The sequence below is a fragment of the Rhinoraja longicauda genome, chromosome 18 (assembly GCF_053455715.1).
Source record: "Rhinoraja longicauda isolate Sanriku21f chromosome 18, sRhiLon1.1, whole genome shotgun sequence".
NCBI lineage: Eukaryota > Metazoa > Chordata > Chondrichthyes > Rajiformes > Arhynchobatidae > Rhinoraja > Rhinoraja longicauda.
The window spans coordinates 31,872,648-32,449,363 of record NC_135970.1 but is presented as its reverse complement, the minus strand read 5'-3'; the positions used below and the strand labels follow the sequence as shown (position 1 = coordinate 32,449,363).

Here is a 576,716-nt window from a genome sequence, read left to right as displayed (position 1 = left end):
ACAGTCCCCGTTAGAGTAGAGTTTACGGTGCCTTTTACAGTACACCACACTCCGGGCTTCTGGATGTTATTGTGAATAAAGGGTAAGGGCGCATTGTTGTGACATATTCCACACTACAATACCACACAGGTCTAACTTCCCGGTCATCCATGATACCAACTCCGTTAACAAGGTTGGGTTCCCATAGTTTTGTTTTGTGAAGTAACTTTACCATCAGACAAATATGTTTAGGAAGGAACTACAGATGCTGGTTTACACCGAATATAGACACGAAATGCAGGAGAAACTCAGCGGGACAGGCAGCATCTCTGGAGAGAAGGAATGGGTGGCTCACATATGTTGGTCTATTGGATGCAATGGAAATCAAATTCAGGGAGCAATGGAAATCAAATTCATGGTCTGTAAGCAAACATCAAAATACGTGTTTTGGGGAGATTAAAATCTGTGCTAAATCTGGAAAATGTGGAGAATATTATGAGGTTAGAATGAAAAAAAAAAAAAAACTACAATGGCGAATATCGATTAGTTTGGTTTAGTTTAGTTTATTGTGGCGTTCACCGAGGTACAGTGAAAAGCTTTTTTGTTGCGTGCGGAAAAACTATGCATAATTACAAAGAGCCGTCCACAGTGTACAGATACAGGATAAAGGGAATACCCCGTCACTTCTGATGTACAACATACATAACGCGTTAAGAACACAAAGTGCCGGAGTCACTCAGCAGGTCAGGCGGCATCTCTGGAGAACATGGACCCAGAGATGTGTAGGAAGGAACTGCAGATGCTGGTTTACACCGAAGATAGACAACATACTGGAGTAACTCAGCCGGCCAGGCAGCATCCCTGGAGGAAAGACGCAGGTGACGTTTCGGGTGGCTCCAACATTTTGTGGCTATCTATGGATCCAGAGATGCTCCCTGACTTGCTGAGTTACTCCAGCACTTTGTGTCCTATTGTGTAAACTGACACCTGCAGTATTTTGTTTATACACTGATTGTGTGTTATTGTTCCTCGGCTCACCAGAGTCGCTGTTAGTCGCGGATGATGCACTACCTGTAGTGGCCAGTGTTGTATGAACTGTACATATTAACTTTAGCCCCGTTATCAGATCCCACCTAACCACGTATCTCTCATTTCTTCTCAGGCAGCGAGTTGCGCTCGGATCTGCCTTGGCCCATTCCGGGTCAATGGATTCCAGAGTGACCCTGGATACCAAGTTGGGCCAAGAGGGCGGGCAGACGGGTGGTTCAGGAGTTGGTTCCGCCTTCTGCCCCATCTCCTCTCTGCAGGTCCCAGGCACCCACCACCCTCTGTGTTAACACAAGTTGCCCGGCACATCTCCTTTAAACGTCGTCCCTCTCACCTTAGCGCGTTGCCCTCTGGTATTTGGTGTTTCCATCCTGGGCAATAGAAAACAAGAATGACTTGTGCGTTTCAGAAAGTGTTCGGAGCTCACACAAAATGCAATATTACCATTGGGCTGGGTGTGAGGCAAAGATAATCAGAGCCGGGTGCTCACACATTAGATGGGACTGAGTGGGGTCGATGTGGATGGGTTCTCTCACCTACTCGCTCTTATACGTACATCCCAGATTTATCGCTATTGTCTATTCCCATTCAGACAAGATCTGGTGCAATACGGGGATGATTTATTGTTGTGGCTGTTTTCTCTTTAGATAAGGAGAGAGGTTCAAAATCGTGGTCATGTGTCAGAGGAAGTGAGTTGTGCCATTAATCCATCCGCACACGGCAGCTTCGACTTAACGCTACACTTTAGCAATGAACTTGAAACACCTTTTGGCTCGAACGCATAGTCGCTGTTTTTGTTCTTGTTTTAGCTGATGATTAAAAGTGCAGAAAAGAAGCTGGAAATTACTCATGGTTCAAACGAGAGGAAAGTTCGCCAAAATAAACATCAAATCCAAAACGCGATTTAACGGGCGGCTCCAGTAACTCCATGGTAGTTGTTTGTTGTGTTGTGGTTTTAAAGAGAGAGTTAGGTTTAGCTCTTAGGGCTAAAGGAATCAAGGTATATGGGGAAAAAGCAGGAACGGGGTACTGATTTTAGATGATCATATTGAATGGCGGAGCTTGCACGAAGGGCCGAATGGCCTACTCCTGCACCTATTTTTCTATGTTTCTATGTTTCTATGAAATGTCGGATGACATGTTCTTTAGGGTGTCTATGGGTTATGGGGAGAAGGCAGGAGAATGGAGATAGGAGGGAGAGATTGATCAGCCACGATTGAATGGCGGAGTAGACTTGATGGGCTGAATGGCCTAATTCTACTCAGATCACTTATGATCTTCTCCGGAGATGTTGCCTGACACGCTGAATTACTCTAGCACTCTGTGTCTTTTTCGTGGGTAAACCAGCAGTTGCTGTTCCTTGTGTCTCCAGAACAGAATTCGTGTTACAGGTCGTGTAAGAAGGAACTGCCGATGTAGATGTTGATTTAAAACCGAAGATAGACACAAAAAGCTGGAGTAACTCAGCGGGACAGGCAGCATCACATGAGAAAAGGAATGGGTGACGTTTCGGGTCGAGACCCTTCTTCAGAATTTCTCCACATTCAGAAGAAGAGACTCGACCCGAAACGTCACCCATCCCTTCTCGCCTGAGATGCGACCTGTCCCGCTGAGTTACTCCAGCTTTTTGAGTCTACCTTCGTGTCACAGATTGTTCCGTTGCATCTTCGTCTGTGGCAGTCAACAGCGAAGGCACAGCTGCTGTAAACAACACGACATTTGACAGGAAAAAAAAAATGTTTTTCCCGAACATTTATCATGTGATAATATGCCTCCTCGTTACTTTGGTTATTTGCTTATAAAATCCGCGTGCGATCTGTCCATGAGATGAAAAGTCTGGAATTTTATGTTCGCAATTTGGCACGGAATTGGCACCTTCAGAAAGGAGATGTGTCCAGGAATGTATTTAGTCAGAGGGTGGTGAATCTGTGGAATTCATTGCCACAGACAGCTGTGGAGGCCAAGTCAATGTGTATATTTAGAGCAAAGATTGACAGCGTCTTGATTAGTAAGGAAAATGATGAAAGGCTTAGATGGAGTGGACAGCCAGTGCCAATTGCCCATTGTCAAATACCAGGGGGCATAGCTTTAAGGGAAGAGGGGAATGTTTAGAGGAAATGTGTGGTGCAGATATTTTCTACAGGGGATTTTGGGGGCCAGGAATGTGCTGCCGGGGGTGGAGGCAGATATGATAGTGGCATATACGGTGCTTTTAGATAGACACGTGGAAGTGCAGGGAATGGAGGGGTATGGATGATGTGCAGGCAGAGGAGATTTGTTTAACCTGGCCTCCTATTTAGGGATGAGTTAACCATGGAGTTGCAAAGGGAACGGTCTCTGCAGAAAGGGGTGGAGATGGGGAGATGTGGGATGTGATGGGATCCAGTTGGAGGTGGCGAAAATGTCGGAGGATTATGTATTGAATGCGACAGCTAATGGGCTGAAAGGTAAGGACCAGGGCAAAACAAATATCTGCTTTAGATAGACACAAAAAGTTGTAGTAACTCAGTGGGTCTGACAGCATCTCTGGAGAAAAGGAGTAGGTGATGTTTCGTGTCGAGACCCTTCTTCAGGCTGAGAGACGTGGAGGAAATATTTGTTTTGCTTGACTTCCCTAATAGTATTAGCTCCCACCTCCTGGATTGGATCCTATTTGCTGCTCCAGTGCCCACCCAACAAGTCTGTAGATATCCTGCTGCAATTTACAATATGCTTCTTCACTAAAAACCGCAAAGTTAAAATTGTTATCATCTGCAGATTTCTTAACTGTAGCCTTTTTCATTTAAATTCATCCCATTGTTTTACCACAAACAGCATGAGACTCATCACAACCAGCTCTCTAGTCACTGAAATTCCCAGCCAACATCATTTCTCTTTGTATTTTTCTTACAGAGAGAATTTTTCAATCTGCCACATCTAATCTATGGGTCTATGGTCATCATTCTCATGTTCAAAGCTTCGTCAAAGAACCCAATCATTTGGCTGGTATGTTTCCATTAAATGGATATTGACTATCTATGATTGCCTCTTCGAACGTTGACTGGTGGCATCTCATAGAACATAGAGCAGTGCAGGGCAGGAACAGGCCCTTCAGCCATAATGTCTGTTCCAAACATGATGCCACCTTATCTGCCTGCACATAATCCATATCCCTCCATTCCTGCATAACCATGTGCCTATCCATAAGTCTTTTAAATGCCACTGTCCCACCTGCCTCCACCCACACCTGGCAGCATGTTCAATGCACCCATTACCCTCTGCTTAAAAAATGTGCTCAGCATATCTCTTTTAAACCTTGCCCCATTCACCTTAAAGCTATGCCCTCAAGTATTTGACATTTTGATCATGGGGAAAAAAGGTTCTGATTGTCTACCATATTTATACCTCTCATAACTTTACATCTGTCAGATCATATTGTGATAATTCGCATATCACTTACGCTAATCTACAGTTATTGAATCTTTCCCTTTTTAAATAGTCATAGAGTCACAGAGTGATACAGTTTGGGAACAGGACCTTCGGCTCAACTTGCCCACAACGGACAACCTGCCTGCGCTTGGTCCATATCCCTCCAAACCTGTCCTATCCATATATTTGTCTAACTGTTTCTTAAATGTTGCGATAGACCCAGTCTCAACTACCTCCTCTGGCAGCTCATTCCATGCATCCACCAGCTTTTGTGTGAAAAAGTTACCCCTCATATTCCTATTAAATCTTTTCCCCTTCACCTTAAACCCATGTCCTCTGGTCCTTGATTCACCTACTCTGGGCGAGAGACTGAGTTAATCTATCCGATCTATTCCTCTCATAATTTTATACGCCTCAATAAGATCACCCCTCACCCTCCTGTGCTCCATGGAATAGAGTCCCAGCCTACTCAACCTCTCCCTACAGCTCAGACCCTTTAGTCCCGGCAACATCCTTGTAAGCCTTCTCTGTACCCTTTCCAGCTTGACGATATCTTTCCTATAACATGGTGCCCAGAACTGAACACAATATTCGAAATGCGGCCTCATCAACGTCTTATGCAATTTCAACTTGACCTCCCAACTGATGAAGGCCAATGTGCCAAACGCCTTTTTGAATACCCTATTTACCTGCGACTACATCTTCAAGTAACCATGCACCTGTAGAGCAGGTCCCTCTGCTCTGCAACACTCCTCACGGCCCATGTCAGACTTCCCAAAATGCAGCACCTCACATTTCTCTGTATTAAATTTTATCAACAATTCCACAGCCCACCTGGCCAATCGATCAAGGTCCTACTACAAATTTTTCACATCATGATACCATATTAACAGGCACAAATATTTCAAATGCCAGAAATCTGAATTAAAAAAATTGCTGAGAGGACCCATCAGTGGAGGTGAGACACTGCAACCAAATTCTGATGAAAAGCCAATGATCTGAAACAATTACTTGCTTTTTCTCTCCATGGATGCTGATGGCTTGATGATAGATGCTCCCCGACTTATGTAGGATTACGTCTCATGGACCCTTGCGTGTGTCAGATGTTCCATAAGTCAGAAGACCATGTGGGAAGACTATGTGGGGACCACGTGGGAGCATCTGCAAGAGGGTGGAAGAGGATTCTAATCCCCTCATGACCACACATACCTCTATAACGACAAAAATGGAGAGGGTACAGAGGAGATTTATGTCGACAAAATGGAGAGGGTACAGAGGAGATTTACTAGAATGTTGCCTGGGTTTCAGCACTTAAGCTACAGAGAGAGGTTGAACAGGTTGGGTCTTTATTCTTTGGAGCGTAGAAGGTTGAGGGGGGACTTGATAGAGGTTTTAAAAAATTTAAGAGGGACGGACAGAGTTGACGTGGGTAGGCTTTCCCCCTTGAGAGTGGGGAAGATTCCAACAAGGGGACATAACTTCAGAATTGAGGGACAAAAGTTTAGGGGTAACATGAGGGGTAACTTCTTTACTCAGAGGGTGCTGGCTGTATGGAATGGGCTTCCGGTGGAAGTGGTGGAAGCAGGCTCGATTTTATTATTTAAGAGTAAATTGGATAGGTATATGGATGAGAGGGGATTGGAGGGTTATGGTCTGAGAGCAGGTAGATGAGACTAGGTCAGAGAAAGTGGTCGGCGTGGACTGGTAGGGCCGAACGGGCCTGTTTCCGTGCTGTAGTTGTTATATGGTTATATGGTTATAAGATCACCCTCAGCCTCCTGCATGTCACGAAATAGAGTCGTAGCCTGCCCAATCTCTCCCAACCAGTCCTGGCAACATCCTCGTCAATCATCTCTGCACTCTTTCCAGTTTAACAACATCCTAATGTTTAAAATTATATAACACAAAGAAAAATAATTACATTTAAATGTGGTCTAGTTGATTATGCCTTCCTGTCAGATGGTTCCAGTATTCGTAACTTGCATAGTTTTTTACCATTGGTCTTGCAATGTGGATGTCAATATTTAAATGCTATTGGTTTGAACATTGATTATCATTGCTAAGACACTCTTTGAAAAGTGTAGGCAACTGCTCTATATTTAAAGGTCTGGTATTTGGAGAATTAGACAATAGACAATAGACAATAGGTGCAGGAGGAGGCCATTAAACCCTTCGAGCCAGCACCGCCATTCACTGTGGTCATGGCTGATCATCCACAATCAGTACCCCGTTCTTGCCTTCTCCCTATATCCCTTGACCTCTATCTTTAAGACCTCTATCTAACTCTCTCTTGAAAGCATCAGAGAATTGGCCTCCACTGCCTTCTGAGGCAGAGAACTCCACAGATTCACAACTCTCTGGGTGAAAAAGTTCTTCCTCATCTCCGTTTTATTGTGGAGCACTTCGTGAGAGTTATTGTTCAAAGCTGAGGAGCCATGATTTAAAGCAGATAAATATTGCAAAATTGAGCTAATGTGAGCGGGTATTGCGTAAATTCTGATGCATTTCAAAACAAGTAGGCATTTATATTTGCTGAGTTTAACGTGACAAAGAATACAGATTTCAATTTGGCTTATGACAGTGACGTATATTGTACTTTGATCCATTTGTCAAATCTGATAAAATATTTGCTATGCCGAATTTAATGCGATTTTTCCACAAAGAAACGTTAAATAGATTTCATCTTCCCTTATTGGATCACATCGTGGATTTTTGATGTTGTCCCAACTCTCGATCTATGTGACACTGGTAGAAAATGTGCTTCAGCTTGGAATAATTGGTACATACAGCAACAAATGGTCTTCATTTAATGTAAACCATAGAGTTACATTACAAAGTTTAAATAATGTAAGCTGGTGCATTGACCTAACTTGCATTCATAATTAATCTCCTTCATCTGATCTGGATATTAAAGTTAATACAATCTCAGTTCTACGTCATTCACTCATTTTATTATAATTTGGATTTTATATAAGACGTTTCAAACCCCAATCATCAAACACCAATGTTACTTTAGAAGGCACAAAGTGCTGGAGTACGTCAATGGACCAGGCAGCATCTCTGGAGAACATGGTTAGGTGACATTGTTACTTAGTTACTGAGGCATATGTACTACCATTTTTGGAACAATATTTGTATTTTATGCTTTCCACGTTATACTTCCATAAGTGATAGGAGCTGAATTAGGCCGTTCGGCCCATCAAGTCTACTCTGCCATTCAATCATGGCTGATCTATCTTTCCCTCTCAACCCCATTCTCCTGCCTTCTCCCCATAACCCCTGACACCCGTATTATTCAAGAACCCATCAATCTCCGCCTTAAAAATATCCATTGACTTGGCCTCCACAGCCGTCTGTGGCAATAAATTCAACAGATTCCTCTGACGAAATAAATTCCTACTCATCTCTTTTCTAAAGGTACGTCCTTTCATTCTGAGGCTGTGGCCTCTGGTCCTAGTCTCTCCCACTAGTGAAAACATCCTCTCCACACCCACTCTATCCGGGCCTTTGATTCTCTATAAAATCTGAAGGGGGCATAGATTTCCTTCGAATACATTCTTTGTTCCAGCAGCTTGCAAATGAGTGAACTATTCTATCTCTACTTGGAATAACAGGTGCCCCTTAAATGGCCAATTTTGTTAATGAGTCTCGTTCGAAAACCAAATTGATTTGAGCTCTCAGTGGATGTAACATCTCCAGATGGTATCCCCAAGATAGACACCAAATGATCTCTTGTTCAATGAAGGACTGTGGTGTGTTTTCCGCAAGGGTAGATAACACATTTAAAGAGAAGGAATGGGGTTTCCACCCATGAGGACAACACATTGTGTCTACCTTCGGGATAATACCTGGAGATGTTTCGTGCTGAGTTATGGGTTTATAGATGCACCGACACTCGGTGATAGGCTGGGTTATCTTTGATGAACATTTTTGATGAACATTGATTTCAATGATAAAAACAGAATATGTTGGGAATATTCCTATGAAATAAGATGTCAATATCTTGTGGCGATACCTTGAGGAATTCATGCGGTGAGTCCATGCCGAACAATGATCACCCATACTCAAGTTCTATCCTACACAATGTACAGAAGTCAATTAACCTCCAATTAACCTCCAAACCGGCGCATCTTTGGAAACCGGAGCACCCGGAGAAAACCCACGCGGTCTCAGGGAGAACGTACAAGACAGCACCTGTAGTCAGGATCGAACCCGGGTTGTGAGGCAGCATCTCCACCGCTGTGCCACCTCGAAAGTTTTAACGAGCATTTCAGCAGAATGAAAAATCCACCCGGTTTTAAATGATTCCATTAGCATGGGGTCATTTCTGGCTGTAGACGGGTTTAACTGCTGGGAGTTATGTTTGGTGCATGGTCGGTAAATCGGAAAGTGTCATTGCTCCAAACTTTCCCCTACGCGAGCAAAGTCTTCTCATCTCCAACCTCACCGAGATAGAAACCGCACTGAGACCAAACGGAGCGATTAACGCAACTCCAACAGCGAGAGTGGAGATGGAGAGGTGAGTTAAACTAGATTTAAAACAACGTGTTTAAAACGGCGTCCATGTAATAACCTCAGAAATGAAGGCATGCTAAGTTTATTGTGCGGGCAGCATTCGAAAATAATTTAAATTTGTTTTTATAGTAACAGAGGGTTTTTTTGTGTTGTTTTTATTAATCTTCACGTGTTGAAACGTTGGAGATAAAAGGAGAACGGGGCCACAGAGATAAATCGAGTCTGCTGTGCAAACACACAGGTCTTGTGGTTTTCATTTTCCTCCTTGGCCTTCCTTAACGGATAATTACAGGCATCTTCTTCCCGCTTTACAGGAGCGGCCTGTGCGAGAGTCACGTCTGACCTCGGCGGACAAAGCCGAGCCCTGATGCAGTTTGGCAGCGCGGATTAACCTCTGCAGCTCTCAGTCAGATGTGAGACTGCGGCTTGTCCACTCACTGGAGCCAAGTCAACCTCTCCTCGCCGTCTCTGACCCCGGGCAGACCGGGCCGCTGTGCAAAGCCTAGGGGGAGGGAGAGGGGAGAGGGGCAGAGAAGGGGGGAAAACATAGAAAATAGGTACAAGAATAGGCCATTCGACCCTTCGAGCCAGCACCGCCATTGAATATGATCATGGCTGATCATCCAAAATCAGTACCCCGTTCCTGCAGGGAGAGATGGTGAGGGAGATGGCGAGGGAGAGATGGTCAACCGTTAGCCCTGGGTAAAGTTCCAGTTTATTAGTTCAAGGTTCAGATCCATGTCAGTAAAAATTTGATGTTTAAAAAAATATATATAATAAAATGTTTCATCAGGGACCCACACTCTCATTTCACTCCTGCCATCGAGAAGAAGGTATAGGAGTATGAAAACTGTAACGTCCAGGTTTAGGAGCATCTTCCCTACAACCTATGTCCTCTGGTTCTTGATTCCCCTACTCTGGGTAAAAGACTGTGCATTTACCCAGTCTATTCCCCTCATGATTCTATGCACCTCGAAAACTAGAGAGTTTGGAAATCTTAATTGTGCATATTTCAATGCAAGGAATCAAGGAAATGAAGTAGGAAAGAACTGCAGATGCTGGTATAAATCAAAGATAGACACAAAATGCTGGAGTAACGCAGCGGGACAGGCAGCATCTCTGGAGAGAAGGAACGGGTGACGTTTCGGGTTGAGACCCTTCTTTAGACTTCACACATTCCTTCTCTCCAGAGATGCTGTCTGTCCCGCTGAGTTACTCCAGCATTTTGTGTCTATCTTCAAAGGAAATTAAGTGGTAGACTCATGACAGTTCGATGTAATCCATATTGTTAGAATTATCATACCAGAATGATCAGAATGGCATTTAAAATTAAAAATGAAAAGTTAGCATTGCTATTAGAGTTAGGATCAGAAGCGGGATGGGAATCTGAGATATCATGCTTGTACCGTTAACAAACTAACTGTGCATGAACCCTATTTTCTCACTTTTGTCCTCTCTGAACAGTGTTTTTGCTATGTTCCAATCCACAGGGTAGCTTCAGAATCTTGGGCACAGGGTAAGATCACTATTAATGCCTCCACAATCTTGTTTTGAACCTGGCATGAATGCCTTTAGTTACAGGCGATCTGCCCAATTTCATTACTCAAGCACTTTTGTTAGCAATCTTAATCATTTTAAATTCTCTCACTCCTCATTGACTCTCAGTTTCATAACGATTTCTTTCTTGTTTTGTCTTCCAATGTGAGAAGGATACAAAATACTATTTAAACATTCCAGCTATTTCTTAGACCATATGATAACTTCTTCAAATTCAGTCTTTGAAGATTGATTAAAGTTCTGATTCTTTTTTTTTCATTTTACATATGTAAACATTCTTGTAATCTATTTTACGGCTCTTTTTGTCTTTCTTTGTTAAGATTTTGCTTACCCTTTACTATTTTAAAAACATTATTTCTCCTTTGAGCTGATACAACCCTTAACCTCTTTAGTTGGTAGTTGGTGGAATACTTTTCCAGTGTTGATATCTCCATAACAGGTATATCCTTTGAGGCTTATGAAATATTTCTTTAAATGTTTGCTACTGTTTATTTATCATTTTAATCTGATTTCCCTGTCTTCCTTGGGCTATTCACCTCTAGACCCACTCATCTGAGTTTATTTATGTTTAAGATTCTAGATTTTGTTGCTCTTTAGCTCAATGAACAATTCTCTCCACTCTTGCATTAGGGTTAGGGTTAGGCTTACCTGATAAATAGTCCTTTGCCATTGGAAGCCTGAGCTGTAATCTGTTTGGCGTGTTCAAAATAATAAAGTTATTCAGCAAGGTAGAACAAAAAAAAATGTTTCCTTTGGAGCAAGGAAGCATGATACATACTGTTAAGCCATTTAAGAGAGAAAGAAAGGAAGTGTTTATCACACAAAAGGCAGCAAACATGTGCAACTTTCTCTGTGAAATTGCATTTTTCAAAATGGTTTTGTCAGGGTAATAATGTAAATGCCGTTAACATGGAAATGGGTTATGCGGTATTCTGATCTAATGGAACGGTGGAATCTTTTGAAAAATCTGAATGATTACTTCGGCTTCTGTGTTCTAAGCCAGATTTGACACTTAACTAACATAGAAACATAGAAAATAGGTGCAGGAGTAGGCCATTCGGCTCTTCGAGCCAGCACCGCCATTCAATATGGTTATAGCTGATCATCCAAAATCAGTACCCTGTTCCTGCCTTTTCCCCATATCCCTTGATTCCATTAGCCTTAAGAGCTATATCTAACTCTCTCTTGAAAACATCCAGTGATTTGGCCCCCACTGCCTTCTGTGGCAGAAAATTCCACAGATTCACAACTCTTTGGGTGAAAACATTTTTCCTCATCTCAGTCCTAAATGGCCTTACCTTTATTCTTAAACTGTGACCCCTGGTTCTGGACTCCTCCAACATTGGGAACATTTTTCCTGCATCTAGCCAGTCCAATCCCTTAAGAATTTTATATGTTTTTATAAGATCCCCTCTCATCTAAATTCCAGTGGATACAAGCCCAGTCGACCCATTCTTTCAACATATCTCAGTCATGCCATCCCGGTATTTAACCTGGTGAACCAACGCTTCACTCCCTCAATAGCAAGAATGTCCTTCCTCAAATTTGGTGACCAAAACTGCACACCATATACAGTATATATATATATATATATATATAATAAATGGTTGACTAAAGCTGATCACAATACTCCACCTCACCAACATCTTGTACAACTGTTAATCGAGATCCTATTGTAATCTTAGATAACCTGAGATATAAATGAAGACTAGCTTGACAAAATGTTTAGTTTAGTTTAGAGATACAGCATGGATACACACCCTTCACTTGTCCATCACTTAGTCCATCACTCGTTCACACTAGTTCTAAGTTTTCACATTTTCTCATCCACTCCCAACACATTAGGGGCAATTTACAGAGGACAATTAACCTACAAACCCACACGTCTTTGGGATGTGGAGGTAAACTGAAGCACCCGTAGAAAATCCACACGGTCACAGGGGAGAACATGCAAACTCCACACCAACAGCACCCGAGGTCAGGATTGAACCCAGGTCTCCAGCGCTGCGAGACAGCGGTTCTACCCGCTGCGACACTGTGCTGCCCACAAGTTCTAATCACATGTAATCAGAAAGACTGATCCCACTTCCAGCAGCTCCAGACTTGTTTGTTGTAACTTTGGCAGGATATATCACGATGCATCATGAATAAAGTGTATCTATGGGGCTGGGAGACAAACGCCTGCTTTACTCAGCCAATGGAAACCGGTCTCCAGGAACATCTAGCTGGTAGAACATGACACCAGATGTACTTCAAATTGGTTCACAATCTTTTCTTGCACCGCACCAAACCAATAGCACAAGGACAACATTTTCTCTTTTTTGATTTCATATATGGAAATAGTTTAATGTTAAACCATGAACCATCATGGAACATTGCTGCAAATTCCTGGAGATAACCGTGAACGTTCTGAATCTCCTCCAGCCCAGAGGCTGATTTAAATCAATTGAGAAATATTCTCTTCAGTTTCATTTCAACTGATTTTGTTTTGGAACGTCTTCTCGGTGGAGAACTCTCGTCTATTTTTGATTTAGTTTAGTTTTGAGAGACAGCATGCAAACAGGCCCTGTGGCCCACCACGTCCACGACAACCATCGGTCACCCATTCACACTCTGAAGAAGGGTCTCAACCCGAAACGTCACCCATTCCTTCTCTCCAGAGATGCTGACTGTCCCGCTGAGTTACTCCAGCTTATTGTGTCTATCTTCGGTTTAATCCAGTATCTGCAGTTCCTTCCTACACACTAATTTTACGTTATCCCACTTTCACATCCACTCCCTACGCACTAGGGTTTATTTACAGAGACCAATCCTTTTATCCTTTTCTGGCTCTTTTCATCTCTGGCCTTTGTCCAACAATCTGGCTATCAAAACCCCCCTCACCTGTGTTCACCTATTACCGGCCATGCCCTGTCCTGCCCTACCTCCTTTCCAGTTTTCTTTCCTGCCCCCCCTCCCCTCAATCAGTCTGAAGAAGGGTCCCAACATGAAATGTCACCTATCCATGTTCTCCAGAGATGCTGCCTGACCCGCTGAGTTACTCCAGCACTTTGTATCTTTCTAAGATAGATAGCATGTTTGCCTTCATTGATTGAATCATTGAGTATAAGGGTGAGGAAGTCTCGAAGAAACCGAAGATCTCGGAGAAAACCCAAGCGATCACAGGGAGAACGTACAAACTCTGTACAGACAGCACCAGTAGTGAGGATCGAACCCGGGTCTCCGGCACTGCAAGCACTATAAGGTAACAACTCTACGGCTACGCCACTGTCCTGCCCTGGAAATGGTTTCCAACATCAACAGCTTTGGTGCTTGGTCTGACCTGCAGTCACACTCTAAAACCAGCTAGATAGTGGTCCACATGTACCATCGCCTGTGTGCATTCTCTGTAACCTGGCACTGATACAGTGTTCGCAGTTAGCCAAGACTAGGGACCACATCTACATCCAACCTTTTCCAGTGCAGTTGGAATCTGGCAGAATCTGATGCGATTTACTAAGGGGTTCTCGCTGTGCTGAGCTGGCGTTGGGAAGGATGGTCTCCAGGCTCATTCTAGGCCTTGTCCAAGTTGGAGCTTGACATTCTAATTCTGGTTGCACTCAGGAGAGACCGGCCAGTGACCCAGCTGCTCATTGGAGGTTCATGTCAAACTCCTTCTGCCAATCATCTGAAGAAGGGTCTCGACCCAAAACGTCACTCCTTCCTTCCCTCCAGAGATGCCGCCTGTCCTGCTGAGTTACTCCAGCACTTTTTGTGTATCTTCCTTCTGCCAAAAGCTCAACGCAGTCCTTCCTAAACTTTCCTCAAAGTGTCCTTGTTTACTCCAAGAGCCACCAGCTAGACTGCACCTCCCTCCTGCCTCTCCTGGATCTCAGGTTAAGGTCTTGTTTCCAGTTTAATGACGTTATTAAGTCCAGAGTCTGTGTTTAAGCTGAAGGCTGGTTAGGGTTCGACTCTTCCCGCTCCCCTGGGACAGATTAGATTTCCTGACAATCTGAAAGCAGAAAACATAAGGCGGGGGGACCGTGGGGCGGGGGGACCGTGGGGCGGGGGGACCGTGGGGCGGGGGGACCGTGGGGCGGGCGGACCGTGGGGCGGGGGGACCGTGGGGCGGGGGGACCGTGGGGCGGGGGGACCGTGGGGCGGGGGGACCGTGGGGCGGGGGGACCGTGGGGCGGGGGGACCGTGGGGCGGGGGGACCGTGGGGCAGGGGGACCGTAAGATAGGGTCACTGTAAGACCCATGAATAGAGTGAGGCCATTCAGCCCATTGAGCCTGCTACACCATTCAACATGATGAATCCAACAATTGTTTGGATTCACTGGAGGTGGTCTTGGAGGGGAGGATGCTCCTCAAACTGTGGAGCATCTTGGACAATAAAGCTCACACCCTCCATGACACTGGTCAACCCGAGGAGCACCTTCAGCAACAGACTGGTTCCACCAAGATGCTGCATAGAATGCCACAGAAGATCCTTTTTCCCTGTGGCTATCAAACTGTACAACTCCTCCCCCTCCTGTCATGGGGTAGACTGATACCCCCCCCCCCCCCCCCAATCTTTGCACATCCCCAATCCTGGACTTTCCATTCGTCACTTTAATTTCATGTTTCATGTATCTTGTGTTTTGTGACTGTTGGCAGACCAATTTCCCTCTTGGGATAAATAAAGTTCTATCGGATCGGATCGTTTCGAATGATGGGCACAAAATGCTGGAGTAACTCAGCGGGTCAGGCAGCATCTCTGGAGAAAAAGATGTGGGTGATAATCTTGGATACTGTGTGTAAGAACAAGGTGTAAAGTAACATTATTATTGTTGCCGACCAGAAGGAGATTCCGTTCAAGCGAGTTTCATGAAGCAGATTATGTTGCAGACTAACTGGATTTGAATGACTGTATATCATACATTTTGTGTGTGTGACTGAGGGTAAATATCTAATCCTTTTATTTGATGATAGCAAATTTATAAAAAGGTATGATTTATATGATGTAACGGGTGATATTTGCTGAATTGCATCCTAGGTTCTAACATTTAGAATGGAATTGAAAATGCATACATAGCTGTAGAAGATTAAAAAAATATATTGAATTACTTTTTAAAAAACATGATATTGTTTTGATTTTGTACTCAGAGGTTGAGAGTGTGGGATATATTACAAAAATTACTGTACCTCAGCTACCCTTTAGATAACTATTAATATATCAGAAACTCTCAAGGGTCTTTACAGAAATATTACCAAAGGAAAAATGAGGGCAATTGGTTCATGTTGTCAACCTATTAAAGGCATTGATGATAGGGCAGCATTTATTATTTAGCTTCTGTCCTTGACTACGCTGGACTTTCATAAGTTCTTACGTTTTTGGAGCAAAATTAGACCATTCGGCCCATCAAGTTACTCTGCCATTCAATCATGGCTAATCAATCTCTCCTTCCTAACCCCATTCTCCTGCCTTCTCCCCATAACCTCTGACACCCGTACTAATCAAGAATCTATCTATCTCTACCTTAAAAATATCAATGGACTTGGCCTCCATAGCCTTCTGTGGAAAGAATTCCACAGATTCACCACCATCTGACTAAATACATTTCCTCTCATCTCCCTTCCTAAAGGAACATCCTTTAATTGTGAGGCTATGACCTCTAGACTCTCCCACTAGTGGAAACATCCTCTCCACATCCACTCTATCCAAGCCTTTCACTATCCTATATGTTTCAATGAGGCCTCCCCTCATTCTTTTAAACGCCAGCGAGTACAGGCCCAGTGCCCTCAATGTTATCATATGTTAACCCACTCATTCCTGGGATCATTCTTGTAAATCTCCTCTGGACCCTCTCCAGAGCCAGCATATCCTTCCTCAGAAATGCAGCCCACAATTGCTCACAATATCCCAAATGCAGCCTGACCAGCCTCAGCATTACATCCCTGTTTCTGTATTCTAGCATTGAAATAAATGCTAGCATTGCGTTTACCTCCTTTACTACCGATTCGGCTTTCTTGGCTGAAGTGAGATGTGTCAATGATAAAATTGAGCAGGGGAAAGGGAAACTCTGGGGTAATGCAGGTTTACAGAAGGCACCATTTACACACCATGGTTTATGACCGGCATCAACTCTTGGCTACTCTTAATAGATTATGATTCAGTAAAGGAGGTGAAACCCGATTCCAAAAATAAGGTTTACGACCAGTAATGGTCTCGCATTATTGATTCTAGAGTTAGCCATGGCAAAAACCAAAACAATCAGATGGGGATTACTTTCTCTTGACTTGTGAGCCGACCACTAACCTTCTCGCTGCCTCTTGCACTTTGTTGCTACAGAGGACTCGGACTACTAGAGATTTATTTTCCACCAGAGGTATTGAATAATTACGCAGCACTTCAATAGCTGTAGGGCTGAAGGGCATTTCTTTCCCTGTGATTTATGGTATTAGTCACACTAGCCTGGACAGCATTTTCACAACAATCTCCAGCTATGTCAAAGATCACACACTCCACATGGCCACCAGCGTCACTCTGTTTTCATACCATCGCTGCTATTATGAACTCTCAGAGTTCTATTTTTATGCCAATATTCGTTTGATCATTGCCATCTGCTGTGATTTCTTAAATGCTTACAGACTGCCCTAGTTTGATTTACAGGAGGTGGAAGAATAATTTATTTTATTGGAATTGTCTAATATTTACTGGTTGATGGGTGATCCAGCCTATTCTTTTGTGGGCAACCAATACGCTGCCATCTGTGATATACAAAGCATTCATCATTTCTGGTGTGTATTCTATTCCATTGGCTAGGTTCCATTTGGAAGAGAATGATCTAAGCCATTTAAGTATCTCCCAACTGAATCTAATTACATTTGTTTGTGAAAAACAAATCTCAGATGTTTTTATGGGAACAATTTCTGCTTGTTGCAATGATTGACTTTAAGCTGATAAAGTGAAATTGTCCCTTTTATTGGAAATAAAAACACATACTTAAACAAGGGAAAGCAAGTCTCGGGTTTTGAATATCTTGTACAATCTGGAATCTGCACCCATAGAATGTTTTCCTGTTTTGTTTCATTCCAATCTCTGCGTTCACAGGAAGAACTGATTGACAAGGGTAGAATAATGTGCCAAACAGATATTATTTTTCACCCAGAATATTAAATCTACACACACAAGCCTGGCTAATCTGACATGAAGGATCTTTTTCAGTCCTGACTCCAGTTGAAGCTTCTTGTAAATCAGTCGCACAGTGCTCCCTTGAGACAACTAATCTATTGTATCATAAACTGGAAGCTCTCGAGAAACCATTCGATTCCCACACCAGTTGTATTAAGTGACAGAATTATGTCTACGAATGACCTGAAGAACATAATTAACACAAGAATGAGGTTGATGTGCACAGAAACGTTGTTTGAAAAAGGGTCCAGACTCGAAATGTCACTCATCCCTTCTCTCCAGAGATGTTGCCTGTCCCATTGAGTTACTCCAGTATTTTGTGTCTATCTCCACTGTTGTTTTTCTAGTTGTTAAGATGAGACAGGCAGCATCTCTCGAGAGGAATGGGTGATGTTTCAGGTCGAGACCCTTCTTCAGGCTGGGAGTTTCGGTTGGAGATCATTAGCTCCATTTTCAAAACGCTTCATATGATTGACCTTTATCCTCTCCTGATGTTGTGCTTTTATTGATAAAAGAAGAAACATTTATGACTGACCAGTAAAATGTCAAATGCCCTGTTGTTTCATTCAAGGGTAAACCTCAATCATGTCCAGTGATATTATGGACAGTAAAACTATACCCCTCCGTTGGTCATTTTTAGCAAGGACGGTCCTGTACAAGAAGGTCAAGTATGACCGCTGCAAGGTGGAGGGCAGGGCCTCAATACCATCACGGACCAAAATAGGGGGCAATCACTGGCTTGGGCAACACGGTGGCACACCTGGTCGAGCCGCTGCCTCACAGCGCCAGAGACCCAGGTTTGATCCTGTCATCGGGTACAGTCTGTGCAGAGTTTGCACGTTCTCACTGTGACCACATGTTTTTCATCCAGGTGCTCTGGTTTCCTCCCACACTCTAAAGATGTGCAGGTTTGTGGGTTGATTAAGTTGTATAATTGTCCCTGGTGTGTAGGATTGTTGGCCGGCGTGGCCTCGGTGGGCCGAAGGGCCTGATGCCCTCTGTCTTTCTAAACTAAACTACATTTATGTTTGCCAGTTCTGACCATGTTATGAAATACAAACAGTAAATCACTCGCTGTTGACTGATGTGGGTAATGTTAGGGTAAGGGACGGTGCTCAGTCTTCCAAGGCAACATCTTCCAACATCTCTGCAGAAGTACACAAAAACTGTCACTAAAACAAAGCAGGAGACATTCGGAGTGATGAAAATTAACCAGAGAGTGAGCAGCTGGTAATTTCCGTCACGCATTGAGCACTGCTACTCAAAGACCAATTTCACCCTCATTATCTTGCTGTGCGAGCCTTTTTACTGGTATATTACAAGCAGGTTTATGGGCGACTTTTGACAGGCATAGGATGCAAGGCTGTTTGCAACACTCCAATGTCTTTAGTACGTACCATCCACGGGACTGGATTGATCTAATTTAAAATTGCAGAGTTTGACAAAGTGTCCACTTTTGCAGATGCATGCTGATAACAAACATGTGCAAGTTGCAAAGCCTGCAAACGGAAATTCAGCATCTAAAGGTCAATCAAGTTGAAGGCTGCACCTTAAGTGCGGGAGAGCAGTGGAAATATTTTGGAAAGGGAGCTTGGGTGAACAAGTAATCAAACACAGACTGATCACGCTTCGGGCAGTGTTTTAAAATTAGGACAGTTCATTCCTGGTTCAAAAGGACAGGGAACAATGCTGGCACTTACTACACTTGCAGCAGGAGCGAAGACACTGACCTCTCCTTTCACATCCAGCGGAGGAAGTGCTTAACACGAGCGAGCGTGACAATCAGCAGAGGCAGCTCTCAGGGGGCAGGGAGAGAGCGCACGGAAGGTTACAGCTCGGCAGCAGTGTTTAATTTCCTGAGGAGAAGGCTGTAGTAACATAGAAACATAGAAAATAGGTGCAGGAGTAGGCCATTTGGCCCTTCGAGCCAGCACCGCCATTCAATATGATCATGGCTGATTATCCAAAATCAGTACCCCGTTCCTGCTTTCTCCCCATATCCCTTGATTCCGTTAGCCCAAAGAGCTATATCTAACTCTCTCTTGAAAACATCCAGTGAATTGGCCTCCAATGCCTTCTGTGGCAGAGAATTCCACAGATTCACAACTCTCTGGGTGAAAAAGTTTTTCCTCATCTCAGTCCTAAATGGCCTACCCCTTATTCTTGAACTGTGTGGCCCCCTGGTTCTGGTCTCCCCCAACATCGGGAACATTTTTCCTGCATCTAGCCTGTCCAATCCCTTCAGAATCGTATGTGAATAAGATCGTAAGTATTCTATACGATCCCCTCTCATCCTCCTAAATTCCAGTGAATATAAGCCTGGTCGACCCAGAGGACAATCTCCTCAGTCCCCTTCCTGCGAGAGGCACTCACGAATAATACAGAAGAAAGGCACAAGAAGTTGGAGCAACTCAGCGGGTCAGGCAGAATCCCTGGAGAACATGGATAGGACGTTTCAGAGTGCCGGAGTAACTCAGTGGGTAAGGCAGCATCCCTGGAGAAAAGGAATAGGTGACGTTTCGGGTCGATACCAGGCTGGCTCCCAATAAAATGCCACAAACATACATCAAATAGTCTGGCAGATAAAAACATTGAAAAGCTAAACCCCCCACACCTGTGTTCACCTGTTACCTGTTGCAAGGAACTGCAGTTACTGGTTTACATTGAAGATAGACACAAATCTTTGTTTTCACACCTTACTCTTCCACATTATTCCTTGGAGCGCAGGAGGATGAGGGGTGTATATAATCGTGAGAGGAATAGATCGGGTAGATGCACAGAGTCTCTTGCCCAGAATGAATCGAGGACCAGAGCACATAGGTTCAAGGTGAAGGGGAAAAGATATAACAGGAATCTGAGGAGTAACTTTTTCACACAAAGGGTGGTGGGTGTATGGAACAAGCTGCCAGAGGAGGTAGTTGAGGCTGGGACTATCCCAACGTTTAAGAAACAGTTAGACAGGTACATGGATAGGACAGGTTTGTAGGGATATGGACAAAACGTGGGCAGGTGGGAGTAGTGCAGCTGGGACATTGTTGGCTGGTGTGGGCAAGTTGGGCCGAAGGGCCTGTTTCCACACTGTATCACTCTGTGACAATGGCTCAATATCTCTGGTCTCCCTCTCCCCTGACTCTCAGTCTGAAGAAGGGTCTCGACCCGAAACATCACCCATTCTTTCAATCCAGAGATGCTGCCTGACCCTGCTGAGTTACTCCAGCATTTTGTGTCTATCTTCACCTGTTACCTGTAAGGCTTTGGCCTACCCTTCCTCTCATCCAGCTTTCTTCCACCACTCCTCCCCCCCACACAACCAAACTGAAAAAGGATTCCGACCTGAAATGTCACCTATCCATGTTCTCTACAGATACTGCCTGACCCGCTGAGTTACTCCGGCACTCTGTGAAACATCACCTATCTATGTTCTCCAGAGATGATGCCTGACCCGCTGAGTTACTCCAGCACCTTGTGTCTGTCTTTTGAAAGCTAAGTTTAGCATTTCGTAAAAAGTAAATGCAAACACAACAGCCATGGATTTGATTTCACCTATTTATAGTGCAAGATAATTGGTTGGTATCTTTAAGGCGACTGTTATTTTGACGTTACTCACAAAAAGTTCTGAAGTTGGATAAGTTGATATGTAGGAAGGAATTGCAGATGCTGGTTTACGTCAAAGATAGCTACAAAATGCTGGGGTAACTCAGCGGGACAGACAGCATCTCTGGAGAGAAGGAATGGGTGACGTTTCGGGTCGGGACCCTTCTTCAGTCTCGACCTGAAACGTCACTCATTCCTTCTATCCAGAGATCCCGGTGAGTTACTCCAGCATTTTGTGTCTATCTATTGGGTAAGTTAACGTTTGAAACTTTAGGGTTAGTTCAGGGCCAGAATGGTTTGGTGAAACAGGGTCTCTGAGCTTCCAGCTGGGAGTCACCTTGGCCAATCTGGAGGTCACTCAGGGACCAGGCAGGGTTACTGTGCCAGTCTTCCTTTGGAACCAGGTCGGCATTGAAACCTGGAATGAGATAGGTGGATACAGCCGGGGGGAGGGGGACCATTAGCAGATGGGTGGAGTAAATGGCAAAGGTCCCAACTCCCATCTCTCTTCTCCGGCTTTCTCTCCACTACATTAGACCAAAGAAAGGTCCCGACCAGAAACATCGCCTGTCCAATCCAAATTGATAGATGGCAATGCAGCGTACTTGGCCACAGAGTCACGCGTGTAAAGAGAGTAGAGCAGGGGCTGAGCACGCAGCCTTCAGGTGCTCGTGTACGGATGGTCAGAGAGAAGGAGATGTTTTAGTGTGAGAGATATCACTTTCAGGGAACGGTGTACCTGTAATGGATGCCTCTGCTCTACAACACTCCCCAGGGCCCTGCCATTCACTCTGTAGGTCCTGCCAGGACTGGACTCCTTGGCCTTCTTACTCAAAAGGGATAAAGTAAGTGCGGGATAAGTGATTTCCCTCATCTTTTATATTACATCAAAGAAATCGCCTCATGTCAACTGGTTTTGATCAGAGGAAGCAGTATATTCAAAGCAACATTTGATATTTAAAATGAAGGCAAACCCAATATCTCTCTTCTTCATCTCTTCCTCTCTCTTTCTCTCTCTCTCTCTCTCTTCTCCCCCCCCCCACCCTTTCTTTCCCACTTACAAATAAATAAAATTGCCATACCATTATGTGTTAAATTGCAATCGTCCAAATTTCCTCCCCGGTTTCTAATGTGGAACGAAATATCCCAGAGAATAAAGTTCTGCATTTGATATAATCCCAGCCATTCACCACTAATTCTCTAAAGGAAACGTACGTACATAGGGCCCATTATCAGATACATGTCTGTTCAGCCTTTATTAAATCTGAAACAGTTGATCCAAATTTTTAGCGTCTATCGACGCACAAAGAGATCATTTTTTGTTTATTTCAATATATTTTGATTTATCGCAGGCCCCAGTGACATGCATGAATTTGAGCATCAAATATTAAAGTATGCATGAAAATTGACATGCCATTGGAGCCAAATAATTTTCAATGGTTTTGCACAACTGCAGCAACAGAACAAAAAGGCAGCATTGGTCGAAATTGCCAACAAGAGACAGGGTGGAATTATTACTGATACTTTCAATGCAGACAATCAAAGCGGTACAATCTTAATCCTACAGTTAAATGCTTCTTTGAAGTACTTAAGGTCGAACTGATAAAGCCTGAAAAACAAATGGAAAATAATAATTTACAGCAAAAATAAAATTGCATTTGTGAAGCTTAAGGGCAGATTGGCCTTGTATGACTTTTTAAAAGTAACTTGAAACATTTTATATGATAACATGGAAGTTCTCTATAAAATTCCATAGCCAACTTGCCAAGAATTGTTGAATTATGTTGACTGCAAGTTAAACTGAAAGAACTAAAGTGATGATCTATGCTCTTCAGTCCATTGAATCCAAGAAAAATAACTTAAAACATTCTCAAATAAGAGTTATTTTACTCCAATGGATTTGGTTTGTTAAACATGCTGTTCCTTCTAGCTGAAACCTGGCTTACTAAGTTGGACATTAGAAACTGGATCACAGTACAATATCAGAAGGATTCAAGTATTGCACTTGGAAAATAATTTATTTGCGAAGTATTGAGAAAAGTTTTGGTTCACAGGAACTTTGTACAAAGATGATAATTATGTGTAGCTTCCCCACTTAACCACAGAATTAATGATGTAAGTTCCTTGTTTAACAATTTATAGCAAACTTCCTTATCATCGTACAAAATGTTTAAAGTTGCTTTTAAAAAGACATAAAAGGCTAACATGTGTAAAGCTTTACTTTCTCATCTCCTGAAGATGATAGCAGATCATTAATAATGGCAATTTATTAACTAGTCATTAATGCATTTATGTTATCCTGCAGAATATTAGAATTCTTACTGTCAATGGGAAATTTGGGGTGGAAGAGAGAATGGAGATTTATTAATCCAGTAACTAGCACAATACCATCAATAGTTTGGGCGACACAGTGGCGCAGCGGTAGAGTTGCTGCCTCACAGCACCAGAGACCCGGGTTCGATCCTGACTACGGATGCTGTCTGTACGGAGTTTGTACGGAGTTTGTACGGAGTTTCCCTGTGACCTGCGTGGGTTTTCTCTGGGTACTCCGGTTTCCTCCCACATCCCAAAGACGTACAGGTTTGTAGGTTAATTGGCTTGGTATAAAATTTTAAATTGTCCCTAGTGTGTGTAGGATAGCGTTAATGTGTGGGGATCGCTGGTCGGTGCGGACTGTTTCTGTGCTGTATGTCTAAACTAAAAATACTAAAAAGCTAGGAATTGAATCAAAGTGCAGAATAAAGACCTAAATGTCATACCCTTTTCCCCCCTGTATCTGTACACTGTGGACGGCTTGATTGTAATCATGTATAGTCTTTTCGTTGACTGGATAGCACATAACACTGTAACTCGGTACACGTGACAATTAAACTAAACTAAAACCTGATTCCTCAGAGTGCCACCTTACAGTTTCAGCAGCAAATCACTTCTCTGTGAATTTGTCTTTGTGTTTTTGTCCATTGGGCTAAAAGGCCACACTTGGACTACAGTGTTCAGCTTTGGTCACCCTAACGCAGAAGGCTTGCCATTTACTCTGGAAAGAGTGCAGAGAAGATTTACGGGGATGTTGCCAGGACTTAAAGGCCTGAACTATAGGGAGGTGTTGGGCAGGCTCGGACTTTATTCCTTGGAGCACAGGATGCTGAAGGGTGATGTTATAGGGGTGTACAAAAACACCAGGGGAATTAATAGGGTGAATGCACAGAGTCTTTTATCCAGGGTCGAGGAATCAAGAACCTGAGGACATAAGTTTAAGGTAAGGGGGAAAGATAATATAAACCTGAGCGGCAACCTTTCCACTCAGAGGCTGGGAGCTACAGTGCATTCAGAAAGTATTCAGACCCTTCAATTTTTCCACATTTTGCTACGTTACAGCCTTACTTTAAAATTGATTACATTCTTTTTTTTATCATCAATCTACACACAATACCCCATAATTAAAAAAGTGAAAACAGGTGTTTAGAATTTTTTGCAAAGTAATTCAAAAGAAATAACTGAAATATCACATTTACATAAGTATTCAGACCCTTTGCTATGACACTCAAAATTGAGCTTATGTTCATCCTGTTTCCATTGATTGTCCTTGAGATGTTTCTACACCTTGATTGGAGTCCACCAGTGGTAAATTAAATTGATTGGACATGATTTGGCAAGGCACACACCTGTCCATATAAGTTCCCACAGTTGACAGTGCATGTCAGAGCAAAAACCAAGCCATGAAGAGGAAGGAACTGTCCGTAGACCTCCGAGACAGGATTGTGTCGAGACACAGATCTGGGGAAGGGTATAAAACAATTTCTGCAACATTGCAGGTCCTGAAGAGCAGAGTAGCCTCCGTCATTCTTAAATGGAAGAACTTTGGAACCACCAGGACTCTTCATAGAGGTGACCGCCCGGCCAAACTGACCAATCGGGGGAGAAGGGCCTTGGTCAGGGAGGTGACCAAGAACCCGATGGTCACTCTAACAGAGCTACATAGTTCCACTGTGAAGATGGGAGAACCTTCCAGAAGGTCAACTATATCTGCAGTACTCCACCAATCAGGCCTTTATGGTAGAGTGGCCAGATGGAAGCCACTCCTCAGTAAAAGGCACATGACAGCCCGCTTGGACTTTGCCAAAAGGCACCTAAAGGACTCTCAGACCATGAGAAACAAGATTCTCTGGTATGATGAAACCAAGATTGAATTCTTTGGTCTGAATGCCAAGCGGCACGTCTCATCACCTGGCCAATACCATACCTACGGTGAAGCATGGTGGTGGCAGCATCCTGCTGTGGGGATGTTTTTCAGCGGCAGGAACTGAGAGACTAGTCAGGATCGAAGGAAAGATGAATGGAGCAAAGTACAGAGAGATCCTTGATGAAAACCTGCTCCAGAGCGTTCTGGACCTCAGACTGGGGCGGAGGTTGACCTTCCAACAGGACAACGACCTTAAGCACACAGCCAAGACAACGCAGGAGTGGCTTCGTGACAAGTCTGTGAATGTCCTTGAGTGGCCCAGCCAGAGCCTGGACTTGAACCCGATCGAACATCTCTGGAGGGACCTGAAAATAGCTGTGCATCGACGCTCCCCATCCAACCTGACAGAGCTTGAGAGGATCTGCAGAAAGTAATGGGAGAAATTACCCAAATACAGGTGTGCCAAGCTTGTAGCATCATACCTAAGAAGACTTGAGGCTGTAATCGTTGCTAAAGGTGCTTCAACAAAGTACTGAGTAAAGGGTCTGAATACTTATGTAAATGTGATATTTCAGTTATTTCTTTTTAATTACTTTGCAAAAATTTCTTAACACCTGTTTTCACTTTTTTATTAAGGGATATTGTGTGTAGATTGATGATAAAAAAAATGAATTTAATCCATCTTAAAATAAGGCTGTAACGTAGGAAAATGTGGAAAACGTGAAGGGGTCTGAATACTTTCTAAATGCACTGTATATGGAACAAGCTGCCAGAGGAGGTAGTTGCGGCAGGTACAATTGCAGTATTTAAAAGACAGGTACACGCGTTTAGAGGGATATTGGACAGGTATTTTAGACAGATACATGGGTTTAGAGGGATATGGGCCAAATGCAGGCAAATGGGCTCGTTTAGATGAGCATCTTGGTCGGCATGGAAGAGTTGGGCCGAAGGGCCCGTTGCCTTACTGTATGACTCTGAGTCTATGATCTTCTGGGGCGGGGTCCACAGCCCTGCAATTTGCCTCTGACTACCACATTAATTTGGTTTTACCCTGTCTGAGTCAGGGAATTATACAGCACAGAAGCTCTGAGTCTTTTACCCAGAGAAGAGGAATCAAGATCCAGAGGACATTGGTTTAAGGCAAGAGGGGAAAGATTTAATAGGAACCTGAAGGGCAACTTTTTTCACACTAAGGGTGGTGGTTAATTCAGGTAATTACTTTAAAAGTGTTTCCAAAATAGTAATTGAGATATTAGGAAGTATTTTTCCTTGCAGAGGGTTATCACGGTTTAGTTTAGTTCAGTGATACCGCGCGGAAACATAGAAACATAGAAAATAGGTGCAGGAGTAGGCCATTCGGCCCTTCGAGCCTGCACCGCCATTCAATATGATCATGGTTGATCATCCAGCTCAGTAACCTGTACCTGCCTTCTCTCCATACCCCCTGATCCCTTTAGCGACAAGGGCCACATCTAACTCCCTCTTAAATATAGCCAATGAACTGGCCTCAACTACCTTCTGTGGCAGAGAATGCCACAGACTCACCACTCTCTGTGTGAAGAAATGTCTTCTCATCTCGGTCCTAAAAGACTTCCCCCTTATCCTTAAGCTGTGACCCCTGGTTCTGGACTTCCCCAACATCGGGAACAATCTTCCCGCATCTAGCCTCTCCAACCCCTTAAGAATTTTATATGTTTCAATAAGATCCCCCCTCAGTCTTCTAAATTCCAGCGAGTATAAGCCTAGTCTATCCAGTCTTTCTTCATATGAAAGTCCTGCCATTCCAGGGATCAATCTGGTGAACCTTCCCTGTACTCCCTCTAAGGCTAGAATGTCTTTCCTCAGATTAGGAGACCAAAACTGTACACAATACTCCAGGTGTGGTCTCACCAAGAAGATCCTTCGGCCCACCGACCAGTGATCCCTGCACATTAACACTACCCTACACACACTAGGGACAATTTACATTTATACCAAGCCAATCCACCTACAAAACCTGTATGTCTTTGGAGTGTGGGAGGAAACCAAAGATCTCTGAGAAAACACTCGCAGGTCACGGGGAGAACGTACAAACTCCGTACAGACAGCACCCATGGTCAGGATTAAACCCGGGTATGAAGGTATGAAGTGTTTTAGCTGAAATGGTATTGAAGTTAGCATCTATAAGAACATTAAATAAGAATTAATATTTTAAGAAAGATGAATTTAAATAGGACGGAATTATGGTAGTTAAATGAATTGCTCTTTCATAAAACAATTGTTCACCATGACATGACTGCAGGATAAACTGGATTTCTTCTGGTCTGGTTTCAGTTTTAAACAGGTAAAACACCTGCTGGTAGAGAGGGAGAGCCATGACGAACTATTTGATGATGTAGCAAATGGATGCTTGATTTCTTCACTGTAATGGGCATTTTATGTGCATAAAACAAGGGACACAGTGGAAACATTGCCTATTCACATTGACAGGGATGAAGAACTCAAACAATTGCACCAATACCTCTGATGGAGCTATCCATTTATGCGTTAATTTGCTTTCTCCTTTCCTCGTCCTTTATCGTTTTTCAAATTAAAAATAATCCATTTAGCTTGTTCCTCGGGTGGACCATGCACAATCTGCATTTTCATGCACTCAACCCAGATTGAATGAAGTGAATTGGCATGTCCAAGTGGATCTATGCTTTGTGAAATCTTAGCCTAAGGCTGGAATTAATTGACTAAAACTCCGGGATATAAAATCTCTACATTAAAAGCTACAGAAATCTGCCACTGGTTAGCTGCAGGGAGGCAGCAAGTCATAAGATCGTCGTATCAGTCTACACACAGTGCGAGGGGGGGAGGGGGGGGGGGGGGGGGGGGGAAGAAGAGTTTAGTGAGAAACACACCAGAGAAAGGTGAAGTTGCCAATGTGATTTAAAGCAGATATTTTGTGAATGGGGCTTTGTGAGGTGGAATTGTGAATGGGGTTTGTGAGGTGGAATTGTGAATGGGGTTTGTGAGGTGCAATTTTGTGAATGGGGTTTGTGAGGTGGAATTGTGAATGGGGTTTGTGAGATGGAATTGTGAATGGGGTTTGTGTTGTAGAACAAACACATGCCCATTCACCGTTCTGAAGACAGCATGGTAATACTCAAATTGTGGGAAAGTAGTGCAGGTGCTGGTTTAAACCGAAGATAGACATAAAATGCTGGAGTAACTCAGCGGGACAGACAGCATCTGTGGAGAAAAGGAACAGGGCGGCACGGTAGCGCAGCGGTAGAGTTGCTGCTTTACAGCGAATGCAGCGCCGGAGACGCAGGTTCGATCCTGACTACGGGTGCTGCACTGTAAGGAGTTTGTACGTTCTCCCCGTGACCTGCGTGGGTTTTCTCCGAGATCTTCGGTTTCCTCCCACACTCCAAAGACGTACAGGTATGTAGGTTAATTGGCTGGGTAAATGTAAAAATTGTCCCTAGTGGGTGTAGGATAGTGTTAATGTACGGGGATCACTGGGCGGCACGGACTTGGAGGGCCGAAAAGGCCTGTTTCCGGCTGTAGATATATGATATGATATGATATGATAGGTGACATTTTGGGTCGAGAGCCCTGAACATGTGATGGATTCAAGTTATTGTGTACAAATATAAGCTGATGCACTTTGGGATGCAGAACAATGTGAATGGCCACATTCTGTGGGGCACCAGAGACATGGGTAACACCTTCATATATCTTTACTGCTGGCTGGGTAAATTGATAATATGCATCACAGCATGGTTTGGGAACATTTCCATCCAAGTTTGCAAGAAATTGCAGCGAATTGTGGACGCAGCCCAGACCATCACTCAAACCAACCTCCTTTCCATTGACCACTTATACCTCACGCTGCCTCGGCAAGGCCAGCAGCATAATCAAGGACCAGTCTCGCCTTGATTACTCCCTCTTCTCCCCTCTCCCATCGGGCGAGAGGTACGGAAGTGTGAAAATGCACACCTCCAGATTCAGGGGAAGTTTCTTCCCAGCTGTTATCAGACAACTGAACCGTCCTCTCACCAACTAGAGAGCGGTTCTGACCACCCATCTACCTCATAGGAGACCCTCGGACTATCTGTAATATGACTTTATCGGACTTTATTTTGCACTAAACATTATTCCCTTTATCATGTATCTGTACACTGTGGATGTCTTGATTGTAATCATGTACAGTCTTTCTGCTGACTGGTTAGCACGCAACAAAAGCTTTTCATTGTACCATGACAATAAACTAAACTCAACTAAACAAAAAGCATAAAGGTAATTTTCTTTTATAAATAAAAGCACAATATACAAGAAGAAAGTTATGAACATTAAAAGTTCACAAGTTCACAAATTATAGGAGTAGAATTAGGCCATTCAGCCCATCGAGTCCACTCCACCATTCAATCATGGCTGATCTCTGCTACCTAATCCCATTTTCCTGCCTTCTCCCCATAACCCTTGACATGTGTTCTAATCACGAACTTGGAAATATCCACTGACTTGGCCTCCACAACCCTCTGTGGCAATGTTCCACAGATTAATTACCCACTGACTAAAGAAGTTCCTCCTCACCTCCTTTTAAAAAGAGCGCCTTTTAATTCTGAGGCTATGACCTCTGGTCCTAGACTCTCCCACCAGTGGAAACATCCTTTCCACATCCACTCTGTCCATGCCTTTCATTACTCTGTAAGTTTCAATGAGAAGAGTGAGAAGACGGGAAATATTTAACAGGGCAGGCAATAACTGTGCAGGAGGTCAGTGACCCTTCATCAGAACATGCACTCCCAGAGAGCTGGCAGAGTGCAATGGACCAAGTGACCTTTCTCCACGCTGTAAGATTCTGTGGTTTGCTGATCCTATAAACCAATCTTCTAATGTACGTAAAGGACACTGTGTGTCTCTCTACAGCTTGTCAGGAGAACTCATCCCTTTGTATTGCTTACAGTCGACTTTGGAAATGTGGAAAATGTCAAGTCTTCCCATGAAGAGATTTGGAATGGTGCACTGTGAAGAAATACAACGATGCCATTATACAAACAAAATTGTTTTCACATGAACAGATTAATCTGTGTCAGCTGCCTTTTAACCAAATTAACTTGATAAGAGATACAGAAGATGTATCGTAATTTTGCAGTGGAATTCATACTGAGAAAGAAAACTGCGTAGGAAGGAACTGCAGATGCTGATTTAAACTGAAGATGGACATAAACAGCTGGAGTAACTCAGTGGGTCAGACAGCTTCTCTGGAGAAAAGGAATAGGTGACGTTTTGGGTCGAGACCCTTCAGACCCTTCTTCAGAAGGGTCTTGACCCAAAAACATCACCTATTCCTTTTCTCCAAAGATACTGCCTGACCTGCTGAGTTACTCCAGCCTTTTGTGTCTATAGTCAGAAAGCTTATTGGCTCAAGTCCTGTAAGTAAATAACACATCTATTTGCATGTTTTGGGCTGGGAAAGGAATTTTAACCTAAAAAATGAATTTTGATTAGTACGGGTGTCAGGGGTTGTGGGGAGAAGGCAGGAGAATGGGGTTGAGAGGAAAGAGGCGATCAGCCATGATTGAATGGCAGAGTAGGCTTGATGGGCCGAGTGGCCTAATTCTGCTCCTATCACTTATGACCTCATGACCTTAACCCCTGTGGAAAGATGGGCAGTGTTTCAGTGGTGCTAAAAATAAGACTTGACCTGAACGGGCCAGGGAGCACCACATGTGAGCTGGGATGAACGTTTTGTTAAAAGCAACTCAGTTTGGAACTTGACTCAAGATCCACAGTTCCTCCCAGTTCTTGCCAGAGAAACCAAACTGAGTGTACACTTTAGGTAGATACAAAAAAGCTGGAGTAACTCAGCGGGTCAGGCAGCATCTCTGGTGAACATTGATGGGTGATGTTTCACAGAGTGCTGCAGTAACTCAGCGAGTCAGGCAGCATCTCTGGAGACAGGGAATAGGTGATGATTCGGGTCGAGACACTTTCTATAGGCCACGCGCAAATTGGAGGAACAGCACCTCATATTTCACTGGGGTGGTCTGGTGCTTCAGCCCAGCGCTCTGCACCTTGACTTCTCTAACTTCAAGTAACCCCTGCATTACCACTCTACCTTTCCCCACCCTTGTGCCTTTGCCTCATAACACCTGCCACACTTGCTAATCACAAATCTGTCAATCTTATCCCTTATCATGTATCTATACACTGTAAATGGTTCGATTGCAAATCATGTATAGTCTTTCTGCTGTCTTACAGCTTTTCACTGTACCTCGGTACACGCGACAATAAACTGAACTGAATTGAATCTCTACCTTAAAAATATCCATTGACTTGGCCTCCACAGCCATCTGTGGTGAAGAATTCCACAGATTCACCACCCTCTGACAAAAGAAATTCCTCCTCATCTCCTTCCTTAAGGAACGTCCTTTTATTCTGAGGCCATGACCTCTGGTCCTAGACTCTCCCATTGGTGGGAACATCATCTCCACATCCACTCTATCCAAGCCTTTTACTATTCTGTACATTTCAATGAGGTCCCCTCTCATTCTTCTAAACTCCAGCGAGTACAGGTCCAGCCAGTGCTGACAAACGCTCATCATGGGTTAACCTACTCATTCCTGGGATGGTTCTTGTAAACCTCCTCTAGACCCTCTCCAGATCCAGCACATCCTTCCTCGGATAGGGGGCCCCAGTTTCTGTGTGACGGGGAGTTCCTTTAGCCGTTCACTGTGGTCATGAGGCGTTTCAGGTATGAAAGTGCCAGCACTGACAGCAGATGTGGTCTGGGCTGGTGCTTCATTCCTTGGAGCTGGCTGCCTGACTTTATGGTGCTTGTGTCTACGTCTAATGCCGGTCGGGCTCCTCAAGCAACAGAGATTAAAGAGGTTTGTCAACAGCAAAGTGCCGGTGCCTTGCAGAGTTAATAGAGACAGCCATCACATTCTGCCCTCCCGTGGTTTAAAGAGCACCAGGGCTCCACAGGGAGCTGTCTTGGAAACTTAACACTTTCTTGATGGTTATTTTTTTTTGCCCCCAAAATAAAACTTTATTCAGAATAAATTGTGAGGCACGGTGGTGCAGCAGTAGAGTTGCTGCCTCACAGCGCCAGAGACCCAGGTTTGATCCACAAAGTGCTGGAGTAAGTTAGCGGGTCTGGCAGAATGTCAGGAGAACATGGAGAACACGCTTTGGGCCAGGACCCAGTTTCGGACCAGTCTACCTATTGCACTTGAGTTTGACTTGATTGTATTTATGTATAGTATATCTAATCTGTTTGGATAGTAATGCAGAACAAAGCTTTTCACTGTACCTCGGTACATGTGATTATAATTGAGGGCCGCACGATGGCGCAGCGGTAGAGTTGCTGCCTTACAGCGCCAGAGACCTGGGTTTGATCCTGACCTCGGGTGCTGTCTGTACGGAGTTAGTACGTTCTCCCTGTGACCACGTGGGTTTTTGCTGGGTACTCCGGTTTCCTCCCACTCACCAAAGACGATCATTTTGGCAGGTTAATTGCCTTCGTTGTTGCGAGTGTGTACGATAGTGCTAGTGTGCGAGGATCGCCGGTCAGCGCGGACACGGTGGACCGAAGGGCCTGTTTCCGCACTGTATCTCTAAACTAAACTAAACTCAAATATATATACAAAACAAAAACTGTGCAAAAGCTCTTCATACATTCATTAGTGTCATACTCAGTAGTGTCCGCACGGATCGTTAAACAAAACAAAATACCCTCGCCACTGATGTGGCCCACTGAGGTGATATCCCTCACCTTGGTTGAGGGGCGTCTCCACCGGACTCTGCTCCCCAATGTCCAGCCGCGGAAAGCCCCTCGACTGTGGTCCACCCCCACAGAGCCTTGCCGTTGGCTGCACCATTATCTTGGCGACGTGTCTTTTCAGCGACAGGCTGTGTTCTGTAGAGATTGTGCTTAGGCATTGCCTCCGATGTTCCATTTGGATTACATAAATGTATTGTTATGATGAAGTTTCCTTTGTGGTGTGGATGTGCAGTAAGTAGTTTCAGATTGCCTGCAGCCTCCGCGCATTCATTGGGATTCCCTTGGCCGCGACTGCAGATCACAAACTTGGAACACATTAAACTGCAGCCAAGAGAGGAAATCTCCCAGCTCCCGAGTTTTCTTTCAAGAGTCAAGAGTCAAGAGTGTTTTCTTGTCATATGTTCCGAAACTTCACAATGAAATTCAGGCTGGACAAATCAAAGAATGACACAGTGTGCTGGAGTAACTCAGCGGGTCAGGCAGCATCTGTGGAGAACATGGATAGATGACGTTTCACAGAGTGCTGGAGTAACTCAATAGACAATAGGTGCAGGAGTAGGTCTTTCGGCCCTTCGAGCCAGCAGCACCATTCAATGTGATCATGGCTGATCATTCTCAATCAGTACCTGCTCCTGCCTTCTCCCCATACCCCCTGACTCCGCTATCCTTAAGAGCTCTATCTAGCTGTCTCTTGAATGCATTCAGAGAATTGGCCTCCACTGCCTTCTGAGGCAGAGAATTCCACAGATTTACAACTCTCTGACTGAAAAAGTTTTTCCTCATCTCCGTTCTAAATGGCCTACCCCTTATTCTTAAACTGTAGCCCCTGGTTCTGGACTCCCCCAACATTGGGAACATGTTTCCTGCCTCTAACGTGTCCAACCCCTTAATAATCTTATATGTTCCGATAAGATCCCCTCTCATCCTTCTAAATTCCAGTGTATACAAGCCTAGTCGCTCCAATCTTTCAACATATGACAGTCCCGCCATTCCGGGAATTAACCTAGTAAACCTACGCTGCATGCCCTCAATAGCAAGAATATCCTTCCTCAAATTTGGAGACCAAAACTGCACACAGTACTCCAGGTGCAGTCTCACTAGGCCCCTGTACAACTGCAGAAGGACCTCTTTGCTCCTATACTCAACTCCTCTTGTTATGAAGGCCAACATTCCATTGGCTCTCTGCCACCCAGCTTTGTATTATCTGCAAATTTGCTAATGGTACTTTTAATCCCTTCATCCAAGTCATTAATGTATATTGTAAATAGCTGCGGTCCCAGCACCGAGCCTTGTCATTCTGAAAGGGACCCATTTATCCCCACTCTTTGCTTTCTGTCTGCCAACCAATTTTCTATCCATGTCAGTACCCTACCCCTAATACCATGTGCTCTAATTTTGCCCACAAATCTACTATGTGGGACCTTGTCGAAGGCTTTCTGAAAGTCAAGGTAGACTACATCCACTGGCTCTCCCTGTCAATTTTCCTAGTTACATCTTCAAAAAATTCCAGAAGATTAGTCAAGCATGATTTCCCCTTCGTAAATCCATGCTGACTCGGAATGATCCTGTTACTGCTATCCAAATGCTCCGCAATTTCGTCTTTTATAATTGACTCCAGCATCTTCCCCAGCACTGATGTCAGACTAACTGGTCTATAATTTCCCGTATTCTCTCTCCCTCCTTTCTTAAAAGGTGGGATAACATTAGCTACCCTCCAATCCACAGGAACTGATCCTGAATCTATAGAACATTGGAAAATGATAAGCAATGCATCCACAATTTCTAGAGCCACCTCCTTAAGTACCCTGGGATGCAGACTATCAGGCCCTGGGGATTTATCTGCCTTCAGTCCCATCCGTCTACCCAACACCATTTCCTGCCTGATGTGAATTTCCTTCAGTTCCTCCGTCACCCTAGGATCTCTGGCCACTAGAACATCTGGGAGATTGTTTGTATCTTCCTGGGTGAAGACAGATCCAAAGTACTGGTTCAACTCGTCTGCCATTTCCTTGTTCTCCATAATAAATTCCCCAGCTTCTGTCTTCAAGGGACCCACATTTGCCTTGACTATTTTTTTCCTCTTCACATACCTAAAAAAGCTTTTACTATCCTCCTTTATATTATTGGCTAGCTTACCCTCGTACCTCATCTTTTCTCCCTGTATTGCCTTTTTAGTTATCTTCTGTTGCTCTTTAAAAGAGTCCCAATCCTCTGTCTTCCCACTCTTCTTTGCTATGTTATACTTCTCTTTTATTTTTATGCTATCCTTGACTTCCCTTGCCAGCCACGGGTGCCTCTTACTCCCCTTAGAATCTTTCCTCCTCTTTGGGATAAATTGATCCTGCAACTTCTGCATTATTCCCAGGAATACCTGCCATTGCTCTTCCACCGTCTTCCCTGCTAGGGCCGCCTTCCAGTCAAATCTGGCCAGCTCCTGCCTCATGCCTCTGTAATCCCCTTTGCTATCCTGTAATGCTGACAATTCTGATTTTCCCTTCTCCCTTTCAATTTGTAGAGTAAAACTTATCATATTATGATCACTGCCTCCTAATGGCTCTTTTACCTTGAGTTCCCTTATCAGATCAGGTTCATTACACGACACTAAATCCAAAATTGCCTTCTCCCTGGTAGGCTCCAGTACAAGCTGTTCTCAGAATCCATCTCGGAGGCACTCCACAAACTCCCTTTCCTGGGGTCCAGTACCAACCTGATTTTCCCAGTCTACCTCCATGTTGAAATCTCCCATAACCACCGTAGCATTACATTTGCGACATGCCAATTTTAGCTCTTGATTCAACATGCACCCTAAGTCGAGGCTACTGCTTGGGGGCCTGTAGATAACCCATTAGGGTCAGGCAGCATCTCTGGAGAACATGGATAGGTGTCGTTTTGGGTCAGGACCCTTCTTCAGACTTCAAACTTTCTTGTTAACCATTGGCCTACTGTAATGAACTATCAAATCTGCAGCCTTCCTATGATTTGGTGGCTTAGCTATTCAGTTTTAGAGAGAGAGTTAGAGATACAGCATGGAAACATACCCCACTGTGTCCACGCCGACCATCCATCACCCGCTCACACTAGTTCGATGTTATCCCACTTTCGCATCCACTCCCTAAACATTAGGAGCAATTTATAGAAGGCAATTATCAGACAAACCTGCATGTCTTTGGGAAACCAGAGCACTCGGAGGAAACCCACGCACTCACAGGGAGAGCATACAAACTCCACAGACAGCAGCCGAGGTCAGGATTGAACCTGGGACTCAGGCGTTGAGAGGCAGTGGCTCTACCCGCTGTGCCACTCTGCCGCTCACAGCAAAAGGTACCGCACAAATATGGTGATATCAATCCCAGGCAACTCTCATACGTTCATAACTGATGGGAGTAGCATTCGGCCCATCAAGTCTACTCTGCCATTCAATCATGGCTGATCTATCTCTCCCTCCTAACCCCATTCTCCTGCCTTCTCCCCATAACCTCTGACACCCGTACTAATCAAAAATCTATCTTAAAAATATCCACCGACTTGGCCTCCAAGGCCGTGAGAATCAGATATTTCTAGTTACATGGTCAAAAATATTAATTCCAGTGAAACAATTAAAAAAAAGTTTTCCTTATTTTTCTACCCAAACATGTAAACAAAGTAAGTAATGCTTTGCTGAGTGGAACCAGATGGCACCACATATTTAACTGATGATTTATTTGCATTGGATCAGTTTTGTGATGGGCCCAACTTGACCACAACACTGTTGGGGCTGGTCTGATTTTTGCCAACGCTGTGTGTCATAGTCATAGTGATACAATGTGAAAAAACAGGCCCTTCGGCCCAACCTGTCCACACTGGCCAACAATGTCCCAACTGCACTAGTCCCACCTGCCTGCGCTTGGTCCATATCCCTCCAAACCTGTCCTATCCATGTACCTGTCTAACTGTTTCTTAAATGTTGGGATTGTCCCAGCCTCAACCACCTCCTCTGGCAGCTTGTTCCAAACACCCACCACCGTTTGTGTGAAAAAGTTACCCCTCAGATTCCAATTGAATCTTTTCCCCTTCACCTTGAACCTATGTCCCCTGGTCCTCGATTCCCCTACTCTGGACAAGAGATTGTGTGCATCTACCCGATCTATTCCTCTCAAGATTTTATTCACTGAAATCCTTCATAGTCTGGGCGGGAACAACTGAGACGCAATGTTCATCATTGTCTAGAACTGTAACATTAGTGGAAATTTATCATGCTGTGGCAACAATGCTAACTAGGATGTCATTTTATCCAGCAGTATAAAAGGGCTTGAGGTATAGGGAGAGGTTGAGAAGGCTAGGACTCTATTCCTTGGAGTGCAGGAGGCAGAGGGAGCTCTTATAGAGGTGGACAAAATCACGAGAAGATTAGTTAGGGTAAATGCACAAAGTCTTTTACCCCAGAGTAGGTGAATCAAGAACCAGAGGACATAGGTTTAAGTTGAGTGGGGGAAGATTTAATTTTAAGGGGCACCTTTTTTTTTTAACATAAAGGATGTTGGATATATAGAACGAGCTGCCAGAGGAGGTAGTTGAGGCAGGTACTATCACACCATTTAAAAGACCCTTGGACAGGTACATGGATAGAAAAGGTTTAGAGAGATATAGGCCAAATGCAGGGAGGTGGGAATAGTGTAGATGGGGCAAGTTGGTCGGCGTGGGCAAAAGCAGGCTGACGGGTCTGTTTCTACGCTTTATGGCTCTCTGATTCTATGGTTCGATGAGTCATGAACAAATGAATATCATATGCCACAAATATTGATATTCCCTTCTCCCCTCGCTCATCAGCAAGAGGTATAGAAGTGTGAAAACGCACACCTCCAGATTCAGGGACAGTTTCTTCCCAGCTGTTCTCAGGCAACTAAACCATCCTATCACAACTAGAGAGCAGTCCTGAACTAATATCTACCCCATTGGTGACCCTCAGACTGTCGTTAATTAGACTTTACTGGCTTTACCTTGCACTAAACGTTATCCCCTATCGTGTATCTATCTGTACACTGTGAATGGCTCGACAGTAATCGTGTCTTGTCATGTACTTGCCAAGTTGCAGCAACAACTTCTCACTCCATCATGTCAGATGTTTTAAAATCTATCTCTCCCAATTAGTCAGAATGCCATAGGAGATTCTTCTTCCCTGTGGCTATCAAACTGTACAACTCCTCCCCCTTCTGTCATGGGGTGGTCTGAGACTGATTCCCCCTCCCCCTCCCCGCCAATCTTTGCACATCCCCAAACCTTTCCACTCATCACTTTAATTTCACGTTTCATGTATTTTGTGTTTTGTAACTGTTGGCAGATCAATTTCCCTCCTGGCATAAATAAAGTTCTATCGTATTATCGTATCATATCGTATCATGTCGCTCCTCGCCTCGAAATGAGGCTCTCCCTCAGTTAGGGTTTAATTTAGAGATACAGCATGGAAACAGGCCCTTCAGCCCAACGACTCTACATCGACCAACGATCACCCGTTCACGCCAGTTCTATGTTATCCCACATTTGCATCCACTCCCTGTACAGTTGAAGCCAATTAACCTGCAAACCCGCACATCATTGGAGTGTGGGAGGAAACCGGAGCACCCGGAGAAAACCTATGTTGTCACCTGCAGAATGTGGAAACTCTGTGCAGACAGGATTGAATCCGGGTCTCTGGCGCTGTGAGGCAGCGGCTCTACCCGCTGCACCACCTTGTTACCTGATTGTCAATGTAATATCCCTACTTGAGGAAGGCCAATTAGAATATTATATGGGGGATTCTTGGGCGTAGTGATTTATCGCCTATTTGGGAAATGGGATTGATTTGTGCCTGATTATCAGTTCTTAAGCTCACACTGTAATAAATCTCGGTGAAAGCGGGCGGAAGCAAGTTTCACGAGCAATGTTGAAGGGAAGTCTCTAGTTAGACTCCTGCCTGATGGCCAATTTCCGGGGGGGTGATTACAGTGTTTCATCACGTTTTCTGACTCGACCACTGGAGGTCCGTCCCGATATTATCTGTAAATATCTGTGCAGTTGCAGGGGAAAATATACAATTAATGGCATTGATGTACAGAGGGATCTTGGTCATCAAGTCCATAACTACTTGAAAGTGGCAACACAAGGAGATAGAGTGGTGAAGACGGCGTACGGTAAGTTGGGGCATTCATGCTGGGGCAATGAGTACAAGAGTCAGGAAGTCATGATGCAGCTTTATAGGACTTTGATTAGGCTGCATTTGGAGTATTGCGTGCAGTTCTGGTCACCCCATTGCAGGAAGGATGTGGAGGGTTTGGGGAGGGTGCAGAGGAAGTTTATCTGAATGATGCCTAGTTTAGGGGGTATCAGCTGCAGGGAGAGGTTGGACAGACTTGGATTGTTTTCTGTGGAATGCCAGCGGTTGAGGGCAGACTTCATAGAAGTTCTTTTAAATTATGAGAGGCATAGATAGGGTAGACATTCAGAACCTTTTTCCTCTTTATATGTCAAAAATACTAGAGGGCATAGCTTTATGATCAAAAGGGCAAAGTTTAAAGAGGATGTGCAGGGCAAGTATTTTTCACAGAGGGTGGTGGGTGCCTGCAATGCACTGCTGGGGATGGTGGTGGAGGCAGATACCATAGTCGTGTTTATGGACTTTTTAGATAGGTACACGGATATGCAGGGAATGGAGGGACAGTGTGCTGGCAGATAAGAGTTGGTCTTGGCATCATGTTCGGCACAGATATTGTGGGCCGAAGGGCCTGTCCTGTGCTGTACTGTTCTATGCTCTATGATCCAGGAGGTCTGTTGAGGACGAGATCTGCAGGAATTGCAGGATAGATGAAACATTATCACCGACATGAACACCACATAGAAGAGGCATATTCTTTCTGGAAATTTATTTGACAGTGGAATTTTTAATCATTTGCGTTCTGAGGCTCCATTGAAGAGTTCCCATGCTGTCTTCAGTAGATCTGTTGGTACCATCCTGATGTCTTAGTTTAGTTTAGTTTAGAGATACAGCGCGGATAACAGGCCCTTCGACCCACCAAGTCCGTACTGACCAGCGATCCCTGCACATTAACACTACCCTACACACACTGGGGACAATTTACAGTTATGTCAACGTATATTTTTAAATACAAAAGGACATAGCTTTAAGGTGAGGGGGGCAAAATTTTAAAGGAGGTGTGTTGGGCAAGATTTTTTACACAGAGGGTGGTGGGTGTGTGGAACACGCTGCCAGGTGTAGTGGTGGAGGCAGATACGATAGTGGTGTTTAAGATGCTTTCAGATAGGGACATGGATGAGCAGGGAATGGAGGGATCTGGATCACGTGCAGGCAGATGAGAGATGGTCTTGGCATCATGTTCAGCACGGACATTGTGGGCCGAAGGGCCTGTTGCTGTGCTGTACTGTTCTACGTTCTATGAAACCACCTGATATTTTACAGTGTAAACACTCAGCGTGGTAGGTCCTCTTCCAAATAGCTTGGGAGAGAGTTCTTGCAGCATGGGGCACGAAGGATTTAAAAGTAAATCTTCCTGTAATCAGGAGACCAGAATAGCACGGTGGTGTCGGCACGGCGGCGTAGCGGTTAGAGCTGCTGCCTCACAGCACCGGGTTCCATCCTGACTACGCGTGTTGTCTGTACGTAGTTTGCACGTTCTCCTTGTGTTCTACGTGGGTTTCCTCCGGGTGTTCCGGTTTCTTCCCACACTCCGGAGACGTGTAGGTTTGTAGGTTAATTGTCCCTCTGTAAATTGTCTCCAGTGTGTCGGGTCGAACTAGTGTGAATGGGTGATCACTGGTGGGCGTGGACTGAAGGGCCTGTCTCCACGCTGTGTCTCTAAACTAAACTAAACTCAACGAAACTAAGAGCTGTCAGATACTTGTAGTATAATTGAACGGGTTGCCTAGTGAGGCTGACATCTCGATGGCAGAGATGGGTTGGGAAGCTGAGGAGAGGAAACCCATTGGCAATAACCGGAGAAAAATAGCAGGAAATGACCCACAACTGTTTTCAATAAAGTGAGAAAGAGGGAGCTTACATTTATATGCCACCTTTTGCGACCTCAAGACAAACCAAGTCCCTTCATGGAGAAAGATCAATCACGGCTTTCATATTAGACTAGGAGACGCTCTCTCAATAATCCTGTGACAGGTACTGTGCCATAAATCCCTGGTCTTTCAGAGTTAACCCATACTTTCACTTAATTGAAGTATGAGGTGTCACAGACTGCAACGTGCTAATGTACGCTCCTATTATCGAACCGACAATGTTGTAGCTAAGCTTTAGTTTAGGGCAGCACGGTGGCACAGCGGTAGAATTGCTGCCTTACTGCGCCAGAGACCCGGGTTCGATCCTGACTACAGGTGCTGTTTGTACGGAGTTTGTACGTTTTCCCCGTGACCTGCGTGGGTTTTCTCCGAGATCTTCGGTTTCCTGCCACACTCCAAAGACGTACAGGTATGTAGGTTAACTGGCTTGGTATCAATGTAAAATTGTCCCCAGTGTGCATAGTGTGCGGGGATCGCTGGTCGGCATGGACTCGGTGGGCCAAAGGGTCTATTTCCGGGCTGTATCTCAAAACTAAATAATAAGGGGCAAATCTTCTCATTTGAAGCTTTGAAACAAAGCTTTTCACTGTATCTCAGTACATGTTACAATAAACCTAAACCTAAACCTTTGTGAGAGGGGCAAAGTATAAAGGATAGACGCTAAGGATGGGTGATGTTTTGTGTTGGGACCCTTCAGACTCTGAAGAAGGGTCCCGACCTGAAACATCACCCATCCTTTTTCTCCAGAGATGCTGCCTGACCCGCTGAGTTGCTCCAGCACTTTGTGTCTATCTTTGGTATAAACCAGCACCTGCAGTTCCTTGTTTCTACAAAGTATAAAGAGGATGTGTGGGGCAGGTTTTTTTTTACATAGATGGTGGCAAATGCATGGAATGTGCTGCCAGGGGTGGTGGTTCAGGCAGATACGATGCTGGCTTTTATGAGACTTTTGGATCGGCACATGGACATGCAGGGAATGGAGGGATGTGGTTTATGTGCAGGTAGATTGGTCTTGGCATCATGTTCGACACAGACATGATGGGCTGAAGGGCCTGTTCCTGTGCTGTACTGTTCCATATTCTATGTCCATCTTTCTCGTCCTCATCAATGTCATCATCAATGGGGTTGGAGAGCTTCTGACTTTTCCATGCTGCTTAGTTTGATTGGTTACAGCTCCCTGTGCAATGTTTCATTAAAACCCCTGTTCCACTTAGGCGTTTCTTTAGGTGACTAGACTGTGGCCACACGATCGCCGGGGTGTCGCCTGTATGGTCGTGAGTCGTCTCCAAAGAGTCGTAGCGTTTTTCTGGTCGCCGCTGGATTTTGAAATGTTTAAAAAATTTTGCCGACTGTTGGTTTGACGCCAATGGTCGTAGCTTGACGTCTCCTGACGTAGGTGCTGTCGTAGGTTGTTGCCAGGTTGTCACCAGGTGACGTAGGTTGCCGCCGGTGCTGACTTCGTTGAATTCCATTGGCGACCACCTTCGTCAACCGGCGTCAAAATCGGAGGCCAAAATGACGTGAATTGTCTTCAGTTGTCGCCGAGACGGTCGTAGCTTGTCGTGGCTTGTCGCGGGCAGACGTAGGTTGAATTCGGTTGTCGTAGGTTGTCGTAGGTGCGGTCGTAGGTGGACGTCCTAAGTCGTGACGATTGGGTCGCCAGTTGTCGGTAGTTTGCCGTAGTTTGTCGTCGACTCAGTGGTGGGTTGTTGTAGCTTGTCGTAGACATTGTCGTAGGAGGGGGGGACCAGTCGCCGTTGTTTTGGCGAACTGCTACGACTATTGCAGTCACCGGCAGTCGCCTAAACAAACGCCTAAGTGGGACAGGCCCCTAAGGCTGTTTGTTGGCAGCCTTTGCTATTGCAAGAAGAATGTAAATTGAACAAGACAACTTATTGAATCAAAACCAAGCTAAGATCCTCAACTCACAGTCAGAAGCCAGTGAATTCAAATCCCGATCCGGAGACTTAAATATACAATCCAGTGTGTTTCTTAAATACATACTGCATGCAGGCAGTCTAATGTGGTATTTCGGGAATAATGCTTCGTTCAAATGCCAACTCTCACATGAATTGTTAAGCCAACAATAATAAGAATTTCTTGTACTCTATGTAAGCTATTTAAAAAGTCTTGTTGAACCATTCTCAAATATAATATGACACTGAGCCATATAAGAAAGCAAACATCTGCAGTAAGATGCTGCAGACATTCTACCAATCGGTGGTAGCCAGTGCCGTCTTCTTCACTGTTGTGTGCTGGGGCAGCAGGGCGAAGGCTGCAGACGCCAATAGGATCTACAAACTCATCAGGGAGACTGGCTCCGTCCTGGGGGCGGAGTTGGATTCATGGGAGGTGGTCTTGGAGGGGAGGATGCTCCTCAAACTGCGGAGCATCCCGGACAATATAGCTCACCCCCTCCATGACACACTGGTCAACCAGAGGAGTACCTTCTGGTTCCACCAAGATGCAACACTGGTTCCACCAAGATGCAGCACAGAACGCCACAGGAGATCCTTCTTCCCTGTGGCTATCAAACTGTACAACTCCTCCCCCTTCTGTCATGGGGTAGACTGAGACTGACTCATCATCCCCCTCTCCCCAATCTATGCATATCCCCCAATCCTTTCCACTCGTCACTTTAATTTCATGTTTCATGTATTTTGTGTTTTATGACCGTTGGCAGATCAATTTCTCTCGTGGGATAAATAAAGTTCTATCGTATCATATTGTAAAAGCTGACCTAAAATACAAGAGTCAAGGACAATCTAAATGGTAGAGGGAAAGAGAAAACAGCCAGAGCAGTCCTGATTGGAGACCTCATTGGAGACCCTCGGACTATCTTTGATCGTACTTTACTGTTTTTTAATCTTGCACTAAACGTTATTCCCTTACCATGTATCTGTACACTGCACACTGTGAATTGCTCAATTGTAATCATGTATTGTCTTTCTGCTGACTGGTTAGCATGCAACAAAAGCTGATTTAAGTTTAGGTTTATTAGACTTTAGAGCAACAGCGGAAACAGGTCCTTCGGACCACTGAGTCTGCGCCGAGCAGCGTACACTGGGGACAACTGATTGAATGAAAACCAAGCAAAGATCCTCAGCTCAGAGTCAGAAGCTAGTGAATTCAATTCCCGATCCAGAGACTTAAGTGTACAACCCAGTGTGCTTCTTAAACACATGCTGCATGTAGGCAGTCTAGCGCACACTACACTATCCTACACACGAGGGACAATTTGCAATGTTTTTAACCACTTAATTTGCACTATTATTGTTTGCTTGTTTTTTGAGTGTACCTATGTGTGTGTGCATATATGTGTATATATTATCTATATATATGTGTGTATTTGTGAGTGTGTATGTATACACACACTGAACTTTTTTTTCCTCTCCCGTTTACGATATTGTTTACAGTGTACTATGTTTACATATTCTGTTATGCTGCTGCAAGTAAGAATGTCATTGTTCTATCTGGGTCATATGACAATAAAACACTCTTGACTCTTGAAGTGAACTAACCTACAACCCTGCACGTCTTTGGAATGTGGGAGGAAACCGGAGCACCTGGAGATAAACCTACATGGTCACAGGGAGAACGTACATACTCCGTACAGACAGCACCCGTAGACAGGATCGAACCCGGGTCTCTGGCGCTGTAAGGCGGCAGCTCTACCGCTGCTCCTCTGTTATTGTCACATGTACTGAGGTAACGTGAAAAGCTTTGTCTAGCATTACCATCCAAATAGATTAGATATACTATACATAAATACAATCAAGTCCAACTCAAGTGCAATAGGTAGGCTGGTCTGGAACAGGGTCCAGACCGAAAACATCACCTCTCCATGTTCTCCCACATTCTGCCAGGCCCGCTGAGTTACTCCAGCACTTTGTGTCTCTTTTTGTAAACCTGCACCTGCAGTTGCTTGTATTTCCTAAAGTACTATAGGTAGAGCAAAGGGGAAGATACAGAGTGCAGAATATAGTTCTCACATTGTAACGCATCAGTTCCAGAGTCCAATGAACAAGACCTGGTGTGATCACAAAATGTTCTGAACATAATAGAGTTATGGAGTTTCCAACGTACTTCGTAAGTGAGGAAGATTGTGGCAGAACATAATCACCAGGTTAATTCCCGGGATGGCGGGACTGACATATGAAAGAATGGATCGACTGGGCTTACATTCACTGGGATTTAGAAGGATGAGAGGGGAATCATAGAATTATATCAAATTATTAAGGGATTGGACAGGCTAGATGCAGGAAAAATGTTCCCGATGTTGGGGGAATCCAGAACCGGGGTCACAGTCTAAGAATAAGGGGTAGGCCATGTAGGACTGAGATGAGGAAAAACTTTTTCACCCAGAGAGTTGTAAATCTGTGGAATTCTCTGCCACAGAAGGCAGCAGAGGCCAATTCACTGGATGTTTTCAAGAGAGAGTTAGATATAGCTCTTAGGGCTACAGGAATCAAGAGATATGGGGAAAAAGCAGGAACGGGGTACTGATTTCAGATGATCAGCCATGATCATATAGAATGGCGGTGCTGGCGCGAAGGGCCAAATGGCCTACTGCACCTATTTTCTATGTTTCTACGTTTCTATGTCATAATGCAATCAGGTAATATTTCCCATACAGGATCATTAAAGTAGGTATGCAATTAGTCTGAAGAAGGGTCCCGACCCAAAATGGCACCTAATCAGGTTCTCCAGGAATGCTGCCTGACCCGCTGAGTTACTGCAGCACTTTGTGTCTTAACATGGGTCTGATATCTCGGCAAAGGAGAGGTGTATGATGCAAAAATTGCTGGCTTACAGTGGTAATAGCTGGAGATTAATTGATTGAATTGATTGATTGAACAATACAGCATGGAGACAAGCCCTTCAGCCCACCGAGTCCGCACTGACCATCGGTCACCCATTCACATTAGTTCTACATTATCCCACTCTCTCATCCATTCTCTACACACTGGGGGCAATTTACAGAGGGCCAATTAACCTACAAACCTGCACGTCTTTGGGATGTGGGAGGAAATCTGAGCACCCGGAAAACGTGCAGACTCTGTGCAGACTGCATCCGAGGTCAGGGTTGAGGGCAGGTCTCTGGCGTAGTTCGGCAGTGGCTCCATCAGCTGAGAATTAAGGGAGAGATGAAATCTGAGTTAGGAGAATGGGAGCAGGAAAAAGAACGGAATGCTGCAAGTTTGAGAAGCAAGATTGGAATAGTTGGCCGTGAAATTGCTAAATGTAGTGTTGGGTCCCTAAAGCCCTCGCGTGCCAAGTTGGAAAAGATGGGGTTTTCTGGGCTTCATTGGAAGAGTGTAGGAGACCAACGATACAGAGGGCAGAGTGAGAGTGGGACGGAGTGTTGCAGCAATGGGTAGAGACTTGCAGCAATGGATGGAGTGTTGCAGTAATGGGTAGAGAGTTGCAGTAATGGATGGAGTGTTGCAGTAATGGATGGAGTGTTGCAGTAATGGATGGAGTGTTGCAGTAATGGATGGAGTGTTGCAGTAATGGATGGAGTGTTGCAGTAATGGATGGAGTGTTGCAGTAATGGATGGAATGTTGCAGCAATGGATGGAGTGTTGCAGCAATGGGTAGAGAGTTGCAGCAATGGATGGAGTGTTGCAGTACTGGGTAGAGACTTGTAGTAATGGATGGCTGTCACCTTGTCGCCAATGCAAGTCACCAAATGTGCCCGTGGTTTCACCAAGCTGGAGCTGGCCCGCTCTGCGCATTAAATGCAGTTTATACGATCCAAAGAAGTCGACGGGAAACTGTTGACATTTTCCAAAAGTTTTTTTTTTGCCTTCGTCAACCTTTTGCTTCTAATAAAAAGCATGAGTTTTTGAAATGTCAGGAGAAATCAGCCTGTGACTAAGTTTCTGTGCAAGAGTTTGCGATCTAAATCAATGGAATTTGGCAATTAAAACAAGGCTAAGTGATTGCCCTGTGAATGGTGCAATGAAAGACTCAGACACCTCCCCTCAGGGCCAAATGGACTCTATTCCCTTACAGTGAACTTTTGGTATAAATACCATCTGATCTTTGAACCCTGGAATGGGTTTCCAGTTCACGATATGATCTAACCAAGTTTGTTTTAAACTCCACCAGGCAGGTCTAAAATTACTTCTCCTAGTTTGACTTTTCTACATTAGACAGCGGTCTAAAACATGTTGTCATGACTGTGACCTGTGACCCCCCCCCCTTTACTTCCAGATCAAAGATACCCAGCTCTGCAAAAATACAAAATATAATTCTGAGAATAGCAGACAAAAGCAGGACTATGGTGACAGTGTAATCATCTGGCAATTGAACCTGAAATTTAGTATGATGTTGAAGCAGAAATTCATCTTCTAATTTGCTTTGTTTACATGGACATTTGAAGAGACATTGTAAAATCACTTACGTTTAGCATTGGGCAATGGTCGACATGCTCGGTGTTTAGATACCCTGTCTCATCTTGCGTTGGTTTTAGAGTGAGCTTGATGATCCCGCTGTTGAGAATCTGTCTCTGCTCAGTCTGTGCCGATGAATAACTACCACCAATTAAAATCTCAAGGCAGTTTTTCTTTCCTGAGATGGTATGATGTCTTTTAATAAGGCTTCCACTGTGTAATCTTTGATCTTAATAATTCGGAAAGGTGACACCATGCAGGCGCACTGTATAACTGAATCCAGATGAGTTTCCATCTCATACCTGCAGTCATCACGTTACCATTATCAGATTCAAAAATGAAATACAAGTCCTTGCGATAATCAAACTAAATTTAGTACTTAAGTTTGTTTGTTCCATATGTCTTTTGCCATGTTTTACATTTTTTATGAAGTCACCTTTTTCTTACTGAATGCTTTGAGTAGGGGCTATTGAAGGACATTACAAATGTGTTGCTAAGTTCACTTCATTTCAGAAATTCTACAAATTGACTTCCAATCAATCTCTGCTTTTTAATGGAAAATAATCTTCATCACCATCACAAACCTTGAATAATATGTTAATGCATCTCACCATATTTGACGTTCATAAGACTGTGAAATATTCTCTAAACAGCAGTGGAAACTTTGTCATAACGTTCCGATGTTAAATTTGCATTTGGAAAAGAAACTGAAAGTTACAAATGTTACCATTTGATTGAAATGATCACTTTATATCTAGAAAGTTAGGTTAAGTGCTCTGAGACATTCTCTCTGGTTTAAGACAGTTCATTTTCTTCAATGATGATGCCCTCAAAATTCAAAGGATGAAATGTGTGCTTAAGGTAGTCTAATAACCATATAACCATATAACAATTACAGCACGGAAACAGGCCTGTTCGGCCCTACCAGTCCACGCTGACCACTTTCTCTGACCTAGTCTCATCTACCTGCTCTCAGACCATAACCCTCCAATCCCCTCCCATCCATATACCTATCCAATTTACTCTTAAATAATAAAATCGAGCCTGCCTCCACCACTTCCACCGGAAGCTCATTCCACACAGCCACCACCCTCTGAGTAAAGAAGTTACCCCTCATGTTACCCCTAAACTTTTGTCCCTTAATTCTGAAGTTATGTCCCCTTGTTGGAATCTTCCCCACTCTCAAAGGGAAAAGCCTACCCACGTCAACTCTGTCCGTCCCTCTTAAAATTTTTAAAACCTCTATCAAGTCCCCCCTCAACCTTCTACGCTCCAAAGAATAAAGACCCAACCTGTTCAACCTCTCTCTGTAGCTTAAGTGCTGAAACCCAGGCAACATTCTAGTAAAAGAAAATAACTGCAGATACTGGTACAAATCGATTTATTCACAAAATGCTGGAGTAACTCAGCGGGTCAGGCAGCATCTCTGGAGAATGTGGACAGTTGACGTTTCACAGAGTGCTGGAGTAACTCAGCGGGTCAGGCAGCATCTCTGGATAACATGGATAGGTGACGTTTCACAGAGTGCTGGAGTAACTCAGTGGGTCAGGCAGCATCTCTGGAGAACATGGATAGGTGAAGTTTTACAGAGTGCTGGGGTAACTCAGCGGGTCAGGCAGCATCCCTGGAGAACATGGATAGGTGAAGTTTCACAGAGTGCTGGAGTAAGTCAGCGGGTCGGGCAGTATCTCTGGAGAACGTTTCAGGTCTGAAGAAGGGTCATAAGGTCATATACTCATGTGATAGGAGTAGAATTAGGCCATACGGCCCATCAAGTCTACTCCACGATTCAATCATGGCTGATCTATCTCTCCCTCCTAACCCCATTCTCCTGTCTTCTCCCCATAACCTCTGAAATCCGTACTAATCAAGATGGTAAAAGGGGTAAAAGAGCAGGTGGTTGAAAAGAAGATATAGAACATAGATATAGGACATAAACGATGGGACATAGACCATAAGACATAGAAGATAGGATGTAGAAGATAGGACATAGGGCAGCACAGTAACAGGCCCTTCGGCCCACAATGTCTGTGCCAAACATGTTGTCAAGACCAACTCTTATCTGCCTGCATATTATCCATATCCATCCATTCCCTGCATATCCATGTGCCTTTGCTGATTTCAGTTATCCAGCAACTGCGGATTTTTGCCTTTCAGTTTCAGTGGTGGAAATTAAAGACGGATTAAGCCGACAGATAAAAGAATCCCGGGCAGTATGAGGAGAATTTGCTCAGACTTTGCATAATTATATTCTGAACTTGCTGTTTGAAAGTGTAGGGGAAGGTGGCGCGCTATGCAAAACTAACATCGCAAATTCCAAAAAGATTTGGAGAAAGATTGCAAAAACAATTATGGCAATGAGGAAAAGAAAGAAAAGAGTGGGAATAGTTGGGGAGGTCTTTTAAAGTGAAGGCACAGTGGACCCAGTACACTCTGTCGATATCTCTCGTTTCCCTTTCCCCTGATTCTCAGTCTGAAAAAGGGTCTCGACCCATAACATCTCCTCTCAATGTTCTCCCGAGCTGCTGCCTGACCCGCTGAGTTACTCCAGCACTCTGTGAAACGTCACCTATCCATGTTCTCCAGAGATGCTGCCTGACCCTCGGAGTTACTCCAGCACTCTGTCGTATGTTGAAAGGCTGGAGCAATTAGGCTTGTATACACTGGAATTTAGAAGGATGAGGGGGGATCTTATTGAAACGTATAAGATAATTAGGGGATTGGACACATTAGAGGCAGGAAACATGTTCCCAATGTTGGGGGAGACCAGAACAAGGGGCCACAGTTTAAGAATAAGGGGTAGGCCATTTAGAACGGAGATGAGGAAGAACTTTTTCAGTCAGAGAGTGGTGAAGGTGTGGAATTCTCTGCCTCGTTGGATGCTTTCAAGAGAGAGCTGGATAGAGCTCTTAAGGATAGCGGAGTGAGGGGGTATGGGGAGAAGGCAGGAACGGGGTACTGATTGATGGTGATCAGCCATGATCGCATTGAATGGCGGTGCTGGCTCGAAGGGCTGAATGGCCTACTCCTGCACCTATTGTCTATTGTCTATTGAAACTTCACCTATCCATGTTCTCCACAGATGCTGCCTGACCCTCAGAGTCACTCCAGCTTTTTGCTGTCACATTCCTTTTAGTTGAAATCATGTTCATATTCCATAAATGCTCTCTGATTCCCCCACTGTAGAACATCGCTTGTCAAATGTAAACTATTAAGTATCTATTCCTCCAATCCAAGGCTGTTTGCACAATGCAAGAGTGATTGGCATGTGACATAATCTAGCATATTGACCATGGTTTATAATCAATGCCACCTTTTAATTTGTCTTGGCCTTTTGTGAGTAAATTTGACATCCCACCAATGTGTTCCTGAAATTAATGCATGAGGAATTGGTCTCGTGACCAAAACCTTTAAGATAAGTCTGCCGTGCATGGAATTAGCCAAAGTGCAAGCATTGTCTGGAAGTAGAATGTTTATTACAGGAAATTTGCAATTACCTACGCTGAGTACAAAATTCAAAGCATTGGTATGGTAATGTCAATCACAAATTCACAATCTCATCTCTAATTTTGGGTAAGAGGACCAAGTACCAAGGGAAAACCCTGGGGAACCATCGTCGTGACCATCTTAGTTTCATGTAGTTTAGTTTAGAGATACAGCGCGGAAACAGGCCCTTCGACCCACTGAGTCCACACCGACCAGTGATCCCTGCACATTGACACTATCCTACACACACTAGGGACAATTTACATTTATACCCAAGCCAATTAACCTACAAACCTGTACATCTTTGGAGTGTGGGATGAAACTGGAGCACCCGGAGAAAACTCACGCAGGTCACAGGGAGAACGTTCAAACATCGTACAGACAGCACCCGTAGTCAGGATCCAACCCGGGTCTCTGCCACTGTGAGGCAGTAGGTCTACCGCTGCGCCACTCTGTCACCCAAGAAAGGAGACAGATCTTGTCGCAGTGTCCACAGATAGATTGCCCCACTCTCTGCCGCAGGTTATAGCTGGCGTCCTGTTCCCTGTGGCTAATGAGCTACTCCCTGACTCGCACTTGGCATTCAGTGCCTGTAAAAGATAAATGGACATTATTATCACTGTTCATCAAATTCACGAGAAAAGCAGCAAGTTGCATCAAACGTTACAAGGAGACGTTAGACAGATCAAGATTGTTTTCTCTGGAGCGTCGAAGATTGAGGGGAGACCAGAAGGAAGTATATAAAATTATGAGAGGCGTAACTCTCATAACCCTGGCCACACTCTTATTTCACCCCTGCCATTGGGAAGTAGGTACAGGAGTCTGAAAACTGAGGTCCAGTTTCAGAAACAGCTTCTTCCCTACAGCCATCAGGCTATTAAACACTACAACCTACAAATAGGCTCCAAACTATATACTTGAAGACATTATTTTTGACTTAGAACTATTATCATATCATATATATACAGCCGGAAACAGGCCTTTTCGGCCCTCCAAGTCCGTGCCGCCCAGTGATCCCCGTACATTAACACTATCCTACACCCACTAGGGACAATTTTCACATTTACCCAGCCATTATTACCTATTTATTTGTCTGTTTTTAAAATATATATGGAACTTTTGCTGTTGTTGTTGGGGTTTTACAGAGTACTATTTTTACATATTCTGTTGTGCTGATGCAAGTGAGAATTTCGTTGTCCATTTCGGGATATCTGACAATGAAACACTTTTGACCGTTGATTGGGTCGACAGTCAGAACCTTCCTGCTACGGTGGAAATATCTAATCCTAGAGGGTACAGCTGTAAGGTGAGAGGGGCAAAGTTTAAAGGAGATGCACAGGGCAAGTGTTTTTGCACAAAGGGTGGTGGGTGCCTGGAACACGTGGTGGTGGAGGCAGATACGATAGTGGCGTTTAAGAGACTTTTGGATAGGCACATGGATATGCAGGGAATGGATTTGGCATGTGCTGGTTAGATATGAATTGGTCCTGGCATCATGTTCAGCACAGACATTGTGGGCCGAAGGGCCTGTTCCTGTGCTGTACTGTTCTGCATTGCAGGTGTTTGCACTGATGGAACAAGTGTCCACGTACATGGACCATGAACCAAGGCATCATGTTGTAAAGCTGTTTATTCACAAAATGCTGGAGTAACTCAGCAGGTCAGGCAGCATCTCAGGAGAGAAGGAATGGGTGATGTTTCGGGTCGAGGCCCTTCTTCAGACTGATGTCAGGGGGGCGGGACAAAGGAAGGATATAGGTGGAGACAGGAAGACAGTGGGAGATCTGGGAAGGGGGAGGGGAAGAGAGGGACAGAGGAACTATCTAAAGTTGGAGAAGTCAATGTTCATACCGCTGGGATGCAAGCTGCCCAGGCAAAATATGAATGCTGTTACTCCAATTTCCGGTGGGCCTCACTATGGCACTGGAGGAGTCCCATGACAGAAAGGTCAGACTGGGAGTGGGAGGGGGAGTTGAAGTGCTCAACCACCGGGAGATCAGGTTGGTTAAGGCGGACTGAGTGAAGGTGTTGAGCGAAGAGATCTGTACTGTTCTATTTGTTCTACATTCTTATAAAACATCTCTCTTCACTGAATGTTAGCTCTTGAGATATGGGAAATGGTTTTTATTTGGCTTTCTTTCTCTTCTTCTTCCTAGGCTGTTCCTTGGGATGGAGACTGCCTTGGATCCACCCCATTTGATGACTTCTGTGGTGACAGACCAGGTCGGTGTGGGCACCTCACACTGCCCCACTGATGGAGACAACGTACAGAGACAAATTAACCTACAAACCCACACGTCTTTGGGACTCCAAAGATGCCAAGTTTGTAGGTTAATTGGCCCCCTGTAAATTGTGTCTCGTGTGCAGGGAGTGGATGAGAAAGTCTGATACCATACAACTAGTGTGGATGGGTGATTGATGGTCAGCATGGACTCGGTAAATTATAACAGGTAGAGCAAAGGGGAAGATACAGAGTGCAGAATATAGTTCTCAGCATTGTAGCGCACCAGTTCCAGAGACAAAGTCCAATGTCCACAATGGGGTAGAGGTGAATCGGACAGTACCCTAGCCTATGGTAGGACCGTTCAGAAGCCTGATAACAGAGGGGAAGAAGCTGTTCCTGTGTCTGGTGGTGTGCGCTTTCAAGCTTCTGTACCTTCTGCTGGATGGGAGAAGAAGGAATGACCGGGGTGGGACGTCTTTGATTACATTGGCTGTTTTTGATTATTTTTTTTTAGAGATAGAGCGCAGAAACAGGCCCTTCGGCCCACCGGGTCCGAGCCGCCCAGCGATCCCTGCACGTTAAAACTATCCTAGACCCACTAGGGACAATTTTTACATTTGCCCAGCCAATTAACCTACAAACCTGTACATCTTTGGAGTGTGGGAGGAAACCGAAGGTCTCGGAGAAAACCCATGCAGGTCACGGGGAGAACGTACAAACTCTGTACAGTACAGCACCCGTAGTCAGGATCGAACCTGAGTCTCCGGCGCTGCATTCACTGTAAGGCAGCAACTCTACCGCAGCGCCACCGTGCCGAGGTGTAAATGGAGTCAATGGTGGGGTGTAGATGGAGTCAATTTGATACAACCCGACAGTATGCTTTCTATGGTGCATCTGTAGAAGTTCATAAGAATCATTGGAGATGTGGTGAATTTCCTCAGTCTTAAGCAATTAGAGGGGTTGTGGTGCCAACTTGGCCATTGCTTCATTGTGGTTACATGAGAATTCTTCAGGCACTGTATATTTTAATATGTAGTATTTGCTGGATCTACTGAAAAATAATGGCAGGATTATTCATTGTTCTCCTTGTAACAGTAATGATTTTGGGATACAAGGAACTGCAGAATCTGTTTTTTGCAAAAAGGGTCAAAGTGCTGGAGTAACTCAGGGGGTCAGGCAGCATCTCTAGAGAACATGGGCAGGCGGCCTTTCAGATTGAGACACCTCTTCATATTTGGGGGTTTGGTGTTTGGGGCTGTGCTCGTTCAATGGTGCAGAGCTGGGGGGTTTCAACGACCCAAACTCATCGTGCGAGGGGTCCGTGTAGAAAGGAAGATGAAATGTGACATTCCCAGTGTGGAGCAAAGAACTCCTGATGCTGGTTTACACATAAGATGGACACAAAATGCTGGGGTAACTCAGCGGGACAGTCAGCAGCTCTGGAGAGAAGGAATAGGTGACGTTTCGGGTCGAGACCCTTCTTAAGACCCTTATCAGGCCGAAACGTCACCTATTCCTTCTCTCTAGATATGCTGCCAGTCCCGCTTAGTTACTCCAGCATTTCATGTCCACGTTCAGTGTAAACCAGCATCTGGAGTTCCTTCCTGCACATTTGGTGTCTATGATATCCCCGATTGTGGCGAAAGTCCTCGAGCGTGGGACTTGTTCCTGTTAACTTTCCACATTCTTGTTCCTGGCTGTCTGCACAACTGTGCACGATTCAGCTGGATGCTGGTCTATTCAATGGAAAAGTTGAACAAAAGACATGAGACATTTTAGTACCTATTTATTTCAAATATATAATCCATTCCTTTGAGCTAAGAACCTGTTTTCTAATTGCGTTTGGTAAGGAAATCATCAGTTCTCTGCTGCTTAAGATTTGATACAAGGACTGGTCAGCATCACAGTAACATATACCAGAGCATATAATTGTCCACCAGTCATTGTGGTCCATAGTAGCTGTTGGAAATGTAAATGTAAAGGTAAATGGAAATGTCGAAGGGCCAAAAGGCCTCCTCCTGTACCTCTTTTCTATGTTTCGATGTTACCTTTACATTTCCATCAGCGACTATGGGCTACAATGGCTGGTGGACAATTGTATGCTCTGCACAATCTAGGATAATCAACATATGCATATTTTAAAAATACAGAGAGCTATCATTTAAAGCATTGAAGGACTGCAGGGCTGGTATCAGGGCAATTACATTAAGCTCCAAAGACAGAAAGTCTGATTCAGTACTTTGTGGAGAATGTAACATCGAGGATAGCATTACAGATTGGTTAAAATCAGCATTTTTCCGCCAGTCATAAAAGGTAATGGTTACATACTGCCTCTTGTTATTGAGTTTACAACTTCAGTTAGCAAAATGATTAATGGCACAAAATTCCTCTCGTCATGGATTGGTGACAGATTGAAAATACAAAGAAAGAATATAAATGTGCCTGTCTCTATGCAGATATTCATCTTCTTGCAAGCTATCCAAAGGATTAAGGAAGTGCGGCAGCTGTAAATACTTTTCAACCATAGTTCACATCGTTGGAATATGAAAAAATATTATTTCAATAATTCGGGAGCCACAACTGAGATGGATGCAGATGGTGGAATGATGCACGCTAAATGTGTTGCAAAAGTATTGTCAATGATGGAAGGGGATTGTGCGTGGTGAAGGTTGCTGATCTCAACTGTTTGAACTAACAGCAGTCAGTAAACCCATTCCTTCTCCCCAGAGATGCTGCCCGAGTTACTCCAGCTTTTTGGTGTCTATCTTCAGTTTAAAAAAGCATCTGCAGTTCCTTCCCACACAGCTGTCCGTAAATGTTGCAGATAATAATGAAAGAAATACCAAGGACATTTGATGCAGCAGGTCGAGCTGCTGCCTCACAGCGCCAGAGACCTGGGTTCGATCCCGACTACGGGTGCTGTCTGTATGGAGTTTGTACGTTCTCCCCGTGACCTGCGTGGGTTTTCTCCGAGTACTCCGATTTCCCCCCACACTCCAAAGACGTATATGTTTGAAGGTCTGAAGAAGGGTCTCGACCCGAAACGTCACCCATTCCTTCTCTCCCGAGATGCTGCCTGACCTGCTGAGTTACTCCAGCATTTTGTGAATAAATCAATATGTTTGAAGGTTAATTGGCTTCGGTAAAATTGTAAATTATTCCTAGTGTGCGTGGGATAGTGTTAATGTGCGCTGGTCAGTGCCATCTATTTCCATGCTGTATCACTAAACTAAACTAAACTAAACTAAATTGGTGGGAAAAATATTTAGCAAAGAAAGTGAAGGGGATTCATTATTACGAGGGGGAACCGTTGTTATTCAAGCAATAACAAGGCGTTGGCAGAAGGGCCTGCAGCAGACTGGGGCTCGCCTGGATTGGGCACTGCTCAAAATGACTGGAGAGCGGATGAGACTTGGGAAATGGTGACAAATCATGGTGCCTTTAGCATGTGGGCTCAGTAGACTATTTCTGCACAATTGTGAATCGGGGATGGTATGGTGATTGATAATCTACTGGACTGTTTGTAAGAAAATAATTTCACAGTGCGTTTGCACTTTGCACATGTGACAGTACAGCACCATTGAACCATTGGGAAAGTGTTTTAGGAAAAGGGCATAAAGTGCTGGAGTAACTCAATGGGTCAGACAGCATCTCTGGAGAACGTGGAATGGTGACGTTTCAGAGTGCTGGAGTGACTCAGCGGGTCAGGCAGCATCTCTGCAGAAGATGGATGCTTTATTACGTGCCTTTACACAGCATAATCTTCTTTCACCATTTCACGTACCCCATGAGTGCTCCGAGTCAGATTACCAACGTACATTAAAGGTCGCCTGCTCTTCTATTGTTCAAGCCCTCTGTTTGAGAGCAATTGATTTTTCTTTGCACTTTGTAAGTTGCTCCAATCTGGTGACATGGATTTGCCGATTTTGATGTCTAGTGGAGAGAGATAAAAGTTCTGGGTAGCCTGATTTAAAGACCTTTCAGATTTAGAAGCCAATATAGCACATGATAAGGGTTTTGACTGAACTATAGGCACAAGCAGACAATGATAATCTTGCCAGCTACAAATAGTTTGGTCTGCATTTTCCAAATTTGCTGCAAGTGCCTTAGCTGCAGATAAACAAGTTTCTTCGATCAAATCTGAACCGAGCAGAGACTGCTGCCTGCTTTCTGGACACTTGTTTAGTTTAGTTTAGAGATGCAGTGCAGAAACAGGCCCTTTGGCCCACCGAGTCCGCACCGACCAGCGATCCCCGCACATTAACATTATCCTACATACACTAGGGACAATTTACAATTATACAGAACCAATTAACCTACAAACCTGTATGCCTTTGGTGTGTGGGAGGAAACCGAAGATCTCGGAGAAAACCCAGGTGGTCACGGGGAGAACGTACAAACTCTGTACAGACAGCACCCTTAGTCGGGATCGAACCCGGGTCTCTGGCGCTGCCAGCGCTGTAAGGCAGCAACTCTACCGCTGCGCCACCGTGCTGCCACTTAATCTCTGAAATGTCTCTGAGATATTTGCAGACACGAGGGACTGCTGATGCTGGAGCCTTGAGCTGGAAGAACTCAATGGGTCAGGCAACATCTGTGGAGGGAAATTGATAGATGATAGACACTAAGCGGTTCAGGCAGCATCTTTGGAGAAAAAGGATGGGTGACCTTTCAGGTTGGAACCCTTCTTCACATGGCTTTGATGGGATCTTGATGGCTTCAGATGGAACCTTTTTCTCCAGAGATGTTGCCTGACCTGCTGAGTAACTCCACCACTTTGTGTCTATCTTTGGTATAAACCAGCATCCACAGCTCTTTCCTCCACATCAATAGATAGACGATGTTTTGTGTTGGGACCCTTCTTCAGTCTCATTATTTGCAATTGGTCTGACTCACTTGTACCCCTTATTTAACTTCCACCATTTCTACCATGAAATTAATAAGCACTCAAAAGGAAAGCCCATCTTAAGGGTTGCTACAAACATTTCCACAAAATTGATATTTTCATATAATTTCCAAAATGTGGCGTTTAAAAACTCAGCAAGAAAAAGAACACTAAAAGAACGGCAACAGCGTGAGAAATATTCCTCGAAGGATACTTGCTCAAAGAATCTTGCTCCCTACAACATCAGCTTGGGGGAGACTAGAACCAGGGGTCACAGTTTAAGAATAAGGGCTAGGCCATTTAGGACTGAGATGAGGAAAAGCCTTTTCACCCAGAAAGTTGTGACTCTGTGGAATTCCCTGCCACAGAAGACAGTGGAGGCCAATTCACTGGATGTTTTCAAGAGAAAGTTAGATTTAGCTCTTAGGGCTAATGGAATCAAGGGATATGGGGAGAAAGCAGGAATGGGGTACTGATTTCGGATGATCGTATTGAATGGCGGTGTTGGCTCAAAGGGCCGAATGCACCTATTTTTCTATGATTCTATGTTTCTAACTTTCCTAGTTAAAATTTCGAATGGACAAACTCATTTACTAATTTACCAGTTTTGCAAAAAACCATCAATCAATTTCATATCTAACAAAAAGGTACAAGCTATGGGAGTTCTTGGATTTTATCCAACAAATACACTCTAGCTCAAAGCAAAGTGTAAGGTTAAATGGGAGGCTCACTAATTCCATAATGGAGGAAATTTAATTGTGTTCACCCGGCAGAACGTGGGCAAGAGGGCAGCTCAAATCACCCTGGGATATTTAACTCAATAAGGTCACGTTCACCTCCTGCCGTCTGTGTTTCAGCAAGGGGGGTAATGTCCGTGGTAAAGGTACATAGTTCATCCATAATTATGCAGGATGGGAGAGTATCTGTTCTTAATTCCATTGATAGAATTTAACACGAGTCACCTTCAGAACATTTTAATTCCGTTACCAAATTGCAAAATCCTGCCTCCATTACATTTACCAGCGACGTGTTCTAAAATAGAACTTGAGTTTGTTCAGTTGACCGAAGGGCTTCAGCTTAATCAGTCATGCCTAATATTGGGCGTCTATTTGAGGGATTGCCTTCACGATCACATTCCTGTAAGCAAGGCTATTTTATTATCCAGAGGCCTTGGATAAATATTGAAAGGGCCTGTGTAAATATAAATCATTTTTGGATCGGCAAGACTATTTAAAAGCTATTTGATGCCGCCCTTGCGAATCTATGCTGATGCGTGGATATGGTCAAGCTTTATTGAAAGTTTACCTTGTTAGCTCATCTTTAGAATTTTCATTAACTTGTACATTATAGGAATAAAGAAACATAGAAAATAGGTGCAGGAGTAGGCCATTCGGCCCTTTGACCCAGCACCGTCATTCAATATGATCATGGCTATGATCAGTACCCCGTTCCTGCTTTCTCCCAATATCCCTTGATATCATTAGCCCTATGGCCTATATCTAACTTGGTCTTGAATACATCATAATTAGAAAATATGGCCTGCTGTGGTATTGGTGTACAAGGACAATTGGTTTAAGGTTCATCTAGATGTCCCATAAACAGTATGGTTGCACTATGGTAAACGTACTCACAAGTTCACACATTATAGTAGAATTTGGCCATTTGGCCCATCGAGTCTACTCCACCATGGCTGATCTCTGCCTTCTAATCCCATTTTCCTGCCTTCTTCTCATAACCCTTGACACCCGTTCTAATCAAGAATTTGTCTATTTCTGCCTTAAAAATATCTACTGACGGCCCCCAGAGGCAATGAGTTCCACAGATTCACTATCCTCTGACTAAAGAAGTTCCTCCTCACCTCCTTTTTAAAAGAGCGCCATTTAATTCTGAGGCTATGACATCTGGTCCTAGACTCTCCCACCAGTGCAAACGTCCTTTCCACATCCACTCTATCATATCACTCTAAACATATCCTAGCCATGCACCTGCCCAAATGTTTCTTAAACGTTGTGATAGTCCCTGCCTCAACGACATCCTCTGGCAGCTCGTTCCATATACCTACTACCCTTTGTGTAAACAAAAAGTTACCTCTCAGGTGCCTATTAAATCTTTTCCCCTCACTTAAACCTATGTCCTCCAGTTCCTGATTCCCCAACTCAGTAAAAGACTTTGAGCATCTACCCAATCTATTCCTCTCATGATCTTATACACCTCGATAAGATCACCTCTCATTCTCCTGTACTCCAAGCAATAGTCTTAGCCTGCTCAAGCTCTCCCCATAGCTCAGGCCCTTGAGTCCAGGCAATACCCTCGTAAATCTTCTCTGCACTCTTTCCAGCTCAGCAACATCTTTCCTATAACAAGGTGACCAAAACTGAACACAACACTCCAAATGTGGGCTCACCAACGCCTTGTACAACTGTGACATGACCTCCCACTGGTAAAATGGTTCATTTTTTCTAAACACCAAACCTCTTGCAAAACTTCTCGAACTTATACCATTCTTGCTCAAATTCAAAACTTAATTCCAAATTTCTAAAGAACTATTCCAATGTAAAGATTACGAACTGAAATCATCAGCGCAGATCTTTATCACCAAAGTTTGAAAAGTAGGAAAGTCAGGAAAGTGGCAGAAACGCACTCTCCCAAGACACTGGTTTCTCTCCACTGACGTTTGTTGGTGTTTTAACTGACTTTAGGTATAAAATTACAGAAATAAAATGAGTATTGGAGATCGGAGATTAAAACCAGCAAGAAACTGCCAGGTACGTGGGTTGTCAGGGTGAGATGTTAGATAGCGACTGAAATACATCGTTGATGCTTTACTTTTATGGACTCTTGAATTCCAAGACTGTAACATCGAGGTCAATGAGAGGGGATGCAATGGTCCTAAATTTGGTTTGGTCTCTAAGCCCTGAACTTTGAATGTACCTTTGCTGCAGGAAGACACATTGACCTGGGTCATCAGAGAGCCAGAGGCTCTGTGGGATCAGCTTGCAAATTCTATTGAACTCTTTAATTCTTTGCTACTGGCCTGGTCTGCTCAACCTACATACAACAATCCTCCATTAGTAAGCTCCCTTTGAAATCTCAAGCTTTGTTCAAAGGCTAAATCTGTACAGAAAATGTCAACGATATCTAACAGCCAGAGACCGCAGGCTAAATATTAATGCAAGTCATTTCTAGATAAATACTAAAGGAAGAAGGTGGAGGCATATCAGATTTGTGATTTTAATGTGGTCACAAGGAAACATTAAATTAAATAGACAATGAAAATTAAAGTTAAGTTCAAAACATATGTTCTGAGATCTTGTCACAAAATGGACTCACTAATTCCAACTTATGATAGAGCTCACCAATTTACTCAAAAATGATTTCACCTCTGAAAATCTTACCTGGAATCTGTATTAATGGTTGTTATAAAAGTGCTGCTAGAATTTCCATCGGTTGCAGTAAAAATGTGGTGGTGAATCCCACAGGGAGGCATTAAAATGCATGAATCACTTGGTTTCATTGTCATCTAGACATGCGATTATTTCAGCAGATTCTAGCTTGTTATCTCTGCCTTCCATCAGCTGTGATAAAGTTGCCAATCACGGCACCCTGAAGTGATTAACGTTCTGCATCACACGAGGGGCTGGAGTGGAGGCACATTGAGAACTCGCTCAACAAAGGATCTTTCTGATGGCACCAACCTACAAGTTAATGAAAATAAATATTGTTGTCAGTCTGCAAACTGTTTATAGCCCACACGGGTCGAATGTAAAGTGGCATTACTTAATCCCCTCCAGAACCCACAAAAGGCAGGGGTGGGAGAGAAGCAAAACTCAGGATAGTGCCTTAGATGTTTAATATAAAGCAGGAACAAAGTAACAGTGAAGAGATACACTCGTGAGTTGTGCAACTTTAATCGCGTGTGTGACTCTGTGTGTGACTGTATATGTGTCTGTATGTGTTTGTGTGTGACTGGATGCCTGCGTTTATGCGAAACATGACCATGTTTCTGTGACTGTTTGTGCGTATGTATGACTGTGTGTTACTGTGCGTGTGTGACTGAGTTTGTATGTGACTGTATGTGTGTGTGTTTTCATGTGACTGTGTGTGTGTTTGCGTGTGACACTGTGTGTCTGTGTGTGTATCACTGTGTGTGTGTGTGTGTGTGTGTGTGTGTGTATTTGTGTGTGTGTTTGCATGTGACTGTGTTTGTGTATCACTGTGACTGTGTTTGAGTCTGACTGTGTGTCTGTGACTGTGTGTGTGACTGTGCATGTGACCGTGTGCGTATGTTTGTGTGTACACACACGCATGCACGTGCACCTGTGCGTAAGGATCTGTTGGCTGTTTTCCAACAGGTGGAAGACTGTTTCATTCCTTCCGCTTTGTTTCCTCTGCAATTCAAGTTACAAAGCTTCATTTTTGACACTGTTCAGTAATGTGAATAAATAAAAAAACAAACTGCCCCAAGTGAAGTGTGCTGCTTGTTGTAGCAGCCCAGTCTATGTAACCAGGACACCAGAACTACAATATACCGCCTCACAGCCCACACCAAATATTCACACCTCATTTCAATATCTAATCTAACGAGAGCTACAAATTAAAAGAGAATACTTTTGCAGCAGTGTTTCAATATAAAAATTAATGAAATCACAATGTTTCTTACCACACATTGGTGGTACACATGTTAATGTAAATAGACACAGAAAGCTGGAGCAACTCAGTGGGTCAGGCAGCATCTCTGGAGAGAAGGAATGGGTGACGTTTCGGGTCGAGACCCTTCTTCAGACACAATGTGAATGTAAAATTGTCCCTAGTGTGTGCAGGATAGTGTTAATGTGTGGGGATCGCTGGTCGGTGTGGACTCGGTGGGCCGAAAGGCCTGTTTCCGCGCTGTATCTCTAAAACAAAACTAAAAGAACATAGTGATGTAGATGAATCTTACAATGATGTTATTTAAACTTTCATCGTTGATCAACCTGTGCTGATCCTGAACGTTCACTTTCAGAGAGGGGCAACTTTTATACTCTAAAGTCTAAACCACACCTGTTTCCATTCAGAGGGAGTCCCACAGATGTGAAGATTTATTGATTGCACCAGGACATAAAATATCTCCAATACAGATTGATTATGTCCTGAAGGCGCTCATTCTGTGTCTGTTAGTCCTCTCGCCAACATGGACCCATACACAGATTTATAGTTGCAGAGGGCAAAGATCATATTTTAAGGTTTTGTTTCCAGTCGTCACTATAAAACCATGTCATCTTTACATTTTCAACATTTTGCTTTGTAATGTAATCCATTTTACAACTTTGCAAAAAAAAAGATGATGGGTAATTGCCAGATTAACAAGATATGTCCTTTACCTCTTGGCATCCTTTTTGTATGTATCTGCCAAGTTATCTTGTGGTGATGTGGTTACAGAACAGCCCTCACTATAAGAATGCAGAACAATGTCGTTTGCTTAGTTTTAGTTTAGTTGAGAGATACAGCGTAGAAACAGGCCCTTCGGCCCACCGAGTCCATGCCAACCATTGATCACCCTTACACTAGTGCTATGTTATCCCACTTTCACTTTCAACACACAAGGGGCAAGTTGCAGAAGTCAATTAACCTTCAAACCCACAGGGTACAGGAAAAAGCTTTGCCTCGCATGTTATCCAAACAGATTAGATATACCACACATAGATGCAATCAGTTCAAACTCAAGTACAATAGGTAGAGCAAAGGGTAAGGTATAGAGTGCAGAATATAGTTCTCAGCATTGTAGCGCATCAGTTCCAGAGACAAAGTCCAAAGTCCGCAATGGGGTAGAGGTGAATGGGACAGTACCCTGGTTTATGGAAGGACCGTTCAGAAGCCTGATAACAGAGGGGAAGAGGCTGTTCCTGAGTCTGGTGGTGCGCGCTTTCAAGCTTCTCTACCCTCTGCTGGATAGGAGCCGGGAGAAGAAGGAATGACCGGGGTGGAACAAGGTTTTGATTGTGTTGTCGAGAGAGATGAACAATATCCAGTATATGAAAGTATTGGCTCAATGCACTATAAAATGTAGAAGACACCACTTTTCTGCAACATGAAGATATATCATTTCCCATGTCAGTCTGACTGCTGTAACACTGTCATAAGGTCAGAAGTGAAAGGAGCAGAATTAGGCCATTCAGCCCATCAAGTCTACTCTGTCATTCAATCATGGCTGATCTACCTCTCCCTCCTAACCCCATTCTCCTACCTTCTCCCCATAACCCCTGACACCCATACTAATCAAGAATCTATCTATCTATCTCTGCCTTAAAAACATCCATTGACTTGGCCTCCACAGCCTTCTGTGACAATGAATTCCACAGATTGACTAACTTCTGACTAAAGAAATTCCCCCTCATTTCCTTCCTGTAGGAACGTCCTTTAATTCTGAGGCTATGACGTCTGGTCCTAGACTCTCCCTCTAGTGGAAATATCCTCTTCACATCCACTCTATCCAGGCCTTTCACTATTTGGTAAGTTTCCATGCGATTCCCCCATCATCCTTCTAAACCCCAGTGCCGTCAAACACCCATCTGTGATGCCATGCTTTCAGTGTTGTGAACTGTTTGGGATCAGTCAACGGGAATGTGGACATGAGTGGGATCATGGTCTTCTGTCCACAGCCGCTGGTCTCGGTATACCCCACATGGCAGACTGACAGTGGTGACAGGAAGAAAAGCATCACCTTCACTCTTACTGCATCTCCACAGCTCAAGGCAATTTCAAACGGATTTTAGTGAAGTGCGGAATAGTTGGGATATTTCCTCAGGCAGTGGAGACGTGTGAGGCAGATGGTATCAGCAACAGAGCAGAGCTCTGGTGGAGCAGTAATTGGAGCAATTTCAATCAGTGATTCTAACCAGAATCCAACCTATCGTTCTGAAGGCTACAATAAAAGGAAGACGATATATATATATATATATATATATATATATATATATCATCAGTAAACTTCAATACATTCAAAACTCCACTGCCCGTCTACTCACCCACTCCCCGATCCGTGACCATATCACCCCCGTCCTTTACAAACTCCACTGGCTCCCCAGCCCCCAGAGAATCCAGTGCAAAATCCTCCTCATGACCTACAAAGCCCTCCATAACCTGGCCCCATCCTACCTGACTGACCTCCTCCACAGGCACACTCCCACCTGCACCCTCCGCTCTGCTGCTGCCAATCTCCTGTCCCCCCCCATCCGGACCAAACTCAGATCCTGGGGGGACAGGGCTTTCTCCATCGCTGCTCCCACCCTATGGAACTCACTATCCCAAACCGTCAGAGACTCCTCCTCACTCACCACATTCAAAACATCACTGAAGTCTCACCTCTTCAGCACTGCCTTCAACCACTGAAGGTCACCCCACCTTCTGTCTCCTTTCTCTGTTCGTTTACTTATTTATCTATTTATTCACTTCTCTATGTTCTAGAAATCCCTGTAAAGCGTCTTTGAGTGTTTGAAAAGCGCTATATAAATGTAATGCATTATTATTATTATTATATATATATATATATATATATATATATATATATATATATATATATATATTCTGATGAGCCAAAATATTATGTCATCATGGGCTCTCCGACCGGTCTGCGGTTACACAGCCCCATACGCAGTAGGGTGCGATGCACTGTGTATTGTGACATATTCCTCCCGTGACCATCATTAACAATTTCTGTGATTTGTGCCACAGTAGACCTTCTGTCGGTTCGGACCAGACGGGATGGCCTTCGTTGCCTTTGCGCATCGATGAGCCTTGGGCGCCCAACACCCTGTCTCCGGTTTGTGGTTTATCCCACCTCGAACCACTGTCGGTAGGTGCTCACCACTGCTGACCGGGAGCACCCCACAAGCCTTGCCGTTTCAGAGATGCTCTGACCCAGTCGTCTGGTCATAACAATTTGGCCCTTGTCAAAGTCGCTCAGGTCTTTACTCCTGCCCATTTCTCCTGCATCCACCACATCAACTTCAAGAACTGACTGTTCACTTGCTGCCTAATATATCCCACCCCTTGACAGGTGCCATTGTAACAAGATAATCAATGTTATTCACTTCACCTGTCAGTGGTCATAATGTTTTGGCTCATCGGTGTATACTGCATTATATATAAACACTTAAGGCAATTTGTTTAGTTTAATTGAGTTTAGAGATAAGCGCGGAAACAGGCCCTTCGGCCCACCAAGTCTGCACTGACCAGCAGTCCCCGCACATTAACACACTAGCTGCTATAGCCATAGCTGCTATGAACCGGTCCTGCTGAGCCGGATGGTCACAACGCATAGATCAACTTGCACTTTACCCTGTCTAAAACTGTTACAATTGTTTCGTTGGGTTGCTGTTGTCTAAATTACTTAAATTATTGCATCGTATGGGAGGCGCATTCCCAATCTCGTTGTACCCCTGGGTACAATGACAATAAAGATATATTGTATTGTATTGTATTGTAGGGACAATTTACATTTATACCAAGCCAGTTAATCCACAAAGCTGTACGTCTTTGGAGTGTGGGAGGAAACCGAAGATCTCGGAAAAAACCCATGCAGGTCATGGGGAGAACGTACAAACTCCATACAGACAGCACCCGTGGTCAGGGTTGAACCCGGGTCCCCGGTGCTGCAAGCGCTGTAAGGCAGCAACTCTACCGCTGCGCCACCCGTTTGGCTCCATTTTGGAAGAGTAGAAATAGTTTTCTTGGAAACAGGGTACCGTTCATTGAAAAGTCATTGTTGTATGAATATTAAATAGTTAAAACAAAAGAGGAAATGCAGAAGTAACTGATGGATCTGAAAAGAGGAAGACTGGGTTTAGGTTTAGGTTTATTATTGTCACTATCATCATTATGGTTAATGCCTCATTGGAATAATCTGCTCGGAATTGCCAGCAGGGTGCACAGTACACTTTTGTCACAGGGTAGACATAAAATGCTGGAGTAACTCAGCAGGACAGGCAGCATCCCTGGAGAAAAGGAATGGGTGATGTTTCGGGTCGAGACCCTTCTGCAGAATTTCTGCGTCACACCAGCATTTTGTGTCCATCTTCGGTTTAAACTAGCATCTGCAGCTCCTACACACTTAGTCAGAGGGTCACAGGTAATTAGTGGTAGGTCAATGAGACTGAAGGAAGTGTTAGAATGCCAGAGGTGTTCCAACACCCCTGTGTATTAGAGGTGCTAGGGACTAGTTTTGTGAATACTAGACCATGATAGATGAATGTAGGGGAACCTTGTCTTTCATTTCAGCATCAAATAATACACAATTGATGTAGAAACGAGGAACAGCAGATGCTGGTTTAACGAGGAAAGACACAAAGTACTGGAATAACTCAATGAGTCTAGCAGTTTCTGAAGAAGGGTCTCAACCTGAAACGTCACCCATTCCATCTCTCCAGAGATGCTGCCCGTCCCGCTGAGTTACTCCAGCATTTTGTGTCTGTCTCTGGAGAACACGGATAGGTGACGTTTTGGGTCGGGACCCTTCTTCAGGCTGCTGCTTGTTTAGTTTAGTATACTGAGGTACAGTGAAAAGCTTTTTTGTTGTGTGTTATCCGGTCAGCGAAAAGACTATACATGATTACAATCAAGCCGTCCACAGTGTACGGATGCAGGAATAAAGTTTACTGCAAGATATAGTCCAGTAAAGTCCGATCAAAGATAGTCCGAGGGTCTCCAGTGAGGTAGATAGAAACTCAGATAGAAGTTCTAGTTGGTGAGAAGATGCTTTAGTTGCCTGATAACAGCTGGGAAGTATCTGGAGGCGTGCGTTTTCACTTTTCTGAGTGTATGTTGGTTTTATTTTAAAACAATGTGCCCACTAGCTGGTGAGACTGCAGCAAGGCAGAAAGATGTTGTGCAGTAGAAATAAAAAACTGCGGATGCTGATTTAAGCCTGAAGAAGGGCCTCTTCCTTTTCTCCAGAGATGCTGCCTGACCCGCTGAGTTACTCCAGCACTCTGTGAAACGTCACCTTTCCATGTTCTCCAGAGATGCTGCCTGGCCCACTGAGTTACTCCAGCACTCTGTGAAACATCACCTATCCATGTTCTCCAGAGATGCTGCCTGACCCGCTGAGTTACTCCAGCACTTTGTGCCTGTCAGATGCTTTGCGATGGCCATCTCTACCTCCAGAACAGTTGCCACCTGAACCAGCGGGTGTAGTGTCACAGCGTTACTGCGGACACCGTGCACCAATGACCACGGCAGCTCCAGATGGACGCCATGGTCCCTTGGCTCCACAAAACCTCCTGATGTGTGGCACGGTGGCGCAGCGGTAGAGTTGCTGCCTCACAGCACCAGAGACCCAGGTTTAATCCTGACTATGGGTGCTGTCTGTACGGAGTTTGTACGTTCACCCCATGACCTACGTGGGTTTTCTCTGGGTGCTCCAGTATCCTCCCTCATCCCAAAGAGGTACATGTTTGTAGGTTACTTGGCTTCCGGAAATTGTAAATTGTCCCTAGTGTGCAGGACTGTGCTAGTGTGTGGAACGATCACTGGTGGGCGTGGACTCGGTGGGATGAAGAGCCCGTTACCACTCTGTATCTCTGAACTAAACTAAACTAGGAGATGGAACCTTGCAAAGCTCCTTGCTCCTACATTTGGTCAGGTCTGATAATGTGTGATCATCTTGCCCACCTATCAGCTCGTTAATGTAGTCATTCCCTTACCGAGTCAGTTATGACAGTATGGTTGTTTAACAATATTAACTATTAACATTTAACTATCTAAAGGCCTGGATAGAGTGGATGTGGCAAAGATGTTTCCACTTGTGGGAGAGTCTAGGACCACAGGGCACAGCCTCAGAATAAAAGGACGTACCTTTAGAATGGAGATGAGGAGGAATTTCTTTAGTCAGAGGGTGGTGAATCTGTGGAATTCGTTGCTGAGGAGGCCAAGTCATTGGGTATTTTTAAAGTGGTGATTGACAGGTTCTTGATTAGTAAGGGTGTCAAAGGTTATGGGGAGAAGGCAGGAGAATGAGGTTGAGAGGGAAAGATAGATCAACTATGGTCGAACAGTGGAGTGACTTGATGGGCTGAATGGCCTAATTCTGCTCCTATGTCTTATGGTCCAACACTGCCCTCCACTGAGTTCCTATGCCGAACCTCTTTGCTATTGAAATAATGTCCCATAATAAATTAGATGTTAACACTAATTGTAATCCCATTTTTTAAAGCACTGATTACAGCCCCACAATATCCAACACTTAAACTATCTGCCGCGTATAGTTGTTAATAATTACAGTGCTGTAGTTGGCGTTTAAATAGAGTCATAGAGCCATAGAATCACAGAGTGATACAGTGTGGAAACAGGCCCTTCGGCCCAACTTGCCCACACCGGCCAACATGCCCCATCTACACTAGTCCCACCTGCCTGCGCTTGGTCCATATCCCTCCAAACCTGTCCTATCCATGTAGCTGTCTAACTATTTCTTAAATGATTGGATAGTCCCAGCCTCAACTACCTCCTCTGGCAGTTTGTTCCATACATCCTTTGTGTGAAAAGGTTACCCCTCAGATTCCTATTAATTCTTAAAATGCTGAATTTAATGAAAATATTTTGTGTCTATTTCTAATGAAGCATCTAGAATATTTTTTAGGATTAATAATTTGTAGTCTTAAGAGGAGTTGACTGTCGAGTCTTCCTTTGGGGATATTAAACCAGGTAGTCTTTGTAGTGGAGGTTTATGAAGCCTAGTTTCAAATTAAAACAACATTTACCTAGGACCTGCAGTTGGAATCATTCTAATCTGATTATATGTGACACACTGACCAATTAACCGTTATATAATAGTGTTGTACTGAGAAACCTCAGTCCAAGGTAACCATTCCTATATCAGTCTGTGTTTAATTTACAACAGGGCTTTAAGATGCCTGAATACTAAAATTCAGTCAAGCATTGGACAAACATTGGTTGAATGTAGAGAAGAATCAAGGGCAACATGGTGGCGCAGCGGTAGAGTTGCTGCCTCACGGTGCCAGAGACCCAGGTTCGATCCTGACTACAGGTGTTGTCTGTACGGAGTTTGTACGTTTCCCCCATGACCTGCGTGGGTTTTCTCTGAGATCTTCGGTTTCCTCCCACTCTCCAAAGACGTGCAGGTTTGTAGGTTAATTAGCTTGGTATAAATGTAAAAATGATCCCTAGTGTGTTAATGTGCGGGGATCGCTGGTCGGTGTGGACTCAGTGGGCCGAAGGGCCTGTTTCCGCACTGTCTCTAAACTAAACTAAATTAAACTAAACTAAACTAAACTAAACTAAACTAAACTAAACTAATCATGTTAAGGAGAGAGTGACCAGAAACCAACCACCTTATCGAAGTAATTACTTAACTTGGCCTTTCACTAAAATGTAAACCAGATTCGGTGTAACCCTACTGACATAAGACACCATTTGTAATATCACTCAGACTTGACCAGTGCTCCGTAATTTAATTGCGCAGTGGGAAGTCTTCAGCAACAATAGATGTGGGAACGAGCGGAAGGTTACGTTTAAAACGTCCCTGCATTCCCACTTGATTATGATATGAAACATAGCCACAATCAAAACAGTTGTGACATCCTCATGACAGGCTCACAGTGAAATGCTAAGAATTGTATCCAGCATTATTTACTGCGGCTACAGTACATCTGTCCAGTGCTCTGTGCTGGCAGATTGCACATTTCCAGCTGGTCATGTCCCCTATGGAACTCTCCTGTGGAGTTTCCTTAATTACCACTTAATCAACTTGGGCAGCGGTAGAGTTGCTGCCTCACAGCGCCGGAGACCCGGGTTTGATCCTGACTACGGGTGCTCTCTATACAGAGTTTGTACGTTTTCCCCGTGACCTGCGTGTGTCTTCTCTGAAATCTTGCACGCTTCAAAGATGTACAGATTTGTAGGTTAATTGGCTTCAGTAAAATTGCAAATCGTTCCTAGTGTGTGTAGGATAGTGACAGTGCACAGGGTGGTCGCTGGTCGACGCAGACTTAGTGGGCTGAAAGAGCTGTTTCCAGTTATGGGGAGAAGGCAGGAGAATGGGGTTAGGAGGGAGAGATAGATCAGCCATGATTGAATGGCAGAGTAGACTTGATGGGCCGAATGGCCTAATTCTGCTACTATCATTTATGAACATGATCTTTCCAGGATGTATCTCTAAAGTCTAAAGGCTAAAGACTGGCTGGTGTTCAGATCGGGTCCACAATGCTTCAAGATGGCTAGAATCTGCACTGTACTGCATCAAACCATAGAAACATATATGCGGGAATAGGCCATTCGGCCCTTCGAGCCAGCACTGCCATTCAATATGATCATGGCTGATCATCCTAAATCAGTACCCCGTTCCTGCTTTCTCCCCACATCCCTTGATTCCATTAGCCCCAGGAGCTAAATCTAACTCTGTCTACGGGAAGCAGCCTGTTGTCCATGAGCAGGTGAGGGCTGAGAAGGGGCGTCCTTGTGAAACCGGCAGCAAGGTCTCTGTAGTTGCTACAATGAGAAGGGCACCGGGGGGGGGGGGGGGTAAATGCATCAGCCTGTGAAAGGACAGGTTAGCCGTGAGGATCTAAATCTCCTCATAACATGGGCTGGGGATTGGGAGCGTGGGCCTGTGCGTGGGCCTGTGCGTGGGCCCGTGCGTGGGCCTGTGTGTGGGCGGAGTCTGCCTCTAATCGAGATTGTTGGTTTTACACAGTAATGAGCTGACGTACTTTTAGAAAGGAGATTTGCTATGGAGGGCGTGCAGCGTAGGTTCACTAGGTTAATTCCCGGAATGGCGGGACTGTCGTATGTTGAAAGGCTGGAGCGATTGGGCTTGTATACACTGGAATTTAGAAGGATGAGGGGGGATCTTATTGAAACATATAAGATAATTAGGGGATTGGACACATTAGAGGCAGGAAACATGTTCCCAATGTTGGGGGAGTCCAGAACAAGGGGCCACAGTTTAAGAATAAGGGGTAGGCCATTTAGAACGGAGATGAGGAAGAACTTTTTCAGTCAGAGAGTGGTGAAGGTGTGGAATTCTCTGCCTCAGAAGGCAGTGGAGGCCAGTTCGTTGGATGCTTTCAAGAGAGAGCTGGATAGAGCTCTTAAGGATAGCAGAGTGAGGGGGTATGGGGAGAAGGCAGGAACGGGGTAATGATTGAGAGTGATCAGCCATGATCGCATTGAATGGCGGTGCTGGCTCGAAGGGCTGAATGGCCTACTCCTGCACCTATTGTAAAAAAAAAAATTTTTAAAAGATCATAAGGTCATAAGAGATAGGAGTAGAATTAGGCCATTCGGCCAATCGAGTCTATTCTGACATTCAATCATGGCTGATCCATCTCTCCCTCCCAACCCCATTCTCCCGCCTTCTCCCCATAACCTCTGACACCCGTACTAATCAAGAATCTGTCTATCTCTGCCTTAAATATATCCACTGACTTGGCCTCCACAGCCTTCTGTGGCAAAGAATTCCACAGATTCACCACCCTCTGAACAAAGAAATTCCTTCTAACTCCTTCCTAAAAGAACGTCCTTTAATTCTGAGGCTAAGACCTCTGGTCCTAGACTCTCCATCTTGTGGAAACATCCTCTCCACATCCACTCTGTCCAAGCCTTTCACTATTCTGTATGTTTCAATGAGGTCCCCCCTCATCCTTCTAAACTCCAGTGAGTACAGGCCCAGTGCCAACAAATGCTCATCATATGTTAATAGCTGAGGAGGGATATCTTTAGCCAGAGGGGTGGTGAATCTGTGGAATTGAGATGGATGGGTTGCTGATTAGTAAGGGCATCAAAGGTTGCGGGGAGAAGGCAGGAGAATGGGGTTGAGAGGGAGAGATGGATCAGCCATGATTGAATGACAGAGCAGACTCGATGGGCCAAATGGCTTAATTCTGCTCCAATGTCTAATGAACATATTTTCCATGACCACAATTGCAAGCTGCAGGCCAGTACAATTACATGTTTAGTATGTATTAGGAAATAATTTTAATTGGGTTGGTTATCCAAATAAATAATTAGGATTAAGAATGCATTAAAGTTGAATAATATAGGAACATTATCGAGGCTACATGGAGGAGATTAGACAGCTTTCTCGCAGATCGGCTATCTAGTTTATTTTAATAATCTACAGATGGCCACATATAAAGACGCACATAAACCAGCAGGTGTAAATTTGATAATTAGTTCCCTCGGCAAGTCTTTAGATCTCTGATGGTTGTGTTCAGCAATATCCTGCATTTTAACAATAATGTAACTTAGATGGTTGCATCCATTGAAAAGTGTTCTAGACTAGAGGCTTTAGTTTAGTTTAGTTTTGTGGTACAGTGTCAAAACAGGCCCTTCGGCCCATCGAGTCCGTGCCAATCAGCGATCCCTGCACATTACCACTATCCTATAAGCACTAGTGACAATTTACAATTATACCGAGCCAATTAACCTACAAATCTGTGCGTCTTTAGAATGTGGGAGGAAACTGGAGATCTCGCAGCAAAACCCACGTAGGTCATGGGGAGAATGTACCATCTCCATATAGATAGCACTTGTCAGGATCGAACCCGGGTCTCTGGCACTGTAAGGCAGTAACTCTACCGCTGTGCCACTGTGCCGCCCAATTTATTTATTCCAAGCTTGGTTGAGAAGTAACACAAATGTGGGGATTAGCAGTCTGTTTTTGTTCATTCATTACATAGAAATCACATTAGAAATTTAAATGCACAAGAATAATTGGGTGCACAACAAAATGCTGGAGTAACTCAGCGGGTCAGGCAGCATCTCTGGAGCACATGGAAAGGTGACGTTTCACAGAGTGCTGGAGTAACTCAGCGGGTCAGGCAGCATCTCTGGAGCACATGGAAAGGTGACGTTTCACAGAGTGCTGGAGTAACTCAGCGGGTCAGGCAGCATCTCTCGAAAACATGGAAAGGTGACGTTTCACAGAGTGCTGGAGTAACTCAGCGGGTCAGGCAGCATCTTTGGAGAACATAGAAAGGTGACGTTTCACAGAGTGCTGGAGTAACTCAGCGGGTCAGGCAGCATCTGTGGAGAACATGGATAGGTGACATTTCACAGAGTGCTGGAGTAACTCAGCAGGTCAGGCAGCATCTCTGGAGAACATGGATAGGTGACATTTCACAGAGTGCTGGAGTAACTCAGCGGGTCAGGCAGCATCTCTCCGAAAAGGAATTGGTGATGTTTTTTACATAGAGGAGAATGGGGTTAGGAGGGAGAGATAGATTAGCCATGATTGAATGGCGGAGTAGACCTGATGGGCCAAATGGCCTAATTCTATTCCTATCGCTGATGACCTTGTGAATTGAGAGAGTAGACTTAGCTTTCTAATCTTGTGCAGCCCCAGCTGTGCTCTGTATACGCTGCCACACAACAGCGCAGTTTCAATATCCACTGGACAGATGTGCTATCAAACAACACCCTGGCATTCCTGCATGTAATTTACAGGATCAAACACAAGACAAGGGTACCTTGCAGTTTCACATAATCAGTTACGTATAATTGATACTTTAATGTAACTGGGGTCTCCAGTTAGAATAATGGACACCATTATTCCAAAGAGAAGTAGGACAGAGAATTTCATTTAAGAGAAAATATAATGGGCGGTAGAGTTGCTGCTTTACAGCGAATGCAGCGCCGGAGACTCAGGTTCAATCCTGACTACGGGTGCTGCACTGTAAGGAGTTTGTACGTTCTCCCCGTGACCTGCGTGGGTTTACTCCGAGATCTTCGGTTTCCTCCCACACTCCAAAGACGTACAGGTATGTAGGTTAATTGGCTGGGTAAATGTAAAAATTGTCCCTAGTAGGTGTAGGATAGTGTTAAAGGACTTGGAGGGCTGAAAAGGCCTGTTTCCGGCTGTATGTATATGATATGATATGATATGATAATCATAAGCAGCTGTGTGCTGTAATATTAAATAATACGGAATAAATTGTTTTGTCTCCATTAATAAATGGAGAAGAATGAAGTTTCGAGTTTGATACCTTTCTATTATTTAAGGAGTCATCTTTAATTTGAAACTGATGTAGTTTTAGGATCTTGACATGAAGGTACATCAGGTCAGGCAAACATGCAGTGCCGACTATCAATCAGCTTTATGCACTGATTTGTTCCCATCATTTTTTTAAAATTAGGAGCTCATGTATGGCTGTAAAGGCTAATGGACTTCAAACCATCATTAGTTTGGAGTGCTGTTGTGTATCAAATTAAATATAAGTGCTCTCAGTAAGAAAGCCGCAGCTGTACGGTTGGGACCCGGTTACCCGACCTATACCACTAGTTACAGTGGCTCAGGAGAATGTGCTGATCAGAGGGACAATATTTGTGGCACGGTGGCGCAGCGGTAGAGTTGCTGCCTTACAGCGCTTGCAGTGCCAGAGACCTGGGTTCGATCCCGACTCCGGGTGCTGTCTGTACGGAGTTTATACGTTCTCCAGGTGACCTGCGTGGGTTTTCTCCGAGATCTTCGGTTTCCTCCCACACTCCAAAGATATGCAGGTTTGCAGGTTAATTGGCTTGTTTTTTTTTGGTGTAAACTGTTCCTCGTGTGCGTGGGATAATATTAATGTGCTAGGATCGCTGGCCGGTGCGGACCCGGTGGGCTGAAGGGCCTGTTTCCACGCTGTATCTCGAAACTAAACTAAATTAAAATTGCGTTTGAGGGGCTTATGCAAGAGCTAATTCAGCCATGAGAGATTCACAGCACGGCAGAGTAATTCAGCCTGAAAATTATGAATTATGAAAATTATGAAAATAAAGACTGAATTTTGAATCCCGTTGTGCGTAGCCTCAATTATGTTTGAAAGACACGACTGTGAGGATTTGCTGCACATCCCTGACATTATACTGTAGTTTTAATGTTATTAATTTTGTTTCCTGCCGTTTTTACTTTTATACAGATTTGTGGATATCTGTCTTATTAAATCAGTTACCATTGGCTCCACTTAATGGCCAAATGGCCATATGTTGAATCATCGATAATGGAAGCGTGAAAATCAGAAGATGGGACAAGAACGTGATGTGGCAGGGAATGCCAGGGGTAGGGTGCTGATACAAGGAACTGCAGATGCTGCTTTACCAAAAAAGACACAAAGTACTGGAGTAATTAGGCTCACTTGTCTATCGTTCCCAAGCAAATAAATAAAAATATTTGCACAAAGGGTCGTGGGTGTACGGAACGAGCTCCCAGAGGAGGTAGTTGAGGCTGGCACTAACCCAATGTTTAAGAAACAGTTAGACGGGTACATGGATAGAATAAGTTTGGAGGAATATGGACCAAGCACGGGCAGGTGGGACTAGTGTAGCTGGGACATAGAGTCATAGAGTGATACAGTGTGGAAACAGGCCCTTTGGCCCAACTCACCCACATCGGCCAACAATGTCCCAGCTACACTAGTACCACTTGCCTGCGCTTGGTCCATATCCCTCCAAATCTGTCCTATCCATGTACCTGTCTAACTGTTTCTTAAACGATGGGATAATTCCAGCCTCAACTACCTCCTCTGGCAGCTTGTTCCATATACCCACCACCCTTTGTGTGAAAAAGTTACCCCTCGGATTCCTATTGAATCTTTTCCCCTTCACCTTGAACCTATGTCCTCTGGTCCTCGATTCCCCTACTCTGGGCAAAATACTCTGTGTGTTTACCCGATCTATTCCTCTCATGATTTGGTACACCTCTGTAAGATCTCCCCTCATCCTCCTGCGCTCCATGGAATAGAAACCCAGCCTAATCAACCTCTTCCTATAGCTCACACCCTCTAGTCCTGGCAACATCCTTGTAAATCTTTTCTGAACCCTTTCAAGCTTGACAATATCTTTCCTATAACACGGTGCCCAGAACTGAACACAATATTCTAAATACGGTCTCACCAATGTCTTATACAACTGCAGCATGTCCTCCCAAATTCTGTGTAGGAAAATAACTGCAAATGCTGGTACAAATCGAAGGTATCACAAAATGCTGGAGTAACTCAGCGGGTCAGGCAGCATCTCCGGAGAGAAGGAATGGGCGACGTTTCGGGTCGAGACCCTTCTTCAGACTGATGGGAAGGGTCTCGACCCGAAACTTCACCCATTCCTTATCTCCAGAGATGCTGCCTGACCTGCTGAGTCACTCCAGCATTTTGTGATACCTCCCAACTTCTATACTCAATACTCTGACTGATGAAGGCCAAAGTGCCAAAAGCCGTTTTGACCACCTTAACCACCTGTGAGTCGACCTTCAAGGAAACATGCACCTGTACTACTAGATCCCTCTGCTCTACAACACTACCCAGAGGCCTACCATTTACTGTGTAGGTCCTGCCCTTGTTCGACGTCCCAAAATGCAACACCTCACACTTCTCTATTAAATTCCACAACCATTCCTCCGCCCACCAGGCCAATCGATCCAGATCCTACTGCAATCATTCACAACCATCTTCAATATCTCCAAAACCACTAACTTTTGTATCATCAGCAAACTTGCTAATCTTGCTCTGTAAATCATTGATGTAGATAACGGTAGATAACGGTAACGGGCCCAGCATCGAACCCTGAGGCACACCACTAGTCACAGGCCTTCAGTCTGAGAAGCAACCTTCCACCATCACAATAGACAATCTGCTTCCTTCCATGGAGCCAATTTGCTATCCATTCAGCTATCTCTCCTTGGATCCCATGCGATCTAACCTTCCAGAGAAGCCTACCATGCAGAACCTTGTCGAATGTTGGCCGGTGTGGGCAAGTTGGACCGAAGGGCCTGTTTCCAAACTGTATGACTCCATGACTATAATTCAGTGGGTTAGGCAGCATTTCTAGAGAGCATGGATCGGTGAGATTTTGGGTCGGGACCCTTCTTCAGACTGATTACCCCGGGTGGGTGATGTTTTAGGTCTGTCTCAAATCAGTCTGAAGAAGGGTCCCAACCTGAAACATCATCTACACATGTTCTCCAGAGATGATTGCTGACCCACTGAGTTACTCCAGCACTTTGTGTCTTTTTTTTGCCAGCACAAGACGTTCTTGTCTGGGCTTGGATGAGATGGAATTGGTGGAGAAAATGACCTTTGTTGTGAATTATAAGTTTCTGTACAGTTAATTTTGCACACTAGAAGCACCAATGGAACAGGGATAATGACCATTTAATTTAATTTTAATTTCAAGTTTTCGTGTACCTTGTGTGTTGTGACTGTTGGCAGACCAATTTCCCTCCGGGGATGAATAAAGTTCAGTCGTATCGTATCGTATATCGTATCGTATCGTATCGTACCGTATCGAACCAGAACACAAGTGCAGATTCTCGGACTCCAGTCCATGTCTCCTCTGCCTACTTTGAGATGCCGTGCTGTAGCCCCTTGATGGGCTGTAAGGATCCAACAGAGCTTTGAGACACTGTTGTTCCTGAGACGTGGCTACCACCTCCCGATCACTGCCGGCTCCAGGCTGCACTTTAAACGTGGCGAGCTCCTCACAAACATGGGCTTGGGGGGGGGGGGGGGCTGAATGTTTAAGAGCGGTTTTATTGCTGTGAGACTTGATCCAGCAGACGGTGCCAACGACAGATATTTTACGACCGGGGAAGAGGTTTGTTATTTTAGGAGCAAAGGAATTCCAGTGTTTGCTTTCTTCTGCTGCTTCAGCCGGCTCAGAGAATCCATTCTCCTCAATTGGTCATAAGTGATAGGAGTAGAATGAGGCCATATGGCCCATCAAGTCTAATCCACCATTCAATCATGGCGAGACACAAAATGCTGGAGTAACTCAGCGGGTCAGGCAGCATCTCTGGGGAGAAGGAATGGGTTACGTTTCAGGTCAAGGTCCTGAGGAGGGGGAGATAGATCAGCCATTCAATCATGGCTGATCGACCTCTCCCTCCTAACCCCATTCACCTGCCTTCTCCCCATAACCCCTGACACTTGTACTAATCAAGAAACTATCTGTCTCTGCCTTAAATATATCCACTGACTTGGCCTCCACCGCCTTCTGTGGCAAAGAATTCCACAGATTCACCACCCTCTGACTAAAGAAATTCCTCCTCATCTCCTTCCTAAAAGAACATCCTTTAATTCTGAGGCTGTGACCTCTAGTCCTAGACTCTACCACTAGTGGAAACATCCTCTCCACATCCACTCTATCCAAGCCTTTCACTATTCTGTACGTTTCAATGAGGTCCCCCTTTATTCTTTTAAACTCCAGCGATGGGCTATTTCCTGCCAGTAACGTAGCAAGTTGCCAACTCTCTCTGCCACTTGCAGAGCATCTAGACTGGTACATGTTCACGGTCATGTGTGACCCACATGACAGCCATGTGGTTAGCATGTTCAGCAAGAACATATTGGAACGTTGTACCCAAACACTTTAATGGTTGCAGCACCATCAGTGGAGATCTACATAATACCCAAAGATTGACACAAAAAGCTGGAGTAACTCAGTGGGTCAGGCAGCATCTCTGGAGAAAAGGAATAGGGTCGAGACCCTTCATCAGACCAACACCACATCACATGTAGACCAACAATTCTACATTACCCAGTACAATGAGATCAGCTACATTGAAATAGGTACAGCAGCGACAGTCTAATTGCAAAGGGAAGGTGACTTCTGGTCTCACATGGCCTTTCCACTCTCTCCAAAGCTCAAGTATTGAATACATAGTTGCAGCAGTGCATATTTACACAGGCCGACGTGTGTCCAGATCAATGTGTGGGTTGAGTGGGCCGCTGGAGGTCCTGCAGCAGCCTGGGACTCCATTAGACCGGACGCTGCTCCAAGAGGCCGAGCGCGCGGATCGGACATGGCCTGCAGCGGCAAGGAGCGGTGGAGCAGCGGTGGAGACACCGACAACAACGCCCACCCAAGTGCCTAAAGTAACAAAAGCGAGTCGGTCACCCATAGAAAAGTAATAGTTCCTGAGAACATTGTCTGCGTTCTTCACATCCCTTCTTTAATCTTTCATTGACTGAAAAATAATTTGGGCAAATATTGATTTAGTTTTTTTAGTTTACAGATGCAGCATGGAAACGGGCCCAATCGGTCAACCAACTCCACGCCGACCATCGCTCCTCCCTCGACTCTGTCCAGGGACCCCCACAGTCCTTTCAGGTGAGGCAGAGATTCACTTGCACCTCCTCCAACCTCATCTACCGTATCTGTTGTTCAAGATGTGGACAAGACCAAACGTAGACTGGGCGATCACTTTGGTGAACACCTTTGCTCAGTCCACCTGGACTTACCTGATCTCCCAGTTGTTAAACGCTTTAATTCTCCTTCCCATTCCCACACAGACCTTTCTGTCCTTGGCCTTCTCCATTGTCAGAGTGAGACTAAATGCAAATTGGAGGAACGGCATCTTGGACAGCTTACAGCCCAGCGGTATGAATATTGATTTCTCTAACTTCAAGTAACCCCGGCATTCCCTCTCTCTCCATCCCTCCCCCACCGGTCACACCATCTTCTCGTTCTCACCTAGCAAACAGCTACCAATGGCCTGTTTCCTTTATTATCATTACTTTTTTGCATTCATCACTTTCATTAATTTATTCGACATTTCTCTACATCACCGTCTATATGTCTCGTTTCCCTAAACCCTGACTTTCAGTCTGAAGAAGGGTCCCAACCCGAATCATCGCCCATTCTTTCTCTCCAGTGATGCTGCCGATCCCGCTGAGTTACTCCAGCATTTTGTGTCTATCTTCAATTTAGTTCGATGCTATCCCACTGTCGACACATGATGGGCAATTTTGCAGAGGGGTCATTCAACCGACAAACCTGCATGTCTTTGGGACATGGGTTGAACCTGGAGGTAGCGCACATGGTCACGGAGAACTTGCAAACGCCACACAGGTAGCAACCGAGGTCAGGATCAAATCCGGGTCTCTGGCGCTGTGAGGCAGCAGCTCCACCCGCTGCACCGCTCCGCCGCCCAAAGAGGGTTGGACAATCTCTTCCAGGCCAATTGCATTACATTTACATTTTCACTTTTAATATTTGTGCAGCGGATCAATACAATTAATAGTGTATAACCTATTCATTAATAGATTAATTAATTAGTCTATAATTAGAAAACTAATTAGGGTTAGGTAAGACTTTTAATTAATTTAGAAATAAAATCAATATTTATTTTTCTTATAAATAAAGCAGTGATGGGGGAAAAGTCAAACATCTTGGGAGGAAACTTTTAGTCAACAGTAGGAATGCCAAGAGTTAAAATCTATTAATGTTTCACTAGAATCGGTGGTCTTTTATCTGTCATAAATGACTTTGAAATTGGAGCCACAAAGTTGCAGCAATCAAAGACTTCAGGAGGGTTGTTTATGTGTTTACTCTGCTCAGCGTGGTGAACACAGTGGGGTAAGGAGTACCACAGCAATCTTGCCCACTCTGTGAGACAGGGCCGGGTGAATATACGGAGCTGGTGTGTGGAGATAAACTGGTGCCCTGTCCAAACCATCTCGCCAGACAGTGTGGCAAGGTGCGATGTCTTTGAAGAGAGGTCGATGCTCAAAAACACAGGCAGAGCCTGGGCTTGAAGTCTTGAGTCTATTACAAGCCTCAGACAAAGGCTTGTGATCCTTTCATCGGGACTGTCTACAGACCAAACCTCACTGTCCCTGGGGAAGCCTTTGATGCCTCGGCAAGCCCAATGTTATTGAACAAATTAAGTTAATGTCTTTGCTCTGTCAGTCTAACTAACGTTGTGGTTCAGCAAACAAGACGGGCTCTGCTGCAAAGTAACTTCACAATTAATGGTATCTGAAGAAATGTCCAACATCTCATGTTAACTACCAGTGTATGTGCAATTACCACACAAATGACCAGATAAGAGATATAAGCAGAAGCAAGGAATGGCAGTAGTTAGTTAGTTTATCCACTCCAATCAAAATCCCCTTCACCTGTATCCACCTGTCACTTGTGTGCAGGAAGGAACTGCAGATGTTGGTTTATACCGAAGAGAGACACAAAGTGTTGGAGTAACTCAGCGGGTCAGGCAGCATCTCTGGAGAACACGGATCGGTAATGTTTCACAGAGTGCTGGAGTAACTCAGCGGGTCAGGCAGCATCTCTGGAGAATATGGAAAGGTGATGTTTCACAGAGTGCTGGAGTAACAGTGGGTCAGGCAGCATCTCTGGTGAAAATGGATAGGTGACTTTTCACAGAGTGCTGGAGTAACTCAGCTGGTCAGGCAGCATCTGTGGAGAACATGGATAGGTGATGTTTCACAGAGTGCTGGAGTAACTCAATGGGTCAGGCAGCATCTGTGGAGATAATGGATAGATGACGTTTCACAGAGTGCTGGAGTATCTCAGCGGGTCAGGCAGCTTCTCTGGAGAACATGGATAGGTGACGTTTCACAGAGTGCAGGAGTATCTCAGCGGGTCAGGCAGCATCTCTGGAGAACATGGATAGGCGATGATTCACGTCAGGACCTTTCTTCAGACTGCCTGTTTACGTGCTGTATGACTCTGTCTCTAATTCTCCTCTACATTAGTCACCATCATACTACATATAAGAGTGTAAGATAGTAGTCCACACTCAGTCAGTATACAAGAGTCGCCACGTTTTAGGTGCCATTTGTACCCTTCAAAATTAAATGTTGAAGTCTTACCTTGGCCATAAAGGCCTGTTATCCTGGCGACGGCACTGGGTGGGAGTTGCAGGGTCGGCCTGGCCTGGCGATGTGTCGATGTCCTCCACCGCTGCTCCACTGCTCCGTGCCACCCTATGAGAAGACCAAGGGCGACCCGGTGGCGCAGCGATAGAGTTGTTTGCTGCCTCACAGCGCTAGTCACCCGGGTCCAATCCTGACTATGGGTGCTGTCTGTATGGAGTTTGTACGTTCTCACGGTGACCTGCGTGGGTTTTCTCTGAGTGCTCCGGTTTCCTCCCACACTCCAAAGGCTTGCATCGTATGGGAGGCGCATTCCCAATCTCGTTGTACCCCTGGGTACAATGACAATAAAGATATATTGTATTGTATTGTATTGTATTGTTTGTAGGTTAATTGGCTTCTGTAAATTGTCCCAGGTACGTGCACGATAGAACTAGTGTACAGGGCGATCACTGATCGGCGTGGGCTCACTGGGCTGAAGGGCCGGTTTCCACACTGTATCTCCAAACTAAACTAAATTGAAAATATTCAATCGAGTATTGTTTTACGAATACTTTGTTCATTCACATCAAATTTCCTACTTACTTTACTGGAGCATGGTTTAAATGTTGATTATGTTATTGGAAAACTATCACAATAGACAATGTGAGCTTTGGTAGGTTTTTGCCAAGAATGGCCATGGATCAAGACATTTCATTACTGCCCGTCATATATGCCTATCAGATGACCAAAACTCATCTTGAATTGCCTGGAGAAGTGTATACCATGGTTTACTGGACAGTAGTCTGGTATCCCAAATGCACTGAGCCTCAATTATAGTAATGGAAACAGTTTCAAGCCAGATGCATATTTGTGGTTACATTGTGGGTTATTTTGTACTTGAGCAAATTAATTGGCTTTTGTAGGATTTTTTTCATCAAATTACTAAAAGGAAACATCTCCGTGCTCATGGGCTTAGTTGGGTTCCCCCCCCCCCCCCTCCCCACCTCCCCACAAGGGCCCCCAACGTCAATGGATCCATTCACGGCTGGGAAATCTGCCACCTTCAGAGATCTTACACATGGAGCTGAACTTTCCCTCCTGAACTTCCTTACAAACGCTCAATTGGAGGCTGAGCAAAAAAACGTTTCCAACTTGACCTTGATAGAGTGTCTTACATCAATGGTTTCTGTTGCTTTTCCCCACCATGGAAGCTACACACTTTGCAATAACGTCCACACAAAGACAAACTGTTCACAGGGACGGTATGGAGCGAAAGCTAGACAACTTATTTAAAAGATAGGCACAATGTGTTGGGGTAACTCAGCCCATCTGGCAGCATCTCTGGTGAAAAATAATACGTGACGTTTCGGTTCGGAACCCTTCTGCAGATCTGAAATGTCACCTATTCCTTTTGTCCTGATCTGCTGAGTTAATCCAGCATTTTGTGTCTGTCTTTGGAATAAACCAGCATCAACAGTTCCTTCCAACATTTAGAACTTTGGTGCTAAATTGATAGATTTAGGGAAGGTGCAGAGTGCTGGAGTAACTCAGCGGGTCAGGTAGCATCTGTGGAGAACATGGATAGGTGACGTTTCACAGAGTGCTGGAGTAACTCAGCGGGTTAGCCAGCATCTCTGGAGAACATGGATAGGTGACGTTTCACAGAGTGCTGGAGTAACTCAGCGGGTCAGGCAGCATCTCTGGAGAACATGGATAGGTGACGTTTCACAGAGTGCTGGAGTAACTCAGCGGGTCAGGCAGCATCTCTGGACAACATGGATGGGTGACGTTTCAGGTCGGGATCCTCCTTTAGACACCTTCTCAGACACTCTTTCTGATAGCTTTAGGCATATTTTCGTCACATGCACTGAGGGCCTATTTCTGTGCCATGCAGTTAGTATCATCAGCTAGAAAATATTGGGGCATATTCCCAAACATTTTAATGGTTTCAGCATCACACATCTCCATTGGAGAACATAGACAGGTGATGTTTCGAGTCGGGACCCTTCTGTAGACTGCAGTAGGGGGAGAAACATTTAAGACATTTTTGTGTTACTAACACATTATAAAAAATAAATCACTACTTAAAAGAGCCTATATTTAATTTTTAAGGTATTCGTATGAGGTATTTGGAAGGCACAGGCACACATATGACCAAGTGTTACAGAGACATTCACCTTCAGCAGCAGACTGGTCCCACCAAGATAGACACGAAAAGCTTTCTGCCCTCAGTCTCCTCCATTGCCACAGAGTGAGGCTAAATGCAAATTGAAGGCACAGCATCTCATATTTCGCTTGGGCAGCTTACAGTCCAGTGGTATGAGTTTTGATTCCTCCAACTTCAGGTTGCCCCGGCATTCCCTCTCTCTCTATCCCTCCCCCACCCAAGTCACACTGGCTTCTCATTTTCACCCACAAACAGCCAACAATGACCTGGTTCCTTTATCATTGTTAATTCCTTTGCACATCTTTCATCCACGGTTCTTTATCTCTCTACATCATCACCTATACCTCTCGTTTACCTCATCCCTAACCAGTCTGAAGAAGGGTCTCGACCCGAAATGTCACTCATTCCTTCTCACCAGAGATGCTGCCTGTCCCGCTGAGTTACTCCAGCTTTTTGGGCCTATCTGCGGTGTAAATCACTGCAGGATGAGACGGGTTGTAAGTGATTTTTCTGCAGAGGGGTAACTCTGGCTTATTTGAAGGAGCAGGCACACACAACATCAGCAAAATGCAAAGGGAGTGATCAGAAAACCAATCAGAAAATGGAAATATTTAAAAATGTCACGCATAATCACACACCATAGTATTTGAAACACATCAAACCACATGTGACATTAATAGCTTTTGAAAACATGCTACATTCAGCTGTAACTGTTGATAATAAGTTCTGTGAAACTTTTTTATAGTTTGTCTATAAAATTTATATTATTTGATGTCAAAGAATTCAACAAATTTCCAGGTTTTATATGAGCTGGGAACGGTCACACATGAGAAGTGACGTCTCTTTTGCCACTGGTCACGGTGGCAACATGTAGAAATGATCCACGAAGGGACTCTGATTCTGTGCAATTTAACACATGTGGCATAAGAGTCAAAAGCAAAAAAAAAAATAAACGTAGAAGCATTTTCCTTTTCTTTGTTCCTTCGAGAAGGATACAGATGAGAGTTCCAGAGGCCAGCTCTGGGGCATTCCGTGTGACACCGATTCTGAAGAATGCTGGCATTTTAATTAAACTTCTGGATGAAAGCTGGGAGATTTACTACAGTGGAAAAATAGGGACATTTCAAAGGCACACTTTCAAATTCACTATTTTCACTTTTTTCCGAAAGCGCCTTGCATTCCTTGCAAAGAATGCAAATAATTTCTATCAAATATTTATCTTACAGCCCTCACTGTAAGCGATAGGGCTTTGTACGCTTAAACCAGCTACCATTCATTTATAACTGGCTTCAGTGAGTGTAGGAAGGAACCACAGATGCTGATTTAAACCGAAGATGGACACAAAAAGCTGGAGTAACAGTGGGTCAGGCAGCATCTCTGGAGAGAAGGAATGGGTGATGTTTCGGGTCGAGATCCTTCTTCAGTCTGAGAGTCAGGGGAGAGGGAAAGGAAAGATATAGCCGATGTATAGAGATATAGAACAAATGAATGAAAGATATGTAAAAAAGTAACAATGATAAAGGAAACAAGTCATTGTTAGCTGGAAAACAAGTTGCAGACAATGAGACTGAACAAGACGACTTTGATGCTGGTGTGAATTGGGTAGGGGAGAGATGGAGAGAGAGGGAATGCAAGAGTTATTTAAAGTTTAAGAAATCAATATTCATACCGCTGGGATGTAAACTACCCAAGTGAAATATGAGGTGCTGTTCTTCCAATTTGTCTTTAGCCTCACTCTGACAATGGAGGAGGCCTAGGACAGAAAGGTCGGTGTGGGAATGGGAGGGGGAGTTAAAGTGTTTGGCAACCGGGACATCAGACAGACTGAGCGAAGGTGCTCAGCGAAACCATCACCCAGTCTACGTTTGGTCTCATCAACGTACAAGAGTCCACCACAAGCTGGAAAGGGTGCAGAGAAGATTTACAAGGATGTTGCCAAGGCTAGAGGGTCTGAGCTATGGGGAGAGGTTGGGTAGGCTGGGACTTCCTTGGAACGCAGGAGGATGAGGGGTGATCTTATAGAGATGTATAAAATCATGAGAGAAATAGTTCGGGCAGACGCCCAGTCTCTTGCCCAGAATAGGTGAATCGAGGACCAGAGGACATAGGCTCAAGGGTGGTGGCTGAATGGAACAAGCTGCCAGAGGAGGACGATCACAACGTTTAAGAAACAGTTGTGACAGGTACATGGATAGAACAAGTGTGGGGGGATATGGACCAAGCGCAGGCAGGTGGGCCAAGTGTAGCTGGGACATGTTGGTCGGTGTGGGCAAGTTGGGCCTGTTTCCACACTGTATCACTCTATCACTGTGACCTTAAACAACGGATACAGGAGATGTGGTTGGAGGAGGTGCAAGTGAACTGCCTAACCTGAAAGGACTGTCGGAGTCCCCGGAACAGAGTTGAGCGAGGAGTTATAGGGACAGGTGTTGCATCTCCTGCGGTTGCAGGGGAAAGTACCTGGGGAGGGGGTGGTTTGAGTGGGAAGGGATGGGTTAACCAGGGAGTTGCGGAGGGAACGATCTCTGTGGAGAGAGGTGGAGATGGGAAGATGTGGCCCGGTAGTGGGATCCCGTTGGAGATGGCGAAAATTTCAGAGGATTAGGAACTGTGTGTAATGGCTGGTGGGGTGAAAGGGAAGGACTAGGGGGATTCTGTGCCCATTGCGATTAGGGGGAGGGGGAGCAAGAGCGGAGCTGCGGGATATCGAGGAGACATGTAGTCCGGTTTCCTCTCACATCCCAAAGACCTGCAGGTTTGTAGGTTAATTGGCCTCTGTAAATTGTCCCCAATGGGTGATTGTTGGTCAGCACGGAACTGGTGGGCCGAAGGGCCTGTTTTGCGCTGTATCACGAAATTAAATTAAACTAAACTAAACGAATCCAAACGAAATGAATCTAAACAAAACTAATGTGTGATCAATGGTCGATGTTGACTCGGTGGGCCGAAGAGCCTATTTCCACACTGCATCTTGAATCTAAACTGAATTAAAAAGGGGCCGATTTGAATCATGAGTCCCATGGTGAACCTCTGCGATGTGTCCTTCCCCACTGTGCTGTCTCTGGTCTCGGTGGTGGAGACAGCATCGCGTCTGGGAACTCACCAATGCAAAGCACAGAGCCGCTTGGTGATGTAAACTGCAGTCTCTGCCACAGTAAAGTCCTTCTGACAGCAAGTGTAGAGTTTGCCGCACCCACCCACATGTCCAGGGGCAGTATGTGAAGCAAGGAGATTATTACATCCCTGATGTGACGTTGATTCTGCCACTTTGGAGCTGAATGCCTCAGTTTATGTTCCCTCTTAACCTTGATCTGCTGAACATGACAGCTATCAGCATGAAGGAGAGCCCTCTAGCTCTATTTACACGACTCATCAATTATTGGCACATTAGTTGCTGCTTCATTTCTCTAGTCGTCAGTTTGTTAAAGTTTCAATGGTGCGCTTTAGTGTAGTGGCAGATGTGCATTAACATGAGGACATAAACGTGGCAGAGCCGGAACACATGGCCGGTGAGGCAGATTGCCATTCAATGATGCCATTGAATGATGCCATTGAATGCCATTCAATTGCCACAGATGGCGGTGGAGGCCAAGTCAATGGATATTGTTAAGGCAGAGATAGATAGATTCTTGATTAATACAGGTGTCAGGGGTTATGGGGAGAAGGCAGGAGAGTGGGGTTAGGAGGGAGAGATAGATCAGCCATGATTGAATGGCAGAGTAGACTTTGAGGCTCATTGAGGAGGCGCTGTGAACTGCTTGCGTGCTACTGTATGTTTCATTTTTTTTCCTTAGTACTTAATCAGATGTACAGCACTTTGGTCAACGTGGGTTGTTTTTAAATGTGCTATACAAATAAAATTGACTTGACTTGACTTGACTTGACTAGACTTGTTGGCAAATTTGAGAAGAGTGCTCTGAAATCTCTTTGATTTTGTGAGATCTGAAAAGCCATAGAAATATAGAATATAGGAGCAAGAGTTGGCTCTTTGGCCCTTCAAGCCTGCTCTACCGTTCAATGTAATCGTGGTTGATCTTCCAAACTCTATACCATTCTCCTTTTTGCTTCCCATATCCTATGATGTCTCTACTTTCTTTTGAACTTATTCTTAAACGCATTCTCTGACTTGGCCTCCACTGCCTTCTGTGGTAGAGGACTCCACGTGTTTATCATCTGTTGTTTGAAAAACATTCTCCTCAATTCAGTCCAAAATGTCGCCCCATGTCCAGAGGCATTACCCCCCCGCACGCCACGCCCAGCCCAGCCCCTCCTGCCCGCGAGCAGTGACATCTCCTTGCAATGGTGGCGGCCTGTGAAGCTGACAAAGATTTGTTTATCCCCAACCTCTGCTGATGATCCCATGACCAATTCTCATCCCATGTCAATATACTGCTTGTCGTCTACCCGACATATCTACACATCTTCTTGTGGTCGACCCCTTGTTGGGCACCCTGCTGTGTGGGACCCGATCAAAACCCTGCAGCAAAGCAAAATACTTAGCATTTAGTGGTTCCCCTTCATCCTCGTCAGAGCTCACAATCTCCAGTACTCCAGTACTCCAGTCCAACTTGAATTTTCTGCCATTAATCCATGCCGACAGCACAATCATATGATTCACTCCAGTATTCAGTTATTCCTCTCTCTCTCTCTCTCTCTCTCTCTCTCTCTCTCTCTCTCTCTCTCTCTCTCTCTCTCTCTCTCTCTCTCTCTCTCTCTCTCTCTCTCTCTCTCTCTCTCTCTCTCTCTCTCTCTCTCTCTCTCTCTCTCTCTCTCTCTCTCTCTCTCTCTCTCTCTCTCTCTCTCTCTCTCTCTCTCTCTCTCTCTCTCTCTCTCTCTCTCTCTCTCTCTCTCTCTCTCTTCCCTCTCTCTCTCTTTCCCTCTCTCTCTCTCTTTCCCTCTCTCTCTTTCCCTCTCTTTCCCCCTTACATTCACCGTTCGTTTCCCCTCTCATTCCCTCTCTGTCTCTGTCTCTCTATCTCTCTGTCTCTCTCGCTCTCTCTCTCTTTGTCTCTCCCTCCCTCTCCCTCTCTCTTTCCCTTGCACTCAATACCAACTGTAAAAGCAGGAAAAAACCCTGCTGCTGCATTTTTGATCCATTCTCACCTCATCGATAATGCAGGTTATTTGCTTGGGAAATGTGTTGGGAATCTGGGGCTGGGTCTGATACAGATTAGGCTGCAGCACACGCACAGTGTTTGAAACTTCACCCAGCTTGGAGCTAGCCTGGGGTCCCAGTAACATCTAACACCAGATTAAACTTTAGTACCACTGACAACTATATACACAGGCAGAAGCAACACACATGTTTGCAGTCCTGCCCACATCCCACATACCTACCCCCACCCCCATGTCCACTAGGGAAATACCTTTCGCATCATCACCTGCTGGGAAAGTGGAAGGGTACTGCGAAAGATTTAAAGTCGTTCCCTTTGGACTGTGTGAAGTTACCATGTAGAGTGAGACAGAATCTTCCGCAAACTGTCAATTATTCTCTGATGACCCTGAAGATCAAAGTTGAAGAGCCGTTGTGTTCAAGAAAGGATTCTAACTCTGGTCATGACATTACATGGATTTATCATGATCGCTTTAAGGGCATTGGAAGTGATTTACCAATTAATTGTATGGGTAGGAGGTTAAATAATTAATTCTGCAGACTCGGTAACATTTATTTTTTCTGCAACATGTCAGGCCCTTGGAACTTCAAAGAGTTGTCTTTTGTGACCTGTGGCAGACTCCAATAACCCAAAAGGAATGTGCTAAAGTAATTCATTATCGTTACCACGACTACAGGTAAAACATCCCAAAACTCTGCGGTGCTTGATAGAAATAGAACAAAATCAACACAAAATAGTAATTGTACATTTGTGAATCATGCCTGATATATTGAAAACTCTTGCTTATTGCCTTTCACAGCTGATTGTACGTGGATACTCTCAAATTATTTACAAGCGGCACGGTGGCGCAGCGGTAGATTTGTTGCCTTACAGTACTTGCAGCGCCAGAGGCCCAGGTTCGATCCCAACTACGGGTGCTGTCTGTACGGAGTTTGTACATTCCCCCCGTGACCGCGTGTGTTTTCTCCGAGATCTTTGGTTTCCTCCCACCGTGCCAAGACGTGCAGGTTTGTAGGTTAATTGGCTTGGTATAAGTGTAAATTGTCCCTGGTGTGTGTAGGATAGTGTTAATGTGCGGGGATCGCTGATTGGCACGTACTCGGTGGGCTAAAAGGCTTGTTTCCGCGCTGTATCTCTAAACTAAACTAAATCAATTTTAAATGATACCCCAGCTGTACAAAGGTTGCCTGGGCTGATGGTGCAACATGTAGCTGACTTGAAGCAATTGGAGGCAGGTAGACCAAACGTTTCCAGGAGAATGATTGCAGAGAAATCTTTGGGTATATTGAGGAGGCTGTTGAGGAAGGTACTATCACAACGTTTAAGAAACATTTGGACAGCTACCTGGACAGGATAGGTTTAGAGGGATATGGGCCAAACGCAGGCAAACGTTCAATTGCCAAATCATTTCTCATCTCTGCATGAGAGGGTCATAGAGTTTTACAGCTGGGAGCCCAGACCCTTCAGCCCAGCTTGTCCATGCCGACCAAGATGTCCCATAGTCCCACCTTCCCGTATTTGGCCCACATCCCTCCCCTATCCATGTGCCTGTGCAAGTTTTCACTGAATGAGCATCACAGTAACTCAGTGGGACAGGCATCCAGAGCTCCAGAGATGCTGCCTGTCCCACTGACTTTACTCCAGCAATTTGTGTCTGTCTTTCAGTTTAAACCGGCATCTGCAGTTCCTTCCAGCACAGGTCACGGGTCCTGCAGAAAGGCTGCAATTTCTGTCATCTATGGAGGGACAGTTTTCTGCGTAACCGGGACACCATTAGATGCTGGACAAAGCCCAGCCTTGCTGAGAGGAATCGCATGCAAAGGCAGCTGGCCAGTTTCCCAATGGGCACATACTCACCCTGAGTTGATCATTAGCACAATCCCACTTGTCCAAACCCACTCTACTGCATGATTTATCAGAAAATGGGGCCAATTGTCAGACTAATATTTCCAATGGTTGCTGGAAAAGCCATCAATGGATTGGCAAACTGTCAGATTGGAACCGTGACTGTGTTGGGCGTTTTAGTAACTCTTTGTGAGGTTTTAGTAACTTTAGTCATTAGATTTTAGAGATACAGTGCGGAAACAGGCCCTTCGGCCCACCGAGTCTGCTTGGAGCAGCGATCGCCCTGTACATTAGCACTATCCTACACACGAGGGACAATTTTTCCATTTTACAGAAGCCAATTAACCTCCGTCTTTGGAGTGTGGGACGAAACCGGAGCACCCGGAGAAAACCCACATAGATCACAGGGAGAACAGACAAACTCCGTACAAACTCCTACCGCTGCGCCACCGTTCTGTTCCCCCCCCCCCCCCCCCCCCCCCCCAAAAACTGTTTGTTTTTTGAGTGAACGATACAGTGCGGAAACAGGCCCTTCAGCCCACCGAGTCATCATCCACCCTCCATCACCTGTTCACACTAACTCTACCTTATCTCACTTTCTCATCCACTCCCTACACACCAGGGAAGGGAAAATGAAGATAAGTGCTAGCATAAAATGCAATGTATCTGGGAACATCTGCCCCAGGACAGGAGAACATCTGCCTAGTTTGTTCTGGAAGTAAATCCCAGACTCCATGCGAATTTCTCCCATTTGCAAAGGGCCTGGTGGTCCACATGTGGAGGAAGGAACTGCAGATGCTGGTTTAAATCGAAAGTAGACACAATATGCGGGAGTATTTTGTGTCTACCTTCGATACAAGGGATGCTCTCTCTCGCTCGCTCTCTCACTCTCTCTCTCTCTCTCTCTCTCTCTCTCTCTCTCTCTCTCTCTCTCTCTCTCTCTCTCTCTCTCTCTCTCTCTCTCTCTCTCCTCCCTCCCTCCCTCCCTCCCTCCCTCTCTCTCTCTCTCTCCCTCTCCCTCTCCCTCTCCCTTTCCCTCTCTCCCTCTGATATATTAAAGAAGATAAACTTTCTGAAGCTTGGCATCTGACGTTTGCGTTTCATTTCACGTTTTGTCTCTGTCTGTTGAGTGTGGAAATGTGGAACGGATCTTCCCATCAGCCTATCTATCTAAACGTTAAAGCTTTGTTCATGTCAGCAGGAACAGCCCTGCAAAATTCATTGCAGAGAGTGCAAAGTGGGAGTCATATATTTAAAAAAGGAGCTTATCTAAGTTGGTTCATGATTCAAAACACAATTTTTCCAGTGGTAGAGCTGTAGAAGCGAACAGAATCAGTTTTAGACAATAGACAATAGACAATAGGTGCAGGAGGAGGCCATTCGGCCCTTCGAGCCAGCACCGCCATTCAATGTGATCATGGCTGATCATTCTCAATCAGTACCCCGTTCCTGCCTTCTCCCCATACCCCCTGACTCCGCTATCCTTAAGAGCTCTATCCAGCTCTCTCTTGAATGCATTCAGAGAATTGGCCTCCACTGCCTTCTGAGGCAGAGAATTCCACAGATTCACAACTCTCTGACTGAAAAGGTTTTTCCTCATCTCCGTCCTAAATGGCCTACCCCTTATTCTTAAACTGTGGCCCCTTGTTCTGGACTCCCCCAACATTGGGAACATGTTTCCTGCCTCTAACGTGTCCAACCCCTTAATAATCTTATACGTTTCGGTAAGATCCCCTCTCATTCTTCTAAATTCCAGTGTATACAAGCCTAGTCGCTCCAGTCTTTCAACATATGACAGTCCCTGCCATTCCGGGAATTATCCTTTTATCATCATTCATCCGTAACATGCGTATGACCACTGTTCCCTGATGCAGGTGGTCAGGGCTTATTTTGTGGCAGTATGTTCCGATACAGTGTACCGGGACATCTTAAAAAGTTAAACGGTCAGCTCAAAAGTTTTAACTATAAGTTGAAAGGTTGCACTATTATTGTTTGTTTGTTTTTTTATGTGTACGTGTGTGTGCATGAGCGTGTGCATATGTGAGTATGCATATACACACACACACACTGAACTTTCTCATTTATCACATTGTTTACAGTGTACTATGTTTACATATTGTGTTGTGCTGCTGCAAGTTAGAATGTCATTCGTTGTTCTATCTGGGACACACGACAATAAAACACTCTTGACTCCTGAAGCTCTGGAGCGGTCCTGGGTTACCGTCGACCTCATTGGAGGCCCTCGGACTATCTTTAATCAGACTTTACTGGGCTCTACGCTGCATTAAATGCTATTCCCTTTATCCTGTATCTGTACACTGTGAATGGCTCGATTGTAACCATGCATTGTCTTTCCGCTGACCGGTTAGCATGCAATAAAAGCTTTTCACTGTACCTCGGTACACGTGACAATAAACTAAACTGAACTAAAGATCACCATCGCATTTTCTAGCACTGAGACGTGTTTATGAATTAACAGTGAGTGCATGTGGTATACTGAACACAATAGTGTATAGAAATCACACTTAATTATACCACAGCAAGAAGGCCATTCTGCCCACTATTAAGATGCTGCCTCTCAGAAAAAGGATCTAGTTCATCCCACCTCCCCCTTGCTCTTTACCACAAAGTTACAAATGTTTTGAAGATATTTATTGAACTTCTTAAATTTTTTTTGAAGGTTCATAAGGCATAGGGACAGAATTGGGCCATTCGGCCCGTCGAGGCACTCTATGACTCTGTGACTATGCCATTCGGTTATTTCCAGGCTATTCCCCCTTCTTGTCCAAGTCCCACATCTCAAAGCACTGGTGCAGATCTCCTCAAGCACATGATGGTAATTATGGAAGGATGTGTGGACAATTTTCCATCTTGCTTGGTGAACACGTATTAATACTGATAGAATTCTTCTGAGACAAGAAGGAGTCTACATCACCTTTCAGCCACTGTCAGTTTGATTCAATAGTGGGTCTTGTTGTTTGGAGGGGGCAGCTGGGCGGCTGTGCTGTGGTGTGTGAGCTGTGCTGTGGTGTGTGAGCTGGGCTGTGGTGGGTGAGCTGGGCTGTGTGGGTGAGCTGGGCTGGGCTGTGGTGTGTGAGCTGGGAGGCTGTGGTGTGTGAGCTGGGCTGTGGTGTGTGAGCTGGGCTGTGGTGTGTGATCTGGGCTGTGGTGTGAGCTGGGCTGGGCTGTGGTGTGTGAGCTGGGCTGTGGTGTGAGCTGGGCTGGGCTGTGGTGTGGTGTGTGAGCTGGGCTGTGGTGTGTGAGCTGGGCTGGGGTGTGTGAGCTGGTGGGCTGTGGTGGGTGAGCTGGGCTGTGGTGTGTGAGCTGGTGGGCTGTGGTGTGTGAGCTGGTGGGCTGTGGTGTGAGCTGGGCTGTGGTGTGTGAGCTGGGCTGTGGTGTGTGAGTTGGGCTGTGGTGTGTAAGCTGGGCTGTGGTGGGTGAGCTGGGCTGTGGTGTGTGAGCTGGGAGGCTGTGGTGGATGAGCTGGGCTGTGGTGTGTGAGCTGGGAGGCTGTGGTGTGTAAGCTGGGCTGTGGTGTGTGAGCTGGGCTGTGGTGTGTGAGCTGGGCTGTGGTGTGTGAGCTGGGCTGTGGTGTGTGAGCTGGCCTGTGGTGTGTGAGCTAGGCTGTGGTGGGTGAGCTGGGCTGTGGTGTGAGCTGGGCTGGCCTGTGGTGTGTGAGCTGGTGGGCTGTGGTGGGGGAGCTGAGCTGTGGTGTGAGCTGGGCTGGGCTGTGGTGTGTGAGCTGGGCTGTGGTGTGTGAGCTGGGCTGGGGTGTGTGAGCTGGTGGGCTGTGGTGGGTGAGCTGGGCTGTGGTAGGTGAGCTAGGCTGTGGTGTGTGAGCTGGGCTGTGGTGTGTGAGCTGGGCTGTGGTGTGAGCTGGGCTGGGCTGTGGTGTGTGAGCTGAGCTGGGGTGTGTGAGCTGGTGGGCTGTGGTGGGTGAGCTGGGCTGTGGTGTGTGAGCTGGGCTGTGGTGTGTAAGCTGGGCTGTGGTGGGTGAGCTGGGCTGTGGTGGGTGAGCTGGGAGGCTGTGGTGGGTGAGCTAGGCTGTGGTGTGAGCTGGACTGGCCTGTGGTGTGTGAGCAGGTGGGCTGTGGTGGGGGAGCTGAGCTGTGGTGTGAGCTGGGCTGGGCTGTGGTGTGTGAGCTGGGCTGTGGTGTGTGAGCTGGGCTGGGGTGTGTGAGCTGGTGGGCTGTGGTGGGTGAGCTGGGCTGTGGTAGGTGAGCTAGGCTGTGGTGTATGAGCTGGGCTGTGGTGTGTGAGCTGGGCTGTGGTGTGAGCTGGGCTGGGCTGTGGTGTGTGAGCTGAGCTGGGGGGTGTGAGCTGGTGGGCTGTGGTGGGTGAGCTGGGCTGTGGTGTGTGAGCTGGGCTGGGGTGTGTGAGCTGGTGGGCTGTGGTGGGTGAGCTGGGCTGTAGTGTGTGAGCTGGGCTGTGGTGTGTGAGCTGGGAGGCTGTGGTGTGTGAGCTGGGCTGGGCTGTGGTGTGTGAGCTGGGCTGTGGTGTGTGAGCTGGCCTGTGGTGTGTGAGCTAGGCTGTGGTGGGTGAGCTGCGCCATGGTGGGTGAGCTGGGACGTGGTGGGTGAGCTGGGCTGTGGTGGGTGAGCTGGGCTGTGGTGTGAGCTGGGCTGGCCTGTGGTGTGTGAGCTGGTGGGCTGTGGTGGGGGAGCTGAGCTGTGGTGTGAGCTGGGCTGGGCTGTGGTGTGTGAGCTGGGCTGTGGTGTGTGAGCTGGGCTGGGGTGTGTGAGCTGGTGGGCTGTGGTGGGTGAGCTGGGCTGTGGTAGGTGAGCTAGGCTGTGGTGTGTGAGCTGGGCTGTGTGTGAGCTGAGCTGTGGTGTGAGCTGGGCTGGGCTGTGGTGTGTGAGCTGAGCTGGGGTGTGTGAGCTGGTGGGCTGTGGTGGGTGAGCTGGGCTGTGGTGTGTGAGCTGGGCTGGGGTGTGTGAGCTGGTGGGCTGTGGTGGGTGAGCTGGGCTGTAGTGTGTGAGCTGGGCTGTGGTGTGTGAGCTGGGAGGCTGTGGTGTGTGAGCTGGGCTGGGCTGTGGTGTGTGAGCTGGGCTGTGGTGGGTGAGCTGGGCTGTGGTGTGTGAGCTGGGCTGTGGTGTGTGAGCTGGGCTGTGGTATGAGCTGGGCTGGCCTGTGGTGTTGAGCTGGGCTGTGGTGTGTGAGCTGGGAGGCTGTGGTGTGTGAGCTGGGCTGTGGTGTGTGAGCTGGGAGGCTGTGGTGTGTGAGCTGGGCTGTGGTGGGTGAGCTGGGCTGTGGTGTGTGAGCTGGGCTGTGGTGTGTGAACTGGGCTGTGGTGTGTGAGCTGGTGGGCTGTGGTGGGTGAGCTGGGCTGTGGTGTGTGAGCTGGGCTGTGGTGGGTGAGCTGGGCTGTGGTGGGTGAGCTGGGCTGTGGTGGGTGAGCTGGGCGGCTGTGGCTGGGCAGCTGTGGTGGGTGAACAGGTGCTGAACACTTGTGCAGCTCCCTCTGATCTCAATCACCTATCAAAACAAAAGATGTGATAGCGGTCTGGCTATTTAACTTATGAGCAATAACGTTCTCTTCACCTTCAAGATATTTGAATGTTAGCCAGGCACTTATCAAAGAGAAGTACTGCAGTGAAAGTTTGTTAAAACATCGTGAGGTTCCTAGAGGATTCAGAGATCTGGTCAAATATCTGCAGCCATTTAAAACAGCTGAACCCTCTCCTATTTTTAGCCGAACAAGGAAATTGAAACATTGCAGATGGGCCAGCAGAATATTTCGGTTTAGTCAAGTGTTTTAAAACTGCCAAATAGTTAATCAACATTAGTTCACCCTTCAGAGGGTGTACTGTGTTTATAGTTGCAAGCTCTTGTAGAAATCTTAGAAACATAGAAAATAGGTGCAGGAGGAGGCCATTTAGCCCTTTGAGCCAGCAACGCCATTCAATTCAACTTGACAAAGATTTGGAAAGAAACCAGGCCAGTTTCCAAAGGCACTTGGTTTTATGACGTTACCCTCCAACTGCATCGCGTGTCGAGGGCAGAGACTCTGCCAAAGCCTGAGCTTCCTCACCATCCACTCAACGGGCACAAAGGTGGGCACCCTGGCGCAGCGCACCTCACCATGTGACATGCGATGCCCGTATCTCCCCACCTCCACCTTTCCGTTCAGAACCACATTGACCTCCAGCCCTGCTCACCACAAGTGTGTCTTTTAAATGGGCCAACAATCCATCCGATAAAAGAGAACATCAGCTAAAACGATTCCATTCCAGAGGAATAGACTCTAAGCAAGCTGTTTGTTAGTGAAGGGGATAAATCATAATAAAAGCTAAATCGATTAAATGAAAGCGAATGTTTAGGTTAGGTACAAATCATGTGATTTTCATTATAGCAGATATTTGAAGGATAATTGGCATTACTGCCCAATAATAAATGCTGCAAAGGCATATGCTACAGAATCATTATGTCTAAGAAAATAACTGCAGAGGCTGAAACGTCACCCATTCCTTCTCTCCCGAGATGCTGCCTGACCTGCTGAGTTACTCCAGCATTTTGTGAATAAATCGAATCATTATGTCTGATCTACTAGTTATTTTTTCCCAGCATTCCTGCTTGGTGCCTCTTTATACCAGCCGTGCACACTGAAATGTTGTTATCTTTATCAAGGTGCCATTGGATGTCCCGGTGGCGCAGCGGGTAGAACCGCTGCCTCACGGCGCCAGAGAACCGAGTTCGATCCTGACCAGGTGCCGTCTATGTGGAGTTTGCGCGTTCTCCCTGTGACAGCGTGGGTTTTCTCCGGGTGCTCTGGTTTCCTCCCACATCCCAAAGACGGGCGGGTTTGCAGGTTAATCGGCCTTAGTAAATTGTCTCCGAGCGTGTAGGTAATGGGTGAGAAAGGGGGATAACATAGAACTACTGAGAATGGGTCAGTCTACACTCGGTGGGCCGAAGGGCATATTTCCATGCCGTATTCCTCAATGAATATATATTAGACACAAGGAACTGCAGATGCAGGTTGACAAAAAAGAGACAAAGTGCTGGAGTAACTCAGCGGGTCAAGCAGCATCTCTGGAGAAAAAGGATGGGTAACATTTCGTTTTGGAGTTCAAACCTGTTCTTTTTCTCCACAGATGCTGCCTGACCCGCTAAGTTACTCCAACATTTTGTGCCTACCTTCAACATAAACCAGCATCTGCAGTTCCTTCCTACACACACGTGATAGGTGGATACAGGTGAAGGGGCTTTTGTTGGGGTGGACATAGGGCAGGGATGGGAAGATGACAAATGGGTGTGACACATGGAGAGAAGAGGCACGACGTGTGAAGCTAGAGGAAAGGATAGAGGTGGAAGGGGGCTAGGGAACGCAGAGGTGACCTTTCATCCCATTGAATCCATGCTGGCTCTCAGAGAATTCTCATCAGACCTATCCCTCCACTAATTGCAATGTAACCCACCCATCAATGGTCCATCATTCTCCTGCCTCCCACCCACACAAGTTCCATCGAGAGCAGTCAATTGTCCTAACAGCGCACACTTGGGACTTACGATACAATTCGATATGGTGCAGGAGTAGGCCATTCGGCCCTTTGAGCCAGCACCGCCATTCAATACGATCATGGCTGATCATCCAAAATCAGTACCCCGTCCCTGCTTTCTCCCCACATCCCTTGATTCCGTTAGCCCTAAGAGCTAAATCTAACTCTCACTATGATCTCATGATCTTATCAAGCCGTGAGAAGTAGATAAAAGGGAGAAAAATGAGACAAAGAGAGCTTTTTTGTTTAGAGATTGGGCAGCGAAACAAAATAAAAATTAGATCCTTTTGGGAAGACCAAACAGCTGATGGCTGCAGCTGTTCCAAGTGTGAAAGTGAAGTTGTTTAGTTTATCAGTGTCACTGCATGCCTTGCAGATAAAGAAAATAGACTGATGATGAAAGATTACTAAACATATTGAAAATATATACAACTGTTCATGTGAATGTGGAACAAAATGGTTGAAGAATTTCAAGCATGTTGGGGTGAGATCAGACTGACACTCACTACCATCTATTTCATTCAGCTGGTTTGTAATCACAAAATGAATAACAGAATGGGGCAATAATCCATCCAATTTAACCCGTTTCATTGTGTAATTTTTATTTTTATTAGCTCATAAAATATAAATGCATTTTCTAAAGGACCGTAATGGGTTTTTTAATAGCCTGGAATATGTTAATAGGCATATGGTTTTGCTTTAATGGTGATGCTTCAGGAGTGGAGGGGGTTGGTGCACTAACATTGTCTGCACAAGACCGATGCCTTGCTAGTTCTCAAACTCAAAGAGGCAATGGAGAGGGAGTTTCAATTCCAACTTTGCGGAATGGCACAGGAAAATTGAAAGCCGGTCCTGAGGAATTTGCTGCGTGTGATCCGGGGTAGTCCGGAGTCCCGTGCCGTGGAGTGGAGAACTCCAAATCGAGAGGCTTAAAGGGCAGCAGGGGCCTGGAGAAGGCTTGCATTAAATGTTGGCGCAGAGAGCGCTGACATCTGGCACTTGACATGGTACTGACATGCAGGCTAAATGAAATTCCTTTGTCAAAAATTATTCCATAAGCTGTGTGAACAAATTTATCATTGAACACTGTCCCAAGTTGCTGCACAAATCTGGAATAACTCAACGTGAAGGATGCTCATTAAAACTTTAGCCACTCCTCACTTTGTTCATCTGCAATTTTCTTTGATATTAGATTAACTTTTAGTTTTGCTTTTGCAAGGATAACTCCATGACTGCAGATAAAGTTCAGCATCATCCTAAACGTCCTATGTATATGAGAAGGTGGCAATGTAGATTTATATTTATATTTAGAGATACAGCGCAGAAACAGGCCCTTCGGCCCACCTGGTCTGTGCTGCCCAGCGATCCCCGCACACTAACACTATCCTACACACACTAGGGACAATTTTTACATTTTCCCAGCCAATTAACCTACATACCTGTACGTCTTTGGAGTGTGGGAGGAAACCGAAGATCTCAGAGAAAACCCACGGGGAGAACGTACAAACTCCGTACAGACGGCGCCCGTAGTCAGGATCGAACCCGAGTCTCCGGTGCTGCATTCGCTGTAAGGCAGCAACTCTACCGCTGCGCCACCGTGCCGCCCAATGTAAATAAATCGCGTGTCATTCAATGAGTGTACTTGACTAATGTCACAATGGTCACATTGAATTTTAGGTGGACTAACTATTAATGACACAATAATCACATAGAATTTTAGGGTGACTAATTTTTCAAGTTACTTAATACCATAATATTAATCAAATATTGGTTTAGGGTTAATTAAAATTAGCTGTTAGAAATCTATGGGTAGTGACACTCCTTATAAGTACTTTAATATATCAATGGACTATAGGCATACTTCAAGTGGAGTAACTTGGAACTCCAGAGTGAAGGAGTGGGTGACCTGTCAGTTCTTCAGACTGGGAACAGTTACAGTTACAGTTTAGTTTATTTTCACGTGTACTGAGGTACAGTGAACAGCTTTTGCGTGCTGTCCAGTCAGTGGAAAGACAATGGCCTCACGCATTCTTTCTCTCCAGAGATGCTGCCTGTCCCGCTGAGTTACTCCAGCTTTTATCTTCAGTGTAAACCAGTACCTTGCTACATACAGTAGTTCCAAGTGGAACAGATTCCAAGTTTAATTCGTTTCTACATGGATTTCAAATTCAAAATGACTAAGAATGGTGATGGGAAAAGTCCATCTCCCTTCACACGCCGACAGGTGAATTCTTCTCGATGTTGGGCACGGACACTGTGGGCTGAAGGGCCTGTTCCTGTGCTGTACTGTTCCATGTTGTGGAAGGGTGTAGAGGCTGGAGGTCAGGCAGCTGTGGTGTGCTTCATAAACCAGCAATATTCACACTGTAGGCTGGCACGATGGACATCCAGCGGACACATCCAGCTCGATGTTATTGAAGGACACGGAACATCACCTACCCATGTTGGTGCTGCCTGACCAGCTGTGTCTTTGCATCTATCTTTTCTACAGTTTCAAAGCTGAGTTCAGGTTAGCTGCTTCAGATGGAAGAGAGAAATCTGAATTTCACTGTACCTTAATTGGTACATGTGACAATAAACTGACCTTGAAACCTTGAACCTTGAGAAAATCAGATTTGCCTTTCTGATAGGATGTGTAGGAAGGAACTGCAGATGCTTGTTTAAACCGAAGATAGACACAAAGTGCTGGAGTAACTTAGCGGGACAGGCAGCATCGCTGGAGGGAAGGACTGGGTGACGATTCGGGTTGAGACCCTTCTTCAAACAACAGTTCTGTGCACATCAACCTCATTCTTGTGTTAAATAAGTTTAGCAAAGTTTCAGTTTAGTTTAGTTTAGTTTAGAGATACAGCATGGAAACAGGCCCTTCGGCCCACCGGGTCTGTGCCAACCAGCGATCTCCGCACTCTAACACGATCCAACACACACTTGGGACAATTTATAGTTACACGAAGCCAGTTGGCCTTCAAACCTGTATGTCTTTGGAGTGTGAGAGGAAACCGGAGCACTCTGAGAAAACCTGGTCACAGGGAGAACGTACGTACTCCGTACAGTCAAACACCCGTAGTCAGGATCGAACCCGGGTCTCTGGCACAGTAAGTAACATTCAGCAGATTTATCGAGATATGGGCTGCTCTGAGACAGCAGTGGATGTCAAAGTTGGCTGTATGACCACAGATTTTGCTATGCAGAATGTCCTTATTCAGATGGGGCTTCATGTTATTTCTTTGAATGGAATGATTATAAAGCAAGCAAGGAACTACATTCTGCGCTGTCATGCACGTTTCAAGACCACAACTAATATGAATAAGAAATTCTGCCCAAACTGTGGTAACAAGACGCTAAAAAAGGTCGCAGTCACTGTGAACGAGGATGGCAGTCTTCTCTTCCACTTGTCAAAAAAAACCAAAGTGCTAAATCCACGAGGTCTACGGCACCCTCTGCCATTACCACACGGTGGGAAACATGCCAGTAATCCGCACTTGAGTGAGGACCAGAACTTCCCTCAGCAACGACTATCCAAGAAAGCGAGGCAGAAGACAAATGTCTTTGACCCAGATTACATAGCTGGGGTGTCCCCATTTGTGGAGAATGATATCTACAGCAGAGCTGCGAACTTAAACATTCGGGACGGCAGATTAGGAGGTGGGAGGAGGAGGTTGAACCCAAATGCTGCATCAAAAAAATTCACTAAGAAATAAATGTTTTTCTTCCCAGCTGTGCCATCCCAATTTTCAATATCTTACTAGAGTTTTGATTAAACATTTCAACTATATGAAAATATTCCAAAGACGTACAGGTATGTAGGTTAATTGACTGGGTAAATGTAAAAATTGTCCCTAGTGTGTGTAGGATAGTGTTAATGTGCGGGGATCACTGTGCGGTGCGGACTTGGTGGGCCGAAAAGGCCTGTTTCCGCGCTGTATCTGAAATATGAAAATATGAAACTCTACCACTGCGCCACCGTGCCTCCCAAAACTTCATCTGATTCTGAATCATGTAACAAACAATAGGTTGTGACGTACAGTTGACGGAATTGTCCAGATCATGACGCGTGCAAGGCCGTGAAACATCGTGAAGCAGGTAGTGGCAACATTAGCCAATGTAGAGTTACACTGAGGATGGGGAAGAGAAGGTGGACGGGCGAGGAGAAGGACGACAGTTCACAAGTTGCCCGGCCTAGGGACGGTGACGGCTGGAGGCCCTGCAGCAGCCTGGGGCTCGCCTGGATCACTCATCATGACCGGAGAGTGGACTGCACTCTGAACATGGCACCAAAACATGGCACCTCTTGCATGTGGGATCAGTAGACTATTTCAGTACAATTTGCTAAATGGGGATGTTGTAGCGACCATAGGGATTGGTCCTGAGAGTCGAATCCTCGGATTGGCCAGCAAGGTCACATGGTGGTGCGACCATAGGGATTGGTCCTGAGAGTTGAACCCGCTGATTGGCCAGCAAGGTCACATAGTGGTTTTGGGCGCCCAAAACTAGTCAGTGGGAAGAGAACTTCGATGTGAACAGTTTGAGTTAATGGTTGTCTGTAATCTCGTTTGTTATCCTTTGTAATTGAATATTGCTGCCGCAATAAACTTCTTTAACAAAGTACAAGCCTCCAGACTCGCCATAATGTGCTTATTTATTATGTATTATGTTTAATATAAAATATTATACAATTATATCATCTGGTTGAGCTGCTGTCTCACAGCGCCAGTGACCCGGGTTCGATCCTAACCATGGGTGCTGGCTGCGTGGAGTATGTACGTTCTCCCTGTGACCGCGTGGGTTTACCCCGAGTGCTCTGGTTTCCTCCCACATCCCAAAGACGTACGGGTTTGTAGGTTAATTGCCCTCTGTAAATTTCCCCCTTTTGCGTGAAAGTGGGATAACATAGAACGAGTGTGAACGAGGAACGAGGAATGGTCGGCGTGGACTCGGTGGACTGAAGGGCCAGTTTCCGTGATGTTAGACAATGGACAATAGGTGCAGGAAGAGGCCATTCGGCCCTTCGAGCCAGCACCGCCATTCAATGTGATCATGGCTGATCATTCTCAATCAGTACCCCGTTCCTGCCTTCTCCCCATACCCCCTGACTCCGCTATCCTTAAGAGCTCTATCTAGCTCTCTCTTGAATGCAGTCAGAGAATTGGCCTCCACTACCTTCTGAGGCAGAGAATTCCACAGGTTCACAACTCTCTGACCGAAAAAGTTTTTCCTCATCTCAGTTCTAAATGGTCTACCCCTTATTCTTAAACTGTGGGCCTGTAAAGTAAAAGCAAAACAAGAAAGTTAGTAATAAATCCCACAAAAGACTAACAAATGAACTGCCAGGAACATGCAATAAATCTGAGTTGTCCACCACTGTTGAAAGAAAATAATAAATAAAAAAAGATGTTGAAGGCAAATTCATTTACAAAATTCAAGCGTTGTTTGGATGTGGAGTTGGATCGGAGAGGGACAGAGGAATGTATGCCTGAGACCAGCAAATGGGATGGGCAACATGGATTATTCCCTTTCTCCTGTGTCACAGTCTGTCCTGTTCACTCACCTGCCAGCCACGCCCACCACGTTAAGCCAACTCCCCTCACCTGTTCACTCACCTGCTCCAGATCACCAATCAAGCCAGCATATAAACCCTTCCTGCACACACTCTTTGCCAGATTGTTCTTAGCCCTCATGCAAGACTCTCCACAATTCTCTCTTGGACTGATTTCCCCGTTGCCGACCCTGCCTGCTCCCGACCTTCATGCCTCGATGTAGCCCTGGTGAACCCCTCAGTCTTCTGTCCCCGACCACGAGCAGGTAGAAATAAAGCTCATTCTAAAACTACTTCCTTGGTTCCGTGTGCTGCATTTGGGTCTACCTGCGCTCCGTTACACTCCGGTATCTGCACACTTTGTCGTACATGGCTGAGATGGGCAGAAGGCTCTGTTTCTGTGCTGTAGGTCTGAGATTCTATGAGGCAGTGCAGATTTTAGTACCGAGCTAGATGTACACTGGAAGTATAGACACCTTTGTTTATCACACCTTTGTTTGGTGGAGTTCACACTTTAGTTTAGTTTACTTTAGTTTAGTATATTATCACCTGTACCGAGGTACTGTGAAAAGCATTTGTTGCGTGCTAACTAGTCGGTGGAAAGACTATGCATGATTACAATCGAGTCGTCCACAGTGTACAGATACAGGATAAAAGGAATAACTTTTAGTGTAATATAAAGTCCAGCAAAGTCCGATAAACATAGTTCAAGGTTCTCCATTGGAGTAGACGGTAGGTCAGGACCACTCTCTAGTTCACAGTTTTTATCTTAATGATATGAGTGGTGGATTGGGTGATGAGGGTGGTGAATCTGTGGAATTCTTTGCCACAGAAGGCTGTGGAGGCCAGGTCAGTGGATATTTTTAAGGCAGAGATTGACAGATACTTGATTAGTAAGGGTGTCAGGGGTCATGGGGAGAAGTCAGTGGAATGGGGTTGGGAGAGAGAGTTAGATCAGCCATGATTGAATGGCGGAGTAGACTTGATGGGCTGAATGGCCTAATTCTGCTCCTATAACATGAGCATTTTGAATAATTAAATATAATGGAGGAAAAAAAAGGATTTTGTCCTATCCATTTTATTAAGATGACAGAGTCACGTTGAGAGCATGTGTGCGAATGATTACTGTGGGTATTATAAAGAGGAAATCCTTGCCTGAGGTGAATAGTGCAAACTCTGGAAAAGATCTCAGCTTGTGCCACACTCTTGTCCTCCGCTGCAGTTTAATGGGACCCGCCATGATACGAGAAGTCAGGATATTACCACAGCTGCCGAATTTATTAGAAAATTACACAATTAAATTCTGTCGTTTGTTGACACTGCTCAAGTGGTCTAACAAGTGGTTTATTGAATCCAATTCCGTTTAGCACCAGAGTGCTTGTTATTTTTCTGCTTTGAACACTGTCGGCTGTATGGCTGACTGATGATCTACAGTCAGTCTGAAAAAGGGTCTCGACCCGAAACGTCACCCATTCCTTTTTCTCCAGAGATGCTGCCTGTCCCGCTGAATTACTCCAGCACTTTGTGTCTGTCTTCGGTATAAACCAGCCAAGCATCTGCAGTTCCTTCCGACACATGAAATAATTTGCCGGGCAGAAATCTGGTGTGGGGCAGTAACTGAGAGCCCGTTGTAAAAATGAGGCCAATGTACGAAGGTAACTCTAATACATAATGCCCCACACCAGACCTCTAGGTCAACAACTCAGATATGATGCATCGTAATGAGGTGATGACCAATAGCTCTCGTTCATACATTTGATGGAGTAGTTTGTATTTCAAGAGGGAGATCAAAATCCCTTATCACTAAGGAAGGGCTATGTGGATGGAGAGAGGTTATTGTTGGGATAGAGAGCTTTTCTTTCTTGTGTACACAGAGTGACACTACACTGACTATCTGTAGCATCCTGCGAGCCGTGAGGAAACATCCACATCTCAGTTCCAGTATAAGGCTCTGTCTTTAGTAAGACTGGTGCATCTTCATTACTGCCCCAAAATGGAAGCAAAGGCATTAAAACTATCACTTCCAGTTAAAAAAATAATGGCTAAAACAATTTTGATGCCCAGCAGAAGATTATATCTGGCTGGTGTATAATCTTATAGCAAGACAGCAAATATTCTTCAGTTCCCTTTGGCCAGGCCACATTTGGAGTATTGCGTGCAGTTCTGGTCACCCCAGTACAGGAAGGATATGGAGGCATTGGAGAGGGTGCAGAGGTTTACCAGAATGATGCCTGGTTTGGAGGGTTTCAGCTACGGGAGTTGGACAGGCTAGGATTGTTATCTCTGGAAAGCCAGGGGTTTCAGGGAGACCTGATAGAAGTATATAAAATCATGAGAGGTGTAGATCATAATCATAATTATAATCATAATCATACTTTATTAGCCAAGTATGTTTTGCAACATACGAGGAATTTGATTTGCTAAACAGTCATACCAATAAAAAGCAACAAAACACACAAAATACATTTTAACATAAACATCCACCACAGTGACTCCTCTACATTCCTCACTGTGATGGAAGGCGAAAAAAAAGCTCAATCTCTCCCCTTCTTTGTTCTCCCGCAGTCGGGGGCCTCGAGCCTTCTGTTGACGGGACGATCTTGGCTCCCGTAACCGGCGGCCGGGCCCTCCGCATCGGGGCGATCAAGCTCCCGCATCGGGGGGATCTCAGCTCCCCCGTGCCGGGCCATCTGACCCCGGGTCGGGGCTAGTCGAACCTCTTGCGACTTTGGAGCTTCCCGACATCGGTCTCTACCCGAGACTGCAAGCTCCTCGATGTTGAAATCGGCAGGTGATATGTATCCAAGCAAGGGATCGCAAGCTCTGATGGTAAGTGCACGGCCCCACGGTGGGGCTCAAAGTCAGTCTCGAGCAAGGCCGCCAGCTCCACGATGTTAGGCTGCAGAGCGAACGGAGATACGATCCAGAAAACAATCGCATCTCCATCAAAGTAAGAGATTGAAAAATAGTTTCCCCCGACGCCCCCCAACCCCCTACCCCCCACATAAAACAAACCAGAGAACATTAACACAAACTTTTAAAAACACACTAAAAATAACAAAAAAGACGAAAAGACCGACAGACCATTGGCAAGGCTGCCATCGCTGATGGCGCCACCCAATAGGGTAGACAGTCAGAACCTTTTTTCCCAGGAATGGAAAATTCAAATACCAGAGGGCATAACTTTAAGGTGAGAGTGGCAAAGTTTAAAGGAGATGTGTGGGGAAAGTTTTTACAGAGGGTGATGGGTGCCTGGAACTCACTGCCAGGGGTGGCAGTGGAGGCAGATACAATAATGGCATTTCAAAGACTTTTAGATAGGCACATGGAAATGCAGGGAATGGAAGGATTTGGGTTTTGTGAAGGCAGATAATTGGTCTTGGCATCATGTTCAGCACAGACATTGTGGGCCGAAGGGCCTGTACCGTTCTATGTTGTATGTTCTGTGTTTTTAAATTCAATGACGTTATTACTCCCAGTATTCATAACAAGTAAAAAAGTAAATTAAAGTCTTCAATCCTCCTCAACATTTGGGTCATGGTAGAAAAGACCATGGTCTAGAGATGTGGTCGATGCATATTTTAAAGTAAAATTCAGTGTCAAGGAATAACATATGCAGCTTTAAGTGCTGCTTCTGGCCAGAGGACATTTAAAACAATGTATTCCATCTCTGACCAGCTCAAGCCAGTGAGCCAACGCACACGTATATAAAATCTGAAAAAGACCTATCTGAAATATTTTTACTATCAACAGTCTTATTGTAGCATCCCTTCAGGATACAAAGTTCTACAACTTTATCCTTTGTGGGTATCAAATTTAACGTCAAGGGTCTATTCCAAGTGCTTCTCAAAGCCTGCTGGGTGCAGATGATTGCCATGCCATTATTGTACTTGCTTTGATGTCCTATCATGTTCTTTTAATATCAATGTATTCCGTTTCTCCATTCACTCTACATTTAACGAGCTCGGGTTTATTAGATTCACGATACTTGCAGGTTCTGATGCCCACTGGTCACATAGTGCTTCATAAATCTTGATTTTCCTGATTTTCCAGTAAGAATTTCATTGTGTAGGAAGGAACTGCAGATGCTGGTTCAAATCGAAGATAGACACAAAATGTTGGAGTAACTCAGCGGGTCAGGCAGCATCTCCAGAGAGAAGAAATGGGTGACGTTTCAGGTCGAGACCCTTCTTCAGACTGATGTCAGGGGAGTGGGCGGGACAGAGATAGAATGTTGTCGGAGACAGTAAGACTGGTGGGAGAACTGGGAAGGGGGAAGGGATGGGGGGAGAGGGAAAGCAAGGGCTACTTGAAGTTAGAGAAGTCAATGTTCATACCGCTGAGGTGTAAGCTGCCCAAGCGAAATATGAGGTGCTGTTTCTCCAATTTGCAATGGGCCTCACTCTGACAATGGAGGAGGCCCAGGACAGAAAGGTCTGTGTGGGAATGGGAGGAGGAGTTAAAGTGCTGAGCAAGTAGGTTTAGGCGGACTGAGCGGAGGTGTTCAGCGAAACGATCGCCGAGCCTGCGCTTGGTCTCGCCGATATACGGGAGTCCACATGTAGACCCACCTGAAGAACGTCATTGTTTTCTGTTTTCGGGACATACGAAAATTAAACACTCTTCACTCAAAGGTGAGGGTCCCATTTTGCTGATCCCATTGCCACATTAAAGCTATGACTTTTTCTTAAATTTGAGTGTAGTTTAGTTTAGCTTACAGTGGCACCAGCATCTGCTGAGAATAGGGTTAGGATGGAGAGATAGATCGGCCATGATTGAATGGCAGAGTAGACTTGATGGGCCAAATGGCCTGATTCTGCTCCGATCATTATGAACATAAAGTTATGAACTTATCCAAGTACCTGTCCAAGTATATTTAAAATGTTGTTATACTCTCTGCCTCAACTACCTCCTCTGGCAGCTCATTCCATACACCAACCGTGTGAAAAAGTTACCCCTCAGCTTCCTATTGAATCTTTTCTCCCCGCACCTTAAGCCCACGTCCTCTGGTTCTTGGTTCCCCTCCTCTGGCTCTGTGTAGTCACCCTAAGTAATCCACCCTATCTGTACGATCACCCCTCAGTCTCCTGCGTTCCAAGGAATAAATCATCCATTCCTTCCTTCAGGCAGACTGAAATAATTGAATGTGTGCGTGTCTATTGTACAATTTGTATACAACTCAAAAATCACATTTTTTATATTGATGTATTGCACTCAAAATAACAGTCGTGCAGCAGGGGGCTGCCTGGTTACTGCTTCTCCTTCAGAAATGTTTCATGTAAATGGAGCAACAGCGATCTTTGCCGCAATTACCATGGCTGTTGAGGTTGTTCCCAAAGGATTGCCGGGCATTCAACAAAGGACATTTAATGGCTGCCTACTCCGTCCAAAGATGGTGAAAGAGTTCACCTTCGGTCAGCTGGAATCTTGGTGGCAAATCCTTTCGAGATGCCTCAAGATTAAATGCACATTAGTTCCGCATGTGGCAGCCACATGTTCTTTCCTTTGCTATATTTGTAAGCAGCGATATTTTTGGCCAGGGATGGACGAGGAACATGCAGATTGCCAGAGACAACATGCTCCTTTTCTCTCAGAGATTGGGGCGGCACGGTGGCGAAGCGGTGCTGTCTGAATGGAGTTTGTACGTTCTCCCCGTGACCATGTGGGTTTTCTCTGGGAGCCCCAGTTTCCTCCCGCACTTCAAAGACGTACAGGTTTGTAGGCTAATTGGCTTGGTATAATTGCAAATTGGCCCTAGTGTGTGTAGGATAGTGTAAGTGTATGAGGGTCGCTGGTCAGCATGGACTTGGTGGCCGAATGGCCTGTTTCCGTGCTGTATCTCTAAACTAATCAGCTAATGGGTAAAGGTAGGTGATATATGTAATGACACAGGATTCATTGAATGATTCAGCCTCTTATAATTAGAAGGTTTCCACGCGTCTTATTCCAATGACTATTCCGATACAGTTGCCCAACAATTTGCAATTTTTGAATGTCGTAAAGACATTTCCCTTTCAGTCTACTTCAGTCCTTTCCAATCTACTGCACCATTTGTGTCAGCCTGAATAATGTTGCTTTTCTACTTTTATATACATGTGGCAAGACCACATACTTTCACATGGGAAAAGATGATTTTTATTTATTCCAAAAATGCATTTCTTTTGATATTTTTAAAGCTATTTTGCCGCTGATTGTTAAAAGGACATATGCTCGTGCTGTGAAGCACTATCAAGGGTGAAACTAAACTAATTGTTTTAATCAGGTTCATTATCATCAGGAGGCAGTGGAGGCCAATTCACTGGATGAATTTAAAAGAGAGTTCGATAGAGCACTCGCGGAATCAAGGGATATGGGGAGAAGGCAGGCACGGGTTACTGATAGTGGATGATCAGTCATGATCACAATGAATGGCTGTGCTGGCTCGAAGGGCCAAATGGCCTCCTCCTGCACCTATTTTCTATGTTTCTATGTTTCTAAACTGATTGAAAAAATCAGTTTTCTTTTAGTTTGTTGACACTCGTACCAAGGTAGTGAAAAGCTTTGTTGTTGCATGCTATCCAATCAGCAGAAAGACTTTCATGATTACAATCAAGCCGTCCACAGTGTACAGATACAGGATAAAGGGAATAATGTTTAGTGCAAGATAAAGTCCAGTAAAATCTGATTAAAGATAGTCCGAGGGTCTCCAATGAGGTAGATGGGAGGTCAGGACCGCTCTCTAGTTGGTGATAGGATGGTTCAGTCGCTTGATATCAGCCGGGAAGAAACTGTCCCTGAATTTGGAGGTGTACGTTTTTGCACTTCTGTACCTCTTGCCTGATGGGAGAGGGGGGAAGGAAGGAGTGAATGGGGTGAGACTTGTCCTTGATAATGCTGGTGGCCTTGCCAAGGCAGCATGAAATGTAGATGGAGTCAATGGAAGGGAGGTTGGTTTGCGTGATGGTCTGGGCTGCGTCCACAATGCTCTGCGATTTCTTGTGGTCTTGGATGGAGGTTCAATAAAGTATTAACATACCTAAGAACAATCCCAGATTAGTAAGTGTATAGAAATAGTCCATTGAAGCCAATGGTCAGTTTTATGAAGTGCCTTCACCATCATGTAGCACATCTCTGCACATTATTCTCTGCACATTATTTTCTAACCTTTAAAACCAGCAGATTATTTTAAAGATTCCGCGCTCAGTAATCTAACCTGACGGCCTCGTAACGATGGTCAAGTGGTCAAGTAAAGTGTTACATAACTATCTCTGAACAAAAAATAACGTGCAGCAATTTACTCACTTAGTCAAAGATAGACACAGAAAGCTGGAGTAACTCAACAGGACAGGCAGCATCTCTGGAGAGAAGAAATGGGTGACGTTTCGGGTCGAGACCCTTCTTCAGACTAGCTGAGCCTGAAGAAGGGTCTTGACTCGAAATGGGTCTCACCCATTTCTTCTCTCCAGAGATGCTGCCTGTCCCGTTGAGTTACTCCAGCTTTTTGTGTCTATCTTCGGTTTAAACCAGCATCTGCAGTTCCTTCCTACACACTCAGTCAAGCTGGCTATTTTAACTAAGGGACAAGAAGAGATGACTTGAATGTTCATTAGTTGTTGTTACATTCACTGCCCCACTGTTGGCAGGGCCTGGTGAGTACCTTGTGTCCCATGTGCCAGGCATTGTTCCCAAGGAGTTGTAATGTCCCAATCACATTGACATCAGACTTCCATTGCCTTGGGATACAGGAAATCAAATCCATCCTAATCCATCATGAACATAAAGGAACTTTATGTAAAAAATAAATCACCCAATGACTGTTTTACAACTAGGTTCATGTGTTCCAGGAACAGAATTAGGCCATTCGGCCCATCAAGTCTACTCCCCCATTCAATCATGTCTGATCTATCTTTCTCTCTCAACCCCATTTTCCTGCCTTCTCCCCATAACCCCTGACACCCTTACTAATCGAGGATCTATCTATCTCTGCCTTAAAAATATCCACTGACTTGGCCTCCACAGCCTTCTGTGGCAACGAATTCCACAGATTCACCACCCTACTAATTTACACCTGCACACAAGTCATTTGAAAGAAAGGCTTAAAATCAAGAAACGTCTCCGGTTATGATGTTGGGTGTCCTTGTACCTCAGTGCCATTTGAAGTGCAGTTTCAAACATATGATGCCAACACATTTCACATCACACATGACTGGTTTTTTATTTGAAGTATTTTTGTGTATTTTTTTTTGTTTCTTCAATATAAATTCCCTTTCCCTGATTCTTGTGATCTGGTTGTTTCTCTTTTGTTTCTACCCCCACTGCTCTTTTTTTATTATTCTTTCTTCAATTTATGTTTCTGGAAACAGACTCCTTTATGTTCTGAATCTTATAACTTATCCCACATCTCTTGGGAGGATTCCCCTGAAAGAGAATAAAGGGGATATATATTGCCTTGAGTCCAGAGATGTCTGTAATGTTAGCTATGGGAGAATAGACTAGTCACTGAGGTAGAGTGAGACCTGCCCATGTAATCTGAATCAGTCCTGTTTAGACTGCTGCAAACTGCAAAACTAAAGGACCTTTCTTGTTCCTGTACAACTCTCCACCAGAACAGACTCGTGTAAAATGAGACGAGGTTCAGTCGGAAGAAGGGTCTTGACCTAAAACGTCACCCATTCCTTCTCTCCGGAGGTGCTGCCTGTCCCACTGAGTTACTCCAGCTTTTTGTGTCTATCTTCGGTTTAAACCAGCATCTGCAGTTCCTTCCTACACACGTAAAATGGAAACAGAACCCTACTTGCAAATACTGGCAGGTCAGGAAGCATCTGTGGTGAGAGAAATGGAGTTAATGTTTCAGGTCATAAGTTTGTAAGTCGTAGGAGCAGAATTAAACTATTGGGCCCATCAAGTCTACTCCATCATTCAATCATGGCTGATCTATCTCTCTCTCTCTCTCCTAACCCTATTCTCCTACCTTCTTCCCATAACTCCAGACACCAATGCTAATCAAGAATCTGTCAATCAGCGGCTTATAAATACCCAATGACGGCCTCCACGGCCTTATGTGGCAATGAATTCCACAGATTCACCACCCTCTGATTAAATAAATTCCTCCCCATCTCCTGTCTAAAGTTGCCCTCTGATTCTAGACTCCCCCACTAGTGGAAGCATCCTCTCCACATCCACTCTATCCATGCCTTTCACTATTGAGTAAATTTCAATGAGGTCCCCCTCATCCTTATAAACTCCAGCGAGTACAGGCCCAGTGCTGTCAAATGCTCGTCAGAGGTCAAAGACATTTCATCAGTTACAGATTCTATTTCACTGTGGGTGTTTGGAGAAGCACCACTCCAGAATGTGGCACATTTAGCAAATGATTAGACCGTGAAGAGCACCTGTGGGGCATGTGGACATTGTTGGGCAGCTGTAACAATGACACTGAGTCATTAAACAGTTATAGAGTGATACAGCGTGGAAACATGCCCTTCAGCCCAACTTACCCACACCGGCCAACAATGTCCCAACTATTGGCCCCACTATTGGCAGCCCCACCTGCCTGCGCTTGGTCCATATCCCTCCAAACCTGTCCTATCCATGTACCTGTCTAACTGTTTCTTAAACATTGGGATAGTCCCAGCCTCAACTACCTCCTCTGGCAGGTTGTTCCATGCACCCACCACCCTCTGTGTGAAAAAGTTACCCCTCAGATTCCTATTAAATCCTTTCCCTTCACCTTGAACCTATGTCTTCTGGTCCTCGACTCACCTCCTCTGGGCAAGAAACTCTGCATCTGGCTGCAGATTACTACAGGGCAACCTCTGTAACCGGGTGTCCATCAAGCAGCTTCTTTTCCCTTGAAGAAAGGAGGTACCTCTCTACTTGAATGCCTGATCGAATCAGAGTCATACAGCACGGAAACGGGTTCTACGGCCCAACTCACTCATGCTGACCAAGATGCCCCATCTATACTAGTCCTGTTTCTTCACATTTGGCCCATATCCCTCTAAACCTTTTCTATACATGTAAGTGTCTTTTAAATGCTCTTATAGTCCTTGCCTCAACTCCTCTGGGAGCTCGTTCCATACACCCACTTCCCTCTAAGTGACAAAGTCACCCCTCAGGTTCTTATTAAATCTTTTCCCTCTTACCTTAAACCTATGTCCTCTGGTTCTTGATTCCCCTACTCTGGGTAAAAGACTGTGCATTCACCCCTCAACCCTCTGCACTCCAGGGAATAAAGTCCTAGACTGCCCAACCTCTCCCTATATACATTTTAAAAATAATGAATACTAATAATTATTGTATAAATATAATGTTATTTATCAGAAATCTGGGATTTTCCCCAAGATATTAACTTGGGATGCCAGTGTTAAATAATCCAATCAACGCATGTTTCACATTAAGATTGATATATTTACTTGCATTCCAGGGAGACAGTGTCTCTAGCTCAGAGTAGGGGAATCAAGAACCAGAGGACAGTCACAAAAAGCTGGAGTAACTCAGTGGGACAGGCAGCACCTCTGGAGAGAAGGAATGGATCGAGACCCTTCTTCCAGAGGACATAGGTTTAAGGTGAGGTGGGGGGGGGGGGGGGGGGGGGAGATTTAATAGGGACCAGAGGAATAACTCTTTCACACAAAGGGTAACAAGTGTATGGAACGATTTGTTGGAGGAGGTAGTTGAGCAAAGGTACTATCTCAACATTTAAGAAACATTTAGAGATGTACATGGATAGGACAGGTTTAGAGGGGCATGGGCCAAACGCAGACAGGTGGGACTAGTGTAGCTGGAACATGTTGGTTGATGTGGGCAAGTTGGGCCGAAGGGCCTGTTTCCACACTGTATGACTATGACTATGATTCTACTATTATTTATAAATACTATTAAAAGCATAATAATTCAGAAATCTTGGATCTTCCCAGGATACATTCCGATGTCAGTGTTAAATATTCCAGCCAACACATGTTTCACCTTAGGATTTATATATCTACTTGCACTCCAGGGGCACTATGTTTGCATTGATGTGGGATTGTGGGCAAGTGGCCTAATATATAACAATTTGCACTGCCAAGTTTGCTCCAGCATAGAGCATCTTAACTTCAGTGCATCCTAACCCAGTTGTAAGAACCAACAAAGACACAATTGTGTTTTTCTTTGCATAAATGGATCTGTCATTAAAAGAGCTACAGTTCTTCAAAGGAGGAGATAAATGCTGCAAAAGAAAGTCACAATTTTAATTTAATGACTATTTCAAGTTTTGCCTAATTGATCTGATCTTTATATAAGAGATTTGAAGAAAAACTCGAAATTTATGTATGATTCATATTATCCCTCAGGCCAATGGTATCATTATAATCCATTTATTCCAAGTACATCACATTTGGCCGCATAAATAGCCTTTGTACAAAGATCATTAAGTCCCTCTCACAGTGTATTGTGGAAACCATCAGTTGTAATTTGTCGAGCTGTGAAATGTAAAGGGCTGGTACTTGTAGCAGTTGCCACAGGCTGGGACTGGTCTACACAGTAAAACTGTAACTAATTTGTGCAGATCCACCTTTGTCGACTTGCCGCTAAGTCATGTATATACGACTAAGTCACGAAATAATCATGAGAGGAATAAATCGGGTAGATGCACAGAATGTCTTGTCCAGAGTTCGGGAATCGGGGACCAGAGGACATAGGTTCAAGGTGAAGGGGAAAAGATTTAATAGGAATTTGAGGGGTAACCTTTGTTCTGTGTGATCCAGTTAGCAGAAAGACAATGCATGATTACAATCAAGCCATTGACAGAGTAGAGATACATGATAAGGGAATAATGTTGCAAGGTAAAGCCAGCAAAGTCCGATCAAGGATAGCCTGACGGTTACCAGAGAGGTAATTAGTAGTTCAGCACTGCTCTCTGACCTGCGTGGTTTGCCCCCGTGCTCTGGTATCCTTCCATGCTCCAAAGACGTACGGGTTTGTGGGTTAATTGGCTTCTGTAAATTGCCCCTAGAGTGCAGGATAGTGTTAGTGTACGGGGTGATCGCTGTTCGGCGCAGACACGGTGGGCCAAAGGGGCCTGTTTCCACGCTGTATCTCTAAACTAAACTAGTGTACGGGGTGATCGCTGGTCGGCGCGGACACAGTAGGCCAAAGGGCTGTTTCCGCGCTGCAGCACTAAAGTATAAAGACATCAAAGGTTGCTGCAATGAGATGTCCTGTTAAGCTGGAGAGCATATGTGGAGCCAGCAACATCCACAACTAACAATGCGGAGCCTCAATGTGCAAGACACATGGATGGGGCTGGCACTGAAGAGGGGAAGTTATCTAGTCAGGAAATCTCTTCTGCTGTCTCAGGATACAATAGCCCCCGTAAAAGAGGCGAGTATGTTTCTACATTGCCTCATGGAGAAGTGAAGGCGTTGAAGTGGGGAACAGTGATTGAGGGATTGGGAATGTTGAAACCGTTCCTGTTTAGTTTACTTTAGTTTACTTTAGTTTAGTTTAGAGAAACAGTGCAAAAACAGGCCCTTCGGCCCACCGAGTCCACACTGACCATCGATCCCCGCACACTAACACAAGCCTGCACACACTAGGGACAATTTACACTTATACCGAGTATACAAACCCAAGCCAATTCACCTACAAACCTGCACGTCTTTAGAGGGTGGGAGGAAACCGAAGATCTCGGAGTCAGCACCCGTCATCGGGATTGAACCCATGCCTCTGGCGCTGCAAGCGCTGTTAGGGTGCGACTCCACCCTGGGCCTCTGGGCAGCAATGCTGTGCTCCTTATGGGACCATGGTCACTCAGCGACGCGCCACATTTCATTAGATACATGTCTGCTTCATGCATGTACACATAGTGGGGAACGATGAGCAGAAAGTAGACAAAGTGCTGGAGTAACTCAGCGGGACAGGCAGCACCTCTGGAGAGAAGGAATGGGAAACATAACCCCGCAGAGTCACTCCAGCATTTTGTGTCTATCTTCGGTGTAAACCAGCACCTGCACTTCCTTCCTACACGTTGAGCAGAAAGTATTTCATCTCAGAAGACAATATTTTCAATTAGGTAGTTAATTAATTTACGTCTCGCATATATATATATATATCAAGACTGCAGCATATTAATTAATGTTTTTTTTATTTATTCGTGTCATCGCACAAACTGTTTGCCAATAGCGGGAAAGATTTTAGTGCCACGTCGTCGGCCTCTGCAAGATCCTTTACAGTGCATGTGTCATGCAGCACGTCACAGCTCAGGAGATGTTCCACAGTCTGGAGGCCCCGTCCGCACTTGTAGTCTGCTGCATCTTCAGTACATCCCCACTTCAGCACGTTCGATTTGCTCCTCCCCATGCCTGTCCACAGTCTGTTGAGACTGTGCCGGGTTATCCACGGTTGGTCGGAGCCTGGTGGGAGTTTCTCGGAGGAATCGATTGCCCTGTGAGTGCCTTCCGTAGATTTCTCTAGTCTCTCTTCCCAGAGTTTGAGCTTTCTGGACGATGCACTGCAGTCCAGGGGATGGACAGAAGAGAGGAACCTTCTGTGTGATTTCAAACGGTGAGGTAACAAAGGGTGGTCATGTAGGGGGGGGGGGGGTACAATGGGTGTTACTCTTTGAGAAATCTAAATATGAAACTCAACATTTGAATTCAAATGTTGAATGGAATTGAATTGAACACATTATTGTCAAATGTAACAAGTCACAGTGATATTCTCTGCATGCGTACCTTGTCAAGGTATACAAATAGTTCCCCATAAAGGGCAAATAGTTCCCCATAAAGGAAACCTGCACGTCTGCAACCTGCAATCCGCTTACAGAGTTACAAAGTACCCTCCGTGCCAGGTCCCCCTTTATTCTTCCCCCCCTCACGGCGCCTCCCCGCCCCACGCAGGGTTCCCATTGTTCTTCCCCCTCCCTCACGACGGTCCTCATGTTGAGAAAACCAAGGCAAAGGTTAACACCCGGAACAATGTCATCGATAAACTGGCAAACAGCTCATTTGGAAGTAACCCAACAACAATCCGCACGGCAGCCCTGGCGCTCTGTTTCTGTGGCAGAAGATGCAAGTCCCGTCTGGAGCCGCACTAAACATGCACGCAAGGTGGACTCTGCATTGGACACTGCCTGCAGGAAAATCACAGGATGCCTGAAGCCGACAAAGGTTGAACATCCGTACGAGCTGGCTGGCATCGACGGACCATCTCGCTGACGTGATCGGGCAGCTGCAGTAGAACGCTTCAATGCGAACACAGACCCCCATCACCCCTTGCACAATCACCAACATGCCAAGAAACGCTTGAAGAGTCGGAACAGCCTCATGGAACTAGAGCCAACCGTGCCAGGAACCAAAACCAAACAACAGATGGCACCAGGACACCACCTGCCTTATACTACCTGGAAAGCCCTAAACCGCCTCCGCACTGCAGTGGGACGTTGCAGATTCAACCTGAAGAAGTGGGGCTTCTTGGATGCTGACAAATGCAACTGTGGAGAGGTAGGGACAATGGCCCACCTACTGACCTGCGGCGGAGAGGCTTGCACGGCGGACGATCTCCACAGAGGCACAGATGTGGCACTGGCTGTGGCAAAGCGATGGCAGAACATCGTCTGACCCACAAGCGAACGAACGGCGGCCCCCCCCACGCCAGGTCCTCCTTTGTTCCTTCCCCCGGCAGCGGCGTCCTCACTTCCACGTGTCCGTCCTCATCCGTCGGTCGGCCCCAACATCGACCGCCGCGCATCAAAAATGTTTTGACACTCGCGAATAATATGATAAAGGATGGAAATATCAAAGACAAGAGGACGTAGCTTTAAGTTGAGAGGAGCCAAGATTAAAGGGGATGTGCAGGGCAAGATTTTTATACAGAGGGGGGTGGGTGCCTGGAACGCGCTGCTAGGGGTGGTGGTGGAGGTAGACACGTTTTGATCGGCACATGGATATGCAGGGAATGGAGGGATATGGATCAAGTAGATCAGGTAGATAAGAGTTGGTCTTTGCATCATGTTCAGCACAAAGGACCTGTTCCTGGGCTATACTGTGCTTTGCATGTTCTCAAGCACAAACGATGGCATCTCATTAACTATAAACATAAGGATAACATAATTAAAGACACAAAGTGTGTAGGAAGGAACTGCAGATGCTGGTTTATACTGAAGATAGACACAGAGTGCTGGAGTATTTCAGCAGGTCAGGCAGCATCTCTGGAGAACATGGATAGGTGACGTTTCACAGAGTGCTGGAGTAACCAAGCGGGTCAGGCAGCATCTCTGGAGAACATGGATAGGTGACGTTTCAGGTCAGGATCCTTCTTCACACTTCTTCATCGGGTCTGAAGGGTCCTGACCCGAAATGTTGCCTGTCCGTGTTCTCCAGAGATGCTGCCTCACCTGCTCAGTTACATCAGCACTTTGTGTCTTTTTTTTGTAAAACTGCATCTGCAGTTCCTTGTTTCTACAGTCCAAAACACCTGTTGTGAAACCAAAGTTCTGAAGAAATTGACCACATCCATGAAATGTATTGGATCCCAGTTGAGCTGCCCTATATTAACCAGGCGTTCTCCCTATTAAGGATCAACAATTAACACCGGTGAATGAGCTAGCAAACTGCACCTATTTTGCTCGGCCAGTGAGCTGTGAGGTTCTCTGTACCAATACTGCCAGCTCCCATAGGCAAGGACATCATGACTTCTCTAACTTCAAGGTTTGTTTTTAACTTTCGGTTTCCAGTTCTGTCGCTGTGCACACGGCAGCCCACCAACAGTCCATCGTCTTTTCCTTTATTTTTGCTTATTTCATTCATATTTATTTTGTATTGTTTTGGTTAATCCACTTGTCACTTTAATTTCACGTTTCATGTATTTTGTGGTTTATGACTGTTGGCAAATCAATTTCCCTCCTGGGATGAATAAAGTTCCATCGTATCGTAAGTAACCCTTGATTTCCCTCTCTCTCCATCCCTCCCACTTCCTAGTTCTCCGACTAGTCTCACTGTCCTCCTTGGTAAATTTTACTGATTGTAGGCCTCGTTGCCACCTTCCCTTCAGCCAACTATGAACCATTCTACATTCCTTGAGCTTTGTGCCCTTTGATCTCTCTTTTTCACACCTCACCCTTCCATATCTCCATATCTGCCTCTCCCCTCAGTCTGAAGAAGGATCTCGACCACGAAACATCACCCATTCCTTCTCTCCAGAGATGCTGCCTGTCCCGCTGAGTTACTCCAGCGTTTTGTGTCTGTCTTCAGTGTGAACCAGCATCAGTATTTCCTTCCTAGACATCATTAATATTTAGTTTGATGTCTTGAGTCTTTCACAGCTGGCGCTGGCGTGCAGACAGTCAGTGTGGAATACACACCAACACAACATCAGTGCACATCTGTAGTGCTGGTCCATGCCCACTGTGCAGGTTGGCATGCAGCCAGTCAGTGTGGAATACACACCAACACAACATCAGTACACATCTGTAGTGCTGGTCCATGCCCACTGTGCAGGCTGGCATGCAGCCAGTCAGTGTGGAATACACACCAACACAACATCAGCGCACATCTGTAGCCCTGGTCCATGCACACTATGCAGGCTGGCATGCAGCCAGTCAGTGTGGAATACACACCAACACAACATCAGTGCACATCTGTAGCCCTGATCCATGCCCACTGTGCAGGATGGTACGGTGGCTGCCTTGGTACTTGTGCAAAAGCAGAATGTTATCAACCAATGTGTTTCGTTGTAAAAACAACCTCATTTAAAAGGTGTAGGAAGGAACTGCAGATGCTGGTTTAAACCGAAGATAGACATAAAAAACTGGAGTAACTCAGTGGGACAGGCTCTTCTTCAGACTCGACTCATCCCTTCTCTCCAGAGCTGCTGCCTGCCCCACTGAGTTACTCCAGCTTTTGTGTCTATCTCATTTAAAAGATGAAAAAATAACTTAATTGAATGCCAGTCGCAATTATTTTAAACATCCACACACTTCTTAATTTTTGAACCTGCTAAGACACACTTGTGAATTGTTCCTGGTGTGTAGCATAGTGCTACTGTATGGGGTGATTGCTGGTCAGCACGGATTCGGTGGGCCGAAGGACCTGTTTCCACGCTGTAAATCTAAACGACTAAAGACTAAACTCCACACTACGCACTGTCCTGGCATTAAAGCACTTGACAACATTTTACTAAATTATTTTAAAACATTGACGCAGGTAGTTATTACTTATTGCAGTTAAGTTCATAAGGCCATAAGTGATAGGAGCAGAATTAGGCCATTCGGCCCATCAAGTCTACTCCGCCACTCAATTGTGGCTGATCTATCTCTCCCTCCTAACCCCATTCTCCTGCGTTCTCCCCATACCCCTGACACTCATATCGATCAAGAACCTATCTATCTCTGCTTAAATATATCCACTGACTTGGCCTCCACAGCGTTCTGTGGCAAAGAATTCCACAGATTCACCACCCTCTGACTAAAGAAATTCTTCCTCATCTCCTTCCTAAAACAACGTCCTTTAATTCTGAAACTATGACCTCTGGTCTTAGACTCTCTTGAAGAAGCAGTTGTCCTTCTTCAGACCAGTGGGTTTTGAAATCTCACCAAGCATTAAACACTGTTATTGACATTATTCAAGCGAGTTTATTATGGGAAAAAAAAGCTTGCAAACATGCACAGGCAGAGAGATTGCAAAATTGTTTTTCTGTTTTAATTTGTTTTCAGCCCTACATTACTGTTCTGTACCTGTGGCATCATGTAGGAAATTCCCCGCCTTGCACCCACGGCAATGTGGAACTCCTTCTCTACGGTCCCTTTAGTTTATTTTTTCTAGTTTAGAGACACAGCGTGGAGACAGGCCCTTCGGCCCACCAAGTCCGCGATTCCCCCTTCACTTCACTATCCGACACACAAGGGCAATTTACTATTTTTTAATTACCAAAGCCAAATTCATTGGGTTTTCTCCGGTTTCCACCCGCACTCCAAAGACGTACAGGTTTATAGGCAAATTAGCTTGGTATCATTGTAAATTGTCCCTAATGTGTGTAGGATAGGTATGTGTGTGGGGATCGCTGGTCGGTGCGGACTCGGTGGGCCGAAGGGCCTGTTTCCGCGATGTATCTCTAAACTAAACTAAACTAGACTATCATTCTATATGATTTTTTAAAAAACTGGATAGCAGGGCATTTTACGTCAAAAGATATATATTTTTTAAAAGGCTGATTGTCAACAAAGTACATGTTAGCCTGCAGATGCCGATTAAAGTGAACGTTCCAACCACAGGCAACGATTTCATACAAATGTTAATTTCCCACGGTTTACTACAATCTCTGCAAAATATACAGATTCGGCCAGCCTCAGAACAAAATGGAATTTTGTGTGTTTTAAAATAACAAAACAGATGGATTTACACCTTCACATTTTATAAAATACTTTGGATTATTTTTCCAGCTGTCAAACGAAGAGCTTGTATAGCTTAAATGAAATGCATGCTGACAGTACTTGTCTGCTGCATGTTTCCAGTCCCTCGACAGCCTTGCAATACCTTTTTAAATTACTTTTGAAAGTACAGGAAGGGTGCTCTCTCAGTTTTGGCCGAGTTACCCCATTCTGTGTCTCTTTTTCTCTCTGTCTTATGAACTTATCTTGATTAGTAAGGGTGTCATGGAGAGAAGGCAGGAGAATGGGGTTGAGAGTGAAAGGTAGATAGAGTCATAGAGTGATACAGTATGGAATCACTCGGCCCAACTTGCCTACACCGGTCAACATGTCCCAGCTACACTAGTCCCACCTGCCTGCGTTTGGCCCATATCCTTCCAAATCTGTCCTATCCATGTACACGTCTAACTGTTTCTTAAACATTGGGATAGTCCCCGCCCTAACTACCTCATCTGGCAGCTTATTCCATACACCCACCACCCTTTATGGAAAAGTTACCCCTCGGATTCCTATTTAATCTTTTCCCCTTCAACTTGAACCTATGTCCTCTGGTCCTCGATTCCCCAACTCTGGGCAAGAGACTGTGCATCTACTCGATTTATTCTTCTCATGATTTTGTACACCTCTATAAGATCACCCCTCATCCTCCTGCATTCCAAGGACTGGAGACCCGGCCTACTCAACCTCTCCCTAAAGCTCAGACTCTCCAGTCCTGGCAACATCCTCGTAAATCTTCTCTGAACCCTTTCGAGCTTGACAATATGACAGATCTGCTATAATTGAATGGCGGAACAGACTTGATGGGCCAAATGGTCTAATTCAGCTCCTATCACTGATGATCATGCCTCGGATGCTCTCCCTGGGAGAACATTCTGGAACGCTGGAGTTTGCGGGTGTTCCTTATCAAAGATTATAAAATAATGAGTGGTGTAGATAGGGTAGACATTCAGAACCTTTTCCCCAGGGGGGCAGGGTGTGGAGGCTATGGAAACGGTGCAGAGGAGGTTTACCAGAACGATGACTGGATTACCAGGTATTATCTCTGATAGGGATAATCTTACAGGGAGACTTTGGACAGACTTGGATTGTTTTCTCTGGATTGTCAGAGGTTGAGGGGAGACCTGATAGAAATGTATAACATCATGAGAGGCATAGATAGGGCAGACAGTCAGAACCTTTTTCCCAAGGTGGAAAAATCAAATACGAGAGGGCAGAGTCTCAAGATGAGAGGGGCAAAGTTTAAAGGAGATGTGCGGGGCATGTTTATTTTACACAGAGGGCAGCAGGTGTCTGGAAGGTGCTGCACACACGTACAACAAGAATACAAAGCGCTGGAGTAACTCAGTGGGTCAGGCAGCATCTCTGGGGAACATGGATAGGTGACGTTTCACAGAGTGCTGGAGTAACTCAGTGGGTCAGGCAGCATCTCTGGGGAACATGGATAGGTGATGTTTCACAGAGTGCCGGAGTAACTCAGCGGGTCAGGCAGCATCTCTGGAGAACATGGATAGGTGATGTTTCACAGAGTGCTGGAGTAACTCAGCGGGTCAGGCAGCAGTTGGAAATTGATTTGCCAACAGTTTCAGCGCCCGGTGCGATTCGGCCGGGGGGACTTCTATCCCCTTGCGGGGACTGTGCGGGTCGGTCGGGGACGAGCTGTCTGTCCGTGGGCGTGGGGAAGAGAGTGGAAGTTTTGTTGCCTCCATCACAGTGAGGGGGTGTTTGGAGTCACTGTGATGGACGTTTGTGTTGGGGCTATGTGTCTTGTGTTCTTTTTTTCTATGACTGCTATGTAGTTTCGTTCGGTACTTCGGTACCGAATGACAAATAAAGCTCTGTTATACTGTTATGTTATACTGTTATCTCTGGAGAACATGGATAGGTGACGTTTCACAGAGTGCTGGAGTAACTCAGCGGGTCAGGCAGCATCTCTAGAGAACATGGATTAATGCTGGTGGGTTTGAAGAAGGAACTAGAATCAAAACCTATCCATGTTCTCCAGAGATGCTGCCTGACCCGCTGAATTACTCCACCACTCTGTTTTCTACACAGGATTCCAGTATCTGCAGTTCCTGCAAAGATGTTGCTTTGGAAGTGTCTGGTTAATTTATTTTCAGATCATATCGGTCAATGGAGATAGATGATAACAAACATTGTTTTGAAGAGATTTCACATAATAATACAGACAGAAGCTCGTATTTCACTCGGGCAGTTTACAATCCAGCGGCATGAATATTGATTTCTCCAACTTCGAAACCCTTCCATCCCCTCTCTCCATCCCTCCTCCACCCAAGTTATTGTACTAGTTTCAATGTCAACCTATTGTGTCTCATTGTCTGTATCTCGTTTTCACCTAGTCCTTAGATAAAAAAGACATATTTCCTTTATCATTATTACATTTTTGCATATATTTCATTCATTTGTTCTCTATCTCTCTTCATCACAGTCTATATCTCTCCTTTCACTCTCCCCCGACTCTCAGTCTGAAGAAGGGTCTTGACCCGAAACGTCACCTATTCCTTTTCTCCAGAGAAGCTGCCTGTCTGTCCCGTTGAGTTACTCCAGCATTTTGTGTCTATCTTCGGTTTAAACCAGCATCTGCAGTTCCTTCCTACACATTCCCAAAATAATATATTCTTTATCAACCAACATTGAGGAGAAAAGGTGTCAGGGGTTATGGGGAGAAGGCAGGAGGATTGGGTTCAGAGGGAAAGATAGATCAGCCATGATTGAATGGCGGCATAGTCTTGATGGGCTGAATAGCCTAATTCTGCTCCTAGAACTTATGAATTTATGAAGAAACCTACAATGTGCATCTTGTATTTTCACTTTTTCACCCAGAGAGTTGTGAATCTGTGGAATTCTCTGCCACAGAAGGCAGTGGAGGCCAACTCACTGGATGTTTTCAAGAGAGAGTTAGATTTAGCTCTTAGGGCTAACGGAATCAAGGGATATGGGGGAAAAAGCAGGAACGGGGTACTGAGTTTGGACGATCAGCCATGATCATATTGAATGGCGGTGCTGGCTCGAAGGGCCGAATGGCCTACTCCTGCACCTATTTCCTATGTTTCTATGTTTCAATGTTTCTATGTTTGTGCATTGGAAATCTCCAATGGTGTGGTGGAGGGCCATTGAGTGACTGCATCTGGCTGAGAGGCCATGCTCTCCAGCATCAGAAACCCAGCTGGGAATTGTGAGGTGCTTGGTGGTGCTGGATGCCATGGTCTCAGTGTTACTGAAGGACCAGCAGAGACTCGCCCCGAGGACACGTCCTGCTGTAGCAGGAGAAATGCTCTCGTTATTGCAGCTCAAGGCAAAGAACCATCAAAGAGGCAGTGTTTCAAACACAAGCTTTTTTGAAGGAAGTCCTCATACCATGGAATTGCAGCCAAGCGAGTATAAATACAAACTTAAACTCAATAAGGAAAACATGACTGTGATTAATACATTACTGTACATGAAGTACCCTCTTTGTTCCCATTTCCTATAAACTATTTCACATTCCAGCATGTGGACTGATAGCTTTTACATTCAAATCCAAGACTTGTGTTGCCCAACATACCCAGTGCACCCACATTGACAAAGCCGGTGTGAATTTGGGATTATTGCCCAATACGGTCCCACCTCATGCAGTAAATGACGGGTGTATTTCAAGGTGGCAGTGAGAGGGAGTGTGCACCCTGCATGTAAACATCACTGCAGTCACCTGCACACTATCTGAATCTATGTCCTGTTGTGGTGTACGTCAAGCAGGAGTGACGGGCCGTGAGGGAGCGGAGGGGATGGTCGGAGGTGCTGAGGTCGGTCGCTGTGAAGACAACGAGACAATCAGACTTTGCTTTTCGTCAGCCAACAAATTCCATTGCAACTTTCCCATTAATGCTGGCAGGTGCAATGACGGGAATTCAGGACATGCATGTGTTGGGCTGGTTGTGGAATTCCAAGGGCCTTTCCTGGCAAACTCCTTTCCTGAGCTGTTGGCCCAGTCCCCTCTCCGTTCAACTAAAGCCCAACACGCTGTTTGTAGCCATGGTGTCCTTTCATGGGAGGTGGTCTTGGAGGGGAGGATGTTCCTCAAACTGTGGAGCACCCTGGACAATACAGCTCACCCCCTCCATGACACACTGGTCAACCTGAGGAGCACCTTCAGCAACAGACTGGTTCCACCAAGATGCAGCACAGAATGCCACAGGAGATCCTTCTTCCCTGTGGTGATCAAACTGTATAACTCCTCCCCCTTCTGTCGTGGGATAGACTGAGACTGACTTCCCCCCCCCCCCCCCCCTCCCCAATCTTTGCACATCCCCCAATCCTTTCCACTCGTCACTTTAATTTCACGTTTCATGTATTTTGTGTTTTGTGACTGTTGGCAGATCAATTTCCCTCCTGGGATAAATAAAGTTCTATCGTATTGTATTGTATCGTGTTGTATTGCCTCACGTTAGAGGCAGGAAACATGTTCCCAATGTTGGGGGAGTCCAGAACCAGGGGCCACAGTTTAAGAATAAGGGGTAGGCCATTTAGAACGGAGATGAGGAAAAACATTTTCAGTCAGAGAGTTGTAAATCTGTGGAATTCACTGCCTCAGAAGGCAGTGGAGGCCAATTCTCTGAAGAGAGAGCTAGATAGAGCTCTTAAGGATAGTGGAGTCAGGGGGTATGGGGAGAAGGCAAGAACGGGGTACTGATTGAGAATGATCAGCCATGATCACATTGAATGGTGGTGCTGGCTCAAAGGGCTGAACGGCCTACTCCTGCACCTATTGTCTATTGTCCATTGTCTATATCGTATTGTGTTCAACCCTGAGATGAGCTATGGACCACCTACATTTTTGCCACCACTCAGACATTCTAAAATCACCGACCCTTCCTCCCTGCATCCACTTACCTGCTGATGAAACTCTTGTCCATGGTCAAGGATGCTGCCACCCTGGACATTCCCCTTCCAACTCTGGGAGAAGATCGAGGAGCTTGAAAGCCCAGACGTCCAGGCGTCCAGACATAGGATCGGCTTCTTCCCCACTGCTCTCCGACCACAGAACCAATCACTTCTCCGATACCCCAGTCCCAGATCTGCTGCCAGGTACACTTGTGCTTGGTTCAATATTATTCCCTTATTCTATTTTTGTACTTGGAAATGCTTTTGCACTACTTGGATCATTCTGCTGGTTCACTCTCACTGTGTTTATTGCTGTATTTATCATTGCTGTGTTATACACTGCTCTTTACAGGGGATTTCATTGCACTCTGGTGCAATGGGTCTGAGCTACAGGGAGAGGTTAAGCAGGCTGGGTCTCTATTCCTTGGAGCGCTGGAGGAAGAGGGGCGATCTTATAGAGGTGTATAAAATCATGAGAGGAATAGATCGGGTAGATGCACAGAGTCTCTTGTCCAGAGTAGGGAAATCGAGGACCACAGGATACAGGTTTAAGGTGAAGGGGAAATGATTTAATCGGAATTTCAGGGGTAACTTTTTTACACAAAGGGTGGTGGGTGTATGGAACAAGCTGCCAGAGGAGGTAGTTGAGGCAGTGACTATCCCATTGTTTAAGAAACAGTTGGACAGGTACATGGATAGGACAGGTTTGGAGGGATGTGGACCAAGTGCGGGCAGGTGGGACTAGTGTGGCTGGGACATGTTGGCCGGTGTGGGCAAGTTGGGTTGAAGGGCTTGTTTCCACTCTGTATCACTCTATGACTATGACCCTAGTCGAGATGAAATTAAATTGTTAGGGTTAGGGTTCTCAATCTGAAGAAGGGTCCCGACCCAAAACGTCACCCATTCCTTCTCTCCAGGGATGCTGCCTGTCCCACTGAGTTACTCCAGCATTCTGTGTTTAAATTGTTTGGTCCTTTTTCAATATTTATTATATTGTTGAATTTAAAATGCGTTAATTTAGATGATGGATAGCCTAAGAATTTATTTAAAGATTTAATTCTTGACTTAGAGAAACCCTTTGAAGGGATAAAATATTCTAAGTATGTTAATATTTTAATTTCTAATTACTAAATGTCAATGTTTTTCCAGAATGCTTTTTGAATTGAATAATTACTCTTATTCAGAGTGCTGGATGGTGATGTAATTGAAAAAAAATCTCAATTCTCTAAATAAAGATTTGAAATGCATCTGATAGAATTTGTGTGTTTAATCATGAGAGGAATAGATCGGGTAGATGCACAGAGTTTCTTGCCCAGTGTAGGGGAATTGAGGACCAGAGGACATAGGTTCAAGGTGAAGGGGAAAAGATTTAATAGGAATCTGAGGGGTAACTTTTTCATACAATGGATGGTGGGTATATGGAACAAGCTGCCAGAGGAGGTAGTTGAGGCTTGGACTATCCCATTGTTTAAGAAACAGTTGGACAGGTACATGGATAGGACAGGTTTGGAGGGATATGGACCAAGCGCAGGCAGGTGGGGCTGCCAATATTGCTATAGTGGGGCCAATAGCTGGGGCATGTTGGCCGGTGTGGGCAAGTGGGGCCGAAGGATTTGTTTCCACACTCTTTCACTTTATCACTCTATGACTCTAATTCCATGGAGCTGTGACTATTTTGGATACATTTCTCTGATAACTGCAGATTAAGTTTCTTGTTTTTGCTTATTGGAATAGTTGAAAAGTTTTTACTGACAACTGGTTACATGTCTGGATTTATGAGTGTGAGCAAATTAATATGAAGCAGACAAAAAAATTGTGTTAAAGATTAAGTGGTGAATTTATGTGCCTAATGGAATCAACGTGCCTAGAATATATTTACAACTGCAAGTAATGAAAGTACAACAAAGATGATTTATTTGATCTCAATTGATATTGCATGAGCAAGTTGGCTTATTTTTTCAAAAGTTAAAAACATGGGTTAAAGAATGAACAGATGTCTTCATTTTAAAAAAAAGGTTAATTTCAGGAAACGGCTATTTTTGTAATTATTTCCTATAACCAGTTGAAATCCAGAAAATAATATAATTCTCTTTTCACTTCGGAGACTGTTGTGATGAATTATCTGTCCTAAATCAGTAAGAGTGCTTTATATGGTTCATCGTAGCGCTGCTGAAACAAAACAGATCATTGAACGTACTACACATGAGCAAACCATTTATGTTGCTGGTCTATGCTGGTGATATCTATGACTCCCCCATCTTAGTTTGAGCCGTCAGACCCACCCTCCACACCTTTCCCTCTCATCCACACATCAGATTTCTCCTTAAAAGCAGCCATGTTTACTTTAGTTTAGTTTAGTTTCGTTTTGTTTCGTTTAGTGTAGAGACACAGCGCGGAAACAGGCCCTTCAGCCCACTGAGTCCGCGCTGTCCAGCAATCCCCTCACACTATCCTACACACACTAGAGACAATTTACATTTATACCAAGCCAATTAACCTACAAACCTGTACGTCATTGGAGTGTGGGAGGAAACCGGAGATCTCGGGGCAAACCCGCGCAGGTCACGGGGAGAACGAACATACTCCGTACAGACAGCACCCTTAGTCGGGATGGAACCAGGGTCTCTGCCGCTGTGAGGCAGCAACTCTACTGCTGCGCCACCGTGCCACCCTACAAGCACTCTACATCACCATTGACCTTTCTCAAAATACAAATTGAATTTATTAGTGACTGCTCTGCGTTCATATTTATAGTTTGAACATAGAACACTACAGCACAGGCCTAGGGCCTTCAACCCACAAATGAATAATGAAATTCTTACTTGCAGCAACATAACGGGTCTGTAAACATACACATAGATAACATATAGAACATGGAACATGTTCAGCATAAGGACAGGCCCTTCGACCCACAATGTATGTGCCAAACATGGTCAAGACCAACTCTTACCTGCCTGCTCATAATCCATATCCCTCCATTCCTGCATATCTATGTGCCTGTCCAAAAGCCTCTTAAACACCACTATCGTACCTGCCTCCACCACCACCCCCGGCAGTGCGTTTCAGGCACCCACCACCCTCTGTGTCACTGCACACCACCTTAAAACTAGGCCCTCGAGTATTTGATATTTCTAATCTGGGCAAAAGGTTTTGTCTACCCTATCGATGCCTCTCATAATGTTGATTGAATGACTGAAAGATGCACCATGGAAACAGGGCCTTCAGCCCACCAAGTCCATGCCGACCATTAAGAAGGGTCTCGAACTGATTCCTTTTCTCCAGAGGTGCTGCCTGTCCCGCTGAGTTACTCCAGCATTTTGTGTTTATCTTCGGTTTCAAGTCAAGTCTACTTTATTTGTCACATACACATACAAGATGTGCAGTGAAATGAAAGTGGCAATGCCTGCGGATTGTGCAAAAACTACAAAACAGAATAGAATTATTTTTTTTTCAGAAAAAAAAAGACACAACGCAAAAAATAAATGAATACAGTAAATTAGTCCCTGGTGATATGAGAGTTAACAGTCCTGATGGCCTGTGGGAAGAAACTCTGTCTCATCCCCTCTGGTTTCACAGCGTGACAGCGGAGGCGTTTGCCTGACCGTAGCAGCTGGAACAGTCCGTTGCTGGGGTGGTAGGGGTCCCCCATAATGTTGCTGGCTCTGGATCTGCACCTCCTGATGTAAAGGTCCTACAGGGAGGGCGAGTGTAGTTCCCATAGTGCGTTCAGCCGAACGCACTACTCTCCGCAGAGCCTTCCTGTCCTGGGCAGAGCTGTTCCCAAAACAGGTCGAGATGTTGCCGGACAAGATGCTTTCTACAGCCCCAGAGTAGAAGCACTGAAGGATCCTCAGAGGGACTCTGAATTTCCTCAGCTGACCTTATGATCATGGCAGCGTTGGTGAATGAATTCATCTCAGGCAGACCCAAGCAAAGATCACCCTTGTCCAGGAACTCAGCTTGGCTGGCAACTTTTCAAACACAACCAGGGAGTTTAGTGGGGATTTGATAACCATTGTTTATAGCAGCTGCTGTTTAAATTTTAAAAAATCTTTGTTTCACCGCAGAGTCCTCCAGACAAAGCCCAGTTGGGTGAAAAACACAACACTTGCAAATGTAAATAAAAAAGTTCAGTGGTTCAAAACTGATGGCACTTGGATGTAGCAGAGATTGCAGTGCAGCACAAAACTATGCCTTAAACACAAGCCTTTCAAGCTGTGCTGCGGTGTGAGAGTTGGGGCCTTGGCCTCACTCCTGCCTCCAGATGTAATTGCAGCTTTCTTCAGCGGCCCAGCTCCCTTCGCCTGCCTGCAGTTTAGTTTAGTATAGTTTAGTTTAGTTTAGAGATACAGCGTGGAAAAAGACCCTTCGGCCCACCGAGTCCGCGCCGACCAGCGATCCCTGCACACTAACACTATCCTACACACACTAGGGACAATTTACACTTATACCATGACAATTAACCCACAAACCTGTACATTTTTGGAGTGTGGGAGGAAAGCGGAAATCCCTGAGAAAACCCACACAGACATAGGGAGAACGTACAAACTCCTTACAGACAGCACCCGTAGTCAGGATTGAACCTGGGTCTCTGGCCCTGTGAGACGGTAGCTATACTGCTGCGCCACCGTGCCGTACAAGGAACAAGGGGGAACTGCAGATTTGAGTTGTTTGAGTTCAGTTTACTGTCATGTGTACCGAGGTACAGTGAAAAGCTTTTGTTGCATACTAACCAGTCAGCCGAAAGACAATACATGATTACAATCGAGCCATTACAATGATTACATTCTCAGCCATTTCTAAGCCTTCCTTCATAGGATGGCTAGTTAGTTTAGTTAGTTTATTATCACGTGTTCCGAGGTACAGTGAAAAGCTTTCATTGCATGCTATCCAGTCAGCGGAAAGACTATACATGATATGCTGGTTTGTACCAAAGATAGACACAAAAGTAACATGCACTAAACATTATTCACGTTATTCACCTTTATCTTGTATGTTACACTGTGGATGGCTTGATCGTAATCATGTATAGTCTTTCCGCTGACTGGATAGTACGCAATAAAAAAAGCTTTTCACTGTACCTCGTTACAAGTGACGATAAACTAAACTCAAACTCAAGTGCTGGAGTAACTCAGTGGGTCAGGCAGCATCTCTGGAGAAAGTCTGAAGAAGGGTCTCGACCCAAAACGTCGCCTATTCCTTTCCTTTCCTCCAGAGATGCTGCCCGACCCGCTGAGTTACTCCAGCATTTTGTGTCCAACTGTGGTGTGAACCAGCCTCTGAAGTTCCTTCCTACAGGTAAAGTGGAATGTCGTGATGCATATCTTGCTGCCATTGGTGGCATTGTGCTGCTGATACGTCACTCCGTGTGCAGCTGGCCACAGAGGTTGCACTTTGACAGTATTTCATTCGCTGTGGAGCTCTCTGGAGCTGTGCTGAGGGGTTGATAGACAACCTTCCACTTTCTTTCCTCGGTGGATTTGCGGAGCATTTCCAAGACCAACCCTCGCCCTGACCAGTCTGAAGAAGGGTCTCGACCCGAAACGTCACCCATTCCTTCTCTCCAGAAATGCCGCCTGTCCCGCTGAGTTACTCCAGTATTGTGTGTCTATCTTCGAGTATTTCCAAGCCGCTGTGTTTGCCTTTCATTCTGTGGCGGGGGCTGTTGCTGCAGCTTCCACAACCCCAATAATGAAGAGGAAATTCTGTCGGCTTCATCTGAGGCCGTTTATCATTTGACTTGACCTCCTGTTTATTTGGTCTCTCAACACAGCCAGCACCGTGTTCCCCAGAGCCATCTAAAGACAGTGGCGATACACAGAGCACAGAAATGCTCTGTTCATGCTTGCCTGTGTCCGCCCCACACTGCCTGCTCCACTCTAATGTTTCCAACAGCACAACAGTCCATCATAGAGAGACCACAGGGACACAGGCCCTTCAGCTCATCTAATCAGCATAGACTACCTACATTAACTACTATCTACCTCATTGGTAACCCTCGGACTATATATGATCGAACTTTGCTGGCTTTACCTTGCACTGAACGTTATTCCCTTATCATGTATCTATCCACTGTAAATGGCTCAATTGTAATCATGTATTGTCTTTCCGCTGACTGGTTAGCACGCAACAAAAGCTTTTCACTGTACCTCGGTACACGTGACAATAAACTAAACTCAACTCAACTCAACTGAACATTAACCCTACACTAATCACATTTTTAAATGATCAAGTCCTCCCCCCAACCCTAATTTTCCCACTCACCTCCACGTTCCCTGAAAGTGGCAGCACAACAAGATAGAAAGTCCCACCAGACTCAGGAACAGCTTCTTCCCCTCTGTTACCAGGTTTTTGAACAGTCCTTCCATAAGCTAGGGTACTGTCTGATTCACCTCTACCCCATTGCAGACATTGGACTTTGCCTCTGGAACTGATGCGATACGATGCTGAGAACTATATTCTGCACTCTGTATCTTCCCCTTTGCTCTATCTATTGTACTTGAGTTTGACTCGATGGTATTTATGTATAGTATTACCTGATCTGCGGATAGTTCTGCAAAACAGAATTTTTCATTGTATCTCAGTTCCTGTGACAATAAACCTAAACCCGAGATCTTGTGGGTAGATAGTGGCCAGTGAACCAAACCTGCCCGTGGTAATGTTGAACCGTACAGCTGTGGGAGGTTGATGCAACCTGCTCTCTCCAGGTAGCAATGCAAAATCAGCAGAAGGACCAATATTACACTACACATAATAACAAGGAACTGCAGACGCTGGTCTACGCAAAATTACACAAAGCGCTGGAGTAACTCAGCGGGTCAGGGAGCATCTCTGGAGAAGTGGATAGGTGACGTTTCACAGAGTGCTGGTGTAACTCAGCGGATCAGGCAGCATCTCTGGAGAACGTGGATAGGTGACGTTTCACAGAGTGCTGGTGTAACTCAGCGGGTCAGGCAGCATCTCTGAAGAACATGGATAGGTGACGTTTCAGGTACGACCCACAACATCTTTACACCTACAACAAACTGCACGACAACAAATTACACTAAATAAATTAAATTGTTTTAATTGAATTGTAAAACAAGTTATACTGCGAACTGGTATAGTCTTTGTGGACCAAATAGCCCATGTATATGTCTATGGGTGCTACAAGCAAGATGGTGCTATCATCAATCCATCCTGAGTCTTCTCCATGGGATTCCAACATGTTATTGTGACAAACATTGAATTCAAGCTATGAAACTGATTTCAAATTTAATGATCAATCATTAATTCACTTTCATTGAAGTGAAAGGAAATGAGTAGTTACAATTCAACAACTGGAGAAGTCCGTGGGTAGGATGGATTTGGATAGATATGAGCCCAAGATGGGCAGGTGGGACGTAAAGATGGGGCATCTTGGTCAGCGTGGGCAAGCTGGGCCAAATGACCTGTTTCCATGCTGTATGATTCTGTGACTCCACAATTCAATTCCCAGAGACGGAAGGATCAGCAGTTCCTTGTGTCTCTGTGACTTGAGTTATAGTGGCGTGGAAGCACACTGCATAGAAACAGGCCCTTTGGCTGGTTATCAGATAAAGATACAAAGTGCTGGAGTAACTCGGAGTCAGGCAGCATCCCTGGGGAACATGGATATGTGACGTTTCAGGTCCAGACATTTCTTCAGAAGGTGAAGAATACACCCGTAAGATAGACACAAAATGCTGGGGAACTGCAGATGCTGGTTTACACTGACGATAGACACAAAACACTGGAGTGTCTGTCTTTCGAGTAAACCAGCATCTGCAGTTCCTTCCTACACACGAATGTATTTGTGTTCTCCAGAGATGCTGCCTGACCCGCTGCGTTACTCCAGCACTTTGAGTCTTTTTGTTTGGTAAACCAGCATCTGCAGTTCGTTGTTCGTCCAATGTCAAACACGTGGGTAATGGTGTTCCAGGAGCCAAACCGCTCAGTGCAATACCTGCACGTTATATGTGTGCATGGGGAGCCACTGCCATGGTGATCGCAATGCTTCTGCGGAAGTTCGTGGAGCTAAATTCCACATCTGATTCCTAATCCCCTTCTTTGACCCGAGGTTATTCAACCAATATGTGTTGAAAGCTTGTGCTCCAGGCTACTGGAGCCCAGGACCTGATTGGTGGGGAGAAGAGACACAGATGCATTGAAGGTGGGTCAAGTTAACAAGCAAAGGGCAGTGGGCAGTGAGGGCTCACGACATCTTTTACTAAAATAGCACTTCAACTGGCTCAATCTCAATAGGAGATCTTTTTTTTATAATGACCTCTTTTTAGGGTCACCGTTTTTGTGTACTGTTTCTTTACTTTTATCAAATTTTCTTTCCTGACTCGATTATAATCACATGGCTTTTTTTTTTTTAAAGGAGAAAAAAAAAAGTCTTGTTTAATCCTGATTTTCAACTCTTGGTAGCAGGACAAATTTCAACTCTGCTGTGAAACAGGCGTCTAATTATCCCCACTGCCTTCTCTCAGTCCAGTCCCAATAAAAGGAATGACTGTGGTTATTTTTATCCCCGATAACCAATTATGGATATTAATCCATTGTCATTAAACAAAGCAGCTCAAGCAGTTACTTAATTCAAATCACCCTGTGTTTTGTTTTGTTTTCTGCAGAGAATATATTCATCTACTGGCCACATTTCTCATAGTTGAAGACTTCCTGTGATTGGTATAAGGGTGGCTTAGAAATAGACATTGACTGAAAATTACCACATGCCATTCAAAATGTGCAGTCGATAAAGACTTTCTGAAGCATTGGCTGCCACTATGCCGATCGCGTACATAATGGTCTTTCATTTTGTGTTAATTTCATTACCTGTTGAACGAAAATCAACTAATGTCTTCAATTAGAAAGGTCATGTCTAAACTCTAGATTCGCCTGAAGGCCGCATAAACAAACGCCATGCTTCCAAATGGTTCCTCAAAACTGTGTGCTATACATCTAATTTGAACACTACCTCTCTGAATTATGATTTCTTTGGCCAAATGGATCTCTTACTTGGTGGCCACACAAGTGACCACAGATGCTGGAATCTTGAGCTAAAACACAACGTACTGGAGAGACCCGGTGAGACAGGCGGCATCTGTGGAGGGAATGGACAACCGACGTTCAGGGTCGAGACCATTCGTCAGACTGAAGAAGGACCCCAACCATTCGTCCATGGTCCCCCACATGAGCTGATTTCTTCCAGCACTTGTTTTGTTCTGCATTAGTGGAGATAAATGGAGAGTCATTTTTCATCGTGGATTTTGAGGAAAAGTATTGATAATTCTCATTTTAATCTAGCTAATTTTATAATCAAAATATACAGGCACTTAGCAAATACTGTTGTAGCATTGAAAAGAAAACTCAGACTGTTTGAAAAGGAGATTATTGTCACAAACTCCACAGAAGAATGAATCGCATTCAAGTCTGAAGAAAGGTCTCAACCTGAAAGGTCACCCATTCCTTCTCTCCAGAGATGCTGCCTGACCTGCTGAGTTACTCCATTATTTTGTGTCTAACACATTAAGTGAGTTGAGTTGAGTTTAGTTTATTGTCACGTGTACCAATGTACAGTGAAAACGTTTTGTTGCGTGCTAACCAGTGTGACTCTGTCACTGGAAGACATGAAGTGCTGGAGTAACTCAGTGGGTCAGGCAACATCTCTGGAGATCATGGATAGGTGACGTTTCACATAGAGCTGGAGTAACTCAGCGGGTCATGCAGGATCTCTGGAGAGCATGGATAGGTGACGTTTCACAGAGTGAATGAATGAATGAATGAATGAATGAATGAATGAATAAGTTTATTGGCCAAGTATGTGCATACACAAGGAATGTACCTTGGTGCTCCGCTCACAAATGACAACGCAAACATACAGTTAACAATTAAGAATAAAGCATAATCACATCAAAACAATAAGGATACAACACTACAGTCTAAACATGTGGGTGAAAATAAACCAGAGCAAAAAAGAGACTACAGACTTTGGTTATTGAGTAGAACTGCTACTCAGAAAAGTGGAAAAAAGCTGTTTTTAAGTCTGGCTGTGGCTGCTTTGACAGTCCGGAGTCGACTTCCAAAGGGAAGTGCTTGAAAGATTTTGTGGCCAGGGTGAGAGAGGTCAGAGATGATCTTGCCCGCTCGCTTCCTGGCCCTTGCAGTGTACAGTTCGTCAATGGGGGGGAAGGTTGCAGCCAACAACCTTCTCAGCTGATCGAACGATCCGTTGCAGCCTCCGGATGTCGTGCTTGGTGGCTGAGCCAAACCAGACCATGATGGAGAAACTCAGCGGGTCAGGCAGCATCTCTGGAGAAAATGGATAGGTGATGGTTTGGGCAGGGGCCCTTCTTCAGACCCAACTTCAGTCTGACTCTATTTCATGGCATTTATTCACAAAATGCTGGAGTAACTCAGCAGGTCTGGCAGCATCTCAGGAGAGAAGGTCGAGACCCTTCTTCAGACTATTTCATGGCACAAACATTACAACAGTGCATAATCAGAGCGACAATCACATTTAAGGCTCCTCAACATGGCTGTGTCGTGAAATGAAATGCCTATCACTGTAGTGACCTGTCTTTTCCCATGTGTAGGAAGGAACTACAGATGCTGGTTTAAACCGAAGATAGACAAAATGCTGGAGTAACTCAGCGGGACAGGCAGCATCTCTGGAGAGAAGGAATGGGTGACGTTTCAGGTCTGAAGAAGGGCCTCGACCCAGAGGGCCTCTCCAGAGATGCTACCTGTCCCGCTGAGTTACTCCAGCATTTTGTGCCTTTCCCCATGACTGGATCAAAGGTAACTTTTGGGTTAACCCAAATTATGGTTTAATCTTGACCCGCTCACATACATCACAACCAGTAACGGTGTAACTAGCGATGAGAGTGGGGACTACTTTTATCCACCCAACATTCAATAAGATTACAAGCTCCATCCAAAGTAATGGTTGGATGAAAACCAATGGCTGGATGAAATGTACAACATTTTTCTTATAATTACACCATGACCCTGTGACTTTCTACTAATTTAGAGCAGTGCTAACAATCATCTCTGAGCAAATTTTATCCGGTTTTGATTTCAGAGGCACTAACGTCCCGGTGTTTTTAAACCTGGGACATGTTTTCAATAACTGTGCGATGGCATGGAGCCTTTACTTTGAAACCAGTGAAGGGAAGGTGCCCACTTCATAACCCCAGTAATATACTTGCATCTACAGAATTCGTTTTTATTTTGATAATACTTTGGTTTTGGGATTGTTTTTCTTAGTCGAGCACTTATCCTGGAGTTATAGCACATATTTTGTGTTTTCATTGTAATTTGTAATGTGATTTCATATTCGTCACATTATAAATTTCATTTATAAAGGAGATTTTGCATTTAATCTTTGAATATCAACTAAATTCAATTATTGAACATGAATCCAGAACGTTAATCGGCACCAAACAATCCAAGAAGACATCAGAAGCCTCATGGCCTGTGCATTGTATGGATAGATGAATGTGTGTATTCAGTAGGACAACAAATACTCTCTTGGACTTCTGCAGGGGTTTAGTAGAGAGCACATTGACTGGTTGCATCGAGCGCCAGGAACGAAGAAAACTGCAAAAAGTGGTGGACATTGCCGGGTCCATCAAGGGGACTGACCTCCCCACCATCGAAGATCCATCACGTGTACTGACCCCACCATCGAAGGTCCATCACGTTTACTGACCTCCCCACCATCGAAGATCCATCATGTGTACTGACCCCACCATCGAAGATCCATCACGTGTACTGATCTCCACACCATCGAAGATCCATCATGTGTACTGACCCCACCATCGAAGATCCATCACGTGTACTGACCCCACCATCGAAGATCCATCACGTGTACTGACCCCACCATCGAAGATCCATCACGTGTACTGACCCCACCATCGAAGATCCATCACGGTTACTGACCTCCCCACCATCGAAGGAATCTACAGGAATCGCTGCCTCAAAAAGGCAGCCGGCATCACCAGAGACCTGCACCACCCTGGCCACACACTCATTTCACCCCTGCCATTGGGAAGAAGGTACAGGAGCCTGAAAACTGTAAAGTCCAGGTTCAGGCTCATTGTTCCATATCAGGACAAATGACAATGAAACACTCTTGACTCTTGACTGGACTTCAGGAAGTAAGTCGAATTAACTTTGATACACTTGATAAATTCGCTTCGCTCTTTAAATCTAAATTAAACCTCAGTGCCGCTATTGAACACATCAAAGAAGCCAAATGGGTCATGGGATTTGTTTCCTTCCACTTCTTGTCATTGTATGAGAAACAATTTCAGACTAATGTGCCTCATTACTGACGGCCGCTGTTTAGATGAGCTAGTAGCCCTGTTAATTTTGGACTGCTAATTTTAGCTGAATACTTATATTTTTCCTCCTATTGAAAATATTTATTAATAAACTCATACAACACAATTCAAACTCCTTTCTTTCAAATTTATAGTAAAACCAAGCCAAGTGAATCTACAACAAATGGATGTACAGTGTGGCAGCTCAAACAAACCCTTTTCTGTTAGGATATTTCAATAATCCTTAACGTGTTCTAATTGCCGAGAGGAAATACCAGTTATGGATTCTTGTACGCGGGGTTTAAATCACAGAATTAAAGGAAGTTCTTATTCAATGCTATCATTGTGTTTGTCTAGACTTTGGTCAAATTGTTGATGGGGAGAACATTTTACAGTAATATACACGAGAGGTTGTAAAGGTTAGTGAAGCGTTTAACAGCCCATGTAAATGTTGCATCTATCAGTGACTTCTGGAGCATTGTTGTCAGTGGATGTTGAGAAGAATGTAGAACCAAATCATATCTTTGTGTTGGAAGAAGGGTCTCGACCTGAAAAGTCACCAATCCATGTTCTCCAGAGATGCTGCCTGACCTGCTGAGTTACTCCATCACTCTGTGAAACGTCACCTATCCATGTTCTCCAGAGATGCTGCCTGACCCGTTGAGTTACTCCAGCACTCTGTGAAATGTCACATATCCATGTTCTCCAGAATTGCTGCCTGACGCATTGAGTTACTCCAGCACTCTGTGAAACGTCACCTATCCATGTTCTCCAGAGATGCTGCCTGACCCGCTGAGTTACTCCAGCACTTTGTGTCTTTGTATGTTACCAGCATCTGCAGTTCCTTGTGTCTAAATATTATTGCATAGCTGAATGATGAAATGGTAGTGTAACAGAAAGACACAACATTGGCAATCTTATGTGGCAAAAAATAAAGTGGTGTGGTAGTATAAATAATTCAACATAGATTTAAATTACTAAATTATATTTAATATCTCAGAGGAGCCTCACTTTTGGATAAAAACTTTATTACAGCAGATATTTTTAAAACCTTTGATCAATTGAGTATTGTTCAAATACTAGAGGGCATAGCTTTAAGATGAGAGAGGCAAAATTTAAAGAAGATGTACAGGGCAAGTCTTTTACACAGAGGGTGGTGGGTGCCTGGAACGCGCTGCCAGGGGTGGTGGTGGAGGCAAATACGATAGTGGTGTTTAAGAGACTTCTGGATAGGCACATGGATATGCAGGGAATGGAGGGATATGGATTATGTGCTGGCACGTAAGAGTTGGTTTTGGCATCATGATTGGCACAGACATTGTGGGCTAAAGGGCCTGTTCCTGTGCTGTACAATGTACTATGTTCTATGAGTGGAAGACCTACACTTGTGAAATATTTTAGCGTTAACTTAAAGATGGTTAGAGCATATTTCTATATATTACCAAGAGTGGATTAATTGTGCTTTACATTGATTCTTGGACTATACTTGATCGGACTTTGCTGACTTTACTTTGCACTAAACGTTATTCCCTTGTCATGAATCTGTACACTGTAAATGGATCGATTGTAATCATGTATTGTCTTTCCACCGACTGGAGAGCTGGCAACAAAAGCTTTTCATTCACAAAATGCTGGAGTAACTCAGCAGGTCAGGCAGCAACTCGGGAGAGAAGGAATAGGTGACGTTTCGGGTCGAGACCCTTCTTCAGACCCTTTTTCAAATAAAAGCTTTTCACCGTACCTTGATACACATGATAATAAACTAAACCGACACTGAAACTGAAACTAACTCTGCGCTATTAAGTGTTAAATTATTACAATGGAGATATTTCAACTTATCATGGAGCTAATTTAAAATAGATTGTTTGCAGGTGTATGTGTGTGCGTGCGTGTGTGTTTGAGTGTATGTGTGCATGTAGGTGTGTGTGTGTGTGTGCGAGCGTGTGTGTGTGTGTGAGTATGTGTGTGCGTGCTTGTGTGTTTGAGTGTATGCGCATGTTTGTGTGTGTGTGCGTGTGTGTATGTGTGCATGCATGCGTGTGCGTGCCTGTGCGTGTGTGCGTGCCTGTGCGTGTGTGCGTGCCTGTGTGTGTGTGCGTGCCTGTGCGTGTGTGCGTGCCTGTGTGTGTGTGTGTGTCTGTGTGTTTTCTTGTTTTCTTGTTTATGATATTGTTTACTGTGTTCTATGTTTACATATTGTGTTGTGCTGCTGCAAATAAGAACGTCATTGTCCTCTCTGGGTCATCTGACAATGAAACACTCTTGCCTCTTGACGCTCCAGAGAACGTCACATCCAGATACTGCAATTTGCTGGAGGAAGTCATGCTGTTAATTAAAATCCCATGTCACCGAGAAACAGTGATGGTGCCAAGATTAAACCCATCTCCAGAAACAAGGTTCCAGACCACACGAGCTCCATTTAACCTGGTTAGTGCAGCGAATCAGAAATCAAAGATGTGGTACGTCCTATTGCCATGGGGCATGGCAACAACTTGAAGGAAAAAGACTTCAATGGTCTATTTTATTTGAAACTGACTGATTCAACAGAGGATAGACTCAAAAATCTGGAGTAGCTCAGCGGGACAGGCAGCATCTCTGGAGAGAAGGAATGGGTGACATTTTGGGTCGAGACCCTTCTTCAGACTGGTTAGGGATAAGGGAAATGAGAGATATTTCCCTTATCCCTTAAATGAGGTGATGTGGAAAGATAAAGAACAATGAATGAAAGATATGCAAAAAAGTAACGATGGTAAAGGAAACAGGCCATTGTAAGCTGTTTGTCGGGTGGAAATGAGAAGCTAGTGAGACTTGGATGGGGGAGGGATGGAGAGAGAGGGAATGCTGGGGCTACCTGGTGAGAGAAATCAATATTCATACCACTGGGCAGTAAGCTGCCCAAGCAAAATATGAGATGCTGTTTTTCCAATTTGCGTTTAGCCTCCCTCTGACAATGGAGGAGACCTAGGACAGAAAGATCTGTGTAGGAATGGGGATGCAATTTAAAGTGTCCAGCAACCAGGAGATCAGGTAGGTTCAGGCGGGCTGAGCGAAGATGTTCTGCGAAACGATCGCCCAGTCTGCGTTTGGTCTCACTGATGTATAAGAGTCCACATCTTGAACAACGGATGCAGTAGATGAGGTTGGAGGAGGTGCCAGTGAACGTCTGCCTCACCTGAAAGGGCTGTCGGGGTCCCTGGACAGAGTCGAGGGAGGAGGTATAGCGACAGGTGTTGCAACTTCTGCGGTTGCAGGGGGAGGTACCTGGGGAGGGGGTGGTTTGGGTGGGAAAGGATGAGTTAACCAGGGAGTTGCGGAGGGAACGGTCTCTGCGGAAGGCGGAAAGGGGTGGAGATGGGAAAATGTGGCTAGAGGTGGGATTCCGTTGGAGGTGGCGGAAATTTCGGAGGAATGATGTGAGGTTCAACCGAGGCATTGTTCCAGGCACTAAACGACAATGCACTATTGTGTAGGAAGGAACTGCAGATGCTAGTTTACACCAAAGATAAGACACAAAATGGGAACTTGGCACGGTGGCACGGTGGCGCAGAAATAGAGTTGCTGCCTTACAGCGCTGACAGTGCCAGAGACCTGGGTTCGATCCCGACTACGGGTGCTGTCTGTACGGAGTTTGTACGTTCTCCCCGTGACCGCGTGGGTTTTCTCCGAGATCTCTAGACTAAACTAAAAATGTTGGAGTAACTCAGCGGGACAGACAGCATCTCTGGATAGAAGGAATGGGTGACATTTCGGGTCGAGATCCTTCTTCAAACTGAAAGTCAGTAGAGAAGGAGAGGAGAAGAGCTACTTCAAAGTAGACATACCTTGAGGTGATATCGCGGTGGAGCAGACGAACAGGCAGGAAGGAACTGCAGATACTGGTTTACACCGAAGATGGACACAAAATGCTGGAGTAACTCAGCGGGACAGGCAGCATCTCTGGAGAGAAGGAATGGGCGATGGTTCGTTACTGTTTTCAGATGGCAGACTTCAGACCAACAAAATCGCTTCCAAAGGTACTTTTTCTAACGTAGTTAGAATCTATGTGGCCGTCACTGTCCCCTGCTGTTCAATTGTTGTAGCTGGAAAACCAGTGGCCTCTCCACCAGCTTCACTCTTAGGAGATGTTAGGAATACTGGGTTAGTTCATTACTTCACTCTCCAATTTGTGCAGATCCAGCTTTAGAGCAGTTCCAATCTCAGTTTAGAAATGTACATTGCACAGTTCATGGTTTGCTGCTTGCCTCCTTTGAAGATTCATGTTTGATTTGAAGACTCTACAGTTCCCACAAGTTTACATTTAGATTTAAACAAAATATAGTTCTGATTTATATGTTCTAGTCAATCAGTAAACAATATTGTCCAAGCAGTCACTTGTCATATGTTATTGCAAACCAATAACTTCATGTGATTCATAACACACACAGGTACCTTTTATCACTGTGATATAATTCATAAGGGGTGTGCTGTTTGAAGATGCACAGACTAAGCTTTAGACCCAGATCTGATAGTCAGTGCGGAAACAGGCCCTTCGGCCCAACTTGCCCACACCGGCCAACATGTCCCAGCTACACTAGTCCCACCTGCCTGCGCTTGGTCCATATTCCTCCATACTGGAGTTTAGAAGGATGAGAGGGGATCTTATAGAAACATATTAAATTATAAAAGGACTGGACAAGCTAGATGCAGGTAAAAATGTTCCCAATGTTGGGCGAGTCCAGAACCAGGGGCCACAGTCTTAGAATAAAGGGGAGGCCATTTAGACAATAGACAATATAGACAATAGACAATAGGTGCAGGAGGAGGCCATTCAGCCCTTCGAGCCAGCACCGCCATTCAATGCGATCATGGCTAATCACTCTCAATCAGTACCCCGTTCCTGCCTTCTCCCCATACCCCCTCACTCCGCTATCCTTAAGAGCTCTATCCAGCTCTCTCTTGAAAGCATCCAACGAACTGGCCTCCACTGCCTTCTGAGGCAGAGAATTCCACACCTTCACCACTTTCTGACTGAAAAAGTTCTTCCTCATCTCCGTTCTAAATGGCCTACCCCTTATTCTTAAACTGTGGCCCCTTGTTCTGGACTCCCCCAACATTGGGAACATGTTTCCTGCCTCTAATGTGTCCAATCCCCTAATTATCTTATATGTTTCAATAAGATCCCCCCTCATCCTTCTAAATTCCAGTGTGTACAAGCCTAATTGCTCCAGCCTTTCAACATACGACAGTCCCGCCATTCCGGGAATTAACCTAGTGAACCTACGCTGCATGCCCTCAATAGCAAGAATATCCTTCCTCAAATTTGGAGACCAAAACTGCACACAGTACTCCAGGTGCGGTCTCACCAGGGCCCGGTACAACTGTAGAAGGACCTCTTTGCTCCTATACTCAACTCCTCTTGTTATGAAGGCCAACATTCCATTGACTTTCTTCACTGCCTGCTGTACCTGCATGCTTCCTTTCAATGACTGATGCACTAGGACACCCAGATCTCGTTGAACATCTCCTCTTCCTAACTTGACACCATTCAGATAATAATCTGCCTTTCTATTCTTACTTCCAAAGTGAATAACCTCACACTTATCTACATTAAACTGCATCTGCCATGTATCCGCCCACTCACACAATCTGTCCAAGTCACACTGCAGCCTTATTGCATCTTCCTCACAATTCACACTACCCCCCAGCTTAGTATCATCTGCAAATTTGCTAATGGTACTTTTAATCCCTTCATCTAAGTCATTAATGTATATCGTAAATAGCTGGGGTCCCAGCACCGAACCTTACGGTACCCCACTGGTCACTGCCTGCCATTCCGAAAGGGACCCATTTATCCCCACTCTTTGCTTTCTGTCTGTCAACCAATTTTCTATCCATGTCAGTACCCTACCCCTAATACCATGTGCTCTAATTTTGCCCACTAATCTCCTATGTGGGACCTTGTCGAAGGCTTTCTGAAAGTCGAGGTACACCACATCCACCGACTCTCCCCTGTCAATTTTCCTAGTTACATCCTCAAAGAATTCCAGTAGATTTGTCAAGCATGATTTCCCCTTCGTAAATCCATGCTGACTCGGAATGATCCTGTTACTGCTATCCAAATGCTCAGCAATTTCGTCTTTTATAATTGACTCCAGCATCTTCCCCACCACTGATGTCAGACTAACTGGTCTATAATTACCCGTTTTCTCTCTCCCTCCTTTCTTAAAAAGTGGGATAACATTTGCTATCCTCCAATCCACAGGAACTGATCCTGAATCTATAGAACATTGAAAAATGATCTCCAATGCTTCCACTATTTCTAGAGCCACCTCCTTAAGTACCCTGGGATGCAGACCATCAGGCCCTGGGGATTTATCAGCCTTCAGTCCCATCAGTCTACCCAAAACCATTTCCTGCCTAATGTGGATTTCCTTCAGTTCCTCCATCACCCTAGGTTCTCCGGCCCCTAGAACATTTGGGAGATTGTGTGTATCTTCCTCAGTGAAGACAGATCCAAAGTAACAGTTTAACTCGTCTGCCATTTCTTTGTTCCCCATAATAAATTCCCCTGCTTCTGTCTTCAAGGGACCCACATTTGCCTTGACTATTTTTTTCCTCTTCACGTACCTAAAAAAACTTTTGCTATCCTCCTTTATATTATTGGCTAGTTTACCCTCGTACCTCATCTTTTCTCCCCGTATTGCCTTTTTAGTTAACTTTTGTTGCTCTTTAAAAGAGTCCCAATCCTCTGTCTTCCCACTCTTCTTTGCTATGTTATACTTCCTCTCCTTAATTTTTATGCTGTCCTTGACTTCCCTTGTCAGCCACAGGTGTCTCTTACTCCCCTTAGAGTCTTTCCGCCTCTTTGGGATAAATTGATCCTGCAACCTCTGCATTATTCCCAGGAATACCTGCCATTGCTGTTCTACCGTCTTCCCTGCTAGGGCCTCCTTCCAGTCAATTTTGGCCAGCTCCTGCCTCATGCCTCTGTAATCCCCTTTGCTATACTGTAATACCGACACTTCCGATTTTCCCTTCTGCCTTTCCATTTGCAGAGTAAAACTTATCATGTTGTGATCACTGCCTCCTAATGGCTCTTTTACCTCTAGTCCCCTTATCACATCAGGATCATTACACAACACTAAATCCAGAATTGCCTTCTCCCTGGTAGGCTCCAGTACAAGCTGTTCTAAGAATCCATCTCGAAGGCACTCTACAAACTCTCTTTCCTGGGGTCCATTTCCAACCTGATTTTCCCAGTCTACCTGCATGTTGAAATCTCCCATAACCACCGTAGCATTACATTTGTGACACGCCAATTTTATCTCCTGATTCAACTTGCACCCTATGTCGAGGCTACTGTTTGGGGGCCTATAGATAACTCCCATTAGGGTTTTTTACCCTTACAATTCCTCATTTCTATCCATACTGATTCAACATCTCCTGATTCTATGTCACCCCTTGCAAGGGAATGAATATCATTCCTTACCAGCAGAGCAACCCCACCCCCTCTGCCCACCTGTCTGTCTTTTCTATACGTTGTGTACCTCTGAATATTTAGTTCCCAGCCCTGGTCCTCTTGTAGCCATGTCTCAGTGATCCCTACAACATCATACTTGCCCATGACTAACTGAGCCTCAAGCTCATCCACTTTATTTTTTATACTACGCGCATTTAAGTACAACACTTTAACTTCTGTATTTACCTCCCCTCTCACATCGGTCACAAATGGCCCTGCCCTTAATCTCTTTTCCCCTCTAGAACTTCTGTTCCCATTCTTCCGAGAGTCTTTTGCAATATCTCCTGTATTCCCTTTAACCTCATCTTCATATTCACAATTTGTTAACCCCTCCCCCCCACTACTTAGTTTAAAGCCACAGGTGTCGCACTAGCAAACCTGCCTGCCAGAATGTTTGTCCCCCTGCTGTTAAGATGTAACCCGTCCCTTTTGTACAAGTCACCCCTAGCCCAGAAGAGATCCTAGTGGTCCAGAAATCTAAATCCCTGCCCTCTGCACCAGCCCCTCAGCCATAAATTCATACGCTCTATCTCTCTGTTCCTGGCCTCACCAGCACGAGGTACCAATAGACAATAGACAATAGACAATAGGTGCAGGAGTAGGCCATTCAGCCCTTCGAGCCAGCACCGCCATTCAATGCGATCATGGCTGATCACTCTCAATCAGTACCCCGTTCCTGCCTTCTCCCCATACCCCCTCACTCCGCTATCCTTAAGAGCTCTATCCAGCTCTCTCTTGAAAGCATCCAACGAACTGGCCTCCACTGCCTTCTGAGGCAGAGAATTCCACACCTTCACCACTCTCTGACTGAAAATGTTCTTCCTCATCTCCGTTCTAAATGGCCTACCCCTTATTCTTAAACTGTGGCCCCTTGTTCTGGACTCCCCCAACATTGGGAACTTGTTTCCTGCCTCTAATGTGTCCAATCCCCTAATTATCTTATATGTTTCAATAAGATCCCCCCTCATCCTTCTAAATTCCAGTGTACACAAGCCCAATCGCTCCAGCCTTTCAACATACGACAGTCCCGCCATTCCGGGAATTAACCGGTAGCAGTCCAGAGATAACCACCTTCGACGTCCTACTTCTCAGTCTTTTTCATAACTCTCTAAACTCCCGCTGTAGCACCTCCTTCCTCTTCCGCCCGACGTCATTCGTGCCCACGTGCACAACAACTTCAGGTTGATCGCCTTCCCTCACTAGGATTTTCTGAAGCCGGTCCATGATGTGCTGAACCCTGGCACCAGGAAGGCAACAGACCATCCTCAAGTCCCTCCTGCTGCCACAGAATCTTCTGTCCGTCCCTCGGACGATGGAGTCACCCACCACTACGGCTCTTCCTGACTTCGGTCTCCCCTGTCGAGTATCCTTGCCAACAGGTCCGCCACTCGGACTGGAAACGTCTTCTGCCCCGACAGTGCCCAAGAGGGTATACCTATTTGCAATAGGCACAGCCACTGGGGTCTCCTGTAGTCCACATCCACTCCCCCCTGAAACAGTCTCCCACCTTCGCTCGACCTGGACCCTTGGCGTGACAGCCTCACAATAGGTCCTGTCGAGGAAACTCTCGCATTCCCGGATGGCCCTGAGGTCATCCAACTTCCTCTCCAACTCCACCACACGTCCATTCAGGAGCTGCACCTGGATACAGGTGAGAAAAACTGAGGTGAAAAAAATCTTTTTCACCCAGAGAGTTGTGAATTTGTGGAATTCTCTGCCACAGAAGGCAGTGGAACCAAATCACTGGATGGATTTAAGAGAGAGTTAGATAGAGCTCTAGGGGCTACTGTAATCAAGGGATATGGGGAGAAGGCAGGCACGGGGTATTGATTGGGGACGATCAGCCATGATCACAATGAATGGAGGTGCTGGCTCGAAGGGCCGAATAGCCTCCTCCTGCACCTATTTTCTATGTTTCTATACACGACCTATCCATGTAACTGTGTAAATGATGGTACAAAACAGGCCCTTCAGCCCACAACGTGAACGGAACTCATTACTTTCTTTTCCACAAATGCTGAGTTCTTCCACCATTTCCTGTTTAATCGTGAACTTTTATCTCTTTTTGAGTAGAAAGAAGCAAATCAGCATGCAGGATATAAACTTGCAAATGGGGAGGGAGGGAGGGTGGGAGGCAGGAAGGGAGGGAGGGAGGGGGGGATGGATGGAGGGAGGGAGGGGAGGGAGGGATTGGGAGGGAGAGAGGAGGGAGGAGGGAGGGAGGGATTGGGAAGGAGAGAGGGAGGGAGGGATTGGGGAAGGAGGGAGGAAGGGGAGGGATTGGGAGGGAGGGGAGGGATGGAGGGGAGGGGATGGAATGAGGGATTGGGAGGGAGGGTTTGGGAGGGAAGGAGGGACAGAGAGGAGGGGGAGATTGGGACGGACGGAGGGAGGGAGGGAGGGAGGGATTGGGAGGGAGGGAGGGAGGGTCGGAGGGAGGGGGGGAATGGGGAGGGAGAGGAGGGAGGGAGGGAGGGAGGGAGGGAGGAGGGAGGGAGGGAGGGAGGGAGGGAGGGAGGGAGGGAGGGAGGGAGGGAGGGAGGAGGAGGGGGGAGGGGGGAGGGAGGGGGGGGGGAGGGGGGGGAGGGGGGGGAGGAAGGGAGGAAGGGAGGAAGGAGTCTTCAGAGTGAGAGAAGACTCTTCAGGATGAAAAATAACGAAATAAGTCTTGCCAACACATGAGATGTGGGGGTTGGATTGGACACACAATGAGGGGTGGGCTGGCATCAAAGCTTGCGTTAAAATGAATATTTAATACTAGCTCCACCTTGTGGTTGAGTCTTAAAAATGAACTCGAGGCTTGTCAGGGCCTTCTCAGGGGTAATGAGAGAGGGCAACATATACCGGCCCGGACAGTAATGCCCAGACATGGGAAATTAAACAATTAAATTAAAAAATTGAGAAATGCTCTTTAATGTCTTAGAATTCTAACGAACACTTTCGACTTTAGAAACACAGCACAGAGACAGGGGATCTGCTGGAATGTGGAACTTGACCTTGTGGCCATGTTTACATAGCGGGAGAGTTGCTGCCTTACAGCGCTTGCAGTGCCAGAGACCCGGGTTCAATCGTGACCGCGGGTGCTGTCTGTGTGGAGTTTGTACGTTACCCCCTTGACATGCGTGGGTTTTCTCCGAGATCTTCGGCTTCCTCCCACACTCCAAAGACGTACAGGTTTGTAGGTTAATTGGCTCGGGTTTGTATACTCGGTATAAGTGTAATTTGTCCCCAGTGTGCGTAGGATAGTGTTAATGCGCGGGGATCGCTGGTCGGCACGGGCTCTGTGGGCCGAAGGGCCTGTTTCCGCGCTGTATCTCTAAACTAAACTAAACTAAACAATGCTTCAAGTCTGGGAATGTCGGTCGGGAGAGGTGGATGAGCCCTGGCGGAGGGAAAAATCAAAGTTTATTATTAGTTCAAAGTTAAAAGCAGTAAAGTGGAATGGACATTTATTTTATGAAATCCTTATTGTGACTGCTTTGTAGTTGGCTACAGACAAAGAAACAGGTTCTGGTATAAATGATGTGTGTAACAGAACGATCTGAAAAAGATACGGAGATAAGGCATGTTTACTTTCAGGACAGGGTTTAGACAATAGACAATAGGTGCAGGAGTAGGCCATTCGGCCCTTCGAGCCAGCACCGCCATTCAATGTGATCATGTCTGATCATTCTCAATCAGTACCCCGTTCCTGCCTTCTCCCCATACCCCCTGACTCCGCTATCCTTAAGAGCTCTATCTAGCTCTCTCTTGAATGCATTCAGAGAATTGGCCTCCACTGCCTTCTGAGGCAGAGAATTCCACAGATTCACAACTCTCTGACTGAAAAGGTTTTTCCTCATCTCCGTTCTAAATGGCCTACCCCTTATTCTTAAACTGTGGCCCTTTGTTCTGGACTCCCCCAACATTGGGAACATGTTTCCTGCCTCTAATGTGTCCAACCCCTTAATAATCTTATACGTTTCGATAAGATCCCCTCTCGTCCTTCTAAATTCCAGTGTATACAAGCCTAGTCGCTCCAGTCTTTCAACATATGACAGTCCCGCCATTCCGGGAATTAACCTAGTAAACCTACGCTGCACGCCCTCAATAGCAAGAATACCCTTCCTCAAATTTGGAGACCAAAACTGCACACAGTACTCCAGGTGCGGTCTCACTAGGGCCCTGCACAACTGCAGAAGGACCTCTTTGCTCCTATACTCAACTCCTCTTGTTATGAAGGCCAACATTCCATTGGCTTTCTTCACTGCCTGCTGTACCTGCATGCTTCCTTTCAGTGACTGATGCACTAGGACACCCAGATCTCGTTGTACGTCCCCTTTTCCTAACTTGACACCATCCAGATAATACTCTGCCTTCCTATTCTTACCACCAAAGTGGATAACCTCACACTTATCCACATTAAACTGCATCTGCCATGCATCCCCCTATGGTTAGTGGGGAGAACGGTCTCGGTTATAATTTACAAGAGTGTTTTTTGGAAAAACGTGAAAGGAGAATGGAGCATACTGGTAGATCTGGCAAAACATCCTCATGATGGCATGAGGCTTTAAACTCTGCACAATACATGGATCTGAAAGTCATGGGCAACTTCATGTTCAAACTTTAAGGAGCAGAAAGTTGTGAACGTTCACCAGAAAACCTTTGGAGTCAAAGATCTTTGAAAGCATAAAGTAACGAGTCTTGTACCATTGTACCATGGATAGGACAGGTTTGGAGGGATATGGACCAAAAGCTGGCTGTTGGGACTAGTGTAGCTGGGACATGTTGGCCGGTGTGGGCAAGTTGGGCTGAAGGGCCTGTTTCCACACTGTATCACTCTTTGACTCTATGACTCCATTGATCTACAAGCTGGTAGATACTAACTATCCTTTGTATGTAATTTAGTTTGCTTTTGGAAAGTATTGTGCTAAGTTCCACATAGCATCATACAGCACAGAAACAGGCCCTTCAGCCCAACTTGCTCATGCCGACCAAGATGTCCCATCTACACTAGTCCCACTTGAGCATGTTTGGCCCAAATACCTATAAACCTTAGGTAGACACAAAATGCTGGAGTAACTCAGTGAGACAGGCAGGATCTCTGGAGAGAAAGAATGGGTGGCGTTTTGGGTTGAGACTCTTCTTCAGAAGGGTCACCTATTCACCTATTCCTTCCCTCCAAAGATGTTGCCTGTCCAGCTGAGTTACTCCAGCATTTTGTATCTATCTTCAGTGTAAATTTCTTCCTACCTATAAACCTTTTCTATCTACAGTATGTATCTGTCCAAATGTCTTTTAAACTCTGATACAGTTCCTGCCTCAACTACAATATCTCCCCTGGCAGCTTGTTCCATGCAGCCACCACCCTCTGAGTGAAAAAGTTGCCCTTCAAAGTCCTTAATAATGTTTGTTAATGAGGCTCTGAGATTTATTTTGTAGAAATACATAATGTTTATGACATTTAATAACTTCCTGTAAAAAATTATTTTCCTAAAGCATAAATGCAGGAATAAACTTTAAGGTAGACACAGAAAGCTGGAGTAACTCAATGGGTCAGGCAGCATCTCGGGAGAGAAGGAATAAATTTGAAGTTTGAAACTAATTCTCAAGGACAGAGATTCATTAATTTCTTAATATGCTTTCAGCATTTCAATCTTTAAATCAGGTATAATTCTTTTGGTCAAGGAATTCCAGAAAATCTTAAAATAAGTAATTGTAGCTAATATGCAATAAGTTCTTGAGAAAGAAAGACATCAGTTTCTTCAGCTCATTAACAGCTGCGTTCCCGACTGGACTCGATATTAACCTAGTTTTTGAAGACCAATCCAGCATATTAAGTCATGGAGTCGAACACCACGGACAAAGGCCGTTCGGCCCAACCCATCCATCCTGACCAAGATGTCCCATCTAAACTAGTCCCATTTCTTTCATTTTGCCCATTTCCCAAAATGTCTTTTAAATGTTGGTATAGTACCTGTCACAACTGCTCCATCTGGTTGCTCATTCCATATACCCACCACCCTCTGTGTGAAAGTTATTTCCCCTCGGATTCCTATTAAACCTTTCCCCTCTCACCTTAGACTGATGCCCTTCAGTTCTTCACTCCCATCTCTTGGGGGAAAAAAGACTCCATGCATTCATCTATTCCCCTCATGATCTTGTGCACATCTATAAGATCAGCCCTCAGCCTCCTGCACTCCAAGGAATAAAGTCCTCGCCTGCCCAACCTCTCCCTATTGCTCAGGCCCTCGAGTCTTGGCAACATGCTTGTAAATCTGCTCTGCACCCTTTCCAGCTAGACGGCATCTTTCCTATAGCAGGGAGACCAAAACTGAACACAATGCCCCTAGATAGACACAAAATACTGCAGTAACTTAATGCGACAGGCAGCACCTCTGGAGAGATGGAATGGGTGATGTTACAGATCGTCACCCTCTTCAGACCCTCGACCCGAGACGTCACCTATCCATGTTCTCCAGAGATGCTGCCTGACCCGCTGAGTTACTCCAGCACTCTGTGAAACGTCACTTATCCATGTTCTCCAGAGATGCTGCCTGACCCGCTCAGTTACTCCAGCATTTTGGGTAAAACCAGCATCTGCAGTTCCTTCCGATACAATACTCCATGTGCGGCCTCACCAACATCTTGCACAATGTCAATATTGGTCAATTTTGACACAATGCAAAGAGTAATAGCTTCCTGCTTCAACAATTGCGAGACCAACAGACATTTATAATTGTGAGACAAAATACTTGCTATTTTGTACAAAACAAGCGAGGATACTTATAATCTGGAGAAGTGAACTGCTCCCTACATTCACAGGCAATTATAATCAAGGAGAAAATGAGACCATTTAACCAGCGCTCTGCAGGTCTACTTAAACCATAGATATTTGTCGTACTCCTGCCCCTTTTTCATGTAAAATTGGATAATAACCTTGCAGCTAATGGCATGATCTCAAATATCCTGAACAAAGTAAATGTTCTCATCAAACTGAAATCAGACCATCACAATGAAATTGTTTTCAACATCATGTCCACCTTACGAAACTATGTTTTATCATCAATAGTAAAATACATGTTGTGGTCTTTCATTCACTGCTGCTTATGTTTACAATGTGTTATCGCACTTTGCTGAACGTTTGCCAGTTAAACTGATATCAGTAAACATGCCTACATCTCTTTAGTCAGAGGGTGATGAATCTGTGGAATTCTTTGCCACAGAGGGCCATGGAGGCCAAGTCAGTGGATATATTTAAGGCAGAGATAGATAGATTCTTGATTAGTAGAGGTTATGGGGAGAAGGCAGGAGAAGGGGGTTTGGAGAGAAAGGTAGATCAGCCATGATTGGATGGCGGAGTAGACTTAATGGGCCAAATGGCCTCATTCTACTCTGAGAACCTATGAACTGATGTTCCATTTAGTTGTATGTTAATTTAGCACCTCCACAGTTTGAGCTCCATAATATGGTTTAATGGTTCAATGGTGCTTTATTGTGTCATAAACAAAACACGGGGAAATTATTTTACAAGTCGCCAGAATTGAACCATTTCCAAAGTCCAGTCCGTGTGCTAGGTCTTATGGAGCAGTGCCATAAGATTTTCATTACAATGAAATAAAAATCTCACTGTGTTTTGCACATGTAAACTGACTTAGTTTAGTTTAGATTATTGTCACATGTACCGAGGTACAGTGAAAAGCTTTTTCATTGCGTGCTAACCAGTCAGCGGAAAGACAATACAGCCGTCCACAGAGTCCAGATACATAATAAAGGAATAACGTTTAGTGCAAGGTAAAGCCAGCAAAGTGCGATCAAGGCTAGCCCGAGGGTCATCAAAGAGGTAGATAGTAGTTCAGCACTGCTCTCTGGTTGTGGTGGGATGATTCAAGTTGCCTGATAACATCTGGGAAGAAACTGTTCCTGAATCTGGAGGTGTGCGTTTTCACACTTCTGTATCTTTTGCCTGATGGGAGAGGGGAGAAGAGGGAGTGGCCAGGGTGCGACTCATCCTTGATTATGCTGCTGGCCATGCTGAGATAGCGTGAGGTGCAGATGGAGTAGATGGAAAGGAGGTTGGTTTGTGTGATGGTTTGGGCGACATCCACGATTCGCTACAATTTCCTCGGCTTCCGCTGTCTGAACTTGCTTACATTCAAATACTCAAGAAAAAGGAAATACAAGGAACTGCAGAGATAGATAGATTCTTGATTAGTACGGGTGTCAGGGGTTGTGGGGAGAAGGCAGGAGAATGGGGTTAGGAGAGAGAGGTCAATCAGCCATGATTGGATGGCGGAGTAGACTTGATGGACCAAATGGCCTCATTCTACTCCGAGAGAATGAGTTCTCCAGAGATGCTGCCTGACCCGCTGAGTTACTCAGGCACTCTGTGAAACGTCACCTATCCATGTTCTTCAGAGATGCTGCCTGACCCGCTGAGTTACTCCGGCACTCTGTGAAACGTCACCTATCCATGTTCTCCAGAGATGCTGCTTGACCCGCTGTTTTTCTCCAGCACTCTGTGAAACGTCACCTATCCATGTTCTCCAGAGATGTTGAGGGCGTGCAGCGTAGGTTTACTAGGTTAATTCCCGGAATGGCGGGACTATCATATGTTGAAAGACTGGAGCGACTAGGCTTTTATACACTGGAATTTAGAAGGATGAGAGGAGATCTTATCGAAACGTATAAGATTATTAAGGGGTTGGACACGTTAGAGGCAGGAAACATGTTCCCAATGTTGGGGGAGTCCAGAACAAGGGGCCACATTTTAAGAATAAGGGGTAGGCCATTTAGAACTGAGATGAGGAAAAACTTTTTCAGTCAGGGAGTTGTGAATCTGTGGAATTCTCTGCCTCAGAAGGCAGTGGAGGCCAATTCTCTGAATGCATTCAAGAGAGAGCTGGATAGAGTTCTTAAGGATAGCAGAGTCAGGGGGTATGGGGAGAAGGCAGGAACGGGGTACTGATTGAGAATGATCAGCCATGATCACATTGAATGGCGGTGCTGGCTCGAAGGGCCGAATGGCCTCCTCCTGCACCTATTGTCTATTGTCTATTGACCCACTGTGTTACTCCAGCACTCTGTGAAACGTCACCTATCCATGTTCGCCAGAGATGCTGCCTAACCCGCTGAGTTACTCCAGCACTCTGTGAAACATCACCTATCCATGTTCTCCAGAGATGCTGCCTGCCCCGCTGAATTACTCCAGCACTTTGTATCCTTTTTTATCCTATACCTAACCATCACATCTTGATTGCTTTCTTCATTAGGGAAATAAGTTTGAAACAACATATGTTTCCAAAGTGATAACAAAGCAGCATCCAAAGAATCATTAAATATACTACGGAACATTCCACTTTTCCCAATACCCAACTCTCAGGGGCAAACTATTTTCTTGGTAAGAGGCAGGCACGGTGGCGCAGCGGTAGAGTTGCTGCTTTACAGAGCTTGCAGCACCAGAGACCCGGGATCGATCCCGACTACGGGCGCCGTCTGTACGAAGTTTGTACGTTCTCCCCGTGACCGCGTGGGCTTTCTCCGAGATCTTTGGTTTCCTCCCACACTCCAAAGACGTACAGGTTTGTAGGTTAATTGGCTTTGTAGAAACGTGAAATTGTCGCTAGTGTGCGTAGGATAGTGTTAATGTGCAGGGACTGCTGGTCGGCATGGACCCGGTGGGCCGAAGGGCCTGTTTCCACGCTGTATCTCTAAACTAAACTAAACTAAACTAAAAAAAGTCATGTGATGCAGTGATGTGGTCTGGGGGTTGATTATACCACCACAGCTCCAGGCAAGGGAATGCCATGCTGTCAATGGTCTGCCCCTTCCTGCCAGTGAAACGATCGACTCTGCTCTCCATGTCAGTCCGAGGCTCGGGACTTCGAAGTAGACTTCTGTTTCTCTCATTTGCGGGAGTGTGGAATTCAGATACTAGACCACCCCCGCGTTCTGGAATGCACCGCTGAATCATTGCAGTTGTTATTGTGAAGTTGGCTGCAATGTTCAGAGCTTGCCAGCAGATGTTGCCCACAATGATTCTCCAACGTGGTTTATGTTTAGTTTAGTTTAGTTTAGAGATAGAGGGCGGAAACAGGCCCTTCGGCCCACTGAGTCTGCACCGACCAGCGATCCCCACACATTAACATTACCCTGCACACACTGGGGACAGTTTTTACATTTATACTGACCCAATTAACCTATTGCAAGGTCAAGGTGCATGTGGGTCTTGTTTTGTACGGACACAGCGATTGTCCGCACCCTTAACCAAAGAAATGTACGAATTATTAAACTTTTAGAGTGGTAAATCAAGGTTTCAAGGTTTCAAGGTTTCAAGGTCAGTTTATTGTCACATGTACCAATTAAGGAACAGTGAAATTTGAATCAGACATTTGAATTACTAAATTCCGAGCAAGAAAATATGTAGGGCAAAGTTATTCTGTCAATGGATAAGGCAGCCTGCTATCTCTGTGTCATTGTGTCTCATTTCATGAATTTGAGGAATTTGAGGAATAGATCGGGAAGATGCACAGTTGACATACCTTGAGGAGATTTTGCAGTGGAGCGGCAAAATGTGTAGGAAAGAACTGCAGAGGCTGGTGCACAGAGTCTCTTGCCCAGAGTAGGGGAATCGAGGACCAGAGGACATAGGTTCAAGGTGAAGGGGAAAATATTAAGGGGTAAAATATCTGAGGGGTAACTTTTTCACACAAAGGGTGTTGAATGTATGGAACGAGCTGCCAGAGGAGGTAGTTGAGGCTGGGACTATCCCAACTTTTAAGAAATGGTTAGACAGGTACATGGATAGGACGGGTTTGGAGGGATATGGGCCAACGTGCAGGTGGGACTAGTGTAGATGGGACATGATCCAGCATTGCAAACTTGTGTGGACAAGTTGGGCCACCTCCTTTCTAAAGGTACGTCCTTTTATTTTGAGGCTGTGGCCTCTGGTCCTAGACTCTCCCACGAATGGAAACATCCTCTCCACATCCACTCTATCCAGGCCTTCAGTAGGTTTCGATGAGGTCCCCCTCGTCCTTCTAAACCCCAGCGAGCAGAGGCCCAGTGCCATCCTCTACAAACTGGCAAACATGTCACGCAGCAGTAGCAGCAGACTTCTCTTCAGGTGACAATATTTGGAAGTGAAGATAGACACAAAATGCTGGAGTAACTCGGTGGGACAGGCAGCATCTCAGGTTAGAAGGAATGGGTGACGATTTGGGTCGAGACCCTTCTTCAGTCTGAAGAAGGGTCTTGACCTGAAATGTCACCCTTCCTTCTATCCTGAGATACTCCAGTTGCTGGAGTCACTCAGGAGTACCTGAGTTACTCCAACATTTTGTGTCTATTTTCGGGTCAAACCAGCATCTGCAGTTCCTGCCTACACATATTTGGAAGTGCGTTCTGGCCAGTTCTATACACCCATAGCTTACTCTAAATGCTTTGGTACATTTTGTAAAAGTTACAGTAAACGTGATCTTGGTTCATTATGCTGCTGCAGGCTCACAATGGGAATGAAAGTCATTACATCTGATTCAGTCATTAAAATATTTGGGCAGTGGCTGCAATGTTACAGCAACCACTTAATTCCTTTCCAAAAGTACAACACAAACCCAAATTGAGAATGTAGTCCAACCATGACCAGCAGTAAAATTGGATCGTGACTAAGACCTTATGGTTTTGGTTTTAAATTTGAAAACCTAATTCTATTCACAAAAGTTAAATCTGGACCCAATTAGAGCAGTCTCGTATGTAAGCCTTCATAGACAGCAAGGAAACGGCGAAACATTCCTCACACCATGCTGGTAAGAAGCACATACAAATGGTCAGACCACCAGGGAATCAAACACTGACTCTCTCTACCTGCCCTGTAAGAACACTGCTCCTTATTCCTGCATCTTCTCACATCGCAGCAGATTCCTCCGTGAGGCCAGGCCTTCAAAGTCGTTTTCAAACGGCCTTTGTTTCCAAGGCCCTCCCCATCTTCATCTTTTACGTTGAAAGTTTTACAGACGCAGCATGGAAACAGGCCGTTCGGCCCACTGAGTCCATGCCGACCATCGATCACACTTGTTCTATGTTATCCCACTTTCTCATCCACTCCCCACACACTAAAGAAAGTTTACACAGACCAATGTCTGTTGCCCCGCCCCCCCCCCTCCTTCTCATTCCCTTCCCTCCACTTTCTCACATTATGATCAACATAGCACGGTGGCGCAGTGGTAGAGTTGCTGCCTCACAGCACCAGGGACCTGGATTCGATCTTGACTACGGGTGCTTTCTGTAGGGACTTTGTACGTTCTACCCGTGACCTGCGTGGGTTTTCTCCGGTTGCTCTGGTTTCCTCCCACATTCCAAAGACGTACATGTCTGTATGTTAATTGGCCTCTGTAAAGTGTAATTTGTCCCTAGAGTGTTAGTGGGAGGGATCGCTGGTTGGTGCAGACTTGATGGGCCGAAGGGCCTGTTTCCGCCCTGTGTCTCTAAAGTCTAAAGATCACTATTTCACTCCTGGAGTCTCACCGTGATTTCCCTGCTCTCCGTCTCCATCTCAGTTGAAACTCTTGTAAGGTCGTTAGGTCATAAATGATAGGAGCAGAATTAGGCCATTCAGCCCATCAAATCTACTCCACCATCCAATCATGGCTGATCTGTCTCTCCCTCCTAATCCCATTCTCCTGCCTTCTCCCCATAACCTCTGACACCCGTACTAATCTAGAAACGATCTATCTCTGCCTTAAAAATATCTACTGACGGCCTCCACAGCCGTCTGTGGCAAAGAATTCCACAGATTCACCACCCTCTGACTAAAGAAATTCCTCCTCATCTCCTTCCTAAAGGAACATCCTTTAATTATGAGGCTGTGACCTCTGGTCCTAGACTCTCCCACTGGTGGAAATCCTCTCCACATCTGTTTTACCCCAGCCTTCCAATGGATAATCACTTTACATTAGGAATGAAAGCCATCTCTCTCCTCCTCTCAGCTGCGCACACAGCTGTTCCCACTGCTGTTCCATATCTAGTCCACGGTGAGGTGGTGTGCCAGGACCTAGGGCATCCAGCTGCTTCCCCGTCCACCACAACAAGCTGCTCCCCTTGTTTGCAAAGGAGGGAACTGGATTGTGACCAGTAACTGGTTGACTGACGGGACCGATGTGTGCTGTACGTTATAAACAGATTCAGTGCTGGAGGGCACTGGCCAGGAGACCGAGAGAGAGAGGCAGTGAACGAGGGAACAGGTAGCTAGAGGCAGAACTCCAGAGAGAGGGAGGGAGAGAGAGAGAGAGAGAGGGGGGGGGGGGAATGAGAGAGAGGGAGTGAGAGAGAGAGATGGAGAGAGAGAGGGAAGAAAGTGAGAGAGAGTGAGAGAGAGACGGAGAGAGAGAGAGGGTGAGAGGGAGAGAGAGAGAGAGAGAGAGAGAGAGAGAGAGAGAGAGAGAGAGAGAGAGAGAGAGAGAGAGAGAGAGAGAGAGTGAGAGAAAGAGGGAGTGTGTGTGTGTGTGAGAGAGAGAGAGAGAGAGAGAGGGGGAAAGTGAGAGAGAGAGAGAGAGAGAGAGAGAGAGAGCAAGAGTAAGAGTAAGAGAGAGAGAGAGAGAGAGAGAGAGAGAGAGAGGGAATGTGTGTGAGGGAGAGTGAGAGAGAGAGAGAGAGAGAGAGCAAGAGTAAGAGAGAGAGTGAGAGGGTGAGAGAGAGAGAGAGAGAGAGAGAGAGAGAGAGAGGGAGAGAGGGAGAGAGGGAGAGTGAGAGTGTGTGAGAGAGGGTGGAGAGAGAAATCAAAGACTATTGATGGAGACAAAAATCCTGCAGATGCTGCAAATCTAAAATTAAAAAAGGCATGCTTGGTTTCATCGGTTGGGGTATTGAGTACAAGAGTCAGAAAGTCATGATGCGGCTTTATAAGACCTTGGTCAGGCTGCATTTGGAGTATTGCGTGCAGCTCTGGTCACCCCATTGCATGAAGGATGTGGAGGCTTTGGAGAGGGTGCAGAGGAGGTTTCCCAGAATGCTGCCTGGATTAGAGGGCTTCAGCTACGGGGAGAGGTTGGACAGACTTGGATTGTTTTCTCTGGAACATCGGAGGTTATGGGGAGACCTTTGAGAAGGTAGATACAAGCTATGAGAGGCACAGATAGGGTAGAACCTTTTTCCCAGGATGAAAATATCAAAGAATACTTTAAGGGGAGAGGGGCAAAGTTTAAAGGAGATGTGCGGGACAAGTTATTTTACACAGAGGGTTGTGGGTGCCTGGAACGCGCTGCCGGGGGTTGTGGTGGTGGTGGTGGCAGATACAATAGTGGTGTTTACAAGACATTATAATAGGCACATGGATGCAAGGCAGGGATTGTAGGAATATGGATCATGTGCAGGTAGATAAGTGATGGTCTTGGCATCATGTTCAGCACAGACATTGTGGGCCGAAGAGCCTGTTTCTCGCGCTGTACATGTTTTATGTTCTACATGTTATCTATCTGTTTATAGGCCTGTTACACTGCTGCACGTAAGAATTTCCTTGTTCAGTTTCGGTACTTGAGACAATGAAACACTCTTGGCTCTAGCCGAGGGAATCGAGGAGGGAAATGTGTGGTAGAAAGTGTTGTGGTGTTCTTGTTCACATCCCAGTGGCCATTTTGGGAATATTATCGACTGTGGACCGGGATAAAAGTCCATGCTCGCCGGTTGGCTGGGGTTTCAGTGCAAATAACACTTTGGAACACTCCGGAAGCACTTCCAACACTTTGGTGGCACGGTGGCGCAGCGGTAGAGTTGCAGCCTCACAGCGCCCGAGACCCGGCTTCGATCCTGACTACGGGTGCTGTCTGTACGGAGTTTGTACTTTCCTCCTCTGACTGCGTTGGTTTTCTCCGGGTGCTCCGGTTTCCTCCCACACTCCAAAGACAAGACGTGTGTGTTAGTAGGCTAATTAATTGGCTTCTGTAAATTTCTAGTGTGTCGGATAGAACCTGTGTTAACGGATGACCGCTGATTGGCGTGGACTCGGTGGGCCCAACGGCCTGTTTCTACGCTGTATCTTTAACTAAACTAGCACACGGGTGATTGCTGGTCAGAGTGGACTAGGTGGGCCGAAGGGCCTGTTTCTACGCTGCATCTCTAAAATGCAAGGAAAACTAAAAGGCAGCGAGGTCTTTTAACAGAGGACATTTAAAAAAAAAAAATGATTAGCTCCACCATTTTGCAGGATCTTTGATTTAATCAAATCTTTTCAACTTCACAGTTACTAAAGGAAGTAATTTGTTTGAATAATAATGAGCAGCTGTGTCTGATGTCTTAGACAGGTACACGAAGAAGGGGCTCGACCCGAAACGTTACCCATTCCTTCTCCCCAGAGATGCTGCCTGTCCCGCTGAGCTACTCAAGCTTTTTGTGTCTATCATGGATAGGACAGGTTTGGAGGGATGTGGACCAAGCGCGGGCGGGCAGGTGGGACTAGTGTAGCTGGGACATGTTGGTTGGTGTGGGCAAGTTGCGCCGAAGGACCTGTTTCCGCGCTGCATCACTCTATGAGTCTGTGATGCCTAGTGATGAATAACAAAGCCTTACCCAGGCGGACAGGACAGTGCAATCTGCACCTCTTCCACAGATGCTTGTGGAATCCCAGACTGGTATCAAGGACATTAGTTTTCCCCGTCCAACAAAGATGGCAAGTTTCATTAACCAGTCATTAGAGAGTTTATGTAAGGATCATAAACTAAGGTGGTTGATAATGGTGAGCTCAAAGATAAAGTAGCTTGAGCTATGTTTCAATAAATAAATGTATATTTCATCAAATATAATGGTCATTGGAATTATGAGATGTTTCTTACATTACTCACAGTCTCTTAGTTTTAGTTTAGTTTAGAGATACAGCACGGAAACAGGCCCTTCGGCCCACCGAGTCCGCACCGACCAGCGATCCCCTCACATTAACACTATCCTACACACACTAGGGACAGTTTTTACATTTATACTGACCCAGTTGACCTACAAACCTACATGTCTTTGGAGTGTGGGAAGAAACCGAAGATCTCGGGGCGAACGTACAAACTCCGTACAGACGGCACCTGTAGTCGGGATCGAACCCGGGTCTCCAGCACTGCGTATTAACCAGCATCTGCAATTCCTTGCTTAGAGTCATAGAATGATACAGTATGGAAACAGGCCCTTCAGCCCAACTTGCCCACACCGGCCAACATGTCCCAGCTACACTAGTCCCACCTGCCTGCGGTTGGTCCATATCCCTCCAAAACTGTCCTATCCATGTACCTGTCTAACTGATTCTTAAACAATGGGATCGTCCCAGCCTCAACTACCTCTTCTGGCAATTTGTTCCATACACCCACCACCCTTTGTGTGAAAAGGTTACCCCTCAGATTTCTACTAAAGCTTTTCCCTTTCACATTAAACCCATGTCCTCTGGTCCTCGATTCCCCTACTCTGGGCAAGAGACTCTGTGCATCTACCCGATCTATTCCTCTCATGATTTTATTGCTACAGTAAAAATTCTGGTTCAGGAGAAAAAGTTGTAATGGACTATTTTACTTTTGTTTGAACAAGGGTACCGACTCGAAACGTCACCTATCCATGTTCTCCAAAGATGCTGCCTGACCTGCTGAGTTACTCCAGCACTCTATGAAACGTCACCTATCCATGTTCTCCAGAAATGCTACCTGATCCGCTGAGATACTCCAGCACTCTGTGAATTGTCACCTATCCATGTTCTCCAAAGATGCTGCCTGACCCGCTCAGTTACTCCAGCACTCTATGAAACGTCACCTATCCATGTTCTCCAGAGATGCTGCCTGACCCGCTGAGATACTCCAGCACTCTGTGAAACGTCACCTATCCATGTTCTCCAGAGATGCTGCCTGACCTGCTGAGTTACTCCAGCACCTAGCATCCTTTTATTTTGCTCTCAGTCTGACTGAGAATGAAAGGCATCTACAGCTTGAATTGTTTAACAAATAAAGTCCAGTTCAGAGTGCAGGGAATCGTTCCCATTAGTCATAAAGGCATCTCCCCTCCCCCCCCCCCCCTCCTCCCCCCCCCCCCCCCTCCCCCGACACCTTTGTGCATTTCATCTCATTGTTAAATAGATAAATGGTTTCTGACTAATTTAATTAGAAAATTATGTTCCACCGTTGCCCTTCCTTTAGATCAATAATATCTGAATGATTGAGCGTTCAACAGGATGGTCAACTTTGACCTACAAAGGTCCTAGTGCTGGACGTATCCAGGATATTCCAGTTTTCCACTGAAATGAACGAAACATAAAGGAAATGTCAAAGTGTTTATGGGGTCAGTATGTTGAATTCCTCCCCGTCACAGTAAATCATAATCCACATTCGTGCCCACGTTGTAACTTCAATTGGAACTATCAAAATGGTCTGCAGCAGAAACTAAACAAAATGCACAGCATGCTGACATATTTAGACTGTAAACCGCACGCAGATTTTATTTTGGAAATATAAGTCATCTGCTGCTGGCAGTGATAAACAACCGTCTTTAGAAGTCGATTTTGTTGTTCAGCAGAGAGTTTGAGAAGTACTCAGTGAGGCAATATAAAATGTACGAGACTGCTCTCGCCAGAGGCGTTCTCAAGTGAAAAATCCCTGCCACTGCACACTTTGAGTTGTCAACCCATCCTTGCAAAGCTGCACACACCGCATGTTCTGCGGCTGTGGGTAACGTTGCAATTCAAAGCCCTTTAGGCAGGTACTCACCCACCTGGTTCTCTGTATTCATCACTGCAGTGTGGGCAGATACTCTGGGAATATAAAGATATTTTTCACTTGGGCAGCTTACAGCCCAGCGGCAGGGCCGTTTTTACAGCATTATGGGCCCCCGGGCAAAGCAGTGTACTGGGGCCCCCACCGTTACTCTCCCCCACCCCCCCTTTCCCTACCAGCCCCCCCCCCCCTGTCGAGCCGGCGAAAAGCACTTACCGAAAAGCACTTAGCGATGGACTTAGGGTGCTACATTGTTGCGAAAAGCACTTACAGATCGCTGTGAGAAGCACTTAGTGACCGAAAATGTTGCGGAAAAAAGCACTTATTGAACCTACATTTTTAAAGTAGTATTTATTTATTGCAAGTCACTTAACATACACAGATCAGCATGGGGCCCCTATGCTCGTGGGCCCCCGGGCAAGTGCCCATCAGGCCCACGCGTTAAGACGGCCCTGCCCAGCGGTATGAGTATTGATTTCTCTAACTTCAAGTAACCCCCAGCATTCCCTCTCGCTCCATCTCTCCCCCACCCAAGTCATTGTACTAGGTTCAAAGTTGTCTCATTGAGTCTCATTGTCTGCAACAATGGCCTGGTTTCTTTATCATCGTTACTTTTTAGCATTTCTTTCATTTGTTCTACATCTCTCTATTTCACCGTCTATACCTCTCGTTTCCCTTTCTGTCTGACCCTCAGTCTGAAGAAGGGTCTCGACCCAAATCGTCACCTATTCCTTTTCTCCAGAGATGCTGCCTGTCCCGTTGAGTTACTCCAGCTTTTTATGTCTATCTTGGGTTTAAACCAGCAAATGCGTTTGATTCCTACACATAAAGAAATTGGAATTAGCTTAAAGATTCACATCAATTCTGGTTAAAACTGCCAATTGACCCTTGGTTGCACCTAGGCAAATGTTGAGACAGAACTTAGTATCTATAATTTACAACTCTTGTCTAACTGTTATGAATTATGATGTTTCAAACCGAATATTGTTGGAAAACTATTTGTTTGAGAACACAATGTTCTCTAATTATCACTTTAGTTAGGATCAGTAAGAAAAAACTCCCTCGATAGAGAATTGGACACTTCCACACTGCCTGAGCCAATAACAATGACCATTGCCAGGGACTTTAAATGGACATGAAATGCAGGTTCCTGTAAAATTGCAGTAGAGTTTGAAAATGGTGTATCGGGTTTAAATGACTTTTGTGAAACTTGACTTATTCAAATTAAATGATGTAGAACTGCAATCATCTAAGAATGAGCACCAAAACATTGACCTGTCATTGTCCAGTAGATTGTGGGGTCCAATATCAAATATTCCCACAATATTTCCCCACAGTCAGTCTGAAGAAGGGTCCCGACCCGAAACGTCGCCTGCCCATGTTCTCCAGAGATACTGCCTGAACCGCTGAGTTACTCCAGCACTTTGTTTCTTTTTTTGTAAATCGGCATCTGATGCAGTTCCTTGCATCTACTATATATTAGGCTCAGGGTTTCTACTTCAGGTTTGTAGGTTAATTGGCTTGGTATGAATGTAAATTGTCCCTAGTGAGTGCAGGACAGTGTTAATGTGCGGGGATTGCTGGTCGGTGCGGACTCGGTGGGCCGAAGGGCCTGTTTCTGCGCTGAATCTCTAAACTAAACTAAACTATAATTCACCCCCTGACTCAGTTTTGGCGGACAGTCGGCAATAACCGATACCATTCCCTCCCCCCCCCCATGATGGTCTGTTATATCGAGGGTTATCTGTGCTGTGTTTACGCTGGTTTCCAGCATTTTCTCCCTTATTTGAATCTGATCTGTTGAATTTGCTGCTTGCTGAGTTACGACAGTTGAGAGAGCTGTGCGACTAAGCAGGCACAAAATGCTGGAGTAACTCAGCGGGAAGGCCGCATCTCTGGAGAGAGGGAATGGGTGACGTTTTGGGTCGAGACCCTTCTTCGATTAGCCTTTCTTCCACATTTAACACAGAGAATATTCTGTTGATTAAGGAGCGACAGGGACTGCAGTTTAGTTTAGAGATACAGCGCAGAAACCAGCGATCCCCGCACATTAACACTATCCTACGGCGTGGGGGAGGAAACCGGAGCAGCTGGAGAAGACCCACGCAGGTCACGGGGAGAACGTACAAACTCCGTACAGACGACATCCGTGGTCAGGATCGAATGCGGGTCTCTGGCGCTGTGAGGCAGCAACTACCGCTGCGCCACCGTGCCGCCTCAGGGACTCTGGAGTCTTGAGTAGCCTTGAACGAAACGGCATTGTGCAATTACAATTGAAGTCATGTCAAGGTCAGGAAGTCCAGCATTGAGATTTGAGAAAAGGCTCCAGCTATGAAGATAGTTTTATGACTTTAGTTCATGTGATAAAATAATGATGGGACTTGGATCAACATTTGGACAAGTGAGAAAGTTACAGTATGTCGTTCAACTTGAAAGACTGCAGAGAAGATGTATGAGGATGTGGCCAGGATTCGAGGCCCGAAGCCTCAGCGAGAGGTTGGGCAGGCTCGGACTTTATTCCTTGAAGTGTAAGAGGTTAAGGGGTGATCTTATAGAGGTGTTTAAAATTGTAAGAGGAATACATGGGATGAAAGCACAGAGGCTTTCCCCAGAGTAGGGGAATCAAGAACCAGCGGGCATGAGTTTAAGGTGAGAGGGGAGAGATTTAACAGGAACCTGAGAGGCAACTTTTTCACTCAGAGGGTGCCAACTATATGGAACGAGCTGCCAGAGGAGGTAGTTGAGGCAGATACAATACCAGCATTTAAAAGACACTTTGCAGGTACATGGATAGGAAAGGTTTAGAGGGATTTGGGCCAAAGGTGGGTAAATGGATCTAGCTCAGATGAGACATCTTGGTCAGCATGGACGCATTGGGCTGAAGGGCCTGTCTCCATGCTGCATGACTCTATGACTCTAAATTGCCAGGACTCCAACGTGTTCTGCTCATTTTAGAATCATCAAGCCAGTCTGAAGAAGGGCCTTGTCCCGAAACATCACCCATTCCTTCTCGCCAGAGATGCTGCCCGTCCCGCTGAGTTACTCCAGTATTTTGTGCCTATATTCAGTGTAAACCAGCATCTGCAGTTCCTTCCTACACATGCTTCAACCCATTTGGATTGGACTCAGCAATATGTTTGAGAAATGGATTTGGGCTGAGTCAGTCTTCTCCTTCAAAGGTCCCCGTCCATAATCTACATCCATCACTCAGTAACCTGGTTCTCATGAATCACCCTGAGGGGTGTGGATCTGGCATCTGACGCTCACCCAGATCAAGGTGGGGAGTGCAGGAGCTGCATGTAGATGGCACCGAGCAGCAAGCTTCTAACAACTCCATCAAGATGAAAAATTGGAAAAGATAAATGCTGTGCAGAGGGAAGTCTTTGATGTACGGGCCTGACTAATGTGGGATCTCAGTGCTGGCTCCACCTGATGCTCATATACAATCATAAATATCCCACAGAGCCACAAGGAGCGGCAGATGCTGGTTTACAACAAAAAAAGACACAAAGTGGTGGAGTAACTCAGCGGGTCAGGCAGCATCTCTGGAGAACATGGATAGGTGATGTTTCACAGAGTGCTGGGGTAACTCAGCGGGTCAGGCGGCATCTCTGGAGAACATGGATAGGTGATGTTTCACAGAGTGCTGGAGTAACTCAGCGGGTCAGGCAGCATCTCTGGAGAACATGGATAGGTGACGTTTCACAGAGTGCTGGAGTAACTCAGCGGGTCAGGCAGCATCTTAGGAGAACATGGATTGGTGATGTTACAGGTCGGGACCCTTCTTCAGACAAACGTTCTGTGTTTAGCACAAGGATCAACCTTTATGCATCAGGCAGTGTGTTACATAGAAACATAGAAAATAGGCGCAGGAGGAGGCCATTCGGCCCTTCGAGCCGGCACCGCCATTCATTGTGTTGTGTGGGAGATGATGGCAGGAAAGTAGTGGGGTACAGAGAGGGTGGTGGGTGCCTGGAACATGTTGCCAGGGGTGGTGTTGGAGGCAGATACAAGTGTGGCGATTTAGAGGATAGGCACACGGATATGCAGGGAATAGAGGGATATGGATCAAATACAGGCAGATGAGATCAGTGTGAGTTGGCATCATGTTGGGCACGGACATCGTGGGCTGAAGGGCCTGTTCCTGTACTGTACTGCTCTACCTTCTACATTCTATTGACATTGGCTTAGTGCGCAGGGAGGAGGATCCTTCTAAAGCACAGCAGTGCTGAAAGAAAGATGAGCGTTTGTGAAGGCAGTGTGCAAGTTACAGGCCGTAATAGTGAACTAACCATCGCACCATCCACTATAATAAAGAGATTGTCATAGTGCACAGTCTTCTCACAGACAGATACGACGCCCAGGAACGTTGCCGGGATTGGAGGGCTGGAGTTATCAGGAGCAACTCGACAGGCTGGGACTGTCCCGGGAGTGGAGGATGCCGAGGGTTAACTTCGTTGATTTTTAATAAAATGGGGGGCATGGATAAGGTCGATAGTCACAGTCCTTCCCCCAAAGGAAGGGAGTCTAAAACTAGAGAGCATGGCTTGAAGGCAAGAGGGGAAAGATTTAAAAGGGTTGTGAGAGGGTGGTGGGCTCCAGGAACTCGCTGCCAGGGGTGGTGGTGGAGGCAGATACGATAGTGGTGTTTAATGGGCTTTTGGATAGACACATGGATATGAAGGGAATGGAGAGATATGGACTAGGTGCAAGCAAAGATTAGTTTAACCTGGCATCACGTTGGGCACGGACATTGTGGGCTGAAGGGCCTGTTTCTGTGCTGCACTGCTCTATGTCCTAGGGAAGCAAATGGCAAGGCAAGGGTTTAGTTTGGTTTGAACCACACAGGTGACTAGATGTGGGATAATCTGTGTCCTCATGCTGCTGAGAACATGTGGAAAGCGTTTAGCTGTGTTATAACACAGCAAGCAGGAAACACTTTGATCCGCACATACTTTGAATAGTTCTTGTTATTGTGCACTGACTGTACATCATGCCTTGGCCGCTGTGAAATGATTGCCTTTGATTCCCTGCTCCCTGCTCTCCGATTCAGCAGCGATTGAAATCGATTCACACCTTGGCAAATGGACGTGGCAGCACAAGTAGACAGAACGGTAAAGGAGGTGTACGGTATGCTTACCTTCATGTGTCAGGGCACTGAGGATAAGAGTCGGGAAGTCAGTAAATGCAGCTCCATAGGGCTTGGGTCAGGCTGTATTTGGAGTATTGCGTGCACTTCTAGTCACCCCATTACAGGAAAGATGTGGAAGCTTTGGAAAGGGTGAATAGGAGATTGACCAGAATTTCTGTGTGTAAGAAGGAACTGCAGATGCTGGTTTAAACCGAAGATAGGCCCAAAAAGCTGGAGTAACTCAGCGGGACAGGCAGCATCTCTGGAGAGAAGAATTGGTGACGTTCCGGGTCGAGACCCTTCTTCGCACTGAGTTACTCCAGCTTCTTGTGTCCATCTTGACCAGGATTAGGTCAACCAGGATTGGCCTGAATTAGAGGGTATTAGATAGGAGAGATGGGACAGACCGGAACTCCAGAGGTTGTGGGGCGATCTGATAAAAGTAGATAAAATTATCACAGGCATAGATACTGTAGGCAGTCAGAATCATTTTCCCCAGGGTGGAATTATCAAAGACTAGAGGGCAAGGCTTTAAGATGAGAGGGGCAAAGTGCGGGGGCAAGTTGTTTTGCTCAGAGGGTGGTGGGTGCCTGGAACGCACTGCCAGGAGTGGAGGCAGATACGATAGTGGTGTTTAAGAAACTTTTAAACAGGCACATGAATATGCAGGGAATGGAGGGATATGTTTTACGTGCAGGCAGATAAGAGTTGGTCTTGGCATCATGTTGGGCTAAAGGCTAACATTGTGGATAGGAAGGGACTACAGATGCTGGTTTATACTGAAGATAAACAATGCTGGAGTAACTCAGCGGGTCAGGCAGCATCTCTGGAGAAAAGGGATACATGGCGTATTGGGTCATCGAAGATGGGTCCCATCTTCAGGACTTTATGAGTCATCTTTAAATGCAGGAGAGGTGCCAGAAGACTGGAGGGTGGCAATTGTCACGCCTCTATTCAAGAAGGGCTGCGGGGAAAATGCTGGGAACTATAGGCCAGTGAGCTTAACATCTGTAGTTGGTAAGTTACTGGAGAGTATTCTGAGGGATAGGATATACAGGAATTTGGACGGGCAAGGGCTGATTAAGGATTGTCAGCATGGTTTTGTACATGGGAGGTCGCGTCTCACAAATCTGATTGATTTTTTTGAAGACGAGACCACAAAGGTCGCTGAAGGCAGAGCTGCAGATGTTTTGTACATGGACTTCAATTCAGTAAGGCGTTCGACAAGGTTCCGCATGGTAGGCTGCACTGGAAGGTTAGATCGCATGGAATTCAAGGAGAGATAGCCGTATGGATAGAAAATTGGCTTTATGGAAGGAAGCAGAGGGTGATGGTGGAAGGTTGCTTCTCAGACTGGAGGCCTGTGACTAGTGGTGTGCCTCAGGGTTCGGTGCTAGTCCCGGTACTGTTTGTCATCTATATCAATGATTTGGATGAGAACATAGAGGGCACGATTAGCAAGTTTGCAGATGATACAAAAGTGAGTGGTTTTGCAGATTGTAAAATTGCAGCAGGATCTTGATCGATTGGCCAGGTGGACTGAGGAATAGTTGATGGAATTTAATACAGAGAAATGTGAGGTGCTGCAATTTGGGATGTCTAACATGGGCAGGACCTACACAGTGACTAGTAGACCTCTGGGTAGTTTTGTAGAGCAGAAGGATCACAGAGTACAGGTGCATGGTTCCTTGAAGGTGGAGACGCAGGTAGATAAGGTGGTCAAAAAGGCTTTTGGCACTTTGGCCTTCAGTAGTCAGAGTATTGAGGAGGTCATGTTGCAGTTGTATAAGACGTTGGTGAAGCCGCATTTGGAGAATTGTGTTCAGTTCTGGGCACAGTGTTATAGGAAAGATGTTGTCAAGCTGGAAAGGGTTCAGAGATGATTTACGAGGATGTTGCTAGGACTAGAGGATGTGAACTATGGGCAGAGGTTGAGTAGGCTGGGACTCTATTCCTTAGAGTGCAGAAGGATGAGGTGTGATCTTACAGTCCGAAGAAGGGTCTCGACCCGAAACGTCACCCATTCCTTCTCTCCTGAGATGCTGCCTGACCTGCTAAGTTACTCCAGCATTTTGTGAAATAAATACCTGTGATCTTACAGAGGTGTATAAGGTCATGAGAGGAATAGATCGGGGAGTCTCTTGCCCAGAGTAGGTGAATCGAGGACCAGAGGACATAGATTTAAGGTGAAAGGGAATAGATTTAATAGGAATCTGAGGAGTAACTTTTTCACATAAAGGGTGGTGGGAGTAGGGAACAAGCTGCCAGAGGAGGTAGTTGAGGCAAGAACAATCCCAACATTTAAGAAACAGTTAGACAGGTACATGGATAGGACAGGTGGGACTAGTGTAGCTGGGACATTGTTGGCCGGTGTGGGCAAGTCGGGCCGAAGGGCCTGTTTCTACACTGTATCACTCTATGAGTCTATGACTCGAAACGTCACCTATTCCTTTTCTTCAGTGTTGCTGCCTGACCCATTGAGTTACTCCAGCACTTTGTGTCTATCTTTGCTAACATTACGGAGACCAGGCCAGCCATGTGTCACGAAGGCTGGTTAAAGTCACGTGTGTCACCCGCCCCCCTGACATCAGTCTGAAGAAGGGTCTCGACCCGAAACGTCACCCATTCCTTCTCTCCCGAGATGCTGCCTGACCTGCTGAGTTACTCCAGCATTTTGTGAATAAATACCTTCGATTTGTACCAGCATCTGTAGTTATTTTCTTACACTTATAAACTTCTTTGCTCAACCTCAGGACAGATTTCCTCGTAGCAACTACTTTGGAGGCAGGCTCCTATGAAGTGCAATGTGCCAAGGTCTTTGGCAAGCATTAGAGATGGCATAATTTTATAATATCATGTAGACATAATCAGCAGAAATAATGGAGATGTGCTAGACATAACATGCTGGAGTAACTCAGCGGGTCAGGCAGCATCTTGGGAGAGAAGGAATGGGTGACGTTTCGGGACGAGACCCTGCTTCAGACTGATGTCAAGGGAGGGGGCGGGACAAAGATAGGATGTAGTCGGAGACAGGAAGACTAGTGGGAGAACTGGGAAGGGGGAGGGGATAGAGAGGGGAAGCGGGGACTCCTGAAGATAATACCTGCGGTAATACCTCACTAGAACATCAACTCCTTGACAATGCAACATCCCCTCAATGTACACCTGGATTGTCAAGCAGATCGACATAATCAAGGCTGTGCAGACCACGGCTTGAACCCAGAGTTCTGACTTGGTTGTGGTTGAATTGATATAACCTCCCTCTGGCAACTTGGAGACAAAACCATTTATCCCTCATTCCAAAAATGTAGAATGATCTAGTAGATCTAGTGGAATTCTCTGCCTCAGAGGGCAGTGGAGGCCAATTCTCTGAATACATTCAAGAGAGAGCGAGATAGAGCTCTTAAGGATAGCGGAGTCAGGGGTATGGGGAGAAAGCAGGAACAGGGTACTGATTGAGAATGATCAGCCATGATCACATTGAATGGCGGTGCTGGCTCGAAGGGCCGAATGGCCTACTCCTGCACCTATTGTCTATTGTCTATTGTCTATTGCCTATAGATGGTCGGCACGGTGGTGCAGCGGTAGAGTTGCTGCCTCACAGCGCCGGAGACCCAGGTTCGATCCTGGCCACGGGTGCTGTCTGTACGGAGTTTGCACGTTCTCCCCATGACCTGCGTGGGTTTACTCCGAGATCTTTGGTTTCTTCCCACAATCCAAGGACGTACAGGTTTGTAGGTTAATTGGCTTCAGTAAAAACTGTAAATTGTCCTTAGTGTGAAGGATAGTGATCGCGTGCGGGGATCGCTGGTCAGCACGGACTCGATGGGGTGAAGGGCCAGCGTTGTTTCTCTAAACTAAACTAAACTAAACTAAACTAAACTAAACTAAACTAAACTAAACTAAACTAAACTAAACTAAACTAAACCAAACCTCTCCCTCTAGATTAATATTACTGATGTTGCAAATGCTGGTTCTATTCAGAGCAAAATTATTTGTGCGTATTTTCTCACGATTTCAACAGTGAGGTTAATTTAATGTTTACCAGCACCAAGGGTGAGCTTACATGTTTTGTGATTGAGAAGATACTAAATATGTTTTCACAAATTTCATTCAACAGAACCAGTCAAAGTAATGCAAAGTTTTAACAAAAAAATCATATTTGGACCATCTGACAACGTCTGTAACAAAATTTCAGATGATTATCTTTAACAAGCATTCCTCTGTCAGGTTCCATATGGATCTAACTGTCTGTAATCAAAGCAGCAAGTTGAAGTTGCTTTGGAGCATTGGTTGTCACAGGCACTGATATTGTGTAACTGCAAACACTCGTGTTGTATCCATGTAATGCGCAGCTTAGAATTTGTCATCTATCGCACAAAGAACTGAAAGGATGTCAGAGCCAACAGATAAATGGAAACGGGAGATATAGACTGTGATATAGAGAGATATAGAACAAATGAATGAAAGTCACCCATTCCATTTCTCCAGAGATGCTGCCTGACCCGCTGAGTTACTCCAGGTTTTTGTGTCTATCTTTGGTTTAAACCAGCATCTGCAGATACACAGATAAATGCAAATATGGCTCGACACACACAAGTAACGTAGAGCGGCACGGTGGTGCAGCGGTAGAGTTGCTGCCTTACAGCGCCAGGGACCCGGGTTCGATCCTGACTATGGGTGCTGTCTGTACGGAGTTTGTACATTCTCCCCGAGACCTGCGTGGGTTTTCTCCAAGATCTTCTGTTTCCTCCCACACTTCAGACCCACAGGATTGTAGGCTAATTGGCTTGGTATAAGTGTAAATTGTCCCTAGTGTGTGTAGGATAGGGTTAGTGTACGGGGATCGCTGGTCAGCGCAGACTCGGTGGGTCGAAGGTGTAGCGACCATAGAGATCGGTCTTGGGAGTCGAACCCTCAGATTGGCCAGCAAGGTCACGTGTGAGGGCAACCGTAGGGATTGGTCCAGGGAGTTGAGCCCGCTGATTGGACAGCGTCGTCACGTGTGGTTTTGGCGCCCAAAACCAGTCAGTTAGGCGAGTTCTTCGAAGTGAACAGTTAGAGTCAATGGTTGTCTGTAATCTCGTTCGTTAAACTTTGTAATCGAATGTTGCTGTCGCAATAAACTTCTTCAACAAAGAACGAGCCTCCAGACTCGCCATAAAGGGCCTGTTTCCGCCTTGTATCTCTAAACTAAACTAAACTATCGCTGTTTTAGGGCCGACTTAGGACCGAAGCAATTGCCACTACAAGATGGATGCTTTTCCAGAATGCATAGGTAAATTGTTACAAAGGAAATGTTTATAAGACAAAGATGAAGCAAAAAAAAACCAGAAAACATAACAGTGACTGCACTTGTACAGAAAATAGGCAATTATATGTTTAAAAACATGTAATAACTGCAAAAATAAAAAAAGATGGCTGTTGATTAAATCTAGAGTAATGCAACTTGTTACACTTGCCATCTGGTAAGAATTGGTTCTGGCAAATTATCCGGTGCATAGCTGACAGTACAGCTCGAGTAGCTGTTTAGATCAGGAAACATGAGAGTCCACAGAAACCTGGACTCCAGGCAGTGTTTAAATACGTTGAGGGAGCTGCTACCACTTACGGTACCTTCAAATGAAGTTGTTGTGATCCAGAAGATAGACACAAAGTGCTGGAGTAACTCTGCAGGTTAGGCGGCATTTCTGGACAGAAGGAATGGGTGACGTTTCGGGTCGAGACCCTTCTTCAGACTGATTTCAGGGGAGAGGGCTTTATTCACAAAGTGCTGGAGTAACTCAGCAGGTCAGGCAGCATCTCAGGACTGAAAGGTGTGAAAACAGGGCAAAGGGGGTGGAGATCAAGGAACAATAGATCATTGCTAGATGGGAGAATGTAACAACAAGGCTAACAGAGGTAAAATGTAGTCGGAGACAGTTAGACTGGTGGGAGAACTGGGAAGGCGATGGAGAGTGTCTCTATTGGGATGACTAAGACTGATCTCCATAACATCCCTACACATACAGCTCACATACAGATAATGACTACTCCTTGTTTACTGTCAGGTAACCAATTTATCCCTGCTAACCTATTACCCTCACCAGCCCTTAACTGGCAGGGTAACCCGTTGGGTGGCACAGTGGCGCAGCAGTAGAGATGCTGCCTCACAGCACCAGAGATCTGGGTTTGATCCTGACCTCAGGTGCTGTCTGCACGGAGTTTGCACATTCTCCACGTGATCTGTGTGGGTTTTCTCTGGGTGTTCCAGTTTCCTCCCAAATCCCAAAGACGTGCAGGTTTGTAGGTTAATTGGCCCTCTGTTAATTGCCTGCAATAACGGTTCCATTTGGTTCTACTTTGATTTGTAAACATAACCTGCAACTAGGAGGATGTTGCAAAGAGGTAGACACAAAAAGATGGAATAACTCAGCGGATCAGACAGCATCTCTGGAGGTAGACACAAAAACCTGGAGTAACTCAGCAGGTCAGACAGCATCTCTGGAGGTAGACACAAAAAGAAGGAATAACTCAGTGGGTCAGACAATATCTCTGGAGGTAGACACAAAAACCCGGAGTAACTCAGCGGGTCAGACAGCATCTCTGGAGATAGTCACAGAAACCTGGAGTAACTCAGCGGATCAGACAGCATCTCTGGAGAGAAGGAATGGGTGACGTTTTGGGTAGAGACCCTTCTCAAAGAGGTATATTTGACTGCTGTTATACCCATTGAAAAACTTTGCTTTATTCCAATTTACAAAGGCCAAAATATTGTTTCTTGTTGCATTTGTTGTTCATTTTGTCGTGTCTAAGATTTCATTTCAGTTCAAATGTAGTCAATTTCTAACCCATTTCTGAAGGAACGGAGATTTGGCAAAGGGAGGTGCAATGAGACCTGGGGTGCTTGTACATCCGTCACTGAAAGTAAGCATGCAGGTACAGCAGGCAGTGAAGAAAGCTAACTGCATGTTGACCTTCATTGCGAGAGGATTTGTGTTTAGGAGTAAGGAGGTCCTCCTGCAGTTGTACAGGGCCCTGGTGAAACCGCACCTGGAGTATTGTGTGCAATTTTGGTCTCCTAATTTGAGGAAGGACATTCTTGCTATTGAGGGAGTGCAGCATAGGTTCACCAGGTTAATTCCCGGGATGGCAGGACTGACATATGATAAAAGAATGGGTCGACTGGACTTGTATTCACTGAAATTTAGACGGATGAGAGGGCATCTTATAGAAACATATAAAATTATTAAGGGATTGGACAGGCAAGGTGCAGGAAAAATGTTCCCGATGTTGGGGGAGTCCAGAACCAGGGGTCACAGTTTAAGAATAAGGGGTTAGGCCATTTAGGACTGAGATGAGGAAAAACTCTTTCACCCTGAGAGTTGTGAACCTGTGGAATTCGCTGCCACAGAAGGCGGTGGAGGCCAATTCACTGGATGTATTCAAGAGAGAGTTAGATTTAGCTCTTCGGGCTAATGGAATCAAGGGATATGGGGAGAAAGCAGGAACCGGGTACTGGTTCTGGATGATCAGCCATGACCATATTGAATGGCAGTGCTGGCTCGATGGGCCGAATGGCCTACTCCTGCACCTATTTTCTATGTTTCCATGTTTCTATGTCTCTAAGGAACGTTGCCACATTTGAAGATGATTCGGCAATTTTGCCGTCACCCCCGTGGTTGAATTCGAGTGGACCACAAAAATGATATGTTAAATATTTATGAAGAATTTTTCAACAATTTTTTTTTTATTGCAAGTTTTGAAATAAATGTAAACTATTTAATCTACGACTCAAAATTCCAAAGAGATGTGGCAACAACAAATGGTGAGAGCGCGGATGTCCCCACAGTGTGTATAAAATTCAGCTATCGGTCCTCAGAGTGAATTCAGAAAATAATTCAACTTGACCCAAATCTGCGGCCTGGGTTTCCCTTGATGGCAACTGACGTTGAGATGTAAACACTATCAGCTCGATCTGACACACAGACAGCAGAGAACATTAGCTGAGGACTCCGTTCCTCTCCAAGATCAGAAATGAAATTGCAAGTTGCATTCTGACAAAGGCCACTTTTGATTTAATTAAGTGCAGGTATGTTATTGAAGTTTCCAAGCAAGGTAATTACAACTGACGCCGGCCCCATTGGCAGTCTCACGGCCAGACTACACAAGCAGGGCTGGTGTTTAGCGTCTCTGAGGGACCTTGAATCCGTACTCGGTGCGGTCAGGAATGTGGTGTGTGAGAGGGAGCCTGCTGCCCCCGGGGGAACGCAGCGCAGCGCAGCCTCAAAGAAAGAATCAAAAGTTCATCTCTTCCACTTGGCATTGTCCCAGCAGCCTCTAAACACACTCGGCAGCATCAGAGACAGTGACAATCAACCCCCTCATCAACACTTCCCTTCCCTACACATCTGCAACGATTAGTGCAAATCACTCCCTCTACAGAGATCAGGTAAAGCATTTGGGAAGGAACTGCAGATGCTGGTTTAAATCGAAGATAGACACTGTCCACGAGACCCCACCTCTTCATCGCTACTCCATAGCGTCCGACGCCTGTCCTCAAGCGGTTGAGGGTTGTCCACTGCTTTCGGGGCAGGTTCTGGCCAGGGATGTCCATGGGTTCACCGATGTAGTGGTGTAGTCTAGATGGTTCCGCTGACTTCCACTGGTCTCTCCATCTCGTCTTAAGGTCATAAGGAATAGGAGTAGAATTAGGCCATTCGGCCCATCAAGTCTACTCTGCCATACAATCATGGCTGATCTATCTGTCCCTCCTAATCCCATTCTCCTGCCTTCTCCCTATAACCTCTCACACCTGTACTAATCAAGAATCTATCTATCTCTGCCTTAAAAATATCAACTGACTTGGCCTCCACAGCCTTCTGCGGCAAAGAAATCCACAGATTCACCAGCCCCTGACTAAAGAAATTCCTCCTCATCTCCTTCCTAAAGGAACATCCTTTAATTCTGAGGCTATGACCTCTAGTTCTAGACTCTCCCACTAATGGAAACATCCTCTCCACATCCACTCGATCCAAGCCTTTCACTATTCTACATGTTTTAATGAGGTCCCCCCTCATTCTTCTAAACTCCAGCGAGTGCAGGCCCAGTGCCGACAAACGCTCATCATAGGTTAACCTATGCAGTCCTAGGAGCATTCTTGAAAACTTTCTCTGGACCCTCTCCAGAGCCAGCACATCCTTCCTCAGATATGGTGCCCAAAATTGTTCACAATATTCCAAATGTGGCCTGACCAGTGCCTTGTAGATCCTCAGCATTACATCCCTGTTTTAGTATGCAAAAATATGTAGCCATGCACAAGGGCTTTGAAGTAGTCTACTAGCCCGAGTACGGTGCATAGAGCAAATACTTGAAGGTGGGCTTGATATTGGCTGTAGCAGTGCTTGTTCTATTCAAGCCTTTCTCACTCTCAGTCACCCTGGAGCAGTAGCGAGCCTCTCAAACCCTGGGACCACTCTGCCATTCCATCAGCCCCTCTCTGAACTACATTCTAACTCCATCCAACTGCCTCACTTTTAGTTTAGTTGAGAGATGCAGCGTGGACACAGGCCCTTCGGCCCATCAAGTCCGCACTGACCGGTGATCCCCGCACATTAACGCTATCCTACACACACGAGGGGCAATTTTACATTTACACCAAGCCAATTGACCCACGAACCTGCACGTCTTTGGAGTGTGGGAGGAAACCGAAGACCTCGGAGAAAACCCACGCAGGTCACGGGGAGAACGTACAAACTCCATTCAGACAGCACCCACAGTCGGGATCGAACCCATGCCTCTGGCGCTGCAAGGTCTGTAATGCAGCAACTCTACCGCTGCGCCACCGTGCTGCCCTAAACCCCCTCAACTATCAGTCTCATGTCCCTCAACCCCCTCAACTACGTCACCTATCCATCTCACAGTTAATGTTGTTAATGGAGTCAGCATTCATTGAGTTCTGTCGAAGTGAGTTGCACACGCCATCACCCTTTCCATGAAGAACTGTTTAAAATGTAACCTTCACCGCTGGGTGGTACAGTAAGGTTTCACCTCAAAGCCCTCTACACCCAACCAGGGCAAAGGTTCTCTTTATGACCCTCCATCACTATCGCAAAGTTTATAAAATATTTAGACAGGTACATGGACAGGACAGGTTTAGAGGGATATGGGCCAAGCCCAGGCAGGTGGGACTAGTGTAGATGGGGCATGTTGGTCGGCATTGGCAGGTTGGGCTGAAGGGCCTGTTTCCACACTGTATGACTCTATGATTCTATTTCCTTATCCAACACTAACGACCTTAATAATACTTTCAATCTCAATCAGTTGTAATCTTGCAGAGAACACCTGCCTCGTTTCTGTGATCAGGTGACCATTATTTCTACTCGGCGAATCTGTATTCTCTCCAAGATTAACACTGTAAATTATATTTTTAGGTGTAAATTGAAGGTACGTAATGAAAGCTATGAGAACATCATGGGACTAGAAAGGCTGCTTGCAATGCTAACCACAAAGGAACGTTCTTTTCAACAATAGATATTTATTATGTTTTTGTTGGCCAAAGGTTGTTTAATTTCAGAATGCCTTGAAGTGTTGGGCTTGAATATATTGACGTGATTTACTAGCTGAAGTCTGAAGAAGGGTCTCGACGTGAAACGTCACCCATTCCTTCTCTCCCGAGATGCTGCCAGTCCCGCTGAGTTACTCCAGCATTTTGTGTCTACCTTTGATTGAAACCAGCATCTGCAGTTCCTTCCTGCACAATATATTTAACAGCATGTCCAGAAAAATCCAATGATTTGTAATAGTCTTTCTCTCCAGCTTTGCTGATTTGCGTTCTGACCCAGGATTCTGGACTTCCTGGTCAACCGTTCACCTCATCAATCTCAAGCTTCTTTGTGTATCTTCTCTCTTCTTCCTTGTGGGGGAAAAAACTACAGCCGGTGCTCCAGGTGTGGTCTCGCCAAAGCCCTGTGGAGTAGCAGCAAACACACCCTCACACTGTCACCTTCTTCAATAACACCAATATACTACTTGCCTCTTGGTGGCACAGTGGTGCAGCAGGTAGAGGGGCTGCCAGAGACCCGGGTTGGGTCCTGACTACGGGTGCTGTCTGTACGGAGTTTGCACGTTCTCCCTATGACCTGCATGGGTTTGTTTGGGTGCTCCAGTTTCCTCCCACATGCCAAAGAAGTGCAGGTTTGTAGGCTAATTGGCTTCGGTAAAATTGTAAGTTGTCCCTAGTGTGTGTGGGATAGTGTTGGTGTGCGGGGATCACCAGTTGGCGTGGACTCAATGGGCCGAAGGGCCTGTTTCCGTGTTGTACCTGTAAACTAAACTAATAGCTTGGTGCAGTTGCACATTAACTTAGTGATGTGTGCAAGATGTATTCAGGAGAGAGTTAGATATAGCTCTTTGGGCTAATGGAATCAAGGGATATGGCAAGAAAGCAGGAACGGGGTACAGATTTTGGATGATCAGCCATGATCATATTGAATGGCGATGCTGTCTCGAAGGGCTGAATGGCCTACTCCTGCACCCATTTTCTGTGTTTCTATATTTCTATGCAAGAAATATATTCTCACTCTGTGTACCAACACTTACTCATCTCTGCTCTTTGAAAGTGTTTGGTAATTTTCTAAATTCTCACATTAAACTCAATAATGTTTTTTTTTACATATCCATTGACTTGAACACGTACAGGGATAGGAAAGGTTTAGAGAGATTTGGGGCCAAATGGGCAAATGGGAGTAGCTTGGATGGGGCATCTTGGTTGGCGTGGACTAGATGGGCTGAAGGGCCTGTTTCCGCGCTGTATGGCTGTGTATATCCCATGGCAACCTCTTTGCCTCTCACATTTCCACTCAGATCACTGCGATGGCTAACTTCTCCATAAACCCCAGAACAAACGTAACACTGGCCCTGATTATGAAATAAAGCGTTAAAAGAGATAAGCACACAACGAATATTGGAGCCCACTTATCCTGCTGCATCTCTTCAACTGTGCGAAACCAATTAAAGGAAAATAAATTAAACTCTGAAAGAGTGCTAAAGTTTTAACCGGGCAAGATTCATTCTCCTGGGTGAAATAATGGCGTGTATAACTCCAGAAGTATTACATTATTCACACTTTTATTAGTTCTGAACATTTTTCTGAGACGTGGTGGCTTTGAACAATCCAGCAGCTTGTCGGTGGTTGTTTATGGACCATGAAGCAGCTTTCCGGTTTTCCTCCACCAACATCACTGTACAATGTCGTTTGGTCTTTTTATTTCGCACAATGGACATCAGAGATCCTTTGTGTCAGAAGGAACTGCAGATGCTGGTTTAAACCAAAGATGGACACAAAATGCTGGAGTAACTCTGCGGGACAGACAGCATCTTTGGAGAGAAGGAATGGGTGATGTTTTGGGTCGAGACCCTTCTTCAGACAGAGATCCTTTAGTAGATTAGGACTACGCTAACTCCTGCCAAGTTCAAACACATGGTCCCACTGAGGCAGAGAGTTATCTACTGTTACTCATTTATATTAGTAAATGAGAACAATTGAAATCATTTAATTCTACAAAGTACTTTATGGATAGCATCAAATTCCCTTGGCTGTCATTCACTGATCTGGATGATAAACAGGTCAAACCACCATGAGAAATACAAACAAAAAGGACACAGAGTGCTGGAGTAACTCAGCGAGTCAGGCAGCATCTCTGGACAACATGGATTGGTGACGTTTCACAGAGTGCTGGAGTAACTCAGCGGGTCAGGCAGCATCTCTGGAGAACATGGATAGGTGACGTTTCACAGAGTGCTGGAGTAACTCAGCGGGTCAGGCAGCATCTCTGGAGAACATGGATAGGTGAAGTTTCAGGTTGGGACCTATCTAAATGGTCACCTATCCATGCTCTCCAGAGATGCTGCCTTACTCTAGCAGTTGATGTTTTTTTTGGCAAACCAGCATTTGCAGTTCCCTGTGTCTGCAAACAACCAAGAGACTTGTCCCACCCCGGTCATTCCTTCTTCTCCCTGCTCCCATCCAGCAGAAGGTGCAGAAGCTTGAACGCGCGCACCACCAGACTCAGGAACAGCTTCTTCCCCTCTGTTATCAGGCTTCTGAACGGTCCTTCCATAAGCTGGGGTACCGGCCGATTCACCTCTACCCCATTGCGGACATTGGACTTTGTTTCTGGGACTGTTTTGCTACAATGCTGAGAACTATATGCTGCACTCTCTCTTCCCCTTTGCTCTACCCATTGTACTTGAGTTTGAACTGATTATATTTATGTGTAGTATTATCTGATCTGTTTGGACAGCACGCAAAACAAAGCTTTTCACAGTACCTCTGTACACGTGACAATGATAAACCTAAACCTTTTAAACCCACATCATCTTGGTGGGATTGTATTTTTCTAAGACCAGTGCTATTGCTCAGCTCCTCCATGCTGCAGGGGACATGTCAGCCTCTGCTGTGACTGGTCTCTGCTGCGGCTCTAGGTTTTGTCAAACTGCTGCCTCCCACTCATCGCCAGGCCAACAAAACTTCTTTCATCAACGATAATCTCAGACGCCCTTCACCACAACCGCCCTGCTTCAGTCATGGCAAGCAACCAGAGTCTGCTTGGTCCAAGTAACACTTCCATATATTACGATACGTTACGATACCATAACGATAGAACTTTATTTACCCCAGGAGGGAAACTGATCTGCCAACAGTCACAAAACACAATAAGATACATGAAACATGAAATTAAAGTGATGAGTGGAAAGGATTGTGGACGTGCAAAGATTGGGGAGGGGGGGAGTCAGTCTCAGTCTCAGTCTACCCCACGACAGAAGGGGGAGGAGTTGTACAGTTTGATGGCCACAGGGAAGAAGGATCTCCTGTGGCGTTCTGTGCTGCATCTTGGTGGAACCAGTCTGTTGCTGAAGGTGCTCCTCAGGTTGACCAGTGTGTCATGGAGGGGGTGAGCTGTATTGTCCAGGATGCTCTGCAGTTTGAGGAGCATCCTCCCCTCCAAGACCCACCTCCCATGAATCCAACTCCGCCCCCAGGACTTCAGCACATCTCGAGGTGACTGCATGCACGTGTCTCTAGTAAAGGCCACCAGGCAGGTCTGTAGTGGCCTGAAGGACCAAATATTAAAATGGGTGAGACATCAACCATGTACCCCCGAGGTTAAAAGATAAATACAAAATAAGTGAAAGACTTTTCAAGCAGCAAACTTGGTAACAGACAAACCTCCCAACAGAATGTAAACATTGACCTGACATCTCTTTAAAGAAACAACATTTCAATTTATTTTGGGCAAATTATCGAGGTAGATCGAGATAGACATCATCTACTGCATCTGAAATCAAATGGAGAGGGTCACAATTAAAGCGAGCTTATAAATGGCAGGAAAACATTGAGCATCAAATCTATTATCTTACTCTCTGTATGGAATTATATTTTTGGAATCTGTTCACCCAATCCCAATCAAAACTCAACAGCAGTAGCAAGCCTTACAAGACGAGAATAGATTTTGCTGCATTAACCAGGGGCCACAGTTTAAGAATAAGGGCTCGGCCATTTAGGACTGAGATTAGGAAAAACATTTTCACCCAGAGAGTTGTGAATCTGTGGAATTCTCTGCCACAGAAGGCAGTGGAGGCCAATTCACTGGGTGTCTTCAAGACAGAGTTAGATTTAGTTCTTCGGGCTAAAGGAATTAAGGGATAATGAGAGAAAGCAGGAACGGGGTACTGATTCTGGATGATCAGCCATGATCATATTGAATGGCGGCGCTGGCTCAAAGAGCCGAATGTCCTCCTCCTGCACCTATTGTCTACGTACCTATGTGTGGTATAATAGTTTTATCACTTGGGAATCCAGTTAAAAGATGAAAGTTCACCCTCGATTGCTAGAGGATGTTAATTTGATTACTTAAATAAATGTAGGGCAAGTGGGCAGGGAATGGTTCATGGAGTTTAATGAGACAAAGTATAAGATATTGCATTTTGGGAAATCAAACCAGGGCAGGATCTTGATCAGTCCAAGAGTGAAGATACAGGAATTGTGATCTACTCTCTTCCCTTTCCAAACGTAGAATAATAATAATAATAATAATAATAATAATAATAATAATAATAATAATAATAATAATAATAATAATAATAATAATAATAATAATAATAATAATAATAATAATAATAATAATAATAATAATAATAATAATAATAATAATAATAATAATAATAATAATAATAATATTATTATTATTATTAATCTATCTATGTATCTATCTATGTATCTATCTATCTATCTATCTATCTATCTATCTATCTATCTATCTATCTATCTATCTATCTATCTATCTATCTATCTATCTATCTATCTATCTATCTACCTATCTATCCATCTATCCATCTATCCATCTATCCATCTATCCGTCTATCCGTCTGTCCGTCTGTCCGTCTGTCCGTCTGTCCGTCTGTCTTTCTGTCTTTCTGTCCGTCTGTCCGTCTGTCCGTCTGTCCGTCTGTCCGTCTGTCCGTCTGTCTGTCTGTCCGTCTGTCTGTCCGTCTATCTATCCTGCAGATGCTGGTTTAAACTGAAGATAGACACAAAAAGCTGGAGTAACTCAGCGGGACAGGCAGCATCTCTGGAGAGAAGGGATGCGTGACGTTTTGGGTCGAGACCCTTCTTCTATCTATCTATCTATCTTTCTCTTTCTTGTTACAAGATTTAAATAATTACTGAATATTGAGACAAGTGTTTAATCATTAAAACAAGATGTGTTAAATCATAATTACAGATGTAACCCCACACAGACAAATATTGGCGCCACCACAATTGATTATTTACTCATTTCAATTTCAAAGGAGGTTTGGCTAAGATCATTTTGAAGTGCCAGACTACTTCTAGGTACAAACCTTAGACCAAATAAGCTCAAAGGAAAATGTGTATAGGGCTAATGTCGTAAAGCGGACATGCTTTATCCAGTTTCAGATCTTTCCATTATAGAAACTGGATACAGTAGACAATGTCCCCACAGGGAACGACACTCACCACAATGATGTACAGATCTGAGTTTGGGTTTTGCACGTCCTGGCTCAATCTCTAGCTGGATCCCTTCAGAAGTCAGTTTAATACTGAGCAGAGTTTATCTTTCGAAAAGTCTGTTATAAATAAATGGAATAATCAGTTACTTCGCAGCTGTTATCAGGTAACTGAATCATCTGGGTGGCATGCTGGTGCAGCGGTAGAGTTGCTGCCTTACAGCGCTTGCAGCACCGGAGACCTGGGTTCGATCCCGACTACGGGTGCTGTCTGTATGGAGTTTGTACGTTCGCCCCGTGACTTGCGTGAGTTTTCTCCGAGATCTTCGGTTTCCTCCCACACTCCAAAGACGTACAGGTTTGTAGGTGAATTGGCTTGGTATAAATGTAAATTGTCCCTAGTGTGTGTAGGATAGTGTTAATGTGCGGGGATCTCCAGAGATGCTGCTTAATGCCGAAGGGCCCTTTTCTGTGCTGTGTCTAAACTAAACTAAACTAAAAATCCCACCACATCTAGAGAGCAGTGCTGAACTACCTGCCTGATTGGTGACCCTTGGACTATCCGTGATCGGACTTTACTGGCTTTACCTTGTACCAAACGTTATTCCTTTATCATGTATCTATACACTGTAACTGGCCCGATTTTCTTTCCACTGACTGGTTAGCACGCAGCAAAAGCTTTAAAGTGTACGTCGGTACACATGACAATAAACTAAACTGAACTGAATAATCATGGTTAAGTTTGGAAAAACAGCTGTGTGAAGGAAGGAGCAGCAGACGCTGGTTTACACTGAAGACAGACACAGAGTAACTCAGCGGGCCAGGCAGCATCTCTGGAGAACATGGATAGGTGATGTTTCACAGAGTGCTGGAGTAACTCAGCGGGTCAGGCAGCATCTCAGTCTGAAGAAGGGCCCTGACCCAAAACATCACCTATCCATGTTCTCCAGAGATGCTGTCTGACCCATTGAGTTACTCCAGCACTCTGTGCCTATCTTGAGTACAGGTACACTCTCTCAAGTCTGCAAGATGGAGGAGGATGTGTGGTGCTGCTGGATATGTTTCAAGACCAGGTGAATGGGTTTTGGTGGTGAATCCCATCGGATGTCCCAACTGGTAGCAATGTCTTTTGCAGTCAACTTGGTAGCAGTAGCTTCACCTCACATTATTTAAAAAAATACAATTCTATTAAAAATTCTATCCTTGCAACAAAATGAATAGTAAAATCACAAATCCTTCCATTAAATCCAATCAGTAGAGACATCGTTTCAAAAAGCAGAACTTGTAAAGTATTGTGCAGCAGTCATAGAGGCAGAGTGAAGCAGAATAAACGGATGTTCTTTTAGAAAGGAGATAAGGAGGATTTTCTTTAGCCAGAGGGTGGTGAATCTGTGGAATTCGGCTGTGGAGGCCAAATGGGTATTTTTGGGTATTGGGTATTTTTAAAGCGGAGATTGACAGATTCTTGATTAGTACGGGTGTCAGGGGTTATGGGGAAAAGGCAGGAAAATGGGGTTGAGAGAGAAAGATAGATCACCTATGATTGAATGGTGGAGTAGACCCCATGGGCTGAATGGCCTACTTCTGCTCCTATGACTTGTGAACTAATGAACTACAGCACGGAAGCAGGCCCTTCGGCCCCAACTTGTCCATGCTGACGAAGATGCCTCATTTACACTCGTCCCATTTTCATGCATTTGTCTCTTCCACCTCTGAACCTTTCCCATCCATGTACATGTCCAAATGTCAATAGACAATAGACAATAGACAATAGACAATAGACAATAGGTGCAGGAGTAGGCCATTCAGCCCTTCGAGCCAGCACCGCCATTCAATGCGATCATGGCTGATCACTCTCAATCAGTACCCCGTTCCTGCCTTCTCCCCATACCCCCTCACTCCGCTATCCTTAAGAGCTCTATCCAGCTCTCTCTTGAAAGCAGCCAACGAACTGGCCTCCACTGCCTTCTGAGGCAGAGAATTCCACACCTTCACCACTCTCTGACTGAAAAAGTTCTTCCTCATCTCCGTTCTAAATGGCCTACCCCTTATTCTTAAACTGTGGCCCCTTGTTCTGGACTCCCCCATTGTATAGAATGCTGGCTACGTTTGTGTTTATTTGGCTAGATTTCACGCAAGACATATTAGAAAGTTCCTGTTTTTTTAATTTATAATTATGTTGTCTTCATCACCTCTGGCAATTTGTTCCATATATCCACCACCCTTTGTGAGAAAAAGTTGCCGCTCGAGTATTTGTTATGACTCTGCCCTCTCACCTTAAGTTCGTAAATTATAGGAGGAGAATTAGGCCATTTGCCCCATTGAGTCTACTCCGCCATTCAATCATGGCTGAACTATCTTTCCCTCTCAACCCCATTCTCCTGCCTTCTCCCCATAACCCCTGACACCCGGACTAATCAAGTTCTGGGAAAAAGACTGTGCACCACATCCTCATCCTCCTGCGCTCCTAGGAATAAAGCCCCAGCCTGCCCAACCTCTCCCTGTGTATCAGGCCCTTGAGTCATGGCAACATCCTCGTGAATGTTCTCTGCATTCTCTCCAGGTTCATTGCGTAGGATGTGACTGGCAATGCAGGCTGCTTCACTGAGCAACGAAGAGGCGACCGCCTTGTGGAACATCCACACACGCACACACAGACTGTGAGGATGGCGGATTCCTTTCCTGGGTGACATTAATCAACAAGATGTTGTTTTTCAAATGACAATCCAGTCATATTTAAAAAAATTTTTTTTTAGAGATACAGCGCGGAAACAGGCCCTTCGGCCCACCGGGTCCGTGCCGCCCAGCGATCCGCGCACACATCCTACACACACTGGGGACAATTTGTTTTTAACATTTGCCCAGCCAATTAACCTACATACCTGTACGTCTTTGGAGCGTGGGAGGAAACCGAAGATCTCGGAGAAAACCCACGCAGGTCACGGGGAGAACGTACAAACTCCGTACAGACGGCGCCCGTAGTCAGGATCGAACCTGAGTCTCCGGCGCTGCATTTGCTGTAAGGCAGCAACTCTACCGCTGCGCCACCGTGCCGCCTATCACGAGCTTCATTTACAAAAAATTGCTCTCGAATTACCCACTTTTTTTGTGATTGGATTTGAATTTACACTTAGTTTAGAGACACAGCATGGAAACAAGCCCTTCGGCCCACCATCAATCACCCATTCATACTAGTTCCACGTTATCCCACTTTCTCATCCACTCCCTACACACTAGGGGCAATTTACAGAGGGCCAATTAACCCACAAACTCCCACGTCTTTGGAATGTGGGAGGAAACCGGAGCGCCCGGAGGGAACGATAGCGGTGCTCTTGAAGGTTTTGCATTAACACATGGATATGCAGGGAATGGAGGGATATGGGTTATGTGCAGGCAGATAAGACTTGGTCTTGGCATCATGTCGGGCACAGACACTGTGGGCTGAGGGGACTGTTCCTGTGCTGTATTGTTCCACAGCCTATATTCCTCTACAACTGGCAGATGTCCAATCCCTGAAACACTGACAATCAGCCTTTTGGTCTTTGTATTGATCTAACTTTCCCCCACTCTGTGTGGTTGCGTTTGTGGTGGGTTCTGACCTGTAACCCTCTGCAGTGTACGAACTACAAAGTAGTTTGAGTTTGGACCTTTGACCGTGACAGGATATGAAGCAGTGTGTCACATAATGAACTTACCCCTCACGTCGCACTCACGTCCAGAATGGAAATGAAAAAGTGCAACGAGATGTTGTTTTCCTTGCACCACCTCTGTTTGCAGCCTGCTCTATTCAATCGGCTATTATTGCCCTGCCTCGATTCAGTTGCCTGTCCATTAGAGCAACATTACTTTCATCAACACTGTATAGTGTTTATCTGCTCTAAAAAACATCAAAAGGAGGTTTAAGCTTTACATTACTCAGGCCAAAAATAAACTTTAGCCGCCCGGACAATGAGACTAAAAATAGCCACAGGTAAAATGAAACTTGGAAAAATGTCCAGAAGTTGTGCATTGCCAGGATTGCATGAGGCCCGCATTGGTAGCCTGTAATGATTCACTGTGACTGATTAAAGATGCCCACTAGAGTATAGAGAAACCCCAGCGGTCTATTTCAAGTCTTGTGCACAGAACATCTGGAGCATCGACTCCAGTTTCCTTCAGCTGTCAGAGCTCTCTCTCTCTCTCTCTCTCTCTCTCTGTGAAGTTGTGTGTGATCGTGTGGAGGGAGCTACAAACGTAGTCTTTCTCCAAGAGAGGTCCCACCAGCGATTCCTTCCACACGATCCCGCCACAACTGCGCTCTTCCCTTGTACAGGTTAGTTTGAAGAAGTAGTCTGAAGAAGGGTCTCGACCCGAAACATCACCCATTCCTTCTCTCCAGAGATGCTGCCTGCCCCGCTGAGTTACTCCAGCATTTTGTGTCGATCTTCAGTTTAAACCAGCATCTGCAGTTCCTTTCTACACATTACAGTTTAGTTTATTGTCATGTACAGAGGTACAATGAAAAGCTTTTGTTGCATGTTATACAGACAGTGGGAAGACCATACATGATTACAATCGAGCCATTTACAGCGTACAGATGCATGATAATGGAATAATGTTTAGTGCAATGTAAAGCCACAAAGTCCGAACAAGGATAGTCCAAAGGTCACCTTGAAGTTTTATGCCTTTTAATTTTTGAAATTTCCACCTGGGGAAAAAGGATCTGACTGTCTACCATATCTATGCCTCTCATCATTTTGTAATCCCAAAGTATTGGATATTTGCAACTTACAGCAGCTACCTGTAGAGTGATGGGGAAGGTGGACACTTCAGACTGAACTCCAGTGGATGGAAAGTATCTTGGATCAACAACATAGAAAACAAGATGAAGGAAAATTACCAGAAAAAGAATTCAAATGTTGCCAAGGATTCCTAACCTGTGCCTGTTATTTGAATAAACTCCACTTGTAAAGTTTCTGAATGCTTGTAAACCACCCTACCACAACTCGAGAGCAGTCCTGAACTGAGTTGGAGGAACAGCACCTCATATTTCGCTTGGGTAGCTTACACCCCAGTGGTATGAACATTGACTTCTCTAACTTCTAAAATAGCCCTTGCTTTCCCTCTCTCCACATCCCCTCCTCCTTCCCAGTTCTCCCACCAGTCTTACTGTCTCCAACTACATTTTATCTCTATCCCGCCCACTCCCCTGACATCAGTCTGAAGAAGGGTCTCGACCCGAAACATCACCCATTCCTTCTCTCCAGAGATGCTGCCTGATCCGCTGAGTTAGTCCAGCATTTTGTGTCTATCTTCAAATGAAACCAGCATCTGCAGTTCCGTCCTACACATTTTGTACTGAACGGTTAATGGGCCAGTTAACAAGATGTACATTGGAACAGCAGTGAAACCTGTAACAGGCATGTCCCCCACATGTTGCACCTCCATACAACTCTATCAGTAGGTAACCTGTGTAGCGTTATTAACTAGATAACAGCGGCCAGAACATTTGGGATGTTCATAAGTTCATAAGTCCATAAGTTCTAGGAGCAGAATTAGGGCATTTCTACCCATTAAGTCCACTCCGCCATTCAATCGTGGCTGATCAATCTTCCCCTCTCAACCCCAATCTCCTGCCTTCTCCCCATAACCCCTAACACCTGTACTAATCAAGAATCTGTCAATCTCCACCTTAAAAATATTCATTAATTTGGCATCCACAGCCGTCTGTGGCAATGAATTCCTCAGATTCCCCACCCTCTGGCTAAGACATTCCTCCTCATCTCCTTTCTCAAGATATGCCCTTTGATTCTGAGGCTATGACCTCTGGTCCTAGACTCTCCCACTAGTGGAAACATCCTCCCGACATCCACTCTATCCAGGCCTTTCACTATTCTGTACGTTTCAATGAGGTCCGCCCTCATTCTTCTGAACTCCAGCGAGTGCAGGCCCAGTGCCGACTAACGCTCATCATAGCTTAACCCAATGTGCATCTGCTTGTCTTATTGGGGGTGGCAGTGAAAACTTAAAAATAGAAATGATAGTTGGGAAGAACCTACTTGGTGGTACAGGAGCTCAACTACCGTGCAGTATCGGGGCAAGATAGTCTTGCGTAACTCCACACGTTTTTGTCTATGTGGACATTAGTGTTTCTCACTGGGGGAGAAAATGACAGGGAAAATGAAACCCCATAGTTTTAATGCACATTTGAGCATTTGTTTCAGATTTCGATTAGCAAAAGCGCAAAACACATTTCCTCTTGATCATTGGAAGGTGTTGGCACATGGAAAAAGGATAAAATAACTTCAAAGATATATATTTCCCCCAAATATAAAGTTTAAATAAGAGTATAGGAGCAGGGAGGTTCTGCTGCAGTTGTACAGGGCATTGGTGAGACCACACCTGGAGTATTGCGCACAGTTTTAGTCTCCTAATCTGAGGAAAGACATTCTTGCCATAGAGGGAGTACAGAGAAGGTTCACCAGATTGATTCCTGGGATGGCAGGACTTTCATATGAAGAAAGACTGGATAGATTCGGCTTGTACTCGCTGGAATTTAGAAGATTGAGGGGGGATCTTATAGAAACTTACAAGATTCTTAAGGGGTTGGACAGGCTAGATGCAGGAAGATTGTTCCCGATGTTGGGGAAGTCCAGAACAAGGGGTCACAGTTTAAGGATAAGGGGGAAGTCTTTTAGGACCGAGATGAGAACGTTTTTTTTCACACAATGTCTCCAGTACATGGAATTCTCTGCCACAGAAGGTAGTTGAGGCCAGTTCATTGGCTATATTTAAGAGGGAGTTAGATGTGGCCCTTGTGGCTAAAGGGATCAGGGGGTATGGAGAGAAGGCAGGTACGGGATACTGAGTTGGATGATCAGCCATGATCATATTGAATGGCGGTGCAGGCTCGATGGGCCGAATGGCCTACTCCTGCACCTATTTTCTATGTTTCTATGTTTCTATGTTTCTAGTACAATGAACTGACTGGCTTCTGGAGGCTGGTAATACAAAGCGATGTGTTCTGCCGCGGTGCATCAAGTTTTAGCCAGCATGCCAACAGCAATGTCTCCAGTACATGGACTTTGATGGGTAAGAAAATTACTTCATATAAAATACTTATTTCTTCAGTAGTTCTCATTTGCAGGAGTAAGTAATGCCAGTCTCCCAGTTAGATCTAAAAGGAACATATAAAATCCTGAATGGATTGGACAGGCTGGATGCAGGAAATATGTTCCCCATGTTGGGGGAGTCCAGAACCAGGGGTCACATAGTTTAAGAATAACGGGTAGGCCATTTAGGACTGAGATGAGGGAAAATGCTTTCACCCAGAGAGTTGTGAATCTGTGGAATTCTCTGCCTCAGAAGGCAGTGGAGGCCGATTCACTGGATGTTTTCACAAGAGAGACAGATTTAGCTCTTGGGGCTAATGGAATCAAGGGATGCGGGGAAAGAGCAGGAACGGGGTACTGATTTTAGATGATCAGCCATGATCATATTGAATAGTGGTGCTGGCTCGAAGGGCCAAAGGGCCGAATGGCCTACACCTGCACCTATTATCTATGTTTCTACTGTATGTTCCTATGTTTCTATGTTAATTTGGCAACCAGCTCCAACAAGACATCAGTCAGCTCACTGAGAACTCATGGAGCCTGGGAATATATATCTGTGGGTTCCAACAAACCACAGCATCCTTTAGCATTGGCTGCAGCATCCACCCAGTGTGGTGTCCACAGGCAATAGAACCCAGTGAGGCATGGGCAAAGGTGTGGCTTAGTTTAGTTTAATTTAGAGATACAGCGCAGAAACAGGCCCTTCGGCCCACCGAGTCCGCACCAACCAGCGATCCCCATACACTAACACTATCCTACACACACGAGGGACAATTTACACTTATACCAAGCCAATTAACCTACAAGCATGCACGTCTTTAGAGTGTGGGAGGAAACCAAAGGTCTTGAAGAAAACCCACGTGGTCATGGGGAGAATGTACAAACTCCATACAGACAGCGCCCGTAGTCAGCTTTGAACCCGGGTCTCTGGCGCTGTGAGGCAGCAACTCTACCGCTGTGCCACCATGCCACCCTTTGTAAATAAATTAATTAAAGCAGGGCAATAGACAATAGACAATAGACAATAGGTGCAGGAGTAGACCATTCAGCCCTTCGAGCCAGCACCGCCATTCAATGCGATCATGGCTGATCACTCTCAATCAATACCCCGTTCCTGCCTTCTCCCCATACCCCCTCACTCCGCTATCCTTAAGAGCTCTATCCAGCTCTCTCTTGAAAGCATCCAACGAACTGGCCTCCACTGCCTTCTGAGGCAGAGAATTCCACACCTTCACCACTCTCTGACTGAAAAAGTTTTTCCTCATCTCCGTTCTAAATGGCCTACCCCTTATTCTTAAACTGTGGCCCCTTGTTCTGGACTCCCCCAACATTGGGAACATGTTTCCTGCCTCTAATGTATCATGTTGAGCAGTAGCATTGCTGCCTCACAGCGTCAGAGACTAGGGTTCAATCAAGCTGTCTGTAAGGAGCTTGTACGTTCTCCACATGACCTGCATGGGTTTTCTCCGGGTGCTCCGGTTTCCTCCCACATCCCAAAGACGTGCAGGTTTGTAGGTTAATTGTCACTCGTGTGTGTAGGATAATGCTAGTGTGTGGGGATCGCTGGTCGGCATGGACGCAATGGGCCGAAGGGCCTGTTTCTGTGCTGTTTCTCAATGTACTAGTACCTCTGCCAGTTAACAGACATGTTTAAGCAGTGAACAGGAAACTGCTGCACAACCAAGGTGAGGAGGTTGGATGGTGTGATGTTGGGAACTAATGGGAGGCACAGACCAATGAAGACCAATGAAGACCATGATTCTGGTGAGTGGTTGCAGTTCAAGGAAGACTGGCTCGGACTTCACCAGGTATGTGAGATTCAAAGAGGTGATGCATCGAGGATCATTCTCAGGACACAGGGCGGTACGGCGGTGCAGCGGGTAGAGCTGCTGCCTCACAGCGCCAGAAACCCGGGTTCGATCCTGACCTCGGGAGCTGCCTGTGAGGAGTTTGTACACCCTAAAGATGTGCGGGTTTGTAGATAAATTGGCCTCCGATAAACTTGCCCCAAGTGTGTAAGGGGTGGAGGTGAAAGTGGGATAACGTAAACTTAGTGTGAACTGCTGCAAGAATATAATTGTTGTAAGGCAGCAACTCTACCGCTGCGCCACCGTGCCGCCCATCATCTTTCCCCTGCTGTAAAGCCTAATACAAGGCAAACTCAAAGTGCAGATAGACACAAAAAGCTGGAGTAACTCAACGGGTCAGGTAGCATCTCTGGAGAGAAGGAATGGGTGACGTTTCGGGTCGAGACCCTTCTTCAGACTGGTTAGGGATAAGGTCAATGAGAGTTATAGACGATGATGTAGAGAGATGAAGAACAATGAATGAAAGATATGCAAAAAAAGTAATGATGATAAAGGAAACAGGCCTTTGTAAGCTGTTTGTGGGTGAAAATGAGAAGCTGGTGTGACTTGTGTGGGGGAGGGATAGAGAGAGAGGGAATGCTGGGGCTACCTGAAGTTAGAGAAATCAATATTCTTACCACTGGGCTGTAAGCTGCCCAAGCGAAATATGAGATGCTGTTCCTACAATTTGCGTTTAGCGTCACTCTGACAATGGAGGAGTCCGAGGACAGAAAGGTCAGTGTGGGAATGGGAAGGAGAATTAAGTGTCCAGCAACTGGGAGATCAGGTACGTTCAGGTGGCATATACAGTAAGCTCATTGTTACTGGTTAGTGTTTGGTCACTTTACACTATGAGGTGCAACATCCATTCTATTTGTGTTGATTTTGTTCAGACTTGCCTCATCTCTAACCCCTTTCGAACCTCAGTGCCAAGCTGACTTTTATCCAGATTGAGATGAGATGGATTGGGGGCTGGCTAAATGAGGCTGATGCATCTAAATGTCAGGCAGCGGCCGAGACTGCAATCAATCAGCGGAAATCTGCCTTCACACAACAGACCTCCCAACCCAGACTGCCCTGGTGAACTATTGCCTCTCCCCCTCAGCTGCACATTGCAATAATCCAGTCAATCAACGTCCCATTTTGGTATCATTGCTCAGCGAGGACCTGACAAACCCCTTTATTGATGTCCACTTTCAGCCTTCAAAGTACTGGACTGCATCACGCGTTGATATCGTCTAAATATGTCTATTCTTTGTTCACGATTGAAACGTGAGCAGTGCAGATTTCGCTAAGAAAGCAAACAGTATTGTTTTCCAAATAGAACGCCATTGCAAATAATCGAATGTCTACGTTGAGTAGAATTTGGCCATTCGGCCCATCGAGTCTATTCCGCCATTCAATCATGGCTGATCTCTGCCACCTAATCCCATTTTCCTACCTTCCCATAACCCTTGACACCTGTTCTAATCAAGAATTAGTCTATCTCTGCCTTAAAAATATCCACTGACTTGGCCTCTACAGCCTTCTGTGGCAATGAGGTCCACAGATTCACCACCCTCTGATTGAAGGAGTTTCTCCTCACCTCCTTTTTAAAAGAGCGCACTTTAATTCTGGAGTATTGCGTGCGGTTCCGATCTCACCATTACAGGAAGGCTGGAGGCTTTGGGAAGGGTGCAGAGGAGGTTTACCTGAATGATGCCTGGATTAGGGGGTATTAGCTATAGATTTCAGGTCTGAAAGGTTGACGGGAGACCTGAAAGTATGTAAAATTATGAGAGGCGTAGATAGGGTAGACAGTCAGAACCTGTTTTCCAGGATTGAAAAAAATAAATAGTAGAGGGCAGAGCTTTAAGGTGAGAGGGACAACGTTTAAAAGGTGAGGGAGGGTGTTTTATTTTACACAGACGGTGGTGGGTGCCTGGAATCTGCCCTGGTACATGCTGAGGGTGGTGGTGGAGGCAGGTGTTTGAGAGGCTTCTGGACAGGCACATGCACATGCAGGGAATGGGTTATGTGCAGGCAGATAAGTGATAGTCTTGGCATCATGTCCGGCACAGATATTGTGGGCCGAAGGGCCTGTTCCTGTGCTGATCTGTTGTATGTTCTATGAAGAGACTAAGACGCACAAGAATTCAGTCCGTGTTGTATGTCAATGTGCTAGTTTCTGCCTCCCAAGTTCAACCTACTGAAGTTAGTAAGATAAACCTCAGAGGTTTTGAAATGACTTGCCAAAGCCACAATATATCATAGCTAACAGCACCACCGAGAGAGGGGTTTCCAGCTAAATGTAGCTATCAGAGTCCTTGCAATGGCAGTCTATTCGGCAGCGGTGGAGTCTCGGCAGCAGCGATGGAGCCTTGTGACCGACGGAGCCTCGCGGCGGCGGTGGTGGTGAGGCCTCGCGGGTCGACCCGCAGTCGATCGGCCAAAACGGCATGGGGGAACCACCATGAGGGGGAACGGGAAGAACAATGGAGGAGCCGGCATGGGGTGAGGGGGAAAAACAATGGACAATGGAGACCCGGTGTGGGGGGGGGGGGGGGGGGGGTGCCGTGAGGGAGGGGGAGGAGAAAAAAGGAGACGGCGGGAGTACTTTGTAACTTTGTCAGTGCCCTTTATGTAGTGACTATTTGCATACCTTGGGTATGCAAGCAAAGAGATTCAGTGTGCCTTGTCACATGTGACAATAAAGTATTCCATCCTATTCCAGTCCTAGTTGGTTGCCAGGAATTGAAGGTCTGGAGTGTTTAATTGTCATCTGTAATTGGCAACAGCATCCCAGGCCTGTAAACATTTCCTCACAGTAAACATAATAAACAAGGACTCTGTGAATCCCTGTGCCAGTGCATATAGCCCAACATCCTTGGTGCAACAAGGATCATTAATAAATCAGGACGGTTGTAAATCCAACCCACATAATAACTTTTTTTTATGCAGTCAGTAATAAATTCAGAAATGGACATAAACATGTTGTCTGTAATCTGAGTTTCAATAGAAAGGAAGTGATAACATTTGTAAACATACATTGAAATCTGAACTTAGACACAAAATGCTGGAGTACCTCAGCGGGACAGGCAGCATCTGTGGAGAGAAGGAATGGGCGACGTTGAGTCGAGACCCTTCTTCAGACCCACTGAGTTACTCCAGCATTTTGTGTCAACCTTCGATTTAAAATAGCATCTGCAGTTCTTTTCGACACACATTGAAATCTGAACTATCGCTCAGACACTGTTCGTTAAAATGGTGGCAACCTTTCTAAAGACAAATTATATTTGACTCAAGCTGAATTAAAAACACAGGCAATTAAGTGTGGCGGCACGGTGGCGCAGCGGTAGAGTTGCTACCTCACAGCGCCATAGACCCGGGTTCGATCCTGACTACGGGTGCTGTCTGTACGGAGTTCGTACCTTCTCCCCATGACCGCGTGGGTTTTCTCTGAGATCTTCGGTTTCCTCCCACACTCCAAAGACGTGCAGGTTTGTAGGTTAATTGGCATGGTTTGAATGTAAATTGTCCCTAGTGTGTGTAGGATAGTGTTAATGTGCGGGGACCGCTGGTCAGTGCGGGCTCGGTGGGCCGAAGGGCCTGTTTCGACGATGTATCTCTGTACTAAACTAAACATTGAAATCTGAACAATTATTTAGTCAAAAATAGTGGCAACCTTTCCAAAGACAAATTATATTTGCCTAAAGCTGAATGAAAGAAACACAGGCAATGGGGGTATTTTCAGCCTTGCTGCAGTTTTGTTCAGACTTTTGATCAGTTTTGCACACTGTGGAAACAGCAGATGACTTTTCAGTGCGGATCTGCGGAGAGATGGAGGGAGTTAAGGAATTCCAAAGCAAGATGCTGAAAGCAAGGAACAAGAGAAATGACAGATGAAAATAGAATGAAGTGTCAGCTCAGCACTACGTACAAGGATCACACATGGCAACCAGATCTGCTCAAGTGTTTCATTTGAACATGATTTATACAGGCAAGGGCCGGGCAGCCTTTGGTCCATGTGAGGGGCTGAGCAAGTCTCCAAGGAAAAGGAATATTCTTTCTTAAACTCAAATAATTCAACGTTGGCATTGAAAGTGACTTCATTCTTGTAGTAATATCAGCTGTGGGCCAAGGCTCTTCAAAAACAGATGCTAAGTTCAAACACAACACTAACCATGAAAGATTCTCACATTCTAACTCAAACCACAACTCTGAAAAAACCATTTAACTGTTACTTGACATGTAGTTAGAGCAATTAATTGCAATGACTGGAACTTTGCGGTGTAGCTAACCACTAGTTAGGCTGATTGGATAAATATGGGTTTGAGCAACTGTACTTTAAATAAAAGCAACACAGTGTTTCTATGGAAATGACTAATAGGGTGAGAGGAAAGAGGCATAATCCAGAGAAGTTAAAAAAATAACATCTTTGCTCTGTTAGGGGGCAATATAACTGCATCAATATTGGGCAGTGAACTTTATTGGTTGTTGATTGTGTTTCTGTGCTCAGTGTTTTACACAGAAACATAGAAACATAGAAAATAGGTGCAGGAGTAGGCCATTCTTGCCCTTCGAGCCAGCACCGCCATTTTCAATATGATCATGGCTGATCATCTAAAATCAGTATCCCGTTCCTGCCTTCTCCCCATATCCCTTGATTCCGTTGGCCCTAAGAGCTAAATCTAACTCTCTCTTAAAAACATCCAGTGAATTGGCCTCCGCTGCCTCCTGTGGCAGAGAATTCCACAGATTCACAACTCTCTGGGCGAAAAGATTTTTCCTCATCTCAGTCTTAAATGGCCCGCCCCTTATTCTTAGGTTTTGTTCCCTTTTAAAATGTATTCAAGAGGTCAGGGGTTATGGGAAGAAGGCAGGAGAATGGGGTTGAGAGGGAAAGATAGATCAGCCATGATTGAATGGTGGATTGACTTGATGGGCCAAATGGCCTAATTCTGCTCCCAGAATGTATGAGCTTACTATTTTCTGCCAACAGTGTGTTTACTCACAAGAACAGTAAGCTCAGATCCACTAGTACTGATGTGCATGTCATAGAGTGATACAGCATGGAAACAGGCCCTTCGGCCCAACTTGCCCACACAGACCAACATGTTCCATCTGCACTAGTCCCACCTGCCTGCATTTGACCTGTATCCTTCTAAAACAGTCCTATCCATGTACCTGTCTAACTGTTTCTTAAGTGTTGTGATAGTCCCAGCCTCAACTACCTTCTCTGGCAGCTTGTTCCATACACCCACCACCCTTTGTGTGGAAAAGTTACCCCTCGGATTTCTATTAAATCTTTCCCACCTTCACCATAAACCTATGTCCTCTGGTCCTCGATTCCCCCTCTCTGGGCAAAAGACTCTGTGCGTCTACCCGATCTATTCCCCTCATGGTCTTGTACACCTCCATAATATCACTCTTCATCCACCTGCGCTCCAAGGAATATAGACCCAGTTTGTCGGGCAGGTTTGGAGGTAAGAGCCTAAAGGAGGAAGATCTCCAACCACTGGGCAACCATGAGAGTGAGTGAAGGGAGAGACAGGATGAACATGAGGCAAGGCTGAGAGAAACACAACTCAGCTGCAGCATCAAACACCGGGTGCAACAGGAGATCAAAAATGAAAGGAGTGAGGGAGAAATTGATCATTGATTACTGAGTGTTCCATCCAGCCGGCACCAGACAAGATGCCCCTCCAAACCTCTGACAAATAATGTCACAGATTCATAGAGTGGAAACAGGCTGTTCAGCCCCATTGGCCCATGCAATCAGGAAAGAACACATGGAGATGTAGACACAAGGATCTGCAGATGTTTGAATCTTGCATCAAGCACAAAGTTCTGGAGTAACTCTGCGGGTCAGGCAGCATCTCTGGAGAACATGGATAGGTGACGTTTCACAGAGTGCTGGAGTAACTCAGCGGGTCAGGCACCATCTGTGGAGGACATGGATGGATGGCGTTTTGGGCCGGGACCCTTCAGACTGATTGTATTGCGGGAGGGAGAAAGCTGGAAGAGAGGTGGGGTGGGTCTAAACCCGTCGAGTGATAGGTGGATGCAAGAACATAACGGCTACTAGATAATATTCCATTTAAAAAAAACAAATGCATGGTTTCACTTTATACTTTCTGAATAAAAGATTGATGCCATCTATGTCTTCCAAGAATGGAAATGGTCCTATCCTAAATGTCAGAACAACATTTAAAAGCCATTTGGACAGGTACATGGATAGTAAAGGTGTGGAGAAATATGGGGCAAATGTGGGCAGGTGGGACTAGCGTAGCTGGGGCATCTTGGATGGCATGGGATAGGTGGGCCGAAGGGCCTCCGTGATTATAGACAATAGACAATAGACAATAGGTGCAGGAGTAGGCCATTCAGCCCTTCGAGCCAGCACCGCCATTCAATGCGATCATGGCTGATCACTCTCAAGCAGTACCCCGTTCCTGCCTTCTACCCACACCCCCTCACTCCGCTATCCTTAAGAGCTCTATCCAGCTCTCTCTTGAAAGCATCCAACGAACTGGCCTCCATTGCCTTCTGAGGCAGAGAATTCCACACCTTCACCACTCTCTGACTGAAAAAGTTCTTCCTCATCTCCATTCTAAATGGCCTACCCCTTATTCTTAAACTGTGGCCCCTTGTTCTGGACTCCCCCAACATTGGGAACATGTTTCCTGCCTCTAATGTGTCCAATCCCCTAATTATCTTATGTTTCAATAAGATCCCCTCTCATCCTTCTAAATTCCAGTGTATACAAGCCTAATTGCTCCAGCCTTTCAACATACGACAGTCCCGCCATTCCGGGAATTAACCTAGTGAACCTACGCTGCACGCCCTCAATAGCAAGAATATCCTTCCTCAAATTTGGAGACCAAAACTGCACACAGTACTCCAGGTGCGGTCTCACCAGGGCCCGATACAACTGTAGAAGGACCTCTTTGCTCCTATACTCAACTCCTCTTGTTATGAAGGCCAACATTCCATTGGCTTTCTTCACTGCCTGCTGTACCTGCATGCTTCATGCATGATTATGGCTCTAATCAAGATCCAGTTTTCTAGCATGTTCTGACCATCAGTTTCACTTGAGTAGAAGAGTCTGGAGAAGGCAGAAGGCAGATGTATTCTGGAGAGAGTTAGGTTTAGCTCTTCGGGCTAACGGAATCAAAGGATGTGGGGAAAGCAGGAACGGGGTACTGATTCGGGATGATCAGCAATGATCATATTGAATGGTGGTGCTGGCTCGAAGGGCCGAATGGCCTACTGCACCTATTTTCTTTGTTTCTAAGGTGGTGTCGAGTCGGGGCAAGGAGCTGGCGAGCAGAGGGGGGCGAGGAGGGGAGGAGGGTGGGGTGAGGAGGGGAGGGGAGGGAGCGAGGAGGGGAGGAGGGGGGCGAGGAGGGGAGGAGGGGTCGAGGAGGGGCGAGAAGGGGCGAGGAGGGGGCGAGGAGGAGGGGGCGAGGAGGGGACGAGGAGGAAGGGGCGAGGAGGAGGGGGCGAGGAGTGGGCAAGGAGTGTGGGGGGTGAGGAGGGGGCGAGGAGGTGGCGAGGAGGGAGCGAGGAGGTGGCGAGGAGGGGGCGAGGAGGTGGCGAGGAGGGAGCGAGGAGGTGGCGAGGAGGGGGCGAGGAGGGGGCGATGAGGGGGCGAGGAGGGGGTGAGGAGTAGGCAAGGAGTGTGGGGTTGAGGAGGGGGATGAGGAGAGGAGGAGTGAGGGGGGTTGAGGAGGGGTGAGGAGAGGAGGGGGTGAGGAGTGGGGGGGCGAGGAGGGGGTGAGGAGAGGAGGGAGTGAGGAGTGGGGGGGCGAGGAGGGGGTGAGGGGAGGAGTGAGGAGTGGGGGGGGGCAAGGAGGGGGTGAGGAGTACAAGGATATGGACAAGGATAGGACAGGATGAATTTACTGGATTTCACTGGATGAATTTAAAAGAGAGTTAGATAGAGCTCTAGGGGCTAGTAGAATCAGGAGATATGGGGAGAAGGCAGGCACGGGTTACTGATTGTAGATGATCAGCCATGATCACAATGAATGGTAGTGCTGGCTCGAAGGGCCAAATGGCCTCCTCCTGCACCAATTTTCTATGTTTCTATGTCTATGTTTCTATGACAGGTGTCGAGGGAGATGGGGAAAATGTGGGCAGGAGACATGGGTTTAAGGTGAAGGGGAAAAGATTTAATAGGAATCTGAGGGGTAACTTTTTCACACAGAGAGTGGTGGGGCATGGAACAAGCTGCCGGAGAAGGTAGTTGAGGCTGGGACTATCCCAACGTTTAAGAAACAGTTAGACTGATACATGGATAGGACAGATTTGGAGGGATATGGACCAAATACAGATAGGTGGGACTAGTGTAGCTGGGACATGTTGGCCCTTCACCAACCAAGTCCATGCCCGACCAGCGATCCCCGCACACTAACACAATAGACAATAGACAATAGGTGCAGGAGGAGGCCATTCGGCCCTTCGAGCCAGCACCGCCATTCAATGTGATCATGGCTGATCATTCTCAATCAGTACCCCGTTCCTGCCTTCTCCCCATACCCCCTGACTCCGCTATCCTTAAGAGCTCTATCTAGCTCTCTCTTGAATGCATTCAGAGAATTGGCCTCCACTGCCTTCTGAGGCAGAGAATTCCACAGATTCACAACTCTCTGACTGAAAAAGCTTTTCTTCATCTCAGTTCTAAATGGCCTACCCCTTATTCTTAAACTGTGGCCCCTTGTTCTGGACTCCCCCAACATTGGGAACATGTTTCCTGCCTCTAACGTGTCCAACCCCTTAATAATCTTATACGTTTCGATAAGATCTCCTCACTATCCTACACACACACTAGGGACAATTTACATTTATAACAAGCCAACTAACCTACAAACCTGCACGTCTTTGGGGTGTGAGAGTCGGGAGGAAACCCACGCAGGTCACGGTGAGAACGTACAGACTCCGTACAAACAGCACCCGTAGTCAGGATCGAACCTTGGTCTCTGGCACTGTGAGGCAGCAACTCTACTGATGCGCCACCGTGCTGCCCACTAGATAGATAACATAATAAACAAACAAAAATAAAAGTTCAATAAATTAGAAAACATAATATTAGTGCAAATCAAAAGGCCAAAGTCCCGAGTGCGACCCAGGCAGATGGTAGTTCATAGTTCTGGTGTTTGTCGTGTTCAAGAGGCTGTCCATAACACTGGGCACCTTCTTTCAAGTAAGGGTCTGTCTCTTTTCCATCCGACGAGTTCAACACACTGATAAAATGCTACAGACTCGCTCTTCCCAGCACTACAATATATCGCCAGATGTGCCCGTACATGAAAAGCATTCTTTTCAGAGGTCAACTGCCCTTTCAATAGACATATGGTGGTGAGATGGGAATGAATGTACCTGATTTGTACTGGGGTTTAAACATCTCCTAGACGAGTCATCAGACAGATTCTCAATCTTTCCCCGCCGTCTGTGCAAAAACATTACCGATTTATCTGCTTGCCAATCTCCGCTCAGCCAATCGGTGATTTATCCAGAGAGGAGTTAGCAATAAGGTGCAACCTCAGTCATCGTTGTAAGCAGGCCACACAATCACAAGTCAGAGCTTCATCACGAAGTCAACATCATCATCTTCTAAAGACATACAGGGTGGCCTGTTTCCTTTATCATCGTTATTTTTTTGCATTTCTTTAATTCATTTCTTCTATATCTCTCTCCATCATCATCTATTTCTCTCCTTTCCCTTAACCAGTCTGAAGGGTCTCGACCCAATACGTCACCCATTCCTTCTCTCCACAGATGCTGCCTGTACCGCTGAGTTACTCCAGCATTTTGTGTCTATCTTCAGTATAAACCAGCATCTGCAGTTCCTTCCTACACAGGGTACATGCGTTGTGTTCAGTTTAGTACAGTGAAAAGCTTTTGTTGCACACTAACCAGTCAGCGGAAAGACAATACATGATTACGATCGAGCCATTAACAGTGTGTAGATAAAGGATAAGGGAATAACGCTTAGTGCAAGGAAAACATAGAAACATAGAAAACAGTTGCAGGAGTCGGCCATTCGACCCTTCGAGCCAGCACCGCCATTCAATATGATCATGGCTGATCATCCAAAATCAGTACCCCGTTCCGGCTTTTCCCCCGTATCCCTTGATTCCCTTAGCCCTAAGAGCTAAATCTAACTCTATCTTGAAAGCCAGTCATGTCTGATCAAGGATAGTCCGAGGGTCATCAAGATAGTAGTTCAGCACAGCTCTCCGGTTGTGGTGGGATGATTCAGTTGCCTGATAACAGCTGGGAAGAAACTGTCCCTGCAGAGTATTGTGTATGAAGGAACTGCAGATGGTGGTTTAGACGGAAGATAGACACAAAAAGCTGGAGTAACTCAGCGGGACAGGCAGCATCTCTGGAGAGAAGGAATGGGTGACGTTTCGGGTCGAAACCCTTCTTCAGACTCAACCCAAAAAGTCACCCATTCCTTCTCTCCAGAGATGCAGTCTGCCCCGCTGAGTTACTCCAGCTTTTTGTGTCTACCTGCAGAGTTTTGGTGGGATGTTAAGGAAACCCTGGCCAGTGCTCTTGACAACCCTGAAGAGTTCCTCCCGCTGATCCGGCTTGTTCAAAACCCTCTCATAAATGAATGCCAGATCTGTCCCTGGTATCAGGTATCCCAGCTGTCCTGCAACACTGGAGCTGGTCGTTTGGTCCATAGTGTTGGTGATGATCTAAAGAGAGCCCCCCCACACCTGCTTCCCACAACATTGGCCCTCAGTCCCACTCAACTGTTCTGTACTATTCAAAATGTGCTTCCACCAACATTTTAGTTCAGCTTAATTTAGAGATGGAGCATGGGACAGGTCCTTCGGCACACGGACTCCACGCTGACCAGCAAACACCCGTTCACAATAGTTCTATCCTACACACTAGAGGAACTTTTTTGGAAGCCAATTAACCCACAAACCCACACGTATTTGGAGTAAACCGAAGATCTCGGAGAAACGCCACGCAGGTCACAGGGAGAACGTGCAAACTCCACACAGACAGCACCTGTAGTCGGGATCGAACTAGCGCAGTGAGGCAGCAACTCTACTGCTGCGCCACCGTGCCAGACCACTTAATTGCCTTTGTTTTTAATGCAGCTTAAGGCAAATATAATTGTGTTTAATATTTTAACGAACTGTCTCTAAACAATAGTTCAGACTTCAACAATAGTGTCTTTACAAATGTTACCGCTACCTTGCTCCATACAGTTGGATAGCATGGAGTGGTTTGAGTTTGGCTGAAATGGACCACTGGACATGGTATCAACACCAGAGCCAGAGCTGTCCCAGTGTTTACAGAGCTGTGCCCAGTGCAGTAGTTCTGCATCACAACACACTGGCCACAGCCGGGGAAAGATCATCTCAACACCGCAACAAGGAGTTATCTCACCACATACCACGAGGGACGGCTGTGGGTTGTAAGCCCTGTTCCTGTGCTGTACTGGTCTATGGTCTACGTTCAATCTCTGATATTAAAGTGAAGGCAGACACTTTAGATAGACACAAAATGCTGGAGTAACTCAGCGGGACAGGCAGCATCTCTGGAGAGAAGGAATGGGTGACGTTTCGGGTTGAGGCCCTTCTTTAGACTTGCTGTATATTGTTGGAATCATTGTTTTATTATCTATTACCTTATTAGAATACTGTGTTCAGATGTCCACAGATGTCTCCCCCTTGATTGGTAACTTCAAGGCAAAAGGACTAGAGGGTGTGAGCTATAGGGAGAGGTTGAGCAGGCTGGGACTCTATTCCTTGGAGCGCTGGAGGATGAGGGGTGAACCTATAGAGGTGTATAAAATCATGAGAGGAATAGATCAGGTAGATGCACAGAGTCTCTTGCCCAGAGTAGGTGAATCGAGGACCAGAGGACATCGGTTCAAGTGAAGCGGGAAAGATTTAATAGGAATTCGAGGGGTAATTTTTTCACACAAAGGGTGGTGGGTGTATGGAACAGAGGAGGTAGTTGAGGCTGGGACAATCACATCATTTAAGAAACAGTTAGACAGATACATGGATCGGAAAGGTTTGGATGGAATATGGACCAAGCGCAGGCAAGTGGGACGAGTGTAGCGGGGACATGTTGGCCGGCATGGGCAAGTTGGGCCGAAGGGCCTGTTTCCACACTGTATCACTCTATGTCTCTTCGACTTTGGGAAGCCTGTATTTTTTTTAATGAAAGGAGCAAATAAATCCAAACACACTATTTTTGCAAAAATTAGATTCACACATTACACCTGCAAAACAACCCCCCAATGGCAATTGCTTTTAATAAGTTTTTTAAGTCTTTTTCAAATAGTTTAAAATGTACATGGCATTGGTCAGCATCCTTGGACAAAATGGTTAAGTTTCAGATGTGTCGGAAAGAACTGCAGATGCTGGTTTACACAAATGCTGGAGTAATTCAGCGGGACAGGCAGCATCTCTGGAGAGAAGGAATGGGTGACATTTAGGGTCGAGACGCTTCTTCAGATCCTATTGAAATGACCAAGATTAGCTTTACATTTAGAATTTGAAAGACGTTTTGTTTTTTTGTCGGTTCACAAATATCTTTTTTATCATGAAAACAAAATAAGAAATCTTAATCACCGAGTTACGACGTACCTGCAGTGATGCAGGCATTTCAAATCTCTTGTAGAACACACATTCCACCTGATTACTTGAGATCTCAGCGCCGGAGACCCGGGTTCAATCCCGACTAAGGGTGCTGTCCGTATGGAGTTTGTACGTCTCCCCGTGACCTGCGTGGGTTTTCTCCGAGATCTTCGGTTTCCTCCCAAACTCCAAAGAAGTGCAGGTTTGTAGGTTAATTAGCTTGGTATAAATGTAAAATTGTCCCTAGTGTGTGTAGGACAGTGTTAATGTGCGGGGACTGCTGGTCGTTGCGAACTCAGTGGGCCGAAGGGCCTGTTTCCACGCTGTATCTCTAAACTAAACAAAATACCATTATAGAACATCCTCTCCATAATAATTCTTTGAAAAGCAATATTCAAAGTATTGTATTTTATAGAAATAAAATTGAGTTTCTTACCCAGTGGGTGTGAGCGTTTAAAATTACAAGGGGAATAGATAGGGTGAATGCAGTTTTTCACACAGGCTAGGGGGATCAAGAACCAGAGGACATAGGTTTAAGGTAAAAAGGGGCAAGATTTGGTAGGGACCTGAGGGGTCAGAGGGTGGTGGGTATATGGGTATGTGGAGCGAGCTGCCAGAGGAGGTAGTTGAGGTAGGGACTATCACCACATTTAAAAAGATATTTGGACAGGTACATAGATAAAAGAGGCTTCAAGCAGGTAGGACTAGTGTAGATGGTAAATCTTGGTCAGCATGGACAATTCTGGGCGAAGGGCATGTTCTTTGCTATGTGACTCACTGACTCTGTGCAGATGTGGTAATTCCATCTTTGTCCTGGACAGTAATAGACAAAAGAAAATGACGTTCAGACTGTTTGAATTAAAACAAGGTCCAGCTAAATAGAAGGTCGATGGGTTAAAATTACACTACAATTCAATTACTGTTATTCTTTTAAAGATGTATTTACTTAGTAAAATTAAACTTGTACTCAAGTTCAAGCCATGCAGATCCAGCTGGTCTACATTTTAGATTCCCAGAACAAATACCGACTTCATGTTCAAACTGATCGGTGTCTCGTGTCATTCTACCTCAGCACCCGAACCTACACTTGTGAAGCAGTAGGATTGGATTGCCAAAGAAACAAAACAATTTATTGATTACAGACCATCACCATATGGAATACTTTAGAATGGCATTTAACCGACAGCCTCAATCTGCAAATATTTCTGCCCACATGCAATAAATAGCAGAGCATGTATACTGGGGATTTGTGCTGGGGAATGAACAGGTATTGCCACTGTGATTGGGAGGCAAAATTGGTGTCAAACCTCCCTTTGCAGTGAAAATACTCAACAGGTCGGGCAGCAACTGCGCGAGAAGAAATAGCATCAATGTTTCAGGTGAAGAATCTCTGGTCGGAAATGGTGACTGTTTCCCCTCCCCAGAAGGACTGGCCTATTATTTTCTGTTTTACTTTTAGCTTTCCAGCGATGAAGGGCGGCACAGTGTCGCACGGGTAGAGCTGCTGCCTCACAGCGCTGGAGAGTCTGTGCATATCAAGCACTGTCTGTGTGGATTCTCTTGCCAAGGCCACTGCCAACTGTTTCCAGCAAGCGAGTCAGCTCAAGACAAAAATTAAGATAGACACCAAATATCATCATATCATATATATACAGCCGGAAACAGGCCTTTTCGGCCCACCAAGTCCGTGCCGCCCAGCGATTCCCGTACATTAACACTATCCTACACCCACTAGGGACAATTTTTTTACATTTTTACCCAGCCAATTAACCTACATACCTGTACATCTTTGGAGTGTGGGAGGAAACCAAAGATCTCGGAGAAAACCCACGCAGGTCACGGGGAGAACGTACAAACTCCTTACAGTGCAGCACCCGTAGTCAGGATCGAACCTGAGTCTCCGGCGCTGCATTCGCTGTAAAGCAGCAACTCTACCGCTGCGCTACCGTGCCGCCCTATTATTTTCTGTTTTACTTTTAGCTTTCCAGCGATGAAGGGAAATGCTGGAGTAACTCAGCGGGACAGGCAGCATCGCTGGAGAGAAGCAATGGGAGACATTTCGGGTCGAGACCCTTCTTCAGTCTGATGAAACATCACCCATTCCTTCTCTCCAGAGATGCTGCCTGTCCCACTGAGTTACTATAGCTTTTTGTGTCTATCTTTGGTTTAAACCAGCAACTACAGTTCCTTCCTACACATTCCTGCTCATCATGTTGTCCTAAATATTACTTTTCTCCCCCTCAATTAATTTTGACTGATAATCAAACGTGTTCAAATTAAAACCTATACAAAGAGCCAGTGATTCCTTTTATTCGCTGCGTACTTCTGTACTATAAATTAAACTGCTGCAAGTGTGAAACTGAACAGTCAGATATTGTGCATTCAAATTGGAATGGCTGTAACATGGTTTATATGAAAGGTTATGGACAGAGCAGCACTGGTGGGTCATTTCAACTCAAAGTGATAGAACTAGTGATAATAAACTGACAGCTCAATTTTTCTTTGCATTAAAAGCAGTGGTCAGAGTTAAATACTGAATTGTTTTGTTTAGTTCAGAGATACACCATGAAAACAGGTCCTTCTGCCCACAGAGCCCGCACCGATCATCGATCACCCGTTCACATTTTCTCTGTTATCCCTCTTTCTCATCCACTGACTACACACGAGGGGCAGATTTACAGAGGACCAATTAACCAACAAACCCTTATGTCTAACGGATGTGTGAGAGGAGACCGGAGCACCCGGAGGAAACTCACACGGTCACAGGGAGAACGCATTTTCAAACTTAAGGAGCAGATTAGAGGAGCCGAAGTTTAACACTGAAAGTAAACAGTTGTAACATTTAACACAAACCAAATCAAACAAACGACAATTTGATTAATTGTTTCACTGCTTGATGGACCACCTCCAAATGTAAGCATTAAAAAATTGGACATTTCATATCCAGATCTTTTTGCAGAATAAGATATTGCGTAGATGCTATGCCACATTTGTTTTAAAGTGGATTACTACTCATTAATATACCTACGCTTAGCAAATGAAAATTAAGATTCCACCGTCTCTAAATTCCAAACACTACAAAACAAAACTGGATATCTTTTTTAATCTTTTATCTTCAGTTCATTTAATTATCTTTATCTCAAAAATACTTGAGACTTCAGGGAAATATACCAAAATACATATGTCCTATATCATTCAACATATGCAAATGAAAACCTGTGCATTTGCAATATGAGCACGAGAAGTGTGGGACTCGGCAGAAGTTGACAAATGCAGTATTTTGTTATTTAGTGAACTGAATAGATATTTCATAATTTAATTGTTTTTGTACAACAACTGTGGTGTCGGGGATGACGCGGTGACCATGCACTGTAGGGTGAACTCCCAGGGTGTTGTGTTTTACTTACAGTGGTAGGAAGGTCCAGGACTGCCTGAGGCACTGGCCCACACAGTCAGGTGCATGTGTGGAGGTTCTGGCGATCTCGGGCTTGTCCCGGCAGCTCAGTTCTGCCCTTCCAAGGAGGCGATCATAAGATCATAAGTGATAGTAGAATTAGGCCATTCAGCCCATCAAGTCTACACGGCCAATCAATCATGGCTGATCCATCTCTCCCTCCTAACCTCATTCTCCTGCCTTCTCCCCAAATCCACTGACACCCGTGCTAATCAAGAATCTATCCCTGCTTTAACAATATCCACTGACTTGGCCTTCACAGCCTTCATCTGCAAAGAATTCCACAGATTCACCACCCTCTGACTAAAGACATTTCTCCTCATCTCCCTCTTAAAAGAACATCCTTTAATTCTGAGGCTATGGCCTCTGGTCCTCGACTCTCCCACCAGTGGAAACATTCTCTCCACATCCACTCTTTTACTATTCTGTACATTTCAATGAGGTCCCCCCTCATTCTTCTAAACTCGTAGGCGTGGCGATCTCAGGTAGTTCACACTTGCCTCGAGAGGAGGCACTGACGGTCTCTGGTTTATCCTGGCAGCTCAATATTGGCCTTATTGAGGCAGTGCTGGCATTCTCTAGATTATCCTGTGTGGGTGGAGTTCCTCATTGTCCGTGGGCAGTTAGAGACACTGGCTTGTTCCGGTCACTCAGTCTCGGCCTCAGTAGAGGCTTTGGCTATCTAGGGCTTCTTCCCGGCAGCCCAATCTTGATTACACGGTGGTGGTGGTGGTCTCAGGTTTGTCCCAATGGCTCAATCTTCCTCGAACCTGCAACAGGAGAAACACAGCTAGCAGGGAGGCACCCCACTTTATCTCCTTTCCTCTCTCTTCCTCCTTCCCCTCTTCCTAACCCTCTTCTCTCGCACTCTGGCTTCTCCCCTCTGGCCAGAACGTCTGGGTTTACAGGGAGTGGGCTGACGAAGTTCAGGTCATCAATCCATCAGCAACTAATTGGCACGGGCTGTTGCCAGTGACGCTGGGATTGGCCTCTCCGGGTCAGTCAGCTAGTGACTGTGGTCAGAGTGGCCTCGAGGGGAGGGGGGCTGTCACACAACATAACAACAGCCCCACCCACCCAGGTACTAAACAAAACTGCAAACATCTTCATCGTCAAAAACATTTAATTTTTGGTTGTAAGTTTTGGTTGTCAAGTGTATTCAATGATCAATTGCATTGATCAATGACACACAGAAAGCTGTGATTCTGTGGAATTCTCTGCCACAGAAGGCAGTGGAGGCCAATTCACTGGATGTTTTCAAGAGAGAGTTAGATTTAGCTCTGAGGGCTAATGTAATCAAGGGATATGGGGAGAAAGCAGGAACGAGGTACTGATTTTGAATGATCAGCCTACTCCTGCACCTATTTTCTATGTTTTTGTTTCTGATGTTCACTTATGTTATAGACTGAGTGGACCCGTTGGCCCTAAACCCCTCCTGCACTGGTCCAGCACCCTCCCCCCCCACTCCCCTCCCCCTCCAGCCCCCCCCCCACTCCCCTCCAGCCCCCACTCCATCCCCCACTCCATTCCCCTCCCCACCCCCACTCAATCCCCCCTCAACCCTCCTTATCCCCCTCCTCCCCTCCCCACTCATCCACTCCATCCCCCCTCAACCCCCCCCCCTTATCTCCCTCCCCTCCCCCCCCCACCCCATCCCCCCTCAACCCCCCCCCCCTTATCTCCCTCCCCCCATCCCACCATTTTTAACACCACAAAGTCGAAATATCGTAAGTCGAAGCATGGTAAGTAGGGGAGCATCTGTATTAGATCACGTGGCAGGAATCGAGCCGTGACTCGCTACGGGTCACTGCCGTTTGCACCATGAAAGTTCAATAAATTAAAAATAATATCAGTGCAAAAAAGCCTGAATTCCCCAGTGCAACCAAGACAGTTGGTAGATCAAAGTTTAGTTGGTATTGGATGTGATCAATTACCTGATGGTCATTGGGAAGAAGCTGTTCCTGAACATTAGTTTTCAGGATCCTGTACCTTCTGTCCGATGGCAGTAATGCAACGAATGCGTGGCCAGGGTGGTGTGGGTCTCTGATGAAGCCGCTAGACAGCTCAAAGTCCCTAGAAAGTTCATAGGTCAGTTTAGCTGATATTGTGCAGTGTTTCATAACCTGAGGGTCGTTGAGAGGAAGCTGTTCCTGAACCTGAATGTTTAGTTTATTGTCACGTGCACTAAGGTACAGTGAAAAGCTTTTGTTGCGTGATACCCAGCCAGCGGAAAGACAATACTTGATTACCAGAGGGGCCTTTTACAGTGTAGATACCTGATAAGGGAATAACGTTTAGAGCAAGGTAAAGCCCGATCAAAGCTAGTCTGATAGTCTGTCACGGTTTTCAGACTCCTGTACCTTCTTCCCGATGGTAGAAGTGAAACGAGACGCATGACATGTATAGAGTGTTTGTTGAGCAAAACAAATGACCTCCGGTGCCTGTTTGTTTGCTGTCGTTCTGTGCAGTGGCGATTGACCTGCTCTAGTCCCATGTCCATCTCTCAATTCCCTCATGTCCACATATCTTCTATTGAACACCCACATGCTTAGAATTCCAAAGATTCACAAACCCAGGTGTAGAAATCCTTCAACGCCTTGATCCTAATTCCTCAATCACTCGTCTTTGAGACAAAGCCTCTGTTCTCGACCCCAGGGAGAAGATTCCACATCAACTGCATGGGTCCCGCTCAGAATCTTTCTCTTTGTCTTATCTGTTCCTCTCCTGCGCACTACAATTTTTTCCTTTCCCAGTCTAACAAAGGGTCCTCCATCCAAACAATCACTGTTTTTCTCTCCGCAGATACTGCCTGACCTGCTGAGTATTACAACTATTTTGGTTTTAAATTCAGCTCTCCAGCATTGGCAGATTCAAATTACTTTTCAGAATCTCTCAATAAAAGCTTTTCACTGTACCTCAGTACACATGACAATAAACTGAATTCACCTCCACAAAATCTTCTCTCACGATTTAGAGTTGAGTTGGTCCTCATCCTTCTCGACCAGCAATAGACACAAAATGCTGGAGTAACTCAGCGGGACAGGCAGCATCTCTGGAGAGAAGGAATGGGCATTGTTTTGGGTCGAGACCATTCTTCAGACTGAACGTCACTGGAAAGGGAAATGAGAGATATGGATGATGATGTAGAGAGATAAAGAACAATGTATGAAAGATATGCAAAAAAAGTAACGATGATAAAGGGGGAGGGATAGAGAGAGAGAGAGGAAATGTCAGTGCTACCTGAAGTGAGAGAAATCAATATTCATACCACTGGGCTGTAAGCTGCCCAAGTGATCAGCATATCCTTATGGGGTCAAACTGTAACAGCATCAAGAGTCAAGAGCGTTTTATTGTCAGATGTCCCAGAAAGAACAATGAAATTCTTACTTGCAGCAGCACAACAGAATATGTAAACATGGTACACTGGAAACAATATAATAAATGAGAAAGGTTCAGTGTGTACAAGTACACATATTCACACATACATATATTACACATACATAAAAACAATAATAGTGCAATAACAATAATAGTCTATGTTCAGAGCTTAATGGAGGTTGTGGTGTTATATAGCCTAATGGCTTGAGGGAAGAATCTGTTCCTGAACCTGGACGTTACAGTTTTCAGGCTCCTGTTCCTTCCCAATGGCAGGAGTGAAATGAGTGTGTGGCCAGGGGGATGTGGGTCTCTGATGATGCTGGCTGCCTTTTTGAGGCAGCAACCACAGTAAATCCTTTCGATGGTGGGAAGGTCAGAACTCGTGATGGACTGGGCAGTGTTCACAACTTTTTGCTCCTGGCCATTCAAGTTGCTGGACTAGGCCGTGATGCAACCAGTCAATACGCTCTCTATTGTACACCTGTAGAAGTTCAAGACAATCCTCTCTGACATACTGAATCTCCACAATCTTGTCAGGAAGTCGAGGCGTTGAGGTGCTTTCTTTATAATTGCAGCAGTGTGCTGGGTCCAGGAAATATTTTCAGAAATATGCACATCCAGGGATTTGAAGTTTTTAACTCTCCACCATCGTCCCGTCGATATAGATAGGTTTGCGGGTCATCCTTCCTCTTCCAAAGTCCACAATCAGTTCCTTGGTCTTACTGACATTGAGAGCCAGGTTGTTGTGCTGGCACTATTTGGTCAGTTCATTTCATTATAACCACCGGCCATCCCCAAGTTACAAATTCCCGCACTGGAGACTTACACTACACACCAACAAGCCTCCCGTAACTTTCAATAAAGCCTGACCTACAGTACATGCACATTCCCAAATGTGGGAAAAGAGGTTTTCTCTATCCCCACTTTTTAGTCATTGTTTCTTCTCAGCCATGCGCTTTTGATGTCCTTCATTCCAATACTGTGACCAAAGAATGATTTTCTGTTTTACAAAGTTCGACCGTGCTGGAGTAACTCAGCGGGTCAGGCAGCATCTCTGGAGAACATGGATAGGTGACATTTCGGGTCGGGACCCTTCTTCAGACTCAAAATTGATGTTTGGATGTCTGTCAAAACCACATCGGTCGGTAAATCAGGTTTCCTGTAACCCTGCCTATCAACCCAGTCATTTTCAGTTTTATATCAATAAAGAGTTTTTTTACCAGCATTACCATGTGGAGTTGATTTACAATTTTACAACAAGGGGATTGGAGCAAATTCTGTCACCATTTCAACAGATTTCATCATCAGCCAAGCTCATGATGAATGGTGGAAAAGGTTCACAAATCGGATGGTCCACTGCAGTAGTATTACGTTCTTAATCTTTCCACCATTAGTGTTACATTTGTTTACACTTCAGATGACATACAAAGGTCAGTGTGGAAAGCAGGATTAAGGCACAGCAGCAGCAGATGTATTGATTAAAGAGCTTGAGTAACGCAAATCCAAGGTGACGCGGGGGTATTTTTCCACCCTGCGGCAAATTTGTATTTGTGATCCATCACAACAAATTAAACACCCAATACATAACCAATTAAACAAATAATCCAAGGCAATGTCACATCCTAGGAATTAGTGGGTTAACATATGATGAGCGTTTATTGGCACTGGGCCTATACCACCTGGAGTTTAGAAGATTGAGGGGGGGGACCTCATTGAAACATACAGAATAGTGAAAGGCTTGAAAAGTGGATGTGGAGAGGATGTTTCCATGAGTTGGAGAGTCGAGGACCAGAGGTCATAGCCCCAGAATTAAAGGACGTTCCTTTACGAAGGAGATGAGAAGGAATTTCTTTGGTCAGAGGGTGGTGAAACTGTGGCCACAGAGGGCTGTGGAGGCCGTCAGTGGATATTTTTAAAGCAGAAATAGATTCTTGATTAGTACAGGTGTCAGAGGTTATGGGGAGAAGGGGGTTGAGAGGGAGAGATCTATCAGCCATGATTGAATGGGGAGTGGCCTTGATGGGCAGAATGGCCTAATTATGCTCCTATCACTTATGACCTTACAGCAAGTAATAAACTGGGTAGGAATATAGAGTTAGCAATCTTCGGTTCCAGTTTAGTTTATTGTCACGTGTACCCAGGTAGTGAAAAGCTTTTGTTGCTCCTATTACTTATAATCTTACATCAGGATATTTGTAAAGCAAAGGGGAAGCAGATGTGCTCTCCTAGGCAGCTGGAGGTTGGCTTCTTTAATAGGAATGAAGATTGTAGGCTATGTGGGAGAACAAAAATCAGACTAGAATTCCAGAAACCAGAATATTAGTGAAATCCAAGTGCACTTTGGTGAAAATTACTGGAACTAGGAATAATTAGAACATTAATAAAATACAATAAAATAATTCAAATGATATATACAATAGAAACATTGATTTTATTATTCACTAATTTGAATTTACTAATGACAAGATTTTACAACAGCTTATTCCATGCAATATCTATTATATTGAGCAAAAGTTTAACCTCATTCATGTATATGGAACATACAAGCAGCAACTAATACAACCCTATATTTCATTTGGGTAGCTTACAACCCATGAACGTTGAAGTCTTGAATTTTCATCACCATTTCTTCTTCTCCCCCACCCCCATTCTTTTACCTATCACTCTCCCACTAACACCCCCCTCCCTCCACTTATACACCTCCTTCAGGCTTCACATTACTCTTCTATCTCAACATTTTTTTTCTCTCATTGTCCTTTTTTGTTTTCTTATGTCACCCTTTTGTCTCCTTTTTATCTCAAGCTTTTGTCCACCCATCAGCCGGGGTTGGACACGTTAGAGGCAGGAAACATGTTCCCAATGTTGGGGGAGTCCAGAACAAGGGGCCACAGTTTAAGAATAAGGGGTAGGCCATTTAGAACCGAGATGAGGAAAAACCTTTTTCAGTCAGAGAGTTGTGAATCTGTGGAATTCTCTGCCTCAGAAGGCAGTGGAGACCAATTATCTGAATGCATTCAAGAGAGAGCTAGAGCTCTTAAGGATAGCGGAGTCAGGGGGTATGGGGAGAAGGCAGGAACGGGGGGTACTGATTGAGAATGATCAGCCATGATCACATTGAATGGCGGTGCTGGCTCAAAGGGCCGAATGGCCTACTCCTGCACCCCTATTGTCTTTTGTCTATTGTCTAATTCTGTGGGCGGCCAAATCAGAGAAGTGTTTCACTGCCCCTGGCTATTGGACACCAAGGCTTTTCAAAAGTATGCCATGTATTGTGGTTGAAGTTGCTCCCTGGCTTTCTGTGTAGGAAGGAACTGCAGATGCCGGTTTAAACCAAAGATAGACACAAATAGCTGGAGTAACTCAGCGGGACAGGCAGCATCGCTGGAGAGAAGGAATGGGTGACTTTTTGAGAACCATGTCCTCACTGCCACTACATGCATTAGTGCTGCTCTTGGCAACATGGAGCTGTTGCTGTTCAAACCCTGTGCATCAGATTCACAACTCGCCTGCATTTCCTTGGCTATTGTTCCCTTCCTGAATATAACTTCTTTGCAAACCAGTGTTTTGGCAGAACATTGCCACAGCCCTTTCTGTTGTCGCCAGCTCCCCCTGCTGAACGATTCTCCAGAAACAGCTCGATGAGGAAGGATGCAGACTCCTGTTCCAAGTCAGACTGGCCACTGTGCCCAGCCCCTTACAGTACCACACTGGGGCAGCAGACAGTCTGTACACTGAGGCCTCCACTCCGTAACTGTATCATCCTCATCCTACCACAACCAGAGAGCAGTGTTGAACTACTAGCTCTTTGGTGACCCTTGGACTATTCATGATTGGACTTTGCTGGCTTACCCATGCACTAAACATTTTTCCTTATCATACAAGGCACATGTTGCAATCAAAAGCGCTTGAACAATTGGTTGGGCAGAAGGCCAAACTGTAAGAGGACTGCGCCTCTTTCATTGTGATTTACCTAGCTGCCAATTGTAAAAGACCCACTATAACGGCTCGATTGTAATCATGTATTGTCTTTCCGCTGACTGGATAGCATGCAACAAAATCTTTTTACTGCATTTCGGTACATGTGACAATAAACTAAAGTGAAACAGCCCAGCCCTACATCAGGTGAAGCAGGTGCAGAGTGGCTACTTGGCCTCGGGTGGTCAATCCAGCATGTACGATTGTAAAAATGCTCAATTTGTAAATTAGTGATACTATAAAAAGGGAAATTAAGAAGATTAACCTCAAGAATTGAAGATTCCACTTAAACCAAGAGGACATTTAAATGAGCGGGGCTGCTGTGCCCACTATGTATGCGCGTAGGCACAGAGAGGGAGGAAACAGTGGATATCTGAAGGAAAAGAATCAAAAACTGCAGATGCTGGAAGTCTGAAATGAAAACAAAATGGTAGAAACATCCATCAGGCCAGGCAGCAAAGGAGAAATAAATACCTTGACAATTAAACATTTCCTTGGTAATGTGGCTGACTTATCACCATCTTCCCCAAACAAGCTGCTGAAGAAAAAAAGATTGCTGGCAAAGCTAAAGACTCTGACCATTTTATTATTGTACAAAATAAACTATTTTATTATTGTTTTATTGCTTTGGATGTAACAGAGAGCACTTCAGTCAGTCGCACAAACAAGGATTCCATACCGTGCCTTTTGGAAAATTAATTGAAATGCAAGAATAGAATCTCAGAAGGATGAGCCACACAAGCCGAGAGGCTACAAGAGAACAGATGGTGGGTATTCTGCTTTGAATCATCTATACCTTTAGCAAGGTAGACACAAAATGCTGGAGTAACTCAGCAGGACACCCATCTCTCAGAAGGGTCTCGACCCGAAAAGTCACCCATTCCTTATCTACAGAGATGCTGCCTGTTCCGCAGAGTTACTCCAGCATTTTGTCTCTACCTTCGATTTAAACCAGCATCTGCAGTTCCTTCCTACACCTTTAGCAACACTACCCAGCCACAGTCCACCTGCTGGAACCATTACGGCTCCAATGATATCTGGACAACTTAGCAATGGCCCAACACTGCCCACTTGATGAACAATCACTGTCATGCCACAAGATGCCTTGGGACTCAATCATTAAATGAGATCATGACTGCTTTGTGATAACATCGCCTTCTGAACCCCAAAACTACCAATTCCTTTTCAAATTTCATACCCAAATTAATTTTAGTTTTAGGAGATAGAGCATGGAAACAGGCCCTTTGGCCCACCAAGTTGGCACCAACCATCGATCAACCTGTTCACATTAGTTCTGTTATCCTATTTTCTCATATACTCCCTACACACTGGGTGCAATTTAGGGGGTGGCCCTATAAACTGCATGTCTGGGATGAGGGAGGAAACGAGCACCCGGAGGAAACCCACGTGGTCACAACGTGCAAACTCCATACAAACTCCTCATTCCTTTGTCCTGTGTGCAATGTTTTAATCGTTAAATATTTCATTTAGGCACAAAGGTCAGACAAAATAGGTCACATGATGGAAAGCTAGCCAAAAAAAAAAGATCAGCCAGTCTAATACCATCGTCCATGTTCTTTACTTAAAATTGCTCTTTTAAATGTTACCCCAATCATGGAGTTAGGAAGCCTGTTTTGAACTCAAGTCAGTGAGACCAAAAACAAAATCGCCCTGCAGAGGACCAAAGATGAATAATTAAAACCAGAGTTGATGGCACATTCAATAAATATCAAATGTTTACATTTGAAAGATGTTTAATTGTTCTATGTAATTTAAGTTTGTTAAAAAATGAATGTGTCGATTACAAGATTCATGATTTCACAAGATACTCAAATCAAAAATAAAATTCTAGGATGATAAACCTCAAACAATATTCAGGTTGACCCCATAGTAATGATAACCCAATCACACGTTGTCTGCAACAATAAAAACACTCAAATGTTTTCCTTTTCCATTCAATTCTTTGGCCGTCCATAGACTATTATTAGTCAGAGTGATAGTGTGGAAACAGGCCCTTCGGCTCAACTTGCCCACACCGGCCATCATGTCCCAGTTACATTAGTCCCACCTGCCTGCGCTTGGTCCATATCCTTCCAAACCTGTCCTATCCATGTACCCGTCTTTCTTAAACAATGGGATAGCCCCAGCCTCCATTACCTCCTCTGGCAGCTAGTCCCATACACGCTCACCCTGTGTGTGAAAAAGTTACCCCTCAGATTCCTATCTTTTCCTCTTCACCCTGAACCTATCCTCTGGTCCTCAATTCCCCTACTCTGGGCAAGACTGGACCCGATCTATTCCTCATTGTTTGTTTTTTGTGTGTAGGTATGTGTGTTTATATAAATATGATCTATATGTGTATTTGAGAGTGTGTGTATATACACATACACTGAACTTTCTCTCTCGTTTATTATATTGTTTACAGTGTACTATGCATACACATCCTGTTGTGCTGCTGCAAGAAATTATTTAACTGTTCTCCCTGGGACATATAATAAAACACTCTCAACTTGACCCACGTCCAAAATACAAAAGTCCTTTTGAAATTAACATACAAAGGCCATTAAACTATAACTGAAACCATAGATATTATTGTCCAGTGTATGTCAGATGCACAGAAGTGATCATTTTTGTAAAATAGTCAAGTCAAGATTGTTTTATTGTCATATGTCCCAGATAGAATAATAAAGGAGAAAAAGTTCAGTGTGTACATATTCACATACTCACTCACACACACACACACATATATATACATATTCAGACACATATACATAAAACAATAATAGTGTGTGGCCAGGGTGGTGTGGGCCTCTGATGATGCTGGCTGCCCATGATGCAGTGACCCCAGTAAATCCTTTCGATGGTGGGAAGGTCCGGGCACTGTTCACAACTTTTTGCCGTCTCCTTGTTGCTCGTTACTTCGTCAAGTTGCCAAACCAGGCCGTGATGCAACGAGTCAATGCGCTCTCTACTGTATACCTGCAGAGGTTCAAGAGAATCCTCTCTGACATACCGAATCTCCACAATCTTCTTCGGAAGCAGAGGCGTTGAGGTGCTTTCTTTATAATTGCATCTGTGTGCTGGGTCCCCCCCGGTCCAGGATAGATTTTCAGAAATAAGCACGCCCAGGAATTTGAAGCTTTTGACTCTCTCCACCATCGTCCAATCGATTATAGATAGGTTTATGGGTCCTCATCCTTCCTCTTCCAAAGTCCACAATCAGTTCCTTGGTCTTACTGACATTGAGAGCCAGGTTGTTGTACTGGCACCATTTGGTCAGACGATCAATCTCACTTCTATACTCTGACTCATCACCATCTGTAATGCATCCAACAACGGTGGTTTCGTCGGCGAACTTGAGGATGGAGTTCACACTGTGTCTGGCTACACAGTCATGAGTATAGAGTGAGAAGAGCAAGGTGCTGAGCACACTGCCTTGAGGTGCTCCCGTACTGACTTTTTATTGAGGAAGAAGTGCTTTTGCCAATTCAAACACTGTTGATGAGGAAGTCGAGGATCCAGTTGCTGAGATGCGCAGAGCCAGTTCCGTGAGCTTGATAACCAGCTTAGAGGGGATGATGGTATTGAATGCCGAGCTGTAATCTATAAAAACAGCCTGGCGTATGTGTTTTTATTGTCCAAGTGGTCCAGTGCAGAGTGGAGAGCCAGTGAGATCACATCATTGAGCTGTTGTGGCGGGAGGCAAACTGTACTGGGTTGAGGTAGTTGATATGCACCATAACCAACCTCTCAAAGCACGTCATCACCACGAACGTTAGTGTCACCGGTCGATAGTTGTTGAGGCACGTCACCCTGATGCCCTCTTAAAGCAGGTGGGAAACTCAGACCTCAGTAATGAGAGGTTGAAGATAGTAACTTGATCTGAGCTCAGACTTACCCGATTGATTTGAGGAAATGTTGATGGTGATACTGGCTGGACTTTGTTGTTCGACTTGCAGAAAGCAGAAGCAAGTCCCCTGAAATCAAATCTCACCAGGTTTGAGGGAAAACAATAAGTAGAACCCAAATGGATATAAATATTTATCATTTATTATGTTTATATTAATGCTTCCCTAATGTTGAGAAAAATGTTTTCCAATTGTAAAATTTCTGATCATGATCTTATCATGAACTTTATAAAATGTTAGGCTTACACAGGCCCCTAGCTATAAAAGTACCAATTTAACAGCTACAACTATACACAATGAAAAGTTATTGCTTTAACAGATCTTTAAATTATAGTACAGCTTAATTTGGTTAATATTGTAACACAGATTTTTGTTTTTAATTGACTTTATTTAAAAAAACACAAATATTCATAACCTCATGCCATGCTTCATGATTCTATACAGAATCAACACATTTCAAAGCGAGTTGATCACAGGAAAGAAAAGGGAAACACAAAACAAGCAATAGTTAAACTTTCTAAAGGAACTAAACAGATAGATCTAGTCAGATAACAGACTTCCTTCTCAATATTTTAAAGGCAGTGCTGCATTAGTCAAAACTAAAGCAGAGCCGGCATGGTCTGAATTTACCCACTGGAGCCGTTTTATCAACCTGATGAAGTTACTTCAAATGGAGATGTGAGCAATACACAGTAGCCAACGTTACTTTGATACCACCCGGAGGTTCTCCAGTTTGAAAGCAAGTGGAGAACATTAAAGATAACTGAAATAGTTTAACTGGTTTTACAGGTGTTAGTGTGAAAGTGTCCACAAGTTCACAACAGTTCTTAAAGTGTGGTATTGCAGTCCATAAGCCTATATACAGAAATGAATTATGCCACAATATACAGTTATTCACTGTATTGTACATAAAGAAATTATACATACTAGGTTAATAGGAGGCCAATAGCTACGAAGAGACCTTCTATTTCAGCATACTTCATTGCACCATTATTCACAGGCTATCTATTTGCGACTGCTCTTTATTCGTTCCAGTCTTTTCTTCAGATCATCAAGATTAGCTGCCGAAGATGTACAACTGTTGGTTTGTGTTGGTGGATGAGATTCTTGCTCTTGGGTACACTCTCGTGAATCTCGAAGATGGGCGAGTTTATTGTGCAGAAGTTCAGATGACGATGCCACAGTAGGTACGGCTGGTTTGGACAGAAGAGAGGTTGCGGGTTGTCTTTCTTCATGCTGCACCAAGACAAATTTTGTTTTGATTAGAATACATGCAGAAAAATGGAAATAAACTACCAAGTTAAACTCCTGATGAGAAATGCATGAAAGATCATAAACCTCAAAGCATGAATAATCTGCACACATGGACTGCTTCACAATTTGGTTTGATGAGGCAACATTCATCTCAGATGGGAAGATCCTTAAATTATTCAAATTCAACCAGATGACTTCAACCCATCTCTAATCAAATCAATGTTGAGATTCAAGCTGTAGATTTGAAAATCCAAAATGTACAACATACTCCAGGTACAGCCTCACCTGTACCAGCCATACAGTCAGTTGTACAGCTCAGAAATGGGCCCTCCAGCTCAACCCATCCATGCCAATTACAGACCCAAGCCACAACTTCCCATAGTCCAGTGAGAATAGACCCAGCCTATGCAGTCTCTCCTCCATTATGGGCAAAATCCTGGTGAATCTCCGCAGCAATCTTTCCAATGCTACCGTATCCTTCCCAATTGCAGTGAGCAGAACTGAACATAATACTCTTAGTGCAACCTGACTAATGTTTTATGCAGGTAGACACAAAATGCTCGAGTAACTCAGGGAGAGGGAGCATCTCTGGAGAGAAGGAATGGGTGACGTTTCGGGTCCAGACCCCTCTTCAGCTGCAATATATGTGATGCCTCTGCCTATGAATGCAAGCATGTCAAACCGAATACACCACAAGTGTTTATTTGCTACATGCACTGGATATGAACTAGAACAATTGAAGTTTTATTTGCTGCAGCTTCACAAGTGCATTAAATGCTGCAACAAATAAATACACAATAAATTCTTTTTTTTGAGTAAACCAGACCATGATAGCGCAAAATCCCAAAGCAGCAGAGCAACCATAGCACAAAGTTACAGCACAGAGCTAGTGGCTCAAGAACATGCTGGTTGACGGGAAGCCACTGTTTTTTTATGGTCAGCAAGGAAGCTTCCAGCTTTGTCTCCCTCCTTTCGTCAATAGTGCTGTTGAATTTGTGGGAGCAAGCAAGGAGAGAGAAAACCTTAGACCACGAGGGTCTTTAGTGTGGCTGTGGAAAGCACGTTTCCGCATTGAAACACTAGTTATTTTAATTGGATTGAGGAAAGTCTTACAGCATCAATAAATCTGCAACATCGATGATTCACAATTGCTAACCTGAAATTGGAAAATTTCATAATTATTCAAATAATTCTACATTATTATAAAACTAAAAATACCCGAGATGTACGTTACCTTGGAATTATTGTCTAAGCCACAACGTTGTCGCAGAATCTTTAACCTTTCCAAGTAAACAGAAGGGCCAAGTTCTTCTCCGTTAGTGCTACCGGATGGAGGGATGGACGTGGAGCTTACCACATACGGCGCCTCATCTGGAGGCGATGAGAATCCTGCTAAATACACAACAGCAAGAGCTCAAACCAACAATGAAAAATAACCTCTCTCATCAGCTCTCCACTTGTGCTAGAGCCCAGTCAGCCCTGTCCCTTAGCCCTGTCAAGTACAAGTGCACTTGGTGCACACCAACTGACACTAGAATTACTTGTTGCTAATTAACTTTTGCACTATCATCCCTTTGGAATTTGTCCTCCCAATGTGCATTACCTCATGCTTCTCTGGATTAAACTCCGTCTGCCGCTGCTCCGGCCAACCTTCCAGTTCATCTGTGCCCCGCCGGATCCTTGGGCAGCCTACCAGATCTACAATTCCACAAATGCCCGCATCTGCAAACCTAGGAATTATACCACCTACATTCACATCCAATAGTAGTAGGCGTGTTAGACAAATCTCCATCACACATTTATTTCCTCCCAAATTATTCAGAAAAGGAAAACCACAGGAGAAACCCACCATTCTGTTCTTCTATCAGCTTTCCTTAAATGTCATAGTCACTGTACTTAATATTTAAGTTCTTCTTCATGTTTAAAAGTATTGGGAGACAATACTTGATTGAATAATGGTTGAATAATTTCTTTTTCATCAAACGAAGATAAAAAATTCTTACCAGAACTGGATGAAGAAGATATTCTTCCTTTCCCCTCCCTCTCATTTTCCACAAGTCGCAGACCTCTTTCAACATAATTCTGAAAGAACTGGGAAGATTTCCTCAAGAATGGTTCAATGTCAGCATCCGAGTACTTCTTTTTGTATTCATAGAGTTCTGCTAGCCCCTATTCAGAAGTGGAAACGTAGGCATTAACCACAGTAACGTATTGACAAAATGTGGGAAGTAAAGTGCCACAAGGTCAGGTGAAGGGTCAAATAGACAATAGGTGCAGGAGTAGGCCATACAGCCCTTCGAGCCAGCACCGCCATTCAATGTGATCATGGCTGATCATTCTCAATCAGTACCCCGTTCCTGCCTTCTCCCCATACCCCCTGACTCCGCTATCCTTAAGAGCTCTATCTAGCTCTCTCGAATACATTCAGAGAATTGGCCTCCATGGCCTTCTGTTTTACAATTTCCAAACAAATTGAACTCGAGAACTAGAAATCCAATTCCATAACTAAGTACATCAGTAAATTGTGTGACAAAGTACATTAACAAATGTGTAAAAGCAAGTGCAAGTTAAATGCGAGGAGATTGAATGAGGCCACATGTACTTTGTAAAATAGATGCAAGGAGCCTAGAGTCCATTGTATTTCTAGACATGCATTTTAGTTTACACTGGCAGAACAATATCCTTTGGTGAGGAATGATGAACAAAGTTGTTTTCTTGCTGAATCTTTCCAGTGGCTGGCAATAAAGTTTTGCACAGGAACAGCAAATGGCAAGTAATCCTTCAATTCATTTCCTTAGATAGTACACATCTAAAAACAGATTAATCTTTTGCACAGATTTGCATCGAAGTATTTTACTGATGTAAACAACTTCATAATTTAGTCAGCACCATATTAGGGCCAAGAATTTATATATTTAAAACTAAAAATCCAAACATACCTCTCTTGTGTTTTCCTTGGAACCAATCTTCTTGAATATTTCTGCCAAAGTTTCACTTATTTTTGCTTTTGATTCTTTATTCTCCTACAAGAAATAAATGAAATTACAATGACCACAGACTACTTCATTTTAAAATCCTAAAATTTGAATTATTCTTATTTGTGATTTAGGGTTTGCTCATTTTACCACTAGAAATCAATTTTGTTGATAAGATTCCTAAATTTCCAAAAATGTCCCATCGTTCAACATTGCTGAAATCAGATACTTTTATTAATGGACAGCCATTAATAATTGGCAGTGGATGTTTAAACATAATTCATTGTTGATTAATTCCATTATTAAATTTGTAGAAAAGGGCCATGTCACAAATATGCAATTATTGTTCCTAAACTATTGGGGATAATATTATATAAATAAGCAATTCCTTATTCTGAAAACCAAACCTCAAATTTACCGAGAGTACCATACTGGTGGGTGCAGGTATATATCTAGAAATCCATATCACAATTTATAACATTTGTATCATCTACACATGAATCAAGAAATGCAAAAGAATGTCTGCATTTGTTTATTTTTTACTTCGTGAATTCAGAATGTAAATTTTATATCTCAAATTTCTGTGTAGGGATTTGAGATTTCCACAAGGTTAATTTTCTGTTACCTGGTAAAGCAGAAGTGAACAGACAAGGTGGGCAGAAATCAACTATTTGGATTTTGGGACGGGTAGTGGAATGTGAAGACTTCTAGAAAATGTTAAATCTTTGCTTTAATTCATCCATGTGATAGGGTGTTGTGCTGCAGGCAAGCGTTGATTTACCACCCGCTTACAAATGTTCGTGAGAAAGTTGATCAAAATACACATTACTGCATATCCATGTTGGACTCCTTCAAAACTAATACAATTTGGAGAAGCAGGATTTGGACAGTACATTTCCACTTGATAAACTGAATGGGAATTTGGTTGACAACCATACATTTGCAATGTAGACAACCATACATTTGCTGCCTGTGAGGTAATGTTGTTCAGAAGCTGATACCAAAGAACCTACTGCAAGTTTTTGCAAACACAAAAGTCATCAAGCACCCAAGGTAGAGCAAGTGAATGTCATCTGTGGTGGATGTATTTCCCTTGTCTTCAATGTTCACAGTGCTGTCTCGTGTGCACTCGAGGTGATCAATATACCCTTCTAGTTGGCTCCACAACTCAAAGGTTATGACTGAACTTATGTAGAAACTCCCTGCCTTCTCTCCCAGTGCCATAATTCCATTGAAGCCCAAAATGCTTAAAGGAAGCAGAAGGCAGTTATCAGACAGTTCAATGCTTCGCACAATTGAAAATGTAAAACAGGCTAAAACATCAAAGCCATGAATTATACTTTATACTTTGATTTTGCTACCCAACCTCCACAAAATAAGCTATACAATGATAAATGGAGGTTCAAATATTTGCATTATCACAGAGGAAGGTTCCATATATACTAAATAAAGCTGGAGCACTTCCTGCAATGCAATGTTTAAAAGCAGAATTAAATTCAACTGCTTTATTTAGTGCGAGATTCATAATAATCAGCGACAACACCACCATTGTTGAATGAATTACAGATGAGTCAGAGTATAGAAGGGAGATTGATTGACTGACCAACATCCAGGTTCAGGAACAGCTTCTTCCCTACAGTCATCAGGCTATTAAACACTACAACCTCCAATAAGCTCTAAACTGCATAGAGTATTATTGCACTCTTATTATACCTACGCATAAAAAACAAACAATAAGAGTACAATAATAACAATACATTCTGTTTTGCTGCTGCAAGTAAGAATGTCATTGTTCTATTTGGGACATATGACAATAAAACACTCTTGAATCTACTTGGTCAAATGTTATGCTTTTTCAGTTCAATACGTACTATTGTAGAACCACCCTTTTCTGTTTCCGAGTCAGTCTTTCCACCTGACAAACCCACTGATTGTTTAGTGACGCGCCGTAGATGAGCCTCGAGCTCAGATTCATTCTTGTTCTCAATCAGTGTCAGATGATCCATAATCTGGTGCAAGGAGAACAGTTTTACACAAGTTAAGCATTGTGGGCATTTTGTTTTCCAACTTGCTATTTTTCAATTCTAATCATCTTCTGGACAGTACTATGAACCGATTCGATAGCATACAAAACAAAGCTTTTCATTGTGGTACACGTGACAATAATAAACCAAAAGGGTTTCAAAATTTTCAGTTATCTCGTTCATTTAATAAACATTCCCAACGAGACTGCATTAAGTGTCAATCTTTGAATTCTCAGCAACCCAAGATAATCCTTCACCACAGTAAAAGAAAAAGGTCTTGGAGTCAAAACAAATCAGACTCTAGTGCTGAGGCTGACACAATTACTCTATTAGCACCAATGAACTAAAATTCTCCCCATCCTCAGAGAAATCAAACCTCCAAAAAGATAGAAAGTGAACAAATTCTCCATTGAAGTTTTGAGGAAGAAGCTTGAAGCACAAGGCCATTAGATGGGAGAGTGCCCTGACTCTAACCCTGCAGTTGGCCAGGGGTGATCTTCCTCCTCGGACACAGGGGCCAGGGTCAAATATAGGTTATCCCAAGGAGGCAACTTGGACAACAAAATTATGAAATCCCAGGTCAGTTCTGGGTCGAGAGGTTGAAGCTGCATTAGTGCAGCCAAAAGCTAGCACATCATTACCCAGTTGCATGCACGCTCAGAACATTAATGTTTCCTTCCTTCCACACAAGGTCTTTAATTAGTCTTTCATCATGGAAGCCTACTCATTCATGTATAACCACCCTTCCTAGAAGACTGACTTTTTCATTTTGTCAAGACGCGTGTCTTGCTGACAAAATAAATATTGTCCATTTCCAATTGCCCTTAAGGTAGCAGTGAGTCATCGTTGAACCTTAGTCCTGGTAAATCCTGTTGGTATGGATTTTAGGAATTCAGACTCGTAGGCATTGATGAAAATAATACTTTTACTCCAAGTCAGCCTGGTGTGCAGCTTGTTAGGGTAGTTTGCTGGTGATGCGCTCACCTTGTCCTGTACGATTTTTGCTGAGTTTTGAGGGGTGACCGAGTAGCTTCACTGATCAACGACAATTATACACGTTGTTGCCAGGGTGTCTGTTTCTCTTTCCATAGTCCATCTAAATCTGTTTAATGGTTCCAGCATTCAGTTTTGGTGTTTCGATTTACCTAGCTAAATGCCTTCTGCAGTCAAGTACGTTCCTCTACTCAACCATAACCTGAAAATTACATGTAATGTCTTCCCTTCACTCTCATTCTCTGATGTCCTAAAAAACTAAATATTTGTCAGTTACATACTCCTGATATTATCCAGTTGCTTTGAAGAAACCCAAAGAAAGCACGAGTACATATAAATCACAAAAGCCATCTGCTTATTCAAAACATGAATATAAAAGCAGGAAATTTGCATTAACAAACTGAAATGAGGCAGGATTATGCAATTTCCTCACGGCATGCCTTGCAAAACTCAAACTTCTAGGCTTTGTAGTTTCTTTACATTGAGAGATCAACAACTGCATCACTTAAACCTAAAAATATTCAATCAGTCGACAAACCTTTGGTCCCAAGAGCTTGTGTAGTGTATGCAGCAATGTCTTCTGTGTTCTCATGGGAAGGTCACTTTTCATCTGCTTTAACCTCTCCTTTGGAAAGACTCGCATGAAATTGTGTAAATCCAAAAGTATTCTGTCGACGTTAACATCGTTCACGTTACTTGGGAGAAGACGTATCGTCCGCCACAAGCACTAAACAAAGAGAAAGTGTTTAAATATGTTACAAAGACTAATGTCAACTTACATTGCTGATTTTGTTTTAAAATTATTACTTTAATACATTACCTTCAATATTAGCTCCACAAACTTAGGAGAGTTATTTGTAGTAGCAAGAAGACTATCTTGCAGAAGTACAATCAGAGAACTGCAAAATAAAGTTCATTTAAACTGTAAATGTATATGATCATGCCCAAACACTAATGATTTCTATAAAGAAATATATATACTGCTCCCAACAGAAATAATGCCATCCGTTCATGGCAATTAATGCTATTTAAGGAAAAACTAACAAATCAAGCCAAATTTAAAAGCAGCAACGAACCAAGAACCTGCACACTCAGTTTGTACAACAGATGTACAGAGATATTTGTCATGCAATTGCTGAGAATTTATGCCATTAGAAAACAGAAAAATAGGCAAAGGAGTAGACCATTCAACCCTTTGAGCCAGCACCGCCATTCAATATAATCATGACAGATCATCTAAAATCATTACCCCATTCCTGCTTTTTCCCCATATCCCTTGATTCCTTTAGCCCCAAGAGCTAAATCTAACTCTCTCTTCGGGTAAGGGTGAATTGTACAAAAGGGACTGGTTGCACCTCAACAGGCAGGGTCCAGCATTCCGGCAGGCAGGTTTGCCACTGCTACACGGGTGGGTTTAAACTAAACAGTGGGGTGGGGGGGGTGACAAATGGGATAGACGAGGATGGAGTTAAAGGGAAAGAGAGTGCAGGAAAAGTTAAGAAAGACCCCAGAATTAACAGGACAGAAAGCTCATGAAGGGATAGATTTTAGATTTAGATATACAGCGCAGAAACAGGCCCTTCGGCCCACCGGGTCCGCGCCGCCCAGCGATCCCCGCACATTAACACTATCCTACACCCACTAGGGACAATTTTTTTTTTTTTTACATTTGCCAATTAACCTACAAACCTGCATGTCTTTGGAGTGTGGGAGGAAACCGAAGATCTCAGAGAAAACCCACGCAGGTCACGGGGAGAACGTACAAACTCCGTACAGTACAGCACCCGTAGTCAGGATCAAACCTGAGTGTCCGGCGCTGCATTCGCTGTAAGGCAGCAACTCTACCGCTGCGCCACCGTTCCGCCGGAGGCCAGAGTATGGCCAAGTGTAATAGGAATTGATGTGAAAGGTGAAGTGAGTAATGGATTAAAAGTATTATATATGAATACATGAAGTATAAGAAGTAAAGTGGACGAGCTTGAGGCTCAGTTAGAGATTGGTAGATATGACATTGTGGAGATTACAGGGACATGGCTGCACGAGGATCAGGACTGGGATCTGAATATTCAAGGTTATACGTCTTATAGAAATAAAAGGCAGGTGGGCAGAGGAGGTGGGATAGCTCTGTTGGTGAGGGATGAAATTCAGTCCCTTATGAGGGGTGACATAGGGACTGATGATGTTGAGTCACTGTGGATAGAATTGAGGAATTGCAAAGGTTAGAAGACACTAATGGGAATTTCTACAGCCCCCCAAACAGTAGCCTGGATATAGAGTGTAAGTTGCAGCAGGAGTTAAAACTAGCATGTAACAAAGGTAATGCCACTGTGCATTCATTTCCAAATGCGCTGTATAAGCACATTTAATAATTGACTCCAGCATCTTCCCCACTACCGATGCAAGGCTAACTGGTCTATAATTCCGTTTTCTCTCTCCCTCCTTTCTTAAAAAGTGGAATTACATTGGATCAGTTCCTGTGGACTGGAGGATAGCCAGAGGACATTGGAAAATGATCACCAATGCATCCACAATTTCTAGGGCCACCTCCTCGAGTACTCTGGGATGCAGACCATCAGGCCCTGGGGATTTATCTGCCTTCAGTCCCAACAGTTTACCTAACACCATTTCCTGACTAATGTGGATTCCCTTCAGTTCCTCCCTCCCACTGAATCCTTGGTCCCCAAGTATTTCTGGGAGATTGGTTCCGTCTTCACTAAGAAGACACAAACATAGTACTCGTTTAACTGGTCGACCATTTCCTTGATTCCCATTATAAATTCACTTGTCTCTGATTGTAAGGGACCTACATTTGTCTTCACTAATCTTTTCCTTTTTACATATCTAAAGCTTTTAGTCAGTTTTTATATTCCCCGCAACCTTTCTTTCATGCTCTCCCCCTCCTCTTAATTAACCCCATTGTCCTCCTCTGTCGAGTTCTAAATTTCTCCCAGTCCTCCAGTTTGCTGCTTCCTCTGGCCAATCTATATGCCGTTTCCTTGGATTTAACATTATCCTCGATTTCCCTTGTCAGCCAGGGTTGAGCCGTCTTCCCCATTTATTTTTTCGCCAGACAGGGATGAACAATTTTTAGAGTTCATCCATGCGGTCTTTAAATCTTTGCCATTGTATCTCCACCGTCAACCCTCCAAGTATAATTTGCCAGTCTATCCTAGTCAATTCCAGTCTCATCCCTTCAAAGTCTCCTTTCTGTAAGTTCAGGACACTAGTCTCTGAATTAACTGTGTCACTTTCCATCCCAATGCAGAATTCCACCATATCATGCTCACTGTTGCCCAAGGGGCTTCGTACAACAAGATCACTAACCAATCCTTCCTCATTACACAATACCCAGTCTAGGATGGCCTGCCCTCAAGTCGGTTCCTCTACATATTGGTTTAAAAAACCATCCCGTAAACATTCCAGGAAATCCTCCACCTCCTTAGCGTTGTTCCCAATTTGGTATTGTATAAGACCAGCTCTACTCAGGTTGTCAAGATATTTGGGCAACAAATATTCCCAAACCAAGACCAGCTTCAAGAAATCTAGTCTGTAATATAATTACATCACTAATGTTTTCTCTTTACCTCAAAATATTTGTTGGATCAGATTTTTCCAAGACTTTTCCCATCAGCAGATTGATTGATCGTATAACCTGTGGACCTTCATCCAAATCTTCCAAGCGCGAATCCAACATTAATAACATTAACCCATGCATCAAATCCTTCAGAACTCCCATCGAAGCCTCCTTGGCCAATGGCTCTATTTGGAATAACTGGAAGGAAAAAAAACCCTCAGTGGATTAGGTAATTAGATGATTGTGCCAAAGCAACAAGTCATTGACGATCCAAAGAAAGGAAGAAGGGTCTTGACCCGAAAAGTAATCCATTCCTTCTCTCCAGTGATGCTGCCTGTCCCGCTGAGTTGCTCCAGCTTTTTGTGTCTTTCTTCAGTTTAAAGCAGCATCTGCAGTTTCTTCTTACACATTGACGTTCCAAAGCTTGGTTGCAGCGTAGGAAGCCAAGTCATTATCGGGAGGGAAGAAGCCTATGCATGATTACAATGCGATCTTGATCAACTAGGCCAAGAAACAGCAGATGGAGTTTAATTCAGATAAATACAAAGAGTTCCATTTGATGGGACAAACGTGAACAGTTGTTGCACAGTAAACAGTAGGCCCCGGGGAGTGTTGTGGAATAGAGAGACCCTTGGGTGCAGGTAGATAGTTCCATGAAGGCGGATACAAAGATGGTCGGGAGGTGGGTGAAGGAAGAGATGGGCATGCTTACCTAGATTGGTCACGGTGTTGAATACAGGAGTTGGGATATTATGAAAGGTAGGAGACGGAGAGGTGACCTTGTGGAGATATTTTAAAAATCATGAAGGTCATAGAAATGGTGATTAGCCAGTTTTTATGTCAGGGTAGGAGTCCTTAAAACTAGGAGGCATCGGCATAAGGTGAGAGGGGAACAATTTACAAGGGACCCCAAGCCAATTTTTTTCACAGAAAGGGTGGTGCGTATATGCAGCAAGCTGCCGTAGGAAGTGGTAGCGGCAGGTACAATCACATTTAAATTACACCTTGCAAGACAGATGGATAGGAAAGGCTTACTGGGCTGCATAGCTCTATCTTGTGCAAAATATCTTACAACGCCACAATATTTTCTTTCAAGAGAGAATGAAGCAGAGAGATCTCGTGCATAAATCCTTACTCATTCATCCCATTTTGCATACAGTTTGTGAGTCAGATGGCCCCTGTGCACATTGCTTAGTCTTCAGGGTTCAGAAGGAGTAGCTATATCACTGTACAACTACTCCTTGATTAGTGCAACTCATCACTCTCACATTTCCATTACTATACAAAATTCCAAGTTTCCCGACTTTAATATGCAATGTAGACACTAAATTATCCATCCATCCATCTCTAAAACTCTTGTTTATGCCTGTTGTGCGGTTGTTACTTTATGCGGTTTTCATCCCAAAAAATAGTACACGATAGCGCAACAATTCTCAGACCACCTTACTCACCATTGCCATGGGGCGTGTTTAACACAAGTTTCATTCGAATTGGTCTCATATTTTTAAAGTTAGAGATTTTAAAGTTTTAAAATTACCTTATTAAACCGATGTTTACCATGTTCAGCGTATGACGTCACAATTGGACGCGCCCGAGTGATGGCCAATGGGGGGGGGGGGGCACGGTGACCGCCGGGGGTGGGGGGGGTCTGTGGCCCAACGAGCTGCCGCTAACTCACCCACTTCATCCCCCCTGAAAGACAAGCCGTGTTTTCGCCGTTACTCCCTGCCAGTGATGGTGCAAACGACAGCGACCCATAGCGAGCTGCAGCTCGCTTCCGACCATGTGAGGGGGATGGAGTGGTTGAGAGGGTAATGCAGGAGAGGGGGAGATAAGGGGGGTTATGGAGTGGGTGAGGGGAGATCAAGTGCATGAGTGGGGGGGATAAAGGGGGATCAAGTGGGTGAAGATAAGGGGGTTGGAGTGTGTGAATCGGGGGAGAGGGTGCTGCACCAATGCAGGAGAGGCTTGGGGACAGAGGGGAGTGGGCTGCTGAGCTCACGAACTGCTGCTAACTTTAATAGTTGCCCCCCCCCCTCCTCCCGAGGACCGGCGCCCATCCCTGCGTGGCCCGCGCCTGACCCTCCCGTGGTGCAGCGCGGCGGCAGAGGGTCCAACAAGATAGTCGTCGCCACTGTGCTGCAGGAGAGGCTTTGGGTCCACAGCTCGCTCTGGCTGCAGCGCTGGCGGCACGGGGCCGAGGTGAGTGGCTCCCTCTCTCCTTCCCTGTCCCCCCCTCACCCATGGCCCCAGGAGACACTCCCCGCCAGGCAATGGGCTTAGTCAATTGGAAAGGGTTGCCAGGCCTGCAGGATCGTCAGTTGGGGGAGGGTTGCCCCAGGAGGCGCCCGCAGGGGAGATTTGGACCCAACGGGTCCACCTCAGTGTAGTGATTTAATATAATTCAGAGCATTCTTTCCTATTGTAGTCTAGAAATTCAGATTTGGTATATTTGTACCACTGTCAATTGTGTTCCTTTTTATGCAGCCACCGGAAGTTCAACATTTAATCTTAAGTTACAAGCTAAATCTGTCTAATATCAACCTTGAACAAAAATCTGTACCAAAAAAAAGTAGCATTGCAACATTCCAAAATAGCATTGAAAACCATACCGTGATCATGTTCCCAATAATACAGCTGTAGAGCTTTAGGATTTCAGACTTGTTAAGTTTTTCATCAGCCATATGAGTATTGTATATTAATCGGAGCTGCATGAAGGTTGCAATCAGAAACTGGTCAATGTGGCCAGACATGGTATCAACTTTGCTCTCCTGTCGCAAAACTTCATCAATCTGAAAACAATACACCGTTACTCAAGTTACAAAAATATCTGATCGCAACACAAACTGAATTCTACATAATGGATCCAGAATACCCATGCCACAATGACTCTTCAATAACATATGGGCAAATATAGATCAACAGCATTATTTCACCTCATTTCTAGGATTGAGCTGCCAATGTTCATCATGTCATGGATGAACCCAACGTAAATAGGCGATGCGTACAACAGTGCAATGTGATGGCCATGCATAATACCTTTCATACCTTTCATAGATTACCAGTACTAATTAGATACAGTATGATTGTTGGCCAAATTGGGTATGCCCTGCTTCTTAGCTTGGACCAAAAAGAGGCTCATTCTAGAGAACCAATCTTCAGCACTGCATGCAGTCCTTATCTTTAGAAAGACACAAAATACTGGAGTAACTCAGCAGGACAGACAGCATCTCTGGAGAGAGGAATGGATGATGTTTCGGGTCAAACCCTTCTTCAGACCTTGTCTTTAGTTGGGCTCAGCCATTTATTGATATTATGTGAACAGAATGGAAGAGATTAAAACATTCAAAACTAGCTAAGTTGGTGGGAGGCAGAGGTTCACTTGCACCTCTTCCACTGTATCCGCTGTTCCAGATGTCACCTCCCGTATATCGGCGAGACCAAGTGCAGGCACAGCGATCATTTTGCTAAACACCTCTGCTCAGTCCACCTTCACCTGCCTGATCCGGTTGGTTAGCACTTTAACTCCCCCTCCCATTCCCAATCTGACCTGGGCCTCCTCCATTGTCAAGTGAGATCCAGTGCAAATTAGAGGAATAGCACCTCATATTTCACTTGGGTAGCGTACACCTCAGCAGTATGAACATTGACTTCTCCAACTTCAAGTGGCCCTTGCTTTCCTTCTCTCTCCATCACCTCATTCCCAGTTCTCCCACCAGTCTTAGACCGACTACATTTTATCTCTGGACCACCCACTCCCCTGACATCAGTCTGAAGAAGGGCCTCGACCCGAAACATCATCCATGTCTGTCTCACTGAGTTACTCCAGCATTCTGTGGAACCATCTCATATTGAAGTGTCCTGGCATGTTCTCCTACACTCATTTAATCAGGGGGTTTCCCAGTTTGACAAATCAAATTACAAAATGTGGTGCCTCTAGGTCCCGAGATGCTGTTCTGCACTCATTCTGAACCATCAGGAACATTTCCCATTTAGCAATTTTCTAAACATTTTAACCAAGAGAATAGGTATTAATAATAAAATAGTCATGTTTAATTATTTACATGGTTCTACTGCTGAGACCATAAGCAGCACTGGGATCCTACCTGGGCAAGAGCCTGGATGCTGGTGTAAATTTCACTACTTGCCACCTGCGATACAACAAAATCGATAGTAGAATCAGTGGTGCCATGCATCTCATCATAGTGTGGAGAAACTGAACGATTTCTGAAAGATTGAAGAAAATGCAAGGTGAAGTGCAAAAGCAAAGTCAATACCACAGAATCACAACGGCTGTGGTGTAGAGGTGGCCATTGGACACCATCATGCCTGGTCCCTGGAAGACCAATTAATTCAACCTCCCTCTTCCCATATTGTCACCTTTGAATGCCACTATTGAAACTGCCTCCATTACTCTCCATGGCAGTACATTTCAAATTCTAGCCACTTTCGTCATATCATGGTTTGTCCTCGTCACTTGCATTCCATCTGCTAATAAAACCCAGAACCCAATTAATCTACATTTGTCCAGACTGTCGGTTCTACCTCTGATCAGTTTTTCTTGTAATCAATTTCTACCTCTTTTCCATCATTGTTAAATTGACTGGTATGATATGACTAGATTTATTCCTGCACTTATTTGGGTGTACCATTTACAACTCCAATTCCTCAGGCACCACCTCCTTTGTAATTGGAGCATTAGAGCTTTCCCCAAACTTGGAGGATTCATCGTCAATAAAGATGAGATACATCCTGTGTAGATGGCCTTTCTTGCACTCACTCTACTTTTAAAATCCATCCAACATTTTATCTTTACCTTCATTTGCTGAGATTCCAGCAATTTCCTCCTTGGGAAGAGACCAAAGCGTCAGTCACATTCTCCACCTCCTGGAGTAGACTTTTTTCATCCCCAATTAGTTACAATTTTGTTCATAAATATTTTCTGTTGACAAGACTAGAAACAAGTGTTTTCTCACATTCTTTTTGCCTTGTCCTTCCTCCACGTAGTGAAAAGGCTGCACCTCAGGCATGGATACTCATCCAAATATGAAGGCTTCTGTGGTCCTGCTTAAACTCTCTTCCAACAACTGCCCTTTTTCTACCAAGGTGTTGGCTCTACCATGTACTACAACTTCCAGTTCACCCCCTTGGCCACAATACTCTGAACGCTCTCAAAAAAGTTATTTACCCTGGTAGCTAGATGGCAACACATTGCGCCAACTAACATTGATGTGCGCAGACCACCCGAGCAAAAAGTATGGAATTGCTAAGTCTACACGTCCACACTTCTACGTGCCACATATAAACATGCATCATGCCACCTGCAGCTGATAAATGGTCTTTGTTAGTTGCTCCTCACCTACTCTTATATTTACATAGAATGCATTTAGAGATACTCTACACTATTACCATCAAAAAGTACAAATGACTACTTACGATCAGTACAACCAGGCTCTGGAGAGGGTCCAGAGGAGGTTTACAAGAATGGTCCCAGGAATGAATAGGTTAACATATGATGAATGTTTTACGTACGGCACAGAGCCTGTACTCGCGGGAGTTTAGAAAAATGAGGGGGGAACCTCTGAAACATACAGACTAGTGGATAGAGTAGATGTGCAGAGGATGTTTCCACTAGTGGGAGAGTCTAGGACTAGAGGCCATAGCCTCAGAATTGAAGAACATTCCTTAACAAAGGAGATGAAGAAGAATTTCTTCAGTCAGAGGGTGATGAATCTGTGGGATTCTTTGCCACAGGCGATGGAGGCCAAGTCAATGGATATTTTTACGGCAGAGATAGATCGATTCTTGATTAGTACGGGTGTCAGGGGTTATGGGGAGAAGGCAGGAGAATGGGGTTAGGAGCGAGAGATAGATCAGCCATGACTGAATGGTGGACCGAATGCCTAAATCTGCTCCTTTTACTTATGACATTATAGCAAGTAATAAAATGGGTAAGAACATAGGTGGTAGGGTTGACAATCTTTTATTCCAGTTTAGTTTATTGTCAAATGTACCGAGGTACAGTGAAAAGCTTTTGTTGTGTACTAACCAGTCAGCAGAAATACAATACATGATTAAAATCGCTCCATTTACAGTGTATTGATATATAAGGGGATAACACTTAGAGTAAGATAATGCCAGCAAAGTCCGATCAAGGATAGACCGAGGATCATCAAAGAAGTAGATAGTAGTTCAGCACTGTTCTCTGGTTGTGGTAGGATGATTCAGTTGCCTGATAGCAGCAGGGAAGAAACTGTCCCTGAATTTGGTGGTGTATGTTTTCACACTTTACTTTTGATGGGAGAGGGGAGAAGAGGGAGTGGCCAGGGTGCAACTCGTCAAGTCTAATTTTAAACATTGTGTGTAACACATGCCAAGGCCACTCATGAAAGCATGTCCTCCATTTAATGTTGTACAGCTACAGGCAACAAGCACTGCAAACACTTCAGTTCTCACAGATTCTGGTATTACAGAACTTTATTCTTCAAGATGAATTTATATACCTACAAGCAATGTTAGGTAACAGAGATAGAAACAGGAAGAAACATCCTTAGAAGGACAATGCGTAGTTGATACGATTACTGAAACGATATAGATAACATTCCGAATGTGTAATTCTAATATACAACAAGAGCAGGAGAAGAAAGGTGCATTCATGAACTGGGTTTGTTAATGAATCAGATTAAAAGTTGATATAAAATATGCAAGTTTGGGAAAGCTGCAAGATACACACTGCAGCAACTCAACTGAACAAATAAAACAGTAGAATTTTAGAGTACCAACTTCAGAATCCAACTAAATCTTCACTCAATACAACCTGTTCAACCATGTTTCAAGCCTCCTGCATGACATTGGTAACTTACTTTGGTTCTGGAATGCAAACAGGTTCATAGAGCTCATCAAGCTGGTGCTGCACCAGATCTGGCAGCTCACATCCACCAGCATGGTTGTCATTTTCTATTTTATCAAGATCCAGCTGGAACTCTTTTGGAATCGTGTGAGTAGACTCTGATGCGGAGTGTGCATTATTGCAACGTGCTTGACTGAAAGAAATAATAAATGCAAAAAATGATTTATCATTTTTATTCAACATGAAACTCCAAATTGCTGGAGGTGGTTTTACCATTATTTTTAAAACCAGGTGAGCTGCTGGATGAAGCATTGTATTAAACCAGATTCTGGTGCAGATTTAACATCTAAAACAAACCAAGTAGATCAATGTGGAATTCTCTGCCACAGAAGGCAGTGGAGGCCAATTCACTGGATGAATTTAAAGAGTTAGATAGATAGAGCTCTAGGGGCTAGTGTAATCAAGGGATATGGGGAGAAGTCAAGCACGGGTTGCTGATTGTGGACGATCAGCCGTGATCACAATGAATGGCAGTGCTGGCTCGAAGGGCCAAATGGCCTCCTCCTGCACCCATTTTCTATGCTTCTAAGCTATTGCGATACATCTTAGTTTCCAGGAAACAATTGATCTGCGATTATTAGAATGGAAGAACTGCGATACTATTTACGAATGGCAGTCCTTGCGCTGGTTTGACAGAACACTGCCAACCAACAATTAAGAACAGGTTTTTACTCGCATTCGATATGTTCGATACATTATTCTTTCCAAGGAAATGCGGTGAAAGAAGTCAGAAGACAGATTTAGACAAAATAAACCAAATAAGCACTACAGGGAACAACAAAGGTTAAGCAACAGAAACAGCATTTGGTCTCAATACCAATTTCTTACAGCAATTACCATTGTAGAGTTTATGAGGTAAAGTTCCAATCCATTCAGCACAAGGGTTCAGAACCCTACCCTTGTAGGCAGATAAGAATGATCTCAGATTATTTTAATACCAATAAATGAACCCATCCTTGGAGAGAAGACAGCTGACAGTTGAAGATTTTATGAATTTTAAAAAGCTGTGTCGTGGGTAAATGTCCTGGGATAACCAGTTTAGTTCCGCACCAGTTGTGATGATGGGCTTTGTTCAAACAAATCAATCCCCAAACTTAGCACATTGTATCTCTACTGGTACATTGTCACTTTCTACCTTACAATCTTACAATTATGGCAAAGCAAAATCAGCCAAATACACAATCATTTTAACTGGATGCTTGAGCCACACAATGGACTAAATCCCTTCCCCACTGATCAAACCTCTGCCACAGAAGGCAGTGGAGAACAATTCACCGGATGTTTTCAAGAGAGAGAATGTTTTCAATAGATTTAGACAATAGACAATAGGTGCAGGAGTAGGCCATTCAGCCCTTCGAGCCAGCACCACCATTCAATGCGATCATGGTTGATCACTCTCAATCAGTACCCCGTTCCTGCCTTCTCCCCATACCCCCTCACTCCGCTATCCTTAAGAGCTCTATCCAGCTCTCTCTTGAAAGCATCCAACGAACTGGCCTCCACTGCCTTCTGAGGCAGAGAATTCCACACCTTCACCACTCTGACTGAAAAAGTTCTTCCTCATCTCCGTTCTAAATGGCCTACCCCTTATTCTTAAACTGTGGCCCCTTGTTCTGGACTCCCCCAACATTGGGAACATGTTTCCTGCCTCTAATGTGTCCAATCCCCTAATTATCTTATATGTTTCAATAAGATCCCCCCTCATCCTTCTAAATTCCAGTGTATACAAGCCTAATTGCTCCAGCCTTTCAACATACGACAGTCCCGCCATTCTGGGAATTAACCTAATTTAGCTCTTAGGGCTAAAGGAATCAAGGGATATAGGGGGAAAACAAGCAGGAGCAGGGTACTGATTTTAGATGATCAGCCATGATCATAGGGTCGGATGGCCTACTCCAGCACCTATTTTTCTATGTTTCTGTCCTGTATATTAAACTCCTGCAGCCATTAATGACTTTATTAAGAGAATTCCTCAGATACAAATCATAATCGCAAGCTCAAACTTTAATGGATAAACCAAGCTTGGTTTTAAAGGACAGTAGTCGGGCGTGGACCAGTTGGGTCCAAAACTCTCCTGCAGGCGTTCCTGAGAATGCGGCAACCCCCCGTGCAACTCTCTCTCCTCCTCTCCCCCCCCCCCCCCCACTCCACTCTTCCCCTCACCCACTCTATCCCCCCTCCTCAACCCCCTTATCCCCCACTCCATCCCCCTCAACCCCCTTCTCCACTCACCCCCCCCCCCCCCTATTTGCACCATCGCAAATTCGAAATATCTTAAGTCGAAGCATTGGAAATCGGAGATCATCTGTATTAGATCACGTGGCCGGAAGAGAGCTGCGGCTCGCTGCCATTTGCACCACCACAATGTCAAAATATCGCAAGCCGAAGCATCGTAAGTCGGGAGAGCATCTGTATTAGATCAATCAAGACTGCGCTCGCGCGGACCTTCTCCCATTGTGACATAGTAAACACAGCGACAGCCATCTTGTTTGATCCTCTGCCGCCGCGCTGCACCACGGGAGGAAGGTCAGGAGCGGTGCACGCCGGTCCTCCTGGCGAGGGGAGCGCATTTATTAAAGTTCATTCAGCAGCAGCTGGATAGCGCAACAGCCCCCCCCCCCCCCCCCCCATTGGCCGCCATTCCCGTCACTCAGGCAGATCCCATTGTGATGTTGAACGCTGCAGAAGGCCAGGGTAAGTGGAAAAGTGATTTTTAGAACTTTAAAATTATGACCAATTGGAATGAAACTTCCTCCAGCCCAGGACAATTGTATGGTGGACCTAACATTGTTGCGCTATCGTGTACCATTTTGGCTGTATTTCCGGATCAACGGACACAAATGGCACAAACATACAGCCACGAGAGTTTTAGTATATAGATATACATACTTGACTTGTTGCATCATTCCAATATGGAGCGTGCATTTTGTCTTGATGAACAACAGTTTCAAAAAGTCAATTTCCAATAGCTCCATTTTACAAGGAAATGAAAAAGGAAATCGAAAGCCATTAAGCCATTTTGACTGCTCCCATTATGCATACTTTTCAAGATGTCACTCCTGCACCTTCCCACCTACTGAAAACTAACTTGCATCTCCCTTTTGCAAAGGGTTATACATCCAAAAGCTAGCCTGTTTTATTTTCATGGATGCCGTCTGACCTGCTGGGGTCTCCTGCATTTCTGGTGAGCTTTGCTTGCATACTGCGGCAATCATAAAATGACTTTGCATACAAGGATAGTCAGCATTTTTCAAAGTTACAGATTCAATTCTGCCAAGACCTTAATACAACCTTGCTATACCAGAAGTAGTGACTAACTGCACTAAGATCAAGGTTGCCTTTGATGTAGTAGGGCACAGAGATGATATTCCAAACCATTGTTTCGGGTCAGGACCCTTCAGACTGAACTTCTGTGAGTCCCATCAAAATTTGCATTACCAAATTACAATGCAATTAAACAAAACAAACGTTCCACAGGCAGTCAGGCCAATTCCAAGTTTGCACACTTAATCACTTAGAAGGCAAAAAGCAGTGGTAATAAAAATAGCATTACAAGCTGGAGCCAAAACAAGATTGAGCCTCCAGGGTAAAGATTTTAATGTCAATAACCACAATAGTTTTTTCCTACTGAATGTAGTTGCAGATAATGAAGGCTATCAAAGGATGCAGTATGGACTGGATCAGATGGTGTTTAATACAAGCAAGTGTGAAGTGCTGCACTTTGGGAGATCAAACGGATGGGGAATGGATACAGTTAATAGTAACATGGGACAAACCACCAACATTTGGAAAGCAGTATCATCAGATTGGTAGTCCAATGGATTTGGATCCCACTTCAAAAAAAAAAGGAAAAATAAAGAGTTTGCAAAAATTAAAAGTCTCAAGAAATCCAAAGATTGGGGTGGTCTTTGGAATGAATTTAGGTCACCGTAGGGCCAAGTAAAACCAGTGTTGAAATTTGCAGCAACCTGGAAACAAATTGTTTATTGTTCACGAGGGGATCAACACCCTCAGAGCCAATCCAGCATAGGGTGTTCAAAGCAGTTCAGTTTTCACTATCCCAATGCTGACTAATCAAGATCATGCAACCAGGCGAGGAAACACGATACATACTTCAGTTTAGACGGCACATCCTCACAGCCCTTTCGTGGCACGCCTGCATTCTGATTTGTTCCCGGTGGTCTCTGCGTCTTCTCCTCTTGTTTTACAGATACAGTCGAAGCCTTTTTAGCTGATCTTTTAATTCTTTCCTCTAACATGCTCATCTCTTTCTCAGAAAGCTAGAATTTAAAAATAGGTGCAAGTAAATAAGACATGAACAGATTCATATCGTAAATATAAGTTAATCAAAATAATACTGTTTAAAAGTACAATCCGTGCAATGAACTCCACTTCCAGCATCTCACTAATCAGAGACAAAATAGTTTAACTCTGATAAGCCTATCACAAAAAAAGATTGAATGCAAAGATTTGCATAATATTGACACAACTAAAAACTGTTGAGTTTGAAAATAATATTTGAAAAGATGATCAAATGAAATAACTGAGCATAAATCAAAACAAAAAAAGCACCAATAAGAATGAATGTGCCCACTTGACCCAGAAGTCAATCTAAAAAGAGTGCTAATAACGCAAGAGTTTCAGTATTTGATGGCTCTTGTACTGCATGATCAATTACAGGGAGACCTTGAAAGACCTCAAACTGACTGTATCAAGCTTAAGGAGTACTTCTAAATAGTGCCCATTAATTTGGAACAACTTGTCACTCAAACACTTTTCTATAATGGTCCATTTATACAAGTCCCAACTTAAAAACAAGTTACCTGACAAAGCAAAACCTACCAGAGACAAGCCAGCTTCTCTCAGGAATCATCTCAATGAATGTTTGTCCCTGGGTCCCGACATGGTCAAACAATCCTTCAAGTGACTATCTAATATTACAGTTAAACTTCAATGTCCCTGGTTCCCACATCTTTTAATTGATTCCACCATTTACATATCATCAATGCCTGATCTCTAAGCTTTGTCACCGTTTATCATGGCCAAATCTTGTATATTTCCTAAGAACTATTAGACCAGACCAATTATATTTCTAGAAACCAGGAACTGCAGATGGTGGTTTACAAATAAAGACAAAGTACTGGAATAACTCAGCGGGTCAGGCAACATCTCTGGAGAAGAGATGTTTCTGGTTGGGAGCTGAATGATGCCCGATGGGAATTTGATCAGGTTCCTTTAACCTTTTGCTTACACAGCATAATAATTTGCAGCAGAGTTGTTTGTTACATTAAGGTTCTTCTAGTTGCAGTTTCATTAAATATATAGATGGCATTAATCTGACGAGAAATCAAGGATGTAGAAAGATAAAATAAAATGCATGGAATTCCAACAAATTGTCATTTTTTAATATAAAACTGAAAATATTTAAATTTATACTAAAACACAATCATTCTCACTTTTCTTGCATTTGGTTGCATTTTTTTGCATTTGCAAAAGGATCAAGCCTTTTGACCACATTCTGATCTTTTCTTGCTCCTGATAAAGAGATACTTACATTCCCAATCATTTTAAAAACTTGATCGCCACAGATGTTGTAGACCGTAACCACAGTATTTAAAGCAGCGTTACGGACAGATGTGTCTCTGTCTCCAATCTGGCATGCTATTTCTTTGAGTGCTTTGGCTGGAGTTGGCTGGCAAACATTCAAATCATGAACTTCAATTAAAATACCCAGCTCCTCTAAGCATTCTGAAAAATAATGCAAACAAAAATGTATCTTTTAAATATATCTGCTGCTGCACTCCAATACATTCCAAGATCAATGATCAATCCTTGTGACTACACCTACCTGTGCTAGTAATTAAACAGATTTATTTCATGAATCAAAGTAATTCAAGAATGCAATCTTGTGGAGGGGGGGGTGAGAAAGGTAGGTAAAGGATGGTGGCTGGACAATTTTAGCTATAAAACATTCTTCACTTCTTCCATCTTCCACCAGAAACATGATCATCAATTAAATAACCAACATTCTGCAATTAGAAACAGGAGTGCTGTCATGGACTCACTCCAGCATCCATTTAAGGCACAGAAGTGAGAATCCAGTAATGTATACTGCAAATACTCACCTGCTCGCTGTTTTGAGTTTTTGGATTTAAGTCCGTCCATGATCAAGTTAAACATTTTACTGGCTGGGTAAACCTTGCACAACATGTTCAGAATGGATCGAACATCTTTACGAATTACATCTTTTGGTTCTCCAACCTAAAATACAAATTACCCACAAATTAACCTTCCGTCTTGCAGATTTAAACAAACTGTCATACAAGCCACTCAATGTCATAACCATTTGGAACAAACTAACATAACAAAATTTGGATACATTTCCTTCAAAGGTTTATTATTTTTACTCAGCTATTTTAGTTGAAGTACTTGTGTTCCAATGATCTCAATTCTAACAGGCCTAATTGTACTGATCGTAATTTTTCTGTGGGAAGGTTCCAGCTATATTTCACATACAATTTCCAGTTTCAAGATGGTCTTCATATATTTCCTCAATAACCATGTTGTTCATTTGCATTATGCAACAATATATGCTCAAAGGCACCATGTAACCACAAAGTCTGAAATACAACCAAACCACCCAATATTACTTTTTCCTATCCAATCCTTAACATTTACGTCTGTGCCATCACTGGCAATGCTCTCATGATTTCTGTTCATATCTATTATGAGATATTTTGTCAAAGATCCTTTAACGCTATAAAGGCATTAATTCTCTTACTTCAAGGAGCTCCAGTTAAATATAGCTTGCTGCATTATTCAAAGCATTTCTTAACTAAAACATGGCCCACTTCATTAGGAAAGACTAAGCTGGCACTGGTTTCTTTCATTAATGAATAGATAGCAAAAAATGTTTTTGGATTATTTTCTCTCCCCTTTCTGCAATTTTCAAAACCATTCTAATCTACAGTGCCCTCCATAATGTTTGGGACAAAGACCCATCATTTATTTGCCTCTGTACTCCACAATTTGAAATTTGTAACAGAAAAAAAACACACGTGGTTAAAGTGCACATTGACAGATTTTATTAAAGGCCATTTTTATACATTTTGGTTTCACCATATAGAAATTACAGCATTGTTTATACATAGTCCCCCCATTTCAGGGCACCATAATGTTTGGGACACATGGCTTCACAGGTGTTTGTAATTGCTTGCTGTGTTTAAATGCCTCCTTAATGCAGGTATAAGAAAGCTCTCAGCATCTAGTCTTTCCATCACCTTTGGAAACTTTTATTGCTGTTTATCAACATGAGGACCAAAGTTGTGCCAATGAAAGTCAAAGAAGCCATTATGAGACTGAGAAACAGGAATAAAACTGTTAAGAGACATCAGCCAAACCTTAAGCTTGATAAAATCAACTGTTTGGAACATCATTAAGAAGAGAGCACTGGTGAGCTTACTAATTGCAAAAGGACTGGCAGGCCAAGGGAGACACAGCTGATGACAGAATTCTCCTCTCTATAATAAAGAAAAATCCCCAAACATCTGTCTGACAGATCAGAAACACTCTTCCGAATTCAGGTGTGGATATGTAAATGACCACTGTCTGCCGAAGACTTCATGAGCAGAAATACAGAGGCTACACTGTAAGATGCAAACCACTGGTTAGGCCCAAAAATAGGATGGCCAGGTTACAGTTTGCCAATAAGTACTTAAAAGAGTAACCACATTTCTGGAAAAAAGGTATTGTGGGCAGATGAGACAAAGATTAACATATTAGAGTGATGGCAAGAGCAAATTATGGAGGAGAGAAGGAACTGCCCAAGATCCAAAGAATACCACCTCATCTGTGAAACGCAGTGGTGGGGGTGTTATGGCCTGGGCATGTATGGCCGCTGAAGGTACTGGCTCATTTGTCTTCATTGATAATACAACTGTTGATGATAGTATCATAATGAATTCTGAAGTGTATAGACACATCCTATCTGCTCAAATTCAAACAAATGCCTCAAAACTCATTGGCTGGTGGTTCATTCTACAGCAAGACAATTGTCCCAAACATTCTGCTAAAGCAACAAAGGAGTTTTTCAAAGCTAAAAAATGGTCAATTCCTGAGTGGCCAGGTCAATCACCCGATCTGAACCCAATTGAGCATGTCTTTTATACGCTGAAGAGAAAGCTGAAGGGGACTAGCCCCCAAAACAAGCATAAGCTAAAGATGGCTGCAATACAGGCCTGGCAGAGCATCATCAGAGAAGACACCCAGCAACTGGTGATGTCCATGAATCGCAGACTCCCAGCAGTCATTGCATGCAAAGGATATGCAACAAAATACTGAACATGACTACTTTCATTTACATGACATTGCTGTGTCCCAAACATTGGTGCCCAAAAATGGGGGGACTATGGATAAACATTGCTGTAATTTTACATGGTGAAACCAAAATGTATAAAAATGGCTTTTATTGAAATCTGACAATTTTAACCACGTGATTTTTTTCTATTACAAAACTCAAATTGGAGAGTAGAGGCAAATAAATAAATGGGTCTTTGTCCCAAACATTATGGAGGGCACTGTATGAAAGGATAACAAGAGTTGTCCATTACAACTGCCCTGCAGCTCCTGCATCCTTCTTTTGCCTGTACATGTACTTTTCTTTTTACACTCCAGTGCACTCCGCTGTGGTTCATAACTTTTCTTTTGACCCCTCAACTATAAACTGCATTGTTACAGACCACACCCTACTGACGCTCCAATTATATAGTAGGAATATCAAGAACAGAAACCTTACCCTCGATTCTTTCTTTTCTCATTCCTTCTCTCCAAAGATGCTGGTTGTCCCGCTGAATTACTCCAGCATTTTGTCTCAACCTTATCCTTGATTTAGCCTGGCCCAATACAACTGCAATCAGATTCACCTAGCAACCTATAGTTGAAGCTCAAACTATTTCTGACCTTTTACTTCTGTTATTGCCTCAGCCACCACGTATCTCCCTTTCTCCTTCACTCTTTAAATCACCTCAGCCCTGTAGTTCTGCAACCTGCCCACTTTAAACAAAACCTATTGTCAAATTTCCAACTGGTATTTTTTTCAGTCTTTGCCCAATGCCTTTCTTAAATATGAATGAAGTCTTATTCTTTATGAATTACATTTCCATTGAAAACCTGGAGAGTAACTTACCTTATTAATTAGGTATGGAATAAATGAAGTTGCCTCATTTTCAGTTATATGATAATCGTCTTTGCTCAGCACCGTAAATAACAACTTCAAGTATTCAAGGACTTTCATCAGCACACTTGTGTTGGTATCAAAAAACCGTAGGGTCAACCACTTCAGAATGAGATCCAGGCAAGCAACTGTCCCTTCAATTTCACTTTCACAATGCTAAGAGAGAGAGTTACACCATTAGTTTTGCCAAGTGATCATTTTGTGTTAAATCTTTTCTACTTTCAAAGCTATTGCTTCAACAGCAAAGAATTTACTAATTTCTGAACCATTTTCTTATCAAATTATACCCAAGTTTAAATATTGAACTCCAAGGAGAAAATCAATGCTGAATGTAGAGCAATCTTTCAGATCCAGGACAACTTACAACTGCCAAATTAGATCCCAAATGTAACTATTAAACTAAGAGGCCAATGATGTTGACCATTGTATGCATTGGACACCAATTAATAAAGTGCAGATGCAATTTAATGTAAATATTCAGAAATGGCTGTCAGATGAGGAGATGGCATGTTGCTATTTGGCTTCCCCATCAACTTACTAAGCACAGCATGGATGTTCCTGTGTCTGCATGTTAATTATGAACTAAACATGGACATCGAATGAGGACTATTCCATTTAAAAAATGTCCCTTTTGTCTAAATTGCACTAAGATTTTACAGGTATGGAATTTAATGTATAAACTGTTTTCTCTCTATTCTCCTCCCTCTCAAATCAATACTTCTGTATTGTTGCTATATGTACCCAAATCAGTCTGAAGGGTCTTGACCAACCATGATCACAATGAATGGCGGTGCTGGCTCGAAGGGCCGAGTGGCCTCTTCCTGCATCTATTTTCTATGACCCGAAACGTCACCTATTCCTTCTCCCAGAGATGCTGCCTGTACCGCCGAGTTACTCCAGCATTTTGTGTCTACCTTCAATTTAAACCAGCATCTGCAGTTCTTTCCTACACATTAATCTACATAACTATATTTACTTTACCCTATTTACTATATTTTTTCAATGATAGACCACTCATTAACAATTCAATTTAGCAAAGAGAGCACATGATTGCTTACCTTGCTCAGTTTTCAGACAGTCTAAACACATCCATCACGTAAATTCTGGCCTTGTGTATCACGAATTCAAGAACAATGTCAAGAAGCAGGACAGAACTTTAGAAATTGCCAGCGTCATCACATTAATGGGCAACATGAATTGTTATTCAGCAAGAAATTGCAGCTGTGGTTGCAACTACAGCCCAGTCCATCACACAGACCAGCCTTCCCACCCACATCAACTCCATCTGACTCAGTCAACGTAATCAAGGACCTTTTTCACCCCAGTTATTCTCTCTTCTCCACTCTTCCATTGGGCAGGAAATACAAAAGCTTGAAAGCACGTACCACCAGATTCAAGAAAAGGTTCTTGCCCGCTGTTATCAGATGACCGAATGGCCTTCCCATAAGTCAGGGCATAGTCTCGATTGTCCAACCTACCTCATTACAAATCTTGGACTTTAACTACCGCTATAATGCTTTAACATTATACCGTGCATTCTGGTCCTTCTCTCTCCTCTACCTGTTGCACTCATGTATGACTGGACAGCATGCAAATTATCACTATCTCAGCAGGTGGCGATGATAAACCAAACATAAGCACTGAGAAAATCTAATTAAACAAAACTATAGTTTCTTTTTAAGTCCTTACCTCCAGCAAGACTGTTAAAGCTTTAATATGGTGGTGAAAATCTGAATGAAACATTTCATCTTGCAACCACTTGGCCACACAGCTGGACACCTGAGTTTTCAGTTGCTCTGAATACTCATCCCGGGGCGTTGTGAAGTTCCATTTCAACACCTAATGCAAAACATGTATTTCAAAAAGTAAAATCAGAATTTTGTTCATGCAAAAAAGTTCTAAAACGTTCAAAAAGTCAATTCTACCCTCAGCAAAGCAAAATATATTACCTTTAAAGCTCTTTCTTCCTTTACTCTTTGCTCTTTTGCATTGGGAATAATTATGAAGATCGGCCCAGATCTATCATCATCATCTTTGACGTTTGGCTTACTTGGCACTTTCTTATTGGGTGCAGACTGGAAGAGTAAAGATCAACTCAGAACAAAAACAGTATATCCACTCACCCTTGCTTACATCAAAGATAAAAGCACTTCAACATTACCATGGCAATAATGGAATTAAGATACAGTTCATACACACACACAGTAAAAATTTAGCATTAACAATGTTGCTTTCTCAAAGGGATTTTTGAAACCAAGACATTTTCAATTAAATTTTGAAAGAAAATCATCACACTACACCCCTTTATTTCCTCAAATATAGTGCACAACCTTAGGAATGAAAAAAACATTTCAGTTAAGTATGGTCAATTGATCTACACGCCCATTTAATGCAATGAGCAGGAGAATAGGGGATTCATTTTAATTATATCTGCTGGGACAGGAGGGAAATTTCTGGATAAGGGATAATATTCAACCACAGGCACACTTGCTGTCAAGGCATTATGCTGGCAGATTTCTTTCTGCTGATGATTTACTGGCTGACACCAAGGGTACGCCCAGCATCTGGTACACCGTCAGGTACAAATTTGAGAAATGGAAAACTCTCCAGTTACCCAAAGGAATGCAACAGCAACAACATTGATGCAGTTCAATACCATCAAGAACAAAGCAGCCCACTTGATTATCACCCCATCACTAAAGATTAATTTGCTCTGCCACCACTGTGCCGTCTGTCTCCAGTGCGCATTATCTGCAAAATCCACTGCAGATACAGCACATTGGAAACCAGTAGTCTCTACCACCCAGAAGGACCAGGATAGTAGGTGCAGGTGAACAGGACTGCTTGCACATATTCTGTCCAAGTTGTTGGTTATTCTGACTTGAAAATACATCACTATTCATCTAAAAAGTGTGCAAGTATTTTCAATAGATGGTACTCGAATCAAAAAGGTGATTCACCACAATTTGAAGTAATAAATGCTGGCCTTTCCAGAGGCCTGCATCTCAAAAAGTAAAAGCAGCAGCTTGAGAGTTCAGGCAGGGAAGGAGGGTAGATATTCAGAAGGAAAGCCAGGCAGTTCCAAAATAATTTAAATAAAAGGTACTCAGTTTCAAATCGATTTAACTTTAAAAAGAATACCTTGAGTTTGGAAGCAACACCAGTTGATTTGCCTTTCTTTGCATCAGGCTTAAATGAATCTGTCTCATCATTTGTACTGGCACTGTTCACACGTGCTGACACTATCAAAGGAAGCAAAATTTGGGATGAGTTGTTTATACTAGTTTAATATAAAACAGCCTAAGTAATAGAAACATTAAAAATAATATTTGACTTTGATTTTGCTGAATTACTGCTGAAACAAGGGGAAAATACGGCAGATGAATATCTCACAGATCAGAATAAATATAACGTGAATGTTGAGAACACTGGAATTAGTAGTGTTCCCAGACATAAATGGGAAGGGCAAAAATGATTTAGAAGTTTGAACTCGTGTTACAAGATTACATAATGCAGAGTTTAACAGCAATGTTATAACTTTACAGGGACTAAAACCAACTCAACAAGAACAAGCATTGGGAATTCTTCCCTCCACAAAGGGTAAAACATGTTCGTTACTTATTATAGTATGGGATATATAAATGGTATCAAATACTAAGCTGACGATTTAAAAAGAGTAAATTATTTCTCATTCGTGAAAGCAGGAGAATGGGGTTGAGAGGGAAAGATAGATCAGCCATGATCGAATGGCAGTGTAGACTTGATGGGTCAAATGGCCTTATTCTGCACCTAGAACTAAAGAAGTGATTAAGGAAACTCAGCAGTGAAAAACTCAGGACAAAACTGAACTATAGAATATTAAATGTATTTGCTACAAAATCATAAGGCATTATCCCAGCATTGAAATTCTGATGGCTTCCATTTATCTCATCAAATGTCTGTCACTCCTTGTGATTAATGGAAAAGTAAAAACAAATATCAAGTCTACTCTGCACGATGTGTTTAATATACTTAAGAGGTGAATGGGGCAGAAAATCTACAAAATAACCATTGACAATACAAAAGCAGGGTGTCGCGTACTGCTACATTCAGTAATAAATATTTAGTGGAAGGATCGCGTTACCTGTACCTAGTGGCCTGGCTGCACCTGCATTGGATTTCAAGGAGGTTTTCGTTGGTACATCAGGCTTAGCTGGCACAACTGCTTGCGCCTTCTCAAGGGCTGCCACTACTTGGTCTTTTGAGGCAGGCTTATGAAGAAAAAGAGTATTGCAAATGGTTATACTGCCTAAAGCAGATGCGCCCAGAATCTCATGTAAAATAATGACGACGTAAATCAAATCTGAATGGCAGGCCATCCAGGTTAATAATAGTCACATTTTAAGCTACAATTCAAACTTTAATACATTTCATTACCAGTCAAAATACATCAATTCAGTGTAACCAACCATTTCAATTTGGAAGTTAATTTGTCATAATATTTAGGGGAAATAAAGCAGAAGCTCACATTCACTAGCATTAACTATTTGTTGTACACGGAGCTTTGCCAACTTCCGCGTGTGCAAATCACATCCGAGAAAAATTCTAAAGGGCCATCTTACAAAGTTACTTTCTAAGACTAGAAAAGTGAAGCAACAATACTCAATTGGTACTAATCCAATAGTCTGCACAAATAATCCTCTATAAGTGCCAATGAATGATACCAGCAAAAGATTACAGATGTATTTGCCCACTAGCAACTGATATTCACGCTTTATCTAGGAACTGCAGATGCTGATTTATATCAGAGAATGACACAAAATGCTGGAGTAACCCATTGAGTTACTCCAGCATTTAGTGTCTTTTAATTATTCATGCTTGTTCTCTTCAACATTGTTCAATTTTCAAAGAATGCTCCAAATTGAAACTTGTTGCATAAAAGCATTAACTTCTGACATATGAATTAACAATGCCATCTAGCATGACATGTTTTCTTAGTTGTTCCATTTCAGCAACATTGTATATTTCTGAAAATCAGAGCATTCATTTATGAATTTTTCCCCAAAGGAGATACTGTTACACGATAGTTTTAAAGTTGTGCCAATGATCTTGGTGTGTGCAGGCATGTGGAGTGAGAAAAAAAGCTTGATGCAATTGTTATATCTTGTGCAATAATGAGGCAGGTACTTCTGGTAGGAAATGAGCCAAAGCTTAAAAAAAAGTACTAAGCAGAAGCTGCAGGCAGTGAATGCAGCAGTAGGGAGAAATCAGATGGTCAAGGCTTAGAATGTGTTAGGATCAAAGAGGCACAGCATCCAGCTCATTTGTCACGTGGCCCATGTAATAGTTCACCAGCCTACCTGAATGGAGAGCTGTCCATTGATCCCTGCCTGCCTACAACAAGCCATGCACAGTAGTGCTTTTGATGAAAGTGCAATGAACCAAAGAGATGAGATCAAATCTTCAGGTTTACAAACTAACGGCAACTTATATTTTAAAGGGAGGAGCACAATACCTTCAACTTGCTAGCAACTTTGTGCATCTTTTCATAGCCAAGGTGCATCATGAAAGTTGGCAATGCATCTTGTGCCTTCTTTCGAACATCTCCATTTCTGTCTTCCAAGCAAGAATAGAGATGGGGTAAACAAAGCACGAGGTCAGTGGGCACAGTTCGCAGTGTTGGTAGTTTCTCAGCCAGCCAACCTAACAACTAAACAATAAACAAAAACTAAGTATTCTGTTCAAGTAAAATATTTTCAAAGATAATAGCTGGTGTAGACTTGCCTCCTGTCTGAGGAAAGGATTTCCCTTCTGCAGCTCCTCGGATAGGTCATTACCATCCAGCCATTCTTTCGTACCAGTCTTCTCAACCCACAAATTCAAAGTTGTCAGAGCTGCTGCTCGAACATTATTCTGGATGAAATAAATAATCCTCTAATTCAAGGTACAAACTTGTTTTTCAAAATTTACTAAATTGACAAAACCAAATGACATCTCAGAAACTTGTATGACATTTTGAAATCAGTTAAATGACATTTAATAATCAGCCAACTACTTTGATTTAATAATAAGGTGCAAGATGAACTTGGCAAGAAAAAGCAAAAAATATTTGGTACAAATAGGAAATATCTGACACTATCGTGAAATGTAAATTGGCACAATCCAAAGACTCACTGGAAAATGTGAAAGATGCTAACAGATTAAGTGTATTAAAAATGTCTAACAAAGTTCAAATTAGTCTAAAAATAAATCTGTATTACAGGGTAGTAGCGTGACAGAGAACAAACTGAGGGGCTTGGGCAAAGAAAAGGATCACACTGGGAAACAATGGAGCATCAATAGGTATTATGACCATCGGAATCCAGAAATGATGTGTGCCTCAAATCTGAATTGATTGACTTAACTGGTCAAGAATGTTCAATGTACTCGAAACATAGAAGTTGTAAACAAAGGTTTATATTTTTTTTATATATTTAAATTCTTACCTTGCTATCACCAAGAACTGTAATTATTGGTATACCCAGAATTTTTACATGTTGCCTAATATTTGGCCCCATTGCAGTCGCCATCTGCTGCAAGATCGCAAGTGTTTGTTGAACCTGAAGATAAAACAGATACATATCTCCAAAGTATTTTACAAGAAAAACATGATACATTTTGACCCAAGCCAGAATTAGATTTGCTCTTAATCTGTAGTCATAGTACTAAATAGATTAACATTAACAGGAAAGTGCAAATTTTAGTTGTAATTTGAATTTGCAACATGGCAACTGAGGGATTAAGAATCTCAAAAGCAATTGTGAAAAATGCAAGCGATTCTGAATACTTGGGTGATTTTCCAAATCTTATTCATCCTGCAATCGAGAAATTGTATCCACAATGGCCAATTTCAGACTACATGACATTTGATGTCCAAATTTTATATGGTAATTTTTAAGTCTAAGGCTGTCACCATCCACTTGGGATTTCCGACCAGGAATGGACAAAGGCAATCATAAACCAGTGGGCTCTTCCCTGTGGAACTGCTGCTCCGATAACGTTGTTAAAAATGTCCAATTGCCTTCCCAAAGCAAATTAGAAATAGTAATTGGGTCAAATTAACAGCAATTCTAGATTGCAGCACAGATGCAAGAAACACCTCTCAAGTGCATCAAAAAATCCATAAAATCTGATTAACGTTATTTATTTTCACTTTTTAAACTAAACACGTTCGATTGATCCAAAAACCTCAGTGCAAGAAATGACAGCCAAAGCACTCAAACATAGCAATTTTGAGATTTCATATCAGGCGATCCAATACATTTAAAAAATACAATGGGCAAGATAAAATCTTCACCACCAGTACATCACTTACCAGAATTTTATTAGAATCATTGAGCCTTCCTTTCAATACTCCAGGAAGTTCTCCAATATTGGGCTGTATCAGCTTTGCCTCATTTAGAATTGTACACAATTCATCCAGTCCCTCCTTTCTGACCTTCCAATTTTTATCGTCCAATTTTGTCACAAGGTCTGAAGTAATCTTGTCCCTAGATATTATACAAGTTCAATTAAAAACCCTTTGTATGGTCTTCCTCTCAATATCCATAATCACTAAGAAAATGCATTATTGATCGTCAATAAAAATATACACTCAGCCTTTACCAAACAGGTTACAAATCCAATTTGATTTGAAAGCTTTGCAGTTTGAGCCCCAAACTGTATACCAATTAGTATTTTCAAAAGAGACTATTATGTATTAGTTGGACTTCAACACTATGGAGTATGGCTAAAAGTCTAGCCTTTTGGAACTCACCCTATATCTGTCCTAGGCAAGAGATCTTGAACATTTCCATTCTCCTCATCATCTTGTTCTTCAGTCACCTCCTCTTCATCAGCATCATGCTTAGCCACTCTTCTAATGGCAGCAGGAGGAGTTTGTCCCTGCATCTATAAAAACACATGATTTGAAGACTCAGATGTATGAATTTAATCTTTAAAAAAACTAGGTGCCTCTTAGTCAGTTACAAAAACATCAGCATTGCAAATAGTTTAATTATCCAAACAAAACCGTCTACATTTATTTTTGATAACATGGTATTAATCTGGTGTACTGCAATGTTCTGCTTTCATTAGGAAGTACAGAATCTCATCTGTAAACCAAGTGCATCAGGATGATTATAATTTCTTTATAATTTACCTTCTCAAATTCGGCATCAATTTGAGACAGCAAAGCTGGCTTTTCATCTTCAAAAAACATTCGTAGAGGTGCGCCCATGTACAAGTACATTACACCTAATAAAGCGACTGCTGATATTCGCACTGCCTACAGAAATAAATTGAACAGAACATTTAGAAACCATCACAACATACACAAACAGACCATAAACAGCAACCGCTTTACTCACAGGGTTTGTTGCAGCCAAAGCAGTTTTCACATGACTGATGAAGGCTTTAACATTAAGCCTGGGAAAAAAAAATTTGACAGAATCAGATAACCAAATTTCATTTTTTCATGTTTTTGAATTGAAGCATTTTAATGAAGTTGCTAATGAATTTTAACACTAACATAAAACCAAGCTCAAATATGTTTTAATATTATTTGGTTTAATATATTCTACAATTAACCCCAAACAAATGTAAGCAGTTACAACAGAAACAATTGAAAGTCTACTCAACATCTGAAAAAATAAAATAAGCCTACCCAGCAAATCCAAACTCCTTGATGGCAGCTGTTAACCAATTTAGAGTTTCAGATTGGGTTTTGGGATTTTTCTGCGCAAAAGCCATGGCAACAACCTGCAGACAATGCACATACAACCTTCAAGATGCGTTGAACTCAATGTTAAAACATGGGCACACCTGGAACTGCATTTGAACATATTCGTTGGTCTATTCTTTGTAAACGAAACAATACATATGAGCTTTGCACATTAAGTACTGGGTCTTTAAGTACTCATTCACCACAAACAATTTCACTCCTTTTGCTAAATTACATTGCTCATTTTTTCCAATTCCATCAATAGGCGGACAACTTGAAATAGAAGCAGAAATCTAGGTTAAAATACTAAAATATCTGCAGAGTTGCAAGAACTGATATGCAACAATGCTGAGAAATATTCTGCACTCCATCTTCCCCTTTCCAGTATTGTGCTCGAGGTTGAACTGCATTTATCTATGAATATTTGATCAGTTTCGAGAGTACGTGACAGTGATAAACCCAAAACTAACTAACATGCCATTTGGCTAAGAGCCTCTTGTGATCAATTCCATGGGTTTGTGTAGGAAAGAACTGCAGATACTGTTTTAAATCAAAGATAGACACAAAATGCTGGAGTAACTCAGCCGGTCAGACAGCAACTCTGGAGAGAAGGAATGGGTGATGTTTCGGAATGGATGACGTTCGGGTCGAGACCCTTCTTTAAGCTGAAGGGTCATGATCCAAGATGTCACCCATCCCTTGTCAACAGAGATGCTGCCTGTCCCGCCCAGTTACTCCAGCATTTGGCGGCTTTCTTCGATTCCATGTGTTTGTTGTTTTATTACGAGATTTAGGTTCGAAGCCAAATGTCTAAAATATTTCAATTTGCAAATCATGGAATTCCTGACATTCTTGAAATTAGAGCCCATTTAAATCATTTAACACCAGAGTGGTCATCAGGTGCTCCCATGAGCATCTGAATTAAAAGGAAAATGCCACTCATTCCCCAAAGCCTGCTCTATCATTTGATAAGGTTATGGCCGAGTCACTTCAATTTCAACTCTGCATTCTCAACGTACATGGAAGCCATCCATCCACCCCTGGCTTCAGAATCTATCAGCCTCTGCCTTAGAATTAACTACAATTCCATCATTCTCAGCAAGAATTCCAAAGATGCACAATCTTCAGAATTTTGTTTTGCCTCGTGAGCTTAAAATGGATGGCCCTACTTTTAGTTCCTTCCACAAAGGGAAACATCCTCTCCTCACTCACCCTGACAAGACTAATCGATCCCGTCTCATTCATGGCTTATTTATTCCTAACACCATTTATTCAACTACATTCATTTGCTTTGAGGGATATTTTTATTTTTTTAGTAAGAATGTTAAAAATACTCAGTGATAGCAAAACTATTTCTGTTAACATGCAAGGACTTAAGTTCTGTATGCAAAAAGCATGGCATCACCAAAAGCACAATTTTAACAATGCAAAGGGACTTTGCTGGTAGTTATCTGAACAATTAAATGCTCACACTTTGTTGTCATTACAAGCACATGAAGCCGACGATGAAAATTCACTGATCTCCACCACTTAGAATTATTCTTGCTCCCTGGCCCTAATCATTTGAAGGAGATTCTTATAATTGTTATACTTTGTTGAATTGAATGGCATTTCTCTTGCAGGAACACTCATCATTGAGTCCAGCTGTACGCACCAACACAATATCCGATTGTTTCCCTTCTTCATTAACTTCCAATACCTTTCTCACATTTTTATATTTGGTCTTTCCCCAGCTGTGCATTTGATTAAAATCTGTTCATCCCTTCTCCCCCTCATCCCACTGATGTGAAAGCACCACTTTTTCTGGGTGGATGGTAATTGACTTGTTGCAGCTACACAACCTGCATTTTGTACTTCAATTTTGCTTCTGAAGAAATAAAAGTTAAAATCTAATTTGGATGTCAAATTTTACTTGCCTGTTCAGCAGTCCAGGGAAGAGAACATGCTGCTGCGATAGCAGTGAGTGCTTCCTTTGCTTTAATTCCACATTTTATATCTCCTATTTTGTCAACCAGCCCATCCATTACAACTTCAGCAGATGTTCTAGAAAAGTTCCCTTTTTGGGCGATCAGTGCAACAATGTGCAATTTCATTTGCATCACCTGAGGGGTTAACAAGAGCATGTTGTTAACTTAAAACTCAAATGCAACATGGAAAAGTGGCAGGGTCACAGGCACAATGTGTCCATGTGCGACAAAATCTATGGTGCCTATGCTCATTCTGAACAGAAGGTTATTGGCATAACATCATCCACCCAGTGAGTGCATCCCCAGGTGCCCCTGTACCACAGTCAGCATCACAGATGTCACATCAGCCGTTAACACATTTGACAAGTCCACCGGGCAGTGGTCAGCATAGAACGTCCTGCAGGCACTGCAGGGAAACAATTCCATGGAACCTGTGGCGTGGTTCCAAGAGCAGACTGCCCAGCTTGTCTGACAAAATGCCTCATCGCCAGAACTCACCAACAAGCACAAAGACCTGGCTTGGTTGGCGGTGAGGGGAGCCCTCCCAGTCAGATCCTTCCTGCACTGCCGGAACCTCACTACCAGCGCATGCTGCCCTCAGGACGGCTGCTATGAAGAGGAGACGGTTGCCCACCTCTTCGCAGAGTGTGGATTTGCAAAGAGAGTCTGGAGAGGTTTGCAAGGGTCCCTGTCACGATTTATTCCGAACAGCTCCGTCACCGAGAAACTCTGTGGTTTACGGACTGTTCCCTGGGACGCATTCAGAGACTGACAGAGTGCTGCTGGAAGGTCATCAACTCGGCGAAAGACACTCTTTGGTCTGCCCGAGCTTTGTTGACCTCCCAGCAGAGCGAGATGTCCGTCGAGGAATGTTGTCCACTGGCCCACTGCAGACTGCAGGAGGGACACACTGAAGCTTGGTGCATCCAATGCCAAGGCTTTGTGGGGGAGGGCCAGTCTAGGGTCTTTCTGCTGCCAGACAAGGAGGGCAGGGTGTGGTGGAGACGCCCCTCAAAATAAGGGGAGGGATTCCACTCCAGTGGGCCACATGAGTGGTGGGTAATTTTGTGTAATTGGTGTATTGAATATCTGTGTTGAATGTATGTATAGTCTCCAAGAATGTCGGATGGAGTTTGAAGGAACATGTGTTGTATATATTTATTTCTTGAATAAAGTATTTTTTGATTTTAAAAAATCAGCCTTCCTGAAAGTGAGCCAGTGGAAAGAGCAGTGGCTCTGACATCCACCTTCAGCCTCTCAGACAGCCTTGGCCCATTGCAGTTCACCTACTGTCACAAAAGCAGACACCATCTCCCTAGCTCTACAATCATCCCTGGAACACCCACGTCAGACTCCAACCTATTGTGTGGTTGCGAGGGGGTGGGGGGGAGTTGATTAGGTAAACTTACAAGGCATGGGATTCAAGAACCACATGACATAATGTGACAGGGGCAAGATTTAAATAGGAACCTGATGGGCAACATTTTCACTCCAAGGGTGCTGGGTATATGGAACAAGCTGCCAGGGTAGGTAGTTAAACCAACATTTCTCATTAGAAATGCAAGCTATCTTATCTTACCTATATCATATTGTTCTGCACTATATATACACATTACACTTCCTGCACATTACTCTTCCTATAATTTTCCCCAAGTCAAATTGGCATGTAGTATGATTTCCACAAGTCAGTTCTTCCCAGGGAACCCCTTTAATGTACTAGTCATACACAATTGCACTTACAGTGCAGCATTCCTCAGTATACTGCAGCACACAATTCCTTTAGTTTTGGATTCCTTTAGAATCCAAAAGTTCCAAAAAAAAGAGTAAAATATCCGTAGAGGAATAGATCCAGAGTTTATAATCATACCTGAAAATTGGTTTCCTTCCAGCCTGGCTTCTTGGCAAGCATCTGCACAAGTGCCTGACAAGGTAGCAATTTCTTCTCCGTAACTTCTACTCCCTGCAGAATATGAAAGGACCAGCTCAAATGGTAATTTGACCACTTTGTTCCATTCAATCCCCTCACCCCCACCCCTCGTCCTGGGAAATTGATTGTAATATTCCAAACCATTATACAAAAATGTCAATAGTCACTGATACCTTCAGAAACATTACATCAATAAAATACATACATATCTGGTTGATAAAATGTGAAAATTTACACGTTAAATTCTGAGCGAATATGCAAAATAAATCAATTTGGTGGAAGTTGAAGCGTGGGGAAAATAATCCTAACATGGGGGTGATTATTGGAACTAGCAATGATAGCTCTCAAATTTACTTAACATTAATCATGCATTTAACTTAGTAAAAACATTTTATTTTATTCAAGAAATATTTGGTATTCCATTTATATTTTAATCAGAATAAAAGCACTTACAACCTGTTCCCCGCTTAAGTGTGCTTCTAAACAGAGGCCTCAAACTTTTGTTGTAAAAATCCGACTACAATCAAACCCCTTTATTTCAAATCATCTCCTGGCCAATGGCCCAAAGATCATACTCCTCCAGTTTTGGAACAGTGCAAATTCAACGTCGATCACTTCACTATAAGCCACCCTACCTTCAACTGCTGAGTGGAAGAACTATTGGAGAATATCTACCTTGTCTGTTTCTATTGCTGCAAAGATTTGGAAATTTTGTCCATGCATCTTTCAGTCTCCACTTTATAACCTCTAATTAAGCCTTCAATTATTTATCTAATTTCACCTTGCGGTCCTATATCAGCATTTTATTTGACGAAGCATCACAGAAGCTTTTGCTACATTAAAATTAAATATCTAGAAGTTGTTTATATTACAAAGAGGCATGGCATATGAATTTTATTACTTGATATTCAAAATAAGATTAAAATGATCACTTAACCAGTTTTAACATATTTTTTTCAAAAAGCCAAGAATAGCTAACATTCTTGAAATATAAAGAGTGGCACGAATTATAATACCAACCAATATTTAACACTAGACAGACACAAAAAGCTGGAGTATCTCAGCAGGACAGGCAGCATCTCGGGAGAGAAGGAATGGGTGACCTTTCGGGTCGAAACCCATCTTCATCTCAACCCAAAACGTCAGCCATTCCTTCTCTCCAGAGATGCTGCCTATCCCACTGAGTTACTCCAGCTTTTTGTGTCTATCTTCAGTTTAAACTAGCATCAGCAGTTCCTTCTTACATAATATTTAACACGACCTGGCACAAAGGTTTTATGCTCAACTGGATTTGGAGACCCTAGTGAAGTTAGCATATTGATGCAGCATGCCAAAAATCAGAGACTAGATACAAATATCAACAACACTATGTGTTATTCCTTGGGTTTGCACAAAACATTACTCCAAGCCTGTTAAGATACCTTCTGGAACTCCTCCATACTGGCTAACCTTTCCTTCCAATTGCTACTGTCAAGTTGCTGTAAGCAGGTGGCTGGTAGTACAGCTGCAGCTCGCTCTTCACATACTTCAATCTTCCAAAGAAGAAAAAAATAACTTTAAACATCTGAAAAATTGAAATAGTTGCAAAAATCCTGAAGACAATCCTAAAAGGATACAATGGGAACAGAGCAGAATCACAGTGCATCACCCCAAAATAACACTAGGTTTAGATTTTAAATAATAACATTTTTGATTAAGAGCCAGTTTAAAGAGAACATTGAGAAATAGAGTTAATTTGTCATAATAATAATAATAATAATGCATTACATTTATATAGCGCTTTTCAAACACTCAAAGACGCTTTACAGCCCCATTTAGCCCCCACTGAATAATTCCACTGTTTTGCAGTTAAACACGAGAGATCATTTTGAAAGTTAAGCAGGCCCACAGGTATTTCAAGTACAGGTATTCAAAAGCTATCACTTACAGACAGATCCTCTTTAACTTCAGCTCCTTTTTTCCCTTTCCCACTTGGACCAAAAGGAGGCACAACTGCCTTCACTTTTTTGGATGCACCAACAGACTGCAAAATATCAAGTGCACATGTTTCTTAAACACCTATCCTCACTAAAGTACTTGCAGTTATTTTGTATCAATTACACTACCACAGAAGCATTATTGATCAGATGAAATATTTTCCATTTTTGAAATGTATTACACTCAGTACAAACACTAAATTTAGCTCAATTGTATGGAGGGTCGGTCAGTAAGTTTGCAGACAACACCAGGTGTGCAAAATAACCATGCATCCATCATGAATGCAACATTAACCAACACCATTGCATATCATTAATATGCTAAATACAAACAGATTTTACAACTACATTACTCGGGACAAAAAAAAAAATGATTGAATCACTACCTTGTTTGTGGAAGGTTTCTTTGACTGCACACCAGTTTTGGTTGCAGAGGCATCTGCTTTGTCCCCATTGCTTGTAACTGAACATCCTTTTCCTGTAGCTCCAACCTTTGTCTCTTTTGATGCATTACCTTTCTTCCCGTGAATAAGTTCTACTTTATCTGAAGATTCTTTAATCTGAAACAGACAATATTCAAATCATGAAGAACATTTTGAGGCACAATGTGATACCAGACCTAATCTTACACCGTCTCAAAACAGCTTCAACTCAGAGTAAACATCAGAGGTTGCAGGGAGATCTGATAGAAATATAAAATTATGAGAGACATAGATAGGGAAGACAGTCAAAACCTTTTCCCTGGGAAGCAAAAATCAAATACTATACAGCTTTATTGCGAGAGGGCAAAGTTTGAAGACGACATTCAGTGCAAGGTTTTTTTTTATACAAAGAGGGAGGTGAGTGGTTGGAACAAGCTGCCCAGGAGGTGGTAATTAAAACAATTACGATAGTGGCATTTAAGAGATTTTTGAATAGGCCCATGAATATGTAGGGATATGGATAACATGTAGGCAGATAAAAGGTTTTGACATCATGTTCAGCACAGGTATTATGGGCTGAAGGACCTGTTTTGTGCTGTACCTTTGTATGTAAACCTCTCAACCCCTTATCTCATCTGCTCATGACTGATGGCTGCTGCACTTCTCAAATTTAATTACACAAAATAATTTCACATATTTCTTCAAACAACTATAATCTTCTTTCAAAATGGATTGTATTGAAAGCAGAATTTGCAATTTAAGGCAGTGGAAAGAGAAAGCAGATTCTATATCCTTGCATTGTGTTACTAAGACACTGCAGCTTTACCGCATTCGTAACCTTAAAGAAAAATCGGATCAGGCTATTTAAATCCAGGATTATAAATAATTACCTCGGGACAGAGATCGTCTACGTCGATTTCAGTTAGGCATTTGATAGTCTTTAATGTCCCTCAGGGTAAGCTGATCCAATAGATAAATATGCATGGGGTCCAAAGTTATTGGTCATTCAGAACTGGATTCAGAACTAGTTTCTTTGTAGTATACAGAGTCGTGGTGGGTTGGTGTTGTTCTGGCTGGAGGTCTGTGACCAGTGGTGTTCTGCAGGGATTTGTGCTGGGACCTCTTAATTGTGATACATACCATGACTTTGACCTCAATGTGGAAGGTTGGTTAGTAAGCTTATAAATGACAGCAAAAGTGGGAGAGTTGCAGATAGTGAAGACGAATGGCATATCCTGTGTTTTGTGTCATCTAAGTTTGTGTGCCAAGTGGACTTATTGAATTTAAGACAGCAAGAGGAAAACCACATAAGATAATATTCTACACCTCAGACACTTGGACAGGCACATGAATCGGAAAGGTTTAGCAGAATATAGGCCACATGCAGGCAGGTGGGACTAGTGTTGGTGGGGCATCTTGGTCGGCTTGGGACGAAGGGCCCATTTCTGTGCTGTAAGGCTCTATGATCTAATCTGCAAGTTAACTTGGAAACATTCTGATTTTAAAATGTTAAAAATTCATTGCAATAATGACTCACCTTATCAAGTTTCAATTTATCAATATCAGCAAGGAAAGGATTCATGATTCTCTCGCCAACAACTTTCAGAGCAGTACCCAGTGCTTCAAAGGCAGCATCCCTCACTTCAAGTGCAGAATCATTAATTTGCTGAGCAGAATAGGATTATATTAGTTTTATGGGTTCAAAATTTTTATTTATAGACAATGTTTTGCTTAAAAAAAACAAAAAGATTTCAAAATGAATATTTAAATTACAGATTCATAAGCTTTCATACCTTAAGCAGTGCAGCACAAAGTGGTTTTAAAAGGCTTTTTGGCAATGTGGATGGAGTACAGTAACAGAAGCTTCTTGCCAAGAAGAGTGATGCTTGTTGCTTGATGGATGGATTTTTGTTATCCATTACAGCCAACACATCTTCACTCAAGTTCTGTAATGTGGTCTGAATGCAAACATTAAATTAGTTACTCCTTTCTACATTTTTTGAACAATATTTTGGCAGCATTTTCTCATGCAAAATTTTCAATGAAATGTGATGGACAAGACCACGAAGTTCAACTTTAATGTTCCAATCTAATCTAATAAATTCTAAAATTTGACAATTAACTATGATAACTACACTGGGGAAAATTGCAATAGATAATTGTTTTCACTAGACAAGCCAAATAAACTGCCAGCATTTACCAAAGAACTACAACAATTATTGACTGAAGTCAGAGAAAGAAACAAAATGCCAAAGACAAAAATTATGAGCAAAAAATAATGAACTGGGGGAACTCAGCAGGTCAGGCATTTGTGGCCGAGACGTATCAGGTTGAGACCCATCTTCAGACTCAAATGAGGAGGCCGAGTCTCTGCAGTGTTAGACAAGACCCATTTTTCATGTGTTATCGTGCAAACCTCTCCAGGATCAGCAGTTACAGAATGTTACAATATGGAGATTTGGGATATCAGGTAATCATGAAAAGCATATAATGCAAACACAAGTCTCTTTCCGTCTTCTTGGATAATTTACAATAGAACTTTATTTATCCCAGGAGGGAAATTGATCTGCCAACAGTCATAAAAACACAAAATACATGAAATTAAAGTGACTGGTGGAAAGGATTGGGGATGTGCAAAGATTGGGGAGGGGAGTCAGTCTCAGTCTACCCCACAACGGAAGGGGAGTAGTTGTACAATTTGATAGCCACAGGCAAGAAAAACATAAAAAGATATACTGGATATAAAGTAGAAGTGTATCCACAGAAATCTGAATGCATAATGTTTTGCTCCAGCAGAGGAAAGGTGGCAAATTCAAAGTTTCCAGGGTTGCAATCATTGTGCCAGAAAAGACTCGCATGCACTGAAATATTTTAAGTCTATAGCTCAAGTAACATGGACGCAAGAACAAAGCAAGTTCACAAAAGGAGTTTTGTCTTATGTAGAAATAACAGACAACAATTAACATATCAACATATTCTTTAGAAGTGTCAACGTTGAACTTACTGTAAGGTAAACTGCATCAATGGCTTCTTGCAAAGCTAGAACTACTGGAGGTTTCTTCTCTTTAAACTTTTCCAACAGTGTTGACATCACCTAAAAAGATTGAACAAACCCGTTGATGAACAATTGTGATAGACTTTAAACATGGAATGATAGCGTTTAAATGTGCACATTACGATTCAAAACTATATTCGCAATTGATTCAGGCAGATTTCATGTTGGCCTGTAGAATAGGTGAAAAATATTTGCGGTTTTGGATGATTAGAAGGCCTAATCTTAACTGAAAAATGGACATCTCAATGGATGTCAAAAGAAGCCATGGCATTGTATAAAGGGCAGTAATCATCTTGGATCCTGAACAACACAAAGTTTCTACAAATTTCATTTCACGCTAGTCAGAATTACAAATTCTATTTGAGAAGCAGTCTATATGTGCATCATATATTTACAACAATCTTAAACACTTACATGTCCAGCATAGGTTTGGAACTTTTTCCTTAAACCAGCAGCTAGGCCAGCAAGACACTTTGCACCCAATGCTACAAGCAGCACATTAGAGTCCTTTCCAATGACCTAGAGTGGAGATCAAAAAGATGATTTCAAAATTCAGATCTGGGAATCTGAAATAAAAACAAGGTTGAAGATATTCAAAAGCATCTGCAGAGATGTTAACGTTTCAGATGGACCATCTTTCCACAATTGTATGAATAGGATCAGTGGACAAGACATAGCTGAAGGATCATGTGGACATTACGAATGTTAGCATTATTTGTGACCAATCAACTAAAATCTGTACTTGGCAGAAATATACAGCAATGCTATGAATAGGCATAGGAACACTGCATCCAGCAGTTTTGCCAATGTTGTAAAAGTCTACTTTGGTGTCCTGAATATAAAATGCAATCTACTTAGTTTGACTCAACTGGTAGAGGTATATCAAGCAATAAAGATGGCAATCTAGGTTTGTTGTCCAGTACAATTGTGAGGAAGTGCTACACGAGCAAAAGTCGGCAAAGTATTTTCCACAAGCAACAGTAAACCAATCCCCTGCCCTTAGGTGTATGCAAAGGATTCCTAGGCACAATTATAACAAAATGTTCAGTCGTTATTCCACAATATTCTATGCAGTATTTATTCCTCATTCTACATTTACTTAAAGATCCTTATCAAAAGGCATAAAGCATAACTAATTTCCTTTAAGAAAGACCCGTCTTAAAAAAATTACAGCCAAAAGAAATTTATTTATAAAACTGAGGTGGCAAAATCTGAAACTAAAGCCAAAGTACTATGTGCAGGAAAAAAAGCAGCCACTAGCATAAAGCACAAAAAGACAATCAATTTTTACACTTATGATTGATTATAATTGAAATAGAATATATTGTGTTGCATCGTTCAACGTCACCTGCAAAACAAGTGCTCACAATCCTATTTCTCCTTCCCCAAAAAGCTAGTACGAGTGAAGTTAGTTGCAAGGGCCGAAAAACAAGTTTATATTCTTGCACAAATTCTTAAATTAGGATATTTGCACTAAAAAAACAAATACAGTAGATCAGCAGCGCTTACAATTAAGCACGCTGGCGAAAAGCACATATTCACCTTTTTAAGTGCTCTCACAACATCAGAATAATCTCCTGATTCTAGCTTGGGATTTTTCACAAGCACCTCAAGGGCTTCCAGAGCTTCTTTGCGCTCCTGCCATTTTTTGGCCTCCTAATTTAAGAGAAAAATTAGGTTAGTTTGATCAGCACATCAGATCTAATGACAACCAATCATTGCCAGATTATTCTTTAACTTTTGCCAAGTTAAATCCCTGCTTGAGATTATTGGTCAAAAAATGCTGAAATTAAATATCTTTAAAAAACGTCAACGTGAACACAAACTATTTTACTTATTATTTTGAAGCAATTGACCTCAGCCACGATGCCAATTGAAACAAGTTCAATCTGACAAATTTCAGAGAAATATTTAACCCAATATCCTTCCAAACATGATCCATTTATATCAGTTCTACCATATAACATGACAAATTACAAAACGAACAAAACAGTAGCCCCTATTTTTCTACATCCCCAATTTAATCTACAGAGTATAGACTGAAACTTTCACTCTTTCATAAAACCAGATACAGGTTCAAATAAGTCTTCCTTCAGCAGCTATGAAAGTCTTTATAATTTTCAAAATACAAGAATGAAAGATAAAATCCTAACTTAAGAAAAAAGCATCAATCCTATCCAAAGTAAACCTTAAATGTTTCCGTTCCCAAGTTAGTCTATTATTGCTTTCAAACTACAAGACAATATTGATTTAAGTTGCAAAAATGCATTTTTTAAAATAAATAAGCTTTTACGTGAAAACTAGAGACAATAAAGAATAGAATTCCTTCATTTATTTCATACAAGATTACAGTAATTTAAACACTTACAATTTTATCATAGAAATCTTTTGGAAGCTTTAAAAGAACCTCAACAGGTTCTAAGAGATCATAAGCATCCACAACAGGAGCATCATCTTCCTCATCATCTGCAAGAAGATCACAAGATACCTTCAATATGTTTGCCTTTAACATAAACAAAATTGGCAGCCAATTTTTTTCCTGTTTCCATTTCTATGTTCTATCCATGGAAATCAACTGATGTGAAATAAGTTTAAAAGTCAAATTATGTATTTTCACTGTGTTTTAGAATCAATGTTCTTTACTGACCCCCTTCTTCATCGCCTGCTGCTTGCTGCTGCTCAAACTTGGCTTTGAGATCTTGTTGAGAGCGCAGAAACCTGGTTTGTTTGGGGGCCGAGGTTGGCAATTTAACCCATTCTTCTTCAAGTTCTTTCAACTAAGAGAAAAATAAGAGTAAATACTTGTTACTTAACAGGTAGGAAACATGGTGCAGCAAAATCAATTAAAAAAACGTGCATGAATGTACTATACCTGCACAGAATTAATATTTTGCAGTGGTGGACGCAAGGCATCACGCATCCATTTATATACTTCCACTGCCAATAATTTGGCCTCATCTCGAACTGCTTTTTCTCGTGATTCAAATAATTTTGGCAACACCTTGACAATTGGCTTGAGTTGCACTAATTTTGAACCAAATTCACTGTAAAGAATAGTTAATCCTTGTTAGCAATCAATGAACTTGATCAACATTAAAAATGCAGTGACGTTTACTAAGGATATTTTGACTTTCCCACAGGTGTTGCATTCCAAAATTGAATCAAGGCAGAACATGATTTGTTTTCATGGTTCATGGGACAGACTTCATCAGAAAACAAAGACTTCAATAATCGGTTACTTTCAGCAAATTAGTTCACTTTTCGTTGGGATAAAGCATTCTAAAATAGCAAGATCTAATCTATAGATTAGATGACATCCTATATTTACCTAAGGGCCTTCCTTATGGTTTCGATGCAGGCAACAATAATCTTGGGGTTTTTGTTGTCCAGTCCTTTAACCAGCTCCTCTTGCACAGGCTCAGTCTTCTCTATTTCGATGTACATAAGACATATTTCTATCCCCAACTCCTTGGCTCTGACTTTTGGTTGATTAAAAACCTTATTTACAACTCCAGATACCACTTCTCCAGCAGTTCTGAAATAAATAGCAATTAATTACTTAAAAAGTAGTATAATTACATAGCCAAAACAAAGACATGAAGTACCACATCAGATGTATATGAACAAAAAAAAAATCCAAAACACTCATTCAAAACGATTCCCCGGTATATTTCCCTCAATTTATCTGTCAGGCCAAATAGTAACAATATATACTTGAATCATGCTCCACAAATGATCTCAAATCAGGCTAGACCTGCACTTGCCCACAGTGAATAGTGCAGACAAAGTTTAGCTTTATTTATATTTGTAATGCTTGTATTGTATTTGAACTGTGTTTAAACTAGAACATAGCTTTGACATTGGTCAAAATTAAATTATAGGAAACATTTTTTTTTAAACTGAATATTTTCTATATTAGATGGAAACAAATCATCAGTGGCAAGAAGTTGCAGATGCCAGGATTTTGAGCAAAAAGCAAAATGTTGGAAGAACTCAGCGGGCAGGCATCCATGGAAGGAATGGACATATGATATTTCATCACGTCAGGCAGCATCTCGGGAGAGAAGGAACGGGTGACGTTTCGGGTCGAGACCCTTCTTCAGACTGATGTCAGGGGGGAGGGACAAAGGAAGGATATAGGTGGAGACAGGAAGATAGAGGGAGATCTGGGAAGGAGGAGGGGACGGGAGGGACAGAGGAGCTATCTAAAATTGGAGAAGTCGATGTTCATACCACTGGGCTGCAAACTGCCCAGGCGAAATATGAGGTGCTGTTCCTCCAATTTCTGGTGAGCCTCACTATGGCACCCGGTCCCCTGCAAAAAGTGTAGTCCAGATAGCTGTGCGAGTCAGTGGGTTTCCAGATAGCTGTGCGAGTCAGTGGGTTAGAGATAGCTGTGCGAGTCAGTGGGTTAAACCCACTGACTCGCACAGCTATCTGGACTACACTTCTTCCCACCCAGTCCCCTGCAAAAAGTCTATCCCCTACTCCCAATTCCTCCGTCTGCGCCGCATCTGCGCCCGGGATGAGGTGTTTCACACTAGGGCTTTTGTATGGCTCACGGGGCTGGCACGGGCAAGGTGGGCCTTCTGGGACTGATGAGATAGGTGGGGTTGGGGGGGGGGGGGGGGGGAAAGAAAGGTGGATAAGAAAAGTGAGTGTGGGGCAAAGTCTGGCAAATGATAGAGGGTGACTATTTTCCAGCTTTCTCCCCTCAACTCCATCAGTTTAAAGATGGGCCCTGAGCCACAATGCCATATGCCCATTCCCTCCACAGATGCTGCTCGACTCGCTGAGTTCCTCCACCACATTGCTTTTAGCAACAAATCATTGTCTATAATATAAAGTATTTTAAGAAATGCATTTGCTATGCATTAAAAAAAATCTAATCTGATGCAAGTTTGTAGTCATGGTGATTAAATACTTAATTTCCAATTTCACTACATTATGGAACTATTCTAAAACACAAACCTCAACATTTTATACAATGCCACTCACACATTCTTAGCCTTGCCTTTACAGAATTCAAACCACACATAGAAAGAAAGTTATAATAGATTTTAACTTACTTTCCAGCCACGTGAGCATTTTCTATGTAAACAAGTGCTGCTTCCAGTCCTTTCAGTTGAGCTACCGCATTTGAATCTGTTACAAACCTTTTGATTAATCCCAAATATTTTGACCATTCTGGGCTCTTTTCATCAGAAATCTTCTGAAATAGCTTTGCAGCCTCTTCATAGCCATTCAGTCTAGCCTTCCACACCTGAAACACATTTGCTTTTTAGTCAACATCTCTGAAGCTGCACCAATATTAACACATTGTGCACCTTGCCATCCCACAACCTAATTGCTCACTTATGTTCTGGGAATGTGCCAGGTCCCATCCATATTTGTCTCAATATGCTGTTTGCAGCACTGCTGTTTTGTCTTCTCACTCAACACCATAAATGCGTTCTTACAACCCATTGGGAACTACAAGTGTCAGAAAACAAAGCAATTAAGGCAATGGCAACAATCTTCCCATCCTCTGACAGTGGGACAGAGCCAAATGTATGGATATAAAAGATTACCAACAAAGTCTGTTCACTCATGTGTTATGGGAATGTGGCTGGTCATAATCAAATACAATGTTTAGGATGCTACCTGGGATATTAATCTGGCCGAATGCTGTGTCCTTGGCACAATAGACAATAGGTGCAGGAGGAGGCCATTCAGCCCTTCGAGCCAGCACCGCCATTCAATGTGATCATGGCTGATCATTCTCAATCAGTGCCCTGTTCCTGCCTTCTCCCCATACCCCCTGACTCCGCTATCCTTAAGAGCTCTATCTAGCTCTCTCTTGAATACATTCAGAGAATTGGCCTCCACTGCCTTCTGAGGCAGAGAATTCCACAGATTCGCAACTCTGACTGAAAAAGTTTTTCCTTATCTCAGTTCTAAATGGCCTACCCCTTATTCTTAAACTGTGGCTCCTTGTTCTGGACTCCCCCAACATTGGGAACATGTTTCCTGCCTCTAACGTGTCCAACCCCTTAATAATCTTATACATTTCGATAAGATCTCGTCTCATCCTTCTAAATTCCAGTGTATACAAGCCTAGTCACTCCAGTCTTTCAACATACGACAGTCCCGCCATTCCAGGAATTAACCTAGTAAACCTACACTGCACGCCCTCAATAGCAAGAATATCCTTCCTCAAATCTGGAGACCAAAACTGCACACAGTACTCCAGGTGCAGTCTCACTAGGGCCATGTACAACTGCAGAAGGACCTCTTTGCTCCTATACTCAACTCCTCGTTATGAAGGCCAACATTCCATTGGCTTTCTTCATTGCCTGCTGTACCTGCACGCTTCCTTTCAGTGACTGATGCACTAGGACACCAAGATCTCGTTGTACGTCCCCTTTTCCTAACTTGACACCATTCAGATAATACTCTGCTTTCCTATTCTTACCACCAAAGTGGATAACCTCACACTTATCCACATTAAACTGCATCTGCCATGCATCTATCTGCCCACTCACACAACCTTGATGGTACCATCAAGTTTCTTTCATATAGTTAGAACTTCACTGTTCTGACCAATTGCAGTTGATTCTATCAAGTTCCAGTTACATCTCTAGATCGTAGAGATGTTTTGAGACAAGTAGCAAGTCATGTGCCGTCTTATCTCCAGCAACAGAAGATGGTTGAGAACTGAGCATTCTCTGGAGAATCTGTGCATATTCCTGGGGTTAGGAAAATTAAGCGACAACCACAATCATTATTCTTTGTGCAACCATTGAAGCACTTCAACAATGCCCACTGAACACATATTTGCTGAGACTCCTTGATACTGCCTGAATATCACAAGCAATCACTGTATCATGTATAAACATTTGCCGAGAAAGCCGACTTCATATTATACACAAAATGTACAGTACTCTAATTTCTCTGTACTCGATTACAGCTGCTCTAATCTATACTTCAATTCATTCAGCAGAGATCAGGTTTGTTGCTATAGGTACCTGCCAATGTCTATACTTACTTTTGTATCCTGGTGATGGAAATGAACACACAATTCTGTAGGACCTGACGACTATTGTAAACTTAAAACTTTTGTGGCTACCTTGTGCTGCCTGAACAAAAGAATTGATTATTAAGTTTGTCGTCTCAACATTTCTATTCAATGCTGGTCACCAACATTGTTTTCACTACATTTATCAACGTTATATTTGCAATCTCCAACCAACTGTACAAAAAGAACTTTAAATTGAATTATCACTCAATTCATCGTTCTAATACGACAATTGACAGTTTCAGTTGCTAGCACAACTGCTCTCATGCAATAGTTACGTTCTTATAGAAAACGTTCTTATGTTATAGAAAACTGCATTTTATAAACAACTGTCAATGGGGGGGGGGGGGGGGGGGTGGTCGTCACGGACTAGAGAGTTTCATACTTATGATAACAGTTCCCTCCCCCGCACACAAAATCTGTAACTATTAGACTATTTATGTTACTGCTAAAAATACTTCATGCTGTACTTTGCATTAAGAAGGTGCCATTGTAGAAGTGTTAATAGAAGCGATTGCTTGTCAATTGCATGGTCATCCACATCAAGACTGACACACTTGAGACAATGGCGTCTAATTATTGTGGTCATGTTCCTACCACCCCGCTCCCTCCCAACAGTTTATTTTCTGCTTGGGAATTTCCAAAGCTACTCTTAAGTGGTTTTCTAACTCCTGTTACACCCAATTCAACTCACATAATGTTCCCACCTCATCATATCCAATTCACATTAGAGAATTACAGGATGTAGCTCGTCCAGTGCACCTTCTAGAAACATAGAAAATAGGTGCAGGAGTAGGCCATTCGGCTCTTCGAGCCAGCACTGCTATTCAATATGATCATGGCTGATCATCCAAAATCAGTACTCCATTCCTGCTTTTCCCCCCATATCCCTTGATTCCTTTTAGCCCCAAGAGCTAAACCCAACTCGTGAAAACATCCAGTGAATTGGCCTCCACTGCCTTCTGTGGCAGATAATTCCACAAATTCACAACTCTCTGGGTGAAAAGGTTTTTCTCATCTCAGTCCTAAATAGCCTACCTCTTATTCTTAAACTGTGACACCTGGTTCTGGACTCCCCCAACACCGGGAACATTTTTCCTGCATCTAGCCTGTCCAGTCCCTTAGGAATTTTATACACTTCTCCAAGATCCCCTCTCATCCTTTTAAATCCCAGTGAATACAAGCCCAGTCGACCCATTCTTTCCTCATATGTCAGTCCCGCCATACCGGGAATTAACCCGGTGAACCTATGCTGCACTCCCTCAATAGCAAGAATGTCCTTCCTCAAATTAGGAGTCCAAAACTGCACACAATACTCCAGGTGTGGTCATACCAGGGCCTGGTACAACAGTAGGACCTCCTTGCTCTTAAACTCAAATCTCTAACTATACAGGAGGCTATTCTGTCCATCAAGTACCCACAGGCTCATAGGATACAATATTAGTCCAATTATACCTCTCCTTAATTCTACACTCCCCATGCAACATATTCTCAGATAGGCCCATCAACTCAGCTTTGATCCCTTATGTCATTAACCTACGCCAAAGGACAATTTTTCTACATGTTTTTGGGATGAGAGAAAGAACTGGAATAGCCGGGAGAAACCCCAGGTGGAGAGAGCTTGCAAACTCTGCACAGGCAATACCCGAAGGATAAATCAAAACTAGACCCTTGGAAGTGTGAGGCGGCAGCATTAACTCTGCACCACTGAGCTGCAAGTGTAGATGTAGATTGCAATTTTTACAGACGTCCTCTGTTAGCTCTGATCATTCTCACATATTGAGCATTCACAAGTCAGTTTTAAGTTAAAAATTATTTTATTTTCACATTTGGCTATTTAAAGCACCTTATTTCAGGATCTAGGCTGCTTGAGGAGACATGTTAACATGCCAATACTTTAATCATGTTTAATTAACATTTATCTTTCATATTCCTACCTTTCAGGTTTCAGCTTGCTTCGTTTTACTATAGCAAATGATTCACCGTTCATCCTCAAGCTTTAAGTGTCATAACCATACTTCCACTTCCTCTGGCAGATCTTTTAGTAGGCACATCACACTCATTCCATGAGGAAACAGTTGCCTTTAAAATTTTTACCCTCTCACCTTAAAACCATGCTCTGTAGTTTTATACTCGCTCACCCAGAGGAAAACAAAGACTCTAGTTATTTACTCTATCTATGCCCATCAATTTGTGTGCATCCTTCAATCTCATGCCAGAGCTTGGAAGAGTGATTTTAAGAACAAAAACACCGTGGATAAAAGACCAGGTCAAGATAAGAGTAAACCTCTCAAATGTTTCACCTCTCAACATACAAGTCGTAGGACAGTAGAGTGCCCCAATACTCTAATTACCCAAATGTGAGTGGACCAAAGTTCTATAATCCATAGCAAAACTGCCCATCCGAATGCCACTTCACCTCAAAGATTTGCTCTTTCCACAATTAACCGTAGGATTTCACTTGTACCAAATACAAATGGATTTCAGAATCTCAAAGGTTTCTTAAGTCTGCATGGATGAGGCAGGAGGTGCTGAAAGCAGAAAGACATGTAATCACAACTCCAAAACATAATTGTTATTCTTTCATGGCTCAGTCAAAATACCCAATTTGACTCCACTGAATTGGACTACTTCAAAAAAGCAGGTTAAAAAATACATCTCTAAAAATGGGTAAAGAGATGCACGAATTCTAAAAGTTGCTGCTTCCAAAGCACATCAAGCAAAATCCAAAGTTCCACATATTCAGTGATATTGTACATGGACTACTTATCTCAAATACAATAGGAACTTTCATTACTAACATTCAACATCAAAATCTGCTCAAATATATTCAAAAATCTTTTACATACCTTATGTTCACATTTCTGATCAATTGGCAATTTTATCCACTCGGATTCATCACCCATGACTATTGTGTATTGGGCTCACTGAAACCTAGTGAAACAAACAAAAATTACTAGCCAAAAAAGGAATGGCCGCATATATGTGAAGTACTTGACAATAACACAAAATCTATTACAACCTGCACAAATCAGCTGCAAACATGCACAAAAACAAATTCCAACGCAGGTTTCCCCTTCCATTTTCAGTACTACATACCTATACTACTTAATCTTGATTTACTCATAGGAGGCAGTGAGACTGCCCACGATCAAGTCACACAAAACAATGGTAGAGATAAGAATTGAATATGCACACAAATGGATATTGCCCTTATGACTGACATTTCCAAGAGACATCTAAACAAAAACACCAAGGATAACCTCAATGCTCTTAATTTGAAAGAGTACAAGTATGTGAAAATGAACCCCTTTAAGAAAAGTATCTTTCATTCACATTAAAGACAAGCGTAAATTGCAGCAAAACGAACAGTAAAAACACATGCAAGTCATTCAACGTAGATTATTTCAATGCAGATCATTCAATGCATATTGATTCAACTATCCAGAGAATCTCAGATCAGCCTACCAAGACCAAAGGTTGCACTGCTTTCTTAGGTTTTAGAAATCCTTCTCATTAATGGAACTAGCAGCAAATAAAAAATGTTATTCATAGAAGAGAGTGAAAATCTTTGAAGCACTGGTCAAATTGAAGCTTTAGCATTGCTATTTACCAAACTTTAACTATTAGAATGAAAGCAGAATTTCTCAAACAAATCTCTTGAAGCTACTTGCATTCCTTATTAGTTTTTACTCAATTTGTAATTTGGTAGCGAGCCAGGAACCACAGGTGTTGCATTAGAAAAACTGTCCAGAGACAGTTCATTAACTGTCACCACAATTAAATTTTGCCAACTTATTTTGGTAACTGGATCAGCATTGCTTTGTTTCCACTTAGTTTCCAACAGCAACCAAACTAACATTTTTTTTAAATACAATTCCTCATCCAAGTAAAAATAAAGTTAGTCATATTGACATATTTCATTGGCTCTTTGGCTCAGCTTTGGCTGACCAAGAAATCTACCCAAGTCAGTCCCATTTGCCAGGCCCCACATCTGTGCACACTCCAATTACAAGGACGACTTTCCTCTGGTTCCAGGGCTCACTGTCTCAGAGTAAGAGACAGTTCGGACTTCCGGTTGAGCGAGCCACGAGATGGCAGATTAGGGCAAGAGCTCCCGACATTTTGAGTTAATATTTACCCACTACAACTCGAATATTTCCAAAACTTTTGTTGCAGTTTCGTAAATATTGTGGGTGAGGATTATGCCTAGAGGAAAGAGTAAAAAGTCGACGCGGATGGAGTTTTTCGATGGTGAGGGGGAAGGGGCTAGCCGAGCCTCCTCAGCTAGCAGTGCAAGGGAGGACGATGATAAGCAAATGCACCCAGATAAGGAACGAGAGAGAGCGGACCTCAGCCTCATATTGAAAGAGTTGAGAGAGTTTAGAAAGGACAATAGTGAGCAGCTGAACGGAATTCGGGAAGAAATTACTAAGACGAACACCAGAATTGGGGAGGCGGAAGAGAGGATTGACACGGCTGAAAACAGGCTAAAGGTGGCAGAGGACGTGGTGACGGAGCTGCTGCAACTCCAAATATACCTAGATGCCAAATTGACGGATATAGAGAGCCGCTCCAGACGTGAAAATATCCGAATTCATGGAGTTAAAGAGGGAGCAGAGGAGAACTCCCCGTCAATGGTGGATTTTGTGGAAAGTTTGTTGCGGGAATGACTGGGGCTCCCGGCCGCCTTTGAACTACGGGTAGAGAGAGCGCACCGAGCTCTGATGTCGAAGCCGCCCGGGGATGCCCGACCGAGGTCCATGGTGGCCAAGTTGTCAAGTTACAGGATGAAAGAGGAGCTGCTTAGACTGGCCTGGCAGAATAGAGGATTTCAATACCTCGAGAAGAGAGTTAACCTGGATCACGATTATGCGCCAGATGTGTTAAAAAAACGGAGGGAATACACCGAAGCGAAAAGAATCCTGAAGGAGAAGAAAATCAGATTTCAAACTCCATTTCCGGCCAAGTTAAGAGTTTTCTACCAGGAGGGAACAGTGGTATATGGATCGGCGGAGGAGGCGACGGAGGATATGGCGAAGAGGGGACTCCCGGTGTCGGTCATCAAACACCCGGAGTCCCTTTTGGAGCGGATCCAGCATCTCACTTGGCGTAGTGCCGGGAGACCGGGGAACCAGGAGAGAACGGTCAGGAAAGTGGATTTCAAGGAAAAGTTACAGGCTTTTAGACGCCAGGACTCGGGAAAATGACTGAACCGAAAGGTTCGAACGGCAGAGGTGACCAAAGGAAGTGGGTGAGTCGAGTTTTGATGTTGGGGAGTTTCAGGACCCGTCTCCCATCGGAGGACAGACTTTAAGGCCTTGTTTTTACTCGTTATATTAAACGAGCATGGTATAGGCTATGAACACGGATATTACATATATATCGGGTGGACTCTTCTAACCGGGTAGCCGGATAGATGGGCAGCTTTGGAACTGAAGAGCCACGTTAGAAGACGGCCCTCTCCCACCTGTCAGGGGGAGAGGCAACACCTCAAAGCCCTCTCACCATCAGGGCTTTAATAGGGTCAAAATCAGGACCCCACAGTTGGAAGTCCGTTTATTTACTTTAGTGTCATTATTGTGTTTTTGTTCTGTAGTTGTTTTTTGGGGGCTGTTTCGTGCATGGATACTGGAGCTGGTATGGTTTATATACTTTTATTTCGTCTACTTATTGGACACTAAATGCAAGCAGTTAAAATAGTAACTTATAATGTGAATGGCCTTATCAATCCTATTAAGAGAAGCAAGATATTAACCAAAATAAAACCATTTTCACATATTTTGGTCTTGTGTATCAGTGATCCCATTTTGGCAGGAGATTCATAAAGTTTTACAAAAAGTTTTTTATATGGATATTCCATTTAAATTTGAGTTTTTATATTTTGGTGCTTTACCAGTACAAAATGCTTCTATTAAAGATAAGTATCTTTTCCAGATCTTAAGTGCTGCCAGCAGGAAAGCTATTACTAGGAAGTGGTTGAAACCTGGAAAACCTAATGTGGATGACTGGATTAACATTGTATATGATATTTTTATAATGGAAAGGATAACTTTTGCTTTAAGATTGCAACAGGGAATATTTTTGAAAAGGTGGGAAAAATGGATGTTGTACATCATGCCCGTACGGCCATCATTCGTTTAAAGCGGATCTTTGTATCCTACTTCCGTGTCCTATCTCATTTTCCTTGATTTCATACCGCTCCAGAAGTAGTGATGAAATATTATAGAGGTATACCCCAAATGTTGGTTTTAGTTGTTTTTGTTTTTGTGTGTAGTTAAGTTTTGGATATGATCAAATGTCCAGTAAGTCATTACCCATCCTTGTAGTGCTTCCAATACCTGTGGTATGCTTTATTTTGGGATATGCAGTATTTGTTAACTAAGGAGGGTTTAAGGTGAATGAGAATGTGTATCATTGCGGAATGTATGGAACTGGAAAATCAAAATAAAAATAGAATTATAAATTTAAAAAAAGAATAAGAGACAGTTCATTGTTTCCTTGCAACTCGGTTATGGAGCACTTTACAAGCTTCACTGTGACCTTTAATTTTTCTAAACTCTAGAGAACCCAGGCCTAGACTATTCAATCTATATTCCAGCAGCAAATTTAACATCCCCAAATCCAGTTAAGTTCTGCACTTCCCCAAAAGCAGGTGTTTCAGTTTTACTGCAAGAAGATCAAAATTGCATACAGCGCACAGTATTCTAACTAAGGTCTTATTTAATTGCAATAAAATATCACTATTCCTATACTCAGAACTTCTTACAAGATACACCGTCTGTATTTCTTGCTTCACTTGGATGGTAGCTTTTTAACAATTTGCACTAGAGCAAACCTAGGTCCCTTGGGAACATCAAAATTATCCAAACACATCTCCAATCTGATTCACCTACTTTGGGTGAAGTGTAGAACAAATTCACATAATTACATTTGGGGATGGTGAATTTGTTGTTTGAGGGGTGATTGAATTGTCTAGGCCTAGGTTCTTGTAAAGTTCATCCGACCTGGGCCCAGCACATTGAGGCAATCATAAAAAGCTCATCAACGCCAATACTTCACAAGGAGATTAAATACATTTAGAGTTTAGTTTAGAGATACAGCATGGAAATAGGTCCCCTGGCCTACATCGAGCATCAATCACCCGTTCACACTAGTTCTATGTTATCCCACTTTCTCATCCACTCACTGCACACAAGGGGAAGTTTACAGCAGCCATTTAACCTACAAACCTGCACTTCTTTGGGTTGTGAGAGGAAACCAGAGCATCTGGAGGAAGCCAGGGCACCTGGAGGAAACCCGATCTTAATAAATATTCTAGTGAATATCTAGACACGCTATAGAACATAATGAACTAGGTTGTGATGCAACCAGTTAGCAACTCAACGACCAGGAATGAAGGTTGCAGAAAGTGATACATTGCCCATCCCATCACAGGTACTGACCATCCCACGACCAAAGGGAACTACAGAAGGCACTGCCTCAGAAAGCCTTCGACAAGGTCCCACATAGGAGATTGGTGGGCAAAATTAGAGCACATGGTATTGGAGGTAGGGTACTGACATGGATAGAAAGTTGGTTGACAGACAGAAAGCAAAGAGTGGGGATAAATGGGTCCCTTTCAGAATGGCAGGCAGTGACTAGTGGGGTACCGCAAGGCTCGGTGTTGGGACCGTAGCTATTTACAATATACATCAATGACTTGGATGAAGGGATTAAAAGTACCATTAGCAAATTTGCCGATGATACAAAGCTAGGTGGCAGTGTGAACTGTGAGGAAGATGCTATGAGGTTGCAGGGGGACTTGGACAGGTTGTGTGAGTGGGCGGATGCATGACAGATGCAGTTTAATGTGGATAAGTGTGAGGTTATCCACTTTGGTGGTAAGAATAGGAAGGCAGATTATTATTTGAATGGTGTCAAGTTAGGAAAAGGGAGCGTACAACGTGATCTGGGTGTCTTAGTGCATCAGTCACTGAAAGGAAGCATGCAGGCACAGCAGGCAGTGAAGAAAGCCAATGGAATGTTGGCATTCATAACAAGAGGAGTTGAGTATAGGTGCAAAGAGGTCCTTCTGCAGTTGTACAGGGCCCTAGTGAGACCGCACCTGGAGTACTGTGTGCAGTTTTGGTCTCCAAATTTGAGGAAGGATATTCTTGCTATTGAGGGCGTGCAGCGTAGGTTTACTAGGTTAATTCCCGGAATGGCGGGACTGTCATATGTTGAAAGACTGGAGCGACTAGGCTTATATGCACTGGAATTTAGAAGGATGAGAGGGGATCTTATTGAAACATATAAGATTATTAAGGGGTTGGACACATTAGAGGCAGGAAACATGTTCCCAATGTTGGGGGAGTCCAGAACCAGGGGCCACAGTTTAAGAATAAGGGGTAGGCCATTTAGAACAGAGATGAGGAAAAACTTTTTTAGTCAGAGAGTTGTGAATCTGTGGAATTCTCTGCCTCAGAGGGCAGTGGAGGCCAATTCTCTGAATACATTCAAGAGAGAGCTAGATAGAGCTCTTAAGGATAGCAGAGTCAGGGGTATGGGGAGAGAGCAGGAACGGGGTACTGATTGAGAATGATCAGCCATGATCACATTGAATGGCGGTGCTGGCTCGAAGGGCCGAATGGCCTACTCCTGCACCTATTGTCTAAAAGGGCAGCTCGTAATCAAAGACCAACATCATCCTGGCCATGAAAACTGATCTCCTGGTTCACTGCTCAACAACCATCCGGCTCTTGAACACTGCACAACACAAACCACAACCCTAACTTGGCAACTATGGACTTTGTTTTGGTTGCACCGTGGATTTTGGATTCACACTACCTAGTATTACTTATTATTAATTATTGTATTCATGATTATGATATTTGTGAGTTACTGCATTAATAGGCTCATAAAGTGGCAGCAAGGAAGAATTTCAACGTTCAGCTGCCGATGCATATGACAATTAACCAACAAATGAAAAAAAAAGGTTTGGTTGTGGGACCAAAGTGAATAACTTATATTTATATTGAATCTGCCATATTCCTGCCCACTCACTGATGGTAAAGAGCATTGTAAGAAAATAACTGCAAATGCTGGTACAAATCGAAGGTATTTATTCACAAAATGCTGGAGTAACTCAGCAGGTCAGGCAGCATCTCAGGAGAGAAGGAATGGGTGACGTTTCGGGTCGAGACTGATCATTGAGCATTGTATTCCATTCATCATATTCTGAAAATATCTAATCTAACGTTCCCCAATTGATTCAGAGAAAAGCTAGTAGCTGCTCAACATTATGTGCAAATGTCTCAGGATATCAAATCCTCCGCTCCTTCCCCAAGTCAACAATAAGCTCAACGTCAGCAAGACCAAGAAGAGCATAATTGTCGTTCCTGGTGTCAGGACAATAACTTTTGTGCATCTGCCTGCTATTGCTCGGAATTGGAATGTTTTATCAACCTTATTTCCAAATGCTCTTTCCAACATAGAATGGGTACAATCAGATTGTCTACCTCCCTCCTATACTCTGACTCGTCATTACCCATTATACGTCCAATAATGGTGGCATCGTTAATGAATTTAAAGATGGCGTTGGAACTCCCGGCTGCAGTCATGGGTATAGTTCGAGTATATCAGGGGACTGAGCACACAGCCCCAAGTTTCTCCTGTGCTGATGGTGAGGGATGGAAATGTTGCCGGTTCCTGTTGACTGTGGTCTGCTGATGAGGATGTCATGGGTCCAGTTACATAAGGATGAGCAGGGACGTGTTCTCCAAGTCTGATAAGTTTGGAGGGGGTGATGGTGTTGAACATAGAGCTGTAGTCAATGAACAGCCTGACATACGTGTTATTGCCCAAGTAGTCCAGCAAAAGGTGGAGAGCCCGATTGCGTACCCCATCGATCTATTGTGGCAGTAGGCAAATTGTAGTGGGCCCCGATCCTTAGGATGGGAGTTGATATGCGTCATAAGTAACCTCTCAAAACACTTCATCACCATGTACATTAGTGCCACCGGTCACTAATGCCTAGTACACAAAGGCATGTCACTTTACTCTATTCTGGCATGGTATTAATAACCTCTTCATCATCAAAGGGGTCTACAGGAGGCAAGCTCTCAATTTGCTCCTACCATTGGGAAGATGATACAGGAGCATGAAAACCATGACCACCAGGTTCAAGAGCAGGTTCCCACCCCCTAACCTCATCAACTATGGTCTTTGGTTGTACTTGGTTGGCTTAGGTTTTTGCACTAGTATTGTTCTTGATTTTTCTTTCTCTGATGTTATATAATCTTTTGGTATTTCAAACAATAACAAGCCTGTTAAGTTGCTGTAAGAATTTCACTGTTCTGTTGTCAGTATATAGGACAATTAAACATCCTTGACACTCTACAACATCATCATCTAAACTAAAATGGAAACCAAATGCAAGTCGGTGGAATTTACTTGTCAGAACTACAGTAGAGGTTATTTAAAATCCATTGCTATTGTCGCATCCTTTTCACTGCCAAATAGTCAGTCGAGGGGGCAAATCATTGCCACAGGAGGAGAAATACTCAATTACATGTGACCAGAAATACTCAATTACATTTTATTTTGCGAACGGCTGAATACAAATAGATCATTGCGTTTGCAAATGCAGAAACCGCGTGACTCACGGCAGGCCCACGGCTACACAGGCGATGGGATTTCATGGAGGCGTTTTCAAACAATAACACAGCCAGGCCGCGGCCTACAAAACGGTACGGAGCCCTCGCTAATGAAGCTACTGATACTGAAAATCGGCCGATACAATAAAACCCGGTGCAATTCACCTACCACATCACAAACAGAACACCCCTCGCTTCCCATCCTATCCTGACCTGATGCTGCAGAGCAGTCAAGAGGCCAAACGGGCCGGTTCCACACACACATCGGCACCTAAGGTGTGAAAGGAGAAGCAGCCACAACGTCAGGTGATGAACATCATCGTCCTGACCTCCAGGAGCTGCCACTCCCACTGCCCTATCCCACAGGATGGGGGAATGTATCATGAGTGTCTCCCCCCCCCCCAGACCAACAACCCCTCATACTCTCCCCCTCCCCACACGCCAGTTCCTCCTCCTGCCTCACTCCCCTCGTCCCTCCTCACCTCCACCATCTCCTTAACCCGTCTTCTCGTCCCCTTCTCCTCCTCCTCAGACAAACCGACCCCCGCCCTACCAGTCCCCTCTTCTCACCCCTCGGCCTCACCTCTCCTCCTCATACAGACCAACAGCTCCTCATCCATCTCCTCGCCCCCCCCCCCCCCCTCCTCTTCTCATCCCCTCCTCCTCCTGTAGGTCACACACCCCCTGCCCCGTCAGTCCCCCCTCTTCTCACCCCTCGTCCTCACCCTCCCCTCCAACAAATCCTCATCCACCTCCTCTCCTCACCCCGCCTCCTTCCCTCCGCCCCCAGCACCTCCCCCTCAAGACGCTTCACTTGGACCCCCCCGCGCGCGCCCGCATCCCCATGTCGCCCCTCCGCGGGGGTGTAGGTGGGGGCTGAGGTCGGCGGCGGCCCGGCCTTCATTGTGTCCACGGCCGCCGGCCGAGGAGGCAAAAATGGATTCACGTTCATCGTAGGCCTTGTGTAACGGCGCTGGGCTGGAGCGGAGCTGGCGGCCGCCTACCTGGCAGAGTGGAGCCGCCGCTGCCGGGTGGTGATGGCGGTGCCGGTGCGGGAGCCGCCGGGTGGTGATAGTGGTATTAACACCGGTGCCGCCCCGCTGTTACCGCGATGATGGTGCCGCCCCGCTGTTACCGCGATGATGGCGCCGCCGTTGGTCGCGACCGTTGGTGCTGAAGCGCATTTGAAATCCCTGTGGCGCACCCCGCACCAGGCCGCTCTTTGATTGGCCGCCGTCGGGCCGCCGGAACCCGCCTCCTGATTAGCCGGATTTAAACCTTGCCGGCCCGCCGCAGCTTTTGCTCTCGATTGACGTGCGGGTCAGCCAATGGGTCGGGGGTAGGGGCGGGACATGGGTGGGCGGGAAGGAGGGGACAGGACGGGACGCCGTCCTGGCACGTCTGGTCCAGCCGCTGGCATCACTGCACCGACCACCGGACCAACCCGCTGGCACGCAGCTTCTCAGCGCCGGCCCTTCGGCCCACCTTGCCCGTGCTAGCCCCATGAGCCATACAAAGGCTCATTCTGATGAAGGGTCTCGAATTCGTGCAAATTCTCTGCCACAGAAGGCAGTGGAGGCCAATTCACTGGATGTTTTCAAGAGAGAGTTATATTTTGATCTTAGGGCTAATTGAATCAAGAGACAAGGGGAGAAAGCAGAAACGGGGTACTGATTTTAGATGATCAGCCACGATCTTATTGAATGGCGGTGCTGGCTCGAAGGGCCAAATGGCATACTCCAGCACCTATTTTTCTGTTTCTATGAAATGTCACCCATTCTTTCTCTCCAAAGATGCTGCCTGACCCGCTGAGTTACTCCAGCATTTTGTGTCTGCTTTGATCTATCGTTTTCACACCTTACCCCTCCATATCTATTGACCCCCTCTCCACTGACTCTCAGCATGAAGGGTCTCGACCCAAAATGTCAGCCATTCCTTCTCACCAGAAATGCTACCTGACCTGCTGAGTTTTTCCAGCATTTTTTGTCTATCCATGCTAAGCGAGCTGGTCACACTGGCCCGCATCCCTCTAAACTACCTGAGGCGCTGCCTCATGAAGGTGGCATGCATCATCAATGATCTCCATCATCTGGTCTAAAAGTGTTTCACTGTCATATGTACCAAAACAGAACAATGAAATTCTTACTTGCAGAGAGCCATGATCCCTTCTGGTTACTACTGTCAGGCAGGGGCTACAGAAACCTGAAGTCCCACACCCACCAGCTTAAGGAATAGCTACTCTACAGACATTCTGAAGAAACGTCAACTATCCATGTTCACCAGAGATGCTGCCTGACACACTGATTTACTGCAGCACTTTGTGTCTATCCATGCTCTGCAGCTCCTGTGTTCGTGGGATGTTTCTGCACCATTGAGTTGCCTTTCTTGCAGATTTCTGGAGAAGAGCCTAATTCTCTGAAGGGTCTTTCATCCTTTAAAGCTAGGGTCGGAGTAGCTTTTTTTGTGCTGATAATTGTGACTTTCTAAGAATTAGTTGGCAGAGCATGAGTAAAAACAAGTTGTGCATTTTATTAATGCTGCACTATAAGCCTTGGTGCAGGAGCGAATGTGGCCAGGAGACTGTCCAGGTACACAGGAGAATGAAGGCAGATACTTGTTCTAGTCAATGTCAAGACCCAAGGATCTGAATGCAGCTCTACAAGACGAATTCAATCACCTAAAAATGTCAATAAATGTCAAACTCCACAAAAGCCAGCTTATATACTGCTCAAAGCTTTCATACATTGCTAGTTCTTCGATACCACAAGCATATCACCCAAAGCTTTCATAGTGTTCAAAATTGCACCCTATCTTGGAGATGAAAAATAGTGCATCACCTTAGCAATAGCTAACTGGTGTGCGATAAGGATGCCAGCTGGTAAAGAAGGTCTGATTTATGAGAAAACAGAAGATTACATGTAGATTGGAAGCCAGTGGAATTACACGTAAGTCACATGTAAAGTTGATTCTGAAATTCTAGTGATTGGGCATCTCACTTAGGTGATATAATACAACTACCTGGAACTTTTGGTTCTATCTTGCTGAAATTTGTTCGTTTAAGGGAGATTTCCTGAATTAAATGGTCATAATAGGAATACACCTTGGACACTTGGTAGTTGTCTCCTAAAACTTTTATCTAGATTTGGCGTAAACTAGTCTTGGCTTATCGCGTAGCAGATTGTAAGCAAATCAGGAGAAATGGTGTCAGTGCACCATAGGTTTTTACTGATGGTCTAACAATACCAAAGGCTAAGTAAATGCTAGAAATGAAAAACACAAGCACGACAGGGAAAAGTACTGAAATTAACATAACCACTTTACTCTAATGACCTGACAACTTTAAATCGCAAATGTAACCTCAACACCTCTCTCTACCTTAGACTCATGCCAATTGCTCAAAATGTGACATTCCCAACTGTAAACGCTATCACCTTTTAAATAACACACACCTGCATAGTTCTCTTTAAATTTAGATGATTCCCATCCTTACTTGTCCCACCAATCACTGTATTGTGTGCACAGGTGATCATCTAGTAGCTTCCTTGCAAATCTTTCATTTTGTAGTGCAAGATTCAAACCCATGACAATTCAATTGGTACACGTACATCCTTTGATGGTAACATCTTGTCTGCAAAATGTCTATGGAATGGCTGTTCCTCGTGTCATTGAATCTGCCTGTCATTCTCCCAAAGTTCTTACGGTTTATGTTTTGCCAATTATGATGACTGGACAAGAAAGATTCTAGGTTTGTCAGCATTTCATAAGTCTACTGAATTGATTTTATTGCAGTGACATTTTAAGTATTAACATTCCCAAAGGCTTACGAGGATGAATCCAGTTATTTTGGAATCATGGTAGCTATGTTTCTGTGGATTTATCAGTCATGTGGACAGTGAGTCACGGGGATTTAAAGAATGGAACAGACAATTAAACTTCAACTCAAAGGTTGTTTTAAAAGTTAATAGAACTCCCTTTGTTCCTTGTTGCATGCTGGGACATGAAGCTTAGTCAGTTCCTCTGTGTGTATGCCAAAGCTGTATACAAACAGCTTTTGTAGTCCAGTCCCACAGCTTGATGCCTTCAATGTTGGTTTACTTGGAGTCAAATGTGCTCTTGCCGCAGGTTTGCAATGTTACCCATCAGAATATTGCCAGGAACCTTAGCAAATCAGATATTAAGTCTGCTTCAAAAACATAAATAACAAAATAAAGTATGCATGAATGATCATTAGTGAATGACATGGTTAAGATTTTAATTCATCCATTATTACAGTTACAGTTTGGGATATCTCTATGAGACAATCTTAGGGATTGATTATCGATCTTGGAGGTAGATTCATAACATGTTACATGACATGCTTTAAGTGCAATAAATATTTACAAAAACCTAAATGTTTTATTTGTATGACAATATTCGGGTCAATGTTAAGTTTTTTTTAATAGTGCTGATCGTTGCAATCCATTGGGATACAAATGAATTGCATCATTATTTGATGTCATGGGGACAATGCTCATATGTTTATGAGCACCTATTTCTTATTTTCTCATTTGAATTTTATATTTGGAGTTTTAAAAGCAGGTAGTTTTAACATCATTGCTTTAATGGAGAAATCTTTAATAAGAATTTTAGATCTGTCCATTTTGGTTAGAACCTGAATTTGAACCTTGTGATGGTTGCTCGGGTTATATCATATCATATATATACAGCCGGAAACAGGCCTTTTCGGCCCACCAAGTCCGCGCCGCCCAGCGATCCCCGCACATTAACACTATCCTACACCCACTAGGGACAATTTTTACATCTACCCAGTCAATTAACCTACATGCCTGTACGTCTTTGGAGTGTGGGAGGAAACCGAAGATCTCGGAGAAAACCCACGCAGGTCACGGGGAGAACGTACAAACTCCTTACAGTGCAGCACCCGTATCCAGTGCAGGTTCGAACCTGAGTCTCCGGCGCTGCATTCGCTGTAAAGCAGCAACTCTACCGCTGCGCTACCGTGCCGCTACCGGGTTCCACTGCATCCACTTTTGCAACCCACAAAGACAAAAGGAATAGGATGGTGCTGTGGTCAGATGTGCTTCCTAGTTGTGGATTTATGTATTTTGCAGCTTTCAGAGAATGAGTCCAGTTGTATATAACATAAAACTATTGTTCGTTGAAGAATAGTTAAAAAGAGGAATCAAACTATGTTGGACACTTATGGCATTCTTTTAAACAGAAGTTCCAATTGAACTTTCCATAGCCTTGAATTGCATTTCAGACATTCACACAGTGGGCAGTATGATCTATTGTGTTGTTGAATTTAGCAGTGTAAAAATGCAAAGACTGAATAAACCCACTTTCTTTGAGAACAAGAAATTTCACTGCACGAGATATACCATGCTTGAACAATCCAAATAAGCAATTTTTAAAAACTTGCATTAAAGGGGCTGGCTCAGTAGCTCTCTGTTGAAGAGTTGCTAAAGTTTGTTTGTTTTTGCATGAATTGCTATTTAATTGTAATTGACAATGGAGGAATAAAATACATGATGTAGAGAACAGCATACATGATTTAAAAATGGGAAATGGATTACAATTCAATGCACCTGATCCAGCTATCAACGTCTATGTAATTTCAGATAGAAGTAGTATTTTACATCGTCACATCTTCCCGAGTAGATTTTCTGTCTTGTTCATTTCCATCTAAGCTTACAAAAGACAATAACTGGAGGCAAATTTCCAAAAAAAATAATGTTCTCGAAAGAGACTTACCACAGATTGTCTAGAAATGAAAGCAGCAATCAACCATTATTTGGTGGGGGAGGACAAGGTGCTGCACCAATGCTGGAGTGGTTTGGGCCCAACCGGTCCACGGTCTAGTATATATCTATATACTAAAACTCTCGTTTGTTTGTTTGTTTGTTCGTTCCTGAACTACAGCCAAAACGGTGCATGATAGCGCGACAATTTTAGGCCCACCTTACTCATCGTCGTCCCTTTGGTGCTAATGGAAGAAATTTCATTGAAATCTGTGTTATATTTGTAAAGTTATTCACATTTTAAAGTTTAAATCTATCTCCTAGGGAAGGAAGGGGGTGGAGGGAGGATATGAGGGGGAGAGGGGAAGAGGGGAAGGGGAAGGGGACGGCAGAGGGTCAAACAAGTTGGCCATCGCCGCTGTTCACCACCGAGCTGCAGGAGAGGTTTCGGATCCACAGCTCACTCTGGCCGCAGCGCTGGCCGTAGGGGCCAAGGTGAGTGGCTTCCTCTTCCCTTCCCTGTCCCCCCGCGCTCTCCCACGGCCCCGGGGGACACCCCAGCCGGCAATGGGTCCACGGATCGTCGGTTTGGGGAGGGGTGCCAGGTCCGCAGGAGAGGTTTGCACCGAACGGGTCCATGCCCGTCTAATATGAAATAAAAATAGAAAATCTGTGACCTCCCAACTGGTCAAGTGGCATCTGCATAAAGATGCCTCCAATTGTTATTTTTTACGTTTCTCATGGTTTACAATATTTTGAACTGAAGGCTTTTTATTACCCTTGCAAATGTCATGCTGGCAGGAAATTGAAATAGAAAAAGAGGAACAACCATGGAAGGAGTAAATAGATGAGAAAGTGTCCACCTTGAAAATGATTGTACAGGTCTTGAACTCCAGGTTGTGCAGGTCTTAGGAGCAGTAAGATGCATTATGCATGGTGGCTGCCATGGAGATGTGCCATCTTCTGAAATCTTAGAGTTACAAAGTATGGCCAACCTCTCTAAAGAAAACAAATACAACCTATCCAACGTTTTCTCATAGCAGAAAAACTCCACCCATCTTGTTAAATCTTCTCAGTACCTTTTCCATTCTGCTCACATACTTCTGAAAGTGTGATGATCAAAACTGTGCTCTGTACTCTAGCTGCCCCATTACTAATGTTTAAATAATTGTGCAGAACCTCCATGCCCTTGTGATGAAGTGTGATAGTGACTTACAGTATGTTTGCTCTCCACAGGGATCTGGGAAGAGTCTGGGGTTTCCCTACAAATTATTTAAGTTGCTTTATGTTTCATTGATAGTCTACTCTAACACTAAAATTTTGTAGAAGCCATAAAATTTCATTTTTAAAGGAATTCTCACTTAAAGTAAATCTGTGGATAGCCAGCTGGAAATTGTGCGCTGGAAGGGTTGTTTCAGTAAATTGGATAGGAACCATCCCCCACACCCTTGACTACACTGAGGAATTATTATTGGTATTATTGACAGTTGATTGTGCTGACACACTAGAGTTAAAGTGCCCTGGATCTGTGATTTTCAGGACAGCAGGAGAGTTTTGTTTTAATTCCTCTTACCCACTCCAGCTTCCTTTATTGTGAAACAAAGACTTTCATTATTTTCAAAGCTGGAAGGAAATGCATTTGTACTCCATTGTGCCAGATCTTTTCCTTCTTAAAGCCCTCTGGAAAACGTGAAAATAAAGCACAATCAGTTCATGGCTGCTTATTTAGTAGTTTTTTGGATGGCTAAATGTAAGAGAGAAAAAGCATCATTCACTATGAGCCATAATCCATCTGTACCAATGCCAATAATAAATCAACACCCAAATAGAATTTATTCCTGCTATCCTCAGTCAAGGGCTTTATGTCCAAAAAAACTCTGTGCAGTTAATTCTGGAATTCTTTTGAGTTTTAAAGCATATCTTTCATTAGATACATGAATAGGACAGGTTTGGAGGGATATGGGCCAAACGCAGGCAGATAGGACTAGTGTAGCTGGGACATGTTGGCCGGTGTCGGCAAGTTGGGCCGAAGATGGGACTGAAGTTGGGCCAAAGATGGGTAGACTGATGGGACTGAAGGCTGATAAATCCCCAGGGCCTGATGGTCTGCATCCCAGGGTACTTAAGGAAGTGGCTCTAGAAATCGTGGACGCATTGGTGATCATTTTCCAATGTTCTATAGATTCAGGATCAGATTTTCACTCAGAGAATTGTAAATCTGTGGAATTCGCCGCCTCAGAAGGCAGTGGAGGCCAATTCTCTGGATGCTTTCAAGAGAGAGTTAGATAGAGCTCTTAATGGTAGCAGAGCAGAGTATGGGGAGAGGGCAGGAACGGGGTACTGATTGTGAATGATCAGCCGTGATCACATTGAATGGTGGTGCTGGCTCAAAGGGACAAATGGCCTACTCCTGCACCTATTGTCTATGGGCCTGTTTCCACGCTGTCTCACTCTGTAGATTTTAAATATAGCACAACACTAAAGCCTGAAAATGTAGGCATTTAAAATTTAAAATTTAAAAAACCTATTTTTATTCTGTATATCTTTGCAACCTTTACATAATCCAAGGGTAGACACAAAATGCTGAAGTAACTCAGCAGGACAGGCATCATCTCTGGAGAGAAGGAATGGGTGACGTTTCGGGTCGAGACCCTTCTTCAGATTGATGTCGGGAGTGTGGGACAAAGATATGTAGTCCTTTCCTTTACATAAGCCATCCTTTATTTCTATACTTGTTCCATGAGCACCCCATTTTGCCTTGCACAATGACATTTTTATTATAATAAAATATAGAACACATTGCCTAAAATATTGAAGCCATGAAACATTGGAGTCTTTAAGCAAAATGTTGATAAGATGGAGAGGTTCTGATACTGGTAAGATATGGTGTAATACTCTTTGGTTCTGAGTGTATCAGAACTTGATTTATTCATGCATTTTCTCTAAAGATCTGCTAGTCATCAGAGTTAGAAATCGTGATGTGGCATCATCATTCCTGAATGCACAGTTGCAGATGAAGGAAATATTGTTTGATGCATCAATTATGGATATATTTACTAACGTGGTCATAGTAACTAGAAATGAGCACAAATGGGATAGCTGAGGTCCAAATTAGATATCAACAGGCAACTGGATTCTTTGGCTTATGATCATGGAGTGTTTAGTACTCATTTACGACAGCTCAATCTCACATCAACATGCTTTTTCCTCCAACAAGATAGGGGTGAAATTGAACTGAATGTAATACTCTAACATGGTAACAAAGTCATTGATCCAATAGAACTATAAAATGTTACGTTCAACCCAAACTAACCAAACCATCTGTCTTCTTGCTTTGTCTTACTATTTAATATAATTTTATGAATAGATGGTCAAAATGATAAGTCATAAAGATAGGTATATTTAAAGGAAGTTTAGCTAATTAAGATAGCAAGACATAATGAATAAACACAGTTCATCGTTTCAAATATTACACAGATATAAAACATTTAGAAAACATCCAATTTTAATAACCAATTCATTTTATGTACACACATAGATATATAGCTCACACTAAACAATTGTTCTGTAAACATTTTCTATCTGAACAAAGTTAGCAGTTTCAAGACTGTCTTAAATATTACAGATTTTAATTTAGGATAATTACAAATTCCCAAATTAGTTATGTAGCTGCTCAACAAAAATATATTATTACACAATTGGAAGACAAATGCACAACTAATCTCCAAATGCAGTATTATATTTCAATCTACTTATTTTGCTTTCCCTTCTGTTAGATGTAATATAACATTCAAAACAATTTTAAAATATTTATGCTTTTATAGTATTTTCTAAGTGACAAAGTGGAATACAAGATATTCCTGTGAGTGCAATGGAAGTATTCCACACAACAGAATGCAGTTTTAGTTAAGATAGTGGGCGATATGGACAATTGGGCTGGCTGGCTACAAAAATTGTATACTGATAACTGATTAATTCCCTAAGATTGCCTCATTTATCATCTTAAACGGATCAATTTATTAGTTATTGGCATAGTTAGTTTTATTACCCAAGTATTTTAACCCATTGAGTACAGAAATTTCCGAATAAAATCTATTCCTGATAATTCAAAGATAAAACTATTTTAATTAAGCAAACTGGGAGTTCAATGTGAAAACAGGGAGATCATTTGATTAAAGTAATTCCAGGTTATGGACTGATTACATAACTCTTGTGCTATTATTGAATAATCTAAATTTGCAAAATTAGCAAATTGCATGCTATAAAATCTGACAATATACAGGATAAAATAATCTAAATTCCTCAAAAAAATCATTTCAACAATTTATTTAATAACTTCCACATTGAAAAGCTATAAAATGATTTCAGAGTGCTCAAAGGGTTAAAAGGTCTGGTGTAATTCCATGTCAGAATGTTAAATATATTTATTATATTAATATTCTTATCATTGGCAAATAAAGAATCTGGCAAACATTTGACTTCTTTTTCATTTTTTTAACTAAGGATAAAATCTAACTTATTTTCAGGAGCAGCAGAGTTTATATTTTTAATGATCCTGGAAATTCATTACATATTTACACATTTTATTTTTTGTCATAATAACACAGGAAATCTCTGTTCAATCCAGTTATTAGATATAAAAACATGCTTAGATGTGTAGAAAGTCAAGAACTGTGGTCCAAACTTATGATCCAGATAAATAGCACCACATCCGACTAAAGGTACAGATGCTCGGCACACAAAAGGTTAAATTTAGTTATTTGGTCAAAGAAATGCATTTCTAAGCAAATAAACAGGCTGTGTGAAAGCAACAAAACACCCTCGACTCCTGGCTCTATTTTCAGCATTGGCCGTTTGTTGGCAAAAAAATGATTTAAAATAATTTGAAGAAAAGGAACAACAACTAATTGTTCAACCACCTAGTGGAAGAATAAATCTGGCTGTAACTATACATTTACGTCAATTAATTTATTCCTATTGACCATACTATAACTTTTCACATTTTATAATAAGCAACACTGTCAAATCAACAATCAAAATCTGCATGCAACCGGCATACTAATGAAGTAACTTTTGGAGTTTGGGTCAAAGCAACGATGTTACTGGAATAGGGATGAAGATGTGGAATCGAAAACAAGTAGCAGGATATGGTACTCTGAAATTGTTACAGGAATTTAGAGGTAATTGATAATGATGAGGTATCAATGACATTTGAATTATGTTGGGATATTTTCCTTTCCCCTCGTCCACAGGAGAGGCACATAGTCTCCTGTCCTTCCAGTTTCTTTTTGTGATGACTAGGAGAAGATAAATAAATTATGTTCTAGATGATACTTCCACCATCACAAAATACCTAAGTGATCACCAAGGTACACTAGTGTGGTTGGGTGAAGTGACATTAACGAGGAAGACCAGCATATTTTACTTTTATATTTAAATGGAAATGTCACTGCACTTATACCTGGGGGAGAATTTAAGCAAAAATCAAATCTCCTCTCAGTTAAAGTAACAAGAACTTATGATATATATTTATACACAGCAGGCAAGCAAAACAGCACAAATAGCTCAATGAAAAATAGGTGGGTTTAAAATTCCCTAAGTTTAATTTTATAGACCCCATGCTAGGGGTAAAACTGAGTTAATGACTCTGTTCTTTAACTATTACTTTTTTTGCAATTGATTGATCATTTGTTTGCTGTGCTGAAAATATTTAAAGAATTCTCATTTAAGGGTTAATTTAAATTATTAACAGCATTGTGCCTTACACTTACATTAAATAAATGATTTTCTTTGCCCATTGTTATTTCAACAAAAGAAATACAGAACGCATCTTCCATTCACAGAACATTGATTTACTGATTTACACATACAACAGATATAATGATGTACATTCTGGGTTAGAGTAGGAATAGATTGACTAATCAAATTTAAATTGGACTTTATGCAACTGAGTGGATATTCAGACAGATGTTATTGAAGCAGCTTTAATTAAAGAGTAGACTTGGCAATCAGATCGCTTCAATTGGAAAGAGAAATGTGCCACGAGTGAGGTTTTCTTAAATTGAAAACTATGGGAGAAAGTCCTAATGGGAGCTTTAGATACAAAAGCAAATTATTTCAGAGAGTAGAAATCCAAAAAACTATGGAAAATGCTGCCAATTAATAGGTCAGGAGCATCTCAGGAGAGGGGCTGAGTGTTAATATCTTAGGTCAGTGATCTTTCTTCGTACAATAAAGTCTGATACCGGGAGAAACTCTCTTTCCCCTCTACAGATACTGATTAACCTGCTGAGCATTTTCTTCTTTTATTGCACTCAAAGAAATCTTTATAGTTTAAAAAAAATTATAAATTGAACTTTTGATGCATAACATTTAATGTAGTGGAAGCGGATAGTAAATTTTCATTTGTTATTACATTAATAAACTCTGCTTAAAGTAATTGTTTATTTGTTTGATACCTCAATTTTAATTGAACATTTTACAATCTGATTGAGCCTCTTTTTCCCCCTCAATATGTGCACTTGTCACTCAAATTCAACATAAATCAATTGATTAACTTTTTTAAATCACTTGTATTAGCATTGTCTGCTTCCCATTGATAATTGTCATCAGAACTTGCTCTGCACCGCAATTTAAAAATATAAAGTAGCACTGCGACCACAATGAAAGAGCTGCAGATGCTGGTTTAAATCGAAGGTAGACACAAAATGCTGGAGTAACTCAGCGGGACAAGCAGCATCTCTGGCGAGAAGGAATGGGTGACGTTTCGGGTTGAGACCCTTCTTCAGACTCCGAAACGTCACCCATTCCTTCTCTCCAGAGATGCTGCTTGTCCCACAGAGTTACTCCAGCATTCTGTGCCTACCTGCGACCAAAATGTCAGGTTCAATTAAAAAATGTTAAATTCTGCAGCATATTTAACTAATTAACATAATCACCTGTAATAAAAGGTAAATTGTGCTATTTAATGTAACTAGCTTGCTCAGGTCTAATATTTTTACATTTCATCTAAATGTACATAGTGGCTAAAAGAAATAACTGGGATCAATATGCAAGTACAAAATTGGATTATTAATCAGTGCTTAGACAGATATTTAAGGGAAAATGCAGCTGGATCTGTATTAGTATTTGCCAGTTCCTTAATCCTCTTTTCAAAGCATCAGGAAAATACTGTGATTCCGGTTACACGTAAAACCTCAGCTCTGTCTGGATGTCGAAGTGAGGATGAAGGGGTTAATTAAACATGTCCTTTCAAATTTCACCCTGATGTAGCCAAAGCCTTACCTGAGACTACAAGGATTTTCATACTGTTCCTCAGGAGATCAAAACAGAATGAAAAACCTTTTCCATAAAGAGTACTCTGCTCAACATACTGAATTATAGAGGAATTCTATACAGTGTAAAAGTAGGCTAGCGCATCCCACGGTACCTTCATGCTTTAACCAGAACTGTTCTTTAGATAAATCTGAGAAATAAATTGTGTATCAGGTATTTTGAAAGCACTTCTAGAGAGTTCTGATCACTTGTCTTTGATGCATTCTTCTTGTGTTTTCAAAGGATGGATTGGTGACAGTTTGCAGTACCATTCTGTGCCCAGTTGAGTTGTGAGAGTTGATTTTTATAGAAGAATCTGAGGCTCCATCTTGTTGGGAGCACGCTCAGTCATGGTCTGAAGTTGCCATAGAAACATTTTTTTAAATAGAACATTGAAAGAAAAAAAAGCTATTCCCCATCAGACCTCACTTTCGATTGAGGGTTTGCGATTGTGCTGCCAACCAGTGTCGGGCAAGGGGATGCCACTTCTTTCCTGTGTGCTTGTATTTATGCTGCTACACTCTGACAGTGGCTCATCCTGTAGTAGCTGTTCTGTCTCTGTGTCCCCAAGTGAGTCTGTGCTGCCCTGGACAGACAGGGTCTCTGCCTTCATGCAAACGTGGTCTCGAAGAATTCCTCCCCGGGTGCTCTTAATCTGTTTTAAGTCATCCCAATACATGTTGTCATTCGACAGCAGGCAGATGCCTTCGACAATTTTGATCTTCCCTTTTGTGTAACTACTATCTGTAGCAGTCTGAAAAGAAATGGCAAACATCTGAACTCTGAATTCATGATCTGCAGCTTTTTAAAAGTTATTATCCACAAGCTGGCCACAGCAAATCTAACGTCATATAAATATTTACCACCAACATGCACAAACCTATACACAATCACTAAATTTTCAGGATTTTGCATAGTAGTTTTGTGACTAGTTATAATACATATGTATTTCAATCCACGAGTTGCCTCCTGTCACTTGCAATTTTAATTTTACATCCCACTACCGCTCCAACCACCACATTCTCTATCTCCTATACTCCTCCAAAGAAGCCCAGTGATATCTCCAAGACTAACGTTTCATTTCTCTATCAGCTGTCATACATCTTCTGTTGTCAACATTGAGATAGTTTTGTTTTGGAGAAATAGCATGGAAACAGGCCCTTCAACTTACCAAGTCCACTCCGACTGATTGAGAGTGATCAGCCATGATCGCATTGAATGGCGGTGCTGGCTCGGGGGGCTGAATGGCCTACTCCTGCACCTATTGTCTATTGTCTATTGTCTATTGACCATCGATCACCCGTACACTAGTTCTATATTATCCCAGTTTCCTGCACGTTAGGGATAATTTACAGAAGCCAATTAGCCTACAAACCCGCACGTCTTTGGAATAAGAGAGGAAATCGGAGCACCCGGAGGATACCCACGTAGTCACAGGGAGAATGTACAAACTCCGTACCGACGGCACCTATAGTCAGGATCAAACCCGGGTCTTTGACGCTGTGAGGGAGCAGCTCCACTGCTGGGTCACTGTACTCCCACTTTCTCTTTGAAGAAGATCACTTTCTTCAAATCATGACTACTGCTCCATTATTTTGTGCAGTCAGTGATAATAGTATTTTAATGGCACTGTCTTGCCTTTGTTATCACCAACTTTGGTGGCACAGTATCTATTTTGGCATTCCACCTGGACACAGACCATCTCCTTTGTTTTTTTCCCCACTCTCTTTCTCTTGGTTCTTTTCCTGGTCACACAGCTGTACAACACTGAAACAGGCCCTTCGGCCCACCATGACCATGCCGACCAAGTATACTGATCTAGTACCATTTGTTTGCATTGGCCCATACCCTTACAAACCCTTTCCTTAGCATATATTTGATCAAATGTCTTTTAAAGGTCATAACTGTATTGCTTCTATAGTTTCCTCGGGCAGCTCATTCCCGATATGGACTATCCTCTGAGTGAAAAGGTTGTCCCTGAGGTCCCTCTTAAATCTCTCTCTCTTATCTTAAGCCTACTTTTTCTAGTTTTAGAATCCTCTACCTATGAGGAAAAAGGCACTCAACTTTAATATGTCCCACATAGTCTTGAACACCTCAATAGGATCCCCCAGAGCTTCCTACATTGCAAACAAAAACGTCCCAAACTATTCTATCTCCCCTATAACTCAAGATCACAAGCCCAGGTCATAAACAGTTGCATCTGCAATTTCTCTCACTTTAGATGAAATATGCCATTGACTTGAAATGTCATTACTGCTGCAATCTCTCAGTAATTGACTGGGCCTCTGAGAATTTCCAGTAATTTTGTTTTACATTCAGATTTCCATCATTTGCAGTATTTTGTCTATCGGTTTGTTGATGACTATGAAAAATGATGACTGTGATGAAGTGGGAAAATATTTTATCACACATCATAGCTTCAGGTTTATTATTGTCATATCCTTAATCAAATGTTTTCAATCATTTCCAGCAATATTGTTTCGAAACATTATGCAAAGAAATTAATCTTCCCTCACTCATGCTGAACATGTAATATAATAGCTACTGCACACTGTGATCTGCTTTTGAAATTCCATACTAAATTTTTCAAGTAAAGTACAATGCACAGCACATTTAGTGAAAGTGTGAACACATTTTAACAGATTGTCTACATGTGTATAGAGCCCCCCACGCCACTCCCAAACACAATCACTGCATTGTTAATTTATTTCTTTGTTGTCAGAGCTCTCTCACTTTCTTTCCTCTGTTCTCACTATCATCTTCTGTTGTTTTCCCCCCCCAATCAATGTTCTCAATTTAACAATGAACCCAATTTAACAGGAAATTATATCATCGTTTACACCCACTTTAGGCTATAGATGAAAATGTCTCCTTTTGTTATTGATTAAGGTAAAGTGGAGTAATGAGAAGTGGAATGAAGCAAGGCTGCGTCCTCGCTCCTACTCTGTTCGGCATCTTCCTATCTGCCCTTCTGTCTTTGCCTTCCCGACAGACACGGAAGGAGTGTATCTTCATTCCGCTCTCCAAGCAGGACAACATCCAAGCCGCACTATCATCTCTCTCTCTCAGATGGATGGATGCCAACAATGTAACGTATACTCAGGCAGATCACTAACAGTCTGCTCTTTATCACTCATTTCAGTTTGAATTCAGAGTATTCTTAATTTTGTTAATTTATTTTATGTTTCCCTTTCTGAAAAAAAGAAGCCAAATTTCTTATCTCAGATTCCCAGTACCATATAAAATAGGTTTGCGGGTATAAAATTTAATCGATCAATCAAATTCAACCAAATATACTTACACTGTTTCATGTTTTAGAAAAAAATATCCTGCCATGTTAGATGTGCCATCAGAGTAGATTTTATCAGTATTACCAGGGAGTTAATTGTTTCCAGCATGATGCAGAGACAATAAAAGTGACAACATCATTTGCTTCTAAAAGCAACCACTAGATTTTATTTTCATTAATTTATTTGAGAGAACAATTCTCTTCATTGCTTGAGGTCCTATCCACTAGATTGCCATTTTAGCATTGCACTTGGGAAACTTCAGTCTTTAGGGATGCACCGAATTTAAATGTGAAAGAAAGTAACATCAAATAATCACTTCGGGGAGAGGAGCAAGAAATGTTTAGCATTGCCCATATATATATAAGATGTACAGTATTTAGTAAAATAATTATAATTCTGATCTGAAATGATTCTGACCTTAGGGGACAAAAAGCAAAGATAGTTGCAGAAAACAGCATGCACAACTTGGGAGATCTTCATGCTTTGGCTGCAAATTAGTTTGTTATTAAAAAGGATGTAAAGCAGATTTAAAAAGCCATGAATTTTAAATGGTTTTTGTTATGGAAGCATTTGCATTTTGCAAACTAATAATTTTGATCTCAAAAAATAATGAATGAATAATACATGCTACAGCATTATGAAAATCTTAAATATCTAAAAAGTTATTAATTTTACATTTAATCGCATTGATTTAGGTTAAACTCTCGTCATAAGCAAAGCAGAGAAAGTGCACGTATTCATACTGAAAGAATTAACATGATTATATGTTACATCTTCTTGGATGTATTTGTGCTTAAGTTTTCACTTTTATATATATTTTTAATATTCTAATAAAATGGATACTTGGAAAGCATAGCTTATCACGGGGTCCATTTTAAATAAAATTTGAAGAAATTGTTCTGCAACACTGTACTGTCTATGTTCTCTATTTTTAATGTATTTTTATATTTAATAAATAAATGCACTTTAAAACATAAGTCATGGAACACCTGTTGTTTCCAAATTTGCAAAATGCCTTGTGTATTATAGCAGCCCAAGTCAAACAGATGGAAACAGTTGGATTTAGGGGTGTGCAGGTCACACACTCATGCTCATATGTACCTGAGGTAATATTTGAAGTAGCAGTCAGAAAATGAAAGGTGAAAGACTAGCGGATGGACCAGACAGCTGTAGTCAAGGAAAAGAGATTTCCAAAATATAACATATCAGTGACTTTGAATCTTCAGTTTATTACTGTTGAGCCACTTGATGCTCCATACTGTGCACTAGGTTGCTAATAGAACTATCCATTTCATATAAAAACTTGGTGAAGAAGGAATAATAAAACCATCCCTTAGATTACACATACATCCTTTATCCTGACTTCACTCAAATCTCAAGGTCCTGCCCTTGTTCTGCAAGACTGCCACCCTATATCTCTGCTGTTTGAGGAAGAGTGCAGTGGTAGAGAAAAGATGCTGCAAAGAATGCCACATTTCCATTGCAATAGCATTTATAGAGGAGCATTATGGTTTTTAAGAGATCAGATCAAGAAAAGGAGAGGATAATCACAGGATATGGATAAGGGCACTGCAAGTTACATTGAACTGGTGCGCAATCATTTAAATATTAATTTCTAATAAGTGATTAAGAATGACTTGCAAGCTTATTCAAAGTTTCCAATGGTCACCAGAGGTGTTCTGGGCCAAGAATTGGCCCGTTATATAAAACAATTGGGTTGAAATGCCTCCTTGGCCATGATTATGTATTGAATCTTACTTATTGATCGGGGTCAACTCAAATTTTGGAACTATCTCCAGCACATTACATTCAGCACACACACCAGAGTGAACTTCTATTCTACCAGTCTAATTCTTTCTCTTTGCCCTCTCAATCTGTCGTCTTTGCACTATCCCTTCTGTCTCCCCTCACTTCAGCTGGATGTTTTGTCTCCAATTATAAATGTTAAGAGAAGTTGATTTTCAAAGGGCCTGTCAGTTTTGTTGAAAACATTAGGCTATGGAGTACCATATACTTGTTGCTAGTTTACCTCATCTTACATTTCTCATTCATTACACCGATTCTATTGGTTCCATGTGAGCTATCTTACTATATTAGGTTTTTTGGGATCTTTATGGAATTCAAGGCAACTGTCTCATTGGATCCTAAATTGGCTTGCTAATAGGAGGGTCGTGGTAGAAGGGTGCTTTTCTGATTGGAAGCCTGTGATCATTGGTGCACTGCAAAATTGGTGCTTGAACTCTTGTTGTTATTAGTAGTTGGATGTGAATGTAGAGGGTATGAAGATGGTGTGAAAGTTGGCGGTGTTGTGAATGGTGAGCAAGGTTGTCTCGGTCCACAGCAGGATGTTGACCAGATGGAACGCTGGGCTGAGTGTTGACAGATAAAACCTAATTCCAATGTGCCAAGTGATACATTTTAGGAAATCAAATAGCGGTTGGGTGTAAATGGTAGGGAGAATGGTTATGAACAGAGGGACTTTGGGTTCCAGTCCATAATTTCTTGAAAGTGGCAACACTAGTAGAAAGATTAAGGAAGAAGGAATATGGTACACTTGCTTTCATAGGTTGGGGCATGGAGTATAAAAGTTGTGATGTTATGTTGTAACTTTACAAAACACTGGTTAGACCACACTTGGAGTATTGTGTGCAGTTCTGATTGCCAGACAACAGACACAAAGTGGTTGTGCTAGAGAGAGAGTGCAGAGGAGATTTACCAGGATGTTACCTGGATTAGGTGACGTTGACTATGCCGAGGGAGTGGATATCAACGATGTGATCGTTGTCCCTGGAGTGAAGGAGGCTGAGGGGTGACCTGATGGAGGTACATACAATTATAAGAGGCATAGATGGTGTAGAGAGTCAAAATCTATCTCCATTATTGGGGTATCAAAAACAAAAGGGCATCGGTGTTTGATGAGAAGGAGTTTTAAAGGAGATTTGAGGATACAGATGTTTGGAACTCACTGCAAAGGAAGTGGTGGTGTCTAGAAATAATCAGTACATTTAGACAGGCACTTAAATAGGCAAGGCATCAAGGGCACGGACCTAGTGCAGAAAGTCGGCGGATGTGGTTAGGGGCCTGTTTCTGTGCTGTGCAGCTTTCTGACCCAACTACTTGGCACAAAACTCCTCAACATGAACAATGGCATGTATGCTCCAAAAATGTCAGAGAATGATTTGTTGGATGCAGTGGGGTGAAACGTGAGGATCAGGGGAGCCCTTTCTTTGTTCCATCCGGTGGAAAGGGGAGTGAGAGCAGAACTACGGGACAGAGGAGACACGGGTGAGGACCCGTTCACAATGGCAGGCGGAAGCCACATTTACAGAAGAAAGAGGACATCTCGGGTGTCCTTGAGTGGAGAGCCTCATCTTGGGACCAGATGCGTCAAAGACGGAGGAATTGTGAGTAGGAGATGACAATGGGAGTCATTATGGGAGAGATGAATACCTGATGGAACCAGAAACAGATGGATGAGGGTGGGGAATTCCATTCCTGTTCTGTCTGGAGGGAGTGGGATGACAGCTTAAGTCTGGGAAACAGAGCAAATGTGAGAGAAGGAAGTCATCAAGTCGGTTTCCTGAAAAGGAGGATCTTTCTGTCCTCATCTTGAGAGCAGATGCGGCAGAGATAGATAAACTGAGGGAAAGGCGTGGCATCCATACAAGAGACAAGATGGGAAGAACGATAGTCCAGGAAGTAGTGGGAGAGAGAGGTTTGTAATAAATGCCAATGGATGGTTTTTCTGAGCTGGAAACAGATCTAGAAAAGGGAGAGAAGTATGTCTCCTCCACCGCAGGCCGGCGGAGGAACCTCGCGGGCCGGAGCCCGGACCTCGCGGGCCGGAACCTCACAGGTCGACGGAGCCTGCAGCAGGCCCCTGGGTCTACGGAGCCCGCGGCTGGGGGCAGGGTCGGCACCACTGAGGACCTGGCAGCGTTAGTGGAGAGGTCGGTGTGGCGGTCGATGATGGCGCCGACCAACGGAGCAGGACGGACACCTCTGTGAGGACACGGCTGCCGAGGGAAGGAACAATGGAGGACCCAGCGTGGGGGGACCGCCATGAGGGTGGAGGTATGGACAATGGAGGACCCGGCGTGGGGGGACCGCCGTGAAGAACAATGAACAATGGAGGACCCAGCGTGGGGGGACCGCAGTGAAGAACATTGGACAATGGAGGACCCGGGGTGGGGGGACCACAGTGAGGGTGGGGGTATGAACAATGGAGGACCCGGCGTGGGGGGACCGCCATGAGGGTGGGCGTATGGACAATGGAGGACCCGGCGTGGGGGGACCGCCGTGAAGAACAATGGACAATGGAGGACCCGGTGTGGGAGGACCGCTGTGAGAGAGAGGGAGAGAACAAAGGGAACTGGCGCGGGTGGTGATTTGTAACTTTATAACCACCCTTTATGGGCGGATATTTGCATACCTTGGCAAGGTATGTAAGCAAAGAATCTCACTGTGACTTGTCACATGTGACAATAAAGTATTCAATTCAATTCCTGCCCTTTTATGATGAGCCCTCTCTCGCATTTCCTTTGTTTCTTAAACTTCTGCTCTCACCCCACCTCCCTCCAGACGGATTTGGAATAGAGTTTTTCTCATCCTCACCATTCATCCCACGTCTCCACATTCCTGCACATCAACCTTTGTCATTTCTGGCAGCTGCAACGAGATCTGCAAATCTCGTCAAGATATGTTTACTTTGAAGAAGTTCTCCTCTCTTCAATGGGAATTCTGTGCGATCCTCTTTCACTGCTCCCCTCTGTGATCTCTGCTGCTCTCCTGCTCTAAGACCATGTTCTATCCCGGACTCACTACCACAGCCAGATGCGTTTCCGCAGCATTTACCAGCACCTCCATCTTGTGCCCCGTGGCTTCCAGCTGCATTTCCGGACCTCCCAGTTCAGGCCCAACCAGATTAATTTTAATTTTGTGTCTGAAGAAGAATCCCGGCCTGAAAAGTAGACTATTCATTCCCTCCCGAGATGCTGCCTGACTTGCTGAGGAACTCCAGCACTTTGTCTTTTACTCAACTTTCTAACATCTGCAGTTCCTTGTGTCTCCATCTTCAGCCCTCCCTTATCCACCAAACTCCTCCCACTTCTAGATCGCCACTCCCTCTCCCCTCTTTATACTGTCATCCCACTCCACTCTCAATCCTTTTGACCCAAAATGGCAACCATTCCTTCCATCTACAGATGCTGTTCAACCCACTGAATTCCTCCAGTAAATTGTTTCTTGCTCCAGATTCCAGCATCTGCTGTCTCTTGTGATTCAATTTTCACTTTGATCAATTTAAATGCCTCTGAGGAGGATCCCCTGACATTTCTAAGCCAATCACTGACTTATTTCTAATCTCCACATGTATTTTTCCAAACATTTCATTTCCCTAAATTGATCAAAATATTGTGAGGTTATCTTACAGGCTTTCAGCATATAGCTTCTCTTCCTTGTGGCAAATATGCTATCCTGCATGCTCTTATATCCTTGCTATATGCAGGACTTTAAACCTGCGAAATCTCCCTCCTCTGCTTGCATAAGGTTTGGTCTAAGTTCTGCCTTCACAACATAATACAAATTTGCCTTGCAGTTCTTTTCAGCTGAGATCTCCTAACCTGGTCTATCAGTTTGAAAAATTAGTTGATAAAGTAAAGCCCTTGGCAGTTTTACCTCTTTCTTGTACCGCAGCTGATTATATAGAGCTGGTTTCTGCACCGTTTCAATCTTCACTTCTTGTGTAGATGTCCGATAGGACGGATTGCTGTAGGTTAGATTGCTCACAGCAGGGTCATCAAACTTGGACTTTTTGTGCCTGAGGATAGGAAAAACATTACTTGCACATTCCAAAAGGATTCAATCTTTACAGATGAAATACAGTAACAGAGTCACACAGCACGGAATCAGGCTCTTTGGCCCAACTTGCTCGTGCTGACCAAGATGCCACATCTACACTAGTCCCATCTGCCCACATTAGGCCCATATTCCTCTAGACCTTTCCTATTCATGCACCTGTACAAATGTCTTTTAAATGTTATTACAGTTCCTTTCACAACTACCTCCTCTGGCAGCTCATTCAATATATCAACCTCCCTCTGAGTGAAAAAGTTGCCCCTCAGGTTCGTATTAAAACTTGCCCCTCTCATCTGAAACCTATTTCCTCTGGTTTTTGATACCATGAGAAACTTATTATTTTTAATTACGACTTTCCAGAAGATTTCACTCCAGTTCCTAAACAACAAATGAACTTACCTTTATAAAGTGCCTTTGATGTCGCAAAGCACTTGCAGGAATGTTATCAAAGAGAAAATAATGCAAACCCACACATGGAGTTGATAGGGCGTATGATCAACAACACTATGAAATAATCAGCAAGTTTGCAAATATATTACCTGTGTCGTGTGCCAACAACATCATTCAATAACTAGAGGATGCAGTATTTAAATTAGGTAACAATATTTACTCAATATGCAGGTTATGTTTAATATACTATGTCAAGAAGATGATAGAGCATGTTGGAATAACATACCTAGTCCTGCCAATATGGGTCACATCAATTAAATAACTTGCTGATTTGCCTAGCAATTCATCTTTGGTTGATAATGCTCTACACCCACTCTAGTAAAATACACAAATGGTGCTTGATAATGTATTTAGAGTATATTGTGGACAAATTTCTGAGTAAATATCTGTCCGCTGAATTGATGATTTATTCTTTGCATAGTAAGGATTTCTTGCAAAATGCATCCAAAATTCTAAGAAATGGAAAGCATCTTGGAGTGGTACAAAAATAAGACCAAAACACAATACCTGTATATTATAACCGCAGCAATGATAATTAGGATTGCTAATATTGTCAGGACTGCTCCAACGATGTAGCTTATATGTAGACCTTCACCTGCAACAAGCATAAGAACATTAGTCAGTTTCATAGATAAAACAATGCTAACTGGAATGTAATATCTTTCTCTAATGAAATAAATTATGAACACTACATCAGGAAGTTTTAATTAAAGACAACATAAGTTAAACACTTTAAGTTTTACTTGTCCAAAGATAGCAAAGAATGAGCAGAACCAAAACGAACTTGCATTTGTTCACAAATGTCAGTCCATGGCTGTGTAAGGCTGGACAGTTCATCAGGTCAGCCTGACATTTCTTTATAAACATTACCCACAGATACTATTATTTCAGAAAGGTACAACATATTTCCTGGAACATTGCTTTCTTTAATTGGTTCTAATAACAGCAGCAATGGTTTTAAGAGAAAGGAAGCTTCATGTGTCACATGTGTCAGTCACCCTATTCAGAAGGAAACAGCCAGGATCAGCCTTGATCGAATGGCGGAGCTTTGGGATATTTTGAAGTATGTGTTTGAAACCAATGTTATTTATTCATTGATTAGAGTGGGGGAAAAAACGATGATCAATGGTGCAGCCCAACAAGGAATTGCAGATGCCAGTTTACAAAAAAAGACACAAAGTGCTGGAATAACTCAATGGGTTAGGCAGCATATCTGGAGAACATGGAGAGGTGACTCTTTGGGTCGGAACCCTTATTCAGACAGATTAAGAACTGCACATGCTGATTTAAATCGAAGGTAGGAGAAGTTTCGGGTCGAGACCCTTCTTCAGACTCCCTCCAGATTTATCAAAATAGTGGAAAATTCCAAGAGGCTACTTCTTAGACCCAGTGCAACTAAAGTCGGTATAGCTGCTCACTCTTTCTCTGAAATTCCTTCAATTTCCACAGGTAAACATCTCCACCTAGTGGTCTGGCTGAGATTGGTTTTAACAACTTGTGAACAATGCCGGGCAAAACACCAACTTCAGGACGAAATATCCCGTCAGTCTTGACTACCCTGGACTGCGACTGAGTGCTTTGTCGGTAAAACTAAACAATGTACAAGAAAAGGTCAATAGTTGCACATGAAACATATCATGAAATGGGGTATGGGGAGAAGGCAGGAACGGGGTACTGATTGAGAATGATCAGCCTAAGTCAAGTCAAGTCAAGTCAAATTTATTTGTCACATACACATACACGATGTGCAGTGAAATGAAAGTGGCAATGCCTGCGGGTTGTGCACAAAAAGAATTACAGTTACAGCATATAAATAAAGTTAATAAGTTACTATTAGTGTCGACAAAAATTTAGTCTCTGGGGTTATAAAAGTTGACAGTCCTGATGGCCTGTGGGAAGAAGCTCCGTCTCATCCTCTCCGTTTTCACAGCGTGACAGCGGAGGCGTTTGCCTGATCGTAGCATCTGGAACAGTCCGTTACTGGGGTGGCAGGGGTCCCTCATGATCTTACTTGCTCTGGATCTGCACCTCCTGATGTATAGGTCCTGCAGGGGGACGAGTGTAGTTCCCATGGTGCGTTCTGCCGAACGCACTACTCTCTGCAGGGCCATCCTGTCCTGGGCAGAGCTGTTCCCAAACCAGACTGTAATGTTGCCGGACAGGATGCTCTCCACAGCCCCAGAGTAGAAGCAATGAAGGATCTTCAGAGACACTCTGAATTTCCTCAGTTGTCTAAGGTGGTAAAGGCGCTGCTTAGCCTTACCCACCAGTGCGGCAATGTGCGTTGCCCACGTCAGATCCTCTGCGATGCGGACTCCCAAGTATTTAAAACTGCTCACCCTATCCACAATCGACCCATTTATCTCCACTGGCGTGTACGTCCTTGGATGTTTAGCCCTTCTGAAGTCCACAATCAGCTCCTTTGTTTTAGTGACATTCAAGAGGAGGCCTTGATCACATTGAATGGCGGTGCTGGCTCGAAGGACCGAATGGCCTACTCCTGCACCTATTGTCTATTGAAAGCACTATTCATACATTGTTCCTGGTTTTAACCATTTTAACTCCCATTCCCATTCCCATACTGACCTTTCCATCCTGGGCCTCCTCCATTGACAGAGTGAGGCCACAGTGGAGGAAGAGTACCGCATATTCCGCTTGGGTAGCTTACAACCCTGCGGTATGAATGTTGGATTCTCCAATGTTAGGTCACTAACCAACAAACAATTACCTCCTTCTCTGCTCTTTCTCCCCCCCCCCTCTCATTTCTGCGCCCTATCTGGATGCGAACCCATTTCTCCTATGATCCCATCTCCCCCTTCGCCCTGTATCACATCTCACTCTTCACTCCTTATCTCACAGTCTTTTGGCTTTTCATTCCTGGTTCTTGATTGGTACAGGTGTCAGAGGTTATGGGGAGAAGGCAGGAGAATGGAGTTAGGAGGGAGAGATAAATTAGTCATGATTGAATGGCGAAGTAGACTTGATGGACCAAATGGCCTAATTCTGCTCCTATCACTTACGATCTCTGGCCTTTGTCTGCAAATCAAACCCCCCTCACCTGCATCCATCACTTGCCAGGCTTTGTCCTGCCCTCACCTCTCTTCAGCTTTCTCCCCCTACAACTCTCAGTCTGAAGAAGAGTCCCAACCAGAAACGTCACCTTTCCATGTTCTCCAGAGATGCTGCCTGACCCGCTGAGTTATTCCAGCACTCTGTGAATTTCAGTTTGTAATGTTTTCAATTGAATCTCACCTAGGCCACCAGGTGGAGAACTTTACTAACGAAGATTAAAATAATTTTCCCACGGATAACTAAGTTAACTGTCACTTTTAATTGCATTTGTTTCCATGCTGTACGGCTCAATAGCATCCAGGAAATTACAGTGAGTTGATCAGGTTATTTTATCATCTTACTGCTGCGCATTTCCTGCATCGCTTACATGCAGAATGCATTGCTGCAAGACCTCAAAACCTCAAGACCCAGCCTCTCCAAAGCCCAACCTCCTGCCTTCCAGAACAAGAGATGAAGCAGGTGCACATTAAACCTGCTGACAGACACACACCATCCTAACCTGGACACCCACTCGTTTAGCATGGAAGAGATACAGCATGGAAACAGGGATTTCGGCCCACAGAGTCCATACCGACCAGCAATAACCCATACATTAGTTCTATCCTACACACTAGAGACAATTTACAGAAGCCAATTACCCTCCAAACCTGCACATCTTTGGAATGTGGAAGGAAACTGGGCAGCAGCACCCGTAGTCAGACTTGCACTCAGATCTCTGGCGCTGTGAGGCAACAACTCTACTGCTGCCCCTTACTACCCTACTACCACTACATCATCGCCATCTGATCAAATCTTGGAAAGGCCCAACTAAAGGCTTGCTGTGAGTGCATTCAAATGGACTGCAGCAGGTCAAAAGAACGGCTTACCACAACCTTCCCAAGTATAACTATGAATGGCCCCTCAATCATTTGCCATAGCCACTCATCAGCAAGGGACTAATACAGGGAAGTGGTGTGTGAACTAATCACTCTTTAACAAAGAGGACATTTTATTAGTGGAAAACATACCATTTGTTGCCGGCAGCACCTGGCTTTCATCCTGATTACAGAGACCTTGATTTGCATCTTTCTGAGAACAGCTGGAGGTAAAACACAGTAAACTTAGCATCTTCCATGGAATTACTTTCCCTGGTGACAATTTAAATATGTAAAAATACGTGTCAGCATGATTGTAATCATTTCATGGCTTATCATGTGTGTAACATTACCTGTCGGATAATATAATATATTTCGAGTGCGTCCGAAATGACACATCATTTGCCTCATAACTACAATGAGATAGTTGTCATAAAATTAGCGCAGAAAATAATCAATGCTTTGTTTGGTGTTAAATAGTGAAAGTGACACAGTAACAATATTTTGGAATCATCCACAAGATTGCAGTCTTCTTGTACAGTAAGCTCTTGTGTATCTGGTATTAATGCAAGGGGGTTCTCATGCCACAGATAAACATTTTAATGTTGTAAAACACTCAAACAATTAATTAAGTATTTCAACTGTTATGGAGAATAATTCATAAAGTATCATTCATTCATTCAAGTGTTTGTACATGACTGTCAGCAACATCCCTTTGAAGGAGACACAAGAGGCTGCAAATGCTAGAATCTGGGGCAAAAATTAAACCACTGGAGGAACTCAGTGGGCAGGGTTGCATCTGTGGAGGGAAATGGATAGTTGACGTTTCAGGTCAAGATCCTCCAGTTAGCTGTCGATTCCAAGATCTTGCAGCTGCCTAAACTTAGCATTGTAGCTATGACCTTGAGATCTCGGCATATGCACAATTCTTGCAGCAGTCTTCCTGTTATTGTTGGTGCTGCTGCTGGATGCTACAAGGGAGTGGGTGTGGAGGTTCCAGGAGCTTGGAGGGACAGGGAAAGGCTAGTGGAGAGGTCCCTGTGCATGGTGGCTAGGGTGACCCTCCAGGGCTGCAGGCAGGCACTTCTGGCAGGAGGCTGTCTACCTGGGCTGTCTCCGTAAGGAGTAATATTCCTTTAGTCCCTGAATACCTGTACTTTGGAGAAATTGCAACAGTAACCAATCTTTTGGCCATTTATGACTGCTTCTATGGGCAGATGGGACAGAAGATCTGTGGAATTCTCTGCTACAGAAGGCAGTGGAGGCCAATTCTCTGAATGCATTCAAGAGAGAGCTAGATAGAGCTCTTAAGGATAGCGGAGCGGGGGTATGGGGAGAAGGCAGGAACGGGGTACTGATTGAGAATGATCAGCCATGATCACATTGAATGGCGGTGCTGGCTCGAAGGACCGAATGGCCTACTCCTGCACCTATTGTCTATTGTCTATAAGATGAAGCCCTCCCTTCTGCAGTTGAAAAGCATGGATAAGCTCCCTAACGCACAACGCAGTGTGAAAGGGTACAGCATGGTGGGACCAGTGTAGATGGGGCATCTTGGTCAGCATGGACAAGATGGGCTGAAGACTGTGTCTGGGTTGTATGACTGCTATGACTTTAACTAAATAGAGCAGGCATATGTAAAATTTTATATGGATTACTATATAACATATAACAACATATAACAACTACAGCATGGAAACAGGCCTGTCCGGCCCTACCAGTCCACGCCGACCATTCTCCCTGACCTAGTCTCATCTACCTGCACTCAGACCATAACCCTCTAATCCCCTCTTATCCATATACCTATCCAATTTACTCTTAAATAATAAAATCGAGCCAGCCTCCACCACTTCCACCGGAAGCCCATTCCATACAGAATTTCCTATAGAAAACTACTCGGGGAGAAATTGGCGAATGGACAGTTTTCAGTACGTATCCTGAGTACTGCCTCACTGGCTTCAAGTAAAGTGTGGCTTTCAATTTGAAAGACGTCATTTAGATTTGACATATCTGTAAAGTCCAGAATTCCTGTGCCATGGAATATTATTAAAAACACAAAGTACATGTTCTAAATCATGTTTCCCAGCCATAAACAACGTCAGAGCTACGATGTGTAAAACTCCAAAGTGATATAACAGCAGGTATTTTGTAAAATAATCAAATTCCTATTCCCCTTGAGGTAAGAACAGGTTGTGGGTATACTGCAGTGTGGGAGCATTCACATCACACAATATGATAAACATTCTTGTACATCCTGCTTGGTGTCACTTTTGTTTATGGCTGAGGGAGATCTATTTCCATACTTCATTTCAGGTCTGGTGTTTTCAACAATATTGCTGAAACATGACTTTTCCTGCCGTGGGAAGTAACTCCTACCACAGCTGGTGTAAGGAAACAGGTCCTTCACTATTGCTGACTCTTGCGAGTTAATCACATACTAACTCATTTGCTTGTGCCTCTGCTGAACTTCAATTTTTCATCAATCAGTGCTCATCTTGCAAACAATGGGAACTACAAACTTTCTTCTCGAACGCTGATATTGTGATTCTTATTATCTGATGAAAAAATGAAATTCAGCAGAATCAATTTCACTTCTAACATGTCAAGCCATTGACTATTAATTTATTGGCTTCCCTTGGAGAAGGCGTGAACTCCAGACAACATTTTGGATCTTTTTGAAGGAGTGTTGGGGAGTTGTAAGTATAATGGTCAGATTACTATACAAAATGTCCTGAAATCTGGACTATTGGTGTGAATAAAGCGGAAATTACTGGAAACACTCAGCAGATCAGGCAGCGTACGCGAAGAGAGAAGTAGAGTTACTGTTCTTTCATCAGAATTCCACCAGGATGTGATGGAAGATCATCAGCCTGACCCTGTTGGCTCTGCATCTCTCTCCTCAGCTGCTGACTGAGCGAGTGTTTGCAGGATTGATGTTTTCATTGCAGTTTTCCAGCTTCTGTAGTTTCTTGATTAGTAATCTGAAGCCATAAATTGAAACCACACCATGCCTGCTGGGGCCTTCACTATATTTGGAATAAAAAATTAATATCACAGTATGCTTTGTTTGCCTTGTGTTTTGCTTTGTTGTTTAATGTTTGTCTAACTTGTTGTGTCTCGTGCAAAGTGTGAGTAGAGTATCCTGAAAACTATGCTTTTAATTCTGTGGATCATTGTTGGCCTCTGCGGACCATGTCTGTCGGTGCAATTTCCAACAAGACGCCTGAGTGGCGAGGAGCCGCGGCCCGCACGCTCGTACAGTCGAGAGGCTTTGCTGGAGCTACTATACGGGTCGACTCGGGAGATGACATCAAGCCACTTTTACCGTTCTATGGTGGGTAACATCCCTCAGGAGCTGTTAAGAACTAACAAGAGAAAGAAACGAGGAAGGAGAGGTGGCATTCAGAGTCACCCACGGCGGAGATTCAATCGGCTACCTCTTCCATCTATCGTTCTCACATACCTGTGCTCTTTGAGCAACAAAGTGGACGTGATACGGACATACACAAGGTACTGTAATGAGTTTCGTGAGGCTTCTTTGTTATGCTTCACGGAAAGCTGGCTACAATGTACAATGCCCGACTCTCTCTTCGAAGTCCCTGGCTTCACCCTTGTGCGCGCAGACAGGGATGCAGACTCGAGGGAAAACCAGGGGAGGCGGTATTTGCGTGTACATAAATGATCTATGTTGCCGATTACACTCAGTTAAATGTAAGATCTGTGATCCCAATGTAGAAATCCTCGGCATGACGTTAAGACCTTTTTATTTGCCTAGAGAATTTGGGTGTATTTTGCTGTTTCGGCAAAACATCACAGGCGGCCGGCACCATAGCTGACTGTGTTCACGAGCTACAACTCCGCTACCCAGACGCACCGGCAATGGTGCTCAGGGACCTGAACCAGTGTAACTTGGAGACTGTGTTACCCGGTTTCGAACAGTATGTCACGGGCCAGACCAGAAAAGACAATATCCTGGACAAGTGTTTTGTAAATGTTAACGGTCCTTATGTGTCTAAGTGTAGGAGATTAAAATCTATCCAAATAATAAATCATTTGTTACTAAGGACATAAAAAAGGTTATAATTACAAGGAAAGTGGCTTTCAAAAGCAAAGATTCTGGAGCGCTTAAACAGACAGAAAAAGAGCTGAAAATTAGATTGAGGGAAGCAAAATTGGCACACAGACAGCTTCTGGAAAACGCTTTTAAAGCAACAAAACCCAAAAGCTGTGGGATACCATGAAAACTATGACAGGAATGTCACCTACAACTAAACCTATTGTGACAGACAATGATTTTTGTTTTGCCAATGATCTGAACACCTTCTTTACCAGATTTGAATCATTAGATAATTCCGTTAAGTGCACCGAAATACTTAATACTGTTACACCTGCTACCTCTGATAGAATTGTCATCACTGTCAACGAAGTAAGGAAAACATTTCGGTGTACAAATACCAAGAAAGCCGCTGGGCCGGATGAGTGCAGTGCTTTTCTGTTGAAGAACTTTGCAACAGGGCTGGCTCCAGTGTGGCAACCAATCTTTCAGGCTTCCATAGATACACACACTATCCCTCTGTTACGCAAAACTTTGCATATAAAACCATTATTCAAAATTCCATGTCCAAAAGAACATAAGGATTTTAGACCGATAGTCCTTACCTCAGTGATTACGAAATCTCTAGAAAGAATTCTGCTCCAATATCTTGTCAGTACAACAAAAGACAAACTTGACCCTTACCAATTTGCGTATAAGCAGGGTTGTGGTATAGAAGACGCTGTTGCCACTCTGATTCATATCATCTATAAACATTTACACAAACCTAACACCTGTGCAAGAGCCCTCTTTCTAGATTTTTCTTCAGCTTTCAATACAATACAAGCAGACTTTATGGTGTCAAAAATGGTCCAGCAGGAATTGAATCCATACTTGATTCACTGGTATGCCTCTTTCCTTACGAGTCCAGCTCGTAAAGGTGAACAAAACACTCTCATCTGCCATTATGACCAATGTTGGGGCTCCACTGGGTTGTGTGAGTTCAACTATACTTTTTATTTTTTAAACTGACGACTGTCGTACTGATAAACCAAATCAATACATTCTAAAGTATTCTGATGATACAGTTTTAATATCTCTGTTGAGTAAATCAGACAACCCTGAGCTGCACCAATAAGGTTAGACTGAAGCACCCTTTTGTGTACCAGTCAATCCGGAAACTAAACATAGAACTTAATCCCAGTTCAAATGTACGTTGAAGGGTCTTGAATGTGTCGTCATTTGTGATTGTAATGTTATGGTGAATATATGTATCCTTGTTTCTTGCCTTACATTCTTTGTCTTTGTTGATGTTGCAAGTGGAGCTGCTGAGACGCAAGAATTTTTTTAGACTTGATCTGACAATAAAGTATTATCGCATCGTAATGGTGACCCTGAATCTAATGGGATTGTTATAGAAACTAACCTGGTTCACTCATGTCTTTCTGGGAGGGAAATCTGGTACCATTATCCAGCCTATTCAATAAGTCACACAGACGACAACAACATGAGTGCCTCTTTGAATTGGCCTGCAAACTGCTCAGTTCAGAATGGATCTGGCACAGAAATGCCCAAAAGCCCAGTCACACATGGAAAAAAAATTCCAATGGCTGGGAAAGGAAATCTCAATCAAGTAGTTTACTGCATTGCTTCACTATTACCATGCAACCAGGACTCGAAGAGCCTGAGCTACAGGGAGAGGTGGGGCAGGCTAAACTCTATTCCAGGAGGATGAGGGGTGGTTTTATAGAGGTTTAAAATCACGAAGGGAATAGATAGGGTGAATGCACAGAGTCTTTTACCCAGAGTAGGGAAATTAAGAACCAGAGAGAGAAAGAGAGAGAAAGATGAAATAGAAACCTGAGGGGCAACATTTTCCACAGACAGTGGTTGGTATATGGAACGAGCTGCTGGAGGAGGTAGGTGAGGCAGGTGCTATCAGAACATTTAAAATACATTTGGACAGGTACATGGATGGGAAATTTCTAGAAAGATATGCGCCAAATGGAATGAACTTAGATGGGGCATATTGGTTGGCATGGACAAGTTGGGCCAAAGGGCCTGTTTCCGTGCTTTATGGTTCTTGTGACTCCATGAACAAATGGAGCATGGATAACACTCAAAATAATCCATGAATTCCTCTTTCAGCAATGTATTCAATTTTCACATCCACGTGATTTTTACAATTTTCACATTCACGTGGGATTTATTGCAAACTTGTCATTTTTTACTGAATAAATCTCACATGAATCTGCACAAATATATATTTTTGCTGCACTCTATAAAACAAGGCACAAAGTGGCTCATGTTGCACTAACAGAGGCTGAATGATATGCATTTATGGCCCTAGTACATTCACCATCGGGAAGGCAAGACTACTGATTGTTTCTGCTGAAATGCAGTTTACAGAAGGAAATGCAAATATCCTGAGTGAAGATACGTCCAGCAATCTCTGACCTTCAAATCCTCACTCAGGTTTAAGATTAGAACCATTCCCACTGTAGGTAGAGACAAAGGCTCCCATCCGCATACTTACTTTTCATTTGTGTACTCAACAGAATGCGTGGGCTTTACTGGAGAGTAGTCGACAGCTTTACGAGGGCCAGCACCATCAGCTCTCTCACCAGAACTGGTAGTCTCCGAAAATGGAGCCACGTATCCGGGAACTGTAAGGAATCACATTCATTCTTTACTTATAGATTAAGCATTTTTTTAAAGTATGTCAAATTATGAAAGGCATAGATAGGTAGACAGTCAGAATCCTTTACCCAGGATGGAAATATCAAATACTAGAGTGCACAGCTTTAAGATAAGAAGTGAAAAGTTTGAAGGAGAGGTGCGGGGCAAGTTTTTTTATACAGAGTGTGGTGAATGCCTGGAATGCACTGCCATATCTGATGGCAGCAGATATGATTGTGGTGTTTAAGAGACTTTTGGATATGCGCATGGATATGCAGGGAATCCATTATTATTATACTGGAGCATCTATGACTCGAGAAAGGCAGCACAGTGACACAGTTGGTAGAGTTGCTGCCTTGCAGCACCATAGACTCGGGTTCGATCCTGACCTCGAGTGCTGTCTATACGGAGTTTGCACATTCTTCCTATGATCGCGTGGGTTCCCTCCGGGTGCTCCAGTTTCCTCCCACATCCCAAAGGCGTGCGGATTTGTAGATTAATTGACCTCTGTACATTGCCCCTAGTGTGTAGGGAGTGGATGGGATAGCAGGATAACATGGAACGTGTGTGAACAAGTGATTGATGGTCAGCATGGATTCAGTGGGCCGAAGGGCCAGTTTCCATGCTGTGTCTCTTAAGAAAAAGGTGAATGGTGCCTCTACTCCATTGGCAGGTAATAACTGGTCAACTAACAGAAACTACCACAGGACAAATTCAAAACTTGGAGGAGAGAAGTTTTAATGAAATAGCCTAATCTGAAATTGGAAAAATGGACAGAAACTATTTTCTATGTGTCTATGCTTCTAACCGCTAACTCCAAGGAAGCAAATATGGTTTGTAGATTACCATGGAAAAATAAATTGAAGATTTATTCTCCATTGTTGAAGGTAGAAGGGATTTTGTAAGCGAGAATGGAAAATAAGTATCTCCCAGTGATTACCATGGAAATTAAATGCATACAAACCCGAGGAAACGGATTTCGTAAATCTTATTCAACTCCATCCAATTATTGGCAGAAATAATTCATGAAATCCCTGGGATCATTAACTGCTCAAAGATACTGTGCATATTCTATGCAAAGTGTGCAAAGTCTAACATAAAATAACCATGTGACAGAGTGTTATTTCAGGAAAAGCAGTCCATCAGATTTGGCAAATGTCGGTGTGTTCACTTATTTAAATGTAATGTGTGCAAAAGTAAAACATGTTTGGATGCACATTATTTCTACTTTCTGTATTTTGTCTTTAATAGCAGAAATCTGCTGTGTGCCTAGATGCTAAATTATCTTTTGATGAAACGAAAGGTTTTGAATATTTGCTCATTTTGTATTTGTCATCATTAAGCTGATACCAAGGAACATAGAACAGTACAGCACAGGAACAGGCCCTTCGGCCCACAGTAGAAACCTTAGTCATTTGCTGGCTATTTTCTGCGCTTGTAGCCTTGACATTCTCACTCACCCACTGAGCACGGTCGCCCATCCGGCTCATCTGGACATTCACACACAAAGTCCACTGCCCTGGCAAAGCACAAATGCGTGCATCCTCCATTATTGACGCCACACGAATTAGAACCTAAAATCAAATTCAATCATTGAAAGCGAAGTTGAGAAATATTTTACACAGGAATGTTCTCACAGCAACATGGAAGATACGGCAATGAACACTGTTTGGAGAGGGTGCAGAGGCAGTCTCTAGAATGAAGCCTGGATTAGGGGGTATCAGCTGCAAGGAGAGACTGGACAGACTTGGATTGTTTTCTCTGGAATGCTGGAGGTTGAGGGAAAACCTGACACAAGTGCATAGAATTATGAGAGGCATAGATACGGTAGACAGTCATAACCTTTTTCATAGGATGGGAACATCAAATACTAGAGGGCATAACTTTAAGGGTGAAATGGGCAAAGCGTAAAGGAGATACGTGGGGCAAGTGCCTGGAAGGCGCTGCCGGGGTTGGCGGCAGAGGCAGATCCGATAGTGGTTTTTGAGAGACTTTTAGATAGGCACATGGCTATGCAGAGGATGGAGGGGTTTTGATTATATGCAGGCTGATGAGAGTTGGTCTTGGCATCAGGTTCGGCACAGACATTGTGGGCCGAAGGACCTGTTGCAGTGCTGTACTGTTGTACAAACACAAACTGAATAGAAATTAAAACTAAAATCATTGTAATGGTGGTGGCGAGGAACTGGGTTTTGAATGTCTGACAACTGATAGGATATGATAGAACTTTATTTATCCCAGGAGAGAAATTGGTCTGCCAACAGTCACAAAACACAACAAGATTGGGGAGGGTGGGGGTAGGGGGGGGGAGGGGAGGAGGAAGAGGACACAGTCTACCCCATGACGGAAGGGGGAGGAGTTGTACAGTTTGATAGTCACAGGGAATAAGGATTTCCTGTGGCATTCTGTGCTGCATCTTGGTGGAACCAGTCTGTTGCTGAAGGTGCTCCTCAGGTTGGCCAGAGTGTCATGGAGGGGGTGAGCTGTATTGTCCAAGATGCTCCGCAGTTTGAGGATGTCTTAGCGTTTAAAAAATATCAGTGTAATCATTCGCACGTGACATCATTAGCATGCATCATCAGTATGTTATAAAATGCATTATGTTATCACACATTACTTGTGTTCAACAGCCATTGAATGACACCACATTTTTTATTTATATAATTATGAAACAAATATACACAGGGAGAAATAATATGATAGATCTCTGATTAATATGAAATAATCCGGTTTAATTTTGTGTTACTATTTTTACTCTTATGTTTATATATATATTTTATTTCAATAGTTTCATTTTTACAAATTGATTGCATCATTTGCATTGCCCAGCTATTAGTTGCATAAAAATGTTATTATGTTTGCTAGATTATTACTGAAATGGTTGAATGGCAGAAAGTTGCTGCATTTGGGCTTTCGGCATGAATTCATGATATATATGGATATGTTTAACATCAGAACAAAAATCTGAGAATTACAACACTGTCACAGTTGGTTTTGTCTATTATATAAAAAATACCTCATAAGATATTTTCAGCAAAATGCAGGCGAGATTACTGGAGCACAATATCCAAATAGTGCAGAGTTGGGGATATGCACAGTGAAAATACAAACGTACATAGCTTTTGCCTGAGCTACAACAAATTAAATTATGAGGAAACAGTGTTACACTGACTGACTTACACCAAATGATATGAAGTTGCTGCATTTGTGCTTTAGATGCAGGCTAAACTCAGGACATTTAGACCTCCTCCATTTAATTGCCCAAAGAACATATCAATTATGTCAGTTGTGGGTTTTTTTCTCAGTTTACTATTATTCCATTCCTTTCTTTTCATTTCTGCATACAATTTGATATTGAAGCAGCCATTCTAATTTGCAATTCCCTGTGCTGTTAACTGCCATGCTTCATTCCCGGTCCTTATTTACCCTGTTTCCTAGATGCCCCACTTCCCTCACTGTCAACTTGTACTTTCAATAACCACCCAAGTTCACAAGTTTTAAGGGTAGAATTAGGCCATTCGGCACATTGAGTCTACTTCGCCATTCAATCATGGCTGATCTCTGCCTCCTAATCCCATTTTCCTGCCTTCTCCCCATAACACTTGACACCCGTTCTAACCAAGATTGTTTTCTATCTCTGCCTTCAAAATACCCAGCAAAGAATACCAAACCTTAAACAGATTTGGCCAAGTCTAACCAACATCATATGTCACGAGAAACAGTCCATTAAGCCTATTTCCTTCACTATATACCTGTTTGCCTTTGTGGGGAGACCACAATGATGTCCATCAGTCCCTCTACATTCGCGAGGATGGTTTCCTTGTTCCGACCGGTGTATTTGTCCACACGCTGCACTGATTTGGTTTGCCAGTCCGTCCAGTAAATCCACCGATCGTGCTAATTGTAAAGGTAATGACTTTACTTTTCACATCGAACAATGCATGCAATTTAAAACTATGCACAACTCTACTACGATTAATTATTCCAAATGCAATTGAAGTTTCTATTCGGGAATACGACTTCTTCAAGTAAAAGCCGGGAGAATTTGGGATTAAATAACGTTTATGATGCTAGAGTAATCACTCAACACTTCTATCATTACCTGGACGAAGAATTGGAGATGATTGAACATGGCAACTTCACGCCTTCAGCTTCACACTGCAGTCTTATGCACTTTGTTTGTACTGAAAACATGCAATTCCCCTCACAAAATCCTCCGGTTTCAAATAAATGTGGAAGTATTTTAATTTTCTACAATTATTTAACTGAAACATTTCTCCTTTGTTGCACAAACACTCTCATCTGTGATCACCAATCATACCCCCTCTGCCATATTGGCACCATTAAGGGGTTCTAATATGAATATTAACATTTACCAAATGTTTTATCTGTTTAGATTAATTAACAATGTGAAGCCCAGAGTCCACCCCATTTATACTTTGATATGAATAACCAAAAATGCTGTTCAATAAATATTTTAATTGTGACTTATCTCCTCCCTAACTGCTCTCATGTTCTCTGTGGACAGCGGACTTGCGTAGAGATGTTGCCCACATTGCACAACAGGCCATTCGGCCCATCATTCCTGTTCTGCAAGGATGGTTGTAAGAAGCACAGGCACCAATCCATGGAAAAATGTGCATTGTTGCATTAAATGTTCAACTAAATGCATAATATTAATGTTAACATGGCCAGTTTTTATTTCAAGAAGCAAAGGGAGGGAAGATTAATTCTTCGATAATATAGTTATAGAATTGTTACAACATGAAAGAAGATTCAAATTTCAGTCTCACAAAGTGCTGGAGCAACTCAGCGGGTCAGGCAGCATCTCTGGAGAACATGGATAGGTGACGTTTTGGGTTGGAACCCTTCTTCAGACCATTTCCTTGTCTAAAATTGTAAAAGGGGTGTGGCTGTGTTCTGCAGCTGCGGCTCACCGGCAGTCTCTCTGTCTTTTTTTTTGTTTTTTGTCTATTGTCATCGTTTAATGTACGTTTTGTTCTATTTTTAACTCTGTGTATGTGGGGGGGTGGTGGGGGGGTTGGGGGAAACCTTTTTTTCTAATCTCTTCCTCAACGGAGATGCGACCTTTACCGTGTCGTATCTCCGTTCGCGCTACGGCCTAACATCGTGGAGTCGGCGGCCTTCAGCTGGGATCGACCTTGAAGACTCCGGTCGCAGGGCCTGGACTTACCATCTCGGAGGCTTCGGCCGTGGGCCCTGCAGACCGCAACATCGGGAGTTCGCAGGTCCCTGGCTGGCGACCGGTTTTTGGGAGCTCCAGCCGTAGCAGCTTCGACCGCCCCGAAGCGCGAGGTTTGATCGACCCGCTCGCAGGCCCTTCATCACCCTGCGTGGCTCGGCCGCGGCACTTTCCATCGCCCGGTGGGGCTCAGGACTTTCATCGGCCTGCACGGCTCGGCCCTGGGACTTTCCATCGCCCGGTGGGGGCTCGGGACTTTCATTGGCCTGCTCGGCTCGGCCCTGGGACTTTCCATCGCCCGGTGGGGGCTTCAAAAAGTTGGGAGCCTCGATCACCTCGTGGCACCACGGGAGAAGAATGAGGAGGAGATAAGACTTTGCCTTCCATCACAGTGAGGGTGTGCCTAGAGCAATCACTGTGATGGCTGTTTGTGTAAAAATTGTATCTGTGTGTCCTGTGCTTTTTGTTGTCTACTGCCGGACCCTGACGTGAGAGGACGCTGGCGTTGTTTATTCGTCGCTTTTCCGTTAGGATAGTTTGTCTGTTTGTTTTTATGTTGATTGTTTTTGTAAAGCGCTTTGAGCACCCGATAAGGCACTATATAAAATAAATGAATTATTATTATTATTATTATTATCCTTCTTTTTACTTGCGATTCTCTGTTTCTCCACCAAGGGGCACTATTATATCTAAAAGCTATAATAAAAGCTACAATCTATAGACTAACACTCTTGTTTGTTTGTTTGTTTGTTCCTGATTTACAGCCAAAACGGAACATGATAGCGTGACAATTTTAGGCCCACCTTACTCACCGCCGTCCCTTTGGTGCTAATGGAAGAAGTTTCATTGAAATCGGTGTTATATTAAAGTTATTCACATTTTAAAGTTTAAATCTATCTCCTCGGGAGGGAGGGGGGAGGGAGGGAGTGGGTGGGTGGAGGGAGGGAGAGGGGGAGGACAAGGGGGGTTGAGGGGGATGGAGTGGGGGGAGGGGAAACGAGGGGATGGGGAGGGGGTGGGAGGGGGAAGGGAGAGGGGAGGGAGGGGGGAGAGGGGAGGAGAGGGGGGGGGTGCTGCACCAATGCAGGAGCGGTTTGGGCTCAATGGGTCCACTTGGTCGAGTAAAGGTTAAAAAGACACAGCGTGCTGGAGTACCTCAGCAGGTCAGGCAGCATCTCAAGAGAACATGGGTAGGTGACGTTTCGGGTTGGGTCCCTTCTTCAGACTCGAGACACCAGCAGGAACTCTGCACAGTGCAGTGTGGCCGCTGGCCTTTCCACTGAACATCGTGATGGTGCTTTGGAAAAGGCACCATCATTCACTTCGACGGGCAGCTGGCTGAACACTCACCTGATGATAATGTACATTTCTGAAGCACCTGCTATAATCATGGTATGTGCACACGTTCCCTATCATCCTCAGCATCATTGCTTTGAATGTACAAACCTTAAATAAAATATTTCTTACCTGCGTTAAGGCAAAGGGATGTGTAACTTGGCCAATGAGAACTTGCCGTAGGTTTCCATTTAAATCGCAGCTTTCTATTCTGTCTAAGTGGGCATCCACCCAGTAGATCCTGCCAGGAATAATTGTTCTCATCAAATTTATAAATATTGCAGAGGGATATGACACGCTACATAATCCCAGATTTAATCCCATCAATAGGAGATTACTCCAATCACAGCTCCTGCCTGAATGTAATTCAATCTGCATTTTAACATCATACTGAATTGTTTTCTGGATAAGTAGTTTACTTTAGTTTAGAGAAGCAATATGGAAACAGGCCCTTCGGCCAACCGAGCCTATGCCGACCATCGATCGCCCTAGTGATCTATTAGCCATCGATTACGCTAGTCCTATATTATCCCAGTAACTCATCCACTCCTTACACACTGGGGGCAATTTACAGCAGCCCGTTAACCTACAAACCCACATGTCGTTGGGATGTGGGTGGAAACCGCAGCACCCGGAGAAAACCCTTGCAGCCACAAGTAGAATGTGCAAACACAACACAGACAGCACTCAAGGTCAGGATTGAACCTGAGTCTCTGGCGCTGTGAGGCACCAGCTCTATCAGCTGCGCCACCGTGCCACTGTAAATTCAATCCTTAAAACCATCAAACTGCTAGTTTCCAGCTACGATGAACCACTGAAGTAGAACACTGGCAAGGAGCCAGGGTGGAATGAAGCTTTACTTCATAACCTGAATCGGCTAATTGAGTTCCTGCTCCCTCTCGCTCCTGATGCAATGATTATCCAATTGCCCGTTTACACATTTGGCCTTTCTCAGCTCACCTCCTTGTGTCATAATCCAAGGTTAAACCGTTTGGCCAACCCAGATCAGTGTTGATGAGGACTTTGCGGTCAGTGCCATCCAACTGCGCACGCTCGATTTTGGCAAGATTTCCCCAGTCTGTCCAGAAGAGATACCTAGAGGAACACAAAAGCAATGTTCACGTTTTTCTTATTGGTTTCACAGGAACCTATTATTTCATAGCCACAGATCTCCGCGCTGCAGAATCTAAATCTAAAAAATCTCAGCCACACACCCATTATCAAATGAAGTGTAACTTTATTTTGCAGTTTCACTCAATGACGTATTTTTCTAACATTACACACTGTCGAGTATATCAGCAGCTGGAGCTAATGATTCTTATTGATCGCTCGAACCAAACAATCGATGACATTGATTCTACATTGTAGTTCCAACTACAGTAGCCTTACTCTTTCATATATTGTGGGGGGAAAAAATCTAATTCAAGTGCAGACAGAAATATGTTCTTACTTTGAAGTTGGCTTTGGAGAGTTTAAGGGGTAAAGGCCCTTAGAGCATCTGCTGGCTTCTATAATTAGTTTAGTTCAGAGTCATATAGTACTGAGGCAGGCCTTTTGGCACAACTTGCCCATGCAGACCAAGATGCCCCATCTACATTAGTCCCACCTGCCCACGTTTGTCCCATATCCTTCTTAACATTTCCCATTCATGTATCTGTCCAAACATATTTTAAATGTTTATAGTACCTATAGTTTAGAGATACAGGATGGAAACAGGCCCTTCGGCCCACAGCGTCCACGCTGACCATTGCCAAGATGTGAGATTGTTTCTCTTTTAATATAAATGATCCTTGCATAAACTTTTACAAACTTTGCTTAATTTAAGTTGGGTTTAACGCTTCAACACTTGCCTCATTGGGATGTCAGTGATCAGCAGAAATATGTGGTAAACTAGTACATTTAGCTCAAAGATGAGCAAACACTTCAGAAATGACGATCTATTCTCCATTCAGATCACATTGAAATTATTGGCCGTAATATGGCCTTTTTAGAATGGAAATATGGAACAGAGTATAACTTAACAATAGGACTTTGTACAACAATGGATCCTCCTTCGTTGAAAAAAGATTTGCTTACCCTTTCCTGGGAAAGACGGCGATTGCCCTGGGCTCGTCCAGGCTGTTATTGATGAGCACCTTGCGGCAGGTTCCATCAAGCCAAGACACCTCAATGGTGTTTCTGCCCGTATCTGTCCAGTACAGGTTCCTTGCCACCCAGTCAATGGCCAAGCCATCAGTCGTTTTTAGACCCTGGCTAATCACCGTCTCCATGCCACTGCCGTTAAGGTTTGCACTTCTGGTAAACCAAAAAAGTAGAGTTTTTTTTAAAGATGGGAAACTATGGGGAACACTAGGACTCGGGCTCAGTTACACAAATCATTAAAGTCGAGTGCATAAGTACAACAGGCAAACAAAATGATTCAAACTGAGTTGAGGCTTCAGAGACTTGCTCAGACTCCACCAGAACCATAGGTCTGGCAGGACATACAGATAGTGAAGTGGTCCAACCCAGCTTCATAAAATATAGAACAGTACAGCACAGGAAAGATTTAGGTTTGTTATTGTCAGGCGTACCGAGTTAGAGTGAAACGCTTTGCTTTGCATGCTATCATATCATATATCTATCATATCATATCATATCTATCCAATCAGATCTGCTAATACCATACATACATACAATCAAGTCAAACTCAAGTACAATAGGTAGAGCAAAGGGGAAGGTACAGATGAAGGGATATGGGTTATGTGCAGGTAGATAAATGATGGTCTTGGCATCATGTGCGACTGACATTGTGGGCAAAGGACCTGTTCTTGTGGTGTCGGGAGACACAAAATGCTGGAGTAACTCACCAGATCTGGAGGAAATTATTAGGCCCCTGCAGGACCTATACATCAGGAGGTGCAGATCAAGAGCAAGCAAGATTATGGGGGACCCCTACCACCCCAGCAACGGACTGTTCCAGCTGCTACGGTCAGGCAAACGCCTCCGCTGTCATGCTGTGAAAACGGAGAGGATGAGACGGAGTTTCTTCCCACAGGCCATCAGGACTGTTAACTATTATAACTCCAAGGACTAAATTTTTTTTCTGTATTAATTTTAATTTATATGCTGTAATTGTAATTTTTTGTGCACAATCCGCAGGCATTGCCACTTTCATTTCACTGCACATCGTGTATGTGTATGTGACAAATAAACTTGACTTGACTTTTGGGATGGAACTCTTCTTCAGACTAAAGGATGGGGGGGGGGCTGGAGGCGATAAAAGACCAAAATAAATCAGGGCCAGCAACAGATTACCTCAGGAAGGGTGGAGTCCATAATGGCCCATTGTTGGCTGGGGAAGAGGGATACGAGGATGCGAACAGTGGTTCTTGTGTACTGTTCCTTGTTCGAGATGTCAGCAAATGCCCATTTATCATTCATAAGTGGGCAGGTTATTAAAGGATGAAGATGCTCATCCTTACCTGATGACATCCAGGAAGACATCTGTGTAGTAAACCTTCATCTCCACACTGTCATAGTCCAGGGAGATGACATTATGTAGCTCAGGAACAGGGACATGCACATCCGTGTAATCGGTTGTGTCCAGAGAGATGCGGCGGATGCTCCCGCGGCTGGAGAAAAGCAGGTAGGTCTCGGGGGCATCGTTGCAGGTTCTCCCATCACTCTTCATTTGGATTCCTGTTGGGCAGGCACATCTGATGCCGCTGGGCCGGGGCAGGCACAGGTGGCTGCAGCCCCCATTCCTGACACTACACTTGTTAAAACCTGCAGAGAAGAAACACAAAGTCTGAAGAGCGTAGACACTAGGAAGCGCAGGTGCTGGTTTACAGAAAAATACACAATGTGCTGGAGTAACTCAGCAAGCACAGTACGGGAATTGGAAGAGGAGATAAAATGGTTAGCAACCGGGAGTTCCAGCAGGCCTTGGCGGTCCAAGCAATGTCAAATCTCTTACCCAGGACACGCAAGGACTATGGAGAGCAGGCAGAGGAGATTAACTGCATCATGTAAGGCACAGACATTGTGGGCTGAATGGCCTGTTGCTGAGCTGCACTGTTCTATGCTCTAGTAGTTTTATAATACTACCAGGAGTATATTTAAGGTAAAGCATTTCCTGCATTCAATATTCAAAGTTGCCATTTACATTTGTTGCATCTCACAATAAAGCTGTTTTGAGGAACTGTTCTGAGGACCTTTCACAGGCCCTGTCTGGCTCATGACTGACTGACTGACTATCGGCAAGAGGAACAAATCAGGTTCATGGTTGTGTTCCGTCAGCAGATCAATGTGCACTGATAGACAGCTGGGAAATTGGGGCCAAGACCCAAGAGAGTCAGTAGATGCTTGGCAGAGAAGACAAGGGAAGGTAGTCCGGGGATCAGGGAGGAATTGGCAGTGAATTGAAATAAATATTTACCCATCTATGCTCAGAGAAATCATTAGCTCAGTCATTTTCCACAACGGTGACATGAAAATATATGACAACAGGTAATAAGATTTTCACAGATGGAAAAACTTGCGCAGGTGGGAATTGTTTTTATTATTTATGTGTTGTAGATCTGAATTGATCAGAGCAGGAGTAGGCTAAGACTGCCCTGCTGTTCAATCCAGTCATGGATAATGTGTAGACACAAGGAACTGTCGATGCCGGTTTATCAAAACGGACTCAAAGTGCTGGAGTAACTCAGTGGGTCAGGTAGCATCTGTGGAGAACATGGGTGGATGATGTTTCGGGTTCGGACCCTTCTCAACATGGATAAGCGATGTCTTAGTTTGTGTCCCTTCCCAAAAGGGTCCCAAACTGAAACGTTACCTATCCATGTTCTCCAGAGGTGCTACCTGACCCGTTGAGTTACTCCAGCACTTTGTGTCTTACATGGATAATGTGATCTTGGCCAGCCCTCTTATCCTTTGACGCCCCAACAAAAATACATCCATCTCAGCCCAGCATATATTCAACAACACATTCCCCACAGCGCTCAAGTGTTAGAGAGTTCCAAAGATTCATCACTCTCTGAGAAGCCATGTCTCACGGCGCGGGGTGCGGCTCGGCCGCGGGGCCTTCCATCGCCCGGTGCGGCTCGGCCGCTGGACTTAACATCGTCCGGTGCGGCTCGACCGCTGGACTTAACACCGTCCGGTGCGGCTCGGCCGCTGGACTTAACAGTGCCCGGTGCGGCTCGGCCGCAGGGCGTAACATCGCCCGGTGCGGCTCAGCCGCGGGACTTTTCATCGCTGGTGCGGCTCGGCCGCTGGACTTAACATCGCCCGGTGCGGCTTGGCCGTGGGGCCTTCCATCGCCCGGTGCGGCTCGGCCGCTGGACTTAACATCGCCCGGCGCGGCTCGGCCGCGGGGCCTAACATCGCTGGTGCAGCTCGGCCGCTGGACTTAACAGTGCCCGGTGCGGCTTGGCCGCGGGGCCTAACATCGCACGGCGTGGCTTGGCCGCGGGACCTAACATCGCTGGTGCGGCTCGGCCGCTGGACTTAGCGGTGCCCGGTGTGGCTCGGCCGCGGGGCCTAGCATCGCACGGTGCGGCTCGGCCGCGGGACTTAGCTGCGCACGGCTCGACCTTGGGGCCTTCCGTCGCCCGGCTCGGCCGCGGGATGTTTCAGCGCCCGGTGCGGCTCAGCCGCGGGGACTTCCATCCCCTTGCGGGGACTGTGCGGGTCGGTCGGGGACGAGCTGTCTGTCCGTGGGCGTGGGGAAGAGAGTGGAAGTTTTGTTGCCTCCATCACAGTGAAGGGGTGTTTGGAGACTGTGATGGATGTTTGTGTTGGGGTCATGTGTCTTGTGTTCTTTTTTGTGTATGACTGCTATGTAATTTCGTTCGGTACCTTGGTACCGAATGACAAATAAAGCTCTGTTGAACTGTTGAACTCCTCATCTCGGTCCGAAACAGGTGGTCCCTCACCCTGGCATTTAGTTCGAGATTCCCTCTGAAGGGAAATATCCTCTCAAGTCTCCACACAGTCTTACACATTTCAGTATGAAAGTGAGAATAAAGCAACTAGCAGGAATACCACAGTGTGAATGGAACATACCAAGGGGCTGACCACGGTCAATTGCTTGAATGTCCATGAGTCCCGGCAGGTTGCCTCGCACTGTAATCATGTCGCCACCCGTGTCCTTGTCGGCCCTTTGGATGCTTCGAGTCTGCCAGTCTGTCCAATAAATGTGATGGCCAAGTAGAGTCAGGCCGTAAGGGTGCTGGACAGGAGTGACGAGAGTTTGGCGGTTCGCACCATTCAGGTCCGCGGCCTCGATGCGCTGTATAATGTGACAGGAAATCAATGCAGAAAAACTGCGCTTCTTCTCAGAGTCAGTTCTTTAAACAATCAAAGTCCCATATTGTCATGGAGTCATACAGCACACAAACAGATCCTTTGGCCCAACCTGTCCATGCTGACCAAGATGCCCCATTACAATAGTCCCACCTGCCAGCATTTAGCTTGTACCCATCTAAACTTTTCCTCTCCATGTACCTGCCCAAATGTCTTTTAAATGGTGTTATATACTTGCCTCAACTACTTCCTTTGGCAGCTCATTCCACATACCCACCACCCTCTAAGTGAAAAAGATGCATCTCGGGTTCCTATTAAATTTTTCCCCTCTCACCTTAATCCTATGTCCTCTTTATTCCCCGACACCGGATAAATCATTTCTGTACATTCATCCTATCTATTCCCCTCATGATGTTACGCACCTCTATAAGATCACCACACAGTCTCCTGCGCTCCAAGGAATAAAGTCCTAGCCTGTTCACCACCTCCCTAGAGCTTTGGCCCTCAAGTCCTGACAACATCCTCTTAAATTGTCTCTGCACTCTTTACAGCTTAATAACATCCTTCCTATGGCAGGGTGACCAAAATTGAACGCAATATTCAAAAAAGTTGGCCTCATCAACCAGTGTTCAGAGCTCAAAGCTGAATTTGTCTTTTGTAAAAAGGATAGCGCCCATCATTCAATTAAATTCTATTTTAATATCACAGTGCAATGACAGGAGCATTAAAAAAACATTTGGGAAAAATCATGAATATTACGGTGTTATGGAAATATAACTTCAGGAAGTATCACATCTGATGAAATGGATTATTGGGCGAAGGCAGGAGAATGGGGTTGAGAGGGAAAGATAGATCAGCCATGATTGAATGGTGGAGTCGACTTGATAGGCCGAATGGCCTAATTCTGTTCCTAGAACTTATGAAATGGAACCTCACATTGGTTATCTCGCACATTCTCATACAGTGTAACTGCATGTACCTCAGTGTGTGCATCAGCCCACAGTAGTCGAGACGCCACTTTGTCAATGGCCAGACCATTGGGCCAGCCCAGGTTACTGTTGATGAGAATCGTCCTATCTGATCCATCCATTGCAGCACGTTCCAGTTTGGCATGTTCTCCCCAATCTGTCCAATACATGTTTCTGGGAACAAACGACATAGATGCAAGCATTAACTATAAGGCAATGATGTTTAGTTTAGTTTAGAGATACAGTGCGGAAACAGGTTCTTCGGCCCACCAAGTCCGCACCGACCAGTGATCCCTGCACATTAACACTATCCTAAACACAATAGGGACAAATTACATTTATTCAAGCCAATTAACCTACAAACGTGTACATCTTTGGAGTGATGTCTTTCTATAAAGTAATATGATTTGACCATCAGCAACTTGGATTGTTTTCTCTGAAGGGAGACCAGAAGGAAGTATTTAAAATTATGAAGGGCAGAGATAGGGTAGGCAGTCTGAACCTCCCCCTAAGGGTGGAAATGTCAAAGACAGAGGGCATAGCTTCAAAGCGAGAGGGGCCAAGTTTAAAGGAGATGCGCAGAGCAAGTGTTTTTGCAACAAAGGTGCCTGGAATGTGCTGCACGGTCGTGGAGGCAGATACGATATTGCTGTTTTACAAACTTTTAGAAAGGCACATTAGGTTGCTTATAAAAAGAATTGTGTCTGACATATGTGACACAGAATCCAGTAAAACTACCATCGTAAAATCACAAGGAGGGTCCCAACACAAAACGTCACCTATAGTCTGAAGAAGGGTCTCGACCCAAAACGTCACCCATTCCTTCTCTCCAGAGATGCTGCCTGTCCTGCTGAATTACTAATCCAGCACTTTGTGTCTACCGATAGCTATAGTTTAGTTTACTGTCACGTGTGTCGAGCTACAGTGAAAAGCTTTTTGTTGTGTGCTAACCAGTCAGCAGAAAGGCAAAACATGCTTGGAATCGAGCTGTTCATTGTGTACAGATAAAAGGAATAACGTTTAGTAGAAGTTAAATTCCAGTAAAGTCCGATTAAAGATAGTCTAAGAGGGTCTCCAATGAGATAGACAGTAGCTCAAGACCGCTCTCCAGTTGTGGTAGGATGGATCAGTCACCTGATACCAGCTGGGAAGAAACTGTCCCTGAATCTGGAGGTGTGCGATTTCTCACTCCTGTACCTCTTGCCTGATGGGAGAGGGGAGAAGAGGGAGTGGCCAGGGTGAGACTGGTCCTTGATTATGCTGCTGGCCTTGCTGAGGCAGCGTGGTGTAGATGGAGTCAATGGAAGGGAGGTCGGTTTGTGTGATAGTCTGGGCTGCTTCCACATCCATGTTCTCCAGAGATGCTCCCTGGCCCACTGAGTTACTCCAGCACTCTGTGTTTTATGTTAAATAGTACACTTATTTGAAAAGAAATTACAATATTACATTATTCACAAAATGCTGGAGTAACTCAGCAGGTCAGGCAGCATCTCGGGAGAGAAGGAATGGGTGACGTTTCGGGTCGAGACCCTTCTTCAGTATTACATGACAGTTTAGAATTAAAGTAACTTATTCAAAACAACAATAACAATATAAGAAATATGAGCAGGATTATGTTAAGTGACACCTGATGGTGTTGGGTCCGAAGAAAGGTCCTAAGCTGTAACGTCACCTATCCATGTTCTCCAGAGATGCTGCCTGACCCGCTGAGTTACTCCAGCACTCTGAAACGTCACCCATCCATGTTCTCCAGAGATGCTGCCTGACCCGCTGAGTTACTCCAACACTCGGTGAAACGTCACCTATCCATGTTCTCCAGAGATGCTGCCTGACCCGCTGAGTTACTCCAGCACTCGGTGAAACGTCACCTATCCATGTTCTCCAGAGATGCTGCCTGACCCGCTCAGTTACTCCAGCACTGTGTCTTTCTTTACCATAAAATAATTGATCATGGGGCTGCTGAGACATCTCCACTCACCCTTTCTCGTGGTGAAGAGCAATAGCTCTCGGACTGTCCAAGTTTTCCCAGATCAGAACCTTTCTCATTGTTCCATCCAAATTAGCAACTTCAATCCTGTTGGTGCCCGTATCTGTCCAATATATTTTACGGCCGGTGGCATCCACTGCCAGTCCATCGGTAGTCATTAGTCCTTGGGAGAGAAAGCAGTAGCTATGGAATATGTAGTTCCAACCGCAGCTTACTTTACAACCATGGAGTGAATATTTCAATACATTCAATGGTACATTTATTACTACCCAAGAAAGCCTTTTAGACTTTAGAGATACAGTGCGGAAACAGGCCCTTCGGCCCATCGAGTCCATGCTGACCAGCGATCACCCGTACATTAGCACTATGCTGCACATGAGGGACAATTTTATTTTTATAACTTACGGAAGCCAGTTAACATTCAAACCATCTACGGCTTTGGAGTGTGTGAGGAAACTGGAGCACCGGAGAAAACAAATGTGATTAAGATGGGTTAATATGGATAATTGATCATTTGTACAAACCAGAACCCAGTATGGTTCTGAACATCAGAGATGCACCATCTGCTCTGCATTAATTTTGGAAACACTTAATATATCGTCATTATTTGTAGACGAATTAAACACCCAATAGGTTTGGTGCTTTGCTTGCAATCAATGCTCCGGATTGCATTTGATCTGCCCACCATTTGAGCTTGTTTGGCTTCCTGCATAACTTCATGGCTGCTCCAAACTTTCCCCATTGCTTGTGTTCACAACTTCCAAAGGTGTCCCACTGTGCGGTGGAACGATGAAACAATGTGCAGACACTCTCTGCTCTCTCACCTGTGCTTACAATATCTTCCTGCTGCGATCCATTCAGATTGGCTCTGCTAATTTTATTCAGAGTGCTGTCTGACCAGTACACCTTGCCTGAAATAAAAGGATATTGCTTTAGGAAGAGGGATTGATTTGTGAAGGCTTTACTGGTCAGCTTAGCTTCAACAAAACAAAACGAAACGTATAAAGACAAAAGGAGAGCTTGCCAATAAAGAACAAGGGTTTACAATGCAACTCAAATTACAACAAAGGAGTGAATACCATTTCTGGATTTCTTTCATGTTCTGAACCAGTTTAAGACATTCCTTAGATTAGCCACATGATAAATGTGACATTCCTTATAACTAATTTGTTCTATAGCCTATAACTTTAAAGTATAGTCGTAGAATTATGCAGTACGGAAACAGCCCTTTGGCCCAACTCATCCATGCCGACCAAGATGTCCCAGCTGCTTGTATTTGCTCCATATTCCTCTTACTCTTTCCAATCATTGTACCCATCCAAGAGTCTTTTAAATGTTGTTGTAGTACCTGCCTCAACTACCTCCTCTCGCGGCTCGTTCCATATTCCTACCATACTGAGTGAAAAATGTGCCCGTTAGGCTCATATTAAATCTTGCTCCCTCACCTAAAACTGATGTCCTCTGGTTTCTCTTACCCTGGGTCAAAGACTCCCTTCTATGTTTTTATGATTCTGGATGATCAGCCATGATCATATTGAATGGCGGTGCTGTCTCGAAGGGCCGAATGACCTACTCCTGCACCTATTTTCTATATTTCTATTCCCCTCATGATTTTGTACACCTCTATACGATCACCCCTCATCCTCCTGCGCTCCAAGGAATAAAGTCCTAGCTTGCCCAATCTCTCCCTATAGTCCAGATCCTCAAATTCCTACTGAGGTGAAGCTGAATCATTTCCAAACACGATATCACAGCACATGAACATGGTATTAGTGATTCCCTGCAACAGCTTAGCTGAGGTGATGCAAAAGATTTGTATTTATTGGTAGCTCATTGCAGACGTCCAACTAATTGAACCATTGGGGCAGACCAGCATTTATATTGTGGTAAATGTCAAACAAAGTGTTTCCATATACAATCAATCACCTTCTTTAGGATCGACTCCAATTGCAATAGTGTTTTTCATGGTGTCATTGACGGGCAGCACAACATCAGCAAAGTAAGGGATATCGAGTGAGACCATCCGGACATCCGTTCTTCGTGCAAATATCAGGAAGCTGGTCATACCTGGAGAAATGCAAGAGAGATTATGGAAATGTTCTGCAGAGAGATGGAAAAATATTCCTCAACTATTAGACCATCTGCTCAGGCATCAAACCACCCTGGCAACAAGGAACTGCAGGTGCTGGTTCACAGATAAAGACATAAAGTACTGGAGTAGCTCAGCGAGTCAGGCAGCATCTCTGGAGAACATGGATAGGTGATGTTTCGGGTCAATAGGCAATAGGCAATAGACAATAGGTGCAGGAGTAGGCCATTCAGCCCATCGAGCCAGCACTGCCATTCAATGTGATCATGGCTGATCAGGGTCAGGACCTTTCTTCAGACTAATGAATGTGCAGAAGGGTCCCGACCATGAACATCACCTATCCATGTACTCCAGAGATATTGCCTGACCGGCTGGGTTACCCCAGCACTTTGTGTCATATCTTTCCGCCAAAATATTCAAGTTATCCATTTAAAAGTAGGGTGCCTGTGTTTTCTGAAATGTATTCCATGCCCCAAAGTGAAACAAAGAGCACTATGTTCACACCTTGTACATATATCACTGGAGTGGCAAATAACAGCAGACATCCAAAGACGTACAACAAGTTGGTTTAATTTCTGACAATCATCAGTTACTTTTTGCAAAAGTGCTTCCGCTGTCTTTTCAAAACGAAAACGCCCCAGGTATGAAAGGACGTTTAATTATGTGAAATGCCCTCTGTGCCACGTGTCGATAGAGGAGTCACAGCTTACCAGGCGCACACGTCTTTCCATCAGCAAGGAGGTTGATGCCAGTGGGACAGGCACAACTGTAGCCCGTGGGCAGTGGAGCGAGGAGACACAGGTGGCTGCAGCCTCCGTTGTTTATTTTACACATGGTCGCCACTGTGGATGACAGAAACAACAATCCTTTACAATAACCACTGCAGGATGAGATATAGTAGCTTCCCTTGGACCAACTGAATACATCACAATTTACATTAAATCATAGAATGTAGCACCGCACAGGAACAGGCCCTTCGGTCCACAATGTCTGTGCCGGACATGATGCCAAGACCAACTCCTATCTGCATCCCTCCATTCCCTGCATATTCATACACCAAGGTAAATGCCACCATCACATCTACCTCCACCACCACCCCCAGCAGCATGTTCCAGGCACATCTCCTTCAAACTTTGCCTCTTTCACCTTAAAGCTTTGACCTTGAGTATTTGATGCTTCCATCCTGGGACAAAGATTGTGACTGTCTATCCTATCTATGCTATCTACTGTATATAACTTAATATACTTCTATCAGCTCTCAACCTCCTACATTCCAGAGAAAGCAATCCAACCTCTCCCTGCAGCTAATCCAGGCACCATTCCGGCAAACCACCAATTCTGCACCCTTTCCAAAGCTTCCACATCCTCCTTGTAATGGGGTGACCAGAACTGCATGCAATACTCCAAATGCAGCCCGCCCAAAGTCCCATAAAACTGCATCATGACACCCTGCATCTTATACTCAAGGCCTCGACCAACGAAGGCAAGCATATTATACTGTATGCCTTCTTGTCCATTCTATCTACTTGTGTTGTCATTTTCAGGGAGTTATGGAGGTCAGGGAGGTCAGGCAATATCTCTGGAGTACATGGATAGGTGATGTTCATGGTCGGAACCCTTCTGCACATTCATTAGTCTGAAGAAAGGTCCTGACCCTGATACCCCAAGATACCTCTACATCAATGCTGTTAAGGGTCTTGCCATTAATTGTATATTTTCCCCTTGCGTTTGACCTCCCAAAGTGCAACACCTCGCACTTGCACAGATTAAACGCCATCTGCCATTTCCCTGCCCATTTCTGTAGCTGAACTTTATGCTGCTGTATACTTTGATAGCCTTCCTCACAGTCCACGACCCAGCAATCCCAGTGTCATCTGCAAACTGATAAGCCAATCCGTCTGCACTTGCATCCAAGTCATTTATATTTTTCATTAAACAACTTAGAGCCACATGTAAGTAAAGATCTGCAGAGTTAGGTCCTTGCTCCTTACCCGACATGCGTTGCCGATGGAACATGTGAATATCCATGAGGTTTTCCAGGTTTTCCCGCAGTACCACACGACCTAAGCCGGTGTTTTTATCTGCACTCTGAATGCTCTTTGATTGCCAGTCAGTCCAGTAGATCTTGTCATTGTGTATCGTCAGTCCAAAAGGATGAGGCAGCTGAGTGCCAATCAGAACCTAGGAGAGTGTGGCAAGAATGTGGAGGTGAAGGAAAATTTACATCAATGCGGACTATCTGTAACTTAAAAGCATGCACAACGTCAACTTGCAGTCCAAGTTGAGAAGTAAAACATTATTAGCATGATTGTATTGCAATGGAGTTCCAATGAGCATTTGTACCCAGATGGCAAAAGACGATTGGCATTCCAGGGCAGATCTTAGATGCTTTTGTCCATTGAGTAAATAATCTAACTCAATTAATAATCAGCCTAAATAAGTAACAAGAAGATGTCAACACATAGAACAGCACAGCACAGGAACAGAGGCTTCTGCCCGTAATGTCCATGCCAAACATGAAACAAAGCCCATCCCTTAAATACCAGTACATGATCCATTTCCCGCCATTCCCTGCATATCCATGTGCCTACCCAAAACTCTCTTAAATGCCACTATTGTACCAATCTATCCCTGCACAGGGTCACTGGGCAACAGCTCCCAGAAAGAGTGCTGGCCCGGCCATAAGCGTAATGCATAAGCGCCAGCCATACGCTAGACCACAGAGATTGAACATCAATCAGCTAATCCCCGCTGGTCAGCTGCAAGGAAGCTTAGGACTTGCCCAAGACTATAAGAATTTGCAGAGAGTTGTCCATGTAGCCCATGACACAGACCAGGTTTCCCGCCATTGAAGAAGGGTCCTGACCTGAAACCCACCTATCCATGCACTCCAGAGATGTTGCCTGACCCACAGCGTTTTGTCTTTCTTCTGACCATTGACTCCATCTACACTTCACACTGCCTCATTAAATAAGCCAACATAATCAAAGACGTCCCCCCACCCTAGTAATACCTCTACTCCCTGCTCCCATCTGGCAGGAGGTACAGAAGCTCAAAAGTGCACACCACCAGCCTCAGGAACAGTTTCTTCCCTGATGTTATCAGGCTTCTGAACGGTCCTTCCATAAGCTAGGGCACTATCCAATTCATCCCATTGTGGACATTGGACTTTGTCTCTGGAACTGATGCACTACAATGCTGAGGACTATATTCTGCACTCTGTATCTTCCCCTTTGCTCTACCTATTGTACTGGAGTTGTATTTATGTATAGTATTACCTGATCCAATTGGATAACATACAAAAACAAAACTTTTCACTGTACCTCACTCAGCGCACGTGACAATAATAAACCTAAAACTAAACTTCTGCACCTCTGAAGGGGTCTCCAATTTCCAGTTATCTACAATTTTGTGCCGAACTGCCAGCATTTCTCCAGAAGATGCATTAAATGCACGAGTGAGTTAAATGAAGCAAATGAAGATGACTAACATCGGTCGTGTTTATCAAAGTTAAATTACTGGTGATGCTGCCGTACCCGCCTTGCAGTTCCATTCAGGCTGGCATATTCGATGGTCTTCATGCCTGCGTCTGCCCAGTACAGCCTCTCTGTGCCATAGTCCACTGCCAAGCCATTGGGCCAGGTGAGGTTGGCAGAGATGATGACAGTCCGCACAGAGGAGTCCAGCCCTGCCCGCTCAATCTTAGGACTGGCCCCCCAGTCTGTCCAGTACATGTACCTTCACACAGCAAACACAGAAACAAGAAGCAGTTAGTGTTCACACCCGCCAGTTACAGTGCAGCTTCAAAATCTGCATTTCATTGTTACTTGGTGCAGCATACTGAGATTTAAACAACATTGAGCACACAAGACTGAGCAATCACATCCAATCTATGCTTGAAAACTTCCATCACAAGCTAAAGCTTGATGGTCATATATTATGCATTTACTTGAGACATTAGTTAAATGAAATATGAAATTTAACATGAAACAAATAAAGAACCACAGTTCAACTGTGGTAGACCAACCCTCCAATGGGATCGACCACTATGTCTCTGGGTCTGTCCAAGTTCTCCCAGATGAGAACCGTGCGCATAGTGCCATCTAAGTTCGACGCCTCGATTCGGTCCGTTCCTGAAATGAAGAGGAGACAAAAACTTGAAAATATAGTCTTGTTTGTAACAAAGTAGAACAAATATAATGCTGGGGAGATAGGGGTGAGAATGTTTGGAAAATATATGTGAAAATATTGAAGCAGAGTGATCAGATCATCTTTTCACATCTCCTGCTGATCATAAACAGTCCAAAAGCTTCAGTAAAGCCACGATACGGATGGTTACCTGCATCTGTCCAGTAGAGCTTGTTTGTCACCCAGTCGACAGCAAGTCCTGCTGGACTCTCCAAACTGGTGTCCACCACTGCCTGAAAGAAAACCCATTGAATCCACTCTCAGATTGAAAGAGTCTTTTGTAGAGAAAACAATAAATTAAACCCTTTACTTCACAAATCACTAGACTGTGACATTTGATATATTACCCAGCCTTTAATACGTGCCACTATAATTGCAATTGTGTAAACATTTTTTTACAGAATTATTTGAGTATATATATATATATTCACAAATAATTTTGAGATATTAATGTGTGTGATATGTTTGTGTGTGTGTGTGATGTATATATATATATATACATATACACACACACACACATATATATATATAATAAAATATATATACACACACACTCGCACAATTGAAATTATGTATATCAACTGGAATAATACGTAATCCCAATTATGATCACAATTACTTAGACAACAGACAATAGACAATAGGTGCAGGAGTAGGCCATTCGGCCCTTCAAGCCAGCACCGCCATTCAATGTGATCATGGCTGATCATTCTCAATCAGTACCCCGTTCCTGCCTTCTCCCCATACCCACTGACTCCACTATCCTTAAGAGCTCTATCTAGAAATGTACTAGAAAGTACATTTGTTTGCTTTGCATTTAAGTTATCAGTAATATGTGCACTCCGATGGATGTAGATGCTTGCATTCAAATGGTGACATGATTAAATTCTAAATATCTTTCATCATAAGGGAATTTGTCTCGACCTTTGGATAGGTGACGTTTCGGGTCAGAACCCTTCCTCAGATTCATGTTCTCCAGGGGTGCTGCCTGACCCGCTGAGTTACTACATCACTGATCTTTGGTAGCCAGCATCTGCAGTTCCTTTTTACTATGTTATAGTTTAGACCTATGCAGAGCCGCACACATACCTCCTGCTGAGTCCCATCCCACTTTGCCCTGTTGATGGAGTCGGTGGTAACGTCTGTCCAGTAGATAAATTCCCCTGTGGAGTCCCAGTCGAGTGCAACAGCGCTGCGCACATCAGCCACTGGAATGACATCGTCAGACTTGTCCTCGGTGTCAAAGCTGATGCGACGGATGTCCGTCCTTCGAGCAAAAAGCAGGAACTTGTCAAGACCTGATAAGGCCGAAAGGTCTCTTGTCACTTCTAAGTTCAAAACATCAAGACAACTTCTTCGAAATGTAACATTACATCAACAATATAATGCCAAAAAAGAACATTTTCCTCCCAATTCACACTGACTGGCTGACAGACGAAGGTCAGCTGCAACCTACAACTCGTGCGACTCTTGGGTGGACTGATTGCATTAATTGGACATCTTCACTTCCCCGTGGCCAAAACTAAATGCTCATTGTCAATCTGCTTAGAAACTTCACTTGCCCCAAAAATGATGTGCCTCCAACTTTTCATAACTATAGGTATTGCCACAATTTGACCGGGGATAAAAATGAAATCTGAGCAACCATTTCAGCGGGAACTTACTGTACTATCTACTGACCAGCGCACGATTTGCAGTTTTTTCAACATACTAGAAGCCCGCTAAAATGCACGCTTTATACTTTGTAAAAATATGCATTAAACTCAGCTGTGTCGTTAACTATATTTTATTGTATTATTTGACCGTAGTTATTGTAAACTTATTTTTCTCTGATAGGCATAAGTTTTAAAAAGCCAGTGGGTAGAATGTACCCAAAATGAATAACAGCAGCTGGTTTTGCAATGAACGGCACACTCCTTTCATGGGTATTTTTAATACCCTTCTACTTAAAATTGGAATTGTATATGCCAGGGAGTAGACCATAATGATATGGTAGGGGCTGGTTGCTACACATTAAGTAACATATGATCCATTCACGGGATAACAAAAGGTTTCATTCATGTGGTTGATTCCCAAAATGACAGGCAGAAAGTTGAAAACATTAAACATAGAATATTACAACACAGGGACAGGCCCTTCAGCCCACGATGTCTGTGCTGAACATGATGCCACGATAAACTTATCTACCGGGACGTGATCCATATCCCTCCATTCCCTGCCTATGCCTACCCAACAGTCTTAATGCCACTATTGTATCTGCCTCCACCACCACCCCCTGGCAGCGCGTTCCAGGCACCCACCACCCTCTGGATAAAAAAAATTGCCCCGCAGATCTCCTTTAAACTTTGCCCCTCTCATCTTGAAGCTATGCCCTCCAGTATTTGATTGTTGCATTCTAGGAAACTGTATGTTCATTCCACAAATTCAGTCAAACACTTGTTCTAACATTCAATGGGCAGGGAAGACATTGCCTTGAATCCAACTGCCTCTGTAACCAGGCCTCATCACAATGCATTGACTGTGTGTCACGTGGCCAGCTGGGACTGCTGATTAACTGCATTAATGGCAAGTTGCCCAACAGCACATCGGCGGTGAGCTGGGGAAATGTTGTGGGAATACACATAATGCCACCTCTAATGTCGGCAGCACTGGCCCGCTGATAGCAGAGGTTTGTCAGAGTGAGTTCGACGAATCAGAGGCTGCAACTTCGCAAGAACGGCCTGTCTGGCTCCTGAGATGTACGGCAGAAAACTGTTCCATTTAGTTTAGTTTAGAGATACAGCGCGGAAGCAGGCCCTTCGGCCCACCGAGTTCTGGAATTCTTTGAGGATGTAACTAGGAAAATTGACAGGGGAGAGCCGGTGGATGTGGTATACCTTGACTTTCAGAAAGCATTTGACAAGGTTCCACATAGGAGATTAGTGGGCAAAATTAGAGCACGGCATTGGAGGTAGGATACTGACATGGATAGAAAATTGGTTGACAGACAGAAAGCAAAGAGTGGGGATAAATGGGTCCCTTTCAGAATGGCAGGCAGTAACTAGTGGGGTACCGCAAGGCTCGGTGCTGGGACCGCAGCTATTTACAATATACATTCAGGATGACTTGGATGAAGGGATTAAAAGTACCATTAGCAAATTTGAAGATGATACAAAGCTGGGTGGTAGTGTGAACTGTGAGGAAGATGCTATGAGGTTGCAGGGTGACTTGGACAGGTTGTGTGAGTGGGCGGATGCATGGCAGATGCAGTTTAATGTGGATAAGTGTGAGGTTATCCACTTTGGTGGTAAGAATAATAAGGCAGAGTATTATCTGACTGGTGTCAAGTTAGGAAAAGGGGACGTACAATGAGATCTGGGTGTCCTAGTGCATCAGTCACTGGAAGGAAGCATGCAGGTACAGCAGGCAGTGAAGAAAGCCAATGGAATGTTGGCCTTCATAACAAGAGGAGTTGAGTATAGGTGCAAAGAGGTCCTTCTGCAGTTGTACAGGGCCCTAGTGAGACCGCACCTGGAGTACTGTGTGCAGTTTTGGTCTCCAAATTTGAGGAAGGATATTCTGATCAGCGTAGGTTTACTAGGTTAATTCCCGGAATGGCGGGACTGTCATATGTTGAAAGACTGGAGCGACTAGGCTTGTATACACTGGAATTTAGAAGGGTGAGAGGAGATCTTATCGAAACGTATAAGATTATTAAGGGGTTGGACACGTTAGAGGCAGGAAACATGTTCCCAATGTTGGGGGAGTCCAGAACAAGGGGCCACAGTTTAAGAATAAGGGGTAGGCCATTTAGAACTGAGATGATGAAAAACTTGTTCAGTCAGAGAGTTGTGAATCTGTGGAATTCTCTGCCTCAGAAGGCAGTGGAGGCCAATTCTCTGAATGCATTCAAGAGAGAGCTAGATAGAGCTCTTAAGGTTAGCGGAGTCAGGGGGTATGGGGAGAAGGCAGGAACGGGGTACTGATTGAGAATGATCAGCCATGATCACATTGAATGGCGGTGCTGGCTCGAAGGGCTGAATGGCCTCATCCTGCACCTATTGTCTATTGTCTATTGTCTATTGTCCGCACCGACCAGCGATCCCCGCACATTAACATTAACACACACCAGGGACAATTTACATTTATACTAAGCCAATTAACCTACAAACCTGTACATCTTTGGAGTGAGAGAAAACCGAATATCTCAGAGAAATCCAACGCTGTCACGGGGAGAACGTACAGACTCCATACAGAGAGGACATGTAGACGGGGTCGAATCCGGGTTTCTGGCGCTGTAGGTGCTGCAAGGCAGCATCTCTACCACTGCACCACCGTGATGCCCACTTCCCCGGCATGCAGGAGGCTGAGGGGTGATCTTATAAAGGTGGATAAAATCATGAGGGGAATGGATAGGGTGAATGCACAGAATCTTTTCCCCAGAGTAGGGGAATCAAGAAGCTGAGGACTTAGGATTAAAGTGAGATGGGAAAGATTTAATATGAATCTGAAGGGCAACTTTTTCACACAGGGGGTGGTGGGTGGGAATATGGAACAAACGGCTGGAGGAGGTAGTTGAGGCAGGTACAAAAACAGCACGAACAAGACACTTGGACAGGTACATGGATAGGATAGTTTTAGAGGGATATTGGCCAAATGCAGGCAAATGGGACTAGTGTTGGTGGGGCATCTTGGTCGGGATAGACAAGTTGGGCCGAAGTGCTTGTTTCCATACTGTATGACTCTATGTCTATAATTGCCAGCTAGGAGTTGCACGCTTTTGCAAAGTGTGCTCTCACGCTTTATGGAATGAACAACTACAGACACTGAGCTGCCAGAAAGCAATCTAACATTCCAACAGCAAACGTACATTGCTGGTGACGACAGCATTTACTTGAGTTACATGTTGAGACAACCGTGTGGGTGGACGTGTAGCTGCAGAGGCCACAAGGGTAAGGATAGCGGGTCGTCTGCCCAGCAGGACATTGGTGAAACATTAGACGGCGTTTATAAAGATCCAGGAGAATAGTGCACGGTGTGGCAATGTGACCGAGCTTTGTAAAGTGACATGACGTTCACCCTGCTGTGAGTAAATCCATACATTCATAACTGGCGTGTCATGTATGATAAATGACATATTGTATTGCAGATACATCCCCACAGAAACAGAAACCACTTAATGACCTGACACTGGAAATGTACAAGAAATTACATCTGGCCTTTGGAGGGACAGCACCTCATATTCATGGCTAGCTTCCAACCCAATAGCACACATGTTGAATTCTCCAATTTGAAGTCATCTCTTCCCATCCCCTTTCCCGCTTTGTCCTAGCCATTCCCTTGTCTCTCCTCTACCCTCTGGGAGAAAATGCAGGAACTTGAAGCTCAAACACTTGTCCTTGAAGCTCAAACAGACTTAAGAACAGCTTCTTCCCCACTGTTATTTGACTCCTGGCCCTCTTAAAACCCCGGAAGCTCTGGCACACACTCTTACTTTTAACTTATTAAAACAGAATAATGACATTTCTACTTGCACCAGTAGCACAACAGGTTTCCGCACACAGTACCCAATAGATTATATACTGAAATAAATAAACTAAAGTTCAATAAATAAAAATTCAACATCGTGCAAAACCAAACAAAGCCCAAAGTCCCTAAGTGCAACCCAGACAATCTGTAGTTTGGAGTTCAGTTGGAGTTCTAGTGTTCAATAGCCTGACGGTTGTACACCCTGTTTTACTCAGGCGCTGTTTCAAGTCTGTAACAATGAAGAATGATCCATTCAAGCCATACCAGTAACTATGTTTTACACTCTGCCTAACAATGGAAGAACCCTGTAATTGTGCCTGAACTCCTGTTCCCCAGAGGCTCCATGTTGATGTTCAGTGGAAAGCACAATAATATATGCCGCCTACTGTCATTAACAATACGGAGGATGTTTTGTGGAGACCCCAGGGTGCTACAATAGGATGTCTGAATAGTTTCTAATGTGGGTCCACACCAGCGTAGTTGCACGACCCTTGCTGTGAAACTAGATACAGCAGGTCGTTTTTACAACTCTCCTTTAAGTAGCCTCGTGGGTCAGAAAACCATCCTTACCTATCACTCCACCTGGCATATTTTCAAATTACACAATCATTTCTGTTCTGAGCTGAATGGGAGACTATTTTATGTTGACATGGAAGTGTCTCTGTAATCATCTCTTTAGCTTACACGTTTTACTTGTTCCCCGTGATTGAAAAATCAGAATTGCAATAATTATATGAATTTCAATGATTGTTTGGATGTGATGGTCGAAATTTTATATATCCGTGCATGTACAGCCCCAGCAAATTGGGATGTTCAGGTAATTGGAGTCACATATAAACCGGTGGCAGATGCAATTTCCTGTACATTTGTAGCTTCAAGTCAATAACTGGTTTTGTTTTCTTGTTAGATCCAAAGTGCATAATCTCTCAAGCATGACACACCAAGTTATGAGACAACGGGCTTGCTATGCTGCTCAAATGAACACCTTGTTACCATAGAAAGATTTGAGTGTTTTGGCAAACAATAGCCAGTTCTGCCACATGAACCTGTGTCCTTTGAAAGAAAAATTGAATTTTTGCGTAACCAGAGGCCCTGGTGCATGGGACTTCAATTACAAGTTAGTCAGGCTGACTTGCAGAATGAGATGTCCCGACTGGATTCAGGCAGAAAAAGACACAGAGTGCTTGAGTAACTCAGCCTGTCAGGCAGCATCTCTGGAGAACACGGATAGATGACGTTTCACAGAGTGCTGGAGTAACTCTGCGGGTCTGGCAGCATCTCTGGAGAACACGGATAGGTGACGTTTCACAGAGTGCTGGAGTAACTCAGCGGGTCAGGCAGCATCTCTGGAAGTTAAAGCTGGAAGAGAGGTGGGGGCGGGTCAAAGCCTGGCAAGTGATAGGTGGATACAGGTTAAGGGGCAGGGGATTGATTGGCAGATGGGTGGTGAAAGGCCAGAGATGAAAAGACAAGAAGTGTGAGATAAGGATAGATGAGGTATGAAATGTGAAGGCGGAGGAAGGAATATAGATGGTAGGGGACCTGTTTGGGGGAAGGAAAAAAGGTGTATGCACCGGTAGGGCACAGAGAAGAGAGATGGGGGGGGGGGTGGAGGGGAGGTGGAAAAAGGGGTTGGGGGCTGTTTGTGGATTAGTTGCCTAAAATCGAAAAATCCATCACTTGCCAAGCTTTATAGTGCCCCCTCCTCTCCCGACTACAATCAGTCTGCAGAAGGGTCCTGACCCAAAACGTCGCCGATCCATGTTCTGCAGAGATGCTGCCTGACCCAGAGTTACTCCAGCGCATTGTGTAAACCAACATCTGCAGTTCCTTGAGTCTTCATGTTGCTTTTGCGTGACCCACTCCGGCTCCTTTTGCTGATGGTCTTTTGTTTATCAGTCGGAAAAATGGCATGATAATCTGGGATTGGGGATACTTCAATTACACATGACCGTTATGTGCTGCCAGGGGTGGAGGTGGGGGCAGATACGATAGTGATGTTTGGGTGTGCAGGGAATGGAGGGATACGAATCATATTTAGGCAGTTCATATATTCTAGGAGCAGAATGAGGCCATTCCGCCCATCAAGTCTACTCTGCCATTCCATCATTCTCCCCATGAACCCTGACACCCTGATTAGTCAATCTCCCCCTTAAAAATATCCAAAGGAGACTGGTTTAACTTGGCATCAGGTTCGGTATGGATATTGTGGGCCGAAGGGCCTGTTCCTGCACTGTACATGTCCTATTATAATCCCCAGTGTGATACGCTGCTTCCTTACGACAGGCTGCCCACATTGATGACTCCAGCACATGTGAAGGATAAGACAGGCAAGTGAAACCTGGATTAATGTGAACGGCCTAAAGCGTTGGATCTCTGCCAGAAAACAACGTACAGGCTTCAAAAAAGATAAATGCCGCTTTTTTTTGCATGATTCAGTCAAAACTGAAACAGGTGCAATAAACTCCAATTTAGAGTCAAGGAGTCCTACAGCACGGAACCAGGCCCTTCAGCCCAATATGCCCATGCTGGCCAAGATATCTCATCTACACTAATCCCACCTGCCTGCATTTGGCCCATATCCCTCTAAACCTTTCCTATCCATGTACCTGTCCAATAAGCGAATTCGGTAACTCAACCGCTCATGCGCAGGTCATAGGTCACTTGTGCTAAACATTCTCGCCGGCTGAGCTGCTGTGTGTTTACAGACCTGCGTTTCATCCGTATTTTCCAGTTTTGCTTCGTAGAGGTAAGAAAATACTGCTTTCAAAACTATTAATTAGGTGTATTTATGGTTAATTTGTACAAAACCACGATGATTTTGTGCATTTTATTGCTTTATGCTTCGGTGAGTGAGCGAGATCATGACGATTTTCATTTGCAATTATAACTTGTACCGGAGCTGCTCCTCAAGCGGGAATATGTCGCACTTCCCAAATCATGACTTATTCTTGATTTTCTCAATCGTTCTTGGATTGTCAGCGATGCAAAAGAAAAACAAACGTTTGAGTGAATGAATTGCTGCATCGTGCGGGCGGTGGCTACAGTCTGGAATGTCAATGGATGACCACTGTAAACTTGAAGCTGCTGTTCGTGCAGCAATTAGATGGCTGCAGAGGTCAGAATCTAGTTTTACGAAGCAAAACTGGAAAATACGGATGAAACGCAGGTCTGTATACACGCAGCAGCTCAGCCGGCGAGAATGTTCAGCACGTGACCTATGACCTGCGCATGCGCGGTCGAGATAGCGAACTCGATTATTTGTAGGCAGGAAAATAGTCAAAAGGTCTAGGAGCAGAATAACACCATTCAGCCCATCGAGTCTTCTCCGCTGTTCAATCATGGCTGATCTACCTTTCCTTCCTAATCCCATTCTCCCGCCTTCTCTCCATAACCCCTGACACCCGTACTAATCAAGAATCTGTCAATATCCACCTTAAAAATATCTACAGCCTTCTGTGGCAGTGAATTCCACTCTCTGGCTAAAGAAGTTCTTCCTCATCTCCTTGCTTAGACGTGTGTCGGCGGCAGAGAGTCAGCTTGTACTTACTTCCAGCGCAGCGGAAGGCGTCGATCATCTTGAAGCCGGTGGGACAAGTGCAGGTGTAGTTGGTGTCACTGGGAAGGCAGAGGTGGCTGCAGCCTCCATTATCATCCCCACAGCGGTTTCTCCCTGCTCAAATAGCAGAAAGCAGAAAACACATAAATATCACACTGTCGGACAGCACGGAAACAGGTAATGCTTCAGGTCGGGACGCTTCCTCAGACTGATTATGGTGGGGGAGAGGGGAAGAAAGCTGGAAGAGTCATAGAGTGATACAGTGTGGAAACAGGCCCTTCGACCCAACTTGCCCACAACGGCCAACAAAGTCCCAGCTACACTAGTCCCACCTACCTGCACTTGGTCCATATCCCTCCAAACTTGTCCTATCCATGTACCTGTCTAACTGTTTCTTAAATGATGGGATCGTCCCAGCCTCAACTACCTCCTCTGGCAGTTTGTTCCATACACCCACCACCCTTTGTGTAAAAAAGGGGCGAGGGGGGGAAGGAGAGGGGGAGAGGAGAGGGTGCTGCACCAACGCAGGAAAGGTTTGGGTCCAACTTGATCTAGTGTATTTATAAAATCTTTTGGGATTGTCCTTAATGCTACCCGCCAGAGCTACCTTCTGGCCCCCTTTTACCCTTCTGATTTCTTTTTTTAAGTTTACTTCTTAGGTCCCGAAACTCCTCCAGGGATGCACTTGATCCCACTGGATCAAGGCCTATTCCTGTCCCATGCATCATTCTTGTTTTTGACCAACTCCTCAATTTCCCTCGTCAGCCAAACCTCCTTACGTTTGCCTGCTTTGCCCTTCACTCTGACGGGGATGTACACATCCTGAGCTCTAACGGGGATTTTACATATCCTGAGCTTTCGTCAGCACACTTTTGAAGAGGTGGGGATGGGACAAAGCCTGGTGAGTGATAGGTGGATACAGGTGAGAGGGGTCTGATTGGCAGATGGTTGGACAAAGGCCAGAGATGAAAAGCAGAAAAGCTTTGTCCTGCCTCTCACCACTCTTCCACCTTACTTTCCATTCTCCCCTCCCATCCCATAATCAGTCTGAAGAAGGGTTCCGACCCGAAACATCACCTTTGCATGTTCTCCAGAGATACTGTCTAACCCACTGAGCAATTTGGGTTTTTTTAAGCCAGCATTTGTTTACATATTGCACAGCAACACAAATACATGTGGGCATATGCATGCACACCAACACGCATACATGTGGATATGTATATGGACACCAGCACACATATGTGCATACACATGGATACATATGTGCACACGCAAAAATGCATACCAACACCCACACACACGCACACCAACACGTGCACACCTACACGCATACACGCGCACATATGCGTTGGTCATCAAACCAAGAGTGCAGAGCTGAGAAGCTGCTGATGTAATCGGTTAATGTTAGTAGCCTTTAGAGCCATCTTTGAGCTGCAGTTTAGTGGTTCGCAGTGACTGATGCACTCTCCTCCTGCCCACTGGCAACTCATGAATCACTGCATCCACCGCTGCCATCTCCAAGCCAGCACACAGCTACCAGCAGAACTAGAGAAGCTCAAGCAGCAAGCTCATATTGTACTGGGCAATAACATAAATCAGATCATCATTCGCATTCAGCAACTCTTGTACGTTTATCAGTCCTTATGGAATTCAAAATGCAGCACATATCAATCATCCTTTCAATAATAATTTCCTAGATATGTTATTTCTAATTATTGAAAAGTAAACGCATGAGAATGGGCTATTCTGAAAGCTGATGGGCTGAATGTCCTCATTCTATGATTATCAGGAAATGTGTCGCAAAATCAGTAAACAGCTTAATGAAATTGCCAAGATTTGTGTTGAAGAAAATATATCTGACAACCATGAGTCTAAGTTCTAAATTCTACTAACTATACTTCCTTTCAACGTCTCATCCACAAAAATAGTATTAGACAATAGACAATAGACAATAGGTGCAGGAGGAGGCCATTTGGCGCTTCGAGCCAGTACCGCCATTCAATGTGATCATGGCTGATCATTCTCAATCAGTACCCCATTCCTGCCTTCTCTGGAATGCCAATGATATGGGAGACATCATAGAAGCATATAAAATTATGAAAGGCATAGATAGTGCAGACAGAATATTCAAATGGAAAATAAGTTACGTTTTGATTGTTTGTTGGATCACTCGGAAATAACTAGCATTCAGAGTCTTGCAAAGAAATCTTTCAGCCAGTCCCTTCACTATTAACCCATGAGTCCTTCATTTAGTTTAGGGATACCTCGTGGAAACAGGCTCTTTCACCCATTGAGTCCGTGATGACCAACGATCACCCGTACACTAGTTCCATCCTAAACATTAGTGACAATTTACAGAAGCCAATTAACCTACAAACCTGCAGATCTTTGGGAATGTGGGAGGAAACCGGAGCCCCCAGAGAAAACCCACATGGTCACAGGGAGGGAGAGAAGGAATGGGTGACGTTTTGGGTCGAGGCCCTTCTTCAACCTGAAACATCACCCATTCCTTCTCTCCAGAGATGCTGCCTGTCCTGCTGAGTCACTCCAGCATTTTGTGTCTATCTTCGGTGTAAACCAGCATCTGCAGTTCCTTCCTGCACAAATTGGATAAGAATCAGCGCATCTCATCAAGGAACTGAAGGACGTCTTGGCAGCCTCATGAGGCAGAGCTGTTGTAGTGTGATCACTTGGAGGGTGATGGATGTACAAAAAACAGTAAGAGAATGTCTGACTGTGATTCAACTCCATTTGCTATGCTTTAAGCTAAGAAAATCCTGTCTCCTTATGTACTCCCTCTAATTGGAGTTATCTTTGCAATTCAGGGAATGAAGTTAGATTTGGACCTTAGGGCTAACGGAATCAAGGGACGTGGGGAGAAAGCAGGAACGGGGTACTGATTTTGGATGGTCATGTACTTTGATGAGAGGAATCAAGAGGCAGGTGGGCTAGCATCCAAATGGAGAGAGATGGGATCTGAGCAAAGTACAGGGGCCTCGGTGTTTGTGTGCACAGAATACAACATGTTAATATGCAGATGCAGCAAAGAGTTAAGACATTAAATGGCATAATGGAGTTGGAATTTAGAAATACAAAAGTATTGTTGCAGTTTACAGGGTGCTTGTGAGCACTATGTACAGTTTGTAAGAAAATAACTGCCGATGCTGGTACAAATCGAAGGTATTGGTTTCACAAAATGCTGGAGTAACTCAGCAGGTCAGGCAGCATCTCAGGAGAGAAGGAATGGGTGACGTTTTGGGTCGAGACCCTTCAAACTATGTACAGTTTGATTGCCTGATTTAAGAATTAATCCAGAGGTCTTGGGGACAGGAGAAAGGATTTCCACTCAGCTAATTACTGGGATGAGAAAATTGGCCTAACGCAAACAAACAAAAACATTGATTCTGTATTCTTTGACGTTTAAAGGAAACTTTAAATGGGAAGGATCCTAAGGGGATATGATATGGTAGATGTTGATATGTTTCATAAAGCCCCATTAACTCTGGCTACAGTGATATGCTATCAGTGCCCGATGTGAATCCATACTTAATAATACATTCTAACATTTTGCCTGTTACTAATGTTGGACTAACTGGTCTATAGTTCCCTGTTTAGTTTATTGCAAATCTGGAATATTATTCAGATAAAGAGCTTTCAATGTAGTCTTTTTAGCATTTCACCTTCTCTGACTATAATTGGAATATGTTCCCATATATGATAAATGACCCCTTTTGTTCGTGCCAAATATCTGCAAACACACTGTAGAAGGCACACTGTCGGGATGCATCACAGCTTGGTTTGGCCACAGTTCTGTCCAAGACCGCAAGAAATTGCAGAGAGTTGTGGATGTAATCCAGTCCATCACACAGACCACACTCCCCACCTTTGTCGATATAACCCAGTCCATCACACAGAATTCTGGAATTCTCTGCCTCAGAAGGCAGTGGAGACCAATTCATTGGATGTATTCAAAAGAGAGTTAGATACAGTCTTAGGGCTAGCGGAATCAAGGGGTATGGGGAGAAGGCAGGAACGGGGTACTGATTGTGGATGATCAGCCATGATCACAATGAATGGCACTGCTGTCTCAAAGGGCATCTACACCACGCTGCCCTGGGAAAGCAGCAACATAATCAAGGACCACTCACACCTGGTCATTCCCTCTCCTCTCCTGTCCTGTCAGGCGGAGATACAGAAGCTTGAAAGCAAAGATTGAGGGCGTGCTATTGAGGGCGTGCAGTGTAGGTTTACTAGGTTAATTCCCGGAATGGCGGGACTGTCATATGTTGAAAGACTGGAGCGACTAGGCTTGTATACACTGGAATTTAGAAGGATGAGAGGGGATCTTATCGAAACGTATAAGATTATTAAGGGGTTGGACACATAAGAGGCAGGAAACATGTTCCCAATGTTGGGGGAGACCAGAACCAGGGGCCAGTTTAAGAATAAGGGGTAGGCCATTTAGAACAGAGATGAGGAAAAACTTTTTCAGTCAGAGAGTTGTGAATCTGTGGAATTCTCTGCCTCAGAGGGCAGTGGGGGTCAATTCTCTGAATACATTCAAGAGAGAGCTAGATAGAGCTCTTAAGGATAGCGGAGTCAGGGGGTATGGGGAGAAAGCAGGAACGGGGTACTGATTGAGAATGATCAGCCATGATCACATTGAATGGCGGTGCTGGCTCGAAGGGCCGAATGGCCTCCTCCTGCACCTATTGTCTATTGTCTATTGTCTATAAGATACTAGAGGAACAAGATAGACCACTTGACCCTAAAAACCGTAGTACGTCAAGGCGCCATTTTAGTAGGCAGAAACTTGCAGAAACATTTAAAAAGAAAAATAACAAAAATCTGTGAATTGATAGATGAGATGTATTCTGCATTTTAATGGTATAATCACACATACTGTTCCCCCAAAACACTGATTACACTGCGAGAGGCATAACGAACGGCGGGTTTTGCCTACTAAAATGGCTCCTTTACGTACTACACTTCAGTATAGGCGATTTAATCGGAGGGGTCCATCTTGTTCCTCTGGTATCTTTGCTTGAAAGTGCGCACCAGCAGATCCAGGAACAGCTTCTTCAACTCTGTTATCTGACGACTGAACAGCTCTTGCATTAGTCCCAATCTCACAATCTACCTCATTGCAGCTCTTGCACTTTTTTTTTTAAATCTGCACTTTCTCTGCAACTGTAACACTCTAATACTTCAACATTATATTCTACACTTTTCTCTCATTGCACTGCCTATTGTACTTGTGTACGGTTCGATTATATCAAATGTACTATTGTCTGACTGGATTGCATGTAAACACTGTATCTCGGTACGCGTGGCAATAATGAACCAACAGCAATTCTGCATCACTTGAGCTTTACTGTAGTCAGTTCAAATGAGCAGAGAGTGAATTGTTTCCATCCTGATCTCGGGTGTGATGGTCTTGGGTTGCAGCATGGATGCCAGTGGCTCTGTATTTGCAATCTTCTGCAGGCATCGATAGTTCAAAGCAACATCTGGTTCAAGCCACAACAAGATCTGTAAGGGAGTGGGGGCCAAGCATTGAGCTCAGAGGGCAGTCAGTCATCTCTGTCAATGTTTGATTTTGGAATTCAACCCAAACCCCAAAACTGTGCTGTTTAATTGAATTAACATGGCCAAGCGATAAGATTTTGAAGAAAATAAATTCGACAGATGTCTTTCCACAATGAATGGTCCCACTGTGGCCAAGGAGGGCTATGGTCCTGTCTGTTCAGTTTAGTTTATTGTCATGTGTACCGAGGTACAGTGAAAAGCTTATGTTGCACGCTAACCAGCCAGCGGAAAGACAATAAATGATTATAATCGAGCCATTCACAATGGTCAGATACATGAAAATGGAATAACGTTTAGTGCAAGGTAAAGTCAGTAAAGTCTGATCAAAGATAGTCCAACAGTAGTTCAGGACCGCTCTCTGGTTGCGGTAGGATGGTTCAGTTGCCTGATAATAGCTGGCAGGGCTGAGCATGCTTTGCGGGCTGGACTCTCCAGGTACGGCACTGACTGTGTGCTCCTCCATTTTGCCTGACATCTCTTACAAGTGCAGTTAGGCCATAATCCACACACACACACAGATGGGAACAAACAAGGACCTTCTCCCAGAGTCCTGTCCAGTGTTTATCTCCTGAGCAACACCACTGTACTTTGGTCCACGTAACAATAATAAACTAAACTAAACTAAACATACACTCTCTCCCCCTCTGAATGTACAGCCCTCCACTCTCCCAAGTTATTCCAGCATTTTGCGTCCATCTAAACCACGGTGGCGCAGCTTTGCTGCTTTACAGCGAATGCAGCGCCGGAGACTCAGGTTCGATCCTGACTACGGGTGCTGCACTGTAAGGAGTTTGTACGTTCTCCCCGTGACCTGCGTGGGTTTTCTCCAAGATCTTCGGTTTCCTCCCACACTCCAAAGACGTACAGGTATGTAGGTTAATTGGCTGGGTAAATGTAAAAATTGTCCCTAGTGGGTGTAGGATAGTGCTAATGTACGGGGATCATTGGGCGGCACGGACTTGGTGGGCCGAAAAGGCCTGTTTCCGGCTGTATATATATGATATGATATGATAAAAACTTGCTTGGTTGCCAATCGTTCTGTGTGCATGTTGGCCAGCCTGAGGTCTACGCTACAACTCTGAGGCTAGCTAGTTGTGGGCACCAGTTCACTCCTTGAACAATAAAATATAATAGAATCCAACTGACCTAATAAACAAAAAGGACACTAAGTGCTGGAGTAATTCAGTGGGTCAGTCAGATAACGTTTCTCTGGATTAGTCAGAACAAGGGTCGCAACCCGAAACGTCACCTATCCATGTTTGCCAGAGACGCTGTCTGACCCGTTGAGTTACTCTTGCACTGTGTCTTTTTTTTAAAAACCTGCATTTGCAGTTGCTTGTGTAATAAGGAATTATTGCCGAATTGATAAATAAATTTACTTGACCTAATAAACAAGTATGTTGAAATAGTTTGTATTTTTTGCTTAACAGATGCAGAAAGAATCTCCCGAATTTAAGAAAAATGCAACCTTTTCTTAAATAGAGGAACAAATGTATTTTTTTTTTTAAACAAAAAAATTGAATTAATTTTATTAATATTTTTAAAGCAAGTTTCTATGATCTTGTTTTAAACGACTAGGCTAACGTATCAAAGATTTCTCGTTCACCCAGCGTGTTCTTACCTGCCGGTTGCCGTTGTGGGTGAAGTGTGTGAATATCCATTGGGAAGTGGAGTTTATTGCGGATAATCTCCTGATTTTTCCCAGTGAACTTGTTGGCACTGTTTATGCTTTTCGTGTGCCAATCTGTCCAGTACAGGCTGTCTTCAAACACAGTGATGGCAAAAGGATGTGGGAGTCCTGAAAATAAATCAACAATCACACATTAATATTGCCGGGCAAGGCCTCATTATGTTGGAGAAACTGATAATTCATGGAAGGACTCAAAGTGCTGGAGTAACTCAACAGGTCAGGCAGCATCTGTGGAGAACATGGATAGGTGACGTTTCACAATGTGCTGGAGTAACTCAACAGGTGAGGCAGCATCTCTGGAGAACATGGATAGACGACATTTCACAGAGAGCTGGAGTAACTCGATAGGTCAGGCAGCATCTCCGGAGAACATGGATAGACGACGTTTCAGATGAACAAGGGTCTCGACCCGAAACGTCACCTATCCATGTTCGCCAGAGATGCTGCCAGTCCCGCTGAATTACTCCAGCACTTTGTGTTCTACACAGTGTAAGTAGATGATTTAAAAAGTCAAGGGATATAGATTTCAAAGCATGAAGTCAGTTTTCAAAAGTAATTCTGCATCATGAATACAGAGCAAGTCTGGAGGGTAAACAGGCTGATCCTCAATGCCTGTGCATACACTCGACATGGGCTGGCACAGTGGTGAGAGTGCTCTCCTTTAACATTTCTGCCGTTCTGACGATCACACTCTGAACCTTTCCTCCTGTGACTTTATCATGCAGCATCTTTGTATAGCTATTACCCCAATCCATCTGCTAATATATATGTACTGGTGATTTATATATGAGCAAGTGATGTACAGGCACAGTGAGTGTCTGTGCACCAAACAGGAATGATAGCTCACAACAACCGCTGGTGTTTCCCACCTTAGTTTACAGGTCAGCTGCAACAGGGCTGAAACACTAGCCATGAATGCAGAGAAAACGATTGTGTGCCTGTAATCAATCTCACCTCTGTCTGTCTGGCAAGTTTACTTGACAGCCTGTTGGTTTGAGTGAAAACTGTGCTTTCATGGGGATTCACTGAGAAAACCGAGCTGCCAGTATTTATTGTAAAATATATGTTCTTTGATAAGAAGCTGTATTTAGATGGCTATTGTCCCTGGTTTTCCATGCTGGTTCTGAACCACGGCATTCATTACATTTCTTTTAACACAGATGACAGATAACAACTGGGCCAGGTGTGTACATTCCCAAACAAAGGGAGGAAGATAAATGAGCACAGTCATGGCTTTTTGCTTCACTGACGATTTTGCATGTTTCCACATCAAACACTGCACCACAAAGCCCAGGACAAACCTAGCATAGACACTGTTAACCCCTTAACACAAAGAACCTCAGAAGCTACATCAATTTTTAGAATGAAATATTGTAAACTGATATACATGACTGCAGTTAAGCTGCTTGTAATGAATGGGATCAATTTCAATTGTATTATATTTTAGAATTCCTCACATATTAGTAACAGCTTTGTATACTGCCCAAACTGAGAGCAACAGATTTTGGGAGTCTTGATTAATATAGTTGTTTTCTTTCAGTCCAAATTGAAGATGATTTTTTTTAGGCAATATATACTCTCGGTTCAAGTTTCAATGACATGAAATTCCAGCCCATTCTCTCCTGTTTCATGAGCTGGAGGTGATCACGACAGTTATCATTTACTTAATCATTGCCATCCATAACCTAAACTGAACACACATTTTCCATAACTGTGGTGCTGCCCTTAAACTGAATGGTTTAGAAACGATACAAGAAGCATTTCAGAAACAAACAATTTAGTTCGACCCACCGAGTACACACCGACCAGCGATCCCCACACACTAACACTATCCTACAAATTAGGGACAATTTACATGTTAAAAAAAGTCAATCAACCTATAAACCTATGCGTCTTTGGAGTGTGGAAGGAGACCGGAGATCCCAGAGAAAACCCACTCAGGTCACGGGGGGAACGTACAAACTCCGTACAGACAGCACCAGTAATTGGGATTGAACCCGGGTCTCTGGCGCTGTGAGACAGCAACTCTGTACAAAGTTCTGGCTACAAATATCACCGATCTGTGAAGCAAACTAGTGGCCAAACATTTGCAGAAAGAAGCCCTCTCTATAAGCAACCAGCTGACATTTTCAATTCAGCTTCAAAGTTTAAATCATTGAATTGATATGGAACGAGCAAAGATTCTTTGCTTTGGATTAGCAAATCCACAACTCTGGGCAACTCCATGTCAGAGATTCTGGTTTAGAAATGTTGCATTTGCAAAGTCGGACTTCTGAGTCAGTTAAACTATTCCATTCACATCTGCGAAATGCATCACAGCAGAATGGTTAAAATGCCGAAAAACCCCACAGAGGATGGGCTGATTTTGATTTTTGCACTATTATGGCTGTATATTCTATACTCCTGATCCTGATCCATCACTATATTCCTGATTCAGGCCGGGTCTTCAGACTGACATCCTATGGAATGTGACTTGCAGATGCATGGATGTAGCTTTATTGATGATATTAGAACAATCGAGATGGTTGAGAGTGTGGGACTCTTTCTCTGCAGTCTCCAATGCTTATGGCTAATAAAGAACTTTATATGAAGTTAAACGACTTGTCGTCATTACAACGTCTTACATGGCTACCTGGTATTACATTATTAATTGGTTAAATGTTCTTTAGTTATTACATCTGTCTACATTGCATTTACAGATCTGTTACGCTGCTGTGCGTAACAATTTCATGTCCTTTTACTTTAGACTTTAGGGATACAACGCTTCAGGGAAACATGCGCTTGGCCCACCGAGTCTGCGCCAACCAGCGATCCCTGTACACTAACACTATCCTACATACACTCGGGACCATTTACAATTTTACCAAAGCCAATTAACCTACAAACCTCTCTTGGAGTGTGGGAGGAAACCGGAGAGCCGAGAGAAAACCCACGCAGTCACAGGGAGAATGTACAAACTCCGCACAGACAGCACCCATATTCAGGATCAAACCCAGGTCTCTGGAGCTGTGAGGTAGCAACTCTACCACTGAGCCACTGTGTCGCCCTGTTCTGGAACATTAAACACTCTTGACTCCTGACTCTTTCTCTTCTGAAATATTAGGTGTTATAATCAGCTTGCTGCAATATTTCACTGCAGGATCCACTCCTGATAGATAGAATCATCTACAGACACAGTTAAGGCCCATTAACCAGTTGCCTGTGATTAAACTACACCAATGTGAATATGGAAAGGACATGAGACGTATATCAGTTACCCAACAGAGCATCAGTAGATGGCATTGAGGAGTGACAGCCAGAGGAAAGTAGTGTAAGAAAATAACTGCAGATGCTGGTACAAATCGAAGGTATTTATTCACAAAATGCTGGAGTAACTCAGCAGGTCAGGCAGCATCTCAGGAGAGAAGGAATGGGTGACATTTCGGGTCGAGACCCTTCTTCAGACTGATGTCAGGGGGGTGGGACAAAGGAAGGATATAGGTGGAGCCAGAGGAAAGTAAGTTAGATGTAATCAGTAAATTTTACAGTTAATTATTCAATTAGTCATCAACATTTGAATCTAGACTACACGTTCAGAGCCATGTAGTGGTACAGAATGTGGCTGGAAATCTGAAGAAAGTTTAAGATCCAGAGGTTGCAACTCATCAAAAGACATGGTACATTGTTTGCAGCACAGCCAGCCAGTTGGAAACCTTGCTTTCTTATGGATGTTGTGGTGCATACATCAGCATTTTGCCAGTGGGTCTATACCAGCTATCATGTAACATAAGCCACAATCATAGACCCATAGTCATGCAGCATGAAACAGCCCTTCAGCCAGACTGTTCTAAAAACTAATGCCAACAAAGGAGGCATCCTACGAAACAAAGAACTGCAGATTCTGGTTTATACCGAAGATAGGCACAAAGTGCTGGAGTAACTCAGCGGGGCTTGTAGCATCTCTGGAGAACATGCATAGGTGACGTTTTGGGTCGGGGTCCTTCTACAGACTGAAAGTAGAGGAGTGGGGGAAAGAACAGGAGGCAAGAAAAGACCAGGACGATAAACTAAAATAAATCGACCTACTGATCAGAGTGGATGAAGTACACACCTTGGCTTATCACTGCTTTCCTGTTCTGACCATCAAGGTCGGCACGTTCAATCACGTGGTGCTTGGCGTCGACCCAGTACATCTTCTGGCCGGCGTAGTCAATGGTGAGACCGTTGGGCCAGAAGAGATGTGTGTCTGCAATGATCTTGCGGTTTGACCCATCCATGGCAGCGTATTCTATACGCGGAGTATTGCCCCAGTCTGTCCAATATATGGTTCTACAAAAAAAGCAACAACAGCTGTAGCACACAAGGAAAAATAGACCATTTTGTTTCAAGGATATATCATTTTTTTTGCACAATAATCTAAAAACAAACAGGAATAAAAAAAAGTGAGCTTTGAAGCCAAATATGAAAAATGTTGATGCAATAATCTGCAGACGCTGGTTTACGAGAAGTGCTGGAGTAATCAGCGGGTCAGGCCGCATCTCTGGAGAACATGGATAGGTGACGTTTCACAGAGTGCTGGTGTAACTCAGCGGGTCAGGCAGTATCTCTGGGACATGAATAGGTGACGTTTCACAGAGTGCTGGAGTAACTCAGCGGGTCAGGCAGCATCTCTGGAGAACATGGATAGGTGATGTTTTGGGCCAGGACCCGTCTGAGAGGCTGTCCAGAGATGCTGCCTGACCCACTGAGTAAACCCAGCACTTTGTATCTTTTACTTAATTAGGTTGCTATTTAAAGGTAAATGATTATTTTAGATTTTCCCAGTTAGGACCTATATATAATGCTAACATTCGCAGGGAGAGTGTGATATATTTGTGTTGGGCAATCAGTATATACCTCGTCAGATTGTATAAATCATCAGCTTCGGTGGAAATGCAACCTGCACATGAGATGAAACTCAGCATTTCTAGTTCTTCGTAAATAATATTTTTGGTTGTATGAGTTGACGTACGTGTTGCAGAAATATGGAGATTACAATTTTATCATGGCATTCTGAAATGACTGCATGATTTTTGATTGATATAATCGTTATCGAGCATTATAGGGAGCGGTTGGGCAGGCTAGGGCTTTATTTCTTGGATCGCAGGAGGATGAGGGGTGATTTTATAGAGGTGTATAAAATCATGAGGGGAATAGATGGGGTGAATGTACAGAGTCTTTTACCCAGATTAAGGGAATCAAGAACTAGACATAGGTTTGAGGTGAAAGAAAAAAGATTTAATAGGAACCTGAGGGGCAACTTTTTCACACAGAGGGTGGTGGGTGCATGAAACAAGCTGCCAGTGGAGGAAGTTGATTTAGATTTAGATTTAGATTTAGAGATACAGTGCGGAAACAGGCCCTTCGGCCCACCGAGTCCACGCCGCCCAGCGATCCCCGCACATTAACACTATCCTACACACACTAGGGACAATTTGTTGCATTTTACCCCGTCAATTAACCTACATACCTGTACGTCTTTGGAGTGTGGGAGGAAACCGAAGATCTCGGAGAAAGCCCACGCAGGTCACGGGGAGAACGTACAAACTCCGTACAGACGGCGCCCGTAGTCAGGATCGAACCTGAGTCTCAGGCGCTGCATTCGCTGTAAGGCAGCAACTCTACCGCTGCGCCACCGTGATGCAGGTACTATGACAACATTTAAAAGGCACTTGGATGGGTACGTGGACAGGAAAGGCCGAGAGGGATGTGGACCAAATGTGGGCAAATGGGACTAGCTTAGATGGGGCATCTTGGTCGGCATGGCCAAGTTGAGCTGAGGGCATATTTCCTTGCTTAATGGCTCTATTTGACTGTGTTTTTTAATACAGCAGACTGCTCGTATTAAAATGAAAAAATGTCATCATGGTTATCAGTTTGGTTTCAATAAGATGGTGCCACACAAGTGTGACATATTACAAACAGCAGTAGTTCGCAGGAAACGACAAATGTAAGAAAACACAACTTGCTAAATGTGTGAAATTTGGTTTGTAAAATTTAATTAAAGTAGATAAGAAAACATTTCAGAATTTGTTTGTAAAAAGTGCCTGACAAAGACTTACAATTCCCAACCAACTACGGTGGGAATGATTAATTGTCTTCCTTGGAGAATTCAGTCAATGATATCATTACAAAACATTACAAGTCGTTTCATGTGATGCATTTCAGAAAATTTTTTGTTTGTTGCACAGTCCCACTGATACGGGGATATATCATTCCATTCCTGTAAATACATCTCTGCTCATTCTAAAGGGATTGGACACGATTGATTTTCGAGAAGCCGGACATGAAATATGGATTGTAAATCAAAACGATGTTGGTGAAGCTGGAATTACCAATCAAAAGAATTCAAGAATGGGGGAAGACCAAGGAAGAATCCGTTCCAAGCCAAACGCTTCTGGTCCATTTGTTTTGTGAGGGAAAATAATCAAAATCTCTGTAGTCTGACCATAAGCATATTTCAGATGCAACATTAAATCAAATCATGACCATTATGTTTTTGTGAAACTTAAAATCACAACCACTCCAAAGACGTACAGGTTTGTAGCTTAATCGGCTTGGTATAAATGTAAATTGTCCCTAGTGTGTGTGAGATGGTACTAGTGTGCAGGGATCGCTGGTCGGCACAGACTCGGTGGGCCGAATGGCCTGTTTTCGGACTGTATCTCGAAACTAAACTAACCCACTCCAGTAACGGAATTTTGCACCTGACACGAAACCAGATATTATAAGCACTTTTCAATGTTGACTGTCATAGATCTGCAGGAACACACTGGGTTAGTCTTCATTGATGCTCACAGAATGATCAGAAATGTATCTTCATTGTTTAGCCGTTATAATATTAATATAGTTTAAATTGTCAAGCTATGAAAGTGGAGTTGCATGGACTCAGTCAGGAGTACCTGACAACATTATTCTAACATCTACAGATGATTTCTAAACGAATAAGAAATGACGTGGAGTGTAAAACGTCGTTTGTGACATTGACCAGCAGCCCATGGAAGTGTGACCTTCCGTGGAGATCGATTCAGGTGTGTTGGTTCACTTGGGGCATTCAATCAATGAGTGAACAGGTGTCAGAGGTTATGGAGAGAAGGCAGGAGAATGGGGTTAGGAGGGAGAGATAAATCAGTCAGGATTGAATTGAGGAGTAGACTTGATGGACCGAATGGCCTAATTCTGCTCCTATCACTTACTAGAGTGAGGTGGATCCATTGGATCCAAATCTCTCCTCTGGGCCTCTCCTGGGGCAACCCTCCCCCAACTGATGATCCTGCGGGCAACCGTCTCCAACGGACAAAGCCTGTGGCCGGGGGGGGAGTGGCCCCCATCATTGGTCCCCAAACCTCTCCGGCATTGGTCCAGCACCCTCTCCTCCCCCATCCCCCCTCCCCTCCCCCCCTGCTCCCCCCCACTCACCCACTCCATCCCCCCTCAACCTCCCTTATCCTCCCCACCCCCCCACTCACTCACTCGATCCCCCTGAACCCCAATCCCCCCACTCATGCACTCGATCCCCCCTCAACCCCCCTCCTCCCTCATCCACTCGATCCCTCCTCAACCCCCTTTATCTCCCCTCCCCTCACACCCCCCCACCCACTCCATCCCCCCTCAACCCCCCAAACCTCTCCTGCATTAGTCTAGCACCCTCTCCTCCGCTCCCCCCTCCCCCCACTCACCCACTGCATCCCCCTCATCCCCCACTCCTCCCCTCCCCCACTCACCCACTCCATCCCCCCTGAACCCCCCTTATCCCCCCCATCCCTCACCCACTCAACCAACTCCATCCCCACTCAACTCCCCTTATCTCCCCCCTCCCCTCCCCCTCCCCGCCTCCTCACCCACGCTCGCGTGGCCAGAGACGAGCTGCAGCTATGGGTCGCTGCCATTTCCCATCGCAAAGTTGAAATATCGTAGGTCGCCGCGGACTTACATAAAAAACAAAGCTCGTCCTCCCAGCGGACGGGGGGGGAGAGGGGGGGAGGGGGGGGGGAGGAGGGGGTTCAGGGGGGATGGAGTGGGTGAGTCAGTGGCAGTTCGTCAGCCCACAGCCCCCCACCCCCCTCATTGGCCGCCACTCCCATCACTCTGACAGGTCCCACCCCCCGCGGTCATCGTGGGCCCCCCTCCCTCATTGGCTGCCACTCCCGCCACTCGGGCGGGTCCCATTGTGACGTCACACGCTGAACATGGCCAGCGTCAGTTTAATAAGGTAATTTTTTTACTTTAAAATCTCTCTAACTTTAAAAATGTAAGACCAATTGGAATGAAACATGGATCAAGGTGTCCCCAGAACAAAGGTGAGTAAGGTGGTCCTAAAATTGTGGTGCAATCGTGTGAGGGGGCACAAAAATAAGGCACCATCACAGGCATGATCAAACAAACAAATAATCAAACAGCGAGTTTTTGTAATAGAATGAATGAGACTCGGGCCGTCAAAATAATGATCACAAATTGTCACAGGCAGCAACCAACCCCAATACTGTGGCGGTCAGCTGGTGCAGGGACTATTTAACAATAGGCAGGCCGACAATACCTGGTCAATAATGGGGATAAGAACTAGGGACAATTTACTATTGCGCCAAGCCAATCAACCTACATACCTGTACGTCTTTGGAGTGTGGGAGGAAACCGGAGCAACCGGAGAAATCCCACGCAGGTCACGGGTAGAACGTACAAACTCCGTACAGACATCACCCGTAGTCGGGATGGCACCTGGATCTCTGGCGCTGTGAGGCGTGACGCCCTAGTGTTGGCACGCTATGCGCAATGCAACGTTAAATAATGATTTTAATTTCCAGTAAAGGCTTTGACTGGACAGGACATATCCTGTCAAAATGACTGGTGGGACTGCTGCATGAAGCACTCAAACCATTAGAATTAGTCTGGCGTTTTGGGATTAGACTCTGTTGCTAATTGCAGGCATAATTAAGTGCAAAGAACGTGATTTTACTTGAAATGTATTGCCGCATAGCTTGTAACATAAGACATCAAAACAGATATTTTTACGGCAGAGATAGATTCTGTATGGCAAATTAAGTTCCTCGTATGTTGCAAAACATACTTGGCTAATAAAGTATTATTGTGATTGTGATTGTGATTGATTAGTACGGGTGCCAGGGGTCATGGGAAGAAGGCAGGAGATTGGGGTTAGGAGGGAGAGATGGATCAGCCATGATTGAATGGCGGACTACACTTGATGGGCCGAGTGGCCTAAATCTGCTCCTATCACTTATGACCTCGTGAATGAAAAGTGTATCATTTGTACAAGAGACTGGAGCCGAGTGGTACTGGGTCATTGACTCACCCCTCCATGGGATGCAGGGCTATGGCACGAGGCTTCTCCAAGTTCTCCCACAACAGCACTTTCCTCTGAGTCCCGTCAAGATTTGAGACCTCAATACGTGAGGTCCCAGAGTCCGTCCAGTACAACTTGTTATGGATCCAATCAATGGCAAGACCACCTGAAACGGTTGAAGATTGTGGACATACTTTACATTGGTTGCCAATATTCCTCTATCGCTTTACTTCAAAAACCACAACCAAAACCTCTTTGTAACTATCAAAAAGTCGGAAAGAATTACAAGATAGTACATAAAGGTTAACTGTGCAGTCTCAAACATTTTGTAATTAAAGCTGTCGTTTCCTTACTAGATCTAGTGAAAATAAACATCCCAGTCTCCAGAGATACCAAACAGATATAGATCAGAAACAACACAACTACAAATAGACCTCAATGTATTTAGACAATTACTCAGTAATATCAACTAAATAAAGTTCAAAGTTTTCAGACATTTTTAGACATTGGAACATGACCACATGCATTAAGGAAACTGCTCCCATCCGCCCAGCCCTTGTGGGCTGATGATTTCAACAACATTCCCATAACTGTACCACACCACACATGTAGTTTGCTTCAATGGGTGAACACTTCCCGCCCGGTCCATCACGGGTACTGACCTCCGCACCATCGAAGGGATCTACAGGAGTCGCTGCCTCAAACAGGCAGCCAGCGTCATCAGAGAGGGCGTGCAGCGTAGGTTCACTAGGTTAATTCCCGGAATGGCGGGACTGTCGTATGTTGAAAGGCTGGAGCAATTAGGCTTGTATATACTGGAATTTAGAAGGATGAGGGGGGGTCTTATTGAAACATATAAGATAATTAGGGGATTGGACACATTAGAGGCGGGAAACATGTTCCCAATGTTGGGGGAGTCCAGAACAAGGGGCCACAGTTTAAGAATAAGGGGTAGGCCATTTAGAATGGAGATGAGGAAGAACTTTTTCAGTCAGAGAGTGGTGAAGGTGTGGAATTCTCTGCCTCAGAAGGCAGTGGAGGCCAGTTCGTTGGATGCTTTCAAGAGAGAGCTGGATAGAGCTCTTAAGGATAGCGGAGTGAGGGGGCATGGGGAGAAGACAGGAACGGGGTACTGATTGAGAGTGATCAGCCATGATCGCATTGAATGGCGGTGCTGGCTCGAAGGGCTGAATGGCCTACTCCTGCACCTATTGTCTATTGTCTATTGTCTATTGAGACCCACACCACCCTGGCCACGCTCTCATCTCACCCCTGCCATTTGGGAAGAAGGTACAGGAGCCTGAAAACTGTAACGTCCAGTTTCAGGAACAGCTTCTTCCCTGCAGCCATCAAGCTATCAAACACCGCAATCTTCAACTAAGCTGCGAACTATGAATTGCCTGGGGTGCACTGGGGACAGTGGGCTTTGTTTTGTTTTGCATTATATTGGGGTTTTCTATTTATTTAACTTTTTTGTATGTTTATTATGTTACCAATTGAGTCTGTGGCAGATTGAACGGACGGATACCGTGTCCCAAATGTGCCCACATATCTGGGACGTCTGCATTTGACAACGCACGCACTGATGCCTGGGACTTGCTGAACACAAGGCCCAAAATGCCTGCCTGTGCTCTCAATCACTGCGTTACAAAGGACACCTGAACAGATGGGAGGTTGAGTGGGAAACTGGCCACATGCCTCTGCTTCAGAGTCTTGCCACGGGCCCCTGAGTCCACTCGAGATCGCACATTTTCCCTTTGTTTAACATTTCATCCAAAATATGATACCTCCAGTGATGTAATACTCCATCAAAAGACACAGAGTGCTGGGGTACCTCAGCGGGTCAGGCAGCATCTCTGGAGAACATAGATAGGTGACGTTTCAGAGTGCTGGAGTAACTCACCCGGGTCAGGCAGCATCTCTGGAGAACCTGGATAGGTGATATTGAATCAACTGTAGACTGTCTTTGTTGCACGATGAACTCTTCGACTGGTGTGGGGGTTATTCATTTATTGACTAGTTTTTTTGTTTATTATGCATCATCTGTGAGTACTGTGTATACGGGCCTGTTATGCTGCTGCAAGTCAGAATATCATCGTTCCATTGTCGGTACATTTGACAATGAAACATTATTGACTTTTGACCGTTGTCTGTCCTGTTAGCCAGGCTGTGTTGCCCTGCCCAGTTTCACCAGTGAATCGTGCCAACACAGGAGAGATTAAATGTTGTCTGCAAACGTGAACCTTTCCAAGCTCTGTGTGGTGCAGAGAATGAATAATTATGCTCACGGGGCAAACAATTAAATTGCAGGAACCCATTGTGTCTGATGACTTGTTTCTAAATTAATGCATAATGCCACTGCGCACAGCAATCTTCCTGCACAGTGTGACATGTTCCACTGTGAAAGCTCCATACATTTGAAACAACGCTCTCAGGGAAGTCTGGATGAGATGGCAGAGATTTTTTAAATGCAAGAATGATGGAATTAACTTCAAACTGATGTCCTTCCAGCTTCCTCACCCCCCAATAATCAGTCAGAAGAAACGTCACCTATCCATGTTCTTCAGACATGCTGCCTGACCCGCTGAGTTACTCCAGCACTCTGTGAAACGTCACCTCTCCTTGTTCTCCAGAGATGCTGCCTGACCCGCTGAGTTACTCCAGCACTCTGTGTCAGTGAAAAGTGATTGGAGCAGAATTAGGCCAATCGGCCCATCAAGTCTACTCTGCCGTTCAATCATGGCTGATCCATCTCTCCCTCTTAACCCCATTCTCCTGCCTTTTCCCCATAACCTCGGACACCCGTACTAATCAAGAATCTATCTATCTCTGCCTGAAAAATATCCATTGACTGCCTCGACAGCCTTCTGGTGGAAATTAATTCCACAGAAATCACCACCCTCTGATTAAATAAATTCCTCCTCATCTCCTTTCTAAAGGAACATCCTTTAATTCTGAGGCTGTGCCCTCTGGTCCTGGACTCTCCCACCAGTGGAAACATCCTGTCCACATCCACTTTGCCCGGTGTCTTTGTTTTGTAAACCTCCTTGTTCCTTGTGTCCACAAATTAACATCTCTATTTTCAAAATGATCATTTTTTAAAAGTAATTGATTGGTGAATCTAAACGTCTGACCCAGTTTACGCGGTTCAGAGACAGAGTTTATAGAAACATGAACACTGTCCTGCTCCAGTATTTCACCCACTTTAAACTTTCAGAGGGCCCTCTCAAATTATGCACTGCTTATATTTTCATGTTGGAACTGCATCGTCTGAGCTCCAGCACTCTGCCCGACCACTGATGACCCGGCAACTTGGACAGAGCGAAGGACGGGGGAAGAAGCTGTTTAACTCGGCCTGCTTTGGGAACAGCACCAGTTGGAATTATAGCCTGAGGAAGGGATGGCTTACAATTGCTTCACACCACCCGGGTGCCAATCTATTCCTTTATTAGCGGTAGAGTTGCTTCCTTACAGCGAATGCAGCGCCGAAGACTCAGGTTCGATCCTGACTACGGGCGCCGTCTGTACGGAGTTTGTACGTTCCCCCCGTGACCTGCGTGGGTTTTCTCCGAGATCTTCGGTTTCCTCCCACACTCCAAAGACGTACAGGTATGTAGGTTAATTGACTGGGTAAAATGTAAAAATTGTCCCTAGTGTGTGTAGGATAGTGTTAATGTGCGGGGATCGCTGGGTGGCGCGGACTCGGTGGGCCGAAGGGCCTGTTTCCGCGCTGTATCTCTAAATCTAAAAAAGTTATCACTTATCTTTTTTTATAACACAGCTGCATTTATCAATGATAGGCTCGCTGCAGCAATTTCTTTCTTTCTTACATGTTTGGGGAATAAAGCCAATTAGTGCTTTTCTCAGCCACTGACTCCATCTACACCACGCTGCCTCGGAAAAGCAGACTGGTCCCACCCCGGTCATTCCTTCTTCTCCCTGCTCCCATCTGACAAAAAGTATGGAAGGATAAAAGTGCCCACCACCAGACTCAGGAACAGCTCTTTCCCCTCTGTTATCAGGCTTCTGAACGGTCCTTCCGTAAGCTAGGGTACCGTTCGATTCAACTCGACCCCATTGCGGACATTGGACTTTGTCTCTGGAACTGGTGCGCTACAATGCTGAGAACTATATTCTGCACTCTGTATCTTCCCCATTGCTCTATCTATTGGACTTGAATTTCTGAACCTTAAAAAGCCCAATGGAAATGGACACCGTGCAGGAAATGGGCCGAGGTGTAAGGTCAACTATAATCCCGCTGCATTGCAGAATGGGTTTGATGGCCCAAAGGCTAACTGACCTCTGCTCTCTATTCTTCTGTTATATAAAACAGAATTTACTGTTGAAATTCAGCTGAATACAATGGACGACAATGTACTCTTCGGTGGCATCATTTTAATTAAGCTGTTTTTTTAATCCCATTGGAACATAGAACATAGAACAGTACAGCACATTACCAGAGACCGTTCAGGCAATTATGCTGCGCTGAACATGATGCCAAGACCAACTCTTATCTGTCTGCATATAATTCATATCCATCCATTGCCTGCTTATCCATGTGCCTATTCACAAGTCTCTTAAATGACACTGTGGGATCTGCCTCCACCACCAAGCCTGGCAGCGCGTTCCAGTCACTTACCACCCTCTGTGTTAAAAAACGTCCCCTGCACACAGGGCCGTTTTTACAGCATTATGGGCCCCCGGGCAAAGCAGTGTACTGGGGTCCCTACCGTTACTCTCCCCCAACCCCCTTTCCCTACCAGCCCCCCCCCCCTGTCGTGCCGGCGAAAAGCACTTACCAAAAAGCACTTAGCGATGGACTTAGGGTGCTACATTGTTGCGAAAAGCACTTACAGATCGCTGTGAGAAGCACTTAGTGACCGAAAATGTTGCGAAAAAAGCACTTATTGAACCTACATTTTTAAAGTAGTATTTATTTATTGCAAGTCACTTAACATACACAGATCAGCATGGGGCCCCTATGCTCGTGGGGCCCCGGGCAAGTGCCCATCAGGCCCATGCGTTAAGACGGCCCTGCCTGCACATCTCCTTTAAAGATTAACACTATGCCCTCGAGAATGTGATATGTCCATCCTGGGAAAGAGATTGTGATTGTCTACCCTATCTATGCCTCACATAATTTTATATACTTCTACCAGGTCTCCCCTCAACCTCCGATGTTCCAGAGAAGACAATAGAAGTCTGTCCAACCTCCCCCTGTAGCTAATACCCTCCAATCCAGGCATCATTCTGGTAAACCTTCTCTGCACCCTCTCCAAAGCCTCCACATCTTTGCTGCAATGGGACAACCGGAACTGCACGCAATGCTCCAAATGCAGCCCAGCCATAAATATATATATATCTGCACACACATATATAGAGCTGCATGACGGAGCCAGTACCTGGACTCTCCAGACCTGTTGACACAACTTCCTCGACGTTGCTTCCATTCAGGTTTGCCTTCATGATGCGGTCCAGGGTGACGTCCGACCAGAAGACCAGCTCTTTGCTGTGGTGGAAGTCCAGTGCGATGGCGTTCTCCAGGTTGTTGAGCAGGAGAGTGTACTCGGAGCGGCGGGGCAACACCTGCCGGATGTCAATGCGGTTGGCAAACAGCAGCACTGGCTCAGGCCCTGGGAGAGAATAATCACACGGGGTCATTGGACAACACTGTGCCATTATTCACAGGACCATTGGACAACACTGCGCCATTATTCACACAGGACCATTGGGCAACACTGCACCATTATTCACACGGGACCATTGGGCAACACTGTGCCATTATTCACACGGGGCCATTGGGTAACACTGTGCCATTATTCACACGGGGCCATTGGGCAACACTGTGCTATTATTCACACGGGGCCATTGGGCAACACTGCACCATTATTCACACGGGGCCATTGGGCAACACTGTGCCATTATTCACACAGGACCATTGGGCAACACTGTGCCATTATTCACACAGGACCATTGGGCAACACTGCACCATTATTCACACGGGGCCATTGGGCAACACTGTGCCATTATTCACACAGGACCATTGGGCAACACTGCACCATTATTCACACGGGACCATTGGGCAACACTGCACCATTAATCACACGGGGCCATTGGGCAACATGCCGAAGGGATACAGAATGATCAAGGAATGAGTGGGTTAGCCTATGAGGGCACTGGGCCTGTACTCACTGGAGTTTAGAAGAATGAGGGGGGGACCTCAATGAAATGTACAAATTACTGAAAGGCTTGTATAGAGTGGATGTGGAGAGGATGTTTCCACTGACTAGTGGGAGAGTCTGGGATGAGAGGTCATAGCCTCAGAATTAAAGGATGTTCCTTTATGAAGATGAGGAGGAATTTCTTTAGACAGAGTGTGGTGAATCTGTGGAATTCTTTGCCACAGAAGGCTGTGGATTCTATTTGGGTGGTTACGCCCATGCACAGATCCCCCTCACACTCTGCCATGGTGACAGGAGATACTTGGTTACAACTGCCCGTTTCTTTTACGCTGTAATTGGTTTTAGGTTTAGGTTTATTATTGTCACATGTACCGAGGTACAGCGAAAAGCTTTGTTTTACATGCTATTCAATCAGATAAATACTGTACATGAATACAATCATGTCAAACTCAAGTCTACTAGGTAGAGCAAAGGGGAAGATACAGAGTGCAGAATATAGTTCTCAGCATTGTAGCGCATCAGTTCCAGAGACAAAGTCCAATGTCCACAATGGGGTAGAGGTGAATCGGACAGTACCCTAGCTTATGGAAGGACCGATCAGAAGCCTCTGTTTGTACGCGCTTTCAAGCTTCTGCACCTTCTGCTGGGCAGGAGCAAGGAGAAGGAATGACCGGGGTGGGACAAGTATGTTTCAAAAGCACATGTGTGAAGAGTGCAGTTTGGACCAATCCACCTTTGAACCCAGGGATACTGACAGCTTGCATTTGATGATGGCAACCACCTTAACAGAGCTGTGACACGTGACAAAGGGCGCCAGGGTCTCTGCGGCGCGATGGGGCAGCGGGTCGAGCTGCTGCCTCACAACGCCAGGGGCTCGGGTTCCATCCTGACCTCGGATGCTGTCTGTGTGGAGTTTGCACGTTCTCCCTGTGACTGCGTGGATTTTTCTCCGGGTGCTCCGGTTTCCATCCACATCCCAAAGACGTGTGGGTTTGTTGGTTAATTGGCCTTCTGTAAATTGCCCCTGGTGTGTAGTGAGTGGATGAGAAAGTGGGATAACGTGGAACTAGTGTGAACGGGTGGTTGATGGGCGGCATGGACTCAGTTTTTTTTGTATCAAAAATAATTTATTTAATTACGATCACGATACAAAACAAAACCGTGGCAACACACCCACCACCATAGTACAAAATCACCAAATTATCTAGACACTAACTTTTCAAACAACTATGTTACAATCCTTACAAATATACTAAATAACTACTGTACAATTCTGTCCCTCTCTAACACCTGCCCGGCACGGACGTAACCCCGGAAAAGGGGCAAGCGTCTGGCTCGGGCAGAGCCCTCTTCCGCCTGGCACGGTGACAGTGTGGACTCAGTGGGCTGAAGGGCCTGAGTCCATGCTGTATTTCTAAACAAAACGCTGAAGATAAAGGGGGATCAAGTGGAGAGCTGAGGATATCCGAGATGCTTGTCTAGTGTAAGCGGCAGGCATTATACGCGGTGTAATGATGCGGGCACTTACCCAGCGCCTTGCAGCCTCGTTTGTCCGGCCGCAGCTCGTAGCCCTGCACGCACCAGCACTGGAAGCCGCCGTCGCTGTTGGTGCAGGCCTGGCTGCAATACCCGTCCTCCGCACACTCGTCCACGTCTGTGGGAAGCAACCGTAGGTGCAGCATTACACCGCAGACAGGGCAGCACCGTGACACAGCGGCGGAGCTGCTGCCTTACAGCGCCACACACCCACTAGAGGCCGGCACAGTCAGCCATGTTATGTCAGGCTGCCTGCCCTCCACAGCCTCCCACCTCTGCATTCCCCACATTTACTTTCTCCCCAAAATCCGTAAACATGACTGCCCTGGCAGACCCATTGTTTCTTCCTGCTACCACCCCACTGAAATCACTTCCACGTACCTCGACTCCATCCTGTCCCCCTCGACCCATCCCTCCCGACCTATGTCCAAGATGCCCCACATGCAGAGTCTGAAGAAGGGTCTCGACCCGAAAAGTCACCTATTCATTTGGAGATACTGCCTGACACGCTGAGTTACCCCAGCACTCTGTGAAACGTCACCCTTTCCTTCTCTCCAGAGATGCTGCCTAGCACGCTGATTTACCCCAGCACGCTTATCTTCATGTTGTGAGCAGCAGAAGGGAGGGATTGTAGAATCCTTCAGGTGATTATTCATAGTTGGGTAGCTCACAACCCAACGGTGTGAACATCGACTCCTCCAGTGTTAGGTAACTAACCGACAAACAGCCCCACCTTTCCACCCCCTCCCCCGTTCCTCCCCCTCTCTTCATTGTGCCCCACCAGGATTTGCACCCATTTCCTCCCTCCCCCACCCCGTTCCCTCTCTGGACCCATCCATTCATATTCCTTCCACTGACTGCATTTCAAGCCTCGTTTATCCTTATACATATCTCACACTTTTTGTCTATTATTCCCTGACTCTTTTTCAACCATTTACCAATCAGTATTCACCTATCATGTGCCAGGATAAGCACAAAATGTTGGAGTAGCTCAGCGGGACAGGCAGCATCTCTAAAGAGAAGGATGAGTGACGTTTCGGGTCGAGACCCTTCTCCAGACTGGACCCGAAATGTCACCCATTCCTACTCTCCAGAGAGGCTGCCTGACCCGCTGAGTTACTCCAGCACTCTGTGAAACGTCATCTGTCCAGGTTCCCCAGAGATGCTGCCTGGCCCGCTGAGTTACTCCAGCTCTCTGTGAAACGTCACCTATCCATGTTCTCCAGAGATGCTGCCTGACCCGCTGCGTTATTCTAGCTCTTTGTGCCCATTCAGGTGATTGACATGGCTGGAGGTCCGTACCTTGACAGGACTTGCCGTTGTCGAGCAGACGGTAGCCAGTGTGACACGTGCACTGGACCACGTCCCTGACCTGCTGACATTTATGCGCACACCCTCCGTTGCTCACGTTGCAACTCTCCTCCTCAGAGCGTTCACCTAAATCAAAGCACACGCTTGGCATTAATCCATCGCATTTTCACTGCATTCCCGTTATCTCACGAAAGGTGCAACCGGAAATTGATAACAGCAATCAGCCACGGGCGCTGATTAGATGTGTAGAAAGGAGCTGCAGATGTTGGTTTAAACCGTAGATAGGCACAAAAAGCTGGAGTAACTCAGCGGGACAGGCAGCATCTCTGCAGAAAAGGAATAGGTGATCCGGCATCGCACAGTGATCCGGCACAGATCTACTTGCACTTTATTCTGTCTTAAAACTGTTACAATTTGTTTCGTTGGGTTGCTGTTGTTTAAATTAACTAAATTATTGCATCGTATGGGAGGCGCATTCCCAATCTCGTTGTACCCCTGTACAATGACAATAAAGATATATTGTATTGTATTGTATTGTATTGTATTGTATTGTATTGAAGAAGGGTCTCGACCCGAAATGTCATCTATTCCTTTTCTCCGGAGATGCTGCCTGACCCGTTGAGTTACTCTAGGGGCACTGATTAATGTCATCGAACAGAATGCACAATAAGGTTATAAATCCTAATGGTTCAGATTAAAGGGGGATCAGAGAGGAGAGGATGGGGCTGCGATCAACGCATGATCTTTCTTAGCAAGTTAAAGACCACAGACGTGTGGACCTGTCTAGTTGATGGCGTGGAATTGGTGTTGAGGACATGGTACTGATGATGAGAAGGATGGATGCTCAGTAGGTGTCCTCAACACCCCTTCACAAAACCCACCGGCCACATCACTTACAGTTGCTCCACAATTTAGTTTTCCTTTTAGCATAATAGTATATATTGAGACCCTTCGTCAGTCTGAGGAAGTGAGTCTGGAGAAGGGTTATGACCCGAAACATCACCTATTCCTTTTCTTCAGAGTTGCTGCCTGACCAGCTGAGTTACTTTAGCACTTTGTGCCTACCTAAAGGGAGACTGTGAGAGATTAAATTGCAGACTGTGTAAAGTGGATATTTTTTAAGCTTTAAACTGTGGTGCTGGTGTCCGGCGATGGGGTGGTGTAGATCCAGACTTACGGCAGCTCTGGTGAGGGCTTTCATCAGTGCCATCTTCACAGTCATGAACCCCATTGCAGACCTTGCGTTGCCCGATACAACGGCCATTACTGCAGGTGAACTGATCAGGGGCGCAGTGCGAGATTTCTGTGAACACAAGGGCAAGAATGATCCTACAGCGGTAACCTTCCAGCTCTTACCTGGAGCTCTACCCAGTGCCAGCTCTCACCTCGAGCTCTACCCAGTGCCACCTCTCATTTGGAGCTCTACCCAGTGCCACCTCTTACCTGGAGCTCTACCCAGTGCCAGCGGAGAGCAGAACACTCAGATATCGGACACATCATTTGCGGAAAACTTTTGCAAAGTTTAAAAATTATTGGAAAGTCATGCAAAGTTTTTTTTTGGGTTAAAGTTGCACTGTGAGGGTTTTGCGAGAATAATAAAATGTCAGGATAAGAGTCATGGAGTCATAAACACAAGGGTTGCCAACTTTCTCACTCCCAAATAAGGGACAAAAGGTGACCTCACCCAGCCAATGGCCACGTGCTCCACAAATAGCGGCCGCCCGGGCCGGGAGGTGGGTTGTTATGCAACCTCCGTTAAGCGTCGCCCGGGCCTCCGGGTCTACACTGTCCGGGCCTACAGCGGCCCCCGGGCCTACAGTGTCCAGGCCTACAGCGCCTCCCGATCCTAATACAGGACAAGGGCGGTCCCGTACGGGTCAAACCAATCTAGCCTAATGTACGGGATGTCCTTGGATGTACGGGACAGTTGGCAACCCTTTGGCCCAACTCGCCCATACTGACCAAGATGCCCATCTACACGAGTCCCAATTGCCCGCATTTCGTCCATATCCCTCAATGTTTTAGTGTGTAGGAAAGAACCGCAGATGCTGGATTATACCGAACCGAAGATAGACACAAAATGCTGAAATCACGTGGCTGTGGTCTATCTTCTCTTTGTGTCAGTCCTCCCTTTATATCTTTCCTGGCAGGTACTATCGTAACATTTAAGAGACATTTGGGCGGGTACATGGATAGGACAGGTTTAGAGGGATATGGGCCAAGCCCGAGTTAGTGGGACTAGTGTAGATGGGGCATGTTGGTGGGTGTGGGCAAGTTGGGCTGGAGGGGCTGTTTCCACGCTGTGTGGCCGTATGTTAGAGAGTTGTTTACTTACCCGTCTTCTCGCAGTCCTCCTCGTCACTGTTGTCCGTGCAGTCGTCCTCTCCGTCGCACCTCCACGACAGGCGAATGCAGCGACCCGACTTGCAGCGGAACTGGTCCGTGGTGCACTGCGATGCAGCTGCACGACAACAAAACACACACATGCCAGTGCTCTCCCCTTAGTTTGGTTTAGCGCAGAGACACAGTGCGGAAACAGGCCCTTCGGCCCATCGAGTCCACACCGAACAGCAATCCCCATTAACACTATCCGACACACACTAGGAAGATCTTGGGGAAAACCCACGCAGTCACGGGGAGAAGGTACAAACTCCGTAGACAGCACCCGTAGTCGGGATCGAATCCAGTTCACTGGCGCTGTGAGGCAGCAGCTGTACTGCTGCGCCACCGTGCCGCCATGACGCGTTGGTAAAATAGCATCCATTGTGTTACCGGCCTCCCATTGACCATTTTACTGGGAAGTAATTTATCATCCTACCACAACCAGAGAGCAGTGCTGAACTACTGCCAACCTCATTGGTGACCCTCAGACTGTCCTTGATCGGACTTTGCTGGCTTTACCTTGCACTAAACGTTATTCCCTTATCATTCATCAATGCACTGTAAATGGATAGCGCGCAACAAAAGCTTTTCACTGTACAATAAACGTGACTGCACGTGACAATAAACTAAACAAAACTCAACTAGACTAAACTAAACTTACTGCAATTCCTCTCATCAGACTGGTCGTCGCAGTCAAAGTCTCCGTCGCATTTCCAGCCGACGTTGATGCAGAGTCCGCTGTTGCAGAGGAACTCGCCTGATCGGCACGGGTGGTGTGAGGCTGCGGGAACAAGCAGGAAACACGTTGATGGGCGACTACGGAGGACAAGCCAACAGCGGGGACTGACAGGTTGTTGATTAGTACGGGTTTCAGGGGTTATGGGGGGAAGGCAGGAGAATGGGGTTAGGAGGAGAAGACGGGACAATTCCTCCTCCTTCTGGCATGGGGTAGACTGACTCCCCTCCCCCCCCCCTCCGCCCGCCCAATCTCTGCACATCCCAAATCCTGGACTTTCCACTCGCCACTTTAATTTCATGTTTCATGAATCTTGTTGTGATTTATGACAGGTTGGCAGATCAATTTCCCTCCTAGGATAAATAAAGTTCTGTCGTATCGCATTGTATCATAGATCAGACATGACTGAATGGCGGAGTAGACTTGATCGCATGAATTGTGCAGTAGTGCACAATATTGCAGCACTGCCCCAGTGGGCAGGTGTAGCTGGTAGGTTGAGATGTATTTCTGTGTCTTTGTCACCAGAGGCTCACTGTGAGCAGTGCGGAGGGAACGTGAAACCAATACTCAGTTTAACTTATTCCGCTCACCTGATTGCTTCCACATGTACCGTCTGAAGGCTGCCACCAGAGGCGGACTGTTGGATGCCCGTTCAGCCTTGGCCTATCCTACATACCCAACTAATACCACTTACCCATAAGATTATTAAAACAAGTGTTTCCACTAAATGTTGTCAGCATCTAACATTTTATAGCATGTGATGGTCATTGTGAAATACAACTGCCACATTTACAAAAGGCAAAGTTTCAGTCTCAGCCTGATAGCAATTGCTAACACCTCCTACAACATCATTTGTCTGAAGACGGGTTCCGACCCAAAACGTCATCTATCCACGCTCTCCGAGATGCTGCCTGACCCGCTGAGTTACTCCAGCACTCTGTGAAACATCGCCTATCCACGTTCTCCAGAGATGCTGCCTGACCCGCTGAGTTACTCCAGCGCTCTGTGAAACGTCACATATCCACGTTCTCCAGAGATGCTGCCTGACCCGCTGAGTTACTCTAGCACTTTGTGTCTTTCCGATCATTTGCGCATAGCGTTGCTGTACATTATTCTCTACTTTGTCTCAAAGTAAAACTCCTGGAGTGATGTTAACCTTCAGGGGTCTTACTGGAATAAATATTATTCACATCAGTCATTCCATTGGAGACCTGGGTCCTCCATGAGTCCAGGACTAACCACAATCTGTGACCTATGTTCACTGAGAAACTATTCAAGCATTGGCAGCGTGTTCACCCGCCCCGAATCGCGGGGCTTGGGTTGGCCCGCCGCGAACCTTTCACCGTCCGGCGCGGCCTGGAATAGGCCGCAGACCTTTCACCGCCCAGCGGGGGCTTCAACGTCGGGAGCCCCGACCGCCCCGACGTGGCAACTCCAACAGCCGGACCGCGGGAGAAGACGGCAGGGGAAGAGAAAAGACATTGTGACCTTCCATCACAGTGAGGAGGGACTGGAGGAGACTCACTGTGATGGATGTCTCTTTTTTGTTTGGTGTTAGTTTATGATTGTATGTGTTATTGCATTTTTATTGATTATTCTTATTGGTCTTATTGTTCAACTGCGGGTAATGTTTCATTTCACTACACATTTATGTGTACGTGACAAATAAACGACTATTGACTATTGACTATTGACAAACTGCATCATAACCACCAACACTCCGGAAAAGTCAACGAAGACATGAGAAGGAATTAGTGTGCCCAAGACATGTTCACTCTTCCTCTATCTACAAAATCTACATGCCAAACATGATGCCAAGACTAACTCTTATCCATATCCCTCCATTTCCTGCATATCCATGTGCCTGTCTAAAAGCCTCTCAAACACCACTATCGTATCTGCTTCCACCACCACCCCTGGCAGCACATTCCAGGCACCCACCACCCCTCTGTGGAAAAAGTTACCCAGCACATCTCCTTTAAACTTTGCCCCTCTCACCTTCCAAAGGAAGGCCCAATTTTGCACTGTTTGGTTTGAAAGTGTTTCAGTTCTTTCACATGGAATTACATTGGAAGGGCAACATTGCCTCAGTGTAATGCAGCATCCACTTCACCCATAGCCAAGTGCCAGTATTGACCAATTCATACAGGTATGATTCTGAACTGAGTTGACCAGCTGTCGTATCGAGAGGAATATCTTTGTCAGAAGGCAGAACGTTAAACAGTGAGTGGAAATCAAGGGAAATGCAGATGATGGGAGACTGAAATAAAAACAGAAATTGCCGAAAAACACTCGTCGGGTAAAGTTTTAATTCGAAAGAGAAACGGAGTTAATATTTAGCACATAGAATGGCCAATCACGTTCCTTGGTCAGAGAAAGCATTCCCCTGGAGCTCAGAAACATTCTTGGGTTTCTTAAAGAATAATGATTCTGTGGTACATCCAGATGAGTCCATGATGGAAGTTGAACACTTGCTGTCCGGGAGTTGCAGAGTGCAGAGACATTGATTACCTCAGTAATAATCGACAGCAGTGATTGGCAACACAGTGAGTGATGGTATGTGTTGCAAAGTGAAAGTCCACTCCACCACTTTGCTGCTTCATTTTCTGCATTTATTATGAAGATGGACCCAAAAAGCCAGAGTAACTCAGCGGGTCAAACAGTAGAGATGCTGCCTGACCAGCTGAGTTACTCCAGCTTTTTGTGTCTAACCTCGGTTTAAACCAGCATCTGCTGTTCCTTCCTGGTTTTACTATGCCTGATTAATTATCGATATAAACAATCAAAACCTTTAACACAGAAACACACCGAGCAACTCTCACATGTCTCCGGCTGGTGATTAAAACGGAGTGAAATCATAGAGACTTACAGCGTGGAAACATCACTAGATGTTGACTTTGCTTCTATTTATATAGATGATATGGAGGTGTGGGTAGGAAGGAATTACAGATGATGGTTTAAACTGAAGATAGACACAAAATGCTGGAGTAACTCAGCGGGACAGGCAGCGTCTCTGGAGAGAGGGAATGGGTGGCGTTTTGGCTTGAGACCCTTCTTCAGAAGTGTCTAATTGGGAGGAATGGCAGAAATGCCACTGAGAAGTCACATCCTGCATCTGGAGATCAAAGACAATCTAATTGATTCTCACAACATCAATTTTAGTTTCTAGTATTACCTGCATTATTTTTTTAAACTGTAAATGAGAAGTTGGCACTGGACCTTTCCAGATTGTGACCACGTATTAAGTAGCTGCAGAGAAATATTCAGATGCAGCTGCCAAATGTCAGTGCGGTGAATCGTGTAACAGGATGATGGGATTTTACTGGCAATATAGTATGTGCTTTTCTTACCGAGGAGACAGTTTTGCTTTTAAAAATAGTGCCCTGCTTTCTCACGAAAACTACCGTGCAATGTGTACTGAATGAAGGGTCTGAGCTACAGGGAGAGGTGGGCCAGGCTAGGACTGTATTCCTTGGAGTACAGGAGGTTGAGGGGTGGTCTTATAGAGGTGTATAAAATCATGAGGGGAATAGATCGGGTCTTTACCCATGGTAGGGGAATCAAGAATCAGATGGATTATGGTTAAGATGAGAAGGGAAAGATTTAATAGGAACCTGAGGGGCTACCTTTTCACTTAGTGGGCGGTGGGTGTCTGGAACGAGCTGCCAGAGGAGGTCGCTGAGGGAGGTACTATAAGCAGCATTTAACAGACACAGGTACACTGACAGGAGCTAGAGAGGTATGGGCCAAACACAGGCAAATGGGGCTGACTTGCTTGAGGCATCTTGGTCGCCATGGACAAGTTGGGCCGAAGGGCCTGTTTCATTTTTTTTTAGATCTGAAAAATAAATAAGACTCCTCCTAAAGGGCCTGTTTCCGTGCAGTGTGACTCTGACTATGACTCCATGAATCAACGGCAATGGATCTGTGGAATGGATCTGCGCAGTTGGGGAAGGGAGGAAAGGGAAGGCTATGTATGGTGTGTGGCTGGGCGGGATAGAAGATTTCATCAGCGTGGGTGGTTTCATGGAGAATGGGCCTAAGGGTTCCAAATACTGTGCTTTAAAAGGTACATATGTTGAGCGTGCTTAATGGGAGCATAATGAGATGTGGTACCTGCTCCAGCAGACATTCTACACCGGCAAATAAACCATTACCTCCGTTTGGAGACCACATTTAGCCCACAAGCTAAAGTCAGGTTTTATTATTTCATAATTACCTCAAAATGTATGTACAAGTGTTTCAAATTACTTGCATCGTTCTTGTTACCATAATAGACCCCACTGCAAGATTATGTTACTAATCACCATCTCTCACTGAAGTCGCTCTGTGTGGATCAACACTCACTGCAGTTGAAGCAGCCACGGCCTGTTTGCTGACTACAGCAGCCGACATTGCCGCCGAAAGAACATCACTGGCTTCAGCAAACTAGCACTCAGCTTCAGCAGAGAAAGCTTTGCTTCATACATTGTCAACATTGTCGTATAAAGTTATAAAAGGACGAGACAAGCTCGATGCAGGAAAAATGTTCCAAATGTTGGGGGAATCCAGAACCACGGACCACAGACTAAGAATAAAGGGGAGGCCATTTAAAACTAAGATGAGAAAAAACTTTTTCACCCAGAGAGTTGTGAATTTGTGGAATTCTCTGCCACAGAAGGCAGTGGAGGCCAATTCACTGGATGGATTTAAAAGAGAATTAGATAGAGCTCTAGGGGCTAGCGGAATCAAGGGATATCGGGAGAAGGCAGGCACGGGTTACTGATTGTGAATGATCAACCATGATCACAATGAATGGCGGTACTGGCTCGAAGGGCCAAATGGCCTCCTCCTGCACCTATTTTCTATGTTTTCTATGTTTCTAACCAATTCATCAAAAGCAGACCAACAGGTGTAATTGTCATGCATATTGACCACACTGCAGGCCAGTGCTGAATGGGTCTCTCCTGCTGCAACTGAGATTTCAACCCATTTTAATGTTTTAAGTATCATTCAGATGGAATCGTCCACTTTTATTCTACATTTCCACCTGTGTTCAGGACACATGGGTTAACCAATGTGATCTTGTTGCATACTTTGGTATTAATTCAAAATATTTGTTTTTCAAAATAGTTGTACAAAATACAAATGAGTAGTTTCTTGAATAGTACGGGTGTCAGAGGTTACAGGAAGAAGGCAGGAGAATGGGGTGAGGAGGGAGAGATAGATCAGCCATGATTGAATGGCGGAGTAGACTTGATGGGCCGAATGGCCTAATTCTACTCCTGTTCCTTATGACCAATACCAAAAACTCTAGTGGCTCAATTCCAACAAATTGATGTTGTCAAGCTGGAAAGGGTTCAGAGATTTACGAGGATGTTGCCAGGACTCGAGGGTCTTGAGGTACGGGGAGAGGTTGGGCGGGCTGGGACTCTATTCCTTGGAGCGCAGGAGGCTGAGGGGTGATGGTACAGTGTATAAAATCATGAGCGGAATAGACAGGGTAAATGCACGTAGTCTTTTGGACCTTATTATTATGAGCCCATAATTAGTGCAACGAGGGAGTTGTGCTTATCGTGAAGTCCCAGGCCATAAGCCCAAAGCTGAACACAGTTGCATTTCCTGCCGCAGGTAATTGACTGCCAAGTTTAGTTTGGTATGAATAATGAATGACTAACCACAATCAGATTCATCAGACCAGTCGCCACAGTCATCATCCCCGTCACAGTGGTAAATGTCAAGGATGCAGCGCCCGTACGCACACTGGAACTCCTCCATGCTGCAGTTGGTGACTGGAACCTCCGCAGCTACAAACAAATACACAATCTGGATTAGGCGTGAAGTCATCTGCTATACTCTCATCTGTTTTATTACCTACCTCATCCTACCAAAACCCGAGAGCAGTGCTGAACTCCTATCTACCTCATTGATGACCCTCGGACTATCCTTGATCGGACTTTACTGGCTTTAGCTTGCACTAAACGTTATTCCATTATCATGTATCGAAACACTGTAAATGGATCGATTGTAATTGTAATGGCAGTTTCTATACCATCTCGAAATCCCACTTCGATAGCCATTACTTCTCGGGGATGAAATTTAGTTATAGCTTACGCACAAAAACGAATCTTCCAAACTTATTTTCTTCATTGGTTGGTTTTCCTGAGGACTGGAGGGTAGCTAATGTAACCCCACTTTTTAAAAAGGGAGGGAGAGAGAAAACGGGGAATTATAGACCAGTTAGCCTAACATCGGTAGTGGGGAAAATGCTAGAGTCAGTTATTAAAGATGTGATAGCATTACATTTGGAAAGTGGTGAAATCATCGGACAAAGTCAGCATGGATTTACCAAAGGCAAATCATGTCTGACGAATCTTATAAAAATTTTCGAGGATGTAACTAGTAGAGTGGATAAGGGAGAACCAGTCGATGTGTTATATCTGGACTTTCAGAAGGCCTTCGACAAGGTCCCACATAGGAGATTGGTGTACAAACTTAAAGCACACGGTATTGAGGGTTCAGTGTTGAGGTGGATAGAAAATTGGTTGGCGGTTAGGAAGCAAAGAGTAGGAATAAACAGGTCCTTTTCGGAATGGCAGGCAGTGACTAGTGGGGTACCGCAAGGCTCAGTGCTGGGACCACAGTTATTTACAGTGTATATTAATGATTTGGACGAGGGAATTGAATGCAACATCTCTAAGTTTGCGGATGACACGAAGCTGGGTGGCAGTGTTAGCTGCGAGGAGGCTGCTAGGAGGCTGCAGAGTGACTTGGATAGATTAGGCGAGTGGGCAAATGCATGGCAGATGCAATATAATGTGGATAAATGTGAGGTTATCCACTTTGGCGGCAAGAATAGGAAAGCAGAGTATTACCTGAATGGTGACCGATTGGGAGAAGGGGAGATGCAACGTGACCTGGGTGTCATGGTGCACCAGTCATTGAAAGCAAGCATGCAGGTGCAGCAGGCAGTGAAGAAAGCGAATGGTATGTTGGCATTCATAGCAAGAGGATTTGAGTTTAGGAGCAGGGAGGTTCTGCTGCAGTTGTACAGGGCCTTGGTGAGACCGCACCTGGAGTATTGTGTGCAGTTTTGGTCTCCTAACCTGAGGAAAGACGTTCTTGCCTTAGAGGGAGTACAGAGAAGGTTCACCAGATTGATCCCTGGGATGGCGGGACTTACATATGAGGAAAGACTGGATAGACTGGGCTTGTACTCGCTGGAATTTAGAAGACTGAGGGGGGATCTTATAGAAACATATAAAATTCTTAAGGGGTTGGAGAGGCTAGATGCGGGAAGATTGTTCCCGATGTTGGGGGAGTCCAGAACCAGGGGTCACAGCTTAAGGATAAGGGGGAAGTCTTTTAGGACCGAGATGAGAAAACATTTCTTCACACAGAGAGTGGTGAGTCTGTGGAATTCTCTGCCACAGAAGGTAGTTGAGGCCAGTTCATTGGCTATATTTAAGAGGGAGTTAGATGTGGCCCTTTTTGCTAAAGGGATCAGGGGGTATGGAGAGAAGGCAGGTACAGGCTACTGAGCTGGATGATCAGCCATGATCATATTGAATGGCGGTGCAGGCTCGAAGGGCCGAATGGCCTACTCCTGCACCTATTTTCTATGTTTCTATGTTTCTATTAAAGTAGCACAAATCATAGAGTAATTCATCAGTTTCCGTACTTTATCAACTGTTTCTTCTTCTAACAATATCTAGGAATCTTGTAGCTATTACCGTATGGTTCTTACAAATATAACCGGTGCGAGCGCATGTTAAAGAACTGTATGCTCACCATCCTCCGAGTCTAAACTGACCCACAATCTCTGTCGACACGCTCGCCTCCTCCCATCTAGACACTCCCCATTATGCATTAAGTCACACCCACAAGCAGGCAAAAAAGACATAAACTAGAAATATTAAAACATAGCTATAACACAATGACAATAACTGAATTAAGCATAAATGGCTCCTACAGTAATCATGTATCGTCTTTCTGCTGACTGGATAGCGTGCAACAAAAACCTTTCACTGTACATGTGGCAATAAACTAAACTGTAACCTGTACCTAAGTTGGACACAGAGTGATGGAGTAACTCAGCGGGTCAGGCAGCATCTCTGGAGAACATGGATAGGTGACATTTCACAGAGTGTTGGAGTAACTCAGCGGGTCAGGCAGCATCTCTGGAGAACTTGGATAGGTGACATTTCACAGAGTGTTGGAGTAACTCAGCGGGTCAGGCAGCATCTCTAGAGAACTTGGATAAGTGACGTCTCAGGTCGGGACCCATCTTCAGCCATTGGGGAAACGTCACCAATCCATGTTCTCCACAGATACTGCCTGACCTGCGGAGTTACTCCGGCACTTTGTTTCTGTCTCAGGTAGAAAGAAGCATCTGCAGTTGCTTGTTAAATGACAACATCCCTTCATTCAGATTATTCTGGACCTTTAGTTACACTCTGCTGTGATGTACTGCCCTTAGACAAGACTAGGTAACAGATGGGTTGCTGTTTAGAATCATTATGACTGGTGTGTGAATCACTCTGACAATGTTCTCACTGCTTTGCCCCTCAAGAGTATTAACATATTGTTGTCGAGGCTCAGCATGGAAACAGTCCCTTCAGTCCACCAAGTCCCTGCCGACCATCGATCATCTGTTCACACTGTGTTGTCCCACTTTCGCATCAACTCCCTGTACAATCTGGAGCCTTCACATTTTCAGAATAGTCCACTTTGATAAAATGCAAGACATCGAGTTACCGTTCATAAAAAAATAATTTGTTTCAGCTCTGATTACTTAAGCGTTTAGAAGATTTACTTAACTTTAGAAATACAGCAAGCAAACAGTCCCTTCGGCCCACCGAGTCCGTGCCGACCAGCGATGCCCACACATTAGCATTATCCTACACACTAAGGACAATTTAATCGAAGTAAATTAACCTACAAACCTGTACATCTTTGGAGTGTGGGGGGAAACCGGAGCACCCGGAGAAAACCCATGCAGGTCACGGGGAGAACGTACAAACTCCGTACAGACAGCACCCATAGTCAGGATCGAACGTGGGGCTCTGGTGCTGTAAGGCAGCAACTCTACCGCTGTGCCACCGTGCTGCCAGTTTATTGATGAGTCTACTCAGAAAGTGCCTTTTGGAGAAGTCTTATTTATTTTCCAGATCTAAAGCGATGAAACCGGGCTAATTAAACTTATCCATTGAAAATAAGTGACAGTGTCTACAATGAAACCCGATCATGAGTGCACCGATTAATTCACCATCTGTGCCAGACAGTAGCTGGTAATCGTGATGGCTTTGTTTACGTGCCAGATGTAGATGTAAAGTCTTTCCAGTTATTGATGAGATCCTCCGATAGGACATGGAAATTACTGGCTCTTTTTTGCATTTTTCTCATTTTTGCATTTACTAGTTTTAATTGTTTATCATTTCTCAACTGGACAAGAACATTTTTGTAGGCAACCGTGCTGTTTTCTTCCACACAGATTTTTAATAGCAGTGTCTTATGAAACATGTCGTGGCGGTGGATCACAGGTTAGGGATAATTTCTGGGTGTAGGTTTCTGTTGGAACCTACTGTGATGGTGTTTACTGGCAGCTTGCCTTGGCTGCCAAATACCTCAATGTGTCTGTCATGACTGGTACACAGCCCTCCTCTGCCTCAGGGCAATTTAGACACCAGCAAAACCTCAACACATTGAGGTTAGCAGCAACATGCAAACAACCTGACAGGTTTACAGCGCGGAGCTTTCCATTCTCTTGGCGCCAGAGCAAGTCATAATTGCATTGCAGGATAAGGACGGCAACACCTCCAAACACAAGCCACTCGATCCACCTTGCAGGAAACCACCGCAGCTACGGTGCGGAGTGAGGATTACCTGTACACGTATCATCCAAAAGCAGCTTTGACAGGCGCCCCAAAGTGAGGAGATGTGCAATTTAAATTCTTTCAAAAAAAATTCAAAGAAAGTTCCGCGCATAAACCACTTTCAAAACCCCAGCTGCATTTTATCAAAAGGAATGCATACAATGCGCTTCTAATGAAAACAATTATTGAGCTGCACATTTCCACACATACCACCGGCATGCTGCAGGAGAGAATATTTGCCATTTTCCCCTTTGATACGAGGCCTTTGAACTCATCTGATCAACGATTATTCTGACGTCTGCCAAGCATGTGATGAAAACTGTGCCGAGGTTTAACCATTCTAGTCATCACTGCTACATAGAGGCACCACATCTCTCCTGCAGCATGCCGGTGGTATGTGTGGAAATGTGCAGCTCAATAATTGTTTTCACCAAAGTTATCCCCAAAATGGAGGTCAAATCAAATGCCGCAGGCATGGATCAAAGAGCGTTTTATCGGGTGGCATTTCCTTTAAACTTTGCCCTCTCATCTTAAACCTATGCCCTCTAGTATTCGATTCTTCCATCTTGAGAAATAGGTTCCTATCTACGCCTCTCGTCATTTTATCTATCAGGTTTGGGATTCCAGAAGGAACAATCCAAGACAGTCCAGCCCCTCCCTGTAGCCAACACCCCCTAGTGCAGGCATCATTCTGGTAAGATAGACACAAAAAGCCGGAGTAACTCAGGAGTTTCGGGCTGAGACCCTTCTTCGGGCTTCAGTCTCGACCCGAAACATCATCTATTCCTTTTCTCCAGAGATACTGCCTGACCCTCCGAGTTACTCCAGCAATTTTGTGTCTGTCTTCGGTTTAAACCAATATCTGCAGTTGATTCCTGCACATCATTGTGGTAAGAATAAGGAATGCCAAACAAATTTGTTTGAAGTGACTGGGCTTCAATGTGAACTTCACATTGTAAAATTAACACCACTGTGAGCATACACTGTACACCAGCACTGACAATCCATCCTGAAAATACAGGGTTTGGATGTAAGTGGCTGTAATTTATTAATACTTGCTATCTGCAATATGGTGTCTGCAGTGTTGGGCTGGTGATTCAGTCAAAGCCGGCAGCTTTTGTGCTGCATATGTTATGTGCAGTGGGTTCAAGTCAATCCATTGAGGACATCATCCTCACAGATGCATGAGTGCTCATTATCCGCACAACTGTGCCTTTATCAGTGGAGATCAAAGAGCTGCGTGAGTGATCTGGGAGCCGCGGGGCAGTGGGCTCAGCTTTGAAGTCCTCATTAGTTGGAACCAACTCTGAGCCACCGGAACCTGATCTCGTCTCTCCCCTTGCACGTGCAGCAGCAGCTTTGCATTTTATAATCTCCTTTCCTTTGTCCCACTGTCACCATACAAAAAGTAGATTCCACGTAATAGTCTTAACGTAGTGGGGAAAAGTGACTACAGCAGAAAGCAGAGCGTGTAAGAGGAGTGTGTCTCCACCCACCATCCTGAACAGCAACTGGCTTTGTAAACAGAGTGGACGGGGAATTACTTTTCACATTAGAACCCAGTTGCCCGCCAGAGTTTGTATGAGAAACATTGTTTTAAAAAATCCATGCCATGATATTCACCAACCAAAGAGCAGTCCTGAACTACTATCTACCTCATTGCAGTCCCTCGACTACCTTTGATCGGACTTTACTGCTTTTACCTTATGGAATCTAGTTTAGTTTATTGTCACGTGTACAGTGAAAAGCTTTTGTTGCGTGCTAACCAGCCAGCGGAAAGACAATACATGATTACAATCGAGCCATTTACAGGATAAGGGAATCACTAGTTGGTTCCCTTATCCTGTAAATGGCTCGATTGTAATCATGTATTGTCTTTCCGCTGGCTGGTTAGCACGCAACAAAAGCTTTTCACTGTACACGTGACAATAAACTAAACTAGATTCCATGCTTCATGGTATGCTAGAGTACACCTCTACCCCATTGTGGACATTGGGCTTAGTCTCTGGAACTGGTGCGCTACAATGCTGAGAACTATATTCTGCACTCTGTATCTTCCCCTTTGCTCTACCTATTGTACTTGAGTTTGCTTTGATTTATGTATTGTATTATCTGATTTGCTGGGAGATCATCCAAAAAATAGAGTTTCACTGTTCAGTAAACCCTTGTTATAACAGACCACCGAGGGCACAGATGGTGTCTGTTTTTGTCCGCTATAACCGAGTGAGGGGGGGGTGACTTTTAACCCAAGGCTGGGAGGGAAGAAACGCGCGTCGAGTGGGAGAGTGGGGTTAAACCAGGGGGGATTCCTTGGCTGGCGAGCCACAGACCCCCCCGACACGTGGTGCACACACCAGGGACGGCCCCGGTACCCACGCCACGTTCATGCCGCTCGCTCTCTCCGTGACTGGCGGGAGAGGGCGACAATGAAACGGCCACCCCGATCCTTCATAATCAAAACCTGCTCCATAGAGGTGCATTATTGCGAGGGTTTACTGTACACACGACAATAATAAACATAAAGCTAAACCTTCTGGGAAAGTGCAATCTATCAGGACGTGTTGGTTCACAGTGCCAACATGTTTGCTTTTCTGATAAGATATCCTGACCGCTTTGCCACTCAAGGCTGAAGCCCTGATCGTTTGTTAACTGGTCGCTCGTGCTCTTAGTGGGGTCACCGCCATTTACAAAAACCTGGACTTTCAGCTGAGAACGAAAATCTCAAACTTCTTGCCCAAAGACTGTCAAAAGACTTCAAAAGATTTAATTAAATCATGAGATAAGACGAAAGGAAATAAAGATTCAACAGATATTTTGATAATTCGGCTGGTAAATAGACAGCAATTTGAAGTAGGACTGTGGATGTATGGCTTCATTAAAGCGTGATGTTAACAAATACCAAAGAATATGGAAACAAGGAAGTGCAGATGCTGGCTCCATCGCTGCTCCCACCCTATGGAACTCACTACCCCAAACCGTCAGAGACTCCTCCTCACTCACCACATTCAAAACATCACTGAAGTCTCACCTGTTCAGTACTGCCTTCAACCACTGAAGGTCACCTTCTGTCTCCTTTCTCTGTTCGTTTACTTATTTATCTATTTATTCACTTCCCTATGTTCTTTAAATCCCTGTAAAGCGTCTTTGAGTGTATGAAAAGCGCTATATAAATGTAGTGCATTATTATTATTATTATTATTATTATTAAAATGTTGGAGTAACTCATGACTCAGTTATTCCAGCACTTTGTGCCTTTTTTAACAAAGAATATATACTGACTTAAATATATTTACTCAGGTATTGGGAATCACGTTTGTGGGTCGATGTGCCTGGGTCAAGGTGTGGATAGAGTGGGTTCCTGGAGGCCCTGCAGCAGCCTGGGGCTCGAGTAGATCGGGCACTACTGGAAGCCCTGCAGCAGCCGAGCACTGCTCCGAGGCCGAGCGGGTGGATTGGACGTGGCCTGCAGTGGCACGGTGGGGCGGAGCAGCGGTGGAGACACCGACAACATCACCAGGCCAGGCCAACCCTGCAACTCCCATCCAGTGCCGTTGCCAGGACAACGGGCCTATAGGGCCAAGATAAGACTCTGTCTACATTTTTAACAACTTTGAACTTGAGGGGTACAAGCTGGTGACTCTTGTGTGCCACCTCAGTGTAATCTACTGTTCGTACACTCTTGTACTTAAGTATGATTGTATAGTAAGATTTTTACTGAACCGAAAAAAGGAATTTCACTGTTCAGAGGGATGTGGGCCAAGTGCGGGCAGGTGAGACTAGTGTAGATGGGACGTGTTGGTCGGTGTGGGCAAGTTGGGACGAAGGGCCTGTTTCCGCGTTGTATCACTCTATGACACAAATTAATACTTACGACAGCCATCTTCATCAGAGCCGTCCTTGCAGTCGGTGTCACCATCACAGTACCAGTGCTCGGCGATACAGCTTCCATCGTTACAACGGAACTCCTTGTCTGAACACTTCCTCATGTCTGCAATGGACAAACAGAAGATGGCATTAAAAAACATGCAGCATCTCAGATGCAAAATAAGGCTGGGCAACAGCACAGACAAGAACATAGCGACACAAGGAACTGCAGATCTGGTTTACAAAAAAGAACACAAAGTGAATTGGAAAAGTTTAGAGGGATATGGGCCACAGGTGAGACTAGTTCAGTTCAGTTTAGTTTATTGTCACCTGTACCGAGGTAGGGTGAAAAGCTTTTGTTGCGTGCTAATCAGTAAGGAGAAAGACAATACATGATTACAATCGAGCAGTTCACAGTGTATAGATACTTGATAAGGGAATACCATTTAGTGATACCTTTTAAAATCTCCAATTATTTCCTGCAATAATGTAGATAGGTCATCATGGTCGGGAAGGGCAAGATGGGCTGAAGGGCTTATTAGTGCTGTATGACTGTGAGTTTATGACTCTGTGCTGGAGTAACTCAACGGGTCAGGCAACATGTTTGCAGAACATGGGGATAGGTGACAGTTTGGGTCAGAACCCTTCTTCAGACTGATTGTAGTAAAGGGGGAGGAAGCTGGCAGAGTGGTGAGGGGGGGTGGGGAAGACTAGCGAGTGATAGGTGGATACAGGTGGGGGGGCTGGTCTGATAGGCAGATATTTGGACAAAAGCCAGTGCTGAAAAGACAAAAGGTGTACGATAAGGATAAAGGTGTGAATTGTGAAGCCAGAGAAAGGAATACAGGTGGAAGGGAGGGGAGGAGGGAGGAGAAAGTGAGAAGTGGGGGGGAGTGCAGGTGGGGCACAGGGGTGGATTGAAAATATTTTTCATCTGTGTCAAAGGGGGTAAAAATTGAGGGAAATAAGTAGTAAGTAAGATCATAAGATCATGTGATAGGAGCAGAATTAGGCCATTCGGGCCATCAAGTCAACTCCGCCATTCAATCATGGCTGACCTTATAGAAACATAGAAAATAGGTGCAGGAGTAGGCCATTCGGCCCTTCGAGCCTGCACCGCCATTCGGTATGATCATGGCTGATCATCCAGCTCAGTAACCTGTACCTGCTTTCTCTCCATACCCCCTGGTCCCTTTAGCCACAAGGGCCACATCTAACTCCCTCTTAAATATAGCCAATGAACTGGCCTCAACTACCTTCTGTGGCAGAGAATTCCACAGACTCACCACTCTCTGTGTGAAGAAATGTTTTCTCATCTCGGTCCTAAAAGACTTCCCCCTTATCCTTAAGCTGTGACCCCTGGTTCTGGACTTCCCCAACATCGGGAACAATCTTCCCGCATCTAGCCTCTCCAACCCCTTAAGAATTTTATATGTTTCAATAATGCCATCCCAGGGATCAATCTGGTGAACCTTCTCTGTACTCCCTCTAAGTCTCTCCCTCCTAACCCCATTCTCCTGCCTGCTTCCCATGGCAGATAATTAAGTAGACAAAGGAGATGCTGAATTGAGTAATACTGTCCACACTGTAAATGTCCTCTCAAAGGCCAATAAAGAGCTGGGAGGGGCAGGACTCACCGCACTGTTCATCGCTGTTGTCACCACAGTCATTGTCGCCATCACAGTGCCACAGACTGCGGATACAGTAACCGTTCTGGCAGTGAAACTCATCTTCTTCACACTCGCGAGGAGCTGAGAAGCAAAACAATGGAGAGGTTAAGTGGCTATGAGCATTTTGTTTTTGCAGCAGCACAGAATTAGTCATTATTGGCATGCGTTTAATATTTTTCTTCTTTCACTGGTGGCGCAGCGGGTAGAGTTGCTGCCTCACACGCCAGAGGCCCGGGTTCCATCCTGTCTACGGGTGCTGTCTGTACGGAGTTTGTACGTTCTCCCCGTGACTGCGTGGGTTTTAGACAATAGACAATAGACAATAGGTGCAGGAGGAGGCCATTCGGTCCTTCGAGCCAGCACCGCCATTCAATGTGAGCATGGCTGATCATTCTCCATCAGTACCCCGTTCCTGCCTTCTCCCCATACCCCCTGACTCCACTATCCTTAAGAGCTTTATCTAGCTCTCTCTTGAATGCATTCAGAGAATTGGCCTCCACTGCCTTCTGATCCTGCCTTCCCCAGGATCTCCGGTTTCCTCCCACACTTCAAAGACGTGCAGGTTTGTAGGTTAATTGGCTTAGGTAAAATTGCAAATTGTCCCTAGTGTGTAGGATAGTGTTAGTGTGTAGGATAGTGTGTAGGATGGTGTTAGTGATTGCTGGTCAGCACAGACTCAGTGGGCCGAAGGGCCTGTTTCAGCGCTATATCTCTAAACTAAAGAACCTAAACACTGGAGTTTCAAATCAGACCTATGTGCTAACTTAGTAGAAGGTTTTCTTACGGAATAACACATTTAGTTCAGTTTTAGTTTAGTTTTTTGTCACATGTACCGGGGTACAGTGGAAAGCTTTTTGATGCGTGCTAACCAGTCATGTAGCCACTTTCCACTGACTGGTTCGCACGCAACAAAATGCTTTTCACTCTACCTCGGTACACAAGACAATAAACAAAAGTAAATGTGTTGTTCCTTAAAAAATCCTTGCGTCTCTGCATTCTGCAAAGTGACCACATCTTCTACCACACTTCTTGCATCAACTCTTTCCCACGATGTACATATCTATATTCAAAACAGGTCTTACGTTAAAAAAACGATATTTTTCTGATTAGGGATCTTGGCAACCAAATTCTCACAAACCACTTAAAAGGTTGTTATGTTTTTTAATACTCGTTGATTGAGGTTTCATGTGCAATAAAAACTTTAAGCAACTAAATAACTGCAGATGTTGTCATTTCTGTTATTTTCTCAGTTTCAGGATTTAGGTATCTCCAGCAAGACGTACTTATTATTCATTCTTAATTACACTCAAAAACAGACACAAAGTGCTGGAGTAACTGAGCGGGTCAGGCAGCATCTCTGGAGAACATGGATAGGTGACGTTTCACAGAGTGCTGGAGTAACTCAGCGGGTCAGGCAGCATCTCTGGAGAACATGGATAGGTGACGTTTCACAGAGTGCTGGAGTAACTCAGCGGGTCAGGCAGCATCTCTGGAGAACATGGATAGGTGACGTTTCACAGAGTGCTGGAGTAACTCAGCGGGTCAGGCAGCATCTCTGGAGAACATGGATAGGTGACGTTTCACAGAGTGCTAAAGTAACTCAGTGGGACAGGCAGCATCTCTGGAGAACATGGATGGGTGATGTTTCACAGAGTGCTGGAATAACTTAGCGGGTCAGGCAGCATCTCGAAAATGTAGATAGATGACGTTTCAGGTCAGGACCCTTATTCTGACTGATTGTAGTAAGGGAGAGAAAGCTGGAAGTGGGTGAGGGTGGGATAAAGTCTGGCAAGTGATAGGTGGATACAGGTGGGGGGCTTTGTGCTGCTTTGTCCTGACTCCAGTTCCCTTCCAGCTTTGCCCCGATACTACTGTCAGTCTGATGAAGAGTTTTGACCCAAAACATCACCCATTCCTTCTATCCAAAGATGCTGCTTGTCCCGCTGAATTACTCCAGCATTTTGTGTTGAATTTAAATTGATGTCTTTTTTTATTAGATTCCAACTACTTCCACAAACAATTTTTCCTTGAATCATTGACCTCTCTGGTAAGGATAGGCTGGAATTATACTTAGAGTCTTACGGCACAGAATCAGGCCCTTCGGCCCAACTCATCCTTGCCTATCAAGATGTTCCATGAAGTTAGTCTCATTTGCCCGTGTTTGGCCCTCTAATCCAGTCCTATCCCAGTACCTGCTTAAGTGCCTTTTAAATGTTGTTATACTCCCTGTCTCATCAACCTCCTCTGGCAGCTCGGTCCATATACCCACCACCCTCTGTGTGAAAACGTTGCCCCGCAGTGTCCTATTAAATATTTCATTTCCACTCTCACCTTTAACGTACGTCCCCTGGTTCATGATTCTCCATCCTGGGTAAAAGACTATGCATCGACCTGATCAATCCACTTAGCACTCACTTCTGCCCTGTTCTATTTCCAGAGCTGAAGTTAGTTTAGTTTAGAGATACAGTTCAGAAACAGGCCCTTCGGCCCACTGAGCCCGCGCCGACCAGTGATCCCCGCACACTGGCCCTATCCTACACACACTGGGACAATTTACACTTATACCAAGCCAATTAACCTACAAACCTGTACGTCTTTGGAGTGTGGGATGAAACCAAAGACCTCCGAGAAAACCCACGCAGCACCCACAGTCGGGATGGAGCCCGGGTCTCTGGTGCAGCAAGTGCTGTAAGGCAGCAACTCTAACACTGCGCCACCGTGACGCACAATTTGCAAAATGTATTCTGAGTTTGTACAACAAACCTCAATTCCCAGCCTGACCCAAACCCTTTCCAACCAACATCCTTGTGGGATATTGTCTTGCCATTTGTACCATCAAAGCTGGCTGAATAAAATGTGATTGAAAGTTACAGCGAGGAAACGGGCCCTTCGGCGCATCGAGTCCACGCCGACCATCCATCGATCGCCTGTTCACGCCGATTAGGTCGATGTTATCCCACTCTCCCACCCACTCCCTCCACACCATTTGTAGCCCACGTGTGAAAAACCTCATATGTAGAGCAGTAAGGTGATGCATATCTGTGCTTGAAAGAGCAGTAGAAACATAGAAACATAGAAACATAGAAAATAGGTGCAGGAGTAGGCCATTCGGCCCTTCGAGCCTGTACGCACCGCCATTCAATATGATCATGGCTGATCATCCAGCTCAGTAGCCTGTACCTGCCTTCTCTCCATACCCCCTGATCCCTTTAGCAAAAAGGGCCACATCTAACTCCCTCTTAAACATAGCCAATGAACTGGCCTCAACTACCTTCTGTGGCAGAGAATTCCACAGACTCACCACTCTCTGTGTGAAGAAATGTTTTCTCATCTCGGTCCTAAAAGACTTCCCCCTTATCCTTAAGCTGTGACCCCTGGTTCTGGACTCCCCCAACATCGGGAACAATCTTCCCGCATCTAGCCTCTCCAACCCCTTAAGAATTTTATATGCTTCTATTAGATCCCCCCTCAGTCTTCTAAATTCCAGCGAGTATAAGCCCAGTCTATCCAGTAGGTGGCTGTTCACTTTATTCTCATAAACAAATGATAACGTGGACATTCTGTCTGTTGGGAAAAAGTGAGAAAGATATTTTCTCCAGTTAAGTCATTTATTCAATATAAATGATGTTGAACTTGAGGGTTCTAGAGAGGAGGGTAACTTGCTTTAGATTACATTTATATTCTTGTCATTGAGTTAAGAAAGGCACAGACAGTCACAGGTGGGCGAAGGACCTGTTCCCTGATGGATGCTCTATCTCCATCAGAGTCTGACTCCATAAAGAAAGAGTGAGGCCCTCCCACAGAAACAGATGACCAGGGAAGGTTGAGGGGGCATATACTGCTTATGTTACAGAACTAGCAAAGCACAGACCTGGAGTGCTGATGTGGAGACACGAGACAGCTGAGGAATGTGAACCCAGTCAGCTACGTAAACCAGAAGCAGAAATCATAAATCATCATAAAACCCCATCTGTTTCACCATCGTCCTTTAACACCCACAGACCCACAGCGAGGAGATTGACTTTTAACTGTCCTGTGAAATTGCCCATTGAGCTGCTCAATGGAACAGATTACCAGACCGGTCTTTCAGCATTGCAGCATTCAGCGCACAGCATCTGTGAAGTCAATTCCTGCCCAGTGCCCAACCTCACCCTCTCCCCCCACAGCTCGCATCTGTATTGAGACAGTATCAAGGTCTTCCTACCACTAAACTCCTGCAGTTATGGCAAAAATAGGTTTCGCTTCACTGTAGTCACATGAATCGAGGTACTGTGAAAAGCTTTGTTTTGCATGCTATCCAAACAGATCAGATTATACTATATATAAATACAATCAAACTCAAGTATAATAGACACACGAGGAGCTGCAGATGCTGATTTACGATGGAAGGCACAGAGTGCTGGAGTAACTCAGCGGGTCAGGCAGCATCTCTGGGGAACATGAATAGGTGACGTTTCACAGAGTGCTGGAGTAACTCAGCTGGTCAGTCAGCATCTCTGGGGAACATGGATAGGTGACATTTCACAGAGTGTTGGAGTAACTCAGCTGGTCAGGCAGCATCTCTGGGGAACATGAATAGGTGACATTTCACAGAGTGCTGGAGTAACTCAGCTGGTCAGTCAGCATCTCTGGAGAACATGGATAGGTGATGGTTCGGGTTGGGACCCTTGTTCACATCCTTCCGGAGTCCGAAGAAGGGTCCCGACCCGAAACGTCGCCAATCCAAATTCTCCAGCAATGCTGCCTGACCCACTGAGTTAGTTCAATCCATTGTGTCTCTTTTCAAGTGCAATAGGTAGCGTTTAGGAGAAGATACAGAGTGCAGAATATAGTTCTCAGCATTTTAGCACAAATAAGACACAAAATACTGGAGTAACTCAGCGGGTCAGGCAGCATCTGTGGTGAAAAGGAATAGGTGACGTATCGGGTCAGGACCCTTCGTAGCGCATCAGTTCCAGAGACAAAGTCCAATGTCCGCAATGGAGTAGAGGAGAATCGGACAGTACCCTAGCTTATGGAAGGACCGTTCAGAAGCCTAGTAACTGAGGAGAAGAAGCTGCTGCTGAGTCTGGTGGTGGGCGCTTTCAAGCTTCTGTACCTTCTGCCGGACGGGAGCAGTTTTCCTTTAGTTTAGTTTAGAGATATAGCACAGAGACAGGCCCTTCAGCCCACCGAGTTTGTGCCGACCAGTGCTCCCTGTATACTAGCATTATCCCACACACGAGGGACAATTTACAAAAGCCAATTAACCTACAAACCTGCACGTCTTTGGAGTGTGGGAAGAAGCTGGAGTACCATGAGAAAACCCACGCGGTCACAGGGAGAACGTGCAAACTCCGTACAGACTGCACGCGTAGTCAGGATGGAACTCGGATCTCCTGCGCTGTGAGGCAGCAACTCTACCGCTGCGCCACCGTGCCACCCCAAGGATGTGGTGTGAAACTGTGTGGCTCTCAGGTACAAGTGGGCGGCACTTGTGGGTGGCGCAGCGGTAGAGTTGCTGCCTTACAGCGAATGCAGCGCCGGAGACTCAGGTCCGATCCTGACTACGGGCGCCGTCTGTACGGAGTTTGTACGTTCTCCCCTTGACCTGCGTGGGATTTCTCCGAGATCTTCGGTCTCCTCCCACACTCCAAAGACGTACAGGTATGTAGGTTAATTGACTGGGTGAAATGTAAAAATTGTCCCTAGTGTGTGTAGGATAGTGTTCATGTGCGGGGATCGCTGGGCGGCGCGGACTCGGTGGGCCGAAGGGCCTGTTTCCGCGCTGTATCTCTAAATCTAAAAAAAAGTATATGATTTACAGCTCCATTTGTCATGCCTTTAATTTCCTGTCATTTGAACAGTCTTAATTTACCATGAGCAAAGGTTTGTCTAGTAACCTATTATAGACACTTCACTGCTATCTAAAACCTCCGCTCATCTTTCTCATTATAAAGTCCATTTTCATAAGAACAATGTAAATTAATCATTGTCTTAATCTTCTCCCAATTGGTAAAATTATGGTGGAACATTTATTAAGACTGAAGAAGGGTCTCGACCCGAAACGTCACCCATTCCTTCTCTCCCGAGATGCTGCCTGACCTGCTGAGTTACTCCAGCATTTTGTGAATAAATACCTTCGATTTGTACCAGCATCTGCAGTTATTTTCTTATACCTCCTCTGGCAGCTCGTTCCATACACCCACCACCATACCACCCTGTGTGTACAGAGGTTGCCCCTCAGGTTCCTATTAGGTCTTTCTCCTCTCACTTGAACCCGATTCTTGATTCTTCGTACTCTGGGTAACAGACCCAGTGCATCAATCCTCTCTATTTGATGCTTACTTCAGAATGGGGATCAGTGATTGAAGAGTCGCTGTGCTGTGGCGCTGTGGTCGTGTGTGGACCGGGGGGGGGGGGGGGGGGAGACAGTGTCTCCCAAGTGGGCTGGCTTCTTTCATCCAACCCCCCTGTGGCATCATTTGCACAGGACAGCTGACAGCATGGCTGAACCCCTCTCCTCTCTCCTGACACCTCTGCAAGAGCAACAACCAGACTTATTTACACTACACACAGAGTGCCGTGATCTCTCCCGCTGCAGATCACGTTATGCCTTCTGACGCTCCACCGCCCTGCACACTAGACACCATACATTATTAATCACTTCCTCCTCAAACAATTGAACCACTTGTTTTGCTGCTTTATTCGACAACTCAAATTTCCCTTCCCCCATTATGTTGCTGCTAAATTGGGGGAGAATATCCAAAGTATTATAGTCGTAGAGTCATACAGCACGGAAACAGGCCCTTCGGCCCAACTCATCTATGCCGACCAAGCAGCCCCTTCTAGGCTAATCCCATTTACCTGCGTTAAGCCCGTATCCCTCCAAACCTCTCCTGTCCATGTACCTGTCCAAGTGTCTTTTAAAGTGTCTGCGGCACGGTGGCGCAGCGGTAGAGTTGCTGCCTTACAGCGAATGCAGCGCCGGAGACTCAGGTTCGATCCTGACTACAGGCGCCGTCTGTACGGAGTTTGTACGTTCTCCCCGTGACCTGCGTGGGTTTTCTCCGAGATCTTCGGTCTCCTCCCACACTCCAAAGACGTACAGGTATGTAGGTTAATTGACTGGGTAAATGTAAAAATTGTCCCTAGCGTGTGTATGTTAGTGTGCGGGGATCGCTGGGCGGCGCGGACTCGGTGGGCCGAAGGCTCTGTTTCCGCGCTGTATTTCTAAATCTAAATCTAAATGTTGCTACTGTACCTGCCTCAACGAACCCCTCTGGCAGAAGGGCCTGTCACCGTTCTGTGTGACTCTGTGAATTGGACTTTATGGGCGGCACGGTGGCGTAGCGGTGGAGTTGCTGCCTTACAGTGCCAGAGACCCGGGTTCGATCCTGACTACAGGTGCTGTCCGTACGGAACTTGCTCGCTCTCCCTGTGACCACAAGGGTTTCTTCTGGTTTCCTCCCACACTCCGAAGACAGGTAGGTTAATCGGCTTGTAAAATGTCCCTAGTGTTGTAGGAGAGAACTGGTGTGTGGGTGATCGGTGTTGCCACAGGCTCGGTGGGCCATAGGGCCTACGTACGCAAGTACACCCTAAGTTTCAAGTACACCCTAAGGTAAAGTGTCTTTAAATTGTGTGCATTCCGGATTGAAGTGAAATATTTTGGAGGAAACTAACTCAGGTGTCTTTGACCTGATTTACTGATGATCCTTTGTTAGAAACATGGGTGCAGGAGTAGGCCATTCAGCCCTTCGAGACAACACCGCCATTCAATATGATCATGGCTGATCATCTAAAATCAGTACCCCGTTCCTGCTTTTTCCCCATATCCCTTGAACAGGTTTTGAGACTAGGGAAAGCAATTGGAGTCTTTAACCACTCACAGTTATGGACATTTATCCAATTTAAAATGACATTGCATGAAATCATGCCCTTTATTCAGCCAGAAATCATTCTTCCCAGCCAAAATGGAAAACATATCAATTATAAACAATGAGATACAATGGAAATTATAGACTAATATAAAATCAACATTTTTTGCTCTGTTGATGAATGGCCCATTTTACAGTGAATGATCAAAAGCAGGGAATTATTCATAAAATGCTGATCCACGATTAGATTATGTTACAGTCGGGCTTTTGTGTGAATGCACAGCAATTTACATATAAATCTCAACAATTGTCATTTCTGCATAATGCGAAGATGCAAATGTACAATAAAAATTAACAAGGAGTGCTGTACTTAATGACTGTGAAGAAAGCAGCTTTTGTGTTGGAGAGGGGATGTCAGACATCAATTCAACTAATTTCTTCATATCATCCATAATTGTTTTGCAGGAAATGAACATGTAATGCATATACTTCACATCTGAAATGGAATGGGAACTGCTTAGGAAAACATTTCAGTTTAAAAGGAAGATTTTTCTACATGCGACCAAAGTAAAAAGGCTTCTTTCAAGGAGCTGAGAGACAGTTTATTGCTGGTGTTGATCCAGAAGGCAGTTCTGTTTGGGTATTAGTACGGCACAGAACTGTCATATTCCTTCCTTGCTGCGTGGGTGTTTCTGCCTGGGGTGATATGTTGGCTATTTGTCTTTCATCACAGAGTCTACTTAGTTTGCACGCACTTTGAAAGAAAATCAATCTGAGGCCATGTACACTTGGGTTGGGCTTGGTACAACGAGGGTCACGTGGTGAATGGTGTGAGTGAGTGGGGAATGGTGCGGGGGGAGTGGGGAATGGTGTGGGGGGAGTGGGGAATGGTGCGGGGGAGAGGGAGTGGGGAATGGTGAGGGACTGGAGAATGGTGTGGGGGGAGTGGGGAATGGTGTGAGGGAGTGGGGAATGGTGTGGGGGGAGTGGGGAATGGTGAAGGACTGGGGAATGGTGTGAGGGGAGTGGGGAATGGTGTGGGGGGAGTGGGGAATGGTGTGAGGGAGTGGGGAATGGTGTGGGGAATGGTGTGGGGGGAGTGGGGAATGTTGAGAGGGGAGTGGGGAATGGTGCGGGGGGAGTGGGGAATGGTGTGGGGGGAGTGGGGAATGGTGAGAGGGAGTGGGGAATGGTGTGAGGGAGTGGGGAATGGTGTGGGGGGAGTGGGGAATGGTGTGGGGGGAGTGGGGAATGGTGCGGGGGGAGTGGGGAATGGTGTGGGGGGAGTGGGGAATGGTGTGGGGGGAATGGGGAATGGTGTGAGTGGGGAATGGTGCGGGGGGAGTGGGGAATGGTGTGGGGGGAGTGGGGAATGGTGTGGGGGGAATGGGGAATGGTGTGGGGGGAGTGGGGAATGGTGCGGGGGGAGTGGGGAATGGTGTGGGGGGAGTGGGGAATGGTGTGGGGGGAGTGGGGAATGGTGTGGGGGGAGTGGGGAATGGTGTGAGGGAGTGGGGAATGGTGCGCGGGGGAGTGGGCTTGATGCAATGAGAGCCCGTGGTCCAAACATGATGCCAAGACCAACACTTACCTGCCTGCACGTGATCCATATCCCTCCATTTCCTGCATGTCCATGTGCCTATCCAAAAGCCTCTTAGACACTACTATCATATCTGCCTCCACCACAACAGCGCGTTCCAGGCTCCCACCGCCCTCTGTGATAAAAACCTGCCCCACACATCTCCTTTTAATTTTCCCCTCTCACCTTAAAGCTATGCCCTCTAATCTGTGACATTTCCATCCAGACATAAACGTTCTGACTGTCTGCTCTATCAATGGCTCTCATAATGTTACATCATAATTCTTATCAGGTCTCCCCTCAACCTCCAGCACTTTGGGGAAAATAATCAAAGTCCATCCAATCTCTCCCTGTAGCAATCACCCTGTAATCCAGGCATCGTTCTGACAAATCTCCTCCACACCCTCTCCAAAGCCTCCTTATCTAAAGGAGAGTTTACATGTTCAGTGCTTGCCATATATAGATTCAAAAACTATAACACCATGATAATAATTAACTAAAATCATTTGGTCGACGATCAAAAATAGAAATTCATGAATGAGACTTTGTGTTTTAATGAATGGGCCATTTACCTAACTCAGCTTATCTCTTCCAAACATTTATTAACTAGTCTTTATTGTTTGACATCTTAATTATTCTTATTTTGTGGGACTCTCAGTCTGAAGAAGGGTCTCAACCTGAAACATCACCTATTCCTTTTCTCCAGAGTTGCTGCTTGATCTGCTGGGTTACACCAGCATTTTGTGCCTAACGTCGGTGTGAACCAGCATCTGCAGTTCCTTCCTACAACGTTTATTGCCCACAATGTCATGACATGAGTGATAGGAGCAGAATTAGGCCATTCGGTCCATCAAGTTTACTCCGCCATTCAATCATGGCTGATCTATCTCTCCCTCCTAACCCCATTCTCCTGCCTTCTCCCCATAACCTCTGACACCCGTACTAATCAAGAATCTATCGATCTCTGCCTTAAAAATATCCATTGAAAATTCTAGAATTTACTCCTGGCAACAATATAGGAATGATGATAGGATTCCAGGCGAGGGCTTTACGCTGGGAAGGTTGAGGAATCCCGGGAGCTGTTTGCCCATCGTAGCCTCCGTCTACGCCCCTACTCCCAATTCCTCCGTCTACGCCCCTACTCCCAATTCCTCCGTCTACGCCCCTACTCCCAATTCCTCCGTCTACGCCCCTACTCCCAATTCCTCCGTCTACGCCCCTACTCCCAATTCCTCCGTCTACGCCCCTACTCCCAATTCCTCCGTCTACGCCGCTACATCGACGACTGCATTGGTGCTACCTCTTGCACCCATGCAGAACTCACTGACTTTATACACTTCACCTCCAATTTCCATCCTGCCCTTAAATATACCTGGACTATCTCTGACATCTCCCTCCCGTTTCTGGACCTCACCATCTCCATCACAGGAGAAAAATTAGTGACGGACATTTATTACAAGCCCACCGACTCGCACAGCTATCTGGACTACACTTCTTCCCACCCGGTCCCCTGCAAAAAGTCTATCCCCTACTCCCAATTCCTCCGTCTACGCCGCATCTGTGCCCGGGATGAGGTGTTTCAGACTAGGGCTTCCGAGATGTCCTCGTTTTTCAGAAAACGGGGCTTCCCCTCCTCCATTATAGATGAGGCTCTCACTAGGGTCTCTTCTACATCCCGCAGCTCCGCTCTTGCTCCCCATCCCCCCACTCGCAACAAGGACAGGATCCCCCTCGTTCTCACCTTCCACCCCACCAGCCAGCGGATCCAACATATCATCCACCAACATTTCCGTCACCTACAACAGGACCCCACCACTGGCCATATCTTCCCATCCCCTCCCCTCTCTGCATTCCGCAGAGACCGTTCCCTCCGCAACTCCCTGGTCCACTCGTCCCTTCCTACCCAAACCACCCTAACCCCGGGCACTTTCCCTTGCAACCGCACGAGATGCAACACCTGTCCCTTTACCTCCCCCCTCAACTCCATCAAAGGACCCAAACATTCTTTCCAGGTGAGACAGAGGTTCACCTGCACCTCCTCCAACCTCATCTATTGCATCCGCTGCTCTAGATGTCAACTCATCTATATCGGCGAAACCAAGCGCAGGCTCGGCGATCGCTTCGCTGAACACCTGCGCTCGGTCCGCATTAACGCCACTGATCTCCCGGTGGCCCAGCACTTCAACTCCCCCTCCCATTCCCAGTCTGACCTCTCTGTCATGGGCCTCCTCCAGTGCCATAGTGAGGCCCGCCGGAAATTGGAGGAGCAGCACCTCATATTTCGCCTGGGCAGTTTGCGGCCCGGTGGTATGAACGTTGACTTCTCCAACTTCAGATAGCTCCTCTGTCCCTCCCTTCCCCTCCTCCTTCCCAGATCTCCCTCTATCTTCCTGTCTCCACCTATATCCTTCCTTTGTCCCACCCCCGACATCAGTCTGAAGAAGGGTCTCGACCCGAAACGTCACCCATTCCTTCTCTCCCGAGATGCTGCCTGACCTGCTGAGTTACTCCAGCATTTTGTGAATAAATCGATTTGTACCAGCATCTGCAGTTATTTTCTTATAATAATAGTAGTGGGAGCAGGGATTGGATGTGTCATCTGACCAGGCTCCTACCTGTCCCCACTGTACACAAAAGAATGGTTTGCAAAGCTTTTGACTGTACCTTGGTACATATGGCAATAATAAACCAAAACATACAAAAGTACACGCTAGTCAAACTCAAGTACAATCGGTGAGCAAAGGGGAAGATATAGAGTGCAGAATATAGTTCTCAGCATTGAAGGGCGAGACCATTTAGAATGTTGAATGACCTCACATTGTCTGTGATCAAACACATCATTCTGTGGCTGCAGATAGACACAAAAAGCTGCAATAACTCATCGAGTCAGACAGCATCTGCATCTCTGGAGAAAGAGGCAGAGTCTTCTGAAGAAGGGTCGCGACCCGAAAAGCCGCCTATTCCCTCTCTCCAGAGATGCTGCCTGTCCCGTTGAGTTATTCCAGCTTTTGGTGTCTATCTTCAGTTTAAACCAGCATCTGCAGCTCCTTTCCACACATTCTGTGGCTGTCCAAGTGTGGATTACATTCTGCAAACTCACTTACAGGGATCAAGTCTACATTCTCTGATTAAATATCTATCCCTTCCAGTGGCAGGTGCAACCAGTTTTACTTCTAATGGGGTTTGTGCAAATCTACACAAACTATTGGCAGATAAATGGTCACTTCACTGGAGCGTTAATGCTGCTTCACACCTTCAGGCAGCTCATTACCAGGGCCATTACTAAACAAAGGATTGGCTTAGGAAATCTCACTGAGCAAATACATTTGCTTAAACACCATTGTCTCCATGACAATACAAACCCTTTAACCACGATTATTGATGAACTTGTTCTGAGCAAACATTCCAATCACCACAAAAAACCACAAAGAGCTGGAGTAACTCAGCGGATCAGGCAGCATCTCCGGAGAACATGGATAGGTGATGTTTCACAGAGTGCTGGAGTAACTCAGCGGGTCAGGCAGCATCTCTGGAGAACATGGATAGGTGACGTTTCACAGAGTGCTGGAGTAACTCAGCGGGTCAGGCAGCATCTCTGGAGATTGTGGAGAGACAACAGTTTGGGTTCGGACCCTTCTTCAGACTGATTATAGGCTTCTCCTCCAATTACAATCCGTCTGAACAAGAGTCCCAAACCACTACCTATCCATGTTCTCCAGGGATGCTGCCTGACCCGCTGAGTTACTCCAGCACTCTGAAACGTCATCTATCCGTGTTCTCCAGAGATGCTGCCTGACCCGCTGAGTTACTCCTGCACTCTTGTGTTTATCTTTTGTATAAACCAGCATCTGCAGTTGTTTGTCTCAACATTTTTCGCATGCCCCTTTCATTGCGGGAACACGAAAACAGTTCGATTTATATCTGACAGCTCGTGGGCAGTGGGAACTCAGCACATAAATGTTCTTTCGAAACTAATTGAGTAGGAATGCAAAATTACTTTTATTCTCCTCTTGCAAAATGTATTTACATTTCAGCAATATGTACGGTTTAATGTGGGTGTAGGACTGTTTTCTCTGGAGCATCAGATGCTGAAGGGAAGACCTAATAGAGGTATGTAAAACTGTGAGAAGTATAGAGAGTCACAAACTTGTTCTCAGCTTAGAAATGTCAAAGACTAGAGGGCACAGGTGTAAGGTGAGAGATGTGCAGGGCAAGTTGTATATACAGGGTGGTTTATATAGGATGCAACGTGCTGCTGGGGGTGGTGGTGGAGGCAGATACGATAGTGGTGTTTAGGAGGTTTTTAGATAGGCATGTGGATATGCAGGGAATGGATCAGTTGCAAGCAGAGATTAGTTCATCTTGGGGCCATGTTCAGCACGGACATTGTGGGCCGAAGGGCCTGTTCCTGCGCTGTACTGTCCTGTGTTCGATAGATGTTGTTGTAAGTGGCCGGAGGAAGTGAGAAGACTATTAATAAAGCAAACCGGAATCTGGGCTTTAAAAATAGACACACAGGAAGCAAAGGCAAGGAAGTAATGCTGGGCCGTTATAAACCGCTGGCATGGTCCCAGTCGGAGTCCAGCTGGGCACCACACACTCAGAGGGATGAGCAAGTCCCCTGTGCTCCCTCCTTCTGCCTGAAACACAGCTTTTGAACTACTAAATAAGGATTCTTACCAAAGTGTGGTGACAATGCAGATCAAGCAGTGAGATAACATCACTGCAGGCAATAATTTAGGCTGGGGACAAAGGTGAGGAGTCCAATTGTTCTCCTTGGCCTTCTGCTGCAAGGAATGACCCCCCCTGCACGGTGCATCCCCACACGACAGCAATCTGTCGGTCAGATACTCTTTACAGTTTAGAGATACGTCGTGGAAACAGGCCCTTCGGCCCGCCGAGTCCGCACCGGCCCGCGGTCCTCGCACATTAACACTATCCTTCGCACACTAGGGACAATTTACACTCGCACCAAGCCAATTTACCTACAAACCTGAACGTCTTTGGAGTGTGGGAGGAAACCCACGCAGGTCACGGGGGGAACGTACAAGCTCCGTACAGACAGCACCCGTAGTCAAGATCGAACCCGTGTCTCTGGCGCTGCGAGGAAGTAGCTTTACCGCTGCGCCACCGTGCCGTACACACACACACACCCAGAGACCAACGCACGTTGTCCACAAAAGGTTGGTGGGAAACTGAACGCTGGCAGCATGCACTGCTCACTGTGCCGGGAGTAACGTGGATCAAGTTTACATCTTCTCACCAGTCGCACAGTCACCCAACACGGACACAGGCCCTTCGGCCCAACTTGTCCATGCCGCCCAAGATGCGTTGTTTACGGTAGTCCCATTTGGCCCATATCCCTCTAAACCTTTCCTATCCATGTACTTGTCCAAGTGTCTTTAAAATACTGCTACAGTACCTGCCTCACCTACCTCCTCTGGCAGCTCGTTCCATTCACCCACCACCCTCTTGAGTTGCATGGTTTTAGTTTCCTTTCCTCCAGCTATTCGTTCACTTACTGCACCCACTGTGCCCATTTCAGCTGCATCTGAGACCTGTTCGACTTATGGAGTTGTACAGAATAGAAGCAGACACCCAGGCACCCACCACCGTCTGTGTAGAAAACTTGCCCACACATCTCCTTTAACCTTTGCCTCTCTAACCTGAAACCTTTGCCGTCCAGTATTTGATTTTTGCCATCCTGGGCAAAAGGTTCTGACTGTCTGCTTTATCTTTGCTTCTCATCATTCTGTACACTTCTATCAGATCTCCCCACAACCTCCAGCATTCCTGAGAAAATAATCCAAGTCTGTCCAACCTTTCCCAGTAGCTGAAGCCCCCTAATTTAAATTTTTTTAATTAATTTTTTTTTTTTTTTTAATTTATAGATACAGCGCGGAAACAGGCCCTTCGGCCCACCGAGTCCACGCCGCACAGCGATCCCCGCACATTAACACTATCCTACACACACTAGGGACAATTTTTACATTTGCCCAGCCAATTAACCTACAAACCTGTACGTCTTTGGAGTGTGGGAGGAAACCGAAGATCTCGGAGAAAACCCACGCAGGTTACGGGGAGAACGTACAAACTCCGTACAGACAGTGCCCATAGTCGGTATCGAACCTGAGTCTCCGGCGCTGCATTCACTGTAAGGCAGCAACTCTACCGCTGCGCCACCGTGCCGCCCTAGCTAACGCAGGCAACCCGTGCTAACCCAGGCATCATTCTGGTAAACCTCCTCTGCACCCTCTCCAAACCCTCCACATCCTTCCTGTAACAGGTTGAGCAGGACTCCACGCAATACTCCAAATGTGGCCCGACCAAAGTCCAATGAAGCTTTGTAGAGAAACAGACAAGTGGAGTGGCACTTGAGCTGTGGGTTTTGGTGAAGGGGGCAAGCGGACAACAGCACAACATGGGCACTTACGGCAATCCTGTTCATCGGAATCATCGCCACAGTCATTGTCTCCGTCACACACCCAGGAACGCCGGATACACTTGCCGTTGTCACAGTGGAATTCCAGAGGGGAGCAGGTTGGCAGCACTGGAAACAAGAGAAGAAATTGTCAGCTGCATCCACCACACAGCTGCATCTGCAACCCTGTCTATGCACTGGAATTTAGAAGGATGAGAGGAGATCTTATCGAAACGTATAAGATTATTAAGGGGTTGGACACGTTAGAGGCAGGAAACATGTTCCCAATGTTGGGGGAGCCCACAGTTTAAGAATAAGGGGTAGGCCATTTAGAACTGAGATGAGGAAAAACTTTTTCAGTCAGAGAGTTGTGAATCTGTGGAATTCTCTGCCTCAGAAGGCAGTGGAGGCCAATTCTCTGAATGCATTCAAGAGAGAGCTGGATAGAGCTCTTAAGGATAGCGGAGTCAGGGGGTATGGGGAGAAGGCAGGAACGGGGTACTGATTGAGAATGATCAGCCATGATCACATTGAATGGCGGTGCTGGCTTGAAGGGCCGAATGGCCTCCTCCTGCACCTATTGTCTATTGTCTATTGTCTATATATGGGATGGTCAGCTAGTTCAGCTAGTTTATTGTCACGTGTACCGAGGTGCAGTAAAAAGCTTTTGTTGCGTGCTAACCAGCCAGCAGAAAGATTATACATGATTACAATCGAGCCACTCTCAGCCATTTCTAACCCTTTCTACAAGGGATGGCTAGTACTTAAAAGTGACTGAAAGAGAACTGCAGAACTGTAGTAGGAAAAAAAACCTGCAGATGCTGGTTTAAATCGAAGGTAGACACAAAATGCTGGAGTAACTCAGCGGGCCAGGCAGCATCTCAACCCGAAATGTCACCCATTCCTTCTCCTGCCAAGATGCTATCTGACCCGCTGAGTTTTCTGTGTCTCCCCTACATAACTGTAGTTTGCTGTAGGTCAGTCAGCTTCTGAGTAAATATAGTTTAAATATTTGAAAACATTAAGAAGATTATTTTAATAATGAAACACAATTCATTTTTCTAATTGATCTGAGTGTGCAACTCTAGGCAATCTTAAGATGTCAATTAATCTGTCAAAATAAGTTATAGTCATAGAGTCATACAGCACGGAAACAAGCCCTTCGGCCCAACTTGCCCGCACCGACCAGCCTGTCCCATCTTTCTGCATCACCATCAATTTCAATCTCTGGTCATTGAGCCACACGTTAGTTAGCATTGCGTTTCCGCAATAAGCCTACGGAATCTCTCATCATTACAGAGTGTTCTACAGGGTCGGGTTTTAAGCCTTTCGGTTGCAAGGGGAATGTGTTAAACAATGAGTGCCAAGCAGTATGTATTTCTGAAGATAGACACTAAAAGCTGGAGTAACTCAGTGGGACACGCTGCATTTCTGGAGAAGGAATGGGTGACGTTTCAGGTCGAGACCGTTCTTCAGATTGACCCATTCCTTCTCTCCAGAGATGCTGCCTGTCCCGCTGAGCTACTCCAGCTTTTTGTGTCTATCTTCGGTTTAAACCAGCATCTGCAGTTCCTTCATAGAAACATAGAAACATAGAAAATAGGTGCAGGAGTAGGCCATTCGGCCCATCGAGCCTGCACCGCCATTCAATATGATCATGGCTGATCATCCAACTCAGTATCCCGTACCTGCCTTCTCTCCATACCCCTATGATCCCTTTAGCCACAAGGGCCACATCTAACTCCCTCTTAAATATAGCCAATGAACTGGCCTCAACTACCCTCTGTGGCAGAGAATTCCATAGATTCACTACTCTCTGTGTGAAGAAAAACTTTCTCATCTCGGTCCTAAAAGACTTCCCCCTTATCCTTAAACTGTGACCCCTTGTTCTGGACTTCCCCAACATCGGGAACAATCTTCCTGCATCTAGCCTGTCCAACCCCTTAAGAATCTTGTAAGTTTCTATAAGATCCCCCCTCAATCTTCTAAATTCCAGCGAGTCCTCCACAGTGTGTATTTGTGCCCCTGGCTGTGACATTCCAGACTGGAAGAGCAGACATTTATTTTATAACGTGCATGCCTTGTACCAATCACAACATCCATCTCCCAGATGAAATGACTTCCTGCTAATGGTCATGGTAAATAGCCTCCTGTCATCCAGGCATCTAGCGTTGATTATTAGTTGAGAGTTGAGGAGCTGACTTCACAAAGCTACATTGGTTTGGTGTGGCTTCAAATCTGATGGTAATCCCCCTCAATTATCAGATTAACATCATTCTCATCGCATTCACTTCCCCAAAGTAGGGCCTCGTCTTCAACAAGTATTCTCATAATCTAAACACAAAGGCTGCAAGTTTGGAAAATACTTCACAGACTGTTGTACAACGCAGAGGCAATTTTCAGACAAAGTAATATTTACAATTTCGAATTTAGTTTTATTGGAAAAAGATGATGATAAAGGACCATAAGACCACAAGACATGCGAGCAGAATTAGGCCATTCGGCCCATCAAGTCTGCTCTGCCATTCGACCATGGCTGATCTATCTTTCCCTCTCAACCCCATTCTCCTTCCTTCTCCCCATAATCATTGACATCCCGACTATCAAGAATCTATCAATCTCTGTTTTAAAACTAGCCAAAGACTTGGCCTCCACAGACGTCTGTGGCAATGAATTCCACAGATTCTCCACCTCATCTCCATTCTGACGGTACGTGGTTTTATTTGGAGGCTGTGCCCTCTGGATCTAGATTCTCATTACTGGAAACATCCTCTCCACATCCACTCTCTCTGGGACTTTCACTATTCGGTGAGATTCAATGTAGTCCCCCCTCATCATTTCTAAACTCCAGTGAGTACAGGCCCAGTGCCGACAAATGCTCATCATAAAGGAGGGGGGGGGGGGGGGAATGTAAATAAGGTCAGAGGAACGCATATTAAACTTTCATCTACATGATAGGGTTTATTTAATGGGTCCAAAAAGTAGGGGCAACTTGGGCCACTTTGCTGCTACTGATGGGGATTAACTGTGTGTGAATATTTGCTGGATTACATTAACTGATACAGACAAGTACGACTCATATTAGACAATATTACTAGACTGTGACTCAGTAAAATGCAATGGCGATGCTGGCACTTCAAATGTACAGTATTGTTATTTCTGGTGAAGTTGGATGCTTCAATAACAATATTCAATTGCGAATACTTGCATGCTTATCTGTAAAAATGTCCAAATTATTGCCTATTCACCTTCTATTTGTCTATTTTTCCCATTGGGCAGAAGATACAGGAGCCTGAAAACCGTGACCTCCAGGTTCAAGAACAGCTTCTTCCCAACAACCATCAGGCTCTTGAACACGACACACTAACCTCAGCATGAGGTCATAAGGGATAGGAGCAGAATTAGGCCATTCGGCCCGAGTCTACTCCGCCATTCAATCATGGCTATCTATCTCTCCCTCCTAGCCCCATTCTCCTGCCTTCTCCCCATAACCTCTGACATCCGTACTAATCAAGAATCAGCAACTGTGATCTTCCACGGACTGGGCCTCTACTTGTGCGACAGACTTTGGTTTTTGCTCCATTATGGTTATTGATTTATGGTGATTTTGATTATTATGTATTATTTCCGTGTTCCATGTTAATTACAGACGTGTGGAGTGGCAGTAAGAATGTATTTGTTCTAATATTGGTGCATTTAATGATTAAAGGCTATTGACCCTCTTGACTAGTTCCTCCATCCCGCACACCATCGCATTCCTGCCTTCTCTACCATCTGTGGTTGTCTCTGTGAAAGACAATGTCAATCTACTGCAGCTTGGGAGGCAGTGCAGGAAGAGATGTAAAGATTGCCCTGTCAGTAAGGGTGAACAAGCTTCAGAGAGATGCCCATGTGGGCAGAGTCCGGGCATCAAATATCACCACCGCTATCTGCCAAGTGCTGTCTCATGTGGAGAAGAACAGATAAAAAAAGATTCCACCATACTCGGTGAAGTGTGAAATGTTCAGTCACCTCCTGGAGAAAACTAATGCATCAAGAGAGTACTGAAGAGTAAAGGTTTGGTTTAATGATCAGATGAAGAAACATCACTGTTTCAGCTTGACACTACGTCAAATAAACACACACTTCTTGCTAACCTCCGCTGGTGTACAATGCAGGGAATTATGGTTATTCATTCATGAACATTGAGGTGATGTGACATAGTGCGTGATCAGATCTACATCCTGAGTCAACCTTCACTGCAACATCTCAAGAGCAGGACTATCAGGGGAAAGAGAAAGATTTAGGAAGGAGCTGCAGATGCTGGTTTATACCGAAGATAGACACAAAGTGCTGGAGTATCTCAGTGGGACAGGCAGCATCTCTGGAGAGAAGGAATGGGTGACGTTTCGGGTTGAAATCCTTCTTCAGTCAACCATCTGAAGAAAGATTTTGACCTAAAACGTCACCCATTCCTTCTCTCCAGAGATGCTGCCTGTCCCGCTGAGATACTCCAGCACTTTGTGTCTATCTTCTTGTTGTGATGTAGCGGGCCTGAAACCAAAGGTTCTCCTGGGAGGAATGAGAGCGCCTTTGTTCTCGTCCTGAGAGGAGCGTCAGGTGCAACTGGAAGATCATCAGCTTGGTTGAAAAGTGCACTTTGGTCTGCCTGAAATGTATTGGTCTTCTGGAAAGGGATGGTGCTGACCAGAACATTCCAGACCGCAGGGGTAGGTGCTAACGGATGCACTGGGGCTTGGTGGGGAAGTACTGCAGGCACAGTCCTACCATCACTGGACATTGAAGGACAGAGACCCGGGTAGAAGCCTCTCTCACATGACGATTGTATTGTCCGAGGAGCTCACGTGAATGGTGATGGTGAAACTAGGAACTGCTGATGCTGGTTAATGGCTAGGTAATGAAGAGTTCCAGCCAGAAACGTCACCTATCCATGTTCTGCAGCGATGCTGCCTGACCCGCTGAGTTACTCCAGCACTCTGTGAAACGTCACCTATCCATGTTCTCCACGGATGCTGCCTGACCCGCTGAGTTACTCCAGCACTCTGTGAAACTTCACCTATCCATGTTCTCCAGAGATGCTGCCTGACCCGCTGAGTTACTCCAGCACTCTGTGTCTTTTTACCATGTTATGCAGACACACAGATTTGCTTTATATGTGAAGGAGTCACACATGTTCCCACACGTGTTCCTCCAAAAGCCAGAGAATGTACATTCGTGCCATTAACTCTGGAGGAAAGAATCTATGTTGTAAGCAAACATGGTAATTAAAAAAGCTCATGCCAAATTCCTGCCAAGACTGTACTTATGTTGATGTGCCTCTAATTACTACTCCACTCGACCTACTTCTAGTTTTTTTGTTTAGTTTAGCCTAGTTTAGTGATACAGCGTGTCACCAAGTCCACGGCCCGCCAAGTCCACGCCGACCAGCAATCCCCGCACACTAACACTATCCTACACTCGCTAGGGACAATTTATAATTTTCCCCAAGCTAATTAACCCACAAACCTGTACGCCTTTGGAGTACTGTTGCTCAGTTTTGACGATTTGCACAGTGCGTTGGTTATTGTCTATTGTCTTCGGACAGGAGATATCTCACAGATTAGTTTGTATTATTAACCCTGTAGTCTGCAGAAGGGTCCTGGCTCAAAACATCCAGGTGCCATCAGAAAAGCTGAGATACTCCAGCACTTTGCATTCTACCCACAATTCCAGCATCTGCACTTCCTTGTGCCCACCCTGTTGGGTTTTATTGCATTTCCTGTGCACGTTAAACTTCCAGGGCACGTCATGAAAGGGCAATTCAGCTGTATGTATAACTTGGGCAGCTTAGAACCCAGCAGTATGAACGTTGATTTCTCCAATTTCAAGTAACTCCTGCACTCCCTCCCGTCCCCTCTCTCAAACTCAGCGGGTCAGGCAGCATCTCTGGAGAACATGGATAGGTGACGTTTCACAGAGTGCTGGAGTAACTCAGCGGGTCAGGCAGCATCTCTGGAGAACACGGAAAGGTGACGTTTCACAGAGTACTGGAGTAACTCAGCGGGTCAGGCAGCATCTGTGGAGAACATGGATAGGTGACGTTTCACAGAGTGCTGGAGTAACTCAGCGGGTCAGGCAGCATCTCTGAAGAACATGGATAGGTGACGTTTCACAGAGTGCTGGAGTAACTCAGCGAGTCAGGCAGCATCTATGGAGAACATGGGTAGGTGACGTTTTGGGTTGGGACCATCAGACTTTGACTCCATAGATGCTGCAAGTAAGATTTCATTGTTCTGTTTGACAATATGGCCGTATTTGGCCGTATGACAATAAAACACTCTCGACTCTTGACCCACTGAGTTACTCCATCACTTTCAGTCTTTTTTTGTAAACCAGCATCTGCAGTTCCCCATGTCAACATTTGTGTCCTTTAAAGAAATATGTTGGCTCTGTGAAAAGGCTCGAGTTATTTTCTGTGGAGTGCAGAAGTCTGAGGGGAGACTTAACTAAAGTATATCACATCTTGAGGCCGTGGACACAGTGTTAGCAGGAAGGACACATTTCCCTATACAGATGGATCAGGAACTATGGATCATGGTGTGTGGTGGGTGTATGGAACGAGCTGCCAGAGGTAGTTGAAGCTGGGACTATCTCAACATATAAGAAGCAGTTAGACAGGTACGTGGATAGGACAGGTTTAGAGGTATATGGACCAAATGCGAACGAGTGGGACTAGTGGTGCTGGGACATGTTGGTCAATGTGGGCAAGTTGGGCTGAAGGGCCTGTATCCATGCCATATCACTATGACTATAAAGAGAGGATCACCCTGAGGGTGGGTGTCCGAGCTCACCAGGTGAATGGATGGACACAGGGGCCAAATGAGGTCCACACAAGCCGTGAAAATATCAAACAACAGAAATGTTGTTGATCTTTTTTACCATTACAAATTTACTCAAGTGGCACAATGGGGCAGCGGGTAGAGCTGCTGCTTCTCAACGCCAGACACCCAGGATCAATCCCGACCTCAGGTGCTGTCTGTGTGGAGTTTGCACATTCTACCTGTGACCACGTGGGTTTCCTTCGGGTGCTTTGGTTTCCTCCCACACTCGGGTGGGTTTGTAGGTCAACTGGCTTCTGCAGATTGTTCCCCAGTGTGGAGGGGGTGGATGTGAAAGTGGGATAACATAGAACTAGTGTGAACAGGTGATCGATGATCGGGGTGGACTCGGTGGGCCGAAGGGCCTGTTTTCATTCTGTATCTCTAAACTCCAAACCATATAAATTTGCCATTAGTTAAAATAATTTTCATCCGGTTTAAAAATCAGCAAAGCTGCATATTTCAAAGTGGTCAACATACCAGTAAATGGAAATTGCACAATGTTGTACACTTTCAAATGACTAGCGTGAAAGGTAATGCTTATAGATTATTATATGGCAGTGCCCGGGGATAAAAGGGTCATAGACAACAGTGTCCACTTAAATTACAGATGTGGCAATTACATTCAATTACGTTTCCAGAGGATGCTGTTTCTGCAGAAAGCCCAAAAATCAAAACATCCAGGAAGATAGGTTCCGAAATTTCAAAATCAGTACATTACATCCAGGTCCAGAAGGTAGGTTGAGAGAAATATCCAAAACTGCAACACATGACTTGGTATCCTGTGCACTGTCGATGGCTCAATAGTTATCATGTTCCGTCTTCCCGCTGACTGGTTAGCAGGCAACAAAAGCTTTTCACTGTACCTCGGTACACGTGACAATAAACTAAACTCAACTCAGAACTCAAACTCAACGACTGAGCCAACAACAATAAAAATGCAGAAATTGTTGGGAGTTAATTACTATAACATAGAACATAGACAAGCCCAGCAGACAGAGAGGATTCTGTGGGGCGTCTTGGTGGGGATGAGGTAAAAGACATCTCCACAAATATTTAAACTGAAGGCAACCTATCCATTAGCATGTGACATCACAAGGATTTCACATGGTTTTAAGTCGGCTGGCGAGAGCAGATTCTGTTTGTGCCGGTTCAGTGTTTGCAACACTTCAATCCATTTTGTCCATGAGCGGATGGACACAAAGTGCTGGAGTAACTCAGCGGTCATAGAAACATACAAAATAGATGCAGGAGTAGGCCATTCGGCCCAGCACCACCATTCAATATGATCATGGCTGGTCAGCCAAAATCAGTACCCCGCTCCTGCTTTCTCCCCATATCCTTTGATTCCGTCAGCCCCAAGAGCTATATCTAACTCTCTCTTCAATATATACAGTGATTTGGCCTCCACTGCCTTCTGTGGCAGAGAATTCCACAGATCCACATCTCTCTGGGTTAAAAAGTTTGTCCTTATCTCAGTCCTAAATGGCCGACCCCTTATTCTTAAACTGTGACCCCCTGGGACAGGCAGCATCTCTGGAGAGAAGGAATGGGTGATGTTTTGGGTCGAGACCCTTCCTCAGTCCATGAGTGGAATCAGATTCTCGTTATCTCGTTTTGGGCGGTCACGGTGGCGCAGCGGTAGAGTTGCTGCCTTACAGTGAATGCAGCACCAGAGACCCGGGTTCGATCCTGACTACGGGCGTTGTCTGCATGGAGTTTGTACGTTCTCTCCGTGACCTGCGTGGGTTTTCTCTGAGATCTTCGGTTTCCTCCCACACTCCAAAGACGTACAGATTTGTAGGTTAATTGGCTTGGTAAATGTAAAAAATGTCCCTAGTGGGCATCCACAAAGATTCTTCACACCCCTGCAATAGTCTGTTCGAACTCCTTCCATCGGGCAGACGATACAAGGCCTTCTACGCCCGCACCTCCAGACTCAGGAACAGCTTCATCCCCAGGGCCATAGCTGCTATGAACCGGTCCTGCTGAGCCGGATGGTCACATCGCACAGTGATCCGGCACAGATCTACTTGCACTTTATTCTGTCTTAAAACTGTTACAATTTGTTTAGTTGGGTTGTTGTTGTTTAAATTAATACTGACTAGCTAATTAAATTATTGCATCGTATGGGAGGCGCATTCCCAATCTCGTTGTACCCCTGTACAATGACAATAAAGATATATTGTATTATATTGTAATTGTATTGTAGGATAGTGTTAATGTGCAGGTATCGCTGGTCAGTGCAGACCCGATGGGCTGAAGGGCCTGTTTCCGCGCTGTATCTCTAAACTAAACTATCGGGATTCTTCCCATCCATGTAGACACTGTTGTGCAAGGCCACTGCCAGCCCTGCTGATGCCTTTCTTCATGGGAGAGTCAGTGTGAGATTCAACCACTGTGACACTACGCACTTCCCACAAACACCGTCACTAATCTCCAAGGAGTTTATGAACAACTGATTAGACTTATGAAACCCTGCAGGATCTAATTTAATGTTACAATGATTCCACACCAAAGGCAGCACAATAGTGGGATGAAGAGAGAATTTCAATGATGTTTGCAACATTAGGGAATAGAGGTTTCAAAATAACCTCCTGGTTAATTTTTCAAAATATCTTTTTTTAATGCAAGATGCTGCAGGGAAGTTATTTAAATTTATGTACCAAACATTACGTTTCATATAAATCTAGGATTTGGCGTTAGTTGGCTTTCAGATTAAACAACGAGATGCAAGTTTATCAAATAGAGTCATAGAGTCGTACAGCACGGAAACAGGCCATTCGGCCCAACCTGTCCACGCCAACCAACATGTTCCATCTACACTAGTCCCACCTGCCTGCGTTTGGCCCGTATCCCTCTAAACCTGTCCTATCCATGTACCCGTTCAAATGTTTTAAATGCTGTTATCGTCCCAGTCTCAACTACCTCCTCTGGCAGCTCGTTCCACACACTCACCACCCTCTGTGTGAAAAGAAGCTCCTCAGGTTCTCACAATGGGGCAGTGGCCTGGTGTGTGTATGGCACAGAAGTGTGTGTGTGTGTGTGTGTGTGTGTGTGTGTGAGTGTGCGCGTGTGTGAGTGTGTACGTGTGTGCGCGCATGTGAGTGCGTGCGTGCGCACATGTGTGTGTGGTGGTAAGTGTAGGACACTGAAGCCTGTGTGTCTGTGTGTGTTGGTGTGTGTACGTCACAGAAGTGCGTGTGTGTGTGTGTATGTGTGTATGTGTGAGGGTACGTGTGTCACTGTGTGTTGGTGTGTGCCTTGGGCATTGCTTGTGTGCACGAGCAACCCCATTCCTTTCCGCTTTCCGCAGAGACCCGGCCCTCCGCAACTCCTTGGTTTACTCATCCCTTCAACCCAAACCCCCCCCCTCCCCCCCTCCCCCCCCTCCCCCCCCCCCCCCTCCCCCCCCCCTCCAGATTCCAGCACCGGTCCACTCTTGGGTCTCACAGGAGACGGAACGATACAGGCGTTGCTAACGATACACGGAACATCACTAGAACAACACTCTGTGTAAAGTAGTAAGTGCCAAAGTACACGTACATCAGAATGGAAGATACACAAAATAAATGTCGTTGTTGAAGGCTGGAGAGACAGCAAATTGTCTTCACAGATAACTGATGTACAGTGTGATTCTTGCAATTACTATTTATATTTCTCAAGTAAAGAATCTGACATATGCATCACAGTCCTGTGTGACTTCTCAATGGAAAATAGAGTTTAATAAAACCCTCTCCCTCAGTGCTTCGTGTAAATGCATTAAAACCACTATGCCGCCAAGGGGTCTGGAATTGTTCTGGTGTAGGAAGGAACCACATATGCTGGTTTAAATCGAAGATACATACAAAATGCTGGAGTAACTCAGCGGGACAGGCAGCATCTCTGGAGAAAAGGAATGGGTGACGTTTCGGGTCGAGACCCTTCTTCAGACTGATCTGCGTTCTGGTGTATCAGTGAAAGAAACTGTAATGATGGGCCTCTCTCTGGACACCCCCTCAATACCAATCTCTCTAGACGTGCTGGAATATTGTCACTACAATTGAATACTCCATTCTCGTTCCACATTCAGAACCTCCTAAAAATTGCTGGTTAGAATTGTTTTAGTTTAGAGATAGTTTATATTAGCCATGATTAAATGACGGCGTAGACGGCGGCCTCATTTTGCTCCGATCACTTATGAACATGAGATACAGAGTGGAAACAGGCCATTCGGCCCACTGAGTCCACATCGACCAGTGATCCCCGCACATTAACACTATCTACACACACTAGGGACAATTTACATTTGACACCAAGCCATAGAGCCACAGAGTGGTACAGAGTGGAAACAGGCCCTTCGGCCCAACTTGCCCACACTGGCCAACATGTCCCAGCTACACTTGTCCCACCTGCCAGCATTTGGTCAAATTCTCTCCAGACCTGCCCTATCCAGGTACCTGTCTAACGGTTTCTTTAATGTTGGGATAGTCCCAGCCTCAACTACCTCCTCAACTGTGTGGGTCAGGCAGCATTTCTGGAGAACATGGATAGGTGATGTTTCACAGAGTGCTGGAGTAATTCAGCGGGCATCATCTCTGGAGAAAAAAAGGATGGGTGAGGTTTTGGGTCGGGACCCTTCCTGAGACAAGTTGAGGGAATGGAGTCAGCTTGAAGTACATTGTAGGGGTGTAAAGGTGCCACTGCCTTGTGGCTTCAGCAAGCCGGCTGCTCCCATCCACAGACATTCACCATCCATCTAAAAGTAGACAGTTCAAGTACTTTCTCCTGACTCTGTCTGATGAAGGGTCTCGTCCTGAAACGTCACCCATCAATGTTCTCCAGAGATGCTGCCTGTCCTGCTGAGTTACTCCAGACTCTGTTTCTATCTGTGGTTTTAAGCCAGCATCTGCCATTCCTTGCTACACAGTTCATACAGGGACCATTGACATAAACAAGAAGCAGATTTTAAACAGTGCCATGGAATATATTGAGGTGCAGCAGTGAACCATTTGTGAAACCACTGGGTACAGCTGTACAAACAACAGACGTGCTCAGAGAATGGCAGCTGGAATATTGACAGTGGGCAGCCACTTAGCTTAAGTGGCCTGAGAGTGATCACTATTTACACACTTAATGTGTTGCACAGATAGATTGCTTCAATACCACAGAAGAGAAGACTCACCTGGCCTTGAGGTGTAATGTAGGAAGGAACTACAAATGCTGGTTTAGACCGAAGATAGACACAAAATGCTGGAGTAACTCAGTGGGTCAGGCAAGATCTCTGGAGAGAAGGAATGGGTGGCGTTTCGGGTCGAGACCCTTCTTCAGATTCCAGTCTGATGCTGCCTGCCCCACGGAGTTACTCCAGCATTTTGTGTCCATCTGGGCCTTGGGTTGTGTGGGAATTAGCTGAGACAAAGGAGATTCCAATCCACCCCCTCCACAGATACACTGACAAGATCAGGATAACGACATCAATGTAGACACAGGGAACTGCAGATGCCCATTTACAAAAAACACACAAAGTGCTGGAGTAACTTCTGGAGAACATAAATATTTTGAATTTAACTTTAGACTGTAGAGACATGGCACAGAAACAGGCCCTTCGGCCCACCGAGTCCATGCTGACCATACACCAGCAGTATCCAACACCCTAGCGACAATTTGCAGAAGCCAAATAACGCACGTTCTCGGAGAGAACGTGCCAACTCCACACAGACAGCACCAGAGGTCAGTACTTGTTGCTCAGCAGCTGCCCCATAGTGGCTGAATTGCTTACCCTGGCCGTTCATAAGTGATAGGAGCACATTCGGCCCATCAAATCTACTCCGCCATTCAATCATGGCTGATCTATCTCTCCCTCCTAACCCCATTCTCCTGCCATCTCCCCATAACCCCTGACACCCATCAAGGTTGACCTGACCTCGGGCTGGCGTTTGTTCCTCCACATAATGTAGAGGTTCCACCACCCACTCCGCCCTGCATTACCTCCAGCATCTCCCCGGTATCTCTGTGGACCAGGTATCCAGAACAGAGAGTCTATGTGAGAGGGAAAAAACAGGCAACACTGTGTAGGAAGGAACTGCAGGTGCTGATTTACATTGAAAATAGACACAAAAAGCTGGAGTAATTCAGCGAGACAGGCAGCATCTCTGGGGAGAAAGAATAGGTGACGTTTCAGGTCGAGACCCTTCTTCAGACTAGTCAGGGGAAAGGGAAACGAGAGATAAAGACGGTGATGTAGAGAGATGAAGCATAGAGTCGGAGAGCAGGAGGAACCACAGAGGGGGAGCAGCGAGAGAGGATGTTGCCAAACTCTCGTCGGAGAGAGGTGGAGAACTTCTTCACAGTAGACGAACCTTGAGGAGATATCTCAGTGGAGCAGAAGGAATGCGCAGGAAGGAACTGCAGATGCTGGTTTACACTGAAGATAACAAAAACCCTGAGGCAGAGGTCGAGTAAAGACTCCGCAATTTCTACCGAATCAGCAATGACAATTACACACATTGCCAGGGTGGTGAATCTGTGGAATTCTTTGCCACAGAAGGCAGCGGAGGCCAAGTCATTGTATATGTTTAAGGCAGAGACAGATTCCTTTTTAGAACAGGTGTCAGGGAGAAGGCAGGAGAATGGGGTTAGGAGGGAGAGATAGATCAGCCGTGAATGAATGGCGGAGTAGACTTGATGGGCCGAATGGCCTGATTCTGCTCCTATCACATGATTTTATGAATCACTCTCTTGACTCTCTCTAGATTATTGGGGAAATTGCAAATGATGGTGGTTCTCTTGCGTTACCAACCATACAACGTTGTTTGATCCTTCCAGAGCTGCCGCTGAAGAGGACAATATTGGGGACATTCAACATGCTGTGGACCATGGTAATAGCTGTTCCTCCACACTCAGTCTGGGACCAGAGTCATTTCTAGTTCCCCTCCATTTCAGCTTGAGACTTAGCACCAACTACTCAGGAAAGGATCCATTAGATTTGACTCTTTAGTGCCACCTAGTCAAGATGGATGATGGAGATTAAGGGCAAGCTATGCTGGAAAACAAGCGTAGTGGAAGTATTGTGTAGGAAGGAACTGCAGATGCAAGATAGACACAAAGTGCTGCAAACTGTGAGCAAATTTGGGCCCCATATCTGAGGAAGAATGTGCTGGCTCTGGAGAGGGTCCAGAGAAGGTTTACAAGAATGATCCCAGGTATGAGTGGGTTAGCATATGATGAGCCTTTGACAGCACCGGGCCTGTACACGCGGGCGTTTAGAAGGTTGAGGGGGGACCTCATTGAAACTTACAGAATAATGAAAGGCATAGATAGAGTGGATGTGGAAAGGATGTTTCCACTGGTGGGAGAGTCTAAGACCAGAGGTCACAGCCTCAGAATTAAAGTGTGCTCTTTTAGAAAGGAGGTGAGGAAGAACTTTTTTAGTCAGAGGGTAGTTAATCTGTGGAACTCATTGCCACCGAGGGCTATGGAGGCCAAATCAGTGGATATTTGGAAGGCAGAAATAGACAAATTCTTGATTAGGACGGGTGTCAAATGTTATGGGGAGAAGGCATGGAAATGGGATTAGGAGGCAGAGATCAGCCATGATTGAATCGTAGAGTAGACTCGATGGGCCGAATGGCATAATTCTACTCCTATAACTTGTGAACTTGTGCTGGAGGAACTCAGCGGGTCAGGTAACATATTTGGAGAACATGGATAGGTGATGTTTCATAGAGTGCTGGAGTAACTCAACGGGTCAGGCAGCATCTGAGGAGACCATGGATAGGTGACGTTTCACAGAGTGCTGGAGTAACTCAGCAAGTCAGGCAGCATCTGAGGAGACCATGGATAGGTGATGTTTCACAGAGTGCTGGAGTAACTCAGTGGGTCAGGCAGCACCTGTGGAGAGAAGGAACGTGTGATATTTGGCATTGTGATGTATTCCTCCTGGTGTCGATCTGACAACAACCAGGTGTCTAGTCTGTCGTGGGACGGAAGCTCTGAGATTCCAGTCATCGTATTATTTCAACTCAGTTTGCCCAAGCAAGAGTTTAATGCAGCACACAATTAACTTATTGATTTTCATAGAAATCCACTCGATCAGGGCAACGGTCTCATAAATTTCATTCTTACATCTGAGCAGGCAAAAAACAAAAAATAGATTTGACCAATAAATCATAACCCAAGATTCCTTGCCAACCTATTAAGTACACAGAACAAAAGCACCTCTGAATTAATAACGATCCAGCAGTGGCAGGTCTTTGAAAGATCAGAAAGGTTTCAAAGTCTCACACAGTTTGTGTAATGCCCAGAAGGAGAACACAATCCTCGTTATAAACAACTCCTCGCCTCACACTGACGAGGAAAATCACTTCTAACATACAAATCCAATGTTAAAATTCATAAAATCTAACCCTCAAAATGGGTAGTATCTCAAAGACCATGGCAACATGTCTTGATATCTCAAGACAAAGATACTTTGTGGAGAAATCCGTCTCTTTCTGGTATCCAGTTTATTATAGGGAAGGGTTGTGCAGAGGCGTTTAGACATTTTGTGTTCATTCACATCTGACCTGAAGCTTCCCAGTAGAGTGGAACACTAAATGTGAAGTCCTCGAGATTTAGAGTCACACAGCACAGCAACTTCGACCCAACTCCTTGTATGTTCCTTGTATGTGTACATACTTGGCTAATAAACTTATTCATTCATTCTTAACCCCTGACACCCGTACTAATCAAGAATAGACAATAGACAATAGGTGCAGGAGGAGGCCATTCGGCCCTTCGAGCCAGCACCGCCATTCAATGTGATCATGGCTGATCATTCTCAATCAGTACCCCGTTCCTGCCTTCTCCCCATACCCCCTGACTCCCGCTATCCTTAAGAGCTCTATCCAGCTCTCTCTTGAATGCATTCAGAGAATTGGCCTCCACTGCCTTCTGAGGCAGAGAATTCCACAGATTCACAACTCTCTGACTGAAAAAGCTTTTCCTCATCTCCGTTCTAAATGGCCTACCCCTTATTCTTAAACTGTGGCCCCTTGTTCTGGACTCCCCCAACATTGGGAACATGTTTCCCGCCTCTAACGTGTCCAACCCCTTAATAATCTTATACGTTTCGATAAGATCTCCTCTCATCCTTCTAAATTCCAGAAAGGCATAGATAGAGTGGATGTGGAAAGGATGTTTCCACTGGTGGGAGAGTCTAAGACCAGAGGTCACAGCCTCAGAATTAAAGTGTGCTCTTTTAGAAAGGAGGTGAGGAAGAACTTTTTTAGTCAGAGGGTAGTTAATCTGTGGAACTCATTGCCACCGAGGGCTATGGAGGCCAAATCAGTGGATATTTGGAAGGCAGAAATAGACAAATTCTTGATTAGGACGGGTGTCAAATGTTATGGGGAGAAGGCATGGAAATGGGATTAGGAGGCAGAGATCAGCCATGATTGAATCGTAGAGTAGACTCGATGGGCCGAATGGCATAATTCTACTCCTATAACTTGTGAACTTGTGCTGGAGGAACTCAGCGGGTCAGGTAACATATTTGGAGAACATGGATAGGTGATGTTTCATAGAGTGCTGGAGTAACTCAACGGGTCAGGCAGCATCTGAGGAGACCATGGATAGGTGACGTTTCACAGAGTGCTGGAGTAACTCAGCAAGTCAGGCAGCATCTGAGGAGACCATGGATAGGTGATGTTTCACAGAGTGCTGGAGTAACTCAGTGGGTCAGGCAGCACCTGTGGAGAGAAGGAACGTGTGATATTTGGCATTGTGATGTATTCCTCCTGGTGTCGATCTGACAACAACCAGGTGTCTAGTCTGTCGTGGGACGGAAGCTCTGAGATTCCAGTCATCGTATTATTTCAACTCAGTTTGCCCAAGCAAGAGTTTAATGCAGCACACAATTAACTTATTGATTTTCATAGAAATCCACTCGATCAGGGCAACGGTCTCATAAATTTCATTCTTACATCTGAGCAGGCAAAAAACAAAAAATAGATTTGACCAATAAATCATAACCCAAGATTCCTTGCCAACCTATTAAGTACACAGAACAAAAGCACCTCTGAATTAATAACGATCCAGCAGTGGCAGGTCTTTGAAAGATCAGAAAGGTTTCAAAGTCTCACACAGTTTGTGTAATGCCCAGAAGGAGAACACAATCCTCGTTATAAACAACTCCTCGCCTCACACTGACGAGGAAAATCACTTCTAACATACAAATCCAATGTTAAAATTCATAAAATCTAACCCTCAAAATGGGTAGTATCTCAAAGACCATGGCAACATGTCTTGATATCTCAAGACAAAGATACTTTGTGGAGAAATCCGTCTCTTTCTGGTATCCAGTTTATTATAGGGAAGGGTTGTGCAGAGGCGTTTAGACATTTTGTGTTCATTCACATCTGACCTGAAGCTTCCCAGTAGAGTGGAACACTAAATGTGAAGTCCTCGAGATTTAGAGTCACACAGCACAGCAACTTCGACCCAACTCCTTGTATGTTCCTTGTATGTGTACATACTTGGCTAATAAACTTATTCATTCATTCTTAACCCCTGACACCCGTACTAATCAAGAATAGACAATAGACAATAGGTGCAGGAGGAGGCCATTCGGCCCTTCGAGCCAGCACCGCCATTCAATGTGATCATGGCTGATCATTCTCAATCAGTACCCCGTTCCTGCCTTCTCCCCATACCCCCTGACTCCCGCTATCCTTAAGAGCTCTATCCAGCTCTCTCTTGAATGCATTCAGAGAATTGGCCTCCACTGCCTTCTGAGGCAGAGAATTCCACAGATTCACAACTCTCTGACTGAAAAAGCTTTTCCTCATCTCCGTTCTAAATGGCCTACCCCTTATTCTTAAACTGTGGCCCCTTGTTCTGGACTCCCCCAACATTGGGAACATGTTTCCCGCCTCTAACGTGTCCAACCCCTTAATAATCTTATACGTTTCGATAAGATCTCCTCTCATCCTTCTAAATTCCAGAATCTATCTCTGCCTTAAAAATATCCACTGACTTGGCCTCCACAGCCTTCTGTGGCAATAAGTTCCACGGATTCACCACTCTCCGTCTCTCTGTCTCTCTCTCTCCCCTGACTCTCAGTCTGGTGAAGGGTCTCGACCTGAAACGTGGAGGTGCTGGGCAGCAAATCTGGCCATGCCCATCTGGTCAACATGGGCCGTTTACCTCATGGTTGGATGAACGACCACAGCTACATAGATCGGCACAACCAGTGGGATGCTCCATCAACTCATTCTTTCAACATGGAGCAGCACAGTACACAAAAGGCCCTTCAGCCCACAATGCCTCTGCCAAACATGATTCCGAGCTAAACTGATCTCCTCTGCCTGCACGTCATCCGTATCCCTCTATTCCCTGCATATCCATGTGCCTGTCCATAAGCCTCTTAAACACCACTATCGCATCTGCCTCCACCCAGCAGCACATTCCACGCACTCACACACTCTATGTATAAAAACGTCCCCTGCACAGCAACACCTCGACTTCCTTAGATGGCTTAGGAAGTTCAGCATGTCTCCTACGACTCTCTCCAACTTCCACAGATGCACCATAGAAAGCATTTTATCAGGATGCTTCACAGCCTGGTTTGGGAACAGCTCCACCCAAAACCACAACAAAATTGCAGCGAATTGTGGACGCAGCCCAGACCATCACACAGACCGACCTCCTTCTATTGACTCAATTTACAACTCACGCCGCCTCGGCAAGGCCAGCAGCATAATCAAGGACCAGTCTCACCCTGGCCACTCCCTCTTCTCCCCTCTCCCATCGGGTGAAAGGCTCCAAAGTGTGAAAACGCACACCTCTAGATTCAGGGACAGCTTCTTCCCAGCTATTATCAGGCAAATGAATCATCCTACCCACACACAACCAGAGAGCAGTGCTGAACTACTATCTACCTCTTTGATGACCCTCGGACTATCCTTGATAGGACTTTGCTGGCTTTACCTTTCACTAAACGTTATTCCCTTATCATGTATCTATACACTGTAAATGGTTCGATTGTGACCATGTATTGTCTTTCTGCTGACTGGATAGCCCGCAACAAAAGCTTTTTACTGTACCTCGGTACACGTGACACGAAACTAAACTGTGAACTGTGTACTGCACATGTCCTTTAAACCTTGGCCCTCTCACCTTAAAGCTAAGCCCTCTCCTTCTCACAAGATCGAGGCGCTGTGGTGGGACCCCAGGAATCGGGAGCTCTAAAGCAATAATCATTTCAGTGGCGTGTTGTTTTTGAAAGGGCCATCATTGGCTTCCAAATATCTGGGCTCAACCTTTCATGATTCCTAAATTCCTAAACAAATGATATAGATTATTGGGAGAACAGTGCCAGATTACAAGCAGGCCGTTTGTTTAAAACATATCTTGCTTTAAATGATATGTTGGCACTTCTTCAAAACTTTCCATAACTCTGGGTGAAGCTTGTCGCCCAAATGCCTTCTCTGGCGCTGGGGACATGCAAGTGGTTGGTGATGCATCTGTTTCACCTCTAGCCTACCACGGAATGTTCTCTGAGATGAGGAATTCAGGGGGGAGGGAGGGAGGGAGGGAGGGGGGGGAAAGAGGGGGAGAGAGAGAGAGAGAGAGAGAGAGAGAGAGAGAGAGAGAGAGAGAGAGAGAGAGAGAGAGAGAGAGAGAGAGAAGGGGAGGGAGGGAGAGAGAGAGAGAGAGAGAGAGAGAGAGAGAGAGAGAGAGAGAGAGAGAGAGAGAGAGAGAGAGAGAGAGAGAGAGAGAGAGAGAGAGAGAGAGAGAGAGAGAGAGAGAGAGAGAGAGAGAGAGAGAGAGAGAGAGAGAGAGAGAGAGAGAGAGAGAGAGAGAGAGAGAGAGAGAGAGAGAGAGAGAGAGAGGGGACTGAGCAAATCTTGGAATTGAGCAAAACACAAAGTGCGGTTGAGTTGCTGCCTCACGGCGCCAGAGAACTGGGATCAATCCTGACTGCGCGTGCTGTCGGTACGGAGTTTGTACATTCTCCCCGTGACCGCGAGGGTTTTCTCCGGGGGCTCCAGTTTCCTCCGACACTCCAAAGGCGTACAGGCGTGTCGGTTAATTGGCTTCGCTAAAAATGGTAGAATTTCCCCTAGTGTGTAGGATAATGGTAGTGTACGTGGTGATTGCCGGTCGGCGCGGACTCGGTGGGCTGAAGGGGCCTGTTTACGCGCTGCATCTCTAAAAAGATACTCAGTGGGTCAGACGGTATCTGTGGACCCTTGGTCAGAGATTTTCAGAGACTTACTTCAGCTTCTGATTGAAAGAAAAAATGAACTATGAATGTAGAAAAACAAAGCAATGTCTTTGAAAAACAGATGTGAGAAATGCAAACAACTTGTAAGCACTTTTTTTTAAACATTGCCTAGATTAAGAAACCTCCTTATTTTTTTTTCATCTGGTGAAAACAACCACAGCAGTATATATTTAAAGATTTTACCAGCGATTAAAAAGTGCCCTGGGATGATAGTGCACTTTATCTAAGATTAGCAGAACACTGCATGATTGGATCAACTCCAAGTAATTCTGGCACTTGATCAACGCGAATAGACAAGAAATGGATCCGACAAAAATCCTGGGAGCAGGTTAGGTCAGACGTGTTGTTCTGAACAAGGCAACTGAGCAATCAGCTCCTCCCTCCCTCCAGGACAATGAGCTATGTGCCGGGACAAGCTTGGACCCACCTTGTCATCATCTGCCCAACACACATTCCACCCACAACAACAAGGAAACCACTTCAAAGTCGGCTCTGTCACCGCCCCATTCCTTCTCTCCAGAGATGCTGCCTGTCCCGCTGGGTTACTCCAGCACTCTGTGTCTATCCTTGATCCACTTACCTGCAAACCAGGGGCCAATTATTTCCAACAATAGCAGGGGAAGGACAATGTGACTGTTCAGTCACGTTGAAATAAAAGATCCTTGCTAACAATGGCCTCTGGTTTATTTTTGTAGCATCATCAGAGGAAGCATGATAGGGTGTAACATGGGCGAGAGAATGGAGTGTGATGTGTATTGTATATCACAAGAATACAGCGCTATGGAGAATATGGTGTGATATACTGTGATGTGTATTGTATATCACAAGAATACAGCGCTACAGAGAATATAGTGTGATATAGTGTGATGTGTATTGTCTTTCGCAAGAATAATAATAATAATAATAATGCATTACATTTATATAGCGCTTTTCATATACTCAAAGACGCTTTACAGGGATTTAGAGAACATAGGGAAGTGAATAAATAGATAAATAAGTAAACGAACAGAGAAAGGAGACAGAAGGTGAGGTGACCTTCAGTGGTTGAAGGCAGTGCTGAACAGGTGAGACTTCAGTGATGTTTTGAATGTGGTGAGTGTGGAGGAGTCTCTGACGGTTTGGGGTAGTGAGTTCCATAGGGTGGGAGCAGCGATGGAGAAAGCGCTACAGAGAATATAGTGTGATATAGTGTGGTGTGTATTGTAGCATTGTATATAGCAAGAATATAGCCTGATAGAGAGAATACTGATCCCCATGCCTAACAATGTTGTCCAACATATTAGTCACGGAAACATTAAATAGATTAGACACAAAATACTGGAGTAACTCAGCGGGACAGGCAGCATCTCTGGAGAGAAGGAATGGGTGATGTTTCGAACTGAGAAGGGTCTCGACCTGAAACATCACCCATTCCTTCTCTTGAGAGATGCTGCCTGTCCCGTTGAGTTATTCCAGCATTTTGTGTCTATATTCAGTTTAAACCAGCATCTGCAGTTCCTTCCTAAACATTAAATAGGATGTTTTTAATATAAAATGACCCTCTCTTTCTCTCACGCTCCCTCTCTCCCCCTTTCTCTCTCTCCCCTGTCTTTCTCTCCCCCCCCCTCTTTTTCTCTCCCACTTTCTCTCTCCCCCTCCCTCCCTCTTTCTCTCTCTTGCCCTTTCCTTCCCCCCTCCCCCCCCTCCCTCTCTCTCTCTCATTCACGTTATCTCTCATCTAATCATAATGCGATCAGGAGCAGGAACAAGCAGTCCAGACAAATTCCAGGTTCACTCTCTCGGCTGTTTCTCCCCCATGACCAGAGGCTGCACTAAAGTCCATGAAAAACAGTGTGGACCTTCCCCAGGATGTTGTTTAGTTTTGTGTTCTTGTACCAAGCTCCAATCCAGCCCATGAATTCCTCCGCAGAGAAAACAGAGGCCGTTTTCAGTTTTGTTACCGTGCTGATGTTGAACAACATGAATCACTCAGTGGAACCGAAACAAATTCCCCAGCCGTCCCATCTCACAAAGCAGAACTTTCTAAAGCAACTGGCCAACGCAGAACGAGGTTCAGAAAACAAAATCCCCAACGTTTTACCATTTAGAGATACAGCGCCGAAACTTGCGCTTCGGCGCACCGTGTCCGCGCCGGCCAGCGATCAGCCCGTACACTAGCACTATCCTACACACACTAAGGGCAATTTACAATTGTACCGAAGCCAATTAATCTACAACCCCGCACAACTTGAGCGTGGGAGGAAACCGGAGGAAAGCCACACGGTCACAGGGAGAACGTACAAACTCCGCACAGACAGCACCCGTGGTCGGGATGGAACCCGGGTCTCTGGCGCTGTGAGGCAGCGACTCTACCGCTGCGCCGCCGTGCCGTCCTCCATGAGAGAATTCTCTGACATTGACGCGATTTATGTAATTTCGAGAACAAAAATGAATTGCACAAACTGGTCACCATAGTTGGGTTTATGGAGAGTGCGTTGTCTACAGATACCCAACGAGAGTGCACAGGCGTTGTTCAATGTTGCCACTGCTCAAGAATCTGTGGGCAGAAACTTCACCTCCATGTGTAGGAAAGAAAACTGCAAATGGGAGGAGAACTTCTTCAAAGTAGATGTACCTTGAGGAGAATTCGCAGTGCAGTGGCAAGATGTGAGGGAGAACTTCTTCAAAGTAGGGTCTCGACCCGAAACGCCACCCATTCCTTCTCTCCAGAGATGCTGCCTGACCCGCTGAGTTACTCCAGCATCTTGTGTCTACCTACCTTCACTTCCATCATTGATCTAAACGTTCATGGCAACAGGCTGTTCGCTGACTGACTGGCTGGCTGACTGTCAAAAGACCCATCGACAGAGTCAACGCCCAAACCCCCTCCACTCCAGCACCACGGGGATTACAGCGAGCAACGAGAATCTGTTCCATAGTCCAGAGGCAACGCCACACATCCACTGCCCAAGGACACAAGAGAGGAAGTCTATCTGAGACTCTCTCATTAACCACTGGCATCCATTTGTCCAGGCAACACCGTGGTGGAAAGGAAGTCTGTTTAAGAAGGGTTGCACAATGGGGGAGACAAGATATCCTAGCTTCTGCAAGTCCCTTTTGTCCCTCAGTCCTTTCAGTTTGTGCGTGAATCCGCTGTATAGAGATTTCAACACTGAAATTCATGGATAATTCCTTTCCGCTCTCTTGTTTGATGTCTGATCGCGAAGAATGGAGCAAAGAAACAAAATCAAGAGTCATATCATATCATATCAATAGACAATAGACAATAGACAATAGGTGCAGGAGTAGGCCATTCAGCCCTTCGAGCCAGCACCGCCATTCAATGCGATCATGGCTGATCACTCTCAATCAGTACCCCGTTCCTGCCTTCTCCCCATACCCCCTCACTCCGCTATCCTTAAGAGCTCTATCCAGCTCTCTGTTGAAAGCATCCAACGAACTGGCCTCTCCACTGCCTTCTGAGGCAGAGAATTCCACACCTTCACCACTCTCTGACTGAAAAAGTTCTTCCTCATCTCCGTTCTAAATGGCCTACCCCTTATTCTTAAACTGTGGCCCCTTGTTCTGGACTCCCCCAACATTGGGAACATGTTTCCTGCCTCTAATGTGTCCAATCCCCTAATTATCTTATATGTTTCAATAAGATCCCCCCTCATCCTTCTAAATTCCAGTGTATACAAGCCCAATCGCTCCAGCCTTTCAACATATCATATATATACAGCGCGGAAACAGGCCTTTTCGGCCCACCAAGTCCGCGCCGCCCAGCGATCCCCGCACACTAACACTATTAACACTATCCTACACACTAGGGACAATTTTTTACATTTTACGCAGCCAATTTACCTACATACCTGTACGTCTTTGGAGTCCTTGTTGAATGAAACACATGGGTGTTGCATGTAGCTTACTGCCTTAAGTGTGAAGGCCATTTGGTGTTTCAATAGCTTTTGTAAAGATAGGGTGAATGCAGTCTTTTACTGAGAGCAGGGGAATGAAGAACCAGAAGATAATGGACTCGTGATTTACAGAATCATTTATTGGAATACAACATGGGTAGCCATACATTGCTTGCTGTCGACCATCACCCATATCTAGGAGTCAAATTAAGCAAAGATTTAAGTTGGGCGACGCATATTAGTCAAGTGTCTAACAAAGCAAATAGAACTCTCGGCCTTCTTAAAAGAAATGTTCACGCATGTAGTGCATCCGTCAAAGAGAACGCCTACAAGTCCCTGGTCAGGCCCAAGTTGGAGTATTGTGGAGCTGTCTGGGATCCTCTCAACAACAACAAGATCACCCTGGAGAAAGTACAACGCCCAGCAGGCCGTTTTGTATGTGATGACTACAAGCGCAAATCAAGCGTGGATAGTATGCTGACTTCTCGGATGGGATACCCCCGAGCTCTGCAGAATCAGGCGAAGACTTATTGCAATTTACAAGGAGACTCACAAAATCACGCCATCGTAACGTCCGTCATCCCAGAGCAACAACTGCCATGAAACAAGACATCCACTCGCTAAATTTCAATAAACCTTGTTACCAATATTCCCTTTACCCAAGGACGATGAGGGAATGGAATATGTTACCACCCAACACACGTGCCGCTCCCAATATTAAGTCATTTAAAAAGGGGATTGAGCAACTAGATCTCCTCAACTTGGTCAAAAAGGCCCCGCTTCAAAATTGAATCACTACACTACTCACTGCGACTTGCGCGAGGTAACCACTTATGAGGCGTTTGTGCAGTAAACAACCAGAACCAGAACTAGAACGGACCGTTCCCAGGGACACATTCGGAGACGGACATCGAGTGCTGCTGGAAGGTCATCAGCTCGTTGAAAGAAGCTCATTGGTTGGCCTTGAACCTTCTTGACCTCCCAGCAGAGCGAGCTGTCCGTCGGGGAATGTTGCCGACCGGCCCGCTCCAGACTGCAGGAGTACTTGCTGAGGGATGCACTGAAGCTTGGTGCAGCCAACGCCAAGGCTCTGTGGGGGAGGGCCACAGTCTAGGGTCCTTCCACTGCTAGACATTGGAGGCAGAGTCCGGTGGAGACACCCCTCAAACAAGGGGAGGGATATCACCCAGGGGGGCTACACAAGTGGCAAGAGGGTTTAAAGTCATAGTTTAGTTTAGTTTATTGTCACATGTACGGTGAAAAGCTAAGATAGAAACAAAATGCTGGAGTAACTCAGTGGATCAGGCAGCATCTATGGATAGAAGGAATAGGTGATGTTTCAGGTCGAGACCCTTTTTCAGACTGAGAGTCAGAGGAGGGGGAGACACAGAGATAAGGAAGTGTAAGGTGTGAAAATGGCCCATCAAGTCCAGTGATCACCCCGCACACTAACGCTATCCTACACAAACTAGATAATTTTTTTTAACAATTTTACCGAAGCCAATTAACCCAAAAACCTGTTCGTCTTTAGCGTGTGGGAGAAGACCGGAGCACCCGGAGAAAACCCACGCGGGTCACGGGGAGAACGTACAAACGCCGTACAGACAGCAGCCGTAGTCAGGATCGAACCCGGGTCTCTGGCGCTGTGAGGCAGCAACTCTACCGCTGCGCCACCGTGCTGCCCTGTCATGGAATTGATTTTAAGCAGGTGTTGAGCAAGGGCAGCTTCAGAGCCTGATGACATGGTGTGTAGATGTTGACACAGTGACACTGTGAGCACAGCGTGCAAGTCTACTCTCACCCCCTGTAACCACACTGAACGTGGCTGCTTGAAGATATAAATATTTGCAGACTGCGCCTGTCCCAGAAACAACTCTTAGAGAAAATTGCACTCAGCTGAAACAAGAGCAGTTATTGAATGGAAACAGGTTTGCCGACTTTGCGCCTTCTGGCTGGTCTATTTTATAATGGACGGCAATTTATAAAATAATGAGAACCATCGTCATGTCTCGTTGATCCATGGACTTGTTTACTAATTGTGTTTTGCACAAATGTCTTATTTTCTGTCCAGTCTTTTTTTTCAGTGTCATAGAATGTGTAGGGAGGAACTGCAGATGCTGGTTTAAACCAAAGATAGACACTAAATACTGGAGTAACTCAGCGGGACAGATGGGACATCATTGTTGGCATGGATGGGCTGGGCCGAAGGGCCCGTTTCTGTGCTTTGTGACACGATGACTCTGTTTAGATCATGTCATGTGATAATAGTATAATTAGGCCATTTGGCCCATTAAGTCTATTCCACCATTAAATCATTGCTGTTCTATCTCTCCCTCCTAATCCCATTCTCCTGCATTCTGCCCATAACCTCTGACACCTGAACTGATCAAAAATCTATCTATCTCTGCCTTAAATATATCCTCTGACTTGGCCTCCACAGCCCTCTATGGCAAAGAATTCCACAGACTCACCACCCACTGACTAAAGAAATTTCTCCTCATCTCCTTCCTGAAAGAACGTCCTTTAATTCTGAAGCTATGACCTCTCATCGTAGACTCTCCCACTAGTGGAAACATCCTCTCCACATCCACTCTATCCAAGCCTTTCACTATTCTGTATGTTTCAATGAGGTCCCCTCTCATTCTTCAGAACTCTAGCGAGTACAGGCCCAGTGCCGACAAACGCTCATCAAATGTTAACCTACTCATTCCTGGGATCGTCTGAAGAAGGGTCTCGACACAAAACGTCACCCATTCCTTCTCTCCAGGGATGCTGCCAGTCCTGCTGAGTTACTCCGGCATTTTGTGTCGATCGTCTAGACGTGTTGCTCTCACTGAAGGCAGTGCTGCCGGGCGGCTAATGATGACTGTCAGACGCTGCAAGCGTGGAACGGACAACGATGGAAGCGTTTGTGCTTTGTATATATTTTTTAAGGCCAACACTGTCAGCTTCAGTCGGGAGATACAGCGGGGCATCTGACAATACCCCTGAGCCTGGCAGGTGACAACCCTGACCTTTGTGAGCCGTTCACGGTGTTGGGGCAAGACAGGGCAACGTTTAAAAACCAGTAAAGAGCCTGTCTTGTGCAGGAAGGCAACATGTGAGCAAGCCTGTTACGAGATGTCAGTCTGATCCCTGAGTTGAGATCCCTAGGGCAAAGCTGAAGTGACCGACCTTCACTGTCAAAGCCTGGCGTGCCCTCCCTGAATCAGGGCACACGCTCACAGACAGAAGCACCTGTGTAGTGATGGTCAACTGAGCCAATCGTCACCTCATGCCACAGGCCTAAACCCCACGGAACCATTAAAACTAAAATCATTTTTTGTTCAACGGCATAAATAGGTGTGTGTGAGGGCAGGCTTCAGTCAGTGCAGTGTACTGTGCTCAATAGCAGTGCTAGGCCAGTTGTAAACACACTCACAACCTTCCCCTTTGTATCTCCTTCTGCAGGTTTAGAGGTTAAATGGCTTCGGTAAAAATTGTAAATTGTCCCTCGTGTGTAGGACAGTGCTAGTGTACGGGGATCGTTGGTCAGCAGGGAATCAGTGGGCCGAAGGGCCTTTTTACGCACTGTATCTCTAAAGTCTAATGTCGACTGCACTGGAGTTTTTAATTGATTGTATCCATGTACAAGTTCATAAGTCTTAGGAGCAGAATTCGGCCCATCGCGTCTACTCCGCCATTCAATTATGACTGATCTATCTCTCCCTCTCAACCCCATTCTCCTGCCTTCTCCCCACAACCCCTGACACATTTACCAATCAAGAACCTGCCAACCTCCACTTTAAAAATACCCAATGACGACCTCCACAGCCGTCTGTAGTGTGGTGTATCTGAGAGAAGACACAGAGTGCTGGAGTAACTCAGCGGGTCAGGCAGCATCTCTGGAGAACATGGATAGGTGACGTTTCACAGAGTGCTGGAGTAACTCAGCGGGTCAGGCAGCATCTCTGGAGAACATGGATAGGTGACGTTTCACAGAGTGCTGGAGTAACTCAGCGGGTCAAGCAGCATCTCTGGAGAACATGGATAGGTGACGTTTCACAGTGTGCTGGAGTAACTCATCGGGTCAGGCAGCATCTCTGGAGAACATGGATAGGTGATGTTTCACAGAGTGCTGGAGTAACTCAGCGGGTCAGGCAGCATCTCTGGAGAACATGGATCTCCTCACATTGAGACCTTGAGATACTAGTTTATGAGCACATACAAATAAATTTTGTACCTACTCAGATTATGATTAAAAAAATTACCCATCAGTGGTCTCGTGCCTGTTGACTATGCACGACAAACTACAGAACTCAAGTTGATTTACTTCTACAAAAATACACGTCAAAACATCTCCCCTTCCAACTCACGAGAAAAATACTGAACAACTCAATAGTGCATGGAACTGAAAGAGCATCAACACCAAGGTGCATTATGCCACATAAGGTGCAGGGCAGAGGGAGAGAGATTTGAACAAGCGTTCATGGTTGAGCACTCAGGACAGGTCATTACCACCCACTGCATGGGAGCATTGATCCTGTTTCTCTCCAGATACTTCCCACTGTGTCTCAGTAATTTACCATCAGCTCACGCATCTCTTGGGCAAAGCAGAGAGAAGGGAAATGGGATGGAGACACAAGAGATGCTGATGCTGCAAAATGGAACAAGACCAACAAACTTCTGAAACTCAACGGGTCAAGCAGCCTCATTGGAGGAAAAGGACATTTTCAAACAATCAAAAGTTTGTATGTATCTTCTATTATGAATAGAGATATATATATTCTGTATGTTTCAATGAGGTCCCCTCTCATTCTTCAGAATAGAAGATACATACAAAAGAAAAGCCATAGAAACCATACATTCTTCGTGTGTCTGTTCATTCAGTGTTGCATCCAATATTGTTGTACACAGTAGATTTCAAGAGACAGCCAGATAGAGCTCTTAAAGATAGCGGAGTCAGGGGAGAAGGCATGAACGGGGTACTGATTGTGAATGATCAGCCATGATCACATTGAATGGCGGTGCTGGCTTGAAGGGCCGAATAGCCTACTCCTGCACCTATTGTCTAATGTCTATTAGTGAATTTAGACGGATAAGAGGGGATCTTGTAGAAGCATATAAAATTCTTGAGGGATTGGACATCATAGATGCAGGAAAAATGTTCCCAATGTTGGGGGAGTCCAGAACCAGGGGTCACAGTTTAAAAAATAAGGGGTAGGCCATTTAGGACTGAGATGAGGAAAAACCAGAGAGTTGTGAATCTTTGGAATTCTCTGCCACAGCAGGCAGTGGAGGCCAATTCACTGGATGTTTTCAAGAGAGAGTTAGATTTAGCTCCTAGGGCTAACGAAATCAAGGGATATGGGGAGAAAGCAGGAACGTGATTCTGGATGATCAGCCATGATCATATTGAATGGCGATGCTGGCTCGAAGGACCGAATGGCCTACTCCTGCACCTATTTTCTATGTTTCTATGTTCCCAGTATAGTACCCAGTAGTGTTGGCACTTTGCTTCACACTAGTTCCATGTTATCCCACTTTCCCATGCGCTCCGTACACGCAGGGGAAATTTACAGAGGACCAATTAACCTACAAACCCGCACGTCTTTGGGATGTGGGAGGAAACCGGAGAACCCGGAGGAAATTCAGGTGGTCACAGGGAGAACAAGCAAACTCCATGCAGACAGCGGCTGAGGTCCGGATCGAACCTGGGTCACTGGCGCTGTGAGGCAGCAGCTTTACCTGCTGCGCCACCGTGCCGCCCACATTTGCCCCGTCCAGTTTCGAATGAACACCATCTAACTTCAAATTGATCGCTGGAGCTACCGACTCTAAGTTAATTCAATTTTTATTGGATTTACATAGGAAAAAAGTGACTATGCAATCCATTTTGTAGCCTGTTGTGTTCCGAGACCATTTGTTTTAATTAAATGAAACCACCTTCTTTATACTGTTCTCAACTGCATGAATAATTCAGAAGCATGATGGACCCACTGAGGACCATAAAATTATCAACCATTTCAATTTAATTCCCCGGGAAGGCAGGGAATGAATAACTGTCAGGATTTATCAGCACAACTTGGAATTAGGTCAGCTTAAATAGTTCCATTATTTATCACCATGTTAGAATCTGCCTTGGATCGAGAAGTGCCTTCTAACTCACTAATGGGTTGCCAGTGCACAATACAGCAAGGCTGCACATTGATACACACCCGGGCTCAATAACGTTTCAAACCGACAGCAAAATGCTGCAATGCCACAGAGAAATGACTACTTGTATTCACATTTTTCAGAGTTCTGCACAGGTAACTCAAAAATTGCACCCAAGTATCAAAACATAATAAGAGATCCAAAGAAAACAGAGATTATTTGCCTCTAACAATCTTGAACCCTGTTCTTTCTGACGGGCGAATAAAGACTCTATTGTAAATAATTTCAAACAGGTTAAATTCACAGAGTTGGCTAGCATTCACCCGTGGCGAGCAATGCTTGAAAACGGAAATTAAATGGTAAATTTGAAATTGCAATCTTCGTGCTGCTTCAGTTCGAGACTGAGCCTTAATGTTGATAGTTGGCGGTCGGCTAACAAGAGTAGTGATGTGGAGGACTGGGGGACTTGTGTTCATTAAAATAGCTCTTCAGCAGTGAAGACACAAAATGCTGGAGTAACTCAGTGGGTCAGGCAGCATCTCTGCAGAACATGGATAGGGGTCGTTTCACAGTGTGCTGGAGTAACTCAATGGGTCAGGCAGTCTCTCTGGAGAACATGGATAGGTGACATTTCACAAAATGTTGGAGTAACTCAGCGGGTCAGGCAGCATCTCTGGAGAGAAGGACTGGGTGACGTTTTGGGTCGAGACCCTTCTTCAGACTTCTTCAGACTCTGAGATTGAAGAAGGATCTCGACCCGAAACTTCACCCATTCTTTTTCTCCAGAGATGCTGCCTGTCACGCTGAGTTACTCCAGAACTTTGTGTCTAACACGGAGGCAGAGGATTTACTAGAGTTTCCCTCTCACGGCAACAAACGTGAGATTTGGCACAAAAGACAACAGTGGCTGGTGGATTTCTTGATGTACTGGGAATGAACCAATGAAAGAATTGGAATCTAAAAACATTAAAACGTTCCTGAATATTTTGTGCAAAAACTTTAATCCAATGTCACATGGATTTTCACATGGACATATTTCACACGTTCTCACAGTGGTGTTATTCAGCTATCTATTATCACTGAATTCACAGACATGCATCTTTGTAAGGATGAAATTAAATCATAAGTAAGTAAAATGAAAGAAAAGATGAGGTCGGTGTGGGCAAGTAGGGCTGAAGGGCCTGTTTCCACGCTGTATCACTCTAGGTGTCACAGTGGTGCAGCGGTAGAGTTGCTGCCTCACAGCGCCAGAGACCCGGGTTTGATCCTGACTACGGGTGTTGTCTGCATGGAGTTTGTTCCTTCTCCCCGTAACCTGAGTGGATTTTCTCCGGGTGCTCCAGTTTCCTCCCACACTCGAAAGACATGCGGGTTTGTAGGTAAATTGGTTTCGATAAAATTGTAAATTGTCCCTAGTGTGTGTAGGATAGTGCTTGTGTACGGGGATCACTGGTCAGGCACGGTGGCGCAGCGGTAGAGTTGCTGCTTTACAGCGAATGCAGCGCCGGAGACTCAGGTTCGATCCTGACTACGGGTGCTGCACTGTAAGGAGTTTGTACGTTCTCCCCGTGACCTGCGTGGGTTTTCTCCGAGATCTTCGGTTTCCTCCCACACTCCAAAGACGTACAGGTATGTAGGTTAATTGGCTGGGTAAAATGTAAAAATTGTCCCTAGTGGGTGTAGGATAGTGTTAATGTACGGGGATCGCTGGGCGGCACGGACTTGGAGGGCCGAAAAGGCCTGTTTCCGGCTGTATATATATGATATGATATGATATGAGTACGGACTCGGTGGGCTGAAGGGCCTGTTTCCACGCTGCATCTCTAAACTAAGCTAAACTAAACAAAACAACATTATCAAGACAACCACAGTATGGAACCCATTGCCACAGAAGACTGTGGAGGCCAAGTCAATGGATATTTTTAAGGCAAAGATAGATTCTTGATTAGTGCAGGTGTCAGGGGTTGTGGGGAGAAGGCAGGAGAATGGGGTTGAGAGGGAGAGATAGATCAGCCATGATTGAATGGCGGAATAGACTCGGTGGGCTGAATGGCCTAATTCTGCTCCTATCACATGACCTTATGTTGATGCAATGAACAAATCTAACACAATGGCTGCAGGATGGAGAACATGGCTGGGCGTTGAGTGGCGGCGACGTTACTTACTGCAGCCATCTTCGTCACTGTGATCCCCACAGTCGTTGTCTCCGTCACACTGCCACTGTGCGGGGATGCAGGTGCATTCGCCAAAGGCACTCACGGCACAGGTGAAGTGGTTCCGGCCGCAGGAACACTCGCTGCCTCCTGACCCGGTCACACCTGCACACAAACACAAACCACACGTCAGTCCTCACGAAGATCAACCTCTTCATCAGCCCCACAGCCAACACCAAGAGCTGTCCTTGCACTGGGATCTGCCCAGTCCCATCCTGTTCAGTTTAGACATAGACATAGAAACATAGAAAACAGGTGCATATTTGCTGATTAAGAACAAAATTGTTTTTGAAAGACTTTATTCCTCCAACGGAAATTGCAAACATTTGAATGACATTTAAATTCTGTATGCCAGGAGGGTGATTTTGAATTCACATGTCCACAAGTTACAGGAGTAGAATGATCTTTTCTGCTCCAGCACGCCCAAGTCCCTTTGCACCTCTGATTTCTGGATTCTCTCCCCATTTAAAAAATAGTCTACTCCGTTATTCCTACGATATATTATTTTGATGTTTGTTTGTTTGTAAACTGCCAATAGAGGCAGCCTCTGATCGTGTTACTACTCTGTATGTTTGTTTTCTGAATAAAGTATTTGTTTATATTTTTAAAAAATTAAATCCCATTCTCCTGCCTTCTCCCCATAACCTCTCGAACCAGAACACATAGATGAGAGAGGCAAGATTTAATAGGGACGTGAGGGGCAACTTTTTCACACAGAGGGTGGTGGGTGAATGGAACGAGCTGACAGAGGAGGTAGTTGAGGCAGGTGCTATCATAACATTGAAAAGACACTTGGACGGGTACATGGATAGGAAAGATTTAGAGGGATATGGACTAAATGCAAATGGGACTGGCTTAGATGGGGCATCTTTGTCGGCAGGGGCAAGTTGGGCCGAATGGCCTGTTTCCATGCTGTGTGACTATGGGTCTGTAATAGGTTGGAGGGATATATAGTCCCAGCCTCAACTACCTCCTCTGGCAGCTTGTTCCACACAAAGGGTGGTGGGTGTATGGAACGAGCTGCCAGGAGGAGGTAGTTGAGGCTGGTGTACCCCATCGTTCAAGAAACAGACAGGTACATGGATAGGACAGGTTTGGAGGGATATGGACCAAGCGCAGGCAAGTGGGACTAGTCTAGCTGGGACATTGTCTCAGCTTTTCTCCAGAGATGCTGCCTGATATGCTGTTACTTCAGCATTTTGTGTCTTTCTTAGCTTAAACCAGCATCTGCAGTTCCTCCCGACACTGACCAGAAATGTCGTGCTTTGAAACAGTCTCTGCCTCAAAATAAACTGCCTTTACCGAATATTCATCATATTAAATTCTATGGGGATTCAAAATCATTTTGAAGTTTAGTCATTATTAACATAAAGTGATATTCAGCAAAGTAAAGAATGAATAGCTCTGTTATTGTAAGCAATGCATTAAAGGTTTTATGGGGCAGAAAGCATTTCTTCATTAAATTTTATGCACTGAAATATTGAAACCTCATGCTGTAAAATAGAAGCATGAAGACAAGGTGTGTGCCTAAGATGTTGTTGCAATTGGCTCAAATTCCTGAAGCTTTGAGACAATTTATTTGGGTGGCTCGGTGGCGCAGCGGTAGAGTTGCTGCCTTACAGCGCTTGCAGCGCCAGAGACTCGGCTTCGATCCTGACTAATGGGTGCTGTCTGTGCGGAGTTTGTACGTTCTCCCCTTGACCCGCGCGGGTTTTCTCCGCGATCTTCGGTTTCCTCCCACACTCCAAAAACGTACAGGTTTGTAGGTTAATTGGCTTGATATCAATGTAAATTGTCCCTAGTGTGTGTAGGATAGTGTTAATGTGCGGGGATCGCTGGTCGGCGCGGATTCGGTGGGCCAAAGGGTCGGTTTCCACTCTGTATCTCTAAACTAAACTAAACTAAACTAAACTAATCTAGGTCAGTCCCAGCAAAGTTGTAAGCGATCGAGATGTGGGGCATTTACCACAAATGCTTTCTAAGAGATAAATTATGTGGGTTTTATACCATTTTCTGTAAAATATCATGGCTATCACTGGAAGTGTTGCACAGTTGGCTTTGGAAAGGAATTTGATAATCAGAGAGCCCTTGTAAAAGTTGGTTCACATCTGGTATGAAGATTACCAAAGATTTAGTAAGCGTTGAGACAGATGGACATTTAGCTCTGCTGTGTAAATGGTCCACCACTTTGCTTGACAAGGAATAATTTAAGAACACGATTAAATATAAATCACGGAAGTGTTGTAAAGTATAGCAGCTCAGTAACCTTCTACCTTTCCTGTAACTAAATCAGCAGTGCTGCGCGAGTGGTGTAATGCCGACAATGTTTCAGCGACACACCACATTCTTCACTGGAATCACAGCTAAATGGTCAGGGGAGGCAGATGGCTTGGCAAAAGCTTCTTTTTTTTAATGCTCACGTTTCATTTGACTGTTGTCAACATGACAAAAGAACATCTATTTTTCATTACAACTTCCTGCTGAAGGATCTTGTATAAATCACACAAAAGCTGGCTCACCACGCACCGACATAAATATCCCCTGCTTCAAATCGCCAGCCTCAACCCAATAGGAGAAACTTTAGCCAGGACCCATGCACCACTTTTAGACAAGCCCACCGAGTCCGGGCTGACTGGAGCCCACCTCTACACCAGCACTATCCCACACACTGGAGACATTAGTCACATCGTACTTGGGCAGGTGGTAAATTACAGTGAAGATAGACATTAAAAGCTGGAGTAACTCAGCAGGTCAGGCAGCATCTCTGGAGAGAAGGAATGGGTGACGTTTCAGGTCGAGACCATTCTTCAGATTGACCCAGTCCTTCTCTCCAGAGATGCTGCCTGTCCCGCTGAGCTACTCCAACATAGACTTGTGTCTATCTTCGGTTTAAACCAGCATCTGCAGTTCCTTCCCACACAATACAGTCAGGGTGCCCCAAGTGAAGTGTAAGAGTCTCACTCATGGCTCCTGAGAGGCATCGCAGGGAGGAGAGAGGCCGATCAGAAACGCCCAAGACACTGACTGACCCGCTGAGTTACTCCAGATAGACTTGTGTCTAACTTCAAGGAGAGAGGCAAACCAGGATGCGAAAGTTAGAAAAGGAATAAAGAATAAATAGCCCATGAAAGGCAACAGCAAAAGGATCAAAGTGAGAAAAACATTAAAGCGGCAAAAATGAAAAATGTTGTGTCTCAATATTGACAGCGATCGCACAGTAGATGGTAAAAATCAAAATAAAGGGGTAAAATAGTTGATGTTTCAGAAACAAGTGTACAAGGCGATCAGAGTGACCGCTAAATAGTGAAGGATATTTAAAATTTGGGAAAGGGAAGGGAGATTGGAATAAGTGCTAGTGTAGTGTAGTGCAATGCAGTGTAGTGTAGTGTAGTGTAGTGTAGTGTAGTGCAGTGTAATGTAGTGTAGCGTAGTATAGTGTAGTGTAGTGTAGTGTGTAATGTAGTGTAGTGAGTGTCGTGTGGTGTGGTGTAGTGTGGTGTAGTGTAGTGTAGTGTAGTGCAGTGTAGTGTAGCAGTGTAGTGTAGTGTGGTGTAGTGTTGTGTAATGTAATGTAGTGGTGTAGTGTAGTGAGTGTAGTGTAGTGCAGTGTAGTGAGTGCAGTGAGTTAGTGCAGTGTAGTGTAGTGTAGTGTAGTGTAGTGTAGTGTAGTGTAGTGCAGTGTAGTGTAGTGTAGTGTAGTGAGTGTGGTGCAGTGTAGTGTAGTGTAGTGCAGTGTAGTGTAGTGTAGTGTAGTGAGTGTAGTGCAGTGTAGTGTAGTGAGTGTAGTGCAGTGTAGTGTAGTGTAGTGTAGTGCAGTGAGTGTAGTGTAGTGTAGTGTAGTGTAGTGCAGTGCAGTGCTGTGTACTGCTGTGCAGTGTAGTGCAGTGTGATGCAGTGCAGTGTAGTGTAGTGAGTGTAGTGCAGTGTAATGAAGTGTAGTGTAGTGTAGTGTAGTGTAGTGTAGTGTAGTATAGTGTGGTGTAGTGTAGTGTAGTGCAGTGTAGGACGGGACGGGATCAGTAGACTAGTGTGTTCATAAGTGATAGGAGCAGAATTAGGCCATTCGGCCCATCACGTCTACTCTGTCATTCCATCATGGGTGAGAGACATCATTGAAGCCGGTCAGACTGGGTCAGAAGGAACAGCGAGGCACAGATATTGGCGGGGTTATTTATAGGTCACCAAATGGTCATTCTAACATTGGGCATGGCTTATAGCAGGAAATGTGAGGAGGGTGTAACAGGAGTAATGCAGTGACGATGGGGGTCGTTCATCTACATGTACACCGGATGAGACAAATTAACAGTAGTACGTGAAGCAGCAACTGATGGATGGAGTTTGGAGATCTGCTCGACATCAGTGTGTTGTGGAATCAAAAAGGAAAATGGCTATTTTAAAATCACATGTTCTGCAATCGTGGATAATCTTGTAAATAGACTTAAGGGCAGAGTGACTATAAAATGATAGAATTTAGAAGAGTTTTAAAGTGATTCAGTTCATTTCAAAATTGGGGCCTGAAATCTAAACCAGGCAAACTGTTAACAAACGTGGCTAACTGGAAAAACACATTGCAAATCATTTGTCCACGATAGGTGTGAGTGTGTGTGAGAGAGTGTGTGTGCATGAGTGAGTGTGAGAGTGTGTGTGCGAGTGAGTGTGAGAGTGTGTGTGTGTGCGAGTGAGTGTGTGAGAGTGAGTGTGTGTGCGAGTGAGCGTGTGAGTGTGTGTGCGAGTGAGTGTGTGAGTGTGAGAGTGTGTGCGAGTGTGTGAGTGTGTGTGCGAGTGAGTGTGTGTGCGAGTGTGTGTGAGTGTGTGTGCGAGTGAGTGTGTGTGAGTGTGTGTGCGAGTGAGAGTGAGTGAGTGAGTGAGTGTGAGTGTGAGCACATGTGTGTGCATGCCTTTCCCCCACTGCCCTGTCACAGCTGTGTGTTACGAGCTGGTGCTGCAGCTCGAGTGGGCAGCACCGGAGTTCCAGGTTCAATCCCAACTACGGGTGCTGTCTGTACGGAGTTTGTACGTTCTCTCCGTGACCTGCACGGGTTTTCTCCGAGATCTTCGGTTTCCTCCCACACTCGTAAGACGTACAGGTATGTAAGCAAATTGGCTTAGTGTAAATGTAAAAATGCGGGTCAGCACAGACTGGGTGGGCCGAAGGGCCTGTTTCTGTGCTGAATCTCTAAACTAAACTCATCACGACATTTCCATCAAAGAAGCTGTAAAGACAACCTTAAGAAACCTACCACTGGATTGCTTCAGCTTCCATCATCTATGGTCTACCGCTGATTATAATAACATTGAGATAGTTACTCACACAGCCAGAGCACACTTTTACTGAGGTTTTCTTTCCTACACGGAAAACATGGAGGAAATGCCCAAGGCAATTCCCCTGCAATGAAAGCTGGAATAGGTTGGAGGGGTTTCCAGATCCTAGTTAGTTAGTTAGTTAGTTAGTTAGTTAGTTAGTTAGTTAGTTAGTTTAGTTTATTGTCACGCGTACCGAGGTACAATGAAAACTTTTGTTGCGTGCTAACCAGTCAGCGGAAAGACTGTACAGATGCTCCTCGACTTACGATGCTTCGATTTACGATATTTCGACTTTACGATGGTGCGCAGCAGTAGAGTTGCTGCCTTACAGTGCTTGCCGCGCCGGAGTCCCGGGTTCGATCCTGACTACGGGTGCTGTCTGTACGGAGTTTGTTCGTTCTTTTATCCAGAGCCGGGAACCAAGAACTAGAGGACATCGGTTTAAGGTGAGGGGGGAAAGTCTTAATAGCAACATTGGGGGCAACTTATACAAAGGGTGGTGGGTGTATGGAACGAGCTGCCGGAGGAGGTAGTTGAGGCAGAGACTATCGCAACGTTTAAGAAACATTTGCACAGGCACATGGACAGGTGGAACTGGGGTAGATGGGGCATGTTGGTCGGTGTGGGTCTGTTTCCATGCTGTTTGCCACCTTTGCCAGTTGTGACATGCTGCAGGAGTGACAGCCTCAATCATTGCGATGCCAGAGCAGATGAGAGCGGTGTCGAGACCGTTTATGCGAGGCACACTCAGTGACTTCTCTTGGTGTTTATTTTTCCAACAATGATTCACAAATGCCCCCAGCCTGCCACACTGTTCCATAACCGGTTTCCAACATTGTCGGCTGCTTTCAACCCATCACCTATCAACAGTGCATCGTTATTCCCTGGTGCCCGTCTGTCAAGCCACTAATTGCAGAGATAGATCATGAACGACAGGTGGGCAGTTAGCATCGTAAACGTGTGTATACAATCCACTGATGCGACTGTGCAAGGAATTCTAATCTGCCTTGTACTTTAAATGTACCACTGTCCCTAAAACAGATTAACCATGGAAATGTACTTTAGATATATAACACATCTCCAACACATCTCCACGACTGTCTGAGCTGTCTGTCTCCAATGACAGAGAGAAAAATACAAGCGTTTGACAAGCAACCTCAGACATGTAGCTTTCAGTGTAAATTGTGTGTATTAATAATTTGGAAGCGATTAGGTGCGGCACAGTGGCGCAGCGGTAGAGTTGCTGCCTTACAGCGCCAGAGACCCCAGATTCCATCCTGACTGCGGGTGCCGTCTGTACGGAGTTTGTATTTTCTCCCCGTGACCGCGTGGGTTTACTCCGGGTTCTCCGGTTTCCTCCCACACTCCAAAGACGTACAGGTTTGAAGGTTAATTGGCTTCGGTAAAATTGTGAATTCTCCCTAGTGTTTGTAGGATAGTGTTAGTGTGCGGGGATTGCTGGTCGGTGCGGACTCGATGGGCCGAAGGGCCTGTTTCCGTACTGTATCTATAAACTAAACTAAAATGTAGGAGGCATGATTTTGCAGATGACAAAAATAAAATTGGTGGCGTAGTGAACCGTGAGGAGAATTGTCTAGGCTTACAACAGGGTGTGGATCATTTGAGAAAGGGAATGAGAGATTGGCAGTTGGAACAATGCAGACAAGCACAATAGTCAATAGTCAATAGTCGTTTATTTGTCACATACACATAAATGTGTAGTGAAATGAAACATTACCCGCAGTTAAACAATAAGACCAATAAGAATAATCAATAAAAATGCAATAACACATACAATCACAACTAACACCAAACAAAAAGAAACATCCATCACAGTGAGTCTCCTCCAGTCCCTCCTCACTGTGATGGAAGGCCAAAAATGTCTTTTTCTCTTCCCTGCCGTCTTCTCCCGCGGTCAGGCTGTTGGATTTGCCACGTCGGGGCGGTCGGGGCTCCCGATATTGAAGCCGCCGCTGGGCGGTGAAAGGTCAACGGCCTATTTCAGGCCGCGCCGGATGGTGAAAGGTCCGTGGCGGGCCGACCCAAGCCCCGCGATTCGGGGCGGGCGAACACGTTGCCTCTGCCGCTGCCGGAGCTCCCGATGTCGGCCCCCATCCAGGGGCCTGCGGGCTTCCGACGTCCAGGCGGCCCGCGCCGGAGCCTCCGGAGACGAATCGCAGCCGCTCCCGCAGCATCCGCAGGCGGCCAGCGCCGCAGGTGGTGAGTCCGGGCCGCGGGCTCTGCGAACCAGAGCCCCAGGTGGTCCCAGGTGCATGGCCGCTGGTAGGCCGCAACGGGAACGGAGACACGACACAGAAACAAAGGTCGCGTCTCCGTTCGGGAGAGAGAATTTTACAGTTCCCGTTCCCTCCCACCCCCCCCCCCCCCCCCAAACATAACATACAAACACTACACCATATTAAAACTACAATTCATACAAAAACAACAAAAAACACAAAAGACAGACGGACTGCAGGCAAGCCGCAGCTGGCTTGGATGAGGGGGGACCTCATTGAAACTGACCGAATAGTGAAAGGCTTGGATAGAGTGGATGTGAAGAGGATGTTTACACTCGTGGAAGAGTCTAGAACCAGAGATGATAGCCTCAGAGTTAAAAGATGGGAAACAAAGAAATGGCAGAACAGTTAAACAAGTACTTTGGGTTCTGTCTTCACTTAGGAAGACGCGCAAACAATCTCCAAGAAATACTAGGGGACTGAGGATCTAATGGGAGGGAGGAACTGAAGGGAATCCACAGGGAATGGTGATAGGTAAATTGTTGGGACTGAAGGTGGCCCTAGAAATCGTGGATGAATTGGTGATCATTTTCCAATGTTCTCTCAACTCTGGATCAGTTCGTGTGGACTGGAGGATTGCCAATGTAACCCCACTTTTTAAGAAAGGAGGGAGAGAGAAAACGGGGAATTATAGACCAGTTAGCTTACATCGGTAGTGGGGACGATGGTTGAATCGATTATTAAAGATGTAATAGCAGCGCATTTGGAAAGCAGTCAAAGTCAGCCTGGATTTATAAAGCGGAAATCATGCTTGACTAATCTTCTGGAATTTTTTGAGGATGTAACAAGTGGAATGGATAAGGGAGAACCAGTGGATGTGGTGTATCAAAAAGCCTTTGACAAGGTCCCACACAAGAGATTAGTCTGCAAAATTAGAGCACATGGTATTGGGGGTAGGGTATTGACATGGATAGAGAACTGGTTGGCAGACAGGAAGCAAAGAGTCGGAATTAACGGGTCCTTTTCAGAATGGCAGGCAGTGACTAATGGGGTGCCGCAAGGCTCGGTGCTGGGACCCCAGTTATTTACAATATATATTAACGATTTAGACGAGGGAATTAAATGTGACAACTCCAAGTTTGCGGATGACACAAAGCTGGGTGGCAGAGTCAGCTGCTATGAGGCTGCAGGGTGTCTTGAACAGGTTGGGTGAGTGGGCAGATACATGGCAGATGCAGTATGGATGCATGTGGATAAATGTGAGGTTATCCATTTTGGTGGCAAGAACAGGAAGGCAGAACGTTATCTGAATGTTGTCAGATTAGGAAAAGGGGAGGTGCAACGAGACCTGGGTGTGTCAATCACTGAAAGTAAGCATGCAGGTACACCACAGCAGGCAGTTAAGAAAACTAATGGCACGTTGGCCTTCATTGCAAGAGGATTTGAGTTTAGGAGCAAGGAGGTCCTACTGCAGTTGTGCAGGGCCCTGGCGAGACCGCACCTGGAGTATTGTGTGCAATTTTGTTCTCCAAATTTGAAGAAGGACATTATTGCTATTGAGGGAGTGTAGCGTAGGTTCACCAGGTTAATTCACCAGGATGGCAGGACTGACGTATGATGAAAGAATGGGCTTGTATTCACTGGAATTTAGACGGATGAGAGGGGATCTTACAGAAACATAAAATTCTTAAAGGACTGGACAGGGTAGATGCAAGAAAAATGTTCCCCGTGTGGGGGGAGTCCAGAACAAGGGGTCACAGTTTAAGAATAAGGGGTAGGTCTTAGGACTGAGATGAGAAAAAACCTTTTTACCCAGAGAGTAGTGAATCTGTGGAATTCGCTGCCACAGAAGGCAGTGGTGGCCGATTCACGTGATGTTTTCAATAGAGAGTTAGATTTAGTTTCCACTAGTGGAAACATCCTTTCCACTCTATCTATGTCTTTCATTATTCTGTATGGTCCCCCCTCATCCTTCTAAACTCCAGCGAGTACAGGACCATTGATGTCAAGCGCTCATCAGATGCTAACCCACTCATTCCTGGTATAAGAAAATAACTGCAGATGCTGGTACAAATCGAAGGTATTTATTCGCAAAATGCTGGAGTAACTCAGCGGGTCAGGCAGCATCTCGGGAGAGAAGGAATGGGTGGCGTTTCGGGTCGAGACCCTTCTTCAGACTGATTCCTGGGATCATTCTTATAAACCTCTGGACCCTCTCCAGAGCCAGCACATCCTTCAATAGACAATAGACAATAGGCGCAGGAGGAGGCCATTCGGCCCTTCGTGCCAGCACCGCCATTCAATGTGATCATGGCTGATCATTCTCAATCAGTACCCTGTTCCTGCCTTCTCCCCATACCCCCTGACTCCGCTATCCTTAAGAGCTCTATCTAACTCTCTCTTGAATGCATTCAGAGAATTGGCCTCCACTGCCTTCTGAGGCAGAGAATTCCACAGATTCACAACTCTCTAGCAAGAATATCCTTCCTCAGATATGGGGCTCACATTTGCTCACAGTACTTTGGTCCGTCAAGTACCAAGCTAATACCCACTCGGACTCATGCAACAACACCAGGGTTACAAGCAGATGGGGCCCACCCTCCACATCCACATTAGCTGGGATTTCAAAACCAATGCTGGCATTTCACTGCTTTTACATCTAAATTGAAACCAGGTTCGTTCACTTTACATAATTTATAGCTGGCATTTCATTACCAATCATTTTAAATTGGTGATAAATGTGCATCCATGCTGTGCAGTAAATGGCGAACGATATCTTACTCCTTGATCAAGATGAACGCCTGTGTGCTTCACTCATCACTGTACTGGCTGCAACATTCACCTCTCTGTGGAGTTGTGGACAGTTGTGTGTCCCAGGGTACAATGACAAGATGGACACAAAATCCTGGAGTAACTCAGCGGGACAAGCAACTTCTCCGGGGAGAAGGAATGGGTGACGTTTCGTGTCGTGACCGTTCTTCAGACTCAACCCGTCTCGACCCGAAACCTCACGCATTCCTTCTGTCCAGAGATGCTGCCTGTCCCGCTGAGTTACTCCAGCTTTTTGCGTCGATCGTCGGTTTAAACCAGCATCTGCGGTTCCTTCTTGCACAATGACAAGGTGTGAGGAGGAGGAGGAGGAGGAGTGGACGTGTGAATGGGAAGGGTCTTTCATTCTCACTGGTCCTTCCTACAATGGTCACATCAGAAGGTCCACTCCAGCTCACAACCCACCTCTCCAGAACAATGACGCACACACAACTTACCTTGGTCACCCAGATCCAGAGACATAGACATTTCTGCTCCAGACATCTTTGCCTGATCGTAAACATTTAAAAGTGGAATTCTGGAAACCTTTGAAGTTACAATATCCAAAACTGTATCTCCACAAGTGAAACTATTTTCCTGCTCAACATTATTGTGGTTCCTGATTCCCCTATTAAACTATTCCACTGTTCTTCTTTTACCCGTAGCATCTTATATTCTACATGAGTGAAGTGAAACTGAGACAGAGACTCACCACTGGTCAGAGTGATCTACACACATCTACACACATCTACACACATCTACACACATCTACAACATCTACAACATCTACAACATCTACAACCCACACATCTACACACATCTACAACCCACACATCTACACACATCTACACACATCTACAACATCTACAACATCTACAACATCTACAACCCACACATCTACACACAGCTACACACATTTACAACATCTACAACATCTACACACATCGACAACATCTACACACATCTGCAAGCCACACATCTCCAGCCCACACCGTTCTGACACATGGTTATAATTTGACAATGATGTCAGCATTTCACGAGCCGATTGTCATCTTGACCGGATTTAATATGTATTAATTTCAATGAAATCAGAGAAACGACGTTTAAAATGCAGCTGCCGGAGGTGTGAAGCTTTGACAGATATTGTGTTCCATCTTACAGCGCGTACAGACCCTCTCCCTGTGCAGTGGCCTGATGGTTTCTGGATTATGTCATAGGACGAAATCCCCAGGATAGAGAGAGGCTATTCCCTTGGTCAATGGGATATCCGTTCCCTCACACCCTCACACAGTTCTCAGCCTCACGCCTGATGGATGGGATATCTGAGAAATAGACCAATGTCAATTCATGTCTGGAGATACAGGGATGAATACTCTGAGGCACAGAGCACTGGAGGGATGACGAGCAAATGGTTATTTCCAGAAAGGCACAGAGCCAGCCCCAGCCAGGTTTACAAAATGAAGCACTAAAATGCAAGTCTTTTCTGAGTTTCCTCAAATCCCTGTATGGTGCAGCTGAGATGGAACACACAGGGTTAGATTCTCCAGTTAAATACAACCGGGTAGAAATCTGTCTTTCATTAGACGTGCTAAGTGGTCGAAGCAGTACCGTTTGTGACATCAATACTCATTCCAGAACAGATGGTTAATACCAATACAATGCTGCATTGCAAGGGTAAACATGAACATACAACACAGAACAGTACAGCACTGGAACAGGCCCTTTGGCCCACAAAGTCTGTGCTGAACATGATGCCAAGACCATCTCTTATCTACCCGCACATGATCCATAATCCATATCCCTCCATATCCATGTGCCTGTCTAAAAATCTATTAAACACCACTATCGTATCTCCCTCCTAACCCCATTCTCCTGCCTTCTCCCCATAATCCCCGACACCCCTATTAATCAAGAAAGACACATTATGATAATATTTGGTGGGGTTTTGATGGGAAAATCAATCACCCTCGAAGAAATGAAGAGAGAAACAAAGTTCATGAGATGTTGTAAAAGTCACATTTGTTACACCACTCCATGCAAAGGGCAGAGTCTTCACTACAGGCCAGGAAGTCTTGAGTTACAAGCAGTGAAATAGCAATTCAACTCCACCACCTTGTAGCAGAGCCAAACACTGACCCCCAAACTCACAACAAGCTGCCCGAACATTGTAAGAGACTTTCTGCCATAATCTTATCAACTGTTGCGGGAAACATGTTCCCAATGTTGGGGGAGTCCAGAACAAGGGGCCACAGTTTAAGAATAAGGGGTAGGCCATTTAGAACTGAGATGAGGAAAAACGTTTTCAGTCAGAGAGTTGTGAATCTGTGGAATTCTCTGCCTCAGAAGGGAGTGGAGGCCAATTCTCTGAATGCATTCAAGAGAGAGCTATATAGAGCTCTTAAGGATAGCGGAGTCAGGGGGTATGGGGAGAAGGCAGGAACGGGGTACTGATTGAGAATGATCAGCCATGATCACATTGAATGGCGGTGCTGGCTCGAAGGTCCGAATGGCCTCCTCCTGCACCTATTGTCTATTGTCTATTGTCTATCGGCAGGTTATCCGACCTCTAAACCGCGTCGTGTAGCAGGGCGTTAGAATTTATCGGGCAGGTTACAAAGAAAATAACCGGGTGAATGGGATTGCTTTGTGAATTGCCGTGGAATCACTGTGTCAAATGGCCTCCTTTCATATTGTAAGGAAATGTGGAAATGTTTAAGTGTTTAAAGAAATGTTTCAATACTCAGTGGGGAGTTGGGAAAGAGTGAGGTGAAATTATAATCTAGCAATACAATGATCTATTGGTGTGACCAAACAGCAGAATCAGCTAGCTAATGTTATTTCAGACGCTGAATGAGATCAGCAACTCCACTCTTTGATGAGAAACTAGTTCACTTTTTTATTTAGATGCAAGGAACTGCAGATAGATACAACGTGCTTTTTTAATACTCCAGCTGATTTAATGGTCATTGTGGGCATTGTACAGAGTGCTGAAGATAGACACAGAGTGCTGGAGTAACTCAGCGGGTCAGGCAGCATCTCTGAAGACCATGGATAGATGATGTTTCACAGAGTGTTGGAGTAACTCAGCGGGTCAGGCAGCATCTCTGGAGAAAAAGGATGGGTGACGTTTTGGGTCGGGACCCTTATTCAGATCCTTCTGGAACCCTTCAGGAAATGCAGATGCCGGTTTACAAAAAAAGCCCCAAAGTGCTGGAGTAACTCAGCGGGTCGGTCTGCCTGACCTGCTGAGTTATTCCAGCACTGGGTGTACTTTTCCATTTGGGTATGCTTTTACTTAGCATCAATAGATTGAAAATAAAACTGGCAGAGAAGTGAAAGGGGGATTCCGACCAATGTCCATGAAGTCATAGAGTCATAGAGCACGAAACAGACCCTTTAGCCCAACCCCTCCCTGCTGACCAAGATGCCCCATGAAGGTCAGACCCATTGCCTGCTTTTGGCCCATATCCCTCTAAACCTGTCAATAGACAATAGACAATAGGTGCAGGAGTAGGCCATTCAGCCCTTCGAGCCAGCACCGCCATTCAATGCGATCATGGCTGATCACTCTCAATCAGTACCCCGTTCCTGCCTTCTCCCCATACCCCCTCACTCCGCTATCCTTAAGAGCTCTATCCAGCTCTCTCTTGAAAGCATCCAACGAACTGGCCTCCACTGCCCTCTGAGGCAGAGAATTCCACACCTTCACCACTCTCTGACTGAAAAAGTTCTTCCTCATCTCCGTTCTAAATGGCCTACCCCTTATTCTCAAACTGTGGCCCCTTGTTCTGGACTCCCCCAACATTGGGAACATGTTATCTGCCTCTAATGTGTCCAATCCCCTAATTATCTTATATGTTTCAATAAGATCCCCCCTCATCCTTCTAAATTCCAGTGTATACAAGCCCAATCGCTCCAGCCTTTCAACATACGACAGTCCCGCCATTCCGGGAATTAACCTAGTGAACCTACGCTGCACGCCCTCCATAGCAAGAACATCCTTCCTCAAATTTGGAGACCAAAACTGCACACAGTACTCCAGGTGCGGTCTCACCAGGGCCCGGTACAACTGTAGAAGGACCTCTTTGCTCCTATACTCAACTCCTCTTGTTACGAAGGCCAACATTCCATTGGCTTTCTTCACTGCCTGCTGAACCTGCATGCTTCCTTTCATTGACTGATGCACTAGGACACCCAGATCTCGTTGAACTCCCCCTCCTCCTAACTTGACACCATTCAGATAATAATCTGCCTTTCTATTCTTACTTCCAAAGTGAATAACCTCACACTTATCTACATTAAACTGCATCTGCCATGTATCCGCCCACTCACACAACCTGTCCAAGTCACCCTGCAGCCTTATTGCATCTTCCTCACAATTCACACTACCCCCCAACTTAGTATCATCTGCAAATTTGCTAATGGTACTTTTAATCCCTTCGTCTAAGTCATTAATGTATATCGTAAATAGCTGGGGTCCCAGCACCGAACCTTGCGGTACCCCACTGGTCACTGCCTGCCATTCCGAAAGGGACCCATTTATCCCCACTCTTTGCTTTCTGTCTGTCAACCAATTTTCTATCCATGTCAGTACCCTACCCCCAATACCATGTGCCCTAATTTTGCCCACTAATCTCCTATGTGGGACCTTGTCGAAGGCTTTCTGAAAGTCGAGGTACACCACATCCACTGACTCTCCCTTGTCAATTTTCCTAGTTACATCCTCAAAAAATTCCAGTAGATTTGTCAAGCATGATTTCCCCTTCGTAAATCCATGCTGACTCGGAATGATCCCGTTACTGCTATCCAAATGCTCAGCAATTTCGTCTTTTATAATGGACTCCAGCATCTTCCCCACCACTGATGTCAGACTAACTGGTCTATAATTACCCGTTTTCTCTCTCCCTCCTTTCTTAAAAAGTGGGATAACATTTGCTATCCTCCAATCCACAGGAACTGATCCTGAATCTATAGAACATTGAAAAATGATCTCCAATGCTTCCACTATTTCTAGAGCCACCTCCTTAAGTACTCTGGGATGCAGACCATCAGGCCCTGGGGATTTATCAGCCTTCAGTCCCATCAGTCTACCCAAAACCATTTCCTGCCTAATGTGGATTTCCTTCAGTTCCTCCATCACCCTAGGTTCTCCGGCCCCTAGAACATTTGGGAGATTGTGTGTATCTTCCTCAGTGAAGACAGATCCAAAGTAACGGTTTAACTCGTCTGCCATTTCTTTGTTCCCCATAATAAATTCCCCTGCTTCTGTCTTCAAGGGACCCACATTTGCCTTGACTATTTTTTTCCTCTTCACGTACCTAAAAAAACTTTTGCTATCCTCCTTTATATTATTGGCTAGTTTACCCTCGTACCTCATCTTTTCTCCCCGTATATCCGTGTCCCTGCCCAAGTGTCTTTTAAATGTTGTTATAGTCCCTGCCTCAACTACCTCCTCTGGCAGCTCGTTCCACATACCCACCACCCTTAAGGTGAAAAAGTTTCCCCTCAGGATCCTATTCAATATTTTCCCTCTCACTTTAAGCCCATGTCCTCTGGTTTTTGACTCTGCATTCACCCTGTCTGTTACCCTCATGATCTTATATATTCCCAGAAGACCACCTCTCATCCTCCTGCGCTCCAAGGAATACAGTCCTAGCCTGCCCAACCTCTCCCTGTAGCTCAGGCCCTCGAGTCCTGGCAAAATCTGTGTTCCTCCACTGTGCTTTTACTTTGCAACGCAAAGCCTGCCAGGAATTCTGCACATGTTCTTGGAGCTACTTAAACAAATATTGATTTAATAATATTTCAGATAGTGGGAGAAATAATTAGGTTCAGATTATATTTCAAGTGCCAGGGCTTTAAGGTTTAAAGAATCGTAAATTGAATATTAAAACATTGGGAAAATGTAAACCATTGTCACCGGATGGCGCCGTCAGCGGTGGCAGTTTCGCCAACGGTCTGTCTGTCTTTTCGGCTTTTTTGTTACATTTAATATGTTTTAAAAGTTTGTGTTCTCTGGTTTGATTTATGTGGGGGGTGGGCGGAGGGATCGGGGGAAACCTTTTTTCAATCTCTTACCTTGCCGAAGATGCGATTGTTTTCTGGATCGTATCTCCGGTCGCTCTGCGGCCTAACATCGTGGAGCTGGCGGCCTTGCTCGAGACTGACTTTGAGCCCCACCGCAAGTCCGTGGACTTACCATCGGAGCCTGCGATCCCTTGCCTGGGACCGACGCTCCAACTGCGGCCTGCGGATTTCAACATCGAGGAGCTCGCAGTCTCGGGTAGAGACTGATGTCGGGAAGCTCAAAAGTCGCAGGAGGTTCGACTAGCCCCGACCCTGGGTCCGATCACCCTGCGCGGGGGAGCTGAGATCCCCTCGATACGGGAGCTTGATCGCCCCGACGCGGAGGGCCCGACCGCCGGCTACGGGAGTCAAGATCGTCCCGTCAACGGAAGACTCGAGGCCCCCGACCGTGGGAGAACAAAGAATGGAAGAGATTGAACTTTGTTTTCGCCTTCCATCACAGTGAGGAATATGGAAGAGTCACTGTGGTGGATTTTCATGTTAAAATGTATTTTGTGTGTCTTGTTGTTTTTTATTGGTATGACTGTATGGCAAATTAAATTCTTGGTATGTTGCAAAACATACTTGGCTAATAAAGTACGATTATGATCATGAATATTATTGTTTGGTTATTTTGGTTAATGCCACTGGAGATGTAATAAAGAATTCCAAATGTTGAAATTTCCAGCCTCATGTATTTCTCCAAAGCTAAAAGTTTCAGATGAAGAATGTTGCCGTTAATTGGAGCTGTGGCTGATTGTGATGTACATTTCCCCAAATAAATTGACCCTAATTAAAAGGCCGATTTCAAAGATGCTGAGAGAACCGAAAACTGCTGCTGTCGTCAGCAATGCCCTTGCTCAGATCTGTGTGTTTTATTGGGGGCATTCACCTCTTGCAGAGAATCCCCTCAGTTACTGTGAGTTGAAGAGGCCCATTGACACGTTGCAGGTGTGTCCTGTTTTACAATTTGCATATCTGGTAAGCATTTGCAATGAATTACATAATAAATCAAACACCATCTTGTATGTTAATAGAAAGAAATTGGGTTAAAAAAAAACTTCAGGTGAATTTTCTGAGCCTCAATCGGTTATATTGGTGGAGTCTGTTCGTTCTCTGTGTGACCGCATGGGTTTAATCCGGGTGCTCCGGTTTCCTTGCACATTGGAAGGTCGTGCAGGTTCATAATCCCATACTCTTTAGGCTAAACTACAAACGGTTATATTGGTGGACCACTTGTAAACAGCCTGAAAGAGGCAGAGGTCAATAGTCATTGGTAGCTTCTTTGTTATGTGGCAGGTTCAGAAACCAACACTAAGGAGCATCACTGCATCAAAGGTGCTGTCTTTAGAGTTCTGCCTCAGCATCTCTTCACGCGTACAGATCCTGGGGTGTTATTTCAGAGAGAAGAGTTGTATTCCTATTGCCCAGGTGAATATTTATCCAGAAATCAATGTCAGTCAGAGGAAATGTGTCGGAAGGAACTGCAGATGCTGGTTTACACCGAAGATAGACACAATGTCCTGGAGTAACTCAGAGGGACAGGCAGCATCTCTGGAGAGAAGGAATGGGTGACGTTTCGGGTCTGAAGAAGGGTCCCAACCCAAAACGTCACCCATCCTTTTTCTCCAGAGATGCTGCCTGACTCCCTGAGTTAGTCCAGCGCTTTGTGTCAGTCTTCAGTCAGAAGAAACAGAGAAACATAGAAAATCGGTGCAGGAGTATGTAGGCCATTCGGCCCTTCAAGCCAGCACCGCCATTCAATATGATCATGGCTGATCATCTAGAATCAGTACCCTGTTCCTGCTTTCTCCCCATATCCCTTGATTCTGTTAGCTCTCAGAGCTAAATCTAACTCTCGAAAACATCCAGTGAATTGGCCTCCACTGCCTTCTGTGGCGGAGAATTCCACAGATTCACAACTCTCCGGGTGAAAAAGTTTCTCCTCATCTCAGTCCTAAATGGCCTACCCATTATTCTTAAACTGTGACCCCTGGTTCCAGACTCCCCCAACATCGGGAACATCTTCCCTGCAAACATTGAGTCAAAATAGTTTTCGGGGAGCCTCCAACAGAGACGGGTAGCTGCTGCATTCCCCACGCCATGTACAGTGGCTACATTTCAAAAGTGCTTCCTCAAGCTCTTTGGGATGTCTTAAGGTCATAAAAAGTGCTGGATTAATTCAAGCCTTTCTTCTGCACATCAGTAATAACCACTTGACAAGTCTTTCTAGCCGCTGGTGAAAGCATCATGCCAAGATTGGCAGAAATCCCATGTTTAAGCTGATTAGCATGATAAAAGCCAAGAGGCAAATCTAAAGTATAAATTATGCAAGAACATCATTAAAAAAATCTAAACTGCTTGCCTTTGACCAAGTCACTGCATTCGGCAGGAGTGTACGTATTTGAAACAATGCAGTCACTGGGGACTTCAGTGAAGGAGCCGGCTGTTATTTAACGCAGAGAGAAGTGACCATATATCAACTTGCAGCAGTCAGACACTTCAGAGGATTCATCTTTCATCTCCACTCTGCACATTGATATCGATCTCTCTCCCTCCCTCCCTCCCCATCCTTCTAGTTCCCCAACTCAGTTCAGACCCAGTCTGAAGAAGGGTCTCGACCTGAAACATCACCCATTCCTTCTATCCAGAGAAGCCGCCTGTTCCGCTGAGTTACTCCAGCATTTTGTTAAACCTCACCTATCCATGTTCTCCAGAGATGCTGCCTGACCCGCTGAGTTACTCCAGCACTCTGTGTCTTTTTTTCATTTGAGAATGTGTTTCAACTTGGTCTGTTTCCACTGCTGAGTAAGGAGAGGACGGGTACGATTTCCCCAACTCACATCTTCATACGGTCAAACGTTGTTCTCTCCTCCCCTCCCACATCAGGACAATTCTGCTGCTTAGATCCAGATGGCAATGCAGTGCTTTGAAGTTGTACAATGAGTGGAATCTTTATTGCCAGTTCTTCTGACCACTGGTAACAGTTCAGAGAGGACAGTGCCAGGCTACATTTTATTAGAATTGCAATGTTGTTAGCAAAGTTAATTAGGGAACATGTGTGGTCTTGATTTGACATTTGTTCCGTGGAAGTGCACAAGTTAGCAATGTGGTACATGCACACACACATATGCATGCACTCACAAATGCACACACAAACACACAGAGACACAGACACACACTGACACACTCATACACTCGCGCGCACACACACATATACACACATGCACATATACACACACACACACACATATGCACACACGCACAGACAGACACACACACACAAACGCACTTACACACGCAGAGACACACACTAACACACACACACAGACACACACACTCGCACACACACTGACACACACATATACACATATATACACACACACAGACACACACGCACACTGTGATGGAGCCTGTTTAGTAACACAACCTGCAGCGTCAGAGAAAGAGGTTAAAAATTAACTGGAAAAGTTCAGAGACAGAAATAAATGCAGGACCAGATTACAGAGTGAGGGGAAGTTGATAAGATACAGTGCAGGAAACATGTTCCCGATGTTGGGGGACTCCAGAACCAGGAGTCACAGTTTAAGAATAAGGGGTAGACCATTTAGGACTGAGATGAGGAAAAACCTTTCCAGGCAGAGAGTTGTGAATCTGTGGGATTCTCTGCCACAGAAGTCAGTAGTGGCCAATTCACTGGATGTTTTCAGGAGAGAGTTAGATTTAGCTCACGGAATCAAGGGATATGGGGAAAACGCAGGAACAGGGTACTGATTTTGGATGATCAGCCATGATCATATTGAATGGCGGTGCTGGCCTGAAGGACCAAATGGCCTACTCCTGCACCTATTTTCTATGTTTCTCTGCTCTATGTTTCTATATTCTATGTTTCTGTGTTTCCATGTTCTTTGTTTCTATGTTTCTGTGTTTCTATGCTCTATGTTTCTATGTTCTATGTTCTATGTTTCTATGTTTCTGTGTTTCTATGTTTTGTGTTTCTATGTTCTGTGTTTCTATGTTCTATGTTCTATGTTTCTATGTTCTATGTTTCTATGTTTCTGTGTTTCTATGTTCTATGTTTCTATGTTCTATGTTTCTATGTTTCTGTGTTTCTGTGTTTCTGTGTTTCTATGTTCTATGTTTCTATGTTTCTGTGTTTCTATGTTTTGTGTTTCTATGTTTCTATGTTCTGTGTTTCTGTGTTTCTATGTTCTATGTTCTATGTTCTATATTTCTATGTTTCTTTGTTTCTATGTTTCTGTGTTTCTATGCTCTATGTTTCTATGTTCTATGTTCTATGTTTCTGTGTTTCTATGTTTTGTGTTTCTATGTTCTATGTTTCTATGTTCTGTGTTTCTGTGTTTCTGTGTTTCTATGTTCTATGACCTCCTGGCCTTCTGTATCTCAGCTTCTCATTGAAACCCCTCCCCCAGGTAGTAGCAGTACACTGGCAGGATTATGAATGAGGCCTGGAACAGAAGGCTGAACTGAGGTGGTGATTTTTGGTGCGTTTCTCTCCTGTTAGCACACATAAAATGTTTTTTTCTGAGATCCTGACATGATTTTGTTTCCACACAGAAGTCAGTGGGCGTCTGGAACGAACTGCTGGAGGAGGTAGTTGAGGCTGGGACTATCCCTAGGTTTAAGAAACATTTAGACAGGTACATAGATAGGACAAATTTGGAAGGATATGGACCAAACGCGGGCAGGTGGGACTGGTGTAGATGGGGCATGTTGGCTGGTGTGGGCAAGTTGGGCTGAAGGGCCTGTTTCCACTCTGTATCACACTGTAGGTAAGAATTTCATTGTCCCAGTTTGTACAACAGTAAACTCTCTTGCATCTCTCTGCTGCTCAAGCCCAGGATAGGCCTCCTTCCCCCCCAAATGCTGCTCCACCCCGACCCTGCCCCATCTACAACCCCACTTGTCCCCGCCTGCCTCCAGAATCCTTTGTGTAGGAAGGAACTGCAGATGCTGGTTTAAACGGAAGATAGACACAAAATGCTGGAGTAACTCAGCGGGACAGGTAGCATCTCTGGAGGGAAGGAATGGATGACGTTTTGGGTCGAGACCCTTCTTCAGATTGATGTCCGGGGAGAGAGAGATACATAGACAAAGAAATGTAAGGTGTGAAAACAGGACAATGAGGATGAAGATCAAGGAAAGTGTAGAATAGACCATTGTTAGCTGGGAGACGGTAACAACAAAGTAAACAGAGATAAAATGTAATCATGGACAGTAAGACTGGTGGGAGAACTGGGAAGGGGGAGGGGATGGAGAGAGAGGGAAAGCAAGGACTATTTGAAGTTAGAGAAGTCAATGTTCATACCACTGGGCTGTAAGCTGCCCAAGCGAAATATGAGGTGCTGTTCCTCCAATTTGCGCTGGGCCTCACTCCGACAGTGGAGGAGGCCCAGGACAGAAAGGTCAGTGTGGGAATGGGAGGGGAAGTTAAAGTGCTGAGCAACCGGTAGATCAGGTATGTTTAGGCGGACTGAGCCCACGGGGGGAGTTCAGCGAAAATGATCGCCGAGCCTGCACTTTAGAACCCCTTTGTTGTTATGTTTTGTTGAATGAGACTCTGTAAATCCTGTGGTTCTAATGCCTTAATTCTTCCGTTACCACTTCATGATGCTGTGTGTTAATTAAATGATAATGTTGGAAAGATACAAAGAAATCTACGAGCAACGTTTTGTGAAGAAGTGTGCAAGGAATTGTTTCTGTTAAGAGCTGCCCGCTCTGTTTAATAAACTGCTCCGGCGTCGACCAAGAGAGAGAACGCTGATTGTTTTTAAAACTTTCAGTTATGCCATTCTGACCAATCATGTACCTTTTCATCTTTGTGCCACCTGTCACTGGTGAGAAAGCGATTATTAAATTGCCCGTTTCTCTGACAGTCTGAACCCCACATAGAGATTGACTTCTTACTTGACCACACATCCATTTGTTGTGAAGCTGCCAGCACCACAGAAAGGATGATCAATCTTTGCTGTCTGTTCCAATCGCACAAAGAATCATTTGTTATCTTTGAACCAGTCTGTCCGTCCATTCATTCTGATGAGGTAACATCCCCAATGAATGTGTGAGCAAGGGGATCGATTGGCTGCAACATTGTGGAGCCCCAGCCCAGTGAACGTTCTGCATTGTGCTTATTGCTGATGATCGCAGCGCGGCAGTACACTGCAGTACAGTGTCCCACACTCAGTCGCACTGTACCATGAAGACTTGTGTAAGGCCAGGGCTTTGTACCCAGCGAGACAGCCGTACCTCACCTGCCCAGCAGGAAGCCGTGAAATGCCGTGTGAACAGTTTATCCTCCTCAGTCTCAGTGTAAACGATGAACAATGGTCGCTGCCAGCTCAGTCCCCGCACAATGCAACTCGTTGAGGCGATCGGGGCCCGCACTGCACTGCACTGCACGGCAACTTGCCTCAAAATACTGAGCCTCTGCTCCCAGCATCCCCATCTTGCAAACAAATCCGATGAAAGGACGAGGCCGATGGGATCTGAATCCATGTGGAAATCCTTGCTTCAAGCTTGGCAGTTGTTAACGTTGAGATAGGCTTGATATTTATTCATCTTAATAATATGTCCGATTTGCAGTAAAAAGACCAAGAAACCAACAAATAAATGAAACAATATTAATCAAGCAATTGACTTTAACTGAGGAATATATTCATTGGGATACAGGAAACCTACACGTCACAAACAACCTGTTTCCTACAATTTTCACCCACAGTTTGTGGACAACACTCTTCAATGTTTACCAAGAGTTTAGTTTAGTTTAGTTTAGTTTAGAGACACAGCGTGGAAACAAGCCTTCGGTCCACTGAGTCCGCATCGACCAGCGATCCCCACATATCAACACTATCCTACACTAGGGACAGTTTTTACATTGATACCAAGCCAATTAACCTACAAACCTGAGGTAGATATCATTGCTCTCTACTCTTTGATGGCCCTCGGACTATCCCTGATCGGCCTTTGCTGGCTTTACCTACTACTACACGTTATTCCCTTATCACGTATCAGTAACACTGTCATTGGATCGATTGTAATCATGTATTGTCTTTGTTTTTATGTCTGATGCTCGGTAAAGCCAGTGAAGCCAGCCAGGGAGAGGCTGGATTTCAGCGGTATCTTCAGTGCACTACCTGGACTGGAGGCAACTGGCTGTGACCCTCTGACCAACCCAGTAAACAAGGGGCTGACTGATGTACAATGGTGACACAGTGAACCTATACCAAGTTACTTCACTAGTTAGTCCTTATCTTGCACTAAACGTTATTGCTGTATCTATACACTGTGGACAGCTTGATTGTAATCAGGTATAGTCTTTCCACTGATGCGGCAAAAAGCTTTTTGCCATACCTCGGTACACATAAACTAAACTGAACTAATCCAAGTTCCTTGTGCACTTTGTGTTCAACCCAGGCAGTACATTTGTTTAATTAATACTCTAGTTATCAGTACAACCTAATTTTTGTTCTTAAAACATTTGTCAATACATGATAAGTGAGACATTTATGTCTAGAAGAGTGAAGAGTGAATGTGACATACTAATAGTTATAGATTAATTAAACTAAGTTTAGTTTAGTTTAGAGATACAGCGTGGAAACAGGCCATTCGGCCCACCAAGTCCGCATCGACCAGTGATTCCCGCACGCGAACACGATCCTACACACGAGGAATAATTTTTACAATTTTACCAAGCCAATTAACCTACAAAAAAGAAAGGATGGTGGGGAAAGATTGTTGAGACTGAAGTAACAGGAACTGAAGTTCTTTATCCAGGACTGCCCCCTTAACAAGGCAGTAATGGCCTGTGTAAACAATCCACCTGCATACCCAGGTCTGCTGCAGATCGTAGGCACTAAACCAGCTGTACAGGTTACTCTGCCAGCTGATAATAATTAACTTTGCAGAGTGCCTGCTCTGATCAATGGTGCCGCGCAATGCATGGAGCACAAACGCAGTGTGGCGGAGCGGTGAAGCAAGCTGACTGGAGCACTACTCCACCATTACATTATAGATTTATTCTGAAAATAACATCCTTTCCCTGAAGAGATAAACAACTCTATTATGTCAGTAATGTGAAACTCTGGCGCGCTGCTTGACAGATGCTTATTTTTCAGAAATTAAAAGAAGTTATTACAGAGAGCTGTTCAATTATTAACATCATGCAGGTCACACTGCACTACCAAGCTGCCACGCACAAATTGTCAATATTTTTGGTCCTTTGGTGGTATTTGCAAAGAAGGATTATTCTTTACTTTCATATTTTAGTACAAGGCCAACTAAGCTGACAATGACTTGTTTTAAGCTAAGTGTATAACTGTTTGGAAAATGCTTTAATGGATAGTTTAGTTTAGTTTAGAGATACAACGGGGAAACAGGCCCTTCAGCCAGCCAAGTCCGCGCCAACCAGCGATCCCCGCATATTAACACTGCCCTACATACACTGGGGACAATCTTACATTCACACCAAGCCAATTAACCGACAAACCTGCACGTCTTTGGAGTGTGGGAGGAAACCGGAGATCTGGGAGAAATCCCACGCAGCTCACGGGGAGAACATACAAACTCCACACAGACAGCGCCTGTAGTCAGGATCGAACCCGGGTCACTGGCGCTGTAAGGCAGCAGCTCTACCACTGCGCCACCGTGCTGCCCAATTCGGTAACTTGGTATACGGTTGGCAATACTGGGGTTATAAAAGGCACTTGCTGTTTGTCAGCTCATAATGACCTTTGTATCACGCTATTAAAAACAAAGAAATCATTTGCAATTGCACTTCCGATAATTATATTGTAAATATGCCATAGAAAGAGCTTGTTTGTTCCAACCAATCTGCGTTTGTGTTGGGCTGATCACAGCGTGTTCCTATCCTGGGTGAGGAATCCCTCAAATACCCCCATCTACACATTTCAATTACATTTACAGGCGGTTCTTAAATGTTGTCATAGTCGTGGGGAAGAAGCACCATGAAGCCGATAACAGTGACCTCCAGCATCAAAAACAGCTTCTCCCCATCAAACACCTATGGAACAAGCTGTCAGAGGAGGTAGTTGAGGCTGGGACTATCCCAACATTTAACACCTATGGAACAAGCTGCCAGAGGAGGTAGTTGAGGCTGGGACTATCCCAACATTTAAGAAACAGTTAGACAGGTACATGGATGGGACAGATTTGGAGGGATATGGGCCAAACACGGGCAGGTGGGACTAGTGTAGCTGGGACATGTTGACCGGTGTGGGCAAGTTGGGCTGAATTATCACTCTATGACCAGACTCGTGACCCACACCACTGACTACTGTGCACTCTGTATGAGTTGTACTACACACTTCAACTTGCATTGTGACTGTCTGGCTACCTAGTCTAACCGATCATTTATCAGTCTGGTGTTCATTATATATTTACTTGTGTTGTTGCATTAATGTGCCTGTAAAGCTGCAGCAAGGAAGAATGGCATTGTTCTGTTCCTGACATATATGACAATTAAACACCCTTGACCCTTGAGATTTGATCACAAAATTGTTTGGGCTTTGAACAGCCTAGGAAATATTCGTACAGAAAGTTCACTCCAGTTTCTGTCCTTTACATCAACAGCAAGGTGCCCATCGGAAAATGTCCCACGTCACTTTGTAGAAGTCTATTGGACCAAAACTGGCACTTAAGCAAAAGAAGAGACATTGCAACAAGTGACTAATGTTTTCTAGGGAGAGTTAGATATAGCTCTTGGGGCAAATAAATCAAGGGATATGGGGAGAAAGCAGGAACGTGGTACTGATTTTGGATGATCAGCCATGCTCATACTGACTGGCGGTGCTGGCTCGAAGGGCCGAATGGCCTACTCCGGCACCTATTTTCTATGTTTCTATGTTAATGGTCTGGTTAAAGATGTACACATTTTAAGGAAATTGGAGCATTGAAGAAATGGGGAAGTTTGGAATGTGAACACCAGAGTTTATTGAGTTGGCTGCTGAAGGTATCTGACCATCAGACAAAGGCGGTGGGAGATGCGAGGGGGGCCACACTGGAGCAAGAGAGGATAGATCCAGAGAAGGAAATCGTGCAAAGATATAGAGAAAGAAACCAAGAAGTAAAAAAAGAAAACTATGAATGTTGGAATCTGAAATGACAACAAACTGCTGGAGAATACTCAGCTGCTCAGGCAGATAACTGTGGAGACAGAAACAGAATTAAAGTTTCAGATCAAAACCCCTTTGGCAGAACTTGATAAATGAAAAAGCAAATGCATTGAAAGTTGCAAAGGATGAGGGGAGGGGAGAAGGCGGGACGTTTCAGTGTCAGGGAGAGGCTCAAGGTGTTCCCTCTCGTACATCATGGATGGATCACTTGGAGAGGAGAGCAGCAAAGGTCCGTGTTTGATGTGTGAGGGTCAGAATCAGCAGCTGCTGGATATCTAAAGTGAAAGAGGGCGTTGTCAGGCAGCATCTGTGGAGAGTGGAGTTAATATTACAAGTGGAGATGCTGCCTGACCCGCTGAGTGACTCCAGCACTCTGTGTCTATCTTTGGGATAAACCAGCATCTGCAGTTCCCTCATACACGATTTGTGATTACTTCTATTACATGAACAGTTTGAAATCTGAAATGCGATGCCTTACACAAATCTCGAGTGAATCACAGCTGAGTCCCCACAAAGCCAGGGCAGGTTATACAAAACAAATCTTAGATGGTACACACTTTCTCTTGATGATCATTGCTTGCTAATTTGTGTGTGTATGTTCCACCATCCATCATGGGCGATAGTGAATAGTCCATGCTGACTATGTACAGGTTCCATGGGCAAATACACTTACATAAAACCAATTCCACAGAAGAGAGCATATCTTGGTATTTTTTATCAGATCAATTACCATGAAGAGAATTCACCTGGTTAGTCCCTTCAGGTGATTCAGATCATCAGCAACATTTTAGGCAGATAGCTTTCGTTGGCTTGCATTTTTTAAAATCTTTTGATACTTCAAAAGGAACGCAACATATCTCAAAGAAAAGCAAAACCTAAACGTATTGCCCAAGCCCCTGGTGCATTTGCCAAATAAAAGCTGGCAGAATCTCTCATCTTTCAGCAAACGCAGGCATGGGCAGTTAAGCAAAAACAGAGCCATTAGCGACATTATTAAAATAAGGTCCTTGTTCAATGTTCGGAATAGATAAACTAGCAGCCGAGCAGTTGGGGACAGCATTATCCGTGCCGATTCTGCGGGTCGTGTGGTCGTTTCTCCAGCCCAGCAGGATGTCTACATCGGACTGAAAGAAGCCCCTAAAGTGTAAACCCCCCCCCCGTTGTATTTAGTTTGACAGCTGTTTCCTGGGGGAACATTGTGCATTCAAAACACACCGAGCAACAAACAAACCAGAGAGAAACACTCCAGAATACACTCATGTTCCCACAGTAATTCACCTGTCAAAATAAACCTTTTGTTCAGCTCCACAGAAAGAAGAGGAGAAAGGGATTGTGACCTCGTGCTCTGAGTGGAATGCGATGGCTGTCTATTGGAGAACCATACCTCTTGCTTCATTAAACTAAACAAACTTTGGGTTTAAATCTGAATGTTTTAAACTCCTTGTCACTTGAAGTTTCATAAAGTGGAATCTTGTGATGTAAATAGGTCAGGGCAAAACAAACTGGCTGCTTATGACGAGGGAAGTGAGGAACACAGAGACCGTCTCACCTCTCTGCATTTACCAAGTGTAATCAGATTCTGGATTGAAGAAGGGAGTATATGTTGCAACACTACGGCCAAGACAGTCCCTGGGCACGGAACATTTGCGATAGAAGCTGCCCTGGTCCTGGACCAAAGAACATCAATTAAGCCTTTAATATGAAGATAGACACAAAATGTAACTCAGCGGGACAGGCAGCATCTTTGGAGAGAAGGAATGGGTGACATTTCACAGGCAACAAACCACAAACATCCTCCTGCCTCGTGCACGGCTCCACAATAACCAAAGTTCTTCCGTAAATACAAAACGCTAAAAACAACTTTGTTTAGTTTAGTTTAGTTTTGAGATATCCTTAAGAGCTCTATCTAGCTCTCTCATGCATTCAAGAGAGGGGGTATGGGGAGAAGGCAGGAACGGGGTACTGATTGAGAATGATCAGCCATGATCACATTGAATAGTGGTGCTGGCTCGAAGGGCCGAATGGCCCGCTCCTGCACCTATTGTCTATTGAGATACAGCACGAAAACAGGCCCTTTGGCCCACCGAGTCCACAGCGACCAGCAAGCCCTGCACATTAACACTATCCTACACACACTAGGGACAATTTTACATTTACACCAAGCCACGTAACCTACAAACCTGTACATCTTTTGGAGTGTCGGAGGAAATCGAAGATCTCGGAGAAAACCCACGCAGGTCAAGGGGAGAACGTACAAACTCCGTACAGATAGCACCCGTAGTCGGGATCGAACCAGGGTCTCCGGTGCTGTGAGGCGCTCTAAGGCAGCAACTCTACCACCCAATAATTCTTCATAACCAACCTGTGCCCATTTCAGAGAGATGCCAGGGGCAGACTGCAGTCCCAATGTAGGATTATTGGGAGCAACACAGATGCCAATTGCCATTTAAATCAGACGTCTCCATTAGTCACCATGTTGGTCCTGTGCTGCACACATCTTCCACAATGAGCCAAGGCTAAGCAATCATTCATCACCTCTAGCCTTTAGATCATGACAGCAGTTCACTGTACCTGGGTGCACGCGGCAACAAACCCGCACCAACACCACCAAGGCCAAAGTATCATCACTGAATGGAAACAGCGGGACAGGCAGCATCGCTGGACAGAAGGAATGGGTGATGTTTCAGGTCGAGACTCTTCTTCAGACTGTGAACCTTGTTTTCCTTTCCTGTGACTTTCAGTCTGAAGAAGGGTCTCCTCACCTGAGCCACCTCCTCACCTGATACACCTCCTTACCTGATACACCTCCTTACCTGACCCACCCCCTTACCTGACCCACCCCCTTACCTGACCTACCCGACTCCACTAGCCCCCTCACCTGACCCACCTCCTCACCTGACCCACCTCATTACCTGAACCACCTCCTTACCTGACCTACCCTACTCCACTCACCCCCTTACTTGGCTCACCTTCTTGCCTGACTCCACTCGCCAATTTACCTGACCTACCTGACTCCATTCCCTCCTCACCTGACGTCCCCACGTGCAACAACGTTTGTTCGATCACAACCAGGAAAGAAAAGCCCAAGATGAGAATTGCCCGAACCCACCCCTGACCTGCCTCGGAGACCTTGCCCAAAGGGTCACCAACTCCACTAGACGCAGCAAGAAACTACAGCGATTGATAATCAATTGCACCAATATTAGTTATAGATTTTCAGGTTTATTATTGCCACGTGTACAGAGATAGCGTGAAACTTTTTTTTTGCATGCTATCCAATCAGGTCAGATAATACAAAATGTAGATACAATCAGTTCAAACTCAACTACAACAGGTAGAGCAAAGGGGAAGATACAGAGTGTAGAATATAGTGCTCAGCATTATAGCGCACTAGTTCCAGAGATATATATAAATATGTTTGCAAAACTACCCCAGTCAGAACTGCATTTTCTGATCACCATTTCAAAGCATACCCACGCGGCCATAGAAAATACTTACTTTACTTCAACTAATAGAGCAGGTTTGAGAAGCTCTAAGGCAAGTCATTCTGGAAATGTCTGAAAGGGTGCATCAACCATTGACCTTATAGAGGTGTATTAAATGATGAGAGAAATAGATCGGGTAAATGCATAGAGGAGGAGAATCGAGAATCGGGAATCGAGAACAGAGTAGGGGGAATCAAGAACCAGAGGACATACGTTTAAGGTGAAGGGGGAAAGATTTAATAGAAATCTGAGGGGTAACTTTATCATACAAAGGGTGGTGGGTGTATGGAACGAGCTGCCAGAGGAGGTCGTTGAGGCAGGTACAATCATTTAAGAAACTATTTAGACGGGTACATGGATAGGACAGGTTTGGAGGGATATGGGCCAAACCCAGACAGGTGGGACTAGTGTAGTTGGGACATGTTGGCTGGTGTGGGCAGGTTGGGCTGAAGGGCCTGTTTCCACACTGTATCACTCTATGATCGCTGGTTAGCAGGGACTCGGTGAGATGAAGGGCCTGTTTCCACGCTGTGTCACTCTATCACTCTGTGTCCACTTCCACAAAGGGCCCAGCCCTGAGTCAACAGGTAGCACCGCGTCTGATCCAGAAAACTCTGCCATTGGAGTCCCATTCCAGATCCAAGGAACTTCCATGACCACTGGTGAGGATAACGAGGAGGATGAGGGTGATGAGGATGAGGGTGACGAGGATGATAAGGGTGATGATGGTGACGAGGAGGGTGATGATGAGGGTGATAATGAGGGTGATGAAGATGATGATCATGATGATGATGATGATGGTGATGGTGATGATGATGATGATGAGGGTGATGATGAGGATGATAAGGATGATGATGATGAGGAGGGAGATGAGGGTGATGATGAGGGTGATGATGAGGGTGATGATGAGGGTGATGATCATGATCATGATGATGATGATGAGGGTGATGAGGCTATGGATGATGATGAGGGTGATGATGAGGATGATAAGGATGATGATGATGAGGAGGAGGAGGGAGATGAGGGTGATGATGAGGGTGATGATGAGGGTGATGATGAGGGTGATGAGGATGATGATCATGATCATGATGATGATGAGGCTGGGGATGATGATGAGGGTGATGATGAGGATGATAAGGATGATGATGAGGGTGATGAGGAAGGAGATTAGTGTGATGATGAGGGTGATGAGGATGCTACCGACAAGGTTAATACCTGTGGAACATCACCACTTAGTGGGAGTGAATCCTCTCCCCTCTCCTGCACCACATCCACATGGAGCATGAGTTTGGAGCCTTTGTTCTCTCCCAGACCTCCACGTTATCTTGTCAGCTCACAGATCGTGTTGCTAACTTGTGCTGAGGAGAAACAAGGAACTGCAGGTGCTGGATGGCACGATTGTAATCACGTATAGTCGTTCAGCTGATTGGATAGCATGCAACAAAAAGCCTTTCGATGTACCGTGGTACACGGGACAAGAATAAACTAAACTAATCTTAAAAGTGCTGGACTAATTTATCGGCTTAGACGGCATCTCTGGAGAACTTGGATAGGTCATAAGTTCATAAGTAATAGGAGCAGAATTAGGCCATTCGGCCCATCAAGTCTACTCCGCCGTTCAATCATGGCCTATCTATCTCTCCCTCCTAACCCCATTCTCCTGCCTTTTCCCCATTACCCCTGACACCCGTACTAATCAAGAATCTATCTATCTATCTCTGATTTAAAAATATCCACTGACTAGGCCTCCACAGCCTTCTTGTGGCAAACAATCCCACAGATTCCCCACCCTCTTACTGAAGAAATTACTTCCCATCTCCTTCCTAAAGAAACGTCCTTTAATTTTGAGGCTATGACCTCTAGTCTTAGACTCTCCCACCAGTGGAAACATCCTCTCCACATCCATAGGTGACGTTTCAGGACGGGACCCTCAATAAACTTAAACTTAAATAATTAGTGCCCTTGAATCAAGAATTTAATAGAATGTTGGATTCACCTGCACATTTCACTTCCGTTCAATCATTGTTTTATCCTCTTGAGCAAATTTACTTTGACAACTTGGTTGGGTAATTGGATAGCAATGATTAAACATTTCTTCAAGTCATTTTCTTGCCATACTTAATGGAATTGACTTATTTACGATGAAGGTTTTATTAAGTTAATAATGGGATTTAGAGTTGGCGTGCTTCGAGTGATTTAACAGCAGCTTTTAATAGACTAGAGAGACTGCAGCAACAACATCACCCCAGCATTCAAGCTACTAATCACTCATTGATTGGGGTTAGATTTGTAATTATCTCTGTTTGGCTATTCTACAACAGCAGGTTACCAGGAGATGGATTAACATGGACATGAAAGAATCTTCGTACCGCATAAGAACACAGAATCTGGAACAAAATACAGCACAGGAACAGGCCCTTCAGCCCACAATGTCCGTTCCGACCACGACGGCAAGTTAAACTAATCCCCTCTGCCTGCACGTGATCCATAAGGATATAAGTGATAGGAGCAGAATTAAGCCCTTCGGCCCATCGTCTACTCCACCATTCAATCATGGCTGATCTATCTCTCCCTCCGAACCCCATTCTCCTGCCTTCTCCCCATAACTTCTGACACCTGTACTAATCAAGAATCTATCTATCTCTGCCTTAACAATATCCACTGACTGCCGTCTGTGGCAATGAATTCCACAGATTGACCACCCTCTGACTAAAGAAATTTCTCCTCATCTCTTTCCTGAAAGAACGTCCTTTAATTCTGAGGCTATGACCTCTGGTCCTAGACTCTCCCACTAGTGGAAACATCCTCCACATGAAAATCTGAGTAGCACATTAGAACACAGAATATAGTGCAGCGCAGGACAGGCCCTTCAGCCCACAATGTCCGTGCCGACCACAATGCCAAGTTGCACTGATCTCCTCTGTCTGCACGTGATCCATACCCATCTATTCCCTGCATATCCATGTGCCAGTTTACACAGGTGAAATCAGCACTTCAAGGCATTCCTCACCAATCTCTTGGGATTGCCAATTGTCCAAGTGCCCAAAGACAAAGTATAGTGAAAGAAAATCCGTTTTTATTTTAACAATGCTTTGATATTTTCCAATTCTGGGTGGCAATAAGAGTTTGGATGAGTTCGGTACTCAAAGACAATGCTCAAGATGGAAGTTCTGATTGGTAAGGATTCTGTTTTAGTTTTTTTAAGAAACACATACACACACACATATGCACACATATGTGCACACACACGTACACATACGTATACGCACACACACACACACACACGCACACATACACACACCACACAGACACGCACACACAAATGTACATATACACAAATACACACACGTACATGTATATACACATGTACACACACATACACACACATGCACATACACACACACACACATACACACACAAACATTCAGCTCAATCCTTTTTACAATCAAATTAGCAATCTTTCTGGGTCTTAAAGTAAATGTGTTGGAATAATTGTGGATAAATTGTTCCAATGATAGAAATGGCAATGTTTATATTGAAAGCTCGCAGGTAAACCATATGATGGAATTGTAGGTCTTGCATGAAGCAGCGATTATCCGTGTGTGAGCGAGTGTGTCGAATGCTGGAAAGAAACACGAGGCCTGATGAGTTTATAAACAACTCAATCTGGTCACTCGTGGTTTATGGCAAGAAAACAGCATGACTGCGATTCTGGTCTGTGACTCCTTCTCTGGGAAGTACATTACTGAAGAAGGGCCTCGACCCGAAACGTCACCCATTTCCTCTCTCCAGAGATGCCGCCTGACCCGCTGAGTTACTCCAGCAATTTGCGTCTGCTTTGATCTGTCGTTTTCACACCTTACCCCTCCATATCTCTAGAATCCCTCTCCCCTGACTCTCAGTCTGAAGAAGGGTCTCGACCCGAAAAGTCACCCATTCCCTCTCTCCAGAGATGCTGCCTGTCCCGCTGAGTTACTCTGGCATTTTGTGTCGATCGTAAGTACAATATTCCTGACAGGGCACCCTAATTCCAATATCTGTACCTGCTGGACCTAAGTCACACAAATGAGAATGAGAAAGCAAAATCTTTACTGACATGTGAAACTTCAGTCAGCTTAATGGTGCACTATTCCAGTAAAACCCAATATCTACTCGTGACTCCACTGAATGAAAGGAACTTGATTCACAAGGGCAGAACAAATGGCAGAAAGGCAACAGAAGGCAAATTCTAAACCATGATATCTTTGTTTACTTTCTTGCAATAACCAATCAGCAATTTTCTGAACATGTTTTCTTTTAGCTCCAGAAATGCTCCTTGCTTTTAAATAATAAAAGGGTTTAAAACAAAAGGCTGATAGGTTTGAGGAAGAAGAAGAAGAAGTTTTTTCAGTTTAGTTTAGTTTAGAGATACAGTGCGGAAACAGGCCCTTCGGCCCACCGAGTCTGCACACTAGTACTCGGGACAATTTTACACATATACCAAGTCAATTAACCTACAAACCTGTACGTCTTTGGAGTTTGCGTTATGTCCATTGGTTTACGAGAACTTAAACAAGATAATGGGAGTGAGTTCCTTGAGAAATTATCCTGAGAAGTAGGAGAATTAAAAATTGCATTGGTGTAAGTGGACAGTTAATGGCTCTTGTGGCCAAAGGGCCTGTTTCCATGCTGTATTTCACCATCAATCTACAGATCGGTCTTTAAACTTGCACTCAGTAAATTACAAGGTCGGTTCATTTTTGTCACTTGGTGATGTTGCCGCTGTCAAATGCATCTCCCAGTTTCCCACAATGTGCAAGTACTAATTTTCATCATTGGCAATTCTAAATGGAAAGGATAATCTAGCACTTTCATTCAAATCATATCATATCATCATATCATATATATACAGCGCGGAAACAGGCCTTTTCGGCCCACCAAGTCCGCGCCGCCCAGCGATCCCCGCACATTAACACTATCCTACACCCACTAGGGACAATTTTTTACATTTACCCAGTCAATTAACCTACATACCTGTACGATGACTTGATAATCCCATATACAATGACTTGATAATCCCACTAAAATATTGTTCACAGGTTCTCGTTTCATTGTGGTTCTTCATTCAGATTTAAACTATTTTTACATTAATGAAATCAGCACAATACCAATAACGGCTTGCATTTAAATGGAATAGTTGAGTAATATGTCTTAAAATGCCACAAAATGAATTATTAACTATTTGCTTCATCACAGCAGTAAGTTTTGTCAGAGTGGAGAATGAGGCAACTTAGCCACATTGATTGTTTAAAGGAGACATTGACCTCTACAACCTCTGCAGATGTGAGCCATGTATACCTCTGATGTATCTCCCTCCTTCCGACCACCCACCCTCTCAGTGGCACACAGCAAGACACAGGTGCCCATCTAAGTTGTCTGCATTCCTTTCTTCAAAATAGCTCCCAGTCAAGGCATCGCACAACCCCCTTCAGCAAAACATTCCAGAACATTCCCTCCCCCGACGATTCCCAATTGTTGCTTTGGTCTCAAAGATATCCTCGATCTAAACAACAGCACATTCCTGTTGAATAACAACAGCATATTCCTGTTGAATAAGAGTCAGGGTAGGGCAGAATATTGCAAAAAAAGCAGCTTCACCAGTGATGAAGGTTAACATTGGACGCGAGATGTGCACAAACACAAATACACACACACACAGACACAGAAGCGGACACAGCAGAGAGACGGACACAGCAGAGAGACACACACACACACAGACACACACACACACACACACACACACACACACACACACACACACACACACCCCACACACACCACACACACCTAAACACACACCTTCCATCAGCAGTAGCTGTGGCTTTTGTGTGGGAAGAATAATCAGAACCAATTCCTGCCCCTTTCTACCTCAGGTTAAATGTTTGGTTAATTGTTCATTTTGTAGCACTTTAAGACAAATTACTCAAAAGATACCATTAACATCCATCCAAGCAGTTATCAGTATTGTACTAATTTTATAAATATAATTTAAATGAGGAATTGTGATGAAACAACAACTTGTGAACAATATTTCAGTAGGAATATCAGACAACTTGGGTGAAAGTGCGAGATTACCTTTTCAATTCCAATGTCCATTACAAAACACATACATTACAGTACTGCAATAATGCGTGAATTTAATAGTACAATTGCTAATGCCCTTAATGTAATGATTTTGTTTATGCGATATATCTATGAAATGACCCATTGTAAACGGTTTTGAGAGATATCCATTTAAAGGTCCACATAATCCCAGTTAAGAGATACACCGTACTCTGAAGAAGAGTCTCGACCCAAAACGCCAGCCATTCCTTCTCTCCAGAGACGTTGCCTGGCCCGCTGAGTTGAGTTACTCCAGCACTTTGGGTAAAGCAGCATCTGCAGTTCCTTCCTACACACACCGTATTATTCTGTTGCACAACAGGCAGAACTCTGCTCATTCCTTTTCTTAAGACATTCACTAGAAGTATTCTCTTTGGTAAACACGGAAAGAAGGTGCAGGAGTAGGCCATTCCACCCTTCGAGCCAGCACCACCATTCAATATGATCATGCCTGATCATCGAGAATCAGTACCCCGTTCCTGCCTTTTCCCCATATCCCTTGATTACATTAGTCCTCAGAGCTAAATGTAACTCGTAGAGAGAGATAATAACTTTGAGGTACATGTGCTGGAGCCTCCAGAAATAAAGGGGATGGTCAGACAGATAGCAATTAGAGAATGTAGCCCTCAAGGTTGTGGTCTTCATCAGAACACTGTGTCGGCAAGATGGATCACAGCTTTATTCCCTCTCCAACTCCGAAGCCATTGAAGCCAGCCCTCCACTCCATAATTACCCATCTGTCTCCTACTCTATCTGCATTTAAATGTGCCTGATTTTACAAAAGGACTGAAATCAGTTGACCAAACTGGTGCTGTTTGACTGCATGACTGAATGCTGGGATTGGCGAGGGTAGGAATGCCTCTTCTACGCTCCCTGCAGTTCACCTTTGTGCCTTATGTTGTTTCCTTCTGTCCCATCTCCTGATCACTTCTGTCACTACGTCTGTTCTGCCAACAAGCTCATTCTGCTCCATGCTTTCGGCCAGCACAGTTCCACGGCCACACCACTCCCCACAGGCATCTCAGCTTACAACCTGTGGTTCTGACGGAAGGCGCAGGAAGGAACTGCAGGTGCTGGTTTAAACCGAAGATAGACACAAAAAGCTGGAGTAACTCAGCGGGACAGGCAGCATCTCTGGAGAGAACGGATGGGTGACATTTCGGGCCGGTCTGAAGAAGGGCCTCGACCTGAAACGTCACCCATTCCTTCTCTCCAGAGATGCTGCCTGTCCCGCTGAGTTACTCCAGCTTTATGCTCCTATCTTCGGTTCTAACGGAAGGTTCATTGACTCGGTGATCCTCTCTCAAAAGCCGCTCACATTTTCCATTTGTGCTCTTCCCCCTCACACGCGAGCTTTATTACGTGATTGTAAATAAGGCAGGCAGCTGATAGCCATTATTCCGATATGGAAACACAGCCAACCCTTTCCCCTATTAAAAAGCAGCAATCACAATTATGGCTTCCATATGTCTCTGTCAGGCAACAGCACGGAGCCACAGTCACGACGGATTGAAGGCAGCGGTTTTCTTCCAGAGTATTGCATGCTTATTCCAGCTTGAAAAGCCCCAACCCTTCTCTGCCTCCAACGTCTCTCCTTCACACAATGTGACCACTCTTTCTATGGGAACCAAGCCACCACGCACAGTCAAGTCAAGTCAAGTCAATTTTATTTGTATAGCACATTTAAAAACAACCCACGTTGACCAAAGTGCTGTACATCTGAATGGGAAAAAAAATGAAACATACAGTAGCACGCAAACAGTTCACAGCGCCTCCTCAATGAGCCTCAAATGCTAGGGAGTAGAAATAGGTTTTGAGCCTGGACTTAAAGGAGTCGATGGAGGGGGCAGATCTGATGGGGAGAGGGATGCTGTTCCACAGTCTAGGAGCTGCAACCGCAAAAGCGCGGTCACCCCTGAGCTTAAGCCTAGACCGCGGGATAGTGAGTAGTCCCAAGTCGGCCGACCTGAGGGACCTGGAGTTAGAGAGGGGGGTTAGAAGATTTTTGATGTAGGGGGGGGAGTGTCCATTTAGGGCTTTATACGTGAATATAAAGTGGGGGTGACCATGGCTATACCTGCCCACTGTGAGCGAGGACAAGCACAGCCTTGGCAAACGGGAATCGTTACACCACCTTCATACTTCCAGCCCATGATCTTGGTGCTCGAGGTTTCAGCACCAAGGGACAGAAAGCATTATGAACGATGTCACAAGAGGGATTGGCAGATGCTGATCTATCTCTCCATCCTAATCCCATTCTCCTGCCTTCTCCCCATAACCCCTGACACCCGTACTAATCAAGAATCTTTCTATCTGTCTTAAATATATCCACTGACTTGGCCTCCACAGCCTTCTGTGGCAAAGAATTCCACCGATTCACCACCCTATGACTGAAGAAATTCCTCCTCATCTCCTTCCTAAAGGAACGTCCTTTAATTCTGAAGCTATGACCTCTGGACCTAGACTCTCCCACTAGTGGAAACATCCTCTCCACATCCACTCTATCCAAGGGGCTTCTTCAGACTCTGTCTCTGTCAAGAGAATTTATATTCTGAACAGCATTTTCTAGCTGAATCACAACAACGGGAAGAGTGATGTTGGGAAATGTCCACGGCATTGTTTAGATGTACTAGACAAAAGGAAGCTCAGAGAAGAAATTAACTAAGTTATAGTCTTGACTGGTGTATGAAAGCCAGGTTTAACGTTGAAAAATATAAAACACAATGTCAAAACACATCACTGCTCACGCATTAGAACAAAATATTACACATGACAATGTAGGTCAAAGTCGACTTAAAACAGCAATAAATCACAGCGATTTATTCCTGGTGAAAGTGTTCAATTATAAAGAATACACAGAAGGTATGCTGCACATTACTGGCCTCTGTGCAATCAGAGGGGCTTAAACCCTGCAGCAAACTCAAGAAAGGATTCACAGGGAACTAGGGAGTTGTGAATCTGTGGAATTCTCTGCCTCAGAAGGCAGTGGAGGCCAATTCTCTGAATGCATTCAAGAGAGAGCTGGATAGTGGAGTCAGGGGGTATGGGGAGAAGGCAGTAACGGGGTACTGATTGAGAATGATCAGCCATGATCACATTGAATGGCGGTGCTGGCTCGAAGGGCCGAATGGCCTCCTCCTGCACCTATTGCCTTGTCTATTGTCTATTGACAGAATGCAGGGATCAGGAAAGATTGAATGTAGAAACAAGGAACTGCAGATAGACACAGAGTGCTGGAGTAACTCAGCGGGTCAGGCAGCATCTCTGGAGAACATGGATAGGTGACGTTTCACAGAGTGCTGGAGTAACTCAGCGGGTCAGGCAGCAGCTCGGGAGAACATGGATAGGTGATGTTTCACAGAGTGCTGGAGTAACTCAGAGGGACATGCAGCATCTCTGGAGAACGTGGATGGGTGATGTTTCTGGTCGGGAACCTTCTTCAGACTGATTGTAGGGGCAAGGGGTGGAAGGAAGCAAGAAGAGGTGGACAGCTCCAAGATTGAATATTGTGGTTATTTTACCTCAGAGAAAAAGAACAGAAAACGAGTGTGCCCTGATAGAGATCTTTAAAATGATTCATGGATTGGAGAGAGTGGATGTGAATGCTTCCATTTCTGTGAGGGTCCAAAATTATGAGTCACACATACGATGCAGTTGAAATTTAATAAAGAGAACTTTCTTTATCCAAACTGTAGATTGAAGGGACCACAGGGTCACTACCACAGGGTCTCCTCTCAGCCCGAAGATGGGTCTCGACCCGAAACGTCACCCATTCCTTCTCTCCAGAGATGCTCCCTGTCCCGCCGAGTTACTCCAGCACTCTGTGTCTATTACAGGGACTGATTGGAACAGACAAGTTAAGCTAAATAATGTGGAGAAGCTGAGAGATTGTTGTTGGGGAACAGACTTGTGCAAGTACAAACGCTAACAAACTAAATGTTTTATTTCAGTCGAACATAACCTGATTTCAGGCCTGATGCCCATATCTCTCCCCGCTGTACAGAATAATCGGCAAATTTAAGAAATTGGATTGTGAGTGGTTTCGATTAAATGAAGTGCCAGGAATTTCATTAGAGATACACACAGCTGAAGCAAAATCATTTTAATTACTTTTGCACAGAAAACAGTTAAGATTCATATTGATATGTTTTATAAGCAGAGCCTTTTATTTTGTATGGTTTAAGAACGTTTGCGTTTTTTTATGCCCGCTAAATATTTCTCCATCCTCAGGAATCGTTGGCATTCCTCACCAATATTTAAACCAATCTTAGAAGCCATGATCATAGAAGACCAGAAAATGTACTAGCTTTATTAAAAACACTTGGCATTCTTTATTCAAAGCACAGCATGTGCTGGGAGTAAAAATAAGATCAGTAACCCCCCACATGAAATGCTGCTTGTCAGTGAGCATTAGAATTCCTGTGCTGCAATAAAGAGCAATTACTAAACACATAATTTTCTTTTTAACATCAGAACAATTAACGCACAATGTCTCTAAAGTTTAAAAGCATTGAAACTGCACTATATTTAGAGTTACTGAAACAACTAAATATTATCTTTAATTACAGCCGAACAGAAGACTGGGCACACAAAAGACAGCTACAGATGTCTTGTGCAATGTTCGAACATAAATCTAGATTTAAACCTGCACACTCGCTATCTGACACTCCAGCCACTGTTAAGGTCATGAGAGCAACATCATTAATTCAGACGTTGTTGTTTCTTCATTTGAAAGCAGGCTTGAGGAACAAGCTTAAGATGTTGATACAAATTTAAATGCTAATAACCTGCACAACATCAATGCCTCAACTTTAAAATAAATAATTCACTTTAATTGTTTTCTGAGATACTGCCCGATTATGCACTGAACATGTGCACATGCATACAGATTGTTTGAAACTAATCTTGCAGCATTGCCCAAAATATACTCCAGGAGACTGACTTCTTATTGCCATGGTAACCCTGACAAATTTAATGCCCCAACACAAACAGTTCATTATGAATTATTTAATTTCCTTTCTACAGTGTATTTCCCCCCCTCCCCTCTATATCCATAACCTTACAACCTGCAGTGGATTTTACAATACTCAGCAAATGTAGATTGCCCCAGTCAACAGTAAACAGCATCAGTATTGATCCACTAATTGATGCAGACCATATTTAATTTCATAATGATGATCTTGTTTGGGTCAGTCCTTGGGCTAATCCATTATTTCATTACAAGACAGGGAACAGCTGGCTTTTGAAGGCAACACTTGAAGAATCAAATGTTGGAGCCAAAACCACAATCAGCTTGGCTTCCTGTGCGGCGGCAGTGACTGCGTGAAGCCCGCTCCAGAATAAGCTGCTCTGGCCCCTGCTCAATATAGAGTGTGGAGCAGTGAGACCCCGTGCCACAGTGAAACGCCGCACACACCAAAGACTGGCCACGACCTCAAGCGCTCTGCAACAGCCCAGGCACATTGCAGTCATCTTTCCCAAACTATACTGCTGCATCAAATAAAAACATTCATGATGAAAACCCAGACAAACGCCGTCGCCAAGGATTGAACCAACTCTATCCCAGGGTAACACACAGTGAGGAAGTGTACCGCGTGGCCAGTCTATCGATGAACCTTTCGTTTTTTTTAGTTTGAGAGATACAGCATGGAAACAGGTCAGAGGTAGACACAGTAACTTATAGACTGTGGAGCAGTGGAGTAACTTAGCGGGTCAGGCAGCATCTCTGGAGAACATGGATAGGTGACGTTTCACAGAGTGCTGGAGTAACTCAGCGGGTCAGGCAGCATCTCTGGAGAACATGGATAGGTGACGTTTCACAGAGTGCTGGAGTAACTCAGCGGGTCAGGCAGCATCTCTGGAGAACATGGATAGGTGACGTTTCAGAGTGCTGGAGTAATTCAACAGGTCAGGCAGCATCTCTGGAGAGAACGAATGGGTGATGTTTCAGGTCGAGACCCTTCTTCAGACCCGATACGTCACCCATTCCATTTCTCCAGAGACGCTGCCTGACTTGCTGAATTACTCCAGCTTTTTGTGTCCATCTTTGGTTTAAACCACCATCTACAGCACCAGCTTCCGACATGGAAACAGGCCATTCGGCCTAGCGAGACCGTGCCGACCATCAATCACCACTTCACACTGGTTCTATGTTATCCCACTTTCGCATCCACTCCCTGCACACTAGGGGCAATTTCACAGCGGACAATTAACCAACGAACCCGCACGTCTTTGGGAAATGGGAAGAAAGCAGAGCACCCAGAGGAAACCCACACGGTCACAGGGAGAACGTGAAAACTCCACACAGGCAGCACCTGAGATTAGGATCAAATACGAGTTTCTGGCACTGAGAAGCAGCTCCACTCTGCCCTCCTTATCAGACTATTTGTAACATTTGTTACAGGGGAAATTATTTCAGGATTCACAAGTAAGGAGATTTAAAAAGACAGAAATTTAGTGAAGAGGACAAGTCCCTCAACTGATGGTAATACAGCACGGAAACTGGCCCTTCAGCCCAACTTGCCGACCAAGATGCCCTATCTGCACTAGTCCCACTTCCCCATATCCCTCGAAACCTGTCCTAATCATATACCTGTCCAAATGTATTTTAAATGTCGGTATCTGATTTATTTGGCCAATGTTCACACACAAGGGTGGTGGGTGAATGGAACAAGCTGCCAGATGAGGTAGTTGAGGCAGGGACTACAATAGCGTTTAAAAGACACTTGGACAGGTACACGTTTAGGACAGGTTTAGAGGGATATGGGCCAAACGCGGGCGGGTTGGACTAGTGTAGATGGAGCATGCTGACCAGCATGGGCAAGTTGGGCCGAAGGGCCTGTTTCTGCTGCAGGATGCTCTGACTCTAATGTGAGTGTGTGTTGCTGGCCAATTGCCAGAGCACTGCTCTCCTCATCTGACAACAGTCTGATTTTCCAAAATGTAGTAAAAGGAAATTAAATGTTGGTAACCAAGGGTTCCATTATCTCAGCCTCTCCAACAACTCAAACCCTCTCTAACAAAGGGCAAGGGTTTGCCAATGGGTACCGCCACCTAGAATCACCGGGAAGAGATGATGGACGACAAATGGCCAGTCCACATTGCATTGCACACAGGTTGCATTGTTACACTGTGCCCTTGAGGCCAACAATCTCTTCCCATTGTTGTCTCCAAGTCAGAAGTTACTAATCACCAGTTTGTGGCTTACTGTTCATCCTTGTCATTTAATACATTCCAAAGAATGGTTAAATGTCTGACCCTCCCCATGTAACATGTCTGACCCTCCCAATGTTACATGTGTGACCCTCCCAATGTTACATGTATGACCCTCCCCCATGTTACATGTGTGAACCTCCCTGATCTAAATGGGCAAGAAGAGATCACACTTCCCATTTGAACAGTCTGGTATTACATCTGCAAACAGATTATCCCTCCCTCAATGAACAGGATTATGGTCAATTATCGCAGTCAGCAAAGTGTAGTCAGCAGACAATCCATTCGATCTGATTCATTGACCCCATCTTTGAACACATGCCAAGGTACAATAATTGCAGATTTTTCAACACTTTGCAGAGATGAAATCATTCAAATGCTTCTTGTTTTTAATGAGCAGGCTGGCATTTTAAAACATTTAACAACAAGGCCATTGGCAAATCAAGAGATTCTGTGCATTTGCATATTTGTATTCTCGGTGAATCATGAACTCTGCTTATAACAGTATAACAGTATAACAGAGCTTTATTTGTCATTCGGCACCGAAGTACCGAACGAAACCACATAGCAGCCACAGGAAAAAGAACACAAGACGGCGCGGCACGGCGCGGCACGGCGCGGCACGGCACGGCACGGCACGGCGCGGCATGGCACGGCACGGCACGGTGGCGCAGCGGCACGGCACGGCACGGCACGGCACGGCACGGCACGGTGGCGCAGCGGTAGAGTTGCTGCTTTACAGCGAATGCAGCGCCGGAGACTCAGGTTCGATCCTGACTACGGGTGCTGCACTGTAAGGAGTTTGTACGTTCTCCCCGTGACCTGCGTGGGTTTTCTCCGAGATCTTCGGTTTCCTCCCACACTCCAAAGACGTACAGGTATGTAGGCTAATTGGCTGGGTAAAAATGTTATTAAAAAAAAAAAAATTGTCCCTAGTGGGTGTAGGATAGTGTTAATGTACGGGGATCGCTGGGCGGCACGGACTTGGTGGGCCGAAAAGGCCTGTTTCCGGCTGTATATATATGATATGATATGATAAGACACATAGCCCCAACACAAACGTCCATCACAGTGACTCCAAACACCCCCTCACTGTGATGGAGGCAACAAAACTTCCACTCTCCTCCCCACGCCCACGGACAGACAGCTCGTCCCCGACCGACCCGCACAGTCCCCGCAAGGGGATGGAAGTCCCCCCGGCCGAATCGCACCGGGCGCTGAAACGTCTCGCGGCCGAGCCGGGCGATGAAAGGCCCCGCGACCAAGCCTTGCGCAGCTAAGTCCCGTGGTCGAGCCGCACCAGCGATGTTAAGTCCCGCAGCCGAGCCGCACCGGGCGATGTAAAGTCCCGCAGCCGAGCCGCACCGGGCGATGCAAAGTCCCGCAGCCGAGCCGCAGAATTAAAGGGAGCTCTTTTAGAAAGGATGTGAGGAGGAACTTCTTTAGTCAGAGGATAGTTAATCTGTGGAATTCTTTACCACAGAGGACTGTGGAGGCCAAGACAGTGGATATTTTTAAGGCAGAGATAGACAAATTCTCCCGACCACGGGTGCTGTCTGTACGGAGTTTGTACATTCTCCCCGTGACCTGGGTGGGTTTTCTCCGAGATCTTCTGTTTCCTCCAACACTCCAAAGATGCACAAGTTTGTAGGTTAATTGGCTTGGTGTAAATTGTCGCTAGAGTGTGTAGGATAGTGTTAATGTGCTGGGATCGCTGGTCGGTGCAGACTCGGTGGGCCGATGGGCCTATTTCCGTGCTGTATCACTAAACTAAACTAAACTAAAACCTGTCTTTGCTGGATATTCGTATCAGCATTTCATTGCCCTTGTTTGCCTCTCCCCTGACTCTCAGTCTGAAGAAGGGTCTCGACCTGAAACGTCACCCATTCCTTCTCCCCAGAGATGCTGCCTGTCCCGCTGAGATACTCCAGCTTTTTGCGTCGTTCTTCAGCATTACCATCTTGGTTTTGGTGAATGCTCTGGGCAGCTTCTACTTGTGTGTATTTGCCCATTATGTCACGTGGATGACTACTAAACACTACGTAATACCGGGGATTACTCAGGGATGATTTTTTAAATGCAGATGCAAGGAACCACAAGAGCTAGTTTTCAAACAAAAGACACAAATTGCAGAAATAACTCAGTGGGTCCAAATCATTGTCTAAACATGAAGATAGACACAAAATGCTAGAGTAACTCAGCAGGACAGACAGCATCTCTGGAGAGAAGGAATGGGTGATGTTTTGAGCACCCGGGACGTAATGCCCCGTTTTTAAAATGGAGTCTTCAGACTCCATGTGCTCCAGAGATATTGCCCAGAATACTTTTTATATGGAGAGAAACAATGTGCTTGTTGCCATAATATATGAAGGGTCTGACCTAAAACGTCACCTATCCATGTTCTCCAGAGATGCTGCCTGGCCCACTGAGTTACTCCAGCACTCTGTGAAGCGTCACCTATCCATGTTCTCCAGAGATGCTGCCTGACTCGCTGAGTTACTCCAGCATTTGTCTTCTACGCAAGATTCCAGTATCTGCAGTTTCTTGTGTCTTCATCACAACTAACAGCAAATTGAACTTTTCTTTCTTCTAATAAACCTTCCCAAGGAGGCAGGCAAAACTGCAGGAAAGAACACGCCTTCCATGCTTTTAACCGCCTCGATTGCAACGTTAATTCTTGAAGAAGTGCAAGGATTATGTGGCCTTTATGTACACATGGCTGTGTGCAGTCCAAATGTGAATGGGCACCGAGGGAACGGTTTTATATTGTAGACTTTAACCTGCATGACTCCTCTAATAGGACTCTGGTTCACAAATTAGGTGACCTTAAAGTCCAAAGATCCACAGACAGCGTGAAAATCAGGTGCACGTTCAGCTCACCCCACGCAAGGTACAGTCATGGATATATCACTCTCTTCCTTCAGTCCCTCTGAAGAGCAGAATCAACAGAGCAGATTACACTGGAACAGCGCACCAGAACACACTCCCCTTTTACATTCTTGCTTCTGCAGCACCACTGGAACCGTGACCTGATGCCACTCGTAAGGCCAATACGGCATTTGGTGTCATGGTTGTAAGGCGGCACAGTAGCGCAGCGGGTAGAGCTGCTGCCTTACAGCTCTAGATAGTCGTTCAGCACTGCTCTCTGGTTGTGGTAGGATGATTCAGTTTAGTTTATGATGCAGCGCGAAAACAGGCCCTCCGGCCCACCAAGTCCGTGCCGACCAGCGATCCCTGCACATTAACACTGCCCTACACACACTAGGGGTCATTTACACATACACCAAGCCAATTAACCTACACACCTGTAGGTTTGGAGTGGCTGATAACAGCTGGGAAGAAACTGTCCCTGAATCTGGAGGTGTGCGTTTTCACACTTCTGTACCTTTTGCCTGACGAGGGGAGAAGAGGGAGTGACCGGGGTAAGACCTGACCTCGGATGCTGTCTGTGTGGAGTTTGCACGTTCATCCTGTGACCGCGTGGGTTCCTCCGGGTGCTCCGGTTTCCGCCCACATCCCCAAGGACGTGCGGGTTTGAAGGTTAAACAAGGCCTCCTTGTCGAATGGCCCGTTCCCGTGCTGTCTCTTTTATCAACAGTGGCAGAACCAATTGTGGGTCTCCATAAGCAATGAGCTTAGAGGAAAAAGTGCAGGAACAAAAGATGAATCAAGAGACAAAATAGATGCAGAGAAGAAAAATAACGTTTAAAAGAGAGAAAAACGTTTTTAAAACGAGGGAAAAAACTGATGTAATGTAAGGAGTTTGGCATTTAAAGTGTCTGTAAACACTCTATGCAGCAGTGAGATCAAAGGGTTTTTGGGCCAAGAAAGATTGCTTGCTGTTGGTAGTCTGTTATCACATCATTAACTTTCTCTGGCCAACTTAATGGGAGGTTATTGTCAAATTTATCAAGTTCCTAAAAGTAACATCGTCCAAAACCAAGACGCCAAGAAGCAAACCGGGGAACAGCAATCATCAACAACACGGCTACAGATTCAAGGCTGGGGTCTGAGTTTAGTTTAGTTTTGAGATACAGCGCAGAAACAGGCCTTTCAGTACACTGAGTCCGCACATTAATACTATCCTACACACACTAGGGACAATTTACACTGATACCAAGCCAATTGACCCACAAACCTGTACGTCTTTGGAGTGTGGGAGGAAACTGAAGATCTCGGAGAAAACCCACATGGTCACGGGGAGAACGTGCAAACTCCGTACAAACAGCACCCGTTGTCGGGATGGAACCCGGTTCTCCAGCAATGCAAGCACTACAAGGCAGAAACTTCACCGCTGTGCCACCCCAGGTTCTGTGGTCCACAATTTGAAAAGGGCGGCACAGTGGCACAGCGGTGGAGTTGCTGCGTCACAGCGCCAGAGACCCGGGTTTGATCCTGACCACGGGCACTGTCTGTACGGAGTTTGTACGTTCTCCCTGTGACCTGCGTAGGTTTTCTCCGGGTGCTCCGGTTTCCTCCCACACTCCAAAGACCTACAGGTTTGTAGGTTACTTGGCTTGGTAAAAATTGTAAACTGTTCCTAGTGTGTGTAGGATAGTGTTAATGTGCGTTGATCGCTGGTCAGTGTGGACTCGGTGGGCCGAAGGGCCTGTTTCCACGCTGCATCTAAGTTTAGATTAGAGACACATCTACATAAGCTAAACTAAATAAGACTGTGCATTCACACTACCTACTCCCCTCATGATTTCATACACAAAATTCCTGATCAAAGCAATTTTAATGGGAAAAAAATCCCGACTGTATAAAATCACCCCATGTTGTTGGTAAAGACAGGCTTTTTATCTAATGTTCCTTGATTTGATTGCAGGTGACTTTTTTTTAAAACTCCTGTTGCTAAGAAACAGAAGTAGTGTGTTCGCTGCCCTCTTCCATTTAATCCGTTTATTGTGAATGGATTAAACAGTGGGAATAAGATTCCACTGGAGCACTTGTACAGAAACATCATTCACAGTCACTTCCAGCCTCAGGTTAATAAAGTACGGGTAATGTTTCAGCATGGCGGTGCAGCGGGTAGAGCTGCTGCCTCACAGCGCCAGAGACCCGGGTTCGATCCCGACTACGGGTGCTCTCTGTATGGAGTTTGCACGTTCTCCCCGTGACCTACAATCAATTTATCCGATCAATTTCCTCCCACAATCCAAAGACGTGCAGGTTTGTAGGTTAATTGACTTGGTATAAATGTAAATTGTCCCTTGTGTGTGTAGGGTAGTGTTAATGTGCTGGGATGGCTGGTCGGCGCCGACTCGGTGGGCCGAAGGGCCTGTTTCCGTGCTGTATCTCTAAAATAAATTAAACTAAAGAGTGGGCAAGTAGGTTGTACTGGCGATGACATTCCCATCCACATAGAGCCCTGTAGATTGGACGCTGTTTCCATTGACAAAGCAGTAGTATCTCGGGCACAGAAACATTCTCCACACACTGCAGTGCGCCCCCTTGTCACCAAACACAACTTGCCGCAGGGCCGTTCAATACCGAGCTGACAACTGTCACTGAGCTGAGCCATGGGAAGCTTGTGTGTTCAACGTAACTCAGCACATCCCGTTAGTCCCAGGGCTGCCTGGCCAGGGTAAGTCATAGGCTGTGTTGGGAAGGAACTGCAGATGATAGACACTAAACGCCGGAGTAACTCAGCGGCTCAGGCAGCGTCTCTGGAGAACATGGATGGGTGACATTTTGAGTCAGGGCCCTTCTTCAGTCTGAAACTCTACCGCTGTGCCACCGTGCCGGCCTTGCCCTGTCCACCTCTCACCTCTCACCTCACAGCTGTGAATGCCAGGCTTTGAAACTGGCCTCCAATCGAATGTGTGGCCTGATCACAAAGAAACAGTGCTCATAGTGTCACAGAGTGATACAGTGTGGAAACAGGCCCTTCGGCCCAACTTGCCCACACTGGCCAACATGTCCCCCCTATACCAGTCCCACCTGCTCGCGTTTGGTCCACATTTCTCCAAACCTGTCCAATCCATGTACCTATTTCTTGAATGTTGGGATAGTCCCTGCGCCAACTACCTCCCCTGGCAGCTCGTTCCAAACACCCACCACCCTTTGTGTGAAAAAGTTACCCCCTCAGATTCCTATTAAATCTTTTCCTCTTCACCTTAAACCTATGACCTCTGGTCCTCAATTCCCCAACTCTGGGCAAGAGACTCTGTGCATCTACCCGATCTATTCCTCTCATGATTTTATACACCTCTCGAAGATCAACCCCTCATCCTCCTGCGCTCCAAGGAATAGAGACCCAGCCTACTCAACCTCTCCCTGTAGCTCAGACCCACTAGTCCTGGCAACATCCTCATAAACAGCCTCGTGTTTTGGGATATTTTGGGATCTGCTCCAGACTCTGGTGCCAGCAGCAGAGACAGCCTCCGCACCAAGCAACACATCTCCGTAAAGCCGCATCAATAACTGCATCATGCACAGGCATACTTTATTTTCATCCATTTCTACATTGGATCAGCATCCAAAGACCAAGATTTGGAAGGACGGACTATTTACCTGATGGGTGACAATGTGAACATTCTAGGTTGCATCGTTAGAAGGTTGAGAGACACACCAGGAACTGCAGATGCTAGAATCTTGAGTAAAACGCAAACTCAGTGGGTAACTCAGTAACTCAGTGGGTCAGGCAGCATCTCTGAAGAACATGGATAGGTGACATTTCACAGAGTGCTGGAGTAACTCAGTGGGTCAAGCAGCATCTCTGGAGCACATGGATAGGGGATGTTTCACAGAGTGCTGGAGTAACTCAGCGGGTCAGGCAGCATATCTGGAGAACATAGATAGATGACGTTTCGTGTCGGGACCCTTCTTCATATACATCAGACGTACAGCTTTGTAGGTTAATTGGCTTGTTATAAATGTAAAAATAGTTGCTAGTTCAGGATAGTGTTAATGTGTGGGGACCGCAGGTTGGTGCGGACACGGTGGGTCGAAGAGCCTGTTTCCTCACGGTATCTCTAAACTAAACTAAACTGGCAGAGAAATGGTAGGGTGCTCTGGAAGGTTAGATCGGAACCATGGGAACCAAGGAGAGATAGCTGAATGGATTGCAAATTGGCTCCATGGAAGGAAGCAGAGGGTAATGGTGGAAGGTTGCTTCTCCTACTGGATGCCTGTGACTAGTGGTATGCCTCAGGGTTCGGTGCTGGGCCCGTTACTGCTTGTCATCTACATCAATGATTTGGATTGAGAACACACAGGGCAAGATTAGCAAGTTTGTTGATGATACCAAAGTTAGTGATTTTACAGATAGTGAATAATAATAATAATAATGTATTTTATTTATATAGCGCTTTTCATATACTCAAAGACGCTTTACAGAGATTTAGAGAAGATGGTTGTGAATGATTGCAGCAGGATCTGGATGGATTGGCCAGGTGGGCGGAGGAATGTTTGATGGAATTTAATGCAGAGAAGTGTGAGGTGTTGCATTTTGGGACGTTGAACAAGGGCAGGACCTACACAGTAAATGGTAGGCCTCTGGGTAGTGTTGTAGAGCAGAGGGATCTAGGAGTACAGGTGCATGGTTCCTTGAAGGTCGAGTCAGAGGTAGATAAGGTGGTCAAAAAGGCTTTTGGCACTTTGGCCTTCATCAGTCAGAGTATTGAGTATAGAGGTTGGGAGGTCATGTCGCAGTTGTATAAGACGTTGGTGAGATCGCATTTAGAATATTGTGTTCAGTTCTGGGCACCATGTTATAGGAAAGATATTGTCAAACTTGAAAGGATACAGAAAAGATTTATGAGGACGTTGCCAGGACTAGAGGGTGTGAGCTAAAGGGAGAAGTTGAGTTGGCTGGGTCTCTATTCTATGGAGCGCAGGAGGATGAGGGGTGATCTTATGGAGGTATACAAAATCATGAGAGAAATAGATCAGATAGATGCACAGAGTCTTTTGTCCAGAGTAGGGGAATCGAGGACCAGAGGACATAGGTTCAAGGTGAATAGGAATCCGAGGGGTATCTTTTTCACACACATGGAACAAGCTGCCAGAGAAGGTAGTTGAGGCTGGGACTATCCCATCGTTTAAGAAACAGTTAGACAGGTACAATGGATAGGACAAGTTTGCAAGGATATGGACCAAGCGCGGGCAGGTGGGACTTGTGTAGCTGGGACATTATTGGTCGGTGTTGGCAAGTTGGACCGAAGGGCCTGCTTCCACACTGTATCACTCTATGACTCTAAATGGCAGATGGAGTTTAATCCAAGCAAGTGCGAGATGTTACACTTTCACAGATCAGATGCAAAGGGAAATTGCACAATGAATAGGAAAAACCTCAACAGCTTTGATGTACAGAGGGATTCTTGGGGTCCAAGTCCATAACTCCCTGAAAGTGGCAGCATGTGGATAGAGTGGTGAAGGGGGGGGGGTTACTGTTTACTCTGTGAACAAGGAGTTTAAGTGCGCCCTAGTGTATATTCATCCAATCCCATTGAGGTCCCAACATCCCTTCATGTTGGTGTGTGGAGCGTTATCGCAGCAACATGTGATGGAGTGTCAGTGGGGAGGTAAATACCACCAGTGTAAGAAGGAACTGCAGATGCTGGTTTAAATCGAAGATGGACACTGTTTATGATCTGCCCATTACACTTAAAAACAACAGCTCCTCATTTGCCTTTCCTTCCTGGAGACGAGATATTTGAAATCATTGTGAATCTGTGGAATTCTCTGCCACAGAAGACAGTGGAGGCCAATTCACTGGATGTTTTCAAGAGAGAGTTAGATTTAGCTCTTGGGGCTAAAGGAATCAAGGGATATGGGGAGAAAGCAGGAACGGGGTACTGATTTTGAATGATTAGCCATGATCATATTGAATGGCGGTGCTGGCTCAAAGGGCCGAATGTCCTACTCCTGCACCCATTTTTTTTCTATTCCTTACTATCATAAACAAATGTCATTCGTGGAAAATTCTCTGGAAAGAATATCATAAAATCATGAGAGGAATAGATCGGGTAGATGCACAGTGGAGGTGAATCGAGGACCAGAGGACATACAGTGCCCTCCATAATGTTTGGGACAAAGACCCATCATTTATTTATTTGCTTCTGTACTCCACAATTTGAGATTTGTAATAGAAAAAATCACATGTGGTTAAAGTGCACATTGTCAGATTTTAATAAAGGCCATTTCACCATGTAGAAATTACAGCAGTGTTTATACATAGTCCCCCCATTTCAGGGCACCATAATGTTTGGGACACATGGCTTCACAGGCGTTTGTAATTGCCCAGGTGTGTTTAATTGCCTTCTCAATGCAGGTATGAGAGCTCTCAACACCTAGTCTTTCCTCCAGTCTTTCCATCACCTTTGGAAACTTTTATTGCTGTTTATCAACATGAGGACCAAAGTTGTGCCAATGAAACTCAAAGAAGCCATTATGAGACTGAGAAATAAGAATAAAAGTGTTTGAGACATCAGCCAAACAGGCTTACCAAAATCAACTGGAACATCATTAAGAAGAAAGAAAGCACTGGTGAGCTTACTAATCGCAAAGGGACTGGCAGGCCAAGGAAGACCTCCACAGCTGATGACAGAAGAATTCTCTCTATAATAAAGAAAACCCCCCCAAACACCTGTCCAACAGATCAGAAACACTCTTCGGGAGCTAGGTGTGGATTTGTCAATGACCTCTGTCTGCAGAAGACTTCATGAACAGAAATACAGAGGCTACACTGCAAGATGCAAACCACTGGTTAGCCGCAAAAATAGGTTCGCCAGGTTACAGTTTGCTAAGAAGCACTTAAAACAGCAACCACAGGTGACAGGTGAGACGAAGATTAACTTATATCAGAGTGATGGCAAGAGCAAAGTATGGAGGAGAGAAGGAACTGCCCAAGATCCAAAGCATACCATCTCATCTGTGAAACACGGTGGTGGGGGTGTTATGGCCTGGGCATGTATGGCTGAAGGTTCAGGCTCACTTATCTTCATTGATGATACAATTGCTGATGGTAGTAGCATAATGAATTGTGAAGTGTATTGACACATCCTACCTGCTCAAGTTCAAATAAATGCCTCAAAACTCATTGGCCGGCGGTTCATTCTATAGCAAGTCAATGATTTAGCATACTGCTAAAGCAACAAAGGAGTTTTTCAAAGTAAAAAAATTGTCATTTCTTGAGTGGCCAAGTCAATCACCCGATCTAAACCCAATTGAGCATGCCTTTTACATGAAGAGAAAACTGAAGGGGACTAGCCCCCAAAACAAGCATAAGCTAAAGATGGCTGCAATACAGGTCTGGCAGAGCATCACCAGAGAAGACACCCAGCAACTGGTGATGTCCATGAATCGCAGACTTCAAGCAGTCATTGCATGCAAAGGATATGCAACAAAATACCAAACATGACTACTTTCATTTACATGACATTTCTGTGTCCCAAACATTATGGTGTCCTGAAATGGGGGGGGACTATGTATAAACATTGCTGAAATTTCTACATGGTGGAACCAAAATGTATAAAAATATCCTTTAATAAAATCTGACAATGTGCACTTTAACCACATGTGATTTTTTCTATTACAAATCTCAAGTACAGAGTACAGAGGCAAATAAATAAATGATGGGTCTTTGTCTCAAACATTATGGAGGGGACTGTAATTTTAAGGTGAAGGGGAAAGATTTAATAGGAATCTGAGGGGTAACTTTTTCACACAAAGGGGGGTGGGTGTATGGAACAAGCTGCCAGAGGAGGTAGTTGAGGCTGGGACTATCCCAACATTTAAGAAACAGTTAGACAGGTACATGGATAGGACAGGTTTGGAGGGATATGGACCAAACGCAGGCAGGTGGAACTATACTAGTCCCCTACAGTGGGACTAGTATAGGCGGGACATGTTGGCCGGTGTGGGCAAGTTGGGCCGAAGGGCCTGTTTCCACACTGCATCACTCTAGGACTATGACCCTACTTGTATTTGAATGGAAGATACCCACAACTCTTTCAGCCCTGACAAATAATGTTACTTTGTTCAATTAAATAATGATTTTGCTGTGACATTTTGAAAGATGCCCAGAGCTACGAGGTTACTGAATTCTAGCTGATGTCAGATCAATCTGCTCCAATGGATGAGATCAGAGATACGACGCAGGTGACGATTCTAGCTCCAATCCGTGTACGGGGAGACAACACTCTCACTCAACCACTCTTTCCCAGTGTACATTTCCCACGGGATTCCAATACCATATTTCTCTCCGTTCAGGAATGTGACAAGTTACTTAATTCCTTGCTTGTACAGTTTAAGTGGAGTACACATGGCCATTATCAAGTACCTGAGATTATCTGAAAGATTACTGTCTCTTCATCATTCACATAGAAATGTGAACATCAGTACTCTGTGAATGGTTACAACACATTCCGCGAACTTACAACCAGCTATAGTTTAGTTTAGAGATACAGCGCGGAAACAGGCCCTTCTGCCCACCGAGTCCGCACCGACCAGTGATCCCCGCACATTAACACTATCTATTAACACACACACTAGGGACAATTTACATTTATACCAAGCCAATTAGTCTACAAACTTGTACGTCTTTGGAGTGTGAGAGGAAACCGAAAATCTCAGAGAAAACCCACGGGGAGAATGTACAAATTCCGTACAGACAGCACCCGCAGTCAAGATCGAACCCGGGCCTCTGGCGCTGTGAGGCAGCAACTCTACCGCTCACCATGCCAGCCCAGCTGTAATTGATTAAACTTAATAATAATAATAATATTCATTTATTGTCATTGCAACGAGTACAACGAAATTAAAAAATAGCCAATCCTGACGGTGCGTACAAACATATATGCAATAAATGCAAAAACAAATAAATACATAAATACAATTAAATACAATTATGTTAAGTACAAAGATTTTTTAGTGTTGCCTAGTGCAAAGGTAGTGTTCAGTTCTCGTATGGCCCTGGGGTAAAAACTGTTCTTAAGTCTGTTTGTTCGGGATTTTATCGACCTGAAACGTCGACCAGAGGGCAGATGAACAAACAGACGGTGGCCGGGGTGGGATGGATCTTTTATTATTTTGCCTGCTCTACTGAGGCAGCGTAGGCTGAACAGGTGCTCCAGGGAGGGCAGTGAGCAGCCGATGATTTTCTGGGCCGTCGTGATGACCCTCTGAAGGGCCTTCCTGTCCTTTTCTGAGCAGCTGGCATACCATGTGGTTATACAGTATGCCAGCACACTCTCGATGGAGCAGCGATAGAAGGACAACATGAGCTTCTCCACAATCCAAAAGCAATGACAAATGAGTTTTTATTGGGAGGAAATCGGAGAACCCGGAGGAATCCCATGTGGTCACAGGGAGGACTTGCAAACTCCACACAGACAGCACCCAAGGTCAGGATCGGACCAGATTCTCTGGCGCTGTGATGCAGCAACTCTACCCGCTGCGCCACCGTGCCAGTCTCTGGAGCTGTTTTCCACCGTTCCCTCCAAATACCAAGCAAGAGTGACACATCAACAAGAAATGTCCTTGTTCACACTTCACATCCAGTTACCCAAAGAATAAGCGGACATAACACTGATAATGCAATGTCACAACCACATGAGCAGCAGGACCGATCATTGCACTTTCCACACAACTGCCACTGCTCAATGAGAGAGACATAGAAATATGTGGGCCATTCGGCCCTTTGAGCCAGCACCGCCATTCAATATGATCATGGCTGATCATCTAAAATCAGTGCCCAGTGCCTGCTTTCTCCCCATATTCCTTGATTCCTTTAGCCCTAAGAGCCAAATCTAACTCTTTCTTGAAAACATCCAGTGAATTGGCCTCCACTGCCTTCTGTGGCAGAAAATTCCACAGATTCACAACTCACTGGGTGAAACAATGTTTCCTCATCTCAGTCCTAAATGGCCTATCCCTTATTCTTAAACTGTGACCCCTGATAACACTTCTGAACTTCGGAAAAAACCTAGCTTTGTAACTCTAAACCTAGATAGTCCCATTTCACTAGGGTTTATGAGGACATTCATAATGCACAGAGTCACTTGCCCAGAGTAGGGTTATGGGGAGAAGGCAGGAGAATGGGGTTGAGAGGGAAAGATAGATCAGCCGTGATAGAATGGCGGAGTAGACTTGATGGGCCGAATGCTCATCGACCAGAGGACATAGGATTGAGGTAAGAAGAAAGATTTAATAGTAACCTGAGGGGCAACGTTGTCGACACAGAGGGTGGTGGATGTATGGAACGAGCTGCCACAGGAGGTAGTTGAGGCAGGTACCATGACATTGTCAGCATGTCAGGGGTTATGGGGAGAAGACAGGAGAATGGGGTTGAGAGGGACCAGCTTAGATGGAGCATCTGGGTAAGCATTGATAAGTTGGGCTGAATGTCGTGTCTCCGTGCTGTATGACTCTCTGGTATTTCCAAAAACTCAATATCCCACACAAGGCCCAGAGATCAGAAATGTAGGCAAAACACCAGCTAATTCAGTGTTCCCCATGAATAGGAGACCAGTAAAAACAACCCAGCTACTTCCCCTTGGGGACAATGTGCGATTCTCCATTTTTAATTGTCCTTCAATGCTTTAGATACTCAAAGTCTTTGACTGCCATTTCCAAGCAAAACTTGCTTGTGCACATCTCTGGCTGATGTGCCTCAGCAGCACAAACAGCCATTAACTAACCCCAGGGAGCATTTTGGTGAAAAGTGCTGCTTTTAGACTGGCTTTGTTCACCCCACATAGCAGCCCCCTTCATTTCCATCTGCTGAAAGTAAATCAAAAATAGCCAAAGCTTTCCTGCCTGCAAACAAACTGCAGCAAAGAAAAGCTCCCCTCTCAGCCTCTCACTCCCAAGTCCCAGCCCTGCACCATCCATTATCTGTTTGCAAATATCCCCACTGCTTTGCCTGTGCCCTAGCCAGCAGCCTGGGGCTGCCTTTCTGAAGGGCCATTGTTTCGTCAGTAATGAAGAGTGTTCTCTGCACATTCCCACAATCCCACAACAGCAGAGATTCTCCCACAATGCCCCCCTCCAGGGGAGAAGGACAAACAAAAGCTTCAAACTCGGGAGAAAAATCCCCTTTATTTTGAAGTATCGGGTTTTTAACGGTCGCACAAAAAGGAGTGAAATATGTTTTCCCCCCCATGGCAAAGGCAAGAGGCAATTCGGTTTAACTGCTTATGCGCTGTGCTTCCTTTACAGAACAAGGTGGCACGATGGCGCAGCGGTAGAGTTGCTGCCTCACAGCGCCAGAGACCCGGGTTCCATCCCGACTACGGGTGCTGTCTGTGCAGAGTTTGTACGTTCTCCTCGTGACCGCATGGGTTTCCCCCAAGATCTTCGGTTTCCTCCCACACTCCAAAGACGTACAGGTTTGTGGGTTAATTTGCATTGGTAAAATTGTAAATTGTTCCAAGTGTGCGCAGGATAGTGTCAGTGTGCGGGGATCGCTGGTTGGCGCAGACTCGGTGGGCCGAAAGGCCTGTTTCCACGCCGTATCTCCAAACTAAACTAGATGTATTTTAAGGCTAGTCAATGTGCTATTCCATCAAAATGGGCTTTCAGTAACAGGTCAACTGCCCAAATCATAGTGTCATATAGCACGGAAACAGGCCCTTCAGCCCAACGCGTCCATGTCAACCAAGATGCCCATCTACACATCCATCCCTCACACCAGTGTGGTAGATGAGGGGTCAGTTACCCCTTCCAGTTCAGCCACCATCACTGAAGACAAATGCCAACAACACCAGCACTGGCTACATGCTACTGTTTCAAAGCTTCAGTCAAAGTTTCAGTTTAGTTTATTGTCACGTGTACCGAGGTCACAGTGAAAACCTTTTGTTGCGTGGTGGGGGTATGGAACAAGCTGCCAGAGGAGGTAGTTGAGGCAGGGACGATCCCAACATTTAACAAGCAGTTAAACAGGTACATGGTTAGGACAGGTTTGGAGGGATATGGACCAAACGCGGGCAGGTGCGACTAGTATAGCTGGGATATTGTGGGCCAGTGTGGGCAAGTTGGGCCGAAGGGCCTGTTTCCACACTGCATCACGCTATGACTATAGTTGCTAGATTAATAACTAAATATTGCTTAATTGTTCAATATTATGAAGCATTTAAACAAATCAAGGCACTTATACCTAAATAAAGCAAGATTCTTGGAACATTTCTTTCAATCATTTTAAGAGCCTTGCAGCAGATTTTCAATAACATTCATGATAATCGGCACTCTTCATGCTTGTATTGAAACTCTTTATTGTATCGATGTGGTCAGTGGGTCAGTCAATTCAGACCTGGACCACATTTGTGTTCATGAAGGATAGACACAAAAAGCTGGAGTAACTCGGCGGGTCAGGCAGCATCTCTGGAGAACATGGATAGGTGACGTTTCACAGAGTGCTGGAGTAACTCAGCAGGTCAGGCAGCATCTCTGGAGAACATGGATTGGTGACGTTTCACAGAGTGCTGGAGTAACTCAGCGGGTCAGGCAACATCTCTGAAGAAAAGAAATGGGTGACTTTTCGGGTCGAGACTATTCCTCGGACAGAGAGTCTGGGGAAAGGGAAACGAGAGATTTTGAAGGTACATAGAACAAGTGAATGAAAGATCTGCAAAAAGCAATGTTGATCAAGGAACAGTGGAGCCTACAATGGTCCATTGGTGGCTGTGGGGTAGGTGATAATGAGTTATGCAGACAGTGAAACTCAACAGGATGACAGTGAAACTAGTAACATTGACTGGGGTGTGGAAGGGACGGAGAGAGAGGGGATGCAAGGGTGACTTGGAGTAAATTTGTGGTCACGAGCTGGATTTGCGCCCCATCTAATTTGTGAAGGGAGGATTACATCTGACAAATGCTGAAGCCCATCTGTATCTGCCTCCTCACATGGAGACAGAATATCTCACTGCACCTCCTGCAGAGCACAGGGGAACGCTCCTCAGTCCTTGCACAACAGTGACCCCCTCAGATAACATCACACGCATACGCACATGCACACGCACAGACGTGCATCTGCCCCTGCAGGCATGTGCACACGCACACACACGTGTACACAGGCATGTGCACACACGCACACTGATCCATCGTTGGTGTCCAACCCTGGCGTGTGTGAATCAGCGGCTACTTTTCTCCCAAGAGTAGCCACAGCCCGGCAGAGTGGAGCATTGTGGGATGTCCTTTGGTTGTGAAAGGTGCTGTAGAAATGCAACTTCTTTCTTTTATCATACAAATCTTTCTGCCACAGCAGGGACGAGTTTAATCCTTTCTCAGTTTGGCCGGTTGCTTTGAGGCAACACCATGCCCCATCTTGGGATAAGGAGGGAAGGCACAACAACAAGCAAGCCTTTGTAGTCATGGGCCGGTTCTGAGGACTGATGTCACCCACTGCCATTGGTGATGTGAACCAGGCTATGCTTCAAAAAGATTAAAAAAACATGCCCGATCAAAAGGAACCGCAGGTGGGAAAACTGCCAATAAAATAATTTTCTCACTCGTAGATGAAAGTGTGAGCCTGTGCAGGTGCTGCCGAGATGAACTGTTTTATACATATTCATGCTCTGTGCTTTACTGCATAACCCAGATATATTCCCCTCTGAGTGTTAGACCACACAGAGAACGTTTTTCCAGACTGAAGGTGGTACTTTATGCTGAAACTGTGCAAGTGTTGGTGAATTCACACTTGGAGCACTGTGTGCAGTTCTGGTTGCCCATCTGCACAAAGGAAGTTATTAAGTTGGAAAGGGCGCAGAAAAAAATCACCAGGATATTACCTGGATCTGTGGGCTTGAGTTACAGGGAGAGGTTAGATTGGCTGGAACATTTTTCGTTGGAGTGTAGGAGGCTGAGGGGTGATCTTGTGGAGGTGTACAAGACCACAAGGGGCTCTGAGAAAGTGAATGCGCACAGTCTTTTTCCCCCAGGGTAGAGGATTCTGAAACTAAAGGGTGCAGGCTTCAGGCGAGAGGGGAGAGATTTAAGAGGGATCTCAAGGGCAACTATTCCACTCCAGAGGGTGGTCCATATGTGGAACGAGCTGCCAGAGGAAGCTATAGAAGTGGGTGCAAATGGGACTTTTAAAAGATCAGCCATGATCATATTGAATGGCGGTGCGGGCTCGAAGGGCCGTATGACCTACTCCTGCACCTATTTTCTATGTTCGGACAGTTGAGTGGATAGGAAGGGTTTTGAAGAATATGGGTCAAATGTAGGGAAATGGGACTGGCACAATATGCCATCTTCGTAGACCTGGACAGGGTGGTCCAAAGAGCCTGTTTCTGTGCTACAGCTCTGCGACACTCATGACTATCAATATCAAAGATCCCAGGGTGGATCACACAATCCGACAAGCACAGAGCGGCACGGTAGCGCAGCGGTAGAGTTGCTGCTTTACAGCGAATGCAGTGCCGGAGACTCAGGTTTGATCCTGACTACGGGTGCTGCACTGTAAGGAGTTTGTACGTTCTCCCCGTGACCTGCGTGGGTTTTCTCCGAGATCTTCGGTTTCCTCCCACACTCCAAAGACGTACAGGTATGTAGGTTAATTGGCTGGGAGGTTAAATGTAAAAATTGGTAGGTTATTGGTAGGTTAAATGTAAAAATTGTCCCTAGTGGGTGTAGGATAGTGTTAATGTACGGGGATCGCTGGGCGGCACGGCCTTGGTGGGCCGAAAAGGCCTGTTTCCGGCTGTATATATATGATATGATATGATATGATAGAACCTCTGTGTCAGCCTGCTGATGTGAGAGCATTTTGTTTATTGCCCAGAGATGACTTTAAAATACAGATAGATTCTCCATGTATGATCTCCCACATTGAGATATAACAATCACAGGGGTCTCCAACGGAGATGACAAAGTAGCTATCGTGTTCAGTGGCATGTGATTGTCCACATTATGTTGTCCACTGCGGTCGACACTTCTGCACTGACAACTGCACCAACTCACAGTTCCTGGTTGCCATCCAGTTTTACAGACGCACACCAATGTTAGATTATAGAAACTGAGATTTATGAATTGATATTCTTACACGTTATACATCAGGCAGAAGTGGTGTCTCGGAGTCCTGGCCACATCACACCAGACCCAGTCAGAACAGAAAGAGATTTTTCTGCAGATGGGATCTAATTCACTGCTGACATTCCAATTTCTTTGAACTTGCAGATCAGGTATCCCCCGTCTACATTCTTTCAATGAACGCATTTTTGCACCTGGTACATGGGGAATGAGACTGGTAAACTGCACCAGTCACTGCCAGTGCCACGGTCTACACAAAGGAGAGGTTTGCAAGGGTGGTCCCACATCGGGATCCAGTAGGTCTCATGCACAGGGGGACAATCAGACAGATCATGCCGCCATGATACTGACCATTGGTGCAGCCTTTAAACCGGGAACTACCATCCACCTGCTCACCCCACAGCCAAAACCAAACCAAGGGGAAAGAAACAAAAATAAATCAGACCCAAATTAGACGACGGAGAAAAATAAAATTCAATTTGCAGAGATTCCAGGGCCAGTCTGAGGGTAACGAGGATAAAAAGTTACAATCTAGAAACTTCTAGGATCTTTATTTTAATTCAGTGTTCCACATATTTTTCGACTTCTTATTAACGTGCGTGCCATCTTTGAAGATTGACGAATGTTGACTCCTAGTTCCTCCACTCTTACACATGTTGAAATTATACTGCTGCTTCACGCTGTTCATCAGCCATGTACATCACCTTTACACTACCACTTACATGAAACTGCCAATCTCATAGCCACCCATGCCATACAGTCACACAGAGAATGGTGCATGTGTGGAACGATTTGCCAGAGGAGGTAGTTGAGGCAGGTATAATAAAAACATTTTAAAGACAATTGGACAAGTACATGGATAGGAAAGGTTCAGACAGGCCGTTGAGCCCAATGTATCCATGCCAGATGCCCTGTCTAAGCAAATGTGTCCGTATCCAGCCCATATCCCTAAACTTTTCCTATCCACGTAGCTGTTCAAGTGTCTTTTAAATGTTGTTGGTGTACCTGCCTCAACTACCTCTCTGGCAACTCATTCCATATACCCACCACCCTTTGAGTGGTGAACTCACCTCCCATCCACCTCATTATTTGCTATGCTTCCAGGTTTGAACTGTCTGCAAACTTTAGAAGTATAGAAGTTGGGAGGACATGTTGCAGTTGTATAAGACGTTGGTGAGACTGCATTTTGAGTATTGTGTTCAGTTCTGGGTGCCATGTTACAGGAAAGATATTGTCAAGCTTGAAAGGGTTCAGAGAAGATTTACGTGGATGTTGCCAGGACTAGAGGGTCTGAGATGTAGGGAGAGGTTGAGTAGGCTGGGTCACTATTCCTTGGAGCACAGAAGCAGTTAGACAGGTACATGGATAGGACAGGTTTGGAGGGATATGGACCAAGCGCAGGCAGGTGGGACTAGTGTAGCTGGGACATGTTGGCCGGTGTGGGCAAGTTGGGCTGAAGGGCCTGTTTCCACACTGTATCACTCTATGACTCTAACATCCATTTACACCAGTTGTGATGAGATGATCGATGGACCACAGACCTAACCTTCTCCCTTGCTGAACAATAAATATCTCCTCATGCCATTGATTGACACATCTGAGCCAGCACATGCCCAAGTTATCACTAAGCCTTTAAACCACATGCTTCCATTCTCTGGCAGATCTCCTCTTGGAACAAATGCATTTGCAGGGTCCTTATAACAACTACTGAATCAATCTGCTGTCACCTCATAAAGAACACTCTGGGGTGGATCAGAAATAATTACATTATTAATATTATCATCTGACAAATACATGTTGTGTCTCTAAATGAGGACTAACCTTGCCCTGGACAATTGCCTCTTGTAGCTTCACCATGACTAACAGGCCAGTGGTTGGCTGGTGTTCCTACCCCTCCTCTTGGGATTACATGTGTAATGTTTCCAATCGTCTGACACCACTCCTATAGTAAATGCATGGGTTCCTATTGAATTACAGAGATGAAGTGCCATGCTTTAGTAGCTGCATTCTAACATCTAGACTCGGCAGCTGGTGTTACACAAAAGTTTAAAATTCCTCAAATAAGAGGAAATCTGAGAAGCCAAGCTTTGGAAAGGAAGGGCAGATATTCTCAAGGCACCCATTATCAGCGGTGAATGACTGGAAAAAAAACCCCACACTGGGCTACAAGACTCTTATTAAATTTAAAACCCAGATCTGTGTGTGGACGGACGTAACAAGTCCATTCAGCAAATGCATTGGTTTAAGTCTCTGGGGCAGCTGCCTGTGGTGAAATGATTTAAAGAAAATCTAAGGTATTTATTCACAAAATGCTGGAGTAACTCAGCAGGGCAGGCAGCATCTCAGGAGAGAAGGAATGGGTGACGTTTCGGGTCGAGACCCTTCTTCAGACTGTACGGAGTTTGTCGGGTGAAAACGAGAAGCTAGATTTAAACCAGCATCTGCAGTTCCTTCCTACACATTTTTACATTTGAAGAAGCTGTTAGTGCATGAGGAAGCATGGCAGAGTCCACAGTCCCATTATACACCACAGCGTGCAAGAGTTCCAATGAACTGCGTGCATTGTCCATGTCCACGTCTACAAGAGGTGCCTCTGGCTCCAGCAGATGGTGCACTGGCATTTACAGCCCTGAGGCACCATCATGTACCCAGGCGACCCAGGCTTATCTGGAGAGCGCAGTTTACAGATGGTCACTCTGCACCTGAAGGGAAGGAACTCAGAGTGAAGGATCGACAACTGGACTGAGGAAGGGAGGGAGGCAGGGGTGTCGTCAGAGAAAGCTGGAGTACATCTCATCCAGAGCCACGCCTTCATCTGAAGAAGGGTCTCGACCCGAAACGTCACCCATTCCTTCTCTCCGGAGGTGGGTGCTGCCTGACCCGCTGAGTTACTCCAGCATTTGAGATTAGAATAGTGCGGGTGTCAGGGATTATGGGGAGAAGACAGGAGAATGGGATTGAGAGGGAGAGATAGATCAGCCATGATTGAATGGCGAAGTAGACTTGATGGGTTGAATGGCCCAATTGTGCTCCTCTCACTTATGAACTTATTTTGTGTTCTATCTTTGGTGTAAACCAGCATCTGCAGTTCCTTCCTACACACCCAAGTACAAGTTGGACGACCCTCCATCTTGAAACATTCATTGTATTTCTCTTAACTAACAGACTTAACTAGTCTGAAGAAGGGTCTCGACCCGAAACGTCACCCGTTCCTTCTCTCCAGAGACCCTGCCTGTCTCGCTGAGTTGTTCCAGCTTTTTGTGTTCTATCTTCGGTGTAAACCAGCATCTGCAGTTCCTTCCTATACACCCAAGTACAGGTTGACGACTCTCCATCTTGCGACTTTCATTGTATTTCTCTTTCCTGCTTCACCTCCCGAGTCTTTCCAACACTTTCTGGTTTTCGTTGCTGATCTGTGGCATTTGGAGTGCGTTGGGTTTTTGGGAAGTATGCTCACCTATGCATTTGGTGCCTTGTTCTGGGCCTGGCAATGGGAGAGTTGCCATTGTTTGATCTCCTGTCCACTGTACAAAACAGGATTGCAGAGCGTTCACCTCTGCCCGTGTCTGTGTAACACAAGTCAAGGACGGTCATTACCAAAGGACACGGATGACAAAGCTCCCCTGTGGCTAGGAATCAGAGAGGCGCCTGTGGCTGTGGCAAGAATAGCTACCCGCCTTCAAGGCATTCAAAATAATTCTGCAGCCAACAAATTACTATGATGTGTGACCGCCGTTGTCAGAATACCAACTGAAGACCAACTGTTCACCGCACAGTTGCACAAACAGTCTCTGACAAACAGCTCTCTGCTCAACGCTTCAACGCTGGTTGAAAGGGTGGAGGCTCACCAAGAGAAAATGTCTGAAATTTAAAAAGCATCTTCCACAGGTCGGACATTCCCAAGCACTGCACAGTGTATGGAGTGTTTTGTTCAGTGATCACTGTTGTAATGTGGAGGCACAATGGCCAACTCGTACACAGATGTTTGCATGAACCGCATTGCTCCTGCCCCTCTCCTTCAATGATATTGTTGACACAATAACTACTTGCCCGAACACCAGGCATCACTGGCTTTGCCTTCTTCAACATACTGCCAGGGAACGCTAACGACCACTTGGAGATGGGTTAGGACTTGGGTCTAACATTTCATCGGATCAGCACAGCACTCCTTCAGTATGAGATGGACTCGTCAGCCGCCTGTCACTTCTGCGGCGAGGAAGAGACCGTGTACCATTTGTACAAACAGTGTGAGAGGTTACATGTCAAGTATCTGAAGGGGCTGCTCCTCAAGTTCTGGCTCCATTTTAGTCCTACGCTCCTGATTTTTGGGCACCCAGCACAGAGTGGGGAGGGTCGAGAGGGAGGGGGGGGTTCTTTCTCCCTGTCGGTCTGCTCCTGGGCCTGGCCAAGATGACCATTCGCGGGTCCTGGCTGCAGGTCGTCAATGGCCGCACAGGGGTCGGCTGCCAGGCCCTGTTCCGTGCCTACGTCCGTGCTTGCATGTCCCCGGTGAGGGAACACGCGGTGTCCACGGGGACGCTGGAGGCCGTCCGTGAACGCTGGGCGCCACAGGAGGTCCAGTGTATTATTGACAAAGTTGGCGGAATTTTAATTTGATAATTGTTTTGTTTGTAAACGGCCAATAAAGGCAGCTTTTGATTTGATCCCGTTACTACTTTGTATGTTTGTTTTTGTTTTGGAATAAAGTATTTGTAAAAAAAAAAAAATCAGTATGAGATGGTTATTTGCCAAGATTTTTATGCTCACAAAGCCCTCTTGACCCCACAGTGGTCTGACAGAAGTAACAGTTGTGTGGCCAGTCGTGTCACTGCTAAAACGTACTGGCCAGGATATATAGAAGTTCCTCCCAATGGTATCAGGACTATCATTTTAGTTTATTTTAGATTAGGGATACAGCCGGAAACTGGCCCTTGGGCCCACCGAGTCTGCACCGACCAACGATCCCTGCACATTAACACTATCCTACACACACTGGGGACAATTTACATTCATACCAAGCCAATTAACCTACAAACCTGTATGTCTTTAGAGTGTGAGAGGAAACCGAAGATCTTGGAGAAAACCCACGCAGGTCACGGGGAGAACGCACAAACTCCGTACAGAATCCACCCGCAGTCAGGATCGAACCCGGGTCTCTGGCGCTGTGAGGCAGCAACTCTACCGCTGAGTGGGTGAAAAGCCCTCGTGTAATGTCAAAACTCAATGTCTAGAGCAATGTGGCACTCCCGCACAAACCAGTGCAGTGGGGACTCCAGGACTGGGCGTGAAGATCATAGCCTCCAGATAGCGAGGTCAGGGGAAAATATTACATGAGCAATGACCTTGATGAAAGAATAATAACTGGAACTTCACCAAGTCTAAATTCCCACAATGAATCGAGCAGTTGGCATAACAAGCCTGTGCTGGAGTGCCATTACTGACAGCATCAGGAGTAACACTGGAATTTGGCACAAATGTCTAAATGCCAGCAGCAGAAACCAGATCCGTTGCAAGAGGACCTGTCGGCATAATGAACCTATTTTTATTCTTTGCTTATTGTTGTTCCCTTCCTTAACTACAAACGGATTAAAGGAAGAAAAAGGTAATGCCAGCTAAATATGGTAACAAAGAGCCCTAACCAAGTGACTGATGTGTCTGTGATTGGTGTCACAGCTAACGATAGAGTTTCATTGAAGGACGATGGTTCATCCTCAGCACAACTTGTGTAACAGTTCCCCAGGGACCTCCCTCGGTCAATTAACTTCATAAGGTCACAAGTGGTAAGAGCAGAATTAGGCCATTCGGCCCATCAAGTCAACTCTGCCATTGAATCATGGCTGATCTATCTCTCCCTCCTAACCCCATTCTCCTGACTCCTCCCCAGAACCCCATGACACCGTACTAATCAAGAATCTATCTATCTGTCTTAAATATATCCACTGACTAGGCCTCCACAGACATCTGTGTATCTGCCCATCATAAACCGCTCTCCTTTGTAAGGGTAGGACTGAGTTATGTTTTGATAATTTCACCATTTTATACCATTCACAACACAAACTACAATGTTGTAGCCGGTCTATGTGGAGTCTGGATAACACCCAGGCCTGTCCAGACCGTGGGGCCGAGAGGGAGACGCTGGTCAGACAGGGAACCGGGGTAATGCCTCCAGCGCCTTCAATGTCGGCTGAAGGAGGTGCCCCCGGACGCAAAGATGGACTGGGGAGGAGAGGGGAGGGGAGGGGGACGTTGGTTCACGGGCCAATCTGATCGTGACGGAGGAAGGCCCTGCTGCAGCCTGGGGCTCGCCTGGATCAGGAACCCCTCCAGTAGACCCAGCACGCGGCCGACCGGACTTTGGAAATGGCCCCAATACATGGTGCTGGAGTAACTCAACGGGTCAGGCAGCATCTCTGGAGAACATGGATAGATGACGTTTCAGGTCAGGACCCTTCTTCAGATTGATTGTAGTGGTAGGGGATTGGGAGAGGGGGGGGGGGGACCAATTTTGGGCGACAACAGCTGACCTCGAGCAAGGAGGTTCCCCGATAGGCCGAGCATTTTGCGATCTATTTAAACGATGGACCAGTTTGACATCTTCGACCTTGACAAAAAGACTGAAAAAGTTCAACAACAGGAAGTTTCTAAATACAGTTACTATATTAAAAAGCTTCCAGGAAATGGCTTTGTTATTCTGCCATTCAGAGTTATGCTGCACCTCATGTACCGCTTCCAATTTATCTTACTATCTGGTCATGTTATGGAAAGGAAACCATTAAATCAATCACTCTGCTTCAGCTGAGGAAATGCAGGCCCCAGTAATTTAGATTTCAACTTACGGTAAGAGCAGAGCAAGAATGATTGTTTGATTTAAGGAAGTGGCCCACTGATGTTTCTCCCAGTATAACTGATAATAGAATTTCAAAATAAGATTACTTCAAATGTCACTGGCAAAATGATAATGTTCAAAGCCAGCCTATTTTACTGTTACATTTAAAATTGAAGCTGGATGGAAATGATACTGCAATGTGATTCTTGCTTCAATCTACCACGGCCCCAGTTTCAGAAAGCAAAGGACACTCCACTGATTTTACAGTCAAATGTTGACTGGAATGGCCTTCTCTGTGGAGTTGTCTATGGGTCTGGAGACAAGGCTGGGGGAGAGCTAAGTTCAAAACATTCGGCAGCGTTTATTTGTCATCATCTTTTTTTAGTTTAGTTTAGAGATACAGCGTGGAAACAGGCCCTTTAGCCCACCGAGTCCGCACCGACCTGCGATCCCCACACATTAACACTATCCCAAACACACGAGGGACAATTTTACATTTTACCAAGATAATTAATCAACATACCTGTACGTCCTTGTAATGTGGGAGGAAACTGAAGATCTCGGGGGAAACACACGCAGTCACGGGAAGAACTCCGTACACACAGCTCTTTTCACTTAAATTTTTGAATGACCTATTATCTCTTCAAATTCTTAAATCTGAACTTAATTTGAAGAAGTGGGGAAGAGAATGACTTGTTGTTATATTTAAGACGTTGGAGCCAGCTGGGGCATGCACACTGTTGTAAGGTGGTATGGTTATTTTCTAATACAAACCATATTTGTGACTGGTTTGAAGTTCGGACAGTAAAATGCTAACACAGTCGCACCCAAAACATCACACTCCTGACAAAATGGATCTAAGAACAAAGAACAGTAAAGAACGTCGCGGCCCGTTGGCGCAGCGGTAGAGTTGCTGCTTCACAGTGCCAGAGACCCAGGTTCGATCCTGACTAACGGCGCTGTCTGTACGGAATTCGTACATTCTCCCCGTGACCTGCGTGGGCTTTCTACGAGATCTTCGGTTTCCTTCCACATTCCAAAGACGTACAGATTTGTAGGTTAATTGGCTTGATATAAATGTTTTTTTTAAATTGTCCCTAGTGTGTATAAGGGTAGTGTTAGTGCGCGGGGATTGCTGGTCGGTGTGGACCCGGTGGGCCGAAGGGCCTGTTTCCGCGCTGTATCTCCAAACTAAAGTAAACGCATGGTCTGTTGTGAGGATCTTTGTGGCGCTCCCCCTGTGCTAGCCTGTGTGACTACTTTGGCCATTAAAGAGCTGCTCTAGATTCAGCCAGGGCTCCATCTGGCAGTCTGCTCAGCGCGGCGACCAGAGGACTTGAAACAGCCAGACAGCAGACATCAAAGCACCCCGCTGCCTCGGAAATAGCCAGCGCTCCTGACTGATGCGATAATGTGTGGCACAAGTGTGTGGTCGGTTTTTTTGTGAAATATTATCCAGCGGGATCATATATTCTGATCCTGTCTGAATGTATGATGCATATATATATGTGCAGGAGACAGGAATCATGAACGGCAGCATCTGCATCTGCTCCTGGTCACGGCCCAGGGGCTTTGACACCAGCTGGAATGTGGTAACAAAACACCACAGCTGGACATGGGGACAGCACAACAGCTGCAAGCGATCTGCAGTGACCCCACCGTCCTTCCTCAGTCTGCACAGCGGGTAGGCTGCCTACATCCACACTTGTCCACTTGCACTGTTTCCGAGATGCTTCTCCAAGATGTGTACGTGCTTATGTATATGCGTAGGAAGAAGGGTAACGTTTCGGGTCGAGACCCTTCTTCCCGAAATGTCACCCTTTCCTTCTCTCCGGAGATGCTGCCTGTCCCGCTGAGTTACTCTAGCCTTTTGTGTCTGTCTAATTACTAAAATGAATTTCACTGTACCTCGGTACATGCAACACATAAAGTACATGCCATACCATACGTACATGCACATATATAAGCATTCACACTGAACCATTAATAGGACAGAGCTTTTCCCTGCAGCACTGTGCATGTGTGGAGGGCGGGCAGGGAGGGAGATTAAGAAGCAAAACAAAATTAAATACTCTGTCTTCGGCTCAAACAAAAATAAATCCATCACTCCTCACAAGTACACTGGAGCTGGGACAGTGACGACTGGAATTAACACGTGCCTTCACTAGATCACACTGACTGCGTGCGGTATAGCTGGTGAACTCATTCACTGGCAAAGACAGACCCTCTCACGAGCTGCCGCTGAGACCAGCTTCCACCGACCGCACTGATCTCTGCTTCTGACCTCCCCACCATCGAAGGGACCGACAGGAGACTCTGCCTCAAAAAGGCAGCCAGCATCATCAGAGACCCACACCACCGTGGCCACAATCATTTCACCCTTGCCATCGGGAAGGTGGTACAGGAGCCTGAAAACTGTAACGTCCAGGTTCAGGAACAGCTTCTTCCCTACAGCCATCGGTGCTATTAAACACCACAACCTCCAAATAACCTCTGAACTACAGAGACTTGGGGGGCATTGGCTTTGTTGTTTTGTACTATTATTGTTTGTGTGCATGTATGCATGTATATGTGTCATAAGGAATAGGAGCAGAATTAAGCCATTGGGCCTATCATGTCTACCCCGCCATTCAATCATGGGTTATATATACACCTATAAATATATATATAAATATAAATAAATAAAAATATATATAAATATAAAGTATATATAATTATACACACAAATACACATACATACATGTGCACAAGCATGTGTGTATGTACATGTGTGTGTGTGTGTGTGTATGTGTATACACACAGACTGAACTTTTTTTCTCGCTTATTATGTTGTTTACAGTGTACGATGTTTCCATATTGTGTTGCTCTGCTGCAAGTAAGAATGTCATTGTTCTTTCTGGGACACACGAACAATAAAACACTCTTGCCTCTTGATAGGATAGTGCGGAACACCTTACATGCTGGGTCCTTTCCAAGAGCAACACATTGTTGCCGCTGCCAGGGAGTGCTGGATGGTACTGGACCCACAGCCAGTGTCCACCACAGCTCCCACTCCCCGCGACCAACTCATCACATTGGCCTGTCCAACGTTCAGAAACATCAGCTGCAAGGAGCGAGACAGTTGACCAATGATCCCAGTCATATTCTATGATGTCAAAACCAAACTTAACTTTAATTATTGTTAAAAGTCTAAGTAGCTGCACATGCTATTTCTTAAGAGCTAAGTTCCCAGGTCTTGAAGGTCTGAGCTATAGGGAGAGGTTGAGTAGGCTGGGACTATTCCTAGGAGCGCAGGAGGATAAGGGTGAACCTATTGAGGTGTATAAAATAATGAGGAATGAATCGGGTAGATGCACAGAATCTCAGAGCAGGTGAATCGAGGACCAGAGGACATTGGGTTTACGGTGAGAGGGGAAAAAGATTTAATAGGAATCTGAGGGGTAACTTTTTCACACAGAGGGTGGTGGGTGTATGGAACAAGCTGCCAGAGGAGGTAGTTGATGCTGGGACTATCCCAACGTTTAAGAAACAGTTAGACAAGTGCATGGACAGGACAAGTTTGGAGGGATAGGGACCAAGAGCAGGCAGGTGGGACTAGTGTAGCTGGGACATGTTGGCCGGTATGGACAAGTTGGGCTGAAGGGCCTGTTTCCACACTGTATCACTCTATGACTCTATGACTCCATGTATGCACAGTGTGTGATAGAACAGGTACATATTTTGTCAGATGGAAGAGCAGGATATGGATCTTGTGCAGGCAGATCAGAGTTGGTTATCGTAAGGTACAGAGATTGCGGGCTGAAGGGCCTGTTCCCGTGTTGTACTGTTCTGTAAGCTATTTCCTATAGACTGCATCATGAGCATATTTTTAGTGTATAAGGTAGAGTGGTACAGAATGAAACTTGATATCTCGACTGAGCAATGTCAACAATTGGAAAACTATTAAAAACATTTCAATGTAACTTGGCTTGCCTTTCTAGCGGAAAAAGTCAGTGTTTGTCGATGTTGTAGTGGTGACAGCAGGGAATCACTCCTCTGCTGTGGTTGTGACAACATCTGCAGCACTGGATGTAAATGTTTCAATTGAAGAACATCTGGCCAATCTTGAAACTAGAACAAACTCGGCCATGTCTACAAGCCTCCAGCTGCCATTCCAGGCTTCTGCCCGTGAGCACTTAACGCACTAGCCCTGTGTCACTGATCGCCCTGCTCACAAACCACAGATCCAACACAACCCTGCATTAATGGGCACTTGTGTAAACAGGAGCCATACAAACATCACAGACCCTGCCACAAATAATCCAACTGGCGCCCACGTTAGGATCGTCCATGCAGGGAATGACATGAGCTTCACCGTGAGCATGCTCACACGCTCATGAATTAGCCAGCAACATTTGGCCAAAAGCTAGAGTCCTTCATAATGCGTTATAGAAGCAGAATCAGGCCATTCGGCCCATCAAGTCTATGCCATTCAATCGTGGCTGATCTATCTCTCCCTTCTAACCCCATTCTCCTGCCTTCTCCCCATAACCTCTGACATCCGTATTAATCAAGAATTTGTCAATCTTTGCTTTAAAAATACCCAATGTTAAATGTATATTCAAAAAATACTGATAGTATTGAGTCCGAAAAAGGTGCTATATATATATATATGCGTGTGTGTGTGTGTGCGTGCACGTGTGCGTGCACGTGTGCGTGTGTATGTGTGTATGTGTGTGTGTGTGTGTATATATTTTCTATATATATATATATATACACATATAGACATGCATTCGGGATGAGTATATACATACATATACATATACATATATACACATACATACACACATATATATACTCACCCCGAATGCACAAACTGATTGGACAGGTATTACAGCTAATTGGTGATTGCTGACAATGAGGCTGGCAAGGCATTTGCTGGCAAGGCAGGGAGAGTGGAGAATGCTTTCCATTAACGGTAAAACAATGAAATGCCCATTTAATGGCTTTAGAAAGAGTTGGCACTGCCGCGGAGAAACACAAGGAAGTGCAGCTCCTTTCACGATGCAATTCCATCAATGATTTTTTAATCTTTCTGGCCCTCCAGCAACCCTTCACGACTCTGAAACAATATTTCTGCTTGCATGAAACGAGAGAGAAAAAAAACAGCTAAAAGAAACGACAGACCCAATCATGTTCCCAAACTGCTGCACAGCTGCAGACGGAAATAAAAGATGATTTTCACAACGTTTTTTTTGTTTTGTGCGTTTTTAGAAATCTAAGTTATCTTTGAATGAGGAATCCATTAAAATGATTTAAGGGTGGATGCATTTTCGCAGAGCCAGCTTTCAGTCAACTTTTAAGCCGAAACAATCCTTGCCAAATTCTTGCAAACCACCTTTCTCCTAAATATTAGCCAAATATATAAAAGGCACAAGGTTGTTTTTCTTCCCAGGAATCCAATGCAGCACACATCATAGATCTCAAAAACTAAAACATTCATATCAAAGCTTTTTCTGGTTAATTTAGAAAGTTTAACTCCTGTAGATTCTCCCAGCATAACAAAGGTTAATTTTGTTTTCAAACAAATACTTTAACTTTTTCCTGTCTCCCTATTACCAGTTCACATCTGGCCTTTACTCATTTGACAGTACATTATAGTTTTTCTATGACACAGAAAGCAAGGAGGCCATTTGGCCAATCAAGTCTATGTCATCTCAATTAGCACTCAGCATTGTGGCACGGTGGTGCAGCGGGTAGAGCTGCTGCCTCACAGCCCCAGGTTCAAACCTCAGTGCAGGTGCTGCCTGTGTGGAGTTTGCACGTTCTCCCTGTGACTGAGTGGGTTTCCTCTGGGTGCTCCGGTTTCCTCTCACATCCCAAAGCCGTGCAGGTTTGGGCCCCACGATACAATACCCTCACTTCTAGACTTACTTCAGGGTAAAGGAATGGTCATTTCATGGCCCCATTATGGACATTCACACTCCCCTGGAGCATGGCCGCTTTTCCAGAAACGGACTGCTTTATGAACTGGTTTTGAAAGTCATAGGGATGAAATCTGTAGAAATCACACAATAAGGTGGGCGGCCGGGTGGCGCAGAGGTAAAGCTGCTGCCTCACAGCGCCAGAGACCCAGGTTCAATCCTGACTACAGATACTGTGACCACGTGGGTTTTCTCCGGGTGCTCCTCTCACCTCTCACACTCCACAGACGTACAGACTTGTAGGTTAATTGGCTTCGGTAAAGATTGTAAATGGTCTCAAGTGTGTGTAGGATAGTGTTAGTGTATGGGATGACCGCTGGTCGGTGCGGACTCAGTGAGCTGAAAGGCCTGTACCTCTAAACGAAAGTAAAACCTAAACTAAAGATGACCAACGTCCCACTCACTGGCCTCCCATCATCCTGTTTTCAAGACAGAGTTAGATATCGCTCTTAGGGCGAACGGAATCAGGGGATATGGGGAGAAAGCAGGAACGGGGCACTGAATCTGGATGATCAGCCATGATCATATTGAATGGCAGTGCTGGCTTGAAGGGCCAAATGGCCTACCCCTGCACCTGTTTTCTATGTTTCTAACATGAACAAAGGATATGTGGGAAGAAGATGCTGGTTTATACCGAAGATAGACACAAAATGCTGGAGTAACTCAGTGAGACAGGCAGCATCTCTGGACAGAAGGAATGGATGACGTTTCGGGTCGAGACCCTTCTTCAGAACAAAGGATGACTGAGGTGTTGACTGTTGCCATAATTTTTCCTTCAGTCATTCTGCAACGGTCCAATCTTGGCACAAGAAGTGATGAAGAGCTCCAGCAACTGCGGGTCTGCTCGTCAATCATCCTGAGTGCTGATCACACGTCACCACGTACTTGTACACGCCAGGCTAAAGGTCTCTACTCCACAAGAAGCTACTGGCTGGGGCAGTGCCAACATCCTCCCCCCCCTCTCTCCATCTACCCCTTGACCATTCACAGATAACTACTCCCTACATCTGATTGTGCTCAGCTCCATTCCTCAGGTCTTGTCTGCAATGTTCAACCATGCCGGACAAGATGGAGTGTTTGGTCATGGTGTATGCTGTCAACATTGCTGGATGCAACTGTGATGTTTAAGAGGCATTTAGACAAGTCCATGGATCGGGAAGCCAGAGAGGGATGCAGTCCAAACGCAGGCAAGTGGGACTATCCCCATTTTAAAACTTGACATGGGCGAGATGGGCCGAAGGGCCTATTTCCGTGTGGCCTGACACTGAAACTAAGTGCTTGAAGATCACCAGTGGCAGAGCTAATGTACTCCAGTCAGCAGTGTGGAACAGGTCTTCCCACAGACATTTGTCCGGACAGCACACGAACATCTCCACTTCAGCAGAAGAGGAAGGGGTTTCGGCACGTGTAGGAAGGAACTGCAGATGCTGGTTTAAACCGAAGAGACACAAAGTGATGGAGTAATGCAGCGGGACAGGCAGCATCTCTGGAGAGAAGGAATGGGTGACGTTTCGGGACGAGACCCTTCTTCAGACTAGTAGTGAGGCCTCCCTTCAATCTACAGTTTGGATAAAGAAAGTTCTCTTATTAAATTCCAGCTACATCGTATGTGTGGCTCATAACTTTGGACCCTCACAGAAATGGAAGCGTTCACATCCACTCTCTCCAATCCATGAATCATTTTAAAGATCTCTATCAGGGCACTCTTGTTTTCTGATCTTTTTCTCTGAGGTAAAATAACCACAATATTCAATCTTGGAGCTGTCCACTTCTCTTCTTGCTTCCTTCCACCCCTTGCCCCTACAATCGGTCCGAAGACGGGTCTCAACCCAAAACGTCACCCATTCCTTCTCTCCAGAGATGCTGGCTGTCCCGCTGAGTTATTCCAGATCAATAGTCAATCAATAGTCGTTTATTTGTCACATACACATAAATGTGTAGTGAAATGAAACATTACCCGCAGTTCAAAACAATAAGACCAATAAGAATAATCAATAAAAATGCAATAACACATACAATCATAATCTAACACCAAACAAAAGAAACATCCATCACAGTGAGTCTCCTCCAGTCACCTCCTCACTGTGATGGAAAGCCAGAATGTCTTTTTCTCTTCCCCTGCCTTCGGTTGTCTACCTAACAGATTTCTGCATGTGTCCAATGACTCTCACCAACTTCCACAGCTCCACCGTACAAGCATCCTATCGGGATGCATCACAGTTTGGTTTGGCAACAGCTCAGCCCCGGAACACCACAAACAATTGCATTGAGTTATGGATGCAGTACGGTCCATCAAATAAACCAGCCCCCATCAACTCCGCCTTAACTTCCCGTTGCCTCGGAAAAGAAGGCAACTCACACTCCGGTCACTCCCCTACCCTGACCGACAGAGGACGCAGAAGCTTGGAAGCACATGGCAGCAAATTCAGGAACAACTTGTCCCCCCCCCCGGACGGGCCTCTCATCAGCTCAGCTTTTAGTCCAGATCCCCCAACCAACCAGGTTGTAGCCCTTGCACTCTTCTTTATCTGCACTTTCTCTGCAGCTGTAACCCTACATTCTGCCTTCTGGTTATTTTTCTCTCTGCACAACGTGTTGTACTTTGTATGGCTTGATAGTACTTGTGAACAGTTTGATTCAAGTGGATAGTTTAGTTTTTCACTGCACCTCAAGACAATGATAAACCATCACCAATTTCACACGATGATTGGTGTAGGGTTGGGGCAGTTACCTCACCTAGATTGAAAGCCACAGAACTTGCCTAGCAATGGCACAGTCGACTAAACTGTGACCATCGCTCAGCCTCACCATCAGGGTTTTCGCTAACACAAGGGCTGCCTCACAGCGCCAGAGACCCAGGTTTGAGCCTGACTACGGGCGCTGTCTGTACGTTCTCCCTGTGACCTGTGTGGGTTTTCTCCGGGTGCTCCGGTTTCCTCCCACACTCCAAAGACGTGCAGGTTTGTAGATTAATTGGCTTCGGTAAAATTGTAAATGGTCCCTAGTGTGTGTAGGATAGTGCTAGTGTGCGGGGATCGCTGGTCGGCCTGGACTCAATGGGCCGAAGGGCCCGTTTACGCGCTGTAACTCTAAACTAAATGAACTAATGTATCATTTAATATAACAGATAGCGCTATACACACAACTTTCTAACTCTTAGAATAGTCTCCATTTCATAGATTAATTAAGTTGCAACTGTACATTATTAGCATTCTCAAACAAAAGATAAATGTATTGAAATAACAAGGAACTGCAGATACTAGTTAATACCAAAGATAGACACAGAGTGCTGGAGTAACTCAGCGGGACAGGCAGCATCTCTGGAGAGAAGGAATGGGTGACGTTTCGGTTCTTTCGGTTTTGTGTCTCTCTTTGATGTAAAGCAGCATCTGCAGTTCCCCCCTCCACGTACCAAAAGCATCACCTGATGCCTGGCGCCTGCAACAAGCTTCATGACTAACGCATGGATCAGTCATTATTTGCCCAGGCATTGCCAAGTCTGTCAACAGCATTGACAACGTGTAAACAAGGATAATAATCACAATTCCAACAGCAACCAAAATCTGTGCAGTGTTTAATTTTGATAAACAGCTCAAATAAATGGACTCTGGTCAAATGTGAAGAGCTCGTAAATATTTGTCATTTGGTGAAACAGAAGTTAAACAAACCACTGGGATAAATGACTCAGTCACTTGGTCAACAGTAAATCCTGGTATTTCTGCCCAGCCAGTTATAATAGGGAATGGCTGTAAAATTAATTTCAATAAACTGGCAGGAAAATAAAGGATGGATCCTTCCGGTAACGATTGCACTATTAATGCTAATTACAGATTGGAGACACATCCAAGTGGTTGCAAAATACTTTAACTTCCCCTCCCATTCCCACCCTGACCTTCCTGTCCTGGGCCTCCTCCATTGTCAGAGTGAGGCCCAACACAAATTGGAGGAACAGCACCTCATATTTCGCTTGGGCAGCTTACACCCCAGCGGTATGAACATTGACTTCTCTAACTTCAAGTAGCCCTGGGTTTCCCTCTCTCTCCATCTCCTCCACTTCTCAGTTCTTCCACCAGTCTTACTGTCTCTGACTACATTTTATCTTTGTACTGCCCACTCCCCTGACATCAGTCTGAGGAAGGGTCTCGACCCAAAACATCACCCATTCCTTCTCTCCAGAGATGCTGCATGACCCGCTGAGTTACTCTAGCACACACACACACCCGGGCAGCACACACACACACACACGGGCATCGCACACACACCCGGGCAGCGCACACTCACCCGGGCAGAACACACACACACCCGGGCAGAACACACACACACCCGGGCAGCGCACACTCACCCGGGCAGTGCACACTCACCCGGGCAGTGCACACTCACCCGGGCAGAACACACACACACACACGGGCAGCGCACACACACCCGGGCAGTGCACACTCACCCGGGCAGAACACACACACATACGGGCAGCGCACACTCACCCGGGCAGCGCACAAGTGCCGCCACGTCTTGGCACCGACAAAGTTGGTCGGAGCAGAATTAAGAGCAGATTTCTAGACTCCAGAGCAGACGTTAAGGAGCAGATTAAGTGATAGGAGCAGAATTAGGCCATTTGGCCCATCGTCTACTCTGCTATTCAATCATGGCTGATCTATCTCTCCCTCCTAACCCCAAAGAACTGCACATGCTGGTTTATACCAAAGATAGATACAAAATGTTGGAGTCACTTGATGTTCACCAAACAGTCCTATCTACTGCCTACTGCCGCGCGTGGCAACACCTCCCCCCCTCTCCTGCCCCCCGCACCCCAGTCCCCAACCCCCCTTTCCCCCCTCTCCCCTCCCCTGCCCCCACCCCTCTTCATACCGCTGGGCTGTAAGCTGCCCAAGCGAAATATGAGGTTGTTCCTCCAACTTGCGCTGGGCCTCACTCTGACAATGGAGGAGGCCCAGGACAGAAAGGTCAGATTAGGAATGGGGGGGGGGGGGGGGGGGGAGTTAAAGTGTTGCGCAACTGGGAGATCAGGGAGGTCAAGGTGGACTGAGCGGAGTTGTTCAGCAAAACGATCGCCGAGCCTGCGCTTGGTCTTGCCGATGTACAGAAGCCCACACCGTGAACAACGGATACAGTAGATGAGGTTGGAGGAGGTGCAGGTAAACCTCTGTCTTGCCTGAAAGGACTGCCGCAGTCCTTGGACGGAGTCGAGGGAGGAGAAATAGGGACCCCAACGGTCCTTTCAGGTGAGGTAGAGGTTCCTTATTTTTACAAATAGACAAATCACTCTGTTTTGCATTTACAAGAGTTGAGTTTGCTACCAAGAGGGATTTACAGACATTTGGTAGTAAAGCTGAACTGGTTCCAGTGATCGGTGTCTCCAGGTGGTGACTGATTTAACACACCAGGCCACAAGCTTTAGGGTTTAATTTTCAGTCTGCGTTCAGTAATCCTGCAGAGCAGTTTAATTCCTTCAACAGACTTCAAGCTCCTGAGAAAAGGCAGAGCTCCCAGTGTAGTTATGTTTATTGTCTCGTGTACCGAGGTACAGTGAAAAGCTTTTTGTTGCGTGCTATCCAGTCAGCGGAAAAACAATACACGATGATCACAATCGAGCCACCCACAGTGTGCAGGTACACGATAAAGGGAATAACGTTTAGTGCAAGATAAAGTCCAGTAAAGTCCAGTAATGTCTCCAATGAAGTAGACATTAGCTAGTAGTTTGAAGATAACAGGTTTGAGTTTCGGGGGGCATTGTACTAAAGTACAAAGGGCGATGATGTTGTTGGCAGTGCCAAGGATACGCCAGGCTGGAAATGCATGCATGGTCTTCAACAGGGAATGGATCATCAGAGCCACTTCAGTGAACAATTTTGTATCCAAATATCCAAGCAATAAAGGCAAAAAGTTATTGCAACAAATGTATAGATGAATGTGTCGACTTAATATAGATTATTAAAAAATTAACTGCTGTCATCCAAGCCTCTCTCTACACTTTCCCACGCTACTTGGAAACTTTATCCTTTGGATCAAAAATAACCCTAAAATATTTCACTCCATTGGGATTCATCAGATACTTAACTCCTGTCACCAATTCCTTCTGCTGCAAAGAAACCTCCAGACAGCCAAAATGCCAGTATCCACAAAGAATTCACAACAAATTAAAAAAGATTCGCTCTGGCTATCTCATGTCATTCTTCAATAATAGCTGGCATGAAGTTTGCATTTGGGCCGGCTGGACTCATGTGGTAGAGAGCTTGGACTCACTGATCTCTTCCCTTCATATCTCGGATAAACATCATGGCTAAATGCTGAAATCAAGGCTCCAAAAGCCTCAAAAGGCCTTTGAAGTTTTGTTAAGCTCTGCTCCTTTCTCCCGCCCTGAATCATTGGCACGATGTGGCTTCATTCTCGCTGGGTCTGGCTGGCTGTTATTACAGCTGTATACGTACGGGGCATGTGGCCTGTCACAAGTAAGTGAGAACCTAGACGCAGTACCCGCTCCAAGTTATCAATCTGTACTTCATATTTATTATAACAGATTGAACAGCCACTGTAATTTCATAATTCAAAAGGCACAACTTAGAGCTAGACAGAACCTAATTGAAAATGATGGGATCGTAAGTAGCTCAATAAACACACACTGACCTTCAAAATCCACAGGAGGGTTGTACGTGGTGTAGCAGCTTAATAGCTACATTCACATCCTTGTATAAACTTACACATCATTTTTAATCTTTATCCCTTTTGCAGATATACTTACCTAGTTACATTACAGCATGGTGAAATAGGCCAAAATCAGCATGAAGAAGGGTCTCAACTTGAAACGTCACCCATTCCTTCCCTCCAGAGATGCTGCCTGTCCCGCTGAGTTACTCCAGCATTTTGTGCCTATCTTCGGTTTAAACCAGCATCTGCATTTCCTTCCCACACACATAGTCAGCATGGCTTTGTGAAGGGGAGATCTTGCCTGACTAGCCTGTGGGAGTTTGCATTGAGGAGGTAACAGGCAGAGTGGACAAAGGAGAGCCAGTGGGTGTGCAGGCAAAAACTGCAGATGCTGGTTTAAACCGAAGATGGACACAAAAAACTGGAGCAACTCAGCGGGACAGGCAACATCTCTGGAGAGAAGGAATTGTGACATTTCGGGTCGAGACCCTTCTTAAGACTCAGTGGATGTTGGATTTTCAGAAGGCATTTGATAAGGTGCCACACGCGAGGCTGCCAAACAAGATGGGAGCCTGTGGGGTTAGAGGCAAGGTTACAGCATGGACAACAGGTCAGCTGACTGGCAGAAGGCAAAGAGTTGTCTGCTGGTGACCCGTGGTCATTCCACAGGCGTTGGTGTTGGGGGCCGGAGTCTAGAAGGATAAGGGGAGATCTCAGTGAAGCCCACTAGATAATGAAAGGCCAAGATTGGAGATGTAGAAAGGATGGTTAACGCAACAAAAGCTTTTCATTGTACCTCGGCGACAATAAACTAAACTGTAATTGTTTCCACTAGTGGGGGAGTCTAGAACCAGAGGGCACAGCCTCAGAATAAAAGGACATAACTTCAAAATGGAGATGAGGAGGGATATCTTTAGTCAGAATCAATTATGACTGATCTATCCTTCCCTCTCAACCAAATTCTCCTGCCTTCTCCCCGTAACCTTTGACACTCTTCATAATAAAGAATCTATCAATCTTTGCCTTAGAAATACCCAATGTCTTGGCCTCCACAGTCGTCTGTGGCAATAAATTCCACAGATTTGCCACCCTCTGGCTAAATAAATTCCTCCTCATCTCCCTTTTGAAGGTACGTCCTTTTACTCTGAGACGGGGTTCTTGCTACCGATGTATTGATGCTCCAATAAACCGTGCCTGTTGCTCGTGGTTTCCATGGGATGGCCAAGGGGGGTCTAACTGTTCACAAGCGCCCGGAACAGACAAGCATCACCTGTGCAAGTCCGGACATTTTTACCCTGAAAGACCCACCAGCAGACAAGGTGCAACATCTGTTTGTGACAAGAGGAAGACAGCGCCGCCGATCTGGTCAGTCCCAGTGCAGAGTGTAATCAAGGCAGCGTGGGAAACCCACCCGATACCGTCGTGCTCCACACTAAACATTCCTGCAATGCTGGCTGCCGTCTTCTTTACTCACTGCACCCAGCTCATTTACCGCTGGCACAGCATCCCGATGCTTCATTTGCTGAATTAATATCATTAATTTACAAACATTACACAGACATATCCAGCAAACTCACGTATTTAGTACACTCACTACTAAACTCACGTGTTTGGTACTTCCACTGCTAAATTCACATTTATTACTTTCACTACAAAACTCGCGTATTTAGTACACTCACTACTAAACTCACGCGTTTGATACTTCCATTACTAAACTCACATTTATTCATTTCACTACAAAACTCGCATATTTAGTACACTCACTACTAAACTCACGTGTTTGGTACTTCCACTGCTAAACTCACATTTATTACTTTCACTTCAAAACTCACGTATTTAGTACACTCACTGCTAAACTCACGCGTTTGATACTTCCATTACTAAACTCACATTTATTACTTTCACTTCAAAACTCACGTATTTAGTACACTCACTACTAAACTCACGCGTTTGATACTTCCATTACTAAACTCACATTTATTACTTTCACTACAAAACTCGTGTATTCAGTACACTCACTACTACGGTAAACATCAAACATACTTTTTTAATAATCTGGTGCCAAATGCCTGGTGGGTTACTAGTGGAGCATGAACCACATGGAGGTGCATGCAACCTCTGAACCCCTTCCTGTACAACATGTCACCCACACTGAGACTCTGTGTCACAGCCGTTTCACAGGGCACAGTGATGGAGACTTCATCCCACAAGAGGCCGAGACTCTGGTGTCAGGAACTGGGCTTCCACTGCAAGGAAGAATTTTCCCTTTGATGTCCAGAACAAAGCCGCAGGCAAAGGGGGGAGCTGGGGGTTTGATGCACGAACACTTATTCATGTCTGTCGGCACAGCTGGAGAAAAACCATCTGAAGTCATTACAAGTCAGACAGTATCGACACAACAGGTAGAAGTGCAACAGGAACCGCGATGAGAAAGCTAACAGTTTATTGGAAACGCTTTACAACCTCCCCGAGCTGTAAACAGTTGCCTGGCGATCATCCACAGAGGTGAAACTGGCTGAAGATAATGTCCAGTACCAATGCTTAACTCCAAAAAACAATGGCCCTCAAATGTTAGAGTAAAGAGACTCGGCAGTTTATTCATCCAACAGATTTTAAATAAACCAGGGCAGCTTTAAGTGTTACTGTGGCATTGTGATTTATGTGCAGAGTGATCCACACAACCTGTGGTGAAAGGTCAGACATTGTAATAAAAAATGTAGAGCGGGGCTGTGGCATGTTCTGGAATGTGGTCACACAAAAAGCAGCTCTTAAATAGCAATGCAGTACGCCAAGCAATGTCAGACTGCCTGTGGTGCCCAATCTAACCTTTCCCATTCCGCTCTCCCCACCCACGCACTGCAAGGTCAAGAGCAAAAACAAAAGGCCGCCCCAACTCCCGGCCAACCTCGGGGAACAGACCCTTCGGCATCCCTTTGAACTCTGCAGATGGAAGGCTGGCAGAGTGAACAAAGCCCACGTTATTAACCCAGTGCTGAGTCACAGCGCTGGCACAGGGTGCTGCTCTACACGATGACCGCTCGGCCACTGTGGGGGGGGGGGGGTCAGGCTGGACGTTGCTAGTCTGCACTCCGTCCCCCACTTTAATAACACGGCTCAGCTCACAGCTCCATCCGCACTGAGAGGAACGCAGAAAATCCAATCAAAGCCACGCACAATGAAACTCTCATTGGATAGTAACTTCCACCAGGGACTCTACCCCCAATAAACATGTCTGTTCCTTGTTTCTGGCTATACTACACTTTGTCTTAGTTTAGTTTAGTTTTGTGAAACAACGTGGAAACAGGCCCTTCGGCCCACCGAGTCTGTGCCGACCAGCGATCCCCGCACACTAACACTATCCTACAGACACTAGGGACAATTTACAATTATACCAAGTCAATTAACCTACAAACCTGTAGATCTTCGGGATGTGGGAGGAAACCAGAACACCCAGAGAAAACCCACGCGGTCACAGGGAGAACATACAAACTCCGTACAGACAGCACCTGGTGTCATGATTGAAGCTGGGTCGGTGGCGATGTGAGGCAGCAACTCTACCGCTGCGCCACCCTGCCGTCCCTGGTTATACACACTTGGTTAGGCAGCGACTGTGCCAGGCGTTGGTTGGGTGAGAGCAGGCTGCTGGATGAAAGTCTGAAGAAGGATCTCGACCCGAAACGTCACCCATTCCTTCTCTCCAGGGATGCTGTCTGTCCCGCTGAGTTACTCCAGATTTTTGTGTCTACCTTCAGCAGGAGATGCTGTTCAGTGTCCAGATGTGAACACGGTCCCTGGTCAACAGGTCAGTGTGGGGCAGATCCTGGCAACAGTGGAGAAGCTGAGGTTCTCAACTGAAGCTCTTGTTTTCAAGAGAGAGAGTTAGATTTGGCTCTTAGACCTAACGGAATCAAGGGATATGGGGGGAAAGCAGGAACGGGGTACTGATTCTGGATGATCAGCCATGATCATATTGAATGGCGATGCTGGCTCGAAGGGCCGAATGACCTACTCCTGCACCTATGTTCTATGTTTCTATGTTCTATGTTTCTGTGTTTAAGCCACTTGTATCCAAATAATGGAACGCACGACATTCCTTTGGATTATTTATGGGGAAAGTGGGGACATTATTCTTTAGACACCTTCAATGATCTTGTGACTAACCTTGGTTGCAAGACCCTGCTGTGTGTAGCTTAGTTTGAGTCTCTACACGTGTGTGCATGTGAAGTCCTTCAATGGGCACCACTCGCTGAAACATCCCCAGGACATGGAGAATGTTACATCAATGCCAGTTCATTCTTTCAAAGCCATAAAAACAGAAAGGCTCGGTCTAAAGCAAGCAGCTTTAGTAATTACCAGTGCATCACAGAGGCATGCTATGTACGTCCTTCACTGCCCCATTCAGCTCATCAGTTTCTCTTGATGAAAAATGGACTCCACATAAATTATTGAAAGTTTTTGATTTTAAAAAGACACTGCCTGGAAAATATTCCCCAGTTGGAACAGTTGCTCGTTCTTTGATCTGCCTGTCACACGCGTCGTAAAAGTGGAGAGCACATTGATCGGGTGTACTGTGTTCCTCGCCTCTAGGATCTAGCTTCCCATCCACATCAGACCCGCGCAATGCCACAAAAACACTAACGATTGACAAGTCTCTCGACAGTGCTTGCAAACATGAAAGGGAGATGCCACTCACTCCTCTCAAAATTTACAAAGCAAAAACGAAAAGCTTTGTGGTGGCAACTTTAATCACAAGCATGGCATGTGGGCAAGACCACAAACCAGACTCTGGAATCACAAAGCTGCAACATCCACACCCTGATCCAGACACACCATCTGCTCAGCTCCCTGCCCCACGACCGGACATATATATCTTTCAAAAGAGAGTGGGATTTAGCTCTTAAGGCTAATGGAATCAAGGGATATGGGGAGAAAGCAGGTACTGATTGTGGATGATCAGCCGTGATCATACTGAATTATGGGCGGCACGGTAGCACAGCGGTAGAGTTGCTGCTTTACAGCGAATGCAGCGCCGGAGACTCAGGTTCGATCCTGACTACGGGTGCTGCACTGTAAGGAGTTTGTACGTTCTCCCCGTGACCCGCGTGGGTTTTCACCGAGATCTTCGGTTTCCTCCCACACTCCAAAGACGTACAGGTATGTAGGTTAATTGGCTGGGTAAATGTAAAAATTGTCCCTAGTGGGTGTAGGATAGTGTTAATGTACGGGGATCGCTGGGCGGCAGGGACTTGGTGGGCCGAAAAGGCCTGTTTCCGGCTGTATATATATGATATATGATATGATATGAATGGAGGTGCACGCTCGAAGGGCCAAATGGCCTTCTCCTGCACCTCTGTTTCTATGCTTCGATTTTTCAACATCAAAGGACAAATCTCACAAAGTTGCCAGGCAAGGCAGGGAGACGAGGATCATGAGTGTTTTACAATTCAACGAAGGAAAAATGTGAACGCTGGTGAAAAACAGCAACCGACCACTACGTTCTATACACGCGTGGAAATCAGTTTCCCTTCTGGGATAAATAAAGTTCTATCACATTGTATCGTATTGAAAGGAAAAGACTGGCAACGCAAATGTGGGTCCCTCACAGACAGAGGCAAGAGAATTCACATCAGGGAATAAGGAAATAACCGAGGAATTATTCCGCACTCTGGATCTCTCCCTTTGCTCTATCTGTTGCATTGGAGTTTGAACTGATTGTATTTAGGGATCATCCTCTCTGAAGCCTTTCTACTTTGGAGATTAGAAGGATGAGAGTTGACCTCTTTAGTTTAGAGATACAGCATGGAAACAGGCCCTTCAACCCACCAAAAGTAGACACAAAATGGTGGAGTAACTCTGCGGGACAAGTAGCATCTCTGGAGAGAAGGAATGGGTGACGTTTCAGGTCGAGACCCTTCTTCAGGCTGAAGGATCAGACTGACTGAAAAGTCACCCATTCCTTTTCTCCAGAGATGTTGCCTGGGGCCGCTGAGTTACTCCAGCATTTTGTGTCTATCTTCGGTTTCCGCAGTTCCTTCTTCCTACACCTTCAGCCCAGCAAGTCCATGCCGACCATCGATCACCCATTCACACTAGTTCTATGTTATCCCACGTTTTCATTCACTCCCTACACGCTAGGGACAATTAACCGAGGCCAGTGAACCCACAAACCTGTAGAATGCCACCCACCCAAAATATCACCAATCCATGTTCTCCAGAGATGCTGCCCGACCCATTAAGTTCCTCCAACACTTTGTGCCTTTTTTTGTAAGCCAGCATCTCCAGATCCTTGTTTCGACAACCTACAAACCCGCACGTCTTTGGGATGCAGGTGGAAAACGAAGCAGCCGGAGGAAACCCAGAAACCCACATTATCACAGGGAGAACGTGCAAACTCCACACAGACCCGGGGTCAGGATCACATCCGAGCCTGTGGCGCAGTGAGGCAGCAGCTCTAACAGCTGCGCCACTTTAAAGCACACAATGTTCTTAGAGAGTTGGCATAATAGATACCGGAAGGAAGTTTCACATGGCTGAACATTCCAGAATTAGAGATCACGGTCTCAGAATAAAAGACGATGCAGACATCCGAAACAGGGAGAACGTTCTCAAACGGAAAAAACAGTGAATCTTTGGAATTCTTCACCTGAACCGATATCTTCCTTGTTCAAGGGAGCAGCCTTATTTGTACATTTCTATTCAATTTGTGATAGGAAAAAATAATAAAAACGTGCGAGTCTCGACACAAAATGTCACTCATTCCTTCTGTCCAGAGATGCTGTCTGTCCCGCTGGGGAGAAGGCAGGAGAATGGGGTTAGGAGGGAGAGATACATCAGTCATGGTTGAATGGCAGAGTAGACTTGAATGGCCTAATTCTAATCCTATTCCTTACAACCTTACGAGTTAGAAACATAGAAAATAGGTGCAGGAGAAGGCCATTCGGCCCTTCGAGCCTGCACCGCCATTCAATATGATCATGGCTGATCATCCAGCTCAGTAACCCGTACCTGCCTTCTCTCCCTACCCCCTGATCCCTTTAGCCACAAGGGCCGCATTTAACTTCCTCTTAAATATAGCCAATGAACTGGCCTCAACTACCTTCTGTGGCAGAGAATTCCACAGATTCACCACTCTCTGTGTGAAAAATCCAGCATTTTGTGTCTATCTTTGGTGTAAACCAGCATCTGCAGTTCCTTCCTACACAATAAAATGGGAAAGCTTTTTAAGGATATTTACTCTGACACCAATGACTATGAGAATTTGCTAATTCTGACAGTGTAACTGAGCTGATCTGGGACTAAGGCGTCTATTTTGATCTTCAGAGCACAATGTGGAGGGGCTGCAACCTGCCAGCATATTTGTGGCATTAGTCACCGTCTCACTCAACAGAAATGGTTCTATTTTAATCAGTACAGTCCAATTTATTGTCATGTGAAAAGCTGTTGTTGCGTGTTAACCAGTCAGTGGAAAGACAATAGATGATTACAATCGATCCATTTACAGTTACGTGATAAGGGAATAACATTTAATGCAAAGTAAAGCCAGCAAAGTCCGATCAAGGATAGTCCAAGGGTCAACAAAGAGGTGGATAGTAGTCCAGCTCTGCTCTCTGTTTGTGGGAGGATGATTCAGTTGCCTGATAACAGCTGGGAAGAAACTGTCCCTGAATCTGGAGGTGTGTGCGTTTTCACACTTCTATACCTTTAGCCCGATGGAAGAGGGGAGAAGAGGGAATCTCCTGTGCAGAATCACCAGAGTGCTGGGTGGTAGTTATTTACAGATTAAGATGCCTTTACAACCAAGTACCCTGTCAAGAAATGTAGATATCAGTTTATAAGGAGAGAATAAAAGGGGCGCTCAATACTCGAGAGACATTCTGAAGTGCTTCAGTCGATGGCTAGCTTTGAAATGGGAGCACTGTTTGAGCTATTGGATACTGCCACACACTCCCCCCGCCCCCACCCCCCTCCCCCTCCCCCCCCCCCCCCCCCCCCCCCCCCCATCTCCTTCTCCATGATATCAGAACAAAATCATTTGGGATTTTTAGTCACGGACCGTATCAATTCTCGCTGTGTCAATAACTAGAATCAGGTCAGACCAGTTCTTTCTGCAATTATACCTTTGGAGACAATATATCAGTAACTTGAGCCATTCCCCTTGCCACAGGCAAGCTCCTGAACAAGAAGACCTCCAGTATCCATCCCACGAGGTAACATGGTTTAAAAAAACAGAGTAATGACAAACTTAGCAACCTAATAACAACCTTACACGAAGAGCAAAGAGGAACAGCATTCATCATGATTTGGAAATGAATAAACTAATCAAAGACAGCATGGAATTACAATGTGCAAGTCATATCCGCAACATTTGATTGCATGTTTTGAGGAGGTACCAAACAGGTCAATGGTGGGTCTCCTTTGATGCAAGCTCTGGGCACTTCACAAGGCACAGCGTCAGACTGATTGGAGTAATGAGTGCCACTGGCAATCACTGATGTCCTCGATACAACTTCCAGTCCCTTTAATAGCCAGATTTATTCACAAAATGCTGGAGTAACTCAGCAGGTCAGGCAGCATCTCGGGAGAGAAGGAATGGGTGACGTTTCGGGTCGAGACCCTTCTTCAAACCTCGACCCGAAACGTCACCCATTCCTTCTCTCCCGAGATGCTGCCCGACCTGCTGAGTTACTCCAGCATTTTGTGAATAAATCGATTTGTACCAGCATCTGCAGTTATTTTCTTATACCTTTAGTAGCCAGAGTCCTGCAGAGTCACCGTGGCACTGGAATTGTTGCAGCCACCCTCCCTCCGCCCTATTCACAGTGGGGCAACTGCTGCAGGGATAGGGGGAAGGGGGTGGGAATGGAGATGGAGAGAGAGAGAGAGAGAGAGAGAGAGAGAGAGAGAGAGAGAGAGAGAGAGAGAGAGAGAGAGAGAGAGAGAGAGAGAGAGAGAGAGAGAGAGAGAGAGAGAGAGAGAGAGAGAGGAGAGAGAGAGAGAGAGAGAGTGAGAGAGAGAGAGAGAGAGAGAGAGAGAGAGAGAGAGAGAGAGAGAGAGAGAGAGAGAGGAGAGGAGAGAGAGAGCGCAAAGAGAGGGAGAGAGAGAGCAAGAGAGGGCGAGAGAGAACGCGAGCGAGAGAGAGCGAATTTGCAGGAGTCACCCTGCCCCCTCGCACAACTCATTCACAATTCCAAGACTTCAATCAGCATGAGGAACTATCTCCATGGAGCACAAAGATGAGCAGATTTGTGCGGTCTGACATGCCCTTTGAAGGAGCAGTTCCTGACAGCAGGTTCGTTTCCTGCATCTCTCTACAATACAGAGACATTGAACTCCTTGTTCTCCTGAACACAAATCTCTATTGTGCCCCCCCCCCCCCCCCCTCCCCCCAATGCATCAGTCCACAAAAGGCAGACTTGAGACAATGTCTACAAATTCATGAGATTCAAGACAACGCAGTGTTGGCTTCCGATTGTTGCATGATGGGAGGTAGCTTCTGACTTTGAGATTGCAGGCAACCAATGGATCCCTCCTCACCGGGCTGCGATCAACCCACACCTCATCGCCAAGTCCTGATCGCAGCCGACGAGCTAGAACACCAAGAGATGTAGAAACACACAACTGCAACGGCACAGAGTGCTGGAGTAACTCAGCGGGTCAGGCAGCATCTCTGGGGAACATGGATAGGTGACGTTTCACAGTGTGCTGTAGTAACTCAGCGGGTCAGGCAGCATCTCTGGAGAACATGGATAGGTGACGTTTCACAGAGTGCTGGAGTAACTCAGCGGGTCAGGCAGCATCTCTGGAGAGAAGGAATGGGTGACGTTTCGGGTCGAGACCCTTCTTCAGACCCTGCCCATTCCTCCTGTCAGGGATGCTGCCTGTCTGTCACTCAGAAGTGGCAGGAGGGGGAGTGTCCCTTTGGTGTAAACCAGCACCTGCAGCTCCTTGCTACACCACCTGCCCTAATAAAGGGCGGCACATCTAAAACATCATTATGCAGGACAAGATTTACAAATTAATCGAGATTTTTAAATATATTTTTATTCCACTGGATCAAATGGGTTTTTACTTTTAAATGTCATCTGGTCATAAGGAATAGGAGCGGAATTAGGCCATTTGGCCCATCAAGTCTACTCCGCCATTCAATCATTGCTGATCTATCTCTCCCTCCTAACCCCATTCTCCTGCCTTCTCCCCATAATCCCTGACTCCCGTACTAATCAAGAATCCATCTACTGTCCTGCAGTAAGTGGGAACAATGTTGGGCATTTGTGTTTTGAAGAGTACAATCACATTCTCTCTCTCTTTGGTCTGGTAAACATCAGAACTTTTTCAGTCAGAGAGTGGTGAAGGTGTGGAATTCTCTGCCTCAGAAGGCAGTGGAGGCCAGTTCGTTGGATGCTTTCAAGGAGAGAGCTGGATAGAGCTCTTAAGGATAGCGGAGTGAGGGGGTATGGGGAGAAGGCAGGAACGGGGTACTGATTGAGAGTGATCAGCCATGATCGCATTGAATGGCGGTGCTGGCTCGAAGGGCTGAATGGCCTACTCCTGCACCTATTGTCTATTGTCTATAAACATCAGAGTGTGAGAGGGTATGTGTACATTTTGTGGGCACAGAGGTGGTTTCTCCACCAGTCCCTGTACCACCACAACGGCACGTTCCCAGTGCCACCATCCACATTCATACTAACGCCTGCCTCTGGGAGTCTCATCAAAGGCAGCTCAGAGCGGGGGCCTCTGTTAAACAAACAATATCAGCTCAGTCCAAGCACAAAATAGGCTTTTCAAACATCAGTTAGAATGGTAAACATTGTCCAAGAATGGTTACTAATGAAGTCAGCGAATGGAGACACATCATTGAAGCAGTCCTTTTAGAGTGGACTGTGTCAGTTCCAAGTCAACACCACTTAGAAACATAGACACTGTCAACATTGTCACATAGTTGTAATATCCAGTTAATGGAATCAATAGCATGGGGAAATTAGCATCGGAAATGACAACTAGCATCAGTACATATTGTTTACAGAGTTTAAAAAATAATACAAACCCAAATGTCATTTTGTATATTGTAAGTGTTTCAATGGTAATTGAGGTTTCTTGATTACAGTACTGGAGATTTTTTTGAATAGAAACATTAAAAAATAGGTGCAGGAGTAGGCCACTCGGCCCTTCGAGCCAGCACCGCCATTCAATATGATCATGGCTGATCATCCAAGATCAGTACCCCGTTCCTGCTTTCTCCCCATACCCCGTGATTCCGTTAGCCCCAAGAGCTAAATCCAACTCTCTCTTGAATACATCTTGCTCAACACTGCTGCCAGAGTGGGAACGGAAGCTGTGGAGTTTTACTCTGTGAAGGAAGGAACTGCAGATGCTGGTTTACACCGAAGATGGACACAAAAAGATGGAGTAGCTCAGCGGGACAGGCAGCATCTCTGGAGAGAAGGAATGGGTGACGTTTCGGGTCGAGACCCCAGTTCAGACTCATTCGTGGACAATGTTTGCCATTCTAACTGATGTTCGAACGAGTCTGAAGAAGGGTCTAGACCCGAAACGTCACCCATTCCTTCTCTCCAGAGATGCTGCCTGTCCCGCTGAGTTACTCCAGCATTTTGTGTGTATCTTTACTCGGTGTGTAGAGTGACTGTGGGAGGCAGCAGCTTTCTGCACAGACTGGCCCCTGATTAAAAGGCAGTTGCTCACAACTCCTGAGGAATTTTCTAGAAGACCACCCATAAATCACAGCATTGTGTGGCAGAGCGCAGGATGGCAGTGGCTGGTGTAGTAAGGAGCTGTTCATTCGAGAACTTTTATAACTGCATGTTTTCCACTGCCTGATAGTGGACTAATTCCCCACTTCCAGATGTGATAGCAAAGAGTTTTTACACTTCTGCTGTGTCAGGAATCTTTTAACTCAAAGTTAACAAATTGAAGTCTACAATCAATGGCTGTACACCCCCAGCTGTTATAGAGTAGCAGTTTCTGTTCCAGTCCTCTCTGCACTTTGTTCAACAACCATGTTATATATCCAAAGGATATGGGGAGAAAGCAGGAACGGGGCACTGATTGTGCATGATCAGTCATGATCATATTGAATGACGGTGCAGGCTCAAAGGGCCAAATGGCCTACTCCTGCACCTATTTTCTATGTTTTTACCATGTTTCAGGCATGATCCTTCTTCAGGATGATTGTAGTGGGGGGGGGGGGGGGGGGGAGCAGGGGGCGGTACAAAGCCTGGTGAGTGATAGGTGGACAGAAGCTCAGGGAATAAATGGGGGAAGGTTGTCTAAAATTGGAGAATTCAATGTTCAATTCAATGTGCAAACTGCCCATGTGAAATAGGAGGTGCTGTTCCTCCAGTTTGTGTGTGGAGTGGCCTCACTCTGAGAGGCCCAGGACAGAAAAGTCAACGTAAGAAGATAGACACAAAAAGCTGGAGTAACTCAGTGGGCCAGGAATAGGCGACGTTTCGAGTTGAGATGAGTCTGAAGAAGGGTCTTGACCCAAAACGTCACCTATTCCTTTTCTCCAGAGATGCTGTCTAACCCGCTAAGTTACTCCAACTCTGTGTGTCTATCTTCGGTTTGAACCAGCATCTGCAGTTCCCTTGTACACAAAGTCAACATGGGAATGGGAAGAGGAGTGAAATGGTAGCAACCTGGAGATCCAACAAGCCTTGGCGGACCGAACACAAGTGTTCAGCGAAACAGTCGCCGAGTCTACACTTGGTCTCACTGATGTACATTTGGCCACGCTGGGAACACTGTCTACATTGTGTTACACATTACTAACACCGAGTACATCAAGACTCTTGCCTCTTACCTTCAGAGTAACATGCAAGCAAGAATCCCAAACAAATAATTGAAAATTAGCTATCAGTCTGCATGCTACTTAAATTCAGCCTCATTGGAATTTAATTTAAGCACTGTCATTTTTCACAATATTATAGTTTCATCATTAGGATTTTATTAAACTGGAGCTGCAAATGCTTTACACTCAATAGGATTTTACACTCGACAAAAGAGGAATTATTTGCCGTGAACAGTCAGTCAGCCGTGAAGCTGTTATTTGTGGCGTTACTAAAGCCATTGACAAAGACACAAGTTTAGAAAATTGTTGATTCTGTGGGAAAGATGAGCATGAGAAAAGTGAGTTGAAATATTTGGAAAGAACGTGGTCGTATAAATTGGCCATCATTAATGTGGCATTTCTTTAAAAAAAGAAGCAATAATCTTATTACCACTTAGCATCCAGTATCATTAATGGAATTCAAGGTTGTGCAATGACGTAAACCTCAAAGCCAGGCTAATACCCCTCTCAGTCTCCAGGGAAATTCACCCATTCCTTGTCGTTAGAAACTCGTCCAAAACTATAGCAACTTTTCCATTAAAAAAAAAGAATGAGATCAGACTTTCTAAAACTACATGCTGTTTTTGAAAACACATTTTTTGAGATACGAATAGTTAGCATTCCTACATCATAGGGCTGTTTTGAGCGGAGCACCAAGGCACATTCCTTGTATATGCACATACTTGGCCAATAAACTTATTCATTCATTCATTTTTTTTTTTAAATGCTTCCCTCAGAGGTTTACAAAGGAGAGGTTCTGGAATGATGATGCTGCCAGGGCTGGAGTTCTGGAATCACACACACGGCTGATCAGTGTCCATACGGACTACCTTTATCCAAGGGCAACGTGTTACAGCGATGGACGAGGAGGCTTGGTTGCCCATCTCTCCCTGTGCCCACTGAAGGCTGACCCAGAATCAACACGGGGCCGGGCCGCCACAACAAGATATGATAGAACTTTATTTATCCCGGGAGGGAAATTAATCTGCCAACAGTCACGAAACACAAGATACATGAAACATGAAATTAAAGTGGCGAGTGGGAAGGATTGGGGGATGTGCAAAGATTGGGGAGGGGGGGGGGGGAAGGGCCAGTCTTCTCCACGACAGAAGGGGGAGGAGTTGTACGGTTTGATAGCCACAGGGAAGAAGGATCTCCTGTGGCGTTCTGTGCTGTCGCTGAAGGTGCTCCTCAGGTTGGCCAGAGTGTCATCACACTGACAAACCCAACCTTTCAAAGGTCTAGGAAGGAACTGCAGATGCTGCCTTGCACCGAAGATGAGACGCAAAATCAGCGGGGTCAGACAGCATCTCTGGAGAGAAGGAATGGGTGACGTTTCAGATCGAGAACCTTCTTCAGACTTGAAAGGTTGCCTTCAATTCTGTCTCCATCCCAAAATAAGAGTTTTACAAAAGACAAAAGAATTTGCTAAACCAGTGTAAGGCATAGAGAATGGTACAAATTAACGTATGATTATTCATACTTGCTGGAGGGCACAGCAGAGGCAGTTATTTATTACCACTAATTACCAGATGGTAACAAACGAGCTCGTTTGCATTGCATCACTGAGAGGTGACATCCATCAGTTTGTGTAAGAAGGAACTGAAGACGGGCCTCGACCCGAAACGTCACCCATTGCTTCTCTCCAGAGATGCTGTCTGATCCCACTGAGTTACTCCAGCTTCTTGTGTCCACATCCATTAGTCTGTAGAACAATCCCGACCCAAGACTTCACCAATCCATGTTCACCAAAGATGCTGCCTGGCCTGCTGAGTTACTCCAGCACTCTGTGTCCATCTTCGGTGTAAACTAGCATCTGCAGTTCCTTCCTACACATCCGATCTGAAGGATAGCAGATACATGGAACTGCAGATGCTGGTTTCCAAACAAAAGACACAAATTGCTGGAGTAACTCAGTGATGACTGAAGAAGGGTTCCAACCTGAAACTTCACCTACTCCTTTTCTGCAGATATAGACATAGACATAGAAAATAGGTGCAAGAGTAGGCCATTCGGCCCTTCGAGCATGCACCGCCATTCAATATGATCATGGCTGATCATCCAACTCAGTATCCCGTACCTGCCTTCCCTCCATACCCCCTGATCCCTTTAGTCACAAGGGCCACATCTAACTCCTTCTTAAATATAGCCAATTAACTGGCCTCAACTACCTTCTGTGGCAGAGAATTCCACAGATTCACCACTCTCTGTGTGAAAAAAAAACTTTCTCATCTCGACGTTTCCTTTCCCGTTGAGTTACTCCGGCATTTACTATCCATCTTCAGATGGGATTTTACATCGAGGGCCAGGTAAATGCAAAAGATTCAATGGCAGAACCCTGTGACTCTGTACAGGTATCAGAGGTCATGGGGCGAAGGCAGGAGAGTGGGGTTAGGAGGGAGAGATGGATCAGCCATGATTGAATGCCGGAGTAGACTTGATGGGCCGAATGGCCTAATTTTGCTCCTTTCAGTTATGAAATTTTGATTCACTCCAACATTTATCTCTCAGTCAATGTCACGTGAAAAACTCCCGTTACTGACGCATTATTTGTTGGAGTTTCAACTGGTTTGCTTAAGATGAACCGAGATAATGAAAGGAATCAAAGGGTTAACAACAAATGGAAGTGAAGTCACCTTCAGCCCAAACGTGTTCATGGTGGCCTCCCTCTCCCCCCCACAGGTGATGTTGTTGAGTTTCAGCAACAATTCCTCAACTCTGTGGGTCAATTTCTCGTGTTGGTGTGGAAATTGTAGATGATGTAATATTAAATGGATGTCGTCAAGGCTTGGGGTTTGGAGTTTGGAGAAGGTGTGGGTGGGGGTTCCCCTCCGAGGCTGAGGGGGACCTTAGGGTGAATGGCCACAGGTGTTTCCCAGGATGGGGGAGGCTACAACCAGAGGGTAAAGATTGAAAAGGAGAGGGTAAAGTGTTAAAGGGACCCAAGGGGCAACTTTTATCTGCTGCCCAGAAGGTGGTGGGTACATGGAACAAGCTGCCAGATGACGTGGTTGGGGCAGGGACTATAGCAGCATCCAAACGACATTTGGACTCGTACATGGATAGGAAAGGATTAGAGGGATGTGGGCCAAAATGCCAAATGGGACTGGCTCAGGTTGGCAAGGACACTATTGGCCGAATGGCCTGTTTCCATGCTGTACGACTCTGTGACAATGTCCAGTGACAGAGTCTTGAGTTGCCACGTGAAAACTCCATTACAATAACATCTAATTAACATATACATTTCACTTAAACCTCTTTACGTAACTACTGTTGTTAAAGATCGTGTACCTATCAAATTACACATCAGACACTCATCCAACGTCCTTTCACTAACCACAAACAAATTCACTGCGTTGCCGACTTCCTTACACCACATTCTCCCAGTAGTCTACTGTGGGATGGGCAGGTTGTCCAGCCACACACTCCTGGGAATATTCTGGTGATGTCTGTAAACGATCTACTCCATTTCTACTCGCTCCTGGCCTCAATCCCCTCCCCAGCCCACCGAGTACCTCTGTCCTCCTCCACCACCTTCATGGACATCAGCTTTGTAGCTTGCCTGCCCAATGATATCGAGCCACGTCCTAAATGCCTTGCTCCACAAACCGCATAGATCATAGAATAGTCCAGCACAGGAACAGTCCACCCACCATTCATAGAAACATAGAAACATAGAAAATAGGTGCAGGAGTAGGCCATTCGGCCCTTCGAGCCTGCACCGCCATTCAATATGATCATGGCTGATCATCCAGCTCAGTAACCCGTACCTGCCTTCTCTCCATACCCCCTGATCCCTTTAGCCACAAGGGCCACATCTAACTCCCTCTTAAATATAGCCAATGAACTGGCCTCAACTACCTTCTGTGGCAGAGAATTCCACAGACTCACCACTCTGTGTGAAGAAATGTTTTCTCATCTCGGTCCTAAAGGACTTCCCCCTTATCCTTAAGCTGTGACCCCTGGTCCTGGACTTCCCCAACATCGGGAACAATCTTCCCGCATCTAGCCTCTCCAACCCCTTAAGAATTTTATATGTTTCAATAAGATATTCCCTGCATATCCATGTGCCTAGCTCCAAGCATCTTAAACACCACTATCGTATCTGCCTCCACCACCACCCCCGACACCGAGTTCCAGGCCCCCACCACCCTCTGTAAAATACCTGCCCCACGCATCCCCTTTAAACCTTGCCCATCTCGCCCTACAGCTGTGACCTCTCGTATTTGGCATTTGCACCCTGGGGATATGGTTCTGACCATTCATCCTTTCCTTGCCCACACTCTCCCGCAATGCCTCCCCTCCCTCCCTCCTGTGATGTTCTCACTGTTCCAGCTTTAGCTCCATGTGATCATCCAGTGATCACCAGAGTAGCAGCGGGTTCCCCACTGCCGGATCTGCAGATTCAGCATCCATTCCGGTCGGCACCTGCGGCTGTTGACCCTGCCCTACTTCATCCCCCACTCCACGCTTTGCTCCTCAAGTCAAGCATCACAACACAACGCAGTGAAACAGGGCGTGTGGCAACAGGCGCCCCGGCTCCAACAGACTGTGTTCGTGCACTTGCCCTCCTGATCCCACAAATCTGCCTCATGCGAGACCCTCGGACTATCTTTGACCGGACTTTACCTTACACTAAACGTTATTCCCTTATCATGTATCTGTGCATTGTGAATGGCTTGATTATAATCATGTATTGTCTTTCCACTGACTGGACTGAACTAAGCTAAAAGTAAACTAAACTAAACTCAAGGTGCTCATGACTTCCTGACCAAACGTGAACTAGAATCACAAATACCGTCCACCACTTCCTCCTCTCTTGCTGCCCACTCCACTCCATTCCCCCACTCCTCTCTTCACCCACTCCACTCCATTCCCTCACTCCTCTCTTCACCCACTCCACTCCACCCCACTCCTCTCTTCACCCACTCCTCTCTTCACCCACTCCAACCCCTCACTCCTCTCTGCCTCCTCTCGCTGCACGCTCCACTCCACCCCCTCACCCCCCTCTTCCTCCTCTCTTGCTGCCCACTCCACTCCACCCCCTCACCCCCCTCTTCCTCCTCTCTTGCTGCCCACTCCACTATCTCACACCTCTAACTGAGGGTCTCAGGTCTAAACAAGAGAGTTGTGCATTGCTCCCGATGACAATGGAAGTCCAGGCACCAACTTCAAGTAAGACCTCCACACAGCAACGTAAATATACGAGGGGCCGAGGGGCAAATTCCATGGTAGATTCAATGACATTGATGTTATTTTTTATTAAAAAGTGCACAAAACAAATTCAAATTTCATTTGAAATTTTCAAAAATTTACAACCTGTTTTAAATATTTAAGGAGGGCGTGTAAAACACCAGGCTGGTGTTTAGTGACGTGCACAGTGGGGGAGGGCAGGTGTGTCAGAGATGATCCACCTCTACAAGGTAGAATTAGGTTTGCCCAGTAGAGACATTGCGGGCTGAAGGGCCTCTTCCTGTGCTGCTCTATGTTCTACGTACATTGTCCAGCCCATCGAGTATGTTCAATGACAGCATTGGAGGCAAATGTTGGACTGCCCAAAGTTCAGAGGAAAGTGGACGTGAGAGGAAGAGATAAACTGAGACAGCTGATGTCAGACCAAGAGGCCATGAGAAAGGGTTCAGGAAACAAGAACCTCCAAAAACGGGTTGTTGTTTAGGGCCAGAAGCCATGGGCACAAAAGCACTCAGTGAATGTGGAGTTCAAAAGCCATCGAGGCAGCGACAGAAACACATGAATCCAAGGCTTTGTTGAAGACTGAGTGCCGGGGACCTGAGGTGGAAACGTCAAAGCAGAGATTGGATAGAGGGAAGTACAGAAGGACAGGAATCCAGACAGTACGAGAATCTAACATTTGATGAAGTTTGCAGCATTCGGTACCTGAAGGGAGGGAATCGTATACTTTTATTAAAGTGTTAAGTCTTATTAAAATGTTAGAGGAGGCAGAGAATCAGAGCTAGAGCTTTTCAAATGTTACTGGGGAGAGAGAGAGAGAGAGAGAGAGAGAGAGAGAGAGAGAGAGAGAGAGAGAGAGAGAGAGAGTGCAGATGTATACAAGGCAGCACACTGCATCAGTAGGACCCCAGGGCATGACGAGAACACAACTTCAAGGAATGTTGCAAATCCTAAAGACGGCAGTAATTGGATCGACTCAAAACACACAGGGAGAGACTTTTGTTGCATTCCATCTTCAAACATCTGGAATCACATTCAGTGCGTGTCTGTGTTTGAAATAAACATCATCACAAATAACCCAGTGAAAAGGCCCGCAGCAAAAGGCACTAACTACCCCATTTAGCTACTCTCCTGGTTTAAAGCTACAGCTGCACATCACCCTCAATAATGTATTGTGGTTCACAGCTATTTTCATTTTGTATCATCTTTAATGTGGAAAACAAAATCTCCCAGGCAATGAAAGATTTCATTAAAAGAGGGAAGAGAGAATAATGATATTCACGGTGCCAGAACAGTTCTAAGTGGCCATTTGTAATGAGAATTGTAAAAGAAAGTCAAACTGGAAAAATGCCACAATATGGGTGGGACTAATTGATTCAAGAACTGAAGCAGACATGTTTGGGAATCACAGTCATACAGCATGGAAACAGGCCCTTCAGCCCATCTTGCCCACACCGGCCAATGTCCCATCTACACTAGTCCCACCTGCCTGCGTTTGGCCCATATCCCTCCAAACCTGTCCTATCCATATACCTGTCTAAATCGTTTCTTAAACTACCTCCTCTGGCAGCTCGTTCCATACACCCACCACCCTTTGTGTGGAAAAGCTACCCCTCAAAATTCCTATTAAATCTTTCCCACCACACCTTAAACCCATGTCCTCTGGTTCTCGATTCCCCTACTCTGGGCAAGAGACTCTGTGCGTTTACCCGCTCTATTCCTCTCATGATTTAGTATACAAACTACACAATAACAAAGTGCTTAAAAACTCAGAAGAGAGCAACATAATGTTGGCTTGTGCGGGACCAGATCATTAATCAACTGTATGACAGGAATGGATTCAATAACGCTCAGGAGCCTGGGCTTCTGGTGAAGCTAGAATGACGAGATCGGTGGAGCAGTGAGGAAACAGGAGGGATCTTGGCTGGAGGGGGGTTTGCTGTGGGGGATGGCTGTGGGGGCTGTGTATCGAGTAGATTGAAGGTCACCAGCCCCACACATTCTCACGTCATACAAGCACTCTGAAACGTACCATGTTTGTAATTGGGCAAAGGCACCACATCCCTTGGCTACCCGACAACGTCTGGGTGCAGCATCGTTAATTCCAAGCACACTCACCGCAAATAAACAACAGAGAAACAAGGAGCTGCAGATGCTGGTTTAATGCAAGAAAAGACACAAAGTAACTCAGCTGGAGTAACTCAGTGGGTCAGGCAGCATCTCTGATGAACACAAGGAAGGGTCCCGCCCTGAAACATCACCTGTCCATGTTCTCCAGAGATGCTGCCTGACCCACTGAGTTACTCCAGCAGTTTGTGTCCTTTTGTGTTTTAATGTCATACTAGACCAAGTGGACTCGTTGGGCCCAAGCCTCTCCTGCATTGGTGCAGCACCCTCTCCTCCCCTCTCCCCCTTCCACCCCCTCCCCTCTCCTTTCTCCCCCCCTCCCTCCACCCCCTCTTTCCCTCCCCCACTCCATCCCCCTCAACCCCGCTCCTCCCCCCCTCCCTAGGAGATAGATTAAAAATTAAAATATAACACCGATTTCAATGAAACTTCTTCCATTAGCACCAAAGGGACTAAGGTGCGCCTAAAATTGTCGCGCTATCGTGTACCGTTTTGGCTGGAGTTCAGGAACAAACAAACATTTAGTATTTAGATGTCCCAAAACAGAACAATGACATTCGTATTTGCAGCAGTGGGCATGCCTGACCGTGTATGTAGTCCACACATCACAGCGGCCAGTAAGCCACTAACCAAAGATGCCAGTAGATCTCTGAAGGCACAAAAAATGCTTCTTCTTTATGTGGTTCCACACACTTCCATAACAATGATCAATCAGCGTAGAGAAATTGAAGGAACTAAGGTGTTGGAATGATGTGCTTCATGCAGGATAAGTTAATCAGTGGCTCAGTGTTGGTAATAATGAACATATTATTGCCCGAGGCAATGACATAAACATTATTTGGGCTGTTCTCCCAGGAATTACAGGCCTGTTTCATGAAAGGCAGCATAGAGTCATAGAGTAATACAGTGTGGAAAAAGGCCCTTCGGTCCAACTTGCCCACACCGGCCAACATGTCCCAGCTACACTAGCCCCAGCTGCCTGCGCTTGGTCCATATCCCTCCAAACCTGTCCTATTCATGTACCTGTCTAACTGTTTCTTAAACGTTGGGATAGTCCCAGCCTCAACTACCTCCTCCGGCAGATTGTTCCATGCACCCACCACCCTCTGTGTAAATACAATATATCCCTTCCTTGTTCCATGAACTTTGACGGAAGCAATGCTTAAACTACCACGTCTTCATTAAGTGTAAGAAAATAACTGCAGATGCTGGTACAAATCGAAGGTATTTATTTCACAAAATGCTGGAGTAACTCAGCAGGTCAGGCAGCATATCAGGAGAGAAGGAATGTCTTCATTAAGATTGTAATCAATCAAGGCAGTTTTCTAAAACTTCTCTCACTTGATGATTAATTTCCTAACTTGGAGCCTTTATCTTTCCCATGACTCTAAGCCGAGTTCTCTATCTTGTTACTCGAGCAAATCCCTCAAAGCATGCACCCATAGAAAGTTACACTCAAATAACTGCTTTAAAAGCAAAAAAACTAAATTTTGCAAGACATTAGCAGTCCAGCAACCCCAGAATTAATCTGGAATCGCAAAGCTTGCAATTGTCACCATTTTAAACTAACAGATCGGCAAGATTCCCAAGTTCCAGCCTTTTGGGAATTTCTGGACTGCAGTTGTTTTGAGAATGTTGGGAATCTCCTGAGCTCTCTGCTCTAACCTCAACCCTCTCCCTCCATCACAATATCCTTCCTTGTGCAGGGAAACCAGAACTATGCACAAAGTTCCATGTGTGGTCTCACCAGAGCCCCAGATCATTCCTTGCACTGCAATGTTGCTGCATATTTTTCATTCATTCGTTCTATCTCTCCGCATCACTGTCAATGTCTCTCGTTTCCCTTGCCCCTGACTCTCAGACTGAAGAAGGTTCTCGACCCGAAACATCACCTATCCACGTTCTCCAGAGATGCTGCCTGACCCGCTGAGTAACTCCAGCTTTTTTTGCCTGTCTTTAGTCCCCATGATCCATCCCTGTGCTTGGATGGATTATTTGACACCAGTGCACCAATGCCACGCCAGCTCATGGCTTGGCTCACTGTGACTAAACACCAGGTCCTGCCTGCACAGTGACAGACAATCCCAGTAGACACTTTTATGACATTCTGCTGATTGATCAGTTATTGCTCTGCCAGATCAGATGAAAGGTTCCAGCTACACACAGACGTTGGTTTAGAAACCGAACAAGTACATAAAGATGATTTCTCTCTGGATCTTTGACAAGCGCAGATAGACCACACGTTTCATCCCAACCCACCTGTCTGGACTGGATCTCACTGCAAAGAGGTGAAACAGCAGTCCTCTGATTCTCTGCATCAGAAGTTCCAGTTACCAACAGGAGTTCCTTTCTTCCCCGTCCTCCTAGATCTCCGCGTGCCTGCAACATTGCATAGTCTCGAGGTGACCAGCAGCCAACTAGTGATAGACACACAATGCGAGCTTTGATCAACCTGCATCCTGACGGATCCTTTAGTTTCTTCACCGCTCAGATCACAGCGGGCATTCTGTTTCCCTGATGGTGAATGCATTTCCATGGAATATAGAACAGTGCAGCACAGGAACAGGCCGTTCAGCCCACCATGTCTGTGCTGAACATGATGCCAAGACCAACTCTTATGTACCATATCCCTCCATTCCCTGCATATCCATGTATCTATCAAAAAGTCTCTTAAACACCACTATCGTATCTGCCTCCACCACCACCCCTGGCAGCGTGTTCCAGGCACCCACCACCCTCTGTGCAAAACCTACCCTGCACATCTTCATTAAGCTTTGTCCCTCTCACCTTAAAGCTATGCCTAATTGTATTTGATTTTTCCATTTTCCTTTGTGTGGTACATGTGAAGGGTGGGGACAAGAGAGAAATAGTGTTGGTGAGCGTGGAGGTGCTGGAGTAGTGGTGAAGGCAAGAGTTGACCTTCTGTTATTTTTAGAGAGAGGGCAAGGCAGGGAAGGAAATGGGGCTTTGATGGTTGAAGACTCGGCCCACTGAGAGCGGACAAATAACCCTTGACTGTGGAGTTCTCTGCCCTTGGCTCAATGCGGTCATGCCATAGGGGACAACAGGTGTGACATGCCCAGGGTGTGGGGGTCAGGTACAATTACAGCAGCAGACGAGAAACTAGGAGGTTCTACATGAGTCTGGTTGGGAGGAAGAATTATCAAGGAAGCTGTGAAAGATAAAGAATCTATCATGCACACTGTAGATAGGCACAAAGTGCTGGAGTAACTCAGCGGGACAGGCAGCATGATCACGCACACTGATGGATGACTTGCCCATGAAATGGGAAGATAGATGTTACGGTGAAGAGTCAGGTGAAGCGGAGAGTCATGGAAACTGGTAGCGATGTTGCTCACATTTTTCATCAGGGAGCTTGGATTGTCATCAAATTATTTATTGGTGTCAAAACTCACTAAAACAATGGGGATTTTCAACTTCAGCAGTTTTTGTTTTACGCTGTTTATTTGTGGAACAAACCCCCGGGATCTTTTTCCTGCATAACCAGGCAGATCTACACAAAGCTCTGCTCCATCTACATGAAATAGCATCCATCAGCTCTTTAATGTCCATCCCGTTCCCCAGCACAGACTGACTGAAACCAGCCAGCCACTGGTTTAGATCAGCTGATGCTGTAATAGCAACAGGCAAGGGTGTTATGTTTAAAGATAGGTGTGAACACTGGGCTATGTTAGAATCATCCTACTGCAACCAGAGAGCAGTGCTGAACTACTATCTACCTCTTTGGTGACACTCAGACTATCCTTGATTGGACTTTGCTGGCTTTACCTTGCACTGAACGTTATTCCCTTATCATGTATCTATCCACTGTAAATGGCTAGATTGTAATCACATATTGTCTTTCTGCTGACTGGTTAGCACACAACAAAAGCTTTTCACTGTACCTCGGTACACGTGACAATAAACTAAAGTCAAAACCCATGTTTTCCATGGGGGGGAGGGGTTACACCATGCAGGTTGGGTGCTGAACACCACGACTATGTCTGATTCCCCCCCCCACCCCCCACTGATGATAACCTTGCGGAGGTTTCCTGCGGTTTTGGCCAAACTGTGTTTGCACTGCCGCCACGGTTCCTCGAAGCTGCCCACTTGTAACTCAGCACGTACAGTTCATAGACGCACAGTGCTGGAGTAACTCAGCGGGACAGGCAGCATCTCTGGAGAGAAGGAACGGGTGACGTTTCGGGTCCAGACCCTTCTTCAGACTGAATATTTATATATTTACCCCATAATCGGATGCAATTAATTCCCAGCATTTTAATAGCTGTTTATTCTGTTATTATTCTGTTTGGAACATATATGACAATAAATGACCAGCACTTTGGTCAACGTGGGTTGTTTTTAAATGTGCTATACAAATAAAATTGACTTGACTTGACTTGACTTGAAAACACTCTTGATTCTAGTAACACACAGTGGGAAGAGGGAGTGGGCACACACACGCACAGACACACACAGACACGCACACACAGACACACGCACACACAGACACGCACACACAGACACACGCACACACAGACACGCGCACACAGACACGCGCACACAGACACACGCACACACAGACACACGCACACACAGACACGCACACAGACACGCACACAGACACACAGAGACACGCACACACAGAGACACGCACACACAGAGACACGCACACACAGAGACACGCACACACAGAGACACGCACACAGAGACACGCACACAGAGACACACACACACACAGAGACGCGCACAGAGACGCGCACAGAGACGCACAGACACACACGCACACAGACACACACGCACAGACACACGCACACACGCACACACACAGAGAGACACACACACAGACACACACACACAGAGACACACACACACAGAGACACACAGACACACACACAGAGACACACACACACACACAGAGACATACACACACAGACACACTCACGGAGACAGAGACACACACACACAGAGACAGAGACACACACACAGCAATGAGCGCGGTGGCGTGGCTGACATCACAGCGCGCTTGTGCTTTGCCACACAGCAGGCACTAGGACCGTGGGCAAGCCTCCGTCTCCCTTTAATCCAGCTGGGTTTTAAGAGAGTTCCTGTCATAAAATAGCCAAAGACGTCGCGACATTCCGGCACTGCAACTCCTCGCACGGTATTAATACCCGCCACGGAACCCGGGCAATGGCCCCTCGTGCCTCAAACACTCACACAGAGATGGGCAGTTTAGCTGCGAGGACAGACACAGAGTGGTGGAGTAACTCTGCGGGTCAGGCAGCATCTGTGGAGAACATGGATAGGTGACGTTTCAGGTCGAGACCCTTCTTCAGACCCGACCCGAAACGTCACCCATCCATGTTCTCCACAGATGCTGCCTGACCCGCCGAGTTACTCCACCACTCTGTGAACCATCGCCTATCCATGTTCTCCACAGATGCTGCTTGACCCACTGAGTTACTCCACCAATCTGTGTCTATCATTGGCGTAAACCGGCATCTGCAGTTCCTTGTTTCTCAGGTCTAGATGGATTATGGGCCCAATACGGACCTGTGGGACTAGCGCAGATAGGGCATCTTGGTCGGCATGGGGTACATAGAAACATGGACAATAGGAGTAGGTCATTCGCCCCTTGGAGCCAGCACCGCCATTCTATGTGATCATGGATGATCATCCATTAGTACTCCGTTCCTGCTTTTCCCCCATATCCCTTGATTCCCCATATCCCTCGATTCCTAAGAGTATCTAACTCTCTTTTGAAAACATCCAGTGAATCGGCCTCCACTGCCTTCTGTAGCAGAGAATTCCAAAGATTCACAACTCTCTGGGTGAAAAGGTTTTTCCTCATCTCAGTTCTAAATGGCCTACCCCTTATTTTTAAACTGTGACCCCTGGTTCTTGACTTCCCCCAACACCGGGAACATGTTTCCTGCATCTAGCCTGTCCAATCCCTTAATAATGTTATACGTTTCTACAAGAAACATCTCATCCTTCTAAATCCCAGTGAATATAAACCCATTCGCTCCATTCTTTCATCATATGTCAGTCCTGCCATCCCGGGAATTAACTTGGCGAACCTAGGCTGCACCCCCTCAATAGCAAGAATGTCCTTCCTCGAATTAGGAGACCAAAACTGCACACAGTACTCCAGGTGTGGTCTCACTAGGGCCCTGTACAACTGCAGAAGTCCCTCTTTTCTCCTATACTCAACTCTTCTAGTTATGAAGACCAACATGCCACTAGCTTTCTTCACTGCCTGTTTACACGCATGCTTACTTTCAGTGACTGATGTACAAAGACACCCAGGACTCGTTATACTTCCCCTTTTCCTAACCTGACACCATTCAGATAATGTGAGTAGGAAGGAACTGCAGATGCTGGTTTAAATCCGAGGTAGCCACAAAATGCTGGATTAACTCAGCGGGACGGGCAGCATCCCCGGAAGGGTCTCGACCCGAAACGTCACCCATTCCTTCTCTCCTGAGATGCTGCCTGACCCGCGGAGTTACTCCAGCATTGCGTGTCTATTTGTATTCCAAGTGGATCTATTTGGCACAGAGATCGTCGTCACACGGGGCCACGGACCAGCGCAGAGGCGCAAATATCACCTCCTCTGGCTCCTCGCATATACTAGATATTATTATTATTATTATTATTTTGACAATAGAGGTGTACGTCTGGTTAAATAAACCATTTGCAATATCCTCCAATAAACCATACTGCAATATCAATTAATATCCTCCCCCAGAGCACATTTCAGACTGTCTCTACAACATATTGCAATATAAACCAAACTGTAAAATAGAAACCCTATTGCAATATAAACCAGACGAGTTTCTCGTTTTCTCGACAGTCCCACACAAGACTTGTAGAGAGCGAGACAGCGCCGGCAGGTTTGTCGCTTAAACGGGTCGAGCGAGGCAAACTCTGGACCCCGCAGATGCTGCCTGACCCGCTGAGTTGGTTCAGCACTCTGTGTCTGTCTACCTGCAAGGCAGACTGTGGATGGCGGCGGGTTAACCGCGGCCACGCTCGCCTCTCAGCCCGGTTACGGCCGCCCAACACGCGGGGACCGAGCGAGTGTGAGTGGCTGAGTGGGAGATGAAACGCAAACACAACGGATCTAGTAGGTATCTGAGCGTCCGCACTGACATCCCCGCGGTGAAAAGGCGGCGACTCGACCCATTCCTTCTCTCCTGAGATGCTGCCTGACCTGCTGAGTTACTCCAGCATTTTGTGAATAAATACCTTCGATTTGTACCAGCATCTGCAGTTATTTTCTTACACTGCCCTAGTGCGAAGTCGCAACTTTAAACGAGTTTCATGTTTACATTGAGCACGAGTCCCCGCACCGCCACTGAGAAGCGCTTTATGTCTCGGGGCAAGCGGCGGCTAATGAGAACCAGGGTCGGTGGTCGTAGACCCGCGGCACAAATGGCCAGCCCTGCCGGCCCCGCACCGCACACAAAGCGAGCCCAACAAGAGGCGTTCAATCACAGGCAGCAGCCCACCCCGCCACTCTCCGCTCGCCCTTCCACTGAGACTGATGGTATTCCAGAGAAACAGTGTGGGAGCCCCCCCTCGCCGCCCGCCCGCCCTCCCTCCCTCCCTCCCTCCCGCCAGCCCACCCTCCGAACGGCGCTGCTGCAATCCTTTGTCCTCCCGCACATCCAGACAGAAGTGGCGGGGGGAGAGTAAGCTGTTGGGGGGGGGGGGGTGGAAGAGTTGTTGGGGGGGGGAGAGTTTATGAGGGAGAAGAGTTGTGTGTGGGGGGAGGGAGGAGAGAGTTGTGGGGAGAGATAGTGGGGGGGAGGGATATAGTAGTGGGAGGGAGTTGTGGGGGATGGGGGGGAGTTGTGGGGGGGGGGAGGAGTTGTCGGGGAGGGAGTTGTGGGGGAGGGGGGAGTTGTGGGGGAGGGGGAGAGTTGTGGGGGAGGGGGGAAGAGTTGTGGGGGAGAGTTGTGGGGGAGGGGGAAGAATTGTGGGGGAGGGGGAGTTGTGGGGGAGGATAGAGAGTTGTGGGGGAGGATAGAGAGTTGTGGGGGAGGGGGGGATAGAGAGTTGTGGGGGAGAGTTGCGGGGAGGAGGAGATTTGTGGGGAGGGGGAGATTTGTGGGGTGGGGGGGATAGAGTTGTGGGGGAGGGGGGATAGAAAGTTGTGTGTGGGGGGTGGAGTTGTGGGGAGGGGGGGTTAGAGAGTTGTGGGGGAGGGGGGGGGATAGGGAGTTGTGGGGGAGGAGATAGAGAGTTGTGTGTGGGGGTGGAGTTGTGGGGAGGGGGGGTTCCTGGGGAGGAGGGGTTCCTGGGGAGGGGGGAATGGCGTGGTTGTCAGTGGGGAAACTGTGGGGAAGTTTGTAACCCGACTGGCTGACAAATGTGTGGCCGTGAAGGACAGGACACTGTGAACGTAGTAACGTGCAGTGGCTGTTCGCTTGGCCGCCGGGGTCAGACTATCGGAACTAGCACAGCGCTGGTACTTTAACAAAAACAACAGTCGGCGTGAAGATCGCAGCAGCGTGTAACTGGACGCACGGTTCCACACAACCAGTGTGCGCAGATTGTAGGATCAGTGTAAATACTCCCAACTACACCGCCTCCCCTACAGAATCTGCACCCCCCCGGCTGCTCTCCCTCGGATCATCCATACAAGACTTCACACGTGCGTGTAAATATGTGAGAGATCACCATGTATAAATGCCGCCGCCGCCACCCCTGTCTCACGCGGTGTTCAGTCTGTGAGAGGGAGTCTGCCCGTGTCCGCACACAGCGGGCACACACCACCAGCGCTGCCTCTTGCAACACAAGACGCTGCCCAACACTGAGACCAAACTAACCCCCTCGTCCCCAGTCCCCCGAGTCCAACAACGGCCGCCTGTGGACGGCTCCAACTCTCCCTGTAACCAACGCGCACACCGGCTCGGGGAAAGCGGCCCTGTCTCGGGAAACAAAAGAGCCAAACTCACACACACCCCACACATATACACACACACTCACACACACACTCACACACATACACACTCACACACATACATACACACTCACACACACACACTCACACCCCACACATATATACATACACACTCACTCCCACACACACATACACACTCACATACATACACTCACACACACTCACTCCCCACACACCCCACACATACATACACTCTCACACACACACACACACTCACACACCCCACACCCCACTCCCACACCCCACTCACACACCCCACACTCACACACCCCACTCACTCACTCTCACACACACTCCAACACTTGGCTAAAACTTTATCCCCGTCTCCAAACAACTTTGCCGGGGTGCGGTGCCGCGGCCGCTGACCGGGAGGTCGGGGGGGGGGGGGGTGGGTGAGCGACGACCCCTGGAGCCGCGGGTTAACGGCAGCACAAACCGGAGCCGTGACCGGCCGCTCAGCCCCACGGCGCCGGGATGGGGGTCGGGATGGTCTTACCTTGGCGATGTGGCCCTCCGGCCATCAGCAGGGCGAGCAGCAACGCAACAGGCAGCATGGCGAGCGGCTCCGGGAGCGGGCGGTGAGATGGCTTCACAAGCCGGAGACGGACGGGCTGGCTGGCTGCACAGTGCTTGTACAGCGGGCTGGAGGAGGAGGAGGAGGGGGTCACTCCATGGCCTCTCTCGCGGTCCGGAGGTGGCGTTGAGCCGGGGCTGTGGGGCGAGGCGCGGAGTACCGGACACCGGCAACAGGCGCCGCTCACACCGGGTCCACACCGACTCCTGTGGCTGGCGAGCAGGACTGACTGACTGGAGGAGCAGAGGCTCCGGCGCCGGGGACAGGGACAGGCTGAGGGTAGAGCGAACCCCCGCGCTGTGCCGGGTCACTGGCGCCGCCTCCGCCGAGACGCGCACAAATAGTAACCAGGCTCCGCCCGGGCCGGCGGCCAGTTTACAGTCGCCTGGAAGCGGCCGCCCCGATCCTGCCGCCCCCTGAGGACGAGCTCAATGTGGGCGGCGCTGCCTGGCTGCTGGCTGGCGTGGTGACCACAGAGGGCCGAACACAGTCTGTGTGTGTGTGTGTGTGTGTGTCTCCCACTCACCTCTCTCTCCCCCACCCCCCTCTGTCCCCCACCCCCCCTCTCTCCCCCACCCCCTTCTCTCCCCCACCCCCTTCTCTCCCCCACCCCCCTCTCTCCCACCCCCCTCTCTCCCCCACCCCCTCTCTCCCCCACTCCCCTCTCTCCCCCACTCCCCCCCACTCTTCCACCACTCCCCCTCCCCCCTCTCACCCCCCCCCCGTCCTCCCACCCCTCTACCCCCCTCTCTCTCCTCCTCTCCCCCTCTCTCTCCCCCCCTCTCGCTCTCTCCCCCCCCTTCTCTCCCCCCCCCCCCTTCTCTCTCCCCCCCCTTCTCTCTCCCCCCCCCCTTCTCTCTCCCCCCCCCTTCTCTCCCTCTCTCTCTCTCTCTCCCACCCTCGCCCTTTTCCCCCTGCCCAGCACCCTGGGGCGCGATAGCTAGAGAGCGCTGCACACTGTGTGTGCCGCCTGTATGCGTGTGCCTGGCTGTCTGGGTGCGTGTGTGTCCGTGTCTGGGTGTCTGTCTGTATGTGCGTGTCTGGGTGTCCGTGTCTGGGTGCGCGTGTGTGTGTCTGTGTCTGGGTGCGTGTGTGTGTGTCTGTGTGTGTGCCGGTGTCTGTGTGTGTGCGTGTCTGGGTGTGTGTCTGGGTGTGTGTGTGTGTGTGTGTGTGTGTCCTGTCCACTCGCTGCCGGGCTCCTTGGGGCAGGGGGGGGGGGTGTCACCCCGGGGGCCGTGGGGGGGTCACCCCGGGGTGTGGGGGTCTGAATAAAGTTTATTTTTGGAAAACAATATGTTCTCTTTATATGGGCGCACAGAAACAGGCCCGAACATAGACACAAAATGATGCCGTCTGAAGAAGGGTCTCGACCCGAAACGTCACCCATTCCGTCTCTCCAGAGATGCTGCCTGACCCGCTGATTTACTCCAGCATTCTGTGTCTCCCGTCTGTTCAAACCAGCATCTGCAGTTCCTTCTTACACGGAAACAGGCCGTTCGGCCCAACTAGTTTATGCCGACCGACCAAGATGCCCCATCTACGCTACCTCCATTTGCCAGCATTTGGCCCACGTCCCTCTAAACCTGTCCCATCCTAAGAAAAACACAAAATGCTGGGGTAACTCAGCGCGTCAGGCAGCGTCTCTGGATGAGAATGCATAATAATTCATAATCCCACGCTATTTCCTGCACGCTTTTTACTGTCTGAAATTTAATCGAATTCCTTTCTCAACGTTACTGTCCAAACGCACACCTCCAGATTCACCTCAGTTCCTTCCCGGCTGTGATCAGGCAACTGAACCGTCCCCTCACCAGCTGGAGAGTGGTCCTGCCCTCCCATCTACCTCATTGGACACCCTCTGACTATCTTTAATCGGGCTTCACTGGACTTTATCCTGCACTAAACGTTATTCCCTTTATCCTGCATCTGTACACTGTGGACGACTTCATTGTAATCATGTGCTGTCTTTCTGCTAGCTCGATAGCACGCAACAAAAAAGCTTTTCACTGTACCTGACTGCACGGTTATTAGCCCAACAGCGGCGGTTGGTGCAGTATCAACAAGATAAGACACAAGACAAGTACCTCGGTACACGTGTCAACAAACTAAACTAAACTAAACCACCTCTCCACTCCAGCATTTTGTGTCTATCTTCGGATTAAACCAGCATCTGCAGTTCCTTCCAACCTCTGTCACTCTGAGGGGTCGTTCTTGAGATCAACCTCCCAACTCTAACACTGCTACAAACTTTTCGGCGTTTTCTAGAGGAGGGGGGAGTTAAATAATTGCACCGTCTGTTGCCCAGGTACAGAGCGATGGTTCTCAGCTATATCGCGCCCACGCCTCCATTAGTAATCCACAGTCATGCACCGACCCATTGGCGTGTGCTGACTTACTTACACACGGTCTCACTCGGAGGAGGAGCGGACACCATAGTAGGTCACTTGGCTCCTGTGGCCATGTCTAATCCATGCCGACCTCAACACCAGTTCACTTGAGCTTTCAAAAATGTTTAACTATCTCGTAAAGTGAGTGGGGAGCGAGTTAATGGGAATCTGTGGGGCAACTGAGATACTGTATATGGAACCCGCTGCCAGAGGAGTTCGTTCAGCCAAGTCCGATAAACATTTGGACAGGTACATGGATAGGACAGGTTTCGAGGGATATGGGCCAAACGCGGGCAGGTGGGACTAGCATCGATGGGGCATCTTGGTCGGCATGGACAGGTTGGGCCGAAGGGCCTGTTTCCGTGTAGGAATGTGTCCGTGTCCGAGATGCTGCCTGACCCGCTGAGTTACTCCAGCATTTTGTGTCTACTGCCTTGACTTTCCTGGTCACACTGGTCCATTGAAGCCCGTTCCAGATGTGGACGAATGGACAGGCCAGCGCTGACGCACAGAGAGTTTGTGATCCACATCTGGCGCTGGGTGGCTGGTCTGACCTCCGGCCGTGAGCGTCAAGACATCTGCGCCGGCTCCCCTTTTATCACCAACCAGTAAAGCAACTGGCGCGTCGATGGACCCTCCAGCGCTCTGTCCCAGATGTGTAGCGAGCAACTGCAGATGCTGCACTGCACCGAAGATAGACAGAGTGCTGGAGTTATCAGCGGGCCAGGCAGCATCTCTGGAGGGAAGGAATGGGTGACGTTTTGGGTCAAGACACCATCATCAGACTTCACACCTTAACCTTGTAAACACGTGTAGTAAAACGAAAACTATAAAGTAAACATTAGAAAATACGTGAAAAACAATCACATGCGCGTAGCAACAAATGCATACTTATAAAGTAAGTTCAGAATATATCAATTGCCTTAAGATTATCCATGTTCCTCGGAGCGTTCCCTCGTTGAAATGAACCTTAGAGGCGCGGAACTGCTCTCTGTACCCGGCGCACTGCGAGATTGGAGTTGTTTTACTTATTTTCTAATGTTTACTTTATTTTCAGTTTGACAGCATTGGGCCCTGTACTCGCTGGAGTTTAGAAGGTTGAGGTGGGACCTCATTGAAACTTACAGAATAAGGAAAGGCTTGGATAGAGTGGATGTGGAGAGGATGTTTCCACTGATGGGAGAGTCTCGGACCAGAGGTCATAGTCTGAAGACTAAACATCATCCATTCCTTCTCTCCAGAGATGCTGCCTGTCCCGCTGAGTTACTCCAGCTTTTTGTGTCTTTCCTCAGAATTAAAGGGCGCTCTTTTAGAAAGGAGGTGAGGAGGAACTTCTTTAGTCGGAGGGTAATTAATCTGTGGAACTCATTGCCACAGAGGGCTGTGGAGGCAGTCAGTGGATGTTTTTAAGGCAGAGATAGACAGATTCTTGATTAGAACAGGTGTCAAGGGTTATGGGGAAAAGGCAGGAAAATAGGATTAGGAGGCAGAGATCAGCCATGATTGAATGGCAGAGAGGATTCGATGGGCCGAATGGCCTAATTCTACTCCTATAACTTGTGAGCGTGCTGGGTTTATGTTCTGCAGCTGGACATCAAGTGATAGAGTCGCAGAGTGATACAGCGCTGAAACAGGCCGTTCAGCCCAATTTGCCCAAACCGACCAACATGCCCCATCTACATTAGTCCCACCAGCCTGCATTTGGGCCATATCCCTCCTAACCTGTCCTATCCATGTACCAGTCTCAATGTTTCTTAAATGTTGGGATAGTCCCTGCCTCAACTACCTCCTCTGGCAGCACGTTCCATACACCCACCACCCTCTGCGTGAAAAGGTTACCCCTCAGTTCCTTGTTGAATCTTTCCCACCCGATCTTAAACGTATGTCCTCAGGTCCTCGTTCCATGCTGGGGAATGTGGCCAGAAAGCATGGGCAGTGTGATGTACCATTCTATGTTCTAATGACAAGGAGGGAGGAGATGCTTCAGGAAAGTTAGGACTTCTCTTTCACCTGAGATGAGACGGAGTCTGAAGAAGGGTCCCAACCCTTGTCTCCAGTCCATTCCCTCCACAGGTGCTGCCTGACCCGCTGAGTTCCTTCAGCACTTAGTGTTTCACCCAGGATCCCAGCATCTGCAGTTCCTAGTGTCTCCATGGGCTGTATTATCCCACAGGCAGGTAGCTCCTAATCGGAGATGACTGTGGGGGGGCAACGTTTCAGCAAACCACCAAAAGTGACAACAACTTTCCTAACTTTTGAAAAAACATTGATGAAAACAGTAGCCAGCGGATTAGTGCTGTCTTGAATTAAAATTCTTATCGTCTCTTTCCAGAATTTCTTATCAGCTGTTGACTGTATTTTCAATCATTTATTTATCCAAATTCTTAAGTTCATAAATTCTATCCTGCCTTGCTCTCTTGTTGCCAGAGTCAGAGAATCATACAGCACCGAAACAGGCCCTTCGGCCCATCTCTCCCATGCCAACCAACATGACCCATCTACACTAGTCCCACCTGCCCGCATTTGGCCCATCTATATACTAAAACTCTCATTTGTTTGCTTGCTTGCTTGCTTGTTTGTTTGTTCCTGAACTACAGCCAAAACGGTACATGATAGCGCGACAATTTTAGGCCCACTTTACTCACTGTCATCCCTTTGGTGTTAATGGAAGAAGTTTCATTGAAATCGGTGTTATATTTTTAAAGTTATTCACATTTTAAAGTTTAAATCTTTCTCCTAGGGAGGGAGGGAGGGAGGGAGGGAGGGAGGGGGGGAGGGGGTGGTGGGGGAGGATAACGGGGGTTGAGGGGAATGGAGAGGGGGGAGGGGAAGGGGAAAGGGGAGGGGGAAGGGGAGGGAGAGGGGGGAGGAGAGGGTGCTGCACCAATGCAGGGCAGGTTTGGGCCCAACGGGTCCACTTAGTTTAGTATCCCTCTAAACCTTTTCTATCCATGCACCTGTCCAAGTGTATTTTAAATGCTGTTATAGTACTTGCATTAACTACCTCCTCTGGCAGCTCATTCCATACACCCACCACCCTCTGTGTGAAAAGGTTGCCTCTCAGGCTCCGATTAAATCTTTGCACTCTCACCTTAAACTCATGTCCTCTGGTTCTTGGTTTCCCTGCTCTGAGTAAGAATCTGTTTTGTCACTCCACTTTGACGTTTACTCCTATTTGCAATGTATTTCTCCTTTTGCATTTGTCAAGGCTGGTGTGACAGTTTCCTTGTTAAACAAGAAAGATGTTGAACTCGCCCTGACACCAACAACCCAAAAGATGTGAACCTCCTTGTACTAAAAAGGAAAGGAATGTATTTGCATTTTGTTCTCCATTATCACTGTGTATCAATTCTGAAATGGGGACTCCCTGGTCAAAAATGGGCAGCTGTCAAAAAGAGGTATTGTTAAATAGACGCTTGTATCTGAAATAGACACTGGCTCTAATAAATATATAAATAGATGTCTTGTGCTTGAATTTGATCAGTTTTGAACATTTGGTGCCAGGGAGATTTGGAATTACTCACATTTGCAATGCACAGTAAAATATATGTCAACAATGGATCAAGTAGTTGTGGATAATAAATGATTTCTCACTTCCATTAAGTTAAGTCTTTGTATAACTGCTGCATATTTCTGATGCCACTATTTGGTAACAAGATGTCGTAGTTTGACATGATTGAAGAGGAACTTGTGGGATGTTGTGTTCAGCAGGGAGCAGACACTGACCTCTGAAACCTGTTGCAATGAGAGTTTACAGCCAAGCACAAGGGCACACGTTGTATTGAGTGTGGGGTAGTTTGGGCCCCAGCTTCAATACAACACGTTCATCCAGATTGCAACAGGTGACGTTTAGTAAGAGTAGTAAAAATTTGCTGTCCGTACAGACATTAAGTAGGTAATAGGCGGCCAAGACTCTAATAGATCACATTTCCCACAGAAGCTGCTGTTCAAGAAAGGTTGCATCTCGATGTGGCCACAGACTGGATCTCCACAGGTGCAAACCATCATTAGTTGCACACATGTCGCACATGCTCTTCTGACAAGAACCGGTCCTGATTTATAACAGGAAGAGGTTTTACTTCCTGAATATTCATCTGTCAGGGACCACTGAGAGTGAATAATGTATTGTGTAGGAAGGAGCTGCAGATGCTGGTATAAACCGAAGGTACACACAAAATGCTGGAGTAACTCAGTGGGACAGGTAGCATCTCTGGAGAGAGGGAATGGGTGACGTTTCGGGTCGAGACCCTTCTTCAGACTGTTACTCCAGCCTATTTTGAATAATGTTTTACTGTCTTTGTTTTCCTAGCAATGCCATGACACCTCAACAGTGCACCAGTCCTCACTAGTCTTTGGTCCAGGAACATTGGAATCATTCTAGCTCGTTGGAGAAGGTTGGGACACCTCCACAGAGATTAGATGTCCAAGGACCACTGTTGACCACATTACAATTTAACTAGAGGTCTCTGACCTACCACAGAACTCCTCAAGCAAGGTCCTGGAGCAAGGACTGATTTGGAAAGATGTCTGGAACTATCTTGCAAAGCTACGTGGAATTAAACTCTTGGGGTGTACTGATTTTATGAAGGCCATTCCCAGCGATGTGCGCAGGAGTAATAGGAGTAGGCTATTCGTCCCTTCAAGCCAACACCGCCATTCAATATGATCATGGCTGATCATCCAAAATCAGTGCCCAGTTCCTGCTTTCTCCCCATATCCCTTGATTCCATTAGTCCCAAGAGCTATATCTAATTCTCTCTTGAATATATCCAGAGAAATTGCCTCCACTGCCTCTGTGCCAGAGAATTCCTGCCTCATCACTCTCGCCCAAGGGAAGAAATCCAGCAACAGGTTTAACAAGAGGATGAGGATAACCAAAGCCAGTCAGGTTTACCACCTTCCGAAGCTTTAAGGCAATCAATTATTGTGGATGGGCTGTCCTAAGTAAACCATCCCTCCAACAGTCTTCCCACTTGATTCATCCCTCAACCCACATGAATATTTTCCACTGCAGATTTCCCTCCAAGTCAAACATCGTCCTGACTTGGCAACTGGTTCTCTGTCATCATTGGGTCTAAATCCAGGAACTGCCTGTCCAATAGCACTGTGGGAGATCACCACCAGAATTACAATACCAGTTGAAGAAATTGCTACCCAGTGGTTAATTAGTGATGGGCAATGATTGCAGGCCTTACTGTATCGGCAACTTGCTGAAAATGATCATAAAAACTATCCTGGGTACCGACCTCCACTCCATCAAAGGGATTGACAGAAAGCACTGCTTAAAGAAGGCCACCAATATCATCAAAGACCCACACCAACCTGGCACTCTCTTTTCACTGCTATCATTGGGGAGGTACAGGAGAACTGTTACCTCCTGGTTCAAGATCAGCTTCTCCCCATCAACAATCAGGTTCTTGAACGATTCTGCACAACCCTAACCACAACCTTACCTCAGAACCACTGTGGACTTTCCATTACTAAGGTTGTGCTGAGAACTTTGGCTTGCACTGTGGTGTCTGGTTTATTGAAGATGACTAATCATTTATGATATGTGTATTATTGGTGTGATGTTTAATATGCCCGTAAAGCAGCTGCAAGTAAGAATGTAATTGTTCCGGTCCACATGCATATTGACAATTAAAAATGTTGACTCTTGAAAACATAGGTGCCTCATGAGTGAATGTTTCCAACTGAATCAATGTGAATGAAACAGCTCTCCCTTCACTTAATTGTACATGTTCTTGTAGTTATGTTTTTTTTTCTTCAAATAATAATGAGATAAAATCACTTTGCTGCAGCTCTGTAGCATCTCATCTCTCTGCTTGTACATGTACACACATATTTTCATTTCTTTACTTTCAACCAGAGAGCAGTGCTGAACTACTATCTACCTCACTGGTGACCCTTGGACTATCCTTGATTGGTCCTTACTGGCTTTACCTTGCACTAAACATTATTCCCTTATCATGTATCTATACACTGTAAATGGTTCGATTGGAATCATGTATTGCCTTTTTGCTAACTGAATAGCGTGCAACCAAAGCTTTTCACTGTACCTCGGTACACGTGACAATAAACTAAACTGAAACTGACATGTAACTCCAGGTAAAGTAACATTTGCAATAATTGACATGCAGGAGTGGATCCAGGGGGAGGATAATGTGTACTTGTCCAGATACAATGGACACTTGGCAACATCACCAACTCATCCCACAGAAGGGTCTCGGACCCGACGTGTCACCCATTCCTTCTCTCCAGAGATGCTGCCTATCCCGCTGAGTTACTCCAGCATTTTGTGTCTGTCCACAGACCGTAGAGTTCAACTGCTTCTTGCTTCACCCAACAGCAGAACGTCTCTCTGAACTTCTCTCTGTCCCACCCATTGTCACTCCTGCTAACACCAACTTGTTTCTCTCTTTGCAAGTGAAGGAACTGCAGATGCTGGTTTAAACTGGTTTAAACTGAAGATAGGCACAAAATGCTGGGATTTGTGTTTCTTGCTGAAGATTCCAACTTCCACAGTCCTTATGTCCAATAACTTTCCAGGTCAGGATTACATGTGACTTGGAAGGTGATATTTCTATGCCACCTGATGGTTGCAGGGACTGTGGGTTTGGGGAGTGCAGTCAGTGCAGCCCAAGTGCAGCCCCTGTGGTTACATGCATTGTATGATGCCATGCACAGCTGCCCCTGTGGTTAAATGCATTGTATGGATTGCATGCACTGCTGCCCCTGTGCAGAGACGATGCAAGGAGCGAATAAAAACTTTCCAATTATTTTTCACAGAATAACGGAAACATGTAGGCATAAAACCCAAAGGCATAGTTAGATCTAATTTTACTGCAGCCAAGTGCAAGATTTAAACCTTGGAACATAATTGTGAGGCAGTAGAATTTTAACAGGTGTGGATGTTCTGGGAGCTGCAGTGATGTGTACATTCATTTTGTTTTTGGCTCCTAAAGGAATTAAATAGAACAAATGACAGGTTTTATTCAGTTTTGATGAAAATGTTCAACAGGATGAAGTGCAGTTGTTGTCCTATTTGCAAGTGTTTTGCTGCAAGATAGATGCTGTGGAGGCTTTGAGATTCAGAAGACGAATAATTTAACTTCCTTAATTCACCATTCTTTGTTTGCACAATTGTTAGAGTTTGAATATTTAAAACAGTGAGAGTGGAGCTAGAATGAAATTGCATTTTAAATTGAAGCAAATTGCACTGAACTTCCATATTTTACAGCTCTGCAGTGAAGTCTGATGTGGAATATTGGCTTGCTTGTTTGTCATAGAGTCATAGAGTGATACAGGGTGGAAACAGGCCCTTTGGCCCAACTTGCGCACACCGGCCAACATGTCCCAGCTACACTAGTCCCACCTGCCTGCGCTTGGTCCATATCCCTCCAAACCTGTCCTATCCATGTACCTGTTTCTTAAACGTTGGGATATTCCTCCGGCAGCTTGTTCCATACACTCACCACCCTCTGTGTGCAGCATGAAGTGCTGGTCTTTCCTCTGTAATGTTGAAAGCAGGGTTTAGTTTGCAATTTGAGGAAGGATATTCTTGCTATTGAGGGCGTGCAGCGTAGGTTTACTAGGTTAATTCCCGGAATGGCGGGGCGGTCATATGTTGAAAGACTCGAGCGACTAGGTTTGTATACACTGGAATTTAGAAGGATGAGAGGGGATCTTATCGAAACGTATAAGATTATTAAGGGGTTGGACATGTTAGAGGCAGGAAACATGTTCCCAATGTTGGGGGAGTCCAGAACCGGGGGCCACAGTTTAAGAATAAGGTGTAGGCCATTTAGAACAGTGATGAGGAAAAACTTTTTTAGTCAGAGAGTTGTGAATCTGTGGAATTCTCTGCCTCAGAGGGCAGTGGATGCCAATTCTCTGAATACATTCAAGAGAGAGCTAGATAGAGCTCTTAAGGATAGCGGAGTCAGGGGGTATGGGGAGAAGGCAGGAACGGGGTACTGATTGAGAATCATCAGCCATGATCACATTGAATGGCGGTGCTGGCTCGAAGGGCCGAATGGCCTACTCCTGCACCTATTGTCTATTGTCTATTGACCACTTCTTCATGCAGAGTACCAAAGCGGTGAGCTCTCACCACACGTGCAAGAGGGTGATTGAAGGACCACAGGAATTTTGGCCCATTACGTTAATTGTCATTAAAAGCTTTGATAATTTCCAAGCTCCTGACTGCAAACAGTCTGACCCACCAGGGACATCAAAACGTTTCCTTTTCTGTACTTAAATGCACTGGATGTTATTAATGGTTAGACGTGATCATAAATTTTATTGCACATTTAAAAAATAATAATTTTCCATCGACAGGCAAGGAACCGTAACATTTTATTTTAGAAAGTGAATAAATAATAAATTGAATGACATTTAAAATAGAAGATATCTGTTTATCAGGTCTATTTTTAAATGATAATGTTGATGATTTTGATTAACTCTTATTCAACAAGGAAGTTATTTGTGTTGGATTTTAAATGGTTCCATTGATAAATAAAGGCTCATCCCAGGCAATAATTTTCATGAAATGAGCAAATTGCCAGAGGTTGTGGTGGAGGCAGAAGCGATCATGGCATTTGGGAGGGCGTTAGATATGCGCACGGCCTTGCAGGGAATAGCGGGATATCGATCACCAGGCAACTGTTTGTGTGCTCGCCACACAAGCAGATCTACAATCACATATTACAATCTCCACACTCTTAAACCTCTACTCCTACAGCAACATTTCCGATTTTCTATACTCTGTAAATGGCTCGATTGTAATCATGTATATATACTCTTTCCGCTGACTGGATAGCTTGCAACAAGAGCTTTTAACTGTACCTCGGTACACGTGACAATAAACTACACTGAACAATGAAACAGTGGTATGTGTTGCCAATTGGTAAATAATTTCTTCCTGTTGTACGGGTGTCAGGGGTTATGGGGAGAAGGCAGGAGAATGGGGTTAGGAGGGAGAGGCAGATCAGCCATGATTGAATGGTGGAGTACACTTGATGGGCCGAATGGCCTCATTCTACTCCTATTCCTTATGACCTTCAGATTATGCACCAAGAAGAGATATTCAGAATTAAATGAATAACAATACACGATATCAACAATGCAGGGAGCTGGACAGGAACGTTTTAGAGGGATATGTCAAACAAATGCACACCGCAGTCAGCATGGACGAGTTGGGTCGAAGGGCCTGTTTCCGTGCAATGCACAAAATCCTCAGGGCTGTTCTTCCTGATGTTCCTTAACCAACTGTTGGTCACACAAAGGGTGATGGGTGTATGCAATGAGCTGCCAGATGAGGTAGTTGAGGCAGTGACTATCCCAACGTTTAAGAAACAGTTTGACAGGTACAGGGATAGGACTGGTTTGGAGGGACATGGACCAAATGCAGGCAGAGTATATATACATGTTAGCTGGGACATTGTTGGCCAATGTGGGCAAGTTGGGCCGAAGGGCCTGTTTCCACGGTGTATCACTCTATGACTATGACAGTACAATGTTTCCTGACTGGTGCATCACGGCCTGGTACGGCAATATCAACACACAGGAACACGAGACGCTGCAGAGAGTGGTGGACAGCCCGGTCCATCACAGGCACTGCCCTCCCCACCATCGATAGCATCGACACCAGGCGCTGCCTCAAGAAGGCGGCATCTATCATCAAGTATCCCCACCATCCAGGCGATGTTCTCTTCTCACTGCAGGAGGTACAGAAGCCTGAACTCCACCAGGTTCCTGCAACCATTAGGTTCTTGAACCGACCCACACAACCCTAATCCCACCTCAACAACAGAATGCTACCGACCACCTCTTGCACCGCCATGGACTTGGTTTCTAATTAAGCTTTGCCCTAAGGTCTTGTATTTCCGTATTAATTTTCCTCTTCACTACGTGGTACAATTTGTGCATAAGTTATGTTTTGAGTGTTACCCGAGTCCATGCCTACTCTCTGAACCAGTTTCTTTGGAGAGTTTCTCCTCATCACACTCTCTCCACGACCCCACTGCAACGAGCAATGTCTCCCAACACTTTGGGAAGGAAGGTGATGATCACAGATCACAGTAATGGCCACTTCCAGTTGTAGATTCCCCTCAATCTGCAACTTCTTCCTTCGTGCCAGTGTTAAAATTTGAATAGCACCCGGGCTCTGATGTTCATCGGTAAAAAAAGATATTCAGCTTCAGCGTGTGGTGTTCCACTTGGAATAGCAAGTGAAAATGGAAGGCGATAGCTCCGGCATTTTAATTCTCTGCTCTTGCAATTTCCCCTGAGTGAGAGTTAAAATCTTGCTTCATAGACCTCCCATTATAATTGTGCTTCTCTGCACTTTGACATTAAGAGCTCTTGATGGTCAAGAGTTTGGGGTGCTGTATCAATACCAATGATGGTGCAGGCTTTCATTAGCTTCATACGAGAGTGAACCCCTCACACATAGAATGTTTCACCAGTCAGGAACTGACAGAAGTAGGGCACTGATTCCCACTGACATCTCTCCGCTCTTTGATGCAGGCTCGGGAAATCAAGGCAGAAGGTTTGTGCTTATAATCAGTCAAAACCGTCAATCAAATAGATTTATCAGCCATGTATGGTGGAAAGTAGGACATTGATAACCTGGTGATTAAGCTTTTCAAAAATCTCATCTGACAGAAAGAACGTAAACAACCAGCTTCTTGTCTTCTGTTCATTACCTGATTAATTAGCAGTTCAGGTAGCCTGGTCATTGCAGCCTGCCAGCATCCTATCATAAAGTCGATGAGAAAAATTCCACTGGAAACTGTCTTGTTAAACCTCACTTCTAATTAGAAACTTCAAAGAAAAGATTCCCCAAAGTTTTACGCTTTATTATTTATGCATCAGGTTTAGTGTGTGGTCCCAAAGTGGACAATTGGACAAGTTTTCTCACACATAGAAATGCAAACTACTTTCCCAGAAGCACTCAGCGGAAACATAATTAAAAATGTTATGGTACTGGTGAGTTGCAAATAGCGATTTAAAAAATGCGTCATATGGATTTTGCATAATCTGGAATGGGCCAGACAGCATTCTGTGATAACCACTTTGCATTTATAAAAGCTTTCCACATCTCCCATCATTTCCCTCGCAAGGATGTGCAACCAAATAGTAGGTGAATTTCTGAAGGGATAAGTCGGAGTCTGTGTGAAGAGGAGTTATTATTGTATTTACACTGTGTTTTATTAGCTAAGATGGGGTACATTCAAATATCTCAACTAGACATTTCCCTGTGTATGGACCTTGGAGAAATTCTCATTCTTTGAGTTCTTTCTTTGAACTGTAACGTCCAGGTTCAGGAGCAGCTTCCTGCCACCAGAACTCTTGGCACACAATACTCACATGGAAATTTAGCTAACGGAATCAAGTGAAATGGGGAGAAAGCAGGAACCGGGTACTGATTTTGGATGATCAGTCATGATCATATTGAATGGTGGTGCTGGCTCGAAGAGCCAAATGGCCTACTCCTGCACCTATTTTCTATGTTTCTATGTTTCTATCAATAATTATTGCTGAATTTCTCTCCCACATCACAGTATTAACAATGAGCCTGCTTTTAATTAGTTATTTGGAGCCTTTACACAATTTAAACTGTAGTAAACAGTGTAATGCTTGCAAGAGCTGGTGGGATGGGGGGTTGAATTAATAGAGGGTGCAGTACAAATGAGTCAAGGTAAAAGGTAACAAGTGGAAATTGTTAAGTCTTTGAACGTGGCTGGATAGATTAACAAAGTAGTTAATAAAAAACAATTAGGAATTGTCTGAATTCATATAATAATTCAGACAATCAAGGATCTATATAAAAATATTTATCTTAATTAACTATCAGATCTAGATACACAATATAAAAAACAGAAGTTACTCTAATAAAAATAATCAGAAAATACATTCCTACGATCATTGATCATATTTTTAAAACATTGCTAAGATCTCTGTCCCAAGTGTTTACTCTTCCTGTGATGGGACTGTATGTCTGCTGCAATTATCAGCAGGGTAATTACTGGCAGGGGCTTTTCACCCTCACAGGATCAACCACACCACACACAATGTGCTGCAAACTCCACCAGGTGCATTCATCGTCCTGCCATCTGAAGGAGGTTCTGCTGGAGTGGACCCCATCAGCAGAGACTAATGGCAGCAAAGTGTGAGCCATGTTGTTCTGGGTTAGAGCCTTGCTCCAATAAATTACAATGATGAGGCAAGGGACAACTTCTGCTCAGAGTGCAGCAGAATTATAAAGAGGATCATGCCATGATCTAACTATCGTCATGAAAAACCTAAATGCCAAGATATACCAATAATAATGAGAATGTGTGTGTGTGTATGTGCTTGAGTGCGTGTGTGTGATTGTGAGCGTGAGTGGGTGAGAGTGTGTGTGCATGTGTGTGTCTATGTGTGTGTATCTGCAGAGTGCATGTGTGTGTGCATGCATGTTTGTGTGCATGTGCGCACATGTGTGTGTGTGCGTATGTGAGTATGTGCATGCGTGCATGTATGCATGCATGTGCATGTGCCTGTGCAGGTGTGTGCACATGTGTGCATGTGTGTGTATGTGTGTGACTGTGAGTGACTGTGTGTGAGAGTGCATGTGTGTGTGACTGTGAGTGACTGTGTGTGAGAGTGTGTGTTTGAGAGTGCGTGTGTGTGTGACTGTGAGTGACCGTGTGAGAGTGTGAGTGTGAGAGTGCGTATGTGTGTGTGACTGAGTGACTGTGTGTGAGAGTGTGAGTGTGCGTATGTGTGTGTGTGTGTGAGTTTGTGTGTGTGACTGTGAGTGACTGTGTGTCAGTGTGTGTGAGGTGAGTGTGTGCATTATAATATTATATTACAATGAAAAGGAACTGCAGATGCTGGCTTATATCAAAGATAAACATTATGTGCTGGAGTAACTCAGCGGGTCAGGCAGCATCTCTGGAGAACATGGATAGTTGACGTTTTGGGTCGGTACCCTTCTTTCAGACTGGCAACACTAGCAGAACAGGCAGCTGCCCATGCTGATCAAGGAACTATTAATAACATGACACGGTTTATCAATGGCAAACCACAAACATACCAGACACAACCAAAGCACTTCAAAGAACTGCAGAACTAGAGCGAGCTGGAGTGAAAGCAAATATCCAGGAAGCAGATGAAAATGTTGCAATCAACAGAGACACTCTGACGAACAAGATCATCTAAACCATCAAATCACCAAAAAAGAAAAGGCCAAACCTAAAGTGAATGTGGAATTTTTCTAGATAAATGTGTTAGCAGCACTATCCTGTGTCCTAAGTTTACAACAGCCCAGAGAAGGGAAAATAGGTCAGGATGAACAAACCTATGGGGTTTTATTAAGGATACACATGAAAGGAGTACTTTGGAAGGGTGTCGTTGATGTGGAGAAGAAGTTTTCACTTTTGGGAGAGTCCAGGACCAGTGGGCACGAACTTGGAATAAGAGGATGTACCTCTAGAAAAGAGATGTGGAGGAATTTCCTTGGCCAGAGGGTGGTGAATCATTCAATTCCAGGTTTGAAATTCCCCGGCCTGAAACATTGCCTATCCATGTCATGCCTGACCTGCTGAGATACTTCAGCACTTTGTGGGGGGTTTTCCACACATTCAACATTTCACTGCAATGCAGAATGCTGGAAAGTGACGGAATTTGATGCATCCATACTGTCGGCATTACATGCAGGCTGTCCAAGAAAAATCCTCCGTATCTTTTGGTTCAGAATACGTTCAGTTCAGGAGCCACAAGGTAAGAATGCATGAGAATTGGTACATGGATAGGACAGGTTTGGGCCATACCCGAGCAGGTGGGACAAGTGTGGATGGGGCATGTTGGTCAGCATGGGTAAGTTGGGCTGAAGGGCCTGTTTCCACGGTGTATCACTCTATGACTATGAGAAATATGATTACCAGGAGGTGCTGGCCACGGATTAACCAGGTGCGTCTCACGCAGGTATCTCAAGGTTGACCAAAATGGGAAGAGTGTGGAATGTGCGCTGAGATGCCTCGGGAATGGCTGGATAGTCACTGAGACCTTTCAACAACCAACAATTGTGCAATGACTTTATCACTGTCCTGACACTCGTGGTTAATGAGTAATGTTTAAAATGATGGTAAAACTGGTTTTACTTAACCATGTTTGCCTTTTTAGTAGGACAAAGTTAATATCGTTCAAATGCTTTAATGCAGTAGATATTTCCTTTTCTCTACCATTGCCCACTCCCAGTATGTGGAGTTATTAATATGTAGGAAAGAACTGCAGATGCTGGTTTACACCTAAGATAGCACACTATGCTGGAGTAACTCAGTGGGACAGGCAGCGTCTGAAGAAGGGTCTCGACCCGAAACGTCACCCATTCCTTCTCTCCAGAGATGTTACCTGTCCCACTGAGTTACTCCAGCATTTGTGTCTATCTGTGGAGTTATTAGTTAGCACAAGGTTGAACCCACTAGTAATAACGTCATGACAGAATCGCAGACAGGTACTGTCAGAGAAATCAATTGACTAATGGAGAGCGAGACTTTATAACGTGATATCACGGAGGGACTGCCCCGGGAGACACCTCCTCAAGAGCACAGACGGCCCGGGTTTATATACTGCCGAACACACAGTGTACGTGCACACTAGCACACATCTTAGTTCTTTAAACAACTTAGACAGGGAGGTGCGATTTTATCGAAACCGCCTAAATTACATTACTCAGACACGTACATAAGCACTGTTGGTTTTGCAGATAACAGATAATAACATCACGCACAAAGAAACAGATATCTGTACACAGTGCTCCAATCATTCGGCCAAGGCTTTCCTAAAAACAAGCAGAACAGTTAAAGTTTAGCAAAATTCTCTCACATATACTCACATGGAATAAGTTCAAATCTGGATCCCACGGTAAATATTCCTTATGTCACTTTTGTCTCTTTTGCCAATCAATCCATTTCACATCCTCAGTTTCAAAACCCTTCTGTCAAAGGAAGTGTTTCTTTCTTGCAACTTCATGTAGCTCCTTCAGTAAATAACTTTATCCCATCCCCTGCAACCTCCTCCAAGGAAGCGCCCCATCTTTTCCATTCTATCCTTGGAACTAAGCTCCCTCATCTCTGGAGCCATTCACTCCCATTCAAAAACGGCAGGGCCCAGAAGTCACACAATACCCCATTCGTGGCCAAACATTGTCTTATAAAGGATCACCATGACTTGCTTATCTTTGTCTTCCATGTATCAATAGAGCCCAGGATCCTGAGTGACTTTCCACCACTCCCAATAATTTATACTGTGCTCACCCTGAACTTTCCGTTACTTTACTCCTTTTGGAATTGAGTGCCCCTTTATCCTTCCTTCTGAGATGTAACACTTGCATTCTGCTGTGATAAAAATTTCATATTCCACCGGACTATTTCCTCTTGAGCAGATACAGAGGAGGTTTACCAAAATGTTGCCTGAATTCGAGGATATAAACTGCAAGGAGAGTCTGGACTAACTTAGATTGTTTTCTCGGGAGCATTGGAAGTTGGGGGGGGGGGGGGGGGGGGAGAGCTGATGGAAGTGTATAAATTTATGAGTGGCATGGACAAGATAGACAGTCAGACCAAATGTATTCTGTGCAGCAATGATTCTGCATTTGCTCCACATATTCTCTAATTTCTGATCTCCACAACTCAGTTCAACTCTGAGTCATTTCACCTGCACAATCCAAATTATTTGTAATAGCCTTGGCCTTTGCCAATCGCTTTTAAATTACCATAAAACCTTAAGTGGAATAATTTAATTTCCATCAAGCAGTTTTCAAATGTGAAGAGGAGTGATTTAATTTCTTTCACCCGAAGTCATTAAAGCTGAAGTCAGACATAAATAAATTGTCAAGTAGTTGCAATATCCAGTTAATTGAATCAATAGCACGGGAAAATTAGCATCGGAAATTACAACTAGCATCAGTAGATATTGTTTACAGAGTTTAAAACTTGCATTCTGCAAAATAAACCCAAATGTAATTTGTATATTGTAAGTGTTTCAATCGTAATTGAGGTTTCTTGATTACAGTTCTGTAGATATATTTGAATAGAAACATAGAAAATAGGTGCAGGAGTAGGCCATTCGGCCCTTCGAGCCAGCACCGCCATTCAATATGATCATGGCTGATTATCCAAAATCAGTACCCCGTTCCTGCTTTCTCCCCATATCCCTTGATTCCATTAGGCCTAAGAGCGATATCTAACTCTCTCTTGAAAACATCCAGTGAATTGGCCTCTACTGCCTTCTGTGGCAGAGAATTCCACAGATTCACCACTCTCTGGGTGAAGAGGTTTTCAGGAGGTTTACCAAATGGATCGAGAAGATTAGGTGCCGGAAGGAACTGCAGATGGTGGTTTACACTGAAGATAGACACAAAGTGCTGGAGTAATTCAGCAGGACAGGCAGCATCTCTGGAGAGAAGGAATGTGTGACATTTTGGGTTGAGACCTTCTTCAGACGGAGCCTAGGTGTGCAGTTAGTGTGAGTATGTGGCTGATGGGTGATCTGTGTTACATGGTGGGGAGGAGGGGGCAACGGGGCTTCGATTACTGTGGGATCGGACGCACAGTCATAAAATCATAAGTGATAGGAACAGAATTAAGTCATTCAGCCCATCATGTCTACTCCGCCATTCAATCATGACTGATCTATCTTTCCCTCTTAACCCCATTCTCCTGCCTTCTCCCCATAACCCCTGACACCCATGCTAATCTGTGCAGCCATTAGTTACTCAGCTTTATAGAACTGGTTATATTCACAAAATGCTGGAGTAACTCAGCAGGTGAGACAGCATCTCAGGAGAGATATCTCTTGGAGAACTGGCTCTTTGATTTCCCTCTGGGATAATGCGCTTCACTCTGGACAATTAAAGTCTGTCACCATCTTATCCCTCTTTTGCTGATGTTCATCTCATCTGGGTTAATTACTGCCGTGGAGTGTTTTGCTGTACAGTGATATTGTCAATATTCTGCCAAACCGCCTGATGACATTAGATACCATCTAATGTGACATTCCTACTCTCCAGAGATGCTGCCTGTCCTGCCGAGTTGCTCCAGCATTTTGTGTCCACCTTCGATTTAAACCAGCATCTGCAGTTCTTTCTTACACAGATACCATAGTAAAACATGTAACATATATGTAGTGATACATGTAATGATCTATTCACATGTAATAAGATTAAACACTAAGCATTTCTATTACTGAGGTTAAATGCTTAAAATGTCTCCATGTTACAACTTTGATTTAATACTTCCCAGAGTATTCATCTTCTTATTCTATCTGCATTTTACTTAAGCTCGCATCCAGTTTTATTCTAACCACTTTCTCATCAACCAGAACCCCAAGCTCACAAGACCCTGCCCTCATTCAGCCCATCACCTACTCACCAGGGCAAATTATACTGGCCAGTTAATCTTCAGACCACAATTCCATACCACCAAAGATGAATAAACATTATGAGATTAATGTAGCTGAAGAAGGGTCTCGATCCGCAACGTCACCTATTCCTTTTCTCCACAGGAGCTGCCTGACCCGCCGAGTAACTTCAGCTTTCTATATCTCAGTTTAGTTGATCAGTTTAGTTTATTGTCACATGTACTAAGGTACAGTGAAAAGCTTTAAAGTGTTCGTCTTGAGATTAATGTAATACTTGATTAGTACGGGTGTCAGAGGCTATGGGGAGAAGGCAGGAGAATGGGGTTAGGAGGGAGAGATAGATCAGCCGTGATTGAATGGCAGAGTAGACTTGATGGGCCGAAATGCATAATTCTATTTCTATTCCTTATGACCTGATGACTTGTGTAAATGGCTGGATGATCACTAACATGGTCTCACTCAGTTGGAGTGCTCACGTAAAATTGTAAATAAAGCTATCAGAGGTTAAGATATACAAAAGATGATGACAAATGAAGTGAAGATTCTCTGGTTGAAATATCCATCGAGAAAGCGGAGATGTGGGGCATGAAAACGCTGATGTGAGGGAAGGAAGGGGATGTGTTTCTGTTCTGTGAGACGAGTCAGAGTTTGGTCCTTCTGCAAGGGGGCTGTTGCCTGAGACGTTACAATGTAAGGATGGATATAACTGTATAATTATGAGTAATTGGTATGTAACTGACGGTTTTGTACAAAATACAATGACATTATCTGTCTGAAAGCCCAACGTCAAAGAGCGTGAAAGTCAGAATCTTTCACAAATGATTTTTTTCTGATGTCTTTGAGTTTGATTCGGAAGATAAATGTGAAGTGAAGGGCACTATCTTGCTGCATCATCTTAAACCCAAACCACAAAGTCTCTTCCCAAGCAAATAATTCCATGCCTCTGGTGATGACTGGACTATTTGTTGAACATAAAATGGGCTGTGGATCTGTGCAACGTTAACCGACCAACCCGGACCACAGTTCATTTATTTTACTGTATCTGTTGGTGAAATCTTCATCATATATATACAGCCGGAAACAGGCCTTTTCGGCCCTCCAAGTCCGTGCCGCCCAGCGATCCCCGTACATTAACACTATCCTACACCCACTAGGGACAATTTTTTTTTTACATTTACCCAGCCAATTAACCTACATACCTGTACGTCTTTGGAGTGTGGGAGGAAACCGAAGATCTCGGAGAAAACCCACGCAGGTCACGGGGAGAACGTACAAACTCCTTACAGTGCAGCACCCGTAGTCAGGATCGAACCTGAGTCTCCGGCGCTGCATTCGCTGTAAAGCAGCAACTCTACCGCTTCATCCATGTCCGCCTTACCTCAACTTGACCATGTCCACTACAAACATCTATATACTAAAACTCTCATTTGTTTGTTTGTTTGTTTGTTCCTGAACTACAGCCAAAATGGTACACAATAGCGTGACAATTTTAGGCCCACCTTACTCACCGTCGTCCCTTTGGTGTTAATGGAAGAAGTTTCATTGAAATTGGTGTTATATTTTTAAAGTTATTCACATTTTAAAGTTTAAATCTATCTCCTAGGGAGGGAGGGAGGAGGAAGGGGTGGAGGGATTGGGGAGGATGGAGGATAAGGGGGGATGAGGGAGATGGAGTGGGGAAGGGGGGGAGGGGAAGGGGGGGGGAGGAGAGGGTGCTGCACCAATGCAGGAGAGGTTTGGGCCCAAATGGTCTAGTGTTCATTAAAACTCCACTGCCCATACCCTAACTAATATTGCTCCATTCACCTTTCATCCCAACCTCAATGACCAACATTGGTTGAGCAGCACTGATTCTTATAAAATCTTTAACTTTTTCAAATCCTTCCATATCCTTGATCCTTCCTATACTCAACTTTCTCCAGTTCTACAACTTCCTAAGATCCATAATCCTCCATTTCTAGCTTGCTGGGCATTCTTAATTTGAATTTATCCATCAATGGAACCACATGAATTATTGTTCTTCTTTATAAATCTCAACCTCTCCAGCAGATAGACACAAAAGGCCGGAGTAACTCAGCGAGTCAGACAGCATCTCTGGAGAAATGGAATAGGTGGCGTTTCGGGTCGAGTGCGTTCTTCACCGACCTCGTCAGCTCTCCTCCCTCCTTTAAGATGTTTCAGAATATCTGCCGCTTGGCACAGTGTCGCTGACAGAGGAAAGTGCCTTGACTCTGTCTGATATTGGCAACTACTTTATTTGAAGCAGTGGTCCATGGTTGCAGATTCTCCAACAAGAGGAAACATCTTCATCACATCACTCTGTCAACATCTTAATATTTGAATCAAGTCCCCTAGCTCCGATCTAAACTCCAGCAGATAAAACCCCACACTATCTTTATAAGACATCTTACACATTCCAGGTGCTGGCCTGCTAATGCTTATCTAAGTTGCAATCTGATGTATCTGTAGATAAGGAATACTATGCATAATACTCCAGGTCTGGTTTTACTCATCCCCAGAACAATGATGCACTGGACTTGAGGTTTGTTTATGGTGCAAAGGTTTTGGGTGTTTAGAAGATGAATCATTTGCTGCAGAATATCCAGCTTCTAACGTGCTCTTATAATCACAGCATTTATTTGGCTGGTCATTGGCGATTGATTATCTGAGGTAGAATCATCAATCTTTAAGAAGAGATATTCCTTTACTATGAAAGTTATGAATCTGTAGAATTCACTTTTTTTATATCCCTGTGCAATACACTTATTTATATTGAATGCTAAGAGTGATCCATTTTTTGGACTCAAGTGACAAAGGGATTGGGTACGTAAGTGGAATTAAGCAAGTGGATGACTTATGATCTCGTTGCATGTCCGGGTTCTCCAGTTGGATCAAATAACTCACTCCTGTCACCCACCCTTGTTCTTAAGTAGAATTATTCTCAATCATTGAAGAGCATGTCTTTGAAAGAGTAAGTTGAGAAAAGATTAAATGGAGGCACTGAATGTTGACAACTATTGCTGTAGATATATGTATGAAAGTGATTTTGTGAACCCTGACATTATTTCTTTTTGTTTTGTTGCTTTGGTCATTGGCTAACACTGAATTCAGTACATCATAGGAAGAAATAACTCAAATTTATATTGCAATTTTTGGAATTTCAGTTTACTGTAAAGGATTTCACACCCTAGTTCTGAAGTATAATAAATGATATAATGTAAAGAAAAACAGAAATGACTTTGAGGCAGCAAGATCTGGACACTGAAATGGTCACACAAAGAACATTGACATCACATTTTGCAAATCATGTGAACTACATGTTGTGAACACAATGTCTGCATTGATTTCATGGTGGTTGCATGAACACTCATTAGCACACAGCTTCTTACTTCACACAAACCTTATTCACGTAACAACTCATCAATAGAGTGTGTAGGAAAGAGCTTCAGACTGAAGAAGGGTCTCGACCCGAAACGTCACCCATTCCTTCTCTCCAGAGATGCTGTCTGTCCCGTTGAGTTACTCCAGCATTTTGTGTCCAACTCATCAATAGATTTATTTCATTGGAATGCCTTGGTTGGAACATCTGAATAATGAGGGTTGAGGATTTTTCTTTTCACAATAACCATAAACCATGCAAAAACGATCAAGTACTCATTAGTGTTTAATGTATTTAATGTAGAGAAAACCCAAAAAACTAAATTATCAACCAGCTGTGTCAACATGTGTTCTAGGAGATTAGAATAGAATTACAGTG

At 44.9% G+C, this 576,716-nt stretch overlaps 3 protein-coding genes and 1 non-coding gene across 9 annotated transcripts; 1 reads left to right on the top strand and 3 right to left on the bottom strand.

Annotated features, from left to right (window-relative positions):
- The first annotated feature begins 87,971 nt into the window (after positions 1–87,971).
- LOC144602173 (RNA-binding protein NOB1-like) lies at positions 87,972–103,120 on the top strand. Its single transcript, XM_078414909.1, has 4 exons — positions 87,972–88,088; positions 90,693–90,751; positions 97,469–97,533; positions 102,516–103,120. Exons 1-4 carry the CDS (start codon positions 87,972–87,974, stop codon positions 103,118–103,120), a joined length of 846 nt encoding a protein of 281 aa, XP_078271035.1.
- Positions 103,121–223,291: 120,171 nt separating this feature from the next.
- Positions 223,292–287,079, bottom strand: ckap5 (cytoskeleton associated protein 5). Of its 4 annotated transcripts, none has more exons than XM_078415467.1 (44): positions 286,862–287,079; positions 278,070–278,154; positions 273,233–273,426; positions 271,492–271,698; positions 271,036–271,207; positions 270,811–270,940; positions 270,532–270,629; positions 269,706–269,819; positions 268,578–268,682; positions 268,113–268,202; positions 266,902–267,066; positions 266,646–266,774; positions 265,073–265,246; positions 264,638–264,733; positions 264,132–264,242; positions 262,651–262,743; positions 260,733–260,918; positions 258,760–258,854; positions 258,464–258,521; positions 258,256–258,381; positions 257,872–258,005; positions 257,431–257,605; positions 256,562–256,675; positions 255,861–255,989; positions 255,592–255,786; positions 254,221–254,347; positions 253,239–253,339; positions 252,047–252,172; positions 251,787–251,936; positions 250,050–250,253; positions 246,991–247,126; positions 246,420–246,613; positions 244,979–245,145; positions 240,819–240,998; positions 238,062–238,182; positions 236,568–236,747; positions 233,966–234,153; positions 231,202–231,280; positions 230,920–231,108; positions 229,236–229,373; positions 227,329–227,412; positions 226,393–226,558; positions 225,624–225,781; positions 223,292–224,371 (listed from the first exon to the last, which is right to left on the bottom strand). In XM_078415467.1, exons 2-44 carry the CDS (start codon positions 278,124–278,126, stop codon positions 224,141–224,143), a joined length of 6,066 nt encoding a protein of 2,021 aa, XP_078271593.1. In that variant the 5' UTR covers positions 278,127–278,154; positions 286,862–287,079; the 3' UTR covers positions 223,292–224,140. The 4 variants fall into 4 exon arrangements, with proteins under 4 accessions (XP_078271593.1, XP_078271596.1, XP_078271594.1 ...); XM_078415470.1 differs by having other exon boundaries at positions 254,227–254,347; XM_078415468.1 differs by lacking the exon at positions 286,862–287,079 and adding an exon at positions 286,027–286,171.
- Positions 235,117–235,224, bottom strand: LOC144602475 (small nucleolar RNA SNORD67). The gene has a single exon (XR_013548454.1). It is a non-coding gene; the product is annotated as a small nucleolar RNA SNORD67 (small nucleolar RNA).
- An 8,044-nt stretch (positions 287,080–295,123) lies between the features above and the next one.
- On the bottom strand, positions 295,124–553,484 carry lrp4 (low density lipoprotein receptor-related protein 4). 3 transcript variants are annotated; one of them, XM_078415465.1, is made up of 39 exons: positions 553,086–553,484; positions 442,566–442,718; positions 410,276–410,392; positions 394,372–394,485; positions 392,742–392,858; positions 384,674–384,802; positions 378,942–379,061; positions 378,234–378,359; positions 377,076–377,201; positions 375,890–376,024; positions 374,580–374,705; positions 372,272–372,502; positions 366,879–367,035; positions 361,644–361,861; positions 357,485–357,661; positions 350,266–350,391; positions 342,297–342,505; positions 341,359–341,440; positions 341,047–341,152; positions 340,556–340,757; positions 339,011–339,200; positions 337,730–337,861; positions 336,857–336,997; positions 335,755–335,841; positions 334,922–335,093; positions 332,955–333,117; positions 331,736–331,961; positions 329,152–329,455; positions 327,764–327,982; positions 326,648–326,782; positions 325,820–325,928; positions 322,902–323,046; positions 320,610–320,723; positions 319,007–319,136; positions 312,591–312,661; positions 309,019–309,106; positions 307,882–308,023; positions 303,307–303,372; positions 299,532–299,666 (listed from the first exon to the last, which is right to left on the bottom strand). In XM_078415465.1, the coding sequence occupies exons 1-38, from the start codon at positions 553,141–553,143 to the stop codon at positions 303,331–303,333; spliced, it is 5,439 nt and encodes a 1,812-aa protein (XP_078271591.1). In that variant the 5' UTR covers positions 553,144–553,484; the 3' UTR covers positions 299,532–299,666; positions 303,307–303,330. The 3 variants fall into 3 exon arrangements, with proteins under 3 accessions (XP_078271588.1, XP_078271589.1, XP_078271591.1); XM_078415462.1 differs by lacking the exon at positions 303,307–303,372 and having other exon boundaries at positions 295,124–299,666; XM_078415463.1 differs by lacking the exon at positions 303,307–303,372 and having other exon boundaries at positions 295,124–299,666; positions 350,266–350,388.
- Between the last annotated feature and the right edge of the window lie 23,232 nt (positions 553,485–576,716).

Coding starts and splice junctions, on each gene's coding strand:
- LOC144602173 (XM_078414909.1), top strand. CDS start 87,972: ATGAGTCCCATGGTGAACCTCTGCGATGTGTCCTTCCCCACTGTGCTG. Junction 90,752..97,468: donor TATCGTTACCACGACTACAG/GTAAAACATCCC, acceptor TTCACCTTCAAG/ATATTTGAATGTTAGCCAGG. Junction 97,534..102,515: donor TGAAAGTTTGTTAAAACATC/GTGAGGTTCCTA, acceptor TCTCTGGCACAG/TAAGTAACATTCAGCAGATT.
- ckap5 (XM_078415467.1), bottom strand. CDS start 278,126: ATGGGTGATGAATCCGAGTGGATAAAATTGCCAATTGATCAGAAATGT. Junction 229,374..230,919: donor ACAAGCTCTTGGGACCAAAG/GTTTGTCGACTG, acceptor TCCTTGCACCAG/ATTATGGATCATCTGACACT. Junction 224,372..225,623: donor GCTTAGACAATAATTCCAAG/GTAACGTACATC, acceptor GTCTTGGTGCAG/CATGAAGAAAGACAACCCGC.
- lrp4 (XM_078415462.1), bottom strand. CDS start 553,143: ATGCTGCCTGTTGCGTTGCTGCTCGCCCTGCTGATGGCCGGAGGGCCA. Junction 340,758..341,046: donor GTGGTCGATCCCATTGGAGG/GTTGGTCTACCA, acceptor TGCTGTGTGAAG/GTACATGTACTGGACAGACT. Junction 323,047..325,819: donor ATCCCTTTGCCTTAACGCAG/GTAAGAAATATT, acceptor CTTTACAATTAG/CACGATCGGTGGATTTACTG.